Here is a 576,716-nt window from a genome sequence, read left to right on the forward strand (position 1 = left end):
AAAATAAACTGTTATTGAGCAACATTCAGCCTGTCTGATAACAGTTCTCTCAGTTATCTTTAATAAGTCATGGAAGATGAACAGCCAGCACGAGGAAAGCCTCTGATAAGAGGACATGCTCTTGTCTTCAGCACATCTGATATTCATCATGGTTCATCAGTCCCCATCCCTACTGACACTCAACACCTCAATCCAGATGTTTTTAAGTCTAATGACGTGTTTCCCGAACCACAGTGTCAGGACCACACTAAATCATCATTAGGAACTTCACCACAGACATTAACCAGACATTTCACCAGAGTAGTTATCTTACCCCTCGTGGTTAAACTTTTATCACACAGGGTTTAAAAGTGTTGAAAAAACGAACATTTTCATGTTTACATCACTCTTTTTCACAAACTGAAGATTTCATATAATTATTTTATTACAACAACTCACTTTATATATTTCATTAGGGTATTCTTAGCTAACGTTTAATTCAAGCCCTATATATACACTGCATTATTATACATTTTCTAATGAATTAAATTTTTCATATAGTTATAATGCATCTTAATAGGTAATCTTACAGTATCTATTCATGGTTATACATTTTAAGAAAATAATGTGGTATAACACAAAATACAGAAAATGGCTGTCATTGTTTTTTTGTACTTACTTGCTTGAGTGGAATAGATCTCTCTGAGACCTCCATTGCAGACCTCAAGCCAAATCGGTTTACCTTGCTAAGGTTTACCTCGGTTTATGATGCTAAGATTATATGGGCACACAAACTTGTGAATGTAGCCTTGGCTTTGTAAATGCTTGAAATACACAGCCACAGAGGGGAAGAAATTGAGACAAAAAAGAGGACAGGTGTAAAACACAAAAAGACAAGGAGAACAATAGAATAGAGCAGAAAAGAAATGAAATTTACACATCATTTTGCTATGTCAATGTAATACTGCGTTTTCTATAATAGGTTTGGCCTTGCCTTCACTTGTTAAATCACCTGGGGATCAAGTCATGTCAGTGTGCTGTAATAAACATCTGCGTCCAACTGTTTTCTTTTGCTTTGTATACACCTGAGAGTGAAAAGGTCTGAATATCTATTACCTTCGCAAATACAGGTAATACAAGCAAACAGAGTGCTGCTTTTACACTCATCCAAAATAATTAGAGCACTTGATAAACAAGGCAAGGAGAGGAGGGTAAATAAGACCAGACCATGAGAGATAAAGTGAAATGTGTTCACATCCCACCTGTATTCAAACTAGATCAAAAGAAATAGAAAGATGCACACTGGAGCTATCCATGCCAAACGTAGCTGGAAGCATGAATGCTTTTAAAAAAATTCACAAATATCCAAAAAGTGTTTTTTATTGATCTTACTACATACAACCGTAAAACCTTTAATAACCAGAAATGATAGCTTCCAAACATGTCCAGTATATAGACAACTATATGAAGGCAGGTTAAAAAGCAGTAAAAGGTATTGGTAAAGATATGTGATGCTAGTACAGAGACAGAAATAAGCGATTTAGTGCAAAGACAATAAGGTACAGTAACAAGGATCATTTTCTTAGATTTTACATCAAACATTGTTAATTCTAAAATGATTTGACCACTACAAATATATATTTTTTATAAAACTGTTTTAGGACCAATTCTCAATATTAAATAGCATACACACATACTGGCTGTTTATTATTATTATTATTAATAAGCAGCAAATTAGGACTTTATTGAGGCAAAAGTTCTCGTTAATAGTAAAAATTTGACATTAAAAAATAAAGTGTATACACATATGCACAGACTATATTAATGTAACTTAAAGCAGCATGCATTCAAACAGGCTACGTTACTTGGTGAAAGGATTCTTTATTTCAGTTATTCATTTTATCAAATGTTTGTACTGAATACTTGTATCTTGTAGATTTATTGTTAATACTATTGAAATGACAGTTTATGATACAACAGATAATAAGCTCCTGTAGTGCTCTGAACCTGCTGTGAAGTCTGCCACGGCAATCTCTGCAATCTGATTGTAACTATTTTAAGCAGGATATGAATGCGTGAGGAGAAAAAAAAATGACTCACAGATGGGGGTCATCAGCCTCATGTCAATTCACATTTTCTTGGCTATCTATTTTTAGTGTTTTCTGTTTGACAGAAACTACAAAAGGCATGGGCTCATTTCTTTGGCGTAAAATATCCATGTTTCCTGTTATAGGCACGATACACGATCTTAAAATGGCAATCAAAGTAAAAGCATTTAGCAGAGGCCAGGAGTATGAAAGCAGGTTTACAGTGCATAAATGTGGATATAGACTTTTGGACCACATTGTACTTATTTTCACTTAGAATGAAAAGGCTGGATGTTTTTGGTAGCTTGGCTGACCTTGGAGTTAGTTGTTCGATTTAAGGCTTGGCAGATGAATTCTCCCGCTTCCATCACTTTCAACAGGTCCACCCCCTGCATCACAAACACAAACACCACCAACAGTTACTAATCACACCAGACACCAGGGGGCGCAGTAGCAAAAGAAACTGGAAGCCTATGATGTTATCTGTGAGGATTAAAAAGAGGAGGCAGTTAAAGGGTGTGGGTTAAACAAACAAAAAAAAAAGTGTGAGAAATTGTAGAACATAATTACTGTAAACATTCTGCCACCAGAATATCAGGTATATCAGGACTGGTATCCAAATTTTTACCCAAATAATACCCTTCAGACACCCTCTCACACATCTATGTAAATGTTGGGTACTGTATATACTATGACAAAACTGTTTTCCACATTTTATTCAATTGTTCTTGAGACACTGGGAAAAACTGAGTAATGGAAAAACTGGAAGTGTAGTCAAAGTGTGTATATAAACATATACAGTGGCCTCAGAAAGTATTTGGATGCAAAAGTCAAACATAAAAATGTGTGCATGTCGCATTATGAAACAAAATAACAAGTGGCATTTAGTTTTTAAACAGTTTTTGTCTAAAATGTTACACAAAGAGATGGCCAGAATTGAAATGTCCAAAAATGAAAATGGAATGTATAATTCAGATTGTAGAAATGTTATTAGCATGCTGAATTCCAATGTGATGGGATCTGCACTCTAAAACAGATCTGTGAAAATAGGTAGCAATGTACTGCATTAATATGAGATTTTTTCGCATTTATTTTTTTAAAGGTATTTTGTCTGTATTTACATTTTTGCACTGCATTGTGTTTTAAAATGCATGGAAACATTAATCAAATTAATTGTTTATTGTCCTGGCAGAAAATTACCAGAACATTTTTTGTGTGACATCAAAAAAAAAAAAAAAGTTCTGAGAAAACTCTGTGCAGCAATTAACTGCAGATGCTATTTGCTTTGATTTTCTGCATCTAATGACAATCAGACATTTTTGGAGTAACTTAAGTGCCCATAAGTGTCATTGCTTATTAATGTAAGATTCTTTGTGATTAATTTGGAAAACTGAGACTTACGGTTTCAATTCCAAGACCATGTAGCATATATAAAACATCCTCAGTAGAAACATTGCCAGACGCTCCCTTGGCATACGGGCATCCTCCGAGGCCTGCAACCGAGGAGTCAACCACAGAAACCCCCATCTGCCAAAAAACAAATGAAAAAGGCCGGTTAGAACCAACCTACGACACCTAGGGGGTGTTAAACACTCAGAACAATGGCATCCATTATTTCAAGGTATTCACATGTTACTCTTTTTCTGGGAGACTGGCACAGGCGGAACATCTGGTACGCTATGGAGCATCTGTACCTTCTGTTAGATTGCATTTTTCTTGGAAGTCCCATTTAACCAGGCATTATTTAAAGCCGGATATGATGCTACAGCAATTCTGCTCTGGGTATTAATCACATATTAAGGAAAACATGAGGGTAAATCAGGAGATTTATTTTAATGTATTAAATTTGCTCTTTCAAGGTTTAATGTGAGCAAGGGATAACACAAAATGGGAAATAACAATGGTAAATGACCTCTAGTGGGACAGCACTCCCTTTTCCAAATCAAGATTTCCTTATGTGAAAGATATTTGGTTTTGGCAAACAGGAGAACCGTTTGAACCCAAGGCGACACAATAATTCAATGTTAATCACGCAGAGGCACTATGGTTTAACCTTGAGTACAATGCCTCAGTCTTCAGTGGTCCTGAATAAATACAGCTCACACATATGAAATAATAATCACCTGTAAATGCGCCTACTGTCTCTCTGAACTCACACAGCGGCAGGTTGGATTGCACAATGTTCATAATCAGAGTAATTGTAGATTTTCAACAGGGTGTGGAAAAAAGGCCTTTTTTTACAGTGGACCACAAGTGTCTGGCCTCCATATGAGAATTAATGATGCGTTTTGGGCCAGCCTTGCACGTCTGCGCTTTTGTTGGAACGCTTAACCAAACACCCAGAAGATGTTGCTTAGCAAAGGATTAGACGTAGGCCTGTTACCGAACTCGAATGGACTTAAACAAACTCTGTCAAGCTGCTGATATGATTCCCTGAGTTCATGAAAGATGAGTTACAATACATAGAGAAGTTCTCCTTGAATGAACCAAACTCAGGACCTAAAAGTGGAATCGCATTCGGGGAAGTGGGAAGTCAGATCGCATTGGGGTTCACTTTGAACTGTGACACGGACTCCACTTTCTATTTACTCTTATAGTGTTGATGTTTTTATTTATTATTATTATTATTATTATTATTATTATTATTAGTAGTAGTAGTAGTAGTAGTGTATTTGAGCACAGTAAGTGTTATGTTACATTATAGGACTAAGGCAATGGCAAACTAACAACTTTTGAATGTTGCTGTGATCTAATAGCAAACAAGTCTGAAATGACAGAAGCCTGAAGTCACTTTTCTAGTCAAGAAAAAAAGTGTTGTGATATTCAAACGATAACAGACATATTTCAATTGTAAAATGTGTCAATTATTTGGAATAAAGTGAATGTGGAAATAACACTGGCTCTTTGAAAAAACATGCCTCGACCAATGTGGCAAAAATACACTAATAATGTTTGTTACTTTTTAAACAAATTATGGTTATTAATTAATAAAGTTGATCATCAGTTGTTTTGTCACTGTTTTTTTGCACAATGCTATTATACACTTTCACCATAGTGCATGATTTGTTAACTAATATTTTCTGACACATGCATCAGATAACCAGCTCCATATATCTGGCTTTTGTGATATAGTAAAATTGCTTGTTAGCTCACCTGGTACAGCATTGTACTTCTAATGTGGAGCGCTCGGGTATGAGTCCCGTGAAACAAAATCACGATAAAAGAGCTAAATGGCTTCAGCAAATGTTGTTTTATCTCACAATTTACTTTTAAGGCAACATTTAGTATAGGTGGTAAGTTATTTTAACTCGATAGAGCATTAATCTTTTAGTGCCACTCACCATATTATTTAAATGCATATTAATTACATTAATTAGCATACTGTTACAATAACCAGCTTATTAAACATAAATACATAAATAAATAAATAAATAAATAAATAAATAAATAAATAAATAAATAAATAAATAAATAAATAAAAACACGTAATATCATTTTGCCACAGGCATGCTTTTTCAGTGAGCCTAGGCTGGGAAATAAAGTTAACCTGGATCACTTTGTGTTTACAATGCATGCTTTAAATCAGGGATCCTCAAATCTGGCCCACGAGATCCACTTTCCTGCAGAATTTAGCTCTAACCATAATCAAACACACCTGAGCATGCTAATCAATGTCTTCAGGATCATTAGAAATACAGACCCACAGTGAACAGTTCACACAATATGACAAACAATTCTTTATCAGATACTAAATAACAATCCTGTCAAAGAGAAATTAACAAAAATACAAAAAAAAAATAATAATAATAATAAAGCAATAAAGAAAAGCTACCGTATGGCTTCAGAGGATTTACAATATACTGTACTGCAGAAGTCATATGGATATTCTAGGACATGGCTAGGGCATTCTTCAAATATTCACCCTTTGTGTTACAAGTAAGAAAAAACAAATGGGTTTGAAATATCTTGAGTGCTTAAATGACAGAATTTACATTTTGGGCTGAATTACCACTTTAAATCAGTATACAGCATATTCCCTGCAGGAGTTATAACTTACTAGCTATTGGCAAGTGTGTAAAATAAGCGAATGATGTATATTGATGAGTCTCTGGTCTCGTATGCCGTCTAGCTACACAGAAGAACTTCTGAAAGCTACAAATTAGAAAGCCAAGCATCTATCTGCCGGCCTCTCTCTCTCTCTCGCTCGCTCTCTGTCTCTCCCTTTAGAAGCATTGCAGATTAAGGTATTACAATGTTTTCCATATGTCGTCTTGACTGTCATGAGAATATTAAAGACGTTTTCCAGCTTCCCAGGCAAAGCCAGATGTCAGAAGGGGGGAAATGGGGATGGAATCCAACAGAGAGGTGAAATTAACGCTCCTATCCTGCTTTTGACCTCGATATAGCATCAGTGAATATCAATAAGAAGTTGCATTCTGGACATGCAGACCTTTGGGGCATGGCAAACTAACGAAAAAAATAATAAAAGCTGCTTTCCTTTGCTGAACAATGCTCCCTAATTGCTAACTTTTCTCAGGAACAAGGCCCTATTTCATAGCTGGGCCGTCTGAGTCGCTTGTAATTGTTGTTTTTGTTGGCGAGAAGATAGGGACCCATGCCGCTTTGCACTGTACTTCAGATTTCCAGACATGGGCTTTTGACTTTTTGCATCAGGGCAAGATATTCTGCAGGGCAGACGCTTTGTTGCGTAAACACAGAGTGGTAATTTGCTACGTCGCCAGCTCTTTCTGCATCCACCCGCTGTGAGAAGGCAGAGGGCCTGAAGCCGAAGTGTACAGGGACTCGCTCCAGATTTGCTGACTCTGAATACTGTGCAAGGACATGATGTTCAGCAAACAGTGTTCAGGAACTCCAAATTGAAGCCGCTCAATTAGTTTAGCTTGGCTTGAAAACCAGATGTGGTGTTAAAATCACAGATCACGTTGTGGGCCGAGAGCCTTTGTGTTGGAGCCCTGCAAAGACCTGCCTACGGCTGTGGCGTAGTTGCAGGCGTGGGCGGAAAGCTCCTCGTCAGCTAAAGAGACGAGGAATTCTGGAGGAAGCTAGACTTTGACATGAACAATGACTGCCTCAGCTGACGTCTAAAGGCACAATGCAGAACGCTCTGTTTTCTGTGAAACGGAGTTAACTTTGACATTTCCACAAGAGATTACGTTTGTGGGTAACCCAGCTTTCTGACAGCTTTCCGATTTGGGAACAGAGCTTCCACGCAATAAATACATAAAGCTGTCTCTACAAAAGCAAAACGCAGCTTTTCCTTGGTAACAGATTTCTGAGTGATCTGTTGAAAGATAAAATAGAAAATAAATGACTTATTTTAAAGTAAGGAAATTATATTTCATAGGGCCCTACAGCATGAATGCCCTCTATGGTTCGGGATCACAGTCTCAATGCCAAGATAAAGAGAGTACCACCTAAATATATATGTGACTCATGTAAACACCTCTAGCAAACGGATGTGCTGACATAGGTGTGCATGACAATAGTTCCTTTGTTTGACATGCTAGTGCATGAGGGTAAACTTGCATGTATGCACATAATGTAGGTGAGCCCGGTTCACTTCGTGGGGTTTGAACATGCATATACATTCAGGAGACAAATTCAAATAATGTGAATTAAAGTCTTTAAAACTCTACTTTCTGAAGCTGTCTGTATTCAGAGTGTAGTTAAGTTCATTTTCTTTATATATTGTAGGGCTTTTCACTATGCACATTGCTTCAAAGCAGCTTTACAGAAAAAAAGAAAAAAAGAAAGAAAAATAAATATTATTATTATTATTATTATTATTATTATTATTATTGCTGTAATAATGTTGCAAAGGTTTCCTAAACCTAACATTTCCCTTATTTTGTTTTGAATTGTCCATAGAAATGTGGTCCCTAACTGCCCAGCGCATGTTTGGCCTGACATGACCTTGCACAAGGGAGAGCTGACCTGCCCTCAGGCCTCGGGGGAAAGAACCAACACTTCAAATTCTAGCAAACGACCTCTTCACCGACCTCTCTCTATGGGGAACAAACTCTCCAAGCATTTAGGATAGTTTGTTTACATTGTGAATTAGTTTTCGAATTTCTTCAAAATCCTCAAATACTTCCAAATACTTATTTTTAAATGTGAATTCTTTTTTTGTTGTTGTTTTACATATATATGTATATATACAAAATATACATCTATATATATATGTATATATAGAAATATACAAAATACCTTCCTGGAACATGATCTTTAAGATTCTAATAATTTTTGTCATAAAAGAAAATTCAATAATTTTGACCCTACAATGTATTTTTTGGCTATTGCTGCAAATATACCCCAGCAACTTAAGACTGGTTTTATAGCCCAGGGTCACATACTGCTAGCAGCCAGTTGTTGAGTAACTATATATATATATATTTTTTTTTTTTTACAGTTCATGCATTCGGCGAGTGTTAATTTTTGACCTTACTACTAGATGTTGTTCCCTGAATTACTGTATGAAGAACTGGTGCGTTTTCCAATCTGTGGTACTATGCTTCATTTACTCCAGTCTATAACATGACAACAGAAGATCCCTTGTTGAGATATTTTTGGAGGACATTGGATAAATCATTCTAACTTGGAAGAGGGCTGAAGCATCCTTCAGTGATTAAGTGTCATGATCTCTTTCATATTGCGAGCAAAGGAGGGGGGTAAGTATTTTTACGATACGTTTGTTTCTCAGCCACAACCACAGGACCACTGAAAAGTCTTTGTGCTGACCTTCCACACTTCTTCAGATCATGACTGCATAAACACAGGTCACTGCTTCACGCTCGGGTCAGCCACTTCCTGAGAGAACAGGCACCCTACCAGTCCAGATATATGTATGTCTCCCCAGGAGTCAAAGCTTGCGAAGAGTTCGTCAAACCCTCCCCGGTGTTTTCACGCATGTTTTGGCAGTAATGGGAGCTGTGCTAATCACTCATCAAAGTCTATTACAAAGATCTCCTAATGACACTGAGCCACATAAAACCCATGTAAACAGTGAACAGCACTGAATTTCATTATACATCAAGTTAAACTAGAGGGAAATCGCATTGAGTTCCCTGTGGTTATTTTTTCATTAAAATATCAACTTTGTCTCTGATGTTCCTCATGAAATAGACAACTGAGACATTTTTAGATATAAAAAAATAATTTGATGTGAAATGTTTTTGTCCAAGATGAAAAAGAGGAAACACAGGGGTCTTTTTATCAGGACAAAATCTTAGAACAAAAACACACACATAAGATGATTACTTATGTATTGTGCTTTAGTGTGCTAGAAGGATATATCAGCTTGGGATTTACAAACTTTTGTAAATATTGCAATAATTCAGGGAGATTTTTGTTTGAACAAGGAGTCCTGGAACAGTAGGTCCGGCCCACACAGAGATCAGATTTCACCATCATCAATTCAGAGACAGAAGCAACAGAAGAACTGTAGCAACATTTCCAAGATGCTTGAAACAAGTCCAAGACGACTGACATATCAACCAGGACAACAACTGAGTGCATCGTTAACATCAAATCTAAGAAAATACGATAATGACTGAACTCTAATCATTTTCACGGATGGTATGTTCCAGTGCCTAATGATTCATTTCACTTTAGGACCACCTCTTTCTTCATAAATTTCAGATTTCCCAAGGTTTGGACTTGATTTACGACAGGAATTTATATATCATGGCACACTGTGTCAGGAAGGAACAGTAGTTCTGGCTTTCAGCATCAGTGAAGCTGTCAGACAGGAGCGAGAACGGCACAAATCTGCTTGTCCCGAGCTGTCTGGGCTCACCGAGATCTATCCACAACAAGATGACTTCGCAGTTCATATCAAGGTTTTTCTTGAAACCCAACATATAACCAGACCAAACCTATTTTAGCTGTACTATCTGAGGGAGTTCATTTTTCCCCCTCAATAAGTCCCTGAGAAAAGCCACACAAAGAGCCTATAATGTGTTTATCCTGAACAAAAGCTGAGGTGACTCTGAACTGACAGGGTGAGCCGAATTCATTTCTGGCTCAGCTGGTGGCAGAGACGACTGGTGAACCCTAATGAAAAGCTATGATAAAATCTTTCATTTCCACCAAGTTTTGCTAGAGGGTCAGTGGAGGAGGACAAATGACGGACAGTTATTATTTTCGGTGCTCTGGGGTGTCTGTTATATATCAGTCCAATGCTGATTCACCGTCCGGAATATGAAGCTGTTTCTGTCTCCTCTCTTTTGTTGTACATTTTTTTTTACATTTTGATGATACAAATGGTTGCTGTGGCCTACACGATTGTACCCTAGTTGTAACATTGAACAAGTCTGAATTTCCTTTTGCAACTACCAGTAATTACTTTAAAAAAAAAACACACATAAAGGTTTGGCAAATAAGGCCATAAAGACCAGTGAGAAAAGGTTGCAGATTCCAAGAAAAAGATTATGTCTAGTCATAAACAAAATGATCTTGTTAATGGCAGTCCTTGGGTATTCTTTCTATTCCTTGATTACCCTTAATTTGTACAATAATGTATGTAATAACAATGTCATACAAGCTACTTCTACAAACAATATTAGGCTATAAACCTGTGTGCTCTTTAATGTGACATTAAAAACAGCAATGCAGCATTTTAATATTTTACTTAAATATATAAACATATACTTTAATATTTTATAGTAAAACTTTAAGGCATTATGTTATTATTAGTAGAAGTTTATTATTATTATTATTATTATCAGTACTATTATTATTATTATTATTATTAATACTATTATTATTATTATTATTATTATTATTATTATTAATATTAATAATAATAATTTTAAGATACTTCTCAACATGCAGAGACCTGATACAGCAGCAATTGTCCAATAAATGATATGAGTTATGACAGATATATCAGTTTGTCTGACCAATGGCAATACTAAATAAATATGGCAATGATAAATAATAAGACATTTAAATATATTGCAATTCTACTAGTGCAGAAATACACGTTTTACTCCCAGTTTTTAAATTGTATTTAGTATATATTTATTAATTCTACTTCAATGCTACCTTTGTCCTCTATAGTATATTATTATATAGCAATATATTCATAAAGATATTGTCCATTTATATTTGTTAGTATAATTATCTAATTAATTCTACTCATTCTTCTTCTTCTTCATATATATATTTTCCATTTTAATAGATGAAAAACTAGAAAAAGCTAAAATTTGTTATCACATTAAAACCAGGCACATAAATTATATATATATATATATATATATATATATATATGAATTCCATTAAATCTCGCTTTACTAGAAAAAAAAAAAGTTACAAATAAACAAACAAACAATCACACATAGAGTTGAATATGCTGAAGTTAATAAAGTGTTGGTTTCGTCGTAGTTCAGGTATGTGAACTTTGCTTTGCTTTTCATTTGGCGAGGTAGCTTTGTTCATTTTCTGTCTTTTGAAAAAGGACCCCCTGTCATGTCACACAATTCACAGGGGGAAAAAAAATCTGAGAAATTCATGGCCATTTCTGTGGCGCACCGACCGCAGTTAGAGTTACACTGTTACAGCTGGAAAGAGAAGGATAAACAGACAGACAGGGCTAAAAAGGGCTGGGAGCCGAGAATGGAATATACTAGAGCACGGGGTTTTCCTTTTCCCCAGTCTCACTCTGTTTAGTAGCGAGTGATGAAAGGATAATTTCCCCCTTGCCCTTTAAGCGCAGCATTGTCACAGAGTTCAACGGCCCTAGCGACAGATGAGTTGGAGCCCCCGAGGGCCCCGCTCCAGCCTCCATCTCGTCTGCTTTGTCAAGAACCAAGCCACTGTCATATGAAACAGACATCTAATAGGTAAGCCTTTGTGTCCAGCCCTTCACATCTGCGGACCCGCCCAGCCCCCAAAGAGCAGCGGCGTTCTGCGAGAGAAGACAACCTGAGAAAGAGCTCACAAAGGGCCCTGGAGAGATGATAAAGCCATGCCAGTGTTATTTCTGAATTGCCGACGCGCTCTGTGGTTTAGGGTTCGTGAAAATTAAACCACAGGCAGGCATTGTTTCATAAAAGTGTTTTGTCGTCAAATTCAAATACGCCTGACAGTTTTGTGTAAGCGTATTTTGGGTGGTATCTGTTGTTCTGTACTTTTTAGGTGAAAGTACAAAAAAAATAAAGTTAAATTGCTGATATTCCAGGGGGTTTTGGAGGATGTTTCAGTAGTTTGCGTTGCCTTCCCTGGAGGCCTGTGTGTTTATGTGACGTAAGGTGGTGATCTCAAGATGATTCCAGAGAATAAGAGAAACGTATTGTGTTGCATATCGTTCAGGTTTTAATTAACTGTCACCCCGTCTCGTATACGGGACGCCTACATTTACTTCACTATATTACAATTAAATCTAATCTAATCTTGACAAACTATATATCGTTGGAAAGGTGTAAGACTTTCCTATTATGTAGCAAAAGTAATAGATTAATTTATGACAAGAGTGCACCCTCAAAAATCTACATTATAAATGGAGTTCTGACCTTTGTTAAAAAAAAAAAAATACTTCTTCATTGCCTTTTTCTCTATCACATTTTAGAAATTATCAGAAATTATATATCAACTGAAAACTAAAAATCTCAAAATTCATCCTTTAAAACCCATTTTAAAATCAGACATAGCATTACCATCTAAATGGTACATCAATATCATGTTACAAAATGTTTTCATTCATGAATTATAAAAATGTAAGTTTGGATCGTGCACTATAAAGTCTATGTTCAAAAATGTGAGTGACAGTTAAGGGGTTAAATATTAAAACAGACATATCAAATAGTACAAAATGTTTATGATTTAGTATTTTGTTAATATTTCTCTTGGTAAGCTCTCATTTCTGAGAGATGAGACTATTTGATTTGCAGTCATGCTGTGCTCATTTCATTCATAGAGTTTACACACTCATTTTTGCAAAATAGTTTTAGACAGAATTTTGTATTTTCCTCTTTTATGAAGTCTGCATCACTGATTCTGTTCCTTTCCTGTTTAATATTGTAAAGCTGCTTTGAAACAATCTTTATAAAGTGCTATAAAATAAATGTGACTTGATATGATTAATTGTATATTCTCTTCAAGGGTCTCTTCACCATGACAATAGTTGACCTGAAGGAGAAAACTGACAGTAGAAGAACACAAATTGTGCGATTTTACTCAGATATTGTCTCTGGCATATTACTTATATTTTGATGCATGATTAACAAAAAAATGTTAACTTACATTTTTTATTGTTCTTCTGTAATTGTGGTGCTGGTGCTTGCTCTTATTGTACTGTTTATTGTTATGTAGCATCAATGTTTTGGTAAATATTTAGGTCAGGTACATTTTAGAACTTGTATCATTAATTATAAAACACTGGTTTAGTACATATACGTTTTTTACATATTTTGCATGTTTTTAAAGATCTTTTACTTTTTCAAGAATGGGAACATATTCAAGTTACTAGAATGATTCTAGTGCTTTCTGGAACATTCCAGAACATTGCAGATGTAGTCATTAAAGAGAAAATTCATCCAAAGTGCATGTTTGAAGTTTTGGACGACTCACTTTGGAAACTGTTGTTATTAGCTCAGTATTATGCATGTGCCATGTCATTTTTATGCATGATTTATAACTTAAGTTCTCAAACATTCTCCGCTTCTCCCAAACCCTCGTGCATGTACCTGTTGATTGTGACCACTGTAATGTTGCTCACCTGCAGAGCAATGAGTATGTTGGGCAGAGCCTGACCGTAAGTGTCGTGGCAGTGCACCGCCAGTGCACTGACGGGCACCTCAGTCAACACATCGCTCAGCATCTCGGCCATGGAGCCGGCGGTGCCTACGCCAATGGTGTCCCCCAGGGATACCTCATAACAGCCCAGCTCAAACAACCGCTTTGCCACCTGGGCCGGAACAGAGGAAAGCCATGAAAACACTATCCCCCCTGGAAATATAAACAAGACGAAGGAGTGCACACAGAGAGCTTATTCTGAGCATTAGAAAAGCACTGGCGTGTTACAGCGTCATGTGGGTTTTTTAGCAAACATCGTAATAAGGGCCTTGTGGGACTACGTAAATTGTGGGAAGAAAAAATATGCAGAGCGCTCAACACTCTGAGATTTATCACATAATGGAAGGCCCATTTAATCTTTCTTTTGGGCTGTTATACACTGAACAATGCTATTCGTATTGAACAACAATATTACAATACCTTTGTGACTTGTGATGGTTTTACTTGTCCCTCATATGGACAGCCAAGAGCACAGGAAACATACCTGAAATGAAGTGAAAGAGCTATGAGACATAAAGTTCAGCCCATGCTGGAGGATATATAGCTTTGAGCTTATAATACCAACAGTCATGCAACAAAGGTGAAATAACGCCAAGTGCTACTGCACGTTTTACTGCAACCACAAGCAGAACAGTCCAGAACCACTCTTACAACGGATTACATCCATCACAGAATGAAACATAATGTTCAACAACCGGCGAAACATATGGTCGGTGTCAAACGGTTGTGACAAATAGTACCAATAGTGTTGACAGTGGGAATGAGAAACGGTGCTAGCGAGCTATATGTGCTTTCCATATGTGAAGGAAACATGTTCAGTGAACAAACAAGTGAAAAGTTGAAAATGTTTCTCTTGGGCTTGTGGTGGTCAGACGATACCGCTGTGTGCTACCAGAATTTCCGTGGAGTCTCTTCTTGAATTTTAGGCGTTAAGTCACATTTGCCAGAATGAGTTCGTCAGAGTGAAGTGACTGCTCTCCATCATTTTTTGTTTCTTATTCTGTAAAGAACAAAGCCTAAAAACTCTGGACACATCTGGACTTGTACTTGTAACTGATACAAAGCACCACAATGCATGCACATCTGGAACTTGACTTATTTACTCATTAATTCTGGAATAATTTCATGCTGCTCTGGTGCCCTATCTCAAAACCTCAAAGGATAACAGTCCAAAAAAGTGTAAGTACAATAAAAGAAACCACTGACCTTTCGGTTGAGCCAAAGATCAGTCTTGGAGCTTGTTTACAGTATATAACGAATAGCTTCTGAAAACTATAGTCTTGAAGTCCAAGCTCAGTAGGGACAATCATCTGGGTCAAATGTCAATCTCAGAAGTATTATTATGTTGCCAGCTCAGAGGTAAACCTTGATTTATGTTTCTTAATTATTTTTTTCAGCCTATTCTAATAAGCATTCTGCTACCAATACGAATTTAGCTCATTCTGCAAAGAATTCATAACAATCAGCATTGCAGAACATTTAAAAACATCAGCAAGGGTCAAACCTATCCAGCAACTACTTCAGACCTTGATCCAATATGCCCCTTTGATTAACTATGGACACACTAATTCCACACTTGCAGAATTCAGCTAAAAGCTCTGCCAGTTTTGAAAATAATATGTGATCCTGGACAAAAGCAGTCATAAGTAGCACAGGTATATTTGCATGGGTCAAAGTTATTGATTTTTCTTTTATGCCAGAAATCTTAGGATATTAAGTAAAGATTATGTTCCATGAAGACATTTTGTAAATTCCCTACAATAAATGTATCAAACCCTTAGTTTTGATATGCATTGCTAAGAACTTCATTTGGACAACTATGAAGGCCATTTTCTCAATATTTCGATTTTTTTGCAGTCTCAGATTCTAGATTTTCTAATTGTTGTATCTCGGCCAGATATTGTCTTATCCTTACAAACTAACAAACCATACATCCCTTTGAGTAACTATAATGTGCAGCACAATCAGCAGGTTTCTGTATCAGTGACAGATTGCTGGTTAGATTCTCGTTCAAAACTAGTGTTGAAGTATGAAAGTGCACATAATGAACACTGGCCTATTACTTGATATGAATACTGGGTCTATGGCACATAGCCATAGCTTCCCGTCAGGCTGCAATCATTTCCAAGTTGATATTCTTCCTGCTCAATGTCACAGCAAAGATGGATCCCAGAGTTTGCTTGTATAAACATAAATGTTTGCTCCTGTCCTAGTTAAGCAGTGACTCAGCACAGGGGACTGTGGTACAAAGATGGCAGCTTCTGCGCAGAAATCTGGAGAGAACTTTATTTCTGCAAAAATGGAAAGTCCACAATGCAGTGTGACACGTCCCTTGCAGTTAATTTAATAAATTCTTGACACTTTGATTATGCTTTCAGCTACCAATTATAATGCTCTGACTGACACATTTTGCCACAGATATTGCCCCCAAATTAGCCAATTCTGTATTAGGCCTCTTATGGTTCATCCCAAGCAAGGCTGTAATGAACCATACAGCTACCGGTCCTTTATGCACTACACGTCTCATCACCCCTCTGTTTAAACAATCCAGTCAACCTGACTCAGCATCATTACCTGATGCTGACTTAATTTCCTTTCAATACTTGTGCACAAAATGAGCACTGGCCTAAATCTCAAAGAAAATACATAGAAGAAAGCTGGAACACACCCGCGCACTGGTATGCCTTCGCATTTAGCTGCAGAGAGGACCTGCTCAAACCTCTGCAAACTCTCCTCTATTGAGCAGTTGATGTCCTTCCTGCTGAAGGTCTCTGAGGCGGAACTAAACACTGCCACTTCAGTAGCTCCTGCTGCAACCTTTAACCGGAAACATTTAATCAAGTCTGTGCTTATACAGTAGATGTTGGCTTGTGAGCACAACTCGCATGATTAGCAGGGAAAGCAATTAGCAGAAATGGGCTGAACATTTACAAATAAATGGTACAAGATGTAAAGGTTGCGCTCTTATGTAAAGCAAGGGGGCAGTGAATGCGTAGGCAGAGCGCATGCATAAATAAAGTGGTTTATTATGCAAGAAAAACATAATTGACCTGGCGTTGAAGGTAAATTGCAAATGTCACTTTTAAATAAATGTAAATGATGCAAATATTTACTTACAGCTGCCTGGAAGCCCTGAATATTGGGAGTCAGAACAGGGTATCTAATGTCAGGAGACCTTTTAATCCCTCTCAACACTGCAGTGTGGTCTGCCATCTGAAAAACCAGAAAACAAATCAACAAGTGTTCATACTCAAGCTTTATCCCAATGGGTTTTGCGCAAATGCAGTTTTTGGATGTGAATACCAAAAGCAGTGGTTTTGTGTTGACAGAAAAACCACAGGATATCAGCCAACATGCTCTCGAGGATAACAATCGCACCTTTTACCTGTGCTACCCACTTTGAAGACACAAAGCTAGTGGCTTCGATGACGGGCAATCCGGTCTGGGAGAGCATGTCTATCAGCTGGATTTTGACCTCTGTCGGCACTATTTCCTGCAGAAACACAATGACGCAAAAGCCTTAGGTTTCTATGAACACATCCAGAGAGCGTGTACATTCTGTGAGTCTTTGCTATTGAGATGAATAATTTATTTACCATCACCAAATGAATAGTTTTCATTTGAATATATACAATAGGACAGTATTTGCTAAAAGGCTGGTTGGAAAAATATGCCTGTGGCGACATTTTTGCAAAATACATGTTTCAGTGAGTGGCGCTAAAACATTGTTCAGTTTTATATGTAACAGATGCTGAAAGTTCTCAGTTGGTGTTGACTACACATCACAGCCGACTGCAAAATAAATGACTGTTGAGTGATGCTAAAAGTTTAACACTCTATTGCATTTGAAAAAACCTACACTAAACCATACCTTAAAGCTTACTTATATTTATGTCTTTGAGTTTGTTATGATTGTGATTTTTCTCCTTAAATGTAAAAGCAGAGTGCTATTCATAAACATGCTTAACCAATTCAAGCCACAATACTTCAAGCTTTAGAATGGTGAAATCTCTACCTTCTCATTCTGCAGTCCATCTCTTGGTCCGACCTCAACAATTTTGACACAACGTGGAAGCTTAGGCAGTTCAGAGCACTGTAAATTGAAAAACAATGAGGAAGGAAGGACCATATAACAATTTCACAGAGCTGTACGGAAAATCTGAAAGGTGGATTAAGACACATCCTCTGTCCGGTGCTTCCTGTCAAATGGTGCGTACAACTTCATGTTTTGACTCTAGTCTTTAGATCCTTGCCAGGCCATTTATGACATAATGTGCTTTGGAAACAAGCATTTCCTCTCTTCCAATGGTAAAACCAAAGCTAAAGCACTGAATTTGGGAGTTGTATTACCAAGGGCCAATGCTGTGTTTATATAAGATTTGGATGGCTATAAAACCCCAGCATCTTGATACGGAAACCCTCACTGTGAGGAACTGCACAGACTAGTTTCTTTAGAGCTAAGTTTGATTTAATTGTGCTGTCATTGAGGGAAGAAATGGATTTGTGAAAGGAATGATAACAAACTTCTTTTTAAGAAATTTCTGACTGTGTGTGCTATGTAGGCGGAGGAGAACCGTTGTGGTTTGTCCCGTTATCACCCCAGACCTGCAGTTAGGACAGCCTATTTAATTCACTCATAAATCAAACTCGCTCTTCTAAATCACTGCTTAAACCAGAAATACAGACCCCACTTGAAATATCCATTAAAGCATTATTTTCTTATCAATGAAATAAATCAGTCCAAAACACTTCTGATGTCTCTGTATTTTTTAAAAATTTCTGGCCCATATCTTTGAGTGAAATTTTCAAGAGGTTAAGCCAAAGTGAGATTGAATGAGAAGTGAAACAACCATGTCATTTACTGTATTTAAAGTGCATTCTATATTGGTCTAATCAACAAACAGTTTTTCCAGTTTAAGCCTGTATTGTTCACTTTGGCTAAAAAGCAAGTAACACACAGAACCAAGTAAAAGAACAAACATTTATATTTCAACAAAAAATAAATTCAAATGTAAAACAAAATTGGCGAGCTCTGGTGGAGGTGGAGAGTAAATCATGTTGTTGTTTTTTTCAGTCACATATATTGCATATAATTCCATCAAACCTGTGTCTCATAGAATAAAAGAAATAACTGGTTGAGGGTAACATGAGGGTCATTTATTCATTACAAGGTGAGCTATTCCTCTACACAACTGCTTTTCTCTTGTGTTGCTGTATTTCCTAGAGCCATGTATAAATCTTGCACATGCAAAAACAGACCCCCACCTTCTCTTCCCACAGGAGCCGTGGAAACCATGGATAATCCTGCAAGAAAGTCTCATAGTTCAGGCAGTGCTTGACCGCAGTAGAAACGTTTCCCATCCAGCTAGCACGATCTGCCAGCCCGGTGCTGTTCCCAGATGGCACCTGTGGTGATCAGAGTGCATCTGCGCTTCCGATCAGAGAAAGGAGAGCATCGCTTCGAAGGGTGCGGGATGACTCAGCTGTTACCATGGCAGCAGCATCCCTGCCTGTGAGGGGGGGGGGGGGGGGGGGAACGCAGGCTGAAGACATTAGACATGTTTTGTTAGCTTTAGACTGACAGCTCCATGTGAAGTACGGGACCCGCTGGGATTCTCGGCTCTACAATGAGACTAACCACAAGCTGCTTATTTTACTGCCCTTGGCTCCCCTCCCCAGCGGAAATCTACAGCTTTGGGGAAATATGCTGCCGTGATTGATCTCCTGTGACTGAGGCAGCTCATGCTTTTCAATGGCCAGCCGTGCCACTCTTGCCAATGTCAACTGTGCTCTGTTATAAAATCTCTCTGTAAAGCCGGGCCGCAATTTGCTTGTGAAAGAGCCATTCTTCCTGGCCCAGGTGCTTACAATAGAGAGGTTTAAGGAAGCTCTTCCTCAATAAGATGCTGGTGTGCCGTGAAAGACCTGACCTCTCTCTCATGGGGGGCGGGGGTGGTATTAGGGGCTGCATTTATTAGGTATCAGCATTTCTCGCATGGCATGAGAAGATAAATCATAAGGTGATTTGAAGTTTAAAAAATGGTAACACTTTCTATGAAGTCCAACAATGAACTCTATATAAAATCTACTTCATTTACAGTATAAATGGACTATGTCATATCTTGACATTGTTTATTTAAGATTTGCACAGTATCTTACAACAGCTTCTCAAGTCAAGTCAAGTCACCTTTATTTATATAGCGCTTTAAACAAAATACATTGCGTCAAAGCAACTGAACAACATTCATTAGGAAAACAGTGTGTCAATAATGCAAAATGATAGTTAAAGGCAGTTCATCATTGGATTCAGTTATGTCATCTCTGTTCAGTTAAATAGTGTCTGTGCATTTATTTGCAATCAAGTCAACGATATCGCTGTAGATGAAGTGACCTCAACTAAGCAAGCTAGAGGCGACAGCGGCAAGGAACTGAAACTCCATCGGTGACAGAATGGAGAAAAAAACCTTGGGAGAAACCAGGCTCAGTAGGGGGCCAGTTCTCCTCTGACCAGACGAAACCAGTAGTTCAATTCCAGGCTGCAGCTAAGTCAGATTGTGCAGAAGAATCATCTGTTTCCTGTGGTCTTGTCCTGGTGGTCCTCTGAGACAAGGTCTTTACAGGGGATCTGTATCTGGGGCTCTAGTTGTCCTGGTCTCCGGTGTCTTTCAGGGATGTAGAGATCCTTTCTAGGTGCTGATCCACCATCTGGTCTTGATACGTACTGGATCCGGGTGACTGCAGTGACCCTCTGATCTGGACACAGACTGGATCTGGATCTGAGAAACAGACAAATATTAGCGTAGATGCCATTCTTCTAATGATGTAGCAAGTATATAGGGTGTTATGGGAAGTGTTTCCGGTTCCGGTTTACCTAATTAATGCATCCTAAAAATCCTTTAACGGATTTAGATATTAAAAGCATATAAGTATGTTATGTGTATGCCAGGTTAAAGAGATGGGTCTTTAATCTAGATTTAAACTGCAAGAGTGTGTCTGCCTCCCGAACAATGTGTTATATTAAACATTAATTTGATCGGATATCTGATCTTATGTCTGTTAGAGATATTTTTTTTATTATTATTATTACTTATAAGTGGTATTTGACTGCTTTAAGTAAAGTAGCATATGAAAAATGGGAAGATATGAGACTTATAACACATTATAACTATGAGAAATATAGTTAATTGTAAAAGTGGATAAAACATTTTCATTGTGTTTATAAATCATCATACTCTTAAAAGCTATAACCACAAATAAGTAAATATTATCATATATTAAAATATATATATTATATATATTAAAACTGTCCTTATGAATATTCCTGAGAAGATACAACATATTATAAGGTTTTTATAATGGATTATGCATTAATTATAATTCCTTATGTATACCCTCCATAATGTATTATAAATAAGGGCTTCATAGAAAGTGTTATGAAAATAAATGAAATAAATAAATAAATAAATAAATAAATAAATAAATAAATACATAAATAAATAAATAAATAAATAAAGAAATAAAAATAAAGAAATGGTGAATTACAAGAGGGCATGATCAGGGTTCCAACAAAATGCACTGTGAAAATAAAATAACATAATATTTTCACTATAATAAGTCATTGTTCAAAGTTAAGTTTAAAGAACAGATTGACTGTGGTTTGCAGTGTAAAGTTTTATTCTGAACAAGAGCAATAATAAGCAACATCTAGCTGGTGATTATTGTATTAATAAGCAATCCATAAGCTTGTATTAAATGTGCACCTCAAATTTTAAAAGTGGGCCACACTTATTTTAAGGTTCAGTTCTCGCTATTAACAAAACGTAAGATGAGGGATGTAGTGAAAGTGAAGTGAAGTGAAAGTGACATACAGCCAAATATGGTGACCCATACTCAGAATTCATGCTCTGCATTTAACCCATCCAAAGTGCACACACAGCAGTGAACACACACACACACACTGTGAGCACACACCCAGAGCAGTGGGCAGCTATTTATGCTGTGGCACCCAGGGAGCAGTTGGGGGTTCAGTGCCTTGCTCAAGGGCACCTAAGTCATGGTATTGCTGGCTCAAGACTTGAACCCACAACCCTAGGTTTAGGAGTTAAACTCTCTAACCCCTACGCCACGACTTCCCCTAGAATAGAATATGGTCATCCAGAATATGTGCTTTAATGAACAGCCAATATGTTAATAATAGGCATGCTAATAAACAACTACTTAATACTGAGAATTGGTAATTCACTAAATTGTTACCTAAAAGTGTATATTTAAAAAATACAGATAACTTGCAGATAACAGTATGAAATTAAAAGTTACAGTATATAATATATTACTGCTTCTTAACACTTTGTAAGAAGTGCTCTGTAATAATGTTAAATTAAATGTTTTACTTTACAGTACACTATGTTTTAATGTTTTTGTTGCACTTTGAAGTTCATTTACTAAATACTTACCAACATTAATTCCAACACTGATTCCAATATCATAACATACAAATTTCATAAATGCTTATACACATTATATATAAATGGCTGTACACTTACACATACAGAAATGCACACAGTAAGTGGGTCAAACAAAATCCCTCTACAGTTAATTTCAGTTATAATACACTTATTTAATTGCAATTAACATGTGAAGTGTCCAAGAACATTAAATTCAGTTAACACCAAAGTATCATATTATTTCTATAATAAGTATTTTTTTTTTACGGCTAAGATGGCGGCGCGCAGTAGCGCAGCGGCTTCTCGAGCTCCCGGTTTAACTAGTATTTTGCCGGCTTCACTGGCTATTGAGTGTATGCGTGCAAGGACGTTTGTGAGGTATAACCCACTTGAACTCTGCAAAATTAACAGCATGTATGGAGCAAAACTATCACCGAATCTTAAGGCAGAGCTGGGTAGGATGGGACTTTTGAGGACAACGGCATGGCAGTGCAACATACGCCGGCATAGAGGCAAGAGGAAGCGGTGTGCTCGGAAGCAGAAGAGAGGCAAGCGAGCCGGCCTGCTGGCTAAGCTAAAGGTTAACAATAAAAGGCTGGTGATTCCGTCTCTTTTTTTAGCCAATGTTCGGGCGTTGGACAACAAAATGGATTTATTAAGGCTGCGAATTAATATGTACAAGGAGATGAGGAACTGCTGTGTGCTTTTATTGACGGAAACATGGCTTAATGACAACGTACCAGATTCGGTACTCCAGATCAGTGGCATGCTACTCCACCGGGCCGACCGGAGTCAGTTGTCGGGGAAGACTTGAGGAGGGGGACTTTGCGTGTATATCAACAAAGGTTGGTGCACTAACTGTTCCATTATTAGCACTCACTGCTCTGGAAGTGTTGAATACATGACCATAAAATGCCGGCCGTATTATCTACCGCGAGAGCTCACAGCGGTGTTCATTGTTGTTGTTTATATCCCCTCGAGTGCAAAAGCTAATGAGGCGCTAGCAGAACTACATGAAAACATAGTCTCTCTCCAAAACAAGTACCCGGATGCATTTTATGTGATTGCTGGAGATTTTAACCATGTAAATTTGACGGACATTAGACCAAGGTTTTATCAACAGGTTACTTTTGCAACCCGGGGGAATAACACCCTCGATCGTGTGTACACAAACAGACGCGGAGCCTACAGAGCATTCCCTCTTCCTAACCTTGGACTGTCTGAACATATCTCTGTTATGCTTGTTCCCTCCTACAGCCCTGCTGTGAAGACAATGAAACCAACACAAAAGTCAATTACAGTGTGGCCCAGTAATGCTGCCTCTGTGTTGCAGCACTGCTTCGAAAGTACTGACTGGCAGGTCTTCAGGGAGGCAGCAACAGATGCTGGAGAGGTGGATCTGGATGAGTATGCATCCTCTGTCACCTGTTACATAAGTAAGTGTGTGGATGATGTTACTACCACTAGGACAATAACTATCCACCCTAACCAGAAGCGCTGGCTAACTGCTGAGGTCAGATCACTTCTGAGAGCACGAGATTCAGCATTCAGGAAGGGTGACACAGAGGCGCTTCGAGTGGCAAGGAGGAATTTGAATACCGGCATAAAAAGAGCTAAGGCTGATTATGCTCTCAAGATACAGTGTCATTTTTCTACCAACGACCCCCAGAGAATGTGGGCTGGCATTAAGAGCATCACTGATTATAAAAGAGGAGATATTGAATCCATCTCTTCCTGATGCTCTCAACAATTTCTATGCTCCTTTTGAGGTCTCTAATAACACTCCTAGCACTAGACTCACTGTACCACCTGGTGAGCCGCCACCCAGTGTAACCACAGAAGATATCAGGAGGGTCCTTCAGAGAGTCAAACCACGGAAAGCTGCAGGCCCAGTTAACATCCCAGGCAGGGTTCTGAAAGACTGTGCATTTCAGCTCTCAGAGGTACTGACTGACATTTTTAATATCTCACTGTCAAAAGCAGTTGTACCCTCATGCTTTAAATCTGCTACTATCATTCCTGTTCCTAAGACTAAAACAGTGTCATGTTTGAATGACTATCGCCCGGTAGCACTCACCCCAATAGTGATGAAGTGTTTTGAGTGGCTGGTCATGACTCAAATCAGTGAGAAAATTGATGGTAGCACTGACCAGAATCAGTACGCTTATCGAAAGAACAGGTCCACTGCAGATGCCGTCTCATCAGTTTTACATCTGGCTCTTACCCATCTGGACAGCAAAGACACCTATGTGAGATTGCTTTTTATGGATTTTAGTTTGGCTTTTAATACAATCATTCCACAGACATTGATACACAAACTGGAAATTCTAGGACTGAGTTACTCATTGTGCAACTGGGTACTGGACTTTTTAACAATCAGAAAACAGTCTGTAAAAATCCATAATAAATGTTCTTCCACCATTGTTCTTAACACCGGCTCACCGCAGGGCTGTGTCCTGAGCCCAATGTTGTACACACTGCTGACATATGATTGTTCAGCCAGACACTCGGGTAATCATGTTGTCAAGTTTGCAGACGATACTGTGGTGATGGGACTCATTTCTCAGAATGACGAGTCAGCCTATAGATCAGAGGTGGAACAAATGGTGGCCTGGTGCAAGGATAACAACCTATGCATTAACGTGGAAAAGACTAAAGAAATTATTGTGGACTTTAGGAAAACCAATAGGAGACACCCCCCTCCCATTTGTATTGGGGGAGCTGAGGTGAAAATTGTCTCCAGCTACAAATATCTAGGAGTACATATCAATGATGACTTAAAGTGGAAATCCAACTGTAACAGTCTGGTAAAAAAAGGCTCATCAAAGGCTGTATTTTCTGAGGAGGCTTAAAAAGGCTGGCTTGGGAACTACAGTTCTCACATCTTTTTATAGGTGTGTGGTGGAGAGCATCCTAACATCTTGTATAACAGTGTGGTATGGAAACTGTTCTGTATCAGATAGGAAGGCCCTACAGCGTGTGGTTAAGACGGCAGAGAAAGTCATCGGTTGTAGTCTCCCTGCAATTGGAGATATATACATCAACAGATGCAAGACTAGGGCTGCAAGTATCATGAAAGACTTCTCTCACCCTGCCAATAGACTATTTGACCCTCTTCCTTCAGGCAGGAGGCTGCGCAGCATCAGAGCTAGGACATCAAGGTTAAAAAACAGCTTCTATCCAGAAGCCGTGAGACTTTTTAACATTGACAACTACAGAATTGATAAACTGAACTTGCTGTCCTAAATTAGATTGCACTAACTTTATTACTATGCTGGTAATTTTTAAGGGTTTTTAGTGTGTGGAGAGACTGTACTCATATATTAATATGGGCTTGTATTATTTGTAATTTTATCTATTGTATTTATTGATGACTAGTTAGTTATTTATTGTGAATGGTTTTAACCGGACCTCAGTACCTAATTTCGTTCCAGATCATGTACATGCTTTGGAATGACAATAAAATCCTTTACCTTACCTTTACATTAAATTCAGTTAACACCAAAGTATTATATTACTTCTATAATAAGTATAAATATATTTTTTTTCTTAACTGTACTTCTTTTTCAAAAGGGAACGGTGGGTTGATGTGTAAACTTTGTCACCTGTTGCAGAAAAGGGAAGTGTTCAGGAAACGTTTTAACAATTCCAAGTAGTGCTTTGTTGGCATTGATAGAAGTGCATGGTTCCATCAAGTGCACCTGTGCATGGTTTAAATCGTATTTATATGACCGCCATCAATTCGTAGCAAAGAATGAAGAGGTATCATATATCTATCATAAGTGCAGTATGGAGTACCTCAAGGCTCAGTACTAGGGCCGCTACTCTTCACGCTTTATATGTTACCCTTGGGAGATATCATCAGGAAACATGGTGTTAGATTCACTGTTATGCTGATGATACTTAGCTCTTTATTTCTTCGCGTCCCGGTGAAACACACCAATTTGAAAAAACTAATGGAATGCATAGTCAATATAAAAAACTGGATGACGAGTAATTTCTTACTGCTAAATTCTGAAAAAACATAGGTGTTAATTATAGGACCTAAAAACTCTGCATGTAATAACCTAGAACACTGTCTAAGACTTGATGGCTGCTCTGTCAATTCTTCGTCATCAGTTAGGAACCTAGGTGTGCTATTTGATCTCAATCTTTCCTTAGAAAGCCACGTTTCTAGCATTTGAAAAACTGCATTTTTCCATCTCAAAAATATATCTAAATTAGGACCTATGCTCTCAATGTCAAATGCAGAAATGTTTAATGCTTCGCACCCTTCATGCCACTTCCCGCCGAAACGGGTGTGGCCCAACCCTATAAAAGGAGCTCGAAAAGGCTGACTCACCTGATTTATTTCATCGCCGAAGCGAACCAGAGTGAATCGTACGCACGGCAGAGAACGCAGTACTCATTCCCTCTTCTAGAGAGAACCGAGTTTACGTTAGTAACCGAGTACGTTCTCTTACGAGAGTTCTCTCGTACTGCGTCTTAGCTAAGACGCTACGGGAACCCCATGTAAAGCGCCGTGCGCGCAGGGATCACACACCAATAAACCTGGAAGCAACGCCCAGGATTTACAGTGCACAGTCACCCGAGGGACTCACAGAGAGTCCAGGACAGGAGGAGGGGGGGACCCTCCGTCCCATATCTAGCAGCATCCGTAGTTGCGGCAATATGACATCACATAGTCGAGGCAAGGCCTGACCAATGTGGCAATGCGGGTCTTACGCAATACTGCCCATATAACAGTCGGCAGCGCATAACGCTCACGATCTCAGAGTTCCAATCAGGGCCCTGATTCGACTATACCGACAGCAGCCTTGCTTGCAAGGCGGGAACCTCCCAGTTATAGAACCTGATAAATGTAGACGGCGATGCCCAACCTGCCACCATACATATATCCTGCAAGGAGATCCCCGTAGACCACGCCCACGACGAGGCGACGCCCCTTGTGGAGTGTGCTCTGACGCCCAGTGGGCACTGAAGGCCCCTGGAAGCGTAAGCTAACGCTATGGCGTCAACTATACATCTGGATAGAGTCTGTCTCGAAACAGCCATTCCTTTGGAACGTCCACTGAACGAGACAAACAGCTGCTCAGTCTGTCTAAAGACAGCGGAGCGAGACACATAAGCTCTTAAAGCCCTAACAGGGCAAAGAAGACTCGAGTCTCCATCCTCTCCTGACACCGACAGGGCAGACAGGGCAATAACCTGAGCCCGAAACTGCGTGTTGAGGGATTTCGGCACATAACCGTGCCTAGGTTTGAGTATGACCCTTGAGTCATTAGGCCCAAACTCCAATTACGACTGGCTCACCGAGAGCGCGTGCAGGTCACCCACACGCTTCACTGAAGCGAGAGCCAACAAGAACACTGTCTTGAACGACAGATGCTGGGGCTAATCGTTTGGATAGGCTCGAAAGGGGAACCCTTCATGGCCTCCAAAACCGTCGCGAGGTCCCAAACAGGGACTGACGGAGGTCTGGGAGGATTCAGCCTCCTAGCTCCTCTAAGGAAGCGGATGACCAAATCGTTCCTTCACATTGACTGACCGAGCGCTGTCTCAGAAAACGCTGCGATAGCTGTCACATAAACTTTGAGCGTGGATGAGGCTCTGCCCTTATCCAAAAGCTCCTGTAGGAAGGAGAGAACCTCCGTCACCTCACAACTAAGGGGTGAACATCCCCGAGCTGTGCACCAGCTGGAGAACACCGACCACTTCGAGGCATATAGCCGTCGTGCCGACGGAGCTCTAGCCTGAGTGATGGTATTTAGCACTCCCACTGAGAGATCAGCGGGTAACCGTTGAGCGCCCACACATGGAGGGACCACAACTCCGGTTGAGGGTGCCAAATCCCTCCTCCACGGCACTGACCACGGGGCAGTGTCTGCTAACTACATCAAATCTGGGAACCATGGTTGGTTCTTCCAAAATGGTGCTACAAGCAGTATTGAACATCCCGTTTCTCTCACCTGTTCTATCACCTGCGGAAGGAGGGAGACGGGGGGAAAAGCATAAAGCGGGCAGCACGGCCATCTCCATGACAGCGCGCTTTCGTTTTTGGAAAAGAACGCGGGGCAGCGAGCGTTTCATGGGACGCGAAGAGGTCCACCTCCGCCCTGCCAAATCTCTCCCACAACACCAGGACTGTTTGCGGGTGTAGAGACCATTCGCCCATGGGAATGTTGTTTCTGGACAGCCTGTCTGGACCCAGATTCTGTAGCCCAGGCACATGAACTGCCCTCAGCGAGCGCAAGTTGCGCTGAGCCCAAACCAGGAGGCGTTCCGCCAACCTGTACAGGTTTCGGAACCCGAGCCGGCCCTGGCGATTTATGTAGGACACCACAGACATGTTGTCCGAGCGGACTAAGATGTGGTGGCCTTTGATTCGGGGACAAAAGTGGTGGACTTTGATTCGTTCTCCACTGCAAGCATTTCCAGACAGTTGATATGTTGGAGCTTTTCCCATTCTGACCACAGGCCAACGGTCTGCCCTCGAGGCAGCGCTCCCCATCCCGAAGTGGAGGCGTCTGTTGACACCATCTTCACTTTCGAGGAAGTCCCCAGGCTTACACCTGATTGGTACCAGTCGTTCGCTGTCCAGGGTTTCAGGGCTGTAACACAGCTCTGATTGAAGCTGTGACGCAGCCGACCGGATATCCATGCTCCACGCGGTACTCGCGCTCTCAGCTAGAACTGCAGGGGGCGCATGCGGAGCAGGCCCCACCGAAGAACTGGAGATGCTGAGGCCATGAGACCTAGCATCTTCTGAAATTCTCTGAGCGAGAAAGTCGTGCCGCAGCGTAGAGAGCTCGCTGCGCGCTGAATGCCCAACGCGCGCTGTGGCGACAGCCGCGCCGTCATGGAACGTGAGTCCAGAGCTATACCCAAAAACAGTATCGTCTGACTGGGGTTCAGCGAACTCTTCGTCCAGTTGACACTGAGACCGAGTTTCTCGAGGTGATCGAGTAAAATGGCCCCGTGTTCCACGAGCTCTGATCGTGATTGAGACAGAATCAGCCAGTCGTCCAAAAAGTTCAGCACTCGCATGCCTCTGAGTCTGAGAGGAGCGAGCGCTGCATCCATGCACTTCGTAAACGTACGAGGATCCACGGACGAGCCAAACGGCAGGACTGTATACTGGTATGTCTGGCCCTTGAAGGCGAATCTCAAGTATCGCCTGTGACGTGACGCTATCTGTATTTGAAAATACGCGTCCTTCAGATCTATTGACATGAACCAGTCTCCTTTGCGAATATGCGCGAGGAGTCTGCAGGTTGTAAGCATTTTGAAACTGCGTTTTGCCAATGCTTTGTTCAGCTGTCTTAGATCCAGTATGGGCCTGAGACCCCCGTCTTTCTTGGGCACTAGAAAGTATTTGCTGTACAGCCCCCATTCGCTTTGAGCTTGAGATACAGGCTCCACAGCCCCTCTGCTCAACAGTTTTGATATTTCGACTCGAAGTAGGTGCGCTACTTCTGTTTTGACCGTAGTTTCGACGCGCGCTAAAAAACGCGGAGGGCGTCGAAAAAACTGTAGCGAATAGCCTCCCTTTATAATGTCCAGCACCCGATCCGGAACCCCTGGAAGCGCTGACCATGCGTCTGCATGAACGGCTAGGGGTTGGATGCGAAGCGCGCTCTGTTGCTGGGCAACGGCAGCGCTTCGATGTGCTCTAACATGGGCGTTAAGCCTGTGACATTTGAGGCGGGGAGTGCGCTGATCACAGTGGGCAGATCGCTCGTTCTCGACCCCCCCACGGTGCTTAACCGAGTGAGGGAGGGCTGAGCGGGTCCCGTGGGACTCGTGCTGTCTGTGAGTAATTGTGGGCTGTAAGCGTGCACATTTACTGCTTTTTCACATTTACTGTCTGCCTGGGCAGAACGAACGTGCGCGGGTTTCATTTTTACAGAAACCACATGACGCGTGTGACATAGTGTTTGTGGGCACTGAGGAGTGGGCACGTTTACTATGCAGTGCGCGCGATCAACTTGAGTCGCTTTTATGGGCGCGAGCCCTGTGTGAAGGGCTGTGCTTATATGTGGAGATGGGCACAGGGCGACGGCCGGTAGAGCGAGAACGAGGTCTCGAGCTGCGTTGCTGAAGCTGTTGTGATAACGGCTTTTGTGTGCAGGCAAGCCGGCAACTGTGCAGGCTTGCGCATTGCAGAAAACACTGAGACAGTCACAATTCCTGGAACTGAAACAGCGGCGCGCTTGGGTGAGAGCTCGGCCACAGCAGAGCTCGTACACCGGCGCTTCAATGAAGCAGCAGGAGGCGGGGGGTGTGGCTGAGAGCTTTGCGAGGCCGGTCTAGCACGACTCGCTGCAGAACCGGAGCGCTTGCCATGTCTGAGAGCGTCAGCCCTAGATGCCTCTCAGCCACCGTAGCGGAAGCCATAACTCGTCCCATGGCTTGTGCAGCGGATTTAGTAGCGAAGCACTCCTAAAATCCGCGAGACAGATAGCCTCAGGTCCCATCTCTTCCAGTCTACAGAGGAGATCACCCTGGAATATCTGCAGCCATCGTGTGTAGTGCAGACGCGGCCTGCTCAGCAGCAGAAAAGATTCGCGTGAGCAGAGATGACGTCATGCAGCAGGCATTAGATGGCAACACCGCTTTCGTCCGCCGTCCAGCAGAGGGCGGGCAAAGGTGCGTCGCTATCGCCTGTTCCACCAGCGGAAGTGACTGGTAGTTTCTGTTTTTAGCATCATCCAGTGCGGAGAATGCTAGTGAGACAGACGAACGAGTTCGTGCTAAATATGGAGCGATCCAAGCCTTTGCCACCTCTTCATGAAGCTCAGGAAGAAATGAGGCGGGCTTTGAGAAGTACACTCATCCGAAAGGAAACTACCATCCAGCCGGGAACGAGAGGGGGGGTGCTGGTGCAAACCACTCGAGGCCGAGACTCGTCGCAGCCAGCGTGAGCACTCGCCTCGGCTCCTTCTCGATGTCAGCTCATTTGCTGGGCTTCCGAGCAGAAGGCGCAAGATCCCCGGAGCTCGCCCAGCCCTCACTGCCCGAAGCTAGCAGAGAGCACGTGTCCTCTTCCCCCGATGCGGCCCTGAGATCGACTTCCTCTGACAACGCGGCAGCAGACAGCGGGCGCTGCCCATCGGGAAGCGATGCAGGGGAGGCCGGTGAAGCAGGGCGAACTGGCGAGCTCGGTTGAGCTGAAGACGGTTCCGGAATCCGCTGGAAGCGGCGCTTTTTACGGCGCCTCAGCGCAGCGGAAAATGCAGGCTCAGAGAAAAGGCCAAGCGAGTCCTCAGAGTCACCATTGGCAACAACTCGCAGTGAGGGCATCAGCCGTCAGCGAGCGCGAGCGCTGCATGATCTTCACCCAGGCAGGAGACACAGATGACGTACCGGTCTCCCTCGCTGAGTGGGGCTCTGACGAGACGCAGGAAGGCATCTTAAAAAAGACGCAAGCTCTTTTACGAGTGCATGTCGCAGGGCGAACACACACACAAGCATAAAGAACAGTTGGATATAACAGAATTGAAAGGATATGTGCGCCGGAACGCGCAGCAGGAACGGCAGTGGAAGGCGGCGTTGGCCAGCGGCTTCAGGAATAGCTCGTCCCGCTGAGATGCTATCTGACAGCGCTTGCTTCTTTGTGATCCAACGATGCGTGAGCTTCGCTGAAGAGATGAAAAATCAGGTGAGTCAGCCTTTTCGAGCTCCTTTTATAGGGTTGGGCCACACCCGTTTCAGTGGGAAGTGGCATGAAGGGCGCGAAGCCCCTTATTGGTCTGATGTTGCATCAGCCTGCGCTCGATAGGCTGTGCAGTTGCCGCAGAGCAGCCAATGAGCGAGCGAGCCGTCTCGCCTATGGCTGTGTGCTGCTGCAAATGCGCTTTACAATAATTCAAGATTAAGGATAATTTTTTGCTTCAGTATTTCGTGAAAAGAGACTTTTCCCGTAGCGTCTTAGCTAAGACGCAGTACGAGAGAACTCTCGTAAGAGAACCAGGAAGTATGACCATATTAGCCCGGTCCTGTCAACACTGCACTGGCTCCCTATAAAACATCGTATAGATTTTAAAATAGTGCTTATTACTTATAAAGCCCTGAATGGTTTAGCACCTCAGTATTTGAATGAGCTCCTTTTACATTATAATCCTCTACGTCCGCTACATTCTCAAAACTCAGGCAATTTGATAATACCTAGAATATCAAAATCAACTGCGGGCGGCAGATACTTTTCCTATTTGGCGCATAAACTCTGGAATAACCTACCTAACATTGTTCGGGAGGCTGACACACTCTTGCAGTTTAAATCTAGATTAAAGACCCATCTCTTTAACCTGGCTTACACATAACATACTAATATGCTTTTAATATCCAAATCCGTTAAAGGATTTTTAGGCTTCATTAAATAGGTAAACCGGAACTGGGAACACTTCCCATAACACCCGATGTACTTGCTACATCATTAGAAGAATGGCATCTACGCTAATATTAGCCTGTTTCTCTCTTATTCTGAGGTCATCGTAGCCACCAGATCCAGTCTGTATCCAGATCAGAGGGTCACTGCAGTCACCCGGATCCAGTACGTATCCAGACCAGATGGTGAATCAGCACTTAGAAAGGACCTCTACTTCCTTGAAAGACAGCAGAGACCAGGACAACTATAGCCCCAGATACAGATCCCCTGTAAAGACCTTGTCTCAGATGACCACCAGGACAAGACCACAGGAAACAGATGATTCTTCTGCACAATCTGCAGCCTGGAATTGAACTGCTGGTTTCGTCTGGTCAGAGGAGAACTGGCCCCCCCAACTGAGCCTGATTTCTCCCAAAGTTTTTTTCTCCATTCTTTCACAGATGGAGTTTAGGTTCCTTGCTGCTGTCGCCTCTGGCTTGCTTATTTGGGGTCACTTCATCTACAGCGATATCGTTGACTTGATTGCAAATAAATGCACAAACACTATTTAAACTGAACAGAGATGACATCACTGAATTCAATGATGAACTGCCATTTTCCATTAACTGTCATTTTCCATTATTGACACACTGTTTTCCTAATGAATGTTGTTCAGTTGCTTTGACGCAATGTATTTTGTTTCAAGTGCTATATAAATAAAAGTGACTTGACCTGACTTGACTCAAACAACACAATTCATATAGGGTTTGATTAATTTCCTTTCTGTTTTCCAGGCCTGGAAAATTTTTAATATTCTCTGATATGTCAGCAATATTCAATGTAGAGACAACCCATTAATCTTCCTAATTGCATTTAAATATATAGTCCACATACAAATCTGTACAGACTTTTCTGTATATCCATGAGAGTATGTAATCCATCCCAGACAACAAGTTAGGAGCTGCGGGGAACATTCAGCGCTGGGGTGTGTATGATTCAGAATTGCCCCCAGCTGGAGTTAGCCGCATTAGATCTGTGTCCCTACCGAACCATTTAGCATTTCCTTTCCTTGAATGGTCTCTAACTAAAAGGACAAAAAGTGGACATTCATCTTGACAAATACCAGCTGTCTGGGTTTACTTCAAAGAGGTGAGCTACACCTTCAGGGCATCCTGGATAATGTAAAGTAACACAGCACAGGTGAGCGAGTGTGGGGGCTTTTCTGAACTTCTTTTATCATTCCATACATACTCTCGTAAACATTTAGCCGCTGAGCATGACAGCAGGATGAAATGTTAAATAAAGCACAATTTCATTAGCCATTACCTGAAAGCATGGGTTATTTTGGCCATACCAGATGTTCCCCTCTTTAACCTTTTTCCTCTTACAATTGTAGATGATTTAGGAGCAGGCAAGTAGACGATGGGCTGCATTTTGCACAAACAAATCCTGCTGGGTTAGCTCTGGGCCTCTCGTGAATTAACCTTTGACTTTGTGAACTTGAATTGGAAAAATATTTATGCTTTGCTGTCTCTTGTAATGTAATCACTGACGCACTATCCATAGTGAGCACCGGCGCATTTCCCCTGCAGGCCAGTACATCAGCAGGCTGACCGTAGACACTGAATTTAGATACAAAGTAAATATGTAAAGATTTAAAGGGGAGAAAAGATCAAACATCAGGCCATGTAAGCCACAGTAGCCGATCCACAACGTTCTCTATCTGGCAGCAATGCTTTTGGCGGTTTTAAGATGATTTAAAGGTTGGGATTTATGTACTTTTGCACAATGATAAAGTTGTATTTTATTGGACCCCTAGTCAAAACTCTGTAACAGGGCTGTTTTCACATTGTCCCTGTGACGAGGAGCAATGTTGCCATTGAGAGCCCGCCCATACTATTTTTTTTTTACCGTGCCATGAGAATTTAAGCAATGGTTTGTTTTCCTAGTCTGTCTTTTATTCGCAGTCCATTCCTCAATGTAACTGATGACACTACAGTGAGTCATACGCTCACTCACTCAATAGGCTGTGCTGTTCCACATCCAAACCAAGACAGGTTTTGGATGCTGGATCCCGTGGTTTACAGGGACTAAAATCTTTCACTGTCTCCCAGGGCATTAGTTCCAGTGAAATCTAGCACACAACACCATAACAAACTTCACCCATGACTAAAACTGGCTTCCAAATCGGTCGGATAACTTTAATGAGTGAAGAAATGGAGCTCCACGCCGTGGATGAATTGAAAAGATAAATCGCAGATGCGACAAAGCCTTCTATGGATGTTTTATTTGGAGTGCTGGTGTAATCTGTACCATTATGTCAATGAAAGAGTTTAGTTCTTCCCTTATTCATCTTTAGGATGGAAACAGATGTGAGATATATTCTTTACAGAGAACAGGTTTAGATGAAGCATCAAAGAGGTTTTAAGCCATCAGATAAATCCTGAGAACATAGAGAACTGCCCAAAACTCAAGCCAGATTCGATAAATTATCGCCCATACGATTTCAATTGTCCCATAGAAGCTGCTAGAACAGATTCAAACTTTGATTGCAACATCAAAAGTTCAGTCTGTACACTTGTGGGAAACGTACACTGCAGCCTGTATAAGCAGAGCTTGTCGATAATAACAAACGTGTTACTGAGACAGACCATCACAGGTTTCCACCTAAAGAAACGAAGAGTGTTTCTGACAGCTATGTTTAGAATGATTTCAGTGGCCTTAAAAAAAAAAGTAAAAAACACCTTTATTGTACATGAGGGTGGTCCTCACTGGGGAGGTCAAAAATAGCTTGAGAAATCTGTTAGTATTTGCAGTATTATTGATGGTAGTTGATTGGCTGGCACAGGACTCCCTGAATGGAATTTGAAATCTGCCATGTTTTCTCATAGACACTCGGTTCTGAGCATGAAGGTATTTGACGGGGAGCAGCAGCTCATTTGCATTTAAAGATATATGCACAGAAACAGCATGTTTTTGCTTCTGATTTGATTTAATTTCGAATGTTGAAACACAATTTGTGATATTGTCTTGTGTTGACCTTTGTATTTTAGTAAAACAACCAACTAAACATTTTCACCTCTTCATCCATATGGATAACTTTCCAAATGCTCTTTTTCGAACAGGATATTACCTACCAAGTACTGTGGGAGTCCAGCTTTTGAAGAACATAATAAAAACTTAACCTTCTGTGTCCAGTATGTCACATATTAACCATGACATAGTCCCAGCACAGACCACATAGTTTGATTTTACATTTTTGGATTACTTCGCTAGAAAACTGAGTATTAATACATTTTGACATTGATACATGTGGACAGATGTTTTAATGTGCTTCTAGATGTTTTGGGTGGAATTTTTAATTGCACCATGGAGGGATCTTGGCTTGCTCCACACAAAGTACAAATCCAATGAGTTCAAAAAGGTTTCAGATATATTTCAGCACTCCATTTACAGGAGCAAAGTGAAAAATGAAAAAACCAGCTGCTGACGGCTAAGGTGTGGAGAAAGTAATTCTCTAAAGAAAAGGTTCTTTCCTGATCATGCTAAACTATTTAGACCAAATATTAATCAGCCAGCCAGCTTTGACTTCAAAATAATATACGGCCCTCTTTGAATGAAATGTAGAGCGCAGCTCAACTTCACCCGCACTTGCTGAGTGTGAACCACTAAATTTATTGATGGAGTTTTCGTGAAACTAAGACTAAAAGTTTCAGAGTGTGGCACAGAGTATTCCATTGAAAGTCCCTTCTCAACTCCAATATGCAGTGAAAACATACGCGCATGAGCTGGAAAGTAAACAATGCGGAAAACGTGAACCCTTCCTCAAGGGACGTGAGGTAATATTTTTGTCTGCCTGCCCTTTTGAAAGAACTCTTGTCTGTGGTACCTTGGCTTTACTCTCAAGATGCAATGCTAAATGGTCACAGACACATGGGATCTTTTACTTTAAGGATAAAGTTAGATTTGCATTTCCTAAAGGAGAATACAGTAGATCTACTATGTTTTATGGTTGTTGTAATCTTTTTAAAGAAATGTAAGTTTGATTATGTCCACTGATTTGGAAATGTTTGGCATTCTGAATAATTAATATTCTCCCCTTTCTTGCTATGCCCTCATTAGACCTCTAATGGGGCAAGGCTAACCTGAATTCCCTTTCAGTTGGTCACTCTCGACGTCACATCGGTGACTGATGAATTAGGATCTAACTTCGAGAGACCAGTCTACTTTGAGTGTAAACTAAACGAGCCAATGCAAATTATTGCATCCAGCTGCAGCTGATCACAGCGTAAGTAAAAGAAGGCAGCAGGTGCAATGCATACCAGCTTTTTACTTCGGAGCCGAGCCAGAATATCGTTCTGCTCCATCCTGTGTCTTCAAGTGACTACGAGTTCAACACGCTCTTGGAAGCTTCTGGTGTTGCTGGTACAGCGCTTCAGCAGTGGTTGTTCTGAGTCAAGTCAAGGTTGTCCCCTGTGGGCCTCAGCACTAAAAGAGCATTTTCCTAAATAGCAATTTCCTCTAAATAAGCTTAATGGGTGCATCTTTGTAAAGATTATGGACCGTCTTTTTAAAGATGCCGTTTCACCCGTGCATTTCTGGATATGGTCGTTACCTGGCGCCGGGTGATGGTCACAATTGCTGCCTCACATGTCTAGGTATTAAGCACACTGAGGTGACATTCGTGGATGATTCATGTTCCCATTGCAGGAAGATGACCATCTCGGAGCTACGGACCAGGCTTTGCTACCTCCAGGGGGTGGAGTTCCATTGCCTCCAGCAGCATCCAGCCAAGCAGCATCGTGGAGCCAGCGTAGGCAGGCCGGCCGCCTTTTCTAGGCCCATATCAAACCTGGCAGCAAGAGGAAAAAAGCAGCACTGGGACAGGCGGCCTAGAGATGGAGGGATCTAGTCTTCTGGAGGAGGGCTGGGAGGAAAGTCTTTTGTTTTGTTTCATTCTTTTGTACCCACTGTCATTCTCACAGTCAACTGTAACCAAATTCTCGACAAAAGAGCAGTTTTCTCTATCTCTGGGTCCCAGAAGGTCAGGCAGTTCAAGATAGTCAACAATGGCCCTACTCACGCACCCTCTGCCAACCGGTGAAACCAGGTAAGCGATGCACAGCCCTCTCTGCTCACAAGCCACCCGAGTTGGGTCTCTGCATTCCACCTTGTTACCTCACAGTGGGTACGGCTTTGTTGGTCCCGCTTGCACAGTTTCAGGGTGCCTGGCCAGCACTGCCCTGCCCGTCTCTCTGGCTTCTGTGGCCCATCAGCCTCGGCTATGCAATTCATTTTGCCCCCAAGTTCAGCAGATCACAGTCCTACTGGCAAAGGATGCAATCAAACCATCACTTCGGCAAGAGAATGGTCTATGCCTTGAAGTGCAACCTGTTCATCGAGTGGTGTTTTCTCGTCGATAATTCCCCTGATGCCTGATCAGGGTTGTGCTTTCCTTTTTGCAGCAAGGGCTTGAGCGAACGCTGTTTCCCTCCACCTTTAAAGTCTATGTCACTGTGATTGCTGCTAACCATGACCATGTAGAAGGGAAGTTGTTAGGTAAGCATAACCTGGTCATCAGGTTTCTTATGGGGGCCAGAAGGTTAAATCCTCCCCGGCCCCCCTCCATACCCTCTTGGGACCTGTCTCTAGTGCTTAAAACACTAGAGCAGGGCCGATTTCAGCCTTTGCACTCAGTCAAGCTAAAGTTTCTTTCATTGAAAACTCTGCTCCTGCTTGCACTGGCCTCCATCAAGAGAGTAGGAGACCTGCACACAGAAGGTGAATCTTCATCCAAGCAGATGATTGCCCCCTGTCCATTCAGGTTGTGAGCAAACTCTACTAGGAGTGTTCATCCTCCTGGGCACTGGCTCGTGGGGCCACGATGACATATATTTTTAGAGCTGCAGGGTGGGCGACCCCTAATACATTCACTAGATTCTATAGCCTTTGTGTCGAGCCAGTATCCTTGTGTGTTCTCACCTCGAACGTGTTTTGGAAATGAGAGGCCCCAGTTAGTGTTGGCTTGCGAAAACAACTCCAGAGGGTCTGTGCGGTAGACCCTGTCAGGCTCCTCCATCCCATCAGCAGCCAGATGTGGCAGAATGTCCAGCGCCAGGCCTTAACTCACTGAATCCTTGAGAACCGTTAGAAGGCTGGGTTCCATATGTGAAAAGTCCACAGTATAGCCTCAGAGCCTGTGTTTCTCCGGCATACTTCCGACATTTCCAAGATGGTTACAATCACCATAAATTTTCCATATGCACCTAAATGGATTGTTCATGTGCGTATTTGCTCCCGATACCTCCTTCGGGAAGTATGGGGGCTTCTGCAGCATCCCTCTTCCAAGTGGAATGGGTACATTTTACCAGTGTTATCCAATCTCACTGAGTGGGTAGTGCTATGACAATGGTTAGTGGTCTTCTTGTTGCAAGCAATGGCCTACACCAAAAAGGTTCTAAGGCAGCTCGCACAGGACACTGGAAGGGGAAGCATCCATGGCGCATTGGTAGAGGATTCCAATCGACATGAAGTCAAGAGTGACCGACTGGAAGGGAACGTCTCGGTTACGTATGTCACCTTTGTTCCCTGAAGGAGGGAACGGAGACATCACGTTCTGTCGCCATGGCTGCTGTACCACCGTTGAATAGCCGGTTCACTGGCTCGGCTTCTCTGTGAAAACCTGGTATGCATTGCACCTGATGCCTTTTTATGCTCACACTGAGACATTTTTTATGATCTAATAAACACTCAAATGTCCATTATTCTAATAAGGGCAAAATATTAATCTGGTTGCTGGTGTTCTCAAATAAACATGCAGTAGTATAGGGAAATAAAATAACATAATAAGCAACAACAGTTAAAAGGGGGCTACAATGGTGTTTTGTGTATTCAGAGTTGTTCACCGTGTTAAAGAGATGGATTCTCATGCTAAACATGCCCAAAGTTAAAAAAAAATATTTGGACGATTAACAGAGAATTTCTGTGCTGAAAATCTTACTTCCGGGTTGATACAAGTTCTGGCTGTTTTTTTTCCAATCGCAGTTCTAATGTTGTAGACGATGGTGGAACTCCTTATATGAGCATTTCTCTCGGCACACATTGACCAGAGGAGAGTGAGACCGAGCACATCAATGCGCTTCATCAGGAAAACGTTAGCAGCGCTGCATAGGATTTGTTTGAGAATGTCTCCAAATAAGTGTGTTTTTGGATGTGAGGGAAAGTTTACCCTGTTCAGCTTCCCAAAGAACCCAGCGTTACATGAACAGTGGATGGAGTTTGTTTTTCCGGGGCAGCAACGGAGTGTAGCAAAAGCGTTTGTGTGTTTTCGTCATTTCAGTGACGGAACGCCTACAGGAGCTCGGCTTTGTCCGGAAAGAATCAGAAAGCTGTATTTTTGTTTTATAAATATGATAAAACTAAAGACTTCTTAGAGATATGAAGGATGCAGTACTACTCTATAGGTACTCAAGATTAACATGAGATCAGGTGAAACTGAGTATGTTATGTAAAGCCAATAGATAAAAACTTCACAGAATATAAAACACAAAGATATGAACTGATCAAAATAATCAAAAGACAATTGACAGTTTAACTTTTTTCTGATCCTAAATAAACTAACAGCAGGCAGAAATCTAATTAAATACAGTTCTCGTTGCAGGCTTGGATCGACGCTTGGGTTCATAGTAGCCTAATCTTGTGGCTACTTCACTCCTAGGAGCAAAATAAAATAAATAAAAGGAATGAGTTCACCGTGCTTGCATTATGCAATAGCACCATCAGATTGTGCATTGCTCTCGCAGTCTCTGTGCAGCACTCTATCCAGAAGTACATCCCAGACTGTACTTGCAGCCTGTTTAGTCAACAAACGTGTACAGTCTCTCGTCCCTCGCAGCACTTGTGCTATCGGCTGGAGGCTAACGCTAGACTCCAAAGTCCAAACTGTCCTTTAGTAAAAGCACTAGTCAGTACTGAGATATAATCATATAGCTTGTAAGGATTAGTCACCCTAATCTACAGTATCAGATGACACCACCGAAATATGTTATTCATATATTACTGTCTCTATTCCTCGTGCTCTCTGCCCACTGCCCACACCAACGTCATCTCTTTCTTCTTCGGCACCTCCACTATATACCTGGTGATACTATTTTATAAAATAAAGCAAACATTTTATATGTCAAGTAACAATAACAATGAATATCTATTTAACAGAACTGGAAAAATGTACAATATGAAAATAAACAAATTTAAACAAATTCTCATGTCTCATTTATTTTACCCTATTTCCACTGGGTTACTCCGGTATTTAAACAAATAGCTACATGACAGACAAATAAAAAAATGTGATAAATGAAATAATAATATTACTTCATAAAACTGTTTTAAAAATCCATTTTATATAAAGAATTCCTCAAACATACTTCTTCAATTAACTGAGTCTTATTTGTCTGCCATACAGATATGCATATACATATTCTGTATAATAAATAGAAATGCATTTTGAATCCTGGTCCAGTCCTGAACCCTCTGGCAGTGCCTGGGAACGCAGTAGTGTACAGGTGTTCCTTTTTACACAGATTGAATGGGACTTCTGGGGTCAAACATAGACTTCTTTCACCTCTTTTACACCAAAACAAGCATGCACGCACACACACACACAAATAACATTTGACTCAGAACACATCCTCTGTATTCTGAGCCATGACCTTGTCCTGGTAACTGGCGTGTAAAAAATGTGACCCAGATGCTTGACTTGCTCAGGGACGTCTGATTGAGCAGTAATAAAGGGTCTACAGCCCACCCACTGAACCCAAATTGGAAAAAGGGTATGTGGAAAGATGAAGAAAGTAAACTGGAAAACATTTTGATTAGATCAAGTTTCAGCAGCGTTGTGGCCCGACTGCAAGAGGACACTTTCAAAATAAACTATGAGGCCAGAGAAAAGAAAAGAAAAATGTTCTAGCTTACGATAGGCTAAAGTAATGGGAGAAGAATTTCACAAAGAAATATGACAGAGACTTTATGATAGAGATTGACATTTTATTTATTTGTGTCATTAATTTGTTTGTTGTCATGAATGATCCCCAAACAGAAAAAAAAGTAGTAAGTTTTCAGTGTGTGGAATCACAGAGATAAATAAAAACAAACTTTTCCTTGCCTTAAGGTATTATACATATTTTAACTAATGTCACACGGGTTAAAAATCATGTGTTTTCCATTTATTTAAACACAGTTGTGCACGTGTTCAGATTGTGTTCTCTTGGGGTGTAGTGTCCTAAATATTTACTTAACTAGATAAAACACACTCCTAATCATTTTAATATGCATCTCCTTTCACTGCATGTGCATGTGTATGTGTAAGAGACAAAATAACTGCATTTAATGTTTGTGTGTTGTTCACTGTAGGTTCTGGTTTCATTTCAGGCATACCAAGGTTTATTGCAGTGTAACACAGGGATATGATTGACAATTGCCCCTTTGACTACACAAAACAACAAGCATATGAAGCTCATTACTACAATGAAGTCAAAGAGCAGAAACAGAGCAGCAATTTGAGCTAGAATCTAAACGAATGAAGCACAGACTTGTGGTGCGGTGGGTGTCCCCTTGTTTTAAGACTCAAAAAACATAAATACTAAATTCTGTTAACAATTTCAACAAGCATGTTTACACGCACATCATTTTCCGATTAAACTCTGTGGTCTGGTTAAGCCTTTAATCTGGAATAAAAGTAAATGCAATAGAATCCGTCTCTTTTTTTGCTCCAAAAATGATCTGGATAGCTTGATTTTTCACAACTGCACATACCTCAAGTTGTAGCACTGATAGGCCTAATTACTTTCATTTTGACATACGAAATTCAAAATTCCAATTCTCATAATCTTATTTCAGCTGTCTTAATATACTAGAAACATGCATTTGCCTAATCCAGTTATAGCAATCAGGTTAATACACATATTAACCATCTAAACGCTATCATTGAGGTTGCATGTCAAATGAGCATCCATAGACCCGAAGGGCCTCACTTTGATCGATCGTGCGCATATGTATGCTCTCCGCAGGGAATGGGACTGTACGTATATTCATCTGTACTCACGATGGTGAATGATCCCTTTCCCCTTTTGTGTGGCTACTATACTACGAGAGTTTGCTCACTGGCACAGATTTCATTAAAATAGCAGCATTCACACCAGGCCTGGTGTTGTAAAAAGGAAGACATTTAGTGGAATTGGAAGGAATCCATGATATTAAACAGTAGATAGGATTGTGAAGCAGCAGGGGTAATCATGCAGGGCAGCAGGCCACAGGAATGCAAATCATCCGCGCTGCTAGAAGTTAAGTTAGCAGGTGGCCTCCACTATTCATTGGACGTCAACATTCTTTTTAGATCGTGACCACATAACATCTGGGTGCCTTGGCCACAGGTTTCAATTCTGAAGGTTTCAGTCCCTCAATTTTCAAAAAAAATTCATATTTTGATCAGATGAGGTCAACATTTGCCTGCAAATATGTGTCAATATTAAATTTTCTAGCAAATTCATGTTGTTGAGTCAACTGGTAGAGACAGACACAGAAAATTAGTTTGAAAATAGATTTAATGACATACAAACACTGTTCTAAAATAATAAATGCAATACTTTCCAAAAAATATATTACTCAGAGTACTAATGCATGTGCATGTTTATGAGTACGGGACAAAATAACTGCATTTTTAGCTCAGTTTGTGTATTGTCTGCTGTAAGTTGTGGTTTCATTTCAGGCATACCATAGTTTATTGTAGTGTCACACAGGGATATGATTGACAATTGATCCTTTGACTAGACAATTCAACAAGCAAGGAAGAAGATATATAATAAGAAGAATATTTGCTTTAAGAAAAAAAATAAATGCAATACTTTGGGCTATTTGAGGAAATGCGTATTGTATAGTCCTGGAAAAAATCAGTGCTTTTACAACAACACTATACGATGATTTTAGTTAACAAAGAAAAACATGTGTTTGTTTAATTGCTTGCAAAATCCAATATGGCTGTTTTCCCCACATTTTAAAAAAATGTAATTAGGTGACTTAGAGTTTAAGGCATTTACATTTCTTTTGTAAAATAGCAGCAGTTCTGTTTTGGAGTGGTTGCTCATGAACTTGACGTAATCTAAAGAAAGGAAATTATACCTGGTGCTGTAAAACTCTCTCTAACTGGCCTAACTCATTAACATATTCTCAGAAAAAAGCAATCAGCTATGGATCTGTGGCCAAGAGTGGTAACTTATCTACATCTCTCATATTAAAAAACGTTATTACAAAACAAAGCCAAATAAATAAGAGGAACCATGAGCTAATATATACATAATACTGTACATCAAATGTCAAAAACTATTTATTTTGATATGTTATTCCAGCAATATGACATAGAAGCTCCTCAATGCCCTTAATGACATCCACAGGACCTCACCACCATATTCCTGTACTTCTTTAGAATTACATTTGAGCTGTCATCAAAATACAGCACCGATATGGCATTTAGTTTGGTCGGTGCACAGCAAGGCTTTGGCACATTATCAGGAAACATTAGATGGACCTATGGCGAGAAAAAAAAAAGAGAAATGTATTAAATGTGGGACTGCATTTTAAATGGAAACAACAAAGTGACAAAAAATGGTTTATCAACAAAAAATATCTTTCAAACTAAACAATGAAATCATTTTACCATGAAATATATGAACTAGGACCAAAAGTTGGTATACATACATGCATACATACATATCTGCTATGATATATCTGATATACATGCCATATAAATGGACTGCTGCCCATTTTAGGTCTAATTTTTTGGAGCTGCTACAATGCTTTTTTTAATTCAAATACTCTGTGATGAAGCAAAAGAGCCTTACCAAGGTCTGCACAATCGCATGGTTTGTCGCATTCATGTGTGCATTGAGTGGAAATGAACATTCTCCATCACAATAAAAGGCTGCATAGCCCTCTGGAGCAATAATCCAGTCCTAAAATGACAGAGAGATAGAGATGAATTCTCTGGCTGAATGAAGCAATCACGCTGTGCAGTCTTGTAATTGATTGATGTCTTGCGAGCCTCCACATGTGTTTACCTGCCATCCTAAGTCGCGGAAGCTCACGTAAAGTTCATGCTTCTTGCAGGCTTGTCTCTGTTCACTGGTGTTCTGATCTAGATAACAGCAAGAAAACGGACGTTGAGCCTTCAAACACTGAAGTAGTCGTGTTGTTTAGTCTAGGAGTGTGTGTGGGCTCAGTGTGCTCTATGTTTGCAGCTGGCAGGACGTCTTTGTATACAGACTCTGAATGCAGTAAATACTCAGTAATTTGATGGCAGAAAAGACGCCTACTTTCAGAAAACATCAGGTTAGCTCAGCAGGTATTTCTCATGTGAGTCATCTAGAACTGTGGAATAAAACAACTGCTGCTTATGAAATGCAAATGAGCGATGTTGTAAGTGATTTATACAAAATAGTCTACAGAAAATATGACAGGTATCAATGAAATAGTGACATGACTGTAATCATGCCTTGAACACCATTTTGATTGACAAGTAATGCGAACCAGAGTTCATTTTGTTTTCACCTGCCATGGTTTATCTGATAAATAAATAAATCATATAATGTCACAACATTCTCCATAAGCACCTTCTTACAATGTGCCTTGAGTATCTTTAGTAGATTTGATGCCACTAACCTGACACATTTCGTTAATCTAGTGAATAGTTCAATAAGTTTGATCCAGTGATCAGACAAGAGGTTGTGAGATCAAGAAACTGCTGTTTGTTTTTTGTTTTGTTTTTTTGTGTAACGTATGTGCATGAAGAAAGTGAACTGTAGCTGTTCTGTGTCTAGTGGAAGCTAGAAAAATGAAAAGCGTCGCTTACAGCACCTCTGAATAATTTTACCTCCACTTTTGAGAGCTGGCGAAGATTTCGGTTGTGTTTTGCTTTTGTTTCTGTTGTGGCTCTTCCTCTTGCTTCCTGTGGCTCTTACAGAACGGAGCAGAACCTCACTGGCTTTAAAAAAAGCAACTAGGAATGGTTGTTTGGTCTGAGGTCCGGTCCTTCCGATGATGCCAGCAGATTTCATGTTGATGCTTCTACCTAAAAATCAAACAGATGTATGCATCCGATTAAGAGATCAACGTTAGACAAACAGCCGGGATTAAGGCATGAAAACCTCTTCCTGGGTAGCAAAATCATCACAACTATTTATGACAGTTTCTATGGTCCACACAGATACTGTAGTGATTGTGTACATGTCAAAATGAGAGGGAGATGGCTGAAAAATTATCCTAAAATGCAGACAACTTCATGGCATCAGGTTCCCATTTAAGAAAGAGGAAACACTGGGCGTAGTCGTGACTCAAAGATGATACTTTTGTGAAGTCTCACAATGCTAAACGAGTCTGTTTTTAAGATAATATAATGAATGTGTCAATGGAAATTACACCAGCTGCATTTCATGGTCTTTATTTCCAGTAAAATGAGTATGCAGCAATAATCAAAACAATAAAGCACATGCGGGAAAGAACACTAAAATGTAGCGCTGTCTTTAAAGTGACCAGATGTTTATCATTCAATAAATTACCCATCAAATTATTTACATAGAGCAATGGTAGTCTGGCAGAAATTTATTGTAAAGCTCCACTAAATACAAAACACATCCCACATTTGCAGTTCCGCAGTTTCCCATACAATGGTGTAACTCTCTACATAAACAATGGATTATTACGATGCTTCACTGAAAAAATAATTAGGTAGTCCTGAACCGGGAGTAAATTTGTCATACAGCCGACATTCAAATCATGTTGGTTCAACGATATAGTGTTTTAAATGATGCCACACAGGTGGAGTAATAACTTGTGTTAATTAATTGGTTTGAGATTGAATTAATGCCAAATTATTCTAAGGGCTTTTTGTTATCTGCTGTTTTATTGCTGTATTTCCAGATGTGTGTTTCAATTGGAGGTTGCCTCTTACATCACACAATGCCCTACAACACATGCATGCTCTTCAAAAACAGCATGTTAAATCTTTTGACATACTGAAGACAGAATGAAATTTGTGGAAGGATAAAAAGAAGGAAATATACTGCATAGATTGTCATGCATGTTAACTAAAGACCATGAGCTACAGCCCATGTCATATTAATGACAGATTAAAAGCTATATTTCCAAACAGTTTTTTTTTTTCTGTGATACTATTTTCCAATGGAACTATGATTTTGGGAAACACCAAATTATTGAACTACTGTATGTTGGTGGAACTCATGACCATAGTTGGCTTACAATGCTTCTGGGGAATGTACCCCTGGTTACTAATACTAATACTCCAATTTGTTATGACTCATCTTTACAAAGTTTGAATTGCACAAGCATAAAAGCAAACACTTGCTATACAATGATACTCTATAACTAGTGCAAAACTTGGAAAATTGTAAAAAAAATTAATCATTGACCAATGGAAATTTCATGAGTATTCCTCAATCAGTCATTTCCCAAGCAAAAGTTGATAATAATGTGTGCAGTGCCATTATCCTTCACAGAGATGGGTCATAACTGATTATATGTAATCTGGATTACATAATCAAATTCCAAAAATAAAGTACTCATAATTTGTATATTGCATTTTATTATGCTCATAACCAGATTACAGTTACCTTTTATGGATTACATGATTAGATATTATTCACACAATGGCAGTAAATTATTCATAATTTATTTCTCCATAATTCCTCTTTTTTTCTGCTTTATATGTTCGTTTAGGTTTGACTATATCCACAATATAGAATGGCCAGGTAAATGTCATGTAAATAAATCTGCAATATAAGTAAATGTCATGGTAAATTTAAAACAAGTTAGATTCAGAGTAATCTAAAAAGTAGTCACAATACAGTGAGTAATCAAGATTATGTTACTAACTAAAGTTTATCTATCCAGTACCATCCTCTGAATGCTTTCTCTGACACAGCATAAACTGTGTGATTGTGCTTAATTAAAGCACAGATGACCCTGTCTTACCGTCAGTGGTCTCCACGCAGAGCTGTAGGCCCATGTTCTGCTGCGGGTTCAGGACCCAGTGATTACTGGTGGCTGTGATGTCAAACACCAGCCACCCCCCATCAGTAGCGCGGATCTTTTTGGAGTCCAGGAGAAATGTTTCGGCATCCCTAATGAGACAATAAGAATGAACTTTGACCATGAGATTTACATTATATTTTTGAATATAATATTTCACTGTCCGCCACAAATAGATGAATGTTAAACTGTAATGACATGTTTAAAATCCAAGACGAATGAGTTGGATATTGCTAATTGCAGTCATTCTGCATCTTAATTAGCAATGTTGATTATAACATAGAAAAACAAATATTGAAACGAGTGCAACCAAATTTTCTCTCAGCCCTTCCTTTTCATCTCGACCACAATTTTGTCAACAAGCCATTTCTGTTCATCTACTTAACTGAGGTTTCAAAACAGCACATGGGCCACACAGTGAGACAGCGGCCCTGATCCCACAGACAGGAAAAATGATCAGAGACAGTGGCACGTCCCAGCATGCCACATTGTGGGTGAGCGCAGCACACCACCGCATTCTGTGTCCCTGTTACAACTCAATACAAACTCATTTTCTTTTCAACTTTGGCCTGACCAAGCCAATACAACTGACATAAAAGTAGGTGATCTGTGCATCATATACACTGACCTCAAAAGACAGGGAGAGATGAAAACAGACCCTAATGCAAGTTCTCAGAACTCAGCAAGTATCATGGAATTCTTTGAAGTACCTTGGAGTTGCATGTGATTGCCATAGCTAATGGTAAATCATTCAGTTCCACAGTACTGTGGTGTTGCCATCTGTTAAATATTCTGATTCCACTATTGAGCACTTCAAAAAGTGCAAACCCAACCCATGAATAATTTGTCCTAAACCAAATATTCTAAACAAAAACAATGGTATTTTTTTTCTTTTTTTCTTTTTTATTAGAGGACTATCTGTCAAAAACTTTTTTTCTGAATGTTTATCTTCAATTGCACTTTGCCATGTGAACAACCAGTTGCAATTACAATTGAGCCTTCAGTTCAACATAACACATTGAAAGTTCTTGGTTCATTTCCATTTGGACACTGACTTGCAGTTTAGTGAAAAAGTCAAGCTCGATTCAGCCAGCGAGTGAATCATCAGACTGATTCACACAAATAGTGAACTTATGAGTTTCAGACTGATTTATGAGTCAGTTCATTAAAACAATTCGGCTCATTAGAGTCACTTGCGAGTTGGACTGCATCAAACTGCGAACAGCCAGAGAACAATGCACTAGTAACATGCATAGTCTATTTACCGTGTCGTTTGCTTTCATTAAATGCAGATTTTCTTTGCTGAACAGAAACTAATAAACTGAACTATAAATTTTACTAGTTTTAAATAAGTAGTGGTTTCCAATCCTAACTAGTATGGTATCAAAATACACAATACTGTTTTGTAAAGGTGTAATGTTTCGTTTACCTCCATGTCTTTAACACTCACAGTGGGCATGCATTGGCAGACTATAAGAAATGAGTGCTAAGCTATGAAACACTAAATTCCACTAATCACAGGAAAATCACAGTATGGAGACAGGAGTGAATGTGTGAAGCCTCATAAACAGGGTACCAGGGTCTCTGATAGCAAAATACCATTATAAACCCCTGTTTCATTGCCCCAGGAGAGCCGTATCTCCGCTTAAATGTTTCAGCTGCATTCGTTCATGGTGAGAAAAGGCCCTGTCTGGTTGGTGTGCCCATGTATGACTCAAGATAAGTCACGGCTCTCAATCTAGATAAGAAGACCATTAGAACCGTGAAGAGGCAGGTGGGCACGGACTCACTTTGGAAGCTTTGGAAGTCCCTTGACGCAGAGGCCCTCTATTAAGGCCAGATGGCCCTGTCTGGGGTGCAAGCGCTCTGACAAGCAGTCGAGATATGCAAAGAGTGATAACTGATGGACTTTCAAGACTTTCCTAAGTGCTGGAAGTTGCAAATGAGCTGTTAATGGAAAGCTTTATCCATGGCCATTACCAGCAAATATATCTGGTGAGACTGAGGAAGAACAGGTTTGCTTTGCTTTGTCGGGTGAGCTCTGGTTATGCAAAATCGTTCCTAGCGGACAAGAGGTGGTCTGAACCTTACAGAACAGAGTGTACTGATGTCATGGTCTTTTAGTTGAGCCCAGATGGCTATATGCAAAAAAAAAAAAAAAAAAAAACACCCCGGCAAAGCTCGGGAAGTTCTCTTAAGAAAAATGTTTCCATACATCATTCCACAATGACTCTGCAATCTTTCTTTGTGAATTAAGGGCACAGGTTGGACCTCCCATAATTAAGACGTTGAGAAGGACTTGTATTACCATTCTAACTTAAACCTTATTGAGCTATACTGACATGAGCAATGTAATCTTGGTTCCCATACTGAATTGAATCAAAATTATTTTGTAGAGGTGTATAGCTGGAGATAACTTAAAAATGTATCTGAAAACATATGATATTATGCTATTTCTATGAGTTTTGTTCGTTTTTCCTGGACATTTCTAAAGTTCATATAATACTTGAATACACTGAAGGTGAACAGATTTAGCTTGCTGTTCAAAATAGAGTGCTCAAGTCTGAGGATTACACAATAACAAATGTAGTAATGAATAGATTTAAGGCAGGAGATGGGGTGACGGAGGGATGCTGGAAGAGTCATCATGGCAGTGAGGTACGCAGCTGTTTATATACTCTTGCATAACGATTGACAGGATCAAATGGACTAGCTCCTCCTCAACCTTCCATAAAGTAACTCTTCTTTGTGGAATACTCAGAATGATAAAGATACCAGCAAAAGCAATGATATTAGTTACATATTAATAGATCTTGTAGTAAATATGGTAGCTCACAGTCGTTGTAAAAGTAAAGCTTGAAACACGTGTTCCTGAATCATGTTACACAAGTTCCAAAATATGTTACATTAATATTAGCCAAACGTTTTCCACATATTTTCTGAATCAGTCAGATGAATAATCCGAGAGACTGTGTACCACTGTCAGTCTTTCAATGGTGACAAATTACAGTCTTAAAACATCCTAACGCATTCAGTTTAATCGTCACAAGGGAAACCTCCAGACAGACTCCAGTCTCACTCGTGTAAACAGGATGTCCTTTTATTTTCCGCTTGATTGCCTGCCTAAAGTGTTTCACAGACCAGGCAGAGCTTTAAGAGACTGTCCTACGGGTTTAATTGGAAGTCAGGTTTAAATTTAAACTCAGTGTGTTACTCTGGGGCAAAAACTGCTGCTGATGCTTTGTTCAGCTGTAAAAGAGCTTTTTCGACACAATATTATTAGTGTGTGTAGTGTTTTAAGTATGTGTAATTTATTGTTCATTTATACATTTTGAGGGAATAGTCTAATGTAAATGCCCTGGTTTGTGATTTGAGTATGTTGTGATGTTTTATATGTTGAAATTGTTTATTGAGTTATTGATGTTAATGCTGCAGAAACGGTCCTGCAAAGGGACAAATAAAGAGTACTGCTACTGTATTACATTTGAAGACATGCAAATGTTTACAAATCATCTGAGTTTCACAGAATTTATATTTTAATGGATGCAGTTGCAAACAAATGCATTCTCTGATAATGTTTCTCCATCAAGTCCTGCTTTGTGATTGTGTATTAAACTAAAGTAGCTCAGACAATTTTGATTCCGACCAGGCAGAACATTTGAACACTGCTGTTCAAAAATGTGTTTTCTAAAGAAATTATTACTTTTATTCAGCAAGAACAGATTAAATTGATAAAACAAAATTGTCAATTGTGAAATTTATAATGCTACACAAGGTTTCTGCTTTAAAAAATGCTGAAAAAAAAGTATGTTTCAGACAAATTATAAGCATAAAAATCAACACTTTATAGAATGATTTATGAAAGATTATGTGACACTAAAGACTGGAGTAATGGCTGCTGGAAATTCAGCTTTGATCACCGCAATAAATTACATTGTACAGTATATTTAAATAGAATACAGTTATTTTAAATTATAACAATATTTCACAGTATTACTGATTTTATTGTATTTTGACCAAATAATGGTGAGCATAACTTTTTTCAAACAGTATGGTGCCCCTCTATTTCTTTAGAGTGTGCAAGACCTAATGGAGTGTTTGTATTTTTGACATGTTCTTTTTAGCAAGAAACATGATCTTTTTTTTATTTATTTTTTTTTTTACATTTTATTTTTGGAAACTACACCACAGGTCAAAAGGCATATTTACTCATTCTTTATTACTACGATCAATTGAAAATATGAAATAACACAAGAATGGGAATGATGCTGTTACCGAGAAAGGATCGAAGTATTTGAGGTTCTTCACTCTCTCTCAACCAGCTTCTTGAGGTTGATTCTGTGATGCTTTTTAAATGGATTTAAAGAAGTTCATACTGTATGCATTAGACTTGGCATTGGCTGCTTTTCCTTTGCTCCATCTGCTCCAACTCATCCAGGCATTTTGAATAAGATGTTGTGAGGAATTTACTGAGAACTAATTATGGCCGCTAACAATGGCGTTTTAATCGCAGGTGCTGTTTGTGTTCTTTTATTTCATTTTGCATTCTGTAATAAGTCATTAAAGGAATGGGATCATGAGGAACATTTACTGTGTCCAAACTTTTGAATGGTTGTGTAAAATGGAGAAAGATCTCACCTGTTTGGATATTCTTTGATGACTTGGTATATGGTGACCTTGAGTGTGATGTTCTCATATCTGACGTGACTTTGATCCTTGTAAATCCTGAACTCGGCAGCGGTCACTGCCTCATCTTCTGGAATCTGAGTCAGGTCGAAACGAAACTCCCTGTAGTGTCGTCTGTGATGGGAGAAATCCTTATCCCGCTCGACTGCACGGAAACACAAAGCGCACAATGACAAGCTGCATGGGACTCGTTTGTTTCACACTGTAGGATGGAGGAAGACAATCGCACACATGTAAAGTGTCAGGAGCTGCTTTCTTTAAAAAGTCATTCATCAAAGTCGTTAACATACCACACCTAATCCAAACATTAGGACTACCAACAAAAGCAGTATCCAGTCCATTAAAGCAGCCATCTAAGCACAGGTACCTAAACCCTTCCCTGTATGCTCTGTCCATGATGAATGGGCTGTCAGGTAAGAAAAACAGGCCTTCGCTAATAACACACTGCGTTAGCAGAGAAACACAGATGAGACACACATTTCGAGTGAACAATGTATCACAAGCTTTCTACTCCAATATTCTGACTTCCCAAGATTCTCATTTCTAATCTGCTGCAAATATCATGTGGGTGAGACGTTAATATCACTGTCTGAAATTTAGTGCTACCTCCTAAAAGTGTCCTAAATCATAGAGACCTTGATGAGCAAACATTTTTTTATATATTGGAGGAGCCTAGTAGATAAGGCTTTCTCTATATATATAGAAACTGCTTCGCCAGATAATGATGAAGCATTGCATTCAGTGTTTTAACCCTTGAAAAGGCCTCTGAACATTCAGTACGGCTGAGAAACTGTGGTTACGCTTTTGTAAGGCAATAAAGAAACAGATAAGCAGGTTTGACTCTTTCATTATTACAGAACATTCCTACATAAAACCCATTTTAATTAGAATAGATGTTTGAGAGGGAAAAAAGCAATGGCATATCAGAAAAGGCTGACAAAATGCTGTACTTTTACCATTAATGGACATGTCAACCAGTTGGTAGACATCAAACTGCTGGGTTTGTAAAACTAAACACTCACTGTTGGTATTACTGAACTACAAAATGCAAATCAGCAAAAGGGTTAAAGAACAATATAAAAAATGAGCTTCTTTTTGTGCTTTTTCCATGTAGTCTGCAATTCTCATTTCTGTCCTAAAACATGCATAGAGTGAAATACAGACAAACAGCACTGCTCATGAAGCAGTGGAGCTGAAGTGCATTTGCTTTGTGGTGCCGGTGAAAGAGCGCAGCTCGGCTTCTCTGATAGTTTATCTACAGTGAAAGTCTGTAGTTACTTAACACGGAGAGGTCAGAGGGCAGGCCACAGTTACACCAGCTGGCCAGACTCAACTTCAGCATCCTGGTTGCTAATTAAGAACAGAGGATGGGGATGTAGTGCTTTCCGGGCAATACAGAGATATTATTGAATTAATTCAGTGCATTAATTTCAAGAGATCAATGGAGAAGTTAAAGTAGATTTTGCCTACATGGCAATGATCCAGGCAAATGGAGGCTTAAGCACAATCTTCATTTGCGCTACTCGTACTTTAAGTGTTGTTTTTTTTATTTTATTTTTTATATGAGTGTATGTTTTGATCGTTCTACCGTAGACAAGCTGCTTTCTTTAAAACCATGAAATACAGCATCGATGGGTTTTTACGACATGCAAGGCTGCAACGTATCCAGGATCCTTTTAGCACTTTAGTCTCATTGTACATTGAAAGAGCTGCAACGCTTTGAAAGCAGACGCTGTACATGCCCTCATTCTCCTGAGTGAAAACACATGGAGCGCAGTTTAAGGTGATGATGGGGGACTCTACCTTAACACACACTTTTATTTACTCTGCCATGCCATATCTGTGGCCCAAACTGTGTTTATACTGAACTCCTTTTTGTATTTTTCAGACAAATCCATACAAGACTTTTGTGATTCATATGGGTGTAGGATTTTTAACCTCTCCATAAACAAAACAGCAACCTTTAAAGGCATGTCATTTAATGGAAAAACAAGCAAAAATATGGCTAAACCAGCTTCTAACAGATAAATTAGATTAGCAAAGAAAGAAAAAAGGCACTAGCTACTGGCACCAGATTCCCAGATCTAGACCAGAAGCAGACTTTCTTCAAGCTCTTTCCTCTGCTTAACAACAGGAAGTAATTAAGGCAAATTATCCTCAGGTCAGACAGTCACTTGATAAGTTTACATGAACTTTGAGGTGAGAGGTCACAGCCACTGAAGTTGTATACAGTTTAGTGTACACTTATCGTCTTATCGCAGCATTCTTCAAAAAATGGCAAAAAGCATTTATTACTAACGACAGGATATTAACAAACCCTTCATGTCCACGTCCTTCATGATTTGCTTCACTTTTTCTACTCACTTCGCTACGGTATGTGCATGTATGCTTTCTAAGAAGTATATTCTGATATAATGACACTCTTTATAGCCACATTTTTATTGTCCCTCTAACCTGCAATTGCCTCAGAGTTTCCAGTAACCAAACAGTCCTATATATAAACAGTTTATAGAGTTTTCAAGGACAGTGTAAATGTGGAGGACTATATTCCTGTAATGTGAAGAAAAAAAAAGAAAAAGAAAAAACACCTGCTATTTTAACACTACAAAAGGCAAAACAAAAGTCACTATATTTTAAAAAAATGAATGAAATAAATAAATGATCTATGGCATACTTACTAATTACTTAAAAAGGCACAGACGTTTGCAAGGAACTAGCAATAGTATACAACTGTTTAATAACAGTAATTATTATCAGACAAACTTGCAAAAATAGTCTAATAGAAAATTAAAATCACTTAAGTGCACGACATCAAGTGAAACAGGCTATATCGATGGCATTTCCACAGCATAGTTAAGCAACATACTTAAATTCAGTGAAAACAGAATTTTTTTTTATTTCGAATGAAATGTTTTCACTTCAATATCCAGAAAATGGACATCATCTAAATATATTGTTTTTGTTAAACAAACCATGTAAGAAGCTTGTTTACTCAGCCCTTCTAGACTCCCGTGCGTCTACTAAATTCAGTAGGCTATAATTTAACATTTTATAAACTTTGTGAAGCAATAAATCTGTAATATTGTGACAAACGAAACGGTAGCTGGCAATTATCAATAATTACCATTTAAAATCAGGAGCTAGGCTGTGATTGCGATCTCTCTGGAAACGAGCACATATTTTAAGTAGCTAAACTTAACGTGTTCTGATGTCCGAGGCCCTTTAGCTCAAAAACATAGCCGTGTTAAAGCATCAAATTGGCATTCCTTAATTTGCATCACTTTGTAAAAACGAAATAAAAACAAAAATTCTCATTCTCCCACAGGAAAAAATAAACGAAAATAAAACAATAATAAGATCTCTCTGACCCCTGATATAAAAAATGAACAAACATGAACAAATAACATTTTCTGACTGACATAAACTCCGCAGAGATGTAGCCTTATTTGTATTTATTTTAATACAGTATGACACCAAATAAAACCAGTGTCACTATTCTGAAAAGTGAATCAATGCATAGAGATAAATAAATCGGGTTCGTATCCAATAGACTTTTCCTGCGGTTTGGATTTGACAAATGTGAAATGATACTACAAATATTAATATTTTACACATGCAACATTCGTGTGAATTTGAACAGAACAGCAAGATTAAATACTGACACACTTTAATAGAAAACCCTGCCATCCAACTATACGTACCCAGATTGACAAAGCTCATCACCATATCCGCGTCATTGAGAAAGTTGGTGTCTTGCGCGGTGGCCAAAGGCGGGCTCTGACTGGTCAAGGGTGTCGCGCGGTAAGGCTGCTGCGGCGCGCTCGAGTATCCGTGTGGAACCACAGAGGCGCCTTTACGCGCTTTCCCAGAGAGCATCTTCCCCAGTGTCGCGTCCTCTTCCTCGGTCGTCATCGCGTTGTACAGGTCCAGCATGTAGAGCGGTGCCGACGACGACTGTTTACCCGGGGAGAAGGGCCTGGGACGGTGAGGCAAGCCCAGGATGGAGAGGATCTCTCTCTGGATCTCTCGCCGCTCGTGGTTACGCAACCGCCTGTAAATAAAGCTCGAATGCACATGGTTGTCTCCTAAACCGCACTGAACGCCGTGAAGAAAGCCGAGACAGCTCCACAGAAGTCCGAATGTTGGCGCTCTCATCTTTATTTCTCAGGATGATGCTTTCACCAAGCGACTGCTGGGTTGATAATGGTGCTCACCATGGTGCACCATTAATAGCCGAGTTTGTTCAAGTTCTTTACTGATCAAGATTTTTATTCCGTTTTTCCTCTCAACCCTAGAATGAATTTCTTCTCAGACTTCAAGGTGATGCCTCAGGTCAGCTGTTGCTTGCGCCGTGCAGCATCTTCACCACTGTCATTGACTTGAATTCTGAACTGAATTGTTTAACATCAAACACGCAATGTAGAAATCGAGAGAAACGACTTACAAAGCACCTGCGCGTTTACTGAAAGCAGCAGCTCGAGCGCCTGGGAACAGCCTCAGGAGGCAGTGCATGAACTAGTTCAAGTTGTGCATGCACGGACAGACGACTACATCCCTGAAAAAGTGTTGAAAGCGGTAGTCCGTCCCACACTCTGGAGGGTTTGCATCAACCTCTAGCGGTCGTATATAAAACATCGTTGACCTGGGGCATGAATGCAAGCTCACCGTGAAATGAGAGACACTTGATATATGAGACCTTTCGTGATTAGTCAAAGGAAAAGTCCAGGCGGGCAAACACCCGTCAGATTAATTTCAACGTTGCTCGCTCTATTGGCTTATATTCGAGCTCACTACGAACGAGTGCACTTTCCAAAGTAAAAAGTTTGCTATGGCAGTGCCATCATCTGGACTTCTGGTTATTACTGTTTCAACTTCTACAATGGCAAACAACTTCATTTGCGAGACTTCTACCAACTTAACTTGTAAACTTAATTTGGATAAACGCTGGGCTGGCTGTGACATTTACAGGATACAATACTAAATACTAGGCTATATTGTTTTACTATCTATCTATCTATCTATCTATCTATCTATCTATCTATCTATCTATCTATCTATCTATCTATCTATCTATCTATCTAGTAGTGTTAAAATCCAATGTATGTCAGCCCCGTGAGGGCACTTGAATTCATGAAAGTGAATCATTTTAGGTTATCTCAAATGAAAACCTAAAAGGCAAGTCTTACAAGGGAACATCCGAAATGTAAGAAAAGAGTAAGAGCGACATCTAGGAATGGAACTCAGGCTGAGTGCAATTGCAGGAGAGCAGCATTTTTAACAGTAAAGGTTTTTAGTAGCGTTTTAGCTTTAATGGTTAATTTGTGCAGTACCATCCTGTTACCATTTCAACACTCTTTTCAATCAGCAATACTCGACTGGAATAATTTGATTGGATCACCTGTTACCTAAATTACGTAAATAAAGGATTTATCACAGGCTGTGCCTCATTGTAAGAATGCTGCAAATCACATGCTGGGAACTATAGTATACATTTCCCACATAATAAGAAATATTTTTGTTATAAATAATGAAGCAAAAACCACAACAACAACAACAAAATAATTAAAAAAGGTTTTAATTAATGGTATCAAAAGTCATTCAAACATGAAGGTAAAAAAAAGAAAATCACTGCAAAAAAAAATAAGAAAGCACTCTCACAGGAAAAGTGGTAAATGATATTAGTTCTTATATATATATATATATATATATATATATATATATATATAAAATGATACATGTATGGGAAAGTGAGCTTTATTCCACTGTACTACACAACCTTTTTCAACCAAGGGTTTAAAAAAATGCTTTCAGAATTGTGTCTTCATGACAATTTGCTGTAGAGAAAGGTGGATTAAAATGCATATAATAAATTTGTTTAATTTACCTTTTTTTTTTTTTTACATTTAATATAGATATTATCGAATCACACTCACATTTGAAATCTGATGTGTAATAAGGAGTTCCCACGTCTATGGAAAACTTGAAATGTCAGAGAATCATAAACTGTGATTTAATAAGGCATGGGTATGAATAAAATCATACACATTTCTACACTGAATATATATATATATATTCTCTAAAATATTACAGGATATAATTAACAATTTTAGGATTTCTATTTTTAAATTTTTTACTTTTTTATTTATGTATTATTATAATTTTCTTTAATGTTTCTGTAATCACAAATGCCTGAAAAACAAAAACAAATCATGGAAATTCATTGGTCAAAAGATGTTGGAACCCAAGTAAGCACTACCTAAAGGGACAATAATTATTATAGATATCTGAGAGACGTCAATATAGGAAAGAAAACATGATGCATTGCAGACAAACTCCCACTCCTCCCATTAAAAGCTGGCAAGCAGTAAAAGAAACATCGGACTAAAAACTCAAATGCAAAATGGACAGTAAATCTAGCTTCATAACTACAATGAGATGATTGGCTGGTGATGATTGAATGCCACTTGGGGGAGCAAGAGAGTGAGGAAGAAGGAGTCGATGTCTTGGTAGAATTTCCACTGCTAGTGTTGCAGAGCTCCTCACGCAGGATGCTTTTCACATGCCTCATGACAAACAGCGTGAATAAATCACGGCACATCTCAGCTTATGACACAGAAAGACATTGAGTCTTGGACAATCGGTGGTGTTAATGTAGGCAACATCATATTATTTACACTTTAAGAGGTACTTCATGTGTCCATGAGTGTGAGACACTCTTGACAAATATGATCATCCTGAGATTGGAAAGATTTGCTGTTATTGTTTCCTTTCATTCACTGAGCAGCACCGCATCCAGACTGTCTGCATTTCAGCCAAAGCTGTGTCAATAGTTTGGCCCTTTACTGAAAGGATCTCTTCGCAACATTGCGCCATAGCACATGGAAGGATGGCACACGCCTGGCTGCCCGGGCTCGCCGGGGTGCCCCCTCTTCCCCTCCTCGCCATTGTGACCAGGTGGGCCTGGCTTACCTGGGGGACCTGGTTTTCCAACTCCTGGTGGACCCATTGGACCTAAAACATTAGAAAACATTTGATTGCCTATATTACTTGACTTCATTAATTATTAAATATGTCTCATCATGTCTGTCCTAACATCTCTCTGAGAGTTTAGCATGTTAATATACATGGCAATGTTGAGGTTTGGTCTTGGTGGAATAGATCTGCTACACTGCTGCTGCCAAGACCTAACCAAGACTTGATGCTGCCAATACATCCACAGACATGCTGCTGTGAGCATGCAGGAAATAATGCTGCTACACATACTGTATAACATATGAAATAACCCCCATATAGTAGATCTGTACAGGTGGAGCTGGGGAAGGTGGAGGGTTTCTGAAGTGCACTGCAACTGCTACAGAAGACATTTATCAAGGTTTATTATGTCAGGCAGCAACCCCATAGGGAAATATTTCTCAGTGGTTGATTTCCTAAGCTCAGGAGACTTAGATGAGAATCTAATATATCTCTCCTTTTAGTATCAACAGCATTTCATATGTTTCTCCTAAAATTTCTTAGGAGAAATTGGAAGTAGACACAAATGAGACACAAGAAATATCTGAGATAAAAAAAGGTTCAAAATAGAGAATGTGTTAGAAGAAACATAGAATATATGTTTATTGTCTTGCTGCAATGTCTATATCAAGACTCTATTATAGGAATATATTATTGCTCAGTGGTTGCTCTTTCTAACCTCAGGAGACTTATATGTGATTCTCATGTATTTCTCATTTTAGTCTCAGCAGTGTCTCAGATGTTTCTCCAAAAAATCCTTAAGAAAAAATAAAAGTAGACAAAACTGAGACATGAGAAATTTCTGAAAGAAAGGAATAAAACAATGTGAGAAATGTGTGAGAAACATGGAAGATCTCTTTATTGTCTTGCTGTAATCTTTTAAAAATGCTTTACTGCTCAGAGATTGCTTTTGTATTGCAATGGTATGACAGTAGGAGCAGAGACAGGAAACAATTGGACAGGAGCAGGAAAGTACCTTTAGCTGGGATTCGAACCCATGTTGTCTGAGATGCAGTTGTGCATTCACATCGATGCGATGCCCACAAGGCTATGGCTCTTAAAAAAGTTACTCTATGCTCAGGATACTAAGGGGTGATTATCTTATGTCTCATTGAGATATAAGCTTTGTCTTCAGATGTATTAAGTTTTATTTTAGGAGAAACGCTAAACTTTGACTAATATTGTAAATACTAAAACTATCATTTAAATAGCATTAAACATTTCAGAATATCAAGGGTTACTAATTTGATTTGAAAAAGAGATCCATTTTAAATATTTCTCCTAGACATAAATGAGGTTACCTTAAGATCGAATGGAAACTTTTTCTCAAGTCTCAAGTCAACACTCTCACAACGGTCTTCTTTAATGCTTTAGAAGAGACCTTTGATTAAGGCATCTGGTACATTACTATTTCCAAAAACAAATTATGTGCCTAAGTGCATAAACATTGTCCTATAAAAAGTAACATTATCATTATTTCTGCATAATTTCTCTCTCAATATGGCCTTTAACTTTGAATTTATGATTTCCCCCATTTATTTAGTGTCATTCAAGTACTTGACTTGATGCACACTTTGGAAAGTTTTTGAGATCTCTTCTAAAGGAGACAAATACGAGACCCCCGGATTATATAGCTAAAAAAAAAAAATAGTTTGTGATTTTGTTGAGACCTCCTAAACTTTTGAGGAGACAAATGTGAGATATCCAGAGTCTCTAGCTAAGGTGAAAAATCTGAGCACAGTGTGTGATGTTGTTAAGATCTCTTCTAAAGCTTTAAATGGGACAAATAAGAGACCACAAGAGTCTTTAGCTAAGGAGAAATATCTGAGCACAGTGTGCAGTGCTATTGAGATCATCTTTGAAACTTTGGAGAAGACAAATGTGAGACCACAAGAGTCTTAAGCTAAGAAAAAAAATCTGAGCACAGTGTGTGATGTATTTGAGATCTCTTCTAAAGCTTTAAAGGGGATAAATATGAGAACACAAAATTCTTTAGCTAAGGAGAAATATCTGAGCAAAGTGTGGGATGTTGTTGAGATATCTTCTAAGCTTTAAAAGAGACAAAAGTGAGAGATCCAAAGTCTATAGCTAAGGAGAATTATCTGAGCACAATGTGCGATGCTGTTGAGATCTTGTTTGAAACTGTGTAGGAGACAAATGCAAGACCACCAGAGTCTTAAGACTAGGAGAAATATTTGTGCACAGTGTGCAATGCTGTTGAGATCTTTTTAAAGCTTTTAAAGAGACAAATGTGAGAGAGCCAGAGTCTCTAGCTAAGTGGAAATGTCAAAGAACAACGTGTGACGTTGTTGAGATCTCTTTTAAAGCTTTACAGGAGACCATTGAGAGATTTTTTGAGTTTTTGTCTCAGAAGACAAGTTTGAGAAGCAGGAGACTCAAACAAAAATCTCCATTTCATCTTAAAGTAACCTCATTTCTGAAATATTTGAGATGTTAAAGAGATCCCACTTTTGATTTATCTTTCCTATGGGACCTCATTGGATGTGGATGTGAAAATAAACCAGTCAGCTGCGCCATGTGAATAATGATGTAATTATATATAATTAGAAGCTATCTGCCTGTGGCGTCTCGAGTTCATGACAGAACTTTGTATTAATCAAATTAGCTTGATGTTATGAAGACTGTAACCTTCCTTTGCAAAGAGAAACCCACTGAGAGATGGCAAGTCAAATATATTAGACCTGACAGCAAGAGTAGAGAGAAGTGCAATTGCTTATTTTATGGCAGCTATGGCCAGAAAGAGTGGGAAATTTCCATGGAAAAATATATTTATTGAAAACAAACCACAGGACAAAAATAAAATACACAATGTATATGTTAGTAGTGGTGCTGCATTTGCTCACCTGGTGATCCTGGAAGACCTGGGTCTCCAATTTGTGAGCGTCCTTGATTTCCTTTATCACCCTTTTCTCCTGGATCACCTAAATATAGCCAGAAAAAAAAATTACAAATCCATGTGTTCAAAACAAATGATGTACATTTAAATCTATACTGATACAGATTTCACTTTGTTATTCACTTTGTTATTTCACTGAGCTATATACATTCGGTTTACTTAAGCTACTGTGGAAAACTAATTTGACAACTCTTACTCGGATGGGATTAGTTTGAGAAATTTGTTTTAAATCCCATTCTAACTTGTCAAGCCTATGTTTTTCTCACACATTATGTATTAAAATGTCAGAGCAAATCACCTTCAGTGTTTGGCAAACTTAAATATCCACTGAGAAACTTAATCACATCTGAATCTAAATGACAGTGCTTACTGATATTGCATTATCTCAATGCTTCTCATGTGTTTAGCATAAACTTGTCACACTACACGAGGAGTCAAGGAGCCAGGAGCCAAGGATTTCATGAAATGAGTCTTAAATAATCCAATTGGGAAACATAGAGCACAAGGAATACATCCAAGAACCAACAAACACAAACTGAAAAGACTAGTGATTATAAAGACAGGATAATTGGGGAATCACACGTGCATATAATAACTAATTAACAGAGCCATGGAACACATGTGAAGGGGAAACACAATATAATGAGTCCAGGGGCGTGACATTATTCCCCCCTCCCGGAAGATGCGTCCTCACACTGTAGAAACAACATGGGGAGGGGAGTGGGTGGGAACTAGGGAGAAGACTCAGGAGGAGGATGGATATCCGGGAGGGGGCCGACAGAAAAAGTCCAAGGAGAAGACGATGGAGGGAGGAGCCAGGGAGGAGACAAGAGGAGCTTGGAGCAGGAGTAGTCCAGCTGGACCCAGGCAACAGCCATGATGTTGACCCATGGTGGAGCCGACGGAGGGAGGAGCCATGGAGGAGGAAAGGCTGCTGACTTCAGGGGGCTTGAGGGATAAGGGAGCCCGGTGGAGCTGATGGATCAATGGTTGACAGTGGAGGCAAGGGAGAACGGAGCTGAGGTGGAGCCACTGGGTATGTGGGCCAGGGCAGAGTCTAGGCCTCAGAGGCTGGAGGCAGAGGTGAGGAAAACTCTGACCAGGGCAACACTGGAGGATGGCAGTCCGCAATGGCTAGCACCACAATTATGGTGTGCTGAGCGCGAACAGAGGGGCTGCCAGATGACAGCGGTGGAGGAGGCTGGAGGGGGTTGGAGGGCGGTTGTGCATTTTTGAGGAGCAGGCACTGGAGGGCACTTTCTAGGAGCAGGCACTGGAGGACGGAAGCCCCCTCAGGGCTGGACGAGGGAACAAAGTACGAAGAGGGCTGAACAGGTCAAGCGAAGACGACGGAGAGAGGAGAGGGGGCAGTTAGATCTCCATTTCAGACTCCCAGTCAATTAGATCCCCCTCCTGGTTTGGCACCAACATCACTTCATACCCCGGTTCTCTGATAACATAAGTGAGGTATCTCACTATGGGTATCGCCTCAGGCATAACAAATCCTGGAAGCAGCAATTACACCATGTGTGTCAGTTGACAGACCAATCATGACAGTGAAAGACTATAGATTACACAAGACATGTCACTTCAATAGTTTTGAATGGGGAAAAATGCAATGCTCAATATGACCGCTCAATCGCAGGAAGCACCGCCTTCTGAATGAGAGTCACTGCAGCTGCTTTTAGAACCATATATAAACAGTCAGTGTTCTTAGACATGCTCTTAGGACTGTGCATGCGCACTGGCTGATCTAGCCTGAGAAATAAGCTTTTTATAATCCTATTTTAGCAAAAGTTCAACATTTATTACACAGTTGTTCTCAGACTTTTTTGGTGATTTCAAATATGAAATTTAATCCCAAGCTTTGATGTTTCCCCATTCAAAGAGATAGAAGCTGCACTTGGATGCCCGAGAGGTGTTTCAAAGATGGCTGCCGAGTGACATCACTTGTCTTAAAGAGACTTTGCTTAGGACTGAATAAGCCAACGATGGCTCAGTAACATCCATCCTATATAATCTGACAAAAATGTGTGGCGATGCCCAGCTCACCACTGCACAAAAGTCTTGAATTGAAATGCCCTCAAACAACGCCCATGAGGTGGACATGCCTCAGGTACTGTGAGCCCTCAAGCACTTCCGGAGGACTAAGACCCATGCTATTATAACCCTACATAATAGCTTCAACTACCCTTTAAGATAGGCGCTGAGGAGAAGTAGGTTGAAAAAAAAACTGATTACTCCTCCGCAGCACTTTCATTCTGTTTACATAGCAATGCAACGCACTAACAGGGCACAAACAGTGAAGCTGCTCTACTCTTGTTGACAAAAAGAGCGGCGGATGAAAAGCCAATAAATCCACTTGATTACAGGCTAGAGGTGACATGCTCATGCAACTCATGACAAACAGAAATCTCTGCTTGCTGCCGTGATGGAGCGCAGAGAGGTAGATTGTGCAAATAAGCTGACATTGAGACCTGCTGTTCTCAGCGGTGATAGAGCCGCTTCTATACACTTGCTGAACGTTCTTGGAGTTAATGAGAGCCTGAACCGAACAGTCATAAACTCGTAGGCTGTTCCCAAACCTGAGGAATTTCCTGTGTGCTGGGTAGATTTCTATATTGAAATATGCGTCTTCCAGATTGACTGAGGTGAAACAGTTTTTCTCACAAATAAAATGTGACAGCACTTTGAATGTGGGCATTTTAAACTTGTATTTTCTGAAGTGTCTGTTGAGGTTCTGCTAATCCAGAATGGGATGGAGAACTCCCCCTCTCTTGGGAATTACAAAGTACCGGGAGTAAAAGCAGTGCTGGCTGTACTCCCGCGGCACAATTCAGATTCCTCTTTTCCTTAGTAAATAGGATATATCTTCCTCTACAACTTAAAATGACTCCTGCTTCCTCAGATTACACCACAGTTGAATAGCAGTGACTAATGCTCTGAAAAGTGCTTTGGGCTCAAATGGGCCATCAAGGAAATCAATTTTCTCTATGTCAGATAGTCCTGAAAGTCCCAGCCAGAGATCTCGCTCTCCCACCACTACCAAGCCCATGCTGCGGCTATAGATCTGGATTGTGCCGCTGCAGGTTCTCAGGTTGAGATCAGCAATAATGCAGATATCTTCCCAGACAGCTTCAATTTGCCTCTCCATTTCCTCCATGTGCTCTGCTTGATAAGCAGTGAGGAGCATTCAGATCCCTCACTGCCAGAGCAGAGGAACTATAGATTTTCTGAAAAAGCTGAGGCTTTTAACCTGTTAACCAGGCCCCTATTATGGGACTCACAGCTGAAAGTGGCCTACCTAACTTAAAATCGCAACAGTTCCTTTCTTCAGTGTGTTACTGTGTGTGTTTGACGCAATGTATTTTGTTTAAAGCGCTATTTAAATAAAGGTGACTTGACTTGTTACATAATCTTTGGAAAGAAGACCTTTGGGCTTTACTTTTCATCATCCAGAGTTGTTAATGCTCAAAAAGATTAAAAGTTATAGACACTGAAGTGCCTTGAAAAAAAATTGTACCACACTGATTTTATATATATATAAATAAATACATGAAATCAGTCCTGGAGCAATCTAGAAAAGTAATGGGTTGAAAGTTACGTCTCATGAGTTTCTATTTCAAATCTGAAGAAGATGCCATGAAAAATGAGATATTCCTGCAACCATTTTCCTCATACTATGTCTAGTCCACCCCCGCCACACAAATATAAAAAATATTTACTAACTGTATTGAAGGGTTCTAGAAACATTTTTTTGTCATTAAACATACCACTGCATAGTTTTTCAATTTTAAAACAACAGACAGAATCTTAGACATCATATAAGTGATTTATTTGATTGCTAGAATAATACAAATAAATAAGAAAAATAGAAAAAATTTAACTATGTATGCCAGTTACAGTACATCCAGAAATTGCTATATCTGCTCATATAGTTAATTATTTTCTGCTCATATAGTTAATAGTTTTCTTTTCTTTTTTCTCCTCTCCTCTCTCTCGCTAATCTCTCGCTCCGGGTTTTCACAGGTTCATCAAACAACTGTGGTAAGAATTTTTCATCAAGCACGGTGAGTAATGGCTTCTCCTGCTATTGTTATTTGCACCTCTTGCCACATGTATAGTTTATCTCTCTCTGTCGGCGATGAGGGATTCACATGTGATAAATGCAGGGAAATAGATAGGCTGACAGAGAGGGTTTTAGAATTAGAGACACCCATACAAAGATACGGCTTTGGATGCGACTAGCTCAGGGAGTCCTGTATATTGTTCGGTTCTGGTAACAGTGCCTCTGCAGCAGGGTAACTGGGTGACTGTGATGCGGCATACTCGCGGGTCAAAACACTGCTCTTCTGTTCCGATCAAAACATTAAACAGGGTCTCCCCAATTAGTGATGTACCCAATGAGAAACCTGATGAAAGTGCTCTAGTTATTGGTGATTCTATTATATGGAACGTGAAAATAGAGACACCAGCCACCAGGGGTGTAGCAATCTTTTCAGAAGTGAGGGATATATATATATATATATATATATATATATATATATATATATATATATATATTTTTTTTTAAAGAAGTCTCTTCTGCTCACCAAGCCTGCATTTATTTGATCCGAAATACAGCAAAAGCAGTAATATTCTGAAATATTTTTACTATTTAAAATAACTATTTTCTATTTGAATATATTTAAAAATGTTATTTATTCCTGTGATCAAAGGTGAATTTTCAGCATCATTACTCCAGTCTTAAGTGTCACATCCTTAAGAAATCAAATCGTTCTAATATTCTGATTTGCTGATTATCAATATTTAAAACATGAGTACATTTTTTTCAGCATTCTTTGATGAATAGAAGGATCCAAAGATCAGCTTTTATGTGAAATAAAAAGCCTTTCCAACATTATACAGTATATCATTCAAAAAAAAATTTTTTGGAAAATTATAGAAATTAATATTTTTTATTTAGCAAGCTTTAAAATCTCAATCTCAAATAGAAAACAGTTATTTTCAATAGTCTAGTAAAAATATTTCTGTTTACTGTTTTGCTATACTTTGGATCGAATAAATGGAAGCTTGGTGAACAGAAGAGACTTGACTGGTAGTGGATATTATAGGCAACTTTAATTCATCTCTAATTTCTAGCTTTTAATTGGCTTAGAAATCAATAACTGCTGGACAATAAAAAATAATGATGATTTTTTATATACTAACACTTATTTATCACATAATAAGGCATAATAGTTCCTATACTGTAATAAATCTATGTCAATTAGCACTGTTTTGTTCATATACTGTATTTATCACCTGCTGGAGATGACTTGAAAAACCATATATTGTCCCAATATTAATTTCTTTGTGTTTCCATAAGTTTCAGTTCATCTGTCAAAACAACTGTTTTCATACAGTGATAGCTGGATGCTGTTGCCCACATTAGGAGTTTCCTGTTATGACTTTCTGCACGAGAGCGCGCTCCAGCTTCGAGGATAAATGAAACATACACTGCATGAGTGTTTAGCGCTACGTGAAGTTCATCTCACCTTATGGGTCCGAATAAAATATCAGGTCATGCACAGACTATGCTGTTTAAATCTTTATGTATTCACACCAGCTCTTGAAAACCTCTATGCGAACACATTTGACTGAAAAAGTTCGGGGGACGAATTTCCCTGATATTAAAAGTGGGGGGGGGGGGCACGTCCCCTGCTTCCCCCGCGTAATCTACGCCCCTGCCAGCCACCATAGCCCAATGTTTACTGGGAGCCAGAGTGCCTGACATCTTGGCAAATTTAAATGTGCTGGCTAATGCTTAACGTAAATACAGTATGATTTTTATTTACGCAAACGCTAATGATGTTCGACTTCGCCAGTCGGAAATCACTAAAAATAACATTAAAGAGGTGTGTGAACTTGCAAGCACAATGTCAGACACTGTAATATGCTCTGGTCCCCTCCCTGCTTACCGTGGTGATGAGACGCATAGCAGATTGCCATCACTCAATGGCTGGATGTCTGAGTGGTGCCCGCAGAATAACAGGTTTCATAGACAATTGGACGAGCTTTTGGGACAGACCTGACCTGAAAAGAGATGGTCTTCATTCCTCCTGGGGTGCTGCCACTCTTTTTTCTAGCAATATGGCACAAAGTCTTAGAGTTTGTACTTTACTAACTGGGGCACAGGTCAGGAAGCAGACAGACTGGCTAAACCGACCGCCTCACGTCACAGAAATCAGTTAATTCTCAGCACATAGAGACTCTTTCACCAAGATATCACACTATAGAGACTGTGTCTGTTCCTCGAACTAGAAAAAAAAAAAAACCTCTAAACCAATTTAACAGTAACAATTTAATTAAGGTTCAACAAATAAATTGAATATCAGATCCCTTTCTATGAAAACACTTTTTGTAAATTATATTATCACGGATTATAATCTAGTTGTGCTCTGTTTGACAGAAACCTTACTGTTATAAACATGAGCCGCATCCAAAGGGTAAAGGGGGAGGTGTTGCTTCAATTTATAACAATGTTTTCAGTATTTCTCAGAGGGCGGGCTTCAGTTATAACACATTTGAAGTAATGGTGCTTCATATAACATTATCCAGAGAAACAAATGTTTTTGATAAATCCCCTGTGATGTTTGTACAATATAGACTTTAGTAAAGAGTTTGCTGATTTTACATCCGAATTAGTGCTGGCTGCAGATAAAGTTCTTGGTGATTTTAATATCCATGTTGATAATGAAAAAGATGCATTGGGATCAGCATTTATTGACATTCTGGACTCTATTGGGATTAGACAACACGTCTCAGGATCTACTCATTGTCAAAATCATACTCTAGATTTGATACTGTTACATGGAATTGATGTTGATAGTGTTGAAATTATGCAGCCAGGAAATTATATCTCAGATCATTATTTAGTTTTGTGCAAACTTCACATAGCTAAAACTCTAAATTCTACATTTTGTCACAATTATGGTAGTGTTAGGGTTGCTTGGAGAAAAAGGAACCCAAGAGCAGATTCGCAGTTTGGCAAATTTATTGAACAAAAACAAAGGCAATAGTCCAAAACAAATGCTGACAATCAGCAACCAGGTAAGGAATCCAAAACTGAACTGCGTACGGGAACTGGGTACACCAAAAAGAAAAAAACAAGATTAAATAAACAAACAGGGCATGAAAACTAGGCACAGTAGGGCAGTAGTGAAACGGATGGTAGCCAAGACACACTGACAGAGATGCACAGAAAGAGAGAAGCATAAGTATTGAAGAAAATCAATGTGAAATTGAGAGACAGGTGTGTGTGAGGAGAGCTGGAACACTAGTTAGAATAAGGTGCAGCTGTGAAGGTAGAGTGAGTGGAATTAACCACTTAAGACATAACACAACAGAAGGCCTGATGATCAAACCAGCGTCCTGACAGGTAGAACCATCACATCTACCACAAAAGACTGCTTTGTAAGTAATCTTCCTGATGTATCCCAATTCCTTAGCATATCCAAAACCTCAGAACAACTTGATGATGTAAAAGAAACTATGGACTCTCTCTTTTCTAGCATTTTAAATACAGTTGCTTCTTTACGCTTAAGGAAGGTTAAGAAAAACAGTCTGACACCATGGTATAATGAGCATACTCGCACCCTAAAGAGAGCAGCCCGGAAGATGGAGCGCAGCTGGAGTAAAACAAAACTAGAGGTATTTCATATTGCTTGGTGGGAAAGTAATCTATCCTACAGAAAATCATTAAAAACTGCTAGATCTGATTACTGTTCGTCTCTGTATTTATTCAATACAGTTGTTAAGAATAATAAAGCATCAGCAAGTGTTGACATTTCCTAACATCACAGCAGTAGTTACTTTATGAACTACTTTACTTCTAAGATCGATACTATTACAGATAAAATTGTAACCATGCAGCTGTCAGCTAAAGTATTGCATCAGACAGTGCACTAGATATCCCCTGAGGAACAGTTCCACCCATTCTCTACTATAGGCAGGGTGCGATTTGCCGGGGGGGGGGTGCGTGGGATTTCCCCCTTTCTGGTCAATGTATCCCTGCCTCTGCTTAATTATTTTTATCCCCGGTGGGGATAAATTTATCCACCCCTCAAAGTGATCAGTGCTATTACACTAGTGGCGAGACAGATCACAAAACTAATCACGGATCCGTGGTTTGATTAAAGTCAATTTTATTTTAAACTTTGGCTGGCTCTGCCCGCAGCCTCTCTGTATTCACCACTCTGCAGACTTGCTCAATGTCCCGGACACGGCGCTATCTGATTGGTTACACCTCACGAGTAATAGCCTATCAACACTTGCGAGATGGTTGAAGCCGGTCTGCTGGGTAGTGGAGTTGCCAACTTGGCCACTTTGTCACTAGATTTAGCGCCTTTTTGTCCAAAAAAGCGACTAGCGACAAATCTTGTCTACAAGTCTTTTTGGACAATCATTATTTAGTTTCTGAGAGTCTCTGGTGCAGCCGCACGAGTACGAGGTCTCTCTTTCCTAGCGCGAGCCTCTCTCTCTGCATCTACTGTGTTCAGCGAGCGCAGAGAAGAGCAGCACTTTCAGGTAAAAAAAAAAGATATTCTGTTGCTTCTAACTCTATTTTACAAGCAAGTATAGCCGACATCAGTCACAGAACAACCACTGACTTTATCGTATGTGTATTTGATTTCATTAGTGCAGATTAATGTTTGAGAGCTGGTTGTGTAGTCTTAATGGACCGCGTTTCAGTCATTGTAATATTCATTCCGTTGTCTGACAACAGAATCATTAAAATATAGTATAATAAAAAATAGTTTTATTGAGAATTAAATTAAATGGCTAAATTAAATTGCAGTATGTAAGCATAGGGAGGCAATACAATACGACGCACTTACGTCATAAATATGCTAATTAGTGCATGACGTTATACAGTTCATGTTCTCATTATTTATTTTTATGAATTAAAATGTTTCAAAGTACCCCCCCCCCTCTTTTTTTCACAAATCGCACCCTGACTATAGGAGAGGAAGAATTGTATTAACTTGTTAAATTATCTAAACCAACAACATATATGTTAGACCCTATTCCATCTAAGTTCCTAAAAGAGGTGCTTCCAGAAGTCATAAATCCTCTTCTGACTATTATTAATTCCTCTTTGTCATTAGGATATGTCCCCAAAACCTTCAAACTGGCTGTTATTATGCCTCTCATCAAACTAGTTAATTATAGACCGATCTCAAATCTCCCTTTTCTGTCTAAGATACTAGAAAAGGTAGTATCCTCAAAACTATATTCCTTCTTAGAGAAAAATGCTATCTGTGAGGATTTCCAGTCAGGATTTATTCCGCATCATAGTACTGAGACTGCTCTCCTTAGAGTTACAAATGACCTTTGTTGGCATTAATGGAAGTGCGTTAGCATGGTTTAAATTGTACTTATATGACCACCATCAATTCGTAGCAGTGAATGAAGAGGTATCATATGGATCACAAGTGCAGTATGTACTACCTCAAGGCTCAGTACTAGAGCTGTTACTCTTCACGCTTTACATGTTACCCTTGGGAGATATCATCAGGAAACACAGTGTTAGCTTTCACTGTTATGCTGATGATACTCAGCTCTATATTTCTTCATGGCCGGCAAAACATACCAATTTTAAAAACTAACGGAATGCATAGTCAATATAAAAAACTGGATGACAAGTAATTTCTTACTGCTAAATTCTGAAAAAAAAACAAAAAAAAAAACAGACGTGTTAATTATAGGACCTAAAATCTTTGCATGTAATAACCTAGAATGCTGTCTAAGACTTGATGGCTGCTCTGTCAGTTCTTTGTCATCAGTTAGGAACCTAGGTGTGCTATTTGATAGCAAACTTTCCTTAGAAAGCCATGTTTCTAGCATTTGTAAAACTGAATTTTTCCATCTCAAAAATATATCTAAATTACTACCTATGCTCCCAATGTCAAATGCAAAAATGTTAATCATGTGTTTATGACCTCAAGGTTATATTATTGAAATGCTTTATTGGGTGGTTGTTCTGCACGCTTAGTAAACAAACTCCAGCTAGTCCAAAATGCAGCAGCAAGAGTTCTTACTAGAACCAGGAAGTATGACCATATCAGCCCGGTTCTGTCAACACTGCACTGGCTCCCTATCAAACATCGTATAGATTTTAAAATCTTGCTTATTATTTATAAAGCCCTGAATGGTTTAGCACCTCAGTATTTGAATGAGCTCTTGTTACATTATAGTCCTCCACGTCCGCTGCGTTCTCAAAACTCTGGCAATTTGATAATACCTAGAATATCAAAATCAACTGCGGGTTGCAGATCCTTTTCCTATTTAGCACCTAAACTCTGGAATAACCAACCTAACATTGTTCGGGAGGCAGACACACTCTTGCAGTATAAATCTAGATTAAAGACCTATCTCTTTAACCTGGCTTACACATAACACACTAATGCGCTTCTAATATCCAAATCCGTTAAAGGATTTTTAGGCTGCATTAATTAAGTAAACCGGAACCGGGAACACTTCCCATAACACCCGATGTACTTGCTACATCGTTAGAAGAATGGCATCTACACTAATATTAGTCTCTTATTCAGAGGGCACCGTAGCCACCAGATATAGTCTATATCCAGATCAGAGGGTCACTGCAGTCACCCGGATCCAGTGTGGATCAGCACCTAATAAGGACCTCTACAGCCCTGAAAGACAGCAGAGACCAGGACAACTAAATGAGCCCCAGAGAAAGACCCCCCATGTAAAGACCTTAACAGATGATTCTTCTGCACAATCTGACCATTCTGTCACCGATGGAGTTTTGGTTCCTTGCCGCTGTTGCCTCTGGCTTGCTTAGTTGGGGACACTTTATTTACAGCGATAACGTTGACTTGATTGCAAATGATTACACAGGTACTATTTAAACTGAACTGAGCTGAATGATGACATCACTAAATTCAATGATAAATTGCCTTTAACTGTCATTTTGCATTACTGACACACTGTTTTCCTAATTAATGGTGCTCAGTTGCTTTGACACAATCCTTTTTGTTTAAAGCACTATATAAATTAGGGTGACTTGAATTGACAAATGTACCATGAAGTAAAGAATTCACACTCTATTCATATAGACGGCGTTCACATTGATATTAGTGATTACACAGTAATAGTATGCTGATTTCTTCTCAAACAGATGGTAATCATGCAGATACAGCCACATTACCCATAAAACACACTCACATACTGTATATATGAAAAATGTAAAAAAAATAAATAAATAAAGAATAATTTGTGCAAAAGCCGATCGCTAAGTTACGCCTCCATCAGATGACAGGTGCATCACAGCGAGCGTGAACATGAGTTATTCAATAATGGACATAAACAATACTGTCCCTGAAGAACTGAAACATTAACAAAGGAATTACCTTTCCTTTGGTGTACTTCTTACAAAAAGGTGTACTGCTTAAACAAATTTAACATATTTATTCTTTATAAGCTTTCAATTGAAAAAGAGCGATCTGTCGTCGATGCTTGAGGCTAAGACCTTTATAATGATATATAGTTTGTCAAGATTAATTTTGTCCCGTTTCATTTAATCTATTCGTAAACATTGACATGCAAACAAAGAGAGTTCAGTGCTCCCGCGTCCAGGTGTGGATTAACAGGTTATGTGTTCAGTCCATCCCAGCAGTGAAGCTGAGGCAGAAGAAAAAACTGCTCTGCGATTAGGATTAAGTTGATGTGCCACTGACAGCTCAACAGGAGGGGATATGACATCCCTAGCTCCTCCATTAGATTAGATTAGATTCAACTTTATTGTCATTGCACATGTAAGGTACAAGGCAACGATATGCAGTTAGCATCTAACCAGAAGTGCAATAAGCAGTAAGTACAGAATATACAAGGTCTACATATGTACAATAACTATACAGATAAGGCAGTATTGTGGACATAATTTACAGATTTTACATACTATCAGCATGATATACAGATAGGTGTACTAAAAACATACTATACAGATGGATTATGTAAAAGTGTATGTACACTATAGGCAGGAACTATGAACATGAACATAATTTACACTAGTGCAATGGACAGTAAAGTGCATAGAAAATATTTCAATGTGCAAATGGATTACTCAGTATTCTGGATAAACAGACAGTAGTGCAAGTAATAACAAGTTTACTGTTTTTTGATTGTTGTAAATAAATAAATCAGATGTAGTGATGAGGAGGGGTGAGGAGACTGTGTGTGTCTGTGGGGTGGTGGGATGTTAGTGGGTGTCAGAGGGCAGAGTTCAGTAAGGAGACAGCTGTAGGGAAAAAGCTGTTCCTGAATCTGCTGTTCCTTGTCCGGAGGCTCCTGAAGCACCTCCCGGAGGGCAGGAGGTTAAACAGTCTGTGGTTGGGGTGAGAGGAGTCCTTGAGAATGCTGCAAGCTCGACGTAGACAGAGTTTTTTCCGGATGTTCTCAATAGCAGGAAGTGGTGTCCCTGTGATGCATTCGGCAGTTTTCACCACCCTCTGCAGTGCCTTGCGGTCAGCCACGGAGCAGTTCCCATACCAGACTGTGATGCAACTGGTCAGGATGCTCTCAATCGCACCTCATGTTCATGTTGTGCACATCCAGTCTGAAAAACCCCATTCACAGGAACCCTGTGTGAAAAGGGTTTGTCCCAGAAATGCTTCATTTATGAAACGCACGCGGGGACTGCAGGAATTACCGGGGCGTGCAATAGCAGTCACTTGCCTTCATATGGGTCTCTCTCCTTTCCCTGGCCTGCTTGCGGCAACAGCCATTCAATACAAAGTTCTGCATCCGCAAGTGCAAATATGTCATCCTTATGTAGGTATTTGTCATTCGTTGGGGCCCATTACTGTTGGCAGTGTTAATTTAGTTGACGAAGACTATGACAAAAAATATTCGTCAACTAACCTTTTTCACGGACGAAAACTAAATAAAAACTAAATAAAAAGTCAGATATGATGACGAAGAACGTGACGAAATATAACTTACACTTTAGTCAACGAATAAAAATGAGACGAAAATATATGGCAGGGACGAATGGAGAAGAGATCCAATCATAAGTACTCTTTTTGTGGGCCGTGTTGGGAAGAAATCCAATCAGAGCGAATCTTTGAGGGTAGGTTGATCTATGCAGAAGCAGCCGAGCCATTTTAAAAAGCCGCGGCAAATGCAAGCGCAACAGCTAAACGTTAGAGTTTCGAGGACGTTTTCATAACAGTTAAGTTGTTTACATTATATTTAGTTGTGGTTGTACAGTCTTAGTTACATAGCTTTGGGTGATTTCAGTTGACTTTGTTCGTTAGCAACATGCTAACATTTTGCCGTGCACCTGGTCCGAGGGCAATGACAGAACAGAAATGTCAGAGCTAACGTTAGGTCTAGGACGAAAACGAAGAATTGACATCTGGTCACATTTCACATATGACAACAAGGACAACAAGACCGCCTGTAAACCGTGTGGAGCAAAAATCGTTGGGAAAAACACCCGAACTTGAAGCGACATTTACAGATGACTCATCCAGAAATACATGCCAAGGTAAGCATACACTCTAAGGTTATTTTATCAGATAAACCACCGTGTTTCCGCTAGCTGCTAAACTTGGAATAAAATAGAAGCTAAAGAAAACCACTTCTGAACTGTATTGATTAGACGATTGTCTCACTGAATTAATATGAGTATAATATTCAATGTCCTCAAATTGAATCAAATGTGTACTACTATAATGTTAGTAGATGTTGTGGTGTTGTATATGACTGGACTGTGTGTGTGTGTGTGTGCGTGCGTGTTTGTGTGTGTGCGTGCGAGAGAGAGATCTGATGAGATCGTGTCAAGTAAGAAAATAAATCACAACTTGATTCCCCGTTTATTCACCCTCACAGATACAGAAGACGTTTGATGACAAAGATGACCATGGGCCAAGTGGAAATAAAGCTAGTGCTGCTAGTGCAACCCAGCAGCAGGCCATCTCTACAGCTTTCCTATGTTCTTCAAAGTACAAAACCGAATCGAAGGAACAACAGACCAAGTAGCAGGCCATAGCTAGATGGATTGGACGCACAGGTTTACCACTTTCAACAATTGAAGATGAGGACTTTGTGCTAATGATGGAGATAGTGGATAGGAGACTAACAGTTCCAAAGAAAACTAAAATGAGCAATTTGATTGAAACACAGTATGAACATGAAAGACTTAAATTCAAAGAGAGACTGGCTGCTGCCCGGAGAGTATCCATTGGCCTTGACTTGTGGACAAAAGAGGACTGACAGCCTCATTCCTCGCTATAAGTGCATGCTACTTTTGTGTTGAACTAAGTAAACCTGTACATATATTGTTGGCCCTTGAACAAGTAGCTCACCCACACACTGCACAGTGTATTAAGGCATGTGTGGACAAATGTATGCAAGAGTGGGCCATACCAAAGCAGAAGATCCTGACTGTAAAAATGGACAATGGGAGTAACATGGTGGCAGCCTTTAAAAACACCACAGCAGAAGAAACCAGCACTGAGGACGACTACCCTGGGTCCACGATGGAAAGTGACTCTGAAATTGATGACCAGGGGTGAGCCATGTTTAATTTATTCTTTTACATGGCAGTCAATTATCACATGAATGATTTTCCCCCTGCCACACACTACATATATACAGTATATATACAGACACATACCAGCCAATTTATTAGGTTTAGACTTTTTTCTTCTTGTTATTAGTTACCATCATGTCGATATGGAAATGGACCGGACACCGTGTGTGGTGTATACCATACAACTAGTGGTCCACATTTTGCAGAAAGAGATAACTGTCAAAAGAGTCCTCGATAAAGCACGGTCTGTGGTGAAGCTCTTTCGCAAGTCCAGTTGCAACACAGAGGTTATTGGACCAGTGTGGGGTTATTGTTGTAAATGACTGCCCCACACACTGGTCAAGCACATTTAACATGGTCACACGACTCCTCACATTCAAAGATGCAGTCTGTCAAATCTCAAATGACATGGGATGGGACATTTTGCTTACTAGTGAGTGGCAAAAGCTTTCATCATTGCATGACTTACTGCTGCCTTTTGCGGAACACACTAAAACCCTCCAGAGTGACACCACATCAATGTCCCTAGTAGTTCCTGCCCTTTTTGATCTGCTGAGCCACCTAACTGACTTTGCAAAGAACACTCACTTCAGAGACCTCGTCACTCTTGCGGAGAAAATGAGATCAAATCTGAACCAGCGTTTTTCTTGCCTCTTAGATTCAACCGATGAAAAGTTCTCAGCACTTGCAGCAGCTGCCTGCTTTGTTAACCCAACTGTCTGTGAAATCCTTGTTAATGTTGATGTGGCTGATGGAAATATCCAGGAACTGCTGAAACAGGCAGAAGACTATGTAGTCAAATGCACTTTCCCACACACAAGACAGGAGGACCAGTCTGAAGATGATGCAGAAGAAGAGGTTATTGAGGAACCAGAAGCAGCGCCATCCTCAAAGCAGCCGGTGTTTAGGTTCCTCTCAAAATGCCACACCTCAAGGCCTAAACAGAAAACCTCCACAACTAGCATCAGGCAACAGATCATCAAGTACAAGGAAGAACTTTCACATCCCATCACTGAGGACACAGGGACAGACTTCTGGCTAGCAAAGAGTGACAGTTTTTAACACAATTTAAAACCTTTTGCGTTAGACTTGTTGGCTATGCCAGCTTCTCAAGCTTTTGCGGAGAGGGTATTCAGCATCACAGGTGACCGCGCAACAGGGTAAGGGTCACATTGGAGCGAAGTGCTTTCCTTTAAATGAACAGAGACAATTAGAACTGTTGTATTTACTGCTATTTACAGCATTTCCTGTAGTAGTATATGCACAACTTGAAAGTTACTGATCTTGTATTTTTGTTTTTTTATTTAATATGAGCGCAGAGGGTTTTTTTGTTCCATGCAATAATGGCATTACAGCTTAGCATGTAATTCACTTGTCTTGAGTTGAGCTCATTGATATTAGCTCATTGATACTACTTTTAATTATTAACAGAAGAATTAACAGAAGAATATTTTGTGCAATGACATTACAACCAATGCATATTGTCTTTTACATACGTTTTGTTTTTCTTTTCAAATCTCTTTGATTTTGCACACAATGTAATAGATGACGAAGAAGATGATGATGCTTACAGAGTTGTGTGCTTTTTAGTTTAATTTGATATTTACCTGTATTTTCAATGCTGAGAGAGCAGGGGGTTTTTTTATTTACTTGAACATTAAGGAGTGTTTCTTTGGTAGTGTGTGTAATGGCATTACAGCCAATACATCTTTTATTCTACATTTGAGAACTGCACTAATCTGTTCTGTTCAAATCTTGATTTTACACAGAGTAGCAAGGCATTCTAAGACATTGTAGCCTAGCAGTTATTTAACTTCTCTTGAGGTATGTGAACAGTAACAGTAGTGAATTTTTCTGTATTTAGAAACCTTGTGCAATGCCATTACTTTTTATTGTTTTTGAGAATTGCACTTTATTTTTCTTAATGTTTTTGATTTTGCACAGACAGTAGAAGACAGTACGTTTAGAGTTAGGTGGTTGTCTATTTCAATAATACTGTACTTCATCTTGAAAGAATGTCATATGCATTGCATATCATTCAGGGAGAATTTTTTTCAAAAAATATATTTTTCAGAGATATTTATATATATATATATATATTGCATGTTCGTAAAATAAACAAAATAAAGATGTATCAATATAGACATATAGATGTATTTTAATACTGAGTTGGTTACACGTGCAAACATTGTGACTGCTATGAAACACCCAGGCAAGCATTTCAAAATGTGTACCTTCATATCAGAGGACACCTGATGACACCCAGCTCTTGCCTTATGTATTTGAGTGAGAAGTACTCACATTCAGTTCTCAATTCAATGCATTTGTGGCAGCAGATTCTGTTCTTGCCTGATTTTTGAAAGAATCTACCATATGAACGGAGCATTTTCGGCTCTCAAAACAGTGGAATGCATACTGTGTGATGCGGTCCTCCTTGATAGCTATTATTGACTAGGACATTTGACTAGGTCACTTTATACTGTCATCATGTTAAGGCCTTTATCCTTGGAGCTTGAATTAGGCTTTTGCCAGGTTGTTAGGCTCTCTGGGGCCTCCCTGGTCACTAGGGACCCCACTAGGTCTCCTCTTGCTTGAGAGTCTTTGCTCCACTCCTCAGAACTCCATCTGAATAGCAATTCTGAGTGTTTAGGCTCTCTGTGAGCCTCATTGGAAGCTGTCCTGAGTGTTGAATGTAGTTAGGATCCCTCTTAATTTAGAGAGATGTCATACTGAAGTGTCCCTTCTTAGAGCTTGATTAGGCAGTGGTAATGAGTTGCTGGTTCTGTGATCCTCCATAGTACTCCTGGGTTATGAGCATTTGTTAGGCCTACTTTCACTATAAAAAGCCATCCTGCTAAGCTTTTCACTCCCCTGAGCTCCACCTAGTTATTAGTGCCAAGTCATTAAGCCCTCTTTTAGGCCTACTTGACATGCATAAGATGTTGCTAGGCTGTGTCTTGCTTGACATTTATTATGCTAGGCCTCCATTCTCTGAGCTCAGATAGCCTCCTTGGCTACTGCTTTTTTCAGAAGAGTGTTGTTAGAAATCATCTTACTATAGACAGTCTTTTTACTGAGGCCTCCACTCCTAAGTGCTCAGATGGAACCTAAGTTAGGCAGTAGTGTCAAGTAGTTAGGCTCTTTGTGTGACTCCTTGGTAACTGCCATTAACCTGTTAACGTACATCTGGACGTGGGCGCACTGAACTGTCCTTGTTTGCAAGTGTCAATATTTACGAATAGATTAAATGAAATGGGACAAAATTCATAAATACAAACTATATATCATTATAAAGGTCTAAGCCTCAAGCATCAATGACAGATCGCTGTTTTTCAATGGAAAGCTTATAAAGAATGTATATGCTAAATTTGTGTAAGCAATAAAAATCAAATGTACTCTAAGTACTCTCTCATGACAGCTCGTGACGCGCACTCTGACGCACCTGTCATCTGATGGAGGCGTAACTTAGCGATCAGCTTTTTCTTTATTTGTTTAATTTTTCAACATTTTGCATATATATGTGTGAGTGTGTTTTATGTTGAATGTAGCTGTATCTGCATGATTACCATCTTTTTGAGTGCAAATCGGCATGCTTTTACTGTGTAATCACAGCTATCAATGTGAACGCCGTCTATATGAATAGAGTGTGATTATTGACTTTATATGGCGCATCTCTATGATTACCAACTCTATAACTGGACATCAACACATGATAATTGACTTTATGACCAGAACTCATTGTAAATGCTGCATTTCTAGCAATCTCATGATGTACTGTAACTGGCATACATAGTTAAATATTTTTTTTTTTTAATTTTTACTCAAAATATTCATATTGTATTTTTCTAGTACTCAAATTAATCACTTATATGATGTCTACGTTTCTGTCTATTGTTTTATAATTGAAAAACTATGCAGTTGTATGTTTAATGACTAAAATAGTTTGTAGAACCCCTCAGTTGTTAAATATTTTTTTATATTTGGGGGGTGGGCGGACTAGACATAGTCTCAGAAAAATGGTTGCAGGATTCTCATTTTTCATGGTATCTATCTTCTTTAGATTTGAAATATAAACTCATGAGATGTAACTTTCAACCCATTACTTTTTCTAGATTGCTCCAGGACTGATTTCATGTATATATATATATATATATATATATACTTTTAATATTTTTGAGCATTATCAACTCTGGTTGATAAAAAGTAAAGCCCAATGGGTCTTCTTTCCAAAGACACCACAATTATGTGTGTAACAAACATAAGTAAGGAACTGTTGCAATTTTAAATTAGGTAGGGCACTTTCAGCTGTGAGTCCCATAATGGGGGGTCTGGTTAACAGGTTAATTTAAAGAGCATTGCTAGTCCACTTCTCGTAAAGTGTTGTCCTTTTTAAGCCTACACTCTCTAGAACTCTGATTGAGTAACACCTCTGGGTTGTTAAGCTTTCTGTGAGCCAACTTGTAAGCTGTCCATAGTGTTGAACATAGTTAGGCCTCCCTTTCACTTTAAAGAGCTGTTATGTTGAGCCCTCCATTGACAGAACTCCAGTCATCGAGTACACTCCCTAAAATATGTTCTGCCCATGGGCTGATCAGGCTGGCCCTGCAGAGAAGAGAGAAAGGGTGCATGCTGGGATTTTCTCGGAAAGAGTATGCTCGGGTTTTGGCTATAGGAAGTTAAGTCATGACAGTTGCTGATGCATACCTTATAAGGATTGGGACTTCAGTGTCAGCCATTTAGGCATGGCAGACTGAGTATTTTGTTCCCCATAATATCCACTAGATGCAGTGCAAATTCCCATTTGAAAGGGAGTGTTTCAGGTTACGCACGTAACTATAGTTCCCTAAGAAGGGTAATGAGTCCCATTACATTGCTTCAGGTGTTCCTGTGTATATTTTCTTCAAAAAAGAAGTGGATGATGTGTTCTACAGGCACTCTTTTACACTCATGGTCACACTTTAATGACTATTGCCAGGCAAAGTCAAGTTCATTCCCCATAGTGTTCACTAGAGGATGCAGTGTCTTGTTCCTCTTCTCAGGGAATCATGGTTACATGTTTAACCTCTCAAATTGACCATTGACACTCCTAATTGAGATTGTAGATAGAGTGTCAATGGTCTATTTGAGAGATAATGATGTTCAACTTACCTTATGATGCTTTTGAGAAATGCAGCCCAAGTTAAACATGTAACCATGATTCCCTGAGAAGGAGAACAAGACACTGCATCCTCTATTGCACATTATGGGGAATGAACTTGACATTGACTGGTGATCGTCAGTGTGACTATGAGTATAAAATAGTGCTTGAGAGATAGGTGGTGGTAATGCACTTATAAGTCTGTGATCCACCGTAAAGCAAGAAGAAGAAGACGCCTCATGCACAGGCTGTGTTTTGAGGAGGCGCTCATTTAGTTCAGACAGTTCAGGCATTGCAGTGCATTAGAGGTAAAAAAAAAAAAACAAAAAAAAAAACTATATAAATACTGTTTAGTTTCTTGCACAGACCGATCATTTTTTGTCTTTACACAACAGTGTTTCGCAACGAGCCGCAGTGTTTAATTTGGTTTTGTTTATGTATGTTTTTTTGTTTTATTGTATGTTTTAGGCGTGATTCCCATCAACTTGCATTATATGACTAACAGACTGCAACGGTTTGTTTTAAAAATATCAGTTTGTGTTCTACTGAAGAAAGAAAGTCACAGTTGTAACCTTAATAATGTTGTAAGAATAATACTGATAAACCAATTCATATACCAATACATTTCTGTGAACTATCTAAGACAATATATAGCCCTATAGACATGGTATGATGTGTTTAGCATGCATGTACCTTTCATGCCAGGGACACCAGGCCGCCCAGGTAAACCCCGCTGACCCTGCAGCCCATTAGAACCAGATAAACCTGGGAATCCTCGAGAGCCATGTGGACCTGGTGGTCCTGGAGGCCCTGGGGGTCCCACCCGTGTGTAGCAGTGTTCACAGCTTCTGTGATGACTGTGTTGACTATTCAATAGTAGAGCAGCAATCTCAGCTGTAACATTAAACATAATAAAACATAATAAGATACTATCATGCCTCTGGCCCAGAAGCCTTTATTTCTACTGAATGTGTACATCCTGTGTTTATAGAAAAGAAAAAAAAATCCACTCACCAATACACCAATAAATAAATTGTTTGTTTTCAAATAAACTGTATTCATTATTTATTATTAAATCTATCGTAAATTTTGTCCTTCAACCAGGAGACTCCAATATTATAAAAAAAAGAAAAGAAAAAAACAGTGATTGATTGTAGTAAAACTGAAAGCAGTTTTGTCTTTCAGAAGCAGATTTAATATATATATATATATATATATATTGTTTGTTTGTTTGTTTTCAAATATACTGTATTTATTATTTATTATTAAATCTGCTTCTAAAAGACAAAACTGCTTTCAGTTTTACTACAATCAATCACTATTTTTTTTTTCTTCTTTTCTTTTTTTTATAAGATTGGAGTCTCCTGGTTTAAGGACAAAATTTATGAATCACAACTTGGCGCATTGGTGTCTGAGTTTGTGTTACTTGCCACAATAGATTTTCACCTGCATTTACTGGGTTGGTATGTGCTAATTTCAAACCTTTTCTATCTTCCTATCTTACATTCAGCTCACAGCATAAATGAGTAACCCCCTCTAAGATTTAATAAATTCAGTTATTTCTTTTTACTTATAAGACATATAGTGGTTTTCTACAGAAGATCAAGGCAATAAACAGGTTTATTCAGTTTATTGAACAAATCACTTCAACAGGAGTAATTTGTGACAATAAAAATTGTTACATACCTTAGTGAATCATTATCGGACTAAAAGTCACCATGGACCATTAATTGGATAACTGGACAATATAAACAATGTATGTACAATTTTATGAATGCACAATATTAAAATGAAAAATTTAATTGAAAAAAAATAACAAATAAATAAATAAATAAATAAACTATGACAATTGAAAGATGTTCAGCTAATGCTAAATAAATAAATAAAGCAGAGACAGTAAAATGTAAGTGGTAACAATGTCACAGGGTCACAACCTCAGTGGAGAAACCCTTACTGAGCCAGCTGGTGTTGGACTGTAGCCTCCTATAAAACTTGCAAGTCGGAAGGAGAATGAACAGATCATGGCTGGGATAGGATGCACCTTTGATAATCCCATTCTAACTTCTCAAGAAACAATTCTTGTATGTTTCACCATTCGCTAGAGTGACTTATGGTCCAATGCTAAACAATTGCGATAGAACATTGAGATGCAGTTGATAAGTATACTCTTGATAATACTTCAGTCAAAATGAACAGTATCCTGGGATAAAATATAGCTTTCAGGAAATAAAGATGCTGCTGTGTGTTTTTTTTTATTTTTAAGTTTAATGAGGAGTTCATGGACCAGATGAGATCTTAAAGCACACTCCACCATGACTCTATGGCTGATGTAAACATACATTGCACATGGCTATTAGTTTGTTTGAAGTCCACAATGAATTCCATGTTCTTCTGGGTGTTGTGGCCCATGTTGTTGTTAGCAAATCACAGTCAGGTGCTAGACTTCATCCCTGTAAGCCATCTCATTATCTCAGATTAAGCCAACCACTTTGGTGTCATTTGAGAACTTAATGGTATTAAGCCTGGGACACACCAAGCTGACGGTCAGCTGCCAGACAATGTAAGGTGGTTTCTGAGTGTCAGTTGGCTTGAATTTTTTTAGTGTGCTCCGCACCATTGGCTCTAGTCACCTCCTGGTATGGGAGACATATGTTCTCTCACACAATCGCAGAGCATACACCAGGGGTTCTCAACCCTGGCCCTTGAGACCCACTTGAGTTTGATCAAGGTTGCTGCTAAACTCTGCTGAAAAGTGAAGGACCAGAGTTGTGAACCCCTAGTGTACACGCTAGTTGTCAGCTGTAGTCTGTTATCCAAATTAACAGGGGGTTTGTTAGTCAAAAAGTATAATGCCCAGTTGATCAGTGATGTGCTAATCCATAACTGGGTAAGCTTGGAGACCAGAATTGAGGAGATCACAGTACTGAATGGTGAACAACATTGTGACATAAGAGTTGGGACTGTCCAGGTGTGTCAGAGCAGTCTTGAGTGCCATGGAGATAGTGTACTCTATTGACCTATTTGTGCAGTGGGAAAACTGGCAAGTGTCCAGGGCAGTAGGAAGAATGGCTTTCAGATGTGGTAAGACCAGTCTCTCAAATCACTTAGCAATGATAGGGCTGAGTGCAATTGGGTGGAAGTCATTCAAGGCAGAACAAGGACAAGTTCCTGAGCCAGACTGGAAATATCCGTGAAAGACCTCAGCCAGCTGACCTGCACAAACCCTGAGCACACACCTAGTTATTCAATTTGAGGCCAGCTGCTTTCCTTAAATCCATTGTGATTAAGGTATTAAATAACTGAGCGTGAGAGGTGTAGTTCACCAGGTTCACCAGGTAGAGGATCCGATTTTGATGTTCTGTTCAATTCAATTCAATTCAAGTTTATTTGTATAGCGCATTTTATGATACAAATTTATTGCAAAGCAACTTTACTGTCAACGGTGAACAGTGTGTTCTTGTTACCCTGGTCAAAGCAAGTATTAAAGTGGTGAAACGTTTTGGGAAGGGAGGCAGAGCTGAATGTGGTAAAGAACTGGGCATCTCGAAATCGGCAATAATCCAAATGCCTTTCCACATACATAGGGGGTCAGCAGAGATTAAGTGTTCTTCAATTCCCTGTTTGTATGCACATTTAGCCTTGATGATGCCCTCCTGGGTTTGGCTATGGCTGAGCTTTACGCTTCCTGATTTCCAGACCTGAAAACTGAATCTCTAGCAAACCTTTATACCTTTATGTATATTGTCAATTGTATATATGTTGTGTTGTTTATACTGCCTTGTTACAGATACTTGAACTTAAGAATTTCACTGCAAGTACACCAGTGTGCATGTATGCAACAATAAAGAAATTTGATTTGAATGAGTGTGATGGCATGAGCAGGAAACACTCTCAAGTCTGTGTGTTGGAATTGGTGCTGAAGAACAGAATCTGCACCCTCTGACCTCATCTTGCTTCCTTTCATTGACTACCAGTCTATGATGAGGAAGACAGGACAAAGAGAGAAAGACAGTCCAAGGTGGGAAGAGAGGTGACCCTATATAGGCATCAGCAACATTAGTAAATGTGGTTCCAAAATTGTATGGCCTCTTGTTAAGCACTAGAATTTCTGAAGGAATCTAGGAAGTATATAGGTTGCAATAACTGAAATCTCCAGCAACAATAAAAGCCCAGTCTGGATGTAGTGCCTGCAGTCTACTGATAGCAGAATGGAGTACTTTCATGGCTATTCATCTCACATTAATTCACAACCCACAGAAGTACTGTAAACACATTAAACCATTTCCAGAACCCATGGGCCAGTTGCATAAAAGGTTAAGACTAGTCTTAAAAGTTAGTCAGCTAATTATTTGTTCATATTTATTTGGTCATAGTTTTATTTTATTTTTTTATTCAGATATATAAAAGGTAGATTAGTCCAAGTTGAATCCAAAAATAAGATTGATTACACTTTGGATTTCACTGCTAGCAGGTCAAACTTGTACATAAGACAGTGACTTAACAAATAGGCTAAGTTTATGCAACTGTCCCCAGTAAGTACTGTAGCCAAAACACAGTAAACACATTAAGCCATTTCCAGAACCCATATTTGCAAAATGTAGACTACTGGGAAGTCTGGTTCCCTTTCAGTTGGTCACATTCTACGTTACGTCAGAAAGAGACTGACGAATGGGATCCGGAAGTGCACCAGAAAGTGACCAGTTCATGGAAGGCACCTTTAACTGCCTGAAACCATTCTGGTACTTCCTCCGCCTTCACTGCCCTCGATGGCGGAGCGGCCAAGGGGTATGCTGGGATTCCCCCAGTGGAGTGCAGATCGCCTCCGCATGGTGTGGTGGTCCCAAGCTGCCCTTCAAGGCCTGTAAGTTCTCATCCACACTTGTGGCCAAGGCTTACAGAGCTGCTGGTCAGGCCGCCTCTGCCCTGCACACCATGGCCACCCTTCAGGTCTACCAGACCAAGGTGCTCAAAGAGCTGAACGGGGACAGTGCTGACCCAGGCGTTTTGCAGGAGGCAAAATCCTTGGGTCAAGTGATGTCCACTTTGGTGGTCCAGGAGCGTCACCTATGGCTGATCCTGGCAGACATGAGGGAGTTTGATTGGGCTCAGCTCCTCAACTTCCCGGTCTCTCAGGATGGCATCTTCGGCGACGTGGTAGAGAGTATTGCCCAGCAGTTCTCTGCCACCCAGAAGCAGTCTGAGGCTATTAGACATATCCTGCCCTGGTGGCCCGTTGCTGCGTCCACTCTGGCCGCAAGGAGGAGATGGCCACAGAAGGGCGGCGCACCCCGTCTCTGTTCCTAAACCTGCCAAACGTCAGGACAAGTGGCGTTCCTGAAACGGTCAACCCGGAGTTGGAGACGTCAGCTCGTCAGGAGATGTTAGCAGGACCACTCCTTCCCCTGGAGGAGGGCAGAGGGAGAATCCTTTGTTCTCATTTTCTTTCTGTTCCGCCACTGGCTCCGCGACCAGTGGTACTCAAACCTTCACTAAAAGAGCTGTTTCCTCTACCTCTGGGTCCCAAGAGGCCACGAACGACAGTTGGCGACGTGCTTGCTTGCTGCTCTCGGTCTCCTCTCCCCTTGCCAGTTTCCATGCAAAGCCAGCTCGAAAATCGCATCTCATGCCCTCTTTGCTACTTGGAGTCAGACGAGTGCCCGCACTCCGCCCCAGCTAAGGGACGCTACGCCTCCCATGCCGGGACTGTCTGCTCCACCTCGCTGCCCCACTGTGGGTATGCCTGTAGTTCCCTTGACCCCGCTGGATCTGTTTCTGGGAACCTGGCAAGAGCTTCCCAGGCCATCCAAACAATCAGGCTCCAAAGCGCATTTTCGAATGCATTCGTCCATTGGATTGGTTTGCAGCAATCGACCTGAAGGACGTGTACTTTAATATCTCCATTCTCCCTCGACACAGACCATTTTTTCGGTTTGCTTTCGTGGGGCAGGCATTTCAGTACAAGGTTCTCCCATTCGGGTTGGCCCTGTCTCCCCATGTCTTTACGAAAGTCGAAGAGGGAGCCCTGGCTCCTCTCAGGGAGCGAGGTGTCCGAATCCTCAACTACTTGACGACTTGCTGATTCTAGCTCACTCTTGAGCGCGGTTGTGCGAGATCAGGGATCTGGTGCTCAGACACCTCGCCCGGCTGGGTCTTCAGGTCAACTGGGAAAAGAGCAAACTCTCCTCTGTGCAGAGGATCTCTTTTCTCGGTATGGAAATAGACTCGGTCGCCATGTTCACGCGGCTTACGAACGAGCGCGCGCAGTCACTGCTGAATTGCCTGAGATAATTTGAGGGCAAGAGAGCGGTTCCACTGAAACTGTTTGAGAGGCTCCTGGGGCATATGGCATCCGCAGCCGCTGTCATACCACTCTGGTTACTCCATATGAGACTGATTCAGCACTGGCTTCACGATCGAGTCCTGGGATGGGCATGGCAACAGGGCATGCTCCGAGTGACCATCACTCCAGCCTGCCTCCAAACCTTCGTCCTGTGGTTGGACCTCTCGTTTCTACAGGCTGGCATTACCCTAGAACCTGTGTCCAGACATGTTGTAGTGTCAACAGATGCCTCTGCCATGGGCTGGGGTGCCATATGCAACAGGCGTGCTGTGTCAGACTCCTGGACGGGACCCCGACTTCAGTGGCATGTCAATTGCCTCGAGTTGCTAGCAGTACGGCTTGCTCTGCACTGCTTCAGGGCAATGCTGAAGGACAAGCATGTTCTGGTCCGTATGGAAAACACTGCGACCATAGCGTACATCAACCGTCAGGGCGGTCTACTCTCTCGCCACATGTCGCAACTCACTCGCTATCTCCTCATGTGGAGTCAGAAGCATCTGAGGTTGCTTTGTGACATTCACATCCTGGGCAGGCTCAATCATGCAGCCGACGAGCTCTAACGGCAGCAGTCTCGCCCCGGCGAATGGAGACTCCACCCCCAGTCGGTTCAGCTGATTTGGGAACGCTTCAGAGACGCTCAGGTAGACCTGTTTGCCTCTCCAGAAAATTCCCACTGCCAGTTGTTTTACTGCCTGACCAAGGGCACCCTTGGCACGGACGCTCTGGCACACAGCTGGCCGCTGGGCCTGCGCAAGTATGCGTTCCCCCCAGTGAGCCTGCTTGCACAGATGTTGTGCAAGATCAGGGAGGACGAGGAGCAGGTTCTAATGGTTGCGCCTTTTTGGCCCAGCCGGACCTGGTTGCCCAAACTTGTACTCCTCATGACAGCCCCTCCCTGGGCAATTCCTCTGAGGAAAGACCTTCTTTTTCAGAGACTGGGCACCCTCTGGCACCCACGTCCCGATCTTTGGAACCTACATGTGTGGGTTCTGGACGGGTCATGGAAGGTTTAGGTATCTTGCCACCTCAGGTGGTAGCTACCATCACTTCAGCTAGAGCCGTGTCCACCTGACACACCTATGCTTTGAAGTGGAACCTCTTCGTCACTTGGTGTTCATGTCGTGAGGAAATGGAAATTTGGAAATTGGAAATGCCCGATCGGGTCAGTGCTTTCCTTTCTTCAGGAAGGGTTGGAACGAAGGCTGTCTCCTTCCACCCTGAAGGTCTATATGGCCGCCATTTCGGCTCATCATGACCCTGTTGAAGGTAAGTCTCTTGGGAAGCATGATCTGATCATCAGATTCCTGAGAGGGACCAGGAGGCTCAATCCGCCTCGCCCTCAGCAAGTCCCCTCTTGGGACCTCGCAGTGGTTCTATCGACACTGCAGAGGGCTCCCTTCGAACCCTTGCTCTCAGTAGAGCTAAAGTTTCTATCATTGAAAACTGAACTCCTGACGGCTTTGGCTTCGGTGAAGAGGGTCGGGGACCTGTAGGCATTTTCGGTTGGCGAAGCATGCCTGGAATTTGGGCCGGCCAACTCTCACGTTGTCTTGAGACTCCGGCCTGGGTATGTGCCCAAAATTCCCACCACTCCTTTTAGGGATCAGGTTGTGAACTTGCAAGCGCTGCCCCTGGAGGAGGCAGACCCAGCCCTGGCACTGCTCTTTCCAGTACGTGCGCGCCGCACTTACGTAGACAAAACCCTGGTTTCCTCCAGCACTGTTGATGTCCAGCACTTGCGTACATTTGGTCAGCCCTGTGTGGGACTAGGTGCCTCCATGTGTTGTGATTCCCCTTTCTGGGCAATCCCACGTGTGTATGTCCACTGTAAGTCTCTTCGTAGCATGTGTCTTTCCCTTGGCAAGCCCCTTGCCAGCTCTGTCGTTGAAACTTCCACCCTGTGGGCTGGGTACCTCAGAGTTCATGTGTATCACCACCTTTGGTTGATGATGCCTCTTACGAGCAGGCAGTCTGCTAGCATACGTCCAGCTGGAACATGCTACCCAGTGTATTCTGTGTTAGCTATAGGCCCTCACTCGTGCTGGCCTCACGACAGGGTGCTATCACTCACAAGGGTCACTGGAAGACAGCCATGTGGTGCTTTGTAAGGGACCCCATTCGTCAGTCTCTTTCTGACGTAACGTAGAACGTTACTCTGTGTACCACTGGCTCTTTTTGTAACCACTCGAAGGTGATTGGGCTCTCAGGCGAGATCCCATTTGTCAGTTTTTTTCTGACATAACATCTCCATTCCCTCCTTCAGGTAACAAGGGTTGTATACGTAACCGAGACGTTTCACTACACCAAGTCAATAATTTTGGACTGACTTGAGAGAAGATGCCACCCTCTCCTGATTCCCAGCATTGTTACGCACATCCTCCCAATATGACAGTGACTACATATATTTTCCAAGTATCTCACTTGACAGTAGCACTATACACAATTTTGTAGAGACAAGTTGAACAGCAATCAGCAGGGAGATCATATTGGGTACTCACATCGAAGGACATCTCTGCAAATCTGCTGAATATGTTGCTCAGACAGCTCTCTGCCCTGTAAAAAAAATGCATGTCATCATTGGAACAAGAGTGTCTATTTAATTGTCTATGCAACATTTTATCCTTCAGTGACTAGATTATCTTATTGCAGAAGAAGGCTACAATACAACACAGTGCTAAACAATATAGTTATTTGGAAACTTGATACTTACAGGTTGTCCTTCTGGTCCAGGTGGTCCCGGGGGGCCTATTTCTCCACTCAGTCCTCTAGGCCCCGAGGGTCCTGTCTGTCCTGTCTGTCCAGGGAGCCCCTGATGGCCAATCTGACCCCTCTGACCAGACTCTCCTGATGTCCCTTTCTGACACGTACACAAATACAACTTAACACACTCAAAGTACAGCTAATGGGAAATGTGAATTCAGATCAGAGATTCGCCCACCTCTCCTTTCTGGCCAGCTGGCCCCGGTAAACCCTGTTTATGAAGAGAGAAGTCAGAACTGCATTACAAAAGAGCTTCATGACAATAACACAACTAAACTTTTTACAAGGCAAATATATGATTTTGCTAAATGATATGCAATGCTAATTATTCTTAGAACTGCCAGAAAACTGATTGATCAAACAATGCTGCAGATGCACTAGATAAGTAAAGATTTTAAATATAATTGTTTATTAATTGCTCAGTCCATAAATATACTGTAATGAAGTGATACTAGGAGTTTTTTTTAGTATATAAAGTGTATAATATATTTTTAGCTGTCATTGCAGTTCCATATACCCGAGTAAAATATTTAGTAAAATATTGACCCACTGAATAAACGATGCTTTATGCTAACACTTCAAATGAACTACCATGCTGTATGCAGTTATAAAAATGCCTTGCTTTGCACTTACAATATGGCTATAAAGCACTGTTACTATCAAGAAGAACTCCACCACCTTGTGGTTGATTCTGTAATTTCAGATACAGAAGTTCATGCTACAGTACGTCTTCCTATTAAAGCATTCATTTTTATTTATTTGCTTTCTAATTCTTTAATGTGCAAAACTGATTAAACCTTTTTTTTCACATATATATATATGAAACTTACATGAACACCAGGTCGCCCAGAATCTCCCTTTACACCTTTCATCCCCTGTTCAGTTGCATAAACATGTTTTAGTAAAACATACATATAAATATGTAGGTTCAACATCTAAAGTTCATGAACATATAAGCATGTTCAATAAAATCCTTCATATTGCATGCAACATGGGCTACTTCTAGAACTTGTAGGTACCTGAAATCTTGCAAAATGAATTTCACAACTAGTCTATTTTAGCTTGCATAAAAATCAATAACACTGACAGCGAATTGTTCACTGACACCTAGTGCTAAAATAAATGTTAATCTTTCTTATCACAGACATCAGATAATTATATTATGATTATAGCCCTATCAGATTGTTTAATCGTTCCCAAATTTTATGTTAGCCATTTAAATTTTTCCAGAATTAATGTGTTTCTAATGTGTTAAATACATTTTAATAACCAAACAGAATGGCCAATCAATTTAATAATTTATTACAATTTTAACCATAATAGAGCCCTATAAAACAATAGTTCATATTGTTATTCAGATAATCCTACAGTCATATGTTTGATTTATTCTTCCAAATTTTGCCAAATTCCATGACATTCCACATTTTTATGACTGGATTGCGTTTTCCACATGGAGGAAATCATAGGCCTCTACTACAGCAACACGAAGGCAAGGCTCCCAGAAGCAACATCTTAGACATAACATGTCATTCTAAGCATGCGGTAATTAATTCTGACAAGTTTACATTTATGCATTTCAGCTGCGTTTTTATGGTAAAAAGCAGAACTCACAAAATGGCCACATTTTCCACGGGAATAGAAGCCAAAAGACATTTGAAACGACCACTATGATTACATATAACAAAGAATGTATGATGATTTTCTAGGCTTTTTATTCCATTTTAAGAGGAAGGCAGTGTTTTCACCTCAAATTCCTTATCTCCATACATTTCTACCAAAATCCAAATTTTTAGCTCTAGCAATATGTCAGTAAACTGCAATTAGTTATAAGCTATTTTTTTTAATTGAACAGTCCAGTAAATTATAAACATCAAGTTCATTATTACAGTAAATGGTTTACTTACGTCTACTCCTCTTTCACCAGCTTCTCCTCTTTGACCCTGTAAACCATTTTACAATAGGGTTTAATGGAAAATATCACAGTTAATAAAAATACAGTAGCAACAGAAATGTTATGAACCCTTTCTGCATAAATTTGACCTATTTTGTGATCAATTCTTTATCTAATTCTTATAGCTAAAAGAGAATCCAAATACACAAATATTTCTATTAAACCTGGACCTTAAAGACTGGTCCTCATCTCACAAGGTTTCCTTCAAAGAGACTGAGTCTGGAATCCACTGACCAGACTGGAGAAAATGCAATACTACCAACAACAACAACAAAATCACCTCTGAACTATGTATCTGATCTAATGCCTGTATTAGTGGTAATAAAATGTTAAATTAAAAACTGAACTCTCTCTCTCTCTCTCTCTCTCTCTCTCTCTGTCTCTCTCTTTCTCTCGCTCTCTATAAATATATATAAAGACTACCATGCCAGTTTAGATTGAAGGTGATTACTTTATTTGAAACCCTCTGAAACCACTCAAGCCTATATTAAAGTGTTCTACCCCCACTTTTAACCCCAAAAGACAGTGAAACTCTGCTCTGTGCATTCACAAGCTCTTGTCTCTTCTATCAATTCTTTACCTATCACCTATTCATCTGTAGGAAACCTACACAGACACGGGGAGAACTTACAAACTCCATACAGAAACGCACCCTGGCTCAGCCAAGGACCTTCTTTTTCTCAAAAAATACTGAGAAAAATTAATTTAAATAATATACAGCTTTCATTCTCATTTTAACTAGAAAATCCCATGGGAACTGCCTAGCGGTCTCTTGGTATGGGTGAAAGGAGCTCAGCCTAGCAAAGACAGACATCTTCTATCTTCCCTGCCAATCTCAATTTATATTCAATATCTCAGTATTCAAGAAACAGCTGCAAACTGATCTCTACTGTCAGCACTTAACTGCATCCTGCTAAAAAAAAAGAAAGAAAGAAAAACAACCTGTCCTTTCACTGTTATTCACTATCCCTCCCTGTTCTAGCTTGCACTATTCTGACATTTGTGATGCTAGAACATCTCATGTTATTGCCTCCTTAAGATGATCACATGTTGTACTCTTCATAAGTTAGCCGCCATAGATAAAAGCGTCTGCAAAATGAATAAATGTGAAAGTATTGCATTTCCACTAGTGGTTTAAACCTGTACATATGATTTGTGCATACCTCTTAACTTGTCATAAATCACTGAATTAAACTGAAACTTGAAAACCCTTAAAGATGAAATGAGTTTCTATGAGGTCTATCACGTGTACAGTACCATGTGTTGGGCAGTTTCTGCTGTTTAACCATATTTCAGAATGTTTCCAAAACGCTATACGGTCATCTTGAACGATAGATTCATAACAAAATGGCCACTTCTAACACAGAGAGCAAACCTACAGTAATTAAAATGTATCTCTAAATTTAAAAACAGCTGTCAATAATTCATTTAGTTTCACTGAAAGCGGCCAATGCTTGTAAACCACAAGCAATATTTTCATGAGTGCTTTTTTTGTTTGCCATGGCAGAAATGATCATCACCTTGCTAAAGTTATTAGAGCTATACTTGGAAAATGTACTCACCATAACGTGGGCTTTTACCACCAAAACTGACCAAAAATGCAATGTCAGAGTTTTCTTTCTCGTTAAATCAGAAGAAATAAATGTAATTTGGATACAGTAACAAAATCATTTTCAGGAAGTTTAGTAAATGTACGAGACATCCAAACCCCAGATGTAAAATGTGACCAATCGTAAGTCACTCTGGTGTACACTCTTAAAAATAAAGGTGCTTAAAAGGTTCTTCACAGCGATGCCATAGGATAACTAATTTTGGTTCCACAAAGAACCATTAAATCAAAGGTTCTTTAAAGAACCATCTCTTTCTTACCTCTTTATAATCTAAAGAAAATGTTTTTGCCACAGAGAACCTTTTGTGAAACAGAAAGGTTCTTCAGATGTTCTTTATGGAACCATTCAGAAAAAAAGGTTATTCTATGGCATTGTGAAGCACCTTTATTTTTAAGAGAGTATTTGTATTTGTAGCCACCATTTTATCGGTCAAAATGATCGATTTTCCTTTTATGCCAAAAAACATTAGGATATTAAGTAAAGATCATGTTCCATATTTAGTAAATGTCCTACTGTAAATATATCAAAACTTAATTTCTGAGTAATAATATGTATCTAAAGACTTAATTTTGGAATACTTTAAAGGTGATTTTCTCAATATTTCGTGTTTTTTTTTTTTTTTTTTTTTTTTTTTGCACCCTCAGATTACAGATTTTTAAATGGTTGTATCTCGGGCAAATTTTGTCCGATCCTAACAAACCATACATCAGTGGAAGTGTATGAACCTCAGTTGACCCTTATGTCTGGTTTTGTGGTCCAGGGCCACATATGATGAATCTTTCGGAGCTGTGATTAAAAACTTACCTTCAGTCCCGGTGATCCTGGCCTTCCTGGATGTCCAGTTTGTCCAGCTGCCCCATGTTCTCCAGGCTTACCCTTGATCAAAAAAACGAAAAAAAAAAAAAAAACATTTCTAAAGATAATAACTCAGCCTACTGTGGATGTTTCTCTTCCTTCAACCATCTTCAACCATTTTACCTCTAGCCCTGGAGTTCCAGGTTGACCGGGCTCTCCACTGTCCCCTTTAGTGCCCTAATAATGAAAATTTGAGTTTGAGTATTCAAGTTAGCAACTAAGAATTTGCACATCTTGTGTTAAAATAGAAAGATAGAAAGTCTAGATGGGACATATCAAAGCCTTTTGCCATTTGCTCTCTGCTCATGATAGGGAGAGAGACTTTCTCATTACAGAGAATATTTATTGGATATTTTTATTTCTGGCTAATGAAATCTGAAATGTAGTTAAGTGCAAAAAATATATATATATATAATTTTGAATACTAAATTATTGAGCTGAATAATGACAATATGAATATTTTCTTTCGACAGCTACTTTATAGCAGAATTTTTATGTGAGGTACACACATTCAAATCATAATCAAGGACCTTGTATGTATACAAATATTCAAATTGTAAACAGTTTTCTTTTGCTTTTTTGAGCATATTTAGAGGTTCCTCAAGCAGATTTCATCAGTTTCAACTTCAAAGGTCTTGCTTATTTTATTTGTAAATATATATATATATATATATATTTTTTTTTTTTTTTTTTTTTTTTTTTAATCCGGAACTAAAATAGATGAAAGCAGAAGAGAATCTGTTCAATGATTTGGTCTTGCCTAATATGTTTCAGTTCTAATTACATCTAGTTTAAAAGCTATTCTTTTCAACTTTCTGTAGGATAATCATGAGAACAAAGAATCTCACAGTTTTCACAAAAGAGTCTTTTACTTTTTTATAATAATATTCCACATTATTATTTTTCTGTGAAATAAACACAGCCTTAATAAGCAGAAGAAACTTGACCCCAAACAGAGATAAAGGTTGACAGTTAAATCTCTCTTTGGAAGTCACTGAGAATATTTAGTACGCAACGTAACAGTGCACATATTTTTGCCTTCTGCTGTCATTGTTTTATGAAAAATGTCTATTTTGTCTCATAAAGTGGTCAATGAGTCATAAAGGATAGCGTTGTTGGCTAGCGTTCTGAAGTCTAGAGATTTGAAATCTGGACATACTCTGTTGTCTCCTTCCTTGGACGCAATCTAAAAAACACAATTTGAAGCGGAACAAGTTTGAAGGCTTGTAACCATTATAAGATATGGCTTTTGTTCTGCACAATTACACATCACATGTAGCAATCCACATGCATGTCCACACAGATGATGAAAGGAGATTGAGAAAAACTGTGCAGACAGAACAAAAGGATTTCACCATCTGTCTTGCAATTGCTTTGAAATCACTATAATAATGTAATAGAGACTCCAACTCAGTAATCAATTCCTGTAATGTTTTCCATGTGAATTCAACATTACAGAGGACATACTGCATTTAGAGGGTAAAAACATGAGTTGTGACCTTAGGGCCAGGCTGTCCACTTGATCCAGGTATCCCAGGCAATCCCATCTCGCCCTGTAGAAAAACAGACACAGTCAAACTGATGTTCTGAGCTTTAAAATGCAATACAAGTTTACCAAATTTGGTGTGAGATTCATCCATGCAAATGTTAGCAAAAAAAAAAAAAAGTCTTTGTAATGTTTACTCAAAATAAAGTACTTTTTATTAATTTTTTAAATATTTTATTTCACTTGGAAATACATAACTGTACATTAGTACAATGGGTTTTGAATTCTGTTTCTGGTTGACATTAAAGGAGACCTTTTTATAATATGTAATATTATAAGTCTCAGGTGTCCCCGGAATGTGTCTGTGAAGTTTCAGCTCAAAATGCCCCACAGATAATTTATTAAATCATTTTGAAAATCCCTGTTTTGAGTGGATGCAGAAACAAGCTGTTTTCGTGCATGTCTCTTTAAATGCAAGTGAGCTGCTGCTCCCAGCTCCCTTTTCCAAAATATGGTCTGTGCCTTTCAGTGTTGCCAAGTACTTGGTTCTCCTGCAGAATTGGGCTACTTTAACACTTTTGCCGTGGGTTGTTTTTTCATGCCCACGGATTGAATCAATTCCAATATTTATCCCCTGGAATGCGAATTTAAGCAGGGGAACCCCATCAAAAAAATGTGTATTTTACCCGACAGAATGCGATTTTTAACTGGGGACCCCCTCGAAATGCGATTGTGCTAGTTTTGGGCTAATTTTAGTAATGATTTGTGGGTTTTCTTGTGAAAACCTGGCAACCCTGGTGCCTTTAGTTGCTTTCACAACTTTGCTAAAAAACATCTGTTTGGTTTTGATTAAACTTCTGATATATGGTTTTCCAAACTCACACATACTAAGCACATGCACAGAAATCAGCTGTCACGCTACATGTGAGTACTAAACTAAGCTCTCTTTCATGTCTTATTGCGCTGTCAAACTGTCAAATACACACAAGTTAATGTTAAAAACACATGAGTCAGTTTACATAGTCACAGACTGGGACTCTAGACTGGTTCTGTGCTCTTCAGTGCAGCCAAAGGCAGAACAGTTAGCATGCTTTGGTCGAACTTTCCCCATGGTGTTAGAACTGGTTCTCCAGTGTCATGGCATTGTGGGTAAAAACTTGCAGATAAAAGGGTGGTAATATCCACTTCATGGGGGAAGCGAAATCTGATGTGTTTATTTTTTTCACAAGATTGCAGAAAAAGGCTTACCAATAATAATAATAATAATAATAATATTAATACTGTGTTGTTCTTTTTCATGTTTTCTGGGTTGGTAGATGCACCGGGGTCCCAGTTATAGCACTTAAACATGGACAAAGTCAGATTTTCAAGATATGTCAGCTTAAATTGCATATACTTTACCATCTCCAATACATTAAATAAAGCTTTAGTGAGGTCAGTCCAGAACTTACATTGTTTTCTCACACAAACTTGGTCTAAATTATTCCAAATCCCATCGACTCACAGGACTCTGTTTCAAACTGAGCTCCGAACTGGAGTATGTTTGTGTCGTCAGTGTGAGTCTCACTATGAGTAAAAGCTGCAACTGTTTACCAGTGTAGCTAAGTAACCACTCAGAAGAATACATTGCCCAAAAGGGGTTACTGCTATTTTGGTCTTTCTGTTCTATATACTACCAAAACTTAACACACACAGAGACCAGCACCAACCAAAGGTACAGTATAGTAAAGGAACTAAAAATGTTATACACGTTTGATTGTTTGTTGATGGTTTCATTTACCATCTTGGCTGGTTTTCACTGAGCTTGTCACTTAGAATTATGTGATTTGTGATGTGATTTTTTTTTTTTTCGAGCAATTGGGGGTTCACTCATTTCATGGGTATTGACAGCACTATTCACACAATCCCCCACCTACATTTCTTGTTGGTACTGAGTATTGAACCCAAGACCTATGTGTCATTAGTCAAATTTTCTAACTATTAGGCCACAACTGTCCCAAAATCACTGAACATATCAAATGCATCGTGAAAAGTTATTCTTTTTTGTTTCATGATTTTTTTTAAGTGCTTAAATTTTGGGGGGGATTTACTTACAAGGTCACCAGGTGTACCTTTGCCTCCTTTTGGTCCAGGCAAACCAGCTTCACCCTTTAAAAAAACATGTACATTTTCAATATATAAAGGGTAGCTAAATTTATGATAGTGAGACTTATAAACTATAAAATGCATGCAGCTCACTAGGTTTTGAAGAAAAAAAAACATGAGTCATAACCTCTAAACAACAGCAAATAAGAAACATAAACAAAAAATAAGCAAATAAAAAAATTAAAAATCATCACCTTCATTCCCGTCTGACCATCATTTCCAGGTATACCAGGTATGCCCTGAAAAGAAAAAGAAAATAAATAATAAAAAATAAATAAATAAAAAAAATAAAATAAAAAAAAATATGTATATATATATATTTTCCAATTCTGCTATTTGTTTAACATTGAGCACATTCTAGCAATCAGAAAAAAAAAAAGATTTTAACATTCATTAATGCCTTTAGCACTAAAGTCCAATTACACGAGTGCATTTAAGAACACTGTTAGGCTCTGAGGTACACAATGCTTTGTAAGGACACTAGTGGGTTTTCTTGGCTTCTGATGAAGCTAACATGCATGGGAAGTCTGGATTAATCGCATATGAAATGCATCCCTCCTGGCATCTTGAAGCTTTGTCAGTCAGAGACAATAATAGTTTTAACAGTATGTTGTTAAATTCAGATACTAGTGTAATATAGGGACCCACTCCACCGGAGATAACAACAGGTCAGAAAACCTACAAAATTTGTAGAAGGAAAAATATTTAAATCTCAAGGTACTGTAACACTATCTTTCCTGTTTAAATAATTAAAGGGCTAATATTATTATTATTATTATTTTATTTTATTTTTTTGCATTTATACATATTCTCTCTGGTGTTTTTAATATACTTAAAGACAATGTATGTGCAAATTCATCAGTCACCACCATTGCTGAGCATTGTCTCCTTGTAAAGTTTGATTTACCAAACACAGCCAAAAAATGCTGTTTGAAACCATCCATTTCCTACCCTCACAAACATGGATGGGGCTTTTCATATCTGGTCAAAGGTTTCTATTTACAATGTGTCTTTGCAGTGCTGAGTAATGCAGCTAATCAAAGACATATTTTGTTGATTTCATGAATACAATGAGCTATCAGACGTGTTTAAGTTAGAATCCACTCACTGCTCAAACACAGTTTTTTTTAATAGTATAATCGGTTCTGAGCTTTACACACTTGTGAATCCTCTCATTATAAGAAACAAAGTACATATGTGATGTGAATAAGAGATTACTTGTGCAGTGTAGATCTTGACTGATTATAACAGAACTTTGTGAGATTGCGATGAACTAAGACGCACGTCCTGATTTTGCTGAGTTAGATGTGTTCCAGGGTTAACATATTTTGCACCAAACAGTGATTTTAAGCATAAACTTTACAAAATCTATAAACTGGTTCTTCAAATCTGATTGGTTCATCACAATGTTGTTCCAGGGACAACAAAGATGTTGTCCCAGGAACATGTGTAACTTTGTAAAATCAGGGTCGTTTTGCAACTAAGACAGCTTTTCAGTAATTTTTTTGAATTTTAATACATTCATACACAGATTCATTGTCAAAACTGCAAGGTATAACATAGCATCAACCATTAATCCAAGACTGTGTGCCATTGTGTAGAGTTTACTCAGTTAACTGAGTAATGGAGCAGTTCTGAGCTGAGGCGATTGAGTGGAGGTGGGGACTAATTACCATATTAATGTTTTCTTGTATACTAATAATATTTTAAGATTTAAGATTATTTTCATGTCCAAAAAGTGGTAACATTTATGAACAGAAAGGGAATAAATTAATAATTGAATGTGCAAAATATTGTAGCATTTGTTGAATAACCGGGTGATAATCTCTGAGTTGGTAATTGCTAAGGTAACAGTTAGATTATGCTAACATTACCTAATTAAATTTTTGAATAGTTTTCATTGTGTGATTATGTGCAGTACACAATCTGTATTGTTAAAAATGTTATACAAATAAAAGTGACTTGATAATCTATTTTGTTTTGTTTTATTAGGGGTCCTTGCTAAGGCAAGCACTTCTAGGGTTAAGGATTTCAAGTTTCCCAACCCTGTTCCTGAACATCATCGGTACACATTTTTGAACTCTTCCAAATAAAACACACTTGATTCAACTCATTGGCCTTATAGTAAAGACTCCAAGACCTGACATAAATTACTAAGATTAGAGAGACATCCAAAATGTGTACAGCGTCCAGGAACAGGGTTAGGAAACACTGATTTAACAAACCTTTGGCCAGGAGTATTATACTTTGGCATGAAAGTACTCACCAATTTTGCTACAGACGTTAAAGGCACCTCATATCATGTGTCGTCAAGGTATGAATTTTTTTATCTATGGATAATAAATTGGTGAAAAAAAATCCAACAGAGCTTTGCATATTTTGTTTGTCTCTTTTATCTGTTCAGATCATCACCTTGTTAGGAGAGAATTCACTGAACTCAAGGGCCTATTTACACTTGCCACTTCATGTGTTTTTACTTATTTCACTGTTCAACATCAGGACGCGATATTGAAAGATGAGGTTTATTTGTTGCAGTTTACACAAATACATGATGAAAAGGCGATGCATGTTGCAGTTGCACTATAGTATCTAGCTGCCAGAAAGCCAGTATATGTTTACATAGTATGTCACTTCAACAAGGATATGCATTTACACTTCAAGTTAAATCTCTAATGTCCCAAAGTGGTTTGTGCAATCAGATTTCAGTCCAACTTAAATGCATTTCAGAGGGCTTTTACACCTTTGATGTGTTCAAAATTTCACCCATACCCTCATTAATTGTTTCCTGACTTTTTAGGCTGTGTCAGACAAGAGAGACAACATCAGTTTTGACCAATAGGTGGTACTGTTACCAAATTGATGTGGTGTGGACAGTGTGAGGTGACAATGACACACACAAAGATTGGCGTCAATATGTTAAAGCTTTGCAGAGATCCAGCCTCAGAAACAGTTTGGCATAATGCCATCAAATATGTTAATGCGGCAAACAAATATCCATAAGGTTTTGTTGACATAGTATGAAGATGATTTGGGTCGAATTTGGTGAAAATTGGACTAATAGTCCAGGAGGGGTTTTCCCCTTACGAAAATTAACCATGGTTTTACTACAAATAAAACCAAAAAACCATGGTTACTATAGTTAAACCATGGTAACCCCAAATTAACCATGGTTTTGCTATATTAACCATGATTTAACCATGGTATTTGTAGTAAATCTGTGGTTATACAAATGGTAGTCAACACGCCAAAAAACCATGGGTTACTACAGTTTTACTATAGTAAAACCATGGTTATTTTGCGTAAGGGTCGGTGTATATCAAAATGCCAAACAAGAAGTTCGACTGATTATTGAATAGTAGCTATCAATGTTCTCAGCATATCCCAAGAAATCTAGTAATAAAAAAGGTAAACTGTTGATATACTATTAGCATTTTTTTAAATGCGATTAAATAGGAAAATAGTTTATCAATAATGCAAAAAGGCAGTTCATCATTGAAATCAGTGATGTCATCATCTATAAACTTGAATTCCATGTGTGTTTGTTTGTTTTTGCCAGCATGGTTTGATTTTCAACATAAATCAGAATGACATGGGAAGTTCAGCCAATTATTACATAATCAGTATTGATGTTCTGGGCATGATCAAAGAAATCCATCAAGATAAGTCTCATGACAATAAGTTAAATTGATCAAAAGTTATTATTGTGTTTTGAAATTTTGTTAAAATTTTTGACCACAAAGAAGCGCTGCCACTAAACTAAACCAAATTTAAGGCATGGTCCCAAAGACCCATACCAAGTTCTGGAATGATACGCCAATGCATTCGTCAAATATATTCATTGTCATCCTGCTCCAAATGTGTCACAAGTCGGTCAGGCTCATAACTCAGCCAATCACAGCGCACCCCATCACCTGAGTACCCATCATCAGTACCTGTTCACGATCATCTCATCAGCTCACTACCACATAAAAGCACACACCAACATTATCTGATCTCGTAGCTGCAAAGCGGAACCCTTCCTGTTTCTAAGCTACCTGCATTGACTCTCTACTAACCTCGCTACTTACCTCTTGTCAATCCATTCTCCTAGACTCCTGAGTTTCTCCAGTGTTCCTCCATCGTTCCTCCAGATCTCATCTCCTGCGTTTACCCCCGAGGTGTGTGCAACGTTCCTTCCATCCTGGTCACCCCACCGGTTGCTCAGTAAAAACCAATACCCCATCCTGCCATCCAAGCCTTGCTCAACGGCCCCTCTGAACTCTCTCACTTGCATCTTTCCAGTATTCAATGTATCACAGTTTGAAAATAACCAACTCATATGGTCATGCCGTATGGCCTACTCAACCCCCCTCCATCTTCCAGGACTTCATGTACGCAGTGCAAAACATTGTGTGCATGTAAGGACTGTCCCATCCAGACCCCGACAATTCCAACTCTTCTTAAAGGCCGGAAAAAATGCACTTTTCATCAATCCTCCATGCACTTCCTGGGCTATGTAATCAGTGAAATGGGAATCCACATGGACGGGGAGAAGACAGAAGCAAACACCTCCTGGCCACAACCACCCACAATCAAAGAACTCCAGCACTTTTCTAGGTTTTGCCAATTTCTACCTTAGATTCATTAAGAACTACAGTACCATCACTAGTCCCATAACCAACCTCCTATGCAATACACCCAAGTCTCTGTCCTGGACTCCAGCCACCACCGAAGCCTTCACCACCCTGAAGCAAGCCTTCACAACCACTCCCTTCCTAGTTCATCTAGATCCAGAACTCCCCTTCGTGGTGGAAGTGGATGCCTCTACCACGGGAGTGGGAGCGGTCCTCACCCAGCGGTAGGGCTCTGCTCCTCGACTCCATCCATGTGCCTTCTTCTCAAAGAAGAAGAAGCTATGACATTGGAAACCGAGAACTGTTGGCCATCAAATCAGCGTTGGAAGAGTGGTGGCACCGGCTAGAGAGCGCAGCTCATCCTTTCACCGTCCTCACAGACCATAAGAATCTACAACACCTTAGAGAAGCAAAACGCCTAAATCCCCGCCAAGCTAGATGGGCAGTCTTCTTCACTTGGTTAACTTCACGATCTCTTACAGACCCCCAGGATGTCGGTATGCCCACCGATTTCTCAGGACCTTCCGCCATGGCCACCAGGACTCATGGAACCAGTTCCTGGGCTAGGCAGAGTACGCCCAGAACTCTCTCTGTCAACCATCCACAGGTCTTACACCATTCCAATGCGTACTCTGTTACCAGCCCCCTCTCTTCCCCTGGTCAGGGGACCCCTCCGACGTTCCTGCTGTAGATTACTGGTTCCGGGAGAGAGTCTGGGACGAGGCTCACCACCATCTCCAACGGGCAGTGCGCAGACAGAAGATGGAAACATAGTCCCAGATTCGTCGGCCCCTTCACAATTCTGGAACAGATCAATCCCATCACCTACAAGCTCCAACTCCCCTCCACAATATAGAATTCATCCCACCTTCCATGTATCACTGCTTAAACCTTTCCACCCTCCTGTCTCCACAGAGCCTGACCGGTGAAGCAAGCCTTTACAACCACTCCCCTCCTAGTTCATCCAGATCCAGAACTCCCCTTCGTGGTGGAAGTGGATGACTTGATCCCACACTCCTAGAGGAATTCCATACGACACATCCAGATCATCCAGCTCCCCAGGGCAGAGGGAGACCACCACGTCGTCGGGGTGTTCGGCCCTCAGGAGCGGGGCCCTGGAGAAGTGGGTACTGTCACAAGTCCGTCAGGCTCATCACTCAGCCAATCACAGTGCACCCCATTACCTGAGTACTAATCATCAGCACCTGTTCACGATCATCTCATCAGCTCTCCACCACATAAAAGCACACACCTCAGTCACCAACATTGTCCGATCTCGTAGCTGCAAAGCGGAGCCCTTCCTGTTTCTAAGCTACCTGCATTGACTCTCTACTAACCTCTCTACTTACCTCTTGTCAATCCATTCTCCTAGACTCCTTAGTTTCTCAGGTGTTCCTCCATCATTCCTCCCGAGTGTCCAGCAATCCCTCTTCCCAGATCTCGTCTCCTGTGTTTACCCCCGAGGTGTGTGCAACGTTCCTTCCATCCTGGTTACCAGCTGCACAGTAAAAACCAATACCCCATCCTGCCATCCAAGCCTTGCTCAACGGTCCCTCTGAACTCTCTCACTTTTATCTCTCCAGTATTCAATATACCTCAGATTGAAAATAAACTTAACCAACTCTTACCTTCTGTCCTCGAGTCCGTGTGTTACGAGTCCGTGTGTTACAGAATGTAAGGTGACCAGATTTTTGGCCAAAACATTCAGAAGTTATTAGAAAAAAAAAATTATATATATATATATATATATATATATATATATATCACCTGACCTCGGTTTAACTGATCAACTTGAATTCCTTTGGTTTTAGTTGACTTGGTCTGAAGATGATATGGTTTGAATCAAACAAACCTGCCTGTAGATTCCTAGTGATCTTGAAGACACTGATTAGCTTGTTTAGGTGTGTTTTATTAGGGTTGGAGCTGAACTCTGCAGGACAGTGGCCCTTTAGGCCCGAAGTTGCCCAATCCTGGTCTAGGAGGAGTTCGCCAAATGTATATTTATGAGGTGCATTCATCTTTATCCAACAAATCAGAAGAAAAAATAATTTTGTTTCTAGCCCTTCGGTGCTTGGCCCCTAATAAGAGATGCATATCCAAAATGTGCTGAGCAGTAGGTCACCAGGAGCTGAGCTGAAAGCGGGGGGACTTTGTCTTTGCCTAGAAAACAACCACCCTGGGCACCTTATAGACCACATAGCAATGCTCAGGCAACACACCTAGTACATCCTAGTATCATAGGAGCAAGTTATTTTAACAGATTTATGCTATAACACTACACTTTAAATGTTATAGTGCAAGTGGCACAGCCAATAAAATACTGTTTAAACAAACTAATTTTCTGTGATCGCGGACAAGCCCCCAATTGACATAGGTGAGTGATCTCAGTACATTCCCGAAATACAAGCATGCCCTGTTCCCATATAATTTTGCAACATGCTATTTCCCATGAAAAACATGTTTACATCATGTTTTAGTGGCTAGGTCTCCATAAAAATAAAAAAACCCACAACAGGCAGTATATTAAATTGTATCTCAAAATCTGAAATCTGAAATACAGACCATTGCACATACTGATGGCTGTGTTTGCTGCTTTTAGAAAGCGTAACATTTTAGATCTTTGGAAAGTTAAGGTTAACTGCAGAACATCCCAAGAGCTGCCAAGATTTGTTATTTTATCATTTTAAAGCATATCTGTGGTCATGCACATTTCCTCTTTCAATGCTTCCTCTTGATGATGTATGTGTAATCTGCAAAAACATTTGCTTCATTTCAGAGTTTTCCAGGAGTTTAAGCTCTGATTTCTATTTTTGTATGCAAAAAGAAACAGAAAAAAGAGTAACCAACAATGAGCCTTTTAAAAATTACTCAAGCAGACTTTGTCAGCAAACAATAAATTACACAATGTTTGAAAATCTATGTATTTTTATGTAATTACTTTATATATTTACTATGTTACTTGATGCAAGTAGTGTGTTTTACTGTGATGAATCACAAATAAAAATAGTTCTCATATATCATAATGACCATATGCAATGCAATGACTTGAACAATATATTTTTAAGGCTGGGGTGGGCGATATATCGTTTAGACGGTAATCCAAATTGTTGTCTGGACGGTATGCAAAATTGGGATATCGAATATTTCATAATTTGTACAATCGGACCTCCCAAACATGAAAAGAGATGAAGGAAGTTAAAGAGAAAACAAATACCAAACACTATAACCTTCTAAACAATTATATGTAGCGATTTAAGTAATGTAGGGGTTTGTTTGACTGTATTTAATGATTTTATTTTTTTTTTTTTGCACAAAATCACGATCGTTCCTCCATCATGAGTAAGCTGCTACTAATTTGCAATACAACTACGGAGTTCTCACCTGTGTGTTATGACGTTTCTTAGTTGAAGCAACAATCCAAAAACATAAAGAGTAAAGCCGATGTACGATTAATAAAATAGCTGCTAGAAAAAGCAAAATATGCGTTGTTTGCGGAAGTCTGAAGTTAAAAAGTTTTTCTTAAATGTCTGTGGCATCCTCAAGTGGCGAGCTTCGTGATTGCATCATTAGAACACTGCGTTGTATAATGATATGTCCAAAAGATGGAATATATTTTTCCCAAGAGATCCACCGGAATAGCCTCCGAACACGAACAGGGCTTCTTTTAACTTCTAGAAAATACAAACTAAAACATTTTTATTAATACGGTGAACTGCCCATAATGCCTCAGTGCCCCTGACATCTTACGTCATTACAGTTTGCCATGCGTATGTTACTCATCAGTCACTTGTTATCTAGATGTGAGCGCAACAACACAAAAATGAGCAAAGAAAGCAAAAATACACAGTCATCCTCAAAACCAGTGCCAGAAGAGCTAACTGCGAGACGTGGGTCAGCTTCTTTAGCCTGGAGATGGTTTGGTTTTGACAAAAAAGACGAGCAACAAAAGTCGCCCATCTGTAGAATTTGTCGTAGCAGAGTGCCACAACCAACCTCTTCGATCATCTCCATACAACGCACAAAACACAGTTTGAAGAGTATCAAAGGCTTCGTCCTGAGCAAAACAGCACTGCTGCTACAAACATGGCACAAAAACAGAACAGACACAACAGACCTTGGCAGAAACATTCACAAAGAAAACACCATATGACAAAAAAAGCGAAAAGTGGAAAACGATTACAAACTCTGTAACAAGTTTTATTGCAAGGTCTATGTTGCCAATTCAATCAGTCGAGAAGGATGGGTTTCAAGAAATGTAACAGACTTTAGATCTCAGATATAATCTGCCTTCAAGGAGATATTTATGTGAAACAGCTCTACCAAAACTGTTCAAGTCTTGTCGACAAACGCTGTCCCATAAATTGCAGAAGGTCACCTATTATGCCACGACCTCCGATCTGTGGTTCAGCAGAACCTCGGAGCCCTACTGCAGAGCAGTGTCTGTGTTATTTTGTTCCTTTTGTCTTTTTTTATCCTCATCTTTTATATTAATATAATGTGCAAAAATGTTATATTGTGTTGTGTTCTAATCTTTACATATTGCAAAACACAACTTTTTTTTTAAAGAGGTAGTCACAATGTTGTTAGTCGATTACTAATAGAGTACTGTTTGCAAAGCACAGTTAATTCATTACATACATATACTGTACTGAAAAAGCACTGTTCTTGTATTAAAATAAATATTTAGTACAGTAACTTGGTTCATGTTTAAATCAATAATGTCTCATATCTTTATGTACTACTAATTCCATACAATAATAGGTAAAATGCAGCAAGTCAAAAGACCAACTGGACCTTCTTTGCCAATTTGCACACATTTCTTTAAAGGATTGCAAAATTATCATCTGAATATTGATATAGAGATACTGAAAAAAAATACTGAGATATACATTTTTGTCAATATTGCCCACCCCTAGTTAAGGCCATTTCTGCAAATGTCTAGTTAGCAGGAAATAACTTAAAATGTGACATACATAATAACAATAATAAAATCAATAAATAAAGTATGTTTTGCTAATCCTTTTATCATTATTTTAAAATATAAAGGTTTTAACAACTAAACAGTTGAAAGCTTAAAATTATTTTGCCTCACCACAAAATGGGTAGTCAATCATGCTTGTAGAGTTCTTCACAAAGCCAAATCAAACAAAAGCAAACAAGCGAGGTTACAAGGTGTTTACTTAAAAAAGAAAAAAGGCAGGTACTTTGGAGCTGATGACTGCAGAAAGGTATTCCCCTGGAGCAGGGTTGGCTAATCTCTGTTTTAACAATGGTAAAAATATTAACCTAAAAAATGTTAACCTGAAATCTTGAAGTTCATACAGTAAATCAAAGTTCATGAATGTGTTACATGTCAACTATAGCCAAATATTTAAAACCCTCCGGTGCCCCTCCTTTGAAAGTATAAGGAGAATATAATATATATATATATATATATATATATATATATATATATATATATATATATATATACATATATATATATATATATATATATATATATATATATATATGTGTGTGTGTGTGTGTGTGTGTGTGTGTGTGTGTGTGTGTGTGTGTGTTCAAAAGTGACCGAAGAACATCAGAGGGTTAAAACAGTTACTGTTCTAATGACCAATTGGATGATTTGCTAAATATTAGATTCTCCCCAACACTTTTAAAACCAGTGTTTGTTCTGATTATGCACATCTCTCTCTTTATATAGGTGCTGTATATCTCTAAGAAACAGCTGCCTTGATTTAATCTGCCAGGAACCGGCAATGCCCTCTGAGCATAATCTCACTGAAGTGAAAGAAGTATCAATGCATAAATGTTTTAGACAACTACTGCCAAATACAATGTTTAGATGTCAGTACCGCAAATGTTGATGTTGTAAATTGTTATTGGCAGGCACTTCTTGAGCACGTCCTCGAACATTACACACAGATGAAAAATATAACATACAGTACTGTGACTCAAAAACTTATTTGGACATTAAGACACATCTTTGACAAAGCGACTTACAATTGCTATATATGTCAGAGGTCGCACACCTCTGAAGCAAGTAGGGGTTAAGTGTCTTGCTCAGGGACACACTGGCGTTTCACAGTGGATTCGAACCCGGGTTTCTCACACCACAGGCATGCATCTTATCCACTGCGCCAACACCACCACACCTTGTTTGTTATCTTTATTTTATAAGTGCACAAAGTTTTGTTGTTATTATGTCTGTATACAAAAAAGTAGACCCTTTACAGATTCGATTGATGATCAAAACTGAAAGTGTAATTTAAGTTCTTTTCGGGGATATCAGGAAAAAATTACTCATAACGGATACGCGTTAATAGACTCACGATGGTTAGATAAATTATTATCATAGTTCCGTTCAACTATTTGTGTCTGAAGTTTTATCATCATCCTGTGTAACAAACAGGTAACATAGGGAGCAGTTAACTTAGCTAGCTTCATATTAGCTGACTCGGATGCTCAAAACTTTGTTTATTTATCTCTGAATATATAAATGTATGTTTTAATCATTAAACATTTAATGTGATTCAACATACCAATATAATTACTAGCTTCTAAGTCGATTTTATATACAGTAACGTTACTTTTCTATGTAAACACGCTAACGTGAGATGGATGTGAATAACCGTTGCGATCTCATCATATTTTACAGCTTGTAAGTTTGCTGAATTTTCATAGTTTGCACTTGAAATAAAATTCACTTCAGTAAATAATTTCTTGTCCTTTTTAAACTTTTTATTATCATTGGGAGATATGTATTCTGTTTTCAAAGTGAATTTCCTAAGTTTTATTTTATTTCAATCAGGACCACTTGAGTCAAAAATACCATAGACAATTCTTTAGTCAAATTGTATATCTTTTATTTGCATGATTGTTAAAGTTACATTTGGCGGTATGGCTCTGTTCTGAATTACCCATCCTTTTCATGAGCTCCATGAAAGCTAGTCAGGTAACAGCAGCAGCTTCTGCGGACAATCTACCATTTAAAACTGGGAGAGCAGCAAATAAAATTCCCCCCAAACAGACCATACCACGCTAAATCGAAGAGCCAGCAGAGGATCAAAATGAGCGTTTTAAGAAGCCAAATCTTATTTAGTAAAAATAATAAGCCAAAAGATTACGTGAAGCTAGCAGAGGAAGGAAGCTGAGCTAACGAAGCAGTAATTAAATAAGCCCATTAGTTAAAGTGAAGTGAAGTGACATTCAGCCAAGTATGGTGACCCATACTCAGAATTTGTGCTCTGCATTTAACCCATCCGAAGTGCACACACACACAGAGCAGTGAACACACACACTGTGAGCACACACCCGGAGCAGTGGGCAGCCATTTATGCTGCGGCGCCCGGGGAGCAGTTGGGGGTTCGATGCCTTGCTCAAGGGCACCTAAGTCGTGGTATTGAAGGTGGAGAGAGAACTGTACATGCACTCCCCCCACCCACAATTACTGCCTGCCCGGGACTCGAACTCACAACCTTTCGATTGGGAGTCCGACTCTCTAACTATTAGGCCACGACTTCCCATGAATGAAGCTTAATGAAGCAATATTTATTTCAACTATAGATCATAGGATTTCCCTCCTCCATTATAAATAATGGGTCCTCCAGTCGAGCTTGTGGACGGCTCCTCAGATAAGCCAACATAGACGACAGAGGACAAAAAGCAGAGTTAGTTTCAGAAATGTACACAACAGATCCCCCTGTTCCTGTCAGTTTTTGAGTGCTTTGGCAATATGGTGAAGTGGTGAGAAAAAATTGAAACGTCTGATATTGTGAGGTCATGTGACGGATTGAAGGAATTTGTACGTGTTGAAAACTTGCCACCTCTAAGAAAACCATAGAAAGCCATAAGCAAAACAGATTCTAACATTATATCAGAATAAGTCCCAAAGCATCCCTCTCTCAGACGTGATATTAACTTTTTCAGAAGCGGAAGTGTGAGAGGGAGACGTTGATCATTGCCTTTAGGTTTCTCTTTTTTAAGTCCATTAAGCAGGAGACGAATTGATGAATTTTTGAGCAAGCTGAGAGTCAATGGATCCAGGCAGCACAGGTGGAATTGGATGCCAGCGATCATACTTTTCAAGTTCAAGTTAGTTTATTTCTAGAGCACATTTACTTCCGTTTTTTTTAGCCGACCAAAGTGCTGTACAGTAAACACGACAAAATACATAATGAACCAACAACATCACTATCAACAGTCAAATATGATGCATTAAAAGATAAATTCAAGTAAATTACACATTAAAAGCTAATCCAAACAAATATGTTTTTAGCGCTGTTTTAAACTCAGATAAAGTGGAAGCCATTTTAAAATGAATAGGAAGATTGTTCCATAGAGTGGGGCCCACCACTTCAAAAGCTCTATTTCCCCTCTTTTCGAGCGGGTTCTAGGAATACGAAGGAGGGATTTGTTTCCTGATCTCAGTTCTCGATTTGAAGTATATGGGTGGAGTAAATCCGATAAATAAGATGGTGCAAGATTATTTAAGGATTTGTAGACTAGTAGTAAAATTTTATAGTCGATTCTATATTGAACAGGTAACCAATGAAGGGATCTCAAAAGCGGTGTCACATGATCACATTTTTTGCCTCCTTTCAAGAAACGTGCATCTGCATTCTGAACAACTTGTAATCTAGTGATTTGATTCTTGGAAATCCCATAATAAAGAGAGTTGCAATAATCTAGCCTGATGTTATAAAGGCGTGAATAGCAACTTCTAGAGAAGCATTAGTTAGGAAAGATTTAATTTTGGAAAAGAGCGCAGATGAAAAAAACTAGAGCTCACTACCGAGGCAATTTGCCTATCAAATTGTAGGTTGTTAACAATCACCACACCTAAATTACGAACCTTTACTGAAATAGTGAAATTTAAAAGATCAAGGTTAGGTAAATATTGTCGTCTTTGTTTGGAGGGGCAAAAAATAATAGCTTCCAATTTATCTGAGTTCAGAAAAAGTCGAGAAAAAATCGAGAGCCAAGCCTTTACATCATTCAAACATGCTGATAAATTACTAACAGCATTCTCATTACCGCTGGTCAAAGGCACATAAATTTGCATTACATTATGTTTCCTGAAAATTGATCCCAAGGGAAGTAAATATAAAGAAAAACAGAGTGGGTGCAAGAACAGATCCCTGTGGTACGCCACAGGATAGCTTGCGTAATGATGAAGTAAAATTTCCAATTTTAACAGAAAAAGTTCTGTTTGTTAGGAAAGCTTTAAACCAGTTTAACACTACCCCGCCTAAACCCACAAAGGACTCCAGTCGGGAGATGAGAATTCCGTGATCGACAGTATCAAAAGCTGAAGACAAGTCCAGCATGATTAAAATGACAGAAGCTCCCGAATCAGTAATCATTAAGATGTCATTTAAGAATTTGAAATCTGATTGATAGATTTCATATATACGATTTGTGGATAAGAAAGACTGAAGTTGCAGAGAGACAATTTTTTCCATCACCTTAGAAATAAACGTAAGGACAGACACGGGGCGAAAATTTGCTAAAATATATGTATCAAGTGTGGGTTTCTTTAGCACTGGAGTCACTGTGCCCTTTTTAAGCTATCAGGGATAATCCCTGACTGCAAGCATTTATTAAATAAAGTTATAAGGCCAGGTCCTACAATATCAATTAATAACTTCAGATAGCGGGGGTGCATAGTGTCAAGGGGACTAGAAGAGGTTTTTAGTTTTAAAACTATTTATTTTAATGAGTCTAAGGACATAGAATTAAAAGTAGTCCAAGAAGCCAATGGAATCATTGAGGTCAAATTATCATCACTGGTATCTTGTATTTGAACTCTTAGATTTATAATTTTAGTCTCGAAGTAATTTAGAAAATTTTCACATAATGGTTTAGTAGGATTACGGAAAGTCTGTACAGGGGGATGTAATACTGAACTGATAATCGAAAAAAGAACTCTAGGAATTTGATGATGCTCCTCGATCAGATTAGAAAAATAAAGAGACTTGGCCTTCTTAACTGCACTCTGATATGTCCATAAACATTCTTTAAGTATGGTAAACTATATTTGAAGTTTGTCTTTCTTCCATTTTCTTTCTGTTTTCCTACATAATTGTCTCAGGGTGCGAATATCTTGATCCAACCAAGGCTCAGCTTTACGTTGTGGCTTTAGCAACCTATAGGGTGTAACAGCATTTAAAATCTCCAACCATACAATGTTTAAGGATTCAAGATGTTGTTCAACATCTAGATCTAATAATAAAGATTCATAGGACACTGAGGAAGTGATTTCATTGTAACGTTCAGCGAAAGCCTCGCAAAATCGCGGTGAATACACTCGAACCTGTTTTAAGTCAGAGACAGTTATGTAAGGCATAGCTGGAAGAGCCATTTTAAATATGATAGCAAAATGATCAGAGATGGGTAGTTCAATCACTTCAGTATCAGTTATTGAGAGTCCAAAAGACAATATTAAGTCCAACATATGACCACGGTTGTTTGTGGGTTCTTTAACCCACTGCACCAGATTAAAAGAATCAATGATATTAAAAAACTCCGATGCTAAGTGATCCGAAGCACAGCATACATGTACATTAAAATCACCTAACAATAAAATCCGATCGTAAGTAATAATTAAATCCCCAACAAGCTCAGTGAAATTCCTCCATAAAGTCCTTCCTCAGATGCGGAGGCCGATATATTAAGACTAAGACAATAGGTTGAGTCCAGTCAAGTATTAATATTTGAACTTCAAAGATTGTAGGGTTAATGGAGGGTAGCATTTGGCAGCATGCTCCAAAACTTTCTTTAGCAATAACAGCTAACCCTCCACCCCTACCAACTGGACGGGGAGAGTTATAAAAGCAATAGTCATTTGGAACAAGTTCAGAGTACGGGCTCAAATCTCCTAACTTCATCCAGGTTTCGGTAATAAACATAAAATCAAGGTTGTTAGATGTTATAAAATCATGTCAAATAAATGTCTTATTGACCAAGGAGTGAGCATTGATCATTGAGCATTGATCTTTTGATGAATGAAGGCTGCATTTTACGGGACTCAAAACAGTGGACTATAAATGCACTAACAAATGATACATTGACAGGCAATACATTTACAGAGAAGGAGGCACAGAAAGAACTAAAATGAGACCAAGCAGTGTCGTACATTTTTAATGTTGAAGTTGCTAGACCACTGCGCATGTACTTGGCTGCTGAATGTAAATGAGATTGAAGGGTCAGGTCTAATCTATTACGGTTTGGCTGAACGGAGGGCAGACCAAGCTGGCTGACGCTGAACCTGGACACAGGAGGTGGAATTTCTGAAATTCAAATCGAGAAAGAGAATCAGAAATTTGAGTGTTTAAGCCTGGAATGTGAGCAGCTCGAAAAATGAAGTTATCCATGACAGATAACCAAGTAAGGCGCCTGACGAATCGGTTGATAAACGGAACTGATGAGCGACCTTTGTTAATAATATTAACTGTTGCCTTGTTGTCACAAAAAAAACTAAATTTGTTTTCTAGACCATTGTTTGCTCCACAAAATACCAGCTATCACTATGGGATATAATTCCAACAGAGCGGTGGACATGTTATTATCAGGCACAGATAGCAGCTCCTTTGGCCATTTACTAGCAAACCACTGACCATTAAAACCCCCCCCAAAACCGACAGAAGGCGCAGTATACAAATTAAGGGCTGCAGAAGACTCCAGATCATCATAGTGAAAAAAGGAAATTTTCCAATTTTCAAGGAGCAAAGACCAGAACTTGAGATCTGATCTGCAGCCTGGATCTAAGGTAACTATGTCCTTAAGATCTTTAACTGATTTGGATCGATCGAGGAGTCTAGCAATAAAAGACCTGCCTTGGGGAATTATACGCATCGCAAAATTAAGATGGCCTAGTAGAGAGAGCAAATCTCTTTTTGAAAAAGATATGGACATCTGAGCATTTCTCATGATTTTTTGGATGCGATTTAATTTCTCAAGGGGCAACGAAGCTTGCATTAGACTGGAATCTAATGTAATGCCTAAAAACTTGATAACTTTAAGAGGACCTAAAGTTTTTTCCTCAGAAAGGGGAACACATAAATCAGCAAAAGTGTGTTTTAAAACCGAAATGCATCTTTCTGGCTTTGCATTTTTATAATCCACTAGCAGAAAATTGTCTAAAAGATGGAGCACGTATGGTAATTTGTAGTTATTAAGGAGAATCCAACATAGCGCCTCTGATAGTGTATCAAATATTTTTGGACTACTGCGACAGCCGAAAGTGAGCCTGACTGAAAAATATAATTTTTCCCTCCATTTGATGCCAAATAAATGCCACTGCGATGGATGTAAAGGTATAACTTTAAAGGCGTCTGAAATATCTGCCTTTGCAAGCCATGCACCCCTACCTGCAATTTTTATGAACTTAATTGCATCGTCAATAGTTGCGTAAAACAGAGAAAACGGAGCTAGTGGAATAAGACTGTTGATACTTTGAGCGGCGTCATTATGAGGGGCAGACAAGTCAAAAATTAAGCGTTTCTTCCCTGAATATTTTCGAGTAGCAATCCCTATAGGGTTAATCCGAAAAAATTGAGAAGGGAGATTTATCAAAAGGCCCAATCAGGAATCCTTTCTTAACTTCCTTTTCCAACAATGTATCGACAATTTCAGGTTCTTTTACAGCAGAAAGAAATTTTTACAGGAAAAAGAAAAATTAGGCAACCATATCAGTCCTGTTAGCGGTTAGGATGATTTCTCAATGCCTGTCCCAGTTTTGGAAAATTGACTGGGGTTGATGGCTTTATTTCTTTTTCTCCTTTTTCATAAAGCGAGTTCGTCTTGGGCACACATATTTTGGGTGGCCGTCCCCACAGTAACTACAAGCTTAAACATATTTACAATTATAGAATTTGCCAGACTTAGAGGGTTGAGGAGACACAGATTTTGGGCATAGATTGAGAGTGTGAGAATGAGAGCCACAGATAGAGCAGGAGAGAGCTTGATGACCAGTGAAATGTCTGCTTATGAGGGTCAAGTCGACAACTGACCAGTCCAATCTCTGATTGAAACGTTGAATAAACATAGCAGCTTTTGCAGAGAATGACTTATGATAGTCATAAAAGAGAGTTCCTCCATAAGTCAAAGCCAAGTCAGAAATAATTGCTAAATAGGTGTCCAGCTCGGCTCTGCGAGACGGAAAGATTTCGCATATACCATCTCTGTAAACAGCAAATGCCATGTTAAACTCAGCTAGTGTTAACATTTTGGAAAGCTGGGGATCGCTGTCTTTAAGCATAACCGATACATCGCCGCAGTCAACGACACGTTTCTCACTCATTTCTGAGCACAGCAATATTTTCACAAGATTAACATTACCTGCAACGATTTGGCTTCTCAACTGATGAGAAATCGCAGCAGCCGGAGGAAAGAATGGAGAGCCTGTAGACACTGGAACTGCACTTCCCATCGTTCTTCGCAGTATTGTCCCCGAATCGATGACATCATTGTCCTGCACCATGGACAGCCGCGCCGGCGCCGTAGCCGATGAGGAGTTCTCAGAAGACGGGTCGGAGGAGAGAAGATTTGCCGAGGACCTTGATGTAAAACCGGACTCCAAAGCCGGAATTCTGGAGTTCATGTCGGAGAGCGAAAACTGAATGCTGGACAATGCGGACAACACTGGGTCATTGCTTTGGACTGAAGAAGAGTTGACTGCTCGGTTTGTGACAGCTGAACCACCTGCCCGATTGGTTGCAACATCAGTCGGAGTGGAAGCTGGGTCGATATTCTTTCTCTTCTGCGCCTGTTTCCTGCCGGAAAAAGGAGGAGGAGGAAAATCTGCTGCTGGGACGAATTTTTTCACAAAGCAATGCAAACAGTTCCCTATGCGTAGCTCCAGTCGGTGCTGGGATATCGTGTCTATACAAGGTTTCCAGTAACTTCAGCAGTGGCCAGTCAATGATGCTGAGAGGACTATATGATTTACTCGCCAGACGTGAGCTCCGACGGATAGAAGCATTGCTTTCGTCTTGAATGGCTTCTTCTGCTTGACTTATTTGTTGCTGGGATTCTTCGATGGATTCAATTTGCCATTGGTCTTCATCATTTGCGCCGGTGGTAGACATGGTCAGCTGTTGGGTGAGTACAGCAAAATATAAGAGTAATCTCATTGTATGCAAAAAAGCTGCGCTTTTGCAAGCAATGCAGTGGAAGCAGCCAAGCAGCAGACTGAAAATGCACTTAAATAGGGCGCCCTGTTTGAAATGGACCAATTGAGTGCTTTAGCGATCAGATCAGCTGTTAGATCTGGGTATCAGCTGATAGCAGAGCTTGACTATGTGGCCTGCCTGAACTGACGCTGAAACGCTATATTAAATAACTTGAGGGTGAGTAAGATTATGACGCTCAGGATTTTGGTAAACATTAATAACAAAATGCCATTGTAGGCTAGCTATTGTACATTATACATCATTGTAATTTGGGCACATACAATACTTTAAAAAGTATTTTAAGGTTGGATAAGTGGCGTGTTTGTTTGCAAAATTATGTTTTTTGTGCCACCCCAAAGTAACTACTGGCCCCTGCCTGGCCACCCCTATTAAGAATTCCCGGCTCCGCCACTGTTTAAAATGTAAATTTATGAAAGAAATGTTTTGGAATGGAATATTTATCTAATTTGTACATAAAAATATCCTGTCTACTGTCTGCATCACTACATTTAGCAGTCATTGCTGGTCAAAGCCATCTGATGTTCCATTTTTTTTGTGCACAATACTAGTCTTGTAGCAAATAGTTGAACCATGCAAGTCAGTACACTGGGAACAAAATAGTCTGCCGTCGCTTCCGGCTCTTGTATGGCGTTCTTGCTCTGATGAAGTCAGTTTGATGGCTTGTGAGAATCCTCTTGTTAAGTCATGATGTTAGGACTGCTGTGTCCGTGTCCAAGCCTCTACTCATTTCACTTGAGAATACTATCTCAGCAGCCATTTATTAACCCTATTTCATTAATATTACATATTTAAGCTAAGCGTAATTTCCTGTGCACACTACAGTCTCCGTGCTCACAGTGTCTCAGACACTAATATTTTAGCTGAATCAGTTTGTTGTTTTTTGGGGGACGTCTGGCAGAGCATTAGAAGCGGTGAAGGATGATGTCCTAGATGTAACAAGCAGATATTCTTAATGGGGTCCTATTATGCTTTTTCACTTTTTGAATTTTAGTCAGTGTGTAGTGTGTATGTTTGGGCATAACAAAGATCTACAAATTAAAAATCTCAAAGTACACTCCAAAGGGTGATATTTCTTTTTTATTTTTTAATCCCTTTTCAAGAGCTACAATAAACAGCTTGTTTGGACTACAGCGTTGTTTTCCAAAACAATATCAAATTGATATGGCAATAGTGATGCCATCCTTATCAGAGGAAACTTGCTGCTTTGGCAAGGGGCGGGCAGGACTGAAACACCGTCTGAGCTGTTCACCAATCACAACACACTGGGACAGCTAACCAATAACAACACATTTTGTTTTTCGGAAGGCAGGTCTTCATCAAACCCAGAACTAATCGAGACATTTGTGCCAAGCTGGGGAGAAAAGTATTGTAATAATGTAAATTATGTGAAAAATAATTAGTTTTTCAAAGCACCAAGCACGAGAGCATGTTCTAGTACACTTCAAAAACAAATTGAAGACATTGTAAAAGAGCAAAATAGGACCCCTTTAACCACTCATATACAACCAAATATTGAGGTTAGAAATCCCTGTATCATGACCACTAATTAACATACTTTGTCAATAAGATAAAAGTGGGTTTTGTTCAAAGTTGCTATTATCCATGCACATAGTTCTTTGATATGACTATTTTTTGGTAACTAAATATCGCCAGCTATAAAGTAACTAGTAACTTGTACTCTGAGTATTTTTTGATAGGAGTACTTTTTACTTTTACTTAAGTACTGTTTTGACAGCAGTACTTTTACTTGAGCACGTTTTCATCAATGTAACAGTACTTGTACTTAAGTACAAATTTTCAGTACTCTTTCCACCACTGATTACCCTATATAGGACACTTTTGTGAACTTGAAGGCAACAGACTTCCTACCGCCACTAAAATCACACTAGCAACACATAGTTAAAAGTCATTGCAAAAAAGCCTCAGAAAAGTGAAGCCAGTTCAAAAATGAAGCTGTAGCGTCACTCAATCCTCTACATCTGAGTAAATCATTAAATGTAGTCAAAAATAGACTAGACTAAACATTGTCTGCAATTTTAGAGTTCAGTCGGCAGTGATTGAGTTAGTGACTAAGAATCAGTTTAGCACAAATGGTTCCCAACCATGTTCCTGGACACTTGATTTCTACACACTTGATTCAGGCCAGAAGATCATTAATAGAGACTTAAAGACCTGAAATGGGTGTATTAAACCTTCTACACATGATTTTAGCAATCCTAGAACCTTTTAGCAAGGCTATAAAATGTGATCAGCATGCTCTAGTGATGAACATAAAGACCAAGATGAATTACACTTTAGCAGTTGTAGTTTTTAAGAGTGCTGAAAAAAGCGGCAAAAGAGGAAGGCATAAGAGTATGAGGTAAGCAGTTTTATGTTTTATCAATATCATGTTGTATTTTTATTGACTGGTCAGTAAATATGGATTGTAGCAGCAAATACACTGTGCAATGATCATGCTGAATTTCTAATACTGTCATAAAATTATCGTAGGCTATCTTTGGTCGCAAGACCGTGATGAGGGCTGTCTTTGAACCTCTCTCACTTTACCACACAGGACCACAGATTAGGAGCCATGATCACAGATGTCTTGGCCTTAAGACAAAGGACACATGGAAAATGTGCAATATTGTGGGGCTCCAGGAACAGGGTTGGGAATCACTGCACTTGAACACTGACTGAAACAGGAAAAACTGAGGCGTGCAAAAATCCATTCTTAATGTAAATATTTGTTTGTGTTTTCCCTCTCCGTCTTGACAACACACTATTCCCACTGATATCAATGGATTTTCAGAGTTCTCTCACGCTTCATGTGCTTGACTCACCATGGTTTAGCTGAGAGCATGTTTTCTGTTTCTTTCTCTCACACACATACTGTAGGAAAGGAACAGGAAACAAGAGATTCTTACATTCTTGTTTATTCCTGTAAAATGACTGAATGTATTTGGAGTTATTCATTATTTTAGTCTGTCATGTAAAACAAAGCCTTTAAGCCTTTACTAAGCAGAAGTGATGTGGTTTCTCTCAGCAATGTGTGCTGCTAATACACAAATGCTTACCTATCACAGACCACCTTTACATTTCTGAAAATCAGTTCAAACAAAAGCAGAGAAACAGTTTGATATTTATGAACCCAGCAATCTGTCAGAATTCAGTGTATTTTTTTATTATTACACTAATTATAAAATTAACATTAATATTAAGCACTACCACATGCCCATCATTTGTTTGTTTCCATTTTCTTTTTCTTTGCGTGGTTGATATTGTATGTTTGATAATTTGTCTCTGAATAAAATTAAATCATCCAGTTTAAGTAAATATTTAAATGTCCAGTAACAATTTCCAGTAAGGTTCAGGTTGGTAATACAAGGTATCTTGAACCAACAATAAGTTTTACCAATTGCTCGGACACTTCCTGGGGCCATTGTGTGTGTGTGTATATATATATATATATATATATATATATATATATATATATATACACACACACACACACACACACACGTATAGCATCCTGAGGGTTGAATATGAAAGTAATAATTGGTTCAATGGTTTATGAATGAACAGCGAAATAAACAATGTTTTACAATTTTAGCAAATCCAACAAAGCTACCTTGATGTATTTACATTTACATTTAATCATTAAGCAGATGCTTTTATCCAAAGTGACTTACAAATGAGAACAATAGAAGCAATCAGATCAAGGAGAGAACAACAACAGTATACAAGTGCCATGACAAGTCTCAGTTATTCTAGTGTATTGTGGTGCATTTTCCACAATAAGCGGAAGCAGATGTTTGGTCTGAGTTTGCACTGCTGGGAACAGTAAAAGAACATGGAAACTTGAAGCAAAAAGTGCCTTCCATTTCTATGAGGACATAAATTCTCACCTCAATGAAAATGACCTTGAAAAAGAATAGAGCAAGAGGTTCAAAAATAAACTTGGCTAACATGCTGTGCAATCGGTGAGTGTTTAATATGTGTTTGTATGTGTGTGTGTACAGAGCTGGATTAAATAAATGGACTACACTAGGCAGGCTGCATTTTTTTGGCCCCCCTCCATCGATGTTATTTATGAATTGAAATCTGAAACTTACCAAAGTTACTAATAAAAGTTAATTCACATTTTACATAGCCTAGTCTTTGGTTACAAATTGGTTGTGTTGTATATTAAACAGTCTATCAGACTATTTTTTGATATTCATTATTTATACGTCATTACACGGCTGTAATAAATGCTATTAAATTATCCTCATCCATTGGGAGTGTCATTGTTAAGGCAGTAGTACCAGGTGTTGAGTCCACAATGATGGAGAAATACTTGCCATCTTTAACTTCTTTTACAATGGCACGCAGAACTTTCTCAGCCATCAGCTGAATAAACTCATCACAAACTGTAGAGGACAGGTAACTGGTATGTCCCCTGCCCTTGTTTCCCTATCTGGCTAGATGCGCTGACAGAAGTGGATCAAAGCGACTAATTAACTCCAAGCAGCCCAAAAAGTTCCCATTGTGGGGTGATCCTACTAACTCATCGTCCCCATGGAAGGGCAGTCCTCGTCAAGAAAGAAACTGAATAGTTGCCACTATACGTTTCAAAATGTTGAGCCAGTATGCTCTCTCAGACTCCTGTTGCTGTACAATGTTTGAATCTATGCGTGCATTTTTATTTCAAGTTTTTATTTTATTTAAGTGATGATAAACTCAGCACAGCAGTACGATGATCCATACTATTCTCATGTTCATGAAAGCGATTAGCACAGTTTTTCCAGTCATTAAATCCAGTGACAAATTGATTGTCTCTTATACTGAACAACTTGCAGCAGTAACAGAATACAGTGCCAGTAGACGGTGAGTACACTAACCATTTTCTTGACAGGGTTTCTCCATTTATCTTTTTTCTAAAGAAATGTTCCTTGGTTAAGCTTCGGTTAATGTCTCCATTTTTCCTCAGATGGGTGTCAGATGGATGGGTAGCTTGTTAATACCCTTTCTGGGTCTAGAAGCTCCTGCTGCAAAACGATATTGGGCTCACTTTTGGCTGGCTGCTGTTCTTCCATCAGTTTGTCGTTCTGTGACGGCGCTGATGTTGACGGCGCGGGTGCTACAATGTCTTCCGCCGCATTTTCCACCGTGTCTTCCGCCGCATTTTCCACCGTGTCTTCCGCCGCATCTTCCGCCGCATCTTCCGCCGCGTCTTCCGCCGCATTTCCCGCCACATTTTCCACCGCGTCTTACGCCGCATCTTCCACCGCGTCTTCGGGCCGTGTCTCCCGGCCTGACTCGGCCTCTGGCTCTGCTGACTCGAGCAGGTTCACAGTTGTCGGATGGCTGCCCGACAGAAACTTCTGTAAAGTCCCCCGCTGTCTCTTCTTTTGTTCCTCTTCATTTTTTTTCTTTTTACGTTTTGCTGCACCCGACAGCATCTTGAATGTTAGCCTACTCAAAGCCATTGACAGTAAAAGAAATGGACACAGCAACCCCATTGGAACTCAATTGTTCCAATTGAGACAAGTGAAGCCCGTTTTTAGCTATTTTTACCACTTCCGTTTCTGATGCGCAGACTCAAACTAAGCTTGATGATGTCAGCAACGTGTCTGACAGATGTAAATCTTCTAAGTGGCTGTGCGTGCAAACTGCCATCGTTAATCTTGCAGAGACGGCGAGTTTGAGCGGGGAGTTCTTTGGCATGAGTGAGAAGGAGTAAGTATTCTGATTAATTATTTTGTATAGTATTTTAAAATGTAACGCCAGTACGCCATATTAATTTAATTGCCTGCGAGCTTCTCCTCCCGTCTGTACGGTAATGCGACAGAGAGTCGAGTGGTTATGATGCAATCGTTAGCCTATTTTTACAAAAACTGTTTCTACGGGGCCATAATGTAACATTAATATAATGTAGCATAATGCCCTTTATACATTGTCGTGTATCTTTAGAAATAAATAATGGACAAATGGAGTCTTTAAACGCCTCAGATGTAAAGTTATTCGCTGTCAAAGTGACGCCAAAATGAATGGGAGGTCAATGGGATGCTAACGCAAGTGAAGTTCTGCTACAAGATGGCAGCACCCGGCCGACTTCAACTTCCGGTCGGCTTCCTTGCCGCCTGCTCAAAACACACCTGCCTGCTAGCTTTGTTGTCCCGCTCTGACCTCTGACCTCTGGCCACCGCTGACGTCTCCTCGGACTTGACTGGCTGGCGCCTCTATATAAATCGAGCGCCAACCTCCCGCTCTCTCTCGTGAAGCCAATAAGGAAGTGACTAAAACTGCAATTCATCGACTGGCCGCTTGAGGCTGGCTGCAAAAGGGAGTCAGTTCCATAGACTCCCCATGTTAAAATGCCCAACTTTACAGCAGGAAAAAACATGTTTACAGCCTGGTTCAAAAAATGATTTTGGTCTAAATAGCTAATTTTGCCCTTCATGACAACTGTGAGGGGGGTGAATTTTTTTATAACTCATCCGTTTAAATTATATTAAGACTTAAAGTTCTGCATAATTAAGGGCGTGGCCACTTGAGTGACAGGGAGATTGCCGCTGCTGACACTGCCGTCGCGCTAGGTGGGCGTGGCTACAGCAACTAGCTCCCGCCTTTTTGCCCATTTTTGATTGTCCGGGAGAGTCGCGCGGTGACGCGCTGCCAAGATGGCGAAGGCCCGCTCTACACACTTTAGGCTTCAAAAACTCTCTTCAGTAGTCTACGGGTGACGTCACGGACACTACGTCCATATTTTTATACAGTCTATGATATAAATACAGTCATGGGCTGGCGTTAATGTGACGTAATGTAACAGTCTATGGTTAAGATAAACATCGTCACTATTTTTAGTTAATTAATAAATATTGAAATAAATTGTAGATAGAACATTTGTACATTTTATTTTTATTATTATTATTATTATTTTTTGTCCCTCTGTCTGGGCCCCATCCTGCAATCGGGCCCTAGGCACGTGCCTAGTTTGCCTTTGCGTTAATCCGGCTCTGTGTGTGTTTGTATGTGTGCAGAGGCGGACTGGCCATCGGGAGCACCGGGACATTTCCCGGTGGCCTGACGGTTATTCTGGCCTGCCGGCTGCCGCTGTGAGTGTGCAGTCGATCAGGCTGACGTGCAATAGGCTGGTATGCAACTGCGAATTAATTGACGGTTTTACGAATCAGGAATGTACGAATAAGGCGATCTCGGAGTGAAAACGACACCACCACATGACCAAACATCAGAAGCACTGCCTAATTGGCTATATCCAGATGCAGGCTTTATCTTAGAAAATCGCGCAAAAAATGGAGCGTAAACGCAAAGGAGGAGCAGAGAGAGAAAGGAGAAAAGCCCTGGCCACAGACGCAGCAAGTTGCTGCAAAATCCAGCCATGTTCGCCAGTAAGGGAGCAGGTCGGTCAAAATTACATCTATATTTACTATGGTTCACTGAAATAAACTAACCGTTCAGTTCATCACACACGGTTTGACACGCGCTGGGACCGCTGTTCAACTTAAATAATACGTAAATAACACGTAAAACAAACAGGGTTCAAATAATATATGTTTCTGTTGATGCATGCACATTCTGGATTCCCAGACATTACAACAACAGAGATGAAAAAAAAACCTGTAAAATCATTCACTCTTGTTCAGTACTAATACGAACACTGTCTCAGTGCATTCTCTTAAAGTCACAGTCTTTATATTAATCAAACAGCAACAACCAATAAATCACTCACTGCTATTGATTAAAATGCTTTTTTTTTTACTTTAATAAAGAATAATCTTTAATTTATAGTCCAAAATGCAATGCTGTTTTACATTTGATTACTTTAATTTCTTTACTTAAAAACTAATGCAAGACCTACCTAAAAAAACCCTGAAAATCAGTTTATTTTATTAGTTTCTTTACTCTATTGTATTTATTTGCGCTGTTGCTTGTAGTTAGAATATTCTTAATAATATTCTAATAATATAATAGTATAGTTTTTCCATAAACATAGCACATACAACTATACCGAAACTGTGACTCTAAAACCGTGAAACAAACCGAACTGTGAAAAAGTTGAACTGTTCCACCCTTATATTTACATAATCATTTGGCAGACGGAAGCTTTCATTCAAAGCGACTTACAATAGATAAAATCTATAAAAAAAAAAAAAAAAAAAAAAAAAAATATATATATATATATATATATATATATATATATATATATATATATATATATATAAAACACACACACATATATATATATATATATATATATATATATATATATATATATATATATATATATATATATATTACAAATGTATATAATGATAGATGTTTTAAAAGAGCATCTTAAATGACAAACTAGCACACTGTTTTAAATATGAAAATACAGTATTTTTTTAGTGCCAAAACTGACCAGAAATTGATTTTCCATGTACAATGCTTATATATTTTGAAGGGGACGAAGGAAGCAACAGTAGCACTAGTGTACAACCTGCTGTTGAACAAGAGGGGGTGGACAGTTCAGCTTTTGAGTCAGAGCAGGAACCTTCAAGTAACGTTTAAGCTATAAGCAAAACTAAACATGCTGGCTATACTCTTAAAAAATATCTTATTTTATGATTTATAAGTTCATCAGTAGGACTGTGATCATTGAGACATACAATTGATGGCTGCATAATTAATATAGATTATCGAAAGTGCTTATTTCATATTGCAGAGAAACTCAATGTGCCGAGTGAGAGAGAGGGGGATTAAGGGAAAGATGTTAGAGACAGTAAATGCCTTGATACTTCTTGTTCTTGATACTTCATTTGATTATTTTGCCCGTCCACAGTCTAAGGATTTTGATTTATTTTTTTAAGTATAACCCAATTCAAACAACTGAAAGAGCCAAAGAGTTTAGCAGTCTGGTGGACACATGCATTGTGTGGTGGTGACTGCAGCAACAGAGGTGGCCTGGGGTGGAGTCAAATTCCTGGCCTGATTTACTGTTCCAGTCCGCCACTGCGGATATATATATGAAACTCGATTAATTCAACTTGATTACCTTTTTAACTTAATCAGGACAGAATCACACTAGCTTCTGTAGGTACAGTAGTTGCCAAAAGTAATGGCTGTCAGTGGCTGGTCAGTTTTTTAGGAAAACTGAAATCTTAGCCCTTTATTCAGATATTAAATATGCATTTAAATTGGTAAGCAAATTGCACAGTTGTGCTTGGAGTCTAAAACTATATATAAATGGTCCACATTTAAATTTTTTCATTTGTTATAATGCAAAAGCTGACATACAAAGCTTGTACTCATTATTCTGAAGCTTAAATTCAGTGGTAACACTTTAGAATACTGTTTTTTACTTACTGCATAACTAATAATGAATCATTGAAGAACTAACAGGTAATTTTTCATTAACACTTAACTCACTACTGTTAACTACTAAGGAAGATGTGTTAACTAATCAGTATGTAATACAATTTTATGATTATGTTATGTAACAATTAGATAATCAATAACTAATATATTCTTTCATACCTCCTGAATAACTACGATTAATTATCTACTAGTTAAGGTTCAAGAAGAATAACTATGAAGTAACTACTAATGAACAGCTATACACAATTACATTGAATTGTGACCCTTAGATATAAATAGTAGTAGTAGTAGTAGTAGTAGTAGTATGAAAATGCAATATTAATAAATGCAATACATTTTATAGAGGTTTTGTCTGTGTAGTGAATTGGTTTGTGAGTGTGCTTTGTAAGAAATCATTTTGCGCTACGAACCCCAGCACCCCTCCAGTGCCTTGCGATAACTTACCTTAGTTTTTATATTTTATATACAGTACTGTATGTGCAGTGTTGGGGAGTAACTAGTTACATGTAACAGCGTTACGTAATTTAATTACAAAATTATTGTAACTGTAATTAGTTACAGTTACTAAGAAAAAATGAGTAATTAAATTACAGTTACTTATGAAATTTTTTACGATTACAAAGGGGATTACATTTGAATATTTACCCACATCCACATACAGATTTAACTGATTTCTTTCCCAAATTGCACTGACTATTCTGAGACATACCGCCCTAATAATGTCCGGGATGCGGAAACACAGTTTGGTTCGTAGAATCCAGTCATAAAAACGAAATGCCTAACGCGGACGGAATATGCCACATTTTGGATGACTAAATCAAAAGTAGGTCAGTACACTTGAATCAAAACATGACATCGACTAGTGTCTGTGAATATAAAGCCCCAAAAATGCAATATAGTGTCTGTGGAAATCAGGCGTGGACTGGACACCGGGAGAACCGGGACAATACCCGGTGGCCTGGCAGCCGATTTTGCCCCACTATTTAATATCGTTATTGTATAATTGCCTGCCGAATGTACTAAAGCGATCATTTGCGAATCCGCCATTTGATAATTAAATCTTTAACAAGTCATGAAGTGTTAGTTGTGACTCGCGCGCTCTCCGCACCTCCGCCAAACGGTTTGGATCAGACTCAGAGTAATCAATGCGAGAGAGAGAGAGAGAGAGAGAATACAGTGGACTGCTGAAGCAGAGAAGCAGAACTACTGTTCAGGGTTTTAGGTCAGTTTCATCTGTAAAGATGCTTTTTTGTCTTTGTTTTTTTATTTATTTAATCAAGCAGCAGCACGTTGCTCATCAGTCATCACTCAAAATACTATATAAAGGACATCATTATTATCAGTTGTAATGTTACAGTAGTAATTTAGCTGAAAAAAAATTCCGATTTTTTTTATAGGTTTAGGGGTAGCTACGACAGACAACAACACAACCCTTACGAAAATTAACATTTTAATATTTAACTATAAATCCAGAGAAAATGGTTACTATTGTTTAACTGTGATAACCAAAAATGTAAAATTATTTTACAAATGTATTTATTTAAAAATAAATACAAATCCATTTGCAAAAAACAAAACAAAAAACAAGGTTATTTTACTTTTATATAGGCTAATAAAAGCATGGTCAATTTTTGTAAGGGAAAAACATGACTCGTGTACAGTATTAGGATTTTTCTATAAAGATATTGTAGTATTGTAGAGTATTGTATTGTAAAGTATAGTTTTGTTCAATCTTGAGTATTAAAGTCATGAGAGAGATGGATAACTGGGCAAAATAAAGAGACTGAAGAGAAAAATGGAAGTGAAGGTGCAGTTCAGGAGATAACTTTTAATTATTTTGCATGTCCCCAAATTAAAGATTTAAACCTTTTTTTATGTCAGGTCCATACAAAAAATAGTTTTGTCCATGAATTTGTTTGTATGAGTTTGAATTTTCCAGTCTGAATTTTTTTCCCAGTCTGCCCCTCCTGTAAATTAATGGCAAAGACATGGTTTCATTTACTACACATATATAGGCCTACTGAAGCTCGCAGTGTTTTCAACCTCTGCTGTCTCAATATAGGAGTACACGAGCACATAAACATAATTTCTAGAACTGCTCTGTGTCACTTCATGTGCACTTTACTTATTTTGAGAAAACTATCATCATATACAGAGACAGCAGTTTAAAAAAAATACCAATGTTTCAGGAGTTTATTACACAGAATACGTCACATGCTTATTAGATAACTGTATTTAAGTTGATGTATATGCTTTTATTTATTATTCTTTAATTTTCACAAATTTAGAAAAGTAATCAAAAAGTACTCAAAAGTAATTAGTTACATTACTTTAATAAAGTAATTGATAAAGTTACACTACTATTACATTTTAAACAGGGTAACTTGTAATCTGTAACCTATTACATTTCCAAAGTAACCTTCCCAACACTGTGTATGTGTGCCTCCTCAGCATATACCACATTACCATTAATTTAATTCCTGTATGTAAGGCAAGGACTGAGTGAAAGTGAAAATACAGGTAACCAGTTAATAATTAATAAAGAATTATCAAGTAATTCTGCAAGACTTTTTTTTAAAGCTGAAACATTAGGCCTATTCTAAAGTGAAAATATTGGAAACCTATTAGTAATTAATAAAGAATTATTAAATAACTCCGCTAGAATCACTTAGAACCTGAAATAGTAGGCCTATTCTAAAGTGAAAACATAGGGAACCCATTAGTAATTAATAAATAATTATCAAATAATTCAACAGGACCTATTTTGAACATGAGACATTAGTTCCCTTTCAGTCGGTCACTCTCGACCCCACGTCTGTGACCGACGCAAAATGGGATATTGCTTCGAGAGACCAATCTACTTTAAGTGTAAACTAATTACATGCAATTATTGCATCCAGCTGCCGCTGATCACAGCATGAGTATAAGAAGGCAGCAGGTGCAATGCATACCGCTTCGAAGCCTTTTCGCTTCGAAGCCGAGTGACAGTATCGTTCTGCTTTACCTTAACTGTGTCTACAGTGAACTGCGAGTTCAGCACGCTCTGGGAAGCTTCCTGTGTCGATGAGACGGCGTTTCAGTGGTGGTCGTTCCAGTGTCGATTGGGTTGCACACTTCAGGCTGCACTACCCCCTGTCGTGTTGCAAGCGGCCATCTCCCTTGTGAGCCTCAGCACTAAAAGAGCATTTCCTAAGAGCAAATTTCCTCTAAAAGAGCTCCACATTCACCCGTGCGTTTCTGGATGCAGTTGTTACCTGGCACCGGGTGATGGTCACGATTGCTGCCTCACGTGTCTGTGCATCAAGCACGCTAAGGTGGCTTTCGTGGATGCGTCATGTTTTCATACACTTATTTATCCAACACACATACTTAGCGTACAGTTAAAACTTTTCCACATAATATACATATACATACATAAATGCTCATTTTAATATACCTGCCATACATTGTCAATTTGTATATTGTCAATCCTTACCCACCTATTTGTATTTTTTTGTATTTTTATTCCTTATTGTATTTTGTTCTGTCGCTGTTATGTTGCACTGCGGAGCTCTGTCACGAAAACAAATTCCTCGTATGTGTGAACATACCTGGCAATAAAGCTCATTCTGATTCTGATTCTGATTCTGATGTTCTCATTGTGGGAACATGACCATCTCGGAGCTGCGAACATTCAGGGCGTCGGAGTCCCGTTGCCGCGTTCTGGAGCTCGTTCTGGCAGCCGATAGATGAGAACCACTTCTGGCAGTAGCGCGGGTGGTTTGAGGGTCACAGTGGTGGCAAACCCCGCTGGGAACGAACCCTCTGGGGACCACTTGCACCTCCGATCCAGTGGAGCAGCCCACGGAACGCGCTGGGCCCTCTTCAAGCGACGAAGGTCACTGCAAGTTAATTTTTCTCCCGTCGTTGGCCTCATGGCCGACGGTACCCAAATACTCAAAAGAGCAATTTCCCTAATCTCTGGGTCCAAGGAGGGCACGGAGAGTTGTGGTTGGCCAAGCTCTGGACCTCACTCATCCTCATCCCTCGCCAGAGGGCAGCAGCGGGCGGTTCGAGAGCATCAACAAAGGCCCTACTCGCGCACCCTCTGCCAACCCGTGGAACAAGGTGAGCCCTGCACCGCACACTCACACCACACTCCGGTCTGCTCACAAGCCACCTGAGTTGTGTCCCTGTGTTCCACCTCGCTGCCCCACTGCGGGTACTGCTGTGGTTCCGCTGGTTTTTAAGTGCCTGGTCAGCGCTACCCAGTCCGTCTCGCTGGCTTTTGCGGACCATCAGCCTCAGCTATGCGACTCAGTTCCTGGTATCCCCCCCAAGTTCCGCGGTATCCACTTCACTACGATGAATGCATCCGATGCACCTGTTTCGCGGGAAGAGATCGCAGTCCTACTGGCGAAGGACGCGATAGAGCCGGTCCCTCCAGCTGATATGAGGATGGAGTTTTATAGCCCTTACTTCATTGTACCCAGGAAAGGCGGTGGGCTACGACCGATCTTGGATCTGCAAGTGACCTACCCCAAGAGGTAGTAAACACCATCACTTCGGCAAGAGAACCGTCTACGAGACATGCTTATGCCTTGAAGTGGAACCTGTTCATCGAGTGGTCTTCTCACCGAGAAGACTCCCAAAGATGCCCGATTGCGGTTGTGCTTTCCTTTTTGCAGCAAGGGCTGGAGCGAAGGCTGCCCCCCTCCACCCTAAAAGTCCAGGTTGCCACTATTGCTGCGTACCATGACCCCATGAATGGGAAGTCTTTGGGTAAGCATGACCTCATTGTCAGGTTCCTTAGAGGGGCCAGGAGGTTAAATCCTTCCCGGCCCCCCTCTATACCCTCTTGGGACCTGACTCTAGTGCTTAAATCACTACAGCAGGGCCCATTTGAGCCTTTGCATTCTGTTGAGCTAAAGTTTCTTTCATTGAAAACTCTGCTCCTGCTTGCACTGGCGGGTAGGGGACCTGCATGCATTTTCGGTCAACGATTCATGCCTAGAGTTTGGGCCGGCTGACCCCCAGGTAATTCTGAGGCCCCTGACTGGCTACGTACCCAAGGTTCCCACTACACCCTTCAACGACCAAGTGGTAAACCTGCAAGCACTGCCACTGGAGGATGCAGACCCAGCCCTGGCTTTGCTCTGTCCCGTCCGAGCATTGAGGTGCTACGTAGACTGGACACAAAGCTTCAGGACCTCAGACCAGCTCTTTGTCTGTTACGGAGGCCGGCAGAAGGGGAGTGCTGTCTCTAAGCAGAGGATGGCCCACTGGATTGTGGATGCCATAGCCCTGGCTTATCAGGCTCAGGTTGTGCTCTGCCCGTTCAGGTTGCGAGCTCACAACTAGAAGTGTTGCATCCTCCTGGGCGCTGGCTCGTGGTGCCTCGCTGACAGATATTTGTAGAGCTGCGGGCTAGGTAACCCCTAACACGTTCGCTAGGTTCTGTAGCCTTCATGTAGAGCTGGTATCCTCCTGTGTTCTCACCTCAAACGGGTAGTCGCACTGAGAGGCCACGGTTAGTGTCGGCTTGTTTAAACTGCTCCAGAGTATCCGTACTGTAGACCCTGTTGAGATCCTCCATCACTCTAGGCACCTGGACGCGGCGGAACGTCCAGTGCCAGGCCTTCATGATGAATTCGTGAGAACCATGGAAGGCTGGGTTCCATATTGAGACCTAAGTGGTACTCATATGTGTATAGTCCATGGTATATCCTTAGAGCCCGTGTTTCTCTGGCAGACTTCTGCCTTCCCAAGAGGGTTTTAATCACCTCAAATTTCTCCATATACTCCTAAATGGATGTTATATGTGTATTTGTCCCCTAGACCTCCTTCAGGAAGGGTGGGGCTTCCGCAGCATCCCTGTTCCAAGCGGAACGGGTATGTTTTCCCAGTGTTATCCAATCTCACCCAGCGATGTAGTGCCTTGACAATGGTGAGTGGAACTACTTGTTCCGAGCCCTGGCCTACACCTAATAGGGGCGCAGGCGGCTCGCACAGGGCACTCGAAGGCGCAGAACCCAATAGCGCTTTGGGAGATCCCATTTTGCGTCGGTCACTGACGTCACGTGGCGTCGAGAGTGACCGACTGAAAGGGAATGTCTCAGTTACGTATGGTAACCCTCATTACCTGAAGGAGGGAACGGAGATGCCACATCCAGTCGCCATGGTTGCTGTACCGCCGCTGATCTGCCAGGTCTCCGGCTCGGCTCCTCAGCAAAAACCTGGTATGTATTGCACCTGCTGCCTTCTTATAGTCACGCTATCGAAGCGATATCCCATTTTGCATCGGTCACCGATGTGGCGTCTCCGTTCCCTCCTTCAGGGAACGAGGGTTACCATACATAACAGAGATGGCCTATTCTAAAGTGAAAATATTGGGAACCCATTAGTAATTCATAAAAAATTATCTGATAATTCCGCAGGAATTATTTAGAACCTGAAACCGTATTCTAAAGTGAAGCTATTAGTAAACAATAATTGCTACATCATTTTGACTCATCAAAACATCAAATCAAACTTTCAATAAAAAAAAACCTAAAAAAAAAACCTTAAAAAAAAAAAAACCTTAAAAAAAAAAACCTTTAAAAGTAATCATAAACTTAATCATAAACGACACAACTTGTTTACGATCTTCATTTCAGATGAGAACATTTCTTAATACAGCATATTTTAATCCATTTTAACATGTATACTTTCCACATTTAAACTAATTTAACAAACATTTTATAATCAAAAGTTAAACATTTAGAAGCAAGCAAAATTTATATTTAATTTCCATTATAGGCTCAGGGCTTAAAGTTCTCCGGCACGGTGCCGGATTTCCATACAGCGTTTAATCCTACATTAAAAAAAAAAAAAATATTCTTGTTGATTGATATCACTTTGGTGTTCATGCATTCGCCTACCAATGATATGACATTAACATTAGTAGCCAGTCAGAATGTTTTGCTTTTATAAACACGAGAAGCGCGTAATAGTATTCAATTACAGAGTCCCAGCCCTGATGAATGGAGAAGCGCAACAAAAAGCTGTGAGGCGAAATGGTCAAATATACCCATTTAGCGCGTATTTACATAGAAAAGCTCATTATAAAGCAGCAGAGCTTTGTGAACAGCTCAGAGTAATGATGTCATCTCAATAAGAATGATATGATTGCCAAAACATATTTACCGGGATTTCTGAAAAGGTCCTGTTCACACATAATCGATTAATGGTAACTTTACGAGTAATTACCAGTAAAGACTGAATGTGTGAAAGGGGCTAAACTCTTCCTCTGTATATGCTGTGAATTTTAATTAACGTAATCTGGAAAAAAAGTGTGTATTATATCACTAGATTTGTAACGTAAATCATTTATGAACCTTTGCCAACACAGAAGATATATCAACCTATGTCTAAATATGCCATTATATTGTACATCGTGATTTCAAAATAAATGTTTCTGCACGTGGCCAAATATAAAAATTTAATGGATTTAAACATTGTTTCACTTTTTCATCAGGCCGTTGGCACCCTCTGCAGGTATTTGTTTTAATACATTAATGTACTTAAGTTATGTTCATGTTATATATAGGCATATTACATTATGTATTTTAACAGTGTTGTTAACAGTCTTGGTTTTGATGTTTTATTTGAGCCAATTATTATTGCCTCATTGTATTAAACTATTGTCACATTCTAATGAACCAAGTATCTGTACTTTGTCTCATTTCATTAGCTAAGTGTATTGCCACACCCCTAATGTCGATAAGCGATGATATAGCTCATAATTTTCCAAGTGTATGAAACAGCTTTCATTCTTCAGGTCAATCATATATTCATGAAAAAGAAAATCAGTTTGAATAAAGAAAGCAATAACTTTGCCATAGTATCCTTTCAAATGTTAAAGTTGTCACAGTCATTGCATGCTTTGCATGTGCTGTCCCACCCCGCCCCCAGAAAAAAGTTCAGGCTCAGGATTTTTTTTTTGCTTTAACCCCTGTAGGCTAATCAGTGGACTGTAAAAAAAAAGTTGTTACTGTAGTAGTACTTTGTACTTGTCCTTTTACTCAAGTAATTTTGAAAATGAATAGGCCTACTTATAATTTGAATATTAGGTAATATTTTATTGGGGTATCTGTACTTATACTCAAGTACTTGATTTGTGGGCCACAGCCTGATAACTATAGTGAATATTTGCGTATAACTGTTCAGTAGTAGTTATTTCATAGTTTTTTTTCTTGAACCTTAACTTATTTATAGTAATTCTTCAGGAGGTATGACAGAATACTGTCACGATCGTCAGCTGGAGTGCCTATGAACTCCAGTTTCGGGCACTCCAGTCAGTACTCTAGTTTCCATTCCCATTTCCAACTCCATTTCCCAGAATACTGTGCTTAGGGCTAATCACCACCAGGTGTTCCCCATTACCACTCCCCTATATATACTGTGTTTGGAATCTCAATGATTGCCAAGTCTTGTTTAGTTCTGTCTGGCATTACCAAGCATTTTCCCTGTGTTTGTTCCTACCGTGTCTGATCTTGGATTGTTTATACCGACTGTGATTCTCTGCTGCCTGCCCAGACCTCTGCTTGTTACTGGTTCTGATTTTGGATATCCCCTTACATACCTGACGCTGTCCTCTGATCATTGCCTGTTTGACCATTCTGTTAATAAAGTACTGCAATATGGATCCGAATGTTTCTGACTCCATGTTACAAATACATTAGTTATTGATTAACTAACTGTTAACATAAAATTATATTACATACTGATTAGTTAACACATCTTCCTTAGTAATTAACAGTAGTTAGTTGTTAATGAATAATCACCTGTTAGTTCTTCAACAACTCCTTATTAGTTATGCAGTAAGAAAAAGTATTGTTAGCATTACCTAACATTATAATACCATTCATATTTCTACTTTTTTATAATTTAAAAAAGAAAACGATCTGATGTACGTATATTTGACATTTGAGGCTTAATACTATAGAAAAGCAAATTTTTTTTTTTTAGTTAGAGTGCTTTCAGCTTGTTTATTTTCATATAAAAATACAGCATGCAGTTACATCAAAAAATGGTATAAACATCATTCAGTGTAAATTGTGATAATTGTAGTTATCGCAATTACATTTTCAAGGGAATAATCAACAATAATTTTTGTCATAATTGTGCAACCCTATATGATATTATCAAAATGGCTAAATCTGGTCATTTTAGGATATTGCTTGTTTGCTGGTCGTGATGTCCACAGAATTATTGCAAAGCACCATTAGACAGGTACTGTGCAGAAGCACTGGTCCAAAGGAGACTAGTGAGTGCTGCCAGCTGTTAGTATTTGTCAAGAATCTCTTTTTTTATCTCACACTGCAAGGTGAGTACGGAAGACCTGCTTGTAGAACAATCATACTTCCTATCACAATAACGATCTCAAACACACCACACATGCAATGAAGGTGCACAGGGATAGAGTTACAAAATCCAATTAAAACCCTTTTAAACTTGAATCAAAGCTGATGAATGAAGATTCCAATGCTTTTCAAGACATTATGCACAACATATGCAATAAGCTTAGTGAGCAATGCCCAGAGAATGGCTGCTGTAATAAAAAATTAAAAACAAGGGAGAACCAAGGAAATACTAATAGCTGATAAAAAAAAACACACACATTCCATGATAATCTAGCTGTAGTTTGCCTTTTTTGACACTTAATTTTGTCAGTGAAATGACTTAACCAACTAAAGTTTTGTCTTTTCAATATAACATATATCATATGTTTTTGCATACTCTGCATATTTTGATTTTATTTATTTTTTTACCTTACTTCAGGCCACTATTGTACTGTGTGTACAAAGCTAAGCAGCATCAGCAAATGGTATCAGAAATAAATGAACTACTGCTGACAATTATTGCATAATTATTCTATTTAAAGCAGATGTTTGATTGATCATACAATAGTAACAGCAATATCTGTTCAATGTAAAATGTCCAGTCTGGGTTTAAAAATGCTGAGAGAGAACTAGATCATCTGAAATATGTGACATTGCATTATATAGATTTGGCCTGTTTGCTGTTTATCCCAAAACCAGCTAGAAGTGTTCTCTCAGTAGACATATAAAAATCTGTGGCTCTTAGACCAATTTCTCTAAAGATGAGTTTAGCGCTAGTCTGCTGAACTGCATTGCTGAGTCTCTTACAGTTTTTCTCAGACTACACTGAAATTTTCTTCTCCCCAGTCCAGATGCAAAGACTTAACCACCAATAAGACTTCAAATCATGTCATCATTGAGCCGTTGTATTAGATGAAGCAAAAAGGGAGTATTCCTCATCCGTTTCTCTGCTTAAATGCTGTCTGGTATTATTCAACAGCCTGCACTTCAATGCAGTCCACCCACTAAAACACCTGGCAAAGATTTGTTTTAAGATATACTCACAGGATGTCCCTCTCTTCCATCCACTCCAGGAATTCCAGGCGGTCCTGGATCTCCCTGAAGAGACAAAGATCATATAGTCAGAATAAATGTGTGCCACATCTCTTTAACTAAATGTTTGAAAATTGATGCTTTTTATTTTCCTTGAAAATAACAATGAGCACATTTTGAATGCATACAATACTGAGAACATTTCACTTCAAATCCTAATCTTTTTATTTTATAATAAACAAGATGAAATGCCACTGAATCTGCTGGCAATAACATAAAGGCAGCAACAATGTGTTTCTTGGTTACTCATGATTTGGAGAACATACAGCAATACAAGACATTCTTAATGTCTTTTAAATCAAGCAGTATGATTAAGATGCAACAAATCTTAAACAGTGTCATGTGTTTTATTTTTATCCTTTACATGTAGGCAAGAGCATGTGTAAGCAAAAAGTATTTAAGCATGGGGAATTTTTTTTTCAACATAATGATTATTAAACATGTAATGACTCTGTGGTGAGTTGCCCTTCATTGCTGTTCTCTGGCTTGAAGAAATAAAGGTGAACTTTAAAGGAGTAGTGCATGTTTAAAGATCTGAAACTAATCAAATAATCCAGGATTTATCATATAGGCAACCATCAAGATGTTGAGGAACAGCTTGGTTTAATAAAAGCCATCTGTAAGCCTGGAAAAAAGACAGCGTAGATCAGCATGAAAGAGGAAACGATGGTGCAAACCTTTTTATGGCTTTCCATAGGGAGAATCTGTACTAGCATATCTTTTCATGCAATTCTGTCAAATAATACAGCATCTTGGAACCCGTGTAGCATCCTTAAAATGGGCTTGCCAAATATTCTCAGTGGTCCATATTCACAGTTCAAGGAAGCCATTAAACATGTGCAGTCTTTTACAGTGAGAAGAACTCTATCAGTACAGACCTTTAAACCAATTCCTCCAGGAATTCCATCTTTCCCATCTCTGCCAGGTGCTCCCTTGATAAACACACACACAAACACACACACACACACACACATACAAAGGCATTAAAGCATAATGACTGGCCACTCACTAAATTGAAGTAGAGAAATGATTGAGTGGTAAATATACAAGCTCTCCTGGATATCCAGGTGGACCAGCAGGGCCTCTACTCCCTTTTTCTCCCTAAAATAGACAGTATGTCTGTTAATGCAATATAGAGTATTGGAACATAACAAACAAATGAGGTTGCATTGCTGTTCAAGCCATTAACAGATTTGATTTGTGAAAGTAATTGTTTTATTTATCCATACCAGCATCTCTCTAAGCACAAAGTACATCATGTATCATTCCAACATTATATCAGTACTTTTCCGCATAGAGACTTATTCATTATTCACCAAAAATAAATAAATAAATAACTGTATTCCAAATTACTATGCCTACATTTTGAAGTGCACTAAATTTTCATGTCAAGAGGATTAAAAACAAACAAACAAAAACAATGATCTTTGAGAACAGAGAGTAAGCTGGACAAGGAAAGGGGATGATTTATGCCACGGTTAAAGAGTATCACATACAATGTATGTATGCGGATAAGTTGACGTTCAGATCAAAGCACAAACAACATAAACACTGTATCCGCGTAAGGTGCTGCTGACACAGAACAGCACATGTTGTTTAAGTATAGGCGCTATAGGATGACGTGGAGGAGACAAATTGTTGAATAAAGTTGTTAATTTGTGTTCTGAAGATAAACAGAGGTCTTACAGACTAATGACATGAGGCTGAATAATTAATGATAGAATTATTTTTTTGGGGTAAAATATCCCTTTAAATAAGAAAAATAAAGAAGAAATTATCTATACCATTTGTCCATCTTTGCCTGGTAGTCCTTGTATTCCTTGATTGCCAGCAGACCCCTAGAGAGAGAAAACAAAGTAATGATTAACATTAACTTCACTGAAAATACATTATATTTTATGTTATAATATATCAATAATAAAAATTAACTAAATGATTCCAATTCAAACTGGTATACAAACTTAAGCAGTTTGCTTCAAATAGTATTTGGAAACTTTCAAATCAAATATAAAAATAGAAATGTCACTATCAAGCAAGTGACATGCTAGCAAGTGTTGATAGCTAGAGCTTTGATTTAAGTCAGTTCCCCTCTACTAACTTTGACAAACAGAATGCACAATACTTTTTTTTCTTCTTTTGGAATCTGCAGGGAAACCTCTTATTGTTGACAACAGGTTTATAAACGATTCTCATTGCACATTTGGGGAGATGTTTGGCTCACGTTGCATTGCCAAATGCAAATTAAGTGACTCAAACTCACACAGCACTTGCAGAGGTCGAGTGGAGTAGCATTATGTTAATCTCTGATGATCGCACAAAGCAGCTCAAAACCATGAATTGCCAAAATAACAGCCTGAAAAATAACAAACTCTCTAAAACCTTTTCAGTTTTAGCCAATAAGAAAGGTTCTGATGTGTGTGGTTGGGTTTGTCATCATTGGATTGGCTGAGGTGTCTTTCGTGGGCGTTTTTTTAAGCATAGAGTGGATATGATGGTGTGGTGGTTTAATTCAAAGAAGGAAGCAAACGTCACTGAAATGGTTTAAACATATGTAAGTATTTTACAGTTTCCCATTAAAAATACAGTAGCAACTGTTACACAGAAAATTGTAGTGCTTAATTTAAATATCAAGATTTAAAAAGCTTCTGTCATCAAAAAGCCTTGCCTACTTTTGTTATACTTGGTGCGAACTGATTATATTGGCTTATAAGAAGCCTGCGTAATGATGAACAATCTTTAAACAATAGTGTGTTTCTAGGCTTAAACAATGACAAATGATCTAGGATTGTCAGAGAGCATTGCTGGCACTGATAGCCTTAGCAACCTGGTACGTTTTGCAAACATGCAAACTCATCCATCACACTATGAAAAGGTAACGATCAATTAATCATTTTTATTTAGAACTGTGTCAGATTTGTGATGGACAAATTAAGCATTTTCATGTGCAAGTTGTTAAAAAAATAGTAATGCAATGGTTTTCTTGTACTATAAAAATGTATATTCTTTACTAAGAAGCTATTATTAATTCTAATCAATTATAATTATAATTAATTCTAAATGTGTTGAGACATGCTGCGTTTGATCTCGTACTCTATCGCATACATTGCCAGTGTTTTGGGCTTGCTTAGACCTTTGTTGTGCTAAACAGTAAAGTGCGTTCAAGCCCACTAGCCAAGACAGTGTAAAGATATACCCTTTGTGGGAAGCAGTTAAATCAGTGGGAGTTAAAAGCAGATTGTAAGTGTATTTATTTCTTGTCTCATTAGTGTTTAGCGCAGTTGTCGTTGCTAGGAAACACTTGTTTGTTTACTGTGTTGAGACGTGCTGCGTTTGGTCTCGTACTCTATTGCCTACGTTGTCAGTGTTGTGCGCTTGCTTAGACCTTTGTTGTGCTAAACAGTAAAGTTCGTTCAGCTGAATTCAATTTCCATTTTGTCGGGTATAAAAAAAAGATTAGTATACTGCAGCAGCGGTTGCGGCAGCCCTCCAGTTCAGCCCTCCTCGTGTGAAGACCGAAGAGTGTAAAGACCATTGACTCTACCATGCGACTCCACCGGGCAGGGACACCGGCAGGGAATATAAGTATTGTTTTGATTAATCTCTTTTTCCTTCTCCTTGTTTCATTTCTGTTTCAGTTGTTTTTTTGTTTAGAACCAATTCTTACTATGTGTTTCCAGATCCCTACTATCACTACCACTCGCAAACCACACATCACACAATGTAGGCAGCGCAATCTTAACAACCTGCCCACTTTGCCTATATCTGCTAATACACTACTTTCTTTTTCTATTGGTCATTGGAATTGCCAGTCTGCTGTAAACAAAACTGATTTCATTACTTCTATTATAAGTCATTCAAAGCTTAATCTCATGGCATTAACAGAGACCTGGATCAAACCAGAGGACACTGCTACACCTGCAGCACTCTCCAATAATTTCTCCTTTTCCCACTCCCCCCGTTTGACTGGAAGAGGTGGAGGTACTGGTCTGCTCATCTCTAATGATTGGAAATTTAATCCTTTCCCATCTTTGGATATCAACAGCTCCTTTGAATCTCATTCAGTTACTGTTACCTACCCTGTTAAAATACATTTGTAGTTGTCTATCGACCCCCAGGACCACTGGGTAACTTTTTGGATGAATTAGATGTGTTGCTCTCAACCTTTCCGGAGGATGGTACTCCCCTAGTTATGCTTGGAGATTTCAACATCCACCTAGATAAACCTCTGTATGCTGACTTCCACACTCTGCTTGCCTCTTTTGATCTCAACCGAGGTTCAACTACTGCTACTCACAAATCAGTCAACCAACTGTACCTTATTTATACGCAACACTGCTCCACTGATCATGTTCTGGTTACTCCACTGCACACATTGGATCACTTCCTACTCACTCTTAACCTCAACATGGTCCCTGACACGTCACTTACCCCTCCACATGTCATCTTTCGACGTAACCTACGCACACTTTCACCCAACCGGCTCTCTGCAATGGTTTCATCTTCACTTCCTTCCCCTAAACTGTTAGCATCTTTTGATGCTAACAGTGCTACTGATACTTTCTGCTCAACTCTTTCATCTTGTTTAGACACTGTTTGCCCCTTATCTTGCAGGCCAGCCCGTAACACCCCTTCTGCCCCTTGGTTATCTGATGTTCTACATGAACACCGTTCTAAGCTTAGAGCTGCTGAAAGGGTGTGGCGCAAATCCCAAAATACTACTGACCTTAATGTGTATCAGTCACTCCTATCTTCCTTCTCTGCAAATGTCTGCACTGCTAAAATGACATACTACCATAACAAAATTAACAATTTGTCTAACTCTCGCATGCTTTTTAAAACATTTTCCTCACTTCTTTGTCCTCCTCCCCCTCCTGCTTCATCTCTAATAGCTGACGACTTTGCCAACATTTTTCATTAATAAAATTAAACACATGAGTGCACAATTTTCCACACCACAATCAGTCAAGCTCATATCACCAGCAAACATACACTCATTTACATCCTTCTCTTCACTCTCTGAGGCAGAAGTCTCAAAACTCATCCTTTCTAATCACCCTACTACTTGCCCGCTTGATCCTATTCCATCTCATCTCCTTCAAGCCATTTCTCCTGCAGTTGTACCTGCACTCACTCACATAATCGACACATCCCTCCACACTGGTGTTTTTCCCTCATCATTTAGACAGGCTCGTATAACTCCACTACTTAAGAAACCCACCCTCAACCCATCTCTTTTAGAGAACTACGGACCAGTTTCCCTTCTTCCTTTCATTGCAAAAACGCTTGAACGAGCTGTGTTCAACCAAGTCTCTACATTTATCACACACAACAACCTCCTTGACAGCAACCAATCTGGCTTCAGAAGTGGACATTCAACTGAGACTGCCTTGCTCTCAGTTGTTGAAGTGATAAGACTGGCAAGAGCGGAATCCAAATCTTCAGTACTTATCCTGCTTGATCTGTCCGCTTTGACACGGTTAACCACCAAATCCTCCTATCAACCCTACTGGCAGAAGTCATCTCAGGAACCACACTTCAATGGTTTTAGTCTTACCTATCAGATAGGTCCTTTAAAGTATCTTGGAGAGGTGAGGTGTCCAAGTCACAACATCTAACTGCTGGGGTGCCTCAGGGCTCAGTTCTTGGACCACTTCTCTTCTCTGTCTACATGGCATCATTAGGTTCTGTCATTCAGAAACATGGCTTTTCATACCACTGCTATGCTGATGACACTCAACTCTACCTCTCATTCCATCCTGATGATCTGACGGTAGCTATTCACATCTCAGCTTGTCTAACAGACATTTCTTGCTGGATGATGGACCATCACCTTCAACTCAACCTTGCCGAGACAGAACTGCTTGTGATTCCAGCAAACCCATCGTTTCATCACGATTTCACCATCAAGTTAGGCACATCAACCATAACTCCTTCAAAAACAGCTAGAAGCCTTGGAGTTATGATTGATGATCAGCTGACTTTCACAGACCACATTGCTAGAACTGTCTGATCCTGCAGATTTGTTTTATTCAACATCAAGAAGATCTGGCCCTTTCTTTCAGAACATGCTGCACAACTCCTTGTTCAAGCTCTTGTTCTGTCCAGGCTGGACTATTGCAATGCCCTCTTGGCAGGTTCTATCAAACCTTTCAATTAATTCAGAACGCGGCAGCAAGATTAATTTTTAATGAGCCAAAAATAATACACGTCACAGCTCTGTTTATCAATTTGCACTGGCTTCCAATAGCTGCTTGCATAAAATTCAAGGCATTGATTTTTGCCTACAAAACTACCACTGGCTCTGCACCCATTTACCTAAATTTGTGGCTTCAGACATATGTGCCCTCTAGAAGCTTGCGTTCTGCAAGTGAACGTCGCTTGATTGTGCCATCTCAAAGAAGCACAAAGTCACTTTTACGGACTTTTAAATTGAATATACCCTCCTGGTGGAATGACCTCCCCAAATCAATCCGAGCAGCTGAGTCCTTAGCCATCTTCAAGAATTGGCTTAAAACCCATCTCTTCCATCTTTGTTTGACCCTCTAACTTTAACACTCACTATTCTAATTCTGTCCTTAAAAAAAAAATAACTACCTTTCTAATCTTTTTGTATTCTATTTTATTTTCATTTATTATGCAATTGTGTGGTTGTGTGTGTGTGTGTGTGTAAAGACCTCTAACACTAGCTTGTTCTATTCTTTTTTTATTCTATCTGTTTTCTTTGTATTTATTATATTATTTAAAAGCCCATGCCCAGACTTTTTATAGCACTTATATATCATTGCTCTTTTTGTTGTTTTTGATTGCTTCCACTGTCATTATTTGTAAGTCACTTTGGATAAAAGCGTCTGCTAAATGAATAAATGTAATGTAATGTAATATAATCGATTGTTAGTTTAGTAGCTAAACTATTATTTGAAATCCAAAAGTTGCAGGTAATATGTTAACATGTTATTAAAATGTAAGACATGAAAGTGGACTACGATCTCTGAAGATTGTGGCCAGGTCCACATGGAATAAGCACCCACAGATTTCCACCTAATACATTTTTGATTGTTACATATTTTGGCTAATTTGATAATCTTTGAATTGGAATTAAAAGTTTTAGACATTTTAAATCCATTACACATTATTTCTCCAAAGATTACCCCAAGAAATTCCACCAAATAATAGCAAAAATCCCATATGTGCCTGATTAATGACAATTAAAAACATAAAATAAAAAATGCACAGACATCATGGAACCGAGCTCCAGAAAAAAATATAAGATGTTCCTACCTGATATTTTACTGTCAACAATAAAACAACAATGGCCAAATAAATTATTCCATCTACAGTATTTATTAAACTTCTTTTAACTCTTTTAAAACTGACCTTTTCACCTGGTTTGCCAGGTTGCCCTGGTATACCTGGTATACCGCTGTCACCCTAAAGACAAACACACACACACACACTGAAAAAATTCATTTCAGTAAATTCAGTGAAATAAGTTATATATAATCTTATAATATTTTAAATAATATCTGCCTGAATTAAAATATACTAAGTAAAATTTAAACAAAACCAGTCACAAGTATTGACTCCAGAAAATTAAAAACCTTAGAATATGTGTGAGATACCTGAGTAAAACTGACTCTGCATCCAGAAACTTATATACAGTATGGCGACTGAATATGTTCACATAATTAAACTAGTTTATTTAGCGATACAGTTATAGCTTCTTACTGCTTCCCCGTGACTTCCCTTCTCCCCCTTATGCCCATCAGCTCCACGTGGCCCCTGTTCAAACAGAGGGGAAAAAACTGGCATGATCAAGTATCTCATGAGGTTTTGTAGGGCATGTCCATTTTCTGACTCGGGCATTCATACCTGAATTCCGGGAGAGCCTTGAAAGCCGGGACTTCCTCTAGAACCTGGGACACCCTTCAGAAAAGAAAGAGTCTTATATTAGTCTGACCCACAGTCATGCAAATTAATATTAAAACCTCTTAAGATCTGCACCCCCCCATTTGAACCACCGGTGGGACCTAAATTTAATCATCACTGTAAAAAATTATAAGTTGTGAAAGAGTGAACTACACATAAAGTATATGTATCATTTACATGCTTACAACCTCAGATTTCGTGTCAATCCCATACATTTTTTAATTATGTTACATAAAATTAGAAAATAAAGTCTAAATTTGCCCCCCATCATCCGTAAAAATTACCAAATAGTATTCATATTCGCATCCATATCGCTGTGACGATCGTGCACCAGAGAGACACAGGAGAGAGTTAGATCCAATCGCAGATGTCTTTGTTGGGGTAATCCAAATCGTGGTCAAAAAACAGCCAAGGTCAAAACCAAACAATCAGTCCAAAACAAATAAACAAATAAACAAAAGAGGGAACAGGAAAGGGAACGGAACGGAAACTCGGAGGACGAGAAGACAAGAAAGAATCTCGGAGGACGAGAAGGCTGGACACACGAAAGGTAAGGACTCCATACAGACAACAGGAAAGGACTGGTAAATATAGGGAGACTAATGGCAATTAAGTGAAGGCACCTGGTGCAATTAGTTGGAGTGCAATTACTGTGATGAAGGGACAAGGCTAGTGGGAATTGTAGTGCCTACGGTGAAGTGCCTAAGGGGAAGTGAGCCCAGTAGTGGACACCCAGGGAAACAGAGACTAGACAGCGTGACATTACCCCCTCCTCCACGGAGCAGCTGCCAGATGCTCCACCCGAACCCAAAAGAGACCAAAGACACAAAGAGACACAAAGAGCCAGGTAAAATGGGGAAACAGAGACAAGAGGACCAGGTAAAATGGGGAAACAGAGACAAGAGAACCATGTAAAATGGGGAAACAGAGACAAAAACAAGGAGTCCAGGAGGGAGGTGGACCGGCGGAGGATCAGGGGGAGGGACAGAGGGCCAGGTCAATAGAGGGAAACAAAGAGAAAGACAAAGACAAGAAACCCAGGAGGGAGGTGGACCGGCGGAGGATCAGGGGGAGGGACGGAGGGCCAGGTCCATAGGTGGAAAACAGACAGAAGAACAAAAACAAAACAACCACAAACACAAGTCCAGGAAGGACCTAACGTGAAGCCCACCAGGGCAGAGCAGAAGACCACCACATCTGTGTGGTCGAGACAGAAGCCCACCAGGGCGGAGCAGAAGACCACCACATCCGTGTGCTCGAGACAGAAGCCCCCCAGGGCGGCGCAGAAGACCACCACATACGTGCGGTCAGGACAGAAACCCACCAGGGCGGAGCAGATGACCACCACATCCATGCGGTCAAGACAGAAGCCCACCAGGGCGGCGCAGAAGACCACCGCATCCTTTCGGTCGTGACAGAAGCCCCCCAGGGTGGCGCAGAAGACCACCACATCTGTGCGGTCGAGACAGAAGCCAAACAGGGCGGAGCAGATGACCACCACATCAGTGCGGTCGAGAAAGAAGCCCACCAGGGCGGAGCAGAAGACCACCACAATGGGATCGATGATATAGGAGAGCAAGTCTGAAACAGAGAACATGAACAAGTTAAGGGTAGCCTCCGTGGCCACGACAGGATCAGTCGAGTGCTCAGAGAGTTCGGCTGAGACGTGACGAGGCTCTGGAAGTTCCGCAGAGGCGAGGAGAGACTCTGGTAGTTCAGCCGAGACGAGGAGAGGCTCTGGTAGTTCCACAGGGAAATGAAGAGACTCTGGTACTCCCATGGTGTTTCCTTGTTCATAAAGATCAATGGTGACTTGCCTTTGTTCATGACGATCACTGGTGACTTGACTCGGTCCTTGAAGATAACCGGTGACTGGACTTTGTCCCTGAAGATCACCGGTGACTTGACTCTGTCCCTGAAGATCACCGGTGACTTGACTCTGTCCTTGAAGATCACCAGTGACTTGGCTCTGTCCTTGAAGATCACCATTGAATTGACTTAACTCTGGAAGGTCAACGTTGACTAGCCTTGACTCTGGAAGGTCAACGGTGACTAACCCTGACTCTGGAAGGTCAACGGTGACTAACCCTGACTCTGGAGGGTCCACGAGCACCTGACTCGACTCTGGAGGGTCCACGAGCACCTGACTCGACTCTGGAGGGTCAACAGGAACTAACCCTGACTCTGGAAGGTCAACAGTGACTGACCCTGACTCTGGAAAGTCGATGGTGACTAGCCCTGACTCTGGAAAGTCGACGGTGACTAACCCTGACTCTGGAGGGTCCACGAGCACCTGACTCGACTCTGGAGGGTCCACGAGCATCTGACTCCACTCTGGAGGGTAAACCAGAAACTGACTCCACTCTGGGAATTAAACGGGCACCTGACTCGACTCTGGAAGGTCAACAGGAACTAGCCCTGACTCTGGAAGGTCAACGGTGACTAACCCTGACTCTGGAGGGTCCATGAGCACCTGACTCGGCTCTGGAGGGTCCACGAGCACCTGACTCGACTTTGGAGGGTCAACCGTAACCTGACTTGATTCTGGAGGGTCAACTGGAACGTGACTCGACTCTGGATGGTCAACAGGAACCTGACTCGACTCTGGATAGTCAAAATGGAACCTGACTCAACTCTGGAGGGTCAACTGGAACCTGACTCAACTCTGGAGGGTCAACTGGAACCTGACTCAAGTCTGGAGGGTCAACTGGAACCTGACTCAACTCTGGAGGGTCAACGGGAATATGACTCGACTCTGGAGGCTCAACCGGAACCTGACTCAGCTCTGGAGGGTCAACTGGAACCTGACTCGACTCTGGACGGTCAACGAGAATATGACTCGAATCTGGAGGGTCAACCGGAATCTGACACAGGAGAGAGTTAGATCCAATCGCAGATGTCTTTATTGGGGTAATCCAAATCGTGGTCAAAAAACAGCCAAGGTCAAAACCAAACAATTAGTCCAAAACAAATAAACAAAAGAGGGAACAGGAAAGGGAACGGAATGGAAACTCGGAGGACGAGAAGACAGGGAAGAATCTCGGAGGACGAGAAGGCTGAAAACAAGAACATGAAACAAAACCCAAAACAGACATTACAACTGATGTCTTTGCTACCTTTCTGTACGCTGATCGTGGTAATATCATCGCTATCTATGGAGGGCCAGAGAGCTCTAAGATTCCATCAAAAATATTTTAATCTGTGTTCCGAAGATGAACGACGGTCCTACGGGCTTGGAATGACATGAGGGCGAATAATTCTTTGGGTGAACTAACCTTTTAAATATAAAGAAGTATATTATACAGCAGGGCCTTGCTTTGGGTGGTGTAACTGTTGCGTTCACTCAGAGCCCCACCCCACAGAAAACGTTACCCAGACTAACATTACCCTTCGACCACCATTGTATGAGACAGGTTTATTGTGGGAAGGGTGTTAACATAACGTGTTTCAAAAGAACCAAAGTTTGACACGTTTCAGTGAGTCATCTTAACTTAATAACTGATCTGAGGTATGTTTCCCAAACAACAATGTATCTCTCTTTTGTTTTCTTAATTTTTTAGATGTTTGATTCAGTCTCATGTTCCCTCTAACATCATACTTAGCACTTACTCACAGCACATACTTTTTCATCTAAATTAAAGCGTTTACTAAATTCATAAATTTGAACATTGTCAAGTTGTGCCTAGGTTTCTGTGTTCAAGGACTCTTATTTTGTATTCATTTTTTGGTATCCATGTTCTTTTCCTTTGTTTCCTCGGTTTCCGAGTTAGTTCTCATTGGTTTCTCATTTTGTTCATCTGTTTTTAATTTAGTTATTGTTTACCCTGCATTTATTTAGACCCGCGTTCGGTTCTGTATTTTTCCATTCTTGTCAAGATATGTTTTGTTTTGTTATTGATGCCTTTGGAAAATAAAGGCATGGCTCTTAAAGAGACTGATCACCCAAAAATGTAAGTTCTATCTGCATTTACTCAACCTCATGTAGTTGCAAACCCGTATGAGATTCTTTCTTCTGTTGAACACAACATAATATTTGATTGATATGAAGCAAGAAGAATGTTGCTGGTAGCCATTTAATAGTATTTTCTCTAATGTGGAAGTCAGTTTCCAAAAATAAAGAGTGTGTTTCCAAAAATACAAAATACAAAAATACACCAACCAAAAAAAACACCAACACATACACTTTCCAACACGAGGAAAAAACATTTTAGACTTTGTTTACACCACACAGAGAGAAACTTACAAAGCCCTGTCCCTTCCCCACCTCAGTGCCTCAGACCACATCACTGTCATGCTAATGCCTGCATACAGACCACTCATTAACGTCGCCAAACCAGTTCACAAACAGATTAAAGTGTGTCAACTGACTGAAATATGTTTAAGCAGGCTGCCATATACAATAACTCCACTGACCTCCAGGAGTACTCAGGGATTGTCACTGCCTACATCAACAATTGTATTGATGATGTAACGGTCACAGAAACCATCACTGTCTGGGCCAACCAGAAGCCGTGGATGACAGGGGAGGTGTACAGACTCCTGAAGACACGGAACCCTGCATTCAGACCTGGAGATGAGGTGGGCCTGAGAACAGCCAGGGCCAACCTGTCCCACGGCATCAGAGAGGTTAAGAGACAGCACTCCAGGAGGATAGCCCATCACTTCAGCGTCAGCAGAGACACTCAGAGCCTGTGGCAGGGGATACAGACCATTACAGACTACAAGCCCCCACCACGGACCTGTGACAGCAACATCTCTCTACTGAACAAGTCCTGAAGAAGCCATCTCCATCCTGCTTCATTGACTACCGTCCTGTTGCACTTACTCCCATCCTCATGAAGTGCTTTGAATGGCTAGTCATGTTCCACATAAAGTCTGCCCTCCCCGCCTCCCTGGACCCCTTCCAGTTTGCATATCGGTCCAACCGGTCAATCGATGATGCCATCGCCACTGCCGTCCACTCAGCACTCACGTCCACTCACTCTCTTTAACCTGGCTTACACATAACACACTAATATGCTTCTAATATCCAAATCCGTTAAAGGATTTTTAGGCTGCATTAATTAGGTAAACTGGAACCGGGATTACTTCCCATAACACCTGATGTACAGTACTTGCTACATCATTAGAAGAATTGGATCTACGCTAATATTAGTCTGTTTCTATCTTATTCTGAGGTCACCATAGCCACCAGATCCACTTCACTTGTCACTTCATTTATAGCGATATCGTTGACTTGATTATAAATGAATGCACAAAAACTATTTAAACTGAACAGAGATAACATCACTGAATTCAATGATGTTGAACTCCCTTTAACTGTCATTTTGCATTATTGACACACTGTTTTTCTAATGAATGTTGTTCAGTTGCTTTGATGCAATATATTTTGTTTAAAGTGCTATATAAATAAAGGTGACTTGACTTGACTCTAGACAAAAAGGACTCATACGTCAGAATGCTGTTCATAGACTTCAGTTCAGCATTCAACACAATCATCCCTCAACAGCTCATTTACAAACTGATCCAGCTGGGGCTCAACACTTCGCTGTGCAACTGGCTGTTGGACTTTCTGACTGGAAGACCTCAGGCAGTACGGGTCGGCAGCAACAAATCCAGCACCATAACACTGTACACTGGGGCCCCCAAGGATATGTGCTGAGCCCTCTCCTCTTCACTCTGCTGACCCACGACTGCACACTGTCACATAGCTCCAACCTCTTCATTAAGTTTGCAGAAGACATGACTGTGGTGGGTCTCATTAACAACAAAGATGAGACAAACTATAGGAGCGAGGTGAGCGGCCTGGCCGGGTGGTGCAGTGACAACAATCTCTCTCTGAACGTGGAGAAGATGAAGGAGTTTATTGTTGACTTAAGGTGAGCATAAATTCAGCACGTTCCTCTGACCATCAACGGTGCAACTGTGGAGAGAGTGAGCAGCACCAAGTTCCTGGGTGTGCACATCATAGAGGACCTCTCCTGGACCGACAACACCACAGCACTGGCCAAGAAATCACAACAGCTTCTCTCCTTCCTCCGCAAACTGAGGAGAGCCAGAGCGCCCCCCCCCCATAATGTACACCTTCTACAGAGGCACCATTGAGAGCATCCTGACGAGCTGCATCACTGTGTGGTATGTCGCCTGCAACACGTCCTGCCGAAAGACTCTGCAACGCATAGTGAGAGCAGCTGAGAGGATCACTGGTGTCTCTCTCCCCTCCCTCCAGGACATTTACAGAACCCGTCTCATTCGCAAAGCCCTCTGCATTGCAGGTGATCCCACCCACCTGTCACACAGCTTCTTCAGTCTGCTGCCATCAGGGAGGAGACTGCGGCGTCTCCAGGCCAGCACCAGCAGACTGAAGGACAGCTTCATCCATCAGGCTGTCAGGAAGCTGAACTCACTCCCAAACTTGCCCACCCGTCCCTTTTCTGCCCAAGGCACCACTGAACTATGAACACCACCACCCCCCCACCCAGATCCCACATACCCAGGTTCTTCCACCTCCCACTAACATACGATGGCATGCACCAGTCACTTTGTGCAGCATTGGTCTGCTCACTACCTCATTCAGCATGGATTTGTATCACTTTAATCAGTCAAAATAAGTTTTTTTTGCACTAAGAATCTTTTTATCTGCCCTGTTTGTTCACTTCACTGATTTACACTCTGCCATCTGCCATGTGCCTTGCACTGCTTTATTTAACTTTATTTTACATTTTTTTTTATTATGTATTTTTCATTTATTGTATAGCTGTATCTTATATTTTATATTTGATCTAGATTTTTCGGTTCTACTGTTAGTGTTATCTGTATGCACCGGTGGTCTGAGAGTAACGCAATTTCGATTCTCTGTATGTATGTACTGTACATGTGGAAGAATTGACAATAAAGCAGACTTTACTTGACTTGACTTGAGTTGCTAACAGCAAAAGTTTGGTTACCAACATTCTTCAAAATATCATCATTTGTGTTCCACAGAAACTCATAAAGGTTTGGAATTGGATGATACTGATTGTGCTGTATACAGTAGTTCACATTGTGTAGCACTTCTGAATAACAGAACAGGATACTGCTCTGTCTATGGCAGCGGAAGTAATGCACTAAAAACATATATGAAAAACGTTGCCTATAGGAAAACATTTAGATCTTTTGCTTTTGTTGTAAAAATGACCAATTTCTAATAACTGCTTCTCATTTTCTAATCCTAGGCCTGCTCGATATGACAAGATGCGCATGACAATCGCATACAATTTATCGTGCAGCCCTATCTAATCCAAAGTGCTCCTATGGGAGTCTATAGGAATGTCTGTACAATGTATTAAAAAAAATATATATATATATATATATATATATATATAATAGGTATGTTTGTATAAGCAACAAACATTAGCACTGAATGATGATACATTTTATGAGATACGGACATAATTGCAGTAAAATTTGTCTCAAAAAGGACGTTGTTTTTACACACAAAGACAGGAAATAAAACTAAAAAATAACAGCAAGTTCAAGAGACAAAGGTCTGGATGATTTGTCCCGAGTATGTGCTTTATTATTAGTGTCTGCAATCTGAGCATGCCTACATGAAAGATTTGTGCCTACATGAAAGACTCCAGCCGGACGATGACACTCGTGTCTTTGTTTTTGAGACATAAAATAACCCCCATTTTTTTTATTGTTTTTATCAAAAGTATTGTTGACGTGAGAATGTTGCACAATTCTCTGCTTTTAATGAGATCACTGTATACAGTTGCCAAGCCTCAAAGTGCACTATATTCATAAAATCCTCCTCAATATAATTATTTTATTTATTTAAACAGTTAGCCTTACAGTGACTTGACATTAGACATTTGCACAAAAGAAAGTGAAAAGGTTTTTCCACAGACATACTATATACAGTATGTCTTTATCACTTTGACTTATTTTAGGAAGCATAAGATGCCATGTTTTTGATGTTGGGATTTTCTTATTGTTCAGAAAGTTACTTTTGTAACATAAAATTTTATTTCTCATTATTTACATATGACTGATCATAGGTAAAACACATCACTGAGTATAGGTAAAGCATGTCCTTTGAATGAACATTGTTGATAAAGATAATAAAATTGGTGGTTGGTACCAAAAGTCATATTTTCATGCTTCTTAAACATATTTAGAATGAGGTAGTTTGCACAGAAATTTTTACTTTAACATTGTATTATTGTGTGACAATTAACTGTTATCTGTGAATGCACTCAGTATAATAAAATGAAATGAAGTGAAATATGCTTTGCTATACTAAAAACCAGCTGCGTATTGTATAGACGAGCTGTCATATGTGCATAATGTGGACACACATTCATAAAGACATGAAGACTTGCAAGTATGGTATCCAGGTGTCGCGTTATTGCACATTCACCAACCTTTCAGAGCTCTTTTGTGGGTTATTCATCATTCATGCTCAACAAATTTCTCAGTCAAACTAATTCAAAAAAAAAAAATTCTGCAGTTGCAGAAAAAATCGCAACCCTACAAACGCCCACAAACCCATTTACAACTCCTCCGTGCTTTATCTAGTTTCACTCCCCTGGGCAAGTATAGCACTATTATGGAGATAATGACTGTGTTCTCCTCCAATGTTTTAATAGCTTTTACTGTTCAAACTTGCGTAACTGAGCCCCTGTAGTAGCAATGAATAATAAAAGGAACATGGAAACAAAAAATAATTTATTTTAACTATATATTTAACAAAAAGATTAAAGATTAAATTGTTGTTTAAATACTAAAAACTCTTTATATACTAAATCTCTATATTTTCTTAACAATAATAAATACATAAATAATTAAATAAAGACCCTTTTGATATTTCATGCTATAGGTTGCAAGATAATGTAACATTCAGTGTTACATTGACACTGACGTTTGGGGTCTCACTTGGGAACCCCAATCACTTCTGAGTAGTATGAAAAAGGCCAATGAATATTGGTGAGTTGAATTTGTTGAATGAGTTGAATTCCTAATCACTCCCATTCACTTCTGGTTACCATGATTGCTGTCTTGTGTGTCTGGGCTGTACGCATGCTTAGATACTGTGTATGATTTATGCTCTCGTTATGAGAGCACAACCATGACGACGCTCCGATCATGACTTTGCCTTCCTCACAAAGGCTTGAGTCCCCTCTGCCGTTACTCAGCCCAGTTCCTCTGCACTGCACAGTGTCACGATGACTATCGCTCTAGGAGATCAGTGGATTATACTGCAAGCTTTCCGCTGGGCCAGTCCCCACAGACCTGCCACTCCTCTCATGTGCCATTTGCCATTCAGGCTCCCGAGTAATGCTGTTTGTCCATCTCAGGCCAATCTAGTGTGTCATATGATGCTCCCAAAGAGGATCAGATTTCAATCACTGCATTGGAGGGTGAGGACGAAGGCTCAGATGAACATCACCTCTCTGGGCTAATTGCTTAGTCAGAGTCTGATGGATATGTTTCCCAGACCCAGGGCACCAAGAGCAGCAGACTGGATTTTAATCCTGGTCCCAAGCACTTGCAGCTGGATGCATTTCTTCCTGTAAGTGCATGGGGATAGGGATGCACAATTAATCACATCCAATTGTCATGTCATTTCATCAGTCAAGTCGTTTTTGTGATTAGTAGTAAATCTCCATCACGTGCATTCAGATGGAGCGGCATTTACTACACAGAGCCGTTGTTCACTGACAAGCTAAGCAATATCATGTTCATAATCACAGATTAATCTTGCAGCCCTACATGGGGATGTAATGAAGTCAAAAAAGGGAATTTTTTACTGCCTGAAGCTGCTTCCCAGCCATACATGCCTTCCTTCCAAGGCTGGTGAGCTGATGTCCACTTCTACTGCTCAGACTTGCTAGTGTTGATGCTGGAACTGTGTACAATTACCAACTTTGGCTCTCGGTGACTTTGGTCACAATGTTGGACCTCAGCGAGGTGATGTCCACTCTGGTGGTCCAGGAAGACCATCTCTGACTGAACCTTGCAGTGAAATGAGGACATAGTGTGCTTTCTTGACAACCGCATTTCCCAAGCCACAAACACTATCAAGGACTTGTCCAGCATTTCTCGGCAAACTGAAAACAGACAGAGGCCATCAAACATATTCTGCCTCCGCATGTAACCACCGCCACCAGACTGATAAGGGCTGGTCCCCAGTCCACCATGGTGTGGCCAAAACCAACATGAAGCCACCTGCAGGAAGGTGTTGTAGCCCGTCCTGCCAATAAACCTACCCTGAGATGGACAACCCAGAGAGGGAGGAAGTTCATTTTCCAGTAGTTGTTAAAAACACTGCTCATTCCCCTGAATAAGCGATGGGTAGAGAGTCTTCTTTTTCATTCTGTTTCATAGATTTTCTATGAAAGAGCAGTTCCCTAAGTCTCTGGGTCACACCTGGCATGGTCTGCCAGGGAGTGATGCAAAATGTCATCACTCCCAGCCTCAGTCAGCACTTCAAAAGTCACAAGCTGATAGCTCTTATTTTGGTGATATTCTGATTCCCATTGCAACTCTAGCTACTCCTTTGCAGGATCCATGGATCAAAAAGCCAAGTAATGACTATCATGCAGGGCCACTACTTCCTCCTCAGGATGCAAAGTTTTCCAGGTCAGGGTCCGGACCTCCTCCTTACCCCACTATGGAGCATGTCTAACGTTTTCCAGACCTTGCCGCTGGTTCATTCGGACAATCAGACTTGGTTATGTAACACATTTTTTCCAGGCGTCTCTGCAGGTTGGCATTCTATTTACCTTGATGGCAAAAAAAAATGGTATATTTGTCTTTGTCTGGAGATTGTGGTCCTGCTGATGAAGGATGCAATAAAGCCTGGCCCTCCAGTCGAGATGGAGTTGGGGCTTTGTAGCCTTCACTTCTTCGAACCCTACAATGGATTGGTTACATTTCTTTGATCTGTGTATGTTGAATTAGGCACTGCACAAGATCACATTACATTAAAGATGTTGTGACATTAAAGATGTTGTGACTCTAGCTTAATGACATGTACTCTCATCTCCCAGACGCCTGTACACAGAGCCTTTCTCTGGTTTGCTTCATAGCCTACCATTTAATGCTGACAACCAACCATTTTTTTATTTATTATTATTATTATTATTTTAACATACGTTATGAGCAGAACATTTCAAACATACTGAAATACTTCAGCGGAGCGGTTTTTGATATCAATGAGCGCGGAGTGAAGTGGGAGCGGAGTGATTATTAAATGTTCATGGGGAAATTGTTGCCACTCCACTCCACTCATATACTCTGCTTGACACATGTGAGCTTCCCAATATCTACATTGTCCACTGTCGTCACACAGTTTTGGCCTGCCATTTTACTTTATCTTTACAACCTGGCAGCCGAGCACAATTGGTGTTTTTGTTGTTTTAAAAGAAAAAAATAATTATATAAAACAGAATTATTGGAATCAATATTAGGAATTTATTTATTTTTTTTCCTAATGTAGAGTGTCCATTATGTTATATTAATATAATACAAATTATAATAACGTATTACAATTTAATTTAATAAAAAATAACCACTATATATACTGTACAGTATCTAATTTTACCAGTAAATTAAAATAGGTTCTACATTAATTTACTGCACAATCCTGCACTGCGATAAACATGTATTTCCTGCAGAGTTTAGCTCTAACCCTAATCAAACACACCTGAATATGCTAATCAGTGTCTTTAGGATCATTAGAAAATCACAGGTAGGTGAGTTTGATCAGGGTTGGAGATAAACTCTGCAGTGCATTGGCCTTCCAGGGCAAGATTTGAGGAACCCTGATGTAGGATGTTCGCATCACACATGCGTTGGTGATTAGTGATGAAATCAAAATTCTGGTCATGAATTAGAAGCAGAATATTAGGATTTGTAAAGAAACATTTTGGAGGATTTCACTATAAACCAAGAGGAGACCGGTTTCCCTTTGGTAAAAGAAACTTTGCTTCCTTTGCTCCTGTAAACAAATGTTGATTTTTCATTCATCCATGTCATATGATGACATACACCAATCATTCTGCTGGAACAAGCCTAGTCTCTTAATTATTTCAGTTAACATGTTAACCCTTAGGGTACTAAGCCCTTTTTGGTCCGTTTTCTCTATTTTTACATTTCGGCTTATAAACCATATGTAATGATGATGGACCACCATGTATTTGGTATCGATGGATTCAGAAGACCCTAAGCTACCATAAGCATGCATGCAATATGTTTATAAAGGAAGTATGAGTGAAAAATTGTACAATAAACTAGAGAATTTCAAAACAAAAATGAGATTTTTGTCATTTATTACTGAAAATCCTACCTCACACAACAAAAGTGAAAAGTTTTTGACCCAAAAATATATTTTTCAAACCCTTTGCTTGACAGAAATGGGTTAATGTTCAATCAAATGTGTAAAGAACAATTCAATAATTAACTTTATTTACAAACAGTCCTAGGCGTTTTTTTTTTATTTTTGGGACTAAGCCCTTTTTGGTCCGTTTTCTCTATTTTTACATTTCGGCTTATAAACCATATGTAATGATGATGGACCACCATGTATTTGGTATCGATGGATTCAGAAGACCCTAAGCTACCATAAGCATGCATGCAATGTGTTTATGAAGGAAGTATGAGTGAAAAATTGTACAATAAACTAGAGAATTTCAAAAACGAAAATTAGATTTTTTTTTGTCATTTATTACTGAAAAACACACAATATAGAACAGTTTTTGAAAAAAAAAATTTTTTTTCAAACTCTTTGCTTGACAGAAATGTGTTATTGTTTAATCAAATGTGTAAAGAACAATTAAATAATTAACTTTTTTTACAAACAGTCCTAGGCATGCCAGTGAGCAAAGCAAGGCCAGGAGGTCTTGTTGTACACTTTGCTTGCCTTGCAGTGCTCACAGTACTTTCTGACATCTGCAGGCTTGTGTGCAGGGTTTGCTGGGTCCAAGGGACAATGGGTAGGGGTGTGCGGCGAGTTGTCCTGTCTGCATCCTGCATCAGAGCAAATACACAATCAAACTGGAAGCTTTTTTTGTGTCAAAATTCAATGTAGAAAAAATAACTCCTATAAACTCATGTAACCCTATGAAACTCCACTGTACACTAAAAACACATTTCACCTCTCTTGACCTGAGCAGTTTACTTAGTTGAGTAAGTCAGTCTATTGAAACAAATTGCACACCACTCTTGAACTGAGTTTACAGGGAAAGAGTAGTATGGTACACTAAAACAAATATTTCATGCCTCAATCGCTATCTGACTAAAAATCCAAAACATATACATACTCAAGATGTATGATATAATAAATTATAATGATAAAGAGGTTATTTGAAGTTACATACCAGTCCTCAAATGGATCTTCCCCATCCTGGTAAAATACTTCGTCATCTGTGTAAAAGCTGTCTGCTCCAGATTTCCCCTCGTCACTTTCCAGTAATTGTTCCAGAGCTTGTTCTGCCCTAGATCTTTTACTGCTTGCAATTTTGATAAAACAATTCTGTAATAATGCTATATCTCTCTCGAATTTATCTCTTTGTGCTCGCTAATACTCCGATCGTTCTCTGTAACACTCCGATCGCTTTCTGCTTTCTCCACCTCATGCTGATTCTCCGATCGGTTATTGATTACACCTGGCTGGAGGTCGTTTTACTATAGTCCAGCCCAGCTTTTACAAGGCTACAGCAGAGCTACAGAGTCCTCTGAATGGCTAGAATAAATCATGGTAACCTTCCTCTGATTGGGTTAGAAAAATATTCCTCCCAGCGGTTTTTACATTGGTTGTTGCGCGTTGAATCTGCCTAACATAATAGTTTTCATTGGCCTGTTTACGCAGTGGTATTGCGCAATAAGGGAAGCGTGTTTAATATACAAACTGGATACCGCTGTTTTCAGTGGAATCTGAGGAAGACGGCAAAAAAACCGCATCTCTCTAGCATTAATAGTTTTTGAGATAACTACACATTTGTAAAAGTATGCCATTTTGGGCGGTACCGCCCAATCCGTCCCCAGAGGGTTAAACTGACAGCCCTAAGTGAATTAAAAAAGAGTGAAAAAAACACTTCAGTAATGACTTCTAACATCTAGACAGCATTCTGTGTTTATTGACCACATGGTGAAGAGCACCAACAAAAGTAAAATGAGCAAAATGTTAAACATTCTTACATTCCAGAAGAATGAAAACAGTTTCGTATGATGAATGCTATAGACAGTTCTATCCTGACACACTTGTGGGGAAGTTAATGCATGTTGCAGTCCTGGATACTGCATTGAACACGACATGTGTTCAAGTTAATTTGAGGTTATATTAAACTGTTTAGTACTCACAGGCTTACCATCAGCACCAGTTGGGCCAGGTTGACCCCGATTTCCTGTTCTCCCCTGTTCTCCCTAGAGAATGTACAAATTGTTTATTGTAATGAACTGTGTTTCACTGCAAAATGATGATTCATTACAAATAGATATATATAAATATAATTGTATCTTTGCCAATGGGTAAAAGCTAGTTTGGAAAAACAACAACATTTCCAAGCATTTCAGGGGCCATGAAATAGAGAATCAAAATATTCTTCATATTAACACATATAAGAGGTTACACTACAATATAAACATACTGCAAGTTATAGAACTTAAAACTAACTTAACAGTTTAACATACAAATTATTATGTTCTACCCCTTTCAAACACCAGGATTTGAAATCGGGAGAATCGTAATGTCCCAGTATCCCCTTCTACATGCTCTTAAATATGCTTCATCACCGTATGTTATCGTGTTCTGAACAACTCATGTCTATACATTAATCACAAGAGCAATACTGCTGCTGGATAAACAGTCAAAACCATCAAACTAAGAAACTGCAACTCCAAAAACGTTTGCTTAGCCTTCCTAAAGATCAGGGAATTAGAAATGAATGGTCAAAATGAGAATGGAAAATTATACTTTCTACAATATTGGACATTTTTGTTACAAAAAAAAAGAAAGAAATATAAATAAATAAAAATCTGCAATTTTATGACCTCTTTAATGCATTTATTTATTAACATGTTTTTTTTATTATTATTATTATATAATAACTTTTTTGGCTTCTTGTTTGAGAAAATAAAAATAGTTCTGAATAAGTAAAATGTATAAATTATAGTATAGCTCTGTTCTCTGTCTGCAACTCTTTTAATCACCACATGCAGTCAAGGTTATCTTTCTGCAATCTATTTAGTATTCAGGGCCATTTTACTGTGATCACCTGCTGAAAAGCAGCATGTGTTTTCATGCATAGGCTTGACCTTATAAACTTCAAACTTATGTTTTATGCAATGACTTCTAATGTAATGAAGATATTATATAAACTGTGCTGTTGTATAAACCAACCAAAGGGATTAAGGGAAAGATTATTATACCTTCATTCCTGTGGCACCAGGTGGCCCAGGTGGACAGATGCATGGCTCTGGGGTTGAATCAATGTCGCCTGGTCCATTAGCACACTAAAGAAAAAAATAACAAAACTTGTTTTACTATGGTGCATTTTGTAAAACATAGAACTTCAGACATAATGTCTTCTTTGTGGTATAAGCTAAACTTTGTGGCCAAACCCAAAACAATTTTCTCGTCTCATGGCAGCCATTTTTGTTGAATTATTCATTCAATCAGCAGTACGGCCCAATAGTTCTAAAATAGCAAAATTACAGCAGCAGAAATACAGCACAAGACAACTGTTGAACCCGACATTGACATAAAGAGCTTTAAAGTCAGCATGAAATCTACAATTTTAATTTTTATGGTACATTGCACTGTTTATTATAAATGATATATTTGACATAATCTTGAATTAAAATAACTTCTTCCCCTCATAACAACATCTGTTCTCTGATTGATGACTTGTTCACTGGTGTGAGGGTGGGACAGTAATCCCTCCCTTCCAGCAGTCTGCCACTTACCTGAGATCACAGCAGTTAGCAAACAACAGTGATCCAATCAATTCCCAATGGACAAAAAATATGTTATTTTCTCTCTCGTTTAAGAAGCTGGTTCACTCTGAAATATACGTCACAATAGGGATGAGCAATATCTCAAGTTTCATGCCAACTTTAAGCCACCATATGATACATCAGAAAGTACCATGACACTAACATGATTTGTTGACATAGTACATTGAAAGTACTATGATATGCTTTAAAGTACAGTAGAGTAGCATGGTATTGCTAAAGTAGCAGTTTGACTGAATGCTTTTGTCAGAGAAGGCTCACACCAGCATCATTCAGCCATTCATTCCCAAAGCTGCTGACAGTCCACTGCAAGATTTTTTCCAGCTATTACTATACTTAGACACTCCAAAAAAAAAAACATGAGGCAAATCTTACCTCTGCAATTCAAAATGAGATTAGCAGTTACGTTTGAAAGCGAGCAAAGCCATCTTCAAAAGTACATACCTCTCCATCCTAAAAATAAAAGAGTGAAAATACGTAAAGTGGCTAGGGCAAAAACCATAACTTAGCTTAGAGGTGCAAGGCTTTACTGCAACATGTGCAAGCAGAAAAGGAAAATGATGCTAAATAAAGTGTTGCCACATTGTTTATAAATGTCCTACATCTCTAAACAGTGAGTCTCAAAGAGATCAGAAAATAATGCCAGGTCAAGAAACCATCCAAGATTCTGGTACTCACAACTCCAGGTATTTCACAGGCTGTTTCTCTGTTATTTTGCTCAGGGTCACAGTAGATTCTGAGTTTTTGTATTTCAAACTGTTCAGGGAGAGACAGAGAGAGAGACAAAGAGACAGAGAGAGATGTAGTTTTAGAAAACTCAAGGCCTGGGGCTGCTTTTCCACAGGAACACTGCTGTGTTGCACATGTTGAAAATGTTCCATGCTATGTTTATTATTTGGCAAAAGATCACAAATACACATATTCCAATAACTTCCAATATTCCTTGATAAAATTGTAAAATATGCTTTGTCATAATTTTGTTAACTTCATATACCAGAAGTATTAAAACCAATATCATATGTTTACTTTTTTCCTTCATTTTTATTTATTTTTATTAGGGATGAGTATTATTGGTTCCCTATATGTCGGTCACTACGAGTTATGTCGAACAACATATGTGGTCTCACTTGGGAGGCCAATCATCTCTGAGTTTTTTTGTTCATCAACCTGCCCACCACGTCCCAGAATGCAACGCGGCGCCCACGTCGTGACGTCATTACTTGGCGTGGCCGCCATGTTGATGGCCCCCTTTACTGCTACTCGGACTACTGCGCAGTGTTTAGACATACTGTACTCCCTTTCAGCCGTGTGTCTTAATTTGATTAATTAAAAATCTATTTCAACCATGGTAAACCGTTGCTGAATTGTGGGGTGTAATAGCACAACATAATCGCCATGGGGAAAAAATTAGAATGAATTAACTTTCCACCGCTTTCCTGCTTGGTCAACATTGAACATAATGGAAATTTCCCGGGTTACTCATCCAAAATATGGGAAAATTTAAACATTTATCTTTCTGTTGCTATACCTCTGCTGACATCAAAAATTCGTACTACAAGACTGCTGCATTAACTAACGTTAAGCGAGTTGTGAAGCTAGGTATAACGTGACTTTGCTCACAGATTAGTGTGAAATCGTGCTCTCACAACAACCACGCTATCTTAAGAAGCCCAACACCATGCTAAGGTTGCTTTCAAGTAAGCAAAACGATGCTTTGAAAACATCTGTTTCGTTGGAAGGGCAAGGGGGTAGCAACAGGACAAAAGTAACGTTACAGAGACTGACAGGTCCGATGGAATGGCTAACAAGATATTTTACAGGAAAATACTAAAACGGGAAGACAGCAGGAAAAAAGCTCAAATATGTGAGAACCCTGGAAAAAAAACGGGAGGGTTGACAGCTTCTAACTACACTTTTGAAACACATAGTTAAAAGTAGATGTGTGAATGGTTGTTAGCACTAACAGTTCCTTAACTAACAGCTATGTGGAGCGCAGCTTGCCGTTGTCCGGATTACTGTATACTGTTTGTCGGCTTTATGATCTGCAGCTCCTAAACCCATCCGTTTGTGAACCACACATGAGACTCCAATGACTTTTAGCTTAGGAACTGTTCTGAAGTGTAGGCGCTCACAAAACAAACAAGATAGCCGAAGATATCTATAATGCAAAAGTGCGGCAGCAAGTCGTCGTCGGTGCTCCACTCTTTGTTGGAAATTTCATAGGGATCCAAACCGTTAATAGTGCCGATTTTGTCCACATACCGGTCCCTGGCATCCCTATTTAGCATATCAGTGTAAATCCCACAACCTTTTCGCGATTTTTAACATCTTTTTTCTTTCTCCCACCTCTGCTTCTACTCGTTCGTCTTGCTGTATGTTTACATTCGCGAGGCCATCAACATGGCCGCCACATCCCAGAATGCAATGCGGCACCCAAGCCCTATTAGGTGTGGTCACTTTAAGAGACAATGAATGCATCCAATATAATACACATACGATTTGTATTTGTCGGTACAAGAGCAAAAACAGACAAATTCGGTGTTCAAGTGTTTTGAGACGCCTCTCTCTGCGTGAGCCCTGAACACCAGAACACAGCGGTGCTGAAGTGGGTTCTTACACATCCTTTTCTGTTTGTTTAAACTGTGATTTGTTTTTGTTCGTTGAGGTGTAGGAGGAACTTAAAGGAGAACTTTGCAAAAGAGAGGTCGGTTCAGGCTCTCTCTCAGCGTGCGCACCAAGCACAGCGCGCGAGTAACCAGCTACTCAGTACAGCTTTTCCGTGTCTTGTGTTTGAATGTTTTAAAGTCTTTTTAATGGTTACATTTGCATGTGGCAAGGCTTAATAACAAGTGAAAATGATAAGCTTTCGTGACGACACGCAGCAGCGTTCTGTAAACTGTCCTGAGCGTCTTTTTAGACTGGCCTCAGCCAGACGGTTGAGATCGACTATTAAAGGTGGGATATTTTTTCCTATTGAAAGAACGATCATAGCTCACTATCAGCAGTTATTTTATCTATGTTCGTAACATTTCTTACATATTATTGCTCGGTGTAAGAGATAAATAAAGATTAAAGGTAAACAGCACCAGTACGAGTGATTGCGTGTGTGAATTAGTCATACCGTCTCTATATTATTGTGAAGCTGGGGGTTGTAAATAGCCTAGTTCCTTCAAAAGTAGAAAAATATGCTATAATACGTTTTGAGATTCTAAGATACATTAGTGATAAATCACAGGACAGTACTGACAACTGCGTTCCTCTATGTGCTCGATCTTCACAGCTATGAGTTTTCGTGCCATAATGCAGCTGCGCGAACATGGTAGCCTCAAGGCTCACTGCTCGCGCGCCATCACTATGTGTTGAACCGCCGTTCACCTCTGTGTTTTGCTTTTATGCCAGTGACTGGCAGAATCATGTGGCTACACAAGCTTTTAAGGGGGAAGTATTAACAGGAAATAACCGACATGAGAAAATTACGTAGGTTAGAGGTTCTGAATTTCGGTTTCGATTACTTTTCAATTAATTGTCCAGCCCTACCTGAGCCACTCCATGTGCCAACGGGTATAAATGGGGCAACAGATGCATCTACTCATTAGATTTTTGCTTCGGAGCCGAGTGGTTGTATGACAGCTGTTATACTCCACAAAGCCATTCATATGCTTTGTGTCGGGAAGCTGTTCTGATTGGCGGTACGGCGCAAACAGTTGTGTCCCTTTCAGCGATTCCCCTGGGTGCTTCAACTAAGAGAGCAGATTTCCTAAAAGAGCAAATCACGGACGATTCGCATCTTTTTAAAGACGACATTTCGTCCGCGTCCTTCTGGATGCAGTCGTTTCCTGTTCTCTGACAACGGCCACAAGCGTTGTCTTCCGTGTCTGGGCATTCAGCACGCTGAAGGCGCGTTCGTGGATGGTTCATGCACGCACTGCGTGTGTGACCAAGGCAACGCTGCGATCCCGTCTCTCCTTTCTTAAAGGGAAAGGAGCAGACCCCTCTGTCACTACCCGTTCCGGTTTCTCTGCCATGAGCAGAGGACCTCCGCCTAGTGCTGTGGGAGATTTGAAGGTGACAGTGAGAGCTTCTCCGCCGGGCCACGCCCCACGGACCTCTTACCCCTTCCACAGTGTTTGTCCTGTGCGGCTGCTGGGTGATTTTGCTGTGTTGTCTTATGGCAGTCCCAACGGGTCATTCAGGTTGCCGTCGGGAATCAGATGTCGATTGCAGCATCAGGGATGGGCTATTGACCTCTTTGGATGAAGATTTGGCGGGGCTGCCCCCCTCGAGTGTTGTCGCCACTGCCGAATTGGACCCAGAGTTTACAGCCATGCTTGCCCGGGCAGCTATTAGCATCAGGATGGAGGTGAATGCGCAAGGCTGCCAAGGCTTACAGTGCTGCGGGCCAAGCTGACTCTGCCCTGCATGCCATGGCTATCCTGCAAACTCACCAAGCCAAGGCTTTAACAAACGCATGAGGGTAGAACCAATCTGAGGTTGATGCAGGAGCTGCGCACGGTTACTGACCTCACCCTTCCAGGTGACGGAAGTCACCATGCAGTGCCTCAGGAAGGCGATGTCCACTCTGGTGGTCCAGTAGTGCCATTTCTTGTTCAGCCTGGTCTGTATGAGAGACGTTGACAAAGTGCACTTTCTCGACGCTCCCATCTCCCAGGCTGTCCTGTCTGGCGACGCTGTCAGGGGCTGTGCCCAGCAGTTCCTGACAGAACAACAGCAGACTGAGGCAATACAGCACATCTCACCCCGACGTTATCCTCCGGTTGCCACCATTCCATCGCTGGCAGTGCCTCAGCCTGCTCGTCGCCGTGGGTGCCCGCCTGCATCCTCCACACCAGCTCCACCCCGTGCTGAAATTTCTTCGAGGCTGGTGCGATGAGCCCCGCGCAGGAGAGTGGCGCCCCCCGTGTCACTTCCGGCTGCGAAGTCCACTAGGAAGACGACTAAGCGGCCCTGACACAGGCAACTTGGAGATGTGGGAGACTGTTCTTCAGGAGCTGGCGGAGACAGCGTCACTCCTTCCCCCGGAGGAGGGCCGGGTGGAGAATCCTCAGTTTTTGTTTCTTCTGTTACGCCGCTGGTCCAATGGCCGGCGGTACCCACTTTTTCATAAAAGAGCAATTTCCCTTTCCTCTGAGTTGCAAGACTCACGGGTTGACGATGAGCAACGCACTGCCTCCTCATTCTCACCCATGATGCCCCCTTTCGCCAGCGGTCAAGAGGTCGCGGTTCGGAGATGCAAAGCCTCTCCACGCGTCTCTGGCCAGTTCCTCTGGGAACACGAGGAGTGTGGCCTTGATGACTTGCAACGCGATGCCTTTTGGGCCATCCGACACAACTCCCCATCGCTGCACCACTGCGGGTATGTCGACTGTCCCTTTGGTGCCACCTGTACAGAGTTGGGAGCGTGGCTTGTGCTGCCCAACCCGTCACGCTGGCTCATTCAGATGGTCCGACCTGGTTATGTGATTCAGTTCGCCCAGCGACCTCCCAAGTTCAATGGCGTCCTCGAGACTTCGGTGGCAGTCCGTGATGCCTCTGTCTTGCGCGAGGAGATTGCTGTCCTGCTGGCGAAGGATGCAATCGAGCTGGTCCCTCCAGCTGAGATGAGGACGGGGTTTTACAAGCCCTTACAACATTATACCCAAGAAAAGCGTTTGCCTTCGGCCTATCCTGGATCTGCGAGTCTGAAATCGGGCCCTGCACAAGATCCCGTTCAAGATGCCGGGCCCGGCCTACTCTCACCTTGTCCTGAGACCACGGCCTGGATACATGCCCAAGGTTCCCACCACTCCCTTCTGAGACCAGGTGGTGAATCTGCAAGCGCTGCCCCTGGAGGAGGCAGATGTCACCTTTATTTATTTATATAGCGCTTTAAACAAAATACATTGCGTCAAAGCAACTGAACAACATTCATTAGGAAAACAGTGTCAATAATGCAAAAATGATAGTTAAAGGCAGTTCATCATTGGATTCAGTTATGTCATCTCTGTTCAGTTAAATAGTGTCTGTGCATTTATTTGCAATCAAGTCAACGATATCGCTGTAGATGAAGTGTCCCCAACTAAGCAAGCCAGAGGCGACAGCGGCAAGGAACCGAAACTCCATCGGTGACAGAATGGAGAAAAAAACCTTGGGAGAAACCAGGCTCAGTTGGGGGGCCAGTTCTCCTCTGACCAGACGAAACCAGTAGTTCAATTCCAGACTGCAGCAAAGTCAGATTGTGCAGAAGAATCATCTGTTTCCTGTGGTCTTGTCCTGGTGCTTCTCTGAGACAAGGTCTTTACAGGGGATCTGTATCTGGGGCTCTAGTTGTCCTGGTCTCCACTGTCTTTCAGGGAAGTAGAGGTCCTTTCTAGGTGCTGATCCAGCATCTGGTCTGGATACGTACTGGATCCGGGTGACTGCAGTGACCCTCTGATCTGGATACAGACTGGATCTGGTGGCCACGGTGACCTCGGAACAAGAGAGAAACAGACAAATATTAGCGTAGATGCCATTCTTCTAATGATGTAGCAAGTACATAGGTTGTTATGGGAAGTGTTTCCGGTTCCGGTTTACCTAATTAATGCAGCCTAAAAATCCTTTAACGGATTTGGATAATAAAAGCATATTAGTATGTTATGTGTATGCCAGGTTAAAGAGATGGGTCTTTAATCTAGATTTAAACTGCTAGAGTGTGTCTGCCTCCCGAACAATGTTAGGTAGGTTATTCCAGAGTTTAGGCGCCAAATAGGAAAAGGATCTGCCGCCTGCAGTTGATTTTGATATTCTAGGTATTATCAAATTGCCTGAGATTTGAGAACGTAGCGGACGTAGAGGATTATAATGTAAAAGGAGCTCATTCAAATACTGAGGTGCTAAACCATTCAGGGCTTTATAAGTAATAAGCAATATTTTAAAATCTATGCGATGCTTGATAGGGAGCCAGTGCAATGTTGACAGGACCAGGCTAATATGGTCATACTTCCTGGTTCTAGTAAGAACTCTTGCTGCTGCATTTTGGACTAGCTGTAGTTTGTTTACTAAGCGTGCAGAACAACCACCCAATAAAGCATTACAATAATCTAACCTTGAGGTCATAAATGCATGGATTAACATTTCTGCATTTGACATTGAGAGCATAGGCCGTAATTTAGATATATTTTTGAGATGGAAAAATGCAGTTTTACAAATGCTAGAAACGTGGCTTTCTAAGGAAAGAATGCGATCAAGTAGCACACCTAGGTTCCTAACTGATGATGAAGAATTGACAGAGCAACCATCAAGTCTTAGACAGTGTTCTAGGTTATTACAAGCAGAGTTTTTAGGTCCTATAATTAACACCTCTGTTTTTTCAGAATTTAGCAGTAAGAAATTACTCGTCATCCAGTTTTTTATATCGACTATGCAATCCATTAGTTTTTCAAATTGGTGTGTTTCACCGGGCTGCGAAGAAATATAGAGCTGAGTATCATCAGCATAACAGTGAAAGCTAACACCATGTTTCCTGATGATATCTCCCAAGGGTAACATATAAAGCGTGAAGAGTAGCAGCCCTAGTACTGAGCCTTGAGGTACTCCATACTGCACTTGTGATCGATAGGATACATCTTCATTCACTGCTACGAACTGATGGCGGTCATATAAGTACGATTTAAACCATGCTAATGCACTTCCACTGATGCCAACAAAGTATTCAAGTCTATGCAAAAGAATGTTGTGGTGAATTGTGTCAAACGCAGCACTAAGATCCAATAAAACTAATAGAGAGATACACCCACGATCAGATGATAAGAGCAGATCATTTGTAACTCTAAGGAGAGCAGTCTCAGTACTATGATACGGTCTAAATCCTGACTGGAAATCCTCACATATACCATTTTTCTCTAAGAAGGAATATAATTGTGTGGATACCACCTTTCCTAGTATCTTGGACAGAAAAGGGAGATTCGAGATTGGTCTATAATTAACTAGTTCTTTGGGGTCAAGTTGTGGTTTTTTGATGAGAGGCTTAATAACAGCCAGTTTGAAGGTTTTGGGGACATGTCCTAATGACAATGAGGAATTAATAATAGTCAGACGAGGATCTATGACTTCTGGAAGCCTCTCTTTCAGGAGCTTAGATGGTATAGGGTCTAACATACATGTTGTTGGTTTAGATGATTTAACAAGTTTATACAATTCTTCCTCTCCTATGGTAGAGAATGAGTGGAACTGTTCCTCAGGGGGTCTATAGTGCACTGTCTGATGTGATACTGTAGCTGACGGCTGAATGGTTGCAATTTTATCTCTAATAGTATCGATTTTAGAAGTAAAGTAGTTCATAAAGTCATTACTGCTGTGGTGTTGGGAAATGTCAACACTTGTTGAGGCTTTATTTTTCGTTAATTTAGCCACTGTATTGAATAAATACCTGGGGTTATGTTTGTTTTCTTCTAAAAGAGAAGAAAAGTAATCGGATCTAGCAGTTTTTAATGCTTTTCTGTAGGATATGTTACTTTCCCGCCAAGCAATACGAAATACCTCTAGTTTTGTTTTCCTCCAGCTGCGCTCCATTTTTCGGGCTGCTCTCTTTAGGGTGCGAGTATGCTCATTATACCATGGTGTCAAACTGTTTTCCTTAACCTTCCTTAAGCGTAAAGGAGCAACTTTATTTAAAGTGCTAGAAAAGAGAGAGTCCATAGTTTCTGTTACATCATCAAGTTGTTCTGAGGTTTAGGATATGCTAAGGAATTTGGATACATCAGGAAGATAACTTAAAAAGCAGTCTTTTGTGTTAGAAGTGATGGTTCTTCCATACTTGTAACAAGAAGTAGAATTTACAATTTTGGCTATATGAATTTTGCAAAGAACTAAATAATGATCTGAGATATCATCACTTGGCTGAATAATTTCAACACCATCAACATCAATTCCATGTGACAGTATTAAATCTAGAGTATGATTTCGACAATGAGTAGGTCCTGAAACGTGTTGTCTAACACCAATAGAGTTTAGAATGTCTATAAATGCTGATCCCAATGCATCGTTTTCATTATCAACATGGATATTAAAATCACCAACTATTAAGACTTTATCTGCAGCCAGAACTAACTCGGATGTAAAATCACCAAACTCTTTAATAAAGTCTGTATGGTGCCCTGGTGGCCTGTATACAGTAGCCAGTACAAACATAACAGGGGATTTATCATTAACATTTGTTTCTTTGGATAATGTTATATGAAGTACCATTACTTCAAACGAGTTATACTTGTAGCCTGCCCTCCGAGAAATCCTGAAAACGTTGTTATAAATTGAAGCAACACCTCCACCTTTGCCTTTTAGACGTGGCTCATGTTTATAACAGTAATCTTGGGGGGTGGACTCATTTAAAATAATGTAATCATCAGGTTTTAGCCAGGTTTCTGTCAAACAGAGGACATCTAGATTATGATCAGTGATCATATTATTTACAAAAAGTGTTTTTGTAGAAAGGGATCTGATATTCAATAAGGCAAGCTTTATCATTTGTTTATCCATATTGCTTCTGTTTTTTTATTTGTTGAACCTCAATTAAATTGTTAATCTTAACTTGGTTTGGATGTTTTTTGTATTTTCTAGTTCGGGGAACAGACACAGTCTCTATAGTGTGATATCTAGGTCTATGTGCTGAGAATTAACTGACCTCTGTGACGGGATCCAGCCTTGGCGTTGCTGTGTCCCGTAAGAGCGCTTTGAATATACGTGTAGCGCACCCAGAGCTTCAGAAGCTCTGAGCCGCTCCTGGTCTGCTTTGGAGGTCAGCAGAAGGTGAAGGCTGTCTCCAAGAAGAGGTTGGCCCACTGGATAGTGGATGCCATCACCTTGGCGTACCGTTCCCATGGTGAGCCGTGCCCCCTGGGGGTGAGGGCCCACTCCACACGGAGTTTGGCCTCCTCTTATTCACTGCCGCACGGTGTCTCTCTGGCTGACATTTGTCGAGCTGCGGGCTGGGCAACACCTAACACCTTCGCGGAGTTCTACAACCTTCGTGTAGAGCCAGTTTCTTCCCATGTGTTGGGTAACAGGTAATTGGCGGGAAGGGATGGCTGGGTGTCATGCTTGCTGCGCCATTCCCCCTAACACGGGGATACGGGCGCCTTTCTTCTTCCAGTTGGCGTTGCCCAGTTGGCGTACCCTGGTCGAGCATCTTCCAGCACCCTCGGCAGTCAGACTTGGCGGAGGAGTCTGTCGCCAGGCCCAGTACTGGTGTTAGCATGCCCGGAGCTATGGTCAGCCCCTGTACTGGGCTAGGTGTCCATATGGCTTGATTCCTTATGGGTAATCCCATATGTGTATTCTTCCACAGTAAGGTTTCCCTCTTGGCAAACCCGTGTCTTCCCTTGACAGACCCGTTCTGTCAGTCTCTTCTGGCAGCCGTTCCATCCCTACTCTAAGGTAGGACCTGCCTCAGAGACCCTTTCCATATCTAGTACTTCCCCCTGGGTCAGTCCATATCAGTATCTCCACATGTCACCTCCCTACGGATAGGATGGGGGCTTTGGGAAGGTTACGACCTTAAGCATAGCTTTTGTGGCACGCCACGACTTGCCGACAATTGCAGCACCACAGGGTTCTGACGGTATTCAGGTTGTGGCGTTTTCCATAGGACCCCATATGTCGTTCGACATAACTCGTAGTGACTGACAGATAGGTAACGTCTCAGTTACGTACGTAACCCTCGTTCCCTGATGGAGGGAAAGGAGATGTTATGTCCCCATGCCACAACCTTGAACCGGTCGCTGTTGCCGGGACACGTTCTCGGCTCCTCAGCATAAAACCTAATGAGTGGATGCACCTGTCGCCCTATTTATACCCGTTGGCATGGGGAGTGGCTCAGGTATGTTAAATCCACTAGCCAATTTTCATTGGCGTTTTCTCTTAAACTCAGAGATGATTGGCCTCCCAAGTGAGACCCCATATGTCGTTCGACATAACGTCTCCGTTCCCTCCATCGGGGAACTAGGGTTACGTACTTAACTGAGATGTTTGAATGAGCGATGTTTGTAGTCCAAAGAAAGAGTGGTGCATTAATCAGTTTAACATTTAAAATACATATAAATTATAATATGGTTCAACCCTCTACGCACACATTGTCAATAGAATCACTAATTTATTTTCTTAGTTTACTCACCAGACTGTTTGAATAATGACCGTTACACGTTCATTTATATACTGTATGATGAACGATTTGGAATATGCTGATCTTCACAAAATAACAGCTTTCACAAAGATGTACTCATATTTGATATGATTTGAAAGCATAACAAAACTTTTAACAAGCATCAATCAATCAAGCATTTTTATAGGTTAGTAGTGATCATCACATTGATAATAAAATACTATTATTTTTTTTAATGTAACTTTTTCTAAATAACTTTCCAGTCTGAACCTTCACTTTGCACATTTCTCACAAATCAAGTGAGAATTATCTTTGCAGACAGATAAAAACAATTCACATGTGAATAGCACATTTCTAAACATAACATTTAGGAATGTTAGCATCTTCCTTTGTTTGGGCCTTCATCTCTCCTTTTTTGGTTATACAATTAATGAACAACATTATGACGGTTAATTAAGTAAGCATGTGTATAGTATAAACATCAAGCAGCATGCATTTGTGTAGTATGAATGCAATCTGAATGTACTAGGTCAACAGGCTAGCATAGTCATTTGAGCTTCAAATGGTGTTTGGTTGTTTTTCTGCCATCTGCGATCCTTAAAGTGTCCATTGGATGTGAACTTTAGAATGTTGGCAGAAGCAGGTCATCTGGTGTAATTTGCCTACGGTTTTTACTATAACCTTTATGCCTTCCAGGGTTAACTCAATTATTGTCTTAAAATTTCTACACTGCTGGGTTCAAATTAACCGATAATGGGATGGAAATTAAAAAAATAACAGAAATTCTACCTCGGTTGGGTATCGTTTAGGTTTTTTAGGATAACAGTGCCAAATCGGTGTTCCCTCTTGCAGAAAGTCCACATATGCACCACAGAAGTAATAGACACTCATGACACTCCAGGAAATCCATAATATGGACAAAGGTATCTAACTATTCCTGTAACTAAATAATAATAATAATAATAATAATAATAATGACGATGATAATAATAATAAAGATAAAGATAGAAAATGCTTTGAATGATGAAACATGAGGACAATAAATACACGACTGTGACAATATATGGATATTGCTCTTTTGTTGGACAACATGTTTAGAAACGCTTCTCATTGCATGTTATTCATTTAGGCACATTTAATGTAGGCTACCTGCTGGCAAAAGAGCAAGTATAACTGCTGCATTCACACTCTCCTCGGATAGTTTTCTCATTCACCACATGAATGCAGAATAATTTAACTAGTGATCACATGTGGTGATGATATTGTCCCTTTCGGAGCACCGGGGGGAAATATTTCAATCAACAATGCAGGCATTTAAGTGGCACCAAAATCTGTTATGATTCAGTCTGGTACAGTACATATATGTAAGGTTTCGGTACCCAACCTTAATGACTACAGTAGCAACACAGACAGTAATAATTCCTTACATTTATATATTGCTTTTCTGGGCACTCAAAGCGCTTAACATAGAGGGGGGGAGGGGGTGTCCTCAACCACCACCGGTGTGCAGCATCCACTTAGATTAGGCAATAGCAGCCATATTGCGCCAGAACACCCACCACACACCAGCTTATTGGTGGAGACAAGGCAGAGTGATGAAGACAATCAGCAGATATGGGGATGGTTAGGAGGCCATGATGGTCAGCGGCCACCCCCATTTTTTTTCGAAAGGCATCCTGGGATTTTTAATCACCACAATCTAATCTGAAAGACGGTGCTTTTTGTCAGTATAGTGTCCCCATCACTACTCTGAGGAATTAGGACCCACACAGACCACAGGGAGAGTACCCCCTGACGGCCTCACTAATACCTCTTCCAGCAGCAACCTAGTTTTCTTATTAGGTCTCCCATCAAGGTATTGACCAGCTCAAACCTGATTAGCTTCAGTGGGTGCTGGCATAGTACAGTGACTGCAAAAACACCCAGAAATTAGTTCTCGGAGTTGATCACAATTTGTGGGCTTCTGCTTGTCCACTCGCCTTTAGAGGACTGACCACAAGTCCTCTATGGGATTGAAATCCAAAATTTCAATGTAATGATCACTCTTGCTTTGTGACATGGTGCTCCATCATGCTGGGACATGCTCAAATCATCACCAAATTACTCATGGATCATTGGAAAAAGTCGTTTTTGCAGGACATTTTGATGTCATTCTTTATTCATGGCAGTGTTTTTGGGCAGAATTATGAGAGAGCCCACTCCATTGGTTGAAAAGCAACCCCCATGGATGGTCTCAGGATGCTTCAATGTTGGCATGACACAGGACTCATGGTAGCGTTCACCTTTTCTTCTCCGAACAATCGATTTTCCAGATGTCCCAAACAATCGAAGGGAGCTTCATCAGAGAAAATAACTTTGCACCAGTCTTCTGATGTCCAATCCTTGTACTTCCTGCAGAATTTGAGTCTGTCCTTGACATTATTCTTGGAGAGACGTGGCTTCATGCTGCCCTTATTGACACCAGACAATTGTCCAAAGGTGTTGGCCTCAATGTTCGTCCAGATGGTCTCACACCAACCTGCTGCCATTCCTGAGCAAGCTCTGCACTGCTGGAGACACAATTCTGTAGCTGACTCAGGATGAGACAGTCCTGGCTCTTGCTGGACACTCTGGGATGTCCTGAAGACATGCAGTCTGCAGTTGAACCCCTGTCCTTTAAGTTCTTGATGATCCGGTAAATGGTAGTTTCAGGTGCAATATTCTTTGTAGCAATTTCCTTGCACGTGAGGCATTTTGATACAAAGCGATGATGGCTGTACATGTTTCTTTGGAAGTAACCATTGCTAACAAGAAAACAATGATTGGAAGCACTTCTTCCCTCCTTCTGGGACCTGTTTTTTTTTCGGGATGGATGGATGAAAGTTTCTGAGGCTGTGTATAAATGGGATTGATACAACATGAGGTCGTATTTACTTTTCAACGTGAGAAAATTTCGGATGAGAATTTTGGATTCACTAACTCAATTACTGGCTAGTGAAATCCAACCAGTATCAATTCAGTAGGCTAAAAACTGACATTATATAGTTGCCTAGTATGAAGTGTATTTCAGCACATATGCGAGTGCTCACAGTGTAGAGGGTTGATGTTGTCCTTTAAGTTGGCCTTCCCTTATAATGATTTGGAGAAAGCTAACTTCAACTATTTATATAAAAAAAAAAAAAAATTCTAAATTTTACCACTGCCTGTAACACATCATCTCAACATCACATTTCCACAGTACCACCTAGTTAATTCATTGAGATATAGTTGAGATTTTCAATAATAAAGTATATATTTTTTGGTGTTTATGACAAGAAATGAATGGTTTGTAGAATGGAATTCAAGAAGTCATTAGCATACTTACAGGTACAGTTGTTTCTTTGCTGACGTACTTCCCAACCTGTGTTTTTCCATTAATAAAAATACCATCAGGAGGTTTCAGTGCCAATGTCTCAATTTCCAAATCATCAACATACAGAGTGACATCTTCCTCTGTCACTAGAAGACGCAGCTGATGCCATTTTTCATCAAATAGTTTCTGTAAAATACATAAAGCACAATGTAGCATAGAAAATGGTGTTTTATAACATTTATAGTTTTTACATTTATGTATTTAGCAGACACTTAAGCAAATTACAGTGCATTCAGGCTATACATTATTATTATAATTTTTTTTTTAATCAGTATCAGTGGTCCCTGGGAATGTTCACATACCAAAAATGAGACTTTATAAAGAAGATGAGAACATTTCAGTTAGAGATGACCCAAATAGTCAATTAACGATTAGTCGGCCAGAAGAGGCTTGTTCATCCAAAATTGTATTGGTCACTTAGCCTAAATAAAATAAAACATTCTACATTGGTGAAGTCACGGCTCGTTAACCAGATCAACCAGGATATCCAAACGCTCTCCTATCATTCATTGGCCTCAAATATGACTTATCATCTGAAATATGTTACTAGCAGCAACTTTACATATCCGCTCAGTGTAATGTTAACCTGTTCAACGGTCTGTGCGGAATGTGGAAGCTGAACAGCATATATATCTATAGAGAGTGAAATTTTTTTAGTGAGTATTTTTTTGTCCAAATTCCACCAACATTTTAATCCAAATGGTGACTGGTAAGCCTGGTATATACTTGGTGTATACCACAATATACTTGGCTGCCATGGGCCTGGAGTCCACTGTTAAAGGATTTTCTGTATAACTTTTGAATCCTTGCTGAAACCAGTTTAGGCACACATGAATTTCTAGACTGGATTAGTGCTGATATAGCTGGCAGACCAGGACTTCAAGCAGCATGGTCTTTTTGCTGAAGGTAGTGAAGCAGTACCATTATATAGGCTCATTTTCCAACTCCACTAGAATAAAACAGTTGTGTTTTACAGTTTTTTATCCATCCAGCTGATCTCCGGAAATGAGCCTATTTTCAAAAATAGAGTTCATGAATTGTTTCAGGATTCTTCTGTCAAACTGTGTATTTACCTTAGCAGGTGGTTTAGTGAAGACCACAGTTTGAGTTTCGCTTGGTGTGCTGCTTGTGGTGGTGAACATCACTGTTCTGTCCAGACCATTTAGAGTAACAGCCATTTGTGGGTTTTCGTCCTTGGTCTGTATCCTCCATAGATCCCACTCTTCCATAACCACGGAGCCTTTGTACTTCAGCGTGGCCACAAAAACATAGGATGGTGGAAGTCCGCCTGGAAATAACATCCTATGGACATTAAGATGAAGACACTGTTTCACTTCGAACAGAGTATACTTTCTAGAACATAGGAGCTTGAAACCAAACATAATTATACCTGGTGCTCTCACTCAGGTCAACTCGGGATGTCACCTGGTAGGCTTTGCTGCCATCAAAAGATCCTTGTGTCTTTTTAGCTTTTTTAGCCAAGTTGAAATGGAGTAGTATGTCAAATCCTTTCTCATCTCGAGAATTGATTGGAATTTTTGCTGGACACACAGTCTCTATGGTACATTAAATTGAGAAAACAATGTAAACTGCCACACTGCAACAAATGATGCATGAATCTAAATTAAGCTAAGTAAGCACTACCCTATAATTTCCCTGCCTTTAATGATCTTTAATATTAAAATCACAGCAATGTTTGCTGAAAAAAAAATTCTGGAAAGGGTTAAAAATTTATGGAATGTAGTGGTTTATTTTATTTGGCTTGGAAAATAGTCTAAAAAATATGCAGTCCAACTAAAGAATGTCCCCATCATTGAAAATACCAGACAAGAGATGACCTCTTCTATCATAAAGTGCCTTAATCATTAACTTTTCCAGTGTATGGAAAAGCTTTCTATGATGAGCTTCAGGAGTCTTAGCAAATTTTATGGACGCAGTTTTTCCAACCTAATGGCTGTATTGGACTCCAGTTTTTATTTTTGCTTTTTAACAATGCTGCGTAGAGTTGTTGCTGAGTAATTCATTGTTAGAACAGAAAAGCGCCTTGAGAAGTATTCTTTCTCCACTTTTCAAGATCAGATTTGGCATTTGATCACTTTTTTTCACCATTGTTATACTTAATATTGTGCTACTTCTGCTTTTCAGCAAATTTAACTGCAAATCCAATCTATACCTCACAGTAATTAAATAATTTTGGTTGGTGGGAACTATACAAACTTGATATTTGCATATATAACAATATATAAACATCTCAGAATCACTGGCCATTTGCAGAACTTTCAAACAATTGAACTGGCTTGTTTGTAAGTTTGCTGGAAATTGATGTCACAATCTTTGAAACATGCTCAGCAATGCATGATCCTGCGTTGTTGAACTCAGAACACCTGGATGGTGTAAGATATAAATCAAACTGTGATCTGTGCATTGAGGTGAGAGGCACTTAATTATGCATGCAACTCAAACACGGAGATGCCATAAACCTGTCTCCACTGGTACATGGATGGCATGGTAAAGCAAAAAAAGTCCTGGTCCCCTGTGGAAGCTCAAGGTCATAAAACAGTGTAATGTCATTGTGACACATGTGAAAAATATTGCACAAATTAATTTAAAACTGTAGCACCTGAAATATGAAAGCTTAGCAATACATGAAGGCTTACCTTCACACAGCTTCTGCCTAATAACTTCACGGATCTTTGCGATAGCTTTATAGTCTTCCACAGAAAAAACATAGGTTGAGGATGGTTTGTTGGCAATGGCCCTGAGCTCTGCCTCCTCGGTCTCAGAACCGACGCCAATTGCGAAGAGAATTATCCCCTTTTTCCTTGCAGCTTCTGCAGCTGCCAGCACTTCATCTTGGGACTTACCGTCCGTCAGAACCACAGCGATTTTTGCAATGCCATTTGGACCTCTCTCAGACAAGGCAAAGAGTTTGTCGTTAGCAAACTTTATGGCCTTCCCTGTGTTTGTGTTCCCACCCATGTATTCTATGGACTCCATTGCCTTGATGAGGTCACTACTTGATAAATGTTTTTCCAAGGGTATATGCAAAAAGGGGTCATCGCTATATTGCACCACCCCAACCTGGGTGAATTTCTGACCGATGTTGAAGCTCATGGTGATATTTACCAGCCACCGTTTGACAATCTCAAAGTTTATGTCATCCACACTCCATGATCCATCGAGTATGAATACTAAATCACTTGGCGCTGTTCTACAACCTGAAATTGAGGAATGAAGATGAGATTTTGTACCTCATAAGTTGACCATTTGATCTTCTCACACTGCAAGGCACAGTTTAGACACTTGACTCTAAAGTTCTATCTTCAATCAAATTATTGACAGTCTGCCCTGTGTTCCTAATTGGATGACCAAAATGGTCTAAAGGAGTTGCAGAAATTGTTGAATTTGCTCTGTATTAAGACAGCCACAATGAACACTGCATCATTAGGTGATGTTATCTGTGTCAATAGTCTTCATGCATCATACGCTAGTGAAGATGAGAGAAGCACGCTTACTTAATCTCATGTCCTCATCTTGTGCTGTGCAAAACAAGTGAAGGAGCATGAAGTAAAGACACCAAAACACAAAATGCATGGATCTCATTTTGCAACCCATGTTCCTGAAGTACCAAGCTCCAGTTTAGCACCTGAAGAGAAATAAAGATAAGACATGCATTTCATAGATGTCTTCACATGAACGCCTTTGGATTTTGCAGATGTTACGTTTTTTTTGTAGTTTTGTTAAATGAATGACATGCTTTTTGTAATCAATGTAAACATCTCAACCATAACAGTTGAGCGGGAGTTTTATTGCATTTGAGGCGCACAGGATACAATGCAGTTAATTCGGTCCATGCTAACGAAGATGGTTGTGCATTTCTAGGTTTGGATATGAAAACCAAAGAATGGAAATGAAGGTTGTGTGCACCCTTTTTGTATAACTTGAATGAGAAACAGGCATATTATGTTGTTGAAGTTAAACTCAAAGAAAATGTAGTGAACCCCTGGCCATATTTATGCTCTGTTATGCAGTGTAAGCTGTACTTGCCTAGGGAGATCAAACTAGCAGCTAAAATCTCGACATCAACCCTTCACAAGCATATAGAGGTAAGCTAAATACTTGCAACATTGCACTGGAAAAACACTCCTACAGAGTGCCATGAAGTCTAGTAGAGACTAGTGCGCACGCGCATTTAGAGAGAAATCTTTTTCTGCGTGATTCAGTTAAAATGCATTTAGAATTAAAACAAAAAAAAAAAACAAAAAAAAAAATACATATATATATATATATATATATATATATATATATATATAATTTCATAAAGTAAATCAATATCTCACCAAGAGTGACTTTTTCATACTCTTTTGGACATCTAAATTCAGTTAATGACATAATTGTCCAATTAACTAAATATTCAGGATCCTATACAATTAAAGCTGAATAAGCAGCATTTGTGGCATAATTTTGATTACCGAAAAAAAAGAAAAGAAAAACAAAAAAACATCCAACCAAAGCAAAGCAAAACCTGAGCTCACAGGCAATTGCAATGGATTTGGAGAATTTAAAAGCAGCAATGTGAAGTTTATACTTTTATTAAAGCACTTTCATTCATTGTTCTGTCTAAACTTACTTACTTACTTGAGATGTAAGGTTATTGTCATTTCTATGGTCAGTTTATGATTTTATGCGGTTGTTGTCTTGGCAGCAAAGTTTTAAAAATGCATATAACTTTACACAGAACACAGGATAGTAACTGATTTTGTTCACACAAAAATCATGTTAATGTGCATACTGTTGCTATACTTTTGGTAACCAACACAATGCCACAAGTGCTCTTAATTGAGCTTTACTTACATTGAACTCAATATATTCCAGTTGTGTTTTATTAGCAATCTCACCAAGTAGAATCATGTCATGTTTTGAAATAGTATTTCATCTAACTCTGGCTCTTGTTGGAAACTGTGTGCTGTTTCCAGAAAGAGAAAGAACTGCAGACATTATAAAAAACACCGTAATAAATGAAGACCAGATATGCTCCCTTTAGAAGGGGTGGGGGTGTTTTTTGGCATACTGATTGCTGCAGTCAAACAAAGATTCCCAATGCAAGTTACCATCCTCACCAGCTGAGAGATCTGAGCAAGAACGGAACACGAGTAAAACTTTTATACTTCCTTCAACTTTGGCTAGTAATATGACTAAGGTTTTCCAATCTGACCAGGAGGTGTATCATGATGTATAACCCCTATAACACATAAGATGTAATCCTTTGCGAAGCCCAGCACAAGGGGAAGTATATGGAACGCTCCAATATTTTCATGAGCATGTCTGCATGCTAAGAGCTCAAACCCACGCCCCCGCACACACTATTCCTTGGAACTGGAAATTGTTCTGCCAGTGAAATTGTAGTTCTGGGCAACGACCAAGCTCATGTTCATGTGACAAAGCCAAAGCAACTCTAGACCAAAAAAAAAGAAAAGAAAAAAGGACAGTGCAGAACGAACTTGGTAATGCACCATTACTTTCGTGGAATTAATGACTACAAGTCCTGCACAAAAACTGGAAAGACATATGTGTCTGCCAGCCTGTACCTTTAGGCATATGGCTTGTCTTTGCACCATGACCTTCTCATTGACCTTGGAAGTTATTGGGGACCTCCAGACAGTTTATGGTTCCAGTCCCAGGTCAAGATGCAGGAGACTCATGAACCGTAATGAAGATGGAATGCGATGTCTTTAAACATTCTCCTCTATGAAAAGGAATTGCCCCCTTCAATTTAGCCAAATTTATCCTCAGCAGGTGTCTTCCAAAACATGACAATTAAATCTCAGTGGAATTTCAGTGTGAGTAAATTATCGTGTTTTTAGTGGTACTTGTTTAAGATTTATTTTGTGTTGATGGATTTTGTCCAACTGTATGTGGGAGGCAGGAAACCCTTGTTGAACAGCTGATTCCTCCCTGTCCTCCAGATGAGGTGTTAACCTCTCCACGTATCCTAAGCGAGAAGACTGCCAAATATGTATGCTTTATTTAGTCGGTTTCCCAGGAAAGGTATTTTCCTTGTAGCTCTAATTTTGTTGCACATCTGTAGTTACTCTTGATTTATTGTGTATGGCTTGTCTTGGATCAGTTATCTCCATGTTTTCTAACTGGCAGTCATTGTCTTAGTAAAACATTTTTGCCTGTTTTCCATTGCACAGCTATAAATGTGCTATTGTAATGCAGTTTTCGATACCAAAATCAACAACTGCTGTAAGGCATGTTCAATTAGTTTGCCAACAAGAGGGGAAAATAAATGGGGGGCCAAGTTCCTCAGGCTCCAATGAAATGCCAAAACATTAAATCAGAGAGACCACTGAAATTATTTCACATAATCAAGACCGTAAAGGCAACAGTCTACCGAGGACAGAGCTGTTACAAGGGAGTTTCCACCAAGTTACGTACATGATCAACATGCATGACTTACTCACAAATGGTTTGTTGGAGAATCTCCCTTTTGATGCTATTCCAGCTCTTCTGTGCATCCTTTTTTAATCTCCACTGTTACCCAAACAAGGGAACACAACTCTTAGGAGTTAAATAAGACTACGTTGTTCCTTAGACTGAATAACTTGTTTGCACATACCCCTGGAACGGCTAGTGGACAAAGCACTGTTAAATAATTCCATTCATTCCTCACTCGTGACAGTGGCACATGACAGGAACTGATAACCATTGCTAATAAATTCAACATGCAGGTTGTCTGCATGAACGGAGATTTGTAGACAAAAAAGGACAAAGCATGTGAGGATCTATGCACAAGTAGTTTCTCTTGCATCTTTTTACATGTTCTCAAAAGGGAACACATCAACCCAACCCTCGACAGACAAATCACCATTACATAAAAAATGCCATTTTCAAAAAGCCCTGGATGAATTTCAAACAAGCATTTCTTTCTTTCCTTTTTTTTCTCTCTCTTTTTTTTTACAATGACCTCATCTGTTGGGGAAGCCATAAGATAATGAGATGTGAAACAGTATCTTCTGCATGCTGCTTGCAGCCAAAGGACAAAGTGCAACTAACATAACAGTCAAGAGAATCAATGCATCATACTGGTTAAAAAGAGAAAAAAGAAAGATTTACCAGAGTTTGATGTACACAGAGCTGGACCCTTATTGAATAAATACCCCCTCACTCACACTGTCTGCTGTCTCATGGTCAGGGCTGTGCAAAGCGCAGGGTTGGAGGAGGCTGCAGATGTGAGCCTGCCCTCTCCATTCACCTTCCAACAAACTCACTCTCTCTCTCTCCCTCTTGGTTACAGAGGTTGAAATAAGATGCAGATAAGGAAAACTTCACTAAATAGAAGAGAAAAGGAGTCAGCCCCCTTTTTGTGGAAGCAGAAGGAAAATTACAGTAATTCCGATATTCTTCCAATGTTGGGATTGTGTATGACAGCTGAGGGGATAAATATTGTGAGGGTTTTTTTAGTAATGAGGCAGAAGATTAGATAAGAGAACATGCAGTCTAACTTGTGAGGCGGAAGGATGTTTCCTGTTAGTTGCATTGTACAATATTTTGTTCATTTTTCCGATTCATTTCTTGGACACTTTTTTCAGTATGTGTGGTCTTCCTTAAGTTATTGAGGACTTTTGCTTGTAAACTGCATTTCTTGTTACAACTGTTTTGTTTTGGTAAATTTGCAGCTTGCAGTCTGTCTAAAACATTTGTCTATTTAAAATATAATAAAACAGTGTATGTTAGAACCCACATCTTTTCTTTTGTAAGAGCATTTAGACATCAGAAATAATTTTAATAAGTTTAATGCCAAGTGTGATGGAAGTCATCATGATGGAGTGTTCCTGTAGCTCAAGTGGTAGAGCGTTATGCTATCAAGCGCAAGGTTGGGGGTTCGATTCCCCGGGAACACATGATAGGAAAAAAATGATAGCCTGAATGCACTGTAAGTCGCTTTGGATAAAAGCGTCTGCTAAATGCATACATTTAATTTAATTTAAGTCATGACAATTATCCTCTCCAAAATGTCATTTTTGTTAAGTAGATATGTTATTGGAAACAAGAAATGTCTACTATTGAGTTATTCATGAATTTGAAAGCTGAACATTTGCATGTTGTGGTGTTGGCACTAAAAGTAACCTATGTGCTGTTCTCTATCATTGGCACATTGTGATTTTCCAGAACATCTTTGCGTTTTTCTCTACTATATCAAACACAATGCTTTCTTGGCATAAACTTCTAAATAATCTCCCTTAAATTGGATCATTTCAACCATGTTATTTCTTTATTCATTTTATTTTTATTTTTTTATGTCGAACAGTGCAGGACTGTAAATCAAATGTAATCCAATAAAGTAGTTTTAGTTCCAGCATTCTAAATATCTGGGGGAAAATTAACTTGAACACTACAAAATGGAGCGTCTTTGTGCATATACAAAATGTAGTTATTATCACAAAATTTTGATAAATGTCATACAGTGTCGGGGTAAAATCTAAGGAATCGAATGCATAGTGACCCTTATATAGTTCATGAATAGTTATCCCATTTAAAAATGTACTGTCAATCCCATTTGGTTTCATAAATCTGTGGAATAGTGTATACTTTTGTGAAAACTTTTTGTGATAACATTTGTGAGCTATATTCCAAGTGGTGACATGATGTTGCTAGCACAGACAAAAAAAAAAAAAAATTCTATAAAAATTATAGTGAGATGTTAACTTAAGAACTGCTGCAACAAGATTGTGTTGCCTCAACATCTGCACCAGTCTGATTCTTGAGTGTTCGGTTTGGTTCATCACACAAAGCTGAATTTTTGGAGTTCAAAGTAGTTTGTGCGAGAAAATTGATTGATTGATTGATTGATTGATTGATTGATTGATTGAACTATTTGCACAGCAGGATAGAAGTCATACAGGTTTGGAACAACATGAGGGTGACAGAACAATGACTGCTGTTGGGTGAACATTTTTTATTTATTTTTTGGTAGGTAGCTCTTGAATGAACAATCTACTGTATGTTCTTTACACCCACAAAGCTGAAATTCTGAGAAGTATACGCCCACATCTTCTTGGATTCATTCTAATCACTGTCAGCAAGTTCTTCAAACCCACCTAAGCTTCACAGGAAGCAAATTAAACACATCTCCTTATTCAACACCTCAAAGTAATCAAACCCTCAAGTGAAGAAAATTTGATCTGGGCTTGTTCTAGGTTCTCAACTACAGCCAGTCCTTTAGGAAACACAATGCAGAATAAGCCCACCTGCTGATAATCACCTGCCAAGCCAGCTCCTAGCTTGACGAATGCTACATCTTGGAATCCCATGCCCATAATTGATGCGTTAACAATTGGAAGACTGGGAGAATCCCGCTGTAAGTAATGGGTATCCTCTCACAGGGCTTTTTGTAATTGAAAGGTACAGCTGGACCCTAATACTTCCTATTCTGTTGGCTTTGGAAAACGGCAACAAAAGCACAACCATGAAGCGAGAGCTATGTTTGTTTCCTGAGTGGGAAAAAACTCAGCAGTGAGGTGTCATAGCAAGCATGATGAATTGCAGTGTAGTTATGCAGTTAGGAATGCTCTAGCCAACTATTATCAAATGAGGAATTTGTGGAAGACACTGAAAAGCATGCTAGAAACACAGAATGTATACCACGTCATTCATAAATAAGAGAAAAGAGAAAGAGAGTTTACTGTGTGGAACAAAAAACTGAGTAGTCTACCAAGTAAAACAGACCTTCATGCAGTTCAGCAAAAGTGTTTGCGCGAATTGTCTATATAAACATGTAGCATGGTTTTCTTCCTTTATAAAATTTTGAGCACCCATTCAAAGTTTGCTGGCCTTGTAATTTAAGGTCATTTCTGCTTAATAATATGAGAAAGACATTTCATACCATTAAAGAAATACATAATACAGTCCCCTTTTTTTACGTCTTTGTTTTAGTTGAACCACTTTGAACTTTGGCTAAATAAATGAGCTCTCTTTGTTTTGGCAGGCTGTGTTGGTAGCACTGTAATGGTTTATAATTCCATGCAATAAACGGCAATTAACATGATCACTTCTGCGGTGTGCCTGGGAGATTAGTGTGGTGTGTATAACAGCAACAAGTGATTATGCTGACAGAGAGATGGAGGGACAGAAGCAATAAGAATTTCCATGGAAGGAATTGGTGAAATGTTTTGAGAGGGAACACCGTCTAGCCGTATGAGTGTGTCCGGTCTCGTGCACAGAGAGAAAGCAACGGAACACTACTGGAAGACAAGCCTGAGTCACGTAGTCTGAGAAAGGCTGTTGTGCAAAGCGAAAAGCCAGTTTTGTTCTAGGAAAATATTTGTCATTCAAGTAGGCTCCAGGGTGTTATTGCTTCACAATTATGTCATTACAAATATTAGTGACAGACAGGATAATGCTGTGTTGATATAAAAAAATGTTACTTTCACAGCAGTCAAGGGTCATTAGGAAGCTTGGGGAGTCATGGCTTCACATATCTATGCTCTACATTTATACATAGATGACACCTTGTCATGATGCCTAGCACAAAGAAAGTGACAAGTCCTCGATCTTATAGGATAGTTATTCTTGGTCCTTCTCTATGTTTTGTGGTCCTTGGCACTATTTGTGCAATCAAGTCTTAGTGTTTCTCCCACTCAGAACCTACAGTATGTCCCACTGTGAATCAGTCACTCTTCTGGAAGGGTTCTTTTGGGGTACAAGAGTTTTGTACAATTTAAATATTTATTTATCATTTGTCTTGTATCTTGGAATGAAAAAAAGACTATTATGATGCAGAAGACTGATTCACATTAATGGGGCTTTAAGCAGGTATGGAGCAGAGCAACAGCAATTTCCCTGCCCCACTCAAAGCGTCCTGTCATCACTCAGCCGCAGCTCCACTCTTTTGGATTTCCTTGATCAAAAAAAAAACTGTTCTGTGTTGCCCGAGAATATTATTTATTACTTCACTGTAACATCTTTAATTAATTAATTTATTTATTTATTTAAATACAATGAAAGTCTGGGCACAAGATATATAAAAAAAAAAAAATATATATATATATATAAGCTTTACGTAAAGAAAAGTCTTGTGCTTTATTGAAACAAACATTAGCCTGTTAACATGTGTTTTGCACGTGATGGAACAGTACCAGAGTGATGTTTGGTGCAAGAAAAAAACACAGACGCTCTGACTTTAATAGAAAAAAAAATGAATGCCTGGTTTCTACTCTGCATCACTCACATACTCTGGACTCTGTGCATCAATAAATAGTCTTTGTAACACACGTTTTGTGGTATGATTGAAGTGCTTTAGCCGTAAAAAGACATTTTGGATGTATTAAGATTGGTGAGGCTTATTTAATTTCTAAACCTCATTAAAAACATAAATAAATAAATAAATAAATTAATTAATTCTGTGAATACATTCATTCTAACATTTACATTTTAGATAAACCTAGATATATTTGGCAGTTCATTTGTAGTGGTACTGTATATTACCTAATTAATACATTAAGGTTAATACAATACCAGTCAAAACTTTGGAATAATTATTTTCTCTCTTATGCTCAGCAGGGCTGTAATTATTTGGTGAAAAAAGTAAAACAGTAATATTGTAAAAAAATATATTTGTTTATTTTTTTATTTTTTTATTTTTTTTCTGAATCATGGCAAATTTCTCAATTCGTGACTCCTTTAGTTTTGAAGAACTTCAAATCCAGTAAAGGAACATGTTCTGGAGTAAGAAAAAACATAAACCTTATGCTCTTGTCACCAGAACTACAGACGGCAGATTGAGCTTTATGGATTCAGCTCTAAATCTCCCATAAACAAATCACCAAAATGCACATAACCCATTACACAGCAATCACAAGGCAAGATAAAGAGAGAGAATTACGCTTAGATATAAATTTTTCATTTTTAATATAAACAGCATTTATTGCATTTTTATAGAAATGTGCAGATCATTTTTGAAACTACATATACATTTGTTCCTACTGTAGTATGCAAACTCTGTTTCTATGTTTAAATTACATTCATTTCTAAACCAGTTCTTGCAGTTTGTTGCGAGTCAGCATTTTGCAATGTTTAATCAGTTTTTCAGACTTTTGAGGGACACATTTCTGTTTTATATTTACATTAATTATCATTCATGTCATAATTTCAGTTTCTAATCCTTCTGCCATAGTACTATACACACGTCACTGTCTGACCTTCCAGGTGCTTTCACTGGCGTCCTCTAGACCTCTGAGTTGCCCGTTGAGGTGAACGTTGGGGTGTTTGTAGAGTTGCCTGCTGAGGTGCTTGTCGTGGTTGTGCATTAGAAGTAGCATTTAGTAAGGCACACCCAGATGTCAGACAAACCCCAGGAACTCCTCGTAGTCCAGGATGACCCCTCAATCCAGGCTGGCCAACATGGCCTCTCTCACCCATCCGACCTGGTTGCCCATCAAATGCTTGGCCAGGTCGCCCACGCTGACCTGGTTATGATATGTGAAAAATAATGTCAGGTGATGTTTCTATGATAAGAGAGGCTAATTCTGGGTTATTGTTACGGTACCCTCTGGTCCCTGCTCTCCAATGTGGCCAGGAAGACCATGGCCTTTAGCTCCCTTGTCTCCTGGTTCACCCCTGTCACCTGTGGCAAACACATTACACTAAAATTAAAAACCAATTTAATGTGCAAATGCAAATAGATGTTGGTGGTAGTGATGGAAGATCGGATCATTTTACTGACTGTCTTGTGTGATCTCAATTATCAGAATGAACTAGTCATTTCATTCATTTGAGTGTCATTACATGTTACATTTTCAACAGTAGATTTCCAATCATCAGGAATCAGGAACTCATGATGCAGCCAAAGATACTTTATGAGAAACAAATCACTACTTTATGTATTTTTTTTTTCATTTGTCATGTGATTCATAATGAATGAATCGTACATTAATGACCCTTCACTAGTTGGAGGAAGTGTTCTTTATATTTTCTGTCACAACAAGGTAATATCATTGGTAAGTTTTCTTTAAACACTTTGCTTGATCTATTCCTCAGTTGCACCTGTATACTCATTTGCCTCATTAATGCAGTTTGGCAGAGGAGTCGCACATCTGCTCGTGTTTAATAAAGCTATTTCTCTTCTTCTGCTGACGCTTGCAGACTAACATTGCTTAAGGACACATGTGCTGATTCGTTTTTATTTCATGACACATCCCATTCCAAATGACAACAGTTCCTTGTGAAGATGAATCCGTCAAATGGGCTGTTCAGTTTTCCAGCTGAGAAGTATTCGTTATGCTAGTTCACTGTGCATGGACACAACCAAGAGCAGATAATACAGGCAGATAACCTTTTATAACATTATTGCTTCTCTATATGTTTATTTGTGACTTATTACGCTAGCTACATCAGTGCAACTGCATTTATTTGATGAGAACATGGTGCTCCAACATGGTGGACCACCCTTGTATTGGTACATGTCTAATTAGCTACTATTTGGACTACAGTGTGAAAATGGTTTACCTGGTGAGCCCTGTCTTCCTTGGTCACCGGGTTCTCCATAGAATCCCTGCTGCCCAATTTCTCCTTTAAGACCATCAATGCCAGGATCACCCTATTATAATGGTGTTTGCAGAAATAGTTGCAAATTTAGTTATTTTTAGCAATCAGTCATTTAGCAGACATTTTTTTCCCCCCAAAGCAACAGTTATAGTCCCCATGGAGCAGACTTTGGTGAAACGTTTGCTTAACAGCTACTGACAAATGTGTACTTTTAATGTGTGGAAAATAGTAGCTTAGACATTCTGCAAAACATCTTATGCATTCGAAGGAAGAAAGTCATACTGATTTTTTTTTTTTTTTTTGCTATGCTGATCCTCAAAAAGCCTCTTTATGTTGTGTACAGTTTTTTTCACAACCCTCAATTTTAACTTTTACATTTAACATTTGAGGTTCTGTGAACTTTTATCCACCTTTGGGCCTCTTGAGTTAAAATGTTTGAGAAGTCTGAAAAAAAAAGATCTGCTTGAGAAATATGGAGAGGCTTTCCACTCCAGTGAAGGTGGGATTCTCTCCAAAAAACATTCAACACAGAGCAAGTGCCTCATCTGTGACTTCCTATTTGTCTTCATGGGGATTTGGAAATTCTGAATGTTTTAATTCCAACCTATACAGCCAAACACTGCTGCTCGCTCTCCTGAGGCCCTCACACTATGTACATATCAGACTTGACCTAGAAGAAAGTTGATGTATGGACCATGTTCTTCCTCAGTTTACTATGGCAACGATAAGTTTAACATGTGCAAAGTTTAATGTCTAAAACAAACCACATCTAAATGCCTTTTGTTTCCAAGGCCAAGCAAAATTAAGACTGTTCCAAGGTTGTTGTGAGGGGATTCTTCTTGGAGGTGGGTAACTTACTGCAGGTCCAGATGGTCCTTTTGGTCCTGGGGGACCTGGAGCGCCCATTGGCACGTCTCCATAGAGCGGGCAGACAGCCGCACAAGTCCTTTTCACAGAGTTGGCGAATGTGGACATCTGCTCCAGAACCACCCTCTTGCAGACCTCGATAACATGTTGAGCAGGAAGAGTGGGGCCCTAAGAAAGAGATCAATACCACTGAAACATGGAGCTCAGATCAGAGCACTTCTCGCCCGTGATAGTCTGGAAATGGGTGGCTGTGTAATGAAGGAGAAACAAATACCGCCAACAATATTTCACCAGCCTCATTATGGATTTATAGCCACACTAAATGAAAACCTTGCCCTGAGCTGCAGAGAAGGCCACACTAATGAGAAAGTGTTTACTAGCGATCTTGACACCAAAATGGTTACCACATATTTCATGCATGCTACGCCAAGTGCCACAAAGACTGAATCTCCCAGAAGCTTTGAAAGCTTTGTCTGAAGGTGATGCTTGTTAGTCAGCCAGGGTAATGCAAATGAAAACTCTTAACAAACCATTCATTTACGTTAGGTAATAAGGGAAGATCTGAATTTCAGGCAAGGTAATTCTGCTATTTTATTTCTGATAATTCTAATTCTGATATTGTATGCATTATCAATTTTGATATTGTAATGCATTGCAGTGTTTTGTAATGTGACATCACAATGTGGTGGCAATACCCAGCCCAGTTTATGTTTCAGTAACCAATACTATATATCACCAAAGGTTGCATTTTTAATCAGGCTTAAGGCCCGTTCACACCAAGAACGATAACTATAAAGATAACGATATTAGCGTCCACACCAGCGAACATTATCATCTGTTTATTCTGAGCTTGTTACAGCAAGATGGATTCAGATTGGCTGTCAATTTTTTATCGTTCATTAGCTGGAATTTTTTTTTTTTAAGAGATTCCAACGATATGGTTTCTCTTTGACTTCATTGTTATAGTTATAGTTGTGGTGTGGACTCTGCTATTGTTTAATATCAAATATATTTTTTAGAACTATATCTTTATCATTATCTTTATAGTTATCGTCCTTGGTGTGAACGGGCCTTTACAGTCTGTTCAGCCCTTACACATTGTAGAGCAATAAGACGAGGCAGTATCTTTAAGCAATAAGGTGACTGGCTCTTTGAACTGAAAGGGACGACAAATTATTTTCTATATATAGCATGTCAAGTCTTATAATTTCTCATATTAAAAGGTCTGTCCCTTTCTTCTCCAAATGAAGGTTAGTTATGTGTTGTGAGTTGGATTTTCAGACTTACTGGTGGGCCTGGTGGGCCCTGAAAGCCCACTGGACCACCGTCTCCTCTCACTCCCTTGGAGCCTACAGGGCCTTTGCTACCAGATTCTCCAGCAGGGCCTCGCTTTCCTCTACGTCCCTGTTGCCCTGGCACACCGGTGTCTCCTGCCTGGAAAACAAACAAATTCAAACACACCCATAAACAAGCAGGTTCACTTTTATATTGTGTACATATTTCTGAATGATATCTTGACAGAACGTCTGGAATGAAATACGACATGGAACTCAAACAATACGCTGATGTGGCAGTCGGTCGCGTCTTTCCAAAACCAGCTTTGTAAACGTAATCCAACTAGATTTCCGCTGTTGTTGTGGACAGACCAGATCCATTGCTGCTAATGCTTAGAAGTCGTCTCCATGGTGTTGATTAAACAGAAATGTGAACAATCTCTGAGATGGTCTTACCCTGCCTTTAGGTCCTTTGACTCCCTTTGCACCCTGTGGAAACAATGTGGCGTTGTGAGAAACTAGAACCATATGATAATGGAAATGTGTCAACAGGAAAATGAAATGCATTTGAGTCAACAACTACCTTCTCCCCTTTGCTTGCCTGGACCCCTGGGATGCCAGTGTCACCCTGGAAGATGCAAAAGCTAGATTTGCAATTGATCCAATAAATGTGATTTGTAGTTCAAAATTAGTTGTCAAGGTGTTGCGAGGGGAAACCCTGAAATAATGGTGAGGCTTTTCATCACTTTGTGTTTGTGTGAAAAGAGAGCTGTAAAACTCAGAAGAAAACCATTTGCTGTAATGTGCCCTAATCGGAAAATTGCCCTGGAATTTGACACATTAGCCTGAGATCTAATTCTGTGTAGTGAACAGCTCTACAGATGCTCTACACGACAAACATGATGTTCCAAGTGTTTTCTACAATGTTCCTGCTACCAGTGACTATATTTTTTTAGAATTCTTTCTGGATGGGTGTGCATTTTAATTTCAGACCGAGGGTTCTATATCTTTTGTTAAAATTAATAGTGGCAGGAACAAAACCGATACTTTCCATTTTCTAACTTTTGTATGCTTTCCATTTTTTAACCATGTATATTACATTACATAACTTTAATACAACATCAGGCTGTTACCTTGATGGCCAGTTGTTCAAATTTCACAAAGTATGTTCTGGTAAATGTGTCTTTACAGCAGTTAAGAGTCACCAGTGCTTATGGCGAAATCCATTTGATGCTGAAACAATGTTAAGATAACAGATGACCACCAAGGGAAAAGACGTGTTTCTTTTAACACCACATTGTCCTTCACTATCTGACGCTAGAGTCCCTGTGAATATTAGATTATTTGAAATATGTCACTAGAAAGTCTTGTCTGTAGTGACACGTTTAAATGAAGTGTGGAGATCTTCTCAGAAGTTTAGAAGTATCAGTGTAGGGCTAATGCTGGAATGGGAACAGAGCAGCCAGCAGTTTCAGTCTAACACACTTTGTAGTGTGACTGCACTCAGAGCCAAGTCACTGTACACGCAGCCAAAAACTGCTGTGCTAACCAGTGAAGGGCAGACATGACTCCAGTGTGAAAACATGTTCTGTGCTTTCAGATGATGGCATGTGGGTCCTGGCTTTTCTCCATTTGCTTTTTTTGTAAATGGGTGAGTACCCCTTCTCAAGATGATATTGCAGCAATTTGTCAAGGCTTAAACAAATCTGATGACACGTTGTATTAGTATACATTTCACAAGTGTTTAAATGGTTGTCCATTACATCAGATGGTTTGCTGATCACTGTGAATTCCATATGTATAGATGCCAAAGGGATTCAGATTTATTTTAGACTGTGGATCCTGGGATATCTGACTATACTAAGCCGATACTGATACACAATCTTATACATTTGCAGTGACCCCTCTATAAGTTTTCTGCATGACAGAACTTTGATGAGCTGATGGAGAAATATGTTAGATTTACAAGACAAGGTTTTCTAAGAGATGATTTACATCACGCCTTGTCCCCAGCCATGTCTAGCCATTTTATTTGTCTTTGCAGGCTCCTGAAAGATTCAAAATGCTCTTTTAATGAGACAAAATTGGTTTCATAATTTAGTGGAGATCCTTACCTTGGGACCTGGTCTGCCGGGTATTCCCATGTGCCCCTATGAAGACATGGCATGTTTTAGCATTTTGGATAGTATGAACTTTTATTTCAAAAGCTTTAGAAATTTGGAATATAGCTCACCGTTCTTCCAGGGGGCCCAATAAATCCTGGTCTTCCTGGCTTTGCAGCAGAGCCCTTGTAACCTTGCGGTCCCTGGAGATGACAGCACTTTATAAATCTACCAGAAGGCAGGGTGTATTTTTATGTCATAAAAGTCCAAAGTAAAATATTAAGGTGGTATTCACAAAAGTCACATATAGCTCAGTGCAGTGGTCATTTCTTCACACGTGCACTTACTGTTAATCCAGGAGGGCCCATTTCCCCTGGAGGCCCTTGTTCACCTTTTTCACCCTGTTTACAAATATTCAAGCATGTTACATAAGAACACACAGAGATAGGAGTCATAAAGGACTTAAGCAGTAGTTTTTCATCTGATTTCCTTAGAAGAATCTGTTTCCTTAATGATCCTTTTAGAATTTTAGTGTATTTTACATAAATGTATATACAAACAACAAACAAAGTAAATTCCAGTATAGTACTGTAAGTGAAAAACTGCTGTAACTGATTTGGTGAGTGATTCACTAGAGAGTTCTGTGTTGCTCTGTCTTTTGTTAAATACAGACTTAAAAAAAAATTTCTCTGCTGCTTTACATTTAGTAGCTAAATAGTGGTGTAAAAATACAACTTTGTGTTTCAGAGGAAGAATACAAGTCAATAATAGTTAGGTTACCCTTTCACCAACTTGTCCAAGTCTTCCCTCAGGTCCCTGTGGTCCTTGATAAGCCTGCATGTGGTAATACCATGAGATTAAAAGCAAGCTAGTGGCCATGAAACAAAGTTCAGCTGAAAGAGCAATCGGTACCTCAATTCCAGGGTCTCCATCTCGCCCTGGCAAACCTGGATCACCAACTATACCCTGACATATTCAAAAGAACCAACACTAGACTTTCAACTCATTGGTCAACAAAGTATCTGTCATCATGACTGCTTGACAAGTAACCAACCTTTTCCCCTATTCCACCAACTTTTCCTTTTGGGCCTTGAATTCCCTGTGAAAAGTAAAAAAGATATCTACTGTATGTGCCATCAATACATTTCCATCATCCATCTGTTTAAAGCAGCATGATTTTGTAACAGCTTACTGGCTTTCCCTTTTCTCCAGGTGTTCCTCGTTCACCGGGATCTCCCACAATCCCCTGTCACAGAGCAGAGAAACAATATAAACATCCAGTTAAATTCCCATAACATTTGTATGATAAAAAAGGCTAGCTTTGCTGCTTGTGGTGTCAACGGATTGTATGTGGCAGGATGTCCGCCAAGTTGGGTCAGAACCCTTATGTGATCTTAATTTTCCTCAAACCGCCACATTTTCAAAACTGGCATTTGTAAACAATTTTATTGATGTTCAAATTGTGTCCCTGCAGACAGTTTCATTCCTCTTCAAACCCCAAAGGATCAGGAGTTTCAGACTTGTGGTGTTTCCCATAACTTTTTTGTTCCTTTTACCAGCCTGTAATGTTTTAAAAATAATAATAATATTTATTTATTTATTCATATATATATATATATATATATATATAATTTATTATTATTATTATTATTATTATTTTAGGATAAAATACAACACAATTTTTTTTTCATGAGATTCACCCACAGAGTCCTTAAAACTTTCACGTTGACCTCCATGAATACAGAACCTGCATATGCATAAATGATCCAAGGAGGTGTCAGATTTAAAATGTAAGATCACACCATTGGTATTAAAAATCATGCAGCACATTGCTGAACGTCCACAGCCTGTTTTTATTTATTTATTTATTTATTTTTTTTACCTGCCGACCCCCTGGTCCTCGAGATCCTTCAGCTCCTGTTAAGCCTTCATTTCCCTGTTCCAAGAAGGAATGGGAATTGTGAGATTTCTGACTAAACACAGCAACAATGTTTTAGAGACCAGAGTGAGGGAGAAAACATACCTTCACTCCCTGATAGCCCAAAATCCCCTCGTATCCCCGTTCTCCTGCTGCACCCTGGGAGATGTGGTGGGGAGCGAATGAGTCATTCATATCCCCAATAACACAATCCATCTCACATATATTTTATCGAAAGTGTTTTGTAACAGAACTTACAACTTCCCCCTGCTGGCCAGTCTCACCCCTCTCTCCAGGTGACCCTCGCACTCCCTTCGATAAGACGCATAACATAACACTTATATAATGTGCAATGAAAGTGAAAGTCATGACATTTGCCAAGTATGGTAGCCAATACTCGGAATTGGTGCTCTGCATTTAACTCATCCAAGAGCACACACACAGCAGTGAGAAGTGAACACACCCAGAGCAGCTATATATCCAGCGTCCGCGGAGCAACTGGGGGGTTCAATTAAGCCATGGGTATTGAGGGTGGAGGAGAGCACTGTTCATTCACTCCCTCCCACCTACAACTCCTCCCAGCACCGAGAATCGAACCGGCAACCTTCTGGTAACTAGTCCGGCTTTCTAACCATTAGGCCCCAGCTGCCCCCAGATGCATTGGTTACCTTGATGTGCTCAAGCTATGATACAGCACATCCTTTTGTTGTGTATTACTTTTAAAATGTTACTGCAAAAATGATTGCAACAAGCTACAACCAGATTGTGTCCAAAGGTGATTTTACACTACACTAATACTGATTTTACCTTATGACCTGAAGCTCCTTTTAACCCTTTCAGGCCTTTGGGTCCTCTGTCACCCTATGTGAAAGAAGAAGATTTGTTATTGCAAAACTTTGGATGCAAAGCTACATCAACATGGGGCTCTGCACTTGAAGATGTATTACCTCCTGGCCATGCGGTCCTCTCATGCCCTTTTCTCCCTTGATGCCTTCTTCACCCTGTGGAATGTGAGTTAACCGTTTAGTGGATCTGTACAACAATGCCAACCAAAGGACTGTACAACGAACCCACTCACCTTAGGCCCGGGTTCTCCTATATGTCCATAATCTCCAGTGTTACCACGTATCCCCTGCAACAAGAAGTTCTGACATGAATGCTTGCAAGCTTTCTTGTAATTGTAAATAATATGTAACAACGACAACAGATATAGACATAATTGGCAAATAATGTTGGCCAAAGACATAAAGAACGTGGTTTACGGTGCTGGAAAAAGGCAGCATGTATTCCACTATATGACAGCCTGGAGCTACAGAACGGCTGGAAATGGTTCCCTCCATGTTGGTATAAAAATGCACTTGACCAAACAAGATCCTTAGTCACACAACTGAACAACTGCCAGTAGCTTCCAGGGTTATAATGAAAAAACTACATTTAAAGGGCAAGCATTGGAAGTCTAAACTTCATAAGCCCTTCATAAGTTTTTTCTTACTAATTTACTTTTTTTAAAATATATGCAACAATGGATTAACAACATGATTTAATGCCTTAGAACAGTTGTTCTTGCATCACAGAGGTCATTTGTGAAAGTTGGATTGATTGTGTAATACATCTTCCTTTCCTTCATTTGTAAGCCATTATCAAGGTCCCCGGGTTTTTCCTGTGGTGTTTTTTTTTTTTTGTACTGATCATTTGGAGTGAATTCATGTGGAATTCTCTGGAATTAATTTAAAGGGGTATTTCACCCGAAAATGAAAATTCTGTCATTAATTACTCATCCTCATGTCGTTCCAAACCCATGAGACCTCGGTTCATCCTTGGAAGACAAAGATATTTTTGATGAAATCGTGGAGCTTTTTGACTCTGCATAGACAGCAAGGGAACTACCACGTTCAAGACCCAGAAACTTAGTTAAGGACATTGTTAAAACAGTCCATGTGACATCAGTGGTTCAAGTGTAATTTTATGAAGCTATGAAAATACGTTTTTGTGCACAGACAATACTAAAACAAGGACTTTATTCAACAATTTCTCAATTCGGGATTTAAACTAAGGACACCTATAGCTTGACGGCGCTTTATGTTGACTATAGCCACCAACACATCAACTAATTTAATAATGTCCTTACTACTGTACGTATCTGGCCCTTGAAAGTGGTAGTTCCCTTGCTTCAGAAAGCTTTGGATTTTATCTTACATGATTGGAATGACATGAGTGTGAGTAATTAATGATATCATTTTAATTTTTATGTGAACTATCCCTTTAAATACAGTGAAATGTGTTAAATGAAGCTGAGACACTCTTAAAGAATATTTCACACTAGATATGTAAGCACAAGCAGCACATATTTCACTGCATGGTTAGGAGATACGTCACCACACTGCAGAAGCAGCAGTACAGCTATCAGTCTATTTTTGCTGCGCTTCTCATGGTCAGCAGACACATGAGATGAGAGGTTTATTGTGTTTTTGAAAACACACCAGTGACAACACAACATATACAAGCATGATAAATCTATTTAAAGCAGCAGTTTATGCAAAAAAGTAATCTGTACTGCACAACATGTTATATTGTTATCGCCTTATATGGTTACATGCAACATCATTGCATTAGAACATTATTGCGATTGTAAACAAATGTTCTTGGCAGTGTGAAAGTACAATGGTTGCATACAGGGTCCCGCCCGCGATCGGCCTAACAACCCCCCACCCACTCCCAATTACGCATTGCAGCTGCTCTTGTCTTGTTTACACACTTCTCATTGGTCCCCACATTCTGTCACTGCTCTTTTGCATAACGTTGAACTTTGCTCAACTTTCTCAAATTGCAATTGCTTTGCTCATGTCATGAAATGATTGGCCACTACCAAATGCTGAGTCACTTAACACAATAAGCAAGTAGTACCCTAAGTACATTGAGTTCTGTGCTACAGCCAGATTGTGAAATTAGTGGAGTAACCTCTGAGGACATGGGTATACAAAACACAGTAAAGACTTTTTCAAACTCCTCCTGGAACAGAAGAGACCACACACGGCAGCAGATGTAGAGTGTGTTTGCGTTGGAAACGCACTTGGTCGCCCCCAGCAAGAAGGCAGTAAACACAATGTTGCCACTCTGCAGCATATTCCATCAGCCAGATTCACTCTTGCAGCGGCCTGACTGTACCGGATTATCAAAAGTGTGGGCATGTATCTGGCTGGGAGATTGTAGGAAAAAAGAAGGATAGAGCATGTGTGTTTTTGGAAAGACATGATCGTTTTTATGACCGATTTATAGAAGCATCTTCAATGTTAATACTTGAAAAAGAGCTCTGACGCATGCTGTCGGGCTGACTTTTAAAGATATTATTCCAGCACACCACAGAGAACTGGACTCAGATAAAAGAGGTAAATTAGTCATAACTCCAGGGGGAAAGAATCAAGTTTACCGCCCAAAGTCGCTCACGAAACACAAATGTATACTAGTGATTGGATCCTGATGCGCTATGCCATGTCCTTTAATTAAGCTGATCGGCAGACATTGTCCTGTATATTTGCAGAGCCTGTTTAGACTCTAATAGCTTTGCTCCCTTTGAGTTTGTCTCAAAGAGTCGGAGACTGACGCCACAACTGATTTTTCCATTTATTTATTTATACCACTGCAACTCAAAAGCAAATGGGTGTATGGTAAATATAACGATTCTGGAAGGATTTTAAATAATTTAGTCACGTTACGCTTGGTGTCTCTGAACTTTTCTGACAGAGTGCAATAGTAGGGCTCCGGAAGCAAAAATACTATTATTTTTTCCATAGAGAATTAGTTTTATGATGGTAATGTGTGAATCTATCAAGAACTACCATTACAGGCCAGGAGAGAGGAGTGTTGAGATTACAGCCTGCCTTAATGAAATATCTATCTAAATTGAAATTAGCCTTCCTTCCTGTGTTATTTATAGTTCAGGTGAGATAACCAGTTAAGCAATGGTGATTTGATAAGTTTTGTGTTGGTACAGTTGGCATTTGACCCACAATGTGCTTACAATAAATTAAGAAAGATGCCAAACTCAATATTCTTTACAACGTGTTTTTATAGTGATGAGCAATGTAGCCAATCACAGACATATGTGTTGATTTCTTGAACACCTGTGATTGGACATTGCGTTCACTCGCCTCTAAACTCAATTTTTTCCCTGAACGCTGACTCCTCTCACTGTAACACAATGTAAATAAGAGATTAATTTATTATAAAGGAACTTTCTGATGTTGCGATTAACTGAAGTGACACATTTTTAGTGATTTTAAAAGAATGGCTATTTGCGCAAGTTCTAATCCTTTCGGAATATGAATAAAAGTTTTGTTTTTCGTGCTGCTAACAGCCATATAGCCTATAGCCTGTACAAATAGCAAAGTTTCAGGAGTGACAGCCTAAATCCCCCATAAATGCTGGATTTATTTTTTTGAATGAAAGAATAACATAATTTCTCAAAATAGTTAAATAAAAGAATTATTTATAAAATAAATGACTATTAAATATTGGACTTCTTTGTACATTGCTATCCTTGTTGTGGTAAAAAGATAATAGTTTTGCAGCACTGCAACAGTTATTTTCCATAATTTCATATAAAAACACAGTAGGGGAAAGTGGGGTAAGATGAGCCATTTTTTACTTATAAGGTCCTCAAGATAAGGGAAAATGATGCAGAAGTACAATAAAAGTATCTAAAGTAATTTCAGAATCATATTTATTTTCTTAAAACTAACTCAAGCAACATAACATATACATATATGACAAACTAATCAGTTGTGTAATATTGTATTAAAATACCAGTTTATACTTCAGAGATTTAACTTTAACTTAGAGCTTTATGGTGGGGTAAGGTAAAATTCTGGCTCAATTTACCCCACATAATTTGGCTCATTTTTGGTTCATTTTGTTTCATAGCTGCCGTTTTGGAAAAATCTAGCTTGCTTACCAATTCAGGCTAATATTTAGCTAAATGATTTGCATGGCATTATATGTTGATAAAACACCTATATGGATATAAATATTTCTTAGACCTGGATACATTTACTTAATGTAATGGCCATTACATCTGTTATGCTAAAATTTGACTTTGACAAGTAAATGGGTGCCTTCTACTCCTCCCTTGTGTTTCTTCTTTTCACAGTCTGGCAGGAATTATGAGTGGTTCCAAAATATTTGGTCACATGATTTCAAACCACATGGATGTGGTGTGGATCAGATTTGTAAAATTGGGGTTTTGTGCGGTTCAGGCTAAAAACAGCTAAAGGGATTTGAGCCATGCAATGTATGCCAAAAAAAATGCTTGTTTGTTGCCTGTCTGAACAAAGCCAAGAAGCGCTTAGAAACCTTCCCAGAAAACTAGAGACAGTTGAAGCTTTTAAGTTTATGCAAGACATTTAGAATGTAGACATCTCAGATAATTGTTTATCCCAAGGTGTTAAGGTTTGGCTGGTTAGCATTTTTCAGATCTTAAAAATATTTTTCTCTATCATCAGCCATTAAATGTAGTCTGATTATATTACATAAGAAATAATAATATAGTAGATGCTTTCCCATGCCTAACTCTTTTTTGGAGGGTTCTTAAAAGCAAGAAATGGTTCATGGGCATTGTCATGATGTCACGTTAATGTGATTAATTACATGGAATTTACAGCTCATATTAGTGCCTGGAAAACGTCATTGTTCCATGAGCGAAGATGGTAGGTTTCAGATCTAATACTTCAAAGAAGTATTATTCTATTATTAAAAAAAAAAATCTAACTACCTTTCTAATCTTTTTGTGTTCTATTTTCTTTTCATTTATCATGAAATTATGTGTGTGTGTGTGTATATATATATATATATATATATATATATATATATATACATATATACATACACTTCAACTTGCTCTATTCTTTTTCTATTCTATCTGTTTTATTTTTATTTATTATATTATTTAAAAGCCCTTGCTACGTGTACTGTGTTAAGCTAACTGAGACTTGTTATAGCACTTATATATCATTGCTCTTTTTGTTGTTTTTGATTGCTTCCACTCTCCTCATTTGTAAGTCGCTTTGGATAAAAGTGTCTGCTAAATGAATAAATGTAAATTTAAATGTAAGTACCATGCTCTGCAAAGAAGTTCCATTGAGATGAAAGCCTATTCTAACATAGCTTTCAGCACGTATTACAGACCTCCATGGTTCGTCCTTTCAAGAGTGCCCGCAAGTGTAACGCTGTGCACATAAGAGGTTTTATACATTCTTAATTTTTTCAAATACCACATACCTATCATACAAGTACATAAATGATGGGCTTTAGCTAGCGTACAACTGCAACAGCCTATCACTGACTAAATAATAAAGTAATTACTGCTGCTGTCAGTAAATAAAAATCTAGCACAGGATGCTCTGCCGAATGAGACAAGCCACAGTGTTTGCCATTTTCTCAAAGCGAGTCCTGACTCTTGTTTCCATCGTGCTGTACTTTGGTTATGCTCCTACTGCCATTTTCCACAACTTCACTTCCCAGGCAGGATCTATTCCAGGTTAATTCCCTCTCTCCTCCATCTCTTCTTTCAATCCTCTCTGCTTGCTTACACTCCTGACAGTGCATGTTTGTCCATTAATACCCTCTCATTAAACCCAAGTGACCAGCGACTACTGCTTGTTTTTTGTCCTAAAACACAGCAGAGCAGGGGTGCTGCACAAGATCCCGGGCCCTATGCATAGGCAGTCCTAATGGGCCCCCCACCCTTGAAAATATATATTCCAGACTTTTCAAGGGCCCTCTCTTCCTTTGGGGCCCTGGTAATCAGTACTGGTTTTACCCCCAGTCCGACGCCTCTGCAGCAGAGTCCCACACTACGGTGAGAGATTTCAGACAGAACTCTTACCCAGTTTCCTTCTCTGCCTGGGTCTCCCGTATTCCCTGGCAGGCCTCTGTGACCCTACGGAGGAAGGACACACTTGTAGAGATTGTATAGCAGAGTTGATTGTTTAAGAACAGATAACCGAGGTTTTGGCCACCTTGGGTCCTGGGCGTCCCTGGACACCCGGCTGTCCCTGTATGCATTTACAGGTGGCTCTTCCTCTTCCAGCAGTTAAGCCAATCTCAGCATATCCTCCGCACTGTTGAGGAACATCAGCTGATCAGATGAAAGCTCATGCAGAAGAGGGCAAGAGCCCACACACGGGGCAGCTGACTCACCACACTGGAGAGCTCACAGCAGCCTTCAGAGTATGCCTGATCCGCATCGCAGGAGACCTCCATCTTTTGCAGATCCACCTGCACAAGCACGTATAGCTTATCAGTGTTCTTTCACTTAGGATACATTTACAAAATAAATATTTTTCGAGTGTGTTATTCGTATACTTTTACAATAATAACAAGCAAGTATAATTTGATTATAAGTATATACTTAAGTATGCTTTGCTGTTGACTTGACTTCACACTACTATAAAAAAAAAACTCAAAGAAAAACTCAAAATTCCACAGTGTGGATAAACTGTAAGTACAGCATACATTATAAATTAACTTGTATTGCTGCAATAGCAAATAAGAACTTAGATGTTTACTAGTTGTGTACTCAAAGTTTACTACTGTTATGCTTAAATGTCTGTGTTTCTAAACTACAAATCTGGGCTGCATTCCAGTTCATTTTTAGAAACGCACTCGGGAACTTTCCTGACCACTTACCCTCAGGGGAATCCCCACCACCATTTTTAAAGTGCATTCCACTTTGTCAAGTGGATGGCGGAAGTTTACATTGACATACCCTCGACCCCTCGATTTTGACTGAGGGAGCGAGTCTGATTCATATGCTTCATATGCACATTTCAGGCCACTCTGTAGAGTGCAATGCAACACATCTATGACGTCATCATATATCACGTTTAATTCATCCCTATAATACAACTCTATAATATACAGGTGCTGGTCATATAATTAGAATATCATCAAAAAGTTGATTTCACTAATTCCATTCAAAAAGTGAAACTTGTATATTATATTCATTCATTACACACAGACTGATATATTTCAAATGTTTATTTATTTTAATTTTGATGATTATAACTGACAACTAATGAAAATCCCAAATTCAGTATCTCAGAAAATTTGAACACACTGTGTCCCAAGTCCTGTTGGAAAATGAAATCTGCGTCTCCATAAAGTTGGTCAGCAGCAGGAAGCTTGAAGTGCGCTAAAACTTCCTGGTATACAGCTGCGTTGCTGTATCCAAAGGAAATGCAAAATTTACTTTCTTCAGAGAAAATAACTGTTGACCACTCAGCAGCAGTCCAGTCCTTTTTGAAGCAAGACCCTTCTGACGCTGTCTGTTGTTCAAGAGTGGCTTGACACAAGGAATGCGACAGCTGAAACCCATGTCTTGCATACGTCTGTGCATAGTGGTTCTTGAAGCACTGACTCCAGCTGCAGTCCACTCTTTGTGAATCTCCCCCACATTTTTGAATGGGTTTTGTTTCACAATCCTCTCCAGGGTTTAGTTACCCCTATTGCTTGTACACTTTTTCTACCACATCTTTTCCTTCCCTTTACGTCTCTATTAATGTGCTTGGACACAGAACTCTGTGAACAGCCAGCCTCTTTTGCAATGACCTGTTGTGTCTTGCCCTCCTTGTGCAAGGTGTCAATGGTCGTCTTTTGGACAACTGTCAAGTCCGCAATCTTCCCCATGATTGTGTAGCCTACAGAACTAGACTGAGAGACAATTTAAAGGCTTTGCAGGTGTTTTGATTTAATTAGCTGATTAGGCGCCAGGTGTCTTCAATATTGAACCTTTTCACAATATTCAAATTTTCTGAGATACTGAATTTGTGATTTTCCTTAGTTGTCAATTATAAACATCAAAATTAAAAGAAATAAACATTTGAAATATATTAGTCTGTGTGTAATGAATGAATATAATATACAAGTTTCACTTTTTGAATGGAATTAGTGAAATCGGCACCTGTATAAATGATTTTTTTTTTCTTTTTTTTTTCTTTTTTGTTTTGTTTTTTTACATTTATAACAGCCCAAGCATACCTATATACCTATAGAATCCTGTACCAAACAAATTTGTAAGGGGAAAATTTAAACAATATACCAACTCCATAGCAGATTGTAAGTGAACAAGGGCTTAGGACGTTCCCATACAACCAATTTCAAGGGTTCTGCCAGTAGCGGGCACTCAAGCAACGTAATCAATGACATGTATCAGAGTAAATGAGACAGAAGATAGTTAGCTAGTGAAGGGCATAAAGTGAACTGGAAGACAGCCTTAACCTTTTAAAACTTAAAAACTTAAGTTTAGCTAATAAAATTGTCTCAATTTAATGAAGAAGCAGGTCGTCCATAATGGCAACTCTAAGATCTTCCATTTTCTCTGAAAGCCCTCTTTTTTCTACTCTACATATTCAAACTTAGCATTTTGCAATAGGTTATTAGATCAATAATTTGATCATGGATTAAATAAAAATTAAGTTTTTTCATTTTTTCTGCAAAATATCACCTTTTGCATTCCACATAATTCATTGTTTTAATGGTGAGCATTTCTACTCAGCCAGATAATTCCTTGTAAAACAGTACTTAAGCCTGTCGCTGGTACTCACCGAAATCGAGCGGTCCCCTACAGCCCTCTTGACGATGGAGGTAAAACCTTGCCGGATCACGGGCCGTGGCTCATCCAGTGGCTCCACGCTGATCTCCTCACAGTCCACCAGCAGCTTCACCTGCTCTCCTTTTACACTCAATGCCAGCTTGTGCCACTCACCGTCAAAGAGTTTTTCCACCCTCTGGAAGGTCCGCAGCATCTGTGTACCTTGTGGGCTGGTGTAGAAGAAGTCCAGGGTTTTGGTGTTGCCCTGAAAACGAAGGCCCACCTGGTCCCTGCCTTCAGGATCACTGATTTGCCACAGATTCCAGGATGTTTTAGCAGTGTCCTTGGGCACTTTGAAGGTGGCAATGACAGAGTAGTCAGACGGCAGACCATCCGGGTAGATGATGCTGGATGGAGAGATGGGTTAGTGCATATGTGCAGTTCACAGGGAAAGGAGAAATGAATATTTCAGTGCATAAAAAGCCAAAGAAAAATCAACCGCTAAACACCACAAAGTCACTCATTAAGACCTGCCTCTGCTGAAAGAGTCCCTTAAAACTCCCCACCACTAATGCAGAAACTAATGTAGGCCTAGAGCTCAGCCAGTTCAAATTTGTGACAATATAACAGTATCACAACTGTATAATAATAGATTTAGTGGTCACCATGGTACTTTGAAATATGGAACACCATAATTAAAAACTTGCTAATAGCTTGATAACTTTGTTTAACAGTGGTCTTTTGCAGTGACCTTTTGTGAAGTTTTGCATTAATCTAAACCAAATGGTCTCCAATTGATTCCAATTCAGTTTTCTGCTCCTGTTGGTTTTTAAAGAGAACCAGTTTGTTGAAATCAGCAGTTAATGTTTCCAAGAATAATGGTCATTTACGCACAGTGTGGTTCCACTGCGCGCTCGTTTTCTCTTTTGATGTTGTTGATCACATTTTGCATTGACATATGGTGGTTGTTTTACAGTCATGTACTTCTCATGATTATTTGGGGATGTTAGTGGGAGGTATTGTTGGCCCACACACAGAAAAGGAAAGACCCAGCACATGCCATAACCACAGCTAACACGCAGGAACAGCTGCTGATGCTTGAGAAAGACGTGAGAATATAATGCCAACATTTCAGGACAATGACTGTGCTGTTTAGGAACAGACAGCTCTGTGTATGCATGCTGTATAACATGTGAGCATATATCTGATAAAATTCAAATCAAACCTCAGATCATAGTAGTGGAAGATTCTGGGAAGCAGGAGCAGAAAATGAAAGATATTGTTTGGAGACGAGCATGATTACACTCAGTGGAAAAGCAGAAAGAGTGGAAAAGTATTATGTCAGAAGGACGATATAAATACCTTGTGCTCTTCTTGAGGTGGAGGGATGGGTTAACACGGTACGCCACCGCGTCAGGTTCAGACCCGTTGACCCTTCTCACCCCTCTAGACTTGGACAAGCCAAACTCTTCCAACAGGTCATATGCTAAAAATAAAAGCAAATGGGACACTCAAAAAAAGGGGAATTTCAAGGTCGATTTCACTGTGTAATATTCCCAAATGAATTTTAAAAAAGTAAATGCAACTGAGGCCAAGTTTTCAATTATTTACAATAGTCTGACATAGTTTATGGATTTACTTAAGCTACAAAACTTTGATGGCGTTTGACAGTCTAAATGAAAAAGAAAAAAAGAAAGAAACTGCAATGAACTGACTGAAGTCTAAGTCATGATTTATACTCTAGTGATATGGGAGAAAAAAAGAAAATGAAAAAAAGAATCCTAAAGAATGGAAACTTTGGGATATTTAAATGGAATCTGGATTTGGAATCAAGCTGACAGATCAGTTTCCACAAAAAAAAAAAGGAGTGACAGAGACAGTTCAATCATCATCAAGTAGCCCTACTGCACGGATGATGATATATACCAGCCAGGAATGACTTAAACTGGTCCGTGCTTCCCTCTACTGGTCAACAAGTGGAGCAATTATACTCTTCCATAGCCATCTCACTGTAGCTCACCTGATACCTTGCTGTCAGTAGTTGCTTTCAGAATAATCTGAGATTCTCTTCAAATTTGAGGTAAAATTATTTTACGTTGAAACACATATCCTGACATGGTACTGGATTTTGCAGATTCTTACTTGCTAATTCCTGACATCTTACAAGGCCAAAGACAGCCAGCAGGACTGTGATAACCAGCATTTTGTTCAGAGCTGGAGCTTTTGAAATGAAGATGGTTGGAATTTAAATGTGCCTGCAAAGGGAGAAAGATTGCAAATATAATAGCAGAAACAAATTTATAGCACTGACATGTAGACCCTGTATAATTGGAATACAAAATGAAATATTACATAAATGCTCACTGAAAATACAAATTTCATCAAACAATGGAAAAATGTTCATGGAAAACAACATTATTTAGCACTAGACAAATTCTGCTATTAATATAAATGTGATATTAACTTACTTTTCAAATGCATTTAAAATGAGGAGATTACTGCTAGGAGATAACACTGGCAACATTTTGGCAAAACTCTTTTTGTACATAATTTGATGCATTTATGATAAAACACATGATTATTTCTTTGTAAGCACTCTTTTAAAGTGAATATTTCAGTGGAAAACCTAGGACAATCAGTATTAAGAAAAAAAAATACTGATATATGCACTAATTAAAATGCATTAAAACAGTACAGTACATTTGAGTTCAACTTTACAATGTAAAACAAGAAAAGTTTAAATACATGACAAATGCTGAATAAAATGGTGATATGCCATCTTCAGGAGTTCACATTTTAATTGAATTAAACAGCAGTTGCTTTTACTTTTTATATCTTCTATAATCATTTGTCATTTACTTACATATCCTTCCGAAGCAAGTTCACTGCAGGTTGCTCCTTGGCTGTTCCCGCAGTGATCATAAAGACTATTTTAGAGAAGCATATCTGGTCCCAACAATGACTTCAACCTAAACCTGCTTAGAAGAAAACCTGATCCATGAGCTCCACTCCACCCTCGGGCCCAAGAGGCCTTCATCCCTCTAGCACATTATCCTATGCAAACACTGACCTCCGCATTCTTCACACAATCATTCTGCAGTCAGATGTTGCTGTTTGGGGCACAATTTTAGCCATGTTGGTGTGTTTGTGCTCATTTCAGGTGGGCAGTGATGTTTAGGCACCTGTATCATAAATGCTTCATGCAGATTTGTGCATATACTATGGCTGCTGCCCCAAAAATGACAACTCGATTTTTAAAAGATTGTAGACTACAGTAGACCCCACACCCTCCACCACCACCAAAAAAGCCCCAAATTGGTCTAAAAGCACTAATTTGGGCACTAAATGCTACCCATACTGCGTGCTGAATTTTCAGATAGGAAAGGCATTAAAAACAAGAAAGGCAAACTATCTCTTAGTCTACAGCAGACAGTGGATCACTGTCTAGATAGCACTAGGAGACAGATGTAGTATGTCACGGATAGGCACTAGAAGAGCTCTGCAAACATTCTGTAGGCCACAAACTGACCTGCTTCTAAACTATTAACCAGGCTTTAGTCGGAATGCTTATAAAATAAAATAAATTATTTTTGTCCATTTGTAAAGAGACACCTCTGTACCTTATCTGCCCTTAAAAGGCAGCTATAAGTACCTTAGAATTACAGGAGTGAAAGTATTGTGTAGAGTTTACCTAGAGTACTCAAAATGTCATGACTAAACAACTTCTCTGGGAAATTTCTGATACATATTTTGAGAAAACAAGCACTCCTTGCCTAAAATCTCAGCATTATTTATTTATTTATTTAACTGCCATCTTAAAGGGGTTATATGATGTGATTTAAATTTACTGTGTTACAAGCTGTTGTACAACGTGTACAACGCTTTTTTTTCAGAGGACGAGGACTGTTTCCTGTGAGAGTAGCCTACAATGCCGGTGTCTGTTTCTATAAAGTGGGGTAGTTCCAACTTTGCAAGGACAGTCTGGCGCTTCTGACTCAAAGCCTGTGAGTATGTTTACATATTTAAAGAATTTGCCACTAGGGCTCTCAAAATGACTGAAAAACTAAATTTGAATTTTCTACTTAAATATTATCAAAATTTGAATTATATTCAAATTTAAAAGGCATAATTTCAGTTAGGCAAAAAAAAGCTTTTGGCTTCTCTCCTGAGGCCATAAGAGAGCACACTACGCAAAATATAATGCACGTTTCTACAAAGCGTAAAAAAATAACATAACTATTTTTGAAAAAAAGAGCATAATGTTTATAATAATGTTTATAAACCAAATATAATTAATGAAGTTGCTTAAACAATTAGAGAAAAAACAGCACCATGCATGTATGGATAGTTTAATTCAAAGGACCAAAAACCAATCACAAAGAGTAGGCTACTTTCTTCATTTAAAAACATGAGATACAGTGGGATGGGGGAAAATCACCATAAAGTCTTGACACATGTTTTGGAGGCAAGTTGAACTTGCATTCATTTTACATGGCTGTAACGAATTAAACCTTCATAATCATCGGGAAGAAGGAGGCCGGAACCGGCGGACAATCAAATGATATTTTAATGATCAAAATAAACACAAAACAGCACGTCAGCCCCTCACGGACGACTGACGCGCACAAATAAAAATCAAAACACAAACTAAAACCCAGGCCTGGTCCTGTCCCGTCCTTCACTGTCGTCGCTCCTGTTTTATATCCTTCCATCTCCTCCGTAGGACTCGAGACCGGTGGGTCGAACAGGTGTCGCTCATTTCCAATCACTCCACCGGCCTCGCTCCTGTTCCCACGTCTGTCGGCCCCGCCCCACTCGTCACAATGGCGTTCTAAACATGCCGCTCTCTTGTGCTAGAGCCCAACACTAAAAGATGTCCCTCTAGATAATGTGACAAATATGTTTTCTGTGTCAAGTCAAGTCACCTTTATTTATATAGTGCTTTAAACAAAACAGATTGTGTCAAATCAACTGAACAACATTAATCAGGGAAAACAGTGTGTCAATAATGCAAAATGACAGTTAAAGGCAGGTCATCATTGAATTCAGTGATGTCATCATCCAGCTCAGTTCAGTTTAAATAGTATCTTTGCAATCATTTGCAATCAAAGATATTGCTGTAAATGAAGTGTTCCCAACTAAGCAAGCCAAAGGCACTGGTTCCTGTGGTCTTGTCCCGGTGGTCATCTGAGACAAGGTCTTTACAGGGGATCTGTATCTGGGGCTTTAGTTGTCCTGGTCTCCGCTGTATTTCAGGGATGTAGAGGTCCTTTCTAGGTGCTGATCCACCATCTGGTCTGGATACGTACTGGATCCGGGTGACTGCAGTGACCCTCTGATCTGGATACAGACTGGATCTGGTGGCTACAGTGACCTCGGAATAAGAGAGAAACAGACAAATATTAGCGTAGATACCATTCTTCTAATGATGTAGCAAGTACATTGGGTGTTATGGGAAGTGTTCCCGGTTCCGGTTTACCTAATTAATGCAGCCTAACGGCTTTGGATATTAGAAGCGTATTAGTGTGTTATGTGTAAGCCAGGTTAAAGAGATGAGTCTTTAATCTAGATTTAAACTGCATCCATTCAGGTCATAAACACATGGATTAACATTTCTGCATTTGACATTGAGAGCATAGGTCGTAATTTAGATTTAGAAAATTGCAGTGTTACAAATGCTAGAAATGTGGCTTTCTAAGGAAAGATTGCGATCAAATAGCACAAACAGGTTTCTAACTGAAGAATTGACAGAGCAGCCATCAAGTCTTAGACAGTGTTCTAGGTTATTACATGCAGAGTTTTAAGGTCCTATTATTAACACCTCTGTTTTTTTTCAGAATTTAGCAGTAAGACATTATTCATCATCCTTTTTTTTTTTGAATCAACTATGCATTTTGCTAGTTTTTCAAATTGGTATGTTTAGCCGGGCTGCGAAGAAATATAAAGCTGAATATCATCAGCATAACAGTGAAAGCTAACACTGTGTTTCCTGATGATATATCCCAAGGGCAACATGTTGAGCGTGATGAGTAATGGCCCTAGTACTGAGCCTTGAGGTACTCCATACTGCACTTGTGATCAATATGATACCTCTTCATTCACTGCTACGAATTGATGGTGGTCATTATAAGTACGATTTAAACCATGCTAATGCACTTCCATTAATGCCAACAAAGTTTTCTAGTCTATTCAAAAGAATGTTGTGGTCAGTAGTGTTGAACGCAGTGCTAAGATCCAATAACACTAATAGAGAGATACAACCACAATCAGATGATAAGAGCAGGTCATTTTTAACTCTAATTAGACCAGTCTCAGTACTATGATACGGTCTAAATCATGATAGGAAATCCTCACAGATACCATTTTTCTCTAAGAAGGAATATAATTGTGAGGATACTACATTTTCTATTATCTTGGATAGAAAATCGAAGTTCGAGATTGGTCTGTAATTAACTAGTTCTTTGGGGTCAAGTTGTGTTTTTTTTAATGAGAGGCTTAATAACAGCCAGTTTGAAGGTTTTGGGGACATATCCTAATGACAATGAGGAATTAATAATAGTCAGAATAGGATCTATGACTTCTGGAAGCACCTCTTTTAGGAGCTTAGATGGAATAGATTCTAACATACATGTTGTTGGTTTAGATGATTTAACAGGTTTATACAATTCTTCCTCTCCTATAGTTGAGAATGAATGGTATTGTTCCTCAGGTGATCTATAGCACGCTATCTGATGTGATACTATAGCTGACAGGTGCATGGTTACAATTTTATCTCTAATACTATTGATCTTAGAAGTAAAGTCGTTCATAAAGTCATTACTGCTGTGGTGTTGGGAAATGTCAACACTTGTTGATGCTTTACACAAGTCCTTGAACGGCTTGGTTTCAGTTTTGGCGTAAACAACATCTTCTCCACACTGATGCTCACAATTTACACAATATATTGAAATAACAACGTAGTAGCGCTGCATCTAGTGGGTTCAACTGGATAGATTAGCAAAAGCATTAAAATACAAATACATCATCATGGCATTATGTGCACCACTGATAAGGCTGCCTGACTGCTGACGCAGACCTAAAATTGTGGATTTTTTTTTTGACGAATATTCTAAAGTCTAATAATTTTTGACAGCCCTATTTGCCACTGATTATTCAGACGTGAGTTTTGAGCAGTGTAGAGTAGCGCTTGATGTTTGCAGACATGGTTTTCATCCAGAACGCTGCTGCCAGGATTCTGACTAGAACCAGAAAATATCACAGAGCATATCACACCAGTCCTCAGGTCCTTACACTGGCTTCCAGTTACATTTAGGATTGATTTTAAAGTACTTTTACTCGTATATAAGTCACTAAATGACCTAGGACCGAAATATATTGCAGATATATTCACTGAATATAAACATAACAGACCACTCAGATCACTAGGATCGAGTCAGTTAGAAATACCAAGGGTTCACACAAAACAAGGGGAGTCCTCCTTTAGTTACCATGTTGCCCGCAGTTGGAATCAGCTCCCAGAAGAGATCAGATGTGCTAAAACACTAGTCACATTTAAATCTAGACTTAAAACTCATCTGTTTAGCTGTGCATTTATTGAATGAGCACTGTGCAATGTCCAAACTGATTGCACTATATTTTCACTGTGTTTTTATTTTATTTTATGTAAAATAATTTTCTAACCGTTTTAAATTCATTTTAAATAAGCACATTTTTTAATAATTGTAAAAGATAAAAAATTGCTTGTTTTATTCTTGTTATTATTTTTCTTCATTATTATTTTACTTTCTTTTATGTAAAGCTCTTTGGATTACCATTGTGTATGAAATGTGCTATATAAATAAACTTGCCTTGCCTTTTATGTTCACGCAGCACAACGCATAAAAAGACAGTACATTAGTCACTACAATCAGTAATTATGTCGCCACTAGATGCAACAAATGCCTCGTTTGTAATGGATTTTATTGGTTTTGTCTTGTAGTGCCGGGACATGGCATCACAGTATGATAAGAAGCATAAAATTTCTGTCACACGCTTGAGGACTGTGATTCGGCCAATCACAACGCACTGGATAGCTGGCCAATCGGCACACCTAACTTTTTAGAATGATGAGTGTTTGTAAAAATCTATTCGTTTCAGAAGGAGCAACAATAATTATGTGTTTTCACACATAATTATGTTTTTTTTTTTTACTTTAAACCGCATAAACACATTGCATTACACCAAATACACAAAGTATGTTATTTTTAGCAACGTGATATGATCCCTTTAATTCTCCTTTACTTTTCATCAACTGTTGTCATTTCTCAAAAGCTGTCTGCCTTTTGAGAAAGTTGGCCACAAAATTCAATACCACTTTTTTTGCTTTTCGAGCGCAGCCTGTCAAGCAATGTCAGTATTTTTTTATTGTTTTATATTTGTGATGGATTTATCACTTGACAGTCTTTACAGATTTGACCTCCTTTACATGGCCATACTCAGGCTGTCAGCAATCATCACGGATCCTCTCAGTTCATCCTTTAGGACTTGTGTAATCAACATAAAGTCATAAACCATCGGATGTGGTGGGAACATCTTTAATGTAGATGAGAAACAGCCGTAAATGCTTTCTGGAAAATCGGTGACATAATTAGGCCAGCCTGTATCCACATAAGGAATCACCATTTGTAGCACTGCATCTTCTTTTAAACATGGATCATTTGAAATGGGACACAGGCCTTGACACGTGTTGATTCATTACTGGCCTTTTTGTCATTTTCTAACTCATCTTTAAGATTGGTGACAGATGATGGGAATGAGAGTCAGGAACCATCAAAAGCTCTCCAGGTCATCTTCTCCCTCGAGAAGGGCTCCACATCAGCAAGTTTATGATCTGTCTGGATGGTAAAGTTATTTGGGTAGCACTTTATTTTACAGTCCTGTTCCTCATGTACATACTATGTACTTTATTATAGTAATTACAATTACTATGTAATAACTAGGTACTAAACGTAAACCTACCCCTAAACCTAACCCTACCCCATGTAGTTACCTTGTATTACCAGAACTTTCTTAGATAAATACACTGTAAGTACACTATAAGTACATGTTAGTACACGTACTGTAAAATAAAGTGCAACCGTTATTTGTTATAAGAGTACTTAATCAAACATGCCCATACTGCAGACATGCATTCTTTGTTAATTTTTTGAGTGATTAGTGAACACCTGGCTTTACCTGTCCACTGTGTGCCTTAAATTCAATTAAATTCAATTAAATTCAATTCAAGTTTATTGGTATAGCGCTTTTTACGATACAAATCACTACAAAGCAACTTTACAGAAAATTACGTTTCTACAATATTTAGTAGTAGCTTACTTACTTACTAAGTAACTTAGTAAGTGGTGACTGTCAGTTTGTGCGCGTATGACAGGATTTAAAAAAAAATAAATTATACAACACGTAGTAAACCAGACGATGAACACTATTAACAGCAATTATTATATGATGCAATCACACTTGTAGCAATATTTGTTAGTTCTGTTTGTTGATTCAGGGTCAGCATCATCTCTTCTCAGGTGTTCTGGATCCAGACTGGAGCTTGTGTATATCCTAGTTACCGCGGGATGTAAATGCCGTGGCAAAGCATAGAAACAAATAGGGGACAGAATTCACTTGTACATGGTGTTTGCATTTAAATGTGACTTAGAAGTATGTGGGGAAAAACACTGTACAGTCATAAACAACCTAAACGATCTCAGTTATTAAGGCCTTTTGATTTTTTGAGCAGTATGCATCATAATGCTTAGACCACACCCACAACCACTGACGGACTGTCCCATATTAACATATTGCCTCCCTCAGCCAGTTGTACGTTGTCCACCATTTTCTCTGTGCTCATAAGCAATGCAGGTGTTTTGTCGTTGAAAGTAAAAGTGATTGAAAAAATCTTTATTTTCTCCTGACATCAGTGTCACTGAGGACGCAGTGGATTAGTTCCAGCCTACAGCTACAGGCGTTCACAGTCGGACTGATGTCACTAACCTGGCCAACTTTACCAAATCCACCGATTAGTTCCTCCTCAAAAGTGCTTATTATATCAACGTACCTTGCACTTCAGCTTTAGGAAATTGTGTAGAAACCAGCCAATCATGAAATTAATTTTATCCATCTAGACTTAGAATAATGAAGTATTGTACATCATTTGGTGGAAGAATTGATTAATCCAATTCTTTTTATTAAACATGTGTTTTAACATATTGCCGCTGGTGACTGTTTATAAAAGCAATAAAGTGACCTAACCGCAATTTTATCTGCTTGGGCTATACATAAATCTCTAATACTACAGCCAGTAATGTTAAAAATAAATCTAATGGCTTCAAGCAAAATGTTTCATAATAATGAAAAATAAAGTACTCTATAAACTGGAATTAAAAGGACATACTTGTAAAACAGGGAAGAAACAAAAATGCTTTGGTTTTCTAGTTTATGATGCAACACATTGAATCTATGCCAAACCATTCACTTTATGGTATCATGATATCAAACAGTTAGTGATTTATGTAGACCTTGACAAAAACCAAATCACAAGGTGTTGTGCAGGACTAGGCTGTCATATCCTATAGGAGGATGTTGAGGATTAACGGCACGGCATCACTGACCTCATGTCTTCTCATCTGATTAGACTCCCACACACTAACATTAATCCATATGCCATCTGGCAACTTTACACAAGATTCTTTTGGTCCTATTTACTGGCAAAGTGACTGCCACAGGCTACGAAGCTGGCAACGCACACTTTAGTCTCATAAACGTTTATCTTCTTCTTAGACTTGTTAATCACCAGCCTGAGACATTGTTGCGTAAATGTGCCTCAGTCAAAATGCGTCTTCGCTTGGATGTTTCACAGACGTCAGAGACCTTGGACAGATGGAAACTAATGAGACTTTAAAGGTTGTATATATTGTTGAGCTTTCAGCAAGCATATTTATTACAAAAAGTTGAGTAATTTGCATCACTCAGGCAAAAAGGAACCATAGAGCACACAGGCATGATTGCACTTATGAATGCTTTTAGTCAGAAAGTTGTAGTCACAGTAAGGTGGCACACAATCTGTGATTTGATCGAAACAAACATTACTGTGGGTGCTACAGACGGTTGTTTTATATGCAAGTTTAATGGCCATGATCAGGATTAACTGTAGTGTATAATAGCATGGATTACAGTTGTAGTGTAGCAGTGGTATCGAATTGCCCTTTAAATGCAAACAGCAGCTGGTCATTGCACTTTAAATAGACGAATAAATAATTGTGGTGTCCTGGCAGAATACAAAGGCATATTATCGCCAACAAGCATGTCCGCTGGAGCAAACAACTGTACATTCAGCTTCTACCTCAACGCAAACATGTGGAAAAGTGTTACCTAACAACATACAATCTTCTTGTGTTGGCTGACTTTTCCCAGGGATCGAACAAAATATTATTGCCGCAACATTCACGTAAATTACAGGACAAATACACAAAGCCGTTGCATTCCACACACACACAATCACACACACACACACACCCCACATGAAGTTCCTTTTTTATGTTCACAACAGAATAATTTACATCTTGCTACGCTTTTTAAAAACGATAACATAACACTTGGCAGTCTTTAGTGTCAATCTAAATCTGTCCAGTCTTGGTTTAGTGTGCGCTAACCAAGTGCTGTCAAAAAATGAGGCCTGGAACAAGGCCGATTCTGCCGACTGGACTGTTGACTATCTCTTGGTGGTCTTGGCCAGTTTGCTAGTAGGGGTGCTCCTCCGTTGGGGAGTTGGGATTTTGGAGGGTTTGCCTCCATGTTGGCGTGAGGCTGAGCGTGGGGTTGGGCGTCCTGAGTCTGTCACTGTCTCCGACATGTCCGAGTAAACCGACTGGATGTCTGAAATATCAAAGTCCGAGGCGTCACTGCCACGGCGGCTGCTCCCTCGGCTTCCTGCTTTGCTGCCTGGGATCTTACTCAACCCTGAGGAGAAAGTTCAAAGCCAGTTACATCTCAGTACTATGATACTGACATCCATTTAATGGCTCATGATAAAAATTTATACTTTTTCAACCTTTCGATGGTGATTGTGTTTAGATTTTGTGTCGTCTCGGTCTCTGTGCACTGAAGTGTGTCACAAAAATGAACCCAAATGCATAGAAAGTGGCAAGATGAAAAACACTTTTTTCTGTTTCAAACTTTCACATGGCATTTTTAGGTTATAATAACAATAAAAATTAAAATCCAGGTTTTGATTTTCAAAGATTTATTATCAAATTGTATTATTTTTTTCCCAAAATCCATTGAATCAATATAAAAGTTATTTTTCATATTAAAATGGATGAAAATACACATTTACATTTACATTTATTCATTTAGCAGACGCTTTTATCCAAAGCGACTTACAGATGAAGACAGTGGAAGCAATCAGAAACAACAAAGAGAGCAATGATATATAAGTGCTATAACAAGTCTCAGTTAGGTTAACACAGTACACGTAGCATGGGATTTTAAATAATATAATAAATAAAAAGAAAACAGATAGAATAAAAAATAAAAAAGAATAGAGCAAGCTAATTAGAGGTCTTTGCACATACACACACACATACAAATACAATTGCATAATGAATGAAAAGAAAATAGAATATAAAAAGATTAGAAAGGTAGTTAGATTTTTTTAAGAGTAGAATTAGAATAGTGAGTGTTAAAGTTAGAGGGTCAAATAAAGATGCAAGAGATGTGTTTAAAGCCGATTCTTGAAGATGGCTAAGGACTCAGCTGCTCGGATTGAGTTGGGGAGTTCATTCCACCAGAAGGGAACATTTAACTTAAAAGTCCGTAAAAGTGACTTTGTGCTTCTTTGGGATGGCACAATCAAGCGACGTTCACTTGCAGAACGCAAGCTTCTAGAGGCACATAAGTCTGAAGTAACAAATTTAGGTAAATGGGTGCAGAGCCAGTGGTAGTTTTGTAGGCAAACATCAATGCCTTGAATTTTATGCGAGCAGCTATTGGAAGCCAGTGCAAATTGTTAAAACAGAGGTATGACGTGTATTCTTTTTGGCTCATAAAAAATTAATCTTGCTGCCGCGTTCTGAATTATTTGTAAAGGTTTGATAGAATTGGCTGGAAGACCTGCCAAGAGGGCATTGCAATAGTCCAGCCTGGACAGAACAAGAGCTTGAACAAGGAGTTGTGCAGCATGATCCGAAAGAAAGGGCTTGATCTTCCTGATGTTGAATAAAGCAAATCTGCAGGATCGGACAGTTTTAGCAATGTGGTCTGAGAAATTCAGCTGATCATCAATCATAACTCCAAGGCTTCTAGCTGTTTTTGAAGGAGTTATGGTTGATGTGCCTAACTTGATGGTGAAATTGTGATGGAACGATGGGTTTGCTGGAATCACAAGCAGTTCTGTCTTGGCAAGGTTGAGTTGAAGGTGATGGTCCATCATCCAGGAAGAAATGTCTGTTAGAATCGGATCATCAGGATGGAATGAGAGGTAGAGTTGAGTGTCATCAGCATAGCAGTGGTATGAAAAGCCATGTTTCTGAATGACAGAACCTAATGATGCCATGTAGACAGAGAAGAGAAGTGGTCCAAGAACTGATCCCTGTGGCACCCCAGTAGATAGATGTTGAGACTTGGACACTCACCTCTCCAAGATACTTTGAAGGACCTATCTGATAGGTAAGACTCAAACCATTGAAGTGTGGTTCCTGAGATGCCATTTGCCAGTAGGGTTGATAGGAGGATCTGGTGGTTAACCGTGTCAAAAGCAGCGGACAGATCAAGCAGGATAAGTACTGAAGATTTGGATTCTGCTCTTGCCAGTCTTAGAGCTTCAACAACTGAGAGCAAGGCCGTCTCAGTTGAATGTCCACTTCTGAAGCCAGATCGGTTGCTGTCAAGGAGGTTGTTGTGTGTGATAAATGTAGAGACTTGGTTGAACACAGCTCTTTCAAGTGTTTTTGCAATAAAAGGAAGAAGGGAAACTGGTCTGTAGTTCTCTAAAAGAGATGGGTTGAGGTTGGGTTTCTTAAGAAGTGGAGTTATACGTGCCTGTCTAAATGACGAGGGGAAAACATCAGTGTGGAGGGAAGTGTTGATGATGTGAGTGAGTGCAGGTACAACTGCAGGAGAAATGGCTTGAAGGAGATGAGATGGAATAGGATCAAGCGGGCAAGTTGTAGGGTGATTAGAAAGGATGAGTTTAGAGACTTCTGCCTCAGAGAGTGAAGAGAAGGATGTAAATGAGTGTAAGTTTGCTGGTGATATGAGCTTGACTGATTGTGGTGTGGAAAATTGTGCATTAATATGTGTAATTTTATTAATGAAAAACGTTCCAAAGTCGTCAGCTATTAGAGATTAAGCAGGAGGGGGAGGAGGAGGACAAATAAGTGAGGAAAATGTTTTAAAAAGCATGCGAGAGTTAGATGAATTGTTAATTTTGTTATGGTAGTATGTCATTTTAGCAGAGGAGACATTAGCAGAGAAAGAAGATAGGAGTGACTGATACTCAATAAGGTCAGTAGTATTTTTGGACTTGCGCCACACCCTTTGACTTGCGCCACAAGCTTAAAAGCTCTAAGCTTAGAACGGTGTTCGCGTAGAACATCAGATAACCAAGGGGCAGAAGGGGTGTTACGGGCTGGCCTGGAAGATAAGGGGCAAACAGTGTCTAAACAAGATGTAAGAGTGGAGCAGAAAGTATCAGTAGTAATGTTCAAAGATGCAAACAGTTCAGGGGAAGAAAGTGAAGATGAAACCATTGCAGATAGCCGGGAGGGTGACAGTGTTCGTAGGTTACGTTGAAAGATGACATGTGGACGGGCAAGTGATGTGTCAGGGATCATGTTGAGGTTAAGAGTGAGGAGGAAGTGATCCGACGTGTGCAGTGGAGTAACCAGAACATGATCAGTAGAGCAGTTTCGTGTATAAATAAGGTCCAGGTGGTTGCCTGATTTGTGAGTAGCAGTAGTTGACACTCGGTTGAGATCAAAAGAGGCAAGCAGAGTGTATACACAACATAGTAAGTTGATCCACATATGACAGCCTCTGAACTTGGTCAATCATAAGCTTCCAAAAGTGCATTCATCTTTGCCATGGTAAATTCATTTAGTTGACTAGTACTATATGGTGTATTAACAAAAACATAAATGGCATTAATAAAAACACTATCACTGACAAGCTATGCAATATCACGTTCATAATCGAATGCGATTCATCTAATGAACGTAAATGATAAATGTAGCTTGTCAGTGATCTACGGCTCTGTGTATTAAATGCATCTGAATGATTTCCATCTGAAAGCACGTGATTGAGATTTACTGGTACTATTAATCACAGAACTGGCTTTACTGATGAGATGCGCACGTTTGATGTGGTTTGGGAAAAGGGAGAAAACATGACCTTATAACTCAGCGAATATTGCATTTTGTGTAAATTAAAAAATTTACATGTATTAATGGCGTGTATCGCGTTTTGGAACCAAACTCTTCATATATATATATATATATATATATATATATATATATATATATATATATATATATGTATGTATAGCTTGATATGTCTACTTCAAAATTAACCAGTTCACATAAAAAACTATGTAATTATTATGTAAAATTATCTAATTATATGGAAAGTGCCGTATGGAAACTGCTGCAGAGCTGGTGAGTCAGCATCTTTGGAGCTGATACACTAAGGAAACACCAGTTTATTAATAAATAATTATATCTCCTATTTTCCCAGCACACTTTTGTGGGTACTTTGCAGCAAGCTTTATGAGTGTGCTTGAATCCAAGTAATTAAGTAACTAAATTAATTTAAACATGCTATTAGTGGACCAATATCTTACATGGACAGCCTACTTCAACTAGAAACATCTTTATTTGGAGCAGCCCAATTCTAGTCACATATTAATCATAATCATATTAGACAGTAGTATTTAAAAAATATTCTGTGTTCTTTTTTGGGTAATGCATAGTTAAATACTTGACAGATTTGATCCAACAAAACAGATCTTCATAATCTCATAATAACAAGCAGCGGAGTCCAATAAACTCAATGTAGTGTTTATGAATATTCAGAACAGGAGGTGTGTCCGACTCACCCATGGCTTGACCCCTGGCCTTCATGACTGCAGTGTTTATCAAGGATCCATCCTCTCCTGACTGAAAGCCTTTTCCCGACAAATAACCTGGAAGACGAAGCTTGCTGCCCTGAATAGGGGTGCTCTGAAAGATGTCATGATTCAGAAGAATAGGTCAATTAGAACAGGACAATGAAGAGGCACATAACTGTTTGCTGACAGCAACCTTTGGCTAAGAAGAGCTTTCTAAGATACGACTATAACATGCTGGCAATGAAACTGCATTCAAACACATCATTTGACATAACAACAGAGAAATCCTGACTTGAACATGAACTTGACAGAGGTGGTTTAGGAGTGACTTGTATTTCAATGTTTTTGTTAATCCCAAAATATTTGCAGTGTGTAGCCTAATGGAGGCAGGGCATTTAACAATTTAACAATATCCAAAATAGGTCTGACATCAGTGCACTGAACAATAAAGTTGAAGTTTATTCAACTTTAATCCAATTCAGTTCCATTCAAAAAAATCCCTTTGAAGTTTATTTCACTTCGGAACATTCATTCACGGATTTGCTACTGTCTTCACACAGAGATAAAATTTACTAGAGTAATGTGAAGTGTGACATAATATACCTCAGTAAATAATATTAATTCACGTCTTGTGCACTTTAATGCCCTTTCAATGTAATGTGTATGTCCCCTTGGAACTGGAATCATGGCGGAATTTCATGAGAAGTCTACTTCGCAGGGCACTTAGAGTCGAATAAGACAACGCTTGAATGCTGCCTGAACAAGAGATCTCCTTAATGAAGTGAAAGTGTTGACTGGTGTCACAATCTCGCAAACCCGCTGGCAGATCTCCACCAAATTTCGGGGATCCCTTGAGCTTGAGGAGCCCTCTCGAAGGCCACCCTCTGGTAGCCCCCTGGGATCACTAGATCGGTTGGCGACAGACCGCAAATTTAACCACCCCTTTACACTCGAACCCTGGGGGCTATCAACGTGGGGGTTGGTCTCATTCGAAAGATGGCCTCTAGACATACACTTGACTGCATTCCAGAGGGTTCCTCTGAAGGGATCCCCTGAATTTGGTGTGGATTTGCCACACCATAACGGAGATATGGCCATTCAAAGTTTCAAAGCAAACAAAGGAGCGCACTCTGCTGGCAAACTAAGTAATTACACTATTTCAAGCATTTAAAATTGCATTATATGTTCTGTAAAAAAAAGAAAAAATCATATTGGCGGCATATTCGCTGATACCGATATATCGCCAACAGGCTCATATCAGCTGATAATATCGGCAAAACTATATATCGGTCGGGCTTTACAGTACATGTCCAGAATGATGAAATAAATGCATGACAGACAAGAAAATTACAGCATACCGCTTACACTGAATCAAGTTCAGCCAATACACATCCGTAGAAAGAAACCCTTTAGAGTTGTGGATGTAGAAACAGATCTTACAAGCATCAAGTTTTAGCAGCAAGAGGACAGAAAACTGTTCATTATTCAGTTAGTGCTTGAAGAATATGAAAGAGGATGATGTTTAGAAAAGGCCCAGACTGTTTTGATTTAAGACAATCACACCATCCCCTTTGCGAAAGAGAGGTTTACAGAATCAGAGGACCAAAGCAAACACATCCGCCTTAATAACGGACACTTCCATGCATCACTGCAAAGCCAGAGAAAGAGACTGAACCAAATCCCAAATCCACACAGGAAGCAATTTGATCAGTAACAAGGCAGAGACAGAGGTCAGGAGCAGAAAACGGAGATTAGATGTGGATTTGTCACTCATTTCTTAAGCACTATACCTCATTGGATGACCCTTGGCTCTCAAAGGAGTCAGATGATTTAAGAGGAGTAGCTGATTTGCTGTTTGTCAGCCAGGGTTTATCATAATTGCGGCTTAAATGTTGGAGTGTCTGTGAGAAATAATTGTGGAATCAACCACAGATGAAGGGTAGTAAAAAGAAAGACAATTCAGGAAACAATTATATATCAACAAATAATGATGGGGCTATGTATGGCTATGTAAGGCAGATGTCACAGATACACTCCTGACAAAACAAGTTTATGCTGCCTTCCAACACAGCCACTTTTCACCAACACCAACACTTTTCAAGGCCATATGATTTAAACAATGAAGTGAGATTAATTTAAATGATAAACATGATTCATTCAATACTGAATGACTACTACTAAATATAAAAATATATATAATAAACAGTTTAGTCTAAATAGAAAAGTGTTTTTTTTTTTTTTTTGGTCAATAATCAACGAAATCCATACCTTGGGTGTGTTGGAGCCGGGTGGGTTGGGTTGTGCGGGGCAGTTGTGGCTAGAGTTGGATCTGTTAGGGGAGGCACCTCTCGAGGAAGGCCGTGACCTTCGACCTCTGTAGCGGAAACTGGCCATCACCTGGGTGGTGCCTTCTGGAAGAATAAACTTCTCACGCAGCTCCACATTGGTTCTGCCCTTAGCTGGAGGAACAACATTAAACAGTGCAATGAGCCAGGAGCCAAGACCACAGCAAAACCTTTAACACAGTTCAGAAAATAAGCCTCTGAAAAAGGAATACTATGGCTTAAGTTCAACTTGAGGTCTATGCCCAACATCTGTGGTACAAAGTCGATTTCCTTAAATTGTTTATTATTTGATCTGTGAAGTTATCTATATCAATTTAATCACCCCACAGTAATTACTGCAAACACATTTGTTCACAAGTTTGACTGAAATTGAGGGGCAAGGCCATTTTTTTTGTGGTAATCAACAGCAAACTATAGATCCTGTTCACAGAGCTCAACTTGTTTTGAACCTAAACATTCATTTAAAACAAGTTTCAGGAACTTATTTCAGAAAGCCATTGTAAAGGTTCTGATACTGGTTGATTTTTATAAAAAGAAGCATCTTTAAGGCTGGGGAATGATGGCCACCCACTCAATGAGCAAAACATGGTATGGTCTGATGTAAGGAATGATTTGCATGTATTTCACATCACTGGCAGCAAAAAACATCTATAAAAATATATATATATAAGATATATGATATACATATATATATATATATATATATATATATATATATATATATATATATATATATATATGATATACATATATATATATATATATATATATATATATATATATATATATATATATATATATATATATATATATATATATATTGTTGTGTATATTTCTTTTTAATGTGATTAATTATGAATCAATGCATTATCTTGCATAGATGAGATTGTCGAGCAAGTTTCACTGCACTGCAACAGAGCTACAATAAGCACATACAGAGAAAGTGAGAGAGGACACAACACAACACAAAACCACATGCTAAACAGTCCCAGACTGCACAATGGAAAGGGAAGCATGAGATTAATGTTAATGAAAATACCATTCAAGGATCACTGCAGCAAACACACACACACACACACACTGGGATGCACACATACCACTGGGATGGAGCAAGGAGAGAAAGTGTGAGAGTTGCCAACCTATAGGAGATTGAGTAATTGAAGAATTTGATTCCGAACGCAACATTTTACTCCCGTGGTGGTGAACTAGAAGAAATGATAATCGGGATTACACATAAAGCAGCAGGAGAAGGGAAATTCTGAAAGAAAGGCTTCATGGGAAGAGACCGGCAGGCTTTAAGAATCCCATAAACAACCAATTAGAGTGTAGGAAGAAAAGAATCAGCCCCAACAAATGATTACAGCCTACATAAGAGTATCTATCAGTAACATTCTCAAAATTTGAAACAGCTTTAATTATTGGGAATTTTGGATTCTGTTCCAAAACCTAGTGAGCTGCATTGTTTTCTACTGTCTGCATTGGCAGGTGCCTCCTGTAAAGCAGCATCTGAACTCACATGGAACCTTACTAGTCCAGTTTTAAATGAGACTTGATCTTTTTGTTCTACACTTTTCAGTATTGAACAAAGCTGGTGTGAGTGCTATATGGCATTGGCTTCACCAAAACGAGGTATCTTAGAAGGCAGCATAATAATTAAATGCTGTTTAAAATGCTGCCTTTATAGGAAACCCAACTAGGTTTTTGGAACAGAAACTTTGTGTCTGCAACATAATGTCTTGGTGGGAACAAGACACAGTTGAACAATTTTGTTATTCACAATATCAATGTCTGAACAGTGTAAGCCGCAGTTGATTACATCAAGTGGACATTACCTCTGCATGGGTCATTCTTCACCAGGAACTCATCCAGGGCCATCCAACCTCCACCCACCCGCACCATCACTGTACTGCGCAGGATCCTCACCAGCCGCAGCTGCTGCGAATCTCCAAACTGGACAGGAACAGAGAACACAATCATTCCTCTCAAATACTGTCATGTTTGTCAGTGACAGGCATGCAGCAGAGCAACATCAGAAACCTGGGCCCCGTAACACACTTGTCAAAAGAGTAAAAGCTAGCCATCAGACGTGGTGGAAGCAGTGAGTCAAATCGCAACATTATCAGTGCCTGTTAGATACTATTTCTGTTCTGTTTATCTCTGGCTTCCTCTTGTTGCTCTGCTGAGCCATTTGATCAAAACGAATTGTGACTGAGACACAACATTGGTTTCATTCCAGAAGATGTGAAATGAATGGTCAATCCAACTGGTTTCATTCATGGCTTTGTGCTAATTTAAGATTGATCATGAAAAATGTAATCATCATGTGTGGTGGCGTGGGTCATTATATGTCATTAAAGGTGCACAAAGTCATCTCAGAGTTTGTATTACTGACTGATTATACAGTGGTTCTGGACCTTATGCTGCCACCTGCGGGCATGGATGAAGTAAAAGCAAAAGATTTTCCTAATAAACAGCTGGCATATGTCACCCATGACTTTATTCCACATTCAAAAGTGTCGTATAAACGCACGAACAATTATTTAGCTAAATAAACAACCACATTCATAGAAATTCATAATGTTAAACATTTGTCAGATATACCGATTTCTTTATGTGAGAAAATTTAATACAACAGAAAAAGTTACTTAGTGCATGTTTAAGATGAGGTGGACAGGATCAGTGTGTCCAGTAGGGTGTGCTATCAGCACATTCTACACCCTCTGGCCGAGGCTCGGTTTTCATACAAATATGGGCACTGGCACGGAGACGTAGGGGAACACTTGAGCATGGCATTCCCCTTCATCCTCCATCCCAAAGATAGGAGCTAAAGAAAACAACAAGCCAAATGATTGTTGCCAGTTGGATTTGGCCAAGGCATACGGATTTCACAGCACAGAAAATGATGGCCTCATGCTTTCAGTTCAAAAAAAGATATCATACCATATACCAAAGTTTTTCCACAAGCCAAATATACATACAGAAGTTTCACCGTCTAGAACTACAAACTACCATTCTCATAGAGGATGCGTGTGTTAACACTGATGCTCCACTCACAATAGGAACAATATGGAAGAATGGCTGAGATCGACTCGCTGACACTCAACATGACCGACACACTGAGCATCTCTCTGGCCTGCAAGCCCTTTATTCTCAAAGTGATACCCAGAATGAATCAATACCATTGGTGAATTTGGTGATTGAGTGGAGGAGAAGATGAATTTTGAAGCATGATCAAGAGAATCACAACAAATGGCTTTAAGGATGACCATTTACCAGGATACAGCTTTCCAAAACGGCAACGTGTAGATGGGGGGTTAGATTTTGATTGTCCCTGTTTGTTATATTCTCGTCGGCGATTAAGGGGTCATGTAAGCAGCGAACGAGACCAAACTGTCAAAAGAATGGTTTCAGTTGATGTGATATAAAGTTCTCAATACAAAGGAAGAATAAAAACATGAGGCTGGTCAAGGATCTTCCCAAAACACCACCCTGAGAAAGCATGTAGCTCATGATTTGATGTGATTCATACAGGGGGAATCATGCATCTTTCAGCTTGAAATTTCTCCTGAAGCTCTGGCTTGTTTGAATATCAGCCACAAACTGTGGTTAAAGGAATAAGTGAGGCTCTCGTAAAGCAGAACTCAAATAAGGTCAAGTCAGTTAAGCAGGTACCAGAAGGCAAGCGTACTGTTATGCTGCAAAAGCTGTCGCAAATTATAATAAAAAAGCAGAATGCGGTGCTGCGGGGAAAAATGCATTTGAACTCAAAAGCAGATTTCTAAAAAATAAAACATCCTAAAATGCCCTTAAAACTAGGCATCTCTAGAGAAAGTCAACATGAAACATTCACAATCCCTTTTACTTCGTAATGTGAAACATTCCAATTGATTGCGATCAATGCATATACTGTATGTAGTCACCGAATTACTGTATTAACTAAAAGCAAGATTTTAGAAAAACTGCATTGATGAGCTAAAGTAGAAACAGAATTGTTTATTATTAATAAATCCAATCATTGCAGGGTTTTTTTAGTTTTCTGAGTAATGCTCAATGTTGATTTCATGTTGACTAGAAACTTTTTTCCAAGTATTTGTGCTCGTTTAACTCAGTCTTAAATTAATCTGCCTTAAAATTACTCAGGCCACAACATAAGAGATATTAAGGACATACAGTATCAGCATTAAACCATTTTTGGGATCATTTAGTATTAAGGAAGTAGAAATGTTCATCTGTATTTGTAACAGTGCCAGTGGAGATTTGCACACAGCCATGCCACAAACTAAATGGCTGGCTTTGGGAAGAGTAACCTCTTTAAATATGCTTATCCGCTTGTGAGTTTAAAAGACAGCCTTAAATATTGGGCATTCAAAGACACAGTGAAAGTGAATCAGTTTAAACAAAAAGCAAATCATGCATGTATACCTGATTTCCAAGGTAGAACTGATGTGGGGGAAAACAGCAAAAAGACAAACATGAGTAAATATCAGTTCACTCCTTTTGATTTTTACAAAAAAAAAAATATATATATATATATATACAAAAGGATTTCTGTACAACTTTTCTTCAGAGTGGCACAGTTACAGGCCTCCAGCCGGTCAGAAGAAATATTTATTAATTATAGGCACATTATTAACGGGCTGACTGTTACCAAATGTTACAGGATCAGATTATTAGGAGTGTTGGAGAGAAGTGGACCGTGGGAAAACCCTTATACTTTCACATTTTAGAGACTGAAAAATGCAATGGCATTCTCTTTGGGAACAGTAGTGTCGGGGCAAAAAGGTTTGGGTAGAGGAGCAGTTTAACAGGGGTCTGTGGAACACTACCAACTTTCCATCTTGTCCTCAAAACATTCATTATATCATCTTAGATACAGGGAATCAGGATTCAGAATGTTTGACTGCTAGACTGTTTACATACAATTTAGTTGTCGCCACAAAAACAACATATTTTGTAGTGAAATCAGGATTGGGTTTTTTTTCTAGCATTGAGGTAAATGCAGTTTTGACATCATATTTTCAGAGAAAACTAGATAACCTTTGTTGTAAAAATATAAATATAGGTTAACAAACAATTTATTTCATTCCTCACCTTGTTTCCACAACCAGTAATAGTAATTGATCATCTGATTTTATTTTTGTCTCCTTATTTTGAAAATCGGTCAAGGGTTTCACACTAAATCTGTTTCATGACTCATCCAGAAAGCACGAACAATCTGTCGCTTACCCGATATTTGTTGGCGCCAATCTGCTCTACTTGGAAGCGTTTCGGACACTTGCACTTTGCAACTTGGCGAGTCACCTAAACACATGAAGTCATAAATCAGACAATTCCAATAATTCCAATTGTTGCATAGAACTTTCCAGAAAGTAAGCTGGTAACATTGACCTCATCTTCAATTTTGTCCGCATCGGTTAATGGTTTGTAAGCATCTTTGTTGGGATGCAGAGCAGCCACAAACTCATAGTAGTCTATGTAGCCATCACCGTCACGATCAAAGATGTCTGCCACAGCGCTCATCTCCAGACGACTGGTGGGGAACCCTACAGGACCAGAGAGGCATTGAGGGTACAGCCTGAAAGACTTTAGACCTAAACAACACACGGTTTGTCTTCTTTTCTTACTTGAGGACAGGATGCCATCGATGAATTCCTGCCTTGTGACTTTGCCATCCTGGTCTTTATCAATACGGCGGAAGAAATCCATGACGCGTGATTTCTTGTGGTTCATCCAGCGCATGTAGCGCTTCCTCCATACGTCAAAGTCAAAGTTGGCAAACTCTTTCAGCTGAGGGCAGATAAAAGTTCGAAATGAGTGTGAAGGCACCTGACAGCAGTGTGAGACAGGTGTGAGGTCAGGTGTGTATGTACGACTGACCTCCTCTAGTCTGTCCAGAGCATCGTTGAGCTTCCTCCTCCTGTCCAGCGCCAGAAGCCACACCTGCTGCCACTTACTGAACAGTAGGTTCACTCGGGGGTTCTTCGTCTCGATTTGTGCCTGTGATGCTGCGGTGTACATGGATTGTGTAGGAGATCTCTTTCCTGATGACCAATCAAACAAATGGCTTCACCAGCCAAACCTCAACAACCAGTGAGTGCACTTCTGATTGCGGGACTGTATTACAAAACCTGCTGATGTTTTTGTGTACGACTTAATAATCATTAGCATTAGTTAGTCATTTGGTATGTAGCTCAAGGGCACACATTTACATTTGTTCATTCAACAGATGCTGTTTTTAAATGAGAGCTACACCATAAGTGGCTCATCATAAAGAGACAATTACATGGGAGAGTCATAACACAAGGACAGAAGAAGACACAAAGTAAACCCAGGGTCATAATTGAGGGGCAAAAGGGGCTGTGGTGTTGCTTAAGAATTTGAACCTAGCGCTTTTTGGTTATGAGCTCAAAACTTTATCCACTTGTCTACTCTAGGGCTGTGCCCAAATTGCATACTTCACCACTGTAGTAGGCGAAAATCAGTTTGTGAAAGGAGCAGTATGTCTGTATTCACAGTATTCATAAAAGTACACTGAAAAAGATTTTACTTCGGACCAAAAACAAACAAAAATACTGATGTGTTACAGACAAATTTAGTTCTCAAATTCTATTAATGGATTAGTTTAAAACTTACATTTTGATTTAATATTAATTGAGAATATTGACCCCAAAGACAGAAACAAAGCAAAAAGATAATTTTTATTATATATTTTTAGACTTAACCTAAAATCTTACTTAATGTAGGACAAATTTTTTTGTTTATTTTATTAAAACTTAATTTCACCATTACAAAAAGGCTAAATAAGTAGAATTTTCAGTTACAATTTTGTTAATGTTTATTTTAGTCCACTACCTATAAAGTCAGCTTCAAAAGATCTTGTTTATTGTGATGTCTATTTGCAATATGCATTATCTTTTCTATTAAGTACTAACAAAAAATGTTTTTTTTTTGTTTTTTGTTTTTTTTGTTCCAAACTGAATGAAAACACGGGGCTCAGATAGGATGCTGGTACTCACTGGGCGTCCGTCCTTTCCCTAGAACTGGGATCTGAGACTGAATCGGAGGATCCGCTGTGGCTTTTCTCTTATGAGTTTTGGTGATTTTATCCACATCTGGTTGTTTTCTGGTCATCTCTTCCATGAATGTCTGGTGCAGAACGGAGACACAAACAGCTTATTCCTACAATTCATACTAATAATATGATCATGTTGCAGCTCTTGAGGGTACCTGGTGCTCAGCGATGAGCGTTTTGACTTCCTCTAACTCTTGAGGAAGAGGTTCCTTGTCTTTCTCGCCGAGCGTGGTTTCAGCCCACTGCAGCCAGTTGAGCAGGTTCTCCAGCAGTTCTTGAGTGGCCAGCAGTTCAGCCAGAGCACTGGAGAGTCTCTGCTGGTGTTGTCGGACCCAGGCTGTTACCTGACCATCACACAGAAATCTGATCACACTTTACACAGCGCTAACAGTTATGGATCATCCGCTGAGGAATCTGACCTACAACCTTTGGTTACCAGTCCAGATGTTTGAAGCAGCACACAAAACAGGAAAATACTTTCTTAATCTAGCAAGATCTGATTGACTGCCTTCGCACAACTTTTGGAAATAACAGAAAATAGTTTTTCTAGTCAGCCTGGAACTGCTGTATTTATAAAGTTAGTAAAATGAGCACTTTTGAAAAATAACTCATTTCTGGATTCATTGATCCAGATGAGAGTGCTGTCAAATCTCTGATTTTTTTCTGTATTTTTTCCTCACTCTGACAGTTCTTGTGGTAAAAAATCTGTCTTTGGATGCATTTGAACATTTTACATGTCCCTCAGATGGTTTGAAGTGAGCAGAACTTAATGCTCTACTTTTAGTAATCTACTTTTCTAAAAATATACATATGATGTGCTTCTTCTCAGAATGATTGGGAGAAATGGGCGAACCTCCTCAAAGCGTGCTTTAATGATGGTGTTCCAGTGTTTGATGGTGGTGATGGAGTCTGGGTGGCAGATGGACAGGATGGCTTCTCCCATGCTCGTAGCTTTATTCAGGGCCAGTCGCTTCTCCTCCAGCTTCTTCATAAACTCCTGCATGCATCAAAAGTTCTTCCATTAGCAAATGGCCGTGGTTACACAATGAGTAGCCCATCTCCAACAACACACAGGACACAAATCATGCCTCAAGATGAGTGTTGGGCAAAGGTAGATGGCTCACAAAGAAGAATATATTGTATTGAATATACATTATTCTCTATTCATTATATGGCTCCTTACCAAATAAATAAATTGATGTGTAATACTAAGTAACTACATACAGTACATAAAAAAGTATTATGGCGTAAATATAAAATGTAATGTGTTAATTTACTTGTTATTTCAAAAATCAACACCAAAAATCAAACCATCGATGGCATGCTATTCCCAGAATGTAGAGATTATGTATTACTAGCTATCATTAGCAACTGCTGTCTTTACCAAAGATGAACCATATCATCTCCCGGGATGTTTGCTTTCTCAAACTGTGAACGTGAATAATGTCTCGGGGAACAAACTACTTTGATATTGAATATAAGATCACACTATATGAGATGAAATATGGGAATTCTTTCCTGGCACGCAGTAGTTAATAAAGATTTGAAGCCATGTATGGCTTTTGTTACTCAGTTGGACGTGAAGAGAGACCGGGCTACGGATCACTACCTCACATCATGAGTGGAGCTAATAAAAAAAGAATGTCAGGGTTGTGGAAAACACACGCACACACACACACATGTTCTGTCTTAGAAAGATTACGATCCTTCTGGCACACACTTTCATTTAAACTCAATGTTGTAATGTAGAACAGATACGATTTCATTTTTTTGTTTCATGTGGCCCATCATCGTTGCCAGTAAATACTGATATGCTATTGTCACTGAAAGGTTTTACAAGGTAAACGTCACAAGGATTCTTTGTTATTGTTGTGGAAAACTTGCCTTGTGTTGTTCAATGAGAGCGTGGAGGGCTTCTTCATCATCAGGCAGAGCACCGTGGAAGCGAAGGCTCTGCTCGGCCTCGGCAAGCCACTCCAGTAAGATATGAACGCTGGAGTGGAACTCCTCAGCCTGAGGAACAGTGCACAAACAGTTACATGTACAGTATATACAACATAAGTAAGACTATTTTTCACGACTTTACCATGACTATAAATGAGCATTACAAAACCCTCTGATACCTTATGTTTTGGAGTTCAAATATACTGTTACTTTCATACACAAAAGCGTCCTTAACAGTCCATTAAATTAAAAAAGAGTCACACTGTGCTCTGGACATTGAAGGCTGGAGCCACATAAACTCTACTGGATCTGACAGTAACTCTGACTCTTGTAAGTTAGTTTTGTTTCTGATGTCACATGCAGGGTTAGCCAATCCTAACTGTGTAGAAGTTTTTACAGCAGCTTGTTTCATTCTAACGGTCAAAAAGAATGTGGGAAATTGTTACTAAAAACAAAATGATGTTTTCAGGTCATGAGGCATGTGTCTTACCTGGCAGAGTGCCTGCTCGAGCCGTGTCTGTTTGGACACAGAGAGGCTGCAGACCGTCTCCCAGCGCATGCTCAGCTCTTGCATCTGAACTTTGACCCAGGACGAGTCATCGTGACTGCTATCAGTGAGCTCACGGGCCGAGCGCTTCAAAGCCTGCACGCTGCCAGTCCTTTTGCCCAACTCTTTCTGGAACACCTGCAGGACACATGGAGAAATCCATGCAGTCAACCCATCCACATTCAGCTGCCTACAACGAGAGCATTCTAACCCAAATGGAAACGAGTGATTTGGAATGATCCACATAGGCAGCAACATCATCATACATATGCATTCTAATAACAGAACTCCTAATGCTCATGTGATAGACCAATGCTACTTTTGCGTCATCGAAGGGTAACGCCCCTTTTTGGGGGAAAACAAACGGATTCCCCTGATACAGAACTCGCTCTAGTTTCTTGATAGCAAAAATGGCACAAACATACCGTACACACTCTCTTTGCCGGCCGAGGACCGTGAGCGGTATTTAAAGAAGCTACTGGACAGAGGTGTCCCTTTGAAATGGTTGAAAACTGGATTAATGACCCCACACAGTGGCCAAATATTCAGACATCTAACGTTACAATTATCTTGTGGAATTACCAAGTTAGTAGCCTATTTTTTGTCATTAACACACTCACAGTATGATAAACTAGATGATGAGGCCATGTCAAGAGGAGTCGGTGGTTTACTTGGATCATATTTCACTTAATTTAAGCTATTGACAGTTTTGTTGTCGACTAGCTACTGTAAACTATTTAGAAATACGAAGCTGCTAGCAGCTACGTGATTAATGTTAGCTCTCAGTAGGCACGCTACCTTGGCTGTTAACTGATTTTTCATTAGAAATATTCGCAGGCTAGGACTAAACAATATCTGTTTGAAATGGTGTCTGACAGGCCTGTACACATCAGAAACAATGAAAAACAAAAGGTCCCTGGAGCGAGTTCTGTATCAGGGAAATCCGTTTGTTTTCCCCCAAAAAGGGGCGTTACCCTTCGATGACGCAAAAGTAGCATTGGTCTATACAGTAATGGTCATAAAATTATAGCATGGATACATGTTGGGTTAAATAGTCAATTTGTAATTAGATTTCAAGTTTTATTAGAACTATTATTAGTGGCTAATATAATCAACATTCCATGCACATTTTGTGAGGTTGTACAGTGCTGTCTATGTCCACCTCTTATGTCATCACATAAAAGACCAATTAGGAGGTACTTGTCCACTGCTATCAATCACATGCCTAATGTTATTATTTCCTAAGACCCAGGAGGCTTTACGATATTTGCATGTAACAGCAGTCATGTCATCACCAGGCTTTAATTATGAAGCTTATGACTTTCCATCAGCATTGGTCATTCGGAAAAAAAAGAAAAAAAGATTATGCTGGCTCTGTGACTTTGATGATGTGGTGTATGAAATATGAATCACATTAGGCGATCCTTTCGTGTCTTGCGACTGCATCAGTGTGGAGATATTTATAGAATGTTGTCAAAAGGCTAGATCACCCAGTTTTAGACTGCATCCATAGAAATCATGTGTAAACAGCACCAAACATAGTCAGAAGATTGCTGGTGACCTTTTCTTAGGTTCTCAGTTCCAAACATGAATGAGGTCATCACTTAGCTCATCAGCTCGAGTGTGGAGATGTGTTTGAGTTTGGGCTCGCCAACACTACTAATTCAAATCCTATTACACTCCCTGTGATGATGCTACAGTATCATTATATCCCAGAACAGAACCAAGAAGTTAAATCAAAGGGACAGATATTTTACGAAAGATAATGGACAAAGATTATGAGAGAATATTGAAAATATCTAGAGATGTGCCAAAACAATCATGTAATATACTGTGATGGTTTTTCAAGATGTTTCCGTTTCATTCATGCACTCATCCATCTAGAGTTCAGAGATGAAGGAGCAGGTTGTGTAAATCAGCCAAACTCGTGTTGGGTACCTTATGGCTGTCGATGAGGTTCAGGATGAGGTCTATGTCTCCATGCACAGGCTGGTCTTCAGCTAGCTGTGGTTCCACTTTATAAAGCCAGTCGATGAGAGCCTGCAGTGCATCTGTGAACTGACCTGAGAACAGCAGAGCCTCCTCCAGCTTATTCTGCCTGTAGAAAAAACAGTCCATATGATGTCAAATACATAGTTGTGACATATTGTCTGACCATGAATCATACAGTTAGTTGGCAAATAACACTGATATAAGGTATTGTTTACTCAACATTAATATTTTAGTTTTTAATTCATAAGAATGCATAAAGGAAAATGGGTAACACTTTGCAACGAGGTTTAATTTGTTAGCATTAGTTAACTACATTACAATATTCATTCCATCATTTACTAAAACATTCAAATCTAAAGTTGTATCTGGTAATATTATTTAATGGATCTGAGCTAATATGAATTAACAATTAACAGTATTTTTATGTGCTAATATTAACAAATAAATACTGCAACAAATGTATTGCTCAATGTTAGCTGATGCATTAACTAACATTTACTAATAGGACATCACTGTAAAGTGTTCCCAGACAATACATATTTTAGGGATTTGTAATCACTTCAGCTTGATTTAAATTCATATTCCATTACTGTAAAAAGAATCACTTTTGAGAATAATGGCAATTCTAAAAGTAAAGCATAAAACACCTGGGGAACACTTCATTAATAAGAGTTTGGATGCAAATGTGCATAAACTGTCAAAAAAACAAACAAAATAAAAAAAACAGAAAGAGCCTTAAATTTCAACCTGTCCTCCAACCAATACCCTCGTATAGGTTGTTTGTCCAAATCCCTGAAATACGACCCATCAGAGCGTATACTACAATTGCGCCGCTATCGGCAAAAGGTCGTTTTCATATCAATGTTTTGTACTCTTTTATTTGCACTCTGGTTTGCGTTTCGTGTAGCTCAGTTGGTAGATTATTGCGTTATACCTTGATATGTAATCACGCGATCATGGGTTCGATGCCAGGGAACGGATGTGCACAAAAATGTATATGCTCAATAAATCATAATTTAGCATGATTTCTGTGAGGGTTAGGTTTAGGGGTGGGGTTAGGTGTGGTCATTCGAACAAATAAGCCACCTAGTAAAATATGTAGGAAATACTGTGATGTCGGTGTAAAAAGCCCACACATTGCATTTAAATAAATGTGTGTTTTGATTGGTAATGACGTTACACGTCATTTCATGACGACAGACACAACGCGATACTGTCCTTATTTTTACGCCCGCTAGAGGCCGCTTAACTTTAAAACGTAAATATAGGTCGTAATAAGGTGCTTGCACAAACGACCTATATGGTCGTGTTTTTTTGGAGGACAGGCTCTCAAATTTGGTTATGCGAAATAAATATTTCTGAATAGGGAAAAGTCTGGTGTTTTCCTGAAATCCACCTAAATGCTGTACCTCTCCACAGATTTCCCGCAGACTGTGTCCCATTTGTCCCTGAGCTCACTGAGCATGTCGTCCAGTTTCTGGTTGTCATCTTTCAAGGAGGTCTTGTCCTTCAAAGCGCGGCCCGTGCGACTGCTGGTGTCATACACCGAATGCTTGCTGCCCAGAGCTTTCTGGAACTCCTACAGTCCCCCACACAAGACAGACAGAGGCCAAGGGTCATTCGAACAGAGCTCAAGGGCACGTGTCCCACAAGCCATCCTGAGAGGCCTTATGGGAAGCCTGATGTCATCAGATCCTGCCTTTTGTGTTTGTGACTGACTCATCAGAACATCTGAATCACTGCTGAGCTGTTAATTACATACCACCACACAGCACACACAGAGTGTAAAACCCACATCACCTGGGACTGAGGAGCCTGACTTGCAATGAAAAACATCTAACATCTCAGTCTGTTTACTTGATGTAGAGTGTGTCAAAATAAGAGCATTTCGAATGCATTTTATTACCATTTTAAAACTGCTTTAGACTAATATTACAGGTTAGTCATCTTTTTTTTCTTCTTCTTCATGAATGGATATTGCTTTTTGTATCAGTTCCATTAAAAGTTAGCTAGTCTGATTTAATCCAAAAAGTAATCCTTATTAGCTTGGCTAACTGCGACTTGGCCAGACTAGTTCTTAACCTAGTTTATGCATCTGGCAGCAGGTGGGAATGGTCACGTGCGATCGGATCACTGATAGCAGATGCGTGTTTGACAGAGTCGTCACCTTGTGCTGGGTTAACTGCGTCTTGATCTTGTCTGGATCATTAGCGATCTCCAGCTCAGAGTCCAGCGCTCTCTCGGACTCCTCCAGCCACTCCATCAGTTTGTTCCAGGACTCATGGAACTGCAGAAGACGAGAACATGAGAATCCATCAGTGTAGTTTGCAGTATATTATATATTTTTTTCATCTTAGATCAGAACCAAACAATGTTTTACATCACTGAATTTCTTTTGGCTTTTTTCACACTGAACAACAAAATATTCTTGCTCAAAAATCGATGGCAGTTATTAAATAACTGTTTGCATACAGTATATATTTATCCCCTCAGGTCAGTATTTATTCGAGTCTGTGTTGATAGTGTAGGTGTTCATCCTCAGCTCTGCACATCTGGCCGCTGCAGTGGTTCTCATTCTTCTTTGCAGCTCCAGCTCAGTCTGGCTGCATGGAGCCTGTGCGTGGACAGCGTTTTTCAAGTTCCCTCATAAATTTTCAATTGGACTGAGATCTGGACTTTGACTTGGCTACTCCAGGACATCAACATTGTTGTTTTAAGCTATTTCTGTGAAGCTCTGGCTTTATGCATGGGAATAACAAATCTTTTGACTTGTCTTGCAGTGAAAATACAGGGATTTATCTGTATTTCCCTACATTTATTTTATCCTATACCCTTTATTCAAAACTGTTCATGGTCAAGAAGAATCCCCACAATATGCAAGACTGCACATGAGTGATCTTCATATCCCCTGTACTATGACTTAAGTTTAACAGTTTACAGGGGCAATGCACATTTAGGAACATGACTGTAAATGTGCCAGAAATTAGGCGAAAGGCTATATTTCATCAGTAGATCCTTAACAGAATGCCAAGGATGTCAAAAAATAAAATAAAAATCTTCCACATTGTAAATTCACTTTGACATTAAAGAGTCTCGTTAAGTTGATCAGTGCCAAAAGAAGTCCAATTAAGTTCTCTGTGATTCAATCATTCCTATATTGACTATATCGAGCAAGGAAGTGTGATTAAAAAAGCATGGCTTTTAAATGAGTTCAATTTTTCCCACCTGTCTGGCACGTTTCCTGGCATCGTCCAGCAGGCGTCCTCTCTCCACTGACCTCTGCACGACCTTCTCCCAGCGGCCTTGAACACTCAGCAGCAGGTTCTTGATCAACACCACGTCTTGTTTCTGACTGAAGTACTTGAGATGTGTTCCTGTCTTATCCAGCTCGATGATCTGATCCCGATGTGAGTTCACCTCAGTCACAAACACCTGCAAATCCAGCAAAAATAAATAAAATATGCAAAAGGACTATTTCTTTTAACTGCGACAATATGGCTCATTTAAAGTCACAATGAAATGCAAGAAGCAACATATGATGATTTTCAACATGTTGCAAAATGTTTCACATGTTGTTGATAATGTAAAAAAAGCACACATTGTACAGTGGAAACGATGTTATAATATAATAATTATCAGTAACAATGTATTTTATGGAGTCGTAAGTACCGAGTAATATTAATTAACAACATGGTCTTAATACAGGGTTAGGATTTGGCTTTGGTTTAGGGGTATTGCAGGTAAGTATGGATAATTTACTGTCATCTAAGTATCTTTCAATTTCATATGCTTATGTATTTATAAGAAGTAATGCGATATTCAATAAGAATAATAGTTGCATTAATATTTGTATCTGGTGCATTTAATTTACTTTTGAAAAACTATTACAATGTTTTAGTGACTTTATAATGTAATAGATTTCTTATAACTTGAAAACGTTTACTACATTAAAGCGTAGGATGTGACTACATTAAAAAAAGTATTATATTATGAATATTTAATTCCATTAATAATATAATTCTGTGTAGTTATTACATTACTATTTGCTTTTACACAAGTTGCTGCAATTTTTATGCAAAACATGCATAGACGAACTGTTCACAATAATTTTCATAACATCTATGAAATGCAGTGAATTTTTATTTCATGCTGAGTTTCAGCAATAAGCTGGTTTTTCAGACTAATGTTGCATTATCATGTCAAAGAGCACTGACCTTATGCTCGTCTACCTGGAACATGATGGTCTCCAGGATGAGGGAGGCAGGCGAGGCTGTAGCGAGGGTCTGCTCCGCTTGCGTCAGCCAGTTAATGAAATCCTGTAGTGAGTTATGGAAGTCTGTGGCCAGCGCCAGGGCCTCCTCCAGTTTCACCTATAGCCAATCAAACACAGCCTTTCATCTCAGATTCATGTACAGGGACACCTGGAAGTCATTGCTAGGTTGACTTCCTGAAGAGTGTACTTTCGTAGCATGTAAACATCTGCCTCAGCAGGGTTGGGTTGGGACTAGCTAAATGAGCCGTTTGGCTTGTTGTAGAGAATAAACTAGTTTGACAAAGGAAGATGGGGATGGAGGGATGTTTGGGAAACGAGTCTGAAATCAATCCTTAGGCTAGATAGTAACAAGAAAAGACAAGGCAAGACACATGAAAAATGATGCTATCTTTGTTATTTTGGAGCAATTTCCTCATGTCACTGATGGGCAGAGGAGGATATGAGGCACTCAATGATCTCATCCAGCAGCGTGTCATGTGATGTCTGCTTAGCATCACATGTGAGGAGGAGGTATATTTGTAAAGGCTGCAGATGTTAAAGGATGACTTGACTATCACAGACGAGGTTCTGACGACAGACTGTGTGGTCAAATTCCTGTTGGAAACAAACCTCTTTGACTCAACATGTACATTACTCTGACAACAGTCAGATCTGATCTTCACTCAATATACGCTCATCTTGAATATTGATAATTAGTTCACCCAGAACTGAATATGTGGTCATCTGTCACTCACCTATATATTTTCAATAAGTCTTATTTTTACTGTACCTTATTTTCAATGTGCTTTCATGGTTCTGTGGTCTATTCTATACTATAAACTGTACGTTCATTGTGTGGAAAAGAGAAGTGTGGTCATCTTAAAATGTTCTCCTTTTGAGCGGCACAGAAGAAAAAAACAAAAACAAACCACAGATTTGGAACGACGATAAAGGTGGTCAATGATGACAGAAGTAGTATTGTTTTGGGCTGAACCTAGTGGTTTATGCCACTTCAGCAGCTTTTTCAAGACTGCAGACAACTCTACTTTGTTCTGTAGTGATTTATAACTCACTTTAGGCTTGTGCTTGAGCGAAAAAGAATCGTTCATCTGACCACATCAAAGCACAACAGATCTGAGATCACAGCTGCATGAACATAACCAGACTTCAGCTCTGGGATCAGTGATGATGAGAATGAGTCAAACTGACAGGAAGTACACAGAGACGAGGGAGTAAATCACTCTCACCTTCCTCTCTGTCACTTTGGCCTGAACACATTCCCACTTCTCCTGCAGGTTGTGCAGGTCCAGTTCGGTGGTGCTGTCTTGACCCTCAGGGGTCAAGGTCAAAATGTGCTGCCCTCTGTCAAGAAGATGCTTGTATATTTCCTCCTTGGCTTCCAGTGTACTGCAGAGCTCCTACAAACACACGGTCACCATGTTCACTGACAAGCAGACATACGTTGACTATTCAAAGAGTTACTTCTGATGTTTGAGTGTAAATATTTTCTTTATAGATCCGCTTGGAGATTTTTATGTCGTATTAAGGAGGAAAGAAAGTCATATGGGTTTGAATCATCTTAAGGGTGAGTACATTATGACAAACTGTTCCATTTCGGGTGAATCATTCCTGTCGTGATTAACATTCTTTAATAAAATGCTCAGATAAAACAAACAAACCTGTTCTCGATTACAAATGCATAAATCGTTGAGATGTCAAATAAATATTGTTGGGTTAGTTGTTACAAGCTGGCCATCGGTGGCGGATCTGTTGTAGTATTAAACACATACCAGATGGGTGTTAAGCTGCTCTCGGGCCGTGTCTGGTAAGCCTCCGAGGGCCTTTGATGCTAACAGCTGACGCTCCGTGTCTTTCAGCCAATGATGCATGTCTTCAATCTCACCATGAAAACCTTGAGCCTGAAAACCACAGCAACATTCATTAGCACCGGCCGGAGCGCTGAGAGGCTGGAGGAATGAGCAGGAAATCTCTCAGTTTTGAGAACAATGCTGTCTGGATTCTTAACCAGTTAGCATAGTCCATAAACCACTAGGTACTTCTCTGCTCCCTGTTTTAATGTGGGAAAAAAGTTACAATTTTGCTTGCTTGTTTTCTAACAGGATGTTTCAGGTCTATAAAACAATTGTGCTCTTTTCCCGCCATTTTTAATTATTTAAAAAACAGTTGAAAAGGGTTGACGTAGATATCATTATTTATATGAAGTGTATATTCTATATATATTTATATTACGGGGCCGTTGAATGCTTGAATCTGATAGGGTGACGAATGTTGGGAATGTGGAAAACACACACCGAACGTAGTTCCAGGCAGCTCTCTTTGACGCATTACAGTTCATATCACTTCGCATAGTTAACTGTAATTACGGAAATTAGCATACAGCACCTATTACTGTATTTGTTATTTATTATAATTTTAGTTATATTATGTCTGAATTTATTATGTCTGTATAGGTCTTTTATTATGTTTTATTTTTATTTGAGTTATTTTAATATTCCAACAAAATAAATGGAAATGAAATCATATATATTGAATTTATAAATGTGTATGTATATATATATATATATATATATATATATATATATATGTGTGTGTGTGTGTGTGTGTGGTTGTACATACAGATATGTACTTTTGTTGTATGCATTGCTTTTATATCTAATTCACACAAGCTCTCTCTCTTTCTTTCTCTTTCTCTTTCTATGTGTATCTCTGTCTCTCGCTCTCTCTTTCTAATAACTTTATTAATAACTACATAAGAATGCTATCAAGCCTCCATTACCAGCTTTAAAATGAAATTTTGGAACCAGCAAAAGTGGAATTGGATGAGATGTGGAAGAAATAATCCTACTCACAATAGCGATTTAAGTACAAAAACCAGACGAATCCTTTTAAATATATCATCAGATCGATGTCTAGAGGTGTGGTAGCCCTAGTATAAGCAGAATAATTGAATCCAGCCGTTGAATCCATGTCATTAATTATACATTTATCAAAAAAAGATTTAAATAAAAATTGGGAACGTTTAACTATTTCTACTTCAGCCTTTCAGTGTTCACACATCAAAGCATGAGAGCATGTGCGTGTATGGACATCTAACTCTTTACTGTTTCTCCTTCACATTCTTTACGATTAAGTGAGGACGTTTTTGGCCTCATCTTGAGAACATCGTCAATCATATCTCCATTTTAGGAAGATCAGAATCATATCTCTGAGATTCCGGAGGGTTGACAGGTCTCTGGCTGGGTCCTGACCTGCAACAGGGCACTGTCCAGAAGCTGTCTTCTCTGCTCAGTCTTCTCCAGGACAGTCCTCCAGCGCTGGTTGAGGTTCTCCAGCTTATTGTGCAGACCTTGCGCCTCTTCTCCAGCGCTGGAATCAATGAGGTCACTGCCAGCCTTATTCACTGCCTCCACCGTGGTCTTGTGGGCCAGCACATCGTTCTGCAACACCTACCCAATGGAAAGTAATGACCATACGTGAGATGTGCGGGACTTCTGAGTGTTTCTGTGACCACATTATGAACTTGTTTTCACGGTGACATACGTGGTGCTTTGCAAGCTCGATCTCAATGGCTTTGGGGTCACCGCAGGCCTTCCTCTGTTCACCAAGCAGTTCTTCGGTATGAGTGAGCCAAGCCAGAAGTTCATCTAAAGCGTGCTGGAACTGCCCTAGAGCCAGCAGCGCTCCTTCCAGCTTGTGCTACAAGACATCAGGACACACAGCAGTCATTACAATAATGCTACGACTGCGTAGTGTAGTGGGAAATCAATTATTGTTATTTCTGTGCTGGAGATGTGATTCTCAGTGCCGGACCTGTCTGTTGATAATCTTTTTATCCAGGTTGTCCCAGAGCATTTTCAGCTCATTCATTGGCTCCAGGATGGAACTGCGCTCGGCTTCCTCTAGCACCTTCTTCAGCAGAAGCCCGGCCTGATGGTTCAGCCTTTCCATCTCGATCTGTAGCTGGTACGTGTCACCTTTGAACTCCTTCACACACACGACAGCACAGGTTACATCAGAAAACTGTTTCACTATGGCTTCATTTACACAGCAAGGATTAATGCAATGATCTTGGGCTAAAAGTATGTTGTTTCACCTGTAAGCCATTTTTAAAAGCATGGATGATTAAACATTTACAATTGTGCAGGCTTAAACCAACTGTGTAAGATGAAGCAAATGAATAGCTGTGTGTAAATACAGCTGTCAGCTCAATTATACTCACGAAACAATCAAACATGAAAGAGCTTGGAGATAAATAGCTCTAAACTTTGATCTAGATCCATTATGACTTTGACAAAAAGCATCGCTTCATGGCTCTGAGAAAATCTCCCACACACAAGCAGGAAATCAATACCTTCAGCTCCTCGATCTGCTGTTTCACAGTCTCCAGGTCCGTGCCCACGGGCGACATCGAATCCAGTTTGCCTTCCATAATATCCACTGAGTCAAACATGTTCTGTCAGGAAGGAGAAAACTATTGTCACAGGCTGCACAACATCCGCACCTTGCATCGAGTCGAGTTTCGCTCATAGCCCCCATACAAATGTGGCTCAGGTGACAGTGAAAATGAACAAAACTGAGCCACACCTAAACCAATTCTACTCAAATCTGGAGTTTTGAACAAGTGCAACTGGTTATTATTCACAATGATCCCTTAGAACAGACTTTATGAGAATAAATGAGAAATAAAACTTGAATTATTCAGCAGCCGAGGTGAATCATTTGTTTAGAATGATTAAAGTAGGGCATGTCCTCGATCTGGTTACACTATGACAATGACAAAAAGCATGTTTTTTCTCTCTCTTTCAAAGTCTCCACGTACCCTCTTGGGCTGAATCACGTCACATGATTCATTCGTTTAAACCTTTTTTTCCACCATGAGCACATTCAGCATGATATCAGATCAGACTATGCTGACTATAAAACGAGCTCGGGAAGCTTCCCATGACTGCATGAGCAGACAGATCTGTGGTCAGAGTCATCAGGAGGTAGTGGTCTGTGTGTCATATTTACCTGGAGACTGTCCTGGAACTGCACCGCAGCCTGCATGGCTTCCTCTAGAGACTCGACTCTCTCTTTCCATGCCTTATTCAGGGTTTCCCAAGCTGAGTTCACCTGAGGGACATACGAGATGTGGTCAGACATTATACAGTGTGACGCCAACTCTGACTCATCCAGCACTTCAGTTACACCAGGAACACTTACATCCTGGGTCTAAAATGAACAATTCAACAAAATTAACTGCTATGTACATATAACAAAAAATAAGTACAGTGTACTTATCGTGTTTATATTGTATTGCAAAACACTTTTGCTGCTATTGAGGAGGAATGTGGGTAAGGTTAGGGACAGGTTTGGGGGTATGGGTTGGTTTAAGGGTGGGTTAAAGTGTAACATTTTTAATAAATTTACAAAGTTGTGACAGTTCTGTTTTTGCTTTGTCATTATGGTGTATGGAGTGTAGATTGGTGTGGAGAAAAAAGTAATTAAAAACAGTTTAACATAAGGCTACATAGGGCTTAATAAATTTCCCCTGCAGTTATTATGGGTGGCTCAATAGCGCGATATACGGTATTACCGACGTTTTTTTAATTTATTTTTACATACCTATTTTATCCTGATTTTGCTGCATACAAAGCTCGTTGAGTTATGTAGCATATATTGTTGCTATTTTAACTGACAGAGAGACACGTTTTAAAACATTTTTGTTTATTGTTAAATGCCAAACAGCAACAAGAACATGCGTTTTCCAATAAAGAAATCAAAGAGTTCTAACATGTATTACACATGTATTTGCACACGACTTTGGACAGCAGCAGAAATCTAGACTGATTATCGTGCCACCACTGGCCCACCAGGACAGTGGATTCGCGTTGGAGTCGATGCACTCCTCAAGCAGATAGTGCGTGTTGCTCTCTTGGGTATAGGCACTGACGCGGAGGTTGTCCGTGACTTCAGCAGGTATGTCTGATACTTTTACGCCTGTATTTTACAGATTTCGCAAAGGCTTCAGCTACTCTTAACTGTCGGCTGGTCTCAGCTGTTCTTTTTGATGTTGCTCCGCGACCTGATGCTTGAGAGGGCAGCTGCGCTGGATGACAGGGGACACTCTAAAACGCTTACCGCGAAAAACGCTTAAAGTGGTTTAATGTACTAATACAGTGATATTAACAGACCAAACTCACTAAAAATCATACTGATAAAGTATACTATCTATAAAAAAATCTGATGATTTTTTGTAGATAGTATACTTTATTAATATGATGTTTAGTGAGTTTGGTCTGTTAATATCACTGTATTAGTACATTAAACCACGTTAAGCATTTTTCACGTTAAGCGTTTTAGAATGTCCCGATGACCTCAAATTAGATGTATTGCCGCGTCACAGGAACCTTTTTGCAGCAAATTTTGCATATCGGCTCATCTAAATTCCCTGGCTCGCCCATTTCATTTGGCTTGAAAGCCGAAATGTTCCCAATGGCGACGTGACTTTAGGTTTTGGGACGAGATCGAGTGCCTCCCATCGTTTCAGCCAGCCTATTCAAAACAAACGAAGCACCATAGCTACAACGGCTCGCGAGAAAATTACAGTCGTAACCATATTGTATCATTCATTTATTAAACATTGAATGCACAGTGACAAATTGAAAAAAACAAGAAGGCCACAGCCTCATAAAAAAAAAAAAAAAACTGAACACTGCGGTTTCTGCGGTTGTTATCTTTCCTCTGCGGTTAGCTTGTCAATAGCGTGGTATTACAATATTGCGGTTACGCGACAGCCCTAAGGCTACATAATAACAAAACATGAAATAAATGAAAAGCTTCCAACATTTTTAAAACCTGCAAAAGCAATGCTTACACAAATGTACCATGTTAACCATATTTAAAAATAGATGAATAAAATAAACATATTTATTACAGTTTTCACTAGAATGGTACTTCAGCATAAACTATGGTCACGTTTTTCTGAGGAAAGCATTTATTCTCCTATGAAGTCATTACCTCATCTATACTTTTCTTGATCACAGGTTTATCAGGTTCACCGCATGCTGTCATAAGCTCCGCCCCCAGATTCTGGACCACAGTCAGTTCCTCCTGCAGCCCCTCGATCTCTTCTCTAAAGCCCTGTGAAGCAAAACAGAAACTATGAAGAGGTTTTGCCAAGATGAATCAGTATCAAACGTCTGGTTCTGAAGCCTCCGGACCTCCACAGACTCTTGCTGTTGCTTGACCACTGAAGGATCGACTCCGGGCTCCTCCAGCTCTTTCAGCAGATCGTGTGTGTCTTTTATGGTGATGATGAGAGCGCAGTGATCACACCAGAACTTCTCGGCTAAGTCCATGACATCCAGGAGCTTGGCTTCTCTTTCCTCCAGAAGAGCTTGGATGTCATTCCACAGAAACACCATCTGGTCCAGCTTATCTTGAACAGCTTTAAACAAAACAAAAGAATGCATTTTATCACACTGCTTTAAAATCAAGTAGTGACTCAAGCCCAGATCTCATTCTCTGAGATGACAACAGCACAGTTACCTTTGGCCGAAAGGTCATTGTCTGCTCCTTCGGAGCGAGAAATCATCTCCTCTCCTCGCTGCCTGAGGGTCTCATACGATGGCTGAAGTTTCTCCAGGTCTACATTCACGGCTTTGTTCTCTGATATCTGCTCACGGATCTTCTCCACCTCCACAGAGATGGATGGAGGCTGGCGCAGGCGTTCGGCGATGCGCTCCAGAGACTCCAGCATTGGGTCTATCTTATCATGGAACTGTGGAGGTCATTGACAAGCAGAAATGTTGCAAAAAACGTAATTTATTTACTTAGGTCTTGAAGGTATGGTAGCAACAGCCTGCTTTCTTCTTCTAATTGTGAGGAACATTAAAGAAACAGTTTACCAAAAAATGTCATCATTTACTGATCCTCAAGTTGTATGATTTTCTTTCTTGTGTGGAACATAAAATATGGTAATTTGAAGAATGTTGGTAACCAAAGAGTTGCTGGTAACATAAAAATACTAGGCCGTCAATGGCTACCAGCAACTCTTTGGTTACCAACATTCTTCAAAATATCTGTTTTTGTATTGAACAGAAGAAGAAAAAATCATACAGGTTTGAAACAACTTGTGACTAAATGATGAGGGTGACCTTTAATCAATGCTACAAAAGGGCAGAGTATGACCCCAATGAAATACTGCAAAGCACCTGAGTGGATTTGGAGATGGCCTCGTCCAGGGCAGCAGCTCTGTGCTTGACGTCCACTTTAAGCTGGCTATACAGTTTGTCTGCGGCCTCGTATTTCTCCCTGATTGGCGCCCCCTCAGTGGGACTCAATTTCACCAGCTGAGGTCCAGTTTTATTCATCTTGTCAATGTGTGGTTTGTGCTCTGCTATCAGCTCCCTCATTTGCTGAAGATGGAAAGTTTAATACCATCAGAATAAAAAGCAGTGGATTTTTCAGATCATAAAAAAAAACTGTTAAAGGTCAAACACAATCCAACAACATATCATGCAGATCTCAAATAGCATCTGTCTGGCCACTGATGTACATACTTCTTTATCCTCTTAGCCATTTGAGGCACTGCATTACCATGATTTTCACACAAGGTTAAACCGTAAACCATTATATGTAAATTCATAATCACGAACAGCATACTGCTTTAACAAAATAGAAACTATATATATATATATATATATATATATATCATAAGAGAGAGAGAGCGAAAGAGAGAAAGGGAGAAAGAGAGAGAGAGAGAGAGAGAGAGAGAGAGAGAGAGAGAGATTAACATTTGAAATTGTCCTAATAAAAGAACGCAATTTGTTTTTAGGTTTTAAGACAACTTGGATGAAAGGTTTTGATCCACTTCAAATGTTGACTACTGTATATATGTGGCACAAAACCAGTCTTAAGTCTGGGGTAAATTTTTTGCAATAGCCAAAAAAAACATTGTATGGGTCAAAATTATTGATTCCCTTTCAAGGGAACTTCGAACTGCGTCCTCTGAGGGGACACTATGGGGAACACCTCGTCGTGACCCGTGTCTGAAGCATACTTTGAAAAACGCCAACGTGTTGGCCGGCGACAGCCTCTGACGTCACTACCAGCGCGACTATAAATACGCGCCCGTAGGACCCGTCACTATCTTCTTCGTTTTCAGTTGACTGTTTTGTTTGAAGCGTGCATCTGAGAAACGACCAAAACGGTAAGAGCGATCTATTACTGTTTTCATCATGGCTTCCACTAGCAAGGCGTTTAGACAGTGTGTGCATCCGTGTCAGCGTTATCTGACACCCGATGACACACACACTCTTTGCGTCTCTTGTTTGGGCGAAGAGCACGCGCGCGATGTCCTTGAGGGGGCAGTCTGCGTGCACTGCGAGCGTTTCTCTCTGAGAAAGCTCCACTCTCGTTTGTCTCTCTTTTTGAGGAAAGAGGGACAGCCATCTGGATCCCGCAGCTCAGGTCCCGCCGTTGCCGAGGCACGGAGGAGAATGAGCTCGTGGGGATCACAAATGGATCTCGCTGAGGAGTGTAGAGAGGGACCTTCCCTTTCACACTCTCCGGCGGCGAACGAGAGCGAACTTCGGGAGGCAGATGTGGTATCATTAACCCATTCTGACACTGAAGTTAGTGCTCTGCTGGGTTCTACCCAGGAAGAGCAGGAGATGTCTGAGAGTGGTGAAGAAGCTGAGGCTGAGCCTTCTCAATCCTCCTGTCCCGCGTATGAGGAGCTGTTAGAGGTTATGGATCGCGCCACGGCAAAATTAGATTTGCCATGGAAGCGTGCCAGTAAGGTGGCGCCACGAGGTCGCCTCGCTGAGCGGTACTTGTCTGACCATAGCCCTCCAGCCCAGGCCAGGCCTACCAGGCTGACCTGCTGAAGGACCTGGATACAGGTGAGGGCCTTTCACCTGACCAGGTAGCCGAGCTGCGCCGCACCACAGACCTCTCTCTCCGAGCTACCAAGCAGGCCGCCTCCGCCATGGGCAGGTCTATGGCGGCCATGGTGGTGACGGAGAGACATCTGTGGGTGAACCTGGCTGACATCGGGAAGGAAGAAAGCGGTTTTCTTCTCGATGCTCCAGTCTCGCCTTCTGAGCTTTTTGGTACCTCCGTCGAGATGGTGGTCGGGAAGTTCAGGGAGGCAAGGGCGCGCTCAGCGGCCTTTAAATCCTTCATTCCATGAAGGTCCAGATCCGAGCCCGAGCAACTCAGGGGTCCTGGCCCATCTCGATCTGAGGGTCGTAGAGTGGCGCAGAAGGCTAGTGTTGCGGCTCGCGCTCCTCCCCCGCCTAAGGGCAGGGGCAAGAGGAACCGCAGGTCACGGAGCGGTAAGCAGGGTCTGAGGGACGTGATTCGGACGAGGCAGCGTCCTCGCCCGGGTCAGAGCGGTAGGATGACCTAGTAGCTCCGGATGTTTTTAACCTCTGTTTTTAACCTCTGTTTTTTGTCCTCCCCTGCCTAATTCCCCTGTAGCCACCAGCTTTCCACCTGATCGAGGTTAGGTGGACGGTCTCTAACATAACAGTCTCCTTCCTGGACCTATGATGTTTTGGTTGGTTCTATGTTCATAGCAACCGCCTTACTGACGGTCCGGACCAGAAGGGGGCGCCCCGCAGCGGGACTCCAGTACAGGAGGGTGGGTGAGTACGTAACCCTTGCTCTACCTGTTTATGGACGTTATGTTGCTGGTGGTTATATGTCTACTAACAATCTCTGTGAGTTTCCTTTACAGTAGCTAGGTGGCCAAAGAATTGGCACAGCACTGCAGGGAATTCCATAGATGTCCGGCCAGGTCACCCTGAGGGGCCGCCTGGCCGCCTGGCGCATCCGGGGAGGTGGTGGTTACGGCAAGAAGCTCTGTATTTACTGCCTCAGGTGATGCTCCCCTCGCCTAGAAAAGAGGGTTGGAGCTCACCGCTCCCGTGCGATCCAGCGCCTCTGCAATGCTTGGGAACCTCTCTGTACACACGCTTGCCTGTGTACTTTCTCAAAGCCACATAGTGGTCAGTGTGCACGTTAACGCTTTTCGCACTGTCTGAAATCCACGTAAAATGGTAAGTGTGCACGCAAGACTCTGCGCACTTTCTGAAATCCACGTAAAGTGGTAAGTGTGCACGCAAGACTCTGCGCACTTTCTAAAATCCTGTATGGTAAGGGTTACGCGCTCCGCTTCGTTCCCTTTCTTGGGATGATTCGCCCCCGGTGTTCCTTGGGCTTCATCCAACCAGTGTGTATTTGTTATGCACCTCAAGCATCGCTTACCTCAACATGAGGGGCTGGGTGGACTCCCACATATTGTGGTTATCAGGTGGTAGGCTTCATAAGGCCTCCCTGATGGTGAGCTCCCACATACGGTGGTTGCCAGGTAGTAGGCCTCACCAGGCCTCCCTGGAGATTTGGCTCCCACATACTGTGCGTCTCCACTAAATAGCATATTGTGGTCCTTTCAGATAGTAGGCTTCTCCAGGTCTCTCTGAAGGTGAGCTCCCACGTTCTGTGGTCGCCAGGTAGTAGGCCTCACCAGGCCTCCCTGGAGATTTAGCTCCCACATACTATGCGTTTTCACGGGGTAGCATATTGTGTTTTTTTCAGATAGTAGGTTTCATCAGGTCTCTCTGAAGACGAGCTCCCACTTACTGTGGTTGCCAGGTAGTAGGCCTCACCAGGCCTCCCTGGAGATTTAGCTCCCACATACTGTGCGTCTCCTCTATATAGCATATTGTGGTTTTCAGATAGTAGGCTTCACCAGGTCTCTCTGAAGGTGAGCTCCCACGTTCGGTGGTCGCCAGGTAGTAGGCCTCACCAGGCCTCCCTGGAGATTTAGCTCCCACATACTATGTGTTTCCACGGAATAGCATGTTGTGGCTTTTTCAGATAGTAGGCTTAACCAGGTCTCTCTGAAGACGAGCTCCCACATACTGTGGTTGCCAGGTAGTAGGCCTCACCAGGCCTCCCTGGAGATTTAGCTCCCACAGGCTATGCGTTTCCACGGAAAGCATATTGTGGCTTTTTCGGATAGTAGGCTTCACCAGGTCTCTCTGAAGACGAGCTCCCACATACTGTGGTTGCCAGGTAGTAGGCCTCACCAGGCCTCCCTGGAGATTTAGCTCCCACATACTATGCGTTTCTACGGAAAAGCACATTGTGGTTTTCAGATAGTATTCTTCATCAGGTCTCTCTGAAGACGAGCTCCCACATACTGTGGTTGCCAGGTAGTAGTCCTCACCAGGCCTCCTTGGAGATTTAGCTCCCACATATTGTGCGTTCCACTAAATAGCACATTGTGGTTTTCAGATAGTAGGCTTCATCAGGTCTCTCTGAAGAAGAGCTCCCACATACTGTGGTTGCCAGGTAGTAGGCCTCACCAGGCCTCCCTGGAGATTTAGCTCCCACATACTGTGCGCTTCCTAAAAAACGAGCTCCCGCGATTTGTGGTTGTCAGGTAGTAGGCCTCACCAGGCCTCCCTGGAGTCGAGTTCCATATTGCTTTCAGTTTCCACTGAGGTGGTTATCTGGTAACAGATAGTAGGCCTCTCTAGGCCTCTCTGTAGGTGCACTCCCACATATTGTGGTTATCAGGTAGCAGGCTTCACAGGCCTCTCTGAATGTGAGCTCCCACATACTGTGGTTGTCAGGTAACCTTTCAGTACACACGCTTGCCTGTGTACTTTCTCAAATCCACATGGTGGTCAGTGTGCACGTTAACGCTTTGCGCACTGTCTGAAATCCACGTAAAGTGGTAAGTGTGCACGCAAGTCTCTGCGCACTTTCTGAAATCCACATAAAGTGGTAAGTGTGCACGCAAGACTCTGCGCACTTTCTAAAATCCTGTATGGTAAGGGTTACGCGCTCCGCTTCGTTCCCTTTCTTGGGATGATTCGCCCCGGTGTTCCTTGGGCTTCATCCAACCGGTGTGTACTTATTGTACACCCCAAGCCCCCTCAACTTGGGGGGGCTGTGTGGGCAATTCTCGGGTAGTTCAGCAGCGCTCCCCTTTTCTGAAAGGGTCACCTATGAGCATGCTGCTCGGAGCTCGGAGTCTTCCTCTCTTGGGAGACTGATTCCCGGTTCTTCAGAGCGCTCCAGTACCACATACTGTTTGAGACGCTCTGTGAGAGCAGGCATCCTGCTGAGGCAGGGGCTGAGGCCTCCAATTGCTCTGCTCCCGGGCCATTCTTCTACGAGCTGCTCTGACAGAGTTCCAGGAGAACCCCTCCTTAGAACAGTATTTGTAAATCCATGTTATGGTAAGTGTGCACGTCTTTGCGCACTTTCTGAAATCCACATTGTGGTAAGTTCGCACGCTAGTCTCTGCGTTCTTTCTAAAATCCCTAGATGGTAAGGGCTTCGCGCTGCTGCTTCGTGCCCTTTCTTGAGTTGGTTTAAGCCCCCTTCATCTTGGGCACCACTCCACCTAGGTATCCTCGGATACCTATCTAGAACAGGGCGCTGCTACTAGAGTGCTGTGGGGACAGCCCTTTCGGCAGGTTTTGCGAAAGCTAGCAGTAGCCCTTGTGTGACAGGCAAAGACTTGGTAGAGGAAAGTGCCAGGCTCTTAGCCATATCCCTTTAAAGGAATCTCTGTGATTCCAAGCCTTTAGCTCTACCCCGGGCCAGGGCCCTACAGGATAAGTTGGGTATGTAGCTTAGGCCTTTGGCCGTAAGGGATAAAGTCATAAGGCAGCCGTTAGACCGTCCCAGGGGCGACTTCCGGTGAAGAGAAAAGCGGTAGAGTTGGTACTTAGTGTTTGCCATGATTCTGGTCTGCACTCCCCTCAGCATGGCGGCGTGGCTATATTGTTCCCCATAGTGTCCCCTCAGAGGACGCAGTTCGAAGTTCCCTTGAAAGGGAACGTCTCAGGTTACGAATGTAACCATGGTTCCCTGAGAGGGAACGAGACACTGCGTCCTCTAGCTCCCTGCCATGCTTCGGACGCAAGCTTCACGAAGAAGATAGTGACGGGTCCTACGGGCGCGTATTTATAGTCGTGCTGGTAGTGACGTCAGAGGCTGTCGCTGGCCAACACGTTGGCGTTTTTCAAAGTATGCTTCAGACACGGGTCACGACGAGGTGTTCCCCATAGTGTCCCGTCAGAGGACTCTGTCTCGTTCCCTCTCAGGGAACCATGGTTACATTCGTAACTGAGACGTTTTTCTTTTATGCCAAAAATCATTAGGATATTAAGTAAAGATCATGTTCCATGAATATATTTTGTAAATTTCCTACTGTGAATATATCAAAGCTTAACTTTTGATTAGTAATATGCATAGCTAAAGTCTTAATTTGGAAAACTTTAAAGATGATTTTCTCAGTATTTAGATTTTTTTTTTTTTTTTTGCACCCTTAGATTCCAGATTTTCAAATAGTTGTATCTTGGCCAAATATTGTCCTCCTAACAAACTATATATCACTATATATAAACTATATATAGAAAGCTTATTTATTCAGCTTTCAGATGATGTATATATCTCAATTTCGACAATACACTGAAGATTTGAAAATAATTATAAATAAACTATTTTCAATCACAGTATTTATTTTTTTTTCTCAGAAAGATGCAGTGGTAACCTTAACATTTTATCCTAAGATTAAAAATTTTTTAATGGTCTAAAGCAGAAGAGTTTAAAAATTCTGAAAATCTTTTAGAGCTCATAATTTGTTTAAAAAATAGAACATATTGCACATTAATGAATAAATCAGTATATATAAAATAATTTAATTTAAGAGTCGTGTTTGTGATTTTTTTTTCTTTTCATGTAAGCTATATCTTCTGACCTTTAAATCAAAACATTATTTTATGACATCAATTACTGCTTTATTTAATCAGAAAAAAAATCTTAATTTTATTAGAAGTAGGCCAACAAGTAGGCAAAAAAGTTGCTATATGTCAAAGAATTTGTCTTTTTTTGATCAGTTTTAACAAGTCAGTTGAAATGAGTAGAACAGACAGGTGTTCGTACATAACTTTCAATATTTATTGCACATTAACAGACAGCAAGAGTCTGTCCTGCACTTCAAGTATTATCTTTGTAAGAAAAGTGATTTTGGCCACTAGCTTTGTAGATGCGTGTGTCATTGTGAGATGCTTCATTAAATTAGAGTTGCTTACAACGGATGTCGACAAAATCTTCGTTCCTGGACATAATGTACACATTACGTGCACGTTCTTGCCTTTGACCACAATGAATTTGAAGTAGTGCTTATATCTCCAACTTGAAAATGACAACTTTTCATCGGAATGCTCCTGACTCGCCATCTCTGCTGCTGCTGTGAATCGCTGTTTAGCCGTTGCGTGTGTGTGACGCCACTGGCGCGTGTGCTGGCCTGTGTGTAAAAACACTGGCTCTGATTGGCTACCATGAAACACATGACTTTGCCTTAGCCAATCATAATCGCTTATCTCGTTATTAACCCACCTCCTCACTAGCTGTGTGAGCCAGGGGTGCTTTGGGATCACAGTTTATTCAATCAATGCATAGTAACGCGTCGCATTTAACGTCCAGTAACGTTAACGGCGTTGTAACGATGGGAAAAGTAATTAATTAGATTACCCCGTTACTGAAAAAATAACGTTGTTACCTAACGCCGTTCTTTTAAACGGCGTTATTCCAAACACTGGTGTTTATATGCACTAGTTTTTGTAAAATGCACCACAGCACCAGTTGAATCAGGTTGAGAGAGTAATCAGATTCAAGAGTTTACATTTCCTGTTGATTTGATTATTTCAGGTCTAAACCATCTCTTTTAATCAGATTGAATTGCATTTGGATTGATTTAGGTGCTTGCATGAAGAGTTTTCAGTCTTACCCTCAGCTCCTCTTGTTGCTGTCGAAGTGCTTCATACTCAATAGTCGGCTGGGCCAGCTGAGTGAAGGTAGTCCTCGTCTCCTGCAGCCATGGCCAGAGTTCATCGTGTGTCTCCCAGAACTGGCAGGCCAGAGAATGAGCTCTCTCCAGCTGCAGACAGCGCTCCGAATTCAGCTGACTAACCACACTGTATTTCTCGGACAAAGCCTGGAGCTTCACCTGTATGACACCATAGTGTTTTGAGTCCTAAAACTCTACTGTTCACAATTTAGGCTCAGTTTTTTTATACATTTTCTTTTATTTACCCTTAATGCCTGCTTCTCTGCCTCATCTTTGTTGTTCATAATGGCCTCGCCGGTCTTCACGATGCCATCCACGGCATCTTTATGTCTCATAATGTCCATGGAGAAGATCTGGAGGAGAAAGTGTGCTTTAGGCAATGTGCGCTACAGTGTGTTTCTGTGATTCTGGGACAACGCAGGTTAGAGACAACCACATGAACACACGACTGACCTTCTGAGCCTGCAGTTGAGCTGTGGTCTGCTCCGGCTCAAGCCTGACGTCCCCAAGGCAAGACAATTTCCTCTCTGCCTCCGTCAGCCACTCCAGCTCAAAGGTGGCTGCCTGCTCAAACTGCACATCAGGAACAAAGCATTCACACACTGTACATATCACATTTCTATTCACCACACAGTATTTCATGCAATTAAGCTTAGATTAATGTCATATAATTTAAGACACATAAATAAATAATAAAATAAATAAATAACAATTATTACATTGAGTACCAAATTTTTACTATGTAGATATATCATTTAAATTTTCACAATGAACAGCTTCTTCTCCAGTCCACCCAGAGAATTAATGGAAAAAAAATCATGCCATAGAGAAATTCACACATCTTTGAGTGCATTAACATGATTCCCTCATTTACATAACAAAACATATTGAATATCCAGGCAAATGAAGACAGATTGTTACTTGTTTTACAAGAAAAGAAATTAGCCTATCTGGTAATTTGCATATATAAGTCTGAAAACAGCATGTTTCATTCTAAGAGCACATAATGTTCATGAAGAAATTAAGATTTTGGTTTAACAAACACTGACATTATAACTGGACTTACAAAGTCACAAAAATGCATATTGTTTCTCTTTATAATAACCAAATGACCAAACTTAATAATAATAATTCAGATGTGTAATATATTTACCTTACATATTTTTTTTACAAAACTAGGCAAGTCAGCTATGCATAAATTCATTAAGTCTTCTCACAGCACAAAGAGACTAATGTGATGCAAATGTAAACAATCTGGGTCACACTCCATTAGTTTATTATGTTAATACCATCAAGGCAGCTCAAGAGGATAAATTAAGTTTGAATGAATATAAAGCACTAAGAATTAGCACTACAATGAATCCAGTCACCCTTGGCAGCAATCACAGGAGTTGCATTGTTTGAATGCTTCAACAAACTTCATTGTGAATCTTCCTAATAGAAGGGTGGTGTTATTTTCTCAAGCAGCTGAGAACCACTGTACCTGCTGGGATTTTAAGATGGCAGCTCCAGTCTGGTCTACATGCTGTGTAATGACATCACTGGCCGTTCTGTAGCGCTCGTTGTCATCTGTGACCATCCTGTCCAAACCTTCTCTTGCTCGCCATGGGACGAGTTCCAGCAGAGCGCTGCTTACTTCATTAAGAGAGTCAACCACTGGCTTCTGATCCTTAACCTCCTTCATCAGTGTCTGGATGTAAAGTAAAGCAGTCATACAGCAACCAAATCTGACAATATTTGAATACTGAAATCATAAACATTCCATTTTAAACATACTTTAAATACTGACATTTCTTTACTAATTAAATATTTGTTTCTGGTAACAATTTACAGTGTCCTTGTTATATACTTACTAGAGTAATAACAGTAAATTATGCTAATATCAAGCAACTAAACATAAAAAAGTATGTGTTAAAGGGGTCATATGATGAGGTTAAAATTTTTCCTTTCTCTTTGAAGTGTTACAAGCTTTTTGTGCATGAAGAAGATCTGTAAAGTTGCAAAGACTAAAGTCTCAAATAAGAAAAAAAATATTATATAGAAAGAGATATTCTTTATCAAAGTTAAGACTCTAACACCCCCCCCCCCAAATGGCTCATTCAAACACGTCCCCACAAGTCTATGTCACTATGTGAAAATATTTGCGTAATGCCACCCAAATGTTCATGCAAAGAAAGAAGGCGTGGTTTCAGTAACCCCAGTTAATGTTGAAGCAGTCATGTCAGGGAGATGCTACCAAGATGAAAGCAAAAGCATTTTATTTGGCCTTCCAAAAGTAGAGGCATTTAGGAATCTTTAAGATTACGATTACGGAAAGGGGCGTTACATTTCTGACAAGTGCTTGTGGTGTTTGGCCAATCACAGTTCACTGGTTCAGCTAGCCAATCAGCGCAGACTGTGCTTGTCAGAATTAGGAAATTTGTAGAAAACGATGCGTATTAGAAGGGCCTGCAATATTCTACAATATTTGAAAAATAATGTGTTTTTGAACATTAAAGCCTGTCATCATATTCTGTTACACCAAATACACAAAATAATGATCTATAAAAAAGCATCATATGACCCCAACTCAGTACTTATTTGTGTAATTACACTGTCACAATGATGTCTTAAAATACAATGCACTGTAAACTCATAACCATTTTCCAAAATTAAACTGTATTACTTTTTAAGCCCTTTCACATATACAGTCTTTTCCGGAAAATGACCGGTAAATTGCCGTAAAGAGATGATGGTAAATTCGTTCCGGCAATTTACCATTATGAGAAGTTGTAACATTACCAGTAAATTGACGGATTTCTGCTTTGTGTGAATGCAGAAGGAAAATTACCGGTATGAGCATGTACGAGTTCAGAACGCGGTGACGTAAGACGTCTACTCCAGGCCAATCATATCAATGTTACGCATTCAAGCACTGTTTACATAAATAAAATAAATGTCATCCAACTGGAGCGACAGTGAAATTAAAGCGCTTCTCCATTACATGGTAATTACTTTTGCCGGTGCCTTGCACCATCTTTTGAACGCAGAACTGTTCATCTGCGCTGATGGTACATAGACTATTTGATATGAATTTGGATCAACATAGGCTACATTTGTGAACGCACATTTTCTGCAATGTCGCGCGTATACAGACTGCAATTTACAATCGTAACTTCATTGTACTATTACTCATTTCAAGCCGAATTTCACTAAATTGGTCAGCTCCCGACACCATCAGGTGTTTTATTAATGGTGAGTATTATTATTTATATATTTATTTCAGTTAATGTAATCAATTAGATATCATAATATTTAGGCTATGGTATATTATAGAGCTGGTTGGTTTGTATCGGTGACATAATATGAAATGATATGCGTGCGGCCTGTGAGTTTCGCTCTTGGACCATGGTGCGGCCCAGTGAAAAAAAAAATGTTGAGAACAACTGCTCTAAACAGTGGCTTGAATTCAGAGGAACCGAGGAGGACGCGTGTGATGAAGCATGTCAAGTCAGTAGGCGAACACTGAGGCACCAACTTTTTTTAGCTGCAGATATACCCTCGGATGCTAGCGACAACAGCCAACATTTTATCTCCTATAGTACAGTATTTTGGTTTGTAGTCGTCTATTACGACGTCTCTGTAACAAAAGCAGTTGCATGAATGCAAAAGTTTGAAACAAAAATACTGACCGCATATACCCCTTGCTTCATGCACAGCTGTTTAGAGGTTAATGATGTCATAGAATATACTGGTATTTTGGAATGGATGTGTGAATGGTGCTTTTCCGAAAAAAAATAATGTCGTTGACTGTGTGAACAGCGCATTTTTGAATTTACCGGTAAATTCTGGTATTTACTGGTATTACTGTGTGAAAGGGGCTACTATCAAACGGATAGTTCTGGTCCTTGATTCTGATTGGTTGAGCCATGTTCTAAGCTGTTGTAAATAACACTACAAACATACACCTTTGTTTACTTCTGTGTGTTGTTTGGCAACCACTTTGTTGGAACCACAACTGTTTCTGAGGAACTACATTGCTTGGTGGAAGAATACAGTTTTTATTTATATCATTACACTTTATTTGCTCTGCTTTATTCTGTGAAACCTTGTATATTGAATAACCATTTTATAAAAGCAACAAGCACTATGAAGCCGTGGTTTACAGTGAATTTATAACAGCTTCTCGTCCCACCTAACAATGTACCTTAGCTGTTATAAATTCACTGTAAACCATGGCTTCACAGTGCTTGTTGCTTTTATAAAACGGTTACTCCATATACATAGTAAGGTTTCACAGAATAAAACAGAGCAATTTTGTAAATATCTACTGTTTTGTTCAGTTTTGAATGAAATGGTATAATGAACTTGATACCACTAACTCAATATAATTTATATAAAAAATATGAATCTGTAACATTATGCAATTGTAGATTAGATGCATTCATGGCATCTCTGAGTGCTGTTAAACAGATCACATGAACACATCTAATTGCCACTTCAGATGCAGCTTCTGTGCAAGCTCTGCAGTACAAAGATGGATTTTGTTGATATTGATTTAATTTGATTGGAAAAAATTACTTATTCTTATTCTTAAACTGTATTTTTTAGCATATTTTAGAATTGTCAGGTAATAAAGAGAGCATGCATTTAAAATGGTAAGAAAAGTCAAGTTTTTTCAGTTTTTATTCTGGCTTCAACAAATCATGCAAAGGGTGACCATTTTGGTGTTATAGAAATGCCCTTATGAAAAATAACCATGGTTTTATTATAGTAAAACTGTAGTAACCCATTGTTTTTTGGCGTATTGACTACCATTTGTATAACCACAGATTTACTACAAATACCATGGTTAAACTATGGTTAATATAGCAAAACCATGGTTAATTTGTGGTTACCATGGTTTAACTATAGTAACCATGTTTATTTTTTTGGTTTATTTTCGTAAGGGTGTAACACCCTAATCAACACAAGCCGAAGAAGAAAACCACTTCATTGGAGTTACACTGGATTTTAACATTTTTACAGAGCTATAAAATTAAATTTTATTGGATTTCTGGCAAATATACACACAGTGAGGGGGATACTTACAAAACTCTGTTTATTTGGTACTTTATGTACCTAGCAGAAATGCTTGAGATCTCATTATTTATTTATTTTTTCCTATGGGTTAAAATACAGCTGCAGCACTAACACTTACTTTCTGCCTCTCTTGTAAGCAATTGAGCTGCTCTCCGACCGGCTCTTGAGCTTTAAACATGGCCAACTCAGACTCTACCTTCTCCAACCAGGAGATCAGCTCCTTGTGAGTGTTTTGCAGTTTAGTGGCAAGAGACAGGGCTTTGTCCAGAGTCTTTGAAACATTGTTGCTCATTGTGTTGATCTCTGAATACCTCGTCTTTATTCCATCTAGTTTACCTTGGATGACGACAACCTCATCGCCTGAATGAAAGTGCACACACACACACACACACACACACACACAATACAGACATTCATACAGTTTCAGAGCATAGAAAACATTTAATTTAACAGGAAACCTTTAAAATGTTGGTTATGCAAATAATAATAAAAATCATTAGAATAATAATAATAAATTGTCATAGCATTTGTTACATAATCAAATTGCAATAGAACTATTCAAATATCAATCAGTTAGTTATGTTTTTATTATTATTTTTTTTTTCTTTATCTCACCTGTGGTCTGTTTCAGTAGTTCTAACCCATTAAGGATGGCCTGTTCAATATTTTGTTTCCTCAACCCAATGTCCTCATGAAGAGCCTGGACATTGAAACATACATCAGTCACAAGCATCTTCTGACAGAGTAATAAAAAATCATCCCACACCACTGAGGACAAAGAAATTAAATGAACAAAACAGGGAAAGGAAGCCTTAAGAGGAGGAGCGTGTTAAGTACCAGCTGCTCAGCATGATGTTTAGCAAGCACGGCCGTCGTGTAGTCTCGGATCGAGACTTCGCTCAGTTTGCCGTGCACTTCATCAAGCCATGTCATTAGGGCCACTTCGTCCTCCCCAAAGAGCTGTGCATTAGCCAGGGCCTGCCGCAATAACTCGGCCTTCTGGCGGTAATGCTCCTGCAGCTCGATATAGCTGCTGTGCATGGTATCGAGCTTTGCCTGCACCAGCTCCTTGTCATCCACACAGCTGACTGTCCGTAAAGACTGGCCCAGACTCATGGCCTGGTACAAGATCTTACCACGGCCCAAAACCTCCTCCTCTAAAGCCTGATTACCATGGAAGTCACAGGACCAGTGGGAAGAAACCATAATAACAGAAAAAGAATGGGTCAAATGAGAACACAAGGAAGAACAACAGAAATGCAGGGAAAATAGGCAATGGATAAAAATAAATTAAATTAAAACGCGATGGATAACGAAACTAAACATGGGACTATGCCGTTGTTACAGATGGTTCTGTACCTTATGCTGAGAAATTTGCTCCTCCAACTTGGACGTCTGGGTGCCAATGGGCTCTGAGTTGGCTAGTCTTTTTTCAGTAGCTGTCAGCCACTCCGTCCAAGGCTCAAGGGTCTCATGAAATTGCTGTGCCACCACCAAAATATTCTCCAACTGCTTTTGCCTGCCAAGATCATCGCAGTTAGTTTTATTGCTGGACATGATTGCGTTTAATTATACTGTGCCACGACATATGCTAAAACACAGTCCTGTACCCAAGAATAAGACAAATGATATCTTATAAACAGAGCTGGAAAATAAGAGCTAAAACAAGATTTGTCCACCAAAGCAGTTTTTTTATTTATTTATTTTTTTCAATCAAAATGATAATAGCCTATTCATATTTGGCTTGCCAACAATGAACATGTCATTTCCAAAATGTAGCAACAGATTTGCGGTAAGTTTTACCTGTTGTCAGCTTTCTTAAGTAGGTCGTCCCACCTTTGGCCCAGGCATTCAATCTCTCTCATAATCTTCTCCTTATCAAAATTATCAGCTAAGTTGGTCACCTTCCGTCCCTCCGTCTTAATCAGCTCCACCGTGGCTCTCCTGTCATCCAGCAGTCTCTGCAGAAGCTAGACAGAGCAAGCAGAAACAATACAGTCGTAAAACAAAAAGACAGATTTCACACTAGTGAACTAATTCTAAGCATTTCGGCAATCATACCTTCTGCTCTTGTATCTGTGCTTTCACCACTTTGAATTCTGCTGATGGAGGCTTCTGATTGGCCACCAGCTCCTCTGTGTCCGTGAGCCAGCTGAGAAGGGACTCCAGTGCATCCTGGAACCTGCCACAGTGCAGCAGGGCTTCATGAAGCTGTGCAGATCGCTCTGCAACCTGAGATCACAAATACAGAAGTGTTAAGGAAACTACCTTTAAACTATAGCTTGGCACGTTAGAAATGTCTCAGTTTGTTAGTGTAGCATCTCACACTACACCACTTTTTGTAATAAAAGTTCAATATTGGAAACGCTACACTATTTTACAGACTATTACTTAACTACTGAAAAGGTAATAACATCACAATTGGGTAGTTACTCACCAACACTGGCAAACATTATGATTGTTATAAAAAAATTATGAGCATTCCAGAGTGCAGTGGACAAAGAAATCAAACGATTCATACATGATATTGCACCTCTTCAACTGAATTGTAAACCGTTTTTGAAACTAGATCAAGTCTGGGTCTTACTTTTTTGTTGAGGGTGTTCCATCTGGTGTTGACCTCCTCTAGATCCTGATCAAGTTTTATCAAGTTTGTGCCTTTGGTGGCATTTTGGATCAGTGCCTGGCCCAGAATGTTCAACTCCTGCAATTGGCTCTGCAGCGACTCAGTGACGTCCCTTTGGAAAACCTGTATGTGATAAATACAGAACAACACTGAAAACCCATAGGAAAATGTATGCCATTCAATCGTCACAATATTCAAGCAATCATTGAAGTCACTCTTCCAAAGCTAAGAACATTTCATTTAGTTTTCAGCATTGGTTCTTAGTTAAGAATCAAATTTGTCTAAGATGTTTCTCTTAAAATTCATTAGCAGATAGCAGAAGGCTTGTTGAGATCCAGTAAGAGGACCAAGCTACTAAATAAATAAATTTAGCACACAGTAGCTGGTACTACAATCCTATTAAGGGGACCAACATCCAAAACATATGCTAGAGGCCAGCTTTGTTGGTCTTTTCAGCAGGATAACTAGATATGTTGAGGCCAGCAGCCTTATAAGGTGATGCTCTTCCACTGAAATGGCAATATGTGTACTCTAACGTGAGTCAACTGGTTGTTGTGAGAGACTGTGGCTCAGTTACAGCCAGCTGTGCACAATCACTGACCAGCAATCACGATAAACCTAATTCAGCTTTCTCCTAATCTGATAAAGTCTGAATGGCACTAGCCAGCCTCCCAGGAAAAACTAATCAAACGAACAACATTCACCGGCTATTTTGGGGTACCTGAGTGGAAGGCAAAGCCACAAGTTCCATCTTCGAACATTCGGCTATTGATGTTAATAAACTCTCTATGTCTTCATCGTCCACTTGTTTTCTTCCATTGGAGAAGCCTGCCTCTCTTTCAACTAACAACAAGAAATCCTCTAAGTCTGCCATTTTGGAGTCTGTAACTTTTTGCTCGCATTCATAACACTTTTCGTCCTTGGTTACATGTTGTTCTAGATTCTGCCGGCGATGTGGAAGAGTCTTTGGTTCTGTCACCAAAACACAGAGGAGCTCACAGTCATTCTGCAAACAAGCGTCTTCAAGAAGTTCAGCTGTGGGTAATTCCTCATATCCTGAGAATGTTGTGGAGTTGTGTGATTTACTACTTGACTCTGCCAGTGTCCTGACATTTATATCTGGACAATCGCTATTGGAAGCAGTGCGCTGACCCAAACTGAGGTCTGAGTTGTAGGTATTATTACGTTGTTGGCTTCCAAGCATAGATGCATCTGTGTAATACAGCGGAGTGGGTAATCTGTCTCTCATTGGGGAGAAGGGGAACTCTTCCTGACCGGAGCTGAGGGAACACCCAGGCTTGAGGTTGCCAGATACTTGCACCCCCTCAACAGAAGAAAGGCTTCTTGTGCCAGGCCCAGGTTGCCTCTGGGCTCGTGCGTTTCGCTGTTCTCTCTCCACAGTGGGACTACACAGACCCGAGTCACCTTCTGAGGTAAGAGAGTTCGTCATACTGCTTCCTCTTCCTCCTCGACCCAACCCGTGTTGGGCCGTTCCGTCATTGCACAGCGTTCCACTGCAGCTGCCGTACTCGCTGAGGTTTGCGGGGGCGAAGGCCCGCCAGGAACGGCGGTGCTGAGCAGGCTCGATTTTCTCGCTTTCTGGCTGTGGCTTACACAGCATGGTGTCTGCACCACGGATAATATCTCCATTAAGCTTCAAGCCATCGAACATGACCCGCTCATCCAAATGCACCCCCTCCCTACTGCGGAGCTCAAAGGCACTGGAGGAGGCCAAGACGCCGTTCCCACAGAGTGTGCTTATGTCCAGGTTGCGATGGCTATATGGTAAAGTGCCAACTAAGTGCCTTGAGGCCAGGCTGCCCTTAGAGCCTGTGTCGATTTGCTCGTTCAGACGCACTGTGTCATAAATGGACCTCTGGGGAACGTAACAGTCATCGATGTTGAGGTCCTCCTCCTCTCCTTTGCCCACACAAGAAGGGTTCTGCCGCAAACAGTCTGGTCTACTCAGTGGTTTGCCCATTATGACAATCACTTACAAATGGCTTATAACAATGAGGTAAAGCTTTTCAGTGCAACGACCCTTAACAGACATGAAAACATCAAAGAAACTTTTAAAAAGCTATAGGGGTCTTTACTTTTGCAAATCACTAGGAAACACTTCAGGCTAAAGAAGACATAATGGAATAAATACAGCCGTAAAGATTTTTTTAAGAATATGTGCATGAATAGACTGTTTAAAACCTAAAATTACAATACCACAAAAACACTATTTATTTATTTTATAGAGGTGGTGAAAATAAAGTTAATGAAATCATTTTCTTTCTTTTTTTTTGTTATTTCTAATATACATCACTTCTTCCTCTTATACATCCTTTTCCAAAATGACAATCCTGCAGCTTTGCATTTCTCCCCATTGTCACAACTTGTCATTGTTGCTTGTTTCCTTAGTTCTTTATAAGTCCATCAGGGACGTCATCCAGTGTAAAAAAAGGAATTTTAGAATTTCCTGAGAAATCCCGTACAGTTATCCACACAGAGGTATCTCGTATGCATAATGCTGGCATATCCTGATACAAATCCTCAAATCTGGGAAAACAAAGCCACAAGCTCCAGGAGAAACAAAAAGCAGCTCCTGCTTCTCTTGTGGTCCAACCGGCAATGACAGACACCCTCCTGGCACAGGGCTCAAGGCCCCGCCCCCCTCACATTATTCAGGCAACATCTGCCACAGCTCCATTTGTGCGTTGGCCGGATCATTCTGATTGGTAGACGCTTGACCCTCTTTTAATTCTCCCCTTCTGTCTCCATGTCCCATTTGACTTAAGTTCTTAGTGTGCTTCAGCTCTGACAGCAGCTCTCCTCCTCTTGTCAGGGGAGGGCAGAGAGAGAGAAAAAAGCAAAGCTACAAAAGCGACCGGCACTCTCTCAGATGACATCACACAAGGCAGAAATAGATATGCTTTCTGCTCTCTTGCCCTCTTCGTCCCTTGTATCTCCTCCTCTCTGCCTGGTGTTTTGGAGCCACGGAAGAGCCTGTAGTGTCTCATTATTACAGAAGAATGCTGAGGGAGGAACTTGATGGGGGAAATGAAACACCGTAACCTGTGCCAAGGGCATGACAGGTCTTTTTTTTATGGCAAGTGGACAAGGTGGGAGAAGCATGGATTGAAGGGTAGAATGAATAAAGAATGCAGTTTGGTTTCTGGTACTTGACAACTTTACTTGTCAGATAATCTCCGGCTACATTCTAGTTCCCTTAAAAGTGAATCTCACAGTATATATACTCAATTTTGCTGGGCCCTACATAGGTACCAAGTTTTTTTTATATATTTTTATTTTTATTTTGAGCATTAGCTCAGTACTATATGACGTTAATCAAAATTAACCCAGTTAAACATCCAGCTTAATTATATATATATATATATATATATATATATATATATATATATATATATATATATATATATATTAGTGCTTTCAATCGATTAATCGTGATTAATCACATATATATATATATGTGTGTGTGTAAAATGTAACACATATCATGTAATAATACATATAATAATCTAGGATATGGATCACCTAGATTAGAGGTTTCACATGTGACAGAATCACATAAATATGTCCTGATATATAAAAGTAAATATATGTCATCATCTGTGACATTTCAGCATTGCTGCCAAAAGTGTAGGGAGTACAGTGTGTAGGTTTCTGGTAATCAGTACACAAACGTTTTGTGTTAGAAAAAAAGAGGAAATCAGAAAACTGGAAGAAGTGAAGAGGTAAAAGATAGGTGTGGGATTTAAACAGGGGTGTTTTGAAATAATCCAGGCTGAGAATTAAGAAAGGCAGAACATTTTTTTTTATAGTTAGAAGGTCCAAGTCTCTAATGTCTCTGAGACGTGTTTACTGCTGTTGACGCCACATAGACGTCTCATGAAGCAAATAAAAGGGATTTATCTTTCTATGACGCCATTTATTTGGATGAACTTGACAATTTGCTGTGCTTTACAACTGCTTGATTTTGTGGCTTTATTTATAAAAACAAGCAGAATTTCTGTGCAATTTGTTTATAAATCCATCCTTATGTAAAAAGTGACAATTTACATAAGCATGACTTTACAAACAATTTCCACAGAAGTCTGTGGCCCTTGGAGTTTTGACCAATCATTTGCACAGAGCAAAAACTTGCAAGCTAGCCTTTTAAATGTGGATGTACAAATTATCTGACCTGATATTAAATGCATGAAACCATTCAATTAAAACCAGACATGATGGAGAACAATGCCTGTCTGTGCACAGAAACAGGGCAGGGAGGTTCCCCATCCAAAAAAACAAATCTCTGTCAACAAAATCCCTCACCATTCACACAAACAATACCCACAGGCACTGAAACGCAGAACTATTATTTAGATGAGAACAAAGGTTTCATTGAAAAAAAATAAAAATCTAAGAGTATATTCCTCTGGCACTTGAGGGCTGAGATCTATTGTGCCAAAAACGATCTCTCTTTGTCAGTGTCCCAGGAAACATGATAGCAGTGAAATAACAAATTCATCATAATGCAACAATGTGCATAAGATCTAGTGCTGTGCTGGAGGAGGGTGTTTGTACGGTGAGTCAGCTCAACACTGGGGGCTCACATACACCCTTTTCCCATCATCACCTATGGAATTACAAATAACTGTGATTCAAGAGCCAGAAATTCCCACAGGTTCACAGGAATGCCATGTCATGTCTAAGTAGTGGAAAAGAAGACTAAATTTCCAAACATCTCCTGCAAGTGTAAACCTCCCCGTCACAATGTCAGGGTGTTGTGGGTTGATTTCCGAAGTCCTTATATATTAGGTTTATTGAGTTGGAGAAAAAAAGATACAGACACACGGATATTCTTAAAAAAACTGATTCAGTTTCTGTCTTGAAAATCTGCCTGTCTTTGTGTTTCATGATCTGGGTCATTTTGTTGAGTTTCATGGCTGTATCAGTGAGAACAAAGCTGATTTTCCAGCAGCAGCTGACGTAGCTGTGATCACCCATTCAGACATTGAAAAGAACAAAAAGAATGGGGGAGCCTGAACAACAAGGGGCTTCATGATCGACCGAACAGCGGCAGCTGATGCTTTATCATAGCACTGGGATCTCCATGTTTGATTCATATGCATATCCAAATATAGGTAAAGCTTCCTTCAGCTTCCAGCCTTTAAAGGCTTTCTGAAAGATGTTTTATCCCACTTTTAACCAGGACTGATATTGTAAATATCACATTGTTGTCTTCTTCTATCATCACTGTAATAAAACTACAATTTCTAATATTTGCTTTGATTTGCTTTAGTAGTAATTAGACTATAACAAGAAAGAGAAATCTACTCCAGGTCTTTTGTTTATGTTAAGAAACACACTGCGTTGTCATAACAAAAGAAAAGAAAGAACACATTGCTCCAATATTTGGGAGAATACGTTACATGTTCGAGCATCTGAACAATCCAGAAATTCCTGCAGCAGCATACTTTTCCAAATTATGTACCACTTGAAATACTGAGTAAAAAAAGGTCCAAGAATCCAAACTGACCAAGACAAATATGTAATTTTTGAGAGATGAGGTCAACTTCTCTAAAAATATTGCTGGTTAATTTATAATCGGTCTCTATCGTTTGCATCTGTGGCACAAAAAAAAATCATTTCAAATTTCCTCTCAGTTTGTCAAAACAAAAATCACTACAGTGAGACAAACAGAAATTGTTGTGCAATACACACTTCTGCTATGAGTATATAGCTGTCAAGTTATTTATTTATTGTTAAGAAATTATTTTTTGTGGTAACTTAATTGTGGTTATATTGTGCTATATTAAACCCAGAACATTGATTTAAAGATTCTGATAGAAACATAAATATGCAGTACATGCAACCACACGCTCTAAATTAAAAAGGCTGAACAGATTTGTTAATGTAGCATAATCGGTTTTCTAATATTTTGCACAATAATTTAATCTTTACATATAGCAGGTCTAAATTCAGAAAAATTGAATTAGCAACTAAAACTAAGAGAGCTTAAAAGCCTATTGTTTGCAGTTGAATGGAGAAGCCTGCTCTAGCATAGCTAACAGGGCAAGGAGCAGAAGTCAGACCCCGCTACCTTTCACTGGGCCGCTACGATACACGGCACCCCACTGGCCCCCAGCTGTCTCACCGCACATTTGTAACAATGCCCCATCAGCTGACGCTCTTTTGTCAGCACCAGATGCTCACGGACATACTGAACTTTCTAGAGTAGGTCTAACACGTGGCTAACAGATCAAAAACAACATAAACCGCAGTATATCAATCCTTTAAAATCCTTTAAAATGTCAGTGACTATGGATCTTCTAGAAGGGGAACAGAACAAGGTGAGACATGTAATGAATCTTAAGTTTACCTTGAAGTCCTCCAGTTGTTGGTTAATGACTTCTGTTTCCAATCCAACAGACCCTTGGGACTCCTCTTGTTCTTCGGCACTGCTCAGTTTGTGAGTAAACTCTTGTGTCTTGCTGTAGAACTCCTCCAGATGACTAAGGGTCTCCTTAACCTCTTCTCTTCTACCCGTGGCTCGGTCCATCAGCTTTCCACACTGCTTGTCCAGGGTTTCCAAGTCTCTCTTCAGACCCAGGAGATCTGGTGAGGCTTCTGACTCCAACATCTTCTTGCAACTATCTCTGCCATTGGCCGTGCTGGTCATCAGATTCTGAAGTCTAGCAACAAAGTCTTTGATAGTGCTTTCCTGATCCCATAAAGTGTCAAGATCCCTGCCTACAGGAGCCATCCCATCGAACTCATCATCCAGGTCTGTGAAGTTCGCAAACATTTCACGAATGCTGTTCTGGAATTTTCCAATGCCCTGGAGTTTGTTCTCCAAGGTGGAGCAGGCATCCTCTACCTTTTGGCTAATTGACATGTGGTCTTTTTCCAAGCTGTCTGCCTGAAGAAGAAGGTCTGTCACACCTTCCACCTCAGAGGCATCTACCACAAGACTTTTTGCCAGATTTTTGAGATGCCCAATCTGGTTGTGGACACCCTCTAAACTGTTCTGCTGAGCCTTCATGTTGGTAAAGTTCTTGCTGCTGTAGGCCTGGACACCCAAATCCGAGTGAGAATCGAGCTGTTTCCTGGCAGCCTCCAGCTGCCCTTTGGCTTCTTTCTGTAAGTCGTTGAACTCTTTTAGCTTCTGTGAGATATTTTCTAATGATTCTCTTTTAAGCGTTAAATCTTCTGTCAGCTTATCCACTCTTTTAGCAATTGTTGCCATCTCCTCCCTAACCGAATCACCATCTGAGGTGACTACCTCCAGGAGGCTGTCTGCAGCTGTGTTCATCATCACAACTTGCCCTCTGTGCTTGTCAACGTCTTTCTGGATGGCCTTCAACTGCGAGAGGGATCCCTCGATCTCCACCGAGCTAACGCTGAGCTTCACTTTCTTCTCCCTGTCTTCACACTCTTGCAACCATGAGCTCAGATTCTCAGAATGTTCCTTGTACTTCTGTGCCCTCTGCAAGGCCCCCTGAAGCTTTTCTGTTTGCGCAGCATTATTTTTCTTCACATCGTCCCAATTGGACCTTAGAGCAGAGAGCTGTCCCTGAAGGGCCACCTTTTCTGCCCCCTCTGTGCTCTGGAGAAGAGCTTCTCCCTCTTTAACGGTGGTGTTATAGGGTTCTTCGTGCTCACTAATGGCCTTTTGGACAGAACTGTTCTCCTTGAGACTCTGTTTTAATTTCTCTGCATTAGCAGAGATGAGCTGTGGCGTACACTGCTCCTGCAGAGTCTGATTCAGCCAGGCTTGGAAGTCCTTCGATGTCTGATGGAACTGCTGGGAGCTGGCGAAGGCTGAGTTGAGCTGCTCAATCCGCTTTCCTGGTGGACACAAGGTAAAATATAAGAATGTTAGATAAGAAGTCTCAACAGTTGTCAAAATTCTGTAATACTGTGTCCGAGGGTGGCATCACATGACAAGTCTCAAACGCCAAGCAGTTTTTCTGCTATGCCTGAAAGTAGGGCTGCACAACTAATTGAATTTCTAATCACAATTAAATTAAATTAAATTAAATTAAATTTATGCATTTTGCAGACGCTTTTATCCAAAGCGACTTACAGTGCATTCAGGCTATCAATTTTTACCTATCATGCGATTACAATTATGGATGCCACAATTACGTAGTCGTTCAAATCAGCAATTAATCGTTTTAAGTCCACTTACTTTATTCTGCATGCTTAAGATGTTTTTTTTCTTCTTCTACATGTTAGCTTAAGGGTTTTTCCCATTATTTTAATTTTAGTTTTAGTATAACATTATAATACCATTCATATTTAACTTTTTTGTAATTGAAAGAAGAAACCAATCCAATATTTAGTTGACATTTGATACTTTAGAAAAGCACTATAAGCTTGTGTTTTCAACATGTTTATTTTCATATAAAAATATGTCATGCAGTTGCATTTAACAAAGGTATAAACAACATTCAATGTAAATTGTGATAATCGTAATTAATAATTGCAATAAAAATTTCAAGGAAATAATCAACAATTACGATTTTTGTCATAATCATGCAGCCCTACCTAAAAGCAAAAATCACAACCAATTGAAACATGGCCGAAGTTTGCTATAGAGCTACAGTATGTGCAGTTTGTGGGAACACTAAACACTATGCGACATAAATAAAAACCAAGCATGTCTTGCCACCATTTGGTTGTCACAGTCGGATAATATTTGACACTTGAGGTACAGATGGAATCTGGTTTTTTTTTGCATTTTTAAAACCGATTTCGGGGGGGATCAACTAATCTTACAAAACTGTATTAAATTAAATAAATCAAGTGATACTTGATAAATACTTGCTAAATGAACACACAGGTCAGAGGATGCATATGACTTTATATAAAAGGGGATATTCAAATTCTGAGGATGTCTGCACCGCTTTTGGCAATGTGCAAATAGTAAATAAAGATATTCTGTGATGTTGCAGATGAGTTTCTGAAGTAAACGACAATACCTGCTTTGTCCTCAAGTTGTCTAAATGGTTTAGTGATGCCCTCAAGCTGTTTTGTCAAGTCTGCTCTGAGATACTCTTCAGTCACCATGACAGAGAGCTCAGAGCAGACAGTTTCTGCCTCCTTCAGCCTCTTCTTCTCCTCTCGTAGCTGAGCCAGGATTGTATTAGTGGCTTCAATCTGCTTCTTGACTTCTTCAGGTTGGGTGCTCAGGGCCTGCTGGTTATTAAGTTCAGTTTCCAGGCAGGTGGCACTTTTACTGAGGCTTCGTAAGAGCTCCTGGAATTTAGTGGTTTTACTGACAACCTGCTCAATTAGAGCATGTCTCTGAGACAGCTGACCAGTCAGGGCCTGCCACTTCTGGGAAACAGATGCCAGCTGTTCTTTAACCAGCTCTACGGTAGGATCCTGCTGCTCTGACGCACTAGCGATGGCTGTGGCCGCCTCGGTTAACTTCTCATACTGAGGCTTGCGGCTGTCGAACTCCTTGAGGAGAATCTAATCAAAGAAACAACATATGCCATTAAGTAATAGGCATTAGGGATTAGTAAACTTCAGTTGCATTCAAAATCTTTTGTAACAAAATAGGACAGTTCTCTCAAAAAGAAAAATACTGTCATCATTCCAAACTGGTTTGGCTTTCTTCCATGAAACACAAAAGTCTTTAGCAGAATGTTTACACTGCTCTTAACTGTACAATAAAAGACATACAGGTATTCATTGTGCTACCAAGGTCTACAAAGCTCTACATACAAGCAAAAAAGCATTGTAAAGCTTTAGTTTAGGGTTCAATTCTCACTATTAACAAGTTGCTTATTAGCATGCATATTACTTGCATATTGGCTTTGCTGTATTGTGTACTATGTAAATAACACAAGAACACTTAATGCTACGGACTATTTTTAGAGAGATAATGAACCAAAGTATAAAAAATAGTTGTGCACATCCCACAAACCCACACAGGGCTCAGGTGCAGGACAAAAAAGTCAAACTATAACAAAAGAACAAATGTATTGTCTGCACACTGATATAACTGATCTATAGGAAGTATTTATTGCAATGTTTCGACAGGTGCCTGACACAGACCTGATGGTCAAAATCAGTCAATATCAGTGTGCAGACAATACTTCTGTTCTTTTGTTATAGAAGGATAATGAAACATGCATGAATGAGAAAAAGCTTGGGACATTCTTGCAAAAAAGCCTTTGAAAAACAAAAAAACATCATTTCCCTCACTGCTCTTGACTGAATAACTTTAGCAGCTTTAACAGTGATCGAAGTACATTTAAGAAAGAACCCTACGCAGACTTTTTTTCACATTTAACTATTTAATTTATTGTACCTGAAAAATGTATAGCTTATGTATCTTTAGTTTATTTACAATTTATAGTTTATTTTATTTGTCTTTCTTCCGATTACTACTCGTTTAACCTCATATAGCCTCTGATATTTGATCATATATCAACCAGTACCTGGACTTGCTGCTTTTGTGTGTTAAGCATGTTTGGGTCCACGGACAGAGGCCCCAGGACGCCCATCATCAACTCCTTCTCCTGCAGCCACTGCGAGAGCTGCGGCTGGGTCGTCTGGAAGAGCTCCAGCATGCGAGACGACTCCTCCAGGTGCTGTTTCTGGATCTCCAGTGTGCCCTTGACCTCCTCCCATCCTGCATCTGTGTGTGGAGCATAACACACATCATTTTATCACTCCCAGCATCACTTTAGCCGATTATCTGATTCAGAGCTTGAGCTTTCACAGGAGCTTCACTTCAGCTCACAGTGTGTGAATCTGCACCTGGCCATGCACACAGTTCAAAGTAGATGATTGGTTTTGGATGAGATGGATGCATACCTATCTGTGCCAGCATGTGCTTCCACTTTTCTGCCTCGGGTGAATCAGGGTGTTCCTCGATTAAGCTGAGCAGATTCTCCCTGAGCTGCTGGAGCTGCACTTGCTTTTGTTTCATATTATCTTCAAAGACCTGTGAGACAGACATAATAATCAGCTATTCAATGCTTATAGCTTAAAGAATCATCATATGATGACATACTGTCAAGGTTTTATGGGATTCATTTAATACATTCCCAAAACAACCTGGCAACCACCTTCAAATAATCCACAGTAATGTATGTATTGTACCTTCTGTTGCTCTATCTGTGATTTTACTGCATATTTCCCAGATGGATGGTTACTCAATGATGCTGCTGTCTTCTTTGTGTCTTCCATCCACTGACGTAAAGACTCAGCCTGATCATGGACGCCTTGAACTCTCTTCAACAAAGCGCTGAGCTCAGAGGACCTGGCCTTCAGGAGCTCCCCCAGATGTTTGTAATCGTTGTTAATGGAGGACATGTTCTGCTGTACCAGCATCAACTCTAATGGCAAATTAAGTACATGCTTATAGTTTTATACAAATAGGCATAATAGCCTAAATTTAAACTGACCACAGTATTAGTAATTGGTATGAGCTTTCACCTTGGTTTGTTAGATAAGAATGGCTGCCTGTACCAGAACCGTTACTGACAGCTGATCCTAAAGAGAGCGAGAGAGAGAGCGAGAGAGAGAGAGAGAGAGAGAGAGAGAAGACAAGCCATCTGTTTGCCTTTAATTCTAGACAGAATTAGTGAGTGATCATGTAGAACTGAGACATGTGAAATCTTAAAATATTCCTTGGCAATACCTGAGTTGTGATGTATCTTGGCTTTGGCCGGTGATGTCAAAACACTGATTAGGCTACACAGAGCAGATCCTTGGCTATTTATATCCTGGACTGCAGGAGCTTTGATTGTCCATTCGTCCAATAAGCCCTGTGGACAACAGACCAGAAAATGTCATTTAAAAACTTTCAAATCTATATAGAGATAAGAGACATTTTGACATTTTCATCATTTTCCAGTGACCTTTGGAACAGGACACACACCTTCTTGAATGGTGAGCAGTGAGAGTACGCTGGAGAAACAGAAATGTGTGCAAATACATGATCTACTGATTATCCTCCTTCAAATAAACCTGCCAGCTCCTAAACAGGATTTTACGAGGGACAAAATTATTCTGAAGGATGGAAAAAGATTTTAAAATTCTTAATTTTTTTTTTTTCAATTCTTATGAGTGCTGATCAGTGTGATAGAATGTTTGCTGGAATAATTCTATTTTAGCGTTTTTTCCAGACAAACATGTCTTCTATCATAATTTAGACAATAAAAAGTACTTAAATGCAACGCTTAATAATTTTTCTAACCCTACCGCTAGAAAATAATGCTTTTGTTTGTCATTTTATAAAATAATTATTAAAAATGTGGTTGTTATGGAAATGAGACTTTTCTGTCTGGCCAACAGAAGGAGGGTTTGAACATAATAAATGACATTCATTTAAGAATATGTTATTACAAAACCCTTTAGTATTTGAGAATTGCAATTTAGAAACAAACATTTATTAAAAATTAATACATTATTTGAATAGATTGATTTTTAACTGACTGCTAACTAACTTATTAGCAAGTGCACAGCTTACCTAACTCATCCAAAACTCCCTATCAAACAATATATCACAAGTTCATGTCAGTTTACATTCCATTCCCAAAATCCATTCAAGGACATGCAGTAAACCTGTAGATTTTTTAAGTATTTTAAAGTGCCCCTAAATAAAGAATCAGCCATACACAGTGAGATATGTGTCTTCTTCTAGCTATTTTCTGTTCATTTACATCATCGTTCTATTGTGGTCCCACAATAAGAGGTGAAAAGTTTGATCCATCACTCACAGTGATTTGCTGCAGGTCTGTTCCCAGGCCCTGTTCACTGCAGTTGGGCTGAAGCTCTGGCACTTGCTCTTTTGTCTCCTCCAGCCATTTCATTAACACCCCTGCGGCAGCTCTGAACTCCTGTAGCTGCTTCTGGCAAGATGAAACCTCCTCTTTTCTGAAATACATAGGATACATATGCATATAGAGTTTTATTAAAAAGTCTGACATCTGGAAAAAGCGTTAACTAATATTTCTTGTAATACTGTTCCATTACAGCACATGGTTTTAATTCTACAACAGTTCTAGCATTACTTTAGCCAATTAAATAACAGAGACATATGTCAGAGCCAAGAGAAGTATATAAAAAATAATGGGACACACTGGAATGAGACAATATCATAATTTAAGGCATAGTCTGTGTTTTTATTCTAAGTATTGTTTTATGCTAAGTGCTGTTACTTAATAATCACTTACTTATCAGTAATTGTCTCCTTAAAAGCATTAAAGCTGTCAGAGATGTTCTGCATCTTGCTCTGAAGAAGAGCTGTGCTTCCTTCTGGACCAAGCTTGCTGAGTTCCTCGGTCAGTTTCTGGAGCGTTTCCATGTCCTTTGTGTGCTCGGCTAACTCTGCATTTGTGTCCTACAAATAAAGATTTTATTAGAACTTCAAGATGTGATCATAGACAGGTTGTCTTGCTGTCCATTTGTTTTTGTTTTTTTTTTGTAATAACTTCACAGCCGTTTTTGTATGTATTTGCTATTGCTATTCATTGGAGGATGTTATTATGTATTGATATTTTCAAGCTAGAGCATTTCTTTGAAAAAAAAATGGCATTCACCCTGAAATGAGTCATCATACTCTTTAGTCTGCATTCTTAGAAGAAAAAGACTGTACGTTTTAGAGTTCATATCTACTATAGGCCAATTTTGTCAGCTTTTTGGATGACACATAGGGCATTCAGTATAGATTTTGACCTCAACGCTAACAGACATGAACCAAAAGCATAATAGCCCAATTAAAATATGTAGTTCACTGGGTTTAGCAGAGAGTGAGCAGCACACCTGGAGAAGTTGGGAGAGCTCAGTGACGTTCTTTCCTGGCCCATCTGACTCTGAGAGAGCCTGGGAGCTCTTCAGCACAAACTGCAGGACCTTCTCAGATGTCTTCTCAAACTGCTCCACCTTGTCTCGGAGCTCTTCCATTTGAGCCACCTTCTGCTTGTGCCGCTCAGAGGCATCAGTAAACCGCTGGGACAAGCCCTCCATCTTCGTCTGGAGGAGGGCGCCAGCGGCCGGCTCAGCACCCCCCACAAACTTCTTCACCTTTGCCTTCATGGCCAAGATGCTGCTCTGCCTGCTGGACATGTCCTGCTCCAGAGCCTGAAAGAAATGGACATGCATTGTTTTCCCATTTTTTAAGGTTTTCTTTTTTCTTTTTGTGGTGTGTTAATTAAAGGTGAAGTCTGTAAGTTCTGCACCAAACGTAATGACAGAAAAAAATACAAATATTTTCCCAGACACTATCTCTGACTGGCACTGGTCAATTTTGAATTCAAGTCATCTTACAGTGGCATGCGAAAGTTTGGGAAACCCTTGCAGAATCTGTGAAAATGTGAATAATTTTAACAAAATAAGAGAGTCTTTGAGGAGGCAATCTGCGTGCACTGTGAGCGTTCTTTCAATGGAAAAAGCTCCGCTCTCGTTTGTCTCTCTTCTGAAAGAAAAGGGGGGAAAAAAGGAGGCCATCTGCTTCCCGCGGTTCAGGAACTGTCCGCACTGAGGCATGGAAGAGAATGAGCTCGTGAGAATACAGGTGGATCTGTATGAATGAGGATAGAGCTCTGCTGGGTTTTTACCTGGGAAAAGCAGGAGATATTTGAGGATGGTAAAGAAGCTGAGACTGAGCCTTCTCAATTCTCCTGCCCTGGGTATGTAGAGCTGTTGGAGGTTATTGAGCGAAAATTACCTTTTGACCATAGCCCTCCAGCTCAGGTGAGCCTTTCATTTCTGCATGATCTCCATACAGAGATTAAAAAGAAATGAAAGATGCCGTTTTCTTCTCGCATCCATCTGTGGATGAACCTGGCAGACATTGGGAGGAAAGAAAATGCTTTCTTCTTGATGCTCATGTTTCGCCTTCTGAACTTTTCGGTATTTCCATTGAGACGGCGATTTGAGAAATTCAGGGAGACGAAGGTGCCCTCTGCTGCTTTCAGATCCTTCGTTCCACGAAAGTCCAGGTCTGAGCCCGAACAACTTTGGGGCCCTGGCCTGTCTCGATCTGAGGATCAAAGATGGGCACAGAAGGCTAGTGTCGCAACTCGCACTCCTCCCCCACCTGCGGGCAGGGGTTAGAGGAATCATGGGTCACAAGGAGGTAAGCAGAACCTAAGGGGTATGATCTAGACGAGGCAGCGTTCTCGTCCGAATCGGAGTGATACCGAGGTATCTACTCGTTCCCTTTGGGGATTTTTAACCCTCTGGAGTCTAAGAGGTTATCAGGAGAAAATAGCCTCATAATGTGTTTATGTGTTAATCGACTTCAGAGAGTTAACTTCTGCTTTTGTCCTCCCCTTCCTAATTCCCCTGTAACCACCAGCTCCATGGTCTCCTGGCTGCTTAGGGGTGCTGTCGCATCTAGCGGGAAGTGGAGGTGGCAGTTACAGAAGTCATCTTGTATATGCTGCCTCAGGTGATGTTCCCCTCGCCCGAGGTTTGTAAAATTGAGCTTGCCTCTCCCGTGAGATTCAGCGCCTCTGCGATGCTTAGGAACCTTTAAGTACACATTCTAAGCTTTGTGTACTTTCTCAAAACCACATGGTGGTCAGTGTGCACGTGAACACTTTGCGCACTTTCTAAAAATCCACAAGTGGTAAGTTTGCACGCAAGACTCTGCAAACTTTCTGACGTCTTGTACGATAAGGGTTACGCGCTCCGCTTTGTTCCCTTTCTTGAGATGATTAGACCTTGGTTCCTTGGGCTCCATTCAGCCAGTGTGTATTTATTTATACACCTCAAGCATCGCTTCCCTCAACACGAAGGGCTATTTGGGTGATTCTCTTGGTAATTTAGCAGCGCTCCCCTTTTTCCAAAAAATGGTCGCCTATGAGCACGCTACTCTGAGTTCAGAGTTCTCCTCTCATATGAGTTCTCTGTTGTTCCCCAGAGCGCTCCAGTATTGTTTCCATAGATTGAGTTGATGACTCTCAATCATACTGTTTTGAGATGCAACATTCCATCTATGAGCTGCTCTATCAGAGTGCCACGAGAGCCCCTCCTTAGAACACTTTCTGAAATCCACACTGTGGTAAGTTCGCACGCTAGTATTCTGCGTTCTTTCTAAAATCCTATATATTGAGGGCTTCGCGCGGTTGCCTCGTGTCCTTTCTTGAGTTGGTAAAAGCCTCGTTCATCTTGGGCACCACTCCACCTATGTATCCTCGGATACCTATCTAAACAGGGTGTTGCTACTAGAGAACTGTCGAGACAGCTCTTTCAGCAAGCTTATGCGTAAGCTAGCGGTAGCCCCTGTGTGACAGGCAAGACTTGGTAGAAATGCTAGGTTCTTAGCCGTATCCCTTTAAAAGAATCTTTCCTGATTCCAAACCTTCAGCTCTACCCTGGGCCGAGGCCCTAACAATTAAGTTGAGTATGCAGCTTAGGCCTTTTGGCCGTAAGGGGTACTGTCACAGACAGCCGTCTAAACATCCCAGGGGCAACTCCCATGGAAATGGTAGAGTTGGTACTTAGTGCTCGCCATGATTCTGGCCTGCACTCCCCTCAGCATGGCAGCGTGGGTATACTGTTCCCCAAAGCGACCCCTAGAGTACGCAATTCAAAGTTCCCTCGAAAGGGAACTGTCTCAGGTTACGTATATAATCATAGTTTCCTTAGTAGGGAACGAGACACTGCGTCCTCTAGCTCCCTGCCATGCTTCGGACACAAGCTTCAGACAAAGAAGATAATGACGTGCTCTCCCGGTGCTTATTTATAGTCGCGCTGGTAGTGACGTCGGAGGTTGCCGCCGGCCAACAAGTTGGTGTTTTGTCAATGTATGCTTCAGACACGGGTCACGACGAAGTGTTCCCCAAAGCGACCGCTAGAGGACGCTGTGTCTCGTTCCCTACTCAGGGAACTATGGTTACATACGTAACCTGAGACAGTTTACATTTAGTCCACAACATAAAATTGCGGAAATTATCAAAATAACCCCTTTCAGAAGTTTGTTCTTAATACTGTGTACTGTTACCTGGATGATCCACGACTGTCTTTCTGTTTTGTGATGGTTGTGCATGAGTTTCTTGTTTGTTCTGAACAGTTAAACTGAGAACTGTTCTTCAGAAAAATCTTTAAGGTCCTGCAGATTCTTCAGTTTTCCAGCATCTTCGCATATTTGAACCCTTTCCAGCAGTGACTGTATGATTTTGAAATCCATCCCCCAGCTCTCAATGCATTTTGTTTCCTTCTAGAGCATCAGTGAACGTTTGAACCTTTTTTAATAGTTGTGTTTGAGTGCCTCAATTGTCCTCAGTGTGAAAAGATGTATCTCAAAATAATACAGTCACTGCTGGAAAGGGTTCAAATATGTGAAAGATGCTGGAAAACTGAAGAATCTGCAGGACCTTAAAGATTTTTCTGAAGAACAGTTCTTAGTTTAACTGTTCATAACAAACAAGGGACTCATGCACAACCATCACAAAACAGAAAGACAGTTGTGGATCATCCAGGTAACAGCACACAGTATTAAGAACTAAGGGTTCCCAAACTTTTGAATGGGGTTATTTTAATAATTTCAGCAATTTTTTTGTCTTGTGGACTATATGCAAACATCTTTTATATAAAACATCTTACTCAGGGCAGTACTAAATAAAAAAAATGCTTTTAGCATTTAGTATGATCTCTCATATTTTTTTAAAAATTCTTCACATTTTCACAGATTCTGCAAGGGGTTCCTAAACTTCCGCTTATGACTGTAAAGTTCTTCTTCAGATTGATACAATGGGAGTGAATGGGATCCAAAACTGTTGGGTTACCAATACTTTTCATAAACTCTTATATGTTCCACAAAAGAATGAAATGTAAACAACAACATGAGGCAGTATTTTCCTTTTTGGGTTGACTATCCCTGTAAATGTGCAATAAAGAATTTTTCTGCCAAGTTTCTGATATTCGCTTTGTAATATACATAGTATCTTTGGATGACAGGTCAAAGGTCACATACTGCCTCCTTGCTAAGTGCATCTGCAATGGAGCTGGAGTCCAGCAGCACTTTGGGCATCTCCTTCACACTCTCTTCCACCTTCTCCATCCAGGACATCATCTCATCCAGGCCGTCCTGCACACTCAGGGAGCGCGTCAGAGTCACCTGCAGCTTCTCGTTGCGGTCACTCACTGACTTTGACAGATTGTCATATCTCTCTACGATGTCATCTACAAACAGAAGCATGAATAAATGATGAATAGAAACTGCCGATTACAGTATCTTAGCATCTAATCATATGTAATTGAAGCTTCTTTCTATATGTCATACTGCTTATAAGTTGTGCTGATTTACATTCTTCATGATCTTAAAATAGGCTTCTATAAAAACAGGCCCTATGCTTCTGGTGTGAAAAGTGACCTGGACATGTTTTGTTGAGATTTTTAACTCACCCACTGTCTCCTGAATCTCCTCTGGATGGGACAGCAGGTCTCCCTCTGCACTGATCAAGGCATCAGCAGTTTTTCTCAGTGTATCCACTGCAGCCTGACGGGACGTTGTTTGCCCTTGAAGACTCTGGAACAGACGAATGCCTATTACACTCCACTATTAGGACTGCAGTCAATAGACTGATTATCTTAAAAGCACAACATCAATTGTGTGTGATCTATATCCATCTCATCAGGCCATACGACACAGGGACATTAAAAAGGCAGAGTTGTTTAGCATAAGGACATATACATACAAGGTCAGAAGACAGTTGTACTGTACAGTACATCCCTAGAGATCAGTAATGCAGCCTGAATGTATTTTCTGTCTGTGTGTGTGTGTGTGTGCAGAGGCGGACTGGCCATCGAGAGCACCGGGACATTTCCCGGTGGCCTGACGGTCATTCTGGGCTGCTGGCTGCCACTGTGCAGTCGATCAGGCTGACGTGCAATAGGCTGGTATGCAACTGCGAATTAATTTACGGACTTATGAATCTACGAATCAGGCGATCCCGGAGTGAAAATGACACCACCACATGACCAAACATCAGCGAAGCACTGCCTAATTGGCTATATCCAGAGGCAGGCTTTATCTTAGAAAATCACGCAAAAAATTGAGAGTAAACGCAAAGGAGGAGCAGAGAGGGAATGTATAAAAAGGAGAAAAGCCCTGGCCACAGACGCAGCAAGTTGCTGCAAAATCCCAGCCATGTTCGCCAGTAAGGGAGCGGGTCGGTCAGAATTACATTTATATTTACTAGGGATGGGACGGTTCACTGAAAAAACCGAACCGTTCAGTTCACAACACACGGTTCGACACGCGCTGAGATCGCTGTTCAACTTAAATCTGACAAATCATCTGTAATATGGTTTACTATAAATAACACGTAAAACAAACCGGGTTCAAATATGTTTCTGTTGATGCATGCGCATTCTGGATTCCCAGACATTACAACAGAGATGAGAAGAAATAAAAAAGTGACCGTCTTTATATTAATCAAACTGCAACTGCAACAACAAAGAAAATCACTCACTGCTCTTGATTTGAAAAGCTTTTGTAACTTTAATGAAGAATAATCTTTCATTTATAGTACAAAATGCTATGCAGTTTACATATGATTACTTTATTACATTTCTGTACCTAAAAACTAATGCAAGACCTACCTAAAAAAAAATACAAAATCCTTAAAGTCAGTTTATTTTATTTGTATCTTTACTCTATTGTATTTATTTGTGCCGTTGCTTGTTGATGTTGTTAGAATATTCTTATTATATATTGAAAGTATAGTTTTTCCATAAACCTAGCACGTACAACGGTACTGAAACAGTGACTCTAAAACCGTGAAACAAACCGAACTGTGAAAAAGTTGAACTGTTCCACCCTAATATTTACTATTTACTAATATTTAATATTTAATATTATTTGGCAGACGGACGCTTTCATTCAATGCGACTTACAATAGATTATAATATATATATATATATATATATATATATATATATATATATATAAATATATATATATATACCGTATTTTTTGGACTATGTCCACCTGAGAATAAGTTGCATCAGTCCAAAAATAGGTCATGATGAGGAAAAAAAACATATATAAGTCGCACTGGACTATAAATCGCATTCATTTAGAACCAAGAACCAAGAGAAAACATTACAGTTTATAGCCGCGAGAGGGCGCTATATGCTGCTCAGTGATAGACTACAGGAGCACTGAGCAGCCTAGAGCGCCCCCTGGCGGCTGTAGATGGTAATGTTTTCTCTTGGTTCATTTCTCTCGGTTCATGTCAAATTAATTTGGATAAATAAGTCGCACCTGACTATAAGTCACAGGACCAGCAAAACTATGAAAAAAAGTGCGACTTATAGTCCGGTATAATGATAAATGTTGTAAAAGAGCATCTAAATGACAAACTAGCACACTGTTTTACATATGGGGATACAGTTTTCTTTTTTTTTTTATTGCCAAAACTGACCAGAATTTTAGATTTTTCCATTTATAGCCTACTATATATATATATATATATATATATATATATATATATATATATATATATATATATAGCCTAGTCTACAATGCTTCTATATTTTGAAGGTGACGAAGGAAGCAGCAGTAGCACTAGTGCTGCTAGTGCTCCTGCTGTTGAACAAGAGGGGGTGGACAGTTCAGCTTTTGAGTCAGAGCAGGAACCTTCAATAAACGTTTAAGCTATAAGCAAAACTAAACATGCTGGCTATACTCTTAAAAAATATCTTATTTTATGATTTATAAGTTCATCAGTAGGACTGTGATCATTGGGACATACAATTGATGGCAGCATAATTAATGTAGATTATTGAAAGTGCTAATTTCATATTGCAGAGAAACTCAATGTGCAGAGGGGGATTAAGGGAAAGATGATCGAGACGTTGAATGCCTTGATACTCCATTTGGTTATTTTACCTGTCCACAGTCTAAGGATTTTGATTTAAGTATAACCCAATTCAAACAACTGAAAGAGCCAAACAGTTTAGCAGTCTGGTGGACACACGAATTGGGTGGTGGTGACTGCAGCAACAGAGGTGGCCAGGGGTGGAGTCAAATTCCCGGCCTGATTTACTGTTCCAGTCCGTCACTGTGTGTATCTGATCTCACTGCTGCTCAGCCGAATCTGGTCTGAGTGCATCATGGGAGAAGTAATCTATTTAAGTATGATAAGCATTGTCTGCTTCTGTATCCATTTCTGCAAGAGCAGCGAGCTATAATACAACTCAAGCAGAGGCGTCGTGCCCATTCAAAGTGAGGGGGCACGTGCCTTCTCAGATTTCTGAGCCAAGTGGATTTTAAATGCAGCTTCCAAACGAAAAAAAAAAAAAATTGCAGAATAATATTTTTTATATATTTGATACAATCACAGCGGTGTGATTAGATCGTTCAGTGCACAGCATCAGCTGCTAAATTCAAATCTGCGTTCGCTGGCTGGCGCTGAGCCAGAGACAGACGCGTTCGTACAACGCTTCATGATAACCAATCAGAAACTATTCTGTTGCGCTTATGGATGCAATGGGAGACGTCCAGAAGAGTCATCACTGAAACGCGGTGTTTTGTTCACTTGCTCGCTGACTGAATTATTTAGCGAATTCTCTCATCAGAAACAACAAAAAGTGCAGATGTGCGTACGAATGTAAGTAAGATATTCGTTACTCTTTACTCTCTGTAAAATGAAAGTGTTAAAATAAGTATCTTACAATATTGTTATTAAAATTTACATTAAATGCAAATTCAGTCGTATTAAAAATATTTTATGGCATGATATGGCACTTAAGTAAAAAGTCAGGTTTTTATGTGTAGTTAATAGATTACACTAAATTTCCATATATTGATCAAATAACAATCTATAAAGGTGCAAAACGCGTTTACCTACACATATTTGAGAAACGAGATATTTCCTGATATATTAAGCATGTTTGGAATTGTTTTGAATAAAAAGGAAAAAAAATTATTTAAAAAATAAGCCTATATCAGTTATACAGTGCTTTCGTAGAATGACTTATACTCCCGACCCCCCCCCCCCCCCCCCCGGCCCCAATGTGCCCCCTCAAAAATCATGAATGCATGATGCCCCTGAACTCAAGCACATTAAATCTGAGCTAATTCTGTGAACTGAATATACTGATCTAATGCTCTTGCCTTGGTCTCCTCCAGCTGTCTCTGTAGGGTTTGTGGGTCTCCAGCGATGGGCTCGGACTGCTGCCTTCTGGACTCTTCCTCAGAGACATTCAGCCACTTCACCAGAGCACCACTGGCATCTTCATACTTCTTGTACTTGTCCACCACGTCTTTCAAGTTAACTCCAAGCTGATTACACTGAAATGCACCAGACTTATGTTTTTTTTTCTTTCAGTTTCATTTTTTTATTAGTTATATAAAAGAAGTGTTTAATAATGTCATAGACTGAAGAATACTGTTTGAATGTTTGCGGAATTTAGAGGCAAATGCTGCCATCTATTGGTGGTAATCAAAAAGTGCTTCATTTCCGATCTAGCAAAATGATTCGAAACTACTCTTAACACTTTAGTTAGGGACCAGTTCTCAGTATTATTAGTTAGCATGCCTATTATTAACATATTGGCTCTTTATTAGGATTTATAAAGCACATATTTTGCATCACCATATTCTACATCCCTAATCCTATCCAATACAACTGCCATGCTAACTATTAATAAGCAGCAAATTAGGAGTTTATTTGAGGCAAAAGTCGTAATTAGTAAGAACTGGACCTTAAAATAAAGTGTGACCGAGAATTTAATTACAAAAAATTAAATTTTTAAAAAAAAATTCTCATTTTTTAAAGCAAAACAGAATTTCTTCTTTCCTTTCTTTTTATTGTGTAGTGACCTCTAGAATTTGACATTAGAAATACCTGCGTATGCAAGGCTTTGTAGTGGCTGGTGGCAGAGTCCAGCCTTTCTTTCACTGCAGCACAAGTCCCGGACATATCAACCATCGGCAGGCCGTCTGAATCACCGTGATCGCAGGCCTTCGCTGTGTCCAGCACCTTCTGACCGGAGATGGTTATGAAGCGCAGGTCTCCTTTATGAGAGATGACGTCCTCAGAGAAACTCTTCTGTCTCTGTAGATTATTACTCAGAGTGTCCAGATCAACGGCGGGTAACCCAAGCTCCTCCATGTGCCCATGGGACTGCTGTAGCCATGTCTCAAACTCCTCACAGTCCCCCTTGAACTTCTGAAGCTCCTCCTGGACAGTCTGGACCTGCTTCATCTGCTGCTCGGCCTGCGTGAGAGAGGACTCGTAGCGTGCCTTCAGCTCTTTGATGTCCCCCTGTAACTTGTCTTTTTCAGCGGGTGACAAGACCTGAGCCTGTTTGTCGAGTAACACCTGTGCTGACCGTGTGGCGATGATCAGATCCTGCTGTTGGGACAAGATCTCCTGGTGGCGGGCCTGTGAATCGAGAACCAAGAGCTAGTAAGTCAAAGCATTTTACTGAATTTTCAAATCGAATGCATTTTATTCAGTGTTGTTGAATTGTTTTCCTCTTTTTCACCTGAATCTAATTTAGGCTGTAAACAAGTCACCATTTAATTAAATATCCTTGGTCTACAGATTATGACTGCACCAATATAAATAAATGATCTTATGGTGAATAGAATTGCTTAGCCATTGTTTTTCTACAACATTTTCTTAAAAAAAATCGAAGGAGTAGTGCGATATCAATTGTGATATTTACAGCTACAGTTGTGATTGAAAGTTTAGAATTTCCTATATTTCTGCATAAGTATGACACACAAAAAACTGGAACAAATGAGACCAAAATACTAATTTACAAAGATCACTCCAAAAGAAAGAAGTGATGCAAGAAAATCATCATTGGTATCTGGTCCAGAAAATTACAAGATCATTGTCTTATGCCTGGTTTCCATTCCATTTTGCATGAGAAATGTAGTAATAGCACACAATGTTGCAAAGGTAGCTTCTCAGCAAATGTAGGCCCTTCTCACTTTGACCACTGCTCTCCAAAAGGAACATTGCTGCCCATCTGCAGTTTGTTAAAGATCTACTGGATAAATGTTTTATGGATGGATGAGACCAAAATAGAACTTTTGGGTTTAAATGAGAAGTGTTGTGTTTGGAAAGATGGGAAAGAAACTTTGATTGCAGTATCATGTGATTGCAGTATCATGATTTGGGCCTGTTTCGCTGCATCTGGGCCAAAACAGCTTGCCACCAATTATACCAGCAAGTTGTAAAGGAAAATATCAGGACGTCTGACCATGAACTTCCAAGACCAGACATTCAAAACCCAATTTAAATGTTGTGGAAGGACTTAAATATTTGGGGTAAATTCTATAGGGTTCACAAACTTTCAAGCACCACTGTATATACTCAAGTACTCACTTGAACCATATTAAACTGCTGGTCCAGATCCAGGTCTTTACCGACTTGTTTTTCGCCAACATGTAGACTTGTGTTATCTGTAGTATCTAATGCATTTCCATTAGGGTCATCTTCCTCTCCAATTATTCCCTTCATTGATGTGTTCTCAGGCATGTTTCCATTCTGTTTAACCATCTGATCCTTTTGTATTCCACCCATTTCTTTCTCTTTCCCAATGTTGGAGATCCAGCCAAGAAGACTCTCAATCTTAGTTTTGCTCTCCTCAAGTTGTTCAACAGCTGCCTCCTGTACAGACAGGTAAAAATGGAAAAGAATCAAATGTATACAAACATACATTTTAGAGCCGGCACAAACTAAATGCAATTGAGGAAGTGACTAAATTGAACCTTTTGATTGAATAGTGTTTGGGAAAGTGTTTTTAACCTTCTCAGTCACCTGCTTGATGGCACTGCTCAAAACCTTCTCTAGATCCTTCCTTGACTCTTCTGACTTCTGGTTAAGCATATTCGCTTTGCTCTTCAGTTCCTCCAGTTTGTCCTCAAGAGCTGATATCTGCTCTGGAGTGAGTTTGCTGCGATTCTCCTCCAGAAACTTTTCAGTGCTACTAATGACTTCATTAAGCGCGCTGACATTAGCCTGGAGGTCTTTCTGTAAAGCCTGAGAGGCCAACATAGACACACAAACACAATTAATCACAATAGTGTTGGGCAATATGGTCATTTTTCAAATCGTCATATCGTCAGCCCGTGAGATCGACGATACACGATCTTATCGTGCATGGGTGGAGCAAGAGAGAGACTCTTTGTTCTTGTGTTTTAAACCGTGCAGGTGTGTGAGAGAACATATGGAATCACCAATTATTGAAAAAATATACTTTAAAACATACTGATAAACTAATGTTAAATATAAAAATACTGTATTTAAAACAGCTACGTTCATATATATAGTCGGACACAACTGTCATATCGTGCGTCCTGTGACAATTTGCCGCATCTGTGTGCGGAAGTTATCAGTCTAAATGTTCTGCATATTGAGTCAACGGTGAAAATCAATATTAGATTTAATTTAAAGTCCAACAGTTTAACACTAATATTGTGCATAAACGAACAAGTTAAATATAAAGTATTTAAAACAGGTAAGTTCATATATTTGTAGTAAAGTTGAATTGAACTGATGCATCATTCATACAGCGCTCCGGACCGCGCGCCTCATGACGAGCTCGACGCAAATTCGTTTGCTATTCGTTTAAAATAGTGCACATATATAGGCCGTTCAGATTACTTGTTAAAGTGCAATGAAACACCTTATATCTGCAGACGATGTACGTCTGTTTGTGGATGGTGACTTAGTAACGGCCAAAACTCTGTATTTTGCATGCATCACATTATAGTGCGGTGTGCATGAAAATAATAACAAGGCGGCAGAGCAAACTTATCATCCATAGTGGTTCTCACGTAGTCCTTCTACGTCATCACTACATAGTGAGTGTTATAAGTGATAAGTCTAATAGAAGGTCTACGTGAGAACCACTATGGATGATAAGTTCGCTCTGCCGCCTTGTTAATATTTTGTCTTTACTTTATTTGTAACGCCAAGAAAGAGTTAATCTGTCATGTATGAGAAGAGCGTGTTGTCGTGTAGCAGCCATTAAATGTGTGGGACACCAACTCCTCGTTTTCCATCTCTTTCATTTCATGGATTAAACGAGTTATCAGAGTCAAGGCGGACAGTTTCAGTGACTACAGGCTCTAATCCTCCTGCGCTCGCACGCGCTGTGTGTGTGTGTGTGTGTGTGTGTGAAATGCGATGCTGAAATGAAATAGCTGGGCAGTTTTATTTTAATAAGCAGCCTTATAAAAATAATAGTTATTATTATTATAATCTAATACATTAATAGGAAAATGAGCCTAATATCGTATTGATTATCGACAGAGAAATCTGCTTATGTCGATATCTCTGACTATCGTCGATACACGATATTATCGTCTATCGGCACAACCCTAAATCACAACAAGCCAGACAAGGCCATGTGTTACAGTGATTTTACCACAGGTAAGGGTTACCAGTTGCCAACAAATTGCTAGGTACCTGTGAAGGTGTTGGTGCAGTTGTCTGGGTGTATTGCAAGGTTGGTTTGTGTGGTTGCATGGATAAGCATTTACTGAGTCTTGCAAGAGTTTTGCTAGGATGTTTAAAAATGGTGTTGGGTCATTTAAATTTAACAGCACACCTTAAACCAATAATTAACACAAATGGAGATATTTTTCATGGTTGTTGTGTAGGATCAGATTTGTGTCGATGTCTTGACACAGGTTATGATGCTTAACATAGACCTCCAATAACCATACAAATGTATGCATTACATGTACAAGCTTAGTAGGAAATGTTAACAGGTTGTACCTGATGCTCTTGTTGGTACTGCTGGAGGTCTCCCACAGTCTTTGCGCTGGCAGCCTGCTGCTGGTGTCCAATGAGGCGGTTTTCTGTCTGTGTCAGATCATCAAAAAGCTCCTGCAGTTTTTCTGAAAACTCCCTCTGCTTCTCCACAGCAGCCTACCACATAAACACTCAGTTAGAAAGAAAAACTATGACCTTCAGCAGCACACCAAATACTGGTCATTTAACCATTAGTAGTGACTGAGTATGCTGTAAACATGCTAGCCATTCAAAGGGATTTTGGCAATGGTAAAGAAAGGTGGATTAGTGCTGCCTTTACTGCTGGAAACACATTGAATAAAACATTGGTCCTTTTTGCAGTAAGAGATGCATTGGTTCAGACAGCCTGGAAAATGCAAACATGATCAGAAGAAGGTAAACATCACACAAATAATACATTCATGAATAGACCAATTTAGTCTTAAAGACATTATAAAACTCTTTTAAAAGACCCTACAAAGTAAAAAATGTAGTTTTGAGGCTTAAATTTACTCCACAGGCTCGTAAACTCCTAAAAGTTGGTAAAAATAGCTATTAGCCATGGGAATATCCACATTTTGCAACATCAAGTAGCAAATTAAGTTAATGACTATGGTTTAAACACAGTGCTATTGTCTATTTTTTAACAAGATTAGCAAATTGTTCAACATGTTCTGCACCAGTTTCTTGTTTCAAAAGGAAGAAAGCAAATGCACCAAAGGAAACTGCATTCAAGACACTTCATGGGGTCTTTTGGGTTTCCAGTGCTTCATATCAAAATATACCATACATCAAAGCAGCAACCTCATGCATTTGAATGTGATTAGGTAAAGGTCAATGGTCAGTGTTATCTCTTCGATCTCTCTCAGACCTGCTGCTGAGCCTCATCCTCACAGATCTCCAACTGGACCTCTAGAGTTTGTCTCTGAGTGAAGACTCTGTCCATGAGCTCTTTGAAGGATCTCTGGGTAGTGCTAAGAGCCCTCAGTAGGTGTCTGCTGTGAGTGGGACTCAGGAACTGAGCATGGTCAGAAATGAAGTTTTGGATATCAAAAGCAGCATCTTCTAGGAGCTGTCGGGTTCCTGATAAGTCTTTCTCTATGTCCTGAATCACAAACAATGAAAAACACTAAGCAAAACTGTTGAACAGATAGTGACTTCTTTTGATCTGGGAGATAAACATCACTTTTTAACTCTATGAAAAGCCTTGTATTTCACACAACTTTCAAATAACACAAGTCAACTTACCGTATTTTGCTGAATCTTGTTCTTAATTATTCCTATGTTATCAGCATCCATGATATCAAGCTTAGAAACCATCTCAGAATTGTCTTGCATATAAGCTGAGACCTTCTCAAGAGAGCTTAGCAAATCCTGATACAAGGTTTCCAAATGGATCTGTAAGCCATATTTGAACAAGTGTGAGAATCTAATTTTCATCATTCTGTATTTACTCTTGCTTTCTTTCCACAAGCCTTAACTAACCTTCACTGTCTCAATGGCTAGCAGAATAGCATTATTTCGCTCAGCTGACAAGTGGCAAACATCTGTGAAAGCATTCTGTAAATCTACATAGACTGTGGCCAAATCTTGGTGGATTTGCGTGGGAACGTTTTCGTCAGCGGAATTCAGAAGTTGATCTGCTACACTCAAATCTGCTGTAAGCAGGTCAGGGAGAGCAGCAATCTGTGCTTCCAGAGACTAGAAACAATGTGGGAGTAGGTGGTGAACAAAAGAAAGGAATTGTGAAGAAGAGCAACAGAATAAAAGGAACAAGCAATAGACTGCAGCACAGATAACCATTCAGAAAGAAGGCACAGGCAAACAACTCTTGTGAGTCAATGGAACTGAGGCTTTATATTTTATAAGTGACAAACCTGAACTTCTTTTAACTGACAATGCAACCCCTCAATGTCTTCTGCTAACAGACCCTTGGTCTGCAAGTCGCTTCTTATATCTTCAAGAGTATCACAGTGATCCTGAAGCCTCCCAACACATTCCAAGTAATTCTGGGTGGAATATCTCTGCAAGAAGTACACGTGCATCTGGATGACGCAGATTTGAAAATACACAAATCAGCATCTAAGTTGAGAGTAGTATCAGTACTCACTCTAGCTTTGACTCTGTCTGTTTGCTGTATGTATGGATCCTCTGCCATTGAAAGCAGGTGGTTAGACTCGGTTGGCTGGAAGATGTCATCTGCAGCAGCATCATCTGTGGTTGGAACAGGAATGATTTTGGCTTCCATGCCTTCTTTACTCAGGGCAGTGTCTCCCAAAGGGCTGCTTGGCTTTCCATCCACTTCCTCGAGCATTCCTTTATCTCTGTCTGTGGAGATCCCATGAATCATCTCCAGTAGATCAGTCTGATGCTTTGGTTCATCATTACTCTCGTCAGATGGCCAGTTTTGAGCTTCTCTTGGTTCTTCATGTTTTTTCAAATCCAAGAGGATATCAGGATCCCCACTTCTCTCATTTGAACTGGCATGATTGGTTGGTGAGATTCCAGAATGGTGCTGAATAATTTCAACAATGCTATCGATGGCTTGGCATTTTTGTTTTTGAGTCTCATCCATACTTGCTCCATCCATCTTCATTTGGATCAACTCATTTGAAAAAGACTTTAAATCACTGCCTCCTATCGATTTTGGTAAACTTTCATCTTCGGCCATTGCCATGTGAGATAAATGAAGATCATCCTGGTGTACACATTCAGCAACCACTGTATCTCCAGCTTGAGACTGGTTGAAGATGTTTCCACTTTGTTCGCTATTTTGATCATGCATTAATTTAACTGAAGGACTTGGAATTTGGGCGGCAGACTGCATATCATTGAATTCTGCAATTATATCCTGTGAACAATGACCTGAGGATGACACTAGCATTTCTAAGTCTTTTACTTGTGTATCATTGTCACTTGTAAAGTCTGATTCAGATGATCTGGTTAACTCATCTTTTGTAGTGGTCTTTGGGGCTACATTATAATAAAATAAGCCTTGCTTACTTGGGTAGTGCATGTTATGGTTACCTCCACTTGAATCACCTTGACTAGAATTAGTAACAACTTCAAGTGGTAACTGCTCGGAATTTCCTGTTGATCCAACTAAATCCATCAAATCGAGCTGACATTTGCCATCTGAGCCTTTGAAACCTACAGAGTTTTCTACATTCTTTTCTAAGTCAATACTGCTTTCTGCACAAACCGCACTAGGCTCAACTTCTGTTTCTGGTGCATTTCTGTTCTCATATTTAACCATGTCCTTTACTCTGTTTTCAGAGCTAAACACACCTGAATCCTCAACAGAATGCTCATCGTCTAGGTTCTCTCTTACATTATTGGAGTATTTAGCTTTATTTGATGCATTGGTCTGAGATGACACCTCCTCTTTCTCATTCAGAATATTCTGAGCTAATGTGTGTGGTTCATCAGTACTTAAATTCACCTTTGCTATAGTGGCACTTGCGCAACATAAAGATGAGTTTGACTGTGAATCAACAGGTGTTCTAATTTGTGCAAGATCTTCTATCATTGGTAGTGACGCGCTTAAGCCCTCATAAGGCCTTTTGTAAAAATATGCATTTTTTTCAGACTCCACTTTGGACCTGTCGAATTCCTGTTCAGGGTTAGGAACACACTCTGATTTACTTTCTTCAGAGCAGATATCACTTTGTGATGAACATGATATCCCAGAGTCACTCTGTACAGGGCTAACAACCTGACTCGCTGTTGTCTCAAGATATGCCATTTGCCTGACACATGGTGATAGACTTACAGTTTTACAAGAATCATCAACATCAAAAGTATCCACGCTGTTATGTGGTCTTTCGGTCTCATTTCCTTCCAAAGGGAAACCTCTTTCTCTTTCATCTGTAGTGTCGATGTGGTTTTTGGAGTCTATAGTCTTGAAACTAGCATACTGTTTATCACAATCTTCCACTATTCCATTCGTCTCAGACACTTTTTCAAACACATTGTCTTTTGTTGAAATGCCTTTAGATAGTGTGTCAGTAATGGTGAGTAACAGAGAACCCTGACTACTGCTCACACATGCTATGTCTGTAGGTACCTGTGTGGCTTCATCAGATCTCAGGCTTATCTGTCCTCTTTTTGCTAAGTCAGGTACCATAATGTCTCCCCTTTCATCCTGTTGTGAATGTATCCTCTCAGCCTCTTCATCATCCAACATCCCAGACTGGTGGGCATTGTTTACACTGAGCACACACTTTCCATCATGATCAATGATGGCCTTCCTGATTTCCTCTGCAGAGAGAATACTTCTGCTGAGATCATCAGTAATCAGACTCGTCTCTAAAGCATCACAAACGCTAATGGTTTTTCCAGCTGCTGCATCCAAGAAACCACCCAGAAGGTTCTGCTTTTCCATGATCTGTAGTGCTACCTTACTTGAGATGCAGCCTTTACTGACAGAAATGTTCAGAACTGACAATGTAGCATTTTTGTTCTCATTCAATCCATCCTCTTGAAGCTGAGGTGCGAGTACTTCTAAGATGATCTCTTCATCAATAAGGCCTTTACCGAGAGCAGCTTCAAGCTCATACCGTTTTCCAGAGGTAACATCCAAAATCCCACCTTCCTCTAATTGTGCCCTAAGAAGATGGATGGAATAATCTCTCTCAAGCTTGTCATCCCACACAACCTCTGTATGTGGAAATTCAGAGGACATTTCTGTATAACTGATTGTTTCACTGGACAATAGTGTGGAGTCTTTTGAATGTTTTTCCTGGTCTTTATTGGTCTCATGACAATCGGGATGCACTTCCATCGAGCACAAACTCGAGGTAGTTGCTTCTACAGAAAAGGTTATTTGTGGTAACTGCATTTCTTCTGACGGTTGAGAAGAAGCTATGTTACTTGTTTCTGCTTGGCACTTGTCTGTGTTTGAACATGTAGAATCCTTAGACAGTTTGTTAGCTTCAATTAGAGTCACATGTTTGACACAGTCTAGTAAAATATCACATCTGCGATTAGTTTCTATGGTATTTATAACAAATTCAGATTGTAGAGTAGGTTTTGGGCAATTATGTAATGCTGTAGAATTCACCACTCCATGCCCTTTTTCTGTTGTGCTTTCCAAAGGTTCACATATTTGCAATTCTCCCAGAGCACTATAATCGGCATTCAGACAAGCATTGTCATTGTCAGAAATATTGTTATTTAGTTGAGACTCTTCGGAAACCTTCATATAAAGTCCGCTTAACTCAACTACATGTTCTGATTCGGATGTTTCGGTGAAGAGTAATTTAGCCATTTTATTTAACTGCCAATCAAAGATCAACAGTCTTTGGCCTGACTTTGGATCCAAATAGCTATTCATCATGAGGTAAGAAATAAATAACTGTTTCGCCTCAGAGAGAGATGGTGCATCTGTGCTGTTTTCATCACTGATTTCTTCACCGATGGAACAAGATCCATCAATTTGAAGCTCCTTCATTACCAGCCAGGATGAAAACCTGTTATTCAGTTCATCTATATCAGGGAACACATCTGGGATTTCTATTTTCTTCAACAACTCTTTGGTAAATGTCTCAATTAAGTTATCCTCCTCCGCAGAATCAATGTCAACTACCTCGGAAGTTTCAGGTATGTACAAGGCTGTTATTTTGTGCCGGTTACGAAGCAACTCAGACGCTAGTTTGTCTGTGATTATGTTTTGCTGAAGAGAGGTGGAGAAAGAGAGAATTTCACCAGCATTAGGCCAAAGAAGACCCATGAAGGCCTTCTGTCTCTCCAGAACTAACAACGCTGTGCTGGAGCTTATTAAGTCACACTGGACAGCCTCATCGACTGTAAGTCTGGATCTGTTGCAAGGATTAACAATGCCACCATTTTGGGCCTGATGGCTCAGTGTCTCACTCGCAGTGTCCTGATCGATCAGACCCTCGAATAAGGCCTCCTCGACAGTCACCTTTCGGCCAGTTTTGGGGTCAACTATGCCTCCTGCAAACAACTGGGTGCTCACCAACCGACACATGGTCTCCCTATCAATGATGCCCTCGTGCATGGCTTTCATAATGCTAATCTCTCTCCCAGACGTCAGGGATATATTTCCATCCTTTCCACGTTTCACTGGAAGCAGACGAAGTCCTGTCAGCTTGTGCATAATGCATCTCTGCATAAGCTGACTAAGCGTGCATTTTTCTGCAGTGTTGGGGTCAATCAAGTTCTTCCAACTATCCTTCTTCGCCAATATCTTGATAAACAGTGACTCGGGTATCAGGCCAAGTTGAAAAGCCTTTTCCAGATGTAGAATATCTCCAGTGTATTTCGGTCTTAACCCTCCAGTTGCAAGCTGGATTTCAATTATCTTTATAGCTGTTTGCTCAGATATAGCCCCATTTTCCAGGGCTGTTATAACTGGCAAGGGTTCTAAAGCAAATTGGAGATTCTGAAGACATTTTTTAGCTTCATTCAACTCTTGCAGTTGCTTGCACATTGCGTCATCCACAAGTTTGTTCTTGAATGCATCTTCCAAGTCCATATACAAGTGCTGTTCAGGCCAAATGAGTCCAGTGGTTATAAGCTGGGCCTCTAGAAGACCAAGTCCTGTGTTCTGGTCGATGAGCCCGTTGTTCACTGAGCAACACACAGACATGACAGCTCCACTTTCAACATCCAGAATCCCTTGGAGGACCTGCAGTGCCTGGAAAGAGATAAAAGAAATCAGGATGTTTCTACATGCATGTTCAAACATGATCACTAGATAAATTTTCATTGCAATATTGGTTATAAAAGTGATCAAACTTACTCACCCTATCCGTTGATTTTGAACTAGTGCAAGTCATGAGCAAGAGAAATGGCACACAATAAAAGCTTACATGCATCTGTGTACAGAACTCTTAGTATTTTGTAGAACAACACTGTTAGAGAAAACTCACTGAGCATTATGTTATTATTTGCACTGTGCTGAACCCCATGTAGACAAAAAGAATGTCCTCAGGGTTTGCTGTGAAGAAAGATTGAGAGTGGCTAGCATGCAGTGTATGTTTACAGCATACTCGGTTGACCATGAAGTTTTCAATTACACACAAAGTCTTTCTTCATCTTCACAATGGTGGGATTAAACGGTTAAAGTGAAAACTGTCTTACCATGCTATATATTTCAAGCTGTCAAAATGAAAGTTAGTCATGCCATTGGAGAAAGTGTTTACACTTCACACACAATAACCACCATATATAACCAGCATCGGGTTGGCAGTGGCAGAATATTTTTATTTCACCTGATCGGCAGAGTAAGCTGCATCTGCACACTGTTGAGAGAGCTCGCTGTAGGCTTGACGAAGAGATTTCAGCTGCTCTTCTGCTTCTTGCTTTTCTTCTTCAGTCATGCTGGTGAAAGAAAACATTTCACAAAATCAGTTCACAAGACACGCAAGCCCATGCAAATAAACAATGATTCATTCTCAGTGAATGCTTTCCCTTCCATTGACATAACATACTTGTCACTATGTTTTGTTAGCATCAGCTGTGTAGTTCGCAATGCTTCTCCAATTTGTTCCTTCTTTGTCATCATCTCCTCCAGTGACATCTATAATAAAACATAGGAAGTCAATAATGCTTTACAAGCACAGTATTTAGTAAATCACAATTAGGTTGAGATGGCTTTAATTGCAACCTTCTAAAACCACTTCATCCAACATCTACTGTAGGCCATGTAACCATTGGAACTCCATTAGCCATACAGTTTGTGGGCATATGATACTATTGAAAATCTGGAGAAAAAAAATTCCATCATCTCATCTTATTTTTATTTATTTTATTTTTTGGGGGGAGGGGGGATCCAAAGGTCCATGACCGCACTAAAACTAAATCAGTAAAAGAAACAAAGTTAAAACAAGAAGCTATTGTAATTCCCTTCCATACATCCATCCATTTTCCAAACAGACTTATGTAGGGTCAGTGGGATGCTGAAGCCTATCCAAGCATCTCAGGCCACATGTGGGCAAAATTGTGGAAATATGGCCACTCCCTCACAGAGTTCAGAAACAGAAAATGTAATGTCTCCAATTCTGCATGCCTTTGTGTTGAAGGAGATACCACAGCACCCAGTCACAAGGAGGACATGGAAACTCTACACAGAAAGGCCTCCTGACCCACTAAGCAACCTTGATATTCTAATTTGTAAAGCAGTTATAGATAACTATAAAATCAAGTTTGTGACCATGTGAACTGCCTTGGACAAAAGTTACAGGTCCCACTGAAGCATAAAATCCTCTCAGGAACAAATCATGCTAGAAGACATAATCATCAGGTTCTACATACAGTACATTTATGGAGTTTATGATATTAAAGCAGACATGGGGGTATACACTTACTACAGATTCTGAAATTCATGTCATTTTTAAAAAAAAAATTTCCCGTTGTACTTTCCAGTGATAATATGTTTGTAATGAACAGAAAATGCAAAATACAAGCATTTCCACAAGTGGCCTCCGACTTTTGGATCCCACTGTATTTTTAAAGATATGTTGCCATGTTTATATAAACATCAGGATTGAGTTCTAAAGCTTTATTTGGAGAAGTATATGGAAGAAGGTCTGTCATTTTGGACACTGTAGATGGATGAATGGTCATTTTGACACAACTTTCTAATTTGGGAAACAGTTTATTTTATATGGCATGTAAACTGCTCTCTGCTTTGGGTCAGTCGTCAGAACATTTACCAGCTAAATTACTTGGCTATGACGACCAAGCAGCACTCCAAAATAAGTGGTGTGTAGGACTGTGTTTGATAAATGTAGAGATATAATGTAACAGCATCACTAAATGAAATCTGTAACTACCAAAAAATGCAGTGATTTAATGCCCAGTCTAAATTGTACAGTTTATCACACTGCACATGTAATGTATGCTGTAGATGTATTTGATTAAGCCATGTAAGTGCTTGTGGATACAATTTATTGGATTATCATTGTTGTGAAAAATAGAAAGTGACCAGATGACACAAAAAAGTGATTATTGTGAACATACAAATTACTACTTGCAATAAATGAATAGAAACTTTATGGATAAATACTGTGAAATGTGTGTGGATAACAGAAGAAGGTAACGAGTATGTAAACAACACCAAAATATGAAGCAATGCAAAATAATCTTTATTCAGAAACATAATGGAAATGTGTATGTTCTGATGTGTTTGACAAAGTTTGGAAATGATGAAAGCAATTCCCTGAAATGTTCTATGTTAACAAGATGCTGACATTTAAACAGCTACAGATGAAGTAAAGGGATGGTTCACCCAAAAATTTTAATTAGTGATAGAAAAGATTTTATTGCGAAATATGGATATTTTTCGTACAAAATGCATGGATTCGCTACAGGAGGCTTTCATTCACCCATATGAGGCACATTTTATTATGGATGTGTGTGCTTTATTTAACGTGTTTTGGACTGTTGAACAGAAACACCTGCCCCTGCAATGATAAGGCTTTGAAGTGACAGGACAATTTTTTTATATAACTCCCGATTGGATTCCTCTGAAAGAAGAACGTTATATACACCTAGGACGGTTCGAGGATGAGTAAAATGCAGGCTAATTTTTATTTTGGGTGAACTAACCCTTTAACCTGTAAGATCCAAAGCTGAAGACCTGTTGAACAAAACAATCAGGTAGTTTGACTTGTTTACCTGGGGCTTACTAGTGCTCTCAGTGCTGGGTTTGCCATCACTTTGAGCCTTTCCATCTTTGTTCAGGTTCGTTTTCATACAAGACATCCAATTTAACAACTTGTTAACCTTATTGCCATGATCTTTCTTCTCATCCTCAACAGACCTCTAAAATCATCAGGGGAAAAAATGTAGGGTGGATTAGAAAATGTAAAACATTTATAATTAGCTTATTAAATTCTATGTTTGAATATAATATGCAACAAGAAAGCTTCCAGCCATTTTATGAAGAAGCATGCTTGGCAATAAATAAAAAATGCAATTGAAAAGAAATGAATGGAAATTAATTTTTTAAATAATATCTTACAGTAGAAAAATCCCATATTTAAAAACTCCCATTTTCACCATTCTGACTTAGAAATTTTTCAGCATAACAATCAATATATTCTTCTATGTTTGATAAAGTGCCACCACAAAGGGTAGCAAATAAACTAGCCATATCAATTACTTTTTTCTGCCGTTCATAAAACATTCACCAAAAATGACCTGGTTTTAGATTTTAGGCACTGTCCAGAACCATATCAGAAGGGCCGATATGTCCAGAAGTATTGGAAGAATGAAGTATTGCCAGTACTATGGGGCTTGGTTGCTTCTAGAAGGACAAACCCAGAGTGGCTGTCAAAGATACTCTTTTCTAGAGCTTCCTTGAAAGACATTTTTTCACTTGGTTTTGGGGCAAGTGATGCATTTCGAATGGGAGTTGTCATGCTGAAGATGTGCAGCAGTTGGTTTGTCAATCAAGCAATTCTGTATTGCATCATCCAAAGAGACTATCTCTTGGCTCTCTGGGTTAATGAGCCCACCAGTCGCTAGTTGAAACTCAAGACACTTCAATCCGACATCTTTTGGGAAAAGGTTCTCTTGCATCGCCTGAGCCACAGTCAAAGTCTTTCCATTCTGAGGGTGAATGATACCATAATAGGCTTGCTCACATTACTGGAGCTGTCTGGCAAAACCTTCATCCAAGAGTCCTCGATGTTGAGCTTCTTTAAACAGAACCCTTTCTCCAGATGCTGGATCACAGATGCCTCCAGTGCAAGCCTGAGCTTCTAGCAACCTCAGTTCGGTGAGACAGTCCACAAGGTTCTGCTGGTGTCCTTTGAAAACCGGGAGTCGTTTCTTCAAAGACAAATCCCAGAGTCCAGCAACGGGACCATTTGGGACTTTAAAGACAACTCTTCTGGAAATCAAAAGATCAGCGAGCTCAGAAATACTGAGCTGACCACTCCGGAAGCTGTTGAGCTCTTCCATTTGGAGAATTTTCAGACTAAGAGCATTTTCAATGCAAATCTGCCGCCCACTCTTATGGTCTGTTAGAATGTGTAGAAGGTTCCTACTTGAGTCCATCATTGTTATCTCCTGCCATTCACTCTCTTGTTGTGAGAGAAATAGGTAGGTTTCCCTGTCAATGTAGCCGGCCTTATATGCTTCGTAAGCAGAAATTTTAACACCATTAGAAGTGTCAATAACCGATATCCTGTGTCTGCTGGACGGTGAGAGGGTGTACAAATGCTGATCACCAAAAGGAAGAAGATACACTCCACCGTTGACATCATACACACAGATTCTGAGCAGTTCGCTATATTACGCCTTCTGCCCTGTTTCTGGGAAGTGAAAATCGTTTGGGTTACTGACTGGATCATAGAGACTTTGAAGTGTGGCTTGATTTATGAGCCCGTGCTCTAGCGTACCATCCATGGGCACCCTACATCCAATCAATGGATGAATCAACCCTCCAGTAGCGATCTGTGTTTCTATTAAAGCTTTTCCTCGATGCCTGTCTATAATTCTCTCTTCCATAGCTTGAAACACTGAAAGAATCTTCCCAGCATGAGTATAACCACTGACTGCTTTGTAAGCTTCAGTTATTTTATCCTTGAGATCCCCAGTAATGACACCTTTCTCAAAAGCATCTGACGGTGAGTACGCCTGGCCTGTCATAGGATCAATGATGCATCCTGTGGCAGCTTGTGCTTCCAGAAACTCAATGGCATAGGTTTTAGATATAAATCCTCCTGCTGCAGCGTCTAGGAAAGACAGCCTTTTCTTGCTAGACTCCATGTAAACACCTGCAATTGAGGATGGTTTACCAGTGAATTGAGCAAGTGATGCTTCTATCTCCTCTATAGTGATGAAGCCTGTTTGCAACTTGAGTGCAATTTCCTGAGTAATTATTTTAGTTTTTACCAACTTTTTAATACTTATCCTTCCTCCGAGACCTTGAATTTTATTGGAAGACGACTCCATTTTTAGCCCTTTTGATTTACTTGTTATAGGCGAGTCAGAATCAGGATCAATGACATTGAATGAAACAGTCTGGCTTTTACCAGACCTGCCTTTATCAGACACCAAGCTTTTCCTAAGTACAGTGTCAGTGATCTCACTCTGACTGTTACCAACCATCACCTGGTTTATGTGTATTTCAAAAGCATTTGAATTCTGGAGTGAAACTGAATTTTCTGGTTTCTTGGTAGTATAATCCAGTGTTCTTTCAGTGATCACTTGCATTTTGCTTTGCTTTACTTTTTGTAGCTCCTCCAGAATGTTTTCTTTTTCCAGTGTAGCTACTTGCAAGCATGAGATCATTTATGCTATTAAAGTATGAAAATGTCAAAATAAGTGTAATAGTATATAATTACATTTTAATACATGTTTTATTATATAAATAAATACGTTACTATTATACATGTATATATTGAATATATTTATGTAAGAAATAAGGTGAAGTGTGTAATTTCTGCATTAACAGAACTGCAAGAAATAATTATTAATAGTTTCCTTTCTGCCCTTCTCTCCCATCCTCTAATGCTTTTATTTACACAAGTGAAAAATATATGCTTGCTGCAATAAACAAGGCACTATTACTGTCTGGGGTAAGCAGGTGGTAAACATAATTATAATTAAGATTTATAGTGATCATGGCAGTATATATGTGCAACTGATGATCAAATTCTGCAAAAGAACAGTCAACTATTAAATGGCACTTGGATTTGCTTGTTAGAATGTGCTTCATTTCGATGAAGTGAACACTTTTTTTCAAACTCAGGTTGCACCTGTGAAAGTGTGGCCTAGTCCACTTAAAGAATAGATTGGGCTGTGGTATGGTTTGTGTGGAATCCAGTATGGTTTGCTGCTGATATGAACGCAGTTGTCCTCAGTCTCAGAAATGAACTGTTATTAGTGAGCTATGATTGGTCAAATTGCTCACCCCCAGCAGAAACGGACTTCTCTAGAAATTTTCCAGAACATTGATGCTAGATAGACCAAAGTACAAAAGTGAGGCAAACAACCCAGCTATTTTTCTGCTTTGTCCAGCGTTGCCATTACAGAACAACAACAACAAAGAGTTGCCACTTTGATGACCATGATTACCAGACCCACATTATTCTGACCTGCAAAATACAGGTGCCAATAGAATACAGGGGGAGTAACTGAACTCTGGTTCAGTGAAATGGAAATTGAAACGACACACTTCACCTTTAATGATAGTTTTATAAATCTGTGAATACAATTAAAGTCGTACCTCAGAGCTCATTTTAATTTTCTTGAGCTCCTCCTCCAGATTCCGTTTCGCTTCTTCGTACGACGCAATGATTTTCTGAGTCAGCTGGAGTTCAGTCTTTAGCTTTGCCAGTTCTTCATCTTTAGCACACTGATGACTGGCTTGTCTGAGTGCCTCCAGTTCTTTCAGATGCTTCTCCTCAGAACTGACTGCTACCTCAAGCCTTAGATTCCTCTCCTGTAGAGACTTCATTTCACTGATGTATGAAACAATCTGTTCATTTAGACTTCTTGCTTCCCTTTCTGAGATGTCTAATTTTTGCTCGGTCTCTGTCAACATTTGCTTTAACTTTGATATCTCGTTGGAACTGTCATTGTGGATACTGTCACGATGAAAAATACTGGATTTTACTCTGATTTTCTCATTTTCTAAATCAGAAATCTTGGATTTTGCTTTGAGAAGTTCAAGGTCAAGTATCACGCTCTTCCTGTGAGATTCATCCAACTGCGTGCGTACGTTGCAGAGTTGCTCTTCAGCCTCTTGTTTGGCTTTTGTTGCATTAGCAATTAATGTTTTCAGCTTCTCCACATCTTGAGACAGGTGCTTGTTGTCTCTCTCAGCAGTTTCCACAGTATGTGAGCGCTCCTTTAATTTCCTCTCATGCTCCAACTTTAAGCGTGATTCCTGCAGCGAAAGCTTTTGCACCATTTCAGCCTGCACAGGCTGAAGTTGAGTCTCATAGCCTATCTTTTGTAAATCGAGCTTACCTTTGAGATCATCAAGCATCTTTTTACAGTTGTCCAACTGTTCACCAAGCTTTTGTGACCTCAGCTCAGCAGCTGCTGTTTGATTTTGCTTCTGTTTAAGCTCTTCGTGGGTTTGTCTCAACTTCTGCTTCAGCTCTGATGTTTGCCGAGTTAAACTTGTGATTTTGTCTACTGCTGCATTCTTATCCTTCTGAAAAGTGACTAGCTCTTGTTTTAAATTCTGCACAGATTTATCCGCACTTGAGCTCAATTCTTGCATAACAGAAGGAGTTCTGCCTCTAGCTCTTTGAGTTTGGACTGACTTAACCTGTTTTCTTCAGTCACTCGCTGTAGCTCATCTTTTGTTATTTTTAGAGTGGAACTAAGATCATCAAATTCACATTTTAAAACCTGTAACTTCTGGTCAGCTGTTTGCTTATCCCTCTGAAGAGATGAAATGTCCTGTTTCAGGCTTACCGTGGCCTTCTCTGAACTTCCAATGATCCTGCTAATCGTCTGCTTACATTTCAAAAGCTCATTTTCATGTTCTCGAACATTTGACAAGTTCTTTTTACCTTCAGATGACTCCCTTTGAGATTCTCCTATGGCTTTTTTTAAAGCCATGTTCAGGTAATTTATCTCGACTTTATGTTCCTGAACCTTCTGATTGGCCAGATTCCTCTCAGAGGTTACACTGATACTCGAAATATCTTTTTCATAGCTGATGATGGTCAGTGTGAGAGACTTGATCTTCTGCTGTAGCTCGGTGGTCTTTTTGGCTTCTTTATTGTAATCTTTAAGTCTGAATTGAAGCTCATGAGATACCTGTGTTTTGTTCAGAAGTTCCTCTTCAACGATTTTTACCTGAGATTTTGCACTTTCTACCTGGGATCTGAGTTTATTCATTTGCTGCTCCTTAATGTCAGTCTCGATGGATGCTCTGTCAAGCTCTGCTTTGACATTTTTAATGGAACGTTCATTCTCCATGTTAATCTTACTAAGTTCTTCTACTTTCCTGATAAGCTGTGTCATTTGCAAGGAACTTTTCTGAAGCTCTAGTTCAAGGTTTTAGATTTTTAGTTCAGCTTCCTTCTCTGTTCTTGTGTTCAGATTGATTTCTTCTTTGGCTCTCTGCAGTTGCTTCTTTAAAACCTCTGCCTCACCTTTCAGGGTTTTAATCTTTTGGTCAGCATGTGCTTTGTCCTGCTGGATTGACTCAATACTTACCTTAAGATGTCGGGTATCACTTTCCAATAACTGATTATTTCTATTAAGTTTATTCACCTTGAATGTCATCTGCTCTACTTCAGATTGTTTGGAAGACAACTCATCTTCCAAGCACCTCAACTTATGAGTGCTCTCCTGTTCCAAGGAGGTCCACTGTAGAAGCTTTCCTTGATTGACCTTGAGCTGCTGTTTTAGGCCATCAACCTCTGTCTTCTGGAACAGCACTCTTTGCTCCAGAGCAGATTTGTCTCTTTGGAGAGACTTTATTTGTTCTTGATACACATAGACAGATTTTTTTTAATCCAGACGTTTCATGTCTCAACTCCTCTGATTTCTGTCTCACGTTAGACCTATCTGCATCATTTTCCACTTGTAGCTTCAAAAGCCTGTTGTTTGCTTCATCTAAGAGTTTTTTGAAACATTGAGCTTTCTCCTCAGCCACAGTTTTGTGCACAATAATTAAGTTCAATTCAGACCTCAAGGACATGATTTCAGTCTCAGCTCGCTTCTTGCCCATAATGAGTTCCTCCATTTTGCGTTGCAGGACTTCTGCCTCAGATTCAGAGTGGATTATTGAAGAACTGGTTTTAAAAGTTGCCAGTTGTCCACCATCTTTGGAGAAACCCAACACTGATTCAACTTGCATCATCCTGACTTCTGATTGGTGGGCCAGATCCATTTCCATGATTCTCATGTGGCTAAGAAGCTCTGCCTCGGCATCTTCCTTAGCCCTACGTTCTCGCTCTAACGTACGACTGTGCTCCTCCAGGCCCTGGACGTCACTGTCCTTGCGACGTAAAGGATCTTCCAGCTTCTTACGGGCTAATGTGCTCTCCTCTATGCTCTTTTTAAGATTGCGGAGGCTCACTTCCATGGAGGCCTGTTTGGCCTCTGACTGCTGAACCAGTTGGCGAGCATGATTCAACTCTTGCTCGATGGAAACCTTGCTTTTGATGACACCTTCTAGTTCAACACGATATTTCTGGGCTTCATACTCAGCCTTTGAACTCTGTATGGTCAAATCCTCAGTGGACTTTTTCTGCATCTCAAGGTCTGCTGCCAGGATGTCCAGCTGCTGTCACTTGTTGGACAGCGAAGCCTCGAGTTCCAGTACCTGGCGGCGAATCTTGGGGATCTCCTCTTCGCTTGCAGATTTCTGCAGCTCCATGCTCTCAGTCCAGCTCAAGTACTCTGCATTTTCCAATGACTTTCTCCTCTGAAATGAAAGACACAGTCATCTTCCAGTCAACCACCTGGAAGAGAAGAGGCGGTCTTTGCCCACTAACCAATGGAAGGTTTAAAAACCACCACCATATTTGCATGTAGTCTTCAGCATGTTTCAAGGAAATACTTTCCCAAGAGACACCAAAGGTAACCAGCAATGATACAAAATACAGCCTATTTTGTATCAAAATAAATGTCCAAGCACTGAGGAACATTTTGTATTGAAGGAAACACCAAAATATGTTTGTGTATGTCATTGTTCTAATGTGTCATTGGTGAATGAAATATGGCTGGAAGCATAGTCTTGCCAAATAGCATGCAATAAAGCTAGCAATAGTTCTTCATCTACTATACTAATCAACTCTACTGGATGAAGCATTAAAGATGGGAAGTCAACAAATGTCCTACCTCATCCTCTTCTGCCCTCTTCAGTGTTTCACCTGCGAACTTCACATACTGTGTCATCAGAGTAACCAAGGCCGTGTAACGTGTACGAAGGTCCATAAACTAAGGAGGCAAACAAACAAAAAATAATACCAACATAAGAAAAAAGCCAATTTATGAAAATATTAACCATGGTTATAAAAATGATTTTATTTCCTCTCATACCTCTTGCTGGATGACATCAGAGGAACTCTGCATCTTTCTTCTCTTCACAGGAGACTTCTGCTGAGAGTCAACCATGGCTCTATAAGTCATCAATTGCAGTTCATAGTCCTTAAAGACAAACAAACATTCTGAAGTTAAATAACTTTCTATTGCCATATACTTAATTGCCATTTTACTATTTTAGTGTCTATTTTATTGTTTGCTTTGGGGATGAAGTATCATGGGCAAAATTTCCACAGTAGTACTTTAATGGTACTATGGAAAATTATTGCATGACTGCAATGTTCACATACTACAGTCTACCATATGGTACCATATATGTGTTACGATCGAAGACCCAGTGAAACGCAGGAGACGAGAGATCCAATCGCAGTGGGGTTTTAATGGGTAATCCAAAGAGAAATCAACAAGCAGGGGTCAAAACCAAAAATACATCCAAACAAACAAACAAATAAATAAACAGGAATAGGATAAAAAAGCGCGGGAACAGGAACTCGGGAGTCCTGGAAAACACAAGTCCAGGAAGGACTTAACATTCAGTCCCCAGGGCCGAACTGACAGGGCAGGAATCCAGAGAGGAGCAAGGTGGAATTGGAGCCCTGCGGTCGAGACAGAAGCCCACCAGGGCAGCGCAGAAGACCACCACATCCGTGCGGTCGAGACAGAAGCCCACCCGGCGGCGCAGAATACCACCACCTCCGTGCGGTCGAGACAGAAGCCCACCAGGACAGCGCAGAAGACCACCACATCCGTGCGGTCGAGACAGAAGCCCACCCGGCGGCGCAGAATACCACCACCTCCGTGCGGTCGAGACAGAAGCCCACCCGGGCGGCGCAGAAGACCCCCACATCCGTGCGGTCGAGACAGAAGCCCACCCAGGCGGCGCAGAAGACCCCCACATCCGTGCGGTCGAGACAGAAGCCCACCCGGGCGGCGCAGAAGACCACCACCTCCGTGCGGTCGAGACTGAAGCCCACCCGGGCGGCGCAGAAGACCACCACAGCCGTGCGGTCGAGACAGAAGCCCACCAGGGCGGCGCAGAAGACCACCACATCCGTGCGGTCGAGACAGGAGCCTACTCGGACGGCGCAGAAGACCACCACAGTGGGATTGAATTAACCGGAGAGCAATTCTGGTTAGTCAAGTTTGAAACAGAGAACATGAACAAGTTAAGGGTGGCCTCCGTGGCCACGACAGGATCAGTCGAGCGCTCAAAGAGTTCGGCTGAGACGTGGCGAGGCTCTGGAAGTTCAGCAGAGGCGAGGAGAGGCTCTAGTAGTTTAGCAGAGATGTGGAGAGGCTCTGGTAGTTCAGCAGAGGCGTGGAGAGGCTCTGGTTGTTCAGCAGAGACGTGGAGAGGCTCTGGTAGTTCAGCAGAGACGTGGGGAGGCTCTGGTAGTTCCACAGAGACGTGGAAAGACTCTGGTAATTCCGTGGTTTTTAGACTGGATTCAGGAAGATCAATGCTGACTTGACTCTGCTCATGAAGATCATTGGTGGCCTGACTCTGCTCATGAAGATTAATGGTTACTTGCCTTTGCCCATGAAGAACACTGATGACTGGACTTTGCCCATGGAGAACATTTGTGACTTGGCCTTGCCCATGAAGATCATTGGTGACTTGCCCTTGCCCATGAAGAACACCGGTAACTTGACTTTGCCCATGAAGTTTACCGGTGACTTGACTTGACTCTGGAAGGTCAAGGGTGACTAGCCCTGACTCTGGAAGGTCAACGGTGACTAGCCCTGACTCTGGAAGGTCAACGGGGATTAGCCCTGACTCTGGAAGGTCAACGGAGACTAGCCCTGACTCTGGAAGGTCAACGGGAATCTGACTCGACTCTGGAAGGTCAACGGGAATCTGACTCGACTCTGGAAGGTCAACGGGAACCTGACTCGACTCTGGAAGGTCAACGGGAACCTGACTCGACTCTGGAAGGTCAACGGGAACCTGACTTGACTCTGGAGGGTCAACGGGAACCTGAATCGACTCTGGAGGGTCAACGTGAAAATGACTTGACTCTGGAGGGTCAACAGGAAACTGACTAGACTCTGAAGGGGCAACGGGAACCTGACTAGACTCTGGAGACCAGGACAACTAGAGCCCCAGATACAGATCCCCTGTAAAGACCTTGTCTCAGAGGACCACCAGGACAAGACCACAGGAAACAGATGATTCTTCTGCACAATCGGACTTTGCTGCAGCCTGGAATTGAACTACTGGTTTCGTCTGGTCAGAGGAGAACTGGCCCCCCAACTGAGCCTGGTTTCTCCCAAGGTTTTTTTCACCATTCTGTCACCGATGGAGTTTCGGTTCCTTGCCGCTGTCGCCTCTGGCTTGCTTAGTTGGGGTCACTTCATCTACAGCGATATCGTTGACTTGATTGCAAATAAATGCACAGACAATATTTAACTGAACAGAGATGACATCACTGAATTCAATGATGAACTGCCTTTAACTATCATTTTGCATTATTGACACACTGTTTTCCTAATGAATGTTGTTCAGTTGCTTTGACGCAATGTATTTTGTTTAAAGCGCTATATAAATAAAGGTGACTTGACTTGACTTGGAGGGTCAACGGGAACCTGACTCGACTCTGGAGGGTCAACTGTGGCTGTCATCCTGTGCAGAGGTGCTGGACAAGCAGCCATCTTGTGCCATGACTCTGGACCGGCTGCCATCTTGGGCCGTGGCGCTGGGCTGGCGGCAATCTTGGGCAGTGGTGCTGGGCTGGCGGCCATCTTGTGCTGTGGCGCTGGACTGGCGGCCATCTTGCGTCGTGACGCTGGACTGGCGACCACCTTGTGCTGTGGTGCTGGGCTGTCGGCCATCTTGCATCGTGGCGCTGGGCTGGCGACCACCTTGTGATGTGGCGCTGGGCTGGCGGCCATCTTGTGCAGTGGCGCTGGGCTGGCGGTCCTCCTGTCTGTAGACCCCGGTCTAGAATCGGCCATCCCACCGGGAGTGACAGGTGTGGCTGGGGTATTCCATGGAGACCGATGTTGTAAAAAAAATACGAACTCCCAGAAATTATAGGCGTCCAACTGCTCCATTTCAGTTCGAGGAACCGGGTCATCCAGCCCGGTATTGAAAGTGTCCTTTAGGGCCTCATCATTATATCCCATCCCCTCAGTTAGGGGCCAGAACATTTGTGCAATGGCACCCACCTCATTGCCCTCTTGGCAGAGGGTGGTTAATTTTAAATATTTCGCCCTCCGCTCCACCATACTGGCTGGGGAACGGGAATGAAGACCCACACCGCTGGATCTCGACATTGATGGAGTCCTTCTGTTACGATCGAAGACCCAGTGAAACGCAGGAGACGAGAGATCCAATTGAAGTAGGGTTTTAATGGGTAATCCAAGGAGAAATCAACAAGCAGGGGTCAAAACCAAAAATTCATCCAAACAAATAAATAAACAGGAATAGGAACAGGAACGGGAACAGGAACTCGGAAGGCGAGGAACTCGGAAGGCGAGGAAACTGGGTGACGGAAAGAAAGGACTCGATGCAGACAAAACAGAAAAGGACTGGTTAATATAGGGAGGATAATGACTAACAAGTGAAGACACCTGAGTGCAATTAACAGGAGTGCAATTACTGTGATGAAGGGACAAGGCTTGTGGGAATTGTAATGCCTACGGTGAGGTGCCTATGGGGAAGTGAGACCTCTAGTGGAGACTCAGGGAAACAGAGACCAGACAGCGTGACAATATGTCAGAATATTTCAAAGTGATAATTTTGTCTTACTTTCACTCCGACTGCATACTGCTCTGAATACTTCTGGCATTCCTCAAATTTGCTTAGTTTTTGCTCAATTTCTGCGACCAAAACCTAGAAATAAATTCTATGTTAGGATTTGATGCAAAAAATGTATATAAATAAGTACAAATTTTTTTTTTCGTACTTTCTGCTGATTAAGGAACTCAGCCAATGCCTTGCTGTCCTCGGGCTGATTCTCTTGGGTCTTGAGCTGCTTGGCTTCCATTTCTTTGCTCCATTCATCAAGGCTGTTGTATGTGTCTTTGTAATACTTAAGTGATTTGCTGATGCTTTCCAGGTCCCGGAGCCTAATAACCATGAAAAATCAATATATCACACATTATGAAGGTAAATAAATGAGAAATGTACTTATCGTTGCAGCACAGAATTATCTAGGGGCAAAAGCATCCACTTAATGACCTGTTTTCAATCTGAGACTGGATGTTTTGCCATCGTTCTTTGAGCTGGTCAGCCTTCTCCTTGTGCCAATCCAAATCAAAGTCTCTCTCATTGTGCGTTTTGAACATGCGCTCACTGACCACTCGTGCCTTCTGCAGCTCGTCCTCCAAGTCATGGAATATCTCACGCCTTTCATCGATTTCAGACCTCCATTGCTAAAGTTACAAATGAAAGTGTTAAGCCAAAGATATTTAATGGCTGAGCCATCATCAAGACGGCATTTTCAAAGTTACAATGAGATTGTGTTACCTTAAGAGTGCTCATGACGCCATCAATAGATTTGATATTAGCATTGGTTGTATCCTCCTCGCACAACTTTGATTCATAAAGCTTTAACAGAGCTTCGGCACTCTGACTGTGTTTCACCACCAAACTCACTGTCTTCAGCCTGAGTGAAAAAGATGATCAAATCAAACAAGTCAGATAGAAATCATATACCAGTGATTTCTAGCTGATGAAATATTTAAGTGCTGACCATAACAAGAAATGAAGACATAGTTTAAATTTAAAGATAAATTTACATTAGCCTGATAATAGCAATCTGAAGTTTGGATAATGCTGGGAACATGTTACAAGGACAAGAAAGCAGGCATGAGATGATGTGGAGAAAAGGGAACAACTAGAAAGTGCCACAAGTCTGATTCAAACTCACAATACTTGCATGAGCACCTCAGCACACTTACTAAAACTAGGTCACGTCTCCAGCTAATTATTCAATAAACTCTCCTCAAATCTTTCAAACACACCTCATTTGAGGACAAAGTAAAGACTCACTTCTCCAGGTAGATGCAGCACATGGAGTAGACCTGGTTCATGCTCTGAGTGAGGATGTTCAGCTCAGAGGAAAGCGCAGGGACGGATGGAGAGGCAGCTGCTTGCCTGAGGAAAACTTCGCATTTCTCACTCAGGCTCTCCAGGTCATCCTTCAACCTATCCAGCTCTACCTTATTCTTCTGGATGTGTATGAGAAGAGAAGCCAGGCGTAACTGATTTTGCTTTGGGATCCAGATTTTACATAACAAATGAAGTGGTAATCTAACTTGGTACCAAAAAAGTTTTTTTTTTTTTTTGTACTAAACTGTTATATTATATTCATTCATAACATTTATAACAAACCTCCTGTTCGGTGATGCGCAGCACACACTCCTGCAGATCATCTCTGTCTAGCGGGGTACGGATTTTCCGGATCAGCTGTTCCTCATGACCCTCCACCCGCATGCGGAAGTTGCGCACCTCAGATATGAAGAGATTGTACATGGACTCCTCGTGTTCTTCTGTTGACCACCAGAGGACAATACATTCAAGATAAGTACATCGATGAGACTCCATGTCCAAACAATAATCTGCAGTCTGTGCATTTGTTTGCCAGTTTCTCGGTGACATCATAATTCAAATGTAGCTAGTGGCAACACAATAAGCCTTAATGTGCATATAATTGCAATTAGGTTTTTTGACAATTCATCTGGCAGATAATATTTAAGGACTCTATTACTACATTACGGGCGGCAGATAGTGAACTCATGAAATCTCACGACGAGTCCAACAGGAGTTTGAGGAAAAAATAAAATAAAAATAATTTATATATATATATATATATATATATATATATATAAAGTGTACATAGAAATTAAATAATAGAATTAGGTGCATTACATATGATCATTTGTCAAACTTCTAGTTGAAATTTAAATGCATATCCATATCCACAAGCACTTGCTCTCTAATGTTGATGAGGAGATCTGTGAATGGATAAAACGTCATTCTTTATAGTAATAATTTTCTTCTTAATCGGCTTAAGAGAACAGGTGTTTCTTGAGCATGTGTGCTGTATGTCACTGCTAATTTGAATATAGTTAAACCATTATCTGCTGCCTGATAGGGCCACTGTCAGTGTTGGGGAAAGTTACTAAGTAATGCATTACAATATTGTGTTGATCAAAGAAAATGTAACTAATTGCATTACTAAGTTACTTTTTATAGACTGTAATGCATTATGATTATAGTTGTGCATTACTTCTTGTTACATGGGCTTGGATTTGTTTTTCAATAAAAAAAAAACACACAAAAGTATTTTTGGCCACTATAAAGGCCCATTCACACCAAAAGAGAAAGTGCCTCTGCAGTTCAGTCCTGATTTCTCTGAACAGGAGACAGGAGAGGCATAAGTGAATGATGGGAAAACAAAGTAACTTGCGTTACTTATTTGAAAAAGCATTATTTTTGTAAGTTTAAAAGTAATACCTTACTTTACTAGTTACTCTAAAATGTAATCTGATTACATAACTTGCATAACTTGTGTACACGTGTACAGTAACTTGCCTCTCTCTGCAGATTTAAGGAGTTCCTCATAGTACTCATTACAAGCCAGAACCTCCTTTTCCAGCTGGGCACAATCAGCCACTGTGAAAACCTCAGATTCATCACTGTCCCTCAGGAAGTCCTCAAAGTGGGACTGAAGGCTGCTCAGCACCTGCTCGTGATCACCTGGCAATAACGTCTTGATCTAGGGAGGGAAGTTAACATTACACTATAAGCTCCATAGGTTTTAAAACAACTTTCATCTCAGGGAATGCAAAAAGAGGATTTGTACCGAGGCAACAGTGCTTTTGCGGATGGTGCGGATGTCAGTCATCAGATAGTGCCAGGACACCACGCTCTTCATGTTAATGTGAGAGTGGTGCCACAGAGCCAGAACCTTCTGATACAGCTGCTCGATCCTGGAGGAGTGAGAAAAGGAAAATTAAGCTTACTACTATATAATTTAAACCCTGCAGGCTCATGTTCATCTGCCTCTATTTTTGCAACACATCTCAACATCCAACCAACAACCAATGCATAGATGCCCTATATACTGTATATATATATATATATATATATATATATATATATATATATATATATATATATATATATATATATATATATATATATTGTTTTTATTTTATAAAACAAGAAAATAAAATCCCAGATTGTCCTCACTTGCTTGCCATTTCAGTGGCCTCCTTGTTGGGTGGAGGTACACTGAAGCAAACTGAAGGTACCATGGCCTCATTTCCAGATGGACTTATCACTTTCCACTTTGCCCTGTGAGAATTGCTCACTAAAACACACTCATCTTCTTTGGTAATGGTGATCTGAGGAGAGAGGGGTCACAGAATGCATTATGGCAAACACTGCTGTAAATGTGCAGGCAGCAGTTCCAGCGTGCTGAACGTACCTCTATCTGGCGGTAGTCACAGATGGCTTTGACGGGTATGGAGGTCCTGATGGGATTATCTGGGTTACGGGCTTTGAGCTGAACTACAGACTTTGTCCGTCCCACTAACCCACCCACTGTGCTGCTGTATTTCAGGAGCTGTTCTTTCTCATCCTGTGAAGAAACATCAGTCTAGCCTCAGTCATGCACATCTACACCTTAAATATTCATGGATGAGAATCTTAAGAAATAGAACTTGTTTATATTTTGATTACTTCATTCTTTTAGTCATTAAAGGGATAGTTCAACCAAAAATGAAATTTATATCATTAATTACTCACCCTCATATCATTCAAAACCCATAAGACATTTGTTCATCTTTAGAACACAAATTAAGTTACAGACTTCCGCCATTTTGGAGAGTACCCAAGAATGTAATCAAAGTAATCAGCACTGTTTATGTTCAAAAGTAAGCAACGCTGATTATGTTCTAGGGTACTCTCCAAAACACGGGAAGAAGAATTGCTTAATAAATTATGTTATGGTTTTTTTTGTGCATAAAAAGTATTCTCGAAGCTGACCTCATACATCTTTCCCCCGAAACCACTTCGTTTACAACAGTGAGCGCAAGCTAGATTTAAGTGATTATTACATTATGAATATGGATATTGTTCTTACAAAAACGCATCGATACACTACAGGAGGACTTTGTTCACCCCCTGGAGCCGTGTGAGTGTGACACTTCTTTTGGACTGATGCGCTGCAACACCAGCTGACTGCAATGAAACAGCTTGAAAGATCAAAGACAATTTTTTATATAACTCCAACTGGATTCGTCTGAAAGATGAAAGGATGCCTGGGGGTGAGTAAAACGCAGCCTTATTTTCATTTTTGGGTGAACTAACCCTTTAAGTCCCTAATACTCCAAACCCGAATAATTACATGATTTTATGGTGTGGTAGCAAACTAACCATAGACTCTTGAATGAGATCCTCCAGCCGATGTAAACTGCTGCTTCTGTCGCAGCTGTACTTTCTGTGGATGGCATCTTGGAGGCTCTTAAGGTAATCCAATGACTCTTTGGCACCACTGAAAAACTGTCAGGAGAGTAACAGCATACTTGTAAGTCTAACATTAGTCATAAAAATCAGTTGTGCTAAAAACAGCTGCATAACTCACGTCAAAGTAGACAGCGTTCTCTTTCAGATGTTGCTCCACACAGTGACAGAGCTGCAGTATCCAGCTCCACTGAGTCTGCATGGCTGCTCTGTATGCCTGAGTAATGCACAGATGATAACATACAGTTCGATGCACATCTTTATTTTATTTTACTTGACATTACATTACACATTTATGCATTTAGCAGATGCATTTATCCAAATCGACTTACAGTGCATTCAGTCTATACATTTTTTACCAGTATGTGTGTTCCTTGGGAATCAAACCCATAACCTTTTGCAATGCTATTGCAATGCTCTACCACTGAGCACTGAACTTTTAATATGACGATGGCAAGCTTAAATGGATGAGTATTAGGGAAGATTATCAGTAAAAAAAAAAAAAAAAGTTCAGAACTTCAGAAGACTTAGAAAGCAATGAATAAGATGTTTGCCCTAACCTACCTACTGCTAAACTTCTCCATTTGTGTTTTACTTGAGAATAAAACAAAAGCTAGCATGAACGCATTAAAATGATGATACTGTAGAATGTTTGGCTGCACTATTTCTTAAATTCTAGTTTCATGACCTTTCGTTTTATTCATGAAAATGATGGTGTTTTCAAGTTTCGAGTCTAGTGAAGTGATGTGATCCCAGGCTGTACCTCGATGGTCAGTCTGGCAGGATGGTTCTCCAGCAGGAGGCTCTCTGCCTTCTCCTGTACTGACTTGATCACCTGCTCCTTGTCATCCAGTTCTCTCATGAGATCCTGCGGAAAGACGTGGGCATATGAAGATGCTCCAGGCACAGATATCTAGCTTCCTTTAAAAACCTGAACCTGAACTTCAACATGCAAAGACAGGAGAAGTGACACAAAATCTTGATCATGGCGGATGTTGATGGTGCCATTACTGCTCCAACAGAAGAGGATGTGTTAACTGCAGTGGATTCACTATAATTATCGTATGGGTGGATATTCATATTGCTAGAATAAAGCCTTAAAGCAAAACACTAAATTAGCATAGATGATCCATCTAATGACCAACTAGAGCTGAGTGATAAATAATACATTGCAATACTTCTAAAGGTTTTGGCCATGTATATAATGATAAGGCAGGGCAAGTTATTTGAATAAAGACACAAAGGTAATTCAAAGTGCTTTACATAAAATAAATTAAAATTTCCCTAACAATAGATGCATAAGAAATAATAACAATTAAAATAATGCTTTAAATAAATGATCACCACATATTATAACTGGGTTATCTGCAAACTAATAAAATAAAAATATGACGAACATTAATAAATCAGTAGCTCTTTTAGACTGAGCACAACATTGGTTTGATGTGGCTGAAAGCTCTTACTGCATGATAATCTCTCTTCCTTGAAATGTTACTGTTCCTCTCACTCCAGTCGAAAGCCACTTCCTCTTCCTCCTTCTCATTGAGCCAGATCAGCTCCTGCGTGGCGTGGGACACAAAATCATACAGGCTGTCCAAGTGCTTCTGCCTCTCACCGGAGCATTTCTGAAAACACAAGAGAACACCAAACTGAGACGCACGGTTCTGACTGAATGTGAGGTTTAAAAGCAGATCTTCACAAAGCTCCTTTACCAGCAGCCTCCCGTACTGGCTTTCTAACTTCTTCAGCTTCTCAGAGTAACTCTGCTTCAGTGGCTGGGTCATCTGGGTAATCAGACATGCTTGGGTTTAGATTTTAAGACAATTATTTGTTGGAATATGTGTCATTTAAAGGAACAGATTGTTCACAGATTTTCTCAAATTTAGGATTTTTAAGTTAACTGTTAAGCTAAGCACTTTAAACATATTCTGGGTTTATAATGAAATTTTTTATTGATTTAAACATATGTAATGATGTGTATTACCTCACTCATGTTGGCTTCTTTAATGCTCATCTGGAATTCTTCAATGGCTTTGTGAAAATCTTTATGATTCCCTAAATTTGATTCAACGCTTGACAGATCAGATCCCCATTCTGCTTGATCAAGCTGAACCTTTCAAAGACAAAAAGATCGGGAAAAAACATGAGATAACCTCGCCTCAAAAAACCCCCCTGAAAAATAGGTCACTTTTTTATTTTAATCATAAACCTGCATCATCACTCAAACCATCGCAATTGGCATTTTTAATCATTAAAATAATGTAGGAAGCGAGATTGTTTGTTCAAAATGTAAAACATAAATACAGACAACAAATGAACAAAAATACAAATTAAGAAGGAATTTTGCAGTGCACTAGCAGAATGAAGGATTAAAAGAATTTTGAAGTCTTGAACATACCTGCATTTCCTCAACCCAGTTAATTAGATCCTGCACAAACTTCATATGAACCTCATCCTTGGTCAAGCTGGGGTCCAGGAATGAGGATTTGAGCATGGGCTTGCGGATCTGCATGTGTTTGAGCTGCTGAAGTACCCCGGGCCCCATGCCTCCTCCTCCTCCTCTGCCGCTGAGGTAAGTCTGGACCGCGGCAGGGGTCATGCTGGGCGTCATGGCCGGGCTCATCGCAGGGCTGCCGCCCGATGTGACCAGGCCTCCGTCACTGAGCTCAGGAGACAGTCCAGCACTGAAGTTTGGGGAAAGGTTTGAGTTCAAACTCTGTGTGATGCCAGAGATCATCATCTTGGTCTGTTCTGAGGTCAGCATGTGTCCTTTGCTGTAGACGGTTGAACACTCTGTCCTCAAAGCCAGCAGATCATCTCGGAGCTTAGACACCCTGAGCACCAAAGAGATCAAGGAGATAGCCTTCAAAAACAGTCAAGGTGAACTATTTCTATTGCTCATTTTGAGAATGCCTCAGTGATTTTTTTTCTTAATAATGAAGTTCAGTCAATGACGATCTGACCTTTGAACGAGTTGATCAGCGAGGTAGAATTTCCCGTCCAGTAAAAGCTGAATGTCCACCACTTGCTGCCTCAGTAAGTTCTCACACTCCAGAAGGTATCCAGCAATTTCTGCTTCATTCTGAAACTGGATTCCTGATTCCAGCCGCTTCGCATCCTAGAGGATATATACATTTTCATTAATATTTTCAATGTAAAAAAAAACCAAGACAATTATTTAAGAAATAATAATATATTAACAAAATTGTATAAATGTATTTTTTTTTTCAGTAAAATATCTAAACATCCGTGTGTGTGTGTGTGTGTGCTCTGTATAATGTCATGGGTATGACACAGGTATTACAAGGAGAGGGTGACTTATGAGGACATAACCCATGTCCCCATGTTTCAAAACGCTTATAAATCATACAGAAAGAGTTTTTTTGAGAAAGTAAAAATGCACAAAGTTTCCTGTGAGGGTTAGGGTTAGGTGTAGGGTTGGTGTAGGGCCATAGAATATACAGTTTGTACAGTATAAAAACTATTACGCCTATGGGATGAACCCACTTTACACAAAAACAAACGTGCGTGTGTGTGTGTGTGTAGTAATGCATATATATCCACATTTTCTGAAAAGGTCTTTCAAGTTTTACTTGTCAAATAAAAACAATTTCTGATAATTAAAATGAAATCTGATAATTACTGTAAATGAAGACGTATACTGGAACTCACCGACTGCAGAGCTGTCCGTGCTAACAATAATTTGTCCTCTCCGGCTACACTGTCTCGCTGAACTCTGTTTGCAATCTGCTGCAGCATTTCTAGTCTACAAAAACAAAAGACAGGTCTCAAATCAAATCAAACACCAGGACACTTTTTGTGCAGAATGTAGCAGAGGACACCACACCTCCCTCACCTGGGTGCATACACAGAGTAGTAACTGAGATAGAGCGGTGTGCTGGACAGAGGCTTTCAGCCGAGCCCAGGCTGGTCAGAGTGCTGTCACTCACTGACGGAGTGCTACTGCAGTACACCAGGCTGCTGTTCATCATTACAGACTAATGTTTACCAGCCCTCCATCAGCAGCTGAGAGCCCAGCCGCCATCTACAGTCCCGCGCACTCGCGCACACAGCCCTTCTGACCACACCTGCTTCCAGACGCTGCTATTTATAGGCTCACAGAAAAGCCAGCCCACAGCAGCCTCAGCCCCAGGTAAAACACTGAACACTGCTTTTCATGTGAGACAGATGATCCAGCACAGGTTCAGACGCACCACACAACACATTCCTCTCCCTCCTTCACAGCCATTTACCATTTCACTGTTGCACAGCATTGACGGCAGTGCTGTTAGTAAATCTGACCCTGGAGCACAAAACCAGCCATCAGTAGCACTGGAATATCCATAGCAATAGCCAACAATTCATTGCATGGGTCAAAATTCTTGATTTTTTTTCATGCCAAAAATCATTTCAAAATCATTAAGTACAGATCATGTTACATCATGAAGATATTTTGTAAATTTCCTACCATAAATATATCAAAACTGAGTTTTTTGATTAGTAATATTCATTTCTGAGAACTTTATTTGGACAACTTTAAAGGTGAATTTCTCAGTATTGTTTATTTGTTGTTTTTTAATGGACCCTTATGACTGGTTTTGAGGTCAAGGCACACACAAAATCATGTGTACATAAAAGTGCTAATGAATATCAAAAGCATGAATGATTTCCATATATTTCCAGGTAATTTCCAATGCCATGTTTTCACCTAAACACAATGAGTAACACAACTGCGAACTGCACAGGTGTGACAGTCATTTGTGTGCAGGAAATCTCTGCTGGCAATATAACAAAAATATTATATAGCAACCTTATATATTTGACATGCGTACAACGGTGATTTTAACCCTAAGTAATGACCAACATACATTTTTACTAAGACACTGAACGAGAAATGTGTGAACGAGCGTCCTCAAACAGAACTCATGAACATAATGTCCCCAATACATTAAACACAAACAGAACACATTTCAGTGCAAACTGTACAAACAAAACACTCATTTCAATTCATTATTCAACGATTTACATAAGAATGGATTCATAAATGATTGACACAATAGTTGAGTCCGAGGAACACTTCCTCATGTCCAACTGATCAGATATAAACATGTTATATTGAATTGTTTGGGATGCTCAAACAAACCAAGCAGTGTTTTGACAGCAGCGCAGTGTTTGCAGTCATCTAACAAGCTGCTCCAGAGAGTAAGCCATCGATATCATTCATGTTCATCTCAATGGCAGTTGCTTGGCTGGTGCAGGGCTGACCAGATTCTTTTAAGCTAACCTCTTTTAAGAACTCTGCACTGATAAAACACCTACTAAACTAAAAAATACTATAAATATTGGTATTATAAATATCACTTGAAAAACATCATCATTTTATTTCATCAGAATATACAGAAAATTAAGCAATTTCCGTTAAAGGAGAAACAAAATATCTACCAGCAGGAGCTAACTGGAACATGCTAACGTGGCAACTTTGATTCCTTATATTCTTATATAATGTGTCACTGTACATCAGATATACAGAAGTACTTTAGTGGACATTTTTAAGTGAAAAACACTTTCAGTTTTGATCGTACAGATAAGAGCAATACTACTTTTTTGTATACAGATATAATAACGACAGAACTTTGTTCACTTATAAAATAAAGATAACAAACAAGGTGTGCTTTCTGCAGCCTTTGTCTTTGTCTGATCTTCATTTAGACATGCGTCAATAAAATGAACTATAACTTAGTAAATACTCAATGAAGAGACATGAGAGAGATATCTATAGAAAGCCTGACATGTCTACTTTTAAACTAAACAAAGTGCTGCCGAAAACAAATATTCTGTGATAAAGTAATCCATATGAAAACAATGCGATGTCTGTTTTTAACGTCTGTCTTCATTATCTTCTAATGTGACCACGCCCCCGCGCTGAACGCGCTATTCAGATTCAAACTGAAGTGCGCGGCTTGAATACGCCCACACAGAAGAAAAAGCAGCGAGACTGTTCTTCAAGTTCTTCTATTTTACTGTTTGCTTCGCGATGAGAGGAATAATACATTATTCACCCCAAAAAGATGTGATGTGTTTGAGGATTTGAGATTTGGATTTCCTCAAAAAAAAAAAAAAAACAGAATGAAGCACTTTATTCAGCAGAGTTCATAAACATAAGTATCTTTTAATTTATTTATATACTTGTACTCGTTTTCACATAACGTGTAAACATTTTACTAGTTAGACTTTTTCCAAACTATAATTCCTGACTAAATGTATAATCAAGTGAAATATTATGAAGTTTCAGTAACAATATACAATACTATACCATTCAAAAGCTTGATGTAAATAATATATATGTAACTGTAATAAATGTAACAAACAATGTTCTCAGGCTCTTTTCAACATTAATAATAATAATAATAATAATAATAATAATAATAATAAAAATAAATGTTTTTTTGTTTTTGTAGAAAATCAGATTGTTAAAAGGATTTCTGAAGGATTGTGTGACTGGAGAAATGATGCAAAAAAAAAAATCAGCTTTAAAAGTCAGCATTGATTGTTCCTAATAAACTGTTTAACTGCACTGGCAAGTGAATTTTAAATTATGTCGTGGGATAATTAACCCTTAAAGACCTAGAACATTTTTGGGGCGCCTGACACTTTTCTTTGTTTTTCAGACCTATTCTAGCAGCCAGAGTCAAGTGCCATATATAGTTATAAACAGGAGAACTTACAGTTTAAATTTAACTAATTTAAAGTATCAATTTTACTTTATTTTCTCAAAGAATGAATGATATTACAGAATTTTAAGAAAAATGCAAGCAACAGTTGGGTTTTTTTTATACTGTGTACTCAAACAGAAACTCCTAAAGTTATCTTTCTTTATAAATCTTTCTTTAGAAAGTTGTGTCTGGGTGTTTTACACTTCCAAATAAAAGGTTGTTTATATATACCATTCCCCAAGCAAATTAAAGCCATTTATTTCAATATTGTTATCTGCGCTTTTAAGTAAAAAAAAAACAGGCCTATTTCGTTAACTAACAATAGAGATGGGTCCAAAAACATTTTAATGAGTAAAGAAAATGGAAAGAGTGTTTTTTGATAACAAAACCAAACAAAACAAGTTTTTTTCTTCTTCTGAGAAATATATTTTCAATCTGAGTATGAACAATAAACACAAACTATGCATAGTAAAAACAATTGCACAGGGATGAGTTCTGCATCCCTGCCATATATCATCCAAACAAAAAGAGCATACGATACGAAAAATCACTTCAAAATCAGTTGAGCTGACCATTATAAATGAAGAAATATTACCTTTTTAAAAACATCCTAGTTCTAAAACCTCAAAATTTAAAATATTGTATTGTTGCTAGTTTGATATGATAATAAAAAATATTAAGAATGTATATGTCAAAATGTCAAGTGAATTCCTCAGTAGAATGCATGTAATCCCCACCCATATTCGTGTGTCAATCATCTCATACCTGTCCACTTCAGGCCTCAGGCTCTTCTCTCTCTCCAGCATGGCCACGATCAGCTTGCCCCATTCCTTCTCCACATCATTAGGATGGTACCCTTGAGGGAGCTGGATGCGACCGAACTCTATCCACACCTACACCCCAACATACAGCAGCGTTTAAGACACCCCTACACATGTCACGTACACGTCAACAATATGAATGATCAAAAAAGAAAAAAAAGACACAAACCTCTAGCATTTTGTAGAGATGCTTGATTTTGGCCTTTTCATTTTCTTTTGGTGGTATTTCATTCTCTTTGAACTGTAGATACTGCGTATAAAGTGCCTGTAAAGTCAAAAAGTGTTAGTCCTGACAAAAAAGAGATTTCTATTCATCAGACAGAGAAAAAGACAACATAGCCACTCGAGTTATGAGCGCAGAAAGATGGAGCTGCTCTTCAGGCTTCGATGGTTTTCTCGAGTGGGACATGTACCGTTAATGTACCGACAGAGCGAAAGCTGCATGTGCACTAATTGTACAAGCAACTGTCTGGGCTAGACTTCTTACTTCCAAATAATAAAAAACATTGTTTTGCATAAATATATGGTTTATGGATTTTCTATGTAAAAAAATATATATATATACATACACATACAATTTAAATTATTTACATAATTTCATGAAAAAATAAATCAGCTATCCATTCAGGAAACTCACAGAGTAACATGGACTTACATTCTTAACAGCAATATGAAAGTGTGAGGCATCTCACCTTTAGTTCCACAGGGTTTCTGGGGAAATTTCTGTCTGACATAACAGTCACATTGTGTTTGATCCACTGGCTGAGGTACTTCACCATGTTCTGGTATTCAACCCATTTAATGTCCACATCCTGTTTCAGGAACATCAACTTTTGGTTAAGATCTTTATATTTCACTGTAATTGTAAGAAAATTGTAAACAGGCATTTTATAGAACGTATCACTTTCTTCATATCGTATTCATTTGTTCATTTATTCAAGAACTGCAAGCACGTTGAATTCAAGGTCAATGTGTCTTAAATGGAAAGCAGCATACACACTTCACACTCTTCCTCAATCATCCAGTGTTCTGGGAATGATTCCAGAGAATCAACAGATTCCTTCATAAGCCTTCAACTCTTCCAAGAAACATGCAATGCTTATGTAATGTGGAAATGTAGACACAATGTTTCTTTGTATAGACCGAGCAAATTCAACACCCACCCAGCTAAAACCTGACTACATCACGCAGGTAGATAATATCATCCTTGAGATGTGTATGTGCTATCAGCCGGGGTATCCTCAGAAATCATGCTTTACTAGAGCTCACATCTAACACAGACGATCCCTTTAAGTGATTTGTATTTGTACTGTTTTCAGTGCGACACTTGTGAAAAAGAAGTGTGCTTAATTGTATTGCATATGCATTTGTAGTCTAATAAAAAGCCACTTGAGTGAACTTAAAGAGAGCATAATTTCATGTCTTAAGTACAAATTCAGAAAGTGCACTTTTTTACCTCAAAATGTCAAATTAAGGTTTGCTTTAAAGCACATAGTTTTTTTCTGTTTTGTTAAAGTACACTTATCTTATCACTACATATAAAGTTGTACAGATGCATGTTTAAAACAACTGCTCTGAAGTTCAGCTAGTTGCATTAATATTACTCTGAAAACATTACCTTCAGTTAGCACTTTTTTCCGTAACTATGCTCTTTTTAAGCTATGCTAAAGTGTACTTCTTTTTCACAGAGTTAGTAATATTATAGCTATATGTGATTGTACTTACATTTGCACTGATGCCCTCCATACCCTCCGGTACTTTGGGAAAGACGTCATATAACGTTGATACATACGTAATAACAGACTTCTCATCAGGAGACGACACGTCCACATCTGCTCGAATGGACAAACATGCAAATGTATAAAACAATGAACAGTTTTGCAACAAATAATACTTCTTGTAACCTTCCATCACAGACAGTTAACAGTTTTATTAAGTGTTGAATTCATGGTTTAGTCTGCTGAGGATAGTGTTGGGCATTGAATGCTATTCTTAGATCGCAGTGTTGTTTTACAAATGACCTTGAAATCCCGCATCTGAAACTCAGACTGCAGCTCTGGTGACTCCCTGTATGGAGGAACGGTTTGTGCTGCACCAGAAAACCACACGTCAAAGCTGAATCAGTGACGGCTCACTCCAGACATTTAGCAGAGTTGTGTTAGCAGCTAGCAACTAGCAGCTCATTCTCACTCTGAGACAACAATCGCATCTCAAGAGCCTCGCACATCACCAAGAGAAACAAAGGCACTCTATGGTCTCATCTTTGTGAAAATGTTTTTAATGAGAAAACGGTGGCATGATGATGAATTTGTTTTCTAATGACATTTGAAACAAAGTAGAGCAGAGGTGAAAAAGGAGAGGGCGGCCAAAAGTAAAGAAGAGTATGGGCAGCTGAGGTCCCTGTTGGGAAAAAAACAGCATATGCTGGTTAGGTATGTTTTGAAGCAAGTCCTGAGCTGGTCGTGAGCTGGGTTTAAGCTGGTCCTAAGCATCTAGTTCCTGCTCAGGACCAGCTAAGGACCAGTTTAAACCAGAAACCATACTTCAAAACATACCTCACCAGCATATGCTGTTTTTTTCAACAGGGGTAGCTAATCAATGAATGCAGAATGATGCATCCAGAAAAAAAAAAAAAAATTCTAATGTTATTTAATCCATGCTTAAAAAAAATAATTAAATGAAAACAATAAATAACTGACAGTTTACACATATTCAACCAATCAACTTTGTTTTTGACAATATAATAATGCCTAATGACATAACATGGATGAGGACATTAGTTTGGCGCTGAGACTCACCCTCTGGGTCCAGCAGTCGGGCCACTCCGAGCTGCTCAGCCACACCAAACGCTTGCTCGAGGTTGGATCTGCTACTCTGTGTTGATACTCTGCTCATATCGACCAGGTCGGGCCTGAATTAAGACAGAACCGCGACAATACAATCTTATTTCACTGTCTCTGCATGTCTGATATCTTTCAGTGTCAGATATGTGTTTATATTACACATCAACGTCTTGCTTCAATCAAAAAGTATACGCGTGATGGTGACAGGCATTTTCATTTACTCAAACTCTGGAAGAACACTGGGTTTGTGTAAATCACCAGGCGAAATCGATGTCAAGACTTTGTCAAAGACTTGTACGCACATAATCGAGGACATCATACACATAAAGAGCATATGAGGAACAATTACATTTAGCATTGAGAAAATGAAATCTACTTTAGGACAGCTATCTTACCAGCCCCCAAATAGGCTTTGTTTTCTTTAGGAAAAATATAATTTCTTTCTGGGCTGAAATATAAGATTAGTCATGCATATTTGGACATGGTATTTATCTTTTATTTTTTTTGGAAATGGACATTGCTGAGTTGTTACCTGTACTTATGAATAATAGCACTGAAGAGCCGTCCATCCCTCCACGAGGTAGTGAAGTTGTCACAGCGGACGCCTACATAGCCTTCGGTCATCTGCTTGGACCACAGCAGAAGTCTCTCCTTGGCTGTCATGTCCTCGGACTCTCCTGTCACGTGGATGTCCGAGATCTGCAGGCGGGAAAGAAGACATGTTTTCTTGAGAACAACTGTTATAACGTAGCTAAGAGTCTTCTTTTCATACCTTGTCTTATTTTAAAAAGTAATCACAGTTATTAGAGAATTGCACCTTTTTTTAAATGAATGTAGTTTTTGCCATAAAGTAAATTCAAATCTGTTCTGTAAATAATCTAACAAACGCTTCAAGAGTTTTGTAATTAAAAATGAATAAAAATACATGCATCAGTACATACAGAAAATGCAATTTAATGCATTGACATGATATCAATCATTTCCCCTCTATGTAAATAGATCTGAAAATTACAAGAACGTCATTTAAAAAAGAGATCATCACAGCAGACATTCTGTGCCAAAGTATAGCAGATAGCAGATACATATTTGCATCCTGTGTAGTAACAAATGTTGTCTATAGTATAATAGCATTGTATATAGATATTATATGCTATGGTATTTATAATACTGCCCATTTTGGATGTCTTCCTTATCTGCCACACCCACTGCAGGTCAAAAACACTATTTAAGTGCCTGTATTTACACCTGGGTGCCAATAGCCACTCCATAATAAAACTGTGATCACTTCCAAATGTCTGTTTTCTGCTGTTACAGCAATGAAGCTCAGTTGGAGGCATTTGATCAGTGATTTACCAGCACAGGTTGGTTGCTCTCTTTCTTCATTTAGAGCTATTTATAGTAGTCTCCATGTACGCAGTATATGCAGTGAATATGCTGATAGTTACTAATGAACAGTGACCGATAACACACACACACACACACAGAGTCCACTGACCATCAGAGATCTCACATGACTTCACACTGCTAAAAAGGATTTGCAACTCTAAAATCAAATGCCTGGAACTAAAGCTAAGCCAGCACCTACTGATTTAAGAAAACACATTATACCACCACATATTAAAATCAACAGCTTAATAATCAATCACAGCTTGCTAAGTGTACAAAACATGTTCATGCTGACATTCAAGTCAACTCAAAAGAATCTGGCGGCCGATGTAATTATAGCTTGTCAGAAGGCAGCAGAGCACATGGTGTGTAGACTGTGGCTGTGGAAAGACTGAGCTATTAAACCAAGAACCAAACACACCAAAACATGTCAGCCCTGACTAACCACTGCCATGACTCTCAAGATGAATGACAACATTATGGAAACTCTCTGGAGTTTCTAGATGCTGATGGGTCAATATAGCTAAAATAAAGAATACAGTCACAGCTATGACACAAAGTACCTGTTACTAGTTACATCACAAGGCAACATAGAAGTCAACTATGACCCTTGGTACCTTCTAGTGGAAAGTACAAACTAAATTAATTTGCATGTCTCAAACAGTAGAGAGTAAGGTTGTGGCGATAAATTATAGTATTGTGTATCGACGATTGTCAAAGATGTTGCCATATTTCTTTTTTCTTGTTTTTGTGGTGTTAAGCGCATAATAAACCATCACATATTTACGATGAGTTTATGAACACAATGGCCAATGAGATGCGTTCAGATGAGTCATCGCTGAAACACACTGAGTTGAGCGGTTCATTGCACACTTGCTGACTGAATTTAGCTCTCGTGCAAATTCTCTCATCATAACAATATCCAATGTATAATATTTATTAATCATAGTTCAGTGAGGATAGCTTCACTGATTATAACGGGACTGTTTTTAAAGTGCATAAACTCACTCTAGACTGAAGTCTATGTGATGTAGTGATGTTTTTTGGTAATGTAAATGTTCTTTGCTCATTTTCTGTAGCTGCTGTTTAAATAACTGAGGAAATGTAAGAATTATATTTAGTAACGTACAATGTTTCTATTAAATTGTTATCATGTTCAATACAAATTCAGTCATATTAAAAAAAACATTTGGCTGCTTTTAGCCTTATGCTGGAGTTGGTTAACTTTCCAGCAATGAAACTAAGCAAGTAAATAATTATATTAGAAAGATGATATCATGTATCGCCATCTCACAGACTGATGATCACTTGGAAGAGTCAAATTAATTACAGTTGGCCTAAATATTTCTATTACGTAGTAACTATTTTCTAAAAACAATAAGGCAATCAAGGCTGTTTTATAGCTATATTCACATAATGTAAGAATTACCAGAAATACAATCATTCAGTCTTTGTAGAATTCAAAATAACAACTTGAAAACTCAGACTTTTCTAAGAGCCCCGACTTGCACAGACTGACCACTACAAAGTTGCGGGTTGTCATCTAGCAATTATGGCAATTACAACATGGAGTAAACCCAGCGTGTATCATAAGTAAAGGGTGTATGATATTTAGTTTAAATTCTTTTTTAAGTAATGTCACAAAAATTGTAGCATTGCTCCATAAATGGCATGTCACATGTTGACAGATGCTGCGATTACCTCCTGCCGTTCAGTAAAAGGATGTTTAAGATCTTGTTGGACAGTATCCAAAGTAGCCTGGGAAACTAAACCTAAGCAAGTGTGGGCCCTCCTCCGCTTCCTGTGCACTTGAGTGTCCCATATAATTTTGGAGTAGCCCTCCATGTTTTCCAACTGATGATCCACACCACTCCTCAAGGAGCTTTTTCCTCTCAGTGTCTGGAGCATATGTTCCACAGCTCCAAAACTCACTGCCCTCCTCAACTGCCTCCTCAAGAGTTTCTTTTCCAAGAGCCCGTCCTTCGAGGAGATGCTTCTGGAGCTCTTGGTGACCCTATGTATATTATGCTCCACAGTGGGTCTGCTTTTGTCCTTATCCATCTGATGAACACTTGGTCTACTGCCGGTTTTCCCTCGGGGAACTGGGACTTCTCCAACATAGACCCCATGGCTGATACTGGGCTGCCTGGGCCTTGGAATCTCATCTTGCTCCGAGTTTAACATACCAACCTGACTGAAGGAATTACTACCAGATGTGACATCCTCCAGGTCATCACTCCTACAGCTCTCAGCCCCATGGCTTCTCAAAGAGTCAGTAGCACTGAACTCTGCAGATTTCCTCTTCTTTCTCCTTTGAAAGTATAGGCGTCCACTGAGCTCCTTTGGTGCAGGGCTGATTGGGGCTTTCGTGGGATCAACATAACACTCCTCTTTAGAGCCCCGCACACATCCACACATATTACCCATGGCGCTTGCTCATACTAACAAGGCTCTCCATCAAGAAAGTTTCACTTTTTCCTGTCAGCTGTAAACAAGTTCAGCAAGTTCAAGAGTTTCTTATCCCAGGTAATAACAGCCATCTTTTTCCCTGCAAGTGGTTGGTTACGGAGGTTATGTCAGATGAATAGTCCCAATAGCCAAAGTGGAGCAGATGATATAATTCCCTCTGAGACTCCAAACAAACTTCTGCTTCCTGTATTCACAGCCCGGCCTTTTCTTCTCACGCTGCCAACACACTGAAATTTCAGTGACCTTTGAGACGACACCCTTTGCCCTGATCCTACAGAACAAACACTATAGAGATCGAGGCGCCCAGCAAGAAACAGAAACCAACACTGCTGTCACAGCTGAGGAAACGTCCCAGTCCTCATGTGATGTGTAAACACAGCCACCCCCGGAGCCCTGCTGGTGTTGAGTTTCCATGGTTGACTCCGGCTCTATGTCCTTAGCGGTCGGAGGCTGGAGAGAGAAAGAGAGAGGGAAAGGGAGGGGAGCAGGACAGACTCTCATCCATTCCCTGATGGAAACTGTGTGCCGCGTGTGAGAGCTCTGCTCAGCAAGTTGAGCCATTCGATTAGGACGTCCCAGGCTGAGAGAGAGTCTTGGCCTGTCATGTGGCCTTTAAAAATAACAGGACAACGTGGCTGGCTCTGCGGCATGGAAGAATATGCCGTTTGCTCTTTAATCTGGCTCGAAACAAGAGCAAAGCTTTCAAAAGGATCATGTCCAGCACGTAAAACAAACAAACATAAACCAATGGTCATAGATATGGAAGATAATAACTTATATTGGCTACGTAAACTCATTTGGAGCCATAGTTGTAAAACATATTAGCTTATACAGCAAGTTATTTTCCAAACACTCATTTAAGGTCCAATAGTAGTGTTTGCTGAGGCAATAATTACTAATTAAGCTCATTTCTTTTATGGATCTCACACAAGGGGCCAGACCTACTAACAGCTTGTTCCAGTGCAAACCAGGGTTTACTGAAGACACACTGAAAAGGCGTGGACAGTTATTTCTGCTGCACATGCATGTGTAGGTGTTTCCCTTTCAGATGCAAAAATGAATGGGAGGAGAGTATTTCAATGAATCATGCAAAGGTTCGCAGTAGTCAGTTTACTAGTATCTGTATGGAACTTATAATATGACAAAACTAATTGAATTTTTAAGCTAGCCTAAGTGATTCTTAAACATTTATGATTAATATACTTATATGTTAGGTTAACATTCTCAGCATGTGAAACATTTGTCGAAGTGGTCTCTGGTGTTTGTTTTAAAGTATATTTGGTGTGAAAGTGATTAGCATGCCACTGTGTCTGCACATGACGTGAGCGAAAGTAGAGCACTAGCACCCATTGATTATATTAAATGCCACATAATATTCAGTTTTGTGAAATGACACTTGTCAATAATTTGTTTTATCATATTATAAGCTCCATATATTTGCACCATCATTTACCAACCCCACCCCCCCCCCCCCCCCCCCAAAAAGATTTGCCCTGTTTCGTAAATCTGGCCCAATATGTGCTAAACCTTTTGTCACATCTTACCAGTATAATATCACAGAGACTTCACCTTGGATCCCTAGAAAATTCTAGAAACAGGCCCAACGGCTCGCGTGAGACTGACAGCGACAGGTGCTCCGGCACGGCCCCACGCTACCTGTCAGCAACTTTCACGAAACCAAGCATTATTCAACACATTCTTGGACTGTGCTTTGTGTTTTTTGTAAGCCTTCAGCCCACTGTGGGCCATCAGGGAGGCTGTGGGTCAGTTTGGTTTGTGAGATCGAGGTGCAGTGAAGTTGTTACAGTCTTCCGTTCCAAGAGAAGTGAATCAGGAAGAGCTGTGACAGTCTGGACTCAGGTTGTCTTCTGCCTGACTTCAGGCTACTGCTAAAATGTTTCAATCATAACATGACCTCAAACCAAACAAGCAGCCGAGCCAAGGATATTAATATCCTACTGCAGTGCAGTGTGTCCGAAATCAGTAGACCTCTTCAAAGGAATACTTGAACTGGATGCATTTTACACATTTGAAATATGGTTTGTATGAAAATGTGAGATATAATGGGCAAAGACCTCAATCTGATGCATGTGTCTCAATTTGAAAGCAGGAACACAGGCCTCCTCTCCTCCTCGGTCTTATATACTGTACATCTGATGCAGTTTCACAGGCTCAGACCTGCAGAACCTGTGTGTGAGGCAGCTGAAGCACAGAAATACTGCCAGAATGGTTGTAAAAGCCTGTCGCAAAATTCAAATGCAAAAAAAAAAAAATCTCTGTAATTTTCATCTTGAAAAATTCCATTTCCAATTTTTTTATACTTTGCAATAAAAGTGTAATAACACAACTATTTTCCATGTTCAGCTACTACATGTTGATGCTAAAATAATGACCTTAATAAATCAATCTCACAGTGTAGTGACTGAGGAACATCACATAATTGAAGATTCTGGCGCATCGCAGACTTTCATTAAAACGGGGAAACGTTCCTGCATGAAGGCACATGACAGAAAACATCACATCACAGAGTGTGTGAATTTATTCTGAAGCAATATTTTCATCAGTGTCCTATCAGCTTTTACATACCTAAATCTGCATATTTTGATTTACCTTTACAAAGGCCTATTTTTAATCTGTTTAGATTTGTAGAAATTACTACAATTTATCAATAAATTCAATATACACTATAGGGCTGCTACCAGTCAGATTAAATAATTGACACTGCAAAGAACAATAATTACAACTGCAATAAATAATATTATGAGATTAAACTTTAAATGCATTTATGAATATACAAATAAGAAATGTCCTCAGCTAAACTAGCAGTAGGTGGTGGTTAGTAACTTAACACATGAGTCATTAAGTCAGCTGATTGAGTGTGTTATCACCCTGAACTGAACAATCTTCATACTAGAAATGGAAAATGAAAACAAACTCTGAATGCTGGCTTGAGGAAGCCTTGAAACCTGAAGTTTATTTATGGACTCTATTAGTTATATTAGAGTAACATTTATAGTTTTAACACTATGTGGTTTTAATTGGCGGTTGCTAAGGTATTTTGGCTCGTTTCTAAGGCATTATTAGCTGTATTGCCTCGAGCTCTTTTCAGTAAATATCTGCACACACTTGAGCTATTGTGTTTGCACACACCTGTGTGCCGTCCTGTGGTCAGAGAATGAAGTGCAGTGTTGATATATGACTACTCTGTAAGAAATAATGAGCACTTGGAAATACCTACATCAAGCATCAAAGCCAATAAATAATCAATAAAAATATATTATGAGACTTGATTGGCTCACCTGAAAGTGCAGAATTATGGTCCATATTAATCCCAATGTCAGTTTTGGGTTTCCGTCTGTTATGTCGTCATTCCTGATGTTCACCAGCTTCACCTGAGAGCACGAGTGAGATGATAACATAATCATACATCGCTCTGCAACTGTTCATAAAGACCGAAAAAAATGACTGCTTCTATAATGACATTTTTTACTTTAATTATGCATTTCTTTTATATATGTATATACATAGAGAATCATTCAAAACTGTATGTAATGAGATTTAGATAACGTCTACAATGCCTAAACACATTAATATTATAACAAGCAAGGCAATTGTTTTGCTTTCAGTTACACAGAATATATCTGATTCAGTTACTTCATTCATTCATTCATTCATTCATTCACTCATTCATTCATTCATTCATTCAAATTCATTTGTAAATAAGATGAGAAATAAGTATTTGAAGGCAGATGATGTTTTATTATTGTTTATACACATTTACAGGCACATACACTGTGTGTGTATATATATGTGTGTGTGTGTGTGTGTGTGTGTGTGTGTGTGTGTGTGTGTGTGTGTGTGTGTGTGCTTTTGTGTCAAAAAATTAGAATATATATAGAATATCATGATTTTTTTTGTAACATTTCAAAAAGTGAAACCTTTTATTCTAGATACAGGAAAATAATGTTTTTTGTTTGTTTTGGTTTTATTTATTTATTTATTTATTTTATTTATTTTTTTTGATGATTACAGCTTACTGCTCATTAAAGTAAAAAATCCAGTATCTCAAAATATTTGAATATTGCCTAATATCAATAATAATAATAATAATAATAAAATAAAAAAGGATTTGCAAAACAGAAAAGTTCAAGTTTTTTAAAGTATATCATTTATGCACTCAATACTTGGCCGGGGCTCCTTTAGCACAAACTCCAGCATCAGTGAGGTGTGGCATGGATATTCTCATTTACTGAGATGTACCTATATATTTATATATATATATATATATATTATGGCAAGCCGTTCAGGAAATAATTATATTTATAATATGAAGTCTGAATATGTAGAATGAAAGTCTGAATATATAAAACGAATGTCTGAAAATCATTGCAAAAGCAAAAGCAATGAGCGAGTCCACACAAAATTTAGTAGCAGCAATTTTAAGTATCATCTAATTAACACCCTGGTGAATGCATGTATGGGCCAAAATACTGGCAACCGCACTCAACATCGTTCTACTGTTGAAGAAATGTATTCACTATTTCTCCACGGAAGAGCGAATGCGGTGAACTTCACAACCCAGGAAGTTCCTGCTTATCAAGCAAGCATTACAAAGAGAAACATGCCTTCTACCTCACAGGGACCACCCACAGCTATCTACAATCTTCGCCCGTGAAATAGCGAATACATTTCTTCAACAGTAGAACGATGTTGAGTGCGGTTGCCAGTATTTTGGCCCGTACACGCATTCGCCAGGGTATTAATTAGACGATCGTTACTTAAAATTGCTGCTACTAAATTTTGTGTGGACTCGTTCATTGCTTTTGCTTTTGCAATGATTTTCAGACAATCGTTTTATATATTCAAACTTTCATTTTATATATATTCAGACTTCATATTATAAATATAATTATTTCCTGAACGCCTTGCCATAATATATATATATATATATATATATATATATATATATATATATATATATATATATATATATATATATATGTATATATATATATATATAATATTGTTAAGAATACTGCACAAATAAACTAGATCTGAACTGAATAAGAATACTTAAAAGTGCATGATGGCAAAAAGTCATTTACAAGGCTGCTATTAGAAATGCATTTGTTTTCTAATGCTAATCTATGAAGCAACTTACTTCTAGACTATAAAGAGTTGTAAGAGCAGTAAATCTATAACAAACACAGCAGTGATGTCTCATGGTCAGAGTCTCACCTCAAGAGGGCACCAGAGGACAGGATGTTTATTTAGGGCATGGAGACTGACTGCTTACATTTCTCATTTCTGATTGAAACAGCCATGCTTGAAGCTGTGACCTTTCTATAATGATGACTGGTGAATTACTGATTCCAATTTTAATTATTAATAATTGCAATCTTTTTTTAAACACTGGTGCCTGTAATCGTACCAAGTTTGCCATTATTTTGAGTCATACAAAAGATCAGCTCCTTAACATGATAAAATCACTCTTACACACAGAGTGGCTTATTATGTAAATATTTATAGATTTTAATGCTTATAATCAAAATAAAACAAAGCATGTGGGTTATGTGAAGTGTATCATAATTCATCTTCAGTCATGACTATTTCTCAGCTTAACAGCAAACCGAAAGCAGGTTTATTCTTGGATCAGGCATTTCAACTTTAGTCTACTTTAGTCTACTGGGGTGTTGATGGCGCAGTGGATAAGACACATGTCTTTGGTGTGAGAGACCCGGGTTCAAATCCACTGTGAGACACCAATGTGTCCCTGAGCAAGACACTTAACCCTAGTTGCTCCAGAGGCATGCGCCCTCTGACATACATAGCAATTGTAAGTCGCTTTGGATAAAAGTGTCAGCTAAATGAATAAATGTAAATGTACTGAAGCAAGTACAAATGAGAGCTCATGCATGGGGTCATTTGTGAATTCAGAGGACAAAGTTTGCTTCCTCATGTGTCACGTATCATCTTGAGCAGAACTGCTTGTATTTATCTTTTCACAGATAGCCAGATCAGATGTTTCTTTTCCCTCATTGAAATGAACGGTTAACTATTTTATAACCAACTAAACCCTTCCTTCAGTGTATGAGATGCACTGTAACTATTTATATTGGTCGAGAAAAATAACATTGTCTTTGGCTATTTTGTAAAGTTATCCTATATTCACTTCCTTAAATGTTCACTAGAAGTGTGCAATGCATAGTTTATCAAAAAATGCTACAATATTATCATCCAAATAATATTCAAACAGCAGATCTAACAATATTTAGATCCCTCAGGAATCTTTGGTCTGTGTCACAGCATGAGTGGAATTAACAATCACTTTGTTGAAACAAATTAAATTTGAGCTGATCTCTATGAGAACTAGTCAGTGTTGTTTTGAATTGCAAATGTAACTTACAGTAGCATTATCGTGTTTAGGCACCATGCAAACCATGCAACTGTGAGGTTTCTACTGAGGGGCCCCTCAAGGGACTGCTTGTGTAGGGCCCCCAAAACTCTAAACACACCCCTGACTTGACATTGAAATGTTCTACCTGTGTTCTGTATTTCTGTAATATGTGCTATGTTTCTTCAGTTGTGCTTCTTTTCTTCTCAAGAGTTGATTCAGAAACCACACAGAACAGAAACTGATGTAATGTCCAATGTTTTGAGATTTTAATGCTCATATACCAGTTTAAAAACTGGAATAGGAATCACACTGTCTTTGTTGATTGTTCTTCTCACTGGTCTTACCTGCCGTCTCTTCAGGTAGTCCAGTGCAATCTGTACATTCTGGAGTCTGTGGAAGCGCATGCGGCCCTTCTCCCGCGGCTGTGAGGAGAGGAGAGAGAGAAGACATCAGCGCATGCGTCATCAGGCACCAGACACTCAACGTACCGTCAGCTGCACATCAGTGCCTAGCTAGACTGACTGAAGTACATCAGGCTTCCCACAGGTCAACCCTATATCACATGATGCCTTGAAGGAACTCAAGCCAAATGCAAGGTAAGAGATGTGGACTGGGCCAAGACGGGAAGCAGTGAAACGGGAAAAAAGCAAATGGAAAACCTGAAAATATCTGATGGAGTTTGTGGATGAACTTCTCAAAGTCGGCTATCAAACTTGATGTATAGTACAGAAATGAGAACGATTGAGCAGATGATGGATCAATTCTGAAGAACCATGTCACCCTTTATGGCTGGAAGTAAAGGACTGACATGAGTTCTGTGTGTTTTCAATGTGTTTTGTTCACAGAATAGAAAAACTGACTAAATGTTCTATCAGTCAAAAACAAAAGAGGTTTCTATCACATAAAATAGCACTTTTCATGAAAGACAAGTACAGTATGTGTAAACTTCATGATGAACATTAAAAGACCCCATGAAATGCTTCAACAGATACAGAGAAACTAATACTACACTAAATTATATAAATGAAAAGTCATGCAAAACACAAGTAAACAGTCAGCAATTAAAAGAACAAAAGAAACTAAGTACAAGCAATTGAGCACTGCTTAAATGCTGATTTGTTTGCAGTTTTTGGGTTACCAGAATATGTGATTCATGCAGCACACTACAGGACAGATAAATAACCCAAACAGAACATCTCTTCTATCTTTATTTGACCCTCTAACCCAGGGATCAGCAACCTTTTCGGCATGACGTGCCATTTTTTTTTTTTATGGTTAACCACTGTGCCAAGTGTGCACAGCCCCCCCCCCCCCCCCGCCCCCCCACACCCCGATATAATTCTGTATTTAAATGGTACATACACAATTTTAACGTTTAATCAACGTTAATGCACTGCTTTAATTGATGAACGTGCACACACAGACACACACACACACAACACACACCACTCACACACAGAGATCTGAGATCGTGCTGTGCAAAAAGTAGCATTCAGAAGCTCATAAACCTATGAGTGTTGTCACGCTACTTTTATTAATCGATACTGAATCGCTACATTATATTTCTCAACAACAAAGGGGCAAAATCGCTTCATTGTCTGCAGAGAGAGACACAATTTACCCCCCCCCCCCCCACTTTCTTTCTCTCAAAATGGCCATATTTCAGAAAATTTTTCATCACTGGATATAGCTTTAGGTCATTTAACATTTCTATGGTAAAACGTATTATTAAAAGTTGACTAATGTTAATTGATTTGCAGCTTCATCTTACCTCACTCTCTTTAACGTTAAACTGACGCTTCGCGCTCTGCTTCTGTGTACAGTAAACCCCGCCTACTTTGATCTGATTGGCCATCTCAGTCATTTTGACATTGACGAGTGCTGTTAGACCGAGGCTTTGATTTTGAAGCACCTAGTATGTGCAGTGTTTGCACGTGCATCCATGCAAGTTAATTCTCACACTTTAATAGTATTTGTAGCTCCTAACAGGCTGTGTGACTATGAGAAGTTATTACATCAAACTGTTCGTCATTATAGTTTTCCTTATTGCTTGCGTGCCAGCGATTATCCCTCTGCGTGCCACTGTTGGCACACGTGCCGTAGGTTGCCAACCCCTGCTCTAACCCTAGCACTCTATTCTAATAATATTCTTAAAAAAACTTGCTCCTTTTAGAATTGCACTCTATTGATTTACTAACTGCTTGTTTTCTTAAAAAACTAACACTAGCTTCTCTATAATTTTTGTATCCTATCGGTTTTTCGTTTTATGTATTATACAATTAACAATGCTTTATGTTCAAGCGAACTCACAAGTTCTGGACAATGTCTGGCTCCAGTGGTTCACTAACTTCAGTTTTGAAGTGCTGAGAGCTCCCTGTCAGACACCGCTTTCTAATAACAAGCACGTCCTGAACATTTTTAAAACGACATCTAATCAATATATTCCGTAATCTTTTTAAACCTAACTATTTTGTAGTTTATCCATTTTAATTCTCTCTCCATAAAGGCTATCTCTCCTGGGTTTTCTGCAACCATGAAGCAGCGCACCCTAAAAGTTTACAAAACTAGAATTGGTCTGCACCGCCCATTTTTTCAGTGTATTATTTTTTTTATTGCCATTCCTTTTCTCTTCCTTTTCTCTTCCTGTTCAATAACGGGTTAAAATCACACTGACATTATCATTGCATATACAGTAGGTGGCCAGCCTATCTGGGCCTTACCGCCGCGGCAACTGTAATTCAGTCGTGTGTTGAAATCATTCGCGAAACTACCGCCAGGTGGCGCAAAGGGATGGATTGCGAAATGAATGTAATTATAAAATGAGATAGCAGTAAGTAAAACAACAATAACATTATGATATAACATTGTAACATTTAAAAAAAAAGAAACATTTTTTTTTACAATTTGTTAATTTTTAAAATGAAGGATAGTCTCAGGCTACAGTCTACTAAACAAAAACTAAAAGAAGACCTTTACACAAAGGATCATATGTATGATATTTTTATTAAACCGTAAATAAATATAAGGCCTATGTATATATATATAGCTAAATTTTTTAATTTCATTTTCATTTCGGTTCATTCTTGGTTTAAAAAAATCTTCAGGTTCCATATGCAGAGCGAAATGGGAACGGTCCAGCATTTAGCAATAATTAGTATTAACTCTGTTATTATTCTTGATTTTTCAAACTACCAACACTTTGCATTTTTTAATTATGCCTTATGTGTGACCAAAAATTAAGTATTATTTGTTTCAGCTGTTTGATCGCTGGTGCCTCGCGCACATATTCACTGGAAACAGCAGTCGCACTTTGACATATTGTTAATTATGATTTTTTTTCCATGGATACTGAAACGCACACAGCCTATTTACCTCATGAATAATAGTTAAGCTTCAACTGGGCAACATCACAAATATGGAAACGTTTGATTTCTCCCAATTGAGAGCCCAAGCTTACCTTATGCTTAGCTTTAAATTATTATTAATATTATTTTTTTTTTATTACTAAGCCTATATTATTATACACTGCAATTATATTTATCCATTAGAATTATATATTTTTAATTATTGTTTTGTTCTGATAAATTTGTTAAATTTAAAGGATTTGTTGTAAAAAAAATTTTTATAGCCTATTTTTTTCCTCTCACAAACTCTGATTTATTTTTTAGCGTGTTTAAAAAAAACATGCAGCAAACGAAAATAGTTGATTAATCCGTTAAAATGAAACGTATACACGACTCATATATTATTATCCTCTGACAAACTTAAATTATTTTTTTGCGTGTTTAAAAAATAAAAAATAAAGAAAACATTCAGCAAATGAAAATAGGCGATTAATCCGTTAAAATTTGTTATTGGTTAACAGTAATTATAATTATTTTACTTCAGAACAGAGCCTGGGACTAATCTAGGCTAACCAGGGTTGTTTTGTTTTTGTTTTTTTTTTGGTTTTTTTTCATTGCATCTGAAAATGACTTTGTTCATTACATTCACTTCACGCGATCTGGCGCAGATCAGCCTCCCGCGATGCTCAGCTGTGGACGATTTAAAAATGTTTGATATAAAGCAGTGGTTCTCAACTCGCGGCCCGTCACGAATTCAAATGCGGCCGTACGACATGCTGAATTAAAAAAAAAAAACGTATCAGTTTGTAAAATTTTATTTTTTACATCAATTAAAAAAAATATGCTACTAATGAAATATACGCTATCCTAATGTTTTTATGTGATTTTTTTTTCTTCATATATTATTTTCAGACATGAGCAGACCTGCTGGCATAAGCATTTAACGAACCCATACAAGCGCGCACTTTGGCAGAATTCAATTCAAATAGTCATCAACAGCCATTAGGTAAATTGCCTTTAAGGTAAAATTGCGCATCAGAATGGACACATTTGTTTTTTAAGGGAGAAAAAAAAAGAAATTCAAAAAATGCCAACGAATGAACATGTACAAACTGTGAATAGTCGCAGTATCAGTATGGAGAAGTGCTGGATTTTCGTTTTTTTTTTCGTTTGTCGCACAACTCACTAGAAGGAGTTCAGGCAAATAGAAACACCATACACTACGTAGCAATCCTTAATTGAAGAAATGTGGCAAATCATCTCCTGAGAGAACCTCATATTATTAAAATCAAAAGTGCTTTCCATATTTGGATCAAAATAGGCTACATTTGTGAACGCACATTTTCAGAAATGTTGCGCGTCAGGTCATGCAAGCCTGCATCTTAAAGCCTCTGTCAAACTTTCTGCGTCCGCGAGTCCGCTATGGACCGCTAGGTAGGCGTGACGTAAAAATCGTCATTGGAGAGTGTGTGCCGAGGCTCATGAGCAGACGACCGCGCGGACAGGTGCGCGTGGTCAGTAGGCTTCAAAAGCAAAATTGCACATGTACAGGCAGAGTGAAGAAGCAAATTGCTACTCGAACCTGTGCAATCCATCACTAAAAGAATATAAAGACAGTCAGATGTGCAATAATTTCTGGGCAATTGCAGAGCTGGCCATCAGCCTGCGCATTCAGAAGTATAAATTGAAGAAGTCTGCATCCGCGCTGGCCGTGTCTGCGTCCGGATTGCTCATGCGGAAAGTATAACACAGGCGTTACAATCGCAACTTCTTTGTGCTGTTACTCCTTTCAAGCTGAATCTCACAAAATTGGTCAGCTCCCGACAGCATCAGGTGTTTTATTTATGGGGAGTAGAATTGTTTATTTCAATGAATGTGATAGATTATATATCATAATAGTTAGGCTATAATATTATAAATCAGGTTGGTTTGTATTGCTGACATAATATGTAAATTATATGCGACTTGCACTTAGACCACAGTGCGGCCCGCTGGAAAAAAAGGTTGAGAACCACTAGGTTGCTGTCCCATTTTATACAGGAATTGTTCATTTAAAAAAATCGAATTATCATAATAATTTAGAACTTTTTTTTACTTATAAACTCCTTGAGAATTTAAAGTTAGTTTAATAGTAGCCTATTTAAATTCAAGTTTAAAAAAAAGGTTTTAATTGCTTAAATTATTTTTATTAATTAATAATATGTTATCATGTTTATTCTTGTAAAAAATACGTGTTTATTCTTTAAGAAAACAAGGGAAAAAATAAGGGACAATCCGAATATTTGTTTTGCTTTACCTATTTATGTAAGCTACAATTATTCAAATAATAATAATAATAATAATAAAATAATGTCATTAAAAAATACCATTGGCCTGAGTAATTTTGACCATTATAGAATTGTGACTTTAAAGATTAGTAATTTAGGTGGTAAAAATACTGTGAAATTAATAATGGCATGGATTTTAGAGCATAACAACTGAAGGTTTATGAAACATTAGCCAATAAAGCAATTCTTTTTAAACAACGGAACTTGAAGTTGTGAACTAAAATATTATTTCAACCATACAGCATGTGAATAAATAAAACGCATAACGTTTCTGATGTTTGGATTTGTACTTCAATATAATGAGCTCCTAGTTTAAGAATAGCCCTAGACTCGTTTTTCTCTCTCTCTCTCTCTCTCTCTCTCTCTCTCTCTCTCTCTCTCTCTCTCTCTTTCTCTAACAGCATTAGCTCAGTGAAATACGTCTTCCTTCAGGTAGAATGAATGTTTTCCTGCCTTGCTAAATGTTGGTCTCATGATCAATAAGTTGTATTCGCCTCAATCTGATTCAGTAAAGTCAAACCGCAGACAGTGAAGCTGCATCACTGAGCGCGAGTCCCGCGCGCTGTGAGGCGGGAACAGAGGATTCCGCTTGGTCTTAAAGCCTCCCGCAAACATCCACGATCACAAATAACAATGATTTTCGTAAAATAATGATTAATTATTAATTGATGATTTGTTATTATCATTATGGTCTTGTGAAAATAATAATATGGGCTGCGAGAAAATTATGAATACAAAGAGTAGTGCTGCTGAGTGCAGGCATGTTTCAGCCCAGTAACACACCGTTCCTCAGAGCCAAAACACAGACCGAATTCTGTTCAGCTGGAGGGGGTTGGGTTTTGGGTAGTTATTCATGGCTTGTGGGGGTCGAGATAAAGGTGTGAATTGCTCTTTCATATGGACAGTGTCTTATGAGGCTTTCACTTGCTGAACTGGTTTATATAGGACTGTTGTTTTGATTATATTCACAGTGCTGGCTCTCTCCGACGAGAGAAATGCAACATTCAGACATTACACTATTCCTTTTCATCTAAAAACATTTCAAGCTTTCTGTAGATATATTTTTAATGTATGTGAGACACCACGATATTATGTTAATTAAAAAATTATACATTCATTATCATGTTAAAATTAAAGTGGTGAGACGGCGCCTCCCTGTCATTAATGCACATTAATAATTTTTGCACAAACACTTGAATATGAGCTTTGTGGTTTTCACCCACTCCAAGAGCGCTCCATCACGAGTAGCCTACAATTCATGCCAAAAGCCATATAACTGCATATTCAGCAAGAATTCATGTTAAACATATTTAGCGTGATCAGAAGGTTACAATGACTGCAAGAGTCGAGCAGGATGTTAAGAGTTTGTCTATTTCTTTTACTGATTATTTTCGGGTTAAGGCATGATATAAACAGATTCACAGTCAATCGCTTTTGCAATAATGCATTCAAACAAATGTAATCTTACAGTGCTACTACATTATCAGCATGCTATCTGATTTTGAAATCTTGAAGAAGTTAATCGATCTGTTTAGATAAACTAACTGACAAAGATGTTATTTTCATCACAAGCAAAATTTTCATAGCAGAAAGAAGCAATTAAAGATGTAATGCTTAAGCAACTTAATAACATCTATGTTATTAGTTTGGCATGTGATATAGGGAAAAAAGTTTACACATAGCTTAAGCCACTTTGAAACTCTCCTGTTATTTTTTTTAATTATTATTATTATTATTATTTTATATGCTATGTTATGAACACAACATTTCAAACATACTGAAATACTTTATTCACGGAGTGAAGGCGGAGCATGTTTCTGGTATCAGAGCGCGTGGAGGGGAAGTTGTTGCTGCTCACAGACTCTGCTGCGAGTGAGAGAGACGTTTCACCCGACGAAATGAAGACGACCGCGCGAACACAAGCACAGCACATCCGTCAAAAATCAACCTGCAGCAATGCTCGTTCATCGACTCGCTAAGCTTTACTTTTGTTGGTCGCATGGCAGTAAACAATTCTATAATATGACCATGCAGTCAATACAGATATTTAATAAAAACATTAAAACAAGCAGGGCTGTAAAATAAGACAATAAAAAAACGCATGCCAGGTCTACATCGGACACAAGTGGAACGATCCAACAAAAGACAACAGAACACAGTGATGGATACACTGAACTCGATCCCCATCAGTGAACTGATGCTCGTTCTGTTTATGATGAAATGTTCTGACACTGTGTTCAGATGATTTGACACTATAGTGTGATGTCATCAAGTTTAGACACACTTTGGGGCACAGATGACAACATTTGCGTCCAGTGTAGACACACAGAAAGTTTCTGCTCTATTTACAAACAAGTTCTAAAAAAAAAAAAAAAAAATCTAAACCAGTGGCATAACGAGATGGAAATATAAACTAGAAATATATTAACAGGTCCTCCATCCATGACACTGACTCACAGCGGAGCTGCAGTTTTAATCTGAACAGCTCTTAAAGCTGAGTGGATGGTTAGATGCATGATGGGCTAGTATTAAAAAAAAAAAAAATAAATAAAAAATAAAGGTCTTTCCAGCATTTATGTATAACAGTACTGTTTTTTTAAATCATCTTGTTGCAGTTATAAATTTGACTGCTAAATGAATGATAAAGAACTATATTAAAACCTTTTCTAAAATAAAATAAAAAAACTGGGATTTTTTTTAGGCCATATGATGTTACCCTACTTTAAAAGCAGGTAAAGAAGGTTCCCTTTAAAATCACTTAAGTTGTCAATTACTAAAGCTTTTTTTTTACATCGTGTGAATGTTGTTGATTATAATGAGAGAACTTGAGTTTAATCGTGAGGACATTTCAAAGATTTACTCGTGCCGGTTTAATTTTATTCGTTTATTGTTTTAGGCAAATTAGGCCTAAATAATGGGAACAAAATTATACAGTGCTTCACATTTAAACATGAAACAATTTCTTAATCAGTTTACAGACAAATGTCTTTTTCCCAATAAGTTATGTCAAAATAAAGGACAGGTAGCGAAAAACAAAAATGCATGTTTTATTAAAGGAAAAAATATATTTATATTTAAAATATAAATTAAAATATAGGCATGATACATTAAAATATTGACATTTTGCATATTAATCCATGTAGCCTACCCCCCTAAAATAGGCTACCACTTTTAATGCTCCGATGCAAAGTAAACCACAATTTCTTTTGAATAATATAACGCATAATTAATATATATAAATATTACTAAAATATATAAATATAAAATATATATATAAATATAAATATAAATAATACTGCACACCTTTTAAATGTGTCAAATCTAAAATATGGTTTAATACCATGTAGATTAGAGAAAATATGATCACAGGTTCAGGCACAGGCTTGACATTTATCCTGCTTGAATTCGTTCTAAGAAATGCACATAACTTCATAAATACCAAACTTTCATCTGTGAATATTAAATATTAAATATATTAAATATTTAAACTATAGTGTTTTTCTTTCATTTTCCCTGACTGAAGCAGTCAAATGTAACACATCAGCGAGGCAAAACTGACGTCTATTTGCGAAAAATGTGCTGTGATGCACTTGTTTGATAACTTGTGGTTAAAGCGCCACTCAGCGGTCAAAGGCTGCAAATGCACTTTATACCGCTGCCGCCGCGGTACGTGCGGCGGTAAAAGAGGCGTTTTCGATGTCTACTTAGTGTATGCACATATTATCACTTAAAAACCATTTTGAATTTTGTTTAGTTGCAGAAAAAAGGTATATGCCAATGAGCCGGAGATGTTGTCATCAATTTTATGCCTTAAACCTAACAGACTAAACATGAAGCAAAATCCACAATTTCATGGGGTCTTTAGCACACTCTTGAAGTGAAAGGAACTTGAATCAGGCCTTTAATTCACAGCTCAAGCATCTGTGTCTTGAGAAATGACCGAGCTGGCATTCTAGAGCACTCCACAGCAACCCCAGAAGGCAATTTTCAGCAATGAGGCAGATGCTGTTTACCCATCCCTGTGACCTCAACCTCACTGTCTGCAGAAAGTCCCAGAAGCCTGGAGGAGGAGCCAGGCTTCTCTGGGTTCGGCACTCCAGTTAATACACAGCAGCACACACTGCATTAGTCCTGTTATGAGGGGGCAGGAGGACTCGTGTCCACACCTACCCCCTTATCCTCATCGTCATCATCATCGTGGTCACGTCCATGCCGCTCAACCGTGCATGCTTCAGCTTCACTCACCAACCGCAACGTCTTCAGAAAATCACGCTCCCTTGGCTTACCGGCGGGAACGTGAGCACGAGAGAGAGACACACACACAGACACAGACACAGAGACAGGTGGACACATGAGAGATGGACAGAAGAAGGACAGGAGACAAGGAGGAAAAAAAGGGTGTCACCAAAACAAAGGGGGCACTCCTCTCTGATCGGTGCATTTCCCAAAAACAACTGGTTGCAAGTTCCGTCGCCACCAATAGAGTTCAATGGAACTAGCGACCATCGTTAGCTAACAATGCTTTTGGGAAACGCACCCCAGATAAGTGCATTCAGCAGCCAAGCTAAAGCGCTCACGTCACAGAAATGAGTGGATACATCAGTGACAGCTCCTGGAGGAATCCTCAGTCAAATCAACCTCAGTCACTCAAAAAACATCATCATTTAGAAGTAATACGCTATTTTCTGTCCTGTGTTTAACCTCCTCATCAGAACGCTCTGTTTGAATAGGCATGTTGGATTGTAGACTCGGAGGTAAACGCCCACTGCTCTGATTGGCTAATAGTTGTGTATGTTTGACATGCACCGAGCCGTTTGACAGGCTATGTCCTTCACAGATGGACGCTAAACCCACATAAATACTCATATCAAATGATCTGTTTTAACAGACAAAGCAATAGTGATCAAGTTATAAAAACAGTCACGCACACTTGCGTGTTGTGACATTACTGTCGGATCCAATATAGTCACACAGCATTGTCTTTTAGTTTCAATCTTTCTGAAAATCCTGCGGCGGATTGTGCCTTGTTTGTAAACCAATCCACAGTAAAGTGAAGTAAACAAAGGACACAGTTCTTACTGATGCAGTCTGGAACTTAATTAAAAGTTTATAATAAAGTTTATCCACTCTTTCCTCATATTGGCATCAGAAGGAATGCAATGTTTTATTTTACAGCTTGGCACTGCACAACGTCTTCTTTATTGTTTGGTTTCTGCATAGACCCACACGTTCACCTCTCTCATAAATGCTACATGCGTGAATCTGTGAGTGGGGCTAAACAGGCAGGGATGTAGAATCTGTGGGCGGGGCTGAACAGGCAGGGATGTAGAACCTATGGGCGGGGCTAAACAGGCAGTGATGTAGAATCTATGGGCGGGGTTGAACAGGCAGGAATGTAGAATCTATGGGCGGGGCTAAACAGGCAGGGATGTAGAATCTATGGGCGGGGCTGAACAGGCAGGGATGTAGAAGCAGGCGTTCATCTTCTGTGGAGGCAGTGCTTATCCACACTATTACATCATAGAGTAGAACATTCTGCAAGCTGATGTTTTAGCAGACTGGCTTCAATATAAGCTGTTTTTAGACTAATGAAAAAGTTTTGAGTTCTGAAACTTACAGGATGTTTTTATAGTACAATGACCTCTTATGTGTCAAAATATAAAGGGTTTCTACATTCATGACCTCTTTAAAGTTGTTTTATGTACTAAATTGTGACTTCATTACAAATATGTAATTAGAAATATTAAAATGCATGATAAACAATTTTCAGTAGACTGTATTTTAGCTTAACATAAATGCTTGTCAGTACTGTACATTCAGCAGTACATTTGTACATATTTAAAGACAGCTGAAATTATTATGAACTAATTATGTAAAAATCTACTTTGCATAAACTATAACAAATTTTCATTTAACTAAAATGATCATGCAATTGTCAGAAAACACTACACTACATTCAGTTCACACTAAACTTTGCTGAAGCACATTTCTTTTTCAGAGTCATTTTTATATAAATTAGAACACAGATTCACCAAATTCTCAGTGACTTCTAAAATGTGAGTTGAACACGTAATCTGCTGGCGTGAGTGTGGGAACTACAGCACCTCTGATACTAAATGAGAATTCCTCCACAGCTCACAGCCAATGCGTCATAACACAGTACACAACTAGACTATAATAACTATAGTTTTAGATATTTTCATAATGCAAAACTCCTATAATAGTGTGCATATGAAAAGTTCATCTTACACTAGTGTTTAAATTAGCAAATGCATTTTCACAGATTACACTATTAGCACAGGTGTTTTAGCTGTTGTAAAGCATGAATGTGCGGGTACTGGTTAAATCACTTTTAGCAAAGCTGATCAGTGTGTGAGTGATCACACACACACACACACACACACAGATGTGAACTGATGTGGATGGCCCCCTTCAAAAACGCTGTGATGTTACAGCAAGTGACGGCACACATTCAAGTATTCCACTTCAAGACTGCTTAAATGTTTGACACACTTCTCAGTGTGTTTCTGACACAAACAGGTGATAAGAAGTGACCAGAGAGCAGCTCAATCAGAGCGATACTCACCAGTGTGTCACCAGACAGCACCTCCAGCAGGGAGATCAGGTTATGTCCATCTCGCAAATCCTCATACAGGTCGTTAACATGCTTTCGGACCTGAAACAAAGTGAGAAGAGAACACATTATATATGAGAAAAAAAATCTATCTATCTATCTATCTATCTATCTATCTATCTATCTATCTATCTATCTATACGATTTTTTAAATGTAAAAATATATATATTTGTTTATTTTATTTGACAAGCAATAAACAGAAGTAATACAGAAGTAGTATTTAAATGGTCTGAATAAAATAAATATCCATTAAAGGATTTTGAATTTGTACTCTTTCACTATAAAACAAAATAAATGATAGAAAAAGAGAGGGACAATCATTTTCACATAATTTTGGCAACTCAAAACTTTCAAACTTTTTTGTATATTAAAGTTTTTGTATCATTTTGATTCTCCAGGTAGAGGTTTTGTTTGTCACCTAAGCAATCAGTTTGTGGTTAAACAACAGCATAATCTATTAAACACACTGATCTTCAGTCCTCACAGCCTTATTTTCATTCCCGCTGCAAATTAAATATTAAATATGCTGCTGCCCTGACTAAGATCCTTAGTCCCTCTTAGTGAACTGTCATCTTACCAGCTTCACATTACAATGCAGGAGAATTTGACAATTCTGTCAAATACTGCATGACAGTGAGTGTGATTCACCTTGCAGGAGGCCACAGATTTGACCAATGCCAAACCCGTTCATATCTGCACAGAGGCTTTGAGTAATGTTGCTGAAGTTCTCCAAGTTCAGTATCACAGTTCCGGTCTCAACAATGACACCATGTTACTCATCATCACAGCGCTCAGGAAACCTCTTGCAAGCAAGCACTCAGGAATGATGTTTGACATTGCGAGAGGATTTTTTGAGACATCATTTCACAACGAATTGTCCCTCATGATGTGTTGAAAGCCCTTTTATCCCTCACACACGTAGCATTGTAAACATTAACACTCCCATGGGACTCTGGCCAATGTCAGATATCTCATCTGAAGGCCTTTTCAATGAAGGAGCTCCAGCAGCGTGAACGTCCTGAATACTGCGCCGCTGAAGTCACCTCTCTCTTACTGACCTGCTTTCACCCAGGTCCTCTTGTTCATAATCCCCAGCATGCACAGCTGCATGACTAAAATAGATGTTTAACTTGGCTTCTGGGTCAGTCCAGTCTGTTACACTTTTCTATGTGCTGCTAGTCAGCACCTAGCATAAGACATAGCAGAAATAGCAAAAATAAAAAATAAAAATAATTAAAATTCACGTTACAGACTCAGTCATTGCTGTACTGCCATATTGTCCATTACAACAAATCAGTTCTATAATTAGAATTAATAATTTTACCTACTCATTTGTGACCGTTTATAATCATATATTATACAATATTATATTATGTAATATTTAGTGTTGTCAAAATTAGCGTTTTAACGCAGGCAATTCTTTTTTCAAGTATAACCATGTTAAAAATATTTAAAGCAGTTAACAAAGGGGTGAAGCCATCTCACTCACAATTGTTGCTTCGGTCTCTTTTTCTTGAGAAGAATTGCATTTATTTAGATGCAGAACGTCTTTATGACCACAACAAATGGGAGTCTTCCCAGGAACCATTCTTCATGTGTCGCTTATTACATCCAAATTGAAATGTCACATCCAAGATGATATCATCATGCTGATCAGGATTTGGCTAATTTGGTTCTTCGAACGCACCTGTTGTCGATGATTAGTACGGCTTGATTGAGTTATCTGACATAATTGTGTGTTCATGGGGTGGTTTAAATTGGGCTATGTATCGATACTCGAAACCATGATCAGCAATGCAGCAATTGACTGGCAGCAAGACGGCAACGTAATGACATCATATAATTAAAAAAGACACCTGACGAAAAACCTTGCAAATTTCTGGGCCCGTATTCATAAAGATTCTAAGAATCCTCTCCGAAAACTCTTAATTTAGCTTAAAAACTTTTACGTAGGAGTCTTAGCTTAAGAGGGATTCGGGACCGATCTGAGAGCAACTCTGAGTAAGGAAAAGACAAAAAGTTTCATCTTAGTGAGGAGGCGGGGTTGACCCCGTTGCTATATATGACACAATCTTTTGAAGACTGTGATTGGTTGGTTGTCCAAGAAGGAAAAAAAGAGTGATTTTAAGTATAGGGTCTATTCTAATTCTCACTTTGAATTTACATGCGTAATTTTTCCTATTTGGCCGTTCTCTCTCTCACACACACACACACACACACACACACACACACACACACATTATATGTGTGTATATAAATCCTTTTTTTATTTACCATGCTTGTAATTTCCAATAAGGTATTTGATTGGCTTAGAATGATAAAAATTGTTCCACTCTTTCCAATTACAGTGATTGCTGTCCTATTTAAGTGGCGGTTTGAATGTTGGTTTTAATGTATCAAACATGGAATCAAAACCAAGAAGGGCGAGAAAGCCAAACTGGACAGAGGAACAGTGTTTACTGTTAGCCCAGTTAGTGGATGAACACAAGGCCATTCTTAAAGGAAGATTCGGGCCGGGTGTCACAGCAATGGACAAGAAGCAGACATGGGAGCGTATAGCACAAACTATTAACGGTTCATTCCCCCTGCTTGTGCACACCTATAAGCCTGCTATATTCATCAATGCAGTTTTTTGAGCCTGCAAGGTGGGAATGTCCAGTGAAAATGAAATTAACTGCGACACAAGATGTTCTGAAAGTGCTGTAATTGTTTGTGTGATCATTCTGCTTACAGAAGGTTGTGACAGACCCAAATCATCACTATTGCATTGTTGCATTTTCCCAGTTGCCAAATATCGTAATGTAGTGATTACTTTAATTTCTGGCGCTATGGCATTTCTGCGCTGTGTCGGAGATGTTAGCACGTCTCTAATAAGATCAGTCACAAACATGATCCCTGCACGATCTATTCTATAGCGTTTTATTAACTCACTGTCATCCATTGTCTGCAACACATTTCTTCTGTCTCTTCGTTTTTCTGACATTTTCTCCTCTGCTAAAGAAACTCTTAAGCCTCTTAAAAGTCCTCGTCTGTGCTCCTAACAAGTTTGACCTTAAGACCTCTTTTAAGGGTTAAGATGCTTTCTGAATTACTTTTATCTTTACTAGGATTTTTTCTTTAATGTTAAGAGTAAACGCCCACATTTCTAAGAAATTTCTTATAATTCTGTCACTAGGAGCTACTTTTTGCATTAAGATTCTTTATGAATACGGGCCCTGGACTTTTATAAGGAAACAGCCAAGCAAACAAAACTACAAATATGTTATAATAGATAAATGAAATGTCCACCATATTATTTTAAATTGTTGTCCCTGGATCAGTAGGATACTCTTGTAATAAAGTAGCGATGGTAGCAGACAGATTCTAAGGATCAGTTTTGGTTAAGAAGGTACTATGTAATCCTATTTACATTAAATAAGCCTGCTCCCAAGCAGGTTTAAGCTTACGGACCTGTTGCTTTAACAGCAACTCTGAGATGAGCTTCAAAGACCTAATGATCCAGGATCATATTAAATCAACAATCAAATCCAGCTAACGGAGTTAGCTATGTACAAAGAATGGGCCCCAGGTAGCCAGCGCAATCAGGCCAGTTGCCAATTGTCACTCGGCTGTGTTCTGGCAGTGAATGTGAGCCAGCTCTGGCCCAGTAATGGTTGCCAGATTTGGCTAGGCTTTGGGTGTGTGGATTTGGCCAGATTTGCACTGAGACATGGCACATTTAGCCACAATTGGCCCGATTATGGTCCATAAGGGCTGGTCTGATTTTGGTTGAGATATGGCCATGCAGATCTTTCCAAGATGGCTCCGCCGGGTTTCGGATGCCGTCCAGGTCGCACTGCTTAAATTGTGTTTTTATTTACTTTTTTACTTACTTTTGCTTTCTCTTTTAACACACATAACATCTGCACTGATCATTTACAGCAAAGAAACACTTTTGGAAATTGGACACCGCTTCACTGACCTGAAGTTTTCAGGAGTTTTCTTCGATCATCATTACTGCTGTTTACATTCCACCACAAGGAGACACTGGCTTGGCTTTATCTAAGCTTCACGATACGCTCAAAGTTTGGAGAGCTGTAAAGCGAGTTAACGTCAGGAAAGAAGCAGGACCTTATGGGATTTCTGGCCGTGTTCTGAGGTCCTGCGCTGATCAACTCATGGGTTTGTTTACATCCATCTTTATTGAGTCTCTTGCAACCTCAGTGGTTCCCACCTCCTTTAAAAAATCTGTCATCATCCCTGTGCCTAAGAACAATAAACCCTCTTGTCTGAATAACTATCACCCAGTTGCCCTCACATCAATATTCATGAAGGTCTTTGAGGGACTGGTTAAAAACTAAATTTTCTCCTCCATCCCGGATACTTTAAACCCTTTTTAGTTTTCCTATCACCCAAATATATTCACTGAAGATGCCATCAATTCTTGTCGGCATGATTGTGGCCCAATGCCAGCAGTTTTGGCAGCCGGACTCTGGCCACTGTATTTGGGCCAATTCTGGGGCATCATTCATCCCATGTCCATGCGTCTGGAGACCGCAGCCGGGCCGATTTATTTCTTCCGGCCTGCTGGATCTGGGCCATAATCGGGCCAGACCGTTTTGGCTACCTGGGTTTTCAGATGTGCACTCCACTTCAACTCATCATCAGGTGAAAGTCAAACAAGCGCCCAAAACGTACAGGTGACGAGGCGCTTCAGTAGAACAACAGTGAGCTGTGATCAGATGAGATGCAGGCCATATTTTAGTAAAAACTAATTTTACTCTCCTGTCAGCCTTTATACTGTGCAAGACATGTTCATTAATTGCACACAGAAATATGGCAGTGAGTGCTGTGGCCTTTAAAATTTTATATTAAAGCATAAATGAAACTATGAGCATGAGTGTCAGGACAGCTTCACATTTAGCAGCGACTGGTCTTAAAGTAACACCAGTCAAAAAACCTAATAACCCAGCTGCTGTGATATCTGTTTTATCAAATAACAAAAGAAATAAAATGAGGAAATTAATAACTTTTGTAGCTTTAAGGATTCATCTATATTTAATGTAGAATTTAGTGTTTGATAACTTCAATTTATGTATGTTTCCTACTTTCCTACTAGAACAGAACTTTGTGTTGGCAGTGTGTGTATAAAACAACCATATCATGATAAAATACATACAGTGTTTTTTTTATTTGTTTTTTATATATATATTAATAAATCATGACCCCTTTCTAAAATCAAGCGTTCTCAGATTCTTGGCTGTATGACCTCACACATACCCAGGCCGCTCCCACAATTACTGACTGACACTGATGTTTTACCCACCCTGAGTGAGCTGTCATCAGTCCGCCATTATTTTGATGCCAGAGCAGTGGTAGACATAGAGTGGCTCAGAAGAGAGGAGCGGTGTGAGAAGAGCTCATTAGCATTTAAAGGGAAATGCACAATAACATCTTGCTGTCGACAGAGCTGTTTCTGACAGGTTAAAAGGGTGTTGTTTTACACTACCATTGAGAAATGTTAACCAAATTATGGTATAGACTTTTCATTAAGGCCTAATTTACACTGCTAGCTAAATGTGACCCAATTCCAATTTTTTGCTCATATGTGACACAGATCGGATCTGTTCTATGACAGTGTAAACAGGAAAAAAATGCATTTGGATATTTTGAGATCGATTTCAGGCCTCATTCATATGTGGAAATAAATCAGATATGTGCCAATGCGACTGCCATGTAAACAGGCAGATCAGATTTTCTGAGGCATTGCATTCTATACGTCATTAAAACTGCAACAATTTGGTACTTCTCCACTGCTTAATGACGTCATATGTGACCCGTGCTGGCAAAATTAGTATATATATATATATATATATATATATACGCTTTGGCAACTTTTGGGGGAAAACATCTGATGTGTAACATTATAGTACATCTGTGCATTTACAGTATAGGACTTCTGTATCATGTATCATAATGTTAATCTAACAATAAAAGAAAAGAGGGAAATTGCTCGCTGTTCTTGCAGTATTAATAATCAATTTATTTGTAATGAACACACTTCAAGTTATTTTTACATTTGATTATTTGTTTTGCGTACATAAATGCTTTAGTTTATAGACGCTTCTCAATAAATTAGAATGTCGTGGAACACTCAAATTTTGAGACTCTTGTATTAAAAAAATCCAATACACACAGCCTGAAGTAGTTTAGGACTTTTTTTGTTTAAATTGTTATGATTTTGGCTCATATTTAACAAAATCCCACCAGTACACTCAACAAATTAGAATATGGTGACATGCCAGTCAGCTAATCAACTCAAAACACCTGCAAAGGTTCCCTGAGCCTTCAAAATGGTCTCTTAGTCTGGTTCACTAGGCTACACAATCATGGGGAAGACTGCTGATCTGACAGTTGTCCAGAAGACAATCATTGACACCCTTCACAAGGAGCCACAAACATGTATTGCCAAAGAAGCTGGCTGTTCACAGAGTGCTGTATCCAAGCACTTTAACAGAAAGTAGAGTGGAAGGAAAAAGTGTGCAAGAAAAAGATGCACAACCAACTGAGAGAACCGCAGCCTTTTGAGGATTGTCAAGCAAAATCGATTCAAGAATTTGAGTGAACTTCACAAGGAATGGATTGAGTCTGGGGTCAAGGCATCAAGAGCCACACACAGACATTTCAAGGAACAACAGACAACATCAGAGGCGTCTTACCTAGGTTAAAGAGAAGAAGAACTGGACTGTTACCCAGTGGTCCAAAGTCCTTTTTTCAGATGAGAGCAAGTTTTGTATTTCATTTGGAAACCATGGTCCTAGAGTCTGGAGGAAGGGTGGAGAAGCTCATAGCCCAAGTTTCTTGAAGTCCAGTTTTAAGTTTCCACAGTCTGTGATGATTTGGGGTGCAATATCATCTGCTGGTGTTGGTCCATTGTGTTTTTTTTTTAAACCAAAGTCACTGCACCCGTTTACCAAGAAATTTTAAAGACACTTCATGCTTCCTTCTGCTGAGCAGCTTTCTGAAGATGCTGATTTCATTTTCCAGCAGAATTTGGCACCTGCCCACACTGTCAAAAGCACCAATAGTTGGTTAAATGACCAAGGTGTTAGTGTGCTTGACTGGCCAGCAAACTCACCAGTCAAGCACAAATATTGTCAAGAGGAAGATGAGAAACAAGAGACCAAACAATGCAGATGAGCTGAAGGCCACTGTCAAAGAAACCTGGGCTTCAATACCTCCTCAGCAGTGCCACAAACTGATCACCTCCATGCCACGCCGAATTGAGGCAGTAATTAAAGCAAAAGGAGCCCCTACCAAGTATTGAGAGAATGTACAGTAAATTAATATACTTTTTAGAAGGCCAAAAATTTACTAAAAATGTTTATTTTTATTGGTCTTATGAATTATTCTAATTTGTTGAGAATTGGTGGGTTTTTGTTAAATGTGAGCCAAAATCATCACAATTAAAAGAACCAAAGACAAACTACTTCAGTCTGTGTGCACTGAATTTAATACGTGTGTTACACAATTTGAGTTGAATTACTGAAATAAATGAACTGTTCCACAATATTATAATTTATTGGGATCCACCTATACATATAAAATGATAAAGGTAATGCTATTTGTTCTACTGTTTTTTTTTATCTGCTATTATTTATAATTGCAAAGATAAAATAAAAAATGGTGTATTATGTGATTATTAATATCGGAATTAATAATAAAAAAATGATGGAGGACTTCACTCTATTGACTTCAAACAGGTGTGGCTCAGTAATTTTTTTATCAAGTTCCAACAAATAATTTTGAATGTCTTTTAATGGAGAATGTAATTTATTTATTTATTTATTGCTCATTGCAACACGTTTTGTCAGCACAGGTCACATCATTCTCAGGAGGAAGCACGTTAAGCCAGTAACTGACAACAGTGCATGCTCAATGTTTCTGATGGTATGGCAAGTGTAAACACATGAATCAGATATGGGTCACAATTGAAAGAACGGACAGCCTAAAAAATTGGATATAGGCAACAAATCAGAATCGACCATCAAGATCTGCAGTGTAAACAAGGCCTAAGACCCTAAAGAATCATATCAACTTATGAAACTTATGGGCATCCGATGACCCCTTTAAATGTTAGGGAAAAAATAATAATTTCCTAAAACACAAATTTCTTTTCTCCTCCTTGAACTGCCACCTTAACGTGGTGGAGGGGTTTGAGTACCCGAATGACCCTAGGAGCTATGTTGTCCGGGGCAATATGCCCCTGGTAGGGTCTCCCAAGGCAAACAGGTCCTAGGCGACGGGTCAGACTAAGAGCGGTTCACAAACCTTTTATGAAAAGATCACATAAAAGGACCGTGACGTCGCCCGGTATGGCGCAGCCGGGGCCCCACCCTGGAGCCAGGCCCGGGGTTGGGGCTCGTATGCGAGCGCCTGGTGGCCGGGCCTCCCCCCACGGGGTCCGGCCGGGCTCAGCCCGAAGGAGCGACGTGGGGCCGCCTTCCCGTGGGCTCACCACCTACAGGAGGGACTGTAAGGGGCCGGTGCTTAGAGAATCGGGCAGCAGTCGAAGGCGGGGGCCTCGACAGCCCGATCCCTGGACACGGAAACTAGCTCTAGGGACGTGGAATGTCACCTCACTGGCGGGAAAGGAGCCCGAGATTGTGCGTGAGGTTGAGAGGTTCCGACTAGCGATAGTCGGGATCACCTCTACGCACAGCTTGGGCTCTGGAACCACACTCCTCGAGAGAGGATGGACTCTTCACCACTCTGGAGTTGCCCATGGTGAGAGGCGGCGGGCTGGTGTGGGTCTGCTTATAGCCCCCCAGCTCAGCTGCCATGTGTTGGAGTTTACCCCGGTGAACGAGAGGGTCGCTTCCCTGCGCCTTCGGGTCGGGGATAGGTCTCTCACTGTCGTTTGTGCCTACGGGCCGAACGGCAGTGCAGAGTACCCGGCCTTCTTGGAGTCTCTGGGAGGGGTGCTGGAAAGTGCTCCGACTGGGGACTCCGTCGTTTTACTGGGGGATTTCAACGCCCACGTGGGCAACGACAGTGACACCTGGAGGGGCGTGATTGGGAGGAACGGCCCCCCTGATCTGAACCCGAGTGGTGTTCAGTTATTGGACTTCTGTGCTAGTTACAGCTTGTCCATAACGAACACCATGTTCAAGCATAAGGGTGTCCATCAGTACACGTGGCACCATGACACCCTAGGCCGTAGGTCGATGATCGACTTTGTGGTCGTTTCATCCGACCTCCGGCCGTATGTCTTGGACACTCGGGTGAAGAGAGGGGCGGAGCTGTCAACTGATCACCACCTGGTGGTGAGTTGGATCCGATGGCGGGGGAGGAAGCTGGACAGACTCGGCAGACCCAAACGTACTGTGAGGGTCTGCTGGGAACGTTTGGCAGAGCCTCCTGTCAGAGAGATCTTCAACTCCCACCTCCGGCAGAGCTTCGACCGGATCCCGAGGGAGGCTGGAGATATTGAGTCCGAGTGGACCATGTTCTCCACCTCCATTGTCGAAGCGGCCGCTCGGAGCTGTGGCCGTAAGGTCTCCGGTGCCTGTCGAGGCGGCAATCCCCGAACCCGGTGGTGGACACCGGAAGTAAGGGATGCCGTCAAGCTGAAGAAGGAGTCCTATTGGGCCTGGTTGGCTTGTGGGACTCCTGAGGCAGCTGATAGGTACCGGCAGGCCAAGCGGACTGCAGCCCGGGTGGTTGTGGAGGCAAAAACTCGGGCCTGGGAGGAGTTCGGTGAGGCCATGGAGAAGGACTATCGGTCGGCCTCGAAGAGATTCTGGCAAACCGTCCGGCGCCTCAGGAGAGGGAAGCAGTGCCCTACCAATGCTGTTTACAGTAGAGGTGGGGAGCTGTTGACCTCAACTGGGGATGTCGTTGGACGGTGGAAGGAATACTTCGAGGATCTCCTCAATCCCGCTGTCACGTCTTCCATTGAGGAAGCAGAGGCTGAGGGCTCAGATGTGGACTCGTCCATCACCCAAGCTGAAGTCACCGAGGTAGTCAAGAAACTCCTCGGTGGCAAGGCACCGGGGGTGGATGAGATCCGCCCTGAGTACCTCAAGTCTCTGGATGTTGTGGGGCTGTCTTGGCTGACACGCCTCTGCAGCATCGCGTGGCAGTCGGGGACGGTGCCTCTGGGATGGCAGACCGGGGTGGTGGTCCCTCTTTTTAAGAAGGGGGACCGGAGGGTGTGTTCCAACTACAGGGGGATCACACTTCTCAGCCTCCCTGGGAAAGTCTATGCCAGGGTACTGGAGAGGAGAATCCGGCCGATAGTAGAACCTCGGATTCAGGAGGAACAGTGTGGTTTTCGTCCAGGCCGTGGAACACTGGACCAGCTCTATACCCTCTACGGGGTGCTGGAGGGTTCATGGGAGTTTGCCCAACCAGTCCACATGTGCTTTGTGGATTTGGAGAAGGCATTCGACTGTGTCCCTCGCGGCGGCCTGTGGAGGGTGCTCCGGGAGTATGGGGTCCGGGGCCCTTTGCTAAGGGCTATCCGGTCCCTGTACGACCAGAGCAGGAGCTTGGTTCGTATTGCCAGCAGTAAGTCAGACTTGTTCCCGGTACGTGTTGGACTCCGGCAGGGCTGCCCTTTGTCGCCGGTTCTGTTCATGATTTTTATGGACAGAATTTCTAGGCGCAGCCAGGGGCCGGAGGGGGTCAGGTTTGGTGACAACACGATTTCGTCTCTGCTCTTTGCGGATGATGTTGTCGTGTTGGCTTCATCAAGCCAGGACCTTCAGCATGCACTGGGACGGTTTGCAGCCGAGTGTGAAGCGGCTGGGATGAGAATCAGCACCTCCAAATCCGAGGCCATGGTCCTCAGTCGGAAAAGGGTGGCTTGCCCACTTCAGGTTGGTGGAGAGTTCCTGCCTCAAGTGGAGGAGTTTAAGTATCTTGGGGTCTTGTTCACGAGTGAGGGAAGGATGGAACGGGAGATTGACAGACGGATCGGTGCAGCTTCTGCAGTAATGCGGTCGATGTACCGGTCTGTCGTGGTGAAGAAAGAGCTGAGCCGCAAGGCGAAGCTCTCGATTTACCGGTCAATCTACGTTCCTACTCTCACCTATGGTCATGAGCTTTGGGTCATGACCGAAAGGACAAGATCCCGGATACAGGCGGCCGAAATGAGCTTTCTCCGCAGGGTGGCTGGGCGATCCCTTAGAGATAGGGTGAGAAGCTCAGTCACCCGGGAGGAGCTCAGAGTAGAGCCGCTGCTCCTCCACATCGAGAGGGGTCAGCTGAGGTGGCTCGGGCATCTGTTCCGGATGCCTCCTGGACGCCTTCCAGGGAAGGTGTTCCGGGCGCGTCCCACTGGGAGGAGACCCCGGGGAAGACCTAGGACACGCTGGAGAGACTATGTCTCCCGGCTGGCCTGGGAACGCCTCGGTGTCCCCCCAGAAGAGCTGGAGGAAGTGTCTAGGGAGAGGGAAGTCTGGGGTTCTCTGCTTAGACTGCTGCCCCCGCGACCCGGCCCCGGATAAGCGGAAGAAGATGGATGGATGGATGGACAAATTTCTTTAAGTTGTTTCTACATTAATTTGAATATTGAATGTGAAATTATTGAATATTAAAAGTATATTTAAAAACTTTAATGTTAGGTGGGATTAATTGTGATTAATCATAATTAATTTTAGAAAAAAAAAATAATTATATATTTTTAATCGATATACAGCACTAATAATATTATATAATCATATAGTATATTGATAATGCATAAAATAAAATTAGCACGTCTTGATATTAGTGTTAAAAATTTAGAGTAATCTTATCATCCATTCATTTAGTTAAACACAAAGAAGCCTATTTATGTTTCTAAAAAGAAATTACCCTTTTAAACCATTTTAGAGTAATAAAAATATACAATAATATTGATATATAATCCTCTCTGAATCCTTTATTCAAGTCATGTAGAACATTCCACTCCAGAGTTAACAATAATAATCATCCATATCAAGTTATCCAGCACGTTGTTACTTGACTTTTTTCTTTATGGTGAAATATTTTGCTTCCTTGTTCACAGTAATCACAACAAAAACCATTTATGAAGTATTTTATCTGATTGGAATAAATATGTCTTAAATAAACAGAACAAGAAAGCTGGACCCTAATTTTTAAAATATTGAAAATAATACGTATTCACCTTACAGTGAGCTGTGAGTCTGAGATCTTTGCTACATTTGTCCTGGAGATCACTTCATTTTATCCAGGAAACAGTACATTCATGCAATGTTCAGGCACGTTGGTATGTGCTTCATGGTTAATAAACTGATCATGTGTTCTATTATATATTATAAGAGCTTTCTAAACCAAATGTGACTGCAAATGCCCTCAAGACACTATACACCTGAAGAATTAATGAAGCATGTGTGAAGTTGCCAGATTCCTTCCAAACAGAGCCACAGCATATGTTAACTCCCACCATTTCTGAGTTGAATATTTGTATATTTAGATATCTATAATTTAGATCAGAGCATACTGGGGAAGTTCTCTTTCTATGTGTGCAATGTGCAATGATACACAAAAAACTACAACAAACCTACCTTTAAGAGGTGCTGATTTACCCATTTTGTAAAAGTCTTTTTCTGGACTCTGTCTCTTTCATCTGAAAAACAAGAGGGATTTATGTTAGAACTGCTTTCAAACTGTTGCAAAATAATTTCTAGCATTGACCATATCTAGTGATCTCATTTCTTAAAATAATAATTTCATCAAATAAATGTCTATAGCTAGTCAACTAGGGAAAAAAATACTCATTTTGGATTTCATGAGAGCTACACATTCCAAAAAAGTTGGGACCGGTAGCGATAAGAGGCCGGAAAAGTTAAATGTACATATAAGCCTCTCAGAGTGGGAGTGTCTCTCAGAAGTCAAGATGGGCATAGGATCACCAATACCCCCAATGCTGCGGCAAAAAATAGTGGAGCAATATCAGAAAGGAGTTTCTCAGAGAAAAATGTAGAAATATCATCCAAAGATTCAGTGAATCTGGAACAATCTCTGTGCGTATGGGTCAAGGAGTTATCTTTGGTTATCTTTGGGCCCTTAGACGGCACTGCATCACATACAGGAATGCTACTGTAATGGAAATCACAACATGGGCTCAGGATAGGGCTGTGCAAAAAATCGAATGCGATTTTTCATGCGCATTTCGTAAGTAAAGGCGCTCCTGTGATTAGAAGTACATCTCCAGCATGCACGTTCAGATCAGGGTTGCCAGGTTTTCAAAACAAATCCTGCCCACTTGCTTCTCAAAACTAGTCCAAAACTAGCCCAATAGCGTTTCCAGGAGGTTCCTCGATGAAAAATTGCATCCCGACAAGCTACACACAATCGCTTTCAAAAACGACAAAGAATCACCTCCGATTTTTAAATCAATTTTGTGTAAATTGTCGGTGGACTATGGCTCTGTGTAGAAAATGTTGCTCCACCTGAACCAGTGTTGCCAAGTCTGCTGTTGTTTTTCATGTCCGCGGGTCAAAGCGACCCCAATCCAAATAACGTGATGTTTAGCCCCTAAAATGCTAATTTTACCAAGGGAACCCCGCCAAAATATTTGTATTTTATCGCCCGGAACCAAACTCGATTGGGCTAGTTTTGAGAAGTAATTGGGCAGGTTTTGTTTTGAAAACCTGGCAATCCTGATCTGAATGATCTGGATGATCTGAATCCTGATCAGGTCTGTAACATGATTAGCTATAAAAGCTTTGTCTTAGAGAAGCAGAGTCTCTCAGAAGTAAAGATGGGCAGAGGCTCTCCAATCTGTGAAAGACTGCGTAAAAAAATTGTGGAAAACTTTAAAAACAATGTTCCTCAACGTCAAATTGCAAAGGCTTTCCAAATCTCATCATCTACAGTGCATAACATCATCAAAAGATTCAGAGAAACTGGAGAAATCTCTGTGCGTAAGGGACAAGGCCGGAGACCTTTATTGGATGCCCGTGGTCTTCGGGCTCTCAGACGACACTGCATCACTCATCGGCATGATTGTGTCAATGACATTACTAAATGGGCCCAGGATTACTTTCAGAAACCACTGTCGGTAAACACAATCTGCCATGCCATCAGCAGATGCCAACTAAAGCTCTATCATGCAAAAAGGAAGCCATATGTGAACATGGTCCAGAAACGCCGTCGTGTCCTGTGGGCCAAGGCTCATTTAAAATGGACTATTTCAAAGTGGAATAGTGTTTTATGGTCAGACGAGTCCAAATTTGACATTCTTGTTGGAAATCACGGACGCCGTGTCCTCCGGGCTAAAAAGGAGGGAGACCTTCCAGCATGTTATCGGCGTTCAGTTCAAAGGCCAGCATATCTGATGGTATGGGGGTGCATAAGTGCATACGGTATGGGCAGCTTGCATGTTTTGGAAGGCTCTGTGAATGCTGAAAGGTATATAAAGGTTTTAGAGCAACATATGCTTCCCTCCAAACAACGTCTATTTCAGGAAAGGCCTTGTTTATTTCAGCAGGACAATGCAAAACCACATACTGCAGCTATAACAACAGCATGGCTTCGTCGTAAAAGAGTCCGGGTGCTAACCTGGCCTGCCTGCAGTCCAGATCTTTCACCTATAGAGAACATTTGGCGCATCATTAAACGAAAAATACGTCAAAGACGACCACGAACTCTTCAGCAGCTGGAAATCTATAAAAGGCAAGAATGGGACCAAATTCCAACAGCAAAACTCCAGCAACTCATAGCCTCAATGTCCAGACGTCTTCAAACTGTTTTGAAAAGAAAAGGAGATGCTACACCATGGTAAACATGCCCCGTCCCAACTATTTTGAGACCTGTAGCAGAAATCAAAATTGAAATGAGCTCATTTTGTGCATAAAATTGTAAACTTTCTCAGTTTAAACATTTGCTATGTTATCTATGTTCTATTGTGAATAAAATATTGGCTCATGTGATTTGAAAGTCTTTTAGTTTTCATTTTATTAAAATTTAAAAAACGTCCCAACTTTTCTGGAATTCGGGTTGTAGAAGCACAGACGTTGTCTCTGGGCCAAGGCTGATTTATTGACTGTGGCAAGGTGGAAAACTGTTCTGTGGTCAGACGAATTAAAAATTTTAGTTCTTTTTTGAAAACTGGGATGCCATGTCATCCAGAATAAATAGGACAAGGACAAATCAATTGCTCAGTTCAGAAGCCTGCATCTCTGATGGTATGGGGTTGCATGAGTACATGTGGCATGGGCAGCTTACACATCTGGAAATGCACCATCCAGATCTTTCATAAATAGAAAATATTTGGCGCATCATAAAGAGGAAGATGCGACAAAGAAGACCTAAGACAGTTGAGCAACTAGAAGCCTATATTAGACAAGAAAGGGACAACATTCCTATTCCTAAACTTGAGCAACTTGTCTCCTCAATCCCCAGACGTTTGCAGACTGTTTTAAAAAGAAGAGAGGGATGCCACACAGTGGTAAACATGGCCTTGTTCCAACTTTTTTTTAGATGTGTTCATGCCATGAAATTTAAAATCAACTTATTATTCCATTAAAATGATCATTTTTTTCAATTTAAACCTTTGATATGTCTGTTATATTCTGAATAAAATATTGAAATTTGAAACTTCCAGATCATTGCATTGTGTTTTATTTATAATCTGTACAGGGTCCCAACTTCTTTAAAAATCCGGTTTGTAAATAAACACACTATATGTTTAATACATGCACTACAAATACAGTATACTTGACCTGTTGTTTTCATTATTTAATATATAATTGAATAAATGTTCAAAGCCTCGAGGGGTCTGACTGTCTGCACTGTTAGTGCCTCTCGCTGTGTAAGTTTCACTCCCAGTTGGCTCTCTTCGAGGAGGGAACACTCGCCAGCATCCCAGAGTCCCTTTCTTCATCCTCAACCCCCAGATCTAGTACCCCCTCCCAAGGATCGGAAGCACGCTAAATGGTTACTCCCCCCCTGGGGAAAGGGCTCGACGCTCATGCGATCGCTCTCCGTGGAGGGTGATATCGAGAGGATTGATGAGTCCCCTCAGTTCGCCCAGTATGAGGAGCTTGTCGAGGTGATAACTTGTGCAGTGGCAAAATTAAATCTTGAGTGGCCCACCAAGAAGGCTGAACCAACAAAGAGCAATTTAGATGAGCGTATTTTTATGTTCTAAGGGTCTTGCCATTTTTCCCTGATCTCCACACCGAGGAGTCGAGACCATACTAGGCCCATCTTTTTAGTCGTTCTCTCTTCGTTAACCCTGCCACCACCGGTGCTTCACCTGGTCTCCTGCGAGCACATATCTCCATCCGGGAACATAGCGATCTGGGAGGCTTTTTTACATCTGAGGAGGTTTCAAGAATGACTTGTTCGGTCGTTCTCTGCCAGTCCATCATTTCAGGGCACTGAAAGAGCCACCCCTATTACACTGGAGGTCAGTCTCAAGAGACTGATTCCCTTAGTAGATTTCCTGGCAGCGCAGAAACGTATGCCATATATCTCACGTTGTGTCCTGCTGACTATAGAATGAGGTTACAGAATTCAGTTTGGTTCTCCAGCGCCTTGTTTCTGGATTGAACTGGATGTTTCCCACCCTGGTGGATCCCGAGCAGGCTCCGGTATTAGAACAAGAAGTAAAAACTCTCTTGAGGAAGGAGGCCATCCAGTGGTCACTCCTTTTGACAGAGAGTCCGGGTTCTACAGCCGGTACTTCATTGTTCCAAAGAAGTATGGGGTGTTGCATCCCATTTTAGATCTGTGTCAGTTGAACCGCTCAGTCATGCGAGTGAAGTTAAGGATACTCTTTTGCCTGCTGTACATGATACCCCTACAGTGGTGGCTCAAGACCAAAGGGTTTTACCCGAGGGGATATTCGCTTTGTATGATCAAGTTCATGCTATGATGCTTTTGTGTCTTAGACATGTGGAGGAGACCAAGGTTCTTGTCACACAGCCTTGTTCTTGGAGCTCCTTGTCATTGCATAATGTTAACAACGGACAAGTCCCTCACCAGTTTGGATGCAGTCATGAGTGGCCTCCCTGCCTGAGGTCTTTGGAGCGACTGTCATCTTACATGGCACATCAACTGCCGGAAGATGTTGGCTCTGTATCAAGCACTAAAACACATCCTCCCAGACCTCAGAGGCCATCATGTGTTGGTGCGCACCAACAACACAGTGGTGGTCTCGTACATCAACCACCAGGGAGGTCTGCGTTCGCACCACTTGTACAAGCTGGCACACCAGATCCTTGTGTGGGCCCGGGGAAACTTCTTTAACTAAATGCAATTCACATCCCTAGGCATCTCAATCAGGGAGCAGACATCCTGTCGAGACAGGGATCGAGGCCCAGGAAATGGAGACTCCAGCCAGAAGTAGTGTCATATTTGAAGAATGATTTTCCAGGCTCACCTGGATCTTTTCCATCTTGGACTGGATGCCATGGTACAGATGTGGCTAAGGTTACTACTGTACACCTTCCCCCATGATTGCCCTGCTCCCGGGAGACAGAGAGTGCGTCGGGACGAGGTCCGTCTGCTACTAGTATCCCCATTCTGGGCAGGCAGAGTATGGTTCTCTTACCTGATTCCCCTTCTGGCCGGCTCTCCATGGGAGATTCCCATCAGGAGGGATCCTATCTCACAGGTGGAGGGTACGATCTTTCAACCCCGCCAGGAGCTGTGGAAGCTGTGGTTGTGGCCCCTGAGAGCCATCCTCCAATTCAGAGCTCCCTGTGGAAACTTTTCACGTTACCTAGTTAACTGCCCAGTCAGTTCAGTGTTAAGAGTTCTTGCAGGCACTGGGTTTACCCACTCCACCTTGAAGGTGTATGTGGCGGCCTCAGCTGCTTGCCACAAACCTCTTACTGGTCAATCTGTGGGGAGACACCCCCTGGTTACACGTTTCCTCTGCGGTGCGCTCCGTTTGAAACTGAGGTTTCAGATTGAGTTCTGACACTTAAGACTCTCTCCCTATTAGCCATTTCATCACTAAAGAGATCTGGAGAACCTGAGGTCATGTCCTGTAGGTCATGTCAGTGCCCCTTCCTTGTTAGACTCATGATTAGACTCCTGCATTTGGTTTAGCCAAAGCTGTTCTGTACCCCATAAGGGGATAAGGATCATGCAGGTGGCGGATCATTTATAACCTTTTCTCACAGCAGCTGGAATAATTAAATGTATCATTTTGATGGCAAATTTTAATCCAGAAAAGACTATGTGTTTATGAAACACATGTGAATTAAATGTTATTTTATTCCAGTTTTAAATGTGCTTCTGATTACAGATAGTCTGGGATTACACAAGATTTGTATTTTAAAGACAACCAGCCTGCCACACATACTCCTCATAACATTAGATTCTTCCGTGCTGAAGCCATGCCGAGCACAACACACGCAAGGAAGATAATTCCGCAAACAGTTGCAATTGCATGTTTTCAAACAGAGATGGCAATAAAGAGGCAAAATTTAGGGACAGCATCTTTAAATAAAGTTTATTTTTGGTTTAAATTTTGGACTAAATGATCACTTTAATTGGTTTTGGCGTTTCAGGAAAAAAAATATTCTGGTTCATCACAACATTATTATTATAATTATTATTATTATTATTACATACATCAGTTCATTATAGGGTTGGGCCGATAGATGATGCCAATCGTCAATCTCCGATGGCTGATAGACAACCCCAATATTGCGCCGGCATCATGATTCCCCCGCCCCTTATTGAATGCTAGGTCGTTGCAACGACTAAAACTGTCTACACTGGATGCAACAAAGGGACTGTTGAAAATCATTAGAATTTTGTTCCAGCATGTCATAAACAGAACACAGCAGCAGTTTACTTTCAGGGATTTGTGATGTCATGCCACGCTGCATCCAGTGTAGACAGCATCACTAGTTATCTTAAAATTTGTTGGGTCATTTGTAGGGCTGCAACTAACGATTATTTTGATAATCGATTAATCTGTCGATTATTTTTACGATTAATCGATTAATCGGTTTATGTACTTATATTTTAGTTTTTTCCATTTTTTCCCCAAGTAAATTATTAATAAATGGTCTTTATCCTTCAGCATAGATTTTTAAGAGATTTTAACCATTTTGCACTGTCATATCCTAATCAAAAATATACCTGGAGTTGTTTTATTGTGTTAGTAATCCTTTGTCGAACTCTTCTGCAATCAGAACACTGACCCATACTCTAGCAAATTTCACAAGATTTAAAATAATGTTTTCACCATGGCAGTCCTTAGAGCTCCTAAAGTAGTTTAACATCCCGAACGAAGCTTATTAAGGAATCTTTCAGAACATATTTTCACGAAGAATAAGGATAAAACAGAATAAAATTGCAGTGCATTGTATTTTATTATTTACTGGGAAACAGCTTTATAGCTTTAGCTGTGAAATTGTAAACAATCCTTCGAATAAAGTGCCAGTGGCATGAAACCTGAATGGAACTCACAATTTAAAGTAAAATCCATCAGAAGGTTGTCCAGAAAAAAAAAATTGGACAGTCACACACAAAAAACCTGCTGTGTGAAAAAGAGCAGTGAATACTTAGAAAAAAAAGTGCATTTCAAATATCTTTAAACATTTACCTCTCTCATTCAGTCATAATTAGGCTGCACGACTGAATTTTTAACTGTTAAACGACAAACTGATCACAGAACATGTTTGTAAAGCTTTAAATGTTAACTGTTAAAAAGCAATGTTATCAGCTTTTACGACTAAACATTTGCAAACAACATTGTACTGGAGAATCTGCACAAATAAAAGTCTTAGGGGCCGTTCACATATCGTGCCTAAAAACGCGTGGAAAACGCTAGGCGCGCCGCTTTCTCCTCCTTTCCAAAGCGCTCGTGCAGAAGCGCCCCTGAGGCGTCTGCCTTTGCTAAGCAACCATGACGTGCTCTCTCCTTGAAGACGCGGAAATTTCAGCAAAGGATAAATGGATTTGCAGCTCAAAAAATCGCTTGCAGTAGCTCTGCTACTAAATTTATTTCAAAATGGAAATCCATATACAACTATGATCAGCTGTTCCTTTCATCTTGACTGAGCTTTTAACGTTGTTACGGGAAAGGATGAAGCTGATTGGTTAGTTCTTGTCACATGACCCGCGATGCGCTTGCAGCATTTTGAAAAGTTGAGATGTTTTTAACTCGATGCGGTGCGGTGTTGGAAATAACAAACTTGAGCGCGCAAAAGACGCGATATGTGAACGTCCCCTTAAACAGTTCAGTAGTGCACAGTTTACAGGTTACTCTTCTTTTTTGAAGGCTCAAAGTAAAGTACTCCCAGTCTCCCACATCCCGCTAAATGCTGCAGAGACGCTGTTCGGGAAGCACGTGACATAAAACGAGGCCAGCTATTGGCTATTCGCTACTTCTCCTGCTGTACTGGCTGAGTAAAACCTCCGGTGGCTCATTACTGCCACACTTTGGTCACCGCAGATTTGAAATATGCACGAAATGAGCCGCTTACGGCAAATAAAAGTTATTTAGCAACGAATTGATGACTAAATTAGTTGACAACTATTTTAATAATCGGTTTTTATCGATTAAATCGATTCGTTGTTTCAGCTCTAGTCATTTGTTTTTCGTCGTTGGGTTATTTTTAGTTATTTCCCAACTGTTGGGTTAAATATGTTTCCCGCTTCACTCTGTTCAAATTTTAACGGTCCAGTCAGATACCAATCAGATGTGGACATCAGCGGCAGCCTGCATGATTATGAAAGGTAAGTAACTGTTAATATAATCGTATGATGTCTATAACTGTTATAACATTAAGTAATGTGTCTGATATGTTAATTATTATTTTTTTATACGTTAAAAAAGTTTTAATTCTCTTTAGTCCATTTGTTCTCTTACGAGAGTTCTCTCATACTGCGTCTTAGCTAAGACGCTACGGGAAAAGTCTCTTTTCACGAAATACTGAAGCAAAAAATTATCCTTAATTTAGAATTTTTGTAAAGCGCATTTGCAGCAGTACACAGCCATAGGCGAGACGGCTCGCTCACTCATTGGCTGCTCTGCAGCAAGTGCACAGCCTATCGAGCGCAGGCTGATGCAATATCAGACCAATTAGGACGCTTCACGCCCATCACACCACTTCCACACTGTCTGCTGCCGTGTCATCTGAGGAAGTGGATCTCAGGGCCGCGTCGGAGGAAGAGGACACGTGCTCTCTGCTTGCTTCGGGCAGTGAGGGTTGGGCGAGCTCCGTGGATCTCGCGCCTTCTGCTCAGAGGCCTAGCAGACGGGCGGATATTGATAAAGAGCTGATGCGAGTGCTCACGCTGGCCGCGGCGAGCCTCGGCCTCGAGTGGTCTGCACCAGCGCCCCCTTCTCGTTCCCGGCTGGATGGTAGCTTTCTCCCGATGAGCGTTTTTCTCCCAGCTCAAAGCACGCCCCCTTTCTTCCTGAGCTTCACGAAGAAGTGGCGAAAGCTTGGAACGCTCCATTCTCGGCGAGAGTTCGTTCATCTGTTTCACCAGCATTCTCCACACTGGACGGTGCTTAAAACAGAGGCTACCTGTCACTTCCGCCGGTGGAACAGGCAATAGCATCGCACCTTTGCCCGCCCTCTGCTGGACGGCGGACTAAGGCGGCGTTGCCATCCAAAGCCTGCCGCATGACGTCATCGCTGCTCGCACGGATCTTCTCTGCTGCTGGGCAGGCTGCGTCTGCGCTGCACACCATGACCACGCTACATATTTTCCAGGGCGATCTCCTCCGCAAGCTGGATGAGATGGGACCTGAAGCGATCTGTCTCATGGATCTGAGGAGTGCTTCGGATCTCTCACTCCACGCTACTAAGTCCGCTGCACAGGCCATGGGATGGGTTATGGCTTCGGCTACGGTGGCTGAGAGGCATTTGTGGCTGACGCTTTCTGACATCAAGGAGTCTGAGCGCGCTGCGTTCCTCGACGCGCCGCTGACTCCTGCTGGCCTCTTCGGATCATCTGTCAACGAGTTTGTGTAGAGATTCACCGAGGACCAGAAAGCTTCGCAGGCGTTCAAGCACTTCTTGCCGAAGCGCTCCAGTTCTGCAGCTAGCCGCGCTAGACCGGCCCCACAGAGCTCTCAGTCATGCCCACCGCCTCCAGCTGCGTCATAGCGACAGCGTCAGCAACGCAGCTCGGGACCCCGTTCTCGCTCTTCCAGCCGTCGCCCCGCGCCGCGGGAGCCACGGCAGAGGATTACGGTGAAGCCAGAAGCCCCGAAAACATCCTAGCACTGCTAGCACTGCTTATTTCTGGTGTTCCGGCCACGGCCGAAGGTGCTATAAATGTAGTGACGATGCCCACTCCTCAGTGCCCATCTCCACATGTAAGCACAGCCCTGCACACAGGGCTCGCACCTATAAGATCGACTCAGATCGGTAACGCGTGCCCACTCCTCAGTGCCCACAAACACTATGTCACACACGGCGCATTGTTTCTGTAAAAACGAAACCCATGCGCGTACGCTCTGCCCAGACAGACAGCGAGTCAAAAGCAGTAAATGTGCACATTTGCAGCCCACAGTTACTCGCAGACATCACGAGTCCTATGGGACCCGCTCAGCCCTCCCTCGATCAGTTAAGCGCCGGGACAGGATCGAGGAGGAGCGATCTGCCCGCAGTGATCAGCGCGCTCCCCGCCTCAAATGCCACAGGCGTGACGCCCATGTTACAGCACACCGAAGCGCCACCGTTGCCCAGGCAACAGAGCGCGCTTCGCATCCAGCCCTTACCTATTCATGCAGATGCATGGTCAGCGCTTACAGGGGTTTCGGATTGAGTGCTAGGCATTATAAAGAGAGGCTACTCGCTACAGTTTTCTCGACGCCCTCCGCGCTTTTTAGCACGCGTCGAAACCACGGTAAAAACAAGTAGCACACCTACTTCGGGCCGAAATATCAAAACTGTTGAGCAAAGAGGCTGTGGAGCCTGTGTCTCAAGCTCAAAGCGAGGGGGGGCTGTACAGCAGATATTTTCTGGTGCCCAAGAGAGACGGGGGTCTCAGGCCCATACTGGATCTAAGACAGCTGAACAGGGCATTGGTGAAATGCAGTTTCAGAATGCTTACGACCAGGAAGCTCCTCGCGCATATTCGCAGAGGAGACTGGTTCATGTCAATAGATCTGAAGGACGCGTATTTTCAAATACAGATAGCGTCAAATCACATGCGATATTTGAGATACGCCTTCGAGGGCCAGGCATACCAGTTTACAGTCCTGCCGCTGATTCTGGCTCAATCACGAGCGGAGCTCGTGGAGCACAGAACTGTTTTACTCGATCACCTCGAGAGACTCGGTCTCAGTGTCCACGGGGCGAAGAGTTCGCTGAACCCCAGTCAGACGATACTGTTTTTGGGTTTAGCTATGGACTCACGTTGAGCATGCAGTGCGCGGCGAGTTCTCTCCGCTGCGGCATGACTGTTTCGCTCAGAGAATGTCAGAGGATGTTGGGTCTCATGGCCTAAGCATCTCCGGTTCTGCAGCTGGGCCTGCTCCGCATGCGCCCCCTGCAGTTCTGGCTGAAAGCACGGGTACCGCGTGGAGCGTGGGTATCTGGTCGACTGCGTCTCAAGGTCAATCAAGGCTGCGTTACAGCCCTGGAACCCTGGACAGCGAACGACTGGTACCAATCAGGTGTAAGCCTGGGGACTTCCTCGAAAGTGAAGATGGTGTCGACGGACGCCTCCACTTCGGGATGGGGAGCGCTGCTCAAGGGCAGACCATCCTTTGGCCTGTGGTCAGAACTGGAAAAGCTCCAACATATCAACTGTCTGGAAATGCTGGCAGTCGAGAACGCGCTGACGCGCTTTTGTCCCCGAATCAAGGGCCACCACATCTTAGTCCGTTCGGACAACATGTCTGTGTTGTCCTACAGAAATCGCCAGGGCGGTCTCGGGTCCCGAAACCTGTACAGGCTGACGGAACGCCTCCTGATTTGGGCTCAGTGCAACTTGCGCTCGTTGAAGGGAAGTTCATGTGCCTGGGCTACAGAATCTGGGTCCAGACAGGCTGTCCAGAAACAACATTCCCACGGGCGAATGGTCTCTACACCTGCAAACAGTCCGGCTGTTGTGGGAGAGATTTGGCAGGGCGGAGATGGACCTCTTCGCGTCCCACGAAAACGCTCACTGCCCCGCGTTCTTTTCCAAGAACGAAAGCGCGCTGTCACTGAGATGGCCGTGCTGCCCGCTTTATGCTTTCCCTCCCGTCTCCCTCCTTCTGCAGGTGATAGAATGGGTGAGAGAAACGAGATGTTCCATACTGCTTGTAGCACCTTTTTGGAAGAACCAACCATGGTTCCCAGATTTGATGCAGTTAGCAGACATCGCCCCGTGGCCAGTGCCGTGGAGGAGGGACCTCCTCTTGCAGGCCAGGGGCTCGATTTGGCACGCTCAACCGGAGATGTGGTCCCTCCATGTGTGGGCGCTCAACGGTTACCCGCTGATCTCTCAGTGGGAGTGCTAAATACCATCACTCAGGCTAGGGCTCCGTCGACGCGACGGCTGTATGCCTTGAAGTGGTCGGTGTTCTCCAGCTGGTGTTCAGCTCGGGGATGTTCACCCCTTAGTTGTGAGGTGACGGAGGTTCTCTCCTTCCTGCAAGAGCTGTTGGATAAGGGCAGAGCCCCATCCACGCTAAAAGTTTATGTGGCGGCCATCGCAGCGTTTTCTGAAAAAGCGCTAGGTCAGTCAATAGGAAGGAACGATTTGGTCATACGCTTCCTTAGAGGAGCTAGGAGGCTGAATCCTCCCAGACCTCCGTCAGTCCTTATATGGGACCTCGCGACGGTTTTGGAGGCCATGAAGGGTCCCCCTTTTGAGCATATCCAATCGATTAGCCTCCAGCATCTGTCATTCAAGACGGTATTCTTGTTGGCTCTCGCTTCAGTGAAGCGTGTGGCTGACCTGCACGCGCTCTCGGTGAGCCAATCGTGCTTGGAGTTTGGGCCTAATGACTCTAAGGTCATACTCAAGCCTAGGCACGGTTATGTGCCAAAGTCCCTCAACACACCGTTTCGGGCTCAGGTTATTGCCCTGTCTGCCCTGTCGGTGTCAGGAGAGGATGGAGACTCGAGTCTTCTTTGCCCTGTTAGGGTTTTAAGAGCTTATGTGACTCGCTCCGCTGTCTTTCGAGAGACTGAGCAGCTGTTTGTCTCGTTCAGTGGACGTTCCAAGGGAATGGCTGTTTTGAGACAGACTCTATCCAGATGGATAGTTGACGCCATAGCGTTAGCTTACGCTTCCAAGGGCCTTCAGTGCCCACTGGGTGTCAGAGCACACTCCACAAGAGGTGTCGCCTCATCGTGGGCGTGGTCTACTTGGATCTCCTTGCAGGATATCTGTATGGCGGCAGGTTGGGCCTCGCCGTCTACATTTATCAGGTTTTATAACCTGGAGGTTCCCGCCTTGCAAGCGAGGCTGCTGTCGGTATAGCCGAATCAGGGCCCTGATGGGAATTCTGAGTTTGTGAGCGTTATGCGCTGCCAACTGTTATATGGGCAGTATTACGTAAGACCCGCATTGCCACATTGGTCAGGCCTTGCCTCGACTGTGTGATGATTGTATTGACGCATCTACGGGTGCTGCTAGATATGGGACGGAGGGCTTTTCCCCTCTCCTGTCCTGGGCTCTCTGTGAGTCCCTCGGGTGACTGTGCACTGTAAATCCTGGGCATTGCTTCAGGTTTATTGGTGTGTTACCCCTGCGCGCACGGCGTTTTACATGGGGTTCCTGTAGCGTCTTAGCTAAGACGCAGTACGAGAGAACTCTCGTAAGAGAACGTACTCGGTTACTAACGTAACCTCGGTTCTCTCTAGAAGAGGGAACGAGTACTGCGTTCTCTGCCGTGCGTACGATTCACTCTGGTTCGCTTCGGCGATGAAATAAATCAGGTGAGTCAGCCTTTTCGAGCTCCTTTTATAGGGTTGGGCCACACCCGTTTCGGCGGGAAGTGGCGTGATGGGCGCGAAGCGTCCTAATTGGTCTGATATTGCATCAGCCTGCGCTCGATAGGCTGTGCACTTGCTGCAGAGCAGCCAATGAGCGAGCGAGCCGTCTCGCCTATGGCTGTGTACTGCTGCAGGATTTTTTAATTTTTCTGCTTAAGGATAATTTTTTGCTTCAGTATTTCGGGAAAAGAGACTTTTCCCGTAGCTTCTTAGCTAAGACGCAGTACTCGTTCCCTCTTCTATAGAGAACCGAGGTTCATAAGTAACCGAGTACGTTTCCCCCAGAGAATCAGATTGATTGTAAATGAATGCTATTCCTGTTTGTTCGCGAGCATGAATACATTAAAAGATTAGCTGCAAAACTTTTTAAATAAGTATTACTTAAAGTTAATAAAAATGTCTGGTGAAATGTGAAAGTTTGACGAAATCATTAGAATTAAGCTTTAAAAGCCGCACGGACCATTTATCGGATCGGACCAGTGAATGAAGTTGCTGCACGAGCTGAGCTGAGCTGAGCTCACACACATCAGTCATGCAACAGACAACAGACTCGTTTGAATGAACCTGCAATTTTCTGTTATAAAAGTTCAAAACCCAGACAAAAGAAAAGCACGCAGTCGTGAGGCAATCTGCTGATTCAGCAAAAATTTATACCAGAGCCCCAAATTTACATAACGTTAACGTTACTCCTACAACCAACCTTTAAGAGGAGAGCGTAAAACAGAAGCCATATTCGTCTTAGCACACCAGCACTAATTAATTGTACAGTAAAAGTGTTTTAATGGTTTATTCATATTGAATATTGTTATGCATCTATTAGAATACCCTATAATTACAGCAATTTCTCTTATGAAGCTAGATTGATTGACATGTTTTTTAAATGTATTGTACTCAATGTGTTTATACTTATATTTTAGACGATGGACTTTTCGTGAAGGAAAAATTGCAACAATAGAATTTCTGCCAGTTAACTGAAACATTTCAAGGTAAGTAACCTATTTAAATTAATGATACATAGGTTTTCAATTTTACTTAGACCTAAGACTTACAAAAATTATGAAAAAAGACAAATGAGGTGAAATAAGTGTATTACCGCATTCCGTCCAACAAAGCTTCCTTTCATTTACAGTATACTTTTGTTCTTTCCTACAAGTCCAAATCAGTTAAAGGGTAAAGGGTGGTAAAATTTACTCACATTAGCCGCAAATATTGCCACAAATTTTCTGGAGGGAGTGAAAACTGGTTTAGTCTTTCTCCACAAAGATCTCCACAAAGACTAGAAATTTAAACTGTGAGCTTAGTTTTTTTTTTTACTTGTGCTTTCTCTGTACTTTCGTCATTTAAAGGCCTTCGTGCAGAAATTGTCTTTAAAACCCTTCCTGCCATCTGCACCATACCACACAAATGGAAAAATGGTGTGCACATCATACACAGAAATGAAGCGGTCCTTCATTGACAATCAACCTGTAAGTAAAAGCAAAACTTCAAATTATAGTGACCTGTGTAGTCAAGTCACCTTTATTTATTTTGTATAAGACACACGTTGTACAACACAAATCATTCCAAGAAGATATTTTGAAAAAAAACCAATGATGACAGAATTTAAATTTTTGGGTGAATTATCACTTTAACCAATTTAAATTCGCTATAGCTTTTTACTCATTTAATTTCACTCATTTGTAAAGTGAGCGATTCAATGAAATATCATCACAATTAACTGAACTTCGTTTTTTGTTTTTATTCTTTTAAGGTTGGCACTAATTAGTGCTGTACTTGAATCACGAGACAAGCCAGAATCCACATGTCCTGGTGCTTGGTGACAAGGAAAACTCCTCTCAAGTTTTTATTATTTTAAAAGGGGAGGCAATGGAACAGGAGACGATACTACAAGCAGCCGATCTGTGTTTCAAACTTTTCTTTGTATATGACATCAACTACCTAAAGCCCTCTGCTCCCATTTGAGAGTTTTTGTAACACACAGTCTTTAATAGTTTCTAGGGCTGCAACTAACGATTATTTTGATAATCGATTAATCTGTCGATTATTTTTACGATTAATCGATTAATCGGTTTATGTACTTATATTTTTGTTTTTTCCATTTTTTCCCCAAGTAAATTATTAATAAATGGTCTTTATCCTTCAGCATAGATTTTTAAGATATTTTAACCATTTTGCACTGTCATATCCTAATCAAAAATATACCTAGAGTTGTTTTATTGTGTTAGTAATCCTTTGTCGAACTCTTCTGCAATCAGAACACTGACCCATACTCTAGCAAATTTCACAAGGAGATTTAAAATAATGTTTTCACCATGGCAGTCCTTAGAGCTCTAGTAGTTTAACATCCCGAACGAAGCTTATTAAGGAATCTTTCAGAACATATTTTCACAAAGAATAAGGATAAAACAGAATAAAATTGCAGTGCATTGTATTTTATTATTTACTGGGAAACAGCTTTACAGCTTTTGCTGTGAAATTTTAAACAATCCTTCGAATAAAGTGCCAGTGACATGAAACCTGAATGGAACTCACAATTTAAAGTAAAATCCATCAGAAGGTTGTCCAGAAAAAAAAATTGGACAGTCACACACAAAAAACCTGCTGTGTGAAAAAGAGCAGTGAATACTTAGAAAAAAGGTGCATTTCAAATATCTTTAAATATTTACCTCTCTCATTCAGTCATAATTAGGCTGCACGACTGAATTTTGAACTGTTAAACGACAAACTGATCACAGAACATGTTTGTAAAGCTTTAAATGTTAACTGTTAAAAAGCAATGTTATCAGCTTTTACGACTAAACATTTGCAAACAACATTGTACTGGAGAATCTGCACAAATAAAAGTCTTAGGGGCCGTTCACATATCGTGCCTAAAAACGCGTGGCGCTTTCTCCTTCTTTCCAAAGCGCTCGCGCAGAAGCGCCCCTGAGGCGTCTGCCTTTGATAAGCAACCATGACGTGCTCTCTCCTTGAAGACGCGGAAATTTCAGCAAAGGATAAATGGATTTGCAGCTCAAAAAATCACTTGCAGTAGCTCTGCTACTAAATTTATTTCAAAATGGAAATCCATATACAACTATGATCAGCTGTTCCTTTCATCTTGACTGAGCTTTTAACGTTGTTACGGGAAAGGATGAAGCTGATTGGTTAGTTCTTGTCACATGACCCGCGATGCGCTTGCAGCATTCTGAAAAGTTGAGATGTTTTTAACTCGATGCGGTGCGGTGTTGGAAATAACGAACTTGAGCGCGCAAAAGACGCGATATGTGAACGTCCCCTTAAACAGTTCAGTAGTGCAGAGTTTACAGGTTACTCTTCTTTTTTGAAGGCTCAAAGTAAAGTACTCCCAGTCTCCCACATCCCGCTAAATGCTGCAGAGACGCTGTTCGGGAAGCACGTGACATAAAACGAGGCCAGCTATTGGCTATTCGCTACTTCTCCGTCTGTACTGGCTGAGTAAAACCTCCGGTGGCTCATTACTGCCACACTTTGGTCACCGCAGATTTGAAATATGCACGAAATGAGCCGCTTACGGCAAATAAAAGTTATTTAGCAACGAATCGATGACTAAATTAGTTGACAACTATTTTAATAATCGATTTTTATCGATTAAATCGATTCGTTGTTTCAGCTCTAATAGTTTCTTCTGCACACTGTCTCCTCCTTAAAAACTTTGTATTTAGTAATAAATAAAAAACTTTTTTATTTTATTGATCATCAGTAGGTCCAGCAGCTAGTATATTTATTTTATGATTATTTTTTGTTTTATTATTATATGTTATGTTCATTTTATTTGAAAGTCATAACATTTGCCAAGTGTGGTAACCCATACTCAGAACTGGTGCTCTGCATTTAACCCATCCAAGTGCACACACACAGCAGTGAGAAGTGAACACACACCCGGAGCAGTGGGCAGCTATAGATCCAGCATCCGGAGAAGAACTGGGGGCTCAGTGCCTTGCTCAAAGGCACTTCAGTCATGAGTATTGAGGGAGGAAGAGAGTGCTGTTCATTCACTCCCTCCACCTACAACTCCTGCCAGCACAGAGACTCAAACCGGCGACCTTTCGGGTTACAGGTCCAACTCTCTAAACATTAGGCCACAGATGTGAACTGTATTTGCACATTTGTGTGTTTTGATATGAATATGAATTGACACATTTGTACATCTTGAAAATGTCAGTTGTATTTTTACACATTCTTGTACATTTAAATAAAATATTGTAAAATATATTTGTAAATCTGTTATTTGCATATTAAAATAAAATCTGTAATTACAACAAAAGTAGTTTCAAAATATGGTTGTATTAAGTAAACTTTTAATAAAAATACTGATGTTAATTAATATAATTAATAATTATATTAATTAACTCAACTGTTGGGTAACTTTTAACCCAACAGGATTTTAACCCAATTCATTGGGTTGAAATAACCCACAGATGGGAAGGTGCTATACCAACCCATAGTTGGGTTACAGGTTGGTTTATTTTTAACCCAACATTTTTTAGTGTATACTGTGTTCTATTGACTAATCTATATAATGAATCTCTATAATAGATCTATCTCTATAATAGATAGAGAAAAACATGTCTTTACCCATCCTGCGTTTAGTTTAAGAAGAACTGCAACCTTGTTAGCTAATGTAAAAAGAGTTATATTGTCTGGCATGCCGGGTTTCTTGTAATGTTATAATGCTACGTTTCAATTTCTGGACAGGATATAAAAGCTAATTACAGAAAAAGACTGAATCCCAGTCAAGTCTTGCTTCCATTACACAGCACTCCCAACAACAGTATTTTGTTTCCCGTGTCCATGACAACAGACGTGCCTGCGTCAGACAGCTCAGCCGCTGACTTTTAATAAAACAACAGCACAATGGAAATATAAGTAGTATTTCAAAACCCATCAGTACATTTAAAAAATATATGTATATATATATATATATATATATATATATATATATATATATATATATATATATATATATATATATTAGGGGTGTAACGGTACGCAAAAATCACGGTTCGGTACGTATCTCGGTTTTAAAGTCACGGTTCGGTTCATTTTCGGTACAGTAAGGGAAAGAAATGCAAACATTAAACTGCAGGTTGTTTATTACTATAATTTGTTTACACTCTTTTTTTAAATAATTTTTAATAAAATATATATAAAATAAAAAAAGGATAAGAAATAAAATACTGCTGCAAAGTTCTCCACTAAATAAAATACTCTCAGTCTCAAACCAATATCATATAATAAAATATAATGAAAAATATAAATAAATAACTATGATTACAGTGCAGCATTACCAATCCCAGCTTGTAGGCCTGCTCATATTTAAAAAATCTATAATATAACTTTTCCAAAGTGTAAAGTGCAGCATGAACAGTTTCAGTTTTTAGACCTGCTCAGATTTTGTTATAGTGTTGGCCCGATCAGAATTAAGAGCAAAGGTCTGTTTAAATGCCGACGGGAGCTGCGTTTGATTTACAATCGTTTTTTTCCTAGTTGTAGTGATGTTCACACTCGCGTGATGCCTTTTGAAAACCTTAGGCCGGTGACACACTGGCATACTGCACCTGTCAAACATAGTCTATTTTGCCGTCAATACTGTTGACGGTGTCCTTTATCAGTAGGCTATATATTTATGCTCAACATGAAGTATAGATATTGTTGTCGTGAAGACAAGATCCTGGTCTGTCGGCGGCCTCCCTCTATGTCACCTACAAAAGGAGCAGCGCGCCATCGCCACGTCAGGCATGATTCTGGTGTGTAAAGACAGAAAACGCGAAGCAGCCGTCACGCAACTGACACGCAGCAGAAACGCCACACTCACGGCACGCAGCCAGTGTGTCACCAGCCTTAGAATCAGCTGCAGGGCGGGATTTGCCCTGAACGCGGAGACTTCCGCCACTTAATATGTTCGTTTGAAAACACGAAAATGTACTTATGTTCCAAACACAAAATATTTGGAAAGGCCCTTAACTGTTCTCTATCAGAGACCCTGTGGTGCAGAAAACTGACTGAGAACTGAATCACTATCTGTCAATTAAAACAGAGACACAACCTCAAACTAATCTGAAAACTGCACATTGACACTCTCTGAGGAAATGTGTATGCAAACTTGTGTTGCTGTGCTTGTGCTAGCGTGTTCTGGGTGTTTGCTAACAGTCCCCAGTCAAGACTCTATGATATTCCACTCTATATATATGATTTTCTCCTTCAAAATTAGTTGTATGAATCTATTTTGCCTTGATTTATCATCCATCAGATGTAAAGTCTGATGACTGATATCTGATTTAAAGTAACAGCACACCTCACCTCAACAAGAAACATGATTAAAGATATTGCAAAGATAAAATATTTGAAAATGAACAGCTTTGTAAACAGAGATTTGGTGCCCACTGCAAAATATTTTATTCACCCTCAAGTGAAAACCCCATCAATTTCAAAAAGACCTAACAAACCACATAATTTGAGGTATTTTGATGATGCAACACAATAACATGACAAGCAAAATTAAACTGCTATACTGTACAATGTACAGTATGCCTCATTAATTAATTATTTAATTAGGAATTGAATAAGTGGTTGCCATTTGCTAATTGACCTATCAGTAAGCCCCTCCCCTCTAACGCAGATGAGCAATAGTATCAGTTGCATGGGGAACTCGGGACATCTTTAGGTTTCAGCGCCATAGAGAAAACACTGGAAGATCCGAAGCTCAAATTGGTTTCATGATGTTTATGCTACACAAAAAAAAAAATATATATATATATATATATATATATATATATATATACACACATGTATATTTTATATCAGACAATAAACTAAAACAGTACTATCATACATACTTAAAAAAAACTTAACATTCATGAAAGATACTGCCTGATTAGTTGTCACATCGTGTGTGTTGAGGACACATTGTTTGGCTCTTTTTTTTCTAAACTTTATTCCCAATATGATCCCCAACCTGCCTTAGCAACACAACTAATTAATAACACAGAACATGAATGTGCTGATGTGAGCCACTGTCACTGCAGTCACCTCAACCTGGCAGGCCAGCCAAACATTGCAAATCTCACTGTACTTTGACCACTTCAGCAATCACAGAGATAAACTGCCCCTAAGAGCATTACGACACAAGATCTGGGAAGCAGAAAGAAAACAAAAATCAATCTAAAAGCTTAGCACACTGCAGCAAAAGCAGACAATCTGGCAGGAAGCTGAGGAAAGCTACTGACCCATGCAGCACATGAGCGCCACCAGCAGAGCATCCCCCCTCATCAGACGGACCGATCCCATCTCAGGTGCCTTCAGCAGTGTGTCGTGCATGTCTGACCGCCGTGCGAGTGTGTGAGCCGCCACTGAGGGTGGGACTCTGCTGGCTTCCCCGCGAGGCAGCATTTACTCCCTTGCTTTTCCTCTCAGTATTCCCCCTCAACCGTCTAGAACAAGTTCCATCAGGTTTTCCAGCAGCACGCAGTATGTAACAGGCTCCACCACACGGTCAATGTTTACATAAGAACAGCGTGCTGGAGTATTCACTGCAGTGAGTTACTAAGGCTACTGGCTGAAGCTCTGAGGAAATGATTTTGCTGAGCAATATTTACACAGCGCACAGCGCTCCTGTGTGAAGCAGCAATGAACGGGCATGGCTCTTTGAGGAAATAGTTATCTTTACTTTGTACATAGACACACTGCAGCTTAAACTTGCCACTCAATTTCTGAGTGTTCAAACCCATTCTGTACAAACAGATTTCAGTCATTTATGGAAATGACAACCAAATTGTACAATCAAATTCACTCCTAAAAATTCAGTTACAGAAGCATTTACATTACAGTATTTACAGTGTGTTACATTTTTAATACTCTGTTAACTTAGATGATTTAGAAGTTTCATCTGGTCTTGTTGAATTATATAGGTGAGTATCATCAGAATCACAATAAAAGCTAATCCTGTATTTTCTAATAATATTACCAAGGGATAACATGTATATTGAAAATAGCAGAGGGCCTAGGACAGATCCTTGTGGCAATTCAGTAGAGTATGGAGTGCCTTAAGGATCTGTGTTTTTGACTCCAGGGCCCCTCACTGTCTAGATACTATCCAATATAAGGACCACAAATGAAACAAGCCTATGGGATTTTTGTGTTTTTATCCTTTTGAACACTTCGTGTTGATTGTTGTTGTTCAATAAAGTAATAAATCAATCAAACACAAGATATGCTAATGTATTTCTAGTGTTTCTGCTCTATTTATGACCTAGCTGTTCTTTTTTATACACTGAATTAACATGGTTAATTAAATATACTAAATTAATTAACCACTATTCATTTTCCGATTCCAGAATATTTATTTGGTATGTTTATATATAAAAAAGTTAAATAAATAAAAATAATATTAAAGAATGAAAGAAAAAACTATATTATAAATATAATTTATTGATTTTTTTCTGAAATTTATTTTGATTATTTAAATAACAATTATTTTTAGTCATCCAGGCCCCCTGGTGGAGAGCAAGGCATTTAAGGGATAGTTCACTCAAAAATGGTTGTTCTGTCATTATTTATTCACCATCATGTCAATCCAAACATGTATGACTTTGTTTCTTCTGTGGAACACAAAATAAGGTATTTTGAAACATGTTTCTACAGTTTTTGTCCATACAATACACCATACACCCGGATCCAGTACGTATCCAGACCAGATGGTGGATCAGCACCTAGAAAGGACCTCTACTGCCCTGAAAGACAGCGGAGACCAGGACAACTAGAGCCCCAGATACAGATCCCCTGTAAAGACCTTGTCTCAGAGGAGCACCAGGACAAGACCACAGGAAACAGATAATTCTTCTGCACAATCTGACTTTGCTGCAGCCTGGAATTGAACTACTGGTTTCGTCTGGTCAGAGGAGAACTGGCCCCTCAACTGAGCCTGGTTTCTCCCAAGGTTTTTTTCTCCATTCTGTCACCGATGGAGTTTCGTTTCCTTGCCGCTGTCGCCTCTGGCTTGCTTAGTTGGGGTCACTTCATCTACAGCGATATCGTTGACTTGATTGCAAATAAATGCACAGACACTATTTAATTGAACAGAGACGACATCACTGAATCCAATGATGAACTGCCTTTAACTATCATTTTTTCATTATTGACACTGTTTTCCTAATGAATGTTGTTCAGTTGCTTTGACGCAATGTATTTTGTTTAAAGCGCTATATAAATAAAGGTGACATTGACAATGACATTGACAATGAAATTTAAATGGGTCCAAAACAACACTGACCCCCAATGACTTTCACTGTATGGAGAGAAAAAAAAAAACATTAAGACACAAATAAAACAGTTCACACTGCCCTTCTTCACTATAGTTCTTCACCAGGACTGTGGTGTGTCCATACATTACTGCATGCCGCTCAAAAGCACCAGTTTAAAAAGCAAACACAAAACAGTGCTTCTCTCAGAGCCGTGCCACCAAAACTATGCTTTGCATCCAACATATAAAGAGCTGTTGTGTTCAGGTTCAGTCTGGGTCACGTCCCAGTTCTGTCCCCTGTAGCTTCTCGACTGTTCTGTCCGACACAGACAAAAAACCTGCCGCTTCTGTCAATAGCTGTTTATTAAAAACTCTAATCGTTCGCCAAAAATATCTAACATAAAAAGCTGTTGGTCATTTTTTTTCTTGGTAACAGCCATGAGATGTCAACCACTGTGAATGTAGAATATAATCCTGCATTCCTGCACACGTACAATTATTTTGTAGGAAATGTACTCACACATTTAAAAGTGATTGTGGATTCTCTAACATTGCAATCTGCTATATCCATGATGAGAAAGTATTTTTAACATAAATAATCAGCTTCAAAAAATAAAAGCTATTCACTTAACGTTATATTCTTGTTGTGACCTAAAATGATTCAAATGCATGATTGTGGGTAAAGCATTTAAATAAGACTAGTAGCAAACATCTCGAGGCAGAAGCTTTCCTAAAGAATGAGGTAATGATGAAATAATATTTAGAGAACGCCGCCCCCTTCAGGATACAAAACAATGTGTAATCTGGCTTTTTTGATCACAGAATTCTTCTACATACTGAACCAATGAGTCACCTGTCCATAAATCTCAGATAAACATAAAACCATAAAACAATAACTAGGCTATTATCAAAGTAACCTGGCGTTAAAGGTCACTAACTTTCATTAAGAGCTCATTTTACAGCTCAAGACTTCATTAGGGCCAGTTTATTTTACATTTCTCCAGGCAGAGTCTTGTGAAAGTAAACAAGCCCGTGCCTGACGACACGTAATAATCAGAGAATGATGACTAAAGCTGTTTTATTGCCATATCTCACTTCACACAGATCACTTATAAACATATTATGGTCCATAAATCACAGGAAGCTGAAGAGGCGTGTGAGGTGACTTGACGTTTGAACATGAGTGGACAAAAATGATTTGTGAAAAGCTAAACTGTTTCAAACAGGTCTCTTTAATAGTACTTTTATAAAAAATGTAAAATGAAAAAAGCTCCAATGCCATTACCATGTGGTGCCGCCAGTGCTGCAGAAATGAAAGGTTTCTCTTTTACAGGCGTGTTTGAGTAATAGCGTGTGTTTGAAATGCCTGACACACATCCCACATCGACAGAGATATCCATCACATTTGATCTGTCCAGAACAAAGACCTAGACTAGTCAAGTTACAATATCCAGTAAAACTTTTAAAAATGATATATAGCTTCAGGATGCAACGTTTCAAGGAAAAGAACCAGTTGTGAAGAAACTTTGTTTATATAAATGATGAAAGTAATGCACAATACAGGTAAGTCATAAAGAAAAAAAGCTGAAGTGTCCCCACCACCTCACGCTAAACTAGACAAACCCTGAGAACTGAATGGCACAACCTTACATTACCTCCACTAACTTTAGAAATTAGTCAGCCATTAAAGCAATCTACCATTAAAACAATGGGTGTGTGTTACAAAACTTATAACAATCCCATGCAATATTAATCATAGAACTGTATTATGTGTTTGCTTGTTTTTCTCAGTTTGTTGTACATTGCTTCTTTAGGTTTAATATGTAACCTCAAGGTTTTTCGCCTCATTGTTCTTTCCTCAGTCAGCGAGAAAAGGACTTTGCATACAGTACAGTACCCTGTACAGATTACCCAGTGGACTGGGGAGGAAGTGATGTCGTGCTAAGAATATCTCCTGTCATCACCGGCTGTCTGGTATCTGTCAGTTATTGTGCCAATATTCATCTGAGCTCATAAGGCTTCTGTTAAATCTTTCAAAGTTCACATGTATACAACATGTACAGTAATGATCTGCTGCAATATCATCACTGATGAGCAGGAGCGGAGCGGGTCATAACTATGACCTCTGCACTCCCAGCATGCAACAGCCTGTTGTTGTTCATTTACCAAACGTTTCATATTCAAAGCTTATTAAGAGCAACTGGTGCAAAACTAATTGTAGGGATCGTCCCACTGAAGCAACCCCACTCAAGGGCACAACAGCGATCTGCAGATTATCGCAGCAGGTCACTTCTACCTGGGGTGGGATATTTTGACCTGGGACAGAAACTACTACCCAGATTGCACTAGCAAGCACACAAAACTAGGAAAACTTTGAGCTAGTAAAAGTTCCCACACCAAACCCATGTGAGCAAACTTGCCGGCAATTACTCTTAATCATGACTTGACGTGTTACACCTTTCTGAGGATTAACACTGCATCCCTGACAACTTCCGATTTGTACCAGTGAGGTTTAAAACAAAATCTCACTTTCAACTATTAAACAAGTATGGAAATCCAAAAACTCAATTATCTAGCTTTTCAAGCAAGCAATTTTGAGCTTCTGTTGTATTTGATTTGATATATTATGTGAATGAAAGCCTAAATTAAATCTGTTTATTAAATAAATCAAATGTGCCTCTTATACGTATTTCCTTTTATGATGTCTTTATGAACTTTTTGAAACTTGTCACACGCGTCATGTGGTTTCTGTAAAAACGAAACCCGTGCACATTCGTCCGGCCACGGCCGATGGTGCTATAAATGTAGTGACGATGCCCACTCCTCAGTGCCCATCTCCACATGTAAGCACAGCCCTGTACACAGGGCCTGCGCCCATAAAAGCGACTCAAGTCGATCGCGCACACTGCATAGTAAGCGTGCCCACCCCTCAGTGCCCACAATTACTATGTCACACGCGTCATGTGGTTTCTGTAAAAACAAAACCCGTGCACGCTCGTCCGGCCACGGCCGATGGTGCTATAAATGCAGTGACGATGCCCACTCCTCAGTGCCCATCTCCACATGTAAGCACAGCCCTGCACACAGGGCTCGCGCACATAAGATCGACACAGATCGGTCGAGTGCGCCGCATAGTAAACGTGCCCACTCCCCAGTGCCCACATACACTATGTCACATACGGCGCGTGGCTTCTGTAAAAACGAGGCCCGTGCACTTACGCTCTGCACAGGCAGACAGCGAGTTGAAGGTGGTAAATGTGCACATATGCAGCCCACAGTTACTCGCAGACATATCGAGTCCCACGGGACCTGCTCAGCCTTCCCCCAGTCGGTTAAGCGCCGGGACGGGGTCGAGGAGGAGCGATCTGCCCGCTGTGATCAGCACGCTCCCCGCCTCAAATGCGCAGCACACCCGAGCGCCGCCGTTGCCCGGTCAACAGAGCGCGCTTCGCATCCAGCCCTTAGCCATTCATGCAGATGCATGGTCAGCGCTTCCAGGGGTTTCGGATTGGGTGCTAGGCATTATAAAGAGAGGCTAATCGCTACAGTTTTTTCGACGCCCTCCGTGCTTTTCAGCGCGCGTCGAAACTACGGTCAAAACAGAAGTAGCACACATACTTCGGGCCGAAATATCAAAACTGTTGAGCAAAGGGGCTGTCGAGCCTGTGTCTCAAGCTCAAAGCGAGGGAGGGGCTGTACAGCAGATACTTTCTGGTGCCCAAGAGAGACGGGGGTCTCAGGCCCATACTGGATCTAAGACAGCTGAACAAGGCATTGATGAAACGCAGTTTCAAAATGCTTATGACCAGGAAACTCCTCGCGCAGATTCGCAGAGGGGACTGGTTCATGTCAATAGATCTGAGGGACGCGTATTTTCAAATACAGATAGCGTCAAACCACAGGCGATATTTGAGATTCGCCTTCGAGGGCCAGGCATACCAGTTTACAGTCCTCCGCGGCTCCTCATACGTTTACGAGGTGCATGGATGCAGCGCTCGCTCCTCTCAGACTCAGAGACATGCGAGTGCTGGATTATTTGGACGACTGGCTGGTTCTGGCCCGATCACGAGCGGAGCTCGTGGACCACAGGGCCGTTTTACTCGATCACCTCGAGAAGCTCGGCCTCAGTTAGTTATAGTTAGTATAGTTCTGAACTCATGTTCCATGACGGCGCGGCAGTCACCACAGCACGTGATGGGCATTCAGCGCGCAGCGAGTTCTTTCCGCTGCGGCGCGACCGTGTCGCTCAAACACTGTCAGAAGATGCTGGGCCTCATGGCCTCAGCATCTCCGGCTCTGCAGCTGGGCCTGCTCCGCATGCGCCCCCTGCAGTTCTGGCTGAAGACGCAGGTGCCGCGCAGAGCGTGGGCGTCTGGCCGGCTGCATCTCAAGGTCAATCAGAGCTGTGTCACAGCTCTGGCACCTTGGACAGCGAACGGTTGGTACCGATCAGGTGTTAGCCTGGGGACTTCCCCGAATGTGAAGATGGTGTCGACGGACGCCTCCACTTCGGGATGGGGAGCGCTGCTCGAGGGCAGACCGTCCTTTGGCCTATGGTCAGAACGGGAAAAGCTCCATCATATCAACTGTCTGTAAATGCTGGCAGTGGAGAACGCGCTGATGCGCTTTTGTCCCCAAATCAAGGAAAACCACGTCTTAGTCCGTTCGGGCAACATGTCTGTGGTGTCCTACATAAATCGCCAGGGCGGTCTCGGGTCCTGAAACCTGTACAGGCTAGCGGAACGCCTCCTGGTTTGGGCTCAGCGCGACGTGCGTTCGCTGAGGGCAGTGCATGTGCCTGGGCTACAGAATCTGGGTCCAGACAGGCTGTCCAGAGGCAATGTTCCTACAGGCGAATGGTCTCTACACCCGCAAACAGTCCGGCTGTTGTGGGAGAGATTTGGCAGGGCGGAGGTGGACCTCTTCGCGTCCCATGAAAACGCTCACTGCCCTGCGTTCTTTTCCAAGAACGAAAGTGCGCTGTCACGGGAATGGCCGTGCTGCCCGCTTTATGCTTTCCCTCCCGTCTCCCTCCTTCTGCAGGTGATAGAACGGGTGAGAGAAACGAGATGTTCAATACTGCTTGTAGCACCTTTTTTGAGGAACCAACCATGGTTCCCAGATTTGATGCAGTTAGCAGATGTCGCCCCGTGGCCAGTACCGTTGAGGAAGGACCTCCTCTCGCAGGCCAGGGGCTTGATTTGGCACTCTCAACCGGAGTTGTGGTCCCTCCATGTGTGGGCGCTCAACGGTTACCCGCTGATCTCGCAGTGGGAGTGCTGAATACCATCACTCAGGCTAGAGCTCCATCGACACAACGTCTGTATGCCTCGAAGTGGTCGGTGTTCTCCAGCTGGTGCACAGCTCGAGGATATTCACCCCTTAGTTGTGAGGTGACGGAGGTTCTCTCCTTCCTACAGGAGCTGTTGGATAAGGGCAGAGCCCCATCCACGCTCAAAGTTTATGTGGCGGCCATCGCAGCGTTTTCTGAAACAGCGCTCGGTCAGTCAATAGGAAGGAATGATTTGGTCATCCGGTTCCTCAGAGGAGCTAGGAGGCTGAATCCTCCCAGACCTCCGTCAGTCCCTATGTGGGACCTCGCGGCGGTTTTGGAGGCCATGAAGGGTCCCCCTTTTTGAGCCTACCCAATCGGTTAGCCTTCAGCATCTGTCGTTCAAGACAGTATTCTTGTTGGCTCTCGCTTCGGTGAAGCGTGTGGGTGATTTGCACGCGCTCTCGGTGAGCCAGTCGTGCTTGGAGTTTGGGCCTAATGACTCAAGGGTCATACTCAAACCTAGGCACGGTTATGTGCCGAAATCCCTCAACACGCCGTTTCGGGCTCAGGTTATTGCCCTGTCAGCCCTGCCGGTGTCAGGAGAGGATAGAGACTCGAGTCTTCTTTGCCCTGTCAGGGTTTTAAGAGCTTATGTGTCTCGCTCTGCTGCCTTTCGGCAGATGGAGCAGCTGTTTGTCTCGTTCGGTGGACGTTCCTAGGGAATGGCTGTTTCGAGACAGACTCTATCCAGATGGATAGTTGACGCCATAGCGTTAGCTTATGCTTCCAGGGGCCATCAGTGCCCGTTGGGCGTCAGAGCACACTCCACAAGAGGCGTCGCCTCGTCGTGGGCGTGGTCTACTGGGATCTCCTTGCAGGATATATGTATGGCGGCAGGTTGGGCCTCGCCGTCTACATTTATCAGGTTCTATAACCTGGAGGTTCCCGCCTTGCAAGCAAGGCTGCTGTCGGTATAGTCGAATCAGGGCCCTGAGGGGAATTCTGAGTTCATGAGCGCTATGCGCTGCCGACTGTTATATGGGCAGTATTGCGTAAGACCCGCATTGCCACATTGGTCAGGCTTGCCTCGGCTGTGTGATGTCATATTGCCGCATCTACGGATACTGCTAGATATGGGACGGAGGGCTTTCCCCCTTTTCTGTCCTGGACTCTCTGTGAGTCCCTCAGGTGACTGTGCACTGTAAATCCTGGGCGTTGCTTCAGGTTTATTGGTGTGTGATCCCTGCGCGCACGGCCAAATATTGGTCTGATGTTGCATCATCCCGCGCTCGATAGGCTGTGCAGTTGCCGCAGAACAAGCCAATGAGCGAACGAGCCGTCTTGCCTATGGCTGTGTACTGCTGCAAATGCGCTTTACAAAAATACAAAATTAAGGATAATTTTTTGCTTCAGTATTTCGTGAAAAGAGACTTTTCCCGTAGCGTCTTAGCTAAGACGCAGTACTCGTTCGCTCTTCTAGAGAGAACCGAGGTTACGTTTAGTAACCGAGTACGTTTTAAACAAACAGCAGCAAACCAGTACATTTTATAACCAAATGTGTGGTCTACACTAAACGCCCTACATTATTGTTTATAAAAGGAGAGATTTAGTTTTGTTGCATTGCACTTTATTTCAGTTTACAGTAGGTAACCTATTTCACAATTCCATGTAATAAATGCATACTTTCACCCAGAATGTATTTGCAATATATTGTTGTGTTTACCATAGTATTACCTTGTTAGCTCAGCAACATGCTAAGCAACTGCTAATGAGAATGGGAATGTCAACAGCTATCCTTTAAGTAGCTGTAAATACTAGCACAAGATTATTTTAATTGTTCAGTATCATGGAAAATGTCGGATGTTTTGCCATCAAAATATTCCCCATAGTCAGTGATTAATCCCTTACACACCACACAAATACCACAGGTAAGACTCTACAAATGTTCACTTAGCATTTTGCAGAGCCACATTGGACTCACATGCTACCACAGTACTCCTTAACATGGAAACAGAATGTTTACCATAAATATGATGCTTTAAGAGATTATATTTTGTCAGAAAACACAGAAATGCTGAATGTCTGTCAATTTTGAGTCCAGATGGTGTACCATCAGGGGCTAAGCTAAACGTCAGCTAGCTAAGCTAACCAAACCACCATTATAAGAGCTTTATCTTAATCAGGTTGGGTTTCTCAGACTGGAGAGATCCATTAGCTCCAGGATGTTCTCAGACCAAGCCTCCTCTCAGGCATGATTTAGAGGATAATTGTGTGATAAAGCTTCATGGGGAGAAGAGAGTAGGGATCACGCGACTGTGATGTGTATTGATTACCACCATTAGGACTCAAGCATTTAGGCTTAGATGTTTCAATTAAACTCTCTGGAGAGATCAGCTATGACGATAGATCTCCCTGTGCATTACTGTCACAGAAAAGAAGAAACACAATCAACAGAGCTCTATTAAAAGCTAAAGTCCTCATTTGACTAAAGAATCTTTCACTTGCAGTCTAAATGAGTCTGAACACAGTTTTGAAACCGTATCAGAGGAGAGGCCTTCAAAAAGACAAGGAATCTTTCTGTATGTACTTGTTCTGTACTGCCGAGTCACTGCTCTCGATGACTAAAGAAAAATACACAATTTCTTCCTCTGTTCTTCGAGAAATGGTATTATGCAGAATCCTCTTCCCCGATTAGAACCCAAAGCAGTTTTAGGTGTTGCCTGGTCAGAAATCCCTCTATTGTGCTTGCTAATGTATGAAGGCTATATCAGAATGACATATTAGCAAACTACTGTAACCTTTTTTGCTGTGTATTGTGCATTATATGAGAAATGTCGGTGTGCACAGAATAACCCAGATGACCCACTACATTCCCCAAATTGTAAAGAATCACACTGCTTGAAATGCTGTAGTCCTATCCCACAATGCAATGTGCAGAACTTCACCTTTCGTTTCTAGTATAGCATATCAATATATATCTATATATCATATATATGTGCAAATCCAAAAATACTACTGACCTTAATGTGTATCAGTCACTCCTATCTTCCTTCTCTGCTAATGTCTCCACTGCTAAAATGACATATTACCATAACAAAATTAGCAATTCGTCTAACTCTCGCATGCTTTTTAAAGCATTTTCCTCACTTCTTTATCCTCCTCCTCCCCCTCCTGCTTCATCTCTAAGAGCTGTCGACTTTGCAACGTTTTTCATTAATACAATTAAACACATTAGTGCACAATTTTCCACACAACAATCAGTCAAGCTCATATCACCAGCAAACATACACTCATTTACATCCTTCTCTTCACTCTCTGAGGCAGAAGTCTCAAAACTCATCCTTTCTAATCACCCTACAACTTGCCCGCTTGATCCTATTCCATCTCATCTCCTTCAAGCCATTTCTCCTGCAGTTGTACCTGCACTCACTCACATCATCAACACATCCCTCCACACTGGTGTTTTTCCCTCATCATTTAGACAGGCAATTATAACTCCACTACTTAAGAAACCCACCCTCAACCCATCTCTTTTAGAGAACTACAGACCAGTTTCCCTTCTTCCTTTCATTGCAGAAACACTTGAACGAGCTGTGTTCAACCAAGTCTCTACATTTATCACACACAACAACCTCCTTGACAGCAACCAATCTGGCTTCAGAAGTGGACATTTAACTGAGACTGCCTTGCTCTCAGTTGTTGAAGCTCTAAGACTGGCAAGAGCGGAATCCAAATCTTCAGTACTTATCCTGCTTTATCTGCTTTTGACACGGTTAACCACCAGATCCTCCTATCAACCCTACTGGCAAAAGGCATCTCAGGAACCACACTTCAATGGTTTTAGTCTTACCTATCAGATAGGTCCTTCAAATTATCTTGGAGAGGTGAGGTGTCCAAGTCACAACATCTAACTACTGGGGTGCCTCAGGGCTCAGTTCTTGGACCACTTCTCTTCTCTGTCTACATGGCATCATTAGGTTCTGTCATTCAGAAACATGGCTTTTCACACCACTACTATGCTGATGACACTCAACTCTACCTCTCATTCCATCCTGATGATCCGACGGTTGCTATTCGCATGTCAGCTTGTCTAACAGACATTTCTTCCTGGATGATGGACCATCACCTTCAACTCAACCTTGCCAAGACAGAACTGCTTGTGATTCCAGCAAAACCATCGTTTCATCACAATTTCACCATCAAGTTAGGCACATCAACCATAACTCCTTCAAAATCAGCTAGAAGCCGTGGAGTTATGATTGATGATCAGCTGACTTTCTCAGACCACATTGCTAAAACTGTCCGATCCTGCAGATTTGCTTTATTCAACATCAAGAAGATCAAGCCCTTTCTTTCGAAACATGCTGCACAACTCCTTGTTCAAGCTCTTGTTCTGTCCAGGCTGGACTATTGCAATGCTCTCTTGGCAGGTCTTCCAGCCAATTCTATCAAACCTTTACAATTAATTCAGAACGCGGCAGCAAGATTAATTTTTAATGAGCCAAAATACATGTCACACCTCTGTTTATCAATTTGCACTGGCTTCCAATAGCTGCTCGCAAAAAATTCAAGGCATCAATATTTGCCTACAAAACTACCACTGGCTCTGCACCCATTTACCTAAATTTGTGACTTCAGACTTATGTGCCTCTAGAAGCTTGCGTTCTGCAAGTGAATGTCGCTTGATTGTGCCATCCCAAAGAAACACAAAGTCACTTTTACGGACTTTAAATTAAATGTTCCCTCCTGATGGAATGACCTCCCCAACTCAATCCGGGCAGCTGAGTCCTTAGCCATCTTCAAGAATCAGCTTTAAACACATCTCTTGCATCTTTATTTGACCCTCTAACTTTAACACTCACTGTTCTAATTCTATTCTTTAAAAAAATCTAACTACCTTTCTAATCTTTTTGTATTCTATTTTCTTTTCATTTATTATGCAATAGTATGTGTGTGTGTGTGTGTGTGTGTGTGTGTGTGTGTGTGTGTGTGTGTGTGTGTATGTGAAAAGATCTCTAACACTAGCTTGCTCTATTCTTTTTTTATTCTATCAGTTTTCTTTTTTTCTTTTTATTTATTTTTATTTTCTTTTTTATTTTTTTATTATATTATTTAAAATCCCATGCTATGTGTACTGTTAACCTAACTGAGACTTGTTATAGCACTTATATATCATTGCTCTTTTTGTTGTTTTTGATTGCTTCCACTGTCCTCATCTGTAAGTCGCTTTGGATAAAAGCGTCTGCTAAATGAATAAATGTAAATGTAAATATCAACTAAAACTCATTTTCATCATTGATCATTGAGAGTTCAGATAATTCTACCCAAAACTGCACCTAATCAAGTGTTTATGATCAAAAATTCAATGTAATATGATCACTGATAACAATTCTGCATACTGCAATCTGAAATGTTTCTGGCTGAATACTGCATGCAGTTTCACAAACTGATATAACAGTGATCAGTATTCAGTGTTGTGATAATATTTCATTCTAAATACAATAATTGTCTTAACCAGGAAAATGTATTGCATTAAAGAATTTATATGTCATGTTAGTTCGTGATACATTCATTTATAATGCTAAAAATGTAAACAAGTGAAAAAATTTATTTAATGTATTTAAATAATCAAAAAGCATGTCTAATTAATTGAACTTTTTTAACAATTGAACAATTAATTATTGTTTACATTTTTAGGGCCCAACGAATTCCATTTAGTTTTTCCCAAAATTCTTAATTTATATCATTATTATTGTTATTATTTTTTTAAACAAATTCCTCAAACTTTTTCTTCCATTTTAATATTTTTGTACTACAGATTTCAGATAATTTAATATTAAGAATCAAAAAACAAGTCTAATCAATTAAACTAATGAATTCATCTTACAATAATTGGGTCCTATGAAATGTTTTTTTTTTCTCAGAAATTCATATATACACATACAACATACACATATATATATATATATATAGAGAGAGAGAGAGAGAGAGAGAGAGAGAGAGAGATTCAAAAGAAAATTTAACAACAACGGGTTTCTTTTAATCAATAATAAAAAATAAATAAATAATTAAAAAAATGAGTGCACAGTTTTTGTCTAACTACAGAGAATTGGAAAAGGTGCTGTATTGGATCTAGTCTTAATTAGTGTGCTCTTTCTAAAGTACAGCGAGCGTCCTGAGGCTGTAGCAGGTCCCAGCAGAGCATCTGCTGCATTGGGTGTGCGAGGGGGCGGAGCCATGACTCACCACATGACCTCACTCACACAAAGCTGAGCACATTCACAACACACACTAATAAAACACTGTTACTTCATCAAGCAGACAGTGAGCATGATCCTCGTTTGAATCACTGCCCACCTACTTTCTGTCCTGTTACAGATGCTTTCCATTTATAAGCAGGAACAGCTGGGAAATCCATCAGCAAGCCAGTCTTGATCAATCGCCAATGCATTCTTAGCACAAACCGTTTGCTCTCAAAGACAGCAGTCTGCTGCTCCAATATATAAAAGTTATGTTACAAACTAAGATTTAAATCAAATAAAGAAGAACCTGCACTAGCGATTGAACTCATAATGATGAACATTAATGTTGTTTTTGTTTTAAACGTGAGTGTGCGTTTGTATTTGATTTCTGAAAGCATGCTGCTTTGTTGGGAAGAGCATCTGCAGTTCCGTCGATGACATCATGTAGTGCACAGCTGCCGGCCGCTCCTCTGGGAAATGACATCAGACTCAGGAAACGGCTTCAAAATGAGACCTCACTATGTTTAAGATTATTTAAATCATTATATTGAAATCAAATAATATTGTCCTTTTTTTCCCAGCTTGCATGTCATATTATTCATGATATGAAGGCAAAATATAAATAAAATACAATTATTTTGCAATAAAATAATGTTTCACCTGTGCAAACAAAACAAATCAACATGACAATTAAAGATACTTATTAAGCATTAAGTGAGATGGACAGAATCACAGCATTAGTGATAGACTGATATATAAAACAGGACAGCAAATCAGATGATATTTCATCCCAGTGAGATTATGGCACTTTACACAATAACATTAGCATGAGATTTTTCTGCTGTCAGATGAAACTCTAACAACAGTTTCTGTTTGGAGCTGCTTTTATTCACTTAGTGTATAGTCAATGGAATACGTAAATCTGCACAGATGAACACATATCAATATTAGATAGTTTTCTTCGAGAAAGACAAAACCGTTTAGGTGGAGAAAAAAAAAAACCACCTAAACGGTTTTGTCTTTCTAGAAGAAAACTATCTAATATTAATCATTAAGAAGACAATATGAAAATCTTTGAACTATGAACACATATCAGTTGCTATATTATATTTTTACATTTATATATGTGTGCGTGTGTGTTTGCATCAGTGCATTAATTAATCTAAGGGATGAAATGGATGCACTCTAATATATATTGATGCTTATTAAAAAATAAGATATCAGCACTTTTGCTAAAGCTTCTAATATAGACTTGAAAATCCATTTGCACATTATTCTCATCTCTTGTATTGATTTTCTTATCATTACTACCCAGCCCCTGGCAGACAAACTGGACACTGCAGCTGTAAGTCCATGACGATCTCCTGTCTGAATGATGCCACCGATCTCTCAACCTCCTCACAACTCTTACATAACGTCTCTCTGGGTGAACTGGTTGAGCTGACAGCAAAGATGTGTCACCGCTCCAGTGAAGCTGAATTCTTCTCTTTTCATCACGCAGAGAAAGAGCCTTGACTCTGGCCGCATGTGAGGAATGCATTCGCTGGGTTAAGAGTAATGCACTCTGCTGCGGACATGTGAGTGTTCAACTATCCAAAAAGCACTAGCATCCACAGCTAGGACTGTCACAATTACACTGTTCCACACAGACACCGCTGAACCTGGGAGACTGAGGAAGAGGAGGGGCTGATGATGAACACAAAGACAATGACTGTGCACAAACACAGGAGTCAAAATCACAATAACAGAATGACTTACACTCTCTCACAGGAATGAAGCTCAATGTTATTTCACTCTTCTTTTTCTCTTCTACTCTTTTTTTTATGAATCTAAATAAAATGGTTGAATTTGTTTTATATTTGTTTAATAATTGTTTTATAATTTATATGTGGTGCCTATAGGTGGATGATATGACCAAAATCTTATATCGCACACAATTAAATATATCACAATATAGTTATTTTTGCTTAGATAAGGTCTTTTTTGGATACCATAGAAATTTCATAATACTTGTCACCAGTGTCCACCAAAAACTAAAACTAATACTAACCTAAATTACATCTATCTATCTATCTATAAAGAAAAAATCAAGCTCATTGAAGACAAGTAAACAGTGATTAAATAAGAATAAGAAACTAATTAAAAGTAATCGGACAATCTACACTAAAACAAATAAATAAGAAATGCTACATACATTGTATATAAAGTGATCAAATGTATAAAACCTGCATAAATTGCTTCTTATTAAAGTGATTTAGTTAAGAGCAGTTTGTTGTTTGCTTCACATGAGTGACAGACACTGCTGTCACTTTAAGACCTGTCCTGATCTAGTATACTGTTACACGCGTTTTCTTTCTCAGCTGTTTGCTTTCACTTAAGACCTACTGAGTTTACAGGAATACTTGCAAAGACTGGCATTTTGACACATAAAACTGTGTGTATTTAATGTTCAAGCCCTATAAAGCGGCAAAAATAACTCCATTCAATACTCTCTTGACAAACCTTGAATATATCGAAAGGAGTTCTCTTTGACTGCTGATTATGTTTCAAAGGCTTAAAATAACTCGTTTTTAAACCGCAATGCTTAAAAACCCATGCAAATGATACGTTTTCATGACCAGCACAGCAATGTCACATATGCAAGTAAGCAAGATAGAGGGGACAGTCCAAAATCTCTACAGGTATATGGCCCACCCCAGGTGTCTGTTGAAGTGCAGAAGAAGTGGTGTTTATGGTCTTATCTCTTCATAAGACCTTCTGTCTGCATCTGGAGTGGAACACTAATGCACTGCATAAAATCAACCAGGGTTGCATGAATAGAGGAAACATAAAAATTGCTGCAAAAAAAATTTAAAAATGCAGTGAGCTGTTAAAGCTTTCCTTAATTTGGTTTATAGGCACTTCTCAAGTTTGGAAAGATGGTTGGCACTTTTTGTGTTCCCAAAGCCAATAAGAAACTCAGAACCAATATGCAGAGATGAGTTAAAAATACAGCTTAACATCTAGAAGTCTCTTATGACTATAATGACTTCAATTCATCACACTGGAGACTGAAGGTCAAGTCAAGCGCATTGCATTGTGGGATATAAAAGTGTTCTGTTATATACTGCACCTTTTGGCGAATGGAGTGAGGCAGGTTATCCAGATACAGACCCAGCCGATGTGCACAGATGGCTTTTCATCCAAAGAAACAGAAATCAATTAACGAAACTGCTAAGAGACCTAAATGATCAACACACAGCCGATCACCATTAAAGCATGTTTGTGAACTGAGATCATCTCAGGACAAAAGCAATGTGAAGAAACAGACTCTATAAACGAGCACACAGCGAGGGTCTAAAACAGGTCCTGCTAAGTCAAAAGAAATCCAGACACCAGGATGAAAACCAAGAGTGATGTTTCCTAAGGCAAGCAACACTATTACTATCACTCACACATTAGAGAGGTTAGAGAACAAACCCATAACCCTGTCTCTTCAATCTGATATATGTGCTCAAAATATGGATGCACGAGACTGTGATCTGAAACCATCTCATATTGCTGCTGCTGCTGCTAAGATAAAAAACAGAAATCATAATGAAACTGCAACTCTCATGTTGAACAGGGTGCACAATAATTGCAAAATAACAAGCAGACACTTCCAAGATGACTGAAAACATTGTGTGATTACACTGACATTACATTGTGACCATAGCATCTTTTGATTGGGGCCAGAACACCCTAGCAACCGCATAACAATGCCCTGGCAACTGCATCTGTACAGGCACTGACATTTATTCAGAAGGTGAATTAGTGCACTTAGTAATACACAGCAACTTTAACCCTCTGATGCCTACTTTATCATATTTGACACGCAATATCATATTTGTTATAAAGATCTCATTGGTTTACATTACAATAATTGGCCATATAAATATCAGCAGAAGTGTTTTTCCCCCTCAAGGGTGAGCTCCATATATGCAATATATAATACTATATAAGCCTGATGTGTCAAATATGATATTCAACAATAATCACATTTGCAGCTTTTTCAAAAAAAATATTTTGTCTACAACTTCTATAAACTGTTACACTGCATGAATTTGTTTTACCATTATTTCATATGTCAGGCTTTACAAGTTGAAAATGCTGTAGCACTTCTAATATTCAAATAAAATCTTCAAGATGTTGTGCTTAAGTCATACTGGAGCTAAAAATCTATCATGCTCTTAAAGAGTAGAGAAAAAAATCAAGGAGCTGATAAGCTGACAACAAACAGAACTTCAAATCCTCTAAACAAGGTTTTAATGACAAACGTCACGTCAGTGTTGTGAGATGTGAGGTCATGTGACTGTGCAGCCTTTGGTATTTGTGAGAGCCTCATCACAGGTGTGACATTACACATTCTGTGCTAGCCAGCTATTTATGGACGTTGCTTCAAACGTGTACACTCACCATACAGAAAGACACACTTTCACGCTTTCACACACCAACAGAGGAAGCACGGCTATGAAAATCGATTTACTTTTCACTGTATGTTGGTTTTGATATGAAAAGCACTTCACTAACACCATTACTCTTAAAGGCGAAGTCAAGCGTGTGCTTTTGTGGCATTTGATTGCTTTCAGAAAAAGGCCATTGGTTGAGTCAGAACTTATCAGCCATGTTTCGAGAATGCCACGGTGCCACAATATTGACACTTTTCTGGAAAATCAAACTATGAATGGCTCACTAGGGCTCTGTTCAAAAACCCAGAGAGACATCTGTCTAGACAGCATCACATTTATATTATATATAACATTAGGGCTGATCCACATGGTGGGTAGCAATATTATTCTCCTTTCTATTGTGTTATATTTTGGACCAATTCTATTTCAAGCATTTTATGTATCCTCTGCAGATCTGTGAAATACGACCCATAAGAGCGTATCCTACAATTGCGCCTCTATCGGCAAAACGTTGTTTTCATATTAATGTTTTGTATTCTTTTATTTGCAATGTGATTTGCGTTTCGTGTAGCTCATATGGTAGATTATTGTGTTATACCTTGATATGTAATCATGCTATCATGGGTTCGATCCCAGGGAACGGATATGCACAAAAATGTATATGCTCAATAAACCATAATTTAGCCTGATTTCTGTGAGGGTTAGGTTTAGGGGTGGGGTTAGGTGTGGTCATTCGAACAAATAAGCCACCAAGTAAAATATGTAGGAAATACTGTGAGATCGGTGTAAAAAGCCCACACATTGCATTTAAATAAATGTGTGTTTTGATTGGTAATGACGTGATACGTCATTTCATGACGACAGACACAACGCGATACTGTCCTTATTTTTACGCCCGCTAGAGGCCGCTTAACTTTAAAACGTAAATATAGGTCGTAATAAGGTGCTTGCACAAACGACCTATATGGTCGTTTTTGTTGGAGGACAGGCTCTCTAAGCAAATCTAAATGTCAGGGGAAAAGCATGTTTTCACAGCATACACAACAGAATCTGCAATACCTCAGGGGTTTGCTGCACAAGTAACCATTCTTCTGTTTTGCTCAGGACAGCAAAAGAAGCTGGCCTCATAAAAAGGATAGCAAGTCCCAGCAAGAAGCAAAAGTCCAGCCCTTCTTCTGCTAAACCAGCAGCATTAGTCATAGCATAGTCTCCTAATGAAACTAGTTTCAGACTGGCGTCAAAGGCACCGTAACATAACGTCCAATGATGCTGAAAATAATTTAGCTGGGATTCAGAGATAACCAACCAATGGACTCAGTGCTTGTTAGAAATAATGCACTTTCGATAAGTAGACATTATTGTATTCTTTCAGTGCAAAAGAGTGTGGGATATCAAACGTTGCCAAGAATACATCTATGCTAGCCAGATGAAGAAATCTTCATAGACAGGACGTTATGCAACCCTGGATTCAGAGGTGCTTTGATGTCTTCATACCTTCCGAGCAACAACTGTTCAGGTTTTGGACACTGTTGTGTCTCAGAAGGAGGCACTTAACACATAATAGCTGCAGGTGTGCTGCTGACAACCTGAGAAAGCTGTGCATCAAACTCTGCAGCTACTACTGTACATGACCTAGTAGCAATTTATTTGATGGGTATTGGCACAAGAATCAAATCCATCTGACCTGGTTAAATGTCATTTGACCTGGTACTGAGTGTACAAACTAAATATACCACGTGTTTTACCAAGGCGTGAAGAATTTCATGAAAGAGCTTCTTAAATTAATAGAAAGGACACACTGGAGCTCAAAAGAAAAGAAAAATGAGCGACACACCCACTCCTGAGTCGATCTTGAGCTTTCTTAGCCACACAATGTTATAATACACAAGGGCTTATGTCATTTCTGCTCTTCACCTGTTAGTACTGTACACTGCGGTCCTGTACGTGATGGCAACTGTGCACGACCCCAAGCAGGTTGCATGTTCCAGTCTCACATTCACAGGCCTATTGAAATGTGCGCATTTGGATCCCGCTCAAATGTACAAGATTAAGACATTTTGAAAGGAGCCGATATTTAATCTGATCTAAGAAGAAACGCTCTGGTTTACAAGAACACCACTACAATAATCCCTTCTGCTTGTGTGTAATTATCTTTAATACCCAATTAGCCAGGTACTGTACCACACATTCTCAGTGCTTCTTACCCTGAAACCCAAAACAAACCTGGTAACTGGACACTAGACATCAACCATTACCTGTATGTTTAAGCACCTGCCAACTGATTTCTAGATTTTTTTTATAACAAATGTTTACAGAACATTAATCATTCCTGCAACAATGTAAACATAACGTTTTATTGATTTTTTAATATTATTATTATTATTATTATCCAATATTTTTTAATTGCCCCATAATATTTTTTTTGTCTGAGAACTTACACATTAAGTGATTTTTAATGATTGTTTTATTCCTGCTACAGATTTATATACAGTGAACAAAATTATAAATGCAACCCTTTTGTTTTTGCCTCCATTTTTCATGAGCTGAACTCAAAGATCTAAAGCTTTTTCTATGTACACAAAAGGCCTATTTCTTTCAAATATTGTTCACAAATCTGTCTAAATCTGTGTTAATGAGCACTTCTCCTTTGCCGAGATAATTGATATGCCACACCTCACAGGTGTGGCATATCAAGATGCTGATTAGACAGCATGATTATTGCACAGGTGTGCCTTAGAAAACAAAAGTGTTGCATTTATAATTCTGTTCACTGTATATATATAACATGTGCTTTACATTATGAGTAATTTGTAGTTTGACAACCAACAGTTTCAGTGTGTCTTCCCCAGCACTTAGCCCTTCACACCCACCAAATCATGCATAACATACACTGAGCATGAGTGTTCACTGTAGAGACATTTAGCATATGAGACAAATGAAGCAGACAGTCTATGTCTATGTGAAGAGCTCTTGTTCTGAGAACAGCTCCAGCATTGTTACTGTATAACACCAAACATCAGTTTTATCATTGTCCATAGTTCCCACTCTCTGGAGAACTCCAAACTGCCTGAATAGACTACTGACAAGTGTAATAGACATGGATGGCTTTTAATACTGTTTTTAATTTTATGGATCTGTACTTTATAAAAAGTGCAGCTCGCTTCATATTTTTAAGCATGGAATATTCTGGTGAAGATTCTAGAGGAAGGACATTCAGAGCATCACAGTTTCCAGTGTCTCTGAAGGCATTGTCAAATGGTTAAAAAGTCATTCTTACAGGAAGAACTAAAACCAGACTCTTTATGAAACAACAGTACAGTATGTGTCATTATTAACTTATTCAACAGAGAAGTAATGCTTATTTTTAATATATATATGTGACGTTTATCATGTTCTCGAATAAACTGTTCTCTAAACTCAAGACGTCATGTAGATTCCTTGTTAATCTCCTTTAAAGCAAAAAGACTGCTTATGAAAGACTCCTTTCAGACAGTGTTGAAATCACGTACTTCGATGACAACCTAACATAAAATAAAGCACATGACACACCGGTGCAGGGCTAAATATTGAATATATACACAATACATTGAGAATATCACACTGGATTTGATGTGATGACTCACAATGAGAGAAATATAAGGTTTTATACTTCAGTAGAAAATGATTCATTTCTGTGAATCAGTTCAATCTGTCAATTTTAATGAACCAAATTAAAAAAGACAAAAGAAAAACATTCCATCAGAGCATTTTCATGCAATCCAATGTCTTATTAAACGTACGTCAATAAATATTTCATCTTGGTCATAACTATGCATTGTTAAAATGCTGCAATTTAAACAAAATAATTAAATGATATATGATTGACCCATTCTTGGGTTTTTGTTTTGTGCAGCTGACTGTGGAATACTCGATTAGTGCCAAAAGGGTGAAAAACACTGAGGTATATTCTTACACCCTGACTGTGCTTGCTGGCACCCAGACATGTTTATAGTGACCAATAAACTAGCTCTGATAACCTCTGGCTTCAAGTCAAACACTCCTGACAGCCAGAACAAAAGTGTTTTTAATAAGACGCAGCTTACACCTGACTGATTCCAGAAAATCAGGAATGTTTGGGTGTTTTCAACTGTGTGCATCAACCCATTTAAGCAATTTAAACCTAATTTTTCAAAATAATCAAACATGCATGGCTTCTGATTAATAAAAACTGTTTTTCCACCATGGTTTTATGAACTTAAATGTTAATACAACTGTAGTATGCTATGTAATAAATAAAAACATCTAAGATAATAAATATAAGAACTTATTCGTAATGACTTAATCATCAAGCATAATGCCTTGAGAAAGCAAAAATCTGAATCAGAGTGACCCTTCATCATATGACTGCAGCAGCTTCACACACACACACACACACACACACACACACTGTTGAGCTTTTCCGCAGCTGACTGTTAGCTTATGATACTCAACAGCTGATAGACGATCTGCTGCTCTGCTTGAGCTACAAATCAGCAAAATCAACACTCATTCAATGGGGAAAAATGTATGTCCATGCATTTCTATAATTGCCAGGACATGCATGTTGCAGAGACTGATGCTGACCGGCAGGATGATGCTGAGAAGAAAATAACAGCCCTAAGCCAGGACTAATGATCCAAATTGCTGGAAGCCACTGTAAGTGCATGAGGGGAGGTGCATTTAGAACAGACACGATGGATGGGACAACACCACAGACAAATGTAGCAATCTAGCAATCAAATCAGATTTTCACAATGGGCTTATATAACAAGCATCTAATGCAATCATCTGAACACACAAACAAATATATTTCTACACGATCTGTCAGATAGACAAAATAAAGGGGTTTTGTCTCACTGTAACAGGTTTATAACATTTGTCACATCAGGTCAGCAAATCTGCTACCAAGTAAACGGTTTCCTTTCAGTACACAATGAAACAATGTATGTATTAATGTACGCATGAATCACGCTGATGCTCTGACAGCGTTAACCGTCTCGCTGCCGAAGCACAAATTAATTCAACAAGCGGCCAAACCTTTATATTTCTCAAGCACGTCCTCGTACGCCTGGAGATACTCCAATTCTTCGGCGAGCGTATACGGAGCCGGTCCGTGGCGGGCCATTGACGGAGCGGTTGAGGCTGCTCATTTACTGGCCGCACTGGTGAAGTGAAGCCTGGCCGATGAGCACCGCTGCTCCGTGACCGGCGACGCCCTTCGTCCCCTCCCACACCCGCCAACCGGCCAATGAGCGAGACTTCCTCTGCCGCTGCAGCCGTGCGCCGGTGACAGGGATCCGCGACTGTCCTTCACTGTGTCCAGCAATCGCCAACGGGTTCTTAACAATAATACCCGTTTATAAAGATATGCCGTTTTGCGTGCTTATTTTACGCAGCTAGTCTTCCTGACACTGTTCATGTGTGGTCAGCGTCCATCTGGAATGCTATATATATATATCAAATGTCAGACTACATGAAGGGGATAATGTGTCATGCACAGTCATCCTCTATTTTAGAGGCACGCGCTGGTGGTCAGTCACTGCTCCATGTGTCTGCAAGCGTGCTCTCCAAGGTCCTAAACCCGGAGGATTCCCGTCCTCGCGTCCGCTACGGGAACATGATGGCGCTGCGCTCGATAAACACAACTCTCTATTACAGGACAAACAACATCTTCCCAAGCAGATGCCGACCAATTTCAACTTTTATAATACTAAACACCATGCAGCTCTGCCTTATTATTATTATTTTCTTTTCTTTTCTTACAATGCCTTCCAAGTTATTTTATTTGCAGGGCAGTCAGTGGTTCTCAAACCTGTCCATGAAGTACCCCAGCACTGCACGTTTTGCATGTCTCCCTCTATCTGACACACATCCACTTCAGGTCTTACAGTCTCCACTAATGAGCTGATGAATCAGGTGTAATAGATGAGGGAGACATATAAAATGTGCAGGACTGGATGTACTTCATGGAGAGGTTTGAGAACCACTGTTGAAGGGAAAAGCCTTTGTTCAAAACTAAAAGAAAAAATATTTATCATAGAAATTAATATCATGCAACTGCCAAATGATGAACTGCAGGCTGTTTGTGCAACTCAAATGGGGTGGGGGTGGGATGTAAAGTTATGGTTTATTAAGGTCTACACCTATCACAACCCTAAACATACCCTTACAGTAATGCAAATACATTAAATATTGTTGTTCAGCATGAGATTGCATGCGCAATAAACCCTGGTAGGAAAATCTGCCGTGTAGGATAAAATGTCAGGACACCGGGACCCCCGAACATATCATTTAGGTACTAATTTGTATGCTATATAAAGATATTAGTATGCATCTTTCAGAGGTAAGATAGATAAACAAAAAATGTTTAGTCATATTATGATTGCATGTCATCCTGCCATCTGGTTCTCATGTTGAATGGTCATAAAGCTACAGAAGCCGAGAGGGACTGTCCTCTCATTCCAGAGCAGGAACACATGCTCATTACAGACTGCTGATTCATCTTTCAGCCGTGAGCTGATTCCAGCTACCAAAACAGTTCCATCCACAGTGCATCAGAGGCAACTTAACGCTCATTATTTTTCTTATGATAATGACATATGATGATGACCTGCAGGTTTTAGGCAGATGTAAGGATCAGGTCATATAAGGCACTCAAGTGCCAATGCCTTTCTCAAACACTTTCTTAAAACCCAGACAACTTGAATTATTTATCGCGTATTATTTATTTATTATTCAGCTCTGTATTTGCATGAGCAGTTCACAAATAGCCTCATAATTTTCTCTGTAAGAGTCTGATGAATGGAGCCTAATGAGGCTGGGGTATATTTGGGACCCTACCTGCGATTCTGAGCACCGCTCTCTCGGCGGGATCGAGCACGGATCCTCCCTGGATCTTCCGCTTCGAGCGCTCGTGTCTGGGTAGATTCCACGGTAACGTGTCCCCCGGTGCAGGCGACACCGACCCCGATTTCACACTGTACTCTTCATCATCGGAGAAATCTGCCGATGAAGACATAGAGCAGCGCAGGGACGCGTTCCCAGACCCGGAGCTCTGTGTGAAGAGACAATAGAGAGGAAATGAATCACAGCACAGGAGAGCAAATAAAACCATCCCTGCGAGCGAAAGCGCCACGGTTATCTCACCATCACTGCGTTCACAACAGACCGAGATTAAAGACGCATCTGCTCTTTGTAAATAAGACTCTTCTTTTTGTCGATCAGAGATCGACAATAAAACCAAACCCCATCAGAATGAGTCGCATGTGGCTCCCCCGCCAGGACAAGGAAACACTCACCGCGGTGTACATCTCTAAAAGGTGTGCAGAGATCCTACTTCCCCTTGTCATCTACACACGGCGATGTCATTTTGGATAAAACCACACACATGTGCCGGTAATTCCGTCGCGTTTCGCCCGGTTCGATCCAAAGCATGAAATGGTGAGAAATCCCCCAAAGACAGACAGAGAGAGCGCGGAGAGAGAGCATACAAACCCACGGCGTCACCATCCACAGACACGCGCAGACCAGAACCACGGACAGAAGCCAAGGCTCCGTCTGCGCGGTGTTACAGCGCCATCCCCGGAGCGCCCTCGCCTCGCCGCATCCTCACCAGCTGCTCGACTTACTACTGTTCTTTCACTTTCATGTGACCTTGGAGCACAAAACCAGTCATAAGAGTCAACCTGATAATCTGAAAGCTGAATAAATACGCGTTCCATTGATGTATGGTTTGTTAGGACAGGACAATATTTGACCGAGACACAAATATTTGAAAATCTGGTATCTGAGGGAGCAAAACAATCGAAATACTGAGAAAGTCACCTTTAAAGTTGTCCAAATAAAGTTCTTAGCAGTGCACATTACTAATCAAAAATTAACTTCATTAACTAAAAATCTTCATGGAACCTGATCTTTACTTAATATGGAAATGGATCATTTTGACCGATACAATGTATTGTTGGCTATTGCTACAAATAAACCTGTGCTACTGATGACTGCTTTTGTGCTCCAGGCTCACATATACCGAACGATTGTATTCTTTCACCCATATTTCATTAGAAATATCAAGACAGTTTTCCCATCATTTAAAATGATCTGTTTCATGCAACAACTATAGCCCTTTAATGCAAAATGTAAAATAAAATAAATAAATAAAATCAATTATTTCTGCAGCAAAACTTTAATATATTGGTGTCCTAAAACACTTATTCTGATTCTGAGACCAGGGTAGTTTGTTCCATGTTTTATATACTCTTAAACAGTATTGGAAATATTATACTTTAGAAATGTAACAGGTTACAGATTACAAATGACCCTATCTAACATGTTCTAATAGTGTAACTATTTCAAGTACTTCGTTAAATTAATGTAACTGTTTACATCTGATTACTTTTTGATGACTTTTCTAAATGTCTAATGTTTACAACAAAAATCTGAGTTTGAGGTTAAATACAGATTTAAAACCATAACAAGAAATAGTTTAGTAGCTATGATACTGTTTTTGAAATCATATTTTTGCATAGAAAACAATGCCTACAGTGGACACCTTATTTTGATTCAAGTACTGAAGTAATATGTAATATAGGGTTAGGATTAAGGTTCTTCTTAGGGTTGCATGCATGTAACTCTGAATAATTTATTGTTATTATAGTAGTAAGTACATGCAACGTGTAAGGACATTTCTTCTGAATTCACTGCAAATCAAAAATGTGACAACGTATTATTTATATTGCAAAATGTCAGGGTAAAGTCATTGTGTTTGTGTGTGGTTTTAAACATTAAATTAAAATTTTTAATAAGAATAAGAAGATAAGAAAATAAGACTACACTTCACTACATATTAATGGCAGTCAAAAGTCACCCGACTCTCCCTGGTCTCTCAAACTTTCAGTATGACAACCATGTCAATCATGAATGTGAGTTAACAGCTGCGAGGCAAGCGGTCACTGGGCTACAGGTCTGTTAGCCAGACAGCATGTGGAAAAAGAACAACCTGTCTATGGGCTGAAATATGTGCCACCAGAAACTGAATTTGAATTGCTAAACTTGAATAATTGCATTGAATAACTGAATTTGAATAACCTAATTTGAAAGTGTATTGTTTAATTTGAATCATTGCATTGAAAATCTGAATCTGTATTGTATAATTTGAAATTGTATTTATTCAAAAACTGAATCTGAATTGTAGCCGAATAAAATTTGTCCAATAAAATTTGATCCTCACTTAAAAATAAACTCTCGATATATCTTCACATTCACTTCTCACAATTCAGATTCAGTTCTCAAATTCAATTTCAAGTTACTGAGACAGACATCCGGGTAGTTGGAGGATGAAGGAAGAGCAATCGAGCACAGATCGATAGATCGCGTTCATTGGCGCACAGGAGCCAATCAGAACCTACGTTTTGAAGCAAAGTACGTACCCACCATGAAACAAGGAAGAAGTGCTTGCCTTGCCGACTGACTTGACCACCATGGATCCGGTGTGATAAGAGATCACGAGGTCATTCCACCAGCTGGGCACAGTCTAGGAAAAGGTCAGTGAGAGTGATTTTGAACTTCTTTGGGATGGCACCACGAGGTGTCGTTCACTTGCAAAGCGCAAACTTCTGGAGGGCACATAAGATTTAACCAGTGAGTTTTGGTATGTTGGTGCCATGCCAGTGGTCGTAATAAGTGTAATAATTAATTACGTTGTTATATATGGTTTTGCTTACAGGCAGTTAATGTACTGTAATTACTGATTGTCTATTATTTAAGAAACTATCATACAGTAATTATCACACTATTTAAATTATGATGACAGAAATTACAATTGTAATTGAGTTTAACACATATAACACAGTACATAAAAAGGACATTATAATAATAATTCTACTGATTTTTTTTTTACATATAAATGTTCAAGCAATATGCACACTATCAATGTAAGCCATTTATACAGTTTTCGAAATACATAACATTTCAAAGAATCTTTACAGAAAGACATACTGTTGTGTCTATATGGTCAAAAACACCCTCACTATTTTAATAGTTGGTGCTAAATGCTTTAGTCTTCATACATACAGCAAGCAAGCCATAGGCAACAGTGGTTAATAAAGAAAAATCTGCAAGATGTAGATAATGGAGTAAAAAACCTTTGGAGAAACCAGACTAATCAAAAACACTGGGGACCAGTTCTCCTCTGTATATTCAGTTTGAACATTTGGTACAATGTCAATAGTAGTTAACAGTGTTACTGCATTGATTCAGCTGTAAGGTTAAAGGTTAATTGTGCTATGTACAGGCAGTAACATTGTTTTCTCTGTGGCCCAGGTGATGCAGGCAGTGTTAGTGAAGAGTTCTAAGGTGCAGTCATCCATCAATGAATTCTTGCTGTTTTGCTGAAACTGGAAACAGTTCATCCTGTGTGAAGTCCATTGTGGAAGATTGGGGAATCATCAGTCTCAACTAGCTCCAGAGTGTCTCGGGACAGAGCTTCTGTGGTAAAGAAAAATATAAAAATGTTTGGGAACTGTAATATAATAACAATAATTATTTCCTCTCTGCCGGTGTAATATACAGTACAGTATGCTGGAAGACTTTCTTGACATCATGCAGAACGGGGTCAGAAGACATCAGAAGCAGGAATCATCAAAAATCATTGTTAACCGTAGAGCATCGGTTTACAAATCTTTCAAAATCAAGTTATGATTTATGTGTATGTTGTTATAAAAACAATTAAACAGCCATAAATGTAATCTGTTCAACTCAGTCTATTTTGCATTCAAACATTGCTTTAAATTCTTTCACCTTCCTCTTGTTTCTCAGAAACTGTGGTGTATGTACGTGAGTTATTCTTTCTCTTGTGTGTTAGTATTTGCATATTTTTGCCATTTACTTTTTTGTTGCTTCTGTAGGGTCATCGCTTACAGGTGATCCCTGGATTCTTTGACATGATATGAGGTACTTGGCCCCAAAAGTTTAAGAGTCTTAGGTTATTTACATTTGAAGGAGAATATAGAAGCGTACAAACCTAGAAATGCTCACTTTTGTTTTGAAGTTGAAGGAATGAAGTCAGCTTTGCTGAAATGACAAAACACAAGAATGAAATATAATGTAAAATTAAAATGTAAAAATGTGTACAATAAACTCAGTACAGAAGCCACATATAAAAGTTTAAGTTAAAAGGTGGACTTTTGAGAGAAAGTAATTTTGCTATGGTCAGGACAAACTGATCAATAATAATCATATGGGAACAGTGACAACCAAAAAAAAACCTTTGTACTGTTGAAAATAAATGTACATCACACAGCACAGTGAGCCTTTATGGTAACAGCTCAGTCAATTTAAAAAGCATTAAATCTAACTGGTCAATGCATTAATCCACCGGTGGGGAGACGGATGCTTGGATGGATAGATCTAACTAAAATGCGACAATATATTGACTTTTTTTATTGACTAAAAAAATATACTAAAGTTTGATGTTGGGCACTGGGCCCAACAGGACCATGGGGAGGTATTGCATCTGTGAGCAAATATGTTGAATTGACTACTTCTGAGTTGTTTCCTTGTCAAAACATAGTGAGACATACAAGCTTACTACTCTCTCTCTCCCTCTTAGTAAGCAGTACCCTGACAATGACAATCACGAGGAGTAGTTGTCGTAAATAATCACGCTGAAGACATGACCAGTCTACTTGGCGGCAACAACATTTTCACCGGAGGAAGAGGCAAATGCTTAGAAATAATAAACGCCAAGCAAATATGTTGTTACCAGAGCTAGTACATAACCACAAAAACGTGGGATAATAGCTACTGTGTTTGCAACACATCGAGAAAGATGTAATTTCCCCCGTTTCTACAAAACAGCTACACCATTAAACTAAAGATCGTTAGATCGTGAAAAAAAAATTTTCATTACCATATTTGTCCCAGGCAGATCCATGGTGGTCAAGTCAGTCGGCAAGGCAAGCACTTCTTCCTTGTTTCATGGTGGGTACGTACTTTGCTTCAAAACATAGGTTCTGATTGGCTCCTGTGCGCCAATGAACGCGATCTATCGATCTGGGCTGGATTGCTCTTCCTTCATCCTCCAACTACCCGGATGTCTGTCTCAGTAACTTGAAATTGAATTTGAGAACTGAATCTGAATTGTGAGAAGTGAATGTGAAGATATATAGAGAGTTTAACTTTAAGTGAGGATCAAATTTTGTTGGACAAATTTTATTCGACCACAATTCAGATTCTGTTTTTGAATAAATACACTTTCAAATTATGTTATTCAAATTCAGTTATTCAATGCAATTATTCAAGTTTAGCAATTCAAATTCAGTTTCTAGTGGCACATATTTCAGCCCATACCTGTCCTCCAACCAATACGCTCGTATAGGTCGTTTGTCCAAATCCCTGAAATACGACCCATCAGAGCGTATACTACAATTGCGCCCCTATCGGCAAAAGGTTGTTTTCATTAGACTGGTTAAAACCAGACCCTTTTCAGTTGAAACTGAGTTAGGGTCTGGCAAAGCCTATTAGACGTCTCGTTTCTAAAGGGGCGTCACCGACGGACCTCGTTCAAATGCCTCTGGGAGCAATTGGATAGACCTAAAACCAATCAGAGCGATGAAGGAGATGACGTATGCAGAGCGAATCCAGAGCGAATCCAGTCGGTAAGACAGCGATAACATCTTTTTTAGATATGAAGGCTTCAAGTGTTGTTCTTTGCTCGGGTTTTAACGCAAAGTTAAAGTTTAAATCACTTAAAACAGACGCGATAGCAGTTTCGAACGAATGTTCCTCTGCAGCATCCATCTTTGTAATGTACAAAATCTGCTTTACCGTCGCTGCGCTGTCGTCATCGTGTAAACCCCGCCTCAACGTTTCTGATTGGTGCCGCGATTTCGGATGCACAGAAACGAGCTAGATAGTCCTCTTTGCCAGACTATTCTGTAGAGAGAATTGAAATTCGCCGGAAGTAGTCTGGGTTTTCCCCGGCTACGTTTTCATATCAATGTTTTGTACTCTTTTATTTGCAATGTGATTTGCGTTTCGTGTAGCTCAGTTGGTAGAATATTGCATTATACCTTGATATGTAATCAAGCTATCATGGGTTTGATCCCAGAGAACGGGCTTTGCACGTAAAATGTATATTCTCAATAAATCCTAATTTAGCCTGATTTCTGTGAGGGGTAGGTTTAGGGGTGGGGTTAGGTGTGATCATTCAAGTGAATAAGCCACCTAGTAAAATATGTACGAATTACTATGAGATCGGTGTAAAAAGTCCACACACTGCATTTAAATAAACGTGCATTTTGATTGGCAATGATGTTATACATCATTTCATGACAACAGACGCAACGTGATACTGTCATTATTTTTTTTACACCCGCTAGAAGCCGCTTAACTTTAAAACATAAATATAGGTCGTAAGGTGCTTGCACAAACGACCTATATGGTCGTTTTTTGTTGGAGGACAGGCTCAAAAAGAAACACAGAATATGGTCAGATATTCAAAACATATGTTTGTTTACATGTTTCCAGATTTACAAAAAATGTACTGCTTGGTTGGTTGAAGCATTGTGATACTTTAGTTATATGCATGACAACTCATTTCTGTTTTAATCTTTTTCAACAAAACGATGTGTTCACACAATAGCCTATATCCTCGATTCAATAAAAACACTTGAGTCTATCATCTGGGTAAATGTTTAGCAATATTAACAATGAAATATGTTATTGCTGAGAACTTTCTCAGATAATCTGTCAGATACTGTATGTGACAGTCACATCAAGGTTCAGCATAAAGTCTACTTTCACTACCAAAAAACATGTAATACACATAATGTTGCTGTGACTTCTCAGCAAATTACCCACTGAATCTGCCCAAACACACTATCAGGGTTTACAATCGTCAGCAGAATCATGGCAGGCTGTAAGACATTACAAAGATTTAATATATTCAAATGATAATAATTTATGACTTTGCTAAGCACATATAAAAACGTCTAGTGAATATGGTCACAAGACCAGCTGAAATGAACTTCATAACTTTCCTGCTAGACACTCTCAGTGCCCCTCTCACCACTGTAGTGAGATGCCATTATCGATTAAACAAAGAGTGCACAACAAAGTTGAGATGGACAATGCACTGGTACAGTATATACAGTATAAATTGGTTTAGGGAAGGCTCATTTTGAAGGAAGGAAGAAGAAATGAGCACCATGGTGAATAACATATGCAAAATCACTCTCATCCACATCCTGTTATTCTGAGTAGAAATATCACTTACAAAGGGCCTTTGATCCCCTTCCTGCCTTTCACAAGCTCTGGTCAGTCTAAAGTTAACAGCATACATGTACATGTTTCTACTGTTTCAAATAAGATTGTTTGCCCTGCATTATGATGTCCACATTACAAAGTGGTTTAAAAGGAATTTGATGAAAGTTTTATATATACATAATTTATCAACTTATGTATATATATATATATATTGACAGATGAATGGCTGTGTATTAAGAAAAGTTGATTTTTATTTCATGTTGATTTTAGCCCAGCTCATTTATTACATTTTACTATTTTGCATTATTTTCCTTTAATTTTTTATTAGACCTAATATAGCCTATGCTTTTTTATTTATTACAGCGCTGATGGTAAAGATATCTGAAGTTATTTGGGCATTAACAGAGAGTGATGTAGCTCAAGATAATCTCAGATGTCTTTAGCATTAGTGGTCTATACTTACAGCTCAAGATACACAGTCTTCTTAAAAGAACCTTTGTTTTTCTGAGTGAAGAACGTTATAAAAAATTCAAGAAACATATTTCACTATGAAGAACCTTTTTGTGCAGTGAAACTTCTTCATGGAACCAGAGATGCCAATACAGAAGCTTTATTTTGTTCTAAGAGTGGACTGCGAGTGGATAATGCCTCATAGATGAGGATATACCTACTGGTTTGGGTGTTGGCGTGAGCTGCACGGACTGATAGAAGTCTGGCTGGACTCTCTTCTTCCCTCTGCGCTTCCTCAGGTTCGAGTCCGGCTCGCTCTCGATCAGCGGCTGCTCTTCAGAAACGCGCGCGCGTGCGCTTCTCCTCGCGAGACGTGGACTGTGACGACATACCTGTCAAACAATGACCATAATATCACCGCAGAACATAATCTGCGAAATGCGACAAATTATTGCAATTTTCCCTATCCTAAAATAATAACACCTGCCACTTCCGTCTATCTTTCGCTGTTTAATAGTTTTCAAAAATGTAGACTGGGGCTACTACTTGGTATTATACGTTATGTACATAAAAGTAGCCTAGTCTTTTCTAAATTATTTATCAGGCACACATGCGCAATGCGCATCCGCTTCGGATAGGCTACTACTTCATCAAGATGAAAGTAACTCAATAGCTGTCAAAGAAAACAGAACACTACGCAAACATTTTTTTTGAGATTGTCATTATTTTGGATGCTTTGCTTTACTTTTCTATGACCTTGACAGACAGAGCAAGAGAAAGAGATTTACCTCAGAGCGAAAATGATGCGGCCGGAAACCAGCTTCTAGAACAAATGGGAATGATTGAAACAAACCCCACATGCATTCAGTCATATTGTCTCTTAGATGCTCTTCAAATAACTTTGTCTGGTCTTGAAATAAAAAAACACTTTATTAAACACACAACGAGAACAGACGGTGAATACGAAGCATCGCTCGCGCGCTCGCATGCCGCACACGGGCGCTTTGATGACAGTGTTGTTTTCAGAGAAGAATGAATGAAAATGTCTAAAAAATACTGTGCAGCATGCATGTTATCGCAATGACATCCTACAGGAACACACATATGGTGGGCATAACGCGACGCGTCTGTCTACTCACCACGACTCCTCGAACGCCTCGTAAACACGGATTTTAGGGGAATTTTCTCATTACGGAGCTTGCGATGCCAGCAGCTGAGAAACAGGATCGTGGCGACAGTTCCTACCAAAAGCAATAATAGCAATAAAACACACTGAATACTCAAGGGTCTCAATAAGACCAAAAAAGCCGCAGCAATCATTGCGATGTAGGACAGACACTCCTCCTGCTTCAATGAGCGGCTATTTCATGCTGTAACACCTTGCTTGTAGGTCCCAGACATATAATCTATCTCATGGTGTCTGTACTTCAGTAATGGACCACAACAAGCCATGACTCAGCAGGAGCATCTGTTTTTAGAGCTCGTGCAGGGCAGCGCCAGCATCAGCAGCATCTCATCTGAGCTCAGCAAAGCTGCAGCGCGCGACCACGAGCATCGTCTGGTCTGCGTGCGCTTCGAAGCGTCCACGTGATGTGTTTCTAAGAATAAACAAACATTGACCGTGTGTTTGTGGCGTGAGCTCTTTTGTGACGCACTCTACGTGGACTTCATTCCATTATTTTCTTGGACGCTTTAAACTAGTTTTATTTACAAACTACAAAGTTAAAATATGATTCAGATTTAATAGAAGAGCCCACTAGACTTAGAAGGAATATGCTATGGGTTATTTACAGTTAACTTGCAATATAATACCAGAACATAACTGTAAGAAAGAGTACTGAGCATAGCATTCGTTGCCTATAACCTATTTTACATTTAGGCTACAGTGTAATAACAGTTTAATTAAGTTTTGTGAGCCATTATAATCTGTTAAAATTTACACAGAGGCAATGGAAGGTTACACTACCAAAAACACAAATGAAACTGAAATAATGGCATAAATAAATAAATAAATAAATAAATAACGTGAACTAATTGTGACCAAGCGTGCCGCACAAGCCCTGGAAAGTGAAGCCAAAACGTCTCGATCGCCCCCTGGTGAGTGGTCCTAGTATAGGTCATAAACCCCGCCTCCCCATGTTATTCAATGGGACGCGAGACCAACTAAACAATTAAATTACCCTTCAAATATCATTTACTGTAGTTTGTATCACGCTAATGTAAATTCAAGTGTTCGTTTTTAAAATAAGTTGTTTTTTAGATAGTTATTTAATGCTCTAAAAACGGTGGTGTGACGTCGTGATTGACAGCTGTGATTGACAGCTCTCTGGAGGAGGCACTGAAGCGTCAACAGGCTTTTTTCATGATCTTCGGAGGACTGAGGAGATTGTATTTACCTTATTTTAATGAGATTGGAGTGGAACGGAGCAGACAGAGTTCACAGGAGCAGGACTCCACTTCCAAAACAGTGCAGATTACGGTATGTGCATTCTGCGAGGGAGAGTGAGGGCGGGGCACAGGGGCGGGGCCGTTGATTTCACGGCTTTAAGGCTTTACTTCCTGCTTGCTACTGCGCATAGTTACTGCGCAGAACTGGTCCCTAGATCGCTATCTGCGCAGGCGCAAGTCCAAGATGTCAGCGCCATATCGGGACACTGGCGGCTTCAGTTTTGACCAATGGAAGAGAGCGAAGGCGAGTCGTCCATCTTTTTTTACAGTCTATGATTGTGACCCTGGAAAACAAAAGCAGTCACAAGTACACACTTAGATGAAAAGTTTAAAAAATGTACCTTTCGATGATCCTGGATATTGGTTCTAATTGGAACCTTCACTTAAAGGTGCATTAATGACCATAACTGGTTCCTTTTCTAAACTTTTTCTAGATAGCAATAACATTGTTGTTGTTGTTGTTGTTATACATCACTAATATAATTTCACTATATATACAGAACACTATTGTCCATAAACTGTTTAATACATAAATATGTATTACAAACAAACCAGCAAACACAAATACTGTAAATAAACAACAATCAAACATGTATATATATATTACAAACAAACAAACACATACAGTTCAGACAAGAACCACTTTGGCAAGTTTACTTGAGTATATTGAACACAATATATCTTTGGCGGTATGGTTCCTTATGGGGGTTCTTGCTCCCGGAATAATTGAACATACAAGAGCTTTAACATTATCAAAGAAAAAAGCCAGTGTTATTGAGATATCCTTAAAGGCCCTGTTGCAGGGTAAATTTTTTTTACGAATTTGTGCAATTTGCTTGATGGTAATAAACATTTAAACTGTTATCCATTGTGTTTTATGTTGTTGGGTATCACAAAACGGAATATAATATGAAAAAGTAGGTACTATCTTACAGCGGTCTCCTTTCCCCCATAATGCATTGCATCAAGTCACGTTGGGGAGAGAATTTACCAAAGCCCGCCTTGAGAGCATTGAGAGTGACTAGAGAGAGACGAGTAGTAGACGAGAGTATTCAGATAGCGCAGATTATAGATAAATAGATAAATACATAGATATATATAGATAGATAGACTACATATATAGATAGATAGACAGACAGACAGATAGATAGATATCGACCAACATCGACCCAAACGCACTCACTTCCCTACAACACAAGCTTTTCAGTGCACAGGCACCTGCCAAACACAGCGACACACACGCGGCTACGTTTACAACAACATTTTCACCGGAGGAAGAGATAAACACTTAGAAACGTCCATATAGCTAGCATGATGCCTTCTATTTCTAGATGACAAAGACAACGTTTACCAGTTCTACGACACTATGACAAAGGTTACCGGTACTTATCCGAACTAACATCATGATAACTGCCACTAGATATAAGAAAACGTTGATTTTTCACTCGGTGCTACTCAATGACAGTAAAAAAAAAATAAAATAATATATATATATATATATATATATATATATATATGTGTGTGTGTGTGTGTGTGTCGTTATTGTGCACTGCTGCTCGTAGACTAGCTCCAGTGCTCATTGCTGCGATGCTAAACGATAGCAACTCACCAGGACACTTCACCAACTCTCCACTCATTCTCCTCGGACCATGCATTTAATTAGCTTTGACGGACATCAGTTCTTGGCAATTCCTCATTTGCTCTCTCACGTCTGGCAGGTTCGAAATTACACAGCTGCAGGTCATCATACATGTTGGCTCTTGCCACCTCTTCCTCATCCCAGTCAGCCGCTATAACGTTAGTTCTGATGCTGCGTTCCAGGCAGGTTTTTGAGCTCGTAATCACTATTTCATACCACGACTAACGACTTTGTACCGTTCCAGGCAAGTTACGCCAAACTTTCTGAGTGCAAGGAATTGTAACTAGATTATTTTTTCTAATTGCAACGGTACATTGACCTAAAATCGTTTTTTCAACTTGTGCCACTTGCATAAACTGCATCCGTAGGCAGTGTTATCCATAGGGGCTGTCATTGTTGTTTCGCGTGCTGTGTGACCTCGGAACTCGGAGTACATCGATCTAGTACGAGACACGAGTTCACGGGTGGGAAGTCACGAGTTTGATTGCCGTTCCTGTCCACTTTCACGGGTTTAAGGTTGGAAAAACACAGGTTACGGGTTGCCTTGAGTGATTTATGTACCCATTAATCGAAAGTGGTGGTTAACCTGCAACATGGCCTTTAATATAGCCTACTGGCTAGCGAAGGGGTATTCTCCCCTCTAATGAGGCAGAGAATAGCGGGCCTCTCTATAATTAAAGTAGATGGTTATAGCGGTGAAGGGTATTCTCTCCAGCTGGAAAACCGCAAGAACAAACAGCATGTCCCTGAGCTTGGTATGAACGGTACGAGAGTAGCGTGAAGACCCCCGGAATTGTCCTTGTTCCATTCCTGCAAAAGAGAAAGATACTGTTATTGAGATGCTTAATGCAGCCTTTGCTAGGAGAGGGGTATTCTCCCCTCTAAACGTGAGGGAGAGAATAGCAAGTTCCCTCTTGATTTAGCAGGAGTGTTCATCCCCTCCTGAAGGCTGCTTAAGGATGAACAGCAGTCCCCTGCAGCGATAGCAGCGAAGGGTGTTCTCTCCAGCTGGAGGAAACAACAGTCCCTTTCTTCTGAGGCGTGTTCGGTCCTCGCTTGAGGAATAGAACAGCGGTCCCCTACAAGTATCGTGTCAAAGGGTGATCTCCCTAGTGGGAGAAAACAGCAGCCACCTTTTTTTCATTCTTCTCATTCTCATTCTCATTCTCCATCTCCTTCTCCATTTCCTTCTTCTCATCCTCCTCCTCACTCTCCTCCTTCTCCTTGCAGTCAGTGTCATATTATATAATTTATTTACGTATTAAATGTACGTTGTACAAAATATCCACTGGTTATAACCAGCACTTCTATATTTAGCTGTAGATCATGCTGTAGACCATTACTCTGCCTCAGAAGCCTGTCCAAAATCGGTTCATGAAGAGAAAACAGACATGTCAGCCGTACACTTCTGCTCCTGTTAATGGCACTCATGCGGTGCTCGTATACTTATCACAGATGAAGTAAATAAAATGCAAAATTGTGTAATACGCAGAACGTTTCAGAACGTTTCATGAGCACGGATACTTTATACTGCTTAATACGGCACAATATATTTCAAGAATAAAAGTTCAACATGATAATATGCTGTTTAAATGCTCATACAGAGGGGGAGATACGCTTTGTAGTATGATGAACGTGACTCAATACAACAGGCGACTACATTAAAATGCTTTTACCGTTCTAAAACACAGATTTGTGGCCATTATTGGAACTGAAAATTTTGAATAAACCCCGAACACATGTGATTGTTGTCATTTGGTGAATCTGGCCAATCGTGACCAGCTGTGGCTCCTGCAGTCACTCTGGAGAAACTGCGGCGGCTGAGTCAGCTGGCTGCTCTCGAAACACTCTCGCGGTACTCGAGGATGTCAAACGTGGCGGTCATATGCATCGCCGCAGTCTTAAATCGGACAATATTTCTAACCGACATGCACTGCTTCAAGTCCGATTGCGATCAGTTTGCGCAGTGCTGTGTGAAGTCGAACACACCTAAAGCCTGATGCTCAGCGAGTCAGCTGCCTAAGATCGGATGCAGCCATTACTTTTCATTAGTGATTCCCGATGGTTTTAGAGGATCGTTAGACCTCGTCGCCCCCTGTTGTTCAGAGAATGGTACACCAGGATTCTTACGCCTTTGTGGGATTATAAATTTATAAAATGTTAAATTTAGGTTAAAATATAATAGTAGACTTTTTAATAATAAATAAATAATAAAGTAATAAAGCTAACATCCAAGAAGATCAAATCAGGAAAATCGAGTGTCTGAGACATTAACCTTTTGTCTTCATGCACTTCCTGACAATTGGGCAAGGTCCCAAGATAAAGGTGCCTGCTAAACTCAAGGCACAGCTGTGCCTTTGTCTGTATGATAATTTGAAGGTATCAGCGATACTGTCAGGCACCTCTGTATTTAAATGACACTTTTATGCTGACAAGATCAAAGATGGGAAAATGGCCAGTATCAGGCTGATCCCTGTATTGCATTTGCATGCTTTGTTTAGGTTGTCTCCACCTCTGTGTATCCCGCCCCCTTAAAATGTATATAAACTACAATGTCTTAAGGACAAGTTAGACTTTTGATGACTCCAGTGCCACGCAGAGCGTTCTCAATAAAGAATCCTGCTGAAGATTACCCAAGAGTCTCCTGGTCTTTGTTTCTGAGTTCCCAACACCTTCAAGGAAATCCAAGCACTTCCAAAGACATTTCAATTTCCAGCACTTTACGACTGGGTAAATTACCTTTTGCATTCATACTCTTACCTTAGTTAAGCAAACGCACGGACACCCTTACTTGTAAATCGTTGGATTTTGAGGCACATTAGCAATTTCATTGTTCTAAACGAAATCATCAAATTGCCAGCAGGCAGCGCATTTGGACCGGTACATGGTTTGTATGAACGTCCTTACATTTATTTGATGTCCTTAGATTTGTCACGATAACGATTAATGTTTGTGGGGGAATGACACGTCATATTCATACATCCTTCAATAGGTGATTTTAGTAGCATAACAGATGGTTAATCCATTCGGGATTTAATTTACAGAATGTGCACAAACATTCCTGATTAATGACTGATGATTCTACTGCATCTCGCGGACTACGCCACAAATTAATTCTTGTTTACGTCATTTCCGCTGTTTATGATGACGATGTTCGAGAGAGTCCAGTCCAGTGATGCATAATCTGAACACAACTGTAGTGTTCAACGCCATGTGTGATTAATTATAATGCCAATAATACCTACCCTGATGCTGGGGAACCCTGCATACGATTGTATGCATTGCTGTCTTAGGATGTAGTTTAAATGAGCAGGGAAATTTTGTTTACCTTATATGCTCAAAGCGCACACTCTCCCGTGGAAACAAACCAAGCAGACTTTTTCCCTTTTATCGGAGGGCTAGCGTTAATAGAGCACTCTACAACTACAGGCGCAGACTCGAGCGGAGCTGCTTATATAATGAAACCATGGTTACCCATCCAGTAAAGAAGCAAATATTAACCCAATGCATGCATTTACCAGGTACTTATTTAAATCCAAGCATTTTTTAAATAACCTTGAAAACACTGCATTAAATCTTCAGCATTTTCGAGGAATCGAAAACCCATATGACCCTGTACGATGGCGAATGTGACGAGTATAAGCCTTGACCGTTTGATCGGGTGCGCGGTCAGTCTGTGGAGGCTCGCAGTGGACCAAGCGAAAGCATAAGTCCCTCCTATGCAACAGCAGGACTAGCACATGATGCTGGACAATAGATTAACCTCACCAGCAAGCAGTGCCATATCTTGATAGCTTTAAGCAAAGCCCTTCTTAAGTGCATGGCGTGGGGCGGGATCCCCTATGGAGATAGGAGTAACGAAGGGTGCTCTTTTAACCAGCTAAAAGATCAGCATGCAACTGTAAAGCAGTACGCCATATGGTCAGACTTTAATTTAGGCAACAGCATTGCCCTTGTCGGATAACGTTTCAGCATAGGTACGAGCATTTGTACATTTAGTATCAAGCACTTATCAATACACTAGTTTGAGCAACAGCAGATCACCGATTTAAGCCCAGTGTGTTGGAAATAGTCTGATAAGTTTGATGAAAGCATCCCCAATAGATGAGCCTGAAGCAGCAGCCCGTTAATATCGACAACCTTGACCACAAATTAACGAGGCTCGTGGGTATATTTAACTGGTAGTGTTACCGGTGTGGATGCCTCGCAACATAACTGACAATTGGCTTGTACAATAGCAATGTCTGAAGCATGTTCGCCAAAACAGCACTAGGCAATAAAATCAAGGATCTTTGCTTAGCTTCATGAAGACGTCCAGAGATTAATTAAAGGTGAGATTGCCCGTTTTTTGTGGATGCTTTGATTCTTCTTCATATCAAGTCAGTCCGTTGCTTGACAAACAATGCGGCGAATTCGCTTAAGTTCACGACTGAAATCTGGTGAGATACTCAGTGGGAATCCTGCCAAATCCTGATTTAATGCTTCCTATGGAGATAGATTCGCCGTCTGATAGCTCTAACGAGCAGTTTGAGCCTTGCGAGCCATTGAGCATACTTACCGAAGAGTGGTGCCATGCATATATGTCCCGTGTCTAATAGGAGTTTTCAGTGTTGAAAATGAAGTGTAGAGCTGTGTTCACATAGTCTACTTCACAGACCTCCTGCTCCCCTTCCATCATTATTTCTAAAAGAGACTCTGCATCAAAGGCACCTCCCTTAGAAACAGCACAGGGTTGGGTGTATGTGGTTCCTAATGTTATACTATAACAATAATTAGTAGTTAACAAGAAATTATTATTATTATGTAAAATTAAGATGAAAAAAAATAAGTCAGTAATACATTTTTTTTAATTTTTAAACATGCCACAATGTAGTAGAGCTGTTGAAAAGAAAGATGAGGCAGTGTAAACTACACTGAACAAAATTATAAATGCACTACTTTTGTTTTTGCCCCATTTTTCATGAGCTGAACTCAAAGATCTAAGACGTTTTCTATGTACACAAAAGACATATTTCTGTCAAATATTGTTCACAAATCAGTCTAAATCAGTGTTAGTGAGGAGGGATTATCCGAAACAATATATATATATTTTTTTTTCATTTTATTAACCAGAAACTAGAAATATACAATAATAAACATTATTATTGCATATTAATGTGTACAAACCATTGATTCATTAATCAAAAAACTGAATATTCTTTAAAAATATGACAAGTCTTCCTTGCTTTTTTATTTATAATGTTCTCCAAACTGGTGAAGTAGTCTTTTGTCTCCTGAAGAAAATGAAGAAATTTTCCCAAAATAATGAACAGTTGTACAATACAATTCAAATTATTATTATTATCGCTATTTTCATTGGAATAATACATACATATATTAAAATTATTTAATTTAAATATAACATTAGTTTTCCTTCTAATTAAATTCTCCACATTCACCCAAAAATGTTTTGTGTATATACAATTACAAAACAGATGGAAAATAGATTATTTTTCCATTGAGCAAAAATCACATGAAAAATCAATCTCTAACTTAATCCGAAACAACAATGGAGGACAAAGTCATCGTCGCTGTATGTGGATACCGGAGCTGTATGATTCTTCTTCATACTTTTACAGAAACAAAAAGGATCTTGCTTGGAAGAAACAGATTAATTGAATAAAGTCCAAAGATTACCTGTTAGATTTACCCAAAATGAATGATATTTTAGTCAGCAGCGAATGTCAGAAAGTCTAGCTGAGACTGCTTTCAAGCGGATACATGATCACTGAGCTCCCGCTGATCGCATGGAGCTCATCTCCATACATATAGGCACTTTATAAATAAATGTCTTTATAAATAAACCGCTTACTTGAGTTAAAAACAACTACATTCTCACCTGAAATACTTTTAAAACTACATTTCATGACACAATAACAGTAATATTTTGAAAATTATCAGAATAAATGGTGTTTGAAATCACAATGCTGCCTGAACTCAACTGGCAGAAGCCCCTCCCATGATGAGAATTTGCGTCTGTTGTGAAGTTAATTTCATGCGCGAATGAAGCGAATAAAACTCTAAATGTTCAATTTATTCATACAAGTCGCATCTGGTGTGAACGCACAGTTAGGCTACATCCACACGAAGCCAGAGCTTATCCTTTCCATTATTTCCCCCTGGTCTCAAGAAATATCTGCGTCTACGCAAAACCACAACCGACACAAAACGATGAAGTATACATGCCAGACCAGACATGTGGCACTGTAATTCTGCCACATGGAGAAGAAGACTTGGACTATGGGCGTTAACCTTACGCGCGTTATACAACCGAACATGGAACAATATTAATCAGTGTTAACGTTAGTTAATAAAAAGACAATTGTTCGGTGTTTGTTCATATTTTTGCTGCTGTTACATGACGTAGCAGTGTCTGACTAGGGGCGAGAAAATATATGGATTCGCTGTCCACACGAAAACACAAGGGCGGCATTTTCAAATTCATCCACTCAATCCGGATCCATGTGGACGAAAAGCCTATATGATACAAAATGTATGAGTATACAGCAAAACACATCTCTGTGTGGACGGGGCCTAAAATGTGTAGTTTTATCACACAGCACAATGCCACAGATGTCACAAGTTTTGAGGGAGTGTGCAATTGGGATGTTTACTGCAGGAATGTCCACCAGTGATGTTGCCCGTGAATTGAATGTTAATTTCTCTACCATAAGCTGTCTCCAAAAGAGTTTTAGCGAATTTGGCAGTCCATCCAACCGGCCTCACAACTGCAAACCACGTGTAACCACACTAGCCCAGGACCTCCACATCCAGCATCTTCACCTCCAAGATCATCTGAGACCAGCCACCCGGACAGCTGCTGCAACAATCGGTTTGCATAACCATAGAATTTCTGCACAAACTGTCAGAAACCATCTCAGGAAGCTCATCTGAATCCTTGTCATTCTCTTGATCTGACTGCAGTTCATCATCGTAACAAACTTGAGTGGGCAAATGCTCACATTCGATGGCATCTGGCACTTTTGAGAGGTGGTCTCTTCATGAATGAATCCCGGATTTCACTGTACAGGGCAGATGGCAGACAGCGTGTGGGGGAATGTTGTGGACCGAGTGGCCCACGGTGGCGGTGGGGTTATGGTATGGGCAGGCATATGTTATGGAAAACAAACACAGGTTCATTTTAATGATGGCATTTTGAATGCACAGAGATACCGTGATGAGATCCTGAGGCCCATTTTTGTGCCATTCATCCATGACCATCACCTCATGTTGCAGCATGATAATGCACGGCCCCATCCTGCAAGGATCTGTACACAATCCCTGGTACCTGAAAACATCCCAGTTCTTGCATGGCCAGCATACTCACTGGACATGTCACCCAGTGAGCATGTTTGGGATGCTCTGGATCGGCGTATACGACAGCGTGATAAAGTTCCAGCAACTTCACATAGCCATAATCAACAACCTGATCAACTCTATGTGAAGGAGATGGGTTGCACTGCGTGAGACAAATGGTTGTCACACCAGATAGTAAGTGGTTTTCGGAAACCCGAATACAGTAAAACTGCACATTTTAGATTGGCCTTTTAAGGCACACCTGTGTATAAAATCATGCTGTCTAATCATCTTGATATGCCACACCTGTGAGGTGGATGGATTCTTTTGGCAGTGCTCACTAACACAAATTTAGACAGATTTTTGAACAATATTTGTGAGAAATAGGCCTTTTATGTGCACAGAAAAAGTCTTAGATCTTTGAGTTCAGCTCATGCAAAATGGGGCAAAAAAATCCCTTACTAATACTTACCTTCCTTGACAATTAGTTATTTTTATTTTTGTTCCAAGCCTGTATAATGTTTTTCTTCTGCAGAACACAAATTAAGATATTGTTAAGAATAAGAATGTTAAAGAATGTCCATATGAAGAAAAACACTGGGGTCCAAAGCAACATTTCAGTGATTTTCAATGGCATTCTTGAAAATAATTTATTTCACAGAGCAAAAGAAAGTCATACAAGTTTGAAACAACATGAAGGGGAGAAAATAATGACATGATTAATTTTTTTGTTTGAATATTCCCTTTATTAATTCTTTCTGCTGTAACAGTGGAACCTGCATGGACACAAAACAGTACAGAATAACCGCATAAATAAATGTTTAGAAAAATTCATAAACCAAGAGAAGGGGTTGTAAAATAAAAGAAAAAAAATGATGAAGATAGTATAGATACAAAAACACTCACCTCACTGATGACAAAGAGATTGATGCAAGTTAGATTTTCATCCAACTCAGTAACAATATCTACCCCAGCTGCTCTTCTCTGGCGCTCGCCGATCACTGTTTGTGTCACCAGACTCTGTCTGTGATTCTTACCCCAAATGACCATGTCCTCTTCTGATACAAATCTTGACCATTCTCCATCGGCAAAATAAATAAATAATAAAATAAACATATATACAAAATATTCTCACGAGATAATGGAAATGTAAGTATTGAAGTGTCACTTTATTTTAGCAAACCTACCTCTACAATGGTTGCCATATTTTTTTATTTTTAACTTTAATGGATTTAAACATTAGTTTTCTTACTTTGTTGAACCTGAAAAAAAAAAACCTAAAGAACATTAATCAAGGTGATCTTTCTTTTTTCTTGAATTTGTTTTAAGCACATCCTCTGCCAGTCTTTTCTTTCCAGAACTGGTGTTTGGTAACAAGGGCTGAAGATGCCTTGTTGTGTTCGCCTGTTGCATACTTGAAAATAGAGAAAAAGATTTTTACCCTTATCATTCTCTAAAATTATATACTTACTGCATTGTGAAAATCACCATGTATATGTGCACATCTAATCAAACAGACATTGAATTATTTTTGATCTTGTTTGCTTTGTCCTGTCAAAAAAAACAATTTTTTTTATTGCTACAACATGATGCTACAAACAAGCAATATGTTGTCTTGAGATTGATTCAGGTGAAATATCAATAGGACGTCCTACAAAAAGGTTTGCAGGTGCATGATGGTATGGGAAAAACAGCTCAATGATTTGCAAAGATAACAAAATAGTTTGGCTAAACGTATGTGGACACCTGACCCATCACTCCTAATTAAGCATCCAATTAAAAATGGGAATGCAATGAAAGTTGCTTTGTAATGACAACCAAATGCATAAATATGAGAAAATTTTAAAGTCACTAAGTTCTTCCGTACATCCCATTAAATAATTATAACAGTTAATAATAATTAGTAAATGTGTCCACATATTTTAAAACTTACTCGTGGTGTCTGTGGTCTTGCTGGCATGTTAGTCTTTAGGTTTTCTTGTAATCTTATGATTTTGATTGAATCAATCATTTTTTGCAATATTTAAGCTTTCGGAGTCTCAGTTAGGTTCATCAATTTCAGTCTCTTCTGAGGATTGATGATAATAGCGCCCTGCTGCCGTCCAGGGCCGAGTTTCCCGATAACGGTTGATCTTAGCACTTAAGAAAGTTTTCTACGAGTAATTTTACGACCTTTCGTTATTGTTTCACCTGCGTTTACCAAAAATGCAAGTAAAGCAATAGCACGTATCTGTGCTTTAAGTGCTACTTAAGAGTCGCTGTCCGTTTGTCAAGTGCTGAAATGTCACTTTATAAAATGGCTCTTAACTGTAGTACACGATCGTTTACTGGCGTTAACCTAATGCTGCGTTCCAGACAGACAACTTGGAAATAATAACTATAATACAATACAATGTTATTTTATGTTATGTAGTGTATAATATTATACTTTACATAATAATAATATACTTTATATACAGTATGGAGAGAAAGAGAGACGTTATTTCCGGGTCCAATACATAGCTGGCTTTCGTGCACTTCAGCGAATCATTGACATATCCCCCCCCAGTCTTTGAAGCATTTCCTACATTACTTCTTTTATTCATTTTTTTTCTTTCAGTCATTTAATTTAGATGTGTATTTCATTTTTTTCATTTTTAATCATTTAATTTATAAATTAATAAAAAATAAAGAAAAAAAACGAGTCATAAGGTGTACAATAAAGCACAATCAAATCCATATATTATAATCACATTGCATTTGAATCAAGTTAATTTTAGGCATTTTTACAGTGTTTTTACATGTCTAAAAGCATGTCTAAAAAGCTGTTTTTTCCGACCAGATTAATTTAAAATTCATTTAAAATAATTCTCTTTTTGCCACTTCTCATTTTCTGAGCTGAATTAGTATCTGAGATTTGAAGGTTGAATGTGGTATGGGGAAAATTGAAAGAATGTGCAGCTGAAATATTTAAAACCTCTCAATTTAACACAGAATAGCTTCTTGTTCATTTATGAATATAAAACGTCCCAAGGTTACGAATGTAACCCTAGTTCCTTGAAGGAACGAGACGCTGCGTCAATCGCTTTGGGGAACGTCCCTGACGAGACCGACTCTGAATATCGTATGCAATCAGTCCACCGGAAAGGCGTGACGTCACGGGCGGGGTGACGTAGCGACCAGGAAGCTATAAAAGCACGTGCCGTGCAGCTGGCCTCAGCTTCGAGTAGGGAAGCAAGCGCCGGCAGGGGTGCCGGGAGTATGGCTCTGCGACGCAGCGTCTCGTTCCTTCAAGGAGCTAGGGTTACATTCGTAACCTTGGGACGTTCCTTTTCAGGAACTCGAGCTGCGTCAAGCGCTTTGGGGAACAATGTGCCCACGCTTCCAGACTTCCAAATCCCTGCCTAGTGTGTATCCGAAGAGCACAGCTAAGACGAGAGAACAGAAGAGCCCGGCGTGGCTCGCATGTCAAGATCGTAGAATCGGACAAATGTAGAGGGCGTGGACCAAGAGGGACACACCTGCTGAGAAGGCCTTAGAGGCCACCATACCCCGAGTAGAGTGAGCCTTGGCCCCCAAAGGAGGGAGAAGACCAGAGGACTCATAGGCGACGTTGATAGCCTCGACTATCCAACGACTAAGGGTCTGCTTGGTGGCAGGAGAACCCTTGTTAGAAGCACCATAGCAAACAAGCAATTGGTCTGATTTTCTCCACAGGGCAGCTCTGTGGACGTATGCGTCCAGTGCGTACAGTTTAGCTTCTCTTGGTCTGGCTCCCGAAAGGGAGGAGGACAGAAGGCCTGCAGTACGATAGGTTGTGATGTAACAGAGGGAACCTTCGGAACATAACCCGCTCGAGGGTATAAAAATGCTTTGGCCATACCAGGGGCAAAGTCTAGATAAGTAGGGGCCACCGAAAGGGCCTGAAGATCTCCAACTCTTTTTAGTGAGGTGATTGCCAGTAGCAGGGCAGTTTTAAGTGTCAGATGTCTATCTGAGATATCTTGTATTGGCTCGAATGGAGCTTTACAAAGAGCCTCTAAAACCACAACCAAATCCCAGGGGGGAACACGGGATCGTACTGGAGGTCTCAGCCTCAGCGCACCGCGGAGGAAACGTGTAACTAGGGGGTGTCTACCCACTGACTAATCACTGAAAGGGACATGGAAAGCAGCTATGGCCACCACGTACACCTTTATGGTGGAGTGGGATAACCCCACAGAGAGCCTGGCTTGTAAAAACTCCAGAACTGTACCAACTGGGCAGTTTGCTGGGTCAAGCTGGCGGTCTCTGCACCATGAAGTGAAGAGCTTCCATTTCAGGGCGTACAGTTTCCTCGTAGAGGGAGCTCTGGATTGGAGTAGGGTCTCAACAACCTCGGTTGAGAGACCAGCTGCTAACAGCTGCACCCCCTCAGGGGCCACACCCACAGCTTCCACAACTCCGGGCGAGGGTGAATTATCGTGCCCTGCGCCTGTGAGAGTAGGTCTGTCCTGATCGGTATCTCCCACGGAGAGCCGTCGAGGAGCGAGACTAGATCTGAGAACCATACTCGGCCCGGCCAGAACGGGGCTACTAGTAGTAGACGGGCCCCGTCCCGGCGTACTCTCGCCAGAACTCCCGGGAGCAGAGCGATAGGGGGAAAAGCGTACAAACGAAGCCTCGGCCAGGTCTGTACCAAAGCGTCCAGTCCCAGAGGAGCTGGATGAACTAGAGCGAACCAGAGGGGACATTGCGATGTCTCCTGAGTCACAAAGAGGTCCACCTGGGCTGTGCCAAATACTTTCCATATCTGCTTCACCACCTCGGTGTTAAGCATCCATTCCCCGGGCCTCGGCCCCTGCCTCGACAGTATGTCTGCTCCCACATTCAAACTCCCAGGAATATACACTGCTCTGATCGAGAGGAGTTTGCCCTGGGACCACAGAAGGATCTGGTGTGCCAGCTTGTACAAGGGGCGCGAACGCAGACCCCCCTGGTAATTGATATAAGAGACCACTGATGTGTTGTCGGTGCCCACCAACCCATGGTGACCTCTCAGGTCTGGGAGGAAATATTTCAATGCTCGATAGACTGCTAGCATCTCTAGGCAATAATGTGCCATGTCAGATGGCGACCACTCCACAGACCGAGGGCAGGGTGGCCACTCATGACCGCACCCCAAACGGTGAGGGACGCGTCTGTCGCTAGCGTTACACGGCGACAAGGAGCTCCCAGCACCGGGCCCTGATTCAAGAACCAAGGTTTCTTCCACATGTCTAAGGCACGAAGGCACCGCCGCGTGACCTTGACAACTCGAAGTGGATTTCCCCTCGGGGAAAACCCCTTGGACTTGAGCCACCACTGTAGGGGTCTCATGTGCAGCAGGCCAAAAGGTATCACGTTGGACGCAGCTGCCATCAGCCCTAACAATCTCTGGAATTGTTTGACAGTGAGTGACTGGCCTTCTTTGGCATCCCAGCTCCGCTACGCTCACGGGTGGAAGTAACTGGGAGTGGCGCTCGCTGGAGGCCGCTGCGCCCTGAAACTCTGGCAGGGTTGGCAGACCGACCTCCTGAGGGCACTGAGGTGAGACGGGCACCGTATAATGAGGTGGACCGCGCTCTACCCCAGCAGGGGCTACCCTCTGGATCCTGGCGTCAGGATCTTTTCGTCGAGGACTTCCGGGCTTCGATGACAGATCTTAAATCGGCTTTAGCCCTAGAAGTCCCCGACTCAGAGCGTCGTTGCCCTTGGTCCCGACGTGGGGGAGCACGAGCGGCGACACTCTGCTTTTGCGCTTCCCGATGTGAGGAGCCGGTATGTGGCGTGGTCATCTCCCGCCCAGATGCACCACGAGAGGGACGAGGGAGGAAACTCTGGAACGCCGCTGCCTGTATGTGTGCCTCCTGGAACCTGTCGACGACAGTGTTGACTGTGTCGCCAAACAGGCCCGAGGCTTGAAGCGGGGCGTCCAGGAGGCAGACCCTGTCTCGTTCTTTTATTTCTGACAGGGTCAGCCACAAATGCCTCTCCGCGGCCACTAAGGCTGCCATAGACCGCCCAATTGTGCGAGCGGTCTCCTTAGTGGCGCGGAGGGAGAGATCAGCGGTCTTTCTTAGTTCTTCTACATCTTCAGACTTGATCCCCTCTCCCTCATCAATATCTCTCAGCAGGTCAGCTTGATAAGCTTGCAGGACTGCCATAGTATGAAGGCAAGCCCCAGCCTGACCTGCTGCCACATAACCTTTGCCCACTAGCGAGGATGTAACTCGAAGAGGCTTAGTGGGCAATGTCGGAGCCTTTAGAGACGATGCCGAGCCGGGCAACAGATAGCCCGCGAGTGTCTGTTCGACCCATGGCTATAACCATGCTCTCCCAGCCCCATCACGTTGCCATAATATAGTGAATTGGGGCCAAAGAGGCGGGTCGAATAAGGATCTCGATCTCGATAACTCATCATGGAGATCGGGAAAATACGGAAGGCTCCGACGTGGAGGTGGTTGCCTCTACTGCTCGCGTGACCACCTCCAATAGCTCCTCATACAGGGGCGACAGGGGTGGCGAATCCCCAGCAACAGTCTCCACATCGACCTCCTCGGAGGACGAGAGGGGAAGAGCTGATCCCTCACCCTGGGGGGAAGAAACCGACGAGCGTGCTTCCGAACCCAGGGTTTGGGCGCCGGATCTGGCAGATGAGGAAGGAGATAAGGACTGGCCCGTCTCCATTCCCTCTGACAGATCCACCTGCGAACCCCACGAGTGCAGCAGCCGCTCTGCCTCGGCAGAAGCGGGGCCAGCACCGCGAGGAACGCTGGTGAAGGCTCCCTCCTCGAAGAGAGCCCTCCGATCCCAGGCAAGCCACGCACAGACTGTGTGTATCCCCGCTCGTAATGTAGCGAGGGCAGGGAGGAACACACAATCTATAACGTGGCTTGGAATCGCCCTTCATATGTTTGGTCTTTTGCTTTTGCTTTTGCTTTGGCATATTGAGCTGTTTTAACGATCTTTTAATGGCTAAGGGACAGACAACAATAAATAGGACCAACGGGACAGACTTTTGACATGCACACACAGAGCGCTTGCTGACAGACGCGAAGCTGAGGCCAGCTGCACGGCACGTGCTTTTATAGCTTCCTGGTCGCTACGTCACCCCGCCCGTGACGTCACGCCTTTCCGATGGACTGATTGCATACGATATTCAGAGTCGGTCTCGTCAGGGACGTTCCCCAAAGCGCTTGATGCAGCTCGAGTTCCTGAAAAGGAACTACACTTAGATTTTTGTGATTTTTAATTTGTGCTCTACGAATTGACAACAACATGGTGCACTAAAGGTTATTGTGCAATTTAGAGATGTGTGAGGTGGTCATGGGTACAGACGAAATGTTGTATCAACTCAAGGACTAAACATTTTGGTTAAACTGATGGAGGCCACAATTGAATCTGACATCACTATCAGTAACAGAATAAGAGTAAATACATTAATACAGAGTGTGAATTAATAATTTACTAATGTAACAAGTAAATGGTGTTCTAACTGTTCTCAGTCTAGTCTTTACAGTGCATCTTAGAAAAACTTCATGATGGAACCTTAAATATGCTAGGTTCTAATATGAACCTTTTACCACAACAAATGTTCTTAAAATAACTGACAAATAACCAGTGGATCATTACAGAACCTTCAAGTTGAACTTTGAACCAGTTTGATATCTAGAAGTTCATATTTGAACTTTAAAGTTCTTTTGTGGTGGTTCAATCTCGTCTAAGCTATAGCATAGGTATATGTGTAGTAATAGCCAACAACACATTCAAAATGTTATGATATTAAGTAAATATGGATTATGTTCCATGAAGAGATGGATTGTGTTGTGCTTTAAATGCCACACTCGGGTTGAGGAGCAGGTTGACCAGCAGAGGTCTCATGCTGTGTCCACACTGTGTCCACAATATTAATAAGAAATAGGCCTAAACATGAATATAAACAATAGTTTCTGGGAATACCCTTTTTTATTAATTATAAATTGATTTAGATAGGAATGCTTGTATAAAGGATACCTTTGCCAATGATATTTTACTTTAAATCAATATGATTAATATAATAGGTTATTAGGCAACATTCGAGTAAGGAAAATCGTATTTTTTAGTTATGAAGGAAACAAGGTAAAATTACACCTGATGTATTGATAATCAGATTATATCAACTAATAATAATAAATCTTTTTAAATTAAAATTGCTTGCATAGCCTTCAGTATGAATGAGTCAAGCAGGAGTATGCATTCATTTGTTTTTCCATTTTTAAAAGTCAAGATAATTTTAGTATTTTGTAGAGGAAAAAAAACTATAGTTTCATTATTATTATTTAAATAACGATAAAAGTAATAAATTATAACATGTCGTGGACAAATTTTATGTTGACTAGCTCACTTACTGTGATGTTAGATTTGATGCTCGCTTCCTACATGCTCAGTTTTGGTAATGGTTTGTTAACTCTTACTCGAATTAGCATTGGATTTGGCGATTTTGTCTAGACGGTGAATTGTTTGCCAGCTCTGTCATGACAGATCGGATTCGAGACAGTTCGTTTGGTGTGACTTTCTCTCCTTTCACTGTCGACGAGTTGTTGACATTCATGCAAGCTGTTTGCAGGATTGATGCATCGATTAATCTAACGATTAATTTTTCAGACCGATTCGATTTCAATTATCTCTCTATTAATTGACTACTAACAATTTATACATGTTGATTTACATATCTGAATGAAAAAAACATGAATTCCTTAACATTGCAATATATGTTTATTGCTCTTAAAATTACAAAATAAAAGACTGACTAAGAATGCATTACTTTGCACTTGTATAGAGATAGCATTCAATAAAACCTTGAAGCCTTGAAAACACATAGCTTACTGAAACAAGCTTACTGAACACATAGGGCCTAGCTTACTGAAAAAAAGTTCTTCTTTAAGATGAAAATAACAACAACTTTATTTTAATACTTGTTTAGAGCAATTGAAAGAATACAGTAACCAATGTAAACTTTAGGGCTTTAAGCTAATACAGAGAGTGCTTTTCCAAAAAATAAAAATTAACAGTGGGAGCCAGCAGCCTGTCATGTAGAAAATAAAATCTCCGAATGCTCCACGTGAAACTTTGGCGTTCCGCCCTTTTTCTATTGTGTCTAATGATTTTGGTTAATATGCACGAGGGAGTGAGAGAGAGAGAGAGAGAGAGAGCGCAAGACAGCGCTCGTGTAGTTTGAAGACTGTGAGTGCGCGAGCGCACGTGAAACTTGGGTGTTTCACCCTTTTTCTATCATGTTTAATGATTTTGATTAATATGCACGAGGGAGAGAGAGAGCAAGAAGCGCTCGTGTTGTTTGAAGACTGTGAGTGCGCGCGCACAGCCGGGGCTCTCTCTCGTACGCGCCCTGTCAGGTGCAGCACAGTCATTCTATTCTACATCACTCACCGATCAAATAAGGCTTTGACAGCCGCCAAAAAAAAAGATCAATGCAGAAAAACCCCTGGATTGGTTATATAATGTTGGACAGAATGTTGATCCGGCCATCGCGTATATTCAGCGCACATAAGGTAAACGTTTTGCAAATGTTTTTTAGAGAAATCAAAACAGGTCGACGAATCGATGCGCATATTTTGCGTCTACGTATTTTTTGCGTCGACGTCATCGATGACCTCGACGCGTTGTCCCAGCCCTACTTTGAAATCCGACCCCTATCCTCCTTTAATGAAGTAAAATAACATTTAAATGCTAGTTCACGAGTTCACACTTACATATAATTAGCTGAAGTATTATAATGCATATTTGGCGTGCTGTCCGGGGAAGGGGCTCCGAGCTCGGGAATGGCCCGAACCTAGGAGTACCCCCCGAAAAGCAATAGCGGAAAGGACAGCCACCAGACTAAGGACCCCCCCACAATAGCGTTGAGATATGGCGAGGGCTGATATTTAGAAATCAGCTGGTTGGCAGGTCGGAAGAGCCTATGTACTCCAGTAGGAGCAACTTTACCTATTTGGAGAGATAGGCCCTACCGGCTGCTTGTATCGGACTACGTGATTTGGGGCGCCCGGTCGGGAGGGCTCGAGCCATTGCACAACCAGAGCACCTCACTGCATTGGAACGGATGAGCCCTACCGGCCGATAGCGGAGGAGCAACGTGATTGGATAGCCCGACCAGGAGGGCCCAAGTTGCCTCGACTGGAATAGGTCACGGTGTTGGTGAACGGGCACTACTGGCTGATGAGCCCCTGCTAGTCAGTGGGCAACCAGGGCAGATAACTGACCGGGAGGACCCATGAAGCCTCCGACTGGAGATCAAGACTCAGGACGACGGACGTGTAGGTCCTATCAGTTGAGCAGATAAACAGGCTTTGGGCTGCCGACAAAGAGGACTCTTGCGACACCCGACAGGAGATCAATACTCACGGCATCAGATGGATAAGACCTGTTTGTGGGCAGCAAGTAAAGAAAACCCAACCGGGAGCACTCTTGCCGACATCTGACATGAGCACAATACTCAACGGCATCAGACGGGTAAGCCTCGCCAGCCGGAGAGCAGGAAGGAAAACCCGACTGCGCGGGATCTTGCAGCATCCGATGGGAGATCAGGACTCAGAACATCGAACGGGTAAGCCTCACCAGGTGGGGGGAAAAGATTTGGACAGAGTTTGGCGGGAGGTGGAGACTCTTGTCGTCGTACAGTGAGCACCGTCACCCGTCAAACAGGAACGAAAAGTTAGGTGGCCGTGAGACTCTCGCCAACGTCAGATGGGAGCTCAATACTCAAGGCACCGAACGGGTAAGCCTCGCCGACCGTAGAAAGGAAAAGGTAAGGTTGTCTAGCCGGGAGGCTCTCGCCGACGTCCGATGGGAGCTCAATACTCAAGGCATCGAACGGGTATGCCTCGCTGACTGTAGGAGGAAAAGGTAAGGGTGTGTGGCCTGGAGGCTCATGCCAGCATCCCGTGGGAGCTCAATACTGACGGCATCGGATGGGTAAGCCTTTTTTGACCAAAGGATGAAAAAAGTTGTCTAGCCGTGAGACTCTCACCAACATCCGACGGGAGCTCAATACTCATGACATCAAACGGGGAAAGCCTCTCCGAACGTAAGACAGAAAGGTAAAGTTGAATGGCCATTATTTGGCCAGACAGTGAAGGAGGGGTTTTTTTTGAATGGAAAAGGCAAAGGTTGGCTCAACCGGGAGCACTCTTGCAGTGCCTGACAGGGGGTTCAATACTAAGAAGAATTTGGTTGTCTAAAGGGTAGACGCTGTGAGGATTACTTGCATAATTGTTTAACAAATCCAATGAGCTGCTTCCGATAACAAGTCAGAAAATCTTGGTGCAGTCATTGTATTTGAAAAATTAAGTGTACATAAAATAAATTTAATTTCCCGTGCCAGTGTACCCCAAATAAGTGCCATGAATCAGCGATATGGTCATTGTCAATCGTCATCTTGTCAGCGCGTGAGATCGACGATATGTATCAACGATGTAATCGTGCTTGGGTGGAGTAAGACAGAGACTCTGTTCTTGTCATGGCATGACTATTTGCTGTTTTAAACCATGCAGGTGAAAGAAAGAGAGCCTATGGAATCACTGATAGTCTAAAGAATATATACTTTCAGATGCACTGATAAACTGACGTTAAATATAAAATTACTATATTTAAAACAGCTAGTTCATGTAGTCGGGTACTACTGTCATCTCGCTTGTCTTGTGAAAAATTTGCCACATCTGCACATGGAAGTTATCTGTCTAAATGATCTGCAAATCGGTCAATGGTAAAAACAATAGTGGATTTCATTTAAAGTTCAACAATTAAAACCTAATATGTACGTAAACGAACGTGTTAAATATAAAGTATTCAAAACAGGTAAGTTCAGATATTTGGAGTAAAGTTTAGTTGAAACTGATGCATTGGTCGTACGCGCTCCGGACCAAGCGCCTCATGATGAGACCGACAGACCACCACAGAAACAAGAATGAGATGCATTCTAACATAACTGTGACATTAAACTCAGTTACTGAGGCTTGTTTAAAATATTGCGCATACCAGATTACCTGTTAAAGTGCAATGAAATACCTTGTATCTGCAGACGATGTACGTCTGTTTGTGGATTGAGACTTCTTCACCGCCTACAGGCTCAAATCATCCTGCAAGCACAGGCAAGCGTGAAATGGAATAACGGAGCAGTTTGGTAGCCGAATTATAGTAGGCCACCTAATAATGATAATAAAATACATTAATAGGAGAATGAGCCTAATATCGTCTTGACTATAATCGATACGTAATACTATCACCACCACCTAGGATGAATAAGCATGACTTTGAAGCGGAGGTGATGTCGACTTTTGCTAGAAGAGAACCATGACCCATGGAATGATGAAAAAGGATTACATATATATTTTTTTTCTCTCTCTTTCAGGTGATTATGTTTGAAAACGGCGAGTTATGCAGAGCTGAAAGATCGATTAGGAGTTCTGACCCCTGAATTATCCAAGTAGCCGCTCCAATGGCTAATACAACTGAGAATGTGGGGCATCGAAGCCGATCATGAACCCTTGTTCGAATGCACGTCGCCTATTGGGGAAAACTGAACAGCTTATTTCAGTGAAATGGCTTAACGTAATGAAAATCAGAAAAATTGCAACCTTTGATGTGCATAATCAAGGATTTTTTATATATATATATATATATATATATATATATATATATATATATATATATAGATAGATAGATAGATAGATAGATAAACGGAAAAGGCTCCTGCGGGAGCAGACACTGCAGCGGCAGTGAGGAGATACAGAAAAGGCTCCTGCGGGAGCAGACAGTGCTGCGGCAGTGGGGAGATACAGAAAAGGCTTCTGTGGGAGCAGACACTGCTGCGGCAATGGGGAGATACGGAAAAGCCTCCTGCGGAAGCAGACACTGCTAAGGCAGATAATATCTTTGGACATTTCAGTGTGGATGACGACTCTGGAAAAAATGCCTTCGCTTCGTAGTAAAAAATAGCATCATCATCTGACAGAACTACATCATAACTTCATTTAACAAACTTTAAGCCACCTTTCCACAGCACACGACATTCGGACACGATTGTCGCATTTCTCCCTCTAGCGGCAGTCGTGCAGAACTTTCAAACTGGTTGTGCAGCAACTGTTACCTTGGCATGTTCACCATGGTAAAATTAATAATTTTAATGAATATAATGTATATAATTTATAAATACATTGTCACAAATCATAATTATTATAAACCACCATTTTACATAAATTTTGTTTAAAGAATAATGTTAAAGTAAAAAAAAAATTGGTAATTCTGACCTCGCACCGATAGATTTGATTAGAATACATCACATCCGGTCGGGCATTCGCATACGGTCTAGTCGCATTAGTTCAAATATTTGAACGCATCCGAGGCTCAAAACGGATCTGAAATTTCCGCATACGTATGTGATCGGAACTCCACGCAGCTCCCACACTACTTTCTAGTCGTGAAACCTGTATTTAGCGTCTTCACCTTAAAATGTATTTACTTACAACGCGCGGTCTGCGCCGCTAGAGGAGGCAGCCTCAAACTGCGCCTCGGCCGGAAAAGCCGTGGTGAAAGGCTGAGCCGTGGCGGGAAGTGAGAGAGGCTTGTTGCAGTAAGGACTGGGGAGCCGCCCAGGCTGGTTGAATGCCTGCTGCTGCTGTGATTCCAGCACTCGGGCTTTGCACGGTCTATTGGCCACGATGTGTGGCTTGGCAAGAAGAGCAGCTGTCGCGATGACGTTTGATGGTGCTCAACGGCCATGTTTAATGATCATGGGTATCAGCAAAAGTAGCAGATCTGAAAAATCCCCGGTATGGATCTCCTCGCTGGAAGGAAAATTGGGTCTGTGATAAGATGACAGACAGAGCGAACCGGGATGCTGATAAACCGTCAATGGAGACAGGTAGGCTAATTCAGCTGTATTTATACCCTAAGGTTGATTATCTTAATTGGCTCCACCTGTGTTAATTAGGCTAAGCATCTGACGTGCTCCTCCCGAACCTTGTTATGAAACTACATTTAAAATGTTAAAGCCCGTGCTGTTAGTTAGTAAGAGTTTTTGCATGCAATACTTCACTTCATACTGCTGTGTTTTAATTGGCAGTGATGAATGTGCAGCTCCACAGAGGACAGATGTGATGTCTTCCTCTACAGTCACTGAGGAGGATGAGGAGGAGTTTGTGTCTGTAAGTGTCAAAAACCTCCCTGCCTTGATTTCTAATTTCAGTGATTAGGACAGTGGTTTGGATCTAGGTCTTCACACTTGGATTGAGTCTGTGTAATGCAGCAGAAGTGATTAACTCATATGAAAACCCTGTTTTAGGAGGGTCCTCTCAGACCGGTGCTAGAGTGCATTGACCTGCTGAGTGACAGAGGATGAGAATGAAGGAGGCATGTCTGACACACTTTAACACTTTATAGAGTATAAAGGAGGTGTAGGTTGTTCTCTCTTCGTTTATTCACCATCATTTTGTTCCAAACCTGTAACCTTTGTTTTGTGAAACACACAAGATGATGTTTGGCAGAATGTCCAAGCTGCTGTTTTCCATCATGACATACACAGACAAACTCCAAACATGTGCTGTATTCCACGTTTTCTGAAGCCGTATGGTAGCTTTATGTGAGGAACAGGCTAATATTTAACTTACTCTTTTCTGGTTTGTATTGCAGTGATTTTAGTGTAGTGAACTGTAGTGAACAAACAAAATCCTAAATGCATTGCAAGTCTCTTTTGATAAAAGCATCTACTAAATGCATGAATGCCATGTAAATGGTGCTCTTATGTTTCTGTTTGCATCACAGTTGGTCACAATCCATGGAAGACCGAGTGTCATGATATTTGGCATCAGTCATGTCAAACTTGTCTTGTTTAATAGTGAAGTATAATATTAACTTCTAGTGCATGGCTCATATAGACACTTTTCATAATAATGTGGTGTTTATTGGAAGGCAGATGAGAAGGACAAACGGGAAGCCTCAGGTTAAAAAGAGGAGTCTGAAAACAAACCAGTTCTCACTCTCTCGCACCTTCCCATAGAAACACAATGTGTGACTGATGTGTGGCAGGTGTAAACATGGATGCAAATAGGGGCTTTTCAGACAAGCAAATTAAATTGTCTTCATTGTATGGAGAAAAAAGAAGCTTTGACAATCTTCAAATATATATTTAGAATTTTATATATCATTTTTGGGTGAACTATTCATTGTATACTATTTACATTTATAAGCTGCAACAGGCTTTTATTTATTTTTTATAAATGTTTTGTTCTTGTTGTGCTTTAAATGCCACACTCGGGTTGAGGAGCAGGTTGACCAGCAGAGGTCTCATGCTGTGTCCACACTGGACCGACTGGCACGGCAAGTAGCTGTGGATAAACTGGAAAGGCTTGAGAAGTGCAAAGCTTTAAAGGTTTGACTTTTTTTCAGTCCTTATATACAACCCGAATTCCGGAAAAGTTGGGACGTTTTTTAAATTTTAATAAAATGAAAACTAAAGGAATTTCAAATCACATGAGCCAATATTTTATTCACAATAGAACATAGATAACGTAGCAAATGTTTAAACTGAGAAATTTTACACTTTTATCCACTTAATTAGCTCATTTAAAATTTAATGCCTGCTACAGGTCTCAAAAAAGTTGGCACGGGGGCAACAAATGGCTAAAGAAGCAAGCAGTTTTGAAAATATTCAGCTGGGAGAACATCTAGTGATTAATTAAGTTAATTGATATCAGGTCTGTAACATGATTAGCTATAAAAGCTTTGTCTTAGAGAAGCAGAGTCTCTCAGAAGTAAAGATGGGCAGAGGCTCTCCAATCTGTGAAAGACTGCGTAAAAAAATTGTGGAAAACTTTAAAAACAATGTTCCTCAACGTCAAATTGCAAAGGCTTTGCAAATATCATCATCTACAGTGCATAACATCATCAAAAGATTCAGAGAAACAGGAGAAATCTCTGTGCGTAAGGGACAAGGCCGGAGACCTTTATTGGATGCCCGTGGTCTTCGGGCTCTCAGACGACACTGCATCACTCATCGGCATGATTGTGTCAATGACATTACTAAATGGGCCCAGGAATACTTTCAGAAACCACTGTCGGTAAACACAATCCGCCGTGCCATCAGCAGATGCCAACTAAAGCTCTATCATGCAAAAAGGAAGCCATATGTAAACATGGTCCAGAAGCGCCGTCGTGTCCTGTGGGCCAAGGCTCATTTAAAATGGACTATTTCAAAGTGGAATAGTGTTTTATGGTCAGACGAGTCCAAATTTGACATTCTTGTTGGAAATCACGGACGCCGTGTCCTTCGGGCTAAAGAGGAGGGAGACCTTCCAGCATATTATCAGCATATTCAGTTCAAAAGCCAGCATCTCTGATGGTATGGGGGTGCATAAGTGCATACGGTATGGGCAGCTTGCATGTTTTGGAAGGCTCTGTGAATGCTGAAAGGTATATAAAGGTTTTAGAGCAACATATGCTTCCCTCCAAACAACGTCTATTTCAGGGAAGGCCTTGTTTATTTCAGCAGGACAATGCAAAACCACATACTGTAGCTATAACAACAGCATGGCTTCGTCGTAGAAGAGTCCGGGTGCTAACCTGGCCTGCCTGCAGTCCAGATCTTTCACCTATAGAAAACATTTGGCGCATCATTAAACGAAAAATACGTCAAAGACGACCACGAACTCTTCAGCAGCTGGAAATCTATATAAAGCAAGAATGGGACCAAATTCCAACAGCAAAACTCCAGCAACTCATAGCCTCAATGCCCAGACATCTTCAAACTGTTTTGAAAAGAAAAGGAGATGCTACACCATGGTAAACATGCCCCGTCCCAACTATTTTGAGACCTGTAGCAGAAATCAAAATTGAAATGAGCTCATTTTGTGCATAAAATTGTAAACTTTCTCAGTTTAAACATTTGCTATGTTATCTATGTTCTATTGTGAATAAAATATTGGCTCATGTCATTTGAAAGTCTTTTAGTTTTCATTTTATTCAAATTTAAAAAACGTCCCAACTTTTCCGGAATTCGGGTTGTAATTGAAAATGTATGTATATATATATATATACACACACACAGTACAGACCAAAAGTTTGGACACACCTTCTCATTCAAAGAGTTTTCTTTATTTTCATGACTATGAAAATTGTAGAGTCACACTGAAGGCATCAAGGGCTATTTGACCAAGAAGGAGAGTGATGGGGTGCTGCGCCAGATGACCTGGCCTCCACAGTCACCGGACCTGAACCCAATCGAGATGGTTTAGGGGTGAGCTGGACCGCTGACAGAAGGCAAAAGGGCCAACAAGTGCTAAGCATCTCTCGGGGAACTCCTTCAAGACTGTTGGAAGACCATTTCAGGTGACTACCTCTTGAAGCTCATCAAGAGAATGCCAAGAGTGTGCAAAGCAGTAATCAAAGCAAAAGGTGGCTACTTTGAAGAACCTACAATATGACATATTTTCAGTTGTTTCACACTTTTTTGTTATGTATATAATTCCATATATAATTCCACATGTGTTAATTCATAGTTTTGATGCCTTCAGTGTGACTCTACAATTTTCATAGTCATGAAAATAAAGAAAACTTTGTGTCCAAACTTTTGGTCTGTACTATATATATATATATATATATATATATATATATATTTATTTATTTATTTATATATAATGCATAGTTGCATATACCATCACTAAAGATTAAAGGAACCATTCACCCAAAAATTAACATTCAATAAAAATGTGTTACTTTATTGGAGCAGATTTGTAGAAAAGTAGCATGCTATGACGGTCTCAGCAGTGAATGGGTGCCGTCAGAATAGCTGATAAAAACATGACAATAATCCACACCACTCCAGTCCATCAGTTAAGATCTTGAGAAGCCAAAAGATGCATGTTTGTGAGAAACAAATCCAGCATTCAGGTGTTTTAATTTGAATCTGTTGCTTCTGGTCAAAATTCATCCAATATCCATAATAAGACTTCCTCCAGTGAAAAAGTCCATCCCCTGTTGTCCTCTCGCATCAAAATCCACGGCACCATCTGTTTCGGCTTGTAAACCATGTTTGATCTGTGCTGATTTCTCTCTTGATTCAGACCAGAACATCTTTTCATTAGAGGAAGAGTCACTAGGGATTATGGACTCATAGTTTAGCCAGAAGCAACAGTTTTATTATAGATTTAAGGATTAGTTCACTTTGCAGAATAAACATTTCCTGATAATATACTTTACCCTCATGTCATCCAAGATGTCCATGTCTGTCTGTCTTCGGCCGAAAAGAAACTAAGGTTTTTGTGGAAAACATGGCAGGTTTTCTCCATATAGTGAAAGGTCCAAATTGCAGTTTCAATGCAGCTTCAAATAGCTCTACATGATCCCAGTCAAGAAATAAGGGTCTAATGTAGGCAAATTATCAGCAATTTATTCATTTTATTTTTAATTCTGGACATGAACTAGTTCTCTAAATTTAAAAAGCTTTTGTCTTCTCAAGACATTAACTGATGGACTGGATGGGTGTGGATTATTGTGTTTTTATCAGCTGTTTGGACTCATTCTGACGGCACCCCTTCACTGCAGAGCATCCATTGATGAGACACTGATGCAATGCTACATTTTTACATTAACATCTTGGATGTGAATGTTGAGCAAACTTTCATTTTTGTGTGAACTATTCCTCACTGTAAAGCTTCTTGATAACAATCTGTATTCTATAAAGCACTATAAAAATGAAGGTGACTTGCAGTGCATGTTTAGGACAAATGACATTGATTTAGTGATTTGTTTTTAGGAGAAAATAATTTCCCAGCAAGTACATGGGTGGTGCGAGCTGTCGGTCAGCCACAGTAATAGTGGCAGTAGCAGTGCGAAGCGATGTGTGGATATTTGGCTAAAAATGCCAGGTCTGCAATATTGGTCTAACTCTAATATTTCCACTAATAGTGTATGTGTGTATGGTTGGTGCTTCAGCTCAGTCTTTTCTGGATTGCTCAGGATTACAGCCTGGCTCGGTGAGATCCAGCTCATTGTGGAGACGCAGACCGGCTCCCACTGCAGCACAGTGCTCTCCTCGAACCTGCCCTGTCATCAACTGCAGCAGAGTCTATGACAGTGTTCCGCTGCTCGACGGTCATCTTAAAGGGTACTTGGTACAAGTTCAAAATCTGTTCCAAATTTTTCTGTTTGACCAAATGTAACTTGTTATTGTCAAGTAAAGTCAAGTCACCTTTATTTATATAGCGCTTTAAACAAAATACATTGTGTCAAAGCAGCTGAACAACATTCATTAGGAAAACAGTGTGTCAATAATGCAAAATGACAATTAAAGGCAGTTCATCATTGAATTCAGTGATGTCATCTCTGTTCAGTTTAAATAGTGTCTGTGCATTTATTTGCAATCAAGTCAACGATATCGCTGTAGAGGAAGTGACCCCAACTAAGCAAGCCAGAGGTGACAGTGGCAAGGAACCAAAACTCCATCGGTGACAGAATGGAGAAAAAAACCTTAGGAGAAACCAGGCTCAGTTGGGGGGCCAGTTCTCCTCTGACCAGACGAAACCAGCAGTTCAATTCCAAGCTGCAGCAAAGTCAGATTGTGCAGAAGAATCATCTGTTTCCTGTGGTCTTGTCCTAGTGGTCGTCTGAGACAAGGTCTTTACAGGGGATCTGTATCTGGGGCTCTAGTTGTCCTGGTCTCCGCTGTCTTTCAGGGCTGTAGAGGTCCTTTCTAGGTGCTGATCCACCATCTGGTCTGGATCCAGGAGACTGCAGTGACCCTCTGATCTGGATACAGAATGGATTTGGTGGCTACGGTGACCTCGGAATAAGAGAGAAACAGACTAATATTAGCGTAGATGCCATTCTTCTAATGATGTAGCAAGTACATCGGGTGTTATGGGAAGTGTTCACAGATCTGGTTTACCTAATTATGCAGTCTAAAAATCCTTTAATGGATTTGGATATTCGAAGCATATTAGAATGTGTAAGCCAGGTTAAAGAGATGGGTCTTTAATCTAGATTTAAGCTGCAAGAGTGTGTCTGCCTCCCGAACAATGTTAGGTAGGTTATTCCAGAGTTTAGGCACCAAATAGGAAAAGGATCTGCCGCCCACAGTTGATTGATATTCTAGGTATTATCAAATTGCCTGAGTTTTGAGACATGGAGGATTATAATGTATGATGTACATACTGAGGTGCTAAACCATTGTCCTAATGACAATGAGGAATTAATAATAGTCAGAAGAGGATCTATGATTTCGGGACGCACCTCTTTTAGGAGCTTAGATGGAATATAGTCTAACATACATGTCGTTGGTTTAGATGATTTAACAAGTTTATACAATTCTTCCTCTCCTATAGTAGAGAATGAGTGGAACTGTTCCTCAGGGGGTCTATAGTGCACTGTCTGATGCGATACTTTAGCTGACGTCTGAATGGTTAAAATTTTATCTCTAATAGTATCAATTTAAGAATTAAAGTAAATCATAAAGTCATTACTGCTGTGATGTTGGGAAATGTCAACACTTGTTGAGGCTTTATTTTTCATTAATTTAGCCACTGTATTGAATAAATACCTGGGGTTATGTTTGTTTTCTTCTAAAAGAGAATAAAAGTAATCGGATCTAGCAGTTTTTAATGTTTTTCTGTAGGATTGGTTACTTTCCTGCCAAGCAATACGAAATACCTCTAGTTTTGTTTTCCTCCAGCTGTGCTCCATTTTTCGGGCTGCCTACCTTCCTTAAGCGTAAAGGAGCAACTGTATTTAAAATGCTAGAAAAGAGAGCGTCCATAGTTTTTGTTACATCATCAAGTTATTCTGAGGTTTTGGATATGCTAAGGAATTCGGATACATCAGGAAGATAACTTAAAAAGCAGTCTTTTGTGGTAGAAGTAATGGTTCTACCATACTTGTAACAAGAAGTAGAATTTACAGTTTTGGCTATATGAAGATTGCACAAAACTAAATAATGATCTGAGATATCATCACTTGGCTGCATAATTTCAAATCTAGAGTATGATTTCGACAATGAGTAGGTCCTGAAACGTGTTGTCTAGCCCCAATAGAGTTCAGAATGTCTATAAATGCTGATCCCAATGCATCTTTTTCATTATCAACATGGATATTAAAATCACCAACTATTAAAACTTTATCTGCAGCCAGAACTAACTCGGATGTAAAATCAGCAAACTCTTTAATAAAGTCTGTATGATGCCCTGGTGGCCTGTATACAGTAGCCAGTACAAACATCACAAGGGATTTATCATTAACATTTGTTTGTCTGGATAATGTTATATGAAGCACCATTACTTCAAACGAGTTATACTTGAAGCCTGCCCTCCGAAATCCTGAAAACATTGTTATAAATTGAAGCAACGCCTCCCCCTTTGCCTTTTGGACGTGGCTCATGTTTAAAACCGTAATCTTGGGGGGTGGACTCATTTAAAATAATGTAATCATCAGGTTTTAACCAGGTTTCTGTCAAACAGAGCCCATCTAGATTATGATAAGTGATCATATTATTTACAAAAAGTGTCTTCGTATAAAGGGATCTGTTATTCAATAAGCCAAGCTTTATTATGTGTTTATCCATATTGAATCTGTTTTTTTTATTTGTTGAACCTCAATTCAATTGTTAATCTTAACTTGGTTTGGACGTTTTTTGTATTTTCTAGTTTGGGGAACAGACACAGTCTCTATAGTGTGATATCTAGGTGAAAGAGTCTCTATGTGGTGAGAATTAACTGACCTCTGTGACATGAGGCAGCTAGCAGACGGTCGGTTTAGCCAGTCTGTCTGCTTCCTGACCTGGGCCCCAGTTAGTCAAGTATAAACTCTAAGACTTTGTGCCATATTTCTAGAGAGAAGAGCGGCGCCACCCCAGGAGGGATGAAGACCATCTCTTTTCAACAGGTCAGGTCTGCCCCAAAAGCTTGTCAATTGTCTATGAAACCTATGTTATTCTGCGGGCACCACTTAGACATCCAGCCATTGAGTGATGACAATCTGCTATGCATCTCGTCACCACGGTAAGCAGGGAGGGGACCAGAGCATATTACAGTGTCTGACATTGTGCTTGCAAGTTCACACACCTCTTTAATGTTATTTTTAGTGATCTCCGACTGGCGAAGTTGAACATCATTAGCGCCAGCATGAATAACAATCTTACTGTATTTACGTTTAGCATTAGCCAGCACTTTTAAATTTGCCAAGATGTCAGGCGCTCTGGCTCCCGGTAAACATTTGACTATGGTGGGTGGTGTCTCTATATTCACGTTCCGTACAATAGAATCGCCAATAACTAGAGCACTTTCATCAGGTTTCTCAGTGGGTGCATCACTGAGTGGGGAGAACCTGTTTAATGTTTTGATCGGAACAGAAGAGCGGTGTTTTGACCCACGACTACGCTGCCTCACTGTCACCCAGTTGCCCTGCTGTAGGGGCTCTGTTGCTGGAACCGAACAATATATAGAAATCCCTAAGCTAGACGCATCCAAAGCCGTATCTAGAGCCCTAACATCCTTACTGTCCTCAATTAAAGTTTGGATGCGTGTCTCTAATTCTGAAATCTTCTCTGTCAGCCTAACTATTTCCCTGCATTTATCACATGTGAGTCCCTCATCTCCGACAGAGATAGATAAACTGTACATGTGGCAAGAGGTGCAAATAACAATAGCAGGAGAAGCCATTACTCACCGTGCTTGATGAAATATTCTTACCACAGTTGTTTAATGAACTTGTGAAAAACTGGAGCGAGAGAGGAGAAAAGAAAACAGCGATAGGTACGAATGAAAACGCTAATGACAAGCTAACGAGTGCTAACGCAATGCAGGTGCACAGCACTCACGGATTGAAAATAAAGGTGAACAATCAAAATGAATCTGATAAGATTGATCGATAAAATCAGAAATATGGTGGGAATTAAGTTATATTTTATCACTTTAAACACAGAGTGATAGTAAAATAAAGATTCTAGAGAAAAAAAAAACAGCTACACGGAGCTACGATCAGCTGCAGCAAGGCCAGCAGGAAGCAGAGAAAACACTGTCCAACAGCAACCAATAATCAAACTATTGTCAGGTTTGATCATTCACCCTGTGATCCCACGATTACCCTGAGAGGCAGCCTCTCTGCTTCCTGCACCTGTGTGGACGGTGGCCGCTGCTTTCACTCCAAACATGCGTGGAAGGACCACATGGAATCTATGGTTTCCATTTTTATCAGTACTTTCATCTTTATTATTGTGGATGTTATAAAAGGGTCATATAGTATTTTTACCCTCTGCAGTATTCAAAGTAAACATGTTAACGTTTTAATAAAATGTTTAATTGAGTTCTTTTTTGAAAAAAAAAATACTAATAATAATAATACTTTTATTCAGTGATTATTATATTGATGATGATGATTTATTTTGTTCGGTGTGATTTCTGATAACCCATTTCCATTGTTTGTGATTTAATGTAGGCCTAATTCTCATTGAAGCTCTGCAAGTCAAATATCAGCCATGAATGATGAGAGCATTATTCATAGAAATATTAATGTTGAGGATGGATGTGCATGTGTTTTGAAGCAATTTGAGAAGTACAGAGCTGTTTGGTGCAAGAGATATGCAGTGGCGCCCCCAGAAAATGTTAACAGGGCTGGCCAAATGAGGCCACAGTAAATTTTGGGGTGGCACATTAAAATAAAGAAAAAAAAATTAAGGGTTTGCAATATAGAGAAAAAGTTATATCTGTGAGCTCTAGGATTTTATCGATAACGATAATTACACTAATTTGCTGAGTGTTATTGTGCTGATATCTTATTTTTAATTGTGCTGACACCTTAATTGTTTTTTTTTTTTTTTTTTTTTTTTTTTACCTTTACAACATTGTTTCTAAAAGTGTACACCATATTTTAGGTCAAATACTTGCATTTGGGCTGTTACCAAGCAAATGCAATCAGTATCAACAAAATTGAGCTTTGCAATGCAGATAAAACAGAAGCTGCATCTGAAGTGCTATTCAGATGTTTTTACACACTGTTTAATGCAGCTCCGTGGAACATGGAATACTTTAACCTGCAGTTACAAATGCATAAATAATGTTTTTGTGGTGACCCACAAGGATGTCTGAAAGAGACATTCACCAAGGGACTGCACCCTTAAGAAAGGGGGGTTTAGACGATGACGAGTTCCGGTTGGTTCGTGTGTTTTGGTTTTGATATCACTCGCTGTACTGTGTGATAGATATATATTGAAGTGGATAGTAAAGCTGACTCGACGCATCTCCATCTCTTGTCTCCTCACTTACTGGACTCCACATTTGGTGACCCCGTCGCGAGTTGAACACTGCTGAATTATGTCACACAACGACGGTGGTGAAAACGCTGCTAGCGCCGCGGCTAATGTCGGCGCTATCTATGCAGCCACCATCAAGTTACCGGACTTTTGGCAGAATAATCCACGGCCGTGGTTTCAGCACATCGAGGCACAGTTCCAGCTGAGAGGAATAACACAGGACGTTACAAAGTATTTCCACGTGGTAGCGGCCTTAGATGCCTCGACGACAGCCAGGGCTATGGCGCTGTTAGAGGCTCCTCCTGCTGACGGCAAGTACGACGCACTTAAAACGTTCCTGTTGAGCCTCTTTGAACTGTCAGAACTGGAGAAGGCAGACCGCCTGCTGTCCCTGAACGGCCTTGGCGACAGCAAGCCGTCCGAGTTAATGGAGAGGATGCTGGCAGTGCTGGGCGCGGCGGATCCCTCATTCCTTTTCGCCCACATATTCCTGCGGCAGCTTCCAGCACCCGTGCGCACTGCATTGGCTAGTTCCCCCCTCCCTTCCTCCAGAGACTACCGAGCACTGGCGGTGGAGGCAGACAGGATTTTCCTCGCCAACCGACAGCAGTTTGTCCATGCACTGCTGCCCACCCAGCGCACATCTGTTCCACCCTTGGAGGACGACCCAGACACTGCAGCTGCTGTGACGGCCCGCCGACAGCGTGAGGACGGGTGGTGTTATTACCATTCCAGGTTTGGGGCCAAAGCCAAGCAGTGTCGTCAGCCTTGCAGTTTTGGAGCCCAGGGAAAAGCCAGGGCCGGCGCTCATTAGCAGCTATGGGCGCTGGCCGTGACTGCAAGCTGTTGTTCATCACTGACACCTTGTCTGGCCGGCGGCTGCTGGTCGATTCTGGGGCTCAGCGCAGCATCCTGCCGGCGCAGCCGGTGGACACCATGGCTGGCGGGCACGGCCCCCCGATGGACGCCGCTAACGGCACACCCATTCGTACCTATGGCACGAGGCATGTGGAAGTGTGTTTCGGCAAGCGGCGTTTCAGCTGGGACTTCGTCATGGCTGCTGTGTCTACGTCGCTCCTGGGGGCGGATTTTCTCTGCGCTTATAGACTGTTGGTGGATGTTACAAACTGCCGCCTGATTGACACCCTCTCTTTTGCTTCGTACCCCTGCACGCTGGGAGGGGCAGGGGCGCTTTGTCTGTCAAACACGCTGGCCAACGGGGACCTGTATCAACGCCTACTTGCTGAGTTCCCCGACATCACCACGCCCATGTTTTCATTGGCGGTGGCTAAGCATGGCGTGGAGCACTACATCACCACGGTGGGCCCCCAGTCTACGCACGAGCCCGGCGCCTCGACTCTGCCAAGCTCGCTATCGCCAGGGAGGAGTTCGCCACCATGGAGCACCTCGGCATCGTGCGCCGCTCCAACAGCCCGTGGGCTTCTCCCCTGCACATGGTGACCAAGGCTGATGGCGGATGGCGTCCCTGTGGAGATTTCCATCGCCTGAACGACGCCACCACACCCGACCGGTACCCAGTGCCACACATCCAGGACTTCTCCGCCCACCTAGCCGGCGCCACCATTTTCTCAAAGGTGGACCTGGTGCGCGGTTACCACCAGGTGCCTGTCCACCCGCAGGATGTCCCCAAAACAGCGGTCATCACACCCTTTGGCCTTTTCGAATTCCTACGGATGCCTTTCGGCCTCAAGGGGGCAGCGCAGACGTTCCAGCGTCTCATGGACTCGGTGCTGCGAGATATGCCGTTCATGTTTGTTTACTTGGATGACATTCTCGTGGCCAGCGCATCTGCAGACGACCACCGAACTCATCTCCGGCAGCTGTTTGGCCGGGCATCCATCACCTTCCTCGGCCACCACGTCACCCCACAGGGGGCAGTCCCCCTCCCTGCCAAGGTGGAGGCCGTCGCCAGTTTTCCACGCCCACGCACTGTGAAGTCCCTGCAGGAGTTCCTGGGCATGGTGAACTTCTACAACCGTTTCCTCCCCCGTGCGGCCCAGCTCATGCGTCCATTGTACTACGCCTTGCGGGGTAGGAGACCGGCGGACATGTTGGATTGGTCCCCAGAGATGACTGATGCGTTTGATGCTGCCAAAACTGCGCTGGCCAACGCTGCTCTGCTGGCGCACCCGTCTCCGACCGCCCCAGTTGCTCTTACTACGGACGCCTCTGATTACGCCGTGGGGGCTGTGTGTGAGCAGTGGGTGAGCGGAGCCTGGCAGCCGCTGGCCTTTTTCAGCAGGAAGCTCCGGGACAATGAGAGGAAGTACAGCGCCTTCGACAGGGAGCTCCTGGGTCTTTTCCTCGCCACCCGTCATTTCCGTTTCCTGTTGGAGGGTCGGCGGTTCACGGCTTTCGTTGACCACAAGCCGCTGACGTTTGCTATGGCCAAGTCTACGGAGCCATGGTCTGGTCGACAGCAGCGTCAGCTCTCGGCCATCTCCGAGTTTACCACTGACATTCAGCACGTGGCTGGCAAGGACAATTTCGTCGCCGACTGCCTCTCCCGGGCGGTCGTTGGTTCCGTCCACTTGGGCCTCGACTATGCGGCTATGGCTGCGGATCAAACGGCGGACTCTGAGGTGCAAGCCTACAGGACGGCCCCCATGGCGCTGCTCATGGAAGATGTGATGTTTGGCGCGGCTAACGCTACACTCCTCTGCGACGTCGCCACTGGGCAACCTCGCCCCATGGTACCTGCTGCCTGGAGGCATAAAGTTTTTGATGCCATCCATGGTCTTTCCCACCCGGGGGTGAAGGCCTCTACCAAGCTGGTGGGGGCCAAGTTCGTCTGGCTGGGCCTGCGGAGGGATGTCAGGGCCTGGGCTGCGGCCTGTGTGGCGTGCCAGCGCGCAAAGGTGACTCGTCATACCAAGGCTCCTTTGGCACCCTTCAAAGTGCCAGAGAGACGTTTTGATCATGTGAATGTGGACCTGGTGGGCCCACTTCCCCCCTCCCGTGGTTACACATACCTCCTCATCATGGTGGACAGGACCACCAGGTGGCCAGAAGTAGTTCCCCTGTCCTCCACTATATCAGCGGAAGTGGCCCGGGCGTTCATTATGGCTTGGGTGGCCCATTTCGGCACACCGTCCGACCTCTCCTCGGACCGGGGTCCGCAGTTCACATCGGAGCTTTGGTCTGCGGTCGCCGAGGTCCTTGGGGTGAAGGTCCATCGTACCACAGCCTATAACCCACAGAGCAACGGATTGTTCGAGCGGTTTCATCGTGACATGAAGGCCGCGCTCAGGGCCAGCCTTACGGGCAGCGACTGGGCTGACCGCCTCCCATGGGTTATGCTTGGCCTTCGCTCCGCCCCCAAGGAAGATCTTCAAGTCTCATCTGCCGAGCTGGTGTATGGCCAGCCGCTGCGTGTCCCGGGGGAGTTTCTTCCGGATCCCACGGCCCTGTGGTCAGTTGCCTCACATCGGGCTGCGTCTCGGGACATTGCAGACGCTTTTGTTCCTATTCCAACGTCCCACCATGGCCTTCCCCGGTCCTACGTGCCCAAGGATTTACCATCAGCCAAGTATGTTTTCATCCGCCACGATGGCCATCAGACACCGCTGCAGCCCCCATACGATGGGCCCTTCCGTGTCCTGGAGGGGGGGTCTAAGAACTTTGTTGTGGATATGGGGGGCAGGCCTGAGCGGGTGGCTATTGACCGTCTCAAGCCTGCTCATGTGGATATTGGCGAACCGTTTCAGCTGGCCCTGCCCCCACGGCGAGGGCGCCCACCTGCGGCAACCTTGCCCCCTGCCCCGCCCCTTGCCCTTGGCCCCTCTACTGTTAGGCGCAGCCGGTATGGCCGCCCAGTCCGCCCCCCTGTGCGTTGACTTTGTTATGTGCTGGACTGTTCTGTTTTGCACTAGTGCATAGTGTCACATGTTCTATTTGGGGTACATGTTCGGCCTGGCCCTGTTATTATGGGTGAATTCTGGGGGGGCCTGTGTGGTGACCCACAAGGATGTCTGAAAGAGACATTCACCAAGGGACTGCACCTTTAAGAAAAGGGGGGTTTAGACGATGACGAGTTCCGCTTGGTTCGTGTGTTTTGGTTTTGATATCACTCGCTGTACTGTGTGATAGATATATATTGAAGTGGATAGTAAAGCTGACTCGACGCATCTCCGTCTCTTGTCTCCTCACTTACTGCACTCCACATTTTGATATTTTAAAGATAAAACATTGAAAACTGATGTTTGAAATTATCTAAAAAATGAAAAGGTTCCATAAAATGTGAAATTAAAACCGCCAATAGGTGGCAGCGAGTCACTGTAAATAAGTGAGTCATTGCAATTGAACCGAATCATTTAAACGGTTTATTCATTCAGGAACGAAACACTTTAATGTTGCTCAGAGACGCAAAACTGTGGCTGCAGTAGCTGCTGCACTTTTTTTCACTTCTTAAACTATTTTGAATTGACATTCTGCATTTAAATTAATAGTACCCACTGCAAATAATCCTAGGGGTGGCCACAGGGGTGGCCAGAGTTTATACAGGGGTGGCCGTGGCAGTAGTACACCTGTTTTTTCTGCCCTCTCTGACCCTGACTTTTAAATGGCCCAGTCGTTGTCTGAATGCATTGCCACAAAAACTGTTAAAGGAATAGTTCACCCAGAAATGAAAACTCGCTGAAAATTTACTAGCATTATACCTTTATAATGCTTGCTTTCTATGAAAAAGTCAACTCGACCATATAGGAGAGACATATGCATAGATCAAGCACCATTTAAAAGAAAAGCGGTTCTAAAATATAGCTGCAAGCAGCAATTAAGGGGCCAAGCACAAATGGAGGTAAAATAAAGAGCTAAGGAGCTGTCTGTAATGACTCCGTAAAGACTGTAAAGTTCCAACTCTGCTTCAACACATCTGCCTGCAATTAAGTAGACTAAATCAATCTACTGTTCCAGATTCATACACATTATTTATGGCTAAGTCTTGCTAAATTTATTTTCATTTTTTGTTCTCATGTCAGATGTATATGTATATATGTACCAGGAGCACCTTAAAAAAAACACAACAAATTCCTTGTGTGTTTGCGCACACCTGGCGAATAAAGCTAATTCTGATTCTGATAAACACCTTGATTAGCTGGTCCAGGTGTCCAGGAGGAGGGCTGGAGAACCCTGTTAAAGACATCTGTTCATACAGCATTTTACTACTAAAATCAAATTGATCAACGGCCAAACAGGCATGCATAGAAAATTAAGGTATCATTCGATTTTGGCTAAATTGGTCAGAAGATATGTGCAAAAATGTCAATTCAAATTTGACCTGTTGAAGGCTCTGTGCCGAAACTACTCATGCGCCCTCAGGTTATACTTATTATAACACACACCAAGTTTGGTCATAATCTGGTAAAGCATTGCGGAAATATAGCCTTCTGTCCATTTTTGTACAAACTTAGTCAAATTTGTTAACATGCTTACAAGAACAGTTTGGTCTATCGGAAATCGCTGGATAACTTTTTGCCAACATTGTCTGAAGATGATCTGAGCCAATTTTGGTGAAAATCTGGGAAACCATCTGGACGAGTTGAAAAAGATTTTTCACAAAATTCAAAATTGCAAAAAAAACCTGACTTGAAAAAAATTCGACACAGCATGAGCTGAGGAATCAGAGGGCAAACATTATTTTACTTCTAAATCTTTAGGTTCAAAAGTTATTAGCGGAAATATTAGTGCAAATTTGACCTGTTGGTGGTGCTAAAGAGTTTGGGCTGGATGCTCCAAATTCGATCCAAATTCAAAACCTTCAGACAAAGGGATCTATGGGCTGCCATCGACTTCCAGAGCAGAAGAAACGTAATGGATATATTAGGTGCCTGAGCACCTTAGGTGGTTGGCCCCTAACAAATATGTGGCTGGATTCTGATGTGAGACAACAACTATGAATGGACTTTTTCCCTGGACAAAGTGTTATTATGGATTATAGACTGATATTTTGATAATGAAGTTTAAGCACTTTAATAAGGTTTTGTTTCTTTAAAACATACAGCTTTTGACTTTACAAGACATTAATTGATTGACTGGAGTGATGAATTACTAAAATTCTCCAAATCTGCTGTCTTGGATGGCATGAGGATGAGTTGAGTGAAATTTTTGGGTGAGCTTTTCCTTTAGGAGCAGAAAGATCTTATGACCACTCTTAAGTGTTTACTTTATTGTCTTATTGAAATGATATGAAAAAAAAAGTGTCTTTGTCTCTTGTGTTTGATGTCATCTGTAGGTGTCTTTCCCTGACGCTGATGGTCACAGCCATTCCCAGAGCTATCAGCTGATTGTATGCTTTTCATGTCTTACTGGTTACCTCCTCTTCAGCATCAAGGGCGAATGCCTTGAGCACATGTCTGCACAAAAACACTTCACTCAGTCCATCACTGCTGACATGTGTCATCCTGTGTCTCTGAGAACAAATTCAGTTTGTTTCTTTGTCTTTAACATTTAATGTCATTTCTTGACTTTGAGAGAAATAACCAAGCGTACCCATACCAGTCCTTAGTTACTCAAAGAACCGGTTAATCGCTCTCTGTGAGGACGTTGCCTTCACCCTCAAATGCACAGCCTGCGCTGAGGTGCTCACCTCACATAGGGAGGCAAGAGCACACTTCAATTAAGTCTATATTGGTGTTTCTCAGATTGAAGTTTCACTTTTCTCAGTCCATCTGACATGATGTATGTGTATGCACGTTAAAGGTGCACTCATTTTTATGGCTCAAGCACCACTGGTTTGAGGACCCCTTTGGAGCTGCCCTGTTTATTTTAAGATCCGAAAAGACTTAAGCAAATAGATAACCCAGGATACTGTTGACCCAAGGTTTACAATGTTTACAACTTAGTCTGTAGTGTAGTTTCCTGTGTTAAATTGTATGTAGTTGCTGTTAAAAAAGAGAGAAAGACAAAATTTTTGAAAATTAAGTGGTTTGTTTCCAGGATTAATGAAACGTATATCTGTTTCCAATTTGTAACCATATTAACATTAAAGCTCTTGTTTTATTGAATAAATAATGCCTGCCTTGATTATTGTATGTGTTTTCTTGTACAACAAATAAAGAACAACCCTGGCTTAACAGATTAGAAATGGGAATAGCCCTATATTGTTAGTGAGGGTCATTGACGACTGCTGTGTAGTATGTGTGAGGTCATGTGATGTCAACATGGCAGCCACCATATGGGGGTGACCCACTTTCTTTAAAGCTCAAAATATATTTCGATTTTTACACAAGGGTCTTTTTACACAGTGCAAGTGACACAAAATGCATGGTCATAATGTTGTTTTTGTAACCTGCATATTTTGTATGTTTGGGTCACACATGCATACAACTTATTTATTTATATATATATATATATATATATATATATATATATATATATATATATATATATGTATAAATATTTTAAATATTTAGAATTTTTAAATATGTATGTACATTTATAACACTATACTTTGTATTTTATTACCTTTGCATCAAATTACAAACAAACTTGTTAATGCTAATGTAACGGTGTTTCTAATGCAGCGTCTATGGGAGGGACGGTAAATGCAATATTGTAAACTATGATGACTTCCACTGCTGAGAAATCATGTGTCCAAGAACAAAACTGTAAAATTGGCACAAAGTAACAATAAAAATGGTGAAACATTTGTGCCATTTTTTGATACATAATAATTTATTTGCGCCTCAGAGCATGCAGAAGAAACAGAGTAAACTGTCATGACATCTTTCATTTGGAGGGGAATGATGTTTGGGAACTCTTAATATGCAAAGTATACCAAATTTTTGGATGACATACTTTGACTAATGTAACTCAGAATTATTAAAACAATGTCTGAGATGGTGTGCAATGAGATAATTTCACTGGTTCGTCCAGTTATCCAATCAATTTTTTGTTTGTTTGCGTTGAAGAACATTTTCGATAAATGTATTTCTGTCGTGATTTATACATGTTTTCTCATCACATAAAAACACATGGTTGGATACATGGGGTCCATTTTTTAATCATGCACTAACTATTCTGTTCTGTTTTTCTGTTTCCCAGTGTGCACTGCAGTAATGGCTGCACTATTGTCAGTGCCGATCAAAGTGTGGCTGACATCATGAGGTCGATGGTGGTCATGGGTCAGTGCTCCTCATGCCCCAAACCTTTTTTTAGCTTGAGTCAGATGGAGGAGCACAAAGAGCTCGTGAAACATGAGGTGAAGAGGGTCCTCAGCATGGACAGGGCCCTTCTGTACTACATTTACATTTACATTTATTCATTTAGCAAACGCTTTTATCCAAAGCGACTTACAATTGCTATGTATGTCAGAGGTCGCACGCCTCTGGAGCAGTTAGGGGTTAAGTGTCTTGCTCAGGGACACATTGGTGTCTCACAGTGGATTCGAACCCGGGTCTCTCACACCAAAGATGTGTGTCTTATCCACTGCGCCAACACCACCCCTGTACTACAGCAACTACTGTGAAATCCAACTCGCTCAGAAGGCCACGCCATGTGGGAGCGATACAGACGGGCCTTCGGCTAAGCGTCAAAGACTGGCCAGCTTAGATCGCCAAGCTGAACCAAGAAAATGTTCACAGCTCGCCTGGTTCTGTGAATGCGGCCTACGCTTCACAGAGGAGGATCAAGCAAGAAAACACCTCCAAGCCACCAGTCAGATCTTTCACAAATGTGCAGTCTGTGGCAAGATCATGGGCGAGTCGACTATAGCACACTTGCACATGAGCCGGTTCCACGGTGGTGCTCATTTGTCCAACTTCCTATTCCACTGCAGGAAGTGCAAGGTGGAAATGCCTAAGATGGAAGACATTATGGCCCACATTGGTGTAAGCCACAGAGGGCACAGCTACTACTAGGAAAAAGAAGACACAGCAGACGACTGCGTCTCATCTTGTATGTCCCCCAAACCATCCACCGGGACCGGGCTGTGTGATAGCATGCTGTATGACACCAAGGAAGACTTTCAGGAGCACTACAACAGTCTGCACAGCCAAGATTACTGCTTCTTGGAAGTGGCTCCGAATATTTTTCCAAACATCCACAGAAAACACCATTGGGAGTACAAGCCCTGAGCAACTTTGTCCTTGCATGGGCTCTGAGAAATCCAAGGTGGAAAGGAAACCTGTGTTCACAAAGTGCATGAAACAGTTGGCCATTGAAAATAAATGCAGTTACTGCTGTCGCCATTGTGACAAAAACACGGCCACCTACGCCCTGATGAAGATGCACATCCTCCTGACGCACAAGACCCAGGGCAATGAGAAGAGTTTCGATGTTCTGTGCACTGTTTGCTCACACAGCCATAAAGATATACCCAGTTTCCATTCACATTACCACAAGCATCACTGCCAGTCAGAGCCTTGTGCTTCTTCCCGAGCCAGCAGCGCAGAAGAGAAACCTGCCGCCTCCACCAGCATAATAAATGCCAAGGAGATCTTCCCTCAGAGTAATGGTGAGGTTTTTATTCTGTGTCTGGAGGGATATAAAGCTTGTTTCCCCGCTTAATGATGGCTCCAGTGGAAGTATAGATCAATTATCCCTTCAAATTCCAGCAATAAACTAACACTACCAGTCTGGACAAGTAATGGACGCTATGAAATACCATAAAAGGAAGTATGGGAATGATAAAACTATATGCACTAGTCAACATTTGAAGTGGATTAAAACCTTTCATCAATGTTGTCCTGAAACCAAAATGCGTTCTTGTCTTAGGACAAATTTGATGAAGTTTTTTTGATCCACGTCAAATGTTGACTACTGTATACATACATAATTAATTACTTTTTTTTTCAGTGGCAAAGTTTCTAGATGTAAAGAATGCCATTACCTCAAGGAGTCTTGATGTTAAAAAAGAGGTGACCATTTCACAAGATGGTGATGGTAGGTTTTCTAATGTTTTTTTATTTATTTTGTCGAGAAGTGGTATTTCAGTAACATGTCAGTTTAGATTTGCAATATTATGTTTCAATTTAGTACTGTGACGGTTCAAATAAATATTAGCAAATCAACTTAGTGCGTGAAAATGTAACACTGCCGTGCCTGCCTATTTATATTTCTCCTTAGATAAATTTGATCAGGACATAAAACTGGCTTTGGCTTTGAGTGCAGAGGAGGCCAGGAAATCAAAAGAGCTGGATATTGATAATACATTTATAATTCTTGACATATTTTTGTAATATTGCTACAAATATCTTATATGTCTCTTATTTCTGAACAGTGTAGGGGCTGTATTGTATTTTTACATTATGTTAGAGCTCATTGAGAGAATGCTATTCATTCATTAATCAGATGATTATTTTGCCAGCTGTACACGACGAGTATTATCATTGTACTGTAGGAATGTTTCATTTTATGAAGCTTAGGCTCAGTGTGATATTTATTGTAATAGATGGAATCCTAGGCAGGGTTCTTGAGCACATATATGGTGCGGTGTTTCAGCTTTTTTGTTTTTTTGGGTGTATATATATATATATATATATATAATTTGAACTTTACTTTACTTTACGTTTGTTTAAAAATATATACTTTTTAAAATATTTTTTGCATTCTCATTTTGCAGAGTTGGAAGAAGCCTTGAAAAGAAGCTTGCAGGAGTTCTGATAAGTGAAGACACAATTTGAGTGTTTTTATCATGTTGTTCATGCACTGGAGTGATTAAACGTGTTTCTTTTCTTACATGAGGTTTTCTTTTAAGTTTAAATAAAGGAAAGTAACTAAAGCATATCATGCGTGTTCCTGTCTGAGAAATCTCATTGTGTTCTGGTTTTTGTCTTTTTGGTGATGTCATCTTGGCCCTTGACTCTAAAAATGAATCCCACCTTCCTCTGAAATCTCCGAGGTGAACTCCTCCACTCTTGTCTGAAGGAGTGTATTACCAAGGGAAGTTCCAGCCCATGTTTGGAGATGTTATTGAAGACCGCTGGAAACCGCTAGAACGTGGTCGATAAGCGCCGCGAAGTCCGATTCATTTCAACGAACCGGTTCTTTTGGATGATTCATTTAAACGAACAGGTTCTATCCAGTGAATTTTTCAGTCATCACACAAAGTAGTCCACGTGGGCCATGCAAAGTTGCAGCATAAATATTTAGTTTGATATTAAATAAATAATTACATTGTCATTTTCTACTTTATAACACCATCACTTTTAGAATATATCACATCACTTTAAAATGAAAAGTTAAGGATTCGGCAATACTACTACCATTTTGACGCTGTCACTTTCTACAGCACTACAACTGGCTATGTTTTGTGCCAGATAAATGTCTCATGTTTGAAAATGGTTGTGTTGAATGTGTATAGCTCAACGTGTCACTCACTTTACAGTTGGAGATTTGCAAACGCTGTGCGAATCGATTCGACTGAATCTTTCAAAGAGTGGACGATTCATTGGAGGACCGGACATCGCTATATTGCTCGGGTGGTCTGCTCCGGTTTATCCTATAGTATATAGGTCACTGCACCCTTCAAATCATTAATTAACGTGACTAGTAGCAGCTATGGCACAAGCGAAAATCAACGCTAAAATGAACGATGCATCCAAAGGCAAATTCAGCCGAACGCTTTCGATGGCGGACCGGTCCGGACGATTACTGGAGAGTCTGGATCAGATTGAGACGAGGTAAGATATTGATTGTCTGATCGGTACAGACTAAATCCAGGAAGACCCACTAAGTCTTGACTCGACTCATGCAAAGTGAATGCATTTTTCCATCGCCGGAACAGAATACAAGTAGTGTGTGGATTAATATAATATAGTTCTTAGAATACTGTAAATGGAAGTTTTCATGTACAAACATATATATATATATATATATTTTTTTTTTATTTATTTTTTTTTATAAATGTGTATATATGTATATGTGTGTTTGTGTGTGTGTGCGTGTATGTATATATAGTTTAAGCAGATTTTAGATACACTTCTTAATGTAAGAATTTTAATGGATTAAGTCCAATCATGGTTAACAACAGGCAATAAAACGTGACACTAGCATACATAAGATTACATTGTGAAGGTGGATTTGTATTCGTTTTTAGGACAGCTGTAATAGCAAATTACAGCTAAAACAGTTGTTGCATTGTTGTTGCTGGGTGTTTTTCATAGTTTTCAGGGTTGTATCTGGAATGAAATGATCTCAGTAAGTCTCTCTCAGGGTGGAGGCTCTTCGTGAGGAAGCCACTGCTATGGAGCAGGAGAGAGAGTGTTTAATTGAGATGATCCAGTCCATACGAAACAGTCAGGAACTGAGGAGCGTTTGTGACGGTACGCCCTCCGTGCTGCATGACCTCCGCTTGTGAACTCTAATGGATAACATATAAACTAAATTTCAACTTTTATTTCAGGGGAAAGGGAAGAGCTCTCTCTGACCGCCTCGAGACTCCTGGGCAGGACATTAACAGTGAGCATTTCTGTGGATACGATCCGAAACGAGCAGCAGGAAGAGGCCTTGAAGAAAGCCACGGCCATCATCGATGAGATCACTGGGAAGGTGCTGGAGGACATGGAGGGGGGCAGAAAGCGTCTGCAGGCCCTTCACGCGGCGTGTGTGACCGACGCGCCTCCTGTGCCTCTGGATCAGAAGTTTCAGAGCGTCGTGATCAGCTGCGCCCTGGAGGACCAGAAGAAGATCAAGAGGCGCCTCGAAACCCTCATCAGGAACATAGACCACGCAGAGAAAACCATTCAAATCATGGATAACCAGAAAGTTGATCATTCCAGTCTTAGCAATGGCAAATAGAGGCTGAGTGACTGACGCGCGCCACACGTGCCTTTCCCTGATAGCACACCTACATCACGGAGACGTCTGCAAGACATATTTTTAGTGTTTGCTCGTCTGCTATGTACTATCTGCAATTGCAGATGTCTGTTAAAGGATAGCACACGTACATCTGCAAGATGTCTGTTAAAGATCATTGATCTGGAAAGCATCTGTGTGCAGATGTCTGTAAGATGTCAGTTTACATTCATTCTAAATTATAAACAAAGACATCTAATAAACATCTATTTGACATCTAAAACAAAATGTCCTATAGACATATTGCGGTTGAACAAACACCAAATAATACGTCTTGCAGATGTAAATTCAGACATCAAATAGACGTCTCCATGATGCGTGTGTTGTATCAGGGACATAACTGATATATGACCCTGGACCACAATAACAGTCATAAGGGGTCAATTGTTTTGACCATCATCTGAATAAATAAGCTTGCCATTGATGTATGAATTGCTAGGGCTGAATTTGGCAGAAATATGACTATGAATTATGAATTTATAATTATAAAGTTGGCCAAATTAAGTTCTTAGCAATGCATATTACTAATCAAAAGTATGTTTTTTATGTATTTATGGTAGGAAATGTACAAAATATCTTCATGGAACATGATCTTTACATAATATCATAATGATTTTTGGTACAAAAGAAAAATCGATAATTTTGATCCACGCAATATATTTTTGGCTATTGCTACAAATATAACCGTGCTCCTTAGGTTTCGTGGTCCAGGGTCACAAATAGATTTGTAGGTTTTATTACCACTGATGGCATCTTGGTCTTATGCATATGCCTATTTATTTAGCTTTTACTTCAGTGCTTTTCCCTTACAGAAAAACACTAACACTAACATTGTGTTTTTGATTTATTAACTAATATGAAAATGCTAAATCACTGTAATTCTGTTGGGATCTACTAGCATTCCCGCTGGAAGGCCCATGAATATGATTTTCCTGGCTCGTGAGCGTTTATTTTTAGAGCAGCTACACATGGTTTTCTCGCTTGCTCTGTACATTCTAATGAGAGCGTTGGGCTCTCAGCGTGCTGGGAATCTCACATTCGGCCGTCAGGTTCATCTTTACAGTGAAGAACAACACAGACTGGTGCAGCAGGAGAACACACTACTGCCAAACACAACCTGCCTTTGATAACACTGCTGTTTAGATTCTTAATCACTTTTGGAGTGGCTCTTAAAATGAGAAATAATACCTTTTGTTTTTTGTTTTCAGTTGTTTGAGATTTTTAAATATAGAGAGAAAATAGGCCATTTCTGCCTCATTACATTAAAATGCACAGGTTTTCTACAGTTTATGGATTCTCCATTTCAAGACAATGTGAAGTTCATAACTGTATAAGCCTTTGACAATTTAATCAAAATCTAAACCTCGTGTTACAGTGATTATATGACAATGAAGGGCTGTTTCAGATTTTTTTCTTTTGTAAATCGGTCACAAAACTTTATGACAGAAGATGCCAATATTAAATTATATATATATTATTAATATTAGGTTTAAGTGTGAGTAGGCAGTTTAAAGTCACAGTCTAGGTTTTCTTTGGCACTGTGGATTATGTTTTCTGTTTTTTAAGTATTCACAACATTTTGTAAACATGCATGTATAAGGTTGTCACAGTATGATAAAAAAAGTACCACGAAAATAAAACAGCTACAACTTTATTTGTCCTTCTCTGACAACCACCCAACCATTAATCATACAGTCAGAAACAGACACATCACTTCAAGTGAAGCTAGTAACCGGTGCTGCTGGCATATTCTCAACGTCTACTAGAAAGTCAGAAGAAAAGGGAAAAAAGAAATTAAGCAGTACTTGTATTAGAAACTGTATATTTAAGATAACCAAGCAATAACATGATCAGGAATTATATCAGATAAATAAAGTGCCTTTAGTTCATTGTAGTGTCACCATTATGTCACTGCAGCAAAGGAGAAAACCAACATTCATCACATCGAGCCACTGAACACAAGCTGTAAACATGAAGGCTGTTGTGGCGAAGTACCATGATTCCACATTCAAACAAACACGAGGCATGCCATTCATGAATAAATACAATCAATCAAGAGTTGGGCCATATTTAAAGAAGTGAACAGATTATTATTACCTGCTCAAACTCATCAGACATCAGATCAAAACCATTCTGGAACATCCTCTGATTGATTCAAATATAAAACTCAGAGAGGGAATGTTGGGTCTATAGTAAAACATTTAGCACATCAATTTTCAGTAAAATCACACAAGATCAGTTGTGACTGGTGCGTTTCTAATGGCTTCAGTGGTTAAGGCTCTGGGACTCCGTCATAGATCCTCTAGAAACACACATTTTTAGTTCGACACGGTTCTGAAATCTTCCTTGGTGGATTCCTGTACATATGTAAAGCCCAATACTGTGCTGAAGGTCATGTTAATACTATCAGTGCAGTTTAGTCCAATGTTAAACAGGATCTCAATCTTGGTCATCTCTAACTGTTACTCAAATATATTTGGAAAGTTTTATACATTGATTGTAAATTCATGGATCAGTGGATTTTAAATGTGCATTTACTTTCCAGTTGATTCAGTAATTCACATATAGCAGTGTTTTTCATGAATGCAAAAATATAGGCACAAAAATGTAGGCACCATAATAATTGGTGCACATGTACAGTAAATATGTAGCAGTGAGAAGGGTTGAGCGATATACTGAACATTCACTGTACATTTATGATGACTTCAGTTTAGTTTGGCGTCTGGCGTCTAGAGTGTGTTGTTTTACACTGTAATATCTGGCTGTGTTGCCAGCAACCGAAAAAAAAAAAAAACTTTCCTATATCCCAAAAGAATATCTTTCCATATAATCCCACTTCTGATGCATATCAATGAAAAAAAATGATTAAAAATCTGACTTGCGGTGAAATTTTGGCACGGTGTTAAATGTTTTGAATTTAAGCAAGTCATTACTACATCTTTCATACAAAAATACCTATAAGAACATATGGACTGAAACTTGTGACGACGTTCATATAAGAAACAACAAATGAACATAACTTTTAAGGGAAGATTGTGACAGCAAATGATGCACCTCCATCGATACAAACATACTGCACTAACGATGAAGAGTCCAAATGCACAAATGGTGTGCAAGGTAAATTAGAGAAAATTACCCTGCTGTGTACCACATGGAATAACTCACCAACTATTTGACTGTGAGAAAATATATTTGATTCATCTAAATTTTGAGTCACAACTATTGTTCAAATGTGAGGAAGGGCAGTGTCCAAAAGATTTAGGCCTACTCATCAATACACAATACAAAAATAGCTCAACAGACCTCCAATTTACTGATTCTGTGATGCCACTAATGGCAGAAACACTAGCAGTGTCCGTCAGCAGAAGCCCATGATGTACTGATCATGACAGATCTGCTCTGGATTGCACACCTTCTTCTCTTCAACTCTAATTAGCGCTAATGAAGCGTCCGGTTCCCTGCCAGGCACACGTGAATCAGAGCAGTCTGCAGCTACCGAAGGGCTTTTTGGTTTTCTTGGTCCTCTGCTTGTTTGGGCGCAGGTTTATGACCTCACGGCCGCTCAGATCGCCGGCGGTCTGGTTGGGATGACTGCCGCCGCTAGTGTTGAAAACACCTGAAGGAGTAAGAAATGTGTCACGAGAATCTAAAAAAGTCATGCTAAAGCTAAACTGAAATGAACAGTGTAGAAGTGTTGTAATAAAAATTAATAGAATATGTATCTGTGATGTCATCAGTAACAATCAAATAGCATCTATGCTGAGAAAGGAGAAAACGCCATAACGGTGATACACTCTCAGATACCGAAAGCACTTTTTGTTTATTGCTTGTGAATGTGCATAGTTATTATTTATAATTACTTTAAATAGTAGCCCACTCGTGGTAATTTAATAAAAATGAACAAATACACTTTTTAAATTGATTCATTATGGATTTTTTAAAAATGACCTTCCATGCAGTGTGTAACACAGCTCTAAGTAAATGAAAACATCCTGCCAAGGTTTAAATCTGAAAGTGCACCGTGTGTAAGGTTACCGTCTCGTTTAAAAGAAAGAGTCCACTCGGAATTGTTTAAATCAAATCCCAAGCAGTTTCAGGTTGAAGTTAACACGAAACATTAGCATATTTATGTTAGCATATCAATTTTTTTCCACTAGGTGTTGCTTTTGGGGCGGAAAAAATTGTGTTTTCCCCGCAAACAGTTACTCACAAACACTGCTTTATCAGGCATTACAGGCAAGATGTGGACCAATCCGCTCGCGTCATGCCAAGAAGGGGTTTGGGAAAACAAATCGTTTGCGAGTCTGAGCAAATAAGGTAAAAATAAATGCATACTATAAGACAATGAAAGTGTTTTTTGACCTTGCATGCATGTCAACCTGTTGTGGGGGAACCAAAATATGAACCTTTCATAACCCATATTAGAAGCACTTTAAAGTCAATAAGCTAAATAATTAATACGAAAAAAATGTAGATCAAGATTGTGATTCCAAGAATGGAAATCAGATTGGATCATGCGATGTCTAATTCCTGTCCCTAATAAAAGTATCATTTCTTTTGAAAGAATTCTCACCTATTTTATTGCTGGATGAATGAACAACCTCGGTCTCTTCTGCCGACTGCTGCTTGAGCCGTTGCAGATATTTGTCAGCTAGATACTTAAAAACTACAACATAACAAAAAGGGGTTATTTTACAGTTGATCGCAAATCAGTTTCATGAAATGAAATGCTATATCGCACACCTTCACTGACGTTGAGATCCTCTTTCACTGACGTCCGATAGAATCTCAACTTCAGCTTTTTAGCGAGACCTTCAGCCTCTTCACTGAAGACAGGACACAGAAGGATTTACATGAAAGCAGTGGTCTCAAACTCAATTCCTGGAGGGCCACAGCTCCTAATCACACCTGCTGGGAAGTTTCTGAAGAGCTGGATTAGCTGGATCAGGAGCTAAACTGTGCAGAGCTGTGGCCCTCCAGGAATGGAGTTTGAGACCAATGCATTAAAGCAGGGGTTTTCAAACTGTGGGTCGCGACCCACTCGTGGGTCACGGAATGGAACAAGGTGGGTCGCACAAAGTCACTTGGCTGCAGCTAATTTTGCGTTTCAATGACACACAGACACTAACACAGTTCAGTCTAGGGCTGCACGAATGTGACGAGTGGGGCGGGGCCTAGTGCCATGGGAACAGAGCTAGGCCGGTGGAGTGATTGGGAAATGAGCAACACTCACCGGTCTCAAGAACCACGGAGGAGATCGGAAAGATACAAAAGAGGAGCGATGACAGTGAAGGACGAGAGAGGACCAGGCCTGGGTTTTATTTTGTGTTTGTTTTTTATTTGTGCACGGCAGTCATCCGAGAGGGGCTGTCGCGCTGTTTTGTGTTTATTTGGTTATTAAAACTTTGTTTGATTGTCCGCCGGTTCCCACCTCTTTCCACGAAGGAGTCATCGAGGCGGTGGGCTGGAGTGAGTTCGCCCCCCCCCCCCCGGCAACTCACTCCAGCCCACCACATCGAGCACCCTCGGCGGCAGACTCCTTCGCCCTGCTCGATGGCACTGCGGATTCACCCCAGCGGCGAAGGATCTTCGGCAGCGCGCCCCTCCTTCCTCCCTGGCTTCGGCACCAGTGTAAAACATTAAAATCTTCACAATCACAGGAAGAAGGAGGCGGGAACTGGGAACCCACTCATCACAACGATATAGCCCACCAACATTAATAATGAACTGCAATATCCTTAGTGTGATTTTCAAATTGCAATTAAGTCCGTGTGCGTTGCGTGTTTTGAAGGTCTCAGAGCAATGTCATTAAAAGGTTCAATCGGTCTTTTTTTACCTATTTCACAATTATTTTAATCTCCAAACTGTTTTAGATAGTTCTGCTTTGCTTCTTATGCTTTTCTAAAAAAGTGTTGGATTGTGCTCCGTTCTCGCCGACACACACGGAAGGATCATGAATGCAACAAAACACAGCAGCGCAGATCACACTTCACTGGAGTGAGCCTGCTTCACGTTTTTATGGACACTACATATTTTAACGCCAGTAAACAAAAATTAAAACTTGTAAATTTGTAGTGAAATTTTCAGTTGTACTCTAAAATAAAATGGTTATTTTTCTTAAATACTTAATTTCTGTCATAAAAATTTTAAGTAAGATTAGGTTTAAAGTAATTTCACTCGTTGTTTTTTTTTTTTTTTTAATATTTTGGTGGGTCGTGAAATATATTACACTTGTCTAGGTGGGTCGTGGAATGGAAAAGTTTGGGAACCACTGCATTAAAGGATAAGTCCACTTCCAGAATAAACATTTCCTGACAGTTTACCCCCATGTCATCCAAGATGTTCTTTCTTCAGTTGGAAACAAATTAGGATTTTTGAGTAAAACATGATTTTTCTCCATATAGTGGACTTCAGTGGTGCTCAACGGAGTGAAGGCTAAAAATGCAGCTTCAAAGAGCTCTACACCATCCTATCTGAGGAATAAGGGTCTTATCTAGTGAATCGATTAGTCATTTTCCTAAAGATATATACGTTTACACTAGGGATGGGTGATATGGGCTTAAAAATATATCATGATCACGTCTGATATTTATTGCGATAACGATATCAATGACAAAAATGTAGGGAATTTATCCTTTCACCACATCAGTCTCTACAGTCGCTGACACTGATTCTTTCAGTCTTACTTTTTGATAACTGTGTCGTCCAGCAGATCGATCTTGTTCTGCACCAGGACGGTGGGTATGTCCCCGACCTCCGTCTCCACCTTCTCCCTCCAGCTGCTGATGGCCTCGAAGGACTCTCTGTCGGAGGTGGAGAAGACCAGCACACAGGCCTGAGCGCCTGCAGGACCAAACACCGCTCACTAACCCGCTCCAGCTCCCAGACAAACACACGTGCACAGCGTTTCTAACACACTCACCTCTGTAATAGGCCTTAGTGATGGCATCAAACTCCTCCTGTCCCGCCGTGTCCCACAACATCAGCCTGACGTCCTCGCCATTAACTCTGAAACGCAGACAAACAAATGTGTTGGCCTAATATCTAATAGACTGTTGAAATGTATTAAAACACATTAATTACGTGAAACAATTGGATGAAACTAATTTGACTTACAGCTGCAATTCACATCTGCTTTCATTCTCAGTTTGACTAAGCACTGAAACAGATGAAGCCACTGGCAACTATTTTGTTCCTCTTTTCGCTTTAAGAGTACAACCAGTAAACCGCACAGATTTTCTCTGGCATTTACTGCCGATAACACGTCTCGCGTTATATTGGAAAGAGACTGTGATCCAGGAACTACTGCTAAAAAAAGCAAGATGATCTCCTTTCCCAAGGAGTTGCCTGATCTTCACCGCATGCTTTTTGTCAGACTCCGTTTTTAAATGCAAACAAGAAGTTTTCTTGTCATATATGTCTGGACAAACGTGAACCAGATTTAATGGCATTTATTTCTGTTTAAAGCTGTGAATGATCCAGGCTTTGTTTGTATACTGTATACTGGGAATACTGTAGCTACTGTGTAGTCAGTGCAGGGTAATGACTGGATTCCAAAAATTAAGTACATGTAATTATAGTATATTAGATTTTCAAATGTTCATTCTTGGTACACTTTTTACATGTTCTGGACAAAAAGATTTTCATGTCATGTTTCTCTGTCACTCTCACATGTCCATAATGTAAATTGATCTACAGCACTATGAACAGCGCAGTACATCTCTACAAGCCCTCCATCACTACTGTAGCACAGACATTGTGTCAGATTCAGCAAGCTGCCCCCCCGTTCTGCTGTACTCCATTACTCAGCGCTATATTTGCTGTCACAGGATGATTAACAGTCTCATCTTAACCTGGTCTGCCTCAGCACTCACCCATGTCAAAAGCACTCAAATGGCCAATCAAATCAAAGAAGGTGGAGTTTACTGTTAACAGAGACTGATACAAATCTGATGCCTCAGATTTAATGGTGAAAGAGTGCAATGTTATATGTAAGGTAGCTAAACATTTCATATTTGACTACTGTATAATGATAGAAATGTTGAATGATGCTGTATTTCTAATTTACTTGATTTATGTAATTCATAATCAATGCGATGCAAAAAACAAACAAACACAAAACATGAATGGAGCCGATTTGGTGTATTATGCATAAGCCAAGAGAAGCACTGAATATGTGCATATTTTAAAATAAAAAGTATTATTTCCAAATATTTCAAATTGATTCTGAACAAAATCTTCTTTATTTCCTTAAATCCATTTAAATGTGTTGATTATTTAATTTAAGATAGCCTTGCCCATCGGCTTAAATAAAATGTCTTGATTGACAGCCAGAAAGCATGCTTACATGATCTGTCTTTCCAGAAAGTCAACCCCGATGGTCTTTTTGTAGTCCTTCGTGAAGATGCCCTTGCAGTATCGCTGGATCATACTGGACTTCCCGACTGCTCCGTTCCCCACCACCACCACCTTGATGGCCACTTCCATGTCCTCCTCCAGCATGACTGCAATGTGTGTGTGTGTGTGTGTCTGTGTGTGTGGGGCAGCTCTGTGCTTTCACGTGACTTCGGCCCACCTTAGTGCTGCTCTAGGATCTTCTCAACTCCAGCCTGTCTGAGGAAAGCAGTAGACAGATCAGTTGTAATCCCACACATTATGACACATCAGCACATCTGTTGACATCATTGTCGATTCCTGCATCATGACTAGACTACACTAGAGTGTTTTGGGTCACTTTCCATTGAGTAAGGGCCTGCTGTGGCTCTGGGTTGTGACTTCCCACTTCATGATGGATCTTGAATGAGCAATTTATTTTTGTAGATTGTTTCGCATCGCAACTTTATTTTGATAAGAAATAAGCCCACTTGTCCCCAAATAATTTTTTACTGTAATGCATCTAGACTTTACATTTTCTTTGACTTTGAATTTCTACTATTCTGAATGGTGACCATGAGTTATATAATCCAAGGATGCAACATTTAAATCAGTTTACGTTGAAGGAAGTACAACAAATACTACCATAACGATACTAGATTTTAATTATATATTAAATATTAAAAAGTTATTTGTTTATTTTATATTAATGATAATAGGGGAGAACATTTGTTGAACTGTCATGAAAAGAAGTTCACAACAATTATAACCCTGAAAACTGGATAAATTTGCCAGAACAACTGCTGTTAATATAGTTACAGTAATAAACAGGAGAACAAGTGTTAATCTGGCCAAATTCACTTAGGACGCAATTTGAAAGCAGCTCTACAGAAGATAATATTGCCACTATGCAGCTCAAATCGATTGAGTTCAGTAACAGAGCGAATGCTGCAAACCTCAATAGTTCTGAAGTGATCTCAGCTCTACAGCAGGTGACCGCTCCTGTCAGATTCACTTCAGTTCATCAGCTTTGAAACCAGTTCATTTCAGACATAAGCAGCTCTACAGAAGACGACAGTTTTGTCTGTGGCAGGGATCTTGAACATGAACACAAAAATGCAATCCAAGAAGGCTGAATAGATAGCAGCACCACAGTAGCGCTTACATATTAGGTTACGTTACTAAGGCCTCCCGCGTTTCTGCTGGGTAACTGAATACAGCAGCCAACCTGAGACAACAATAACACACAAGTCTTTCACACGATCAGCCTTAAAGGTGCCATAGAACGCAAAAATCACTGCGTTTGAGCACAGTTGTGTGGCTGCAGTGTATAAATGGTAAAAAAAAAATCCACTCACTCATAGTTTTATAATCCTAGTAATTCATGAACCGTCTCTCCACACGAGCAGTTCCAGATTTCTCACTAGTATGAGGTCATACTCTGGAAAGTCCCGCTCATTTGTGACGCTCTCTGCACTATTAACACATACACAGCCCTGAGTGAGAAGCACCGGTCCATCATTACTGTTCTCTTGCTGTAGCTGCTGGAGGTACAATCAGCACTAAACCGACATTACAAGTGTCATGTGCTGGGATGCACCAATGAAGTCTCCATAGACCACTGAGGACATTTTCAAAAGAAGATTTTCAAAGGAAATGTTCTGGAAAAACAATTTAAAATCCCTATACAATTGTGCTAACATTTTACTGAGACAAACGAGGGTCAGCTAAGCTGGAGTTCTGACAAGATTGCTTCTGAAAGAGGGATCGATACTAATGCTTCATGCGCAAACATCTAGACTACAGACATAGTAATTAATAAGCATCATATTTTGTTGTCCAAAAGAGCATCTTGGCTCTCTGTAAGGCTAATGTTGCTAAAGCTCCCATTGTCTCTGTCTGTTTTCACTAATGCTGTCTTCACGTGCTTCCAGAATGGTCGGAAATAGGAATGTGGTAGTTAGAAATTGTGTTTGGAAGCAATGTGAGGTCAGTAACACGGTCGCCAGCAGTTAAACCGTAACACCGGTGGTGTGCCCACGAGCATGAGCTCTTAAAGAGGGAGCACCAGCTCATTTTCATTTAAAGGGGACAGACACAGATAACAGAGCGTTTTGGCTCATACCCTAAAAGTGGCCATTTCAACAAGCTATAAAAAAATATCTGTGGGGTATTTTGAGATTAAACTTCATAAACACACACGGGACAACAGAGAAGAATTTAAAATATTGTATCAATGCATTCTATGGCCCCTTTAATAAAATAAACTGGCAAAACTATGGCCTTAAATAGCTAAAATTAGATTCAACCACATCTGATCGTTCCAGTCATGTTCTTAATTGTTTTAATGCACTAACACTTTTGAATCATATAAACATTTTCACCACTGAACATCTTATTTAATTTGACTTCTACATTTATAGATCACCGTATACCATATTTTAAAATATGTTAAGCGAGCATTTCACTGACTAGATTAGATTTCCTTCCTTCCTATTGGTTCTGCTTTTAGAACAAAAGCCGGATCCCAGTGTTGGTTCTGGCCTGGTGTTATGAGGTCAGGCACATAACCAAGGAAGTGTGTGTGATATACAGAGTGCATGGGGCTATATACAGCAGCTGGACAGAAAACACACACAAGACAAATGTGTGAAACTCTCTCTGAGCACCAAAACGTCAGAGAAGCCCATCTGTTCGTGGTCAAATTACACACATCACACAACCTCTCACACAGGATTTCATGTGCTGCAGTCGGTCTGTTTAAGGTCTTAACCACCAAAATATGGTTAAGGCCTCCTTGTTACAGTGTAACTATACATTTAAGTACTGAGTAAGATTAAATACATGCACTTACTATATGGTTAGGGTTAGGCTTAGTGTTACTTGTCATTATGCATAATTTTTTGTTATTATAATAGTACTGTGTAACAAGGACACCTAAAACAAAGTGTTACCAAAAATAATGGAGGGTAAGGCTTAGACATCAGAGTACCATGTTACCATCAATATCTATAACCATACTTTTGTAAGGGTAACTGCTATTGCAAAAAGTGCAGTTTATTAATTATTATAAATTCATTTAAAAGCTACTCCAAGTTCCTTCAAATAATCCCAAGGAACCAACATATTGTTTAATGGTAATTCAATCCAATTCTTGTGATTAATAGGTATTAAAGCGTGTAAGGTTAGGGTTTGGTTTAGGGTTAGTTGGTGGTCATTATACTCCGTTGTTTTTACAGATGTAACATATAACCAGGACACTGTAAAAGTGTTACCAATAACAATACTGTTATATTGGTTACTTATCAGAGAGTAAGAGCATGGTACTTTGTTATACAGACGTGATTACGGTTATATTTAGCTGACTCTTCGGTTAATACCGTGGTACTAATAGAGCTGTTAGTAATTTGGTCACCTGCATTCGTGTGTTACCAGGTTACATTGTTTCCTCTTTGAAGATCCGACTCGGGAATAATCCAAACTCAGCTCTAGTGATGTATCAATCCAAACACATCTGCTGAGTGTAAATATAAGCCAGCAGCAACTGCATGGAGCGAGCTTGTTTGCGTTTGCACAGTTTATCAAAGGAGTGGCCTCCTCCTCCTTCTTCTTCTTCTTCTTCTTAACTGCTCTCCCTCTTTCTCTCTCTCTATGTATAACTCTCACACAGACTCACAATCCCGCGTGGATACTCCAGAGTCACGCGGGGTCAGAGGACGCAGAGGTCCGCGGATACAGCAGGGTCTTTACGCGCTTTGGGTGATTCGCGTCGGTGCGGAGACCACCGAACACCAAACACCGAACACTGTTTCAAAATAAAAGCCTGTCTCGACTTCTCAGAACTTCAACACCGCTGGAATGAGAAAAAGAAATCTGCACAAAGAAGAGTCGTTCCCATAGAAAACATGGCAGATTTCAAATAGCATGTATATGCTGGGCGGTTCAGCGTCAATGATGGAAAAACCAAATAAATGATTAGCACACTTTGATTCATCAACATCTTCACTAGGACGTGTCACAACCAGAGTTGGGGATAACGCGTTAGTGTAATGCAGTAAAGTTTTAAATATATAATTTGATTACAGTTACTCATGCCAATAAAATTACGTTACTTAAGTTACAAATGTAGTGTTAAAAATTCTGAAGTAAAAATCATGTTCTGCGTGTCAGTATGCCCTTTAATAAATCACTGGAGAATGTGAGCTAAACTGCTGACGAATCCTACAACATTTAGATGCAATGAAAGGTCGTTTTTTTTTGTTCGTATGAATCATATTTCAAAATGTTGCACTCAGCATATTTAAGTCTGGCATTATAGTTTGGGAAAATTCCAACAGGTGGATGTGTACAAGTTTATGTCACAGTAACTGATATAAGTAAAAGTAAATGACTCATCAAAATGAAATCATCTGCATTAAGACGCGTCGGCGTCACAATTCAAAATTCACTTTAATTCCAAAACCGAAAAAAAGATTATTATTATTAATATTATTATTATTTATTTTATTTTTTTTGTACACGGAGGTGATGTGGACAATTATAATGTTCGCGCATCTCAAGCCTGGTTTCGCATAAATGATTATAGCGCGTGATGTGCACGGATACATTATAGATGAGCTCAGACGGGAAAGACTGTACATCACGTTGGTTTCACACGGATTAGAGAATAACAGAGAATATTTGTTTTCGACACGACTTACTTCATTTAATAATAGAAACTTCAAGCTTTTTAGATATACTACTGTATTTCTCAGGTCTTTTTCATTCATTTTAGATCGTTTCAGGAAGATATTCACAGATACTGAATGCAAAAAGCTCACCCTATTTGTTTTATTTATTTTACAAAACAAAAAATGTTGTGTAGATATTGGGAGTGTAGGTTATAAAAATAATAGGCTACTTGTGTATTTTTTCAGTCATTATTAAATTAATGAAAGAACTATGAGTTTCTCTTTGAAGTGTATTTAGGTTTGATAAACGCAAACAAGTAAAATAAACTTTAAAGTAATTAGTAATCTGATTACTTTTTTTAAATGCAATAATCAGTAATGCAATCAAATTACAATTTTAAATAAGTAATTAGTAATACAGTATGTAGTGGATTACTTTTTTTTTTTTTTTTTTTGTAAATTACCCAACACTGGTCGCAGCTCTCCCTTTTTATAATTTTTTACCATGTTAAGAAAATAGCATTGTAATGGGGCTCTGGTTATGAAAATTAGTCAACGATATGGGGTGTCTAGTCAGGACACGGAAGGCAGAGATATATGTTGAAGGCTTTAATATATCACTTTGGAATACAGATATATCACTTCTGGAATACAGATGCACACTTTGGGAATACAGATGCGATGCACAGGCACTATTTCTTATGGTGTTACAGTGTAGGTGTGGTTCTAAATGAAAGGAAATAAACATCAATATTACTTCCATAAACACAATTTAGTTAACTGAATAACTATCTCTAGTCACTTAAACAAGCAGTGCTAAACATGTCCCGAAACGTAACCACAATGGGAATAACATATAAGTCACACATACAACAGATATAAAGGCTGTCAATGACTATCAACGTTAACATAAATTACTAATATAAACTATAATCTATATGATATAGTTCCAACTTACTTGTGGTCACTGACGCACACGAACACAATGCGAAGATTAGCTCAACTGAAACTGAAACTAAACTGACAGCCGTTCTCTACAAGCCAGGGCATGTCGCAACATGTCAGAAAAAAGGCGTGGTCTGAACGAACACTCGCTGTACATACTCTGTCCATATTCACATCACTTGAGCCTTTTGCACAGCCGCCCCATAATTCACGGTGTGAATTATCTCCTGGAGAGGCTCAACTATCCACAGGAGCTGCTGTCGAGGCATTATCCGGTATGGCTGGCAGCTCAATGAGCTTGGCCACTGGTCTGGCGTAGGTCCTCCCATCTACCTGCACCTCAGCAGTCCTCACTTTCCCATCGACACTCCTAATGGTCTTTGTGACTCGTCCCACGGGCCACAATGCACGAGGTAACCTTTGGTCAATTACCATCACCACTGTACCCACAGTGATGTTCTCTGTGTCCTTTACCCATTTCTGCCTTGATTGCAAGAAAGGCAAGTAGTTCCGTATGAAATGCGTCCAAAACTGGTCAGCTAACACCTGACTGTGCCGCCATCTTCTTCGACTGAGAATCTCAGACTCAGGGTACACCACCTGAGGAAGCGAAGAGTCGGGCCGCCCCATGAGGAGGTAATTGGGGGTCACGGGATCCACATCGGCTACATCTGTCGACACATAGCCCAGTGGCTTGGAGTTGAGGATTCCCTCCACCTCAATCAGGACTGTCTGCAAGACTTCTTCGGTCACTGTCTGTGCTCCCAGAGTAACATAGAGTGCAGCCTTAATGGATCTGACTTCCCGCTCCCAGGCTCCACCAAAGTGAGGTGCATTTGGTGGGTTGAACTGGAAACGGATCTGGTGCTTAGCCAACTTAGTCTGCAGCTCCACGCACATGGCCTCAAAACTTGCCTTGAGCTCGTGCTCCCCTCCGCGGAAGTTGGTCCCACAGTCAGAGAGAAGCTCGAAGGGAGTTCCCCGTCTAGCCACGAACCTTCTGAGTGACATAAGGAACGAGTCGGTATCCATGTTGGGCAGCACATCGAGGTGAATGCACCTGGTGGTCATACACTTAAAAACAATTCCCCATCTCTTTTCCATACTCCGACCTCGCTTGACCTGGAATGGGCCAAAGCAGTCTACTCCTGTTGAATAAAATGGAGGCTTCAGGAGGCGGAGACGACAAGGGGGCAGATCTGCCATCTTAGGAATCGCAGGCTTTGCTCTCCATTTCTGGCACTCCGGGCAGGATCTTTGGTGACGACGCACAGCTTCTCGGCCTTGGAGGATCCAAAACTTGCGCCTGAGCTCTGCGAAGACCCTCTCCGATCCAGAATGGTGTAACTTGTTGTCGTACTGTCGTATGATAAGTTTGGTAATATGGTGCTTGGGTTCCAGCACAATTGGGTGTACGACATCATCTTCCAGACTAGTAGAACGGCGCAGCCTACCACCTACTCGGATAAGGCCCCTAGAGACATCGTACTCTGGAGCAAGTGACAAGAGCCTACTGCTGGATGGAAGTGCTTTCCCTGTTTGTAGGCACTTGACTTCGTCTGGAAAGCTATCATATTGTGCTCTCTGAAGGATTCTGAGTTCTGAGTTCTGCTTCTGCGTAGTCATCTGCACTGAGGGCGCTTGATTGGGAGGCCGCCCCATGCAGTGACCTACTCGTTGCCTCAAGGAGATCTTCAAAGGTAGAGTGGTCTTCAGTGGCTGGGATCTCTGGAGCCGTAATGGCTGACATAATGCCACAGAACGCAGACCTCTTCATCTCTGTCTCATCTGTGACCTCCACGAAAGAAGTTGTGGCTGGCCATCTTTCACGTGATAGCCGAAGGAAGGCAGGACCTTGGCTGAATTGGTTTGGCTTGGCTAGGTTGGATAGTGTCATCCCTCTGGTGATAGCATCCGCGGGGTTATTCTGTGTGTCCACATACCTCCATGACCGGTGATCCGTCAGCTCCTGAATCTCAGATACACGAGTCCCTACAAACACCTTGTATCTGCAGGACTCTGACTGTATCCAGACAAGTACTGTGGTGGAGTCAGACCACAGCACTGTGTCCCTCAACTGAAGGGTGAGCTCTCTCTGGATCATCTGGGCAAGCTGAGCTCCGGTAAGGGCGGCACAGAGCTCAAGGCGTGGCATTGACTGTTGTTTCTTCGGTGCCACTCTTGAACGTGCCAGCACAAAGGCTACATGGACTTGGCCATGAGGATCCTCACCACGTAGGTAAGCAACTGACCCGTAGGCGGACTCTGATGCATCACAGAATACATGAAGCTCGAGGGTGATGGCACTTACATCCACGTCCAGTGGGAAGTAACTCCGGGTGAGACTAACCGTTGAGAGCTGAGGGAGCTCTTCTTCCCATGAAGTCCAGGCTTGCAGGAGGTCGACCGGTAAGTTTGGGTCGTCCCAGTCGCGGTCTTTGGCCCACAGTCTCTGGACCAAAACTTTGGCCCTTGTCGTGAAAGGCAGGATATGACCTAGGGGATCATACTGGCTTGCTAATATCTTATAGATATTTCGCATGGTCGTCTGGCTTGAGAAAACCGGGCGATGCCTGTAATGGAGTGTATCCTCCATGAAGTGCCAACTGAGGCCTAGCGTCATTTCTTGAGCTTCACCATACGTCTGAGAAACCCATCTCTCGCTGCTGTCAGACTTGGCTTCCTTAGGCAAGTTGCGAATCACCTCTGGCTGGTTACTGGCCCATTGACGAATATCGAAACCACCTGCAGCTAGAATGGTTCTAAGCTTCGTCACGAGGTTCCTGGCTTCTACTACGGTGGGTAGACTCTGCAGGCAATTGTCGACGTAGAAACACTGTTCCACACTGTGGCGGACATTTTCTCCTGGTTGACTTGACTCAGTGATGTGTTTCTGAAGAGCAAAGATCGCGCAGCAGGGACTGCACGTCGTCCCGAACGGCAGAACCTCCCACTGGTACACTGATGGCTGTTTGTCCGTTTTTAGATCCCTCCAAAGGAACCTCAGCAAAGGCTTGTCTCTGTCCAGCAGGCGGACCTGGTGAAACATCCCTTTAATGTCTCCACTTACTGCGACTCGATGCTCCCTGAAGCGCAGGAGGACTCCAAGGAGTGAGGGTCCTAAGGCTGGACCAGGAAGGAGGTAGTTATTCAAACTTTGTCTGCCAAGCTGGAAGCTGCAGTTGAAAACAATCCGCTCCTTGCCATTGTGTCTGATCATGTGATGGGGCAGGAACCACGACTCCTTGGATGAGTCCACCTCACAGGAGTCAATCTTGGTGGCGTACCCAGCAATCTCAAGTTTCTTGATCTCCTCCTGGTAGGTAGATGCACGCAGTGGATCTTGTACTAACCTCTTCTCTGTGTTTCGCAGGTTCTTCATCACGACTTCCTTTGAAACTTGCAGCTTGGGCATGTTTGGGACTCGTAGAAGGGGTGTAGCGTACCGATGCACTCCGTTTACTTCTACACGGATGGTCTCGGCCTCTAATAGGTCCACTGAGTACTTGTCCTGTCTGGATCTGGTCACCAATCTCTCACTTTTGAAAGGTAGTGTATCTAACTGCCACAACCGTTCAACTTGACTGAACAGCTCAGCAGAAGGGGAGGAAACTGTGGTGAACAAGCACTGTGTGGGGGGAAGCTGTTGCTGCAGGTATTTTGCTGGACCCTGAAGTGTCCAACCGAGCTTAGTCTTGACTGCTGCAGGACCACCAGGGGGACCAAGATGCACTGGCTCAATCGGAACGATCAGATCAGCATTATCCGATCCAATCAGGAGGGTTGGCTGAACACCATCGATGGGTGGGATTGCCAGACCTCGTAGATGGCGATATCTTCTCTGGAGCTGAGTAACCGGGTAACTGTACTGAGAGAGGCCTAGGTGTTCACCTGTGAATGCGCCTTGAATGGAGAACCTTTTTGTTGGTTGGGAAGCTGGAGTGATCGTAAAGGACACACGTGAGCCTGACAGTATCTTGATGTCTTGGCGGATAGTACGGAGTGTGAGGTCTTCTACTTGACCCTGTACTCCTAGGTGGCGTGCTGCAGATGAAAGCAGAATGGTTCTCTCAGAGCCATCATCCAGCACTGCATACGTGTCAAGCACTTTATCCTGGTATTGCAAATTGACTCTGACAATCTTTAACAGCACCTGGCTATATCTATTTGGCTGATCCAGGTAGTGAGTCTCTGCCGTCGATGTGATGGTGGGCTCGTTCCCACTCCTCTGGTTGACCTCGTGAAGGACAGAGAGGTGTTTCGACTTACAAAGGCGACACGGCTTCTTGAGGTCACAAGCAGAAGCTAGGTGAAAACGTCCACATCTCCAGCACCTCCTCTTGACTTTAATCCAGTCCACCATCTCTGATTTGGTAAGTCTAGCGAAGCTCTCACATTGGCTGAGGTAGTGTTCTGCCTCACAGTAAGGGCAGGATATCTTACCCTTCCCTTGGGTTCGCATAGAATGAGCTGCTTGAGAGGGCGTGTCGGATGGATGGTTACTTGAACTGTCTATCCCATGCATAACCGTAGTAATCTTAACCTTGGACTTCTGCTGCTTAAATTCCCTCTTATCCTTCTCACTGTGAGCTTGAAGTGAGGGCTCAATGTCCAGACATCTGACTTCTGCCTTCAGCCACTCTGAAAATTCAATGAGCGTTAGCTTCAGTTTAGCCGGGTCCTTCCTATACTGTTGACGACGAAATCTCTCTTGCTGGTGCTTGGGGAGCCTGCTTAGAAGGCGCTTCACATTGGAGCCGCAGTGGAGTTCCTCATGGCCTTCACCTCGGAGAGCTTTCAGCATCCCTACCAGCGACTGCACTCTGATGGAGAACTCGTCGAGAGCTCTATCATCTCGGATGGGGGGTAGGCGTTCCATGTCCTCTATCTCCTTCAGCACAAACTGATATGGACGTCCATAGCGTTCATCCAGTGCTTTCAGAGCTTCAGAGTAGGGCATACTAGACTCTGCATGAGCTAGCACTAGGCGATGTGCATGTGGCACCTTGACATGCTTCAGCAAGATGGCATACTTGTAATGCTCGGACTGAGAAGGATGGAGGAGTGTACTAAGGGAAAGGCGTAGCTCCACATATTGAGCTCTGTCCTCCTTGGTAAAGTCAGGAAATGTTGGGCCTTCTATATTGGGGGGTGTATGCTGATATCCAGTGGATGGATAATGGGCCAGCATGGCTGGATTCCCTTGGTAGAAAGGTTGGGGTACATAAGGAGGCTGAGGTATTGACTGGTGCACAGGTAAAGGCATCATCTGATCGAAAGCTGGATTTCCATGTAGCGATCTGGGAGGAGCCACATGTGAGAGATGTGATGTATGAGGCTCAGGTGGCACCAGATGTGGATTTTCCAACTGAGGCTCCCTACCTTTCTCGTATTGGCTGCCGGGTGCCGCTGCACTGGGCTCACAATTACCCGATATAGGGTAGGACGAGAGTGAGCTATATGATGTGGCATTTCTTAATAAGCCTACTGATGGCTGTAGACCCTGGGTTGACTCTCTGGGATAGCTGGGCTGAAGGTGAGCTGGTGGATCATGTTCAGAATCCTGCTTGATAGCTTGAACACCATAGCGTGGAACGAGCGTATGCTGAGGGGGTTGAGTGACTCGGCTGAGAGACGGAGGAAGTGTCATTTGTTCTAGCTGATGGGTTAGTTCTGCAGCTACACTTGGGTGATCCTTAGGTCGCTGGTTCGAATCCGGCTCGAAGGACCATAAATTGTAATGGGGCTCTGGTTATGAAAATTAGTCAACGATATGGGGTGTCTAGTCAGGACACGGAAGGCAGAGATATATGTTGAAGGCTTTAATATATCACTTTGGAATACAGATATATCACTTCTGGAATACAGATGCACACTTTGGGAATACAGATGCGATGCACAGGCACTATTTCTTATGGTGTTACAGTGTAGGTGTGGTTCTAAATGAAAGGAAATAAACATCAATATTACTTCCATAAACACAATTTAGTTAACTGAATAACTATCTCTAGTCACTTAAACAAGCAGTGCTAAACATGTCCCGAAACGTAACCACAATGGGAATAACATATAAGTCACACATACAACAGATATAAAGGCTGTCAATGACTATCAACGTTAACATAAATTACTAATATAAACTATAATCTATATGATATAGTTCCAACTTACTTGTGGTCACTGACGCACACGAACACAATGCGAAGATTAGCTCAACTGAAACTAAACTGACAGCCGTTCTCTACAAGCCAGGGCATGTCGCAACATGTCAGAAAAAAGGCGTGGTCTGAACGAACACTCGCTGTACATACTCTGTCCATATTCACATCACTTGAGCCTTTTGCACAAGCATCATCAAAATGATAAAATTGCATTTTTAGGTAGTCAAATATACACTGCTCAAAAAAATTAAAGGAACACTTTAAAAAAACATCAGATCTCAATGAGGAAAAATCATGCTGGATATCTATACTGATATGGACTGGGTAAGGTGTTAGCAAGGAAAGGATGCCACATTGTTTGATGGAAATTAAAATGATCAACCTATTAACCTACAGAGGGCTGAATTCAAAAGACACCCCGAAAATCAAAGAAGAAAAAATGATGCAGCAGGCCAGTCCTATATTACATAATGTTGTTGTTTTGCAGTGCCCATCCTCTTCCTCCTTGCACAAAGAAGCAGATACTGATGATGTGCTGATGGGTTAAGGACCTTCTGCAGCTCTGTCCAGCTTTCCTAGAGTAACTGTCTGTCTCCTGGAATCTCCTCGATGCTCTTGAGAACATTCTGGCAATGGCACAAATTGATGTTTCATCCTGGAGGAATTGGACTGCCTGTGCAAAATCTGTAGGGTCCAGCAGTGATGCTACAGTAGCGAAACTGACCCGAACCAAATGCCAAACTAATGAAAAACAGTCAGAAAAGACGAGTAAGGAAAAAAATGTCAGTGGCCTCCACCTGTAAAACCATTCCTGTTTGGGGGTGGGGGGGGGGGGGGGGGTCATCTCATTGCTGTCCATGAGGTCCACCCATGATGGTTTCTCAGCCAATGCAATGCAGTTCTGGTGGCAGCTGTGGCCTAATGGTTAGCAAGTTGGACTTGTAACCCGAAGGATGCTGGTTCGAGTCTCAGTGCCAGCAGAAATTTGTAGGTGGGGGGAGTGAAAGACTCGAACCCACAACCTTATGAGTCAAACTCTCTTATCACTAGGCCACGATTTCCCCACATGGGTTACCATACTTGGCAAATCTTTTTTTTCACGCTTCAAAGAGATCTTAATCAGCTTCAATGGCCCAAGCATGCAGAGGAAAAGACCTCCCCATGCCGCTCACACACACACACACACACACACACACACACACACACACACACAGACACACACACACACACACACACACACACACACAGACACTCAAACCTTCTTGCATTTAAATCAGAATATAAGCCATTCCAAATGTATGCGATATATTCCTGTGTGTTTGTATGTTTCCCAGCTCATATAACATAGTTATGATTCTCTAGTCGTGTCAGTTGACCTGTAAGTGCCTGTATCCAAGCATAAGAAAGTATCTTTATGTTTCTATCTTTCTTGCATATCTTTCTTGGTACCTAATTAAACCTCTCGGTTTGCCTTAGCTAAATATCTCTACTATGTGAGCCTAAAATGCATCATACTATTTGTACCATAGTTTGGGTGACCAGATAACCAGTTCATCACACCATTTATAAAATATGCAAATCAGGTGTCATTGAGACAATGAAACAGTTTCCCGCTGAAACGATATGCCTTGTTATTGGTCAGTCCAAAAGGGGTGTTACCAGGAAACCAGAAACCTCTTCCACACCCAAAAAGTAAGTTTTCTCTTAACTTGCGTTTCCCTGGAGACTCCCATCACCTTGGACACCTAATGACTGGGGGAGGGGGGTGGGGGGGTCCGATCTTCTGGCAGTTTTCAGCAACTTTGTTGATTGACTTCAGAGCAGTCAACCCATGGATGAAATGATGAATGTTTCACTCCTAACAGGATTCAACAGGAATCTACGCATTATACATGCACCAGGACAGTTTACTCAGCAATATCCTTATATTTATTTGTTTCCCCCTCCATCCTAGTACATCCCTGCATCTTACTCAATCCTATTCCATTATCATTTATAGCACAATTGTTTATACACTAATTTATTTGCCTGTGTGTTGTTGTCTCTGTTTAATTGACGCTTATGTCACTAAAACAAATTCCTTGTATGCGCAAGCATACTTGGCAATAAAGCTCTTTCTGATTCTGAGCAACTACAGAACCAATGCAGGTAACCGCTTGTTAATTAATTAGATGCGCTTCTAGGCTTTGACCCCTTTTAATCAAGGTGATGAGATTCTTTGTAGGTTCTTAACAGGTTGTGAGTTAGTTTATGAGTAAATGTTGCCATTACTCTCCACTCTCTTGCACATGAGCTCTCTCTCTGTCTCTCTATCTCTCTCTCTCTATCCATGCCTTCCTTGCGTTGGCATCTATGTTTAATGTGTGTATGTTTATATGCTTATGTTTAGTCTGATGTTGCATGTTCCCCTGTAATCAGAGGTGTAAAATACTGGAGTAATTTAACTTGATTACTGTACTTAAGTATTATTTTTGGGGATTTGTACTTTACTCTACTACAATTGAAAATGACTACTTGTACTTTTACTTGATTAAATTTCTTAAGAAAAAACAGTACTTTTTACTCCTTACAATTGTATTTCATCTTAAAAAGTACATTATATTTTTATTTTATCTTATGCACATTAAATATGGTAAACAGAAGCTCAAACGTGTGTCCCTGACGTAGGAACTAATGATCATTGTTTTCATGCATTTCTACTTCAATTATGTATTTCATCAGGTAAATGTCTGGTTTCTAAAGTTCACCATCAAATCTGAGGAAGCATAGTGAGGTAGCAAAGTTGCGTTTTCCCAGCCAAAAAAGTTTATTCATTATTTGTTCTGTTTTGATAGAGCCATTAGCTATGTAATATATTAGCTGAATGCACAAAATTGAGTGCAAATAAAATCAGTGATGAGAATTTAAATACAATTAATATTTATGTGGGATTTTTTAAAATGTTTTTATTAAATGATACAAACCTCCAAAAAAGTGTTTAAATAAACATTATATGCTAAATTAATTGTAATTCATGTTTAGTGTTGTTCTTACCAGGTGGTGGATAAGTTGTATTTACAATATGTCATTATATGAATCATTAAGTGGGAATAAGGACTGTCAGTGAATATTTGTTTTTATCTTAATAATTACATGCTTTTCTCATTAATTAATCTAATTAGTCACAAATAATTATTTATCAATATTTGCTAAGACAAAAACTCTAAATGCCCCCAAATAAACATTTAAAAGATTAATTGTCCTTTTAGACAGTGAAGTTGAATAGACAACACAAATAAAGTGGCCTTTAATAACGTTAACGTAGTTTGTTTTAATTCTATGACTCTCCTCATTAATTCAACACATTCTTGTATTCTGTCTGGAATATATTTCTAGCCTCTCCATCACATCTTGCTCTTCAAAGGGATAGTTCACCCAAAAATGACAATTCTCTCAACATTTACTGAACCTCTGTCATCCCAGATGTTTCAAGGGGACAGGATCACTTCAGAAACCACACAAAGTGAACATGACAGTCAAGATTAAAATATTGGTATTTGTATTTTTCCTAAATATGCCTATTGTTTCAAGACAGTGATTCATTAACAGGGGTTGCATGAGTTACTGTCATATTCTCTTTGTGTATAGTTTTTGAAGTGTCATTTTGGATGTCCCATACACTTGCATTATATAAAGAAATTATTATTATTATTTTTTTTAACTCTTAGTTTGTGTTCATCTGATAAATAAAAGTCATATAGGATGGCATGAGGGTGGAAATAATGGACTTTCCTTTTAATCCATTTCCCTGTATTTGTTTTTTTTTTCTTTTTGGTGTTCAATTCAAGTTTATTTGCATAACGCTTTTTACAATACAAATCGTTACAAAGCAACTTTACAGAAAATTATGTTGCTGCAATATTTAGTAGTAGCTTATAAGTGGTGACTGTCAGTTTGTGCACGTATGACAGGATTTGTAGAAAAATTAATACAAGACGCAGTCAGCCAGATGATGAACATTATTAATATTATTAACAAAATTAATAATTATTATATGATGCAGTCACACTTGTAGCAATATTTGTTAGTTCTGTTTGTTGATTCAGGGTTAGCATCATCTGAGGTCCTCTGATGGTCAGCATCATCTCTTCTCAGGTGTTCTGGATCCAGACTGGAGCTTGTGTAAATCCTAGTTACCACGGGATGTAAATCCCGTGGCAAAACATAGAAACAAATAGAGACATCATTAACATTGCTGCTGTTCCAACAAAGTAAAATTAATTAGTTTAACCCAGGGAGCGTGATGGTTTGTAGCGTGGTAGAAGGCTAGTTAGGTACGCAGGATCTAAACATTTAGGGCCTTATAGGTAAGTAATGATAATTTGTAACTGATATGGAACTTAATAGGTAGCCAGTGCAGAGACTGTAAAATTGGGGTAATATGATCATATTTTCTTGACCTGGTAAGGACTCTAGCCGCTGCATTTTGGACTACCTGTAGCTTGTTTATTGACGAAGCAGGACAACCACCTAGAAGTGCATTACAATAGTCCAGTCTAGAGGTCATGAATGCATGAACTAGCTTTTCTGCATCAGAAACAGATAACATGTTTCGTAGCTTGGCAATGTTTCTAAGATGGAAAAATCTAGTTTTTGTAACATGGGAAATATGATTTTCAAAAGACAAGTTGCTGTCTAATATAACACCTAGATTTTTGACTGTAGAAGAAGTAACAGTACATCTGTCTAGTTGCAAATTGTAATCTACAAGATTCTGTGTAGTGTTTTTTTGGTCCAATAATTAATATCTCTCTCTTATCCGAATTTAATTGGAGAAAATTATTTGTCATCCAATCTTTTACATTTTTAACACACTCTGTTAGCTTGGATAATTTAGAAGTTTCATCTGGTCTCGTTGAGATATATAGCTGAGTATCATCAGCATAACAGTGGAAGCTAATTCCGTATTTTCTAATGTATATTGGAAACAGAAGGGGACATTGGACGGATCCTTGTGGCACTCCATATTTTACTGTTGATAAATGAGATGACTCCCCATTTAAGTAAACAAAATGGTAGCGATCGGACAGGTAGGATCTAAATAGATTGTATATATATATATAGATTGTAATCAATCTATGAGTATGTCATGATCTATGGCGTCGAACGCAGCACTAAGATCAAGTAAAACTAGAAATGAGATGCAGCCTTGATTTGACGCAAGTGCAGTTTCTGTGCTTCTGTGAAATTCTTCATACAGATCATTTTTGTGCAGGAAGGTGCTCAATTGAGCAGACACAACTTTTTCTAAAATTTTTGATATAAATGGAAGATTTGAAATAGGCCTATAATTTGCCAGTTCACTAGGATCTAGTTTTGGTTTCTTAATAAGAGGCTTGATAACCACCAGCTTGAATGGATTTGGGACGTGACCTAAAGATAACGACGAGTTAATGATATTGGGAAGCGGTTCTTCGGCTACAGGTAACAACTCTTTCAGTAATTTAGTGGGTACAGGATCTAATAAACATGTTGTTGGTTTAGATACAGTGATAAGTTTATTTAGCTCTTCCTGTCCTATATTTGTAAAGTACTGCAGTTTATCTTTGGGTGCAATGGATGAAACTGAAGTGTTAGACGGTGTTGAATCTACATTCGCTATTGTATTTCTAATGTTATCTATTTTATCAGTGAAGAAATTCATAAAGTCATTACTATTAAACGTTGGTGGAATATTTGAATCAGGTGGCGTCTGGTAATTTGTTAATTTAGCCACTGTGCTAAATAAAAACCTTGGATTGTTTTGGTTATTTTCTATGAGTTTGTGTATGTGCTCTGCCCTAGCAGTTTTTAGAGCCTGTCTATAGCTGGACATACTGTGTTTCCATGCAATTCTAAAAACTTCCAAGTTAGTTTTTCTCCATTTGCGTTCAAGACTACGAGTTACTTTCTTGAGAGAGTGGGTATTACTGTTATACCATAGCACAATACGTTTTTCTCTAACCTTTTTCAATTTGATGGGGGCAACAGCTTCTAATGTATTAGAGAAAATAGTGCCCATGTTGCCAGTCATTTTGTCTAGTTCATGTGTATTTTTGGGTACAAATAGCAGTTGAGATAGATCAGGCAGGTTATTTGCGAATCTGTCTTTGGTGACTGGAACAATAGTTCTGCCCAGACGGTAATGCTGAGACATATAGTTAATATCAGTTATACGCGCAGCATGCACGATACAAGGAAATGGTCTGTAACATCATCACTTTGAGGTACAATATCTATATCAGTAAGATCGATTCCATGCGATATAATTAAATCTAGTGTATGATTAAAACCATGAGTGGGCCTGGTGACATTTTGCTTGACTCCAAAAGAGTTTATTAGGTCAGTAAATGCAAGTCCTAATGCATCATTTGTATTATCAACGTGAATATTAAAATCTTCCATGATTAGCGCCTTATCAACTGTAACCAGAAGGTCTGAGAGGAAATCTGCAAATTCTTTTAGGAATTCTCTATACGGCCCTGGTGGTCTGTTTTTATAGCAACAACAACAACAAAAAAAGATTACAGTATATTAATACTTATTTGTAAATTATTATTTGGAGTAACAAAACCATGGTTAATTTGCAGTAACCATGGCTACAAGAATGATGATTTGTGGTGTTATTGATAAAACCATGGGTATTTTTCATAAGGGAACCTGAAAAAAAAAAGAAAAAAAAACTTTAACATGAATGTACCTGAAAGTGATAAATGGGCCTCGTTTTTACCTAAATGATTTATAATTTATTTTAATATATATAAAAAATGTATAAGGTGTGCATTGTAGCTGACACCTGAATGAACACATTACAATTGTTTTATGACTGCAAGTCTTTCTCCTCAAATGCTCCTGAGCTTCAAATTTGCCTTTGAGCCCATGTGAAAAAGTAGCATAATTTACATATGATTTACAGTTTATTTTAATAAATATTAAACATTATATTCAATTGTGCATTATAGCTGACACCTAGATGAACAATTACAGTTGTTTTTATGACTGTAAGTCATTCTCCTCAAATGCTAATGACGTTAGAAAAGTGTATACCAATATCGCATGTAACTTTAGAGACGGTCCCTAAATTTGAGACTCTCGAACGTCCAACGTCAAGCCAACTTTATGTCCTTTTCTTCTTTCTCTTTTCGGCACCAGAGGGATACATCCTTTTTGTGACATGGCTTATCATTTATTACAGTGACGCGCACTTGCGCGCCGGCGCGAACTGTCAATGCACGCGAGGTGTCTATGCACAATTGCGCATGACTCAAACGCTAGCAGACACAGCAGCAGTTGTTGGTAAATAAGAATTTTCTTGTCTTGAATTATTCATTTATTCGTTCATTATTCATTCATTCATTCATTTTTATCACTTGTTTAAGTTATTTAATTGTAAAAAAAAAAATAAAATAAAAAGATTGGGGGCCCCAAGCAGCCGCTTAGTTCGCTTATGCCTCGGGCCGGTTCTGGGTGGAGATCTCGAAGATCGGAGGGGGAGAAGTCGGAGTGAAGGACATCTGGGAAGATCGCGTCCTGGGTGCACCGGGCTGTGCAGAGAAACACACGGAGTAGATGTGGTGGGACTATTAACAGCACGCTGTATACTTACCCCGGACTTGTGAGCGTCAGCCCGGGATGATTTCAGCGCGGCTCTCCGCTCTCTCAACTGGGCCTGCCTCACCTCCAGGTCGCGAATCTGCTTCTCCACGGCTTCGAGCTCGTGTCCTCACCTGCACTCAAAGGTAGACATTCATCCGCCATTAAAGCAAGTAACAGTGAGTACAGCAGTGGTAATGTGTGTGAATAGAGTATTAGCAATGTAAGCGCAGTTAGCTGCAACCACGCCGCTGATGCTAACGGGCTATAAGCTAATAGCGGACCCAGGAGATCAAAATAAAACTAGTGATAACGAGGCGCTCTGTTTTTTGTTGTAGAATACAATAGAGGATATATTCACACGTTATATAAACGGAAACGATGGTGTATAAAATTGATTTTTAAGATAAAAATAGACGATAAAAAGAATATAGTGACGGAGCTCAAACGCAGTACAGACGCCAACAACAAACAGGAAGTTCCGCTGGGTTTAACTTTACTTGTTGTTGTTGAACTAAATATACATGTTTTACCTGTGCCATTGCATTTTTTCGCTCTCCCTTTAACCATTCTTCTGTATGGTATGTTGAGGAAAAAAAAGTACTTCTACTTTTTTAATACCTGAATACAATTTAAAGTTGTACTTTTTTACTTTTACTCAAGTATGATTTTGACCAGATACTTGTACTTTCACGTGAGTAAAATGTTTGAGTACTTTTTACACCTCTGCCTGTAGTGTAGTTTAATAAACATCCATATGTATTCATGCTTGGTTGTCTGTGTTTGCTGGTCACAGGACGAGGTCACTTTAACGTTCCAGTTTCGTTACATGCTCTGGGAGCAATGTATTAGTAGTAAAATATTTTTTTTTGTCCAATGAAATAATTTTCGAACTGTCGAACAAATCATTTTCTTGTACTATTAATGATATACTGCTACAAGTAATTTAAGCAGTGGCACATATTATATATATATATATATATTTATTTATTAACATATCTTTATTGTGAGGATTAATTCAGGATCATTGCAGTCACTGGGTGTTACAGTTGAACAGTCCACAAGTTGTCAAATAAAACATGTACATTCACAATAAACAGATGGCTCCAGGGGATGAATAATGGCCCCCTGTAGTGATTTTTTATAAGAAAAATATCCATATTTCAAACATAATAAACACTTTTCTCTCACTTTAGTTATAAGCTTTTCTCGTGTCCTGACATTTTATCATACACGTTAGTTTGTCTTACAAGGGCTTACAGTGAATGCACACATCGATATTGCGTCATTTTTGTAATGCTGAACAACACACCCATAATTTATTACTACTCGTGCGTGGATTACTTCATGTATGGCAAGTTTTTGACTATTTCTGTTAGTTTGATTATACCAAGACAGCTAGCAGTAATGAGAACTGATTAATGTCACATTACATAACCAGCTTGGACCAGGGATCATCTTTGTTATCATTTTTCATTGAAAAGTTAGGCTATATGTTAGGTTATATGACAATCTGATTAGTAAAACATTGCACAATTACTTGATGTAAAATATACTTTCTCTGGTGTAGTTACACTGTAAAATCAAACAATCAAACAAACAAATGTACGAACAGCTGACCTAACTCAAAGTAAATAAGGCAACCCATCGCACTCACTCAACTTAAGTTAACTCATCTAGCAAATGAAAACTTAAAAACTTACAATCTGAATAAAAGTCGGAGTTTTAAAATATGTGTTTGCCAACTAAAGACTTTAAGCATTTTGCACTGCTAATCTTCTTTAATAATCCTATTTCTTTCTTATTTAAGTATATTTGCAGTGCCTTTTACATAGTATATGCTTCTTAAAACTAAAGGCAAGCATTTATGCTGATAGACAAATGCAATAAATAAATTGCAATGAGATGCACATACCTCAGCACACGATTCTCAACCTGGGTGAGGATCAATACATTTTAAATCAGTAAAAACACTTTCTATGAATAACTTATTTATAATACATAACAATATTATTATTAAGGTATTATAATGAATGCATAATAAAAAAAATCTTATAAAATGTTCTAACACTTATTTTGATGATTCCCAAACAGACATTCTACCGACTATAAGCAACTTTGCAAGTATGTCAACTTATTCTTCCAATCCTACCCTTAACCAAAGTCTATTAATACTCAAATAAGAATTAGTTGATAAGTAGTTGCAAAATTGATTATAGTCAATAGACCATCAAAATAAAATGTAGTGAATATATTAACATATATGCAATTTAGACTTGCACTCTTTTCATTTACTAACTGCTTGTTTTCTTAAAAAAACTAACTTCTGTTCTTCTATTCATTTCTTTATTATATAATTAACAAAAAAATGCTTCTAACACTAGCCTGCTCTATTCTGTCTATTTGTCAGGGATCTGGAAGGAGGACTCAATTTCAGTGTGAGTAACAAGGGTTTATTGACAGAACAGACTGATACAAGAGGGTTGTGAAGTGATACTACAACAGGAACGCAGTAAACAGAGACAGTTTGAGAAGGCCACTGGAACAGCTTCAGATATCAACTGGCAGAATACTATAGCAGCAGAGGGGGCGACAGGACCAGGCTGATGGAGAAGACCACACAAGGCACCATAGAGCAGAGCTCAAATACTCGTTGACTGCCGACTTTGAAGCAGACCAAGTGCCAGGCATGTAGAACCAGTGGCGGGACTCACATGAACAGGACAGGAACTCTAACACAAAGAGACAAGACAGGACAAAGCTCCATAGGAACATAGTTACCCCACAGTAAGGGGATAAATAAAAGAACAAACAAATAAAGAGTCATGTAACAATAAGAAAGAAATAATTACCAACTTAAATCAACACACTAACTTAAAGAATATCGAACAAAATACGGAACAAAATGAATACTAACCAATGAAAGCAAAAAAACAAGAACAAACAGATTGTTAGACAAGAACACAGAACTACAAAGGACTAGACAAAACAAGGGCACAAGACCAATCGGGCAGGGAGCCACGTCCACAGACAGAGACAAAGACTGTGACAGAAGTGGTGAGAATGACCACAAACCGGCAAAGATGACAATTACATTTAGCAAGTACAATTAGACAAACAAGGCTAACAAGAGGGTGTGGCAAAGAGGAAACAAGGAGGAGGGGCTAAGGAAGCACATGGCCAAGAACATAGACATAGACACAAGAAACAAAACAGTCACTGCCAAACCCTGACACTATTTTCTTTGCATTTATTATATGATTTAAAAAAAAAAACTTGTTACGAGTACTGCGTTAAGCTAACCGAGACTTGTTATAGTACTTGCATTTCATTGCTCTTTTGTTGTTTTTGATCGCTTCCATTGTCCTCATTTGTAAGTTGCTTTGGATAAAAGTGTTAACATTAAATGTATATATATATATATATATATATGTGTGTGTGTGTGTGTATGTCTGTGTGTGTGTGTGTGTGTGTGTGTGTGCGTGCATATACAACATTGCATTTTTTTAGTTGTTGCAGACATTCTTTAATGCTTTAGGTCAGTAATTCAAAGGTTTATGTATTGAACTGGTGATCTAAAAATATTACATACTTATTTATGATTAAATGAAATTACATCCTAGATTATCAACATGCCAGAAAAAACACTCCTTCTGATCGACCCAATGGGAAAAGAAGGTTCCTACAAACGTAAAATTCTACAGAACTGGAGGTCTCATTGTTAGAACTGTTTCATCTTTGTTTACGTGTTTTTTTTTTTTTTTTTTGGATGCTATTCAATTCTAAACATTTCTACCAAGTCTTTTTTTTAAACTGAGGTGTGATGAGGAATTTGGATCTGGATTTGGCAGCATGCTGGAAAACAATCCTAACAAAAGCATGCTTAAAATGGTATACAAAAAACATATAACTATGTTATAACTACTAATATAACTACACACACTGATAAACAGTAGTTTCATGTGTCTTTTTTTTGCTGTTTGAATGAAAAGTTAATATAAATTGCACCGTTTTAAATATTCATACTATATAATATGGAATATTTAATATAATGTATTAATGTTTAGAATAAGTGTTATATTCTACATTGTTTTAGCTGTACACATTTACTAATATTCATCTATTTTATTTTCAGGTACAGTGTGAGAACTGCAGTAAATGGACACATTTTGATTGTTGCAAACTCAAAAAGAATAGCCTAAATGTGTTTATGGGCACAAAATGTGTGGGGAACAAATTAATTATTTAAAATGGTTTATGAAAGTATTTACCTGTATCACTTGAAACATTTTGCAGCACTCTTATTTGGTCTTATTTAGTACATATTTCTATTAATAATAGGTATTGTTTTGCATATTTGGTATTCTCTGCCTCTGTGTCGTATGATTTTGAACTTTTAAAATTAATTTATGAATTAATGAATTTTTCATCTTGTTTATATTATTATGCATTATTATACATAATCGCAATTACTAATCTTTTAAAATAAATTAAAATTCAACAATTGTAACATCTGTCCAAGAGCTACAGATTAAAAACAAAAGTCATCCTACATGCGTATTTTACAGTGGTAGGGCAATCTGATGAGGGATGTGTAGTGCGTGCGCCTCTGAGATATTTTTTTTTCTTAGTTTATATAAAAATACACTGACATTTTACTTTACAAATCCTCGGTTTGTACTTCTAATTTTGTTTTGTTTTCTCTTTGCATTCGTCACTAATCACTTAATGCCATGCATATGCCGGAACTGCTTCAGTGTATGACAGTCAGCAGAAGTAAGAGAAAAGTGTTTATTACATTTGAAATATGGATTTTTTATTTCTTACAAAAACTCATGGATTCGCTACAGGGAGCCTTTATTCATCCCCCGGAGCCGTCTGCAGCACGTTTTATTACGAATGCGCAGGCTTTATTTGATGGACTGTTCGACTGTAACACCCACTGACTCCAATGACAAAGGCTGGAATAGCCAGAACAATTGTTTAAATACCTCAGACTGGATTTGTCTGAAAGAAGAAAGTCATATACACCTAGGATGCTTCTGGGATAAGTAAAACATAGTCTAATTTTCATTTTCATATTTTTACTTTTACCTTTTACTTTTGCTGTTTTTACTTGTTTGTTTCACTAGCAAAAATATTTTATTCACACATTCATTCAGTTTAATGCAGGTTAGTGGGAAACACATCATGCCACTGTGAGAACCAGACGTCACTGCCTGCATTGTACACAGCTTTGTTTCTGTGCACACAACACAAGGCTACTGATCAGTGTGTGAAATTGGTAATGGTCCAAAAAAATTATGACAATGACTTGGTGTGAACAAGCCATCTTTCCACAAGAAATGGAAAAACCTTCCAGTGTTCTTACACACGTTTAGACCTAAATCACTGGAGGTTGAGGGTCGTATCCCTCAGTATTGTCCCCTGGACTCATCTCCTGTGGGAATTTAGGACTGTCATAGTCAGACGACCTGCAAATGCCTTTAGAATTGCTACCCTCCATGTCCTCTTCAGAAACCACAGGGGGATCCGCTCCGGTGTCATCAAGTGTTGAGACTGATTGGTCTTCCTCAGTCAGGTAATGTCCCTGTGATGTCACTGGACAAATGTCTGTCGGCTCAGGTTGGGAAAGAAGCATTGTATGAGACTGCCTGGAGATAATGCACCACTGCATATGGAAAGGAGCAAACAGTTAGTCTTGGTACTGCCAGGAGTCCACAGCAGATCACCAGACACATCACAAATACAAAACACTGCAAACAGTTCCTAAAGAAACAGCTCTAGAATCATGAAGAAGAAGAAAAAACAAAGTGAAAGGACTGACTGAAAGACACATACCAAACCTTGAGGCATTTTGGGGATTTTGGACCATTTCCTCCAAAGCAGCCACACAAAGCCCATGATAACGAAGAGTATAATGGTTCCTACGCCTATCAAAGCTGCGATTATTCCCGTTTTGTCTACAGAAAAGTCAAGAACAATTCAATGAAGTGTCTGCTCTAGTTCTCACAAAGAATAATGACTTTATTTAAGGTAAAGATAAAGTTCAGAAATATATTTATGAATTTAAAATATTTTAGCAACATTTCTCTTGCTTTAGCCATACACTGCCTTGGATTGGCTTGCTGCAATAAGTTTGTTACAATGTATTATGGGATTAAATTCTCTTCTGCATGCAGAAGATGCTATAATTTGGCAAAACAATCTATTTTTTGAAATCAGGACACTTTCAATCATATTTCAGTAGTATACATTACATAAAAATTAATTAATTAAAACAATAAACAGACTGCAGTTCTGTCTGGTTCAGCTAGTGGCACAGCAATGCCACTCTCTTAGGGGCTCATGGTATTAAATGGTTTAAGCCACAGCTTTTTCACCCCGTTCTCATGTAGTGGACTATATGACATTAAGGCAGTGATTTCAAACACAGGGAAACATGTGTGAACAACTCTCACATCATCTCACATGAGAAACTGATAATGGTTTTACCGTTCTCAGGCGGCTGCTGAGGGACACAAATGTTTCTGTAGGTATATGAAGGAATACCAGCAATCACCCCTTCAAGCTTCAGCTCCACACACTGTCCAGCAACGCTTTGGTTAAAGTGGACTTCTGCAATGCACAGTTCATCCTCCTCAAAACATGAGTATTCTACCATTTGCTGAAGAAGGAGAAAAGAACAGAGTGATTGTAACAATTCAACATCCCAACATGACTAACATTTGAATAAGGACATGGAGGAGTCTGTGTGACTGCTTTTCCAACCTCATCATGTGTGATTGTGTACATAAATTCTTCTTTCATAATCTCTTGCTTATAAAGCATGAAAGGGTGCTGAAAGGACACTTCGATCACATCTTTGTGGACAGATGTATTCACAGCTGGAAAGTCCAAAGAGCCTGCAGGCAAAAGACAATATTGCATTAAGTCAGAATAAAAAGAAAAAACTGAAATAGAAAAGTCATCTGGTAATAGACTAAAGCAAATTCATTACAACACTTAAATATCCAAATAGATTGGCATTTCCTGAAGAAAGAGCAGAAGAGCGTGAAGGCAGCAGAAAGAGAGTCAAAGATTTAGTAACATTCATTTTCTTTTAGGCTTTGGTTCTGGCTAATTGATATGCTGTTGTATAAGCCCTGGGTATACTTGGTTTTTGTATGTTTATGCTAGCGTGTAACTTAGGGTGTATTCACGCCAGGAAAGTCTGCTAGTTCACTTGATTTGATCCGGACCAAATACAATGTTGTTGTTTTTTTTTTCTGGTGTGTCAATCAAATCAAACAAGATAGGTGTAAATACACCCATAGCCTTTCAAAGTATTCTCCATTTGATAGCATGCATGAACACAGGCAGTCAATGTGCTCTAGAATGCTTCATCTTTGTCTAGCGTCTGCTCTATTTTTCTCCAGAAGTTCTGCGCAATAAAAATATTAGTATTCCTGCGAACTACAGCTGCCACCATCTCATAACCCCCTCAAGCATCCATTGTTGTTGCAGTCTCTATTTTGTTGTTGTTGTTTCATCATTGTCCAGTGTCTGCGCTATGTTGTTCACCAGAGGCTGTGATCAATAAAAATCTCTTTGTACTCTTTTAAACTAAAGTGGCTGCTATCTTATAACATCCTCACACAAGCACTTGTCAATGTGGGCATGTGCAGTTGTTGCAGTCTCTGCTTTTTTGTTGTTTTTCTGACTCTTCAGTTTCATTTTCTACTGTGAAATGCACTTGTTTGGCCTCCACATATAAAGTAAGCACAATTACAGAGATCTGGTGACTAAATTTGCATCAAACACACTGTACGCAGTCCCTTGTGTATGTGTAAAAACTGAAGTATACTTTGGCCAAAGGGCAATTAAATGTTTGGATTAAGAATAAATGATTTGGCCTGAATAAACCGCAAATGTTTTATAGGAAGCAAGCCCTGAAATGTCTGAGAAATATCAATAGTTTCATCATCAACAGTGCCTTGCAAATACTGTAATAAACACTAATACTGTATCCATATGATTGGAGTTATACTCAGAAAACTTACATTTATATTTATGTTTCTTCTCATCAAAATAGTCTTTGCTGTAAGTGAATCTGATGGAGACGTTTTCTGATTTCTCTTGCCCATCATGTGCTGTCAGGAACACCAAGTAATCATCTTCCACATCTGTGCTGTAACTGCTGATATCAAGGTACGTCTGAGAGGTGTCCACTGTTTGGGAAGCACTGGAGAAAAATGGGACAGAGAGATTAAGGAATGTGATTGTGATTAAGTAATGTCATTTTTTCTAAAAAAATTACTTTTTTTCTTGATCAGCTGTATAACACACACATACCTTTCATAAGGATTGACCATTACCCTGAATTTTGTCTGTTCAGTCGGGTTACTGTAGTTCCAGTAGAGGACATTCACAAAGTTGTGACAAACAACACTGACGTTTTTTGGAGAACGAACTGAAGAAAAAAAAAGTTACATTTACAACCAGTTTATTACTCTATTATATAAGCTCAAAGCTCATGAGCACAGCAAATCCTTGAAGTATTGCTCAACAGCTACAGGTGCATCTCAATAAACTAGAATGTCATGGAAAAGTTCATTTATTTCAGTAATTCAACTCGAATTGTGAAACTTGTGTATTAAATCAATTCAATGCACACAGAATGAAGTAGTTTAAGTCTTAGGTTCTTTTAATTGTGATGAGTTTGGCTCACATTCAACAAAAACCCACCAATTCACTATCAAAAAAAAAAATGAATACTTCATAAGAACAATAAAAAAAAAAATTGTGAATCGTTGGCCTTCTGGAAAGTATGTTCATTTACTGTGCATGTACTAAATACTTGGTAGGGGCTCCTTTTGCTTTGATTACTGCCTCAATTCAGCATGGCATGGAGGTGATCAGATTGTGGCACTGTTGAGGTGGTATGGAAGGTCTCTTTGACAGTGGCCTTTATCTGCATTGTTATCTGCATTGTTGTCTCTTGTTTCTCATTTTCCTCTTGGCAATACCTCATAGATTCTCTCTGGGGTTCAGGTCTGGTTAGTTTGCTGGCCAGTCAAGCACACCAACACATGATTATTTATCCAACTTTTGGCAGTGTGGGAAGGTGCCGAATCCTGCTGGAAAATAAAATCAGCATCTTCAAAAAGCTGGTCAGCAGAAGGTAGCATGAAGTGCTCCAAAATTTCTTGGTAAACGGGTGCAGTGACTTTGGTTTAAAAAAAAACACAATGGACAAACACCAGCAGATGACACTGCATCCCAAATCATCACAGACTGTGGAAACTTAACACTGGACTTCAAGCAACTTGGTCTAAGAGCTTCTCCACCCTTCCTCCAGACTCTTGGACCTTGCTCTTATCTGAAAATAGGACTTTGGATCAATGGGCAACAGTCCAGTTCTTATTTTCCTTTAGCCCAGGTAAGACGCCTCAGGAGTGGCTTAACAAGAGGAATACGACAACTGTAGCCAAATTCCTTGACACGTCTGTGTGTGGTGGCTCTTGATTCTTGATGCCTTGACCCCAGCCTCAGTCCATTCCTTGTGAAGTTCACTCAAATTCTTCGATTTTGCTTGACAATCCTCATAAGGCTGCGGTTCTCTCGGTTGGTTGTGCATTTTTTTCAGCAGTCTTTCCCATGCTTGTGTAGCCTAGTGAACCAAACTGAGAGACCATTTTTAAGTGTCAGGAAACCTTTCCAGGTGTTTTAAACTGATTAGCTGATTGGCATTTCACCATATTCTAATTTGTTGAGATGGTGAATTGGTGGGTTTTTGTTAAATGTGAACCAAAATCATCCCAATTAAATCTACTACATAAAAACTACTTCATTTTAATGAAAAATAACAAATGAGAAAATATATAATAATCTATTTAAAAAATACCAATATAAGGTTAGTGAATAATTCAGCAGCAAAATATACTCTAGATTATAAAAAATCTTGAGTGCAATAATTGTATAAAATGTAGTGAAATATTTTATTTACAAATAAAAGTGAATAAGACTAAAATCTGGTAAAACACATCGCTCTTTTTATTGTTGTAAAATACATTCATGAAAAAACAAGTATATACATCTACAACCCGAATTCCGGAAAAGTTGGGACGTTTTTTAAATTTGAATAAAATGAAAACTAAAAGACTTTCAAATCACACGAGCCAATATTTTATTCACAATAGAACATAGATAACATAGCAAATGTTTAAACTGAGAAAGTTTACAATTTTATGCACAAAATGAGCTCATTTCAATTTTGATTTCTGCTACAGGTCTCAAAATAGTTGGGACGGGGCATGTTTACCATGGTGTAGCATCTCCTTTTCTTTTCAAAACAGTTTGAAGACGTCTGGGCATTGAGGCTATGAGTTGCTGGAGTTTTGCTGTTGGAATTTGGTCCCATTCTTGCCTTATATAGATTTCCAGCTGCTGAAGAGTTTGTGGTCGTCTTTGACGTATTTTTCGTTTAATGATGCGCCAAATGTTCTCTATAGGTGAAAGATCTGGACTGCAGGCAGGCCAGGTTAGCACCCGGACTCTTCTACGATGAAGCCATGCTGTTGTTATAGCTGCAGTATGTGGTTTTGCATTGTCCTGCTGAAATAAACAAGGCCTTCCCTGAAATAGACGTTGTTTGGAGGGAAGCATATGTTGCTCTAAAACCTGGGTGGGTGGGGGGAGTGCATGTACAGTTCTCTCTCCACCTTCAATACCACGACTTAGGTGCCCTTGAGCAAGGCATCGAACCCCTAACTGCTCCCCGGGCGCCGCAGCATAAATGGCTGCCCACTGCTCCGGGTGTGTGCTCACAGTGTGTGTGTGTGTGTTCACTGCTCTGTGTGTGTGCATTTCGGATGGGTTAAATGCAGAGCACAAATTCTGAGTATGGGTCACCATTCTTGGCTGAACGTCACTTCACTTTTTTATATACCTTTCAGCATTCACAGAGCCTTCCAAAACATGCAAGCTGCCCATACCGTATGCACTTATGCACCCCCATACCATCAGAGATGCTGGCTTTTGAACTGAACGCTGATAACATGCTGGAAGGTCTCCCTCCTCTTTAGCCCGGAGGACACGGCGTCCGTGATTTCCAACAAGGATGTCAAATTTGGACTCGTCTGACCATAAAACACTATTCCACTTTGAAATAGTCCATTTTAAATGAGCCTTGGCCCACAGGACACGACGGCGCTTCTGGACCATGTTCACATATGGCTTCCTTTTTGCATGATAGAGCTTTAGTTGGCATCTGCTGATGGCACGGCGGATTGTGTTTACCGACAGTGGTTTCTGAAAGTATTCCTGGGCCCATTTAGTAATGTCATTGACACAATCATGCCGATGAGTGATGCAGTGTCGTCTGAGAGCCCGAAGACCACGGGCATCCAATAAAGGTCTCCGGCCTTGTCCCTTACGCACAGAGATTTCTCCAGTTTCTCTGAATCTTTTGATGATGTTATGCACTGTAGATGATGAGATTTGCAAAGCCTTTGCAATTTGACGTTGAGGAACATTGTTTTTGAAGTTTTCCACAATTTTTTTACGCAGTCTTTCACAGATTGGAGAGCCTCTGCCCATCTTTACTTCTGAGAGACTCTGCTTCTCTAAGACAAAGCTTTTATAGCTAATCATGTTACAGACCTGATATCAATTAACTTAATTAATCACTAGATGTTCTCCCAGCTGAATCTTTTCAAAACTGCTTGCTTTTTTAGCCATTTGTTGCCCCCGTGCCAACTTTTTTGAGACCTGTAGCAGGCATTAAATTTTAAATGAGCTAATTAAGTGGATAAAAGTGTAAAATTTCTCAGTTTAAACATTTGCTACGTTATCTATGTTCTATTGAGAATAAAATATTGGCTCATGTGATTTGAAATTCCTTTAGTTTTCATTTTATTAAAATTTAAAAAACGTTCCAACTTTTCCGGAATTCGGGTTGTATATAGAAATGTAACAGATGTTTATTTTAAATGTATAGCACAGTAATTAAGGCAGCAATGTATGATAGATAAGACAGAACAATAATCTTTGATTGTGCATAAAAGTATTAAAAATGTATGGAAGTGAAATGTATGAAAATTTATGCAAACTGTTTCAAACGATTCAGCCCTATTTGGTGTACTAGTTCAACCGGTAAACTAAGAAGAACTGGTGTAATTCGAACGATTCATTCACGAACCGGACATCCCTATTACCATGAGAAGAGATATTGATACATAGTGAATTAAATGTGTGCGTTAGTTTAATGAGCCTTTTCTTTGAACAGTTTTAGACCTCAGTTACTGTGCGCTCTTGAAGAGAGTTTCATAGTTTCGACTGTAGTAAATGAACGCGACCCGCAGATTGATTTCTGAATGGAGGATGACAGACAGCCACAGTGGAAAGAGTTTATGTGAACTTGAAATGAATGACTTCAATATTAATCTGTACCTCTAATTGAACTATGGAACAGCTTCAGAACACTTGAAATATGTTCTTGAAAATGTTTTGGTGCTTTATAATGTTTTTGTGCCTTTCGTGGGGCTCAACAATAACACAGAATAGTACACTCACAATATCGGATTTGTCTCGTCTGACCAATACCCAATCCACAGAAAATGCCAGTATTGGAGCCATTACCGATCCCGACTCGAGTATCGGATTGATGTATCCCTAATTGGCACTAATGCAGTTTGTCCCATTATCTGACATGATGTGTACTACTCGTTCAAGTGGCAAATCGGCCATTTTTTGCTCACCTGTTTTTCCTCTGTAACATACAAAACATTTGGAAATTACTTTTCTTGCAGTGGCATTGGCATTTGTAATCCAATATGTTTGTCTCAATTTGAACAACATATGCCACAATAACCCAATTGTTCATAAATGTGACGAAGAAGAAGACTTAAATGATGATGATTCTTGGACAAATTAATGGAATGTTTGGATTCTGTAGGCATAGCTGCATTCCTGAGTTTTCGTCCTACTCTTATGAGTTTGTCATCCAATACAGGGTCACATCTGTATATACTGCTCTCCTTCTTGACTCCATGGGATCTGTGCTTTAATTGTTCAATCTCGTCTTGAAACTCTTGTTGCTGACTGAAACAAACAATGGTCATTTCGGCCTCAAAGACGTCTTCCAATGATAAAGAATGAGTTGCTTTGAACAACTTAATTTGTGCATCAATGGTTATTTTAGTAGCATTGCAGTTTCTTTCCAGTAACAGTAATTCTTTCCTTTTGAGACATATCTTATTCAATAGCTTCTTTACCTTGAGTATCCTAACGACTGCCACTTTCATTTTTGTCCAATCTGAAAAATGTGTGATAAAACAGTTACTGGCATTCTATGTACCCTGCAGGATCACAGTATTCACCCTAAAATCTTTCTTGATTTCTGGATCACCATTATGCATGTTCACAATTTCCTCTTTCACGGCTGACTGACAATCTTCTTCTCTCCAAAGAAAGCTGGGACCTGCAATCCATCTTTCACTGTTCATAAAGGCCTTGATATGCATTCCACGTGTAGCATCATCTGCAGGATTTTCCTTGGTGGCAACATATATCCACCGTTGAAGCAGTGTCCTATCACTTATGTAAGAGACCCTATTTGCAACAAAGGTTTGGAAGCGCTTGTCTTCCTTTTTGGTGTTCTTAAGCACAGTTTTACTGTTAGTCCAAAAACACTGAATTCTGCAATTGAAATCTTAGTTCCCTTCTCAACAACTGATCCAATTTAACAGAGAGAACAGCTACTGTTAATTCCAAATGAGGAGTGGTTAGAGGTTTAAAGTGAGTCACTCTGGCTTCATCAAGCAGAAATGTTTCATGCACCTTTTCATCACTGTTTCTCATCCTAAGATAAGTAAACATGTCATATGCATCTGATAAATTATGTAAACAGGCATGCATGATTTGTCCAAAATCCGTGGGTTTTAAGCATTAGGTTTTAAGAGTCCATTGTCTTTGAAGTGTGTGGTATATCTTTATCCCAACTAAGATTCTGTCTACACATCTCCTGTAGCAAATTAGCTGGCAGCATAAGAGGAGCAGGTAATCCCATAGGATCATAAACTGAAATAACTGTAGACAAAATACCCCTCCATATACACTGATGGGGTTACAACTACAGTTTAAACTGAAATGTATAAGCTTCTGCACACCACTGAAGCCCCAAAGTTCTTTCTACAGGCAACTTGTCTCTGTCTATATCCAAATACTGGATGTCTTTTGTACTCTTCTGGAACTGATTGCAGTACTTTGCGACTATTACTGATCCATCTGGTCAAACACAATCCACCCTTTTGACAAACAGCAATAAGATCCTGTCCATGACAACAGCAGCCTATTCTTGCACTTTTTTAGCATATTCGTAACATCAGAAAGGAAATCAGTATATTTCTCATGCAACGGTTCATTTCCTTTCAAGCCTTTTTCTCGGACCATTGCACCTCTGTTTGGCAACACATACAGGTGCTGGTCATATAATTAGAATATCATCAAAAAGTTTCACTTATTACATTCAAAAAGTGAAATATGTATATTATATTCATTCATTACACACAGACTGATATATTTCAAATGTTTATTTCTTTTAATTCTGATGATTATAACTGACAACTAAGGAAAATCCCAAATTCAGTATCTCAGAAAATTTGAATATAACTTAAGACCAATACAAAGAAAGGATTTGTAGAAATCTTGGCCAACTGAAAAGTATGAACGTGAAAATTATGAGCATGTACAGCACTCAATACTTAGTTGGGGCTCCTTTTGCCTGAATTACTGCAGCAATGCGGCGTGGCATGGAGTCGATCAGTCTGTGGCACTGCTCAGGTGTTATGAGAGCCCAGGTTGCTCTGATAGTGGCCTTCAGCTCTTCTGCATTCTTGGGTCTGGCATATCACATCTTCCTCTTCACAATACCCCATATATTTTCTATGGGGTTAAGGTCAGCGAGTTTGCTGGCCAATTATGAACAGGGATACCATGTTCCTTAAACCAGGTACTAGCAGCTTTGGCACTGTGTGCAGGTGCCAAGTCCTGTTGGAAAATGAAATCTGCATCTCCATAAAGTTGGTCAGCAGCAGGAAGCATGAAGTGCTCTAAAACTTCCTGGTATACGGCTGTGTTGACCTTGGACCTCAGAAAACACAGTGGACCAACACCAGACTCTGGGACCCTGATTTCAAAAGGAAATGCAAAATTTACTTTCATCAGAGAACTTAACTTTGAACCACTCAGCAGCAGCCCAGTCCTTTTTGAAGCGAGACAATTCTGACGCAGTCTGTTGTTCAAGAGTGGCTTGACACAAGGAATGCAACAGCTGAAACCAATGTCTTGCAAACTTCTGTCTGTAGTGGTTTTTGAAGCTCTGACTCAAGCTGCAGTCCACTCTTTGTGAATCTCCCCCACATTTTTAAATGGGTTTTGTTTCAAAGTCCTCTCCAGGCTGCGATTATCCCTATTGCTTGTACACTTTTTTTCTACCACATCTTTTCCTTCCCTTCTCCTCTCTATTAATGTGCTTGGACACAGAGCTCTGAATAGCCAGCCTTTTTTGCAATGACCTTTTGTGTTTTGCCCTCCTTGTGCAAGGTGTCAATGGTCATCTTTTGGACAACTGTCAAGTCAGCAGTCTTCCCCATGATTGTGTAGCCTACAGAACTAGACTGAAAGATCCTTTAAAGGCCTTTGCAGGTGTTTTGAGTTAATTAGCTGATTAGAGTGTGGCACCAGGTGTCTTCAATATTAACACTTTTCCACAATATTAAAATTTTCTGAAATACTGAATTTGGGATTTTCCTTAGTTGTCAGTTATAATCATCAAAATTAAAAGAAATAACCATTTGAAATATATCAGTCCGTGTGTAATGAATGAATATAATATACAAGTTTCACTTTTTGAATGGGATGTCACCCCTTGACATCTCTTCTTTCTTGACAATGTTCTCACTGACGTCTTGATTATACTGACTTTGGAGCAATTCTTCAAGCCTCCTAATAGAAATCCAGTTGACGGTAACAGAGGGAGTACCGATTTCAGCCTTGCAGTTACTGCTCGTTTCTGAAAGTCATTGGCTTCAATGTGTGGAATTTTTACTCTGTCCAAATATGGCCATTTGGAAATTTCCTCCTGCATTACTATATTTTCCAAATTGACTGGCATTTTCTTCTGTGTATACACTTCAAGAAGGGAGAAGAATGTATTACTGACACCGCTTACCTCTAAACCAGAAATGACATTACAGGACACAGACTGTTCTTGTCCCATAGTACGGAGAAAAATGTTAATCCTTTTTCCTCTAATGTTAAGCTCATTAATCAGCTGCTCTGAACAAAATGAGGTTGGACTACCTGGGTCCAAAAAGGCATAAGTCTGAATCACTCTCTGACTCTTCAATGATTTTACTTGTACTGGGACGATTGAAAGCAAGCACTTTTTAGAAACTGTTCTGCTCCTCTTTTCAGTGTCCTTTACCTGTGGATTCACAACTTGCAACTTGCGCTATATATGCAAAACTGTAGGATGCATTTGCTTGCAGACTTCACAGACAAGGCGATTATCACATTCTTTGTGTCACAGTGTCTAGTCTGTGTATCCCTGGGTGTCCACTAGAGGTCTCACTTCCCCTTATCGTCACCCCACTTTAGTACTGCATTACACTCAAGCCCTTATCTGGACTAATCACTTCATTGCACAGAGCTGTTTCCACTCACATTGTTTGCACCTGTCCATATATACCCTGTTTGTTTCTGTCATTGTCATGGAGCCCTTTTTTTATGTCACCCTGCTTTTTCATGTTCCCTGGTGTTTGTCGTGTTTCATGTTTTTGGACTGCTGTTCTGGATGTTGACCTTTTGCTTGACTGGATTATGATTTTTGGATTCCCCTGTTTGTGTGTGCGAATCGTGACAGAAGGACTACATCAAACCTAGATTCAGCAGTGTGGGAATTCGAATCCGTTCCCCCAGCAACCATGAACGAGCGGAGGAGGAGACTCCAGAGCTTGACCACCCTTCGTCAAGGGGGGTGTGAGGTGGGTGGTCTGGCTCAGGTGTTTTGGGCCATGGCGGTAGGGCTGGAATATAACGATGAGGCATTAAAGGACTTATTTAATCACTGCCTGGACGACCCTTTGCTTCAGTGGGGGATGAAGGGGCTGGAGGTCCTGGCCTTTTGGGGTTTCACCAAGTACCTACACCATCATAGTTTATGGAATACACCAGCCACACCTGTGTCTCCAGACAAGATGTCCGAATCTACGACTGTGTCTCCTAACAAGATGGCCGCCAGCCCAGCGCCACTGCACAAGATGGCCTCCACTGCACAAGATGGCCGCCAGCCCAGCGCCACGGTAAAAGATGGCCGCCAGCCCAGCGCCACTGCACAACATGGCCGCCAGCCCAGCACCACTGCACAACATGGCCGCCAGCCAAGTGCCACTGCACAACATGGCCGCCAGCCCAGGACCATTGCACAAGATGGCAGTCACAGTTGACTTTCCAGAGTCGAGTCAGGTCCACGTTGACTCTCCAGAGTCGAGTCACATTCCCGTTGACTCCAGAGCTGAGTCAGGTCCCCGTGGACGCTCCAGAGTCGAGTCAGGTCACCACTGATCAGGTCCCCACTGATCAGGTCCTCATTGATTTTCAAGTCGAGTCAGGTCCTTGCTGATCAGGTCCCTGTTGACTTTCCAGAGTCGAGACAGGTCCCCGCTCATCAGATCCCCGTTGACTTTCCAGGGTCGAGTCAGGTCCCCGTGGTCACTCCAGAGTCGAGTCAGATCCCCGTGGACCCTCAAGAGTCGAGTCAGGTCTCCGTGGATGCTCCATAGTCAAGTCAGGTCCCCATTGATCAGGTCCCCATTGTATTCCCAGTGTCGATTCAGGTCCCCATTGATCAGGTCACTGTTGATTTCCCAGAGTCGAGTCAGGTCCCCATTGATCAGGTCCTCGTTGATTTCCCAGAGTCGAGTCAGATCACCATTGATCAGGTCCCGGTTGATTTCCCAGAGTCAAGTCAGGTCCCCGTTGATTTCCCAGAGTCTAGGCAGATCAGCATTGATCAGGTCCCTGTTGATTTCCCAGAGTTTAGTCAGATCGCCATTGACCGTCCAGAGTCAAGTCTTCATTGACCATCCAGAGTCAGGTCAAGTCACCATTAACACCCATGAGCCTAGTAAAACCACAGTTAAACCTCATGAGTCAAGTCACCGTTGATCTCCGTGAACAAGGTCAAGTCACCGTTGATCTCCGTGAACTGGGTCAAGTCACCGTTGATCTCCGTGAACTGGGTCAAGTCACGGTTGTTCTTTATGAGCCCAGTCAAATCAATACCGTTCTTCCAGAGCCTGGTCACATCTCAGCTGAACTTCCAGAGCCTCATCACATCCTGTCTGTTGTACCCAGCAAAGCTCTCTCGGCCTGTTTTATTGCTGTCAAGGAGACTGTTACAGCTGTGGAACCTCCAGAGGTGGCGGCAACTGCTGCAGAACCTTCGGAGGCCATCTACCCTCTCATCACGGCTATGGAAGCCACCTATGAACTCACCGCCTGCCCTGTCATGGCCATGGAGACCATCTACCATCTCATCATGGTCACGGAGGCCACCCTTAACCTGTTCATGTTCTCTGTTTCAGTCTTCCCTTACCAGACTTGCTCTCCTGTGCCATCGACGCCACTGTGGTGGTCCTCTGCTTCACCCTGGTGGGTTTCTGTCTCATCTGCTCGGTTGTGGTGGTCCTCTGCACCGCCCCGGTGGGCTTCTGTCTCATCTGCTCGGCTGTGGTGGTCCTCTGCTCCGCCCTGGTGGGCTTCTGTCTCGTCTGTGGTGGTCCTCTGCTATGCCCTGGTGGGTTTCTGTCTCTTCTGCTCAGCTGTGGTGGTCCTCTGCTCTGCCCTGGTGGGCCTCTGCCTCGTCCGCACGGCTGTGGTGGTCCTCTGTCTCATCCGTACGGCTATGGTGGTCCTCTACTCTGCCCTGGTGGGCATCTGTCCCGTCTGTTCGGCTGTGGTGGGCTCCAGTTCTGCCTGTGCCGCCCCGGTGGGCTCCAGTTCCACCTGCTCCACCCTGGATTCCTGCTCTGTCAGCACTGCCCTGGGCCCCTGAACTCTCCGATCCGCCCTGCTCTCTTTAGTTTTAGTTTTTTTTCACTTCCTGTCTCTTTTCCCCTCTACGGACCTGGCCCTCCTTCCCTCCCCCTGATCCTCCACCATTCCACCTCCCTCTTGGTCTCTTTGGTTTGTTTTTGTGTTTTCTGAGGAGCATCTGAAAGCTGCTCATTAGAGGGGGGGGGGGGTAATGTCACAGTGTCTGGTCTGTGTATCCCTGGGTGTCCACTAGAGGTCTCACTTCCCCTTATCGTCACCCCACTTCAGTACTGCATTTCACTAAAGCCCTTATCTGGACTAATCACTTCATTGCACACAGCTGTGTTTTTTTTTTGCACAAGCTTTTGCCTGACTGGATTATGATTTTTGGATTCCCCTAAATAATCTGCATTTGAATCTACCTGTTTGTTTGTGCGAATTATGACACTTTGCTTGCATGTCCTGACTTCAAACAACTGAAAAAAAATCCTTTTCCTTTCAAAAAGTCAATCTTTTCTTGATGTGACTTCTTTAAAACATAATACCTTTTTAATACATGACTGCCTTGACAACAAGCAAGTCTTGTTTTCATTGGTCTTCCTCACTGAACAAATCCCTTGTTGCAAGTTTTTAACCGGAACTGAGGCAAGAACATTTGTAGCAAAACTGTTTCCCTTGAATATCTTACCAGGTTTGCTTGCACTTTGTTGTCTGCCTTGAATGCATCCAAACACAGGATCATATACCATCTTTGCATGTCGTTCAAGGAAATCCAAAAGATGTAAGAAATTAGCTATTTCTTGGATCAAATCCATTATCTCACAGGCTGTTTCTCTCCAACGTTCTCTCAGCTTGAAAGGTAACTTCATTACAACAGTTCTCATATTACTTGGCATATTGAGCATATAAAAGATATTCTCAATAAAATAACAACATGAGCGCAGAAACAAGGAATTTGCATATAACCCTGGTGCGTCCTCTATCTTTATCAAGGGCCAGCCTAAAGCTTTATCCATATACACAGCAAATACTTCAAACTCAGCCTCCCTGGGAAAGTCTATGCCAGGGTACTGGAGAGGAGAATCCGGCCGATAGTAGAACCTCGGATTCAGGAAGAACAGTGTGGTTTTCGTCCAGGCCGTGGAACACTGGACCAGCTTTATACCCTCTACAGGGTGCTGGAGGGTTCATGGGAGTTTGCCCAACCAGTCCACATGTGCTTTGTGGATTTGGAGAAGGCATTCGACTGTGTCCCTCGCGGCGGCCTGTGGAGGGTGCTCCGGGAGTATGGGGTCCGGGGCCCTTTGCTAAGGGCTATCCGGTCCCTGTACGACCGGAGCAGGAGCTTGGTTCGTATTGCCAGCAGTAAGTCAGACTTGTTCCCGGTGCGTGTTGGACTCCGGCAGGGCTGCCCTTTGTCGCCGGTTCTGTTCATGATTTTTATGGACAGAATTTCTAGGCGCAGCCAGGGGCCGGAGGGGGTCAGGTTTGGTGACAACACGATTTCGTCTCTGCTCTTTGCGGATGATGTTGTCGTGTTGGCCTCATCAAGCCAGGACCTTCAGCATGCACTGGGACGGTTTGCAGCCGAGTGTGAAGCAGCTGGGATGAGAATCAGCACCTCCAAATCCAAGGCCATGGTCCTCAGTCGGAAAAGGGTGGCTTGCCCTCTTCAGGTTGGTGGAGAGTTCCTGCCTCAAGTGGAGGAGTTTAAGTATCTTGGGGTCTTGTTCACGAGTGAGGGAAGGATGGAACGGGAGATTGACAGACGGATCGGTGCAGCTTCTGCAGTAATGCGGTCGATGTACCGGTCTGTCGTGGTGAAGAAAGAGCTGAGCCGCAAGGCGAAGCTCTCGATTTATCGGTCAATCTACGTTCCTACTCTCACCTATGGTCATGAGCTTTGCGTCATGACCGAAAGGACAAGATCCCGGATACAGGCGGCCGAAATGAGCTTTCTCCCCAGGGTGGCTGGGCGATCCCTTAGAGATAGGGTGAGAAGCTCAGTCACCCGGGAGGAGCTCAGAGTAGAGCCGCTGCTCCTCCACATCGAGAGGGGTCAGCTGAGGTGGCTCGGGCATCTGTTCCGGATGCCTCCTGGACGCCTTCCCGGGAAGGTGTTCCGGGCGCGTCCCACTGGGAGGAGACCACGGGGAAGACCTAGGACACGCTGGAGAGACTATGTCTCCCGGCTGGCCTGGGAACGCCTCGGTGTCCCCCCAGAAGAGCTGGAGGAAGTGTCTAGGGAGAGGGAAGTCTGGGGTTCTCTGCTTAGACTGCTGCCCCCGCGACCCGGCCCCGGATAAGCGGAAGAAGATGTATGTATATGTATGTACTTCAAACTCATTGCCAAATTGTTTCTTCAGAAGATTTGTAGCTAATGAATACCCTATTTTAGGATCAAGATGTTGGCAACTCTGAACAAATTCTTTTGGTTGTACTGTGGTAAATTGCTCCAGAAAATACAAGCAGTTCCTTTTTTATTATGAGTCCTTTCCTCAATACCATGCTCAAACGCTCGAATAAAGGGTACATAATGGAGTGAATTAACATCAAAGACTGGAATCTCTCTATATGAAAGTGTGTGAGGTTGTGCTTGATGTACCAGATATGCAGTGAGCTCTTCCTGCCTTTTCAAAATCTCAAACAGAGGTTCATCTTGATATTGAAGAGGGTTTGTACAACCCGAATTCCGGAAAAGTTGGGACGTTTTTTAAATTTTAATAAAATGAAAACTAAAGGAATTTCAAATCACATGAGCCAATATTTTATTCACAATAGAACATAGATAACGTAGCAAATGTTTAAACTGAGAAATTTTACACTTTTATCCACTTAATTAGCTCATTTAAAATTTAATGCCTGCTACAGGTCTCAAAAAAGTTGGCACGGGGGCAACAAATGGCTAAAAAAGCAAGCAGTTTTGAAAAGATTCAGCTGGGAGAACATCTAGTGATTAATTAAGTTAATTGATATCAGGTCTGTAACATGATTAGCTATAAAAGCTTTGTCTTAGAGAAGCAGAGTCTCTCAGAAGTAAAGATGGGCAGAGGCTCTCCAATCTGTGAAAGACTGCGTAAAAAAATTGTGGAAAACTTTAAAAACAATGTTCCTCAACGTCAAATTGCAAAGGCTTTGCAAATCTCATCATCTACAGTGCATAACATCATCAAAAGATTCAGAGAAACTGGAGAAAACTCTGTGCATAAGGGACAAGGCCGGAGACCTTTATTGGATGCCTGTGGTCTTCGGGCTCTCAGACGACACTGCATCACTCATCGGCATGATTGTGTCAATGACATTACTAAATGGGCCCAGGAATACTTTCAGAAACCACTGTCAGTAAACACAATCCGCCGTGCCATCAGCAGATGCCAACTAAAGCTCTATCATGCAAAAAGGAAGCCATATGTGAACATGGTCCAGAAGCGCCGTCGTGTCCTGTGGGCCAAGGCTCATTTAAAATGGACTATTTCAAAGTGGAATAGTGTTTTATGGTCAGACGAGTCCAAATTTGACATTCTTGTTGGAAATCACGGACGCCGTGTCCTCCGGGCTAAAGAGGAGGGAGACCTTCCAGCATGTTATCAGCGTTCAGTTCAAAAGTCAGCATCTCTGATGGTATGGAGGTGGATAAGTGCATACGGTATGGGCAGCTTGCATGTTTTGGAAGGCTCTGTGAATGCTGAAAGGTATATAAAGGTTTTAGAGCAACATATGCTTCCCTCCAAACAACGTCTATTTCAGGGAAGGCCTTGTTTATTTCAGCAGGACAATGCAAAACCACATACTGCAGCTATAACAACAGCATGGCTTCGTCGTAGAAGAGTCCGGGTGCTAACCTGGCCTGCCTGCAGTCCAGATCTTTCACCTATAGAGAACATTTGGCGCATCATTAAACGAAAAATACGTCAAAGACGACCACGAACTCTTCAGCAGCTGGAAATCTATATAAGGCAAGAATGGGACCAAATTCCAACAGCAAAACTCCAGCAACTCATAGCCTCAATGCCCAGACGTCTTCAAACTGTTTTGAAAAGAAAAGGAGATGCTACACCATCGTAAACATGCCCCGTCCCATCTATTTTGAGACCTGTAGCAGAAATCAAAATTGAAATGAGCTCATTTTGTGCATAAAATTGTAAACTTTCTCAGTTTAAACATTTGCTATGTTATCTATGTTCTATTGTGAATAAAATATTGGCTCATGTGATTTGAAAGTCTTTTAGTTTTCATTTTATTAAAATTTAAAAACGTCCCAACTTTTCCGGAATTCGGGTTGTAGCTTGGGTTGTCATATTTCCCTTGGAATGTTGTACAAAGTAACGTGAATTCTGATGATGGTGAGTACTGCTGTCATGAGTGTTCAATCCTCCTTTGTGCTGCATCTTTGTTGATTGTGATTGAATATTACAAGTAGCACCAACTAGTTGTGATGGAATATTAGAGGTAGCACCAACTGGTATTTGATTCATTGGCACATATGCAGTAGCTTGAGGATTTAACATCTTTGGTTTTGTTAAATCAAAAATGTAATTTCCTGTTGCATCCCTTGATGTTTGACCCTTTGGTACTTATGTTCCTTTATAACCAGAACTACCAGTACCTTAACATTTGCTATGGCTGTCATACAGCAAGGATTTGTGTGCTTCCTGAGCCTCTGAACATAACACATTAAAATTTTCAAATACACTTCGTACCTCAGACTCATATTCTTTGTTATCTTGCACAAACCATTTAATAGTTTCTATCATTTAATTTGCTTTGTTCAGTTTTGCCTTTCTCAGTGCTTGCAATTAATCAAGTTTTTCCATCAAGACCTTTGCTGTAAGTTCAACTGGCCTTTTTTGTCTTTTAGATTTGTTAACATTACAGTGGTGTTGTTTTGTCACAGCTGATTCCTCTGAATTCACACACTGTTCATCCATATTACCAAAAAACAATTCACAATCCAACACGAACAGCAAACAAAATCCAATGCAACTCCAACATGAACAGCAAACGGGAGTCAAATATTCACTTAATCCATGGCCTACTGATCTAAAAACATATGTTCAGTAAAGAGCCATCTCTGAGGCAGAGTACTCACAGTCCACTGGAAACAGAGGTTTTTGACTTAATGTTACATCTTTCATATAAGCCATGATAACAGGAGTGAGCACGTAATGTGTGCAAAAACAGAATCCATGCATACTCACGTAGATTCAAGCAGAATGTCTTTATTTTGCGCCAGTGTATAAACAAAGCCGCAAAATTTGTCTCTCCTTCCTTCGTGGTCATACACATAAAGTGCATATCTTATACACAGGACATATCCCCATACTGCACAATCCACATTCCTGAAAGTTACCCTTTAGCATGGTCAAAAACCGAGTGCTTCCTCGTTACCAACGTTCGACTTCATGAAGCACTGCGCAAACCGATCGCAGTCTGACTTGAAGCAGTGCATGCTGGTTAGAAGTTTTGTCCGACTTGAGACGGTGCCGACACCACATGACTCTCACATGTGGCATCAAAGTACAGTGAGAGAGTTTTGAGAGCAGCTGGCTGACTCAGCCACCGCAGTTTCTCCAGAGAGACTGCAGGAGCGCTGATGATGACACAGCTGCTTCACAATTGGCCAGATTCACCACATGACAACGATCACATGTGTTTCAGGTAAGACTAACCTTTTCAGTTCCAATAATGGCAACAAATCTGTGTTTTCAATTTGGACTTGTTCTTGTTCAATTTGGACTGCAGGTTTCGTTGTTGGACAGTTTTCTCTGCTTCCTGTTGGTCTGCTGGCCTTGCGCTCACTGATCGTAGCTCCGTGTAGCTGTTTTTTTCTCTAGAATCTTTATCTTACTATCACTCTCTGTTTTTTAAAGTGATAAAATATAACTTAATTCACACCATATTTCTGATATTATCGATCAATCTTATCAGATTAATTTTGATCGTTCACTTTTATTTTATATCCGTGAGTGCAGTATACCTTCATTGCGTTAGCACTCGTTAGCTTGTCATTAGTGTTTTTTTTATTCAAACTTATCGCTGTTTTCTTTTCTCTTCTCCTCTCTCTCGCTCCAGTTTTTCACAAGTTCATCAAACAACTGTGGTAAGAATATTTCATCAAGCACGGTGAGTAATGGCTTCTCCTGCTACTGTTATTTGCACCTCTTGCCACATGTACAGTTTATCTATCTCTGTCGCAGATGAGGGATTCACATGTGATAGATGCAGGGAAATAGTTAGGCTGACAGAGATGATTTCAGAATTAGAGACACGGATCCAAATTTTAAATGAGGACAGTAAGAATGTTATGGCTCTATATACGGCTTTGGATGTGTCTAGCTCAGGGATTCCTGTACATTGTTCGGTCCCGGCAACAGAGCCCCTGGGTGACAGTGAGGCAACATAGAACATAGATTCCAACCAGCCACTATAGTCAAATGTTTACCGGGAGCAAGAGTGCCTGACATTAAATTTAAAAGTTTAAAAAATTTAAAATTGCTGGCTAATGCTAAACGTATATACAGTAAGATTGCTATTCACACCGGCGCTAATGATGTTCGACTTTGCCAGTCGGAAATCACTAAAAATAACATTAGACTCTTTCACCTAGATATCACACTATAGAGACTGTGTCTGTTCCCCGAACTAGAAAATACAAAAAACGTCCAAACCAAGTTAAGATTAACAATTTAATTGAGGTTCAACAAATAAAAAACAGATGCAATATGGATAAAACAAATGATAAAGCTTGGCTTATTGAATATCAGATCCCTTTCTACAAAAACACTTTTTGTAAATAATACGATCACTGATCATAATCTAGATGTGCTCTGTTTGACAGAAACCTGGCTAAAACCTGATGATTACATTATTTTAAATGAGTCCACCCCCCAAGATTACTGTTATAAACATGAGCCACATCTAAAAGGCAAAGGGGGAGGTATTGCTTCAATTTATAACAACGTTTTCAGGATTTCTCAGAGGGCAGGCTTCAAGTATAAATCGTTTGAAGTAATGGGTGCTTCATATAACATTATCCAGAGTAACAAATGTTAATGATAAATCCCCTGTTATGTTTGTACTGGCTACTGTATACAGGCCACCAGGGCACCATGCAGACTTTATTAAAGAGTTTGGTGATTTTACGTCCGAGTTAGTTCTGGCTGCAGATAAAGTTTTAATAGTTGGTGATTTTAATATCCATGTTGATAATGAAAAAGATGCATTGGGATCAGCATTTATAGACATTCTGAACTCTATTGGGGTTAGACAACACGTTTCAGGACCTACTCATTGTCGAAATCATACTGTAAGGGAAACAGGTCAATTTAGCTCAAAGGGAATCATTTAAGATTTTAAAGGGAATTTGAACTGAATCACTGTTTCACGGCTGATCACTGAGACGCCCTGCGAATCACTGAACGAGCCGTTTAACATCAAATCTGCGCTGGATATTAATATCCAAAGTATAGTGAAAACACTATCAATTAGCACAGTAACAAGATTGGCAGTTTAAGACATTAACTTGTAAGCACAAAACACAAGATACTTCTCTTTTCAATATGAATAAGGCTTTATTAGATAAATCTAAGACATATAAACTAACACATGAACGCACGCACTCACACATTCACACAAGTTGCAGGAAGATCGAAAGTTAGGGAAAGATGAGTTTAAGAGAATGGAAATGTGGAATCCCAAGCAATACGTTAAATTGCCTAGACATGAAAAGCCATCAATCACTTAATTAACCCTCGCATTGAGTTCCTCAATGAGGTTCAAATTATATTAGATACACCAGTACAAATGTCTGAAGGTACATTGCCTGTGTAAAGGTGTCCCTTTGATGTCGTTGAAACGGGGTTTCCGATGTTGCTGATTGGCTGGAAGTTCAGTAGTCACTGAAGTGACGTCTTGGTAAGCCCGTGGTTGGGCGTTGGTTGAAGATGCAGAGTTGTGTGGCTGGTTGAAGTTGAACTCGACGTTACAAAACTTAACTCAGAACACAAAACTCTCAAACTGAAAAGATAAAAAGTAAAGTTTGACGAGACTAGGTGGTGTTTCTTCTCATCGTGGCTAAGTAGCAGCAGGCGTGCAGGCTGAAGCACGCTGGAACCGCGCTCAAAGAACAGTGATGACAAACAGCATGGCTAAAAGCTAAAGCTAAGAAGCAAAGCTAAAAGCAGGCATGACTGATAGCAAAAGCAGAGCTAAAACTAAAAGCAGACATGACTAATAGCAGAAGCATAGCTAGAGACTAAAAGCAGGCATGACTAGTAGCAGAAGCAAAGCTAACAACTAAAAGCAAGATTTTATGGTGTCCTAAGTATTTAAACTGGCCTGTTGGCCACACCTCAAATGTTGTCTTGACCAATCAGATATTTTCTTGGCTCGGGCGTATCATAAATCATATGTTATCTTACCAAGCATGTGGTCCGAATTTTCCCGCTCTTGCAGGGTCTAATTTTGGACATGATTCCTATAACAAGAATATGATACATTTGACAAATAACTGATGGTCAGGACTATTTCAAGCAAGCAGATTCGATTACATAGATACTAGACATGAACATGTATCCTTAAGCTATCCCATAGTTATTAAAAGACATACACAATAAGTGATTATAACATGATAGTCAAATGTGTGGGTTACATATAAATGAATATGGAGTTAAGCGTTGGACTGATATTCATTTAGAAGTCATTTTGGAGTTCATTTTGGTCCATATATAAGTACAAAAGACAGTTTCTTTGTCATTATCTGACAAAGATTTCTGTGGAGACCAGAGGTTCAAAACCCCCCCCCCCCCCCCCCCCCCTTAGGAATTTCAGTCTGGTTCTGCTAGGTGGGGGAAGTGTTTAACTCTCATGGGTTTACATGTGATGTCGATGTTGCATCTCACTTACGAACAACAAATTTGACAATCTCTTCTGCGAATTAAAATTATCAATAATTGTTCTAGTGATGTTAATGTTGAAAGCTGTTCTGTGAAATCGTTGGTTGGTTATCTTGCTTGGGACTTGTGGCACAGAATGTTTTATGACTTCCTGTTGCCTTACTGAGGAATTTGGCTCATGTTTCAGCCACAGCCCTGATCGACTCTTTAATTTGTCTGGTTCGAGTCATTTCTGCTAGATATCCCCCTTTCGATCAGCGAGGTGTTTAGCTGAAGACATCGTCGATCGCTGGAGAAACAAAGGCAGAAGAAGCAGACAAACACAGCAAACAACAAGACAACACCTCCATGACAGTTACTGTACTGGTCCAGGCATCAGGTTATTTAGGTACACGTGGTTAAGTTCAATTAGTCAATGTAGTTTAGCACATTGAGGATAGTTTAGATCGTTTTGGAAATCGTTGTTTTATTTTGATTAGTCAATCAAATTTGTGGTTAACTTTCTTTGGTTCTTCTAGGTTGTCTTACTTTACACGTTTATCGTTAGTTTTCTAGTAACCTCATTTTCAATTAAATGAATTGACCTATCATGCATGGAGCTCTCTAGCTTCCATTCAGTTTAGAGTGGCTGGCGGATATTAGGTGTTCAGAGTCAATCCTAATATCAGACCTTTGACCCTTGCAGGGTGTCTAGGTGTTTCACCTACTCAGGAAAGAGGGGAAGGAGGATAGGTAAAAGAAGAACAAAACAAAACAAAGCTGCTGTGGGTTTTCCTAGCATGGGTTACAACTACTATTGAGCTACGATGTCAGGTGCAGCTAGTGTGTCATGAACCTTAACTTAGTGTCAGGTGTTCTACCTATTGTGAGGATGGCTGCACGTTTCTTCATGCTGGGTATTTGTAACTTTGTTACGCTAATAGTTGGATATTCTACCTGTGGAAAGAATATGTTTGTTGAATGTGTTATCAGTAGATGTGTTTGCCTCTGGGTGTGGGTAATGTTGTGTGTGTTAACGGTGTAGTGTATGTGTGGTCAGATCTGTTCAAGTCTGTGTTGTCTCCCCCCTTTTCTAGTATGTCACTGAAGACTGACTCTCTGCATCCTTGGCTTGGATGAGGGCATGTCCATGGTCTAATGGGGGTCAGTCCAGCAAGGCAGGAAGTTCTTTAGCAGACAGTTGGAGGCAGTTTGGCATGGCTGGGTGCAGCTGGGTTGCAAAACTTTGTCTGCTATGTTGCATTCTTCTTGTGATGCCTTCTGGCTGTAGCAGACTTTCTGACCTTCTGTGCTCTGGGGGTTGCTGTTGGGCAGACAGGGAATGTGGTTCTTGGAGTTGGAGTTCATTTCACAGTTTGTTAGTGACTGTGTTAGGTGACTGAGGTGATGTCCTTTAGTACCTCAGATTTTTCATCAACAGTTGGCCGTGAAAGACTTGTTCGTTCTGGGTCGTTGTTGAACAGGTGCTTGTCATCTCTGATGTGGTGTACCAGGTGATCACCGGCCTTCCGTTCTGTCACTGGTCACAGCGAGCATGACTCAACTTTGTGGTCACATGCATGTAAATGGTCTTGAAGGGACTCTCTCAGTTGTTTCATGACTTGTTCCATGTCTTCTAATGGTAAGCGGTCATGTTCTTGTGCATACTCAGCACTGTGCTTGTCTGAGTGGTGCTGAGGTGGGTTTTGTTGTCGCTTACCCACCCGTGTTGCTCTTGGATGAGTCAGGTGATTACCTTTGGATGTCTGGTTAGGTTTCCAGATGTTCTTATCCTTTTGGTTTCTTGATAAGCATGGCTGGTCTCATGGATTTTTCCAGCAGTTGGGCTGAAAACGGTCATGGATATGGGTGTCACGCTCTCTGTGATCTTGATGGAAGCCTCTGGCGTTGTGATGCCACTGGGTGTCGTCCAGTGCAAGGCTTGAGTCTTTGTTGACAGAGTTCAAGAGTGTGGAGGTTCTGTTACCTTTCTTTGAGGCCATCTTCTGCTTGTTATAGCAGCTGCGTGGACAGGTCATGACACCTTGATGGTGACTGACTCCAGGGTGCAGATTTCTTAGAAAGAGGCTTTTGAAGTTCACATCCTCTTCAAGGTCAGGTTGGTTGTGTGCACCAAAGTAGGCTTGTCGGAGTCGGTTGTAGTAAGCTTGTGGAGCCTCTTGTCGACCTTGTTTGGTTTCCAAGGCAGTCAAAAGTCCATGTTCAGACTCTGGGTCTGTAAACTCTTTAATCAGGACCTCACGAAGTCGCTGGTAGTTTGACTTTGTTTGACTGGGCTGTCGATCTAGAAAGTTTCGTACCTCGGGACTGGACGTGGCTCTAATGAGGTATAACCAGTCTCTGTCAGTCACATGAGGTCTCATTTCCAGATGAAATTCGATATCTCGCAGGTAAGCCTGGATGTCGGGGCTCTCTGTGGAGTCCAGGTTGAACCTGCTGATGTTTTCAGACAGCTTGTTGAGGTCTTTGATGGTCATCCCGTGTGCAGCTCCAAGGTCTTGGACGGGAGGTTTTCTTTCGTTGGCAGGAAAGGGTTGTGTGGCAAAGGCAGGTGAGGTTTTGGGTTGTTGCCCGTCGCTCCTTTCGTCATAAGCCAGTTCTTGGAAGTGGGACTCTGCTCTGCTCAGCAGTGAGGAGGCTAAGAGAGGTTTCTCTTTCCTTGGCTCTTGTTTCTGCTCATAAGCATATTGGAGTTCTTTTCTGACCATGTAGAGCTCATCGTTGGTATCGTCTAGTTGTTGGGTCAGATTGTCCGTTTCAGTTCTGTACATTTCAAGGTGGTCTTTCAAAGCACTGATTTTAGAATTCTTGTTTCTGATGTCTAGCTTGGCTTTCTCTAGTAGCTGTTCGGCATACTGGAGTCTGTTTACCAGGTCTTTCTGAGCAGCCGTTGCATGTTGCTGGTCGAGCTGAGCTGCTGCCAGAGCTGCTAGGAGCTTCATAACTTGTTCAGTTGTTTCCTGCTCCCTCTCGCTGGGTGCTTTGAGTTGATCTTGAACTTTCACTTCCAGCTTGTCTATGCGACGTTGAGCACGCGTCAGCTCCTCTTGAAGGTTGTTGATGTGCTTGTCGCTCAGTTTCAGCTGGGTTGTGAAGGCATAGCTTATGGAGCTGGTGATCTTGACTAGCTCGTCGTGGTTGTTGTTCTGGCTTGAATCTTGTGTCAGGAATCTTCTCAGGATTAGAATTATTATTAAAAATAATAACAATTCAAATGTCTTTGGAGTGAGGCTGTCTGTCATGCCTCTCAGCCAAGTGTTCACATCTTCCCCATGGGCAATGGGGTCTGCAGTCTGTGTCATGTTGGCACGCTAGGGAGAAGAGAGACTGACACAGATCTGTGTGGAGTAAACGCCTATGTGTGGTGGGACAACTAAGTGTTGTATCAGTGATTGTGAACCCCTAGTGAGGTGTGGTGATGACTGTGTTGGTCTCAGGGTGTCTAAGTAGACTAGAGATGCGAAGACTTTGTCACTCTAATGAGGAAGAGGAAAAGAGAGAAAGAGGTGAAAAACAAATTAAATGACAAGCAAAATTTCTGTTTTTCAAATGAGGAAAATTAATTTTTCCCAATTAACTGTTATCAAGAAGTTAAACAATATTATTAAATCTCTTGTTTTGGACAAAATAATACAATAATAATGCTGATATCTCTTTCCTTAGTCTGGCAGGATTGACACCGTACACCTTACATTTGGACCGCTCATCAGGGAGGCTGCGAAGGCGACAGATGTTCAGCACGTATCTCTATTAAATTGATCTCAACGTTGGATGAGATGCTAAAACTTGGATTGCGTTTCCAAATGTAGGGAGGTTAGGAAGAACAAAGGAGATGAAGATTACAATCAAATTCATAAGGATGATTCGTCATCTTTGACACGATTGTGTATTTAATTCACTTAGAATTGATTGATGGTTCTTACATGTCCTACAAATGTTAAACGTGAAGAGGAAAGCAAAGGAGAGAGAGGACGGAGACAGTAAGTCCCAGTAGCGGTTATCTCAACTACAAGGAGAGCGTTGTTTTAGTTGCTGCACAACTAATCAAACAAAATAAACTTTAAGTTAAAGAGAGTTGTCTTTCTAATTTATTTGAACTCATGGATAACAATGTCTCCTTTTAAGGCTCAGGTGTAAAATTAACAAAAAATAATAATAAATGGGCAAAATATGCAAAAATGAAATGTAGGAAATCAATAAGTAAAACAATAGTGGTTAAGTGTATAACCAAAACATGAAGAGGGGTAAAACGCAATCAAATAAGTAAAGGTCTGAATAGCATATATTCAGATTGGTAATAAATAAATTAGGTAGAATAAGTTTACTTATATTTTCAAAGTTCAAGGCATATTCATTCCTAAAATAATTAAGCCCAAAAAAGAATACTAGAAGTAAAGGTCATATGAAATGATCTGAGAGGGAAATTTTAATGATTCAAAATAATTGTAATGTTTCAATAAAATTTCAATGTCACAATTAATAATTGTGAGTCAGTATTTCCCTTTCTAGTAAGATGAAAATAAGTGGTATAGTGAGAAAAGAGAGCAATAAGAGAGAGAAAAAGACCAACAAGTGTTAGTTAAGATGTTTAAAGGGTTAAATCGTAAGCGTTGCCCAAACACACACTATTCAACCACTGGATTGTAATGCTAACGGCTAACCTTTGAGGCTAGTGGCTTTAGCATAGACTTCAATGTAAATACAACGGTTTCGTTAGCTTAGCAACACCGTGGAGTTTGTTTACACTAGCGTTGATGCGCTGCGTGTGCTCAGTTCAAAATTGCTCCGGAAGTAGATTAAGACTTCCGTGTCACGGTTGTAACTGTGGCAACCAAATCAAACTCTAGTGGACTAGCAAATTAATCGTTGCATAGTTGCAAGTACAGTTAAGCATGTTACATGAAATTTCGGCTCATTTCAACATTGTACAAATAACAACACCGCTTTTAGTTGGTTTTGCGATGTGGCACTTAAACTCTCAGTTCGTATAGAGTTAAATTTATCTTAATTCAAATAGCAGCTTCGTGCTGTAGTTAAAGGAACACAGTGATATTGATCTCAGCGATCTGAATCTCCGTGCCAGTTTTTCTGGACACAAACACAACAGGATTTATTCGCTGTTGGTACACAGTTAAAAATTTACTTGATCAAGCTTTTAAAGCACTCCCATTCAACTTACTCTCGGACACACGCAGTGTTACGCGAGATTGCATTCACTCTGTGAACGGACACAAACGGGCAAACATTATTCTCTAATGTTTAACTTAGGGGAGTCAAATATCAAATTTGATTCGGCAGTGGAACACGCACTGGCAATCAAACTATATGAAATATGAATACGGAGGCTTTGACAAATAGATTGATGAACACGCTCAAAACTATTCTTTATTCACTGATTTATATCACTTTTGGATCACTACAATTTAGCTCCGTTCAGCGAACGGTTACTGAGATAGAATAGCTTTTGAGAGGCACTGGAACACGCAGTGAAATCAAATCAGCTATAAACAAGGCATTACAAAAATTAGGAACACGCTCAATTTCTACCTTATTATACGCTCTCAGATGTTTACTTTTAAACTCACTTACTGCTGTTAACAATGGAGAGACGGACTCGAGTTGCAGTCTCCTCTGGTTTCATTCATTTAAGCGGCCGCACGCTGCTTACGTCACGGGTCACACACACACACACGTCTCGCTAGCTTCTCATCTTTCATCCGCAGCAAAATAAAAGATTAAATAACTTGGTTTATGCTCACAATTTAGATTAAACTGCCCGCATTATTCTCCACCATAAATGTAAGGGAAACAGGTCAATTTAGCTCAAAGGGAATCATTTAAGATTTTAAAGGGAATTTGAACAGAATCACTGTTTCACGGCTGATCACTAAGACGCCTTGCGATTCACTGAACGAGCCGTTTAACATCAAATCTGCGCTGGATATTAATATCCAAAGTATAGTGAAAACACTATCAATTAGCACAGTAACAAGATCGGCAGTTTAAGACATTAACTTGTAAGCATAAAAAACAAGATACTTCTCTTTTCAATATGAATAAGGCTTTATTAGATAAATCTAAGACATATAAACTAATCTAACACACAAACGCATGCACTCACACATTCACACAAGTTGCAGGAAGATCGAAAGTTAGGGAAAGATGAGTTTAAGAGAATGGAAATGTGGAATCCCAACTTTTGGTTGGGCGTTGGCTGAAGATGCAGAGTTGTGTGGCTGGTTGAAGTTGAACTCGACGTTACAAAACTTAACTCAGAACACGAAACTCTCAAACGGAAAAGAAAAGAAGTAAAATTTGACGAGACTAGGTGGTGTTTCTTCTCATCGTGGCTAAGTAGCAGCAGGCGTGCAGGCTGAAGCACGCTGGAACCGCGCTCAAAGAACAGTGATGACAAACAGCATGGCTAAAAGCTAAAGCTAAGAAGCAAAGCTAAAAGCAGGCATGACTGATAGCAAAAGCAGAGCTAAAACTAAAAGCAGACATGACTAATAGCAGAAGCATAGCTAGAGACTAAAAGCAGGCATGACTAGTAGCAGAAGCAAAGCTAACAACTAAAAGCAAGATTTTATGGTGTCCTAAGTATTTAAACTGGCCTGTTGGCCACACCTCAAATGTTGTCTTGACCAATCAGATATTGTCTTGGCTCGGGCGTATCATAAATCATATGTTATCTTACCAAGCATGTGGTCCGAATTTTCCCGCTCTTGCAGGGTCTAATTTTGGACATGATTCCTATAACAAGAATATGATACATTTGACAAATAACTGATGGTCAGGACTATTTCAAGCAAGCAGATTCGATTACATAGATACTAGACATGAACATGTATCCTTAAGCTATCCCATAGTTATTAAAAGACATACACAATAAGTGATTATAACATGATAGTCAAATGTGTGGGTTACATATAAATGAATATGGAGTTAAGCGTTGGACTGATATTCATTTAGAAGTCATTTTGGAGTTCATTTTGGTCCATATATAAGTACAAAAGACAGTTTCTTTGTCATTATCTGACAAAGATTTCTGTGGAGACCAGAGGTTCAAAGGCCCCCCCCCCCCCCTTAGGAATTTCAGTCTGGTTCTGCTAGGTGGGGGAAGTGTTTAACTCTCATGGGTTTACATGTGATGTCGACGTTGCATCTCACTTACAAACAACAAATTTGACAATCTCTTCTGCGAATTAAAATTGTCAATAATTGTTCTAGTGGTGTTAATGTTGAAAGCTGTTCTGTGAAAGCGTTGGTTGGTTATCTTGCTTGGGACTTGTGGCACAGAATGTTTTATGACTTCCTGTTGCCTTACTGAGGAATTTGGCTCATGTTTCAGCCACAGCCCTGATCGACTCTTTAATTTATTTGGTTCGAGTCATTTCTGCTACAATTCTCTAGTTTTAATACTGTCACATGGAATTGATGTTGATAATGTTGAAATTATGCAGCCAAGTGATGATATCTCAGATCATTATTTCGTTTTGTGAAAACTTACTATAGCAAAAATTTTAAATTCTACTTCTTGTTACAAGTATGGAAGAACCATCACTTCTACCACAAAAGACTGCTTTTTAAGTTATCTTCCTGATGTATCCGAGTTCCTTAATCTCTTCATTAACTTAACCTTCCTTAAGCATATCCAAAACCTCAGAACAACTTGATGATGTAACAGAAACTATGGACTCTCTCTTTTCTAGCATTTTAAATACAATTGCTCCTTTACCCTTATGGAAGGTTAAGGAAACCAGTATGACACCATGGTATAATGAGCATACTCGCACCCTAAAGAGAGCAGCCCGAAAAATGGAGCGCAGCTGGAGGAAAACAAAACTAGAGGTATTTCGTATTGCTTGGCGAGAAAGCAACCTATCCTACAGAAAAACATTAAAAACTGCTAGATCCAATTATTTTTCTTCTCTTTTAGAAGAAAACAAACATAACCCCAGGTATTTATTCAATACAGTGGTTAAATTAACGAAAAATAAAGCCTCAACAAGTGTTGACATTTCCCAACAGCAGTAATGACTTTATGAACTACTTAACTTCTAAAATCGATACTATTAGAGATAAAATTGTAACCATTCAGCCATCAGCTACAGTATCGCATCAGACAGTGCACTATAGACCCCCTGAGGAACAGTTCCACTCATTTTCTACCATAGGAGAGGAAGAATTGTATAAACTTGTTAAATCATCTAAACCAACAACATGTATGTTAGACCCTATAGCATCTAAGCTCCTAAAAGAGGTGCTTCCAGAAGCTATAGATCCTCTTCTGACTATTATTAATTCCTCATTGTCATTAGGATATGTCCCCAAAACCTTCAAACTGGCTGTTATTGAACTGAATCGTTTTAAACGGTTCGCGTCTCCAATACGCATTAATCCACAAATGACTTTAGCTGTTAACTTTTTTAATGTGGCTGACACTCCCTCTGAGTTAAAACAAACCAATATCCCAGAGTAATTAATTTACTCAAACACTACAATGACTGAACAGCTGTGAAGAGAGAACTGAAGATGAACACCGAGCCGAGCCAGATAATGAACCCTTTAAGCCTCTCATCAAAAAACCATAACTTGACCACAAAGAACTAGTTAATTATAGACCAATCACAAATCTCCCTTTTCTGTCCAAGATACTAGAAAAGGTGGTATCCTCACAATTATATTACATCTTAGAGAAAAATGGAATATGTGATGATTTCCAGTCAGGATTAAGACCGTATCAAAGTACTGAGACTGCTCTCCTTAGAGTTACAAATGACCTGCTCTTATCATCTGATCGTGGTTGTATCTCTCTATTAGTTTTATTGGATCTTAGTGCATCAATAGTGTATATTGATGATACTCAGCACTATATTTCTTCGCGGCCCGGTGAAACACACCAATTTGAAAAACGAATGGAATGCATAGTCGATATAAAAAACTGGGCAACAAGTCATTTCTTACTGCTAAATTCTGAAAAAAAAACAGAGGTGTTAATTATAGATCCTAAAAACTCTGTATGTAATAACCTCGAACACTGTCTAAGACTTGATGGCTGCTCTGTCAATTCTTTGTCATCAGTTAGGAGCCTAGGTGTGCTATTTGATCGCAATCTTTCCTTAGAAAGCCAAGTTTCTAGCATTTGTAAAACTGCATTTTTCCATCTCAAAAATATATCTAAATTACGGCCTATGCTCTCAATGTCAAATGCAGAAAAGTTAATCCATGCATTTATGACCTCAAGGTAAGATTATTGTAATACTTTATTGGGTGGTTGTTCTGCATGCTTCGTGAACAAACTACAGCTAGTCCAAAATGCAGCAGCAAGAGTTCTTACTAGAACCAGGAAGTATGACCATATTAACCCGGTCCCGTCAACACTGCACTGGCTCCCTATCAAACATTGTATAGAGTTGAAAATATTGCTTATTACTTATAAAGCCCTGAATGGTTTAGCACCTCAGTATTTGAATGAGCTCCTTTTACATTATAATCCTCTACGTCCGCTACGTTCTCAAAACTCAATTTGATAATACCTAGAATATCAAAATCAACTGTGGGCGGCAGATCCTTTTCCTATTTGGTGCCTAAACTATGGAATAACCTACCTAACATTGTTCGGGAGGCAGACACACTCTTGCAGTTTAAATCTAGATTAAATACCCATCTCTTTAACCTGGCTTACACATAACATACTAATATGCTTTTATTATCCAAATCTGTTAAAGGATTTTTAGGCTGCATTAATTAGGTAAACCGGAACCGGAAACACTTCCCATAACACCCCATGTACTTGCTACATCATTAGAAGAATGGCATCTACGCTAATATTAGTCTGTTTCTCTCTTATTCCGAGGTCACCGTAGTCACCCAGATCCAGTACGTATCCAGACCAGATGGTGGATCAGCACCTAGAAAGGACCTCTACATCCCTGAAAGACAGCGGAGACCAGGACAACTAGAGCCACAGATACAGATCCCCTGTAAAGACCTCGTCTCAGACGAACACCAGGACAAGACCACAAGAAACTGATGATTTTTCTGCACAATCTGACTTTGCTGCAGCCTGGAATTGAACTGCTTGCTTCATCTGGTCAGAGGAGAACTGGCCCCCCAACTGAGCCTGGTTTCTCCCAATGTTTTTTTCTCCATTCTGTCACCGATGGAGTTTCGGTTCCTTGCCGCCGTCGTCGGCTTGCTTCATTGGGGTCACTTTATCTACACAGATATCACTGACTTTTTTGCAAAAAAATGCACAGACACTATTTAAACTGAACAGAGATGACATCACTGAATTCAATGATGAACTGCCTTTAACTGTCATTTTGCATTATTGACACACTGTTTTCCTAATGAATGTTGTTCAGTTGCTTTGACGCAATGTATTTTGTTTAAAGCGCTATATAAATAAAGGTGACTTGACTTGACTTTAGAATGGTAAAAGCTTTTATATGTAGATGCACTGTTGTACTGGGTCCCGTTTATCCCGTTTTCTGTTTCTAAAACATTTGTGTATTTTACAAATACTGCATTTAATTCACTTCATTTGTGACAAAGTATGCAAACACCACGTGACAGCTCCATTTTCAACTCCGCCCCCGACTGCAAGCGGCTACTCTCGTTGATAGCCGTCTGTAGCCGAACTTCAAGTCGAACGCACCCACACTCATGGTATATGTGACAGTCTTGTGACATCTGCGTCGTCTCAAGTCGAACAAAATTTGTACTGCTTCATGTCAGATAGCGATCAGTTTGCGCAGTGCTGCTTGAAGTCAAACGCACCTAAGGACTAACAGGTGGAGATCAATTAGTGGATGATTTGATGACTGCCCTATCCTGATTGGCCCACTAGAGCAGTGGTTCTCAAACTTTTTAGTCAGCGACCCCTAAACTAACATCGAAGAGAACTCGCGACCCACTACCACAGAATACACAAACAATAAACTAAAAAAAGTTGTTTTAAATCCACATCCATTTCCTATGGAAGCTTGTTTCCACCACAGAATAAAAAATAAAAAAGGTAATTGTGACTTTATATCATTTATCGAGCGCAGCGTTATTTCAGTCAGGCCAAGGAGGCAAGGCTGTGAACAGCTAATGCGGTCAGCTGTCAAATCGCTCCAATCACCACCTCTCTCCTATTAGAAACGGGACATATATATACGTGGCTCTACTGCTCGGTAAGTATGCTCAACGGCTCGCAACTCTCCCTCCCTCCCCATTATAAGCATGAGCACACTACTGCGCACCTTCTGGCTGTCGTCTTGTTTGTTTCAGATCACTAAGGCTTCCAAAAATCTTAGCTGGCATGGACCTCACTGCTGAGAGACACCCATCTTCATAACCAGGCTACAGGATAGACGTCCCAGAAAAAGTCTGCTCGCACAAATAAGTAGAACCAAATGGAACCAGTACATCCATTGCCACACCGGATAATTCTCTGTATTCTTCTGTTACTGCGATCCAAAATTCAGGCAGTGTGGAACTGGAAAATAAAGTTTTTAATGTCCGATCACTGGACAGCTCCAGCAAAGCATCTTCCAGTTTTGTGGGGAGATTAGTCCTAGTTTCAGGGAATGGTTGCCATATCCAGTCATACAGTTCTAGTTGCGTCTCTTTTGGAAAAAACTTATGGAATTGTTCCAAAAGACTGTGGAGATGACCAGTGATGTTTGTTTTCAGGTTGCCGAGACTCAGTCCATTCCCCTCCAGATGTTCATCCAGCTCAGGAAACATCTCCACATTACCTTGTTCAACTCGCTCAGCCCATCTTTCCAGTTTTTTCCCAAATGCATAAATTTTCGCATTCATTGTCAAGATGTTTGTGTTTGGACCTTGTAATGAAAGATTACGCATGTTAAGCCTTTCGAATATACAGGCCAAATAAGCAAGTTTTATAAGAATTCAGATAGAATTCAGATTTAGATTCTTTCAGCAACTAGTGCACTTCCTCACGCAGGTCGTAAAGCCGGCCGAGTCCCTTCCCGCGTGATAACCACCGGACTTCGGTATGAAACAGGAGCACTTCGTGCTGCGAGCCCATCTCATTGCAAAGGATGGCTAGCAGTCTACTGGTTACTGGACGTGCACTCAAAAAAATTACTCTTTAAACTTACATGAGTCAATTATGGACAGTGGTTCCACACAACCAAATTGTGTTTTGATAACATTAATGGAATTTGTTGAATATATGCAAACTCCTTGTGTTGTGACAACACAACTGAATGAGGTAGAATCTATGTGAAATAGTAATGTCCAAACATATCAATTTATTCACTTTGCTTCAACTTAAACCGGTTAAGTTAACTGAACATGTTTTGGATTTATTACAATCTAGCCAATTTTGTTTCACTCTATCAACATAAGGAGGTTTGTTTCAAATTACTCATTTCAATTATGGACAGTGGTTCCACACAATTAGTTCTAGTTACTTTAACTAAATATTTTCTATTTAAAGTTACTCACTTCAACAAAGCATTTTTTGTGTGATTTGTCTTGTAATGAGTCAAAAGACAAGATGTCACAAATGATCAAAGTGTATTTGTTAAACAAGCAATAAATAATTACAGACAGTTACAGTAAATACAGTTTAAACCACATTACAGAATTACAAAAAAATTACACAAAATAGCAGAAATATCAAACTACTCATTTTCTAATTGGCATTCATGGGTAACCAATCAAAGCTTATTCCAGGAACAGGAACTGGCTCCAGAAATAACTTCTTCAGTACTCCAAATGTGTACCTGAGTTCAGGAGGGTTGCTCAAGTTCAGTCCATATATCAGTCCCAGAAACATTTTGCAGACTGTAAACTGCTATAGGTCCTGAAGAACTTTATCCTCTAAAACTCCAGCTTCTGCTAGGGTAAACCAAACATACTGCTAGGGTCTTCATTTGGATACTTCAGTTTCATTAGTCTGAAGATGAAAACAACAAAATTTTGCCTTTGTTTTTTCCCCCCTAAAATTACATGAAAAAAAGTCAGTCATTCATCTCCTTATGGGAAATACAGGCAAGCAGAAAATTGTACACACATCTGGACCCTGCACGGTAAGCAACAGAACTGGAATGTTCCCAGACCCAGAAACATAGTAAAGACATCAGTAAAACAGTCCATGTGACATCAGTGGTTCAACCATAATTTTACAAAGCTACAAGAATACTTTTTTGTGCAAACAAAACCAAAACAGCGACTTTATTCAACAATTCTTCTCCAAATCGCATCTTCCACCATTATCAACAGCACGTAAATAATTCATGCGCATGGTGCTGCTGACCTAGAACACGCATGCGCTGAGTCTTGATTACACGCAGAAGAAAGCAATGTTCATGCCTCTTGTTACTCTCCATAATGGCGGCATATGTGATTTGGAGAAGAATTGTTGAATAAAATCGCTATTTTTGTTTTATTTGCACTAAAACATATTATTGTAGCTTTGTAAAAGTGTGGTTGAAGCATTGATGTCACATGAACTGTTTTACTGATGTCCTTACTATGACTCTGGGAACATTTCAGTTGCATTGCAGCCTTTATGGAGGTTCAGAAATCTCTCGCATTTTCATAAAAATATTAGGGATGCACCGATTGACCCGCCATCAATCGGAAACCGGACTGTTTTTGCTTAAAATACGCGATTGGTAATCGGCCGGTCTTTGGCCTTTTTTTTCGGCCGATTTTTCCGGAAGTGCGTCCGCGTGCTCAGACTACATCTACATGAGGGTGAGTAATTAATAGGGCTGTCACTTTTGAGAAAAAAATCATTTTCGATTTTTAAGACATAAGTGTTCATTGAATCGATTGTAAAAATCGATTTTCCATATCAAAAAAAAAAAAAGACGTTTCCTTTTTCCACGTCAAATAACAGACGAACGTAAAGAGAGTGCTGGAAACGCACAAGGCAGCAATATTTCTTATTTATTGGCATGAAGTTTTGTGCAGAATAACAAACAGCAAAAAATATATGTGCAGAGCGGACGGCTGCCATGACAAAAAAAAAACATCAGTGCAGGCTTCAACCCTGCTGCATTTATGATTTAGGCAATTCAAAAATATCCAAGATTATTTTAAATAATGATTCAATCCATTTCAAACAACGGTTCAAAAAAATTAACTTTAAATGGACTTGAGAACAGGCCATGTGTCCAGAGCAGAGCGTTTTTTATTCACTATATGTCCAGCTGTTGAGAAGACGCGCTCCGACCGCACTGATGTCCCAGGGACACTCAGGTACAGATGCGCAATTCTCCACCACAGAAGCCGGTCACTGTCAGCTTGCTATATCATAACTCAGAATCTCCTGTAACTAGAAGCGCGAATGAGGCAAATTCGCGTCTACCGCGCTGCGAGACCTCCAGACGCTCTATTCGCGTTTGGTGTGAACGCAGCATAAGAGGTCGCTTTCGACGTCACTGGGTCTTATAGGCGCGTAAAATTGCTGGTATTTTTTGTCTAGCTTTCGCAACGCATACTGCACTTTCGGAATTCTTTATTTTCTTTTTCTGCTTGTTTGTGAGTTTTGTTACATCTATATTTTTAATTGTTTAATTATTTTAAAATGAATAGTGTACATATTTGGTTAAAATCAATTCCCTATTTTCATTTTCGAAACTTTTTTGGTTGGTCCGATCGATTTTCGAACTAAAAGTGACAGCCCTAGTAATTAATGACAGGTTTATTTTTGGGTGACCTAGCCAGTTAAACACACCTGAACCAGCTAATCAAGGTTCTTGGGAATTTTAAAACAATAAAGTATTACTAGAAGTTCCAGGCAGGTGAGTTAGAGCTAAACTCCACAAAACACTGTCTTTCCTAGAGTAGGTCTGGACACCCCTGCCTTGCATCAAAATGAATTGTTTTTGGGAGGCAAATTCATTCATAATCTGTCAGTTTATAGTAATACCACATATTTTGTATTTATTGTATTAATAAACCTAATCTTAATCTATCTGTCTTTTTTTGTCAATTTCCAGTGGCCAGTGAGAGAATAATGTTTTAATACGAGGTTGTGTTGAGTGCAGTTGTTCTTACCTGTGTAGTGGGCACCAAGAGGGTTTCAGTATTTGTCCAAGCACTCTTCTTCAGTATGCAAACATCTTCATAAGTTCTGTAGTGCGGATCCAGTTTGGCAAAGACTGTTGATTCTAATGGGCCTATGGTAATTCTGTATGTCTCAAAAATCTGCACAAATCTGTAAACACATGAAGTGCAATGTGTTACAAAAAAAAAAAAAAAACGGTTTAACAGCGAAAAACCAATTCAATTATCAAAATATTAAGTGATTTATTTGTGATTACATATCTGGAGCATTTGTATAATGTGAACAGCTCAGAGTAGTGTCCGGTTTAAAGTCATTGTATGACCACACCGCCATGTTCATAAACAAAGCTTCAAATACTTTCACTGTGCTGAACCAGGGCTCTCCAAACTCGGTCACATTACATGGTTAGACATTTATTTATTATTTAGCTTTTTGCAATTAGTTAAAATATACATATTCTAACAAATAAAGGGAATTACTTCCGCTTTTGAAAGCCATTATGTATTACTAGTATACAATTAATTTATACAAATAAATATATTTTGCACACAAAATGAGAAAAGAGAGAAACTCTTATTCGCCATTTGATTAGCTATAGGAGGAAGTAGCTGAATGGCAAATCATTCTGCCTCTTAACATCTCTTATTGTAAGCCATATGTATAATAAAAGTAAAGGTAAGTGATAGGACGTTTTATTTTTGGATAAACATTTTACTTATAAATACAATCTCTCTTAAAATACCTTATTGGGTTATGATATTTAAAACAGTTTGGTTTGATCTAGCGCAGAACTAAAACTTTAATGAAATATTTCCCACAATTATAAAACAAATGTATGATTAGCTAGCTCCACACTGGAGAGCTGCTTTATAACAGGAAATCAAGTTATAATTCTAGCGACACTGACTCTGTATTTTCATGTTTAATATTGAAACGCTATCAATTGCATAAGGACTGTTATATAAATAAACGTGACTGGACATTTCTTTACTGGAGTGGCTGGAGAACCTCAGAGTTCGTGCAAACATCCACATCGCTGTAATCAAATATGTTCTTAAGAGCTGCTTTTACATCGCGGTCAGTTTTTGTTGTGTTTATGCAGTTATTGAGAGCAAGGCGTGCAGTATATATTTACACATTCATCCAAGGTTCGGATCGGCTCGGTTTGCTCAAACTGACCAAGTAGGGCTGCTGTCTTGGAGAGTGTATTACAATCTTGCGCTACAGCGCCACACTGGTCAAACTGCATTATTGGAGGCTTTCACATTAGGCATACGAGATCAAACAACTAACGTTACTCAAAAACATTTGCCGACAATTTTTTTTTTATCGTCGACATTGTCGATAATGTCGACTAATTGTTTCAGCCCAAGTATATATATATATAACGTTATATATACTCAAGTCAATACCTTACAGAGAGTCGTGCGTTTTCACATCTCCGCTCAAAATCATCTATTAATGGTGCAGTAAACCGATTACACAATACTAGACTGCAAAACAAAAGCACCCCAAAACAGAAACTCTAAGAGAAATTAAAGACTCTGACTTAACACAAGAAAAACTTTAGATTTTCTTACCTGACTGGTACCTCTTGCTCTCCTTCGCACCGTCATCAAATGCGTTGGAAATCGTCACTTCCGTTTTTTTTTACATTTACGTTAGTTTAACGATTGATAATTAAGTAAAACTGACAATGAAACATTTTAAGTTGATTAAGCACAATACAATTGTGTTTTGGCGGAAAACTAAATATACTTGTGTTGTTTTAACAAAACATATCTGTGTAAAACGAACAGTGCCACAAATCCATTTTTTGAGTGTGATTTTATGTGATTTACAATTTTGATTGCACCTTTGAGAACACTGTTAAGCTCACTATCAATTGCTTTGCTAGAAAGAGACTCACGGTGAATTATGCAGTGCGTAAACTTAACATGAGAATGCTTGGAGACAAAAGGCAGATCTGAGATGTCTGGAGTGTGAAGATTTGGAGTGAGAGTACCTTCTGCTGAATTTACTAGTGTTTGTGTTTGTGTAGAAATTTGTTGAAGAATTTCTATTTGTCCTCTTGTGGGAAGATTTACTCAACCCAAACGTGAGTTATTTTATTTTGTTGTTGGAACCAAGATTTATTTTGGTTTATTTAGTTTTCTTTAGTTTTCTTGGGAAGCGGCAGGGAGGTTGTTGCCACTTATTTATACTTTTTGTCATGTTTAAGATCAGTTTGGGATCAGTTTTGTGCTGCACAAAAACTAAAAATGCCTGTGATAGTCTGTGATAAAAAGTAAAAATATCCAGTCCACAATTACTTGTATGTTGAAAATAAGAAAGAAAGCAGCCAAACAAACTAGCTGACGAGCCCTAAATTATACTAAATGTAATATATATATTTCCACCATTGTCTTTATTACTCCTTCTCATCCCTAGACTGGGGAGGTATGTAATAAATTGGGGGCTCGTCAGCTAGTTTGTTTGGCTGCTTTCTTTTGGTGGAGGACAAGATGTTAAGTATGGCTTTTGAGTTAGTTTCATTTACTCTTTGTCCAACTGTTGAGGTATTTGACAAGTGCTGTAAAGATGACTTGTAACAAGTAGCTGCCTTTTTAAAAAAAAATGTTATATATATATATATATATATATATTTCAGTTTCTAGACATGCGTCCAAGCTTATTATTATTATTATTGTTATTATTATTATTAAAGCTGAATTGCAAAAGGTTTTGGTAGAGCAAGGAATTTTACCTGATGAGTCTGAGGAGGGTGTGAGTGGAGCTAAGAACCATGTTATTGAGGGTTCTGACGTAAAGTCACTCCCTGTTCCTGAAATGAAACCAGGTGGGCTTCCATTGGCAGTTAAATTGAAAGAATTAGATCTGTTGGTTAAAAAGCAGTAATATGACAATCAGAAGTTGTGGGAGCTTGAATTATAGATTGATCGTGAATAGGAGCGTAGGCTGGCTGCTCCACAGCTCTTGCTCCCACAGCACCTAAAATGTTCATATGGTTATTCAAAAATGCCTGTGCAAAGTCTGTCAAAGTATTTCTGTATAATTGCCTCCCAGAAGTGTTAAACAACTGCATTCCCAAACAGCAGCATCCACCTCCAAAACAATAACATTTTGAAATACTTTATTTTTGACTTTCATGAGCTGTAAACTCTTAATCATCAAAATAAAATCTAAAACATTTGAAATGTTTTACTTTATATGTAATGAATCTTGAATAATTTTTGAAATGCATATATATATATTTAGATGCACCTGTGAATATATGAAGACTTCAAATGCAAAAGCGCCATCCCATATCTTTTAAAATTATTATTATTATTATTATTTTTCAGATTATTTATCCAGATCCATTTGAATATTGCTGCACAATAAAATGGTGAGTCTTCAAATGGAAATGCAAAAACAATAGCTGTTTTCAAACAGGTTTCTCTGATTATTCCCTCCCTCTTCCATTGGTCAGCCAAACAGATAATCCCACCCCAAACTCATGCTATTGGCTGAGCCAAAGCTGCTGTTGTCAGACCATTCAGAAGGCTCAAACAAATAGCACAATGTTTTAACAGCATGAAAAAAGCCACAATATTTACACATGCTTGGTAAAATCAAACAACAAATGGCTGTGATTTTTCTCTGTATGGTATTTAAAAGAAAAAAAGAAAAAAAAAGAACAGACATTTCACCCTAAAATATTTTAAGAAGTCAGGAAGGCATCACTATGTGGCATCTTTTTTGGAACCGTATATAATGTAACATGATACACTCGATTGCTTAAGTGCCTCATTGTGTAGGTGTACTGGGTATATTTTGATTGACATTTATGGCTTCACTAAGACTGCACTGAGCAAGAAGCAAGCTTTAAGACCTTGAGCTCAGCACAGGAGCTGTACTTATGGTAAAGGCCAACATATCCCATAAATCCATCCAAATGCTTCTCAACAAGATTAACGCATGCATCAATCCTTTGCAGAAATACAATTCCTCACACAAAGCCTGTTAGGGCATAAATGGGGGGTTATTTTGAAGACAGCACCCCCTTATTTCATTCCAAGGCCATATTTTTAACACCACTGAAACAGATTGACATCAACATTAATCATTATTATTTATTCATGTTTGGGCAATGAATAGGTTGTTGCCATTAAAGTGAAATAACTGAACTTAAATATATGAGCCTGGTAAAAATGCTCATTTTAGAAGAACATGTTAGGTGCTTGCAGGCTTTGCATTTGAAGTCTCATATATATGAACTTTGTTTTCAGTCAGCATCATGCTTTTGAACATTCATTAGTTTCAGCTGCATACTGTCAATCTCTTTATCACGTCTTTTGCTCACCTGTTAAAGTTCCACTCTTTCAGTTCTTGGTTATCTGGGCTTTTCTTTACTATGTGTTGTGGTGCTTTCTTCTATGTTGGATTTACCCTGTTTGGATTATTAAAGACTGCTTATGCCTGTACACACACTGTTGCTTTGTTTGATTATTGATTATGATTTCAACCAACACCTCCATGTAGTCTGTCAAACAAGGTTTAAGGCCACACTGATTTGCAGCTGTAACCACGTGTGATCACAGATCAGACCGAACTGTGGTTTTACTGTGATACAAGTGTGAAAATAAACCCAAAGGCTGCATACCACGTTCTAGAACCAATAATGTACTTTTAAATAAACAACTAAAACTCAAAAATAGACAAGAGGAAGGAAGTGAAAGTGCGAAAGAGAAATAAGAAAAGGTTTAACACGCAAACACAGAAAATCCAAAAAATCCAACTATTTAAACACGTATTAGAACTCTAGACCCAAACATCTGTTCATTAAAGAGACAAGGCAAACTGACACAAATGACTTCAACAGAGATAAGACATCTGCTAAAGTCAACCGTATTGAGTGGGACTCTAGCTGGAAGCCATGTGATGATCTGCCATTAGAGAAGAGAAATGAAGATCCTGCAGGCAGATGTCTTTGTTAAGATGTATGATATCTAACAGATCATTCTAAATTCAGAAACTTTACTGTACGAAACAATGTGATAACCAACAGATGATAAACAACTCTATTTATCTCTTGCAGACGTTAAAATGTTTAGCATGCTGATAGACTGCATTTTTTTTATTCTCTGTCTGAAGAGATTAAAAAAAATCACCTCATTAAGTCATGAACCAAAAAAAAGCAAATAAAAGAAAAAAAAATGTACCTCAAATGTTTTATTAGGCAGTTCACATAATATAAATAATAACAATAATAACAATAATAATAAAAACAGGAACAATATATAAGAACAGAGAGTAATTTAAGTGTAATTTAAGGACGTCACTTCCTGTTTGTTGTTGGCGTCTGTACTGCGTTTGAGCTCCGTCACTATATTCTTTTTATCGACTATTTTTAACTTAAAAATCAATTTTATACACCATCGTTTCCGTTTCCGTTTATATAACGTGTGAATATATCCTCTATTGTATTCTACAACAAAAACAATCAGAGCGCCTCGCTATCACTAGTTTTATTTTGATCTCCCGGGTCCGCTATTAGCTTATAGCCCGTTAGCATCAGCGGCGTGGTTGCAGCTAACTGCGCTTACATTGCTAATACTCTATTCACACACATTACCACTGCTGTACTCACTGTTACTTGCTTTAATGGCGGATGAATGTCTACCTTTGAGTGCAGGTGAGGACACGAGCTCGAAGCCGTGGAGAAGCAGATTCGCGACCTGGAGGTGAGGCAGGCCCAGCTGAGAGAGCGGAGAGCCGCGCTGGAATCATCCCGGGCTGACGCTCACAAGTCCGGGGTAAGTATACAGCGTGCTGTTAACAGTCCCACCACGTCTACTCCATGTGTTTCTCTGCACAGGCCCGGTGCACCCAGGATGCGATCTTCCCAGATGTCCTTCACTGCGACGCCAGGACACCACGGACCCTGGGTGCATCCAAAGCGGAGGACGCGAGCCGGGCCCCGGGCGACGACTTCTCCCCCTCCTGCCTTCGAGATCTCCATCCGGAACCGCTTCGCTCCCCTCCGCGAGACAGGACGCGACGCTGTGATCATCAGAGACTCCATCGTCCGACACGTCCGTGCTACGTTACCCGAAGGTAAAGTGCACACTCATTGTTTCCCTGGTGCTCGTGTTCTCCATGTTTCTGCGCAGATACCCGCGATCCTGAAGGCCGACGAGAGCCCCAGAGCGGTTGTGCTTCACGCCGGGGTTAACGACACCACGCTGCGGCATACGGAGACGCTAAAGAGGGACTTCAGCAGCCTGATCAAGACGGTTCGCAGCATGACACCCGCGGCGACGATCATCGTGTCAGGACCATTGCCCACGTATTGACGAGGACACGAAAAGTTCAGAAGACTTTTTGCGTTAAATGAATGGTTGTTGTCATGGTGTAAAGAACAGAAACTGCTATTTGTTAATAACTGGAATCTTTTCTGGGAGCGTCCTAGGCTGTTTCGCGCTGATGGCTTGCACCCCAGCAGAGTCGGAGCGGAGCTGCTCTCTGACAACATCTCCAGGACACTTTGCTCCATGTGACTAGTAAGACAATTCTCAAATAACTATTATGATGACTTTTGTTCCTCCCGCTTAAATGATAAAAGTACTTGCTCTGTAAAAACTATTAAGACTGTGTCTGTTCCCCGAATAGTGAGGTCAAAATATAAATATAATGTAGGATCTAGAAAAAATCTTATCGTAATTAAACCAGAAACATGTAAAGTAAATGAACAAAAACAATTTTTAAAGTTTGGGCTCATAAATATTAGATCACTCACACCCAAAGCAGTTATTGTAAATAAAATGATCACACATAATAGTTTTGATGTACTCTGCTTGACTGAAACCTGGCTAAAACCAAATGATTATTTTGGTCTAAATGAGTCGACTCCACCAAACTACTGTTATAAGCATGAGCCCCGTCAGATTGGTCGTGGCGGAGGTGTTGCAACAATATATAGTGATATTCTCAATGTTACCCAGAAAACAGGATACAGGTTTAACTCTTTTGAAATACTTCTGCTTAATGTTACACTGTCAGACATGCAAAAGAAGTCTAATGTATCTCTTGCTCTGGCTACTGTGTATTGACCACCAGGGCCGTATACAGAATTCCTAAAAGAATTTGCAGATTTCCTCTCAGACCTTCTGGTTACAGTTGATAAGGCGCTAATCATGGGAGATTTTAATATTCACGTTAATAATACAAATGATACATTAGGACTTGCGTTTACTGACCTAATAAACTCCTTTGGAGTCAAGCAAAATGTCACCGGGCCCACTCATGGTTTTAATCATACACTAGATTTAATTATATCACATGGAATCGATCTTACTGCTATAGATATCGTACCTCAAAGTGATGATATTACAGACCATTTCCTTGTATCGTGCATGCTGCGCGTATAACTGATATTAACTATATGTCTCAGCGTTACCATCTGGGCAGAACTATTGTTCCAGCCACCAAATAATGATTCGCAAACAACCTGCCTGATCTATCTCAACTGCTATTTGTACCCAAAAATACACATGAATTAAACGAAATGACTGGTAACATGGGCACTATTTTCTCTAATACATTAGAAACTGTTTTCCCCATCAAATTGAAAAAGGTTAGAGAAAAACGTACTGTGCCATGGTATAACAGTAATACTCACTCTCTCAAGAAAGAAACTCGTAGTCTTGAACGCAAATGGAGAAAAACTAACTTGGAAGTTTTTATAATTGCATGGAAAAACAGTATGTCCAGCTATAGACAGGCTCTAAAAACTGCTAGGGCAGAGCTTATCCACGAACTCATAGAAAATAACCAAAACAATCCAAGGTTTTTATTTAGCACAGTTACTAAATTAACAAATTACCAGACGCCACCTGATTCAAATATTCCACCAACGTTTAATAGTAATGACTTTATGAATTTCTTCACTGATAAAATAGATAACATTAGAAATACAATAGCGAATGTAGATTCAACAGCGTCTAACACTTCAGTTTCATCCATCGCACCCAAAGATAAACTGCAGTGCTTTACAAATATAGGACAGGAAGAGCTAAATAAACTTATCACTGTATCTAAACCAACAACATGTTTATAAGATCCTGTACCCACTAAATTACTGAAAGAGTTGTTACCTGTAGCCGAAGAATCGCTTCTCAATATCATTAACTCGTCGTTATCTTTAGGTCACGTCCCAAAACCATTCAAGCTGGCGGTTATCAAGCCTCTTATTAAGAAACCAAAACTAGATCCTAGTGTACTGGCAAATTATAGGCCTATTTCAAATCTTCCATTTATGTCTAAAATTTTAGAAAAAGTTGTGTCTGCTCAACTGAGCACCTTCCTGCATAAAAATGATCTGTATGAAGCATTTCATATGTATGAAGGCCCCATCATAGCACAGAAACTGCACTTGTTAAAATTACAAATGACCTGCTCCTTGCGTCAGATCAAGGCTGCATCTCATTTCTAGTCTTACTTGATCTTAGTGCTGCGTTCGACACCATAGATCATGACATACTCATAGATCGATTACAAAACTATACAGGTATTCAAGGGCAGGCTCTAAGATGGTTTAGATCCTACCTGTCCGATCGCTACCATTTTGTTTACTTAAATGGGGTGTCATCTCATTTATCATCAGTAAAATATGGAGTGCCACAAGGATCCGTCCTAGGTCCCCTTCTATTTTCAATATACATGTTGCCCCTTGGTAATATTATTAGAAAATACGGAATTAGCTTCCACTGTTATGCTGATGATACTCAGCTATATATCTCAACGAGACCAGATGAAACTTCCCAATTATCTAAGCTAACAGAGTGTGTTAAAAATGTTAAAGATTGGATGACAAATAATTTTCTTCAATTAAATTCAGATAAGACAGAGATATTAATTATTGGACCAAAAAACACTACACAGAATCTTGTAGATTACAACCTGCAACTAGACGGATGTACTGTTACTTCCTCTACAGTCAGAAATCTGGGTGTTATATTAGACAGCAATTTGTCTTTTGAAAATCATATTTCCAATGTTACAAAAACTGCATTCTTCCATCTTAGAAACATTGCCAAGCTACGAAACATGTTATCTGTTTCTGATGCAGAAAAGCTAGTTCATGCATTCATGACCTCTAGACTGGACTATTGTAATGCACTTCTAGGTGGTTGTCCTGCAACTTCAATAAACAAGCTACAGGTAGTCCAAAATGCAGCAGCTAGAGTCCTTACGAGGTCAAGAAAATATGATCATATTACCCCAATTTTACAGTCTCTGCACTGGCTACCTATTAAGTTCCGTCTCAGTTACAAATTATCATTACTTACCTATAAGGCCCCTAAATGGTTTAGCTCCTGCGTACCTAACTAGCCTTCTACCACGCTACAACCCATCACGCTCCCTAAGGTCACAAAACTCTGGACTTTTGGTAGTTCCTAGGATAGCAAAGTCCACTAAAGGAGGTAGAGCTTTTTCACATTTGGCTCCCAAACTCTGGAATAGCCTTCCTGATAATGTTCGGGGTTCAGACACACTCTCTCTGTTTAAATCTAGATTAAAAACGCATCTCTTTCACCAAGCATTTGAATAATGTATCTCTTAAATTGTGAGTGTAGTTGCATCTGATCAAATGTGCATTTTTATTCATTAGCTTGGGTTAAACTAATTTTACTTTGTTGGAACAGCAGCTATGCTAATGATGTCTCTATTTTGTTTCTATGTTTTGCCACGGGATTTACACAAGCTCCAGTCTGGATCCAGAACACCTGAGAAGAGATGATGCTGACCCTCAGAGGACCCCAGATGAGGCTAACCCTGAATCAACAACAGAACTAACAAATATTGCTACAAGTGTGACTGCATCATATAATAATTATTAATTAATAATATTAATAATGTTCATCGTCTAGCTGACTACGTCTTGTATTAATATTTTCTAAAAATCCTGTCAAACGTGCACAAACTGACAGTCACCAACCATAAGCTACTACTAAATATTGTAGTTGTTGCTTTGTAACGATTTGTATTGTAAAAAGCGCTATACAAATAAACTTGAATTGAATTGAATTGTATTGAAGTCATTTTGAGCAGTGGTTTGTTTCACAGAGCTGATGATCTCAGCGGCTCTGTAACATATCTCCCAGACAGTGTCTCATGATGCAGACAGCCTTCACTGACTTTTCCTGCCATAGTTTGTGTAAGATGAATGGTACGTCTCCAGGAATTTGGCTATTAAATACATTTTTCCTACAGAAGCACATATCCGAATTATATATTTTTTCTATTTGATACAATCATACCGGTGTGATTAGATCGTTCAGTGCTTCATATCATCAGCTGCTAAATTTAAATCTGCGTTTGCGCTTTGGCCTGCGCTGCAGAGACAGGCGCGTTTGTACAGCGCTGCAGTAGAACTCATCACACACGATTCTGTTGAGTCAGCGCTGAAATGCGTTTCGTTCACTTGCTCTCTGAATTATAAACAACAGAGTGCAGATATACATACGAAAGTAAGTAAGATGTTCATTTTGCAGTGTAAACAGCTTCAGTGATTCAAATGGGAGTTTTTAAGAGTGCCTGTATACTCCGGCTAGACTGAAGTGAAAAAGTTATTTGATAATGTAGAATGTTCTTTGCTCTTTGTAAAATGAAAATGTTATTAACTGACAATAGGCCTATTTTTATTCAATTCACATTAGATACAAAGTCAGTCGTATTAAAACTATTTTATGGCATGACACCCTTATCTGGTACTTAAGTAAATTATTTCCTTTAAATATATTTTTATATAATGTTTAAGACATTTCCTGATAAGTTATTGCGTTTGGAAATATCCTGTATAAAAATCTAATCAAATAAAACCATTAGCTTATATCTGTTATGCAGTGCTGCTGTGTCACATAAACACCCCCCCCCCCCCCAACCCCACCCACCCAGGATGTGCCATCGTTAGCACGAGAGGCTTCAGGAAAATAATACTCACCAAAACCAAAGACTCCTGGAAACAGTAACGCGTAAACGACACCGAACTGGACTACAGCATGCTTCGACATTGTCAGAAATGTGTTTTGTAACCCGTCACAGGGCGTTCCTGTTCTTGAGTGGGTTCTGTGTTCTCGTCTCTCGCGCACTTGCTTCTGGGGCCGATCTGACAGGGTTGCCAAATATTCCGCCTGACTTGGGGGCGGGACATATTGTAATCAATTAAAAGTACAAGTATCTGGTCAAAATCATACTTGAGTAAAAGTAAAAAAGTACAACTTTATGTACTAAAGTATTAAAAAAGTAGAAGTACTTTTTTCCGACATACAATACTGAGGAATGGTTTAAGGGAGAGAAAGAAAAAAATGCAATGGCACAGGTAAAACATGTATGTTTAGTTCAACAACACCAAATAAAACAACCCCCCCCCCCCCCCCCCCCGAATACAGGGAAATGGATTAAAAGGAAAGTCCATAATTTCCACCCTCATGCCATCCTATATGACTTGCATTTAACAGATGAACACAAACTAAGAGTTTTAGAAAAAAAAAAAAAAAAAACATTTCTCTTTATATAATGCAAGTGTATGGGACATCCAAAAATGACACTTCAAAAACTATACACAAAGAGAATATGACAGTAACTCATGCAACGCATGTTAATGAATCACTGTCTTCTTAAGTGACCGATAAATACAAATACCAATATTTTAATCTTGACTGTCATGTTCACTTTGTGTGGTTTCTGAAGTGATCCTGTCCCCTTGAAACATCTGGGATGACAGAGGTTCAGTAAATGTTGAGAGAATTGTCATTTTTGGGTGAACTATCCCTTTGAAGAGCAAGATGTGATGGAGAGGCTAGAAATATATTCCAGACAGAATACAAGAATGTGTTGAATTAATGAGGAGAGTCATAGAGTTAAAACATACAACGTTAAGGTTATTAAAGGCCACTTTATTTGTGTTGTCTATTCAACTTCACTGTCTAAAAGGACAATTAATCTTTTAAATGTTTATTTGGGGGCATTTAGAGTTTTTATCTTAGCAAATGTTGATAAATAATTATTTGTGACTAATTAGATTAATTAATGAGAAAAGCATGTAATTATTAAGATAAAAACAAATATTCACTGACAGTCCTTATTCCCACTTAATGATTCATATAATGACATATTGTAAATACAACTTATCCACCACCTGGTAAGAACAACACTAAACATGAATTACAATTAATTTAGCATATAATGTTTATTTAAACACTTTTTTGGAGGTTTGTATCATTTAATAAAAACATTTTAAAAAATCCCACATAAATATTAATTGTATTTAAATTCTCATCACTGATTTTATGTGCACTCAATTTTGTGCATTCAGCTAATATATTACATAGCTAATGGCTCTATCAAAACAGAACAAATAATGAATAAACTTTTTTGGGTGGGAAAACGCAACTTTGCTACCTCACTATGCTTCCTCAGATTTGATGATGAACTTTTGAAACCAGACATTTACCTGATGAAATACATAATTGAAGTAGAAATGCATGAAAACAATGATCATTAGTTCCTACGTCAGGGACACACGTTTGAGCTTCTGTTTACCTTCCTTTACAAATAAAAATATAATGTACTTTTCAAGACGAAATACAGCTGTAAGGAGTAAAAAGTACTGTTTTTTTTAAGAAATTTAATCAAGTGAAAGTACAAGTAGTCATTTTAAATTGTAGTAGAGTAAAGTACAAATCCCCCAAAATAATACTTAAGTACAGTAATCAAGTTAAATTACATTAATTAATTAAGTATTTTACACCTCTGGACAGTTGTCTGATTTTATTAATACAACTGACATTTGTTAATACTTTTCCTGCCACAGAGAGCAGGGATATCCCACGAATGTTTCCACAGATGGACTTGTCGCCCTTTTTCTTGTGGATAGTAACAATGTGAGAGTCTTTCCAGCCTTGTGGAACAGCTTTTTGTGCCCATATTATCTGGATAAGTTGGTGGAGATTTTCGGTGAGCAGATACCCATCTTTCTTTAGAGCCTCTGCAGGGATTCCATCAGGACCAGCAGACTTATTGTCCTTGAGACTTCGTACTGCTGCCAGGACTTCTGAGAATCTGGGAGGGTCATCTAGCTCATGCACAGGTGGGAGCTTTGGAAGGCGCTGCAGGACAGTGGGGTCAGTCGAATTCTATTGGTTAAGGAGGGTGTTAAAATGTTCAGCCAAACGCTCAAGAATTTCTTGTTTGTCCTTGTGCAGAATTGTGCCGTCTGCAGATCTGATAGGAGTGATTCTGCGTTTTTGGGGTCCATATAGTGATTTTATTGCATTGTAAAAAGCTTGAGAGTTGTTGGTGTCTGCATAACCTTTAATTTCATGGGCTTTCCTAAGCCACCAGTCATTCTCCATTATGCGAAGCCGTCGTTGCACCTCAGCACGGATCTTACTCCAGTGTGAGCGTAGAGAGGGAGATTGTGGATTGGAGAGGTGGGCAGAGAGGGCTTTACGCTTCTCCTCCAGAAGGTTGAGTTTTTCAAAGGAGCTGTTGTCAAACCAGTCCTGGTGACGTTTGGAGGTGAAACCAATTGTACCGGAAGCGGCTTGTTGTATAGCTGAGCTAAGGTTAGCCCATGTGCTTTCAGCTGTATTGCGTAGGGGATGAGTGATAGTGGAGGAAAGGTTATTAGCCAAGCAGCTACGGTACGATGCAGTGATGTCAGGAGATTTTAAAGCTAGACCGTTGAGCCGTCTTGAGGGTTGTTGCCTGGCGTGTTGAGGTCAGACCTTTAGGTGTATCTTGGATCTGATCAGCTGATGGTCTGTCCAGCACTCCGCCCCACGCATTGCTCGGGTGATGGAGATTTCATGTAGATCTTGTTGCCGGATTGTAATGTAGTCCAGTAAGTGCCAGTGTTTTGATCTGGGGTGCATCCATGATGCTTTGTATTTATTTTTCATTTGGAAAGTTGTGTTGGTTATGACCAGTTTATGCTCAGAGCAGAGGGAGAGGAGTCACAGGCCATTCCTATTCATGTTGCCTAAACCATGTTTCCCGATTACCCCAGGCCAGAGCATGTTGCTGGTGCCTACTCTGGCATTGAAGTCTCCCAAAAGCATAAGTTTATCAGTGTGAGGAACTTTGTGAAGAGCTCTGTCAAGAGACTCGTAAAAGCCGTCTTTGGTGCTTTCTTCAGCATCCAGAGTTGGTGCATAAGTTCTTATCAAGGTTGCATAGCGACCCTTCGCAAGGGGAATGTGCCAAGTCATCAGCCGCTCACTGATTCCCACACGAGACTCTGGGATGTTCTGCTTTTAATGGCAAAACCTACTCCATATAGACGGCGGGTATCTTCTGGAAGGCCCTTCCAAAAGAAGGTGTATCCTTGCCCGACTTCTATTAGCGAGTCCTCTCCTGCAAGTCAGGTCTCACTCAAAGCTGCAATGTCGATGTTGTATTTGTTAAGCTTGCTCGCAACCAGGGCAGTGCGCCTGCGGGGTCGGTCAGTTCCAATTTGCACATCAAGAAGTGTGCGTACGTTCCATGTAGCCAAAATTAATAGTTTCGATTTATCGCGTAATGGGATGCCTTGACGACAGCGGTGGGCCGCCCAGGAGTGTAGGGAACAGGCAATGTTTGGGTCACCTTTTCTAGACCCTCCCCCCGATTGGGGGTGAGCAGTGCGGACCCTGAAGAGTGCTGCTCAGTCACACAAGAAGCTACTGAAGGTGAACGCTGTTCCAACCCATCCACATATAGACCATCACGCTTGTGCCGCCTCCGTGCAGGGCTCATGCTAAAGGCTGCCAGTCTGATCTGAGACCTGTACGGTGAAGTGATAGCATATGCAGAGAGTAGATTAATGTGAAGAGAGAGGTGCGCAAACCCTATCTCCACAGCTTCACTCCAGAATCCAATATCCAGTGGCAGGAGATGAACTCAGTTGCAGGGGGCTGCCAGGTCTCTGTCTGTTGAGCCTGCCTCTCGCATGTCCCCAACACGGCCTTGTCTTGAGGAGACGAAATGCTCACGGAAGACTACCCACAGAGCAGTGGAGGCAGCAGTCTTAGTTGATGGCGGACTGTACTCGCCATGTCGAGGAGTATCATTGGCATAAATGGAGTTTTTGCAACGGATCTAGTGATGCCACTCAACTAGTCCCTCCATACCTGATAGACCTCCGCTGTTGGTCCACGACTACTTATTCGTCTGGGGACCACCACACGGAGCCCCCAGCTTATTTCGTAGCTTACCTTAATATCTGAAGGAATGTCCATTATCCGCCACCGATGGACGTGGTTGGTAGCAGTCAGCTCTGCCCCAACCATGTATAGCTTACCTAATTAACGTTCTGTGATAAATGAGTGTTTTCATTTACAATGAAACGTCTCAGGTTACGAATGTAACCATGGTTCCCTGAGTAGGGAACAAGACACTGCATCCTCTAGGGGTCGCTATGGGGAACACCTCGTTGTGAACCCGTGCCTGAAGCATACATTGAAAAAATACCAACTTGTTGACCGGCTACAGCCTCTGACATCACTACCAGCGCGACTATAAACAGGCACCGGGAGATCACGCTATTCACTTCTTCGTCTGAAGCTTGCGTCCAAAGCATGGCAGGGAGATAGAGGACGCAGTGTCTCATTCCCTACTCAGGGAACCATGGTTACATCCGTAACCTGAGACCAACTTTACCATTTCCACGGGAGTTGCCCCTGGGACGTTTAGATGTCTGTCTGTGACAGTACCCCTAACGGCCAAGGGCCTAAGCTACATACCCAATTTAATTGTTAGGGCCTCGGCCCGGGGTAGAGCTCAAGGCTTGGAATAAGGAGAGATTCCTTTAAAATGATACGGCTAAGAACCTAGCATTTTCTACCAAGTCTTGCCTGTCACACAGGGGCTACCTCTAGCTTACGCATAAGCTTGCTGAAAGAGCTGTTTCAACAGTTCTCTAGTAGCAACACCCTGTTTAGATAGGTATCCGAGGATACATAGGTGGAGTGGCGCCCAAGATGAACGGGGCTTTTACCAACTCAAGAAAGGGCACAAAGCAACCGCGCAAAGCCCTCACAATATATGATTTTAGAAAGAACGCAGAATACTAGTGTGCAAACTTACCACAGTGTGGATTTCAGAAAGTGTGCAAAGACTTCACATGGATTTTGAAATACTGTTCTAAGGAGGGGCTCTCATGTCAGCAGCTCATAGATGGAATGTTGCATCTCAAAACAGTATGATTGAGAGTCATCAACTCAATCTATGGAGACAATACTGGAGCACTCTGGGGAAAAAACAGAGAACTCAGTCTAATATGAGAGGAGAACTCCAAGCTCAGAGTAGCGCACCCATAGGCAACCCTTTATGGAAAAAGGGGAGTGCTGCTAAACTACCATGAGAATCGCCCCAAATAGCCCCTCATGTTGAGGGAAGCGATGCTTGAAGTGTATAAATAAATACACACTGGCTGAATGAAGCCCAAGGAACCAAGGTCTAATCATCTCAAGAAAAGGAAGCACGTAACCCTTACCGTACAGGATTTCAGAAAGTGCGCAGAGTCTTGCGTGCAAACTTACCACTTCACTTGCACAATGACCACCATGTGGTTTTGAGAAAGTACACAAAGCTTAGTGTGTACCTAAAGGTTCCTAAGCATCGCAGAGGCGCTGAATCGCACGGGAGAGGCAAGCTCAATTTTACAAACCTCAGGCGAGGGGAGCATCACCTGAGGCAGCATATAAAAGATGACTTCTGTAACTGCCACCTCCACTTGCGACAGCACTACTAAGCCATCCATCCATCCATAAAATTCCCTGCAGTGCTGTGCCAGGCCTGATGATCAAGGAGGCTCCCGCAGAAGCCTGTGATCTCAGTCACCTAATACCGGAACAGTCGGTGTATGAATGAATGAGTGAATGTGAGGCAACTTGTAAAGAGCTTTGGATGGCCATGGGGTCCGTTGAAAGCACTATATAAATGCAGTCCATTTACCATTTACCATTTACATGAAGCCATATATATATATATATATATATATATATATATATATATATATATATATATATATATATACAGTATCCCCTCATAGCCGCTTTCACATATCACCTCGATGTCGGCAGATTTACTCTAATGCCAAAACCGAGAGATGCGAGAGGAAAACGGCCTCTTTCTTTTTTTTTTGATATCGGTATGGAGATCATGCAGAAATGGAAGGCTCACCTGAGTTGGAGGGCTATGGTCAGAAAGAAAACACTCATCAAGGTTTTTTTTTTTTTATGGTCTTTACATCGTCCTCTTGTTAGAGCATTTTCGTAGCAAGTCCAACTTTGCCGTGGCGTGATCCATAACCTCTAACAGCTCTACATACGCAGGGCAGGAGAATTGAGAAGGCTCAGCCTCAGCTTCTTCACCATCCTCAAATATCTCCCGCTTTCCCTGGGTAAAAACCCAGCAGAGCACTAACCTCAGTATCAGATAGTGTTAAAGATATAACATCATCCTCCCGAGGCTCTCTCTTGTCTGCTGCCATTACGAGCACAAAAGGGAAAATCCCTCTTTAAAACATTCAAACAGATCCACCTGTGTTCTCACAAGCTCATTCTCCTCCATGCCAGCGGCAGGTCCTGAACCACGGGAAGCAGATGACTGCCTTTTTTTTGGAAGAGAGACGAACAAGAGCGGAGCTCGCTTCAAACAGAACTGTCAGTGAAGACGAAGAAGAGGATGAAGCGTTCTCCCGGTGCCTGTTTATAGTCGCGCCGGTAGTGATGTCAGAGGCTGTAGCCGGCCAACAAGTTGGTGTTTTTTCAATGTATGCTTAAGACACGGGTCACGACGAGGTGTTCCCCATAGCGACCCCTAGAGGATGCAGTTCAAAGTTCCCTTGAAAGGGAACTAGTGAATTATTCATTCATAATTCTAGGATTTATTATAGGGTTAGGGTATTTATAGAGTCATTGTTAAATTCATCCTCTAAAGTGCACTTCCAGTAAAAATTCCTGTCACATAGCATAATCAAAGCTTTACTGGCATGTTGAGCATTTACAGTTTAGGCTATTATTTACAAAAGTCTTCAGGGCTGCGTTTAAATATTAATATTAATATTTCAGGTCAGTACCATTAGTCAAGTCACATTTATTTATATAGTGCTTTAAACAAAACAGATTGTGTCAATGCAACTGAACAACATTAATTAGCAAAACAGTGTGTCGATGCAAAATGACAGTTAAAGACAGTTCATTGTTGAATTCAGTGTTGTCATCATCCGGCTCAGTTCAGTTTAAATATTATCTTTGCATTCAAGTCAATGATATCGCTGTAAATGAAGTGTCCCCAAGCAAGCCAGAGGGAACAGCGCCAAGGAACCAAAACTCCATCGGTTACAGAATGGAGAAAAAACCTTGGGAGAAACCAGGCTCAGTCAGGGGGCCAGTTCTCCTCTGGCCAGACGAAACCAAACCAGCAGTTAAATTCTAGGCTGCAGCAAAGTCAAATTGTACAGAGGACTCAACTGGTTCCTGTGGTTTTGTCCCAGTGGTCGTCTGAGACAAGGTCTTTACAGTGGACCTGTAATTGCGCTCATCTAGTTGTTCTGGTCTCCGCTGTCTTTCAGGGCTGTAGAGGTCCTCTATAGGTGCTGATCCATCATCTGGTCTGGATACGTACTGGATCTGGGTGACTGCAGTGACAATCTGAATGGGATACAGACTTGATCTTGTGGCTACGGTGACCTTGGAATAAGAGAGAAACAGACTAATATTAGCGTAGATGCCATTCTTCAAGTACATCGGGTGTTATTGGAAGTGTTCCCAGTTCCGTTTTACCTAATTAATGCACTCTAAAAATCCTTAACAGATTTGGATATCAGAAGCATATTAGTGTGTTATGTGTAAAACAGGTTAAAGAGATGGGGCTTTAATCTAGATTTAAACTGCAAGCCCTTGAGGTCATAAAAGCATGGATTAACATTTCTGCATTTTACATTGAGAGCATAGGTAGTAATTAAGATATATTTTTGAGATGGAAAAATACAGTTTTAAGTCAAGTCAAGTCACCTTTATTTATATAGCGCTTTAAACAAAATACATTGCGTTAAAGCAACTGAACAACAATCATTAGGAAAACAGTGTGTCAATAATGCAAAATGACAGTTAAAGGCAGTTCATCATTGAATTCAGTGAATCTCTGTTCAGTTTAAAAAGTGTCTGTGAATTTATTTGCAATCAAGTCAACTATATCGCTGTTGATGAAGTGACCCCAACTAAGCAAGCCAGAGGCGACAGCGGCAAGGAACCGAAACTCCATCGGTGACAGAATGGAGAAAAAAAACCTTGGGAGAAACCAGGCTCAGTTGGGGGGGCCAGTTCTCCTCTGACCATACGAAACCAGCAGTTCAATTCCAGGCTGCAGCAAAGTCAGATTGTGCAGAAGAATCATTTGTTTCCTATGGTATTGTCCTGGTGGTCATCTGAGACAAGGTCTTTACAGAGGATCTGTATCTGGGGCTCTAGTTGTCCTGGTCTTATGTGAGAGGTCCTTTCTAGGTGCCGATCCACCATCTGGTCTGGATACGTACTGGATCCGGGTGACTGCAGTGACCCTCTGATGTGGATACAGACTGGATCTGGTGGCTACGGTGACCTCGGAATAAGAGAGAAACAGACTAATATTAGCGTAGATGCCATTCTTCTAATGATGTAGCAAGTACATCGGGTGTTATGGGAAGTGTTCCCGGTTCCGGTTTACCTAATTAATGCAGCCTAAAAATCCTTTAATGGATTTGGATATTAAAAGCATATTAGTATGTTATGTGTAAGCCAGGTTAAAGAGATGGGTCTTTAATATAGATTTAAACTGCAAGAGTGTGTCTGCCTCCCGAACAATGTTAGGTAGGTTATTCCAGAGTTTAGGCGCCAAATAGGAAAAGGATCTGCTTCTTCAGTTTTGAAAACGTAGCGGATTATAATGTAAAAGGAGCTCACTCAAATACTGAGGTGCTAAACCATTCAGGGCTTTATAAGTAATAATATTTTAAAATCTATACGATGTTTGATAGGGAGCCAGTGCAGTGTAGACAGGACCGGGCTAATATGGTCATACTTCCTGGTTCTAGTAAGAACTCTTGCTGCTGCATTTTGGACTAGCTGTAGTTACTAAGCGTGCAGAACAACCACCCAATAAAGAATTACAATAATCTAACCATGAGGTCATAAATGTATGGATTAACATTTCTGCATTTGACATTAAGAGCATAGGCCGTAATTTAGATATATTTTTGAGATGGAAAAATGCAGTTTTACAAATGCTAGAAACGTGGCTTTCTAAGGAAAGATTGCGATCAAATAGCACACCTAGGTTCCTAACTGATGACGAAGAATTGACAGAGCAGCCATCAAGTCTTAGACAGTGTTCTAGGTTATTACATGCAGAGTTTTGAGGTCCTATGATTAACACCTCTGTTTTTTCAGAATTTAGCAGTAAGAAATTACTCGTCATCCAGTTTTTATATTGACTATGCATTCCATTAGTTTTTCAAATTTAAGTGCTAGAAACCTGGCTTTCCAAGGAAATATTGCTATCAAATAGCACATCTAGGTTCCTAACTGATGAAGAAGAATTTCAGAGCAGTTATTCTAGGTTATTTCATGTTTTTAGGTCCTATAATTAAAACCACTGTTTTTTTTTTCAGAATTTAGCAGTAAGAAATTACTCGTCATCCAGTTTTTTATAGTGACTATGTATTGCGATAGTTTTTCAAATTGGTATGTTTCGCCAGGCCGCGTGAAGAGTAACAATAGTACTGAGTCTTGAGGCACTCCATACTGCACTTGTGATTGATATGATACCTCTTCATTCACTGATATAAATTAATGGCGGTCATATAAGTATGACTTAAACCATGCTAATGCACTTTTAATGCCAACAAAATTTTCCAGTCTATGCAAAAGAATGTTGTGGTTGATAGTGTCGAACACAGCACTAAGATCCAATAGCACTAATAGAGAGATACAACCATGATCAGATTATTGATTAGCCAGATGAGCCATTACACTGGTGGTGCTACTTAAATCTAAAATTACTGCATTTATTGGTTCCCCGTGTGAGTCTAACATCACTACATTTTTGATGCCCTATGTGAGGCCATCTAACACCTTATTTCACTAAAACTATTTTTTTTATGCACCCGGAGAAGCTTACTAAACCAGAGCATGTGAAAAAGAACAACCTAGTAATTCTTTTGGTACACATTTCTCTGATAGTTTGTGAAAAAACAAGCCGCTCAGATGTTATTATAATAATACTCCCCCAAACACTCCTCCCTCTGTACGATTCCACCAGTTTTCACAAGTGGCAACTGTGAAGCAGTTCTAATGGCATGGCAAAAGTAGCAAAGAATGCTCACTGTTCTGTCTATGGCTGCACTGACAAGCTGTAGAATGGAAAAGGTAGGGTTGTCTAGCTCGGAGGCTCTCGCGGCATCCAACAGGGGATCAATAAACACGGCATCGGACAGGTAAGCCTAGTCGAACGTGGGATGGAAAGGTAAAGTCTCGTGGCATCCTACGGGAGATCAAGATTCATGGATCAGAAAGGTAAGCCTCAACAACCATTGGATGGAAAAGGTAAGGGATGGGTAGACCGTAGGATGAACTTGTAAGATTGCCGGGCTGGGCTTGCAGCATCTGAAGGGAATTAGATAAATGCGGTGTCAGATGGGCAAGTCTTGCTGAATGGATCTTTTTTTATATATACTATAGCGGTAGTGGTTACATTAAATTGTTTGGTGACCAATGAGAGTTTATTGGGCTTCTTTAATGTGAAACTTGTCAGTTCTGATGTAGCTTTGAAAAGCTTCTGAAGACCATTTTCCTATAGTTTAAATCTCTGCTGCTTGGAGAGGCATTTTTTTGGGCTGCTGATGTTGCTGCCCTGATGCGAAAAGAGTGGCTAGAGAATTTTTTTGCTGGAATGCCCAACAATTGCAAGACAGATATGAGATGTTTTTGAAACCAGTAGTGAGTGACAGGTCTTTTGGAGTTATAGTCTAAGAATAGTGGTTCAGCCAAGGGGGCACCAAACATCAACTTGTGGAAAAATTGGACGTTGCTCAGGCAACCTTTGATGGACCCGACTTGGAGACCATTAACACTGTTGAGGAAAGAGATATATTAAGTGATTGAAAGTAGGAGAAAATTGGGGAATGGTGTGTTACATGAATGCATCCTGAATTTCTGAAACAGAAGAGACAGTCAGCAATTTGCTTTTCTGAACCTGGAATGTGTTTGGCAATTAATATGAATTGGTCACATGGTGAGATCCAAATTAAGCGTCAGGTCAGGAGAATGAAAATGGCCTTTATTAATACACTGAACAGCTTTTTCATTATCGCAGTGCACTAAGATACTTTTAGAAACCCATTCATTCCTCCACAGGAAGGCTGTTACCACGAGGGGGTAAAACAAAAAAAAAAGCTGAGGACTGAGGTGAGCCCTGCTGGTGGGGGTGGCATGGAGATGTCCTTGGTAAAAACCTCCAAAGCCAACTGAGGGAGCTGCGTCTCTAAATAGTTGGATGGGAAATGGGAAAGGCCATTCACTGTCTAAGGAACATCATCCACAACCTAAGTTTGTTGCAGCACGTGTGGTATAAAGAAATAAGGTCTTTGAGTACGTGAACTGAAGAAGCGAGTGAGAGAAAATGCAATTTGCGCAAATGTTGAAATTGCAATGCGCAAGGAAATGTTGCGCATTGCAAAGTTTAAGTGCAAAAGCACAAGGATATTTAGCTAATTCTTTGCTTAGGTGGTGGGCGAGTTCGATGGTCAGGCGAGAAATGTTCATGGGAGTCGATAGTTCGCTTTTAGATTTTTTATTCACAGCTTTGTACACTGGACAAACAATGCGAGTGTGAGCTCCACTGGAGAATCTGCAAATGTGAATGTAGCGGCATCGCTGCCTGAAGCATTTCCCGCTGTTGAACGAGATGCATGGCTGCCTGTTATATGCTACTGATGGGGCTGTTTGCTCGGAACCATGATTGTGGTAGATACGGATCTTGGGACATAGCTGGAAGATTTCACAGAGGAAGTATCTGGGCATAGGGGTATGGAGGGAATGATTTGGGGGAAAGTCATGGTGGAGTGAGCGACTGACCTGCAAAACCCACATGAAATGTTCCTGCAGCCTAAAAACACCCGGCTGTGATGATCCAGATCGAGTGCGCCCCAGTACGGACATAGATTCCAAGGACGTTGTAAGACAGCGGAGACCAGAACAACTAGATGAGCCCAAGTGGGTAACTCGTACCACACATTTTGCAGAAAAGTTTGTGGTAAGTATAAAAATTCCCCCTTCCAGAAACAACGTGAGCTTTTCTAAGATTGATAAGCAGTCATTGAATTTGTGTAATTATCTCTGTGAACCAATTGAATGCAATAGTGAACTCAGAAAAAAGAAAGTAGTTGTGATGAAAGGAGATTTGAGTGTATTAAGGTAACTGCCCTCAGGCAATCCATCTAATGAACACTTGATAATAACTGTGAAACACACTACACTATTTATATACACATACACTTATTTATCTAACACACATACTTAGTGTACACTTACATTTTTGCACATAATATACCTGCAAATACATAACTGCTTATTGTAATATGCCTGCCATACATTTGTCATTTGTAGTCATTCTTTACCTACTTTTTGTATTTTTTTTTAAATATTTTATTATGTGTTTTTTGTTCTGTCGCTGTCATTCAGTTGCACTGCGGAACTTCTGTCATGAAAACAAATTCCTTGTATATGTAAACATACCTGCCAATAAAGCTCATTCTGATTCAGATTCTAAATCATCTTCTGAAGACAGGGTTTGTCTTTGCCACATTTTAGTAGACAAGCGAACCAAAATGCTAATAAACTGTCAGTGGATAGAGGCAAATCAACTGTATTTTATATACTATACTTTTGGTGTTGATTAACTTAAATGTGATCCTCTTGTGTTAAGTACCTGAGGTGCACCTCCTGAACTTTGTTAATAAAACATAATTTTCAGAATGATAGACATCAAAACCAAACAGATGTTTTTAGCAGTGTGTCTGAGGGACCAGCTGTTAAGGCACAGCCCTGTTCTGAAAAAAGGGGGCGGGGAGCAGCAGCTCATTTGCATTTAAAGAGCCATGCACACATTCTAGGGACAACTGAGGCTTATATTAAAATAAAAGTCTAAAAATACGTTTTTTTTTTATTATTAAATAAATTTGACCATATTAGATAATCAGGGAGGAACTACTTCAATCAGCTATAATTTTTACTAGTCATATATTGTGGACAGTTTTCTTTTTCTTTTTGAAGATCAAACAAGCAATGTGCTCTTTTCATTTAACTACATTGATTATTTTACTTATAGTTTGTATACAGATTATAAAATAGGACATACTAAATACATATTCATATACATGTAATAACAGCTTTGACTGTAAACAGTTTAGACATTTTTTTCTCCACCAAAATTGTGGAAGTAGGGACATGAACAAATCAAGCAGCTTTTAGGTGAGTAAGTAATGATGCAGCCAGCCAATTACTTTATTGTGAATGAAATGTGTAAAAGCACATGAACACCTAACATACATGATATACAATGTCAAGTTAAAGTTAAAAAAGAAAATTACATTAGAAAAGAGTGCAGTAAAGAAACTTGACACATACACATGAAAAATTATCAAGGCCAAGAGTGCAATCAATTTTGATTAAGTGCAAATTTGCTTCATTAAAAAAAAAAAACACACAACAGAAAAAAAAAACAACAAAAAAAACTGATTTTTAGATTTTTTTTTTATTCCCCCTGAACTTGCATCTTGACATTTTCCTAAATACTTAAAAGTAACAACACTTTTCCTATATCATGAAAGGTTTCCTCATGAGTCATTCAGAGTAATGCTGTTCTATTTATACTATCTACAATGTGTAATATTTTCAGCAAGAGAACTGTAAGATTATAGATAAGCGCCTGGTAGATTTTAATTGTAGCCTGCTTAAACATATGGTGTTATCACAGTAAACACTTTACAGATGTTACAATAAACCACTGACCATAAGTGTGCATATAGTGACAATCATGTTATATATTCACCTTGGCAAATTTTCCAATTTTAAAATACAGCAGCACTGAATCCAGCAGGTCATTCACCTATGATGTAAATGCATGCTATGACACGTGTTTTCATGAAATCAAGAATAATAGTAACAACCTGCAATATACCCTTACGAAAAACAGTAGAGTCATGGCTCAAATGCACATACACAAGCAGTTTTAGTTCCTCACATGCTAGAGAGGCCTCACCAAAGCATTTAACTGACAGGTATGTGCAAGATGCGTTTTAAATCGAGTGGAAATGCAGCCCAATGTATCGTGTTCATTTTCTGTGTTGATTTTTACTGTGTTTACAGGTATATTTTAGGTGTACCTAAATTCAGAACTGTATTTTAGGATTGTAGAAAATGTGGCTACACGTTATTTTAATGTGTCCTTGTTACATTGTAGTTATACATTTAAGCATAGGAGCCTATGAAATGATCGAGCACCCATGGAAAAACACAAGCTAGTCTCCATTCATTTAAACCGTTAAGCAATGGATTGCAGCTTTTACAACTTTATTCTCGTTTTCATAGAGGCGGTTTTTGGCATTATTTTATGGGCTTACAGGCTTGCTCTTCCATATAGTGGTCATGGCTCTGCGCTGTATGTCCAATTAAGTGCTAAAAATAAACAGGTATTTATTAAATCATTTTATTTAGAGAAGCGCAACCCTCAGAGAAAGAATGTGTGTATTATTTGGTTACCAAAAAATGCATTTCCAGTCCGTGCATTTCACTTCGCAAGATACATTTTGTATAGTTAATTCATCAAACTCACCATCCAATGGAGTATGCTCTAGTAAAAAAAAAAAGAAATACCACCAAGTATAAATAATTACTGATTAATGAGAACGAAATACTTGGAAATCTTAAATTTACTGCGTATGATAATTTAGCTCAGTTATTATTTAGTCGTGGAAAAAGTGGTGAAAATGTGTGTGTGTATGTATGCATATATATATATATATATATATATATATATATATATATATATATATATATATATATATATATATATATGGGGAAGGTTACTTTTAAAAGTAATGCATTAAAATATTGTTACTCCCTAAAAAAGTAACTGATTCCGATACTTAGTTACTTTTTATGGAAAGTAATGTTACATTACTTTTGTGTAACTTTTTCACTATAAGAGCAGGGCTTGGTTGTTTCTATTTATAGCAAATGTAAAAGCCTTTTCACACCAAAAAGTGTAATGAATAATCATCAGGCTGAAGGAAAAGTAAATTCACATCTGTACAGCAGAACACAGGAGAAGAAGGTTCAATACTCTTCAGCAAAATAAAAAAAATAAAAAAAATAAACTAAAAAACAGGCACAATTGTTAGTTTATCTAATGTCATTTTTGCCAATTAGTATGGTTGAATTGGATTATCAAAGGTCAGCAGCAAAGAAATTAGTTAATAAAATGGGATTAGAAACATTTGTGCCATTTAATAATTAATTATAGCAGGTTTGTGTCGTATTCTGAGTTTGCATTTCACTGTTTTAATTTCTTTTGATGAAAACGAAATCTTTTTTTTTTTTTGTGGGATGAATTAATGCACATTCACATTTAATCTCGAACTACATGTTCACACAGCGCCTCTGTACTTCTGATTTCTCCCAATATGGGGACAGGACACCTGTCAGTCAATAAATGGGAAAACAAAGTAACTAGCACTACTTTTTCGAAAAAGTATCTCAGATATTTTCTTGTAAATTAAAAAGTAATGCGTCACTTTAAAAAAAGTAATCCGATTACGGAACTCGCGTTACTTGTAATGCGTTACCCCCAACACTGTATATTATATTAAGTATTATAAGAGTAATATTAATTAACCACATGTACTTAGTATATGGTTAGGATTAGGGTCACTTGCATGCAATTATGCATAATTTATCGTTATTATAAGAGTAAGTATATGTATCATGTGTAACAAGGACACTTTAACACTGCATTAGTGAAAATGTCTGCAAATGTCATGAAAAAGACATTACCAATCCCCCCCCCCCACAGCGTACGTTTCAGCACTTTTTTGAAACTCGCCATTGCTGTAGTTAACACATCGCAACAAAACGAGATCGCTCTCACCACAACCGAACCCTCTGCACTGTGGAAACCAGATGTCACTGCCTGCATTGTACATAGCTTTGATTATAATGTAGTTTTGTTTCTGGGCACACAACACAAGTCTTCTGATCAGTGTGTGAAATTGTTAATGGAACAAAAAATATATATAACAAGGACTTGGTGTGAACAAGCCGTCTTTCCACAAGAAATGCAATCACTTTCCAGTGTCATTCTTACACACGTTTAGACCTAAATCACTGGAGGCCGAGGGCCGTATCCCTCAGTAAAGTCCCCTGGACTCATCTCCTGCAGGAATTTAGGACTGTCATAGTCAGACGACCTGCAAACCTGCAAGCCTTCAAAGTCTTCACCCTCCATGTCCTCTTCAGAAACCACAGGGAGAGCCACTCCGGTGTCATCAAGGATAGTGTTTTCTTTGCAGTCTTTCTCAGTTGGGGAACTGGGGAAAGAATCATAACTAAAAGTCTGTGTCAGTAGGGGTGTGTGTCCCTGAGGTGTCATTCTAGAAATGGGGGTCGGCTCGGGTTGGGTTGTAGAAGACTGGACGGGTATAACGTTCCGCTGCATATGGAAAGAAGCAAATGATTAGTCTTGGTTCTGCTGATGGGGAGTCCACAGCACATGAGCAGACACATCACAAATACATAGCACTGCTGAATAAAGAACAAATCCTAAAGAAATGTACTGATCTTCATAGTGCTTCAAACATGTGCATGGCTTTGTTCTGTTGGTTGTTCATAAAATGAAAGTAGATGTCATAGGATATCACTATCATAAGGGATATTTTTTTGCTGAAATATGTCTATACTAGAATTTAAATGGGAAAAAAAAATATATATAGCCCAATACACAATGAAACGACCAAAAGCCACATACCAAAAATGCAGGAATTTTGGGGATTTTGGACCACTTCCTGCAGAGCAGCCACACAAAGCCCATGAAAATGAAGAGCACAATGGTTCCTACGCCTATCAAAGCTGCGATTATTCCCGTTTTGTCTACAGAAAAGTCAAGAACAATTCAATGAAGCATCAACTCTAGTAATCACAAATAATAATGAATAATTTAAGAATATACTTTGAGTAATGTAGTGCTGTTTGGTGCTAGAAGCACAAAAATGACAATATTGACCTATTTATTTTTATTTGTCTTTTATTTAACCAGGTTAAACTTTCATAAGTGACCTGGCCAAGATGCATATTAATAGCTGAATATTAAAAGTATCACAAAAGAGTTTAACTCCAGCAGGCAAAGGTTGTAACCAGTAAAGTAAAGATCTCAAATTAATAATATTTCTTTAAAATTCAACTTCGAGAATCTATTAAAGATAAAAGCCAAAGTAAAAAACTAAAGATTCAAGCATTTTTCAAGCACTTTCAAGGTACAATTTTAAGATTTTCCAGCACTTTACAACTGTGGTAAATTATATGTTAACATACACGCTTGCTGATATCAAACCACCTGTCTGGATTGCATAACATTGCCTAAAATAACCAACATAGATTATATAAATTATACAATTTTCAGGGGATCTGCAGTATTTTTTAAATAAAATGTAATGCTTTTTTAATTCCTGCACAAATAAAATGAATACAGGGAAGAGCAATGTCTATGGTAACATGACTGGTACTATAAAATGACTAATTTCTCGTTTACATGGTTTCTACTGTTTGTGATGACAATATTCGAGAGAGTACAGAATACATTCAGTGAACGCATGACCTGAACACAACTGTAGCGTTCTGCAGATTTATCCTCACTGGTGACTAATCTGTGCTCAACACCGTGTGTGATCTGTTATAATGCTAAGATCTTAAACGTATGCCACAATAAACACTTTTCATTCATTTTCACTTTAAGCACAACAGTCTTAAAGATTTAGTTCAACTGAGCAGGGAATTTTTTTTTTTTACCTTTTATATGACTCGAAAGCGCAGAATCTTCTATGAAAAATAATAAATAACACATTTATGAAACGTATCCATTTTAGGAAGTAAACTTTGTACATTAAGTTGAACAAAGCCTAACCCAGATCTGATTTTAAAATTGCCAAAAATCAATAACAACATCATCTTCATATGATGTTTTGCAACCCTTTCTCATGTAGTGGACTATATGACAGAGAATAGTCAGCGAGGGGATGGCGATGATTTCAAACACAGCTTGTGTCAGCGCCTGCACTTCTAAGCGTAAGTTAGTTGCACTACATTACCAAAAATGAACAATTAAACTGATAATGGTTTTACCGTTCTCAGGCGGCTGCTGAGGGACACAAATGTTTCTGAAGGTATATGAAGGAATACCAGCAATCACCCCTTCAAGCTTCAGCTCCACACACTGTCCAGCAACGCTTTGGTTAAAGTGGACTTCTGCAATGCACAGTTCATCCTCCTCAAAACATGAGTATTCTACCATTTGCTGAAGAAGGAGAAAAGAACAGAGTGATTGTAACAATTCAACATCCCAACATGACTAACATTTGAATAAGGACATGGAGGAGTCTGTGTGACTGCTTTTCCAACCTCATCATGTGTGATTGTGTACATAAATTCATCATTCATAATCTCTTGCTTATAAAGCATGAAAGGGTGCTGAAAGGACACTTCGATCACATCTTTGTGGACAGATGTATTCACAGCTGGAAAGTCCAAAGAGCCTGCAGGCAAAAGACAATATTGCATTAAGAAATCTGAAATGGAAAAGTCATTTGGTAATAGACTAAAGCAAATTAATTCCAACACTAAAATTCAAATAGATTTGCATTTCCTGAACGAAAAAGCAGATGTGAAAGAGCAGAAGAGCGTGAAGGCAGTGGAATGAGAGTTAATGATCTAGTGAAGCTATTCTCTTTTAGGCTTTGGTTCTGTGTAAATGAAATGCTGCCATGTGAGGACTTAGATGCAGTACAGAAAGCACAAATTAAGCAAATATTGAAGGGTCAGAGAGTTCTCCAATTCCATCAAAAATATCTTAAAGATGCCACAGAATGCAAAAAATCACTTTTATAAGGTGTTTGAACACCGTTGTGTGGCCGCAGTGTGTGAAAACCTATAATAGTAAAAATACACCCACTCATTGTTTTATAATCCCAATAATTCATAAACAGTCTCTCCACACTAGCAATGTGTCCCGAAAAAAAAAATAGGGTTGCACAACAAAACCCGCCCAATTGCTACTCAAAACTAGCCCAATCATGTTTTGAAGGGAATCCCCCTCATTCTAGTGGGGGACAAAGTATTTCTACTTTAGTCAGACTTTTGGGTGAAATATCCCTTTAATGATGCCAACTCTACCAACGGTTTGGGCTGAATGACCTGCAGAAGTTTTATACTTAGAAAATGAGTCGTAAAATGTCTGAGAAACATCAATAGTGTTTCATCATCAACAGTGCCTTGCAAACACTGTTATACTCAGAAAACTTACATTTATATTTATGTTTCTTCTCATCAAAATAGTCTTTGCTGTAAGTGAATCTGATGGAGACGTTTTCTGATTTCTCTTGCCCATCATGTGCTGTCAGGAACACCAAGTAATCATCTTCCACATCTGTGCTGTAACTGCTGATATCAAGGTACGTCTGAGAGGTGTCCACTGTTTGGGAAGCACTGGAGAAAAATGGGACAGAGAGATTAAGGAATGTGATTGTGATTAAGTAATGTCATTTTTTCTTGATCTGCTGCTTTGACACACACATACCTTTCATAAGCTTCAACTTTTATGGCAAATTTCGTCTGTTCAGTTGGGTTACTGTGGTTCCAGTAGAGGACGTTCACAAAATTGTGACAAACAACACTGACGTTTGTTGGAGAGGGAACTGTAGAAAAAAAACTAAAAGTTAGATTCAGATTCAGTTTATTATCTTATTTAGTCTATTTCATAAACTCAAAGCTCATGAGAACAGCTCATGAAACAGCTACTGAAATGCTGACTTGTTTTTAAAACGGATGTCACCTTCAGAGACGTCACAATCTTGGGACTAGATTTTGAGGTTTGCTCAATCACAAAATCACTGAATTTTGGATCTTATGATCTAAATATTAGGGTTGCTCCCTAATAGTCTACTAACCATCAGTCAATCAAAAATTAATTAGCTTAAAATGTATTTTTTTTTTTTATTTATAGTTAGATCATTAACAGCAAGTCTATGTGGTAATTACAGAACATCCAAGCGTTCCATTCAATCATCAACCTCAAATGTGTCTTATCATCTGAAACTTAAATAGCAGCAAAATTAAATGGCTGCGCGCTCTAATAATAATCAAAAACAATCTGCACCATTGAAGTGTTTGTGCACAGTGTGGAAGCTGAACAGTAGCCACTCACTGTATGACGGTTAACTCGGAGGTGCTTGTGATAATAAACTTCATTATGTAGCAAGTACTGATTGGAATTTTTTTTTTTTTTTCCTCGACAGTGTTGTTGGACTATTCTTCATACACACCTATCGATTTTCAGGTGTGCTGATTTTGTGTTGATTGAGTCAAGGTACTTAAAAAAAAGGCCTTAGATGAGTACATGTGTTTTGTGAATGACCAACCATCATAACAGCCTGCTATTTCAGTTCATTCTGAATTGAGGAAGTTGTCTGATAGCATTTGCAATCACAGGAAATGCAGCTCTGCGTTAATATAAAGACTTAAAAAATTCAGAATCATGGTGTATTCATGGAAGTCCCTGTAGCATTTTATATATTGCTATTCATTGCTACTCAAAACTTATCTGTTTAGCTGTGCATTTATTGAATGAGCAGTGAGCACTGTGCAATGACTGAACTGATTGCACTATATTTGATGTATATTCATTTTTAAGTCTTGTAAATCAATTTTAAATCCTTTTCACAGTTTTTTTTTAATTCCTTGTTTTATTGTTATTTTCTTTTCTTTTATGTAAAGCACTATGAATTACCATGGTGTATGAAATGTGCAATATAAATAAACATGCATTGACTTGCCTACTTTGGTACCTATAAAGTTTAAAACAAAAGCTTGCACACCACTGGAAAATCTCTCAAACAGGGTGCACAACAACAACAAAAATGAAACCAGAAAAAAATAAAATCAGCACACCTAGGTGCCAAAAATACATGCATTTAATAACAGTCTCTCACACAGGTGTCTGGTATTATTATTATTTTTTGGAGCCTAGATGAGATGACGAAAATGGTTTTCATTTTATTTGACACACATAAAATGCTTTATTATTATTAGGGGCCAAGCACCGAAGGTGCGTAGGCACCTATTGTAATCGTTGGCGTTATTCTTCTTCTTCTTCTTCCGCCGCAGGTCTATGGCAGCCCATAGAACTGATTGCGGGAAAGTTGTATAATTTGGCACACTGATAGAGGACAGTCCCAACATTAACTATAGCAAATTTGAAGTCTCTAACTCCTACTCTCTAGCGCCACCACTTGTCCAAACTTTCAATGTTTGAATGCTAATAACTTTTGAACCGTAAGCCAGAAAATGGAAATTCTTTTTTCCTCTGAATCCTTGGCTCATGCCAAGTCGAATAAATCCCCAAATTCAAAAATCGCAAGGTTTAGTTTTTTCGCTATTTTAATTTTTTTGAAAAACCTACTTTTTCGAACTCGTCCTAGACGGTTAGTCCGATTGCCACGAAAATTGGCTCAGATCATCTTCAGACCATGCTGGCAAAAAGTTATGGAATTCAAGTTCATTCGTCCAACCGTTGTCGAATGACACGTGAACAAATTTGACGAAAAGCACGCAAAAATGCATGTGAGGCTATATCTCGGCAACGGTTTGGCATATTGAGACCAAACTTGGTGTGTGTTATAACAAGCATGTCCTGAGCCTAGCTGCAGTGTTTCAACGCAGTGCCACCTAGTGGTCAGGGGATATGAAAAATGCATATTTTTGCTTATAACTTCCGAATGGTTTGGCCAAAAATCACAAAACTGATCTCTTTAGATTCAGTGGGTCATGTCGAGTCGAATGATATACAATTTTCCCGTGTCAGCCATTTTAGGCGACGGCCATTTTGAATTACGCTTTAAAATGCTGTATTTTTTGAACGCATTACCGTATCGTTACGAAAATAATTACAAAAATGTTCGGCTCCATGCCCTGAAGGTACGCAAAAAGTTTGGTGGCGGCGCCACCTTGTGGTCAAAAGTTATAATGAAATATCACAAAAATGCTAATAGCTTTTGAGTAAATTAGACAATTGAAATGATAATGGTCTCCCCGTATTCTTTGGGTCATGCTGAGAACATAGATACCAATTATGCCAAAATTGGCCATACTGTCCGCCATTTTGATTAATGTTGAAAACCTACTTTTTCGAACTCCTCCTAAACCGTTAGTCCGATTTTCACCAAATTTGACTCGGATCATCTTCAGACCATGCTGACAAAAAGTTATGTATTTCGTGTCGATATATGAAACGGTTCTCATTTAGCGCATCAACGAATTTGCTGGAAGGGTGCCAAAATGCATTTGAGGCTGTATCTCAGCAACGCTTTAACATATTTGCACCAAACTTTGTATGTGTCATCCACACCTCACACTGACCATGCCACATAAATTTGGTAACAGCGCCACCTATTGGTCAAGAGTAATAAACCATTCATTAACCATGAATAATTACACTTTTAAAAATGCTAATAACTTTTTAATGCTTTAGCCTATTGTAATGAAACTGGTCTCAAAATAATCCCTGTCTTATGCCGACAACATAGATACCACATATGTCAAATTAAGCTGAACTTCCGGTCCGCCATTTTGATTTATCTTGAAAAGCTTCTTTTTCGAACTCCTCATCAACCGTAGGTTCGATTTTCACCAAATTTGAATCAAATGATCTTCAGACTGTGCTGACAAAATCTTATGGATTTCGTGTCGATAGACATAACCGTTTTTGCATACCACAGCGACGAATTTGAGGCACAATGCCAAAATAACGCTTGAGGCTGTATCTCTGCAATGCTTTGGCATATTGACACCAAACTTTGTGTGTGTCATTGACAAGTCACACAGAGTACACCAAATTGATATGAATACAGCGCCACCTGTTGGCCAAAAGTGATAGGCCATTTGATCTTATTAACTAGTGGTTGTATTTATGCTTTTTCAGCCATTTCAATTACAATCATCCTAAAACTGCTGTAACTGCTCACTGTTGCATTTGATGTGGTCCTCCATGCCATGCTTACCTCCTAAATTTGCAGCTGGAGTGCTTGGCCCCGTAATTGCTGCTTGCAGCTATATTTATTATTATTATTGTTATTATTAGGTGCCAATCATTGAAGGTGCTTAGACACTTATTGTACCTTCCACACTGGAAGTTTATGGCAGACCATAGAAACGCTTGCGGGATAGTTATGAAATTTGATGCACAAATTGAGAACAGTCTCAATATTAACCATAGCAAATTTGGAGTCTAACTCAAACTCTTTAGCACTACCAACAGGCAAAATCTGTATCATGTTTTTGCTAATAACTTTTAATCTTTAAGGTTTAAACAACTAAAATAAATAAAATCCCTCTGATGCCTTGGCTAATGCAGAGTCGAATGCACACCAAAAAGTACACTTCTATGGGTCATGATTTTTTTCACAATTTTGACTTTTCTGAAAAATCATACCTTTTTGAAATCGTCCTAGACAGTTTATCAAATTTACACCAAAATTGGCCCAGATCAATTTCAGAGTATTTTGGCAAAAGTTATCAAAAGCCTTCTGATGTACCAAACTAGGGGTGCACCGAAATTTCGGCCGCCGAAAATTTTCGTCCGAAATGGCATTATCGGTTTCGGGCCGAAATAAAAAAAACAGCCGAAAACGTAAACCGAAAATGAATGTCACCCGCCCCTCCCATCCGTGAGCAAGCGCTTAGGTTTCACTCACGGTCGAGCTGTTATCACGCGTCTGCCTATCAAAGATTAAGCATGTCAAAGGGCTGTCACAATCAAAAAAAGCTTGTCACAAAAGCTGCACAATCGATCGGACCATCCAACACAAGTTTCGAAAGCGAAAACAGGGAATCGATTTTAACGGCCTTCTCTCGGAGCGCGTCCAGCTCGTCACTATACGCTCGCAGCGAACGCGCGTCACACAGCAACTGCAGGTTCTGACACACACACACACACACACACACACACAGAGCCTATTAGTGCATAATATCAATGTAGCCTTCAGTAATGTTTTTCATTGATGTTATGGCAGTCCACATTGCTGACTTGTGCGCGTCTCAAGCGCCCTCTTTACGTTCGCCCTAATGCCTGTTTAGTTGTCGGTGGATTTGCCTATATTTGGCGTTGAAAAACGGATCCCCAAAATTGGGGATTTTTTTTGCACAATTTTTAAAAAACTATTTTATTTGATGGAACATAAAACTTGAAGAATAATTATTATTTATATTTATTGTAAAAAATATTTTATGTTTTGTTATGTAACTGTTAATAAAAGTTTGATTATTATATTGTGATTTTTCAATTCAGATCCATTAAATCCAAGCAATATATATATATATACGTTTTTAAAAGAAGCCATTTTCGGCTTCAGTTTCGGTTTTCGGCCAAGTGCATCCTAAATTTTCGGTTTCGGTGCAGAATTTTCATTTCGGTGCATCAATATACCAAACTGTTTTTGTAAAGTGTGTTAACGATTTTGAAAAAGTTGAAAGGTTGGCAAAAAATCAAATTTATCTAGCTTGTGCTCACTGTTGTACACAGAAACAGTTCCGGCCGGATGACGTATGAGGTCGGCTTTGCACATGCGCCGCTCAGAAGTGACAAACAGAAGTGCAGGGTAGAGATCAAAACTAAACAATGGTCACTAATTAGAAGTACAAAACAAGGATTTGAAAAGAAGAATGTCAGAGTATTTCAATATAATAACTCAAAACACCCTTCACAAGGTGTGTAAGTCACAAAACTTAATTGCCAATAACCTGGCTGTTCACAGAGTGCTGTATCCAAGCATGTTAACAGAAAGTTGAGTGGAAGAAAAAGATGCACAACCAACTGAAAGAACCGCAGCCTTATGAGGATTGTCAAGTAAAATCGATTCAAGAATTTTAGTGAACTTCACTGTGTTAATGAATGGCGCAGAAGCGTGTCTTCATTCATTAAACACACGGAAGCGCGCGTGTCGCTCCGGTGATTTCAGCTTCTGTCCTCTCCCTAAATAAAGACGTGAAAACATGAACAACATATCCAGAACTGCACTGAGAGTCACTTCATGAGCATCTGACAGTGTTGCCAGATCTCGCGAGACAAATAAGCAACCAGGCCTGTGAAAACAAGCCCAAAACAAGCGACTTTTTCTACGGACCCCCCCTAGGTTCTGGGAAGAGAAAAATAAATAAACTGTGTGTATGGTTTTACAATTCGTGGGGACGGATTTTAAACTGTGGGTACAGACTGTCAATTTACATCCATGTGGACAGATTGGTGAACTAAGGTACAGTTTATTTATTTTTCTCCCCCCTGAGCTTCAGGACAACGACCACAAGAGGGAGTTAAACCACCTTTTAACATTAATTAACATTAGAAAACTGATGGGATATCAAATATAGACTGATGTACCGAGTACATTATATACACCGTAAACATCTGATAATTAAAAAGCCCAGTCAGTCACCATCAGTCGCAACTTGCGCGCATTTATTTAAAGTTTACGTCACTCAATGACGACGTTTTCCTAACCAGAAAAAAAAAAACAGATCGCCCTGCTCTGCCTCTGATTGGCTAGTACTCGTTGCCATCTCGGTCAGAGCCAATTAGGAGCAGGATGTGGGTGGGAAAAAACTCAGCTGTCTCCTGTGTGTATGGGGGAAAGGGAGGGACAGAGAGAACAGGCTAGAACTACGTTTAAATAACATATAGAAAATATCTGCTTGATAACTTATTATGGAGCTGGGAACAAGGCCAAATAAGCAACTACACTTTAGAAACAAGCCCAAAAAAACGCGACCCGCGACTACCAATATTTGTAAGCGACTTTACAGAAAAACAAGCCCAAAGCCGCTTATAATAAGCGGACTTGGCAACACTGGCATCTGTCCGTTTGATTTGAGTAAAACTAGCGTCATATCACATCATAGACTGTAGTATCACATGCACAGAAATGTAAACCCGTCAAAATAAAAGTATTTGCCAGAAATCTATTACTAGCCTATACTAGCCTAAAATGAAACGAACATAATTTAAGGAATAATCACACAACATTTCTTCCATGTATTATTTTTAATAGTAAATCCCCTTTGTTTACCAAAAAATAAAGTGCTTAATTTTCAATTATTAAAAGATAAATTAAATGAATGTTTTATGCCTTCATTTGATAACCAGAAAAATGTGAATACACAGAATTTCAGAGGGGAAAAAACATTTCTCATAAGGCTACTTTAAGAAAAAAATTTAACAAATTAAGTTGTTTTTCTGCTTTTAAATAATTACACTTGCTTAAACAGAATTAGATAACAATAAAACATAATATTTGATATATTTGTTTTTACAGTAGTTTTTTGGGGGCTATTTTTCCTGTAAAGATAGAGATATATATCATATATCGAGATACAGCAAAATATATCGAGATATATTTTTTGCTCCATATCGCCCAGCCCTAAATGAACATACTTTCCAGAAGGCCAACAATTCACTAACTGTTTTTTTTTTTTCCACAAGACATCTATCTTCATTTTAAGCAAGCTCTGGTTTTAATTGTTTGAAATATTCAACAAATAACCACAAATAGTTTGTTTCCTTCAATTATTTTAAAATCACAAATATAAATTATAACAAAAAAAATCCCACCTTTTAATAGCCGAGAATATTTACAGTACAAACCTTTAAAGAACAATGAGGGCAAAACTAAATGATTCAATAAATTAATTAATAAAATAATCGTTCAATAATTGTATTCAATGTAATTTGTTCAATTAATCAAGGTTTTGGTTTGAGGTCTTATTGCCTACCCCTACCACATGCCAACCTTGCTCATTTGCCCTATCTTCTGTTGTTACTCTACAGTCGTGGCCAAAAACTTTGAGAATCACATAAATATTGGAAATTGGAAAAGTTGCTGCTTAAGTTTTTAAAATAGCAATTTGCATATACTCCAGAATGTTATGAAGAGTGATCAGATGAATAGTCCTTCTTTGCCATGAAAATTAACTTAATCCCAAAAAACCTTTCCACTGCATTTCATTGCTGTCATTAAAGGACCTGCTGAGATCATTTCAGTAATCGTCTTGTTAACTCAGGTGAGAATGTTGACGAGCACAAGGCTGGAGATCATTATGTCAGGCTGATTGGGTTAGAATGGCAGACTTGACATGTTAAAAGGAGGGTGATGCTTGAAATCATTGTTCTTCCATTGTTAACCATGGTGACCTGCAAAGAAACGCATGCAGCCATCATTGCGTTGCATGAAAATGGCTTCACAGGCAAGGATATTGTGGCTACTAAGATTGCACCTAAATCAACAATTTATAGGATCATCAAGAACTTCAAGGAAAGAGGTTCAATTCTAGTAAAGAAGGCTTCAGGGCGTCCAAGAAAGTCCAGCAAGCGCCAGGATGGTCTCCTAAAGAGGATTCAGCTGCGGGATCGGAGTGCCACCAGTGCAGAGCTTGCTCAGGAATGGCAGCAGGCAGGTGTGAGCGCATCTGCACGCACAGTGAGGACAATACTTCTGGAAGATGGCCTGGTGTCAAGAAGGGCAGCAAAGAAGCCACTTCTCTCCAAAAAAAACATCAGGGACAGATTGATCTTCTGCAGAAAGTATAGTGAATGGACTGCTGAGGACTGGGGCAAAGTCATATTCTCCGATGAAGCCCCTTTTCGATTGTTTGGGGCATCTGGAAAAAGGCTTGTCCGGAGAAGAAAAGGTGAGCGCTAACATCAGTCCTGTGTCATGCCAACAGTAAAGCATCCTGACACCATTCATGTGTGGGGTTGCTTCTCATCCAAGGGAGTGGGCTCACTCACAATTCTGCCCAAAAACACAGCCATGAATAAAGAATGGTACCAAAACACCCTCCAACAGCAACTTCTTCCAACAATCCAACAACAGTTTGGTGAAGAACAATGCATTTTCCAGCACGATGGAGCACCGTGCCATAAGGCAAAAGTGATAACTAAGTGGCTCGGGGACCAGAATGTTGAAATTTTGGGTCCATGGCCTGGAAACTCCCCAGATCTTAATCCCGTTGAGAACTTGTGGTCAATCCTCAAGAGGTGGGTGGACAAACAAAAACCCACTAATTCTGACAAACTCCAAGAAGTGATTATGAAAGAATGGGTTGCTATCAGTCAGGATTTTGCCCAGAAGTTGATTGAGAGCATGCCCAGTCGAATTGCAGAGGTCCTGAAAAAGAAGGGCCAACACTGCAAATACTGACTCTTTGCATAAATGTCATGTAATTGTCGATAAAAGCCTTTGAAACGTATGAAGTGCTTGTAATTATATTTCAGTACATCACAGAAACAACTGAAACAAAGATCTAAAAGCATTTTAGCAGCAAACTTTTTGAAAACTAATATTTATGTAATTCTCAAAACCTTTGGCCACGATTGTACACTGATTTCTTTTGATCAGGGCTCTGTCATGCCTCTCAGGGGGCAGAGATTGTAATAGCAATAATCCACTCAATGCGGTTGCTTTGCTTGATGTTTATTTTGCTCGATCACCATTAAGATTTCAGCCCGAGAGTGACAGAGTAACACCTCCATAATGTACTCTGTCAAACAAGGTTTAAGGCCACACTGATTTGCAGCTGTAACCACATGTGATCATGAGTGACGTTTTCACACCCACTCAGATCAGACCGAACTGTGGTTTTACTGTGAAACAAGTGTGAAAATAAACCCAAAGGCTACATACCACGTTCTAGAACCAATAATGTACTTTTAAATAAACAATTTAAAACTGGGCCGGAGCATTTCAATACATTTGCTGGCTGAACACAACAAGGATGGAGAAAGAAAACATAAGAGAAAGACACGAAGGAACGAAAAGAGGAACAGGAAGGAAGTGAAAGTGCGAAAGAGAAATGACAAGAGGTTTAACACGCAAACACAGAAGAAAAAAAAATCCAACTATTTAAACAAGTATTAGAACTCTAGACCCAAACATCTGTTCATTAAAGAGACAAGGCAAACTGACACAAATGACTTCAACAGAGATAAGACATCTGCTAAAGTCAACCGTATTGAGTGGGACTCTAGCTGGAAGCCATGTGATGATCTGCCATTAGAGGAGAGAAATGAAGATCCTGCAGGCAGATGTCTTTGTTAAGATGTATGATATCTAACAGATCATTCTAAATTCAGAAACAGAAATACTAAGGTTTTTATCATATGCATATTTGAATCTAGCCTAAATGGTGTACAGCTCTGTTTATGACAAACTATTTATCTTTATTTATTCCAAAAAACAACTTGTATAACATGTAAACCTACATAAAAATATGCTTTACTGCACATAGTAACATGATAATCAACACTGAATCTACTATTGATGATGCATGCAAATTATATAAATAAGAAGAAAAACAGGAACAATATATAAGAACAGAGAGTCATTTAAGTGTATTGGAAGTCATTTTGAGCAGTGGTTTTCTCACAGAGCTGAAGATCTCTGTAACATCTCTCCCAGTGTTTCACGATGCAGACGGCCTTCACTGACCTTAACCCTGCTGTAGTTTGTGTTCCCATTTAGGCACATTCGGTAAGGCAAACGCAAAAAACATCATGATATTATCTATTAGAAACGTTATCAATGTTGTCAAGAACAGTAGCATTAAACACTAGTACTCAGATCTGAAGAACAAGTTAGAAAACGAAACAAAACAACACCATGAAGAAGTCTACGCTATTTTATTCAGTAGGCATTACATTTTCACAAAGTCACGCTAAAAACCTCCATAAGAGAACTAGACAAAGTTATTATAATGAAAACGATAACAGTTGTATGGACTGTTGCATGAACAATAAACAACTGATATAATTATCCAACCCTTATCTATAGTAAATATTAACAATGCTATAAATAGACCAATGTATAATTTTACAGTGTTCATCCTTTCAAACCCAGAAAACATCTTCACAAACATCTTCTCCATCTCACCTCACTAATTCCCAAACCCTGGCTACGGCATCGCTCACGATAGAAAGAACGAGCATCCTCTGATGACTGGTCTCATATGTGCCAAGTAGACCAAACAGATATCTATTATTTAATGAAAAAATGATAAAGTCATTGACTCAGACTGCTATGACTCTGAGCAATCCAGTAAAATGCTCAAATCTGCGAAGCAAGCCACTTTAACAGAACAAGGAAAGTTAGTAAATGAACTGCATACATAAGAGATGCATAACCATTGATTTTAGCCATTTGGATTTGGGTTGTGTTATTATGAAATAATGTTTAATTATTGATTTGGCTGGCTCAAACTAATTGAATCTCTGTCACCATAATTCTCTCATTCTCTCTTTATTGTCTTGTTTTAATTATTTTAGCCGATTTTATGTCTTGCTCACATTACACGTGAAGCTCTTGTAAAGTACTTACTTGTATAAAAACGCTGTGGTACTGATTAAATTATTTTCATATTCACTGGTATTGAATCATAACCATGTTTATTGATGTAAAACCAAGAACACGTGAGCCGAAAACACTAGTACTGTAATTTGTGGTAACGTTCGATAGTTACAGTAACGAAAACCCTAGTTGTTTGTGCAAAGCTTCCTCTTTAACTGTGAACATAAAGTGCATTGACATATAAATAATACAGTCTTTGTTTTTAATTCATGCAAAAGTAGAGAATAAACATTTTGTTATTAAACCAATAATTTCCTCGGATCTATGCTATTAGCTCAAGATATATACTGAAAACAACAAAACAAAAGAGAAGAGGACCTTTAGCATGTGAGCACACAGGCCTGACGTTACAACTATAGACAAACAAACACTAAATAAGGGTTTTAAAAACAACCAAATGTGAACGTTTGAACCTCAAGGGCTTTAATACGCTAATGTGTGTTGTTGTTTTTTTTGTTTTTTTTTTTTTTTGTTTGTTTGTCTGTTTTTTAAAGATTGAATTCCAAAACAGATCAGAAGATAAAAAAGCCTATAATAGCATATTCTCCACAGATATACAATTAAGATATGCAATTAAAGATTGCAGTCATTTAGCGCCAGTGAGATCATAATTGTAAGTAAAGCGTGTTTATATCTCCAGGATTTCCCTGATCGCGCCTGGCCTGCTCTCATGGATCCACGCATTTAAATAACACAAACACAGCGGATTCATAGTATGTCGAATATATGTTACTGTAAAGAATGTACGTTAATTTATTTCAATATGAACGTGAACGCATGCTGCATATCTCATAGACGCTCACAATGTGACAGATCACGTTAAAAACATACGACTATAACGATGTGCTACCGTTAGCACGAGAGGCTTTAGCATATTAATAACGTTACTCACCGAACCCAAAGACGGCTGGAAACAGTAACGCGTAAACGACACCGAGCTGAACCACAGCATGCTTCGACATAGTCAGAAATGTGTTTTGAAAGCCGTCGCAGGGCGCACTTAGATGTGTGTCCTAACGCTGTTCCTGAACGAGCTCTGTGTGTGTGATCGTCTCTCGCGCACTCGCAGGGTTGCCAGATATTAACCCTCAGAATATCATGAAGGCCACGGGTTCGTTTATAATGCATTAAAACTATATAGGTAGTTTATTTATTTAATTGTAAAA

At 40.1% G+C, this 576,716-nt stretch overlaps 10 protein-coding genes and 2 pseudogenes across 13 annotated transcripts; 2 read left to right on the plus strand and 10 right to left on the minus strand.

The window, feature by feature from the left end:
* Positions 1-2,231: 2,231 nt before the first annotated feature.
* On the minus strand, positions 2,232-19,360 carry hmgcll1 (3-hydroxymethyl-3-methylglutaryl-CoA lyase-like 1). 3 transcript variants are annotated; one of them, XM_059565568.1, is made up of 9 exons: positions 19,146-19,360; positions 17,896-17,973; positions 17,266-17,373; positions 16,998-17,093; positions 16,549-16,697; positions 14,301-14,364; positions 13,804-13,992; positions 3,468-3,593; positions 2,232-2,455 (listed from the first exon to the last, which is right to left on the minus strand). In XM_059565568.1, exons 1-9 carry the CDS (start codon positions 19,239-19,241, stop codon positions 2,336-2,338), a joined length of 1,026 nt encoding a protein of 341 aa, XP_059421551.1. In that variant the 5' UTR covers positions 19,242-19,360; the 3' UTR covers positions 2,232-2,335. The 3 variants fall into 3 exon arrangements, with proteins under 3 accessions (XP_059421551.1, XP_059421552.1, XP_059421553.1); XM_059565569.1 differs by lacking the exons at positions 14,301-14,364; positions 16,549-16,697; XM_059565570.1 differs by lacking the exons at positions 17,896-17,973; positions 19,146-19,360 and having other exon boundaries at positions 17,259-17,375.
* A 24,404-nt stretch (positions 19,361-43,764) lies between these two features.
* Positions 43,765-56,927, minus strand: LOC132157462 (bone morphogenetic protein 5-like). Its single transcript, XM_059566821.1, has 7 exons — positions 56,171-56,927; positions 52,422-52,614; positions 47,727-47,875; positions 45,610-45,807; positions 44,798-44,874; positions 44,582-44,692; positions 43,765-44,268 (listed from the first exon to the last, which is right to left on the minus strand). The coding sequence occupies exons 1-7, from the start codon at positions 56,622-56,624 to the stop codon at positions 44,119-44,121; spliced, it is 1,332 nt and encodes a 443-aa protein (XP_059422804.1). The 5' UTR covers positions 56,625-56,927; the 3' UTR covers positions 43,765-44,118.
* A 1,700-nt stretch (positions 56,928-58,627) lies between these two features.
* On the minus strand, positions 58,628-183,625 carry LOC132157463 (collagen alpha-1(XXI) chain-like). Its single transcript, XM_059566822.1, has 29 exons — positions 183,457-183,625; positions 179,853-179,983; positions 178,995-179,555; positions 177,728-177,893; positions 177,411-177,639; positions 176,290-176,463; positions 162,491-162,568; positions 161,228-161,311; positions 160,160-160,222; positions 145,757-145,810; positions 145,613-145,666; positions 145,262-145,315; positions 139,672-139,725; positions 138,935-138,988; positions 138,766-138,819; positions 137,840-137,893; positions 99,478-99,522; positions 99,233-99,286; positions 97,152-97,205; positions 95,776-95,829; positions 95,602-95,673; positions 93,141-93,176; positions 92,067-92,111; positions 91,415-91,447; positions 91,187-91,333; positions 90,975-91,029; positions 82,830-83,030; positions 62,345-62,422; positions 58,628-59,480 (listed from the first exon to the last, which is right to left on the minus strand). The coding sequence occupies exons 2-29, from the start codon at positions 179,950-179,952 to the stop codon at positions 59,293-59,295; spliced, it is 2,895 nt and encodes a 964-aa protein (XP_059422805.1). The 5' UTR covers positions 179,953-179,983; positions 183,457-183,625; the 3' UTR covers positions 58,628-59,292.
* Positions 183,626-188,233: 4,608 nt separating this feature from the next.
* zmp:0000000760 (collagen alpha-1(XXII) chain) lies at positions 188,234-208,651 on the minus strand. The gene is made up of 27 exons (XM_059566824.1): positions 208,496-208,651; positions 207,775-207,887; positions 206,995-207,118; positions 205,646-206,039; positions 203,241-203,318; positions 203,060-203,161; positions 202,927-202,980; positions 197,125-197,178; positions 196,994-197,047; positions 196,854-196,907; positions 196,305-196,358; positions 196,152-196,205; positions 196,011-196,064; positions 195,321-195,374; positions 195,183-195,227; positions 195,041-195,094; positions 194,909-194,962; positions 194,476-194,529; positions 194,260-194,331; positions 194,141-194,176; positions 192,610-192,654; positions 192,483-192,515; positions 192,040-192,186; positions 190,744-190,920; positions 189,847-189,937; positions 188,888-188,965; positions 188,234-188,807 (listed from the first exon to the last, which is right to left on the minus strand). Exons 2-27 carry the CDS (start codon positions 207,833-207,835, stop codon positions 188,554-188,556), a joined length of 2,331 nt encoding a protein of 776 aa, XP_059422807.1. The 5' UTR covers positions 207,836-207,887; positions 208,496-208,651; the 3' UTR covers positions 188,234-188,553.
* A 7,911-nt stretch (positions 208,652-216,562) lies between these two features.
* LOC132157469 (dystonin-like) lies at positions 216,563-415,806 on the minus strand. Its single transcript, XM_059566826.1, has 105 exons — positions 415,604-415,806; positions 415,253-415,284; positions 414,686-414,856; positions 406,593-406,806; positions 361,173-361,234; positions 348,573-348,662; positions 346,157-346,267; positions 336,660-336,737; positions 333,218-333,310; positions 326,596-326,762; positions 326,019-326,131; positions 324,946-325,052; positions 323,913-324,032; positions 323,390-323,485; positions 323,165-323,292; positions 319,359-319,452; positions 318,650-318,804; positions 318,085-318,520; positions 317,671-317,799; positions 317,399-317,470; positions 317,150-317,311; positions 316,450-316,554; positions 315,808-315,903; positions 315,600-315,725; positions 314,650-314,802; positions 314,412-314,566; positions 314,023-314,149; positions 313,752-313,935; positions 312,549-312,706; positions 312,207-312,385; positions 311,682-311,820; positions 311,394-311,587; positions 311,119-311,281; positions 310,962-311,045; positions 307,208-307,315; positions 307,007-307,105; positions 299,861-300,007; positions 297,673-297,761; positions 297,454-297,562; positions 292,326-296,876; positions 292,093-292,239; positions 291,701-291,916; positions 291,464-291,613; positions 291,087-291,320; positions 290,201-290,353; positions 288,224-288,457; positions 287,801-288,085; positions 286,307-286,846; positions 285,574-285,750; positions 281,856-281,979; positions 281,425-281,633; positions 277,266-277,583; positions 276,677-276,843; positions 276,221-276,377; positions 275,140-275,266; positions 274,935-274,991; positions 274,599-274,834; positions 274,311-274,440; positions 273,932-274,131; positions 272,462-272,957; positions 269,857-271,325; positions 263,445-263,606; positions 262,919-263,089; positions 262,661-262,827; positions 262,217-262,376; positions 261,695-262,021; positions 261,473-261,557; positions 260,976-261,217; positions 257,280-257,486; positions 256,250-256,369; positions 256,042-256,149; positions 255,737-255,955; positions 248,130-248,333; positions 247,465-247,696; positions 247,137-247,363; positions 246,934-247,056; positions 244,945-245,046; positions 244,286-244,387; positions 243,745-243,918; positions 243,475-243,630; positions 243,183-243,380; positions 241,704-241,832; positions 241,161-241,331; positions 239,876-240,031; positions 238,887-239,093; positions 237,829-237,948; positions 237,071-237,240; positions 235,608-235,767; positions 233,613-233,807; positions 233,063-233,191; positions 232,032-232,175; positions 231,334-231,522; positions 231,123-231,252; positions 229,984-230,147; positions 229,731-229,893; positions 229,495-229,649; positions 229,333-229,407; positions 228,529-228,546; positions 227,380-227,496; positions 225,939-226,056; positions 225,204-225,311; positions 224,030-224,220; positions 223,552-223,662; positions 221,750-221,873; positions 216,563-217,617 (listed from the first exon to the last, which is right to left on the minus strand). The coding sequence occupies exons 1-105, from the start codon at positions 415,782-415,784 to the stop codon at positions 217,370-217,372; spliced, it is 22,581 nt and encodes a 7,526-aa protein (XP_059422809.1). The 5' UTR covers positions 415,785-415,806; the 3' UTR covers positions 216,563-217,369.
* On the minus strand, positions 300,122-302,487 carry LOC132157467 (plectin-like; annotated as a pseudogene).
* Positions 305,142-306,631, minus strand: LOC132157468 (uncharacterized). The gene is made up of 2 exons (XM_059566825.1): positions 305,851-306,631; positions 305,142-305,473 (listed from the first exon to the last, which is right to left on the minus strand). The coding sequence occupies exons 1-2, from the start codon at positions 306,417-306,419 to the stop codon at positions 305,449-305,451; spliced, it is 594 nt and encodes a 197-aa protein (XP_059422808.1). The 5' UTR covers positions 306,420-306,631; the 3' UTR covers positions 305,142-305,448.
* A 24,233-nt stretch (positions 415,807-440,039) lies between the features above and the next one.
* LOC132157612 (E3 SUMO-protein ligase ZNF451-like) lies at positions 440,040-460,798 on the plus strand (annotated as a pseudogene).
* A 766-nt stretch (positions 460,799-461,564) lies between these two features.
* LOC132156632 (BAG family molecular chaperone regulator 2-like) lies at positions 461,565-463,002 on the plus strand. The gene is made up of 3 exons (XM_059565571.1): positions 461,565-461,817; positions 462,350-462,459; positions 462,540-463,002. The coding sequence occupies exons 1-3, from the start codon at positions 461,696-461,698 to the stop codon at positions 462,932-462,934; spliced, it is 627 nt and encodes a 208-aa protein (XP_059421554.1). The 5' UTR covers positions 461,565-461,695; the 3' UTR covers positions 462,935-463,002.
* Positions 463,003-466,162: 3,160 nt separating this feature from the next.
* On the minus strand, positions 466,163-474,840 carry LOC132156633 (ras-related protein Rab-23). Of its 2 annotated transcripts, none has more exons than XM_059565573.1 (7): positions 474,780-474,840; positions 471,339-471,600; positions 469,914-469,999; positions 469,678-469,834; positions 467,735-467,817; positions 467,565-467,657; positions 466,163-466,607 (listed from the first exon to the last, which is right to left on the minus strand). In XM_059565573.1, exons 2-7 carry the CDS (start codon positions 471,491-471,493, stop codon positions 466,468-466,470), a joined length of 714 nt encoding a protein of 237 aa, XP_059421556.1. In that variant the 5' UTR covers positions 471,494-471,600; positions 474,780-474,840; the 3' UTR covers positions 466,163-466,467. The 2 variants fall into 2 exon arrangements, with proteins under 2 accessions (XP_059421556.1, XP_059421555.1); XM_059565572.1 differs by having other exon boundaries at positions 471,339-471,604.
* A 20,604-nt stretch (positions 474,841-495,444) lies between these two features.
* On the minus strand, positions 495,445-544,920 carry LOC132156634 (interferon gamma receptor 1-like). Its single transcript, XM_059565574.1, has 7 exons — positions 544,756-544,920; positions 499,086-499,203; positions 498,794-498,975; positions 497,523-497,656; positions 497,247-497,418; positions 496,593-496,714; positions 495,445-496,422 (listed from the first exon to the last, which is right to left on the minus strand). Exons 1-7 carry the CDS (start codon positions 544,823-544,825, stop codon positions 496,135-496,137), a joined length of 1,086 nt encoding a protein of 361 aa, XP_059421557.1. The 5' UTR covers positions 544,826-544,920; the 3' UTR covers positions 495,445-496,134.
* Positions 544,921-561,140: 16,220 nt separating this feature from the next.
* Positions 561,141-576,627, minus strand: LOC132157470 (interferon gamma receptor 1-like). Its single transcript, XM_059566827.1, has 7 exons — positions 576,443-576,627; positions 564,681-564,798; positions 564,408-564,589; positions 563,507-563,640; positions 563,231-563,402; positions 561,861-561,982; positions 561,141-561,545 (listed from the first exon to the last, which is right to left on the minus strand). Exons 1-7 carry the CDS (start codon positions 576,510-576,512, stop codon positions 561,213-561,215), a joined length of 1,131 nt encoding a protein of 376 aa, XP_059422810.1. The 5' UTR covers positions 576,513-576,627; the 3' UTR covers positions 561,141-561,212.
* Between the last annotated feature and the right edge of the window lie 89 nt (positions 576,628-576,716).

The sequence above is a fragment of the Carassius carassius genome, chromosome 14 (assembly GCF_963082965.1).
Source record: "Carassius carassius chromosome 14, fCarCar2.1, whole genome shotgun sequence".
Taxonomy (NCBI): domain Eukaryota; kingdom Metazoa; phylum Chordata; class Actinopteri; order Cypriniformes; family Cyprinidae; genus Carassius; species Carassius carassius.

Bases quoted from the DNA above. Each gene is read 5' to 3' on its own strand.
- LOC132157469 (XM_059566826.1), bottom strand. From the start codon at position 415,784: ATGATTGCTGCGGCTTTTTTGGTCTTATTGAGACCCTTGAGTATTCAG. The intron at 296,877-297,453 runs GTGAAATAAAAA...ATCTCTTTCCAG, and splicing joins CAGCTTACTCTGCCGATCAG to GCACTGCAGGTCCTCCAAGG. The intron at 235,768-237,070 runs GTACAGCATTTA...TTTTTTCTACAG, and splicing joins TGCGGGAAATCTGTGGAGAG to GCAGAATAAGCTGGAGGAGG.
- LOC132156633 (XM_059565573.1), bottom strand. From the start codon at position 471,493: ATGCTGGAGGAGGACATGGAAGTGGCCATCAAGGTGGTGGTGGTGGGG. The intron at 470,000-471,338 runs GTAAGCATGCTT...TCTGCGTTTCAG, and splicing joins TTTCTGGAAAGACAGATCAT to AGTTAATGGCGAGGACGTCA. The intron at 467,818-469,677 runs GTAAGACTGAAA...TCCTGTCTTCAG, and splicing joins GACGACACAGTTATCAAAAA to TGAAGAGGCTGAAGGTCTCG.
- hmgcll1 (XM_059565568.1), bottom strand. From the start codon at position 19,241: ATGGGAAACGTTTCTACTGCGGTCAAGCACTGCCTGAACTATGAGACT. The intron at 17,094-17,265 runs GTAAAAGGTGCG...CTGGTTTTTCAG, and splicing joins CTTCAAAGTGGGTAGCACAG to ATGGCAGACCACACTGCAGT. The intron at 16,698-16,997 runs GTAAGTAAATAT...TTCCGGTTAAAG, and splicing joins TTCAGGGCTTCCAGGCAGCT to GTTGCAGCAGGAGCTACTGA.
- LOC132156632 (XM_059565571.1), top strand. From the start codon at position 461,696: ATGGCACAAGCGAAAATCAACGCTAAAATGAACGATGCATCCAAAGGC. The intron at 461,818-462,349 runs GTAAGATATTGA...AGTCTCTCTCAG, and splicing joins CTGGATCAGATTGAGACGAG to GGTGGAGGCTCTTCGTGAGG. The intron at 462,460-462,539 runs GTACGCCCTCCG...CTTTTATTTCAG, and splicing joins ACTGAGGAGCGTTTGTGACG to GGGAAAGGGAAGAGCTCTCT.
- LOC132157462 (XM_059566821.1), bottom strand. From the start codon at position 56,624: ATGAGAGCGCCAACATTCGGACTTCTGTGGAGCTGTCTCGGCTTTCTT. The intron at 52,615-56,170 runs GTACGTATAGTT...GTTTCCGTGCAG, and splicing joins GATGAGCTTTGTCAATCTGG to TCGAGCGGGATAAGGATTTC. The intron at 44,875-45,609 runs GTAAAATTATTC...GCTGTTATCTAG, and splicing joins GCCAGCTCTCAAAAGTGGAG to ATCAGAACACCAGTGAACAG.
- LOC132157468 (XM_059566825.1), bottom strand. From the start codon at position 306,419: ATGCAGAAAAAGTCCACTGAGGATTTGACCATACAGAGTTCAAAGGCT. The intron at 305,474-305,850 runs GTCTGAATTGAA...TTGGAAGATGAG, and splicing joins ACTGAAATCATGTCCTTGAG to TTGTCTTCCAAACAATCTGA.
- LOC132157463 (XM_059566822.1), bottom strand. From the start codon at position 179,952: ATGGGTTGCAAAATGAGATCCATGCATTTTGTGTTTTGGTGTCTTTAC. The intron at 99,287-99,477 runs GTGATGATTTTT...GTTTTTTTAAAG, and splicing joins ATGGTCAGACGGGAATGAAG to GGTGAAGCTGGTTTGCCTGG. The intron at 59,481-62,344 runs GTGAGCAAATGC...CTAATGTTTTAG, and splicing joins AGGTCTTCCAGGATCACCAG to GTCCAATGGGTCCACCAGGA.
- LOC132157470 (XM_059566827.1), bottom strand. From the start codon at position 576,512: ATGTCGAAGCATGCTGTGGTTCAGCTCGGTGTCGTTTACGCGTTACTG. The intron at 564,590-564,680 runs GTATGTGTGTGT...ATTTTTCTCCAG, and splicing joins AAAGTTGAAGCTTATGAAAG to TGCTTCCCAAACAGTGGACA. The intron at 563,403-563,506 runs GTTGGAAAAGCA...CTCCTTCTTCAG, and splicing joins ACACAATCACACATGATGAG to CAAATGGTAGAATACTCATG.
- LOC132156634 (XM_059565574.1), bottom strand. From the start codon at position 544,825: ATGTCGAAGCATGCTGTAGTCCAGTTCGGTGTCGTTTACGCGTTACTG. The intron at 498,976-499,085 runs GTATGTGTGTGT...ATTTTTCTCCAG, and splicing joins ATGGTCAATCCTTATGAAAG to TGCTTCCCAAACAGTGGACA. The intron at 496,423-496,592 runs GTATGTGTCTTT...TTCCATATGCAG, and splicing joins CCAAAATGCCTCAAGGTTTG to TGGTGCATTATCTCCAGGCA.
- zmp:0000000760 (XM_059566824.1), bottom strand. From the start codon at position 207,835: ATGCTGGTTATCACAGTCCTGCTGGCTGTCTTTGGCCTTGTAAGATGT. The intron at 206,040-206,994 runs GTATTTATATCG...CTCTCCATCCAG, and splicing joins CACCTCAAGAAGAGCACAAG to CATCATCTACCCGGATGGTC. The intron at 196,908-196,993 runs GTAATACATCTT...TCTTTCACATAG, and splicing joins GAGGACCGCATGGCCAGGAG to GGTGACAGAGGACCCAAAGG.